Source organism: Triturus cristatus, chromosome 11, assembly GCF_964204655.1.
Source record: "Triturus cristatus chromosome 11, aTriCri1.1, whole genome shotgun sequence".
NCBI lineage: Eukaryota > Metazoa > Chordata > Amphibia > Caudata > Salamandridae > Triturus > Triturus cristatus.
The window spans coordinates 791,622,115-792,198,830 of NC_140594.1; the positions used below are offsets into that span (position 1 = coordinate 791,622,115).

The following is a 576,716-nucleotide window of genomic DNA, read 5'->3' on the forward strand; positions in this document are numbered from 1 at the left end:
ACTCATGACATCACTGATGACATCTCAAATGACATCACTAATTACATCACTGATGACATCATCCTTGTGATAGAGTGGCAGACCTCCTCTTCCCCTAATATAACCTTTGATACACACATTCAAAAATAGAAACTACAATGTTCAAAACAATGGACATACCAATACCAGTTACAACAACCTATTCAGTAATTCTAAGATCCACATACACATCCACTCATTCACCAACAGTCCTATACAGTCACTCATACATGTACTCACTCATCATATGTACTCACACACCTATACATCCTGTTACACAACACCACTCATCCATAGAGTTACTCACACACATAGTCACTCATGCTAATAAAGAATCAAACATCCATTTACCTGCATATACAGTTATACACACACCACCACACATACTTCTACAGAAACTTACACATACCTAGTCTTTTAAACAATCACTTATAGAAACACATACTTATTCATACAGGAACTCTTTCAATCTCTCACTCTCACATATACACACTTATATACACCAATAGTCACATATACTAGTTTAAAACATATGTAGTTACTCATAAAGACACTATTGAGACAGTCTATCACCCACTAACACATCCATGCACACACTCATCCACCCATACAGTCCTGCACACATGCTGTCTTCAACACATACAAACAGTGAGTCACTCATTCATGCACCTATGCACTATGTAATACCCCCCACCGAACCATACAGACACTCAGACACTCATACTGATACTCAAAAAACCAACTAATAACCTATATAGACACCCATGTAGCTACACACCAACCCATGCAGCCACTTATACACAAAGTGGGAGACTGATACAGATATTTACACATTTAAACATTACTTACTAAGCCATGTATTTACTAAGATACACTAAATCAATCAGTTATACAATCAAGTTTTCAAAAACAAATCATCCATTTAGACACTTACATACCCATTTATTCTTCCATCGACCTTGAGATATACATATATAAAACATATGTAATTTTCAGAAAAACACACATTCACTGGAAGATGTCATCAGTGATGTCATTTGAGATGTCATCAGTGATGTCATGAGTGATGTCACTGACCATGTCATGAGTGATGTAATATGTGACGTCATCAGCAGTGCATTGCGGGCGCGCGAGTTATAGTTAGCTGAACTAACTATAACGGGGGAATTTCAATGGTTTTGTACGAGTGAAAAGTCCAGCTAACTATAACGCCCCTGAAACCCATGGTTTTTTCAGTGAATATATATATATATAAACACATACATATATATAAATGCATATATATGCATATATATATATGTGCAGATGTGTGCGTGTAGAGAGAGGTAGAGAGAGGTACAGAGGTAGAGGTAGAGAGGTAGAGAGTGTACGAGAGTAGTAGAGAGAGAGGTAGAGAGAGGTAGAGAGTAGAGAGTGAGTAATATAGAGTAGAGAGTGAGCAGTAGAGAGTAGTAGAGAGTAGTAGAGAGTAATAGAGAGAGCAGCAGTGAGTGAGTAGTAGGGAGTAGTAGAATGAGTAATAGAGAGTGAGTAGTAGAGAGTGAGTAGTAGAGAGTAGTAGAGAGTGAGTAGTAGAGTGAGTAGTAGAGAGTAGTAGAGAGTAGTAGAGAGTGAGTAGTAGAGACTGAGTAGTAGAGTGCAGTAGAGAGTGAGTAGTAGAGAGTGAGTAGCAGAGAGAGAGAGTAATAGAGAGTAGTAGAGAGTGAGAAGTAGAGTGAGTAGTAGAGAGTAGTAGAGAGTGAGTAGTAGAGTGAGTAGTAGAGAGTAGTAGAGAGTAGTAGAGAGTGAGTAGTAGAGACTGAGTAGTAGAGTGCAGTAGAGAGTGAGTAGTAGAGAGTGAGTAGCAGAGAGAGAGAGTAATAGAGAGTAGTAGAGAGTGAGAAGTAGAGTGAGTAGTAGAGAGTAGTAGAGAGAGAGTAGTAGAGAGTGAGTAGGAGAGAGTAGTAGAGAGTGAGTAGTAGAGAGTGATTAGTAGAGTGGGTAGTAGAGTGAGTAGTAGACAGTGAGTGGTAGAGAGTAGTAGAGAGTGAGTAGTAGGGAGTGAATAGTAGAGAGAGAGTAGTAGAGAGTGAGTAGTAGAGAGTACTAGAGAGTGAGTCGTCGAGAGTAGTAGAGAGTGAGTAGTAGAGAGTGAGTAGTAGAGGGAGAGTAGTAGAGTAGTAGAGAGTGAGTAGTAGAGAGTGAGTAGTAGAGGGTAGTAGAGAGTGAGTAGTAGCGAGTAGTACAGAGTGAGTAGTAGAGTGAGTAGTAGAGAGTAGTAGAGAGCGAGTAGTAGAGAGCAAGTAGTAGAGCGTGTGCAGTAGAGAAAGAGTAGTAGAGAGTAGTAGAGAATGAGTAGTAGAGAGAGTAGTAGAGAGTGAGAAGTTGAGAGAGTAGTAGAGAGTAGTAGAGTGAGTAGTAGAGAGTAGTTAAGAGTGAGTATTAGAGTGAGTAGTGGAGAGTGAGCAGTAGAGAGTAGTAGAGAGCGAGTAGTAGAGAGTGACTAGTAGAGAGTGAATAGTAGAGAGTAAGTGGTAGAGAGTAGTAGAGAGTGAGTAGTAGAGAGAGAGTAGTAGAGAGTGAGTAGTAGAGATTAGTAGAGTAGTAGAGAGTGAGTAGTAGAGAGAGTAGAAGAGAGGGAGTAGTAGAGAGTGAGTGGTAGAGAGTAGTAGAGAGTGAGTAGTAGAGAGAGTAGTAGAGAGTAGTAGAGTAGTAGAGGGTGAGTAGTAGAGAGTGAGTAGTAGAGATAGTAGTAGAGAGTAGCAGAGTAGTAGAGAGTGAGTAGTAGAGAGTGAGTAGTAGAGAGTAGTAGAGAGTGAGTAGTAGAGGGACAGTAGTAGAGAGTGAGTAGTAGAGAGTAGTAGAGTAGTAGAGAGTGAGTTGTAGAGAGAGATAGTAGAGAGTGAGTAGTAGAGTAGTAGAGAGTAAGTGGTAGAGATTGGTAGAGAGTGGTAGAGTGAGTAGTAGAGAGTAGTAGAGAGTGAGTAGTAGAGAGAGTAGTAGAGAGTGAGTAGTAGAGAGATTAGTAGAGAGAGATTAGTAGAGAGTGAGTAGTAGGGAGTGAGTAGTAGAGAGAGTAGTAGAGAGTAGTAGAGTAGCAGAGAGTGAGTAGTAGAGAGTGAGTAGTAGAGAGAGTAGTAGAGTAGTAGAGAGTGACTAGTCTACAGTGAGTAGTAGAGTGTAGTAGACAGTGAGTAGTAGAGAGTGGGTAGTGGAGAGTGAGTAGTAGAGAGTAGTAGAGAGCGAGTAGCAGAGAGTGAGTGAGTAGTAGAGAGTGAATAGTAGAGAGTGATTAGTAGAGAGTGATTAGTAGAGAGAGAGTAGTAGAGAGTGAGTAGTAGAGTAGTAGAGAGTGAGTGGTAGAGAGTAGTACAGTGAGTAGTAGAGAGTTGTAGAGAGTGAGTAGTAGAGTGGGAGTAGTAGAGAGTAGTATTAGAGAGCAGTAGAGAGTAGTAGAGAGTGAGTAGTAGAGAGTGAGTAGTAGAGTAGTAGCGAGTGAGTAGTAGAGAGTGAGTAGTAGAGAGAGAGTAGTAGAGTGAGTAGTAGAGCGTGAATAGTAGAGAGTAGTAGAGAGTGAGTAGTAGAGAGTAGTAGAGAGTGGGTAGTAGAGAGTGAGTAGTAGAGAGTTTTAGAGTAGCAGAGAGTGAGTAGTAGAGAGTAGTAGAGAGTGAGTAGTAGGGAGTGAGTAGTAGAGAGAGAATAGTATAGAGTAGTAGAGAGTGAGTAGTAGAGTCGTAGAGAGCAGTCAGTCAGTGTCAGTCAGTCAGTTTCAGTCAGTCAGTGTCAGTGTCAGTCAGTCAGTTTCAGTCAATCAGTGTCAGTCAGTGTCAGTCAATCAGTGTCAGTCAGTGTCAGTCAGTCAGTGTCAATCAATCAGTGTCAGTCAGTCAGTGTCAGTTAGTCAGTGTCAGTCAATCAGTGTCAGTCATTGTCAGTCAATCAGTGGCAGTCAGTGTCAGTGTCAGTCAGTGTCAGTGTCAGTAAATCAGTGTGAGTCAGTGTCAGTCAGTGTCAATCAGTCAGTGTCAGTCAGTCAGTGTCGGCTAGAGCAGCTCTGCTGACCTGGTTCTCTGGCTCTAAAGCAGCTCTGCTGACCTGGTTCTCTCCCTCTAAAGCAGCTCTGCTGACCTGGTTTCTCTGGCTCTACAGCAGGTCTGCTGACCTGGTTCTCTGGTTCGAGAGCAGCTCTGATGACCTAGTTCTTAGGCTACAGAGCAGCTCTGCTGATCTGGTTCTCTGGCTCTACAACAGCTCTGCTGACCTGGTTCTCTGGCACTAAAGCTGCTCTGCTGACACAGTTCTATGGCTCTAAAGCAGTTCTGCTGACATGGTTCTCTGGCTCTAGAGCAGCTCTGCTGACCTGGTTCTCTCCATCTAGAGCAGCTCTGCTGACCTGGTTCTCTCCCTCTAAAGCAGCTCTACTGACCTGGTTTCTCTGGCTCTAAAGCAGCTCTGCTGACCTGGTCTATGGCTCTAAAGCAGCTCTGCTGACTTGGTTCTCTCGCTCTAGAGCAGCTCTGCTGACCTGGTTCTCTGGCTCTAAAGCAGCTCTGCTGGCCTGGTTCTTTGACTCTAAAGCAGCTCTGCTGACCTGGTTCTCTCCCTCTAAATCAGCTCTGCTGACCTGGTTCTCTGCCTCTAGAGCACCTCTGCTGACCTGGTTCTATGGCGCTAAAGCAGCTCTGCTGACCTGGTTCTCTGGCTCTAGAGCAGCTCTGCTAACCTGGTTTTCTGGCTCTAAAACAGCTCTGCTTACCTGGTTCTCTCCCTCTAAAGCAGCTCTGCTGACCTGGTTTCTCTGGCTCTAGAGCAGCTCTGCTGACCTGGTTCTCTGGCTCTAAAGCAGCTCTGCCGACCTGGTTCTCTCCCTCTAAAGCAACTCTGCTGACCTGGATCTCTCCCTCTAAAGCAACTCTGCTGACCTGGTTCTATGGCTCTAAAGCAGCTCTGCTGACCTGGTTCTCTGCGTTTAGAGCAGCTCTGCTGAAATGGTTCTCTGGCTCTAAAGCAGCTCTGCTGACCTGCTTCTCTCCCTCTAAAGAGCTCTGTTGACCTGGTTTTCTGCCTCTAGAGCAGCTCTGCTGACCTGGTTCTATGGCTCAAAAGCAGCTCTGCTGACCTGGTTCTCTGGCTCTAGAGCAGCTCTGCTGACCTGGTTCTCTGGCTCTAAAGCAGTTCTGCTGACCTGGTTCTCTCCCTCTAAAGCAGCTCTGCTGACCTGGTTTCACTGGCTCTACAGCAGCTCTGCTGACCTGGTTCTCGGCCTTTATAGCAGCTCTGCTGCCGTGGGTCTCTGGCTCTAGAGCAGCTCTGCTGACCTGCTTCTTAGGCTCTAGAGCAGCTCTGCTGACCTAGTTCTCTGGCTCTACAACGGCTCTGCTGACCTGGTTTCTCTGGCTCTACAGCAGCTCTGCTGACCTAGTTCTCTGCACTCACGATGCATGCACCTGACTTCGCGAAAATATATTTAAAAATTATATAGGTTTATTATACGTACAAATATATTATTTTTCTGATTATTTTCGATAATCTCTTGCCCTAATATTTATATTAAAGACACATATATATCATTTTGGAAAAAAAAAAATGTTGTTGCGGGAGTCACGCACCCAGTGCGCCCCAGCATGTATATGACGTCACATGGGACCCGCCACCGCACAAGCATCTCGTAGCGTAATGCGCATGAGTCGCAAATGCAAAAAAATAGGTATAACTACCATCACACTTAGAAATTAGCATTTAAAAAACCTTTGAAATTCACTGAAAAAACCCATAGGTTTCAGAGACATTATAGTTAGAAATTAGCATTTAAAAAAGCTTTGAAATTCGCTGAAAAAACCATGGGTTTCAGAGACGTTATATTTAGAAATTAGCATTTAAAAAACCTTAGAAATTCACAGAAAAAAACATAGGTTTCAGGGGTGTTATAATTAGCTGGCCATTTCACTCATACAAGACAACAAAACCATAGAAATTCCTCTGTTATTGTTAGTTCTGCTAACTATAACTTGCGCGCCCGCAATGCACTGCTGAGGATGTCACATATTGCATCATTCATGACATGGTCAGTGACATCTCAAATGACATCACTGATGACATCATCCACGTGACAATCTGATACACCTCATCATACACTAGTATAGCCTTTCATCACTGACTGTAAAATACAGAGTACCATATTTGAAACCATTGACACACCAATACCAGTTACTACATATCCACTCACTGATTCCTAAGTCTACACACACAACTACCCATTCAACAACAGAATCATTTATAGTCACTAATTGATAGAACACTATCAAATGCACTTATACACATATCTAGACATTGACACATCAGCAGTCATCTTAGTCGGTTATGCAGTCATCCTACTCACTCATGAAAAAAATTAATCACACTTACATTTACTCACTTACACAATTATCCAACAACTCCTCATTTATTCAAACACATATTACCTCATAGTTAATATCTTAAGAAATCACCATTACAATTATACACTCATTCATATAGTTACTCTCACAATCACTGACTCTGACACATACTTATTTATATTCACCAACTCTCACATACAATGCCTTTTATTTTTTTACTTTTTTGAAGATGTACAACTAAAACATATATTCGCTCACCAACACACAAATAAATACACTCAGTCACCCAAACAACTGTTTCCACATGCATTCTTAGAGCTATACACCTAGTCAATCAACCATTCACACATCTATGCATAGAGTTACACACACCCCATTCAACCACACACAAACTCAGTGTCCCAACTAATTAACAACTAATATACACACTCATGTAGTTAGTGACCAACTGATGCAGCATTTTATACAACAACAGAGACAGTGATGCACACATTCACATAGTTTAGTTACTAATCCATGTATTAAGTGAGACACTTTTAATTACTCACTTAAACAGACAGTCAGACAGCTACTAAATCCTCCATCCAGACAGTTACATATCCACTCAATCTTCAATACAGATTGGTATATATATAATACATATTTAAATTTCAAACTAAACTACATTCACTGGATGATGTCATCAATGATGTCATCAGTGATGTCATTTGAGATGTCATCAGTGATGTCATCAGTGATGTCACTGACCATGTAATGAATGATGCAATATGTGACATCATCAGCAGTGCATTGCGGGTGCGCGAGTTATAGTTAGCAGAACTAACTATAACAGAGGAATTTCTATGGTTTTGTACGAGTGAAATGGCCAGCTAACTATAACACCCCTAAAACCTATAGTTTTTTCTGTGAATATATATATATATATATATATATGCAATTAAATTCTTTTTCTCCATGAAACAATTCCAGGAATAAAAGGACGGCACACCAGGAAACGGCACAAAACTTATTGTGCGCTAGCTTATCAAGAACGACGCGTTTCGGCATTTGCCTTTATCAAGTAACTTCCTGCACCGCAAAGCGCCATAGAAATACGTTTACATGGTTCATAGATATAAACAAAATACAATCGTTTCGCATTTTGTGACGATTGCTTCGTAAATCATAATGGACTTAAATTCATTCATTTCTAGTCATACAAGCATTACATTAAATTGACCTAAATTAGGTACATTAAGGAAATTAAAGATGCATGCTGATTCATATTAATTTAGACATTGCTTTTGCCGATTTAAAGAGACAGCAGTATCGTGAGCGATGTTAATCAAAAAATGCTTGTGTGTGTCACAATTAATACAGCGCCATATAAATATAGATTCACAGCATTAGTCATGAGCTGCGACTGAATGGCAGACATATCGATGTGCAATAATTACAATTCAATTCCGTTACCCAAGGTTTCACTGTTGTAAGGACCCTGAAATCGCCTATTTACTGACAGCCTTACGACTTCCTTAGAGACAAATATTTCAAACGGTCATCCGTTCATTGGTGGATTTACAAAGGAATTAAGTGCACTGATATGTTTCTCGCTCATGTTGTACAATGTATGGCAGGTGCAGGTTGTATCCTTTACTAAGTGCTAGGTATAAGGGGAGTGATGGGACAGTGACATGTGTCTAAATAAAATGTATAAGTGTATACATGAAAGAGGAAGGGTATCAGGAAAAGTCTAGGATGATAGTGAGAGCCCGTAGGGTTCTAGTAGGAGATGCCACAATTTTGGTAAATGCTCCTATAATTTCCCAAATGGGAATTTAATTACATCCAGTATTATCCTATTTCCCTATCTTGGTAAAATGTGCAATTAAAGAAATGAATATTATAAATGTTTTAAAATCCCAACACCAATTTGTTGGGAAAACTATTACTACTTTTGCATTTAAAGAGAGTATTACAGAGGACTATGAACCTATGTGTGTTGCGAGTTCTTCTCCGCTATTAAGGGCCATATGTACGAACACATTTTCCCATAGACACAGAATGGGTAAAACCCTTTAATACATCTGGCCCTTAGTCCTTTCGGTACCTTGCAGTCCAAATATAGAATGAATCTAGATTCGAGTATTCTTAGGTGTTTTTCCCGATCCCCTCCTCGTATGTGTTTGGGAATTCTCTCAGCCCCAAAGAATCGTAAGCTGCTGTTGTCACTGTTGTGGGATTCCGAGTAATGACGTGCCACCGGATAGTTATAATCACGGTTTGTGATGGCACGTAAATGTTATAGGATTCTCAATTTGAGTGGGAGTTTTGTACTGCCTACATACTGGAGGCCACATGGGCATTCCAGTACATAGACCGTGAAATCACTGTTGCAATTAATTATGTGTTTTATTGGTCGCTTCTGTGTGGTCACAACCACAACACAAATTGGAGCTATAGGGGCAGAGAACAGGTCATCCCCCACTCAAACGTTTCTATACAACAAGTGACCTGTTCCCAAGGTGAAAAACCGTTCAAACCTCTATACCCTTGGTCATATACTTAAGACCATTTATACAGCATGTGGTCACACCATCTATGCTACTTATGGGTATGGTTTCACCTATTTAAAAAGAAAAAGAAGAAGAGATTCATACGAGGTACAATCGTCTCAATAATCCCAAGTGTCTGTCTCTAAACACCCAATAGTGGTGAAAAAGTGTAGAAAAGGAGCGAGGGAGCCTCACGGTAGCACCACCAGGGAGGTTTAAGCAGGAAGGTACTCGCCTGCTACCTCAAGGTCTCATCATCAGCTACCCTCGTTCCAAAAACAAATTGTGTGTAAGGGAGGAGAAATGGATAACAACCTAAAGAGTGCTAAGGTGTGTGTAAAGAGAAATAAAGTGCCAAATTATGTGCACCTAAGAAACCCCACTACTTATATATAAAAGTGAACTAGAACACACTGGCTTACAATTTTATTCCATGCTGTGTGTCTACTTCTATTTAAAATGCCGACATGTTTCATTGCCTTTGGGTACACTCACGGCAATTTCTTCAGGGCGTGGGGTTTTTTCTCAACCCTGCATTTCCGCCTATCTTTTGATAAAAACTGCGGGATTTTACCCAGCGTGGGTATACCTTTACCCTGGAGCTCTTGTATGCGTTAGACTGCACTCGTTCTGGGCTCTTCAGATTGGCTCCTACTGTGAGCCTTAATTGCTTGCGCGTCCGGCGTTAGCTCAGCACCGCATCGCTTCTGTGTGGTGCCTGTGGTATACTCTTTGCAGTTCCTGCCATTGCGATCTGCCTTACACCTACCGCATGTGGTAAAGCCATTAGGCATTTTCAACCACTGTGATTGGGTAACCTCAATATGATAGCTGTGGACTAGTTTATCTCTTAATGATCTAGCTTTTTTGTATGTTACCTGTGGTCTAGCTCCTATGTGTTCACCAATTATAGGATCTGCTATCAGTAGATTCCAATGCTTCCTCATGATTTTCTCTAATGTCCATGCCCCCCTACTGTACTGTGTTATCATTCTCGGTGCATTGGATTTGATCCCCTTATCCTCATTTTTCTTGATGATACTGTTGGATAATTTGAATAATGTATCATGCTGTTGTAAGTCCTTCACTTTGTTTTTAGCTATCTCCAAGATTTCCTCCTTGTATCCCCTTGCTTTAAAACGTGTCAGCATGGTCTGTTGTTCTTTTAGGAAATCAGTGTCAGTGCTGCATGCGTGGCGGGCCCTTAGCAATTCCCCATAGGGTATGCTTTGTTTTAAGGGAGCTGGATGGTGACTTGCCGCGCGCAATACTGTATTGCCTGCGGTCTGCTTATGGAAACGGCGTGTTGTAATTTTGCCTTCTCTTATTTCCACTGCTATGTCAAGAAATTCACAGTAGGACAAACTCATAACATGTGTGAATTGCAAGTTCAGATCATTTGTCCCCAGTCGTTCAATGAATTCCCTGGCCAGATTCTGTGGACCATTCCAAATAAGGAACAGATCGACTATGTATCTGATCCACACTAATATATATATATATATATATATATATATATATATATCTATATATATATATCTATATATATATTCACTGAAAAAACCATAGGTTTCACACATGTTATAGTTAGCTGGACATTTTACTGATAAAAAACCAATGAAATTCCCCCGTTATAGTTAGTGCAGGCAACTATAACTCACGCGACCACAATCCTCTGCTGATGACATATGTGTCTTTATGAAAAAAAAATATTTGTAATATATGTATAGCTAAAATTTAATGGAAGAAGACATGGGCAAATAAGTTTCTAAATACAGTATTAGCATCAGCAGAGGATTGCGGTCGCGTGAGTAATAGTTGCCTGCACTAACTATAACGGGGGAATTTCATTGGTTTTTTATCAGTAAAATGTCCAGCTAACTATAACATGTGTGAAACCTATGGTTTTTTCAGTGAATTTGCAAGGTTTTTCAAATGCTAATTCCTAACTATAACGTGTGTGAAACCTATGGTTTTTTCAGTGAATTTGTACGGTTTTTTAAATGCTAAGTTACTTTACGCCATTCGTGGCGTGCGCGCCCACTTAACGCAGTTCGTTCCGTGCACGCACGGTGGGTACGCGGTGCGCTACGCGCACCGCGTGCCACGTTACGCTGGATGGGCCATGTACGCACGATGCGCTTCGCGCACCGTGCGCACATGGAGGACATATTATGCGCTTCGTTGTGAAAGGTAATCTTTTATATTTCCACAAAAAATATGCCATGCAAAAATGGTGCCCTTCGGCCACCATTGGTGCACGGGGTAGGGAAAGCGGGGATAATTTTTTTTTTTTAAAGAATTTTTACCGTACGCGTACGGTAAGCGTAATCGGCGATTTTTCGAAAAAAAATAAAATTTAATTTTTGGCCTTGGGGGTTCTTTGGGGACACCTTCATCAAGGCTAGGTGGTTAGGAGCTGTCTAAAAAGCCCCTTTACATGTTTTTTGCCTTTGTTTTTCCTCCCCCCCTCAGAGTGCGAGAGAGAAAATGGCGGCCGCTGCTTCCTGGTTTCGACCGATTCGAATGTTTACTAAGATCTAACAGCCAATCAGAATCGCGCTCGCGCACGGCACCGTACGCGTACGGTAAGCTTACCGTAAGCGCACGGTAAGCGCACCGTAAGCTGCCACAGATATATATATTGATTTAAATGCTATTTTCTCAGGATCTACTGAACAGATTTACACCAAACCTACAAATGGCACTTCTTTGACCTGAGGACTACCTCTCTGCCAAATTTCAAGTAACTCTGTTCAGCTGTTCGGGCTGTAGCTGTGTCTAAAGGTCCTATGGAAAAATGCATGGGAAAAACGCGTTTTGGGACCCCCCTTTTTTCTCAGCCCCTGCTTGACGAATCCCCCCGAGACTTTCAGGGTAGGAGCGGAGTGTAGCGCCCCACCTATTTTGAAAATTTCGCGAGGATTCGTCGACCGGCGCCAAAGTTATTCCAAATAGAATGTTGCGGATTTCCTACGGAATCAGTGTCCTAACTATAACTATCTACTGGCGACCGCCAGTAGATAATATATATATATATATATATATATATATATATATATTCCAACCAAACCCGCCTTGAATACAATCGGACACCGACACAGGAGATGCTTTTAGCCATCCGGCTTGGGTTTTATTCTTCTTTCGCTACGCGTTTCGGCACAACTGCCTTGTTCACACAGTTTATCGCAAACGAATCAGTTACATATAAACAGAAGTCACAAGGTCACATGATCACTTTCTAAATAAACACGGAAAACAGACTAGCGCGTGCTTTATGTATTACTGGTTCGAAATACAATTGTTTGTTTTTTAACATATTGTCTAACTCTCATTACTCTTAATTTGCTTAATTCCTATGAAATTCATTCAAAGTTATAAAAGTTAAAATTGAAAAGTCACACATTATTTTATAAATTGCAATTGTCCAAAGGATTAATAAAAGAGAGAGAGAGAAGAGACACTATTTCAAACACAAGTGCATTAAAGTGTTTGTACAGCAATACAATACTTATACATTCTGTGTTTATAATTGTCACGCAGTTAGTACTACATTACTAGTCTCCTGGGCAAGTGCCCCTGTCACGAGTCCAATTACTTATTTATCTTTGTTTCAATCGGGCACATTGTAGTGACTATATCCTGTCAATCCGCCATTAGACCCTTGTCAAAAAAATCAGAAAGAAGAGGCATGTAATAAAATCTTAATAGGTCATATGCTTATTAAAACAGTCAATCTTTATCCTGCTTAATAATGTGCAAATCTTGCTAACATATATATATATATAATATACTGTAACATAATTCATAAAAATATATATTTGAAATGAGATTACTATAATAATATTTGATGTTTATTACTGCGAATATATGTCCTTACATATATGTTTTCATATTAATAAATGTACCATAATAAAATAGTACATAATGAAAATATTTTTATTAATTATTCTGTATGTATATTTTCATAGTAATACATTTCAAATATAAATTAAATTAATAGAAAGTCAAATAAATATTGTTATCAATTATGTTACACTATATATATGTTTGCATATATATATATATATATATATTTATATAGATATATATAGTGTGTGTTTGTGTGTTTGTAGAACTATATATTTATACATAGTATTAAACATTTGTGGCATATATTTTATTTTATATTATATTACATTTATATATTAAAATATTCAACATTTACTACTCTAAACTCTGTATTAAACAAATCAATATTTTATGCCTAATTTTGGATATTAGTAGTTTTTACATTTTATTCTGACATTGTTGTTCTTACCATTATAAGTATTGGGGCACAATATTGTATAAACAATACTTTTGACACAATATTCTTGTTAACGATATTCTTTACCATGATATTGTGACAGTGATCTCATCTGTACATGAAATTCAACAAATAAAAATGTTCCAGAGAATTGCAGCTTGATAGATATAGGATTTGCAGCTGCAACAACTTAATAGGTGGGACAACATGTCCTTGGAACTCAATAATCTAGCTTGCTTATCTTCTTTCACGTACAATGGTTCATTAACATACAATAACAAGGTCATAGACAGAACCACTATTTAAATGCATGTTTTCACAGGTAGCCAGTGCAATTCTTCAAGAACGAGGTCCAGGGGCATTATTTTAATGACAAATAAGGAAGCCTAACTAGACAAGATGGAATAAAAATGCACTTCAATATATTTGACCTTGACTGCACTAGGAATTATAGTTATTGCAAAAAGATGGGTGTTGTTCTTTGACATCCATGATTTTCTGTGGCGTAGCATAAAGTTGAAGATCCGTTGTGGGATAATTCAGACAGGTAGCATTCCAATCCCCATATTCACTCTAGATTGAATAGAGACCAAAAAACTTAAGCTAAACCAAATCATAAAAATTATTTAAAAATAATTATTATGGTACGCCATCAGTGTAGGCACAAACACTTGCACTGAACTACTTACATGACTAATGAATGTGTTTTGTAACTATAGTGAACTATGGGCGGGCATTCATGAACTCTTAGAAACTCTTCACATGACTCCGGATCATTTTGGGAAAAATCTTTTATGGAACTATAGCTCTTTTTTCTACAAATAAAGATGTAAACCATTTCCTAATGCACTCTCATATCTTTCTGTTCCATGGATGTTGAATGCAACCAAGATATTTAGTAGGTTGATCAATGCTGACTTGCCCTGGAGAACGAACAAATTACCAGAGAGTCTGGAAATCTGTTCCCAACTCCTCTAGGTATTCCTCATGCTACCCTGTGTGTTTCACTTGGAGACTCTACCTGCTTTACACAGGTGGAGTTACTTGGCAAAAGTCACCAGGCCTTCATCTATTAAGGTTTTATGTCACCCTTGTACCACAAAAGGCAGCGCAAATCCTAGAATGAGATGTACCAAGCCTTGCTTGGCAAATTTGGAGTAACCCAAAGCAGCTCAAGTCGCTGCCTTGCATTACTCTGCGTGGTGTGGGCGTTAGATGGGTGGAAGGTGGGTGTTCCCACACATCTTCCCATGTATTTTGAAGCTGAGTAACCAACACTGGTAGACCTGGGAATGTGCCAAATGTGTACACCTTCCCACCGGGGTGCTACAAGAAGACATATATTTATTTCTCCTCTTTCTTTCTGTGCTGCATTTTGCAGCACAAATAGAAAGAGGAAAATGTCTCTGAGAATTGTTTTTGTGCAGGCACCCTTGCTGCATGGTGCTTGGCTGCAGATTGTATGCCAGCACAGACGAAGGACAGGATGCGCCTTATCTTGATAGATATGGTGCATTCCAGCCCTATCTCTCCTAGGCAGTGTCGCAAGTTGTCTTGCTGTGTTGCACTGCTTGAAAAAATGTTAAATCTGGCCCCCAAATATGTTTAGTTAGCAAAGATTGACTAATTCGGATTGGGCCAGTGACTTCAGTTACTGACACACTAAGAATGAAGAGGTCACTTACAGTGAGGGCCATTCTTGGTCATAGTTTGACAGTATTCAATGTGATTTTAAATGTGTGAACTATTTCACATTTACAAAGATACTGATGCACAATGCAGTTGATTTTACAAATGCAAAGTCTCAGTTTACAATATTGAAAAGCTTGCTGTGAATTTCAACGCTCATTGCAAGTCGAATGCAGACATTGAAAGTCACAAGGAGGAACACTTTTGATTCTCTTGTTAACAAGACTAACTATTTCGGCATTACCCCCAGCATTCATGCTTCGTTTTGTATAGCTTGTATTGTCAACTAATGACCCTTAATAACTGTGTGTCACACAAACAAACATTTCAGGACAAAATAGAGGCAGTTGTCAATGGTGTCATGTAAAAAGGTTAAAAAAGGAACAAGGAAAACAAATATTACTCTGTGTATAAAAAAGTGAATACAATTAGAGCTGGAACTATCTAAATTAATCCAAAGACATTCTTCTGTCCGCTTTAGCATCAACTCGCAATACCGCCATCTTGACTCTCAGACAGGCTCAGCTAGGCTCAATGACAGCCAGGGTCCGACTAGGACAGAAGATAGGCCTAGGCACCAAAACAAACGTGGCCCAATTAATGAATGAATTAGAAAGCCAAACAAGTGGCCCATGTTGACAAATTGGGGCAGTTTTGAACTTGTAAACAGATGTTGTATAAGTATTTTGCAAGGTATGGAAGCTTGCATTGAATTGAGATTGGTGCAGGTAATGTTTGTTTTAATATCAGGACAATCAACTGTGAAAACACACCCAGCAGACCATAAAGCAGGCCCACAAATTGTCAAAAAATCGACCCATACTCTGACCAGTCAGACCAACCCATCAGGGTCTTTTTGACTTCCCTATAGGCCAGTTCGACCTTGACGACATCCTATAATTGATGTTAAATGAGGATTCAACTACACCAAAGACACAATGCTCCCCTGCTAGACTTTGAGTTAAAAGCCAAATGTATTTCGGTGTTTGCATTCCTCAGTAAGGTCAATGAGCCTAATCAAGCTAAACTTCCAGATTACATGGTTTGCATGCGTAAAGGCGACGACTGGAGCACACCATATGAAGTGACATGAAGTCATTTGATTACTTGCCCAGTAATAGATAAAATGGCGTGTCTTTCCTTAAAATAGGCAAAGTAAAGTACAAATCCTTATTTACCTATGCCCTGCATTTCACAATGTGGAAGTAGTTTTGTCAAGTGTAATTCTACAAGGTAAAGAGGGACTGGCATGAATGGGGGGATAATGTTAAAAATCAAGAGGTACAACCTGTGCCTCGCTAAATCTACACATCTCCTGCCATGCACATGAGGGCTCCTATTCTATTCTTGCCTTTCCTTTTGATATGTGGTGGCTGCCCAGCAAAGGGTAAACCTTTGAAATTCTAAAACTAGCTCAAATTGCTGCAGTGAACTATGCAAAGTGCCCCTGGTGGTGTAGTCAATCCTACAAATCCCTGTATGCTGGCGAGTCTAGAAATAACAAGCATTGTCAAAGCCAATAGATTGGTCTTATTGTTAGGGGAAGTGTTTGATAAAAGTTGGGCTCCCTTGTGTTTTTGTACCCAGATGTCCTACCTACAAAATACCATAAGGAAGCACCAATTTGGGCTAGAACATGAACCCTGGGAGAAGGGCTCTTCTACTGACCAAAGCTCATTGGCAGAGGTAAGCGGAAACCTTCAACAAGAGTGTTAGGAAAAGGAGTCAGACGATGATGTTTGCATGTATGAGGTGAACTTAGTAGGCATACAGAGCACTAATATTGAACAATGATGGTCTCACAGCTAAAAACTATATCCTGCGACAATGGAGGTTACTGACCCTTCCATCACAGGAGGCCTGGCTAGTGGCTATGATACACATCGCATCCCATGAGCGTGTCATCTACAATCTCCAGGACCAATGGACCTGTTTCTACAGGTATGGGCACCGTTTCGGTGCACTGAGGGCAGTGAAGAGGGGACCACCTCAAGGGAGACCCTGGTCCAGATGCTGACAGATGACGATGGCGACATGTGATTAACGACACGTGAGGTCAGCCCCAAACACCGGGGCTATTACCCCTCCACAGCGTTCTTATTACAGTACACATCACCGCAATCACACCTCCTCCACTTCTTCTAAGGACCTTGAGAACAGACTATACTTGTAAACCATACTTAGCCCCACTGGCTCACAACCCTCCTTCACTCTGTCCCCCCACTGCACTGCTAATGCTATAGCCCTCCTCCTCTTCCCCCCACTATCTCTGTGCCTTCCCCTCTCCCTCATAATACCCCTTCCCCTCTATTCCCTCACCCTGCGTCAAAATCTCTCCTATAACCTGAATCCACCCTTCCCTTCCCGCCCGTACCCCTACCCCTCTCTCCCAATCCCTCTCTCCCCTCCCTGGCACTACCGCTCCATAGGTGACCAACCTTACGGGCTTCTAGACAACAGCCCCGAGTCTCACTCAAATACTGATGAGAGAGCCCATAGAAGATACCGCACACTACCGCGTTCCTCCCCGCCTCCTCTCACCACCTCCACCCCCCTCCTCTGAAGGCTACTTCACTCCGGACCGTGGCGTACCCTCCCCAGTGCTACAGACAGACACACAGGGGTCTGAAACACCTCCCTCCAATCGCCATGCTATATCCCCATGTATATCCAAATATGGGCATTGGCATACAACTCATACATGCATTCCTTATGTTCGCGGGTCATCACAGCTCCAGACCCCTCAACGCCACCACAGCCATCAGGGTCCATTGCTGTCTCACCTACACCTCCGGATTATTCCACCCTCTACCCCCACCCAGTGCATATTCCCTCCTGTCTACGACACGCACAGGCCACCCAGATTCTCATGTTTCTCTCTTTATGGTCATTATATTGTGTACCTGTCGCATGTCTCCCTTTCCCAAGTTGTACATCTCTAAGGAATGTTAATAAAGAATTGCAACACAAAAAAAACAATGATGGTCTATCCATAGTTGAGTATATGTACCCAACCTTGTGATTGGTCATAGCTACATGCACATCTTTGTGATGAAAATTGCTAAACGTCATCATGACATGAAAACAAAACAAATAAACATGCATTGGAAGTCGGTGTATATGACTTTTATAATAGGATGCAGCATCAAATCAAAAAGCGCCTCCTAAACAAAAAAAAAAACAACATCAGTCAGCAAAATGAATACCTTCTAAAAGCACGAGCTGCCTTTAGTCTAATAAAGGGATTCATTCACCCCCAACACCACAACCAAATGGAAACAGAAATCGGACAATGTACCTCTGCCATGTATGTGACAATAAGCCCAGCAAAGCAATAATGAACCATGAAAAACACTTGCAAACTAATTGCTGAATGGAGCTGACCAAAAGTCCACTGTCCCTCTGTACTTCTTATAGTACTTGTATTAATGTATTAAAAGAGATGATGTCTTACAGACAACTAAAGCTGGCAGTAGCCAGATCCAAAACGAATGTAGCCGGAGTTTGCAGTCTTGAATCGGTTGATTGACTTCACACAAGTTGACACATGCATTGGCAGTGTGTCCAGCAATTATAGGACTTTTAACTTATGCCAGGCCTAGCGAAATTTTGTGAAGTATTTATTCCCAATATAAAGGTTCCCAGTGCAATTTTTTTTATCAGGCTCTGTTAAAGACAATTCTATAATGGGCAAACAAAGCTTCTTCTGTAGAGGTAATGATTGTATATGTGCTCCGACCATGTTTATTATCAATCCTCTGCCAGAAGTACTTAATCGACCGGATAGTCAATGTTTCACTTATGAAAACATATATCTGGAGGTGTTAGAAAAAATGGGTATTCCTGCCTCCTTTGTACATCTTGGTAAGGTTGCTTATGTACAATATGGCCCAAGTCAGATGGGGGGAAGATGGGCAGGTGACCAAATCCTTCAAGATAGATCATGAAGTTAGGTAGGGATGAATCCTTGCCGTCACTCTGTTCTCCCTTTATATTAATGGGTTGATAAAGTACTTAAAGAGGGATGGGTGCGATGGGCCCAAACTGGGGGGGAGGAAGGTCTCACTCTCCTTTTCACTGATGATACCCAGCTGATTTCTAAGTCAACGCAGGGGCTCCAGATGCTGCTCGACCTCTCGAATTTCTTTTCTGACGCGGGGGACTTGGAGCTTATTAATGCTAAGACCAAGTGTATGTTATTTTACAATTGCATGGTGAGCCATTGTAAAAGGCGCAGGCTATTGGGTGACAACCCATTGGATAGGGTAGCTGCTCTTGAAAATTTAGATGTTAGACTTACGTCCAATTTGAGCTTGGCTCCTCAGCTGGAGAAGGTTCACATGTCCCTAATCCAACTGAGTACAACCATAGCCACTATTCTTCGGAGGACCTCATCTAAAAGAAGTGCCCCATCACTTTAAATTTATAAAGTAAAGGCAATGGAGTCTGTTTTGTGTGCGTCCGACGTGTGGGAAGTTTTAACAGTAATAGTATAGATTCAGTGGAGCACATGTTTTTGAGATCTATATTAAACCTTCTCCAAATTACTCCACTTTTGCCATTATACTTAGATCTAGCACTGAGAAAGATCTCACATAGAATATAATGCAGGCTTTTAACTCTCTGGCACCGGCTGTAGACCACCCTAGCCCTTGAATCGTATCGGGGGGCACAAGAGATCTTATTGCTCAGAGTGCATAGAGAAGATCCCCTGATTTTGAACCTAAAGGCACTCTTACACAGATTTAAGCTTAAAAATGAATGGCCCTTCCCAGAATTGATAAGCTTGATCCCACAAGACAGGATCAAGGCACACTATCAGGAGAGTTTATAGTCGTAGAAATGATGACCCAGAATAAAGGATCATTAACATTAGCTTTTATCGATGTATTTGGCGGTCCGTTGTACCTTCAATTTAGATACGGCACCTTTTCCATTGAAGCATTTAGTTCCAAATGGCACGAAAAGAGTGAGGTTGATGACCAGTGCCCAGTATGCCAGTGGGGGTACAGAATAGCTGGAACAAAGATGATTTTTTTTGTCCTTGCTCTCATAAACTTCAGGTTAAGTGGGTTTTGTCCCTCAGTAAAAATCTGGGTCCCAGAAGGAATTTAGGCACTCTTGGAATCCTGAGAACCGGCACAAGTAGAGTACTTGTGTTCGATATGGCTAAGTATCTAATGGCACTGTGTTTAAGGCGCACTAAGGGGCAGATTTACAAGCCCCTTGCGCCGCTTTTGCGTCACTTTTAACATGGGAAAAGTGACGCACAAGTGGAGCAAGGAGCTTGTAAATCTGCCCCTAAGTGTTTTGAGAGTAAGGGTCGAAGGTTGGTGGGAAGCTGTGCACCTGAATTGTGCCTATGTGTTCCATCATAACGAGAATCCCAGAGCGACAAGAGGGGCGGATGCTTTTATATAGCTGCAAATGTACTAGACTGAAACTATTGTAATGTGTATGTGTGTGCTTTCTTGTTTTAACCCTCTACTTGTGATGGAATTATTTTAGTGTCATTATTTGTTTTTCGCATCTTCTGGTAAATATGTTGCTCTTTATTACTACGGTTTTTAATGCTAGGGATTATGGCGTTCCACTAGCCATATTTTCTATCTTAAAACTGTTACCTGTTATTTACCGATAATGGTTACTGAGGAAGAAATTGTCGAGATACACTTTATCTTATATACTGCCTTTGAGTTTCTTGATGCTCTGACTTTTTATGATCTTACAACATTGTGTTTAATAATATTATATTCTTACTTGTTTATTTTCGAAGAATGTACTTTTTATGATCCTAGTGATCGAAAATAAAGTTAGAAATGGATGGAAAACATATTGAAATGTTGAAAAAAAATTCTCAGAAGCATTTGTTAAAAGACAGGAGATTTATTCATATTCTAAATATGTGACCGAAATATTTAACCCGATTGGGAGCTTTTTTTGTAACGTTTAACTTTGTTGTCCAACAATAACCGGAAAGGCAAAGTGATAATCTTGCGAAGCCATTGGGTGTCAATAAACCTCATTAATATTCCATGAAAGCTTTTTAAATCTAAGGGGATAGTGCATTAAGAAGTATTTGTAATGCAATTAGAACACTGTGGGCATTGTTCTCAATGTGAGCACCTTGGACACAGTACAAGTCAGAGTTCTATCTCAAGCTCAGAAAGCATGAAATTGAAAGGCGTGAGTTATACAAACTCCTTTGTGCATGACAATTCAATCTGTCACCAACAATGCATGTGTCTGAAACAAGGAAACCCTAGTTTATGAGTCACTGTGCCTTAATTAATACTCAGACATGCAATACACCTAAACTTATCACTGCAATTTCATCTGTGTCAATATAGGATTTTTAATTTCACACATTTGGAAATATGATCTTTTCACATTATGCATCGAGAAAGTTTCGAGCCATAATAATTCTCTAATTTTCTTGAAGAAATTAAGCTTTATCCACAGACGTTTGGCTTCTGAATTTCATTTTTCTTTGTAAACAACATTGATTGATTAACCAGTATCATATATAGTGTTTTGGAAAAGAACGCCCAAGGCTGAGCAGGAAGCAGAGCTGCAGACTTGATGTCATTTTTTATAAACACAGCACATCTCCTTGGCTTACGTTGTGAGGCAAGTATAGTACACTCTCCAGGCTTTGCAGTGTGGGGGACCTTAGCCTTCCTTTATTACACATGTATCAATGTTACACCCTTCATGGTAAAAATTGTTTCTTTTTACATTGCCAGCAGAGCCTGCTAATAAAGAAGGCTGGGTCGATGCCAAGAGTCTCAGGAATCCAAATAAGATAACTTACACACTATTCATCTGAATGGAGCCATTTGAGTATTCAGGCCTTAATTTATGAGGTTTGGCCGTAGGCAAAAGGGCAGGAATGCGCCCTATCTGTCAGATACGGCACATTCCTGTCCTTTTCCCCTGCGCCGGCGCACAATGGACTGCCGTGTGCCAACGCAGGCTCCCTTGCACCATGGTGCAAGGATCCCTGCGTTGCGGGGATGATTAGTTTTGTACAGGAATGGAAACCTTCCTGTACAAAAATAATCACAAGAGCCTTTTTCCTCTTTCTATGTGTGCTGCAGCACACGTAGAAAAAGGAAAAACGAGGAGAAATAAAGATATTTCTCCTCGTTGTGCCTCCCTTATGCCTCCCCTGGGGAGGCGTAAGTTTTTTGCGCAGCCTCAGATTTACGATTTCTCAGAAATCAGGGTCAGTGTCCCTGGATGTTGCTGGGAACTCCCCCAGCAACACCCATAATACGCCCCTTTCGTGCAGAAAACTGCGTTAAAGGGACCGATATTTATCAGGCAGCAATAAGCCGAAAAAAGTGGCTTAGTGCTGCCTGATAAAAGTCACAAAGGCTTCTGCGCCAGGGAACGTCACAAAAAGTGACATTCTGGCGGCGCAAGAGCCTCATAAATGAGGCCCTGAATGTTTTTCCTGTACACCTTGCAAGGATCCAGTTGGCATGCACCCACAGTGGACACCATGGACGGATTGGTCTGAGTGTCCTGTTTGGAGGCTCAGGCAGTGCTTGGGAGCCTGGGCATGTTCTCCACAAGGTTGTACAACACAGCCCTATGGAGAACATGCCAAGTGTGAATGATGTTTTGGCTGGCCCTAGAGGGCCGGCCAAACTGCCATGTGCACTTAGAGGAGTGTAAACCACTCCTCCCCTGCTCTGGTGTCAAAGCCCCACCCCGCCCGAATCCCGCATAGAAAAATAAAATTATAATATCGGCCTGTTATTATCATTTTACTTTTATTTTTTGCACTGCTGGAATAGCAGTCTGGCGAAACTCCCCCCCCCCCCCTTAGTGGAGGAGCTGCCAATGCACACCAATCACTTACCTCAATAGAATATGGATTCCATTAAGGACCACAGGGGCCCCATGCTCTATAATACAAAAGACACTAATCTCCCCTTCATTAAATAAAAAGATGCAAACAAAACACACATACATCATAGTTCCTCATTGAGTTGTTGAGCCCCCCCAAACCACTCTTCCAGATCTTGTGATGGGAAGCTGAGGAGACACAGGAGAAATAGCCACAGCAGGCACCTGTGAGCTAGCCACTGAGTCAGTCCTGTGGCTCTCCTGGCCCTCTGATGAGAGAGGCTCACTCCAGATGTCTGGAACCGACAGACTCCGAGGCAGGTGGCTGAAATGTGAGGAATATCTTGTATTGGACTTTCCAGGATAGGGAACAGTCACCATGTGTCCCTTACTAGTCACAACTTGCAATGGATTGGCCTCAAATGGAGCATCAGATTTGTATTTTCTCCTCTGCTTGACAAGGACACAATCCCCTTTCTGAAACGTAATGTTCAGAGCACATTTATGCTTGTGTGCATTGTGAGATGAATCAGTGAGTCGACCTTTCTGAATCTCAATTGTTCTTTCAATGGTCCACTGTGGCAGCTTGGTACCCATGGGTCTCTCAAACATCAGGGTGGCCGGGCTTTTACTGGTTGTAGAGTGGGGGGGGGGGTAAATCTATACGCACGGAGACTAAAATGAAGAACTGACTTGAGCTAAAGTTCCTTTAGCGCAGCTCGCTTGACAGTCTTCTAAAGAGTGCTCATAAAACATTGAACAATGCCATTAGCCTGCGGTCATAGAGGTGTGCTTTTCTTCAGCTTAATATTCAATTGAGTAAGAAAGTCTTTGAATTCCCGACCATTGAATGGTGGGCCATTGTCGGATTTTAGAATGGACAGAAGTCCCAAGGTTGCAAATATGCCCTTTATTCTTTCAATTACTCATTCATGAGTGATTGACGAAAGGTGTTCCACCCGAGCAAACCAGAAGTACTCATCTATAATTATCACATGGTAATTTTCAAGCTATTCTAAGAAGTCAACTGCAGTTTTCTACCAGGCATGTTTTGGAAGATCGCACATGTTGAAAGGAGGCTGTGTTGTTTTGGGAGATGCACAGCTATACAAATGACAACCCTGAAGCTCTCTCTCCACTCGCTTATAAAAATGAGGGAACTAAACACGGTCCTGGAGGACTCGCTTTGTGGTGACAATTCCACGATGTCCCTCATGTGCCACTTCAATTCCTTGCTGTTGTAAACTTTCAGGAATGACAATTCCCTGACCCTAACAAGTTGATCCCTTCTTGTGTAATTGACAGCTCATCACACACATTCCTGAATTTCTTATATTAACTGTCGTTATCAAGCGGTTGAGCATGTGCTCTTCAGGATTGATGCATAATGTCTCTTAGGATGAGAATATTCCTGTATGCATTGGTAGCAGCACTTATTTGCTCCACTGACACAGCTTCAGGAGTGCTGGATTTCACAATAAAGTTAACATAGTCCTCTGCCAATTTTGTAAGGAGTACCCAGACACTTTATGGGCACTCAAGGAACTTAATCAGCAGTCTTTTTCCGAACTGTGCACAATGGTGTAGTCATACTCTTGCAGTTGCAGACTCCACTTCTCAATGCAAAGGGGCATCTTGGCCTTCAGATTTCCAAAAATAGTGAGCATTGCTTGGTGATCAGTAACAAGTGTAAAATGTTTCCCATACGAAAACACATGAAATACTTCACAAGTCCACAACAGCTAGGCTTTCTTTCTCAGGTTGCATGTAAGCTCATTCAGTCCTCATTCAGTCTGTGATAAACGTCAGCTAGCATGAGCTACAGAACGTCTTTGTGCATGTGTATGTCCACTATTTTGGGCAAGAATCCCACCCAATCCCACTGGGCTGGCATCCACAAAATTCTTTGCATGCAACTTGGTATCAAAATAAGCCATTTTAATAGTATTTTCAATTGCATGCTTAATCGTTTTGAAACTTTTATCACACTCCCCTGCCCACTGAAATGAAATATTCTGTTTTGTCAACTCTCTCCATCAGGCACAATGGCAAAGTCACAGATGTACCTGGAACAGTAGCTGCCCATACCAAGAAAAGAATGCTGCATGGTTACATCTTGTGGAGGGTAGGTAGATGACAGCCTGATCCTTGGCTGGATCTGGAGCCATTCCCCCTTCTGAGAAAATGTCCCAAAGAATTTTAGTTTTGTTTTGCGAAATTCACACTTTTTGGCATTCAACATAAGATGTGCTTGGGCAAGTTCGGTACATCTGTGTAAGGGCTCTATCATGTTCCTTTCATGTGGCCCCAAATGCTATTATATTATCACTTCAATTGAAATCATATGTGACAGGCTGTACAATGAACCAAGTGACATCTTGGAAAAGTTCAGCAGCTGAGTAAACTCTGAATCCGCATCTTTTGTATATGAACAAACCAACATGAGTTGAAAAGATAGTAATGTACCTGCAATTTTCTTCAAATTTTGGGCTGATGATATCCTTCAGATCAAGGCCTGAAAAGACTTTTTCTCCTTTCAACTGTGTAATCATTTCAACAAAGTGCGGACCTGGATGTAGTTCTCTTTCAGTAAGCTTATTTGCTTGACGCATGTCAACACAAATTTGAACAGACCCTCCACTGTCCTTTTTAGATGGCCTGAGGGGAGTTTGCGGAGTTCTGCAAAGCCACCCAAAAATTGCGCCGCAGTGGATTGCATTAGGTCATGCTTTTCATGCTAATATTTAGCGCAGAGTGTTTGTCCAGCGTTGGAAAGTCAGAACGAATGGCACCATGTGCACAGGAGGGCGCTGCTTCTTTCTGCCGCTTGAGTAGATGTTCTACTGGAGCGGCAGCTTCCTCAACATGAATGGATTGTTTATCAAAGTGAGCGGTCGTGACAATCCGCAACCGCCCACATTGAGAAATCTCACTGTGAGGTGGTCTAGCGTTGGATTTTCCTCATGCTCACTCACCACTCAATGTTGGCGAATGCAAGAAAGAGCGAAGAAAAAACTCCGCTTCACAGAGTTTTTTTAAACTCTGCGTGCTCCGCGGAGTGCAGAAAACTCGACAAACTCCACAAACGGAACGGAGTTCATTGCCCATGCCTACTTTTTAGGTACCACCACTATGGGCGACACCCATGGCGTTGGCCCAGTAGAGAGCTCAATGATATAATTTAGCCAAGTCTCAATTTCTTTTTCAACAGTTTCTTGTAGATGAAATGCAATTCTAGGATGTCATTAAGAAACAGGACGAATTTCCTCATTAATGTGGAGCTGTACTTTTATTGTCTTAAGTTTTCCAAATCCATGAAAGAATGATGGAAACTCATTCATTGTGTCATGCTGAGCATTGATATTGTAATTCATAGAAATTAGTCCCATATCAGCTGCAGTGTTAAAGCTGAGCAAACATGCCCTCGATGAAGTGCCCTGAAGTACATGGATTGGTACTTGTACATTGAATAAACCTTGACTTTGTAATGGCATTGAGGGTGCCTACATGTAAACTTTGGTTTTCGATTGTGTGAGACGGGGCACCAGAGACAGTTTATAGTACTTTTCAGCTGGCATGATGTTGAACGCATCACTGTCTATAATGAAAAGTATATCGCAACCAATGACCTTCAATTCGATTTTGGGACACTGTCCTAGGGAATTTCATGATTTCACTTGTCGATCATTTTTCGACTTGTATATTTCCTTGCGGGAAGCTAAACCCACATGCACATGACTTTAAGTGGTCAGCATTGATACCGCACACTAATGTATGTCATTACATCGCATACTAATACCACGCATGCCATTACAAGGCGGGTATTACTACATGATGTCAATGACAACGACATGCCATTACATCGCAAACTTTTACCACGGCTATGCCTTTACCATGCATGCCATTACAATGCAAAGGCATGAGTGGTAAAGCTATACTTGTGGTTAAAGTTTACAAGGTAAGTGACTACCCTACCCCTACACAAACCTCCCCCGACCCCCAATCCTCTCCCTACAATAACACTACACTACCCTGCACGACTCCCCCGACACTACCCTAAAACACTACATTAGACAAACACTACAACACTACCCTAAACCCTAAGGCACAACACTACACAAACAGTACAACACAACCCTAAACCCTAAAACACTACACTGCACAAACACTACGACACTACCCTAAACCCTAAAATACTACACAACACAAATACTGCAACACTACCCTAAACCCTAAAACACTACACAAACACTACATTACCCTAAACCCTAATGCACTACACTGCTCAAACACTACTCTAAACCCTAAAACCCTACACTACACAAACACTACAACACTACCCTAAACCCTAAAAAACTACACTACACAAAAAGTACCCTAAACCTTAAAACACTACACCACAAAAACACTACAGCACTACCCTAAAACACTACACAAACACTGCCCTAAAACACTACACTACACAAACACTACAACACTACCCTAAACTCTAAAACACTACACTACACATACACTACAACACTACCCTAAACCCTAAAACACTACACTACACAAACACTACAACACTACCCTAAACCCAAAAACACTACACTACCCTAAACCCTAAAACACTACACTACACAAACACTACAACACTACCCTAAACCCTAAAACACTACACTACACAAACACTAAAATACTATCCTAAAACACTACACCACACAAACACTACAACACTACACTAAACCCTAAAACACTGACACTACCCTAAAACACTACACTACACAAACTCTACAACACTACATCAAACCCTAAAACACTGACACTACCCTAAAACACTACACTACACAAATACTACAACACTACAGTAAACCTTAAAACACTGACACAACCCTAAAACACTACACTACACTACACATCCACCCAAAAAATACACTAAGACGTAAAACACAACCCCACACAACACAAATATTACAACACTACTTTGACACTACCCTAAACCAAACAAAAGTAACCCGCACCCCAAGCGCAAACCCCCTTACCTCTCTTTCCTCATGGTTCCTCTCCAGCGTTGCGGTCTCTGCTCCCGGTTCCTGCTTCCTGCTTCGAAGGGCAGTGCACGTCGTTGTGAGGAAATAGCCTCAGTTTCCTCACAACGACTTTGATAGCCATTACATCGCATGCGTTATAAAAGTGCATGCAATGTAATGGTATGCGTAGTAAACACTACGCGTTGTTACATCGCATGCGTTGTAACGCATGTGATGTAATGGCTACGTGTGGTAAAAATTGCGTAGTAATGGCTGTTTCCCACCGCACACCCATCTTCTTCACTGTTGCTCAACAGTGACGTTAAAGAACCTCTTGACAAAGAATTAGATGACAATCTGCCTCTTCCGGTTTCTACTATCTCTACTGATGTTGCTGTTTCCTTCAGTGGGTGTGACTGAATCATTTCTGGAACTTTCTGGCAGCCATTTTATCTTCATGACGTCATCCACTAGCATCCATTTTGTCTTCATGATGTGACACACTAACTTTTACACTCATTTTGCAAACTGTTACAAAATGGTTCTCTTTCTGCAGTCTTTACATATCTGCCCAATGGTGGAACATTTACCTTCATGTAAAAAGGCAAATACGCATTGATAATACAGCTTATTTTTCTTTGGAGACATCACTCTGTGTTCTTCTACCTTGTGCCTTTTCTTGCTCTTCACACTCAACACCAATTCACTCTGCGCTCCTCCGGACTCCATGTCAGCGACTTGCTTGTCAGCACGTTCTTCTGCTCCGGACGCCATGAGCACATTTTCCACACTGAGCATTTATCTCATCATCAGGCGTCTGAAGGAATTGGAAAAGCAACCATTTATGACTCAGGTGAATGCCTTCTTCGTGATTGAACTCGTTAAATTTACAGTGTTTGAGGAGCATTTCAAGTCTTTCAACAAATGCATTCATTGTTTTTGTCAGTTATCTGTGTCTCTTAATTGAAGATGTTCCTTTCATGGTCAACGTTACTCATCAGATGGAATATAGTGTTCAGCACATCTCTGATTTGATGGTATGAAGTATGTTCATCTATTCTTATTTTCTTTATCAATTCCTTCACTTCATCACCTGCTAGGTTTTTGAGATATTTGATGATCTTTCTGTCATCTGCTTCTTCCAGCGTATCAAGGAAGTCATCAAAAGCTTCAAACAGGACTGCCCATATTGCACCAGTATTCTGCTTCTTGGCAACATTGAAAGAGGACGGTGGGTGCATGATGGCAGCAGCTCCGTATTGGGCGCTCTCTTCAGCAGCCATGGATGAGCTGAAAAATGTCACTATTCTGAGTGACGTTCACTGCCTCTTTAGTAGTCATTTTGGCAGGATTCAACAGACCCTCAAGTACAAACCTCCGTGCTTGCGCCAAAGTTGCTGCACCTTGTGCTGAAGTTGGATGACTCTCCTTACTCTAGATGTTTGGTAAGCAGGGGCTGCTCCTCTGCTATGGAAGAGGAGCATAGCCCCACTACTTTTAAGCAGTGCGATACATGAAATGACGATAACTTGTTATTGTCATTTTTTGTTTCCTGTTCTGCTGCTTTGTGGAGGGCTGGTGTGTGGGCAGAGCTGCTCTATTCTTTGAGCAGGGGAGGAGTAATTTGCCCACTCCAAAGTGCACAATGACTATTTGGTTGGCCCTCTCGGGCTGCCCAGTCATGCACACTTCCCTGTTCCCCATGCAGGCAGCATTACAACCTGCATGGAGAACATGCCCACCCTTCCAGCCCCTGGCTGAAGGCCGTGTCATGGCACTCAGACCAATCACAATGCTGCAATCCAGCATTGTCATTGGCTATGGGGAGGGAGCTTGGCTGCCTGCATTCTGTTCCTGTCAGAGGCAAAAGAGCAGGAGAGCAGAAGCGGAGTAGATGCAGGACCGGCCTCAAGGTAAGTTTTTAAAAATGTATTTGATTATTTGCAATCCCCCCACCCCCGCGTGTCACCCGTTCCCCCCTGCACCTGCCCCCGCTACCCGCGAGCATTCCTGACCGCAACTGTTGGTAAGTAGATGATTGCTTCACGCTTTATTACATCTGATGGAACCTGTGCCTCTTAGCACTTTTTTGTGCTCACCTGTTCTGCTCACAGCAGTCTTATGCATGTGGCTGTCACCATTCACTGTGCTTTCTGTGTCTGGTTGTCACTGCCTTTAGCGTTATCACACTGGAAACATGCAGAAGTCTCCACCTTACTTAAGACACCTTCAGCTAACCTTAACAAACTCAACAACCACTGCCCAATCTCCCTGTTGCCATTCCCAGCCAAGGTACTAGAAAATGCAATCAACCACCAACAATACTCTCTCTTAGAACAACACCATCTACTTGATGCATCAAAATCAGGATTCTGCAGCAACTACAGCACCGAGATAGACCCCATCATGGTCACTGATGACATACAAATCTTACTGGACTAAGAGGAGGCAGTAGCACTGATCCTCCTAAACCTTTTGGCAGCATTCAATACAGTGTATCACTACGCACTAATCGCTCGACTGCACAACATCGGTATCCTAGGAGCCACTCTCGGATAGACTGCATCATTCCTCACCAGAAGAATCCAGAAAGTCCGCCTACCTCCTTTCACCTCCAAATCCAAAGTGAGTATCTGTGGAGTACCGCAAGGATCCTCACACAGCCCCAACCCTCTTCAACACATACTTGCCCCCACTAGCCATTATCGTCATAAACCAGGACTCAACATCAAATCCTATGCTGATGATACACAGCTCATCTTCTCCCTCGCCAAAGACACCATAAACACCAATACCATCTTTCTCAACTGTATGACAGATGTTGCCAACTCAGTGAAGGACCACTGCCCAAAGCTCAACTCAGACAAAACAGAGTTACTGATCTTCATCATGAAAAACTCCCAGTAGGATACCTACTTGTGGCCCAGGGAGCTCGGACCCATTCCAACTACAACTGACCACGCCTGAAACCTAGGCATCATCCTGGACAACAAGGTAACCATGAATGCAAGATCAACTCCATCTCCTCCTCCTGCTTCTTAAACCTCCAACTGCTTCGCAAGCTCTTCACATGGCTACCACTATGCTCCAGATGCACCTTCACCCAGGCCCTCATCATCAGCCGAATGGATTACGGGAATGCCCTCTATGCAGGGATCTCAGCCCAACTCCTCTAAAGACTACAGATCATCATACAGAATGACACCACCAAACTCGTCCTAGACCTCTATAGATGAACCCACATCACTCCTTACCAAAGGGAACTCCACTGGCTTGCCTTCCACCAAAGATGCCAGTTCAAGCTCCTGACACACACATTCAAGGCTCTACAAAACTGTGGCCCCACCTACATGAAACACCACCTGCACTTCCACAAGCCCACCAGAAACCTCCACTCTGCCCCCCTTATGATGGCTTAAGCTCCTCCCCCGATTCCAACGATCCAGGAAAAAAGGTCCCTCCTTCTCGTACCTGGCCTGCAAGACATAGAACTACTTCCCCTACATCTCCAGACCACTCCATCTCTGACAGAATTCCGCAGAGTACTGAAGGCTTGGCTCTTTGGTGGATCACCTGTACCTTGACAGCGTCTTGATAGCGTCGTAAGTGACAAGATGCGCTTTAAACAAATCAACTGAGTGATTGGTTGGTAGATTGAAATATTAAAGTAAATTCATTTTAAGTATTAACTTTAAACACAGAACAAAAACAATTCTACACTTCTATCAAATTAATTTTGAATCAAAACTTTCATCAATGGATATATATTCAATGAAAATAACATTAATATTTTGAAGTTTGAATCAGCAAGTATATTTCCAGCTGAAGAAAAAATATATTTTAATATGTATTCAAAATTATTAAAATTGAAGTACAGAATTAATTACAATGAAAGTTATTTTTTTATTAATTTAACATTACATTATTTAAATTACAAATAGGTTATTCAATATTTATAATTAAATAAGAAATATGTATGTTTTTTACATACTTTTAGCACCCATTTATATTTGTAACTATTTAAATTAAAAATAATGTAATTAATTTGACATTATTTTCTATATGGTTTTATTTTAAGTCACTTCCTCTCTTATTTTCTATGCGAGGGTTTTGAAATACTAGTGGTTTGCCAAGTGTGGTGCTCTACTAACTACAAAAGTGTAAGCTACTACAAAAGTTGAGTTAATATAAAAGTATAACTTTAAAAAAAAGTGCAGTTTGTGAATATCAAAAAACAGCAAACTTAGTCAAATGCAGCAACTTACTCAAAACTATAAGTTACATTTGCAAATCAGGGCCTTAATGTTTCAATTATGTTAATTATATGCAAATGTATCTGTATATGTACAGAAATTAATGTATACATATCAAGATATATTATACAGTATATTTCCTTTTGACTTCATTTGTAGGTGGGGAGTGGGCCATGATTAGCTCAGACCAAGAGTAGTGTGGAATGTCACAGATGGTGTCAGGAGCACTGGGACTTCCAGTCATAGGGCCAGATACTAAGATTTAAATACATCTGTTCAAGAAACCAACATTGAGTGGAGATTACCTTTGATATCAGCAGGCAGCATGAGTGCTAGGTATGATTAGACTTAGTTTTTTTGTCAGGAAGTGGGTAAGACAGAGAGTAGATCTCAAAGCTGAAAGGCTTCTTCATGAATGTCCTGATGCTGGACAGAATCCATATCCATGAGGTGCAGTGCGATATTGTTGACTTTAGACTTTAGTTGTAGACTGCTTTAGAGTGATGATTGTAGTACAGAATGTAGATGAATCAGGGAAATCCCAAGCTTGAATACAAGGAGTGACAAGTACGATCACTGCACGAAACACCTCAATTCACATAGTATTGTTTAATAACAAGGCATGAATAGGTTAAGTTGTGGATCTTAGTCCTGAAGAAGGTCCCATAGGCATAGGCCAAAACATGTTTACGGATAGCAGATGAAAGGATGACTAATCACTCCACTGCATCATTGGATATTTGTTTTAATCCTGCCCAGGGTGTCCTTTATTAATTAGGAACCAGGGATATCCCTGAGGTTGTTTTATTGAGATTATTTGGACTGTGGATACCCTTAAATGTTTGTGTGTTGTTCCCTTCAACCCTACTAAACCATTTCTCCCTCCCAAGTGTTGATCTGCTCTGGGATTTTATAGCATGCCCAATGATGAATCATGCCACTATTAGTGGGTTGAGAGCAATTTTAAAAACCTTGTTGGTTTTCCAGAGAGGATGGAACCCTGCTTTGTTTAGTAAATAAGGGCCTTGTTTACTAGAACCTGCTGAGGCAGATACCAAGGAGGGGGATCCAGGAGCAAGTTCACAGAAGTGATGAGGGGAAGCAAGTTGCTGCTGGATAAGCAGTAATTAATCCCTACTCAATGATAAATGTTGCATTTGTTGAGTTTTATTAAGGTATTGCTTTCCTCCCTTGCTCCTTCCTAAGCCTGCTCTGCAATCTGTTTTTCAACTATCCATCTTCATATGTATCTCTCTCTGACACTGGAACATTTCAATTATGGGAAAAAGATTGCCCTTTCCCATTGACTATTGCTCATCCATTCACTATATAATTTGTCATACCATTACCACTACTAGGGTCCACATTTTCCCTCAACTGCTTTCTAAGACTCTTTCACATATGGCGTCTCTTACCCTGGTCTGTCTTCAAGCTCCCATTAACAATGCAACCAGTCCATAGCCCTCTCTTAACCTATCCCAAAACCTGGCCTATGATGTCAACCTTACCTAAAACTCACTGGAGCACTAACCCAGGGATATTTGTTATACTGGTAACAAATTAGCAGTGATAGTGTGATGTGGGAAGATGAGCCTTGAGATGGGACTCTGGAGTATGGAAAGAGTAGAGCTATTGGAATTATTGTTATGTGCCAATTGTTGTCCAAAATCATGCTGCTTCATCGCTTAGCTCTATTAATGTTGAATAAAATGGTAAACCAGATTGTGTAGCAAAATGTAAAGCACAATAGTTTTATATGGCAATGTATATAGCTTTGCGGCCTAGTCATTTTTTTAAAACATGTTCCGTTAATGTCGGATTAAAGCAAATGTCACCTAATTAAATAGTTTATATAAAAAATTCTGTTGTTTTCTTCCCTTCAACCACACCATTTTATAGTGGGTCCTTGGGTGGATTAATCAATGCAAAGTACTACAAATAGTAATTGAATTAGGTTCAAGTCACAAAGATTCAAATTCGCATAAAAATACCCTGTAACCTTAGTGAATTAGCACAGAATTGTGCCTGAGAGGCTATACAAATGTGCTTGCAACGCATGCTGTAAATCGTGTTCTTTTACTCTTTTCTCTGAACAAGATTCTGGTGTCCCTTTCATAGGCCCATCCCTGAGCTACACAGGTACCACCAAGAAGAACAGACGCTGGCAGGAGGAAGCCACACAGCTGTGGCTCCAAAATATGGTGGCACTTGTGCTAGTGTATCACTGGCTGATGAACCTGAAGAAGGAGGAGGCATCAGCAGTCACTACAACTTCAAGTGTCCAGTTGGTGAAAGCTATGCAAAGACACCATCGCCCCAGCCATCGCAGGCAGCTGGGTGGATCCTTGCCCCACACACCAGCCACCACCACTACCTCTCTACTATAGAGACCTTCCTGTAAAAGGCCCTCCAGGGCATTTAAGAACTAAAGAAGAGTCAGACAGAGATTAACATAGACTGGAACATTTGCAGGGGTATCAGTACAGAGATGGGTGAGCCACTTGCAGGTGGTGTGGGTTGGAACAGTTGGGGAAGGTGTCGATTAGACTTAGTATAGTTTAGTTTTGTGGATTTTTGAGGGATTTAGGAAGAGGGATGGGTCTGTTGGGGGGAGTGAATGGGTTTATGTTTTGTAAATATAAATACTCTGCCTTGATTTAGAGTTTAGCGGGCAGGGTTCTCCATCACGTTTGTCAAACCCTCAATTTGCCTGCCTCATTTAGAGTTCGGTGGACCTTAAGTATTCCACTGATGAAGCCCCATGTCTCCTGTGAAAGAGTACTTCTTTGATTGCCTGACAGAGTAGGAGGTTTTAGAAGAAAGACATTACACAGTCTCCTCCATTTCTGGTGGATGATGTAATGCCTATTTTTCTGTCCACTAAAACTAGGAAAAACCAGGAGGTGAGGGACAGAAAAACAATGAGTCCTAGATCCCAAGAAAAATCTTCCAGGGTGGGGTAATTTAGGGGAATAATTATGAGGGCTTGCGTCATGTTTGCACCATGCAATGTGGCACATTAAAGACACAAACCTGCAAGTCATATTTGTAAAGCAACTTTGCGTGGCTTTGAATGACTACAAAATAAAGAGTAATGCAAACTAGCGTAAATCGCTATGTTACATTACTCTGCGCAAGAAAGGCATTCCATGGGCATGAGGTGGGTGTTCTCAGATAAATCCCATGGATTTTGACGCATCCTAGCTTTACCAAACCCTGGTAAACTTAGGAATGTACCACAAAGATATGCCTCCCAGGTGAGACATAATGAGGAGAAATATATTGATTTCTCCATGTTTTTTCCTCTATGTTTGCTGCATTCTGAAGCAAACATAGAAAGAGGAAAATGCCTCTATGGATTGTTGTTGTGCCTCTTCCTGCACATAAACAATCCTGCCTACAACACAGGCACCCTTTTGTGCAAGGGTACCTGCATTGGCGCTAGGCTGATGAACCAGTGCAGGGAGAAAGGACAGGAATACGCCATATTGGATATATACTGTGCATTCCTGCCCTATCCCTGCTCAACAATTCCCGTAAATATGCCCCATAGTTTTTTGTTTATCACAGAAAAACTCCGTCTTTGGGAGCTTTTTAAAAAAGAAAAATGACTGTGAAATCTGCTGCCAGCTGTACAGCAAACGTTTAGGAATTGCTACAGAGATGCCCACAAGGCTAGCAGTCATCTCTCAATTTGGTGGGCGGAAGTAATGTCCTTCACCATCCTGACAGACACTACTGATTCTGGTAAACTCTAGATCAGATAAAGCCAATGGGTTGCCGTGGCGTACGCCATTGTTTATCTATGTTCTCAGTGGCTTAATCTTGCAATCCACTTTATCAAAAAAAGTGTTGCATGCTACACAGTATTTGGAGGATGCAAATCTTTCATAATGGGACTCCAACTAAAATTTAAGTAAACGTGCAACGGAGTAAATGTGTGCACAGCTCTTTGAGGGTCAACAACCTCAATTAACAACTTTACATTGCGTCAGAAAAAATTAAAAACACGTTATCATTAAGCCATTTGTTTTCATTCCTATTGCATTACATATATATATATTTGTGAAAAACTCACATATAGTTATTCCATTAGAACACTATTAAAAACGTACAACATAACAGCAGTAATACAAAATAATTGTGGAAATTAATGTCGCTTGGATGTGACTCCATCTTTATGCATGTGTTGCCGTATGCATTTCGGGACACGGGGGTCCCTGCCTCAGGGGCATCTACAAAAAATATAATAAAACCAGCATTATAAAAAAAATGCTACCTACAGTGTATTTAAATACCAATGTCTTCCTACATCACCATCGGTCAACTGCATGACCTCATTACAATCTCAAACTGTGGATGATAAGTTGATGGTGACGGGTGTTCACACTACATGCCACCAGGGCTGGCTTTAGCGCTGGTGGAGCCCAGTGCAACAATCGCTTTTGGCGCCGCCACACCCCATGACTGCCTCCTTAGATTCTCTCACTACCACAGGGCAAAGGTGCCCCTTATCTCTACAATCATAAGATATTGCAAAATACAGGACCCCTGAGGTCAGCGCCCCCCTCCACAGGTCAGTGTCCAGTGCGGCTGCACCGGTCGCACTTCCCTAAAGCTGGCCCTGCATGCCACTAATCAACAAAACTGGCGTGCAAACATCCCTTCAAACATCAACTGCCTGATATCCCATGCCTCATAGAGACAACAAGCCCGTTAGGACTCTTTCCTCTTTTACTATTAAACCCTGGTGGTCAGTGCATGCTTTAAACGATACCGTGTGCTTGAATATGAAGTTACTCACTTTCAAGGCGGAGCCTTACAGTTGCTATCTTCAAGACAACAGCCTCATGAGTAAGAATCTGTAAAATGTATGAGCCTCATAAGTACAATGACACTATCTACCCAACCACACACCTCCCCATACATATATTTCTACTTTGTACCTTGTATTTCTCGCTGTGTTAACAGTGTCCATGTCTTCAAACCATGCTGGCAATAAACACAAACCAACCAAAAGCCAGGTTTGCATATTGCTGAAAAGTATCATACCCGACGTATCAAATCAAAAATCAATGTGTTAACCCCTAATGAAGCTTACCCGGTTAGAACCAAAAGCATCCGTCACTGGTGGTTCGGCCCTATCGGTTCCACGAGTTCCTGAAGAGTAAGTGAAAAGTGTGCATGAACGAGCGAGGTGCTCTTAAGACAGACACCAACTCCGCCCCTTATTCATGGAAACCTTGTTTAATCTCCGAAAACCTACGGCGGCCATTTTAGTATTATACTTATTCCTCGTGCAAACAGTAAATATCACATGAATAAATTAATAAAAACTCCCTTAGCTTGATTCTCACTGGGTGGCCATCGTTATAACCCATGTAAACCACTATCTTGACTGCTTGCCTTCACTTGATGTCACCTGGGAACATTCACCGTCCTATCATAAGGAGCAGTAATATCTGAGTACTGCCCTATCCTCTGCACCTAGTCCCCACTCAATATTAAGGTGGAAAATAATGTACATTAACCAATGGAACATAGGAGATGTATTTATATTGTGCATAATGTGAAGTCCTGTCCAACCCAGAACCCATTCACTTTCTTCATTCAATTCTCACCTGAACAGAAATGTAATGTCTGCCACCTCTCCCTAAACTTGCTGTTGATGCAGGGGTGTTTCCGAAGAGACTAAGTGCTGGCTGCCCTATTAGCCTTAAACTGAGAAGGTGTCACAGGCAAAACATTGTTCTTCTTATTCAGAATGGACCAGGTGATTCTCATTCTGAAACACTGAGTGAAATGACCACTTATTGCATGGTATACCTGCAGGTTTTTACCCGATTTGTTTTTACTCATTATCACATTTGCAACATTTGCCAAATACTCCATCATCTGCCACATAATCTGCTGAGTTTAACAAAAAAAAATGGGTTACTAGCCCAAACGGTTCAAAAGTTACCAATAATGTAGAGGTGTGTGTTGCCACTCAGTGGAAGGCCCTTTGCAAGCTGGGCTGCTCACCTTTTTGTTGCTTGTTGCTATATTTGGGAGTAAACTGGTACTAATGAGATACAGGCAATGTTCAGAAAGTGTTAGCAAGTTTCAAAATGATGAATGAATGAAGTATTACTATTACGAAATGTGCTGCATTATGCCGCATAATCTGCCTTTTCTTTCTGCATAAATTACTCAACCCTGCCACATAATTTGACCATACCCGGCCATATAATTCCAGTGGCCCTGAATTTAACCCTGATAACCAGTAGTAAAGTGATTTTGTTCCCCCTTTTAACACTCCTAAATGGCATATTATTTAATGCACCTATACGTCCCCAGTATATGGTACCAAGTGTAATCAATCTTGTAAATTAAATGCCACTGTGATTGCAGCACCTATCATGCTATACAATACAGTGGCAGGGTAAACATGGCTTTTTGACGACCATAACAGCATGACTAGAGCAGTTTAAAAACTGCAATTTTATCTGTCATTTCATTAATCTTTATTCAGTCATTATAATGACCATTAAAGCACAGAATAAAATGAAACAAACAATCGACAAGCTTTAAAAAAAAGAATATATAGCATACCAATCTCAGCCAGGGATAAACATTTTAAAAAGACCATTCTTTCTTGGTAATATATAAAGTACTCAGGCTTTAAAACTGGACATAAAAAATGAACTCTCCAAGTGCGATACAATATGCACAAATAGCATAGAGTGCACAGTGGCTTGGGTAGAGGATGTGATGGAGCAGGGTTTTTTCTTTAAAACCGAATACCTGTGTCATTTTTTTGCATGTTAAAATTAAAAGTACTACTGATTAATTGATAACTACTAAAAGTTTGTCGAGTTTGGTTTAATCAATCTTATTAACAGAAGAATTACACGTGAGAATGCTATTGCATGGCTAAAATAATAAGTGAACTACGTTGGTGAGCAAACTGACAGAAATAGATGATGCTTATGTGATGTTATTGTGTTTTGGGCTTATAATTAATATGCATTAATGGCTTTTGATGTCGCAAATGGCTAGATAAATACATACACATAAGGGTAATAGCAGGGGAATAACACTGTATAATCATTTCCATGCAGTAATTCTGTTTTATGTTTATTTCACTTAAGTTGACCAATGTGGCCTACCAAAAGATGGCTACCACCCGCAGCCTGCATTCGAGTTGATGGAAATTTTGCAAGGAAGCTTCGCGTTGCCTGTGACCTTGCCCTCTCGATGATCTGAAAAGTCATGAGCATGACGACAAATCCAGGCGTGATGCCAAGTGCCCCTGAACATGACATTTGTTGCCAAGCAAAATACTGACTTTATGAACTTGTAATGATCCCACGAATGGGATACAAATTTATCCAAAAGAGACATCCGTAGAAGTAACAAATTAGCTATGGACTTATATTTTCTATTCAGAATTTGAAGTTATCAATACATGGGAAAATTTCTTAATGTATCAAGACAACATCTTTCCCTGCTAAACGGATGAGGATTGTAACATTTTGAAATGCAATTTTGGTATAAATATTAGTAGACTAGAGAGGTCTAGCGCCACTTCTTCCCGAACTGATGATCCGAGGTCCCGATGCTGACGGAGAGGACGGTGACTCTACATGACGGCTAGAAACTCTGATTGAATTACTGAGGACCGGTTCTGACTTAGGATCTGACTTTTAGCCAGAATAGGTAAATATGAGAGAAATGAATTTGCATTTAATTGGCTTTTCATGCAATTTTAGATAAACAAATATTCTGTTTGAATCTCTGAGTCGGGTGGTTATTTTATTGTCATGTTTATTGAACTTATTTGCATATTGTAAAGAAATGTTTTTCACTAGATCCATAGCAACTAGTAGATGCCATTGACCTCAAAGTACATGCAGATTGGTTAGGTGTCAGAAAGTGTTTCCCCTTATACATGGCACGGATAATGGAGATGTTTGTATGTTGTAACTAACAGACTCGTAGAAGTTGAAACAAAGTCTACCGAGTAGTCTTGTAAAGGAGGGGTAGACGAGAGAGACAGGAGCAGAAGCTGCTGCAGCGACTGCTGACGTCAGGGAGACCGCGCTGTGATTGGACAGTGGGTTGGAACGGTGGAAAGCACGGTGATTGGTGTGCTAGTGTATGCCGCGCAAGGATTGGAAGACATACAGGGTGACGTAGACGCTCCAGGATTGGTGCGTTGGTGTGAGTCGCGCTGGGATTCGTGGACTGAGTCAGTGTCGTAGACGCTCCAGGATTGGTGCGTTAGTGTGAGTCGCACTGCAATTGGACAGGAGATCGTACAGTTGTAGAAAGGACAAAAAGCTTGCGGAAAATAAGAAAATGTATTACCACGCTGAGGAAAAGAAAAAGAAATCCTTGTTTAGTAAGGTTAAGAACTGGTTTGACAAGGATAAGGATATTGTGACTAGGGAAGGACAGTTACTTCCTCCGATAAGAACCCCTGCATCCTTCATGGTTGCACAGTATGGGTATCATACCTGTATTTGGTTGGATAACTGGGTGAAGTATACGAAAGAGGATGGGGTTTTAGCTTTCCCGGAACATGGCTCATTTAATCTGGCCATACTGAGGAACTTACGGGAACGGATGATGAGTCTAGAGCCTCGGCCTAGGCTGACGCAGTTTGAGGCACTGACTGAATGGGAAGATGAAATGCATGAACGAGAAAAGCAGAGGAGTGGGGGAAGTTACCGCTATATGTTTGGGCGAAAGTATGATCGCGAAACCCATCATGACCGGATGAGACGATGGCGTGATGCCAGTATGACTGAGGGATTATATCCAGTAAGAACAGCAGAGGAGTCAGAAGGGAGAAAATGTACAGGAAAAGAACATAATGTAGAAACAAGGAGATATGGGGCGAATGAGTCTGATGACGATGTCCTAGAGGACATGCTCTATAAAAGACCACCCCCGTATAGACGAGAACCAGAGGTAGGAACAGCAGTGACCCCAATGAGAGACACCCTGCGGATTATTAAAACAGAGGGTAACACCCCTGGGTTGAAAAGCAGTTGTTCTCTGGCGGAAAGAGAAAGAGAGAGAGATAGAGAGAGCGAAAGAGAGAGAGAAAGAGAGAGAGAGAGAGAGAGAGAGAGAGAGAGAGAGAGAGAGAGAGAAAGAAAGATAGAAAGGGAGAATGAAATTGAGGATGAAAAGACCAGAGAACTAGCGAGAACTACCTTTGAATTGACAGAGAAAATCAGAGAACTGACTAAAAATCTTGAGGCAGTTACAGTGCCTGTGACAATAGGTCCGGTTATGCCGATTTTCGACAAGCAGAGGACGGGCGAAAGTGGTTTGACAGTACCATATGTGGGCAATAGATTGATTGTTCCTCCGGAGCAGGCAGAAATGAGAGCAGGAGAAACACAGTGGAGAACGGGAGAAAATCAGTGGAGACATACCATATGTGGAGGAGAATTGAGTGTGCAGACTAACTCAAGTTTGAATTCTGGATGTGTGGAAGGGAACAGAGGATTAATCTTAGAACCACAAAGAGTGACAGAACCAGGGGGTGCAGAAAAATCTGTGGGAATAACTGCTGAAGATTTGAATGATTGGCTGAAGGCTTTGCAGAAGAAAGAAAAAGAATCCCAGGGAATTGATGTAGCTAGGCTACGTATGGAAATGGAGGAGATGATTGTAGGAACAATCCCTACAGAAACGCTGAAAAATTATCAGGAAGGGGAGATCCTCTTCCTGTGCAAGAGTATCACATGGAGAGCAAAGAACATACATGACAGGTTGAAAGGAATAGCCAGTGAATTAGGGATTGACATGGACAAGGTAAAAGCTTTACAAAAGCCTTACCGAGTAGATTTTACAGATAAAGACATTGAGAATCTGAACAATGCAGGCCGAACAGGGCAGATCAAGGAGATGATTGCTTTGTTGAGGAAATGGGGAGACGTAGAAAGATGGAAAGACAGATGGTACAGAAAGCGAGAGGATGGAACAGATAGAACTTACTCGACATTCCCTTTGAAAGAAAAGGAGAAAGCAGTGACAGCCTACCCTATGAGGGAGATTCCAGGAGGTGGGTATGTACATGTCCCATGGACCAGACAGGATATTTTGTCATTTACAAATGATTTCCCTCGACTAAGGGAGAAGCCCGTCGAGTGGTATAGACAGGTCGACAGATTTGTGAAATTGTCAAAAGTACTGTGGATTGACCTGAATAGTCTGTTTGATATAATTGTACCAGCAGACCTGTGGGCAGAATGTAAAATAGTCATAGACTGGCCCACTAAGGAATACCCAAGAGATCCAAAGACAGGAGCTCCAGATCCGGAGGTCATGAAAAAGTATGAACAGGTTATGGCCTTCTTGAACAATAAGGTACGACCCAAGGAAACAGATTGGGTTAAAATAGATCGAACACATCAAGAATTAAAAGAATCAGTCCATGCATATTATGAAAGACTAATATTAGCTTTCAAACAGTTCAGTGGAGATGAACATCTGGGTGACAAGGACCTGAGCCATTTTGTATATAGATTTGTGTATGGATTGCGGCCTGAGATCAGTGAAATGATTAGGCAGCACACCGTAGACTGGCAGAGCAAGAAGATTGATTAGATCCTGAGACATGCAAAATACTTCAGTGATGAGATTGAGGCAAAGCAGAGGAAACTAAAAGAAAAGGCAATGTGGGCACAGGTGAAAGTTGCAGAAAGACAGGAAGCTCAGCTGGTTGAACAAGCAAATAATCCAGGAAATAAACCCAGGTTTGGTTCAGGAAAAGGGAAAGGAAACATTGAGGAAGCCAAGAAGAAATTCCCATGTCACAACTGTGGAAAATTAGGGCACTGGAAATCCGAGTGTAAGAATCCACCGTCTACTAATGATGACAATCCATCATTGAATTCACAGGTGCAGAGTGAGGGGTGTGGTCAGCATCAGCAACAGCAGAAGGCTGTTAAGCAGCAGAATCAGGTGCCAAAACCACCCTTGCCACAGAGGAGAGGATCCCAGAAGTACAGCCAAGAGTCGGGGTTCTACGATGAAGAGCAGGTAAACAGGCCAAAACGCGCAAGCGCTGTAGCTCAATATTGGCTGAAAAATTAGGGAAGTGATTCTGAGGGAGACTTCTGACGGTGCCGAAGAGAGGAGGAGGAGTGCGTACTTGGCGCAACTCTAGAAATAGACCAGGCAGGTCCTTTTGTAGATGGAAAAATCAATGGTGAAAGTGTTACTTTTCTAGTTGACACAGGAGCTATGAGATCAACCGTCAGGTCAGCTGATATAAAGAATCTTCCTCTCTCGGACGAAGCAATCCAAGTAGTTGGTGTGTCCAACACACAGATTAAAACTCTACTTACTGAACCAGTAAGGGTTAAAATAGGGAAATTCTCAGAAATGCACCGATTTGTGGTGTGTGACACTAGTCCTGTGAACTTGCTAGGCAGGGATCTGCTGTGCAAGATGAATTGCACTATTTTCTGTACTCCAGATGGAATAAACTTTGAAACACCAGATGAGGATGTCCTATACAGAATGACCATGGATAACAGGGAATGTGAGGCTTTGGGGACATATGCTGTATTTAATCCAGATGCATTACCCCCAGAATTGAAACAGACAGTGAAAGCAGCAGTTTGGGATTTTACTGGAGAAGATGTGGGCCTGATGAGAAATGTAGATCCAGTGAAAATTACTGTAAAAGAGGGAGTGGTTTACCCAAACATTCCACAATACCGACTGACACCTGAAATAATTGAAAGAATAACACCCATAATTGAGAAAATGATTCAGCAGGGGGTGTTAAGGGAAATATTGAGCAGCCCATGTAATTCACCAATAATGGGACTGAAGAAACCTAATGGAAAGTTCAGAATAGTACAGGATTTGAGAAAAATTAACAAGATTGTTGTGTCATGCTGTCCCATTGTGCCAAATCCATCAGTGATTTTGTATCAGATTCCCCGTGATGCAGAATGGTATACTGTAATTGATTTGTGTCATTCTTTCTTTTCAATTCCATTGCATCATGACAGCCAGCCAATATTGTCTTTTAGATTTGGAGAGCGGATTTTGGCATGGTGCCGAATTCCACAGGGGTATACAGAGAGCCCTTCGATATTTAATCAATTGCTGAAGAAATCTCTGGAAAGTCTAACAATGCCTGAAAATTCAGTTTTGGTCCAGTATATTGATGACCTACTTGTGGCATCAAAAACACGTGAAGCTTGTGAAGTAGATACCATTGCTTTACTAAATCATTTGGCAGATGGAGGATTAAAAGTATCTCCAGCCAAATTGCAATTCTGCAAGAAAGAAGTCCAGTACTTGGGACATAACATTGAGAAAGGTCTGAGAAAAGTGACCATTGACAGGATTAAAATCATTAGAGGGATGAGAGCCCCAATGACACAAAGAGAAGTGAGAATGTTCCTGGGAATGGTGGGTTACTGTCGTCAGTGGATAAGTAACTTTTCCCTGATTGCCAAACCATTGATTAAATTGACCAAAAGTGAGGTGAAAGACCCATTAGAACTAAACCCAGAAGAAATGGCTGCATTTAGAGAGTTAAAAGACAGACTATGTGAAGCTCCTGCCCTAGGAATGCCAGATTACGAAAAAGAATTTGAGCTGTATTGTAGTGAGAGAAATGGATGTGCACTTTCAGTGTTAATCCAGAAACATGGACGCCTGAGAAGGCCAATTGCCTACTTCTCATCAACACTTGACCCAGTAGCTGTGGGTTTACCAGGTTGCCTAAAAGCAGTAGCTGCTACCTGTAAAAGTCTGGAACAAAGTGAGGGAATCATAATGGGATATCCTGTACGGGTATTCGTACCTCATGATGTGGCAATCCTTTTAACAAGGAGCCGGACACAGTTCATGTCTCATAGTCGGCTGACTAAATATGAGAAAGTCATTCTTGGTGCAACCAATGTGAGCCTGGAGAGAAGTGTGAATGTGAATCCAGCGACTCTGTTGCCTGATGCTGAATGTGTGGGAATAAGAAATGAAGTTGATCATGACTGCCTGGATGTGCTTGATTACTGTACAAAACCAAGACCAGACATAAGAGATCTACCACTGCCTGAGAGTGATCATGTGTTGTTTGTGGATGGATCTTGTTTAAGAATGGTTGAAGGAACACTGAGTGCTGCATATGCTGTATGTACAGTTTCAGGAGTTGTGGAAGCATCACCTTTGAAAGGAGTTAGATCCGCTCAGGTGGCAGAATTGGTGGCACTAACAAAAGCCTGTAAAATTGGAAGAAGTGTAAGAGTGACTGTGATGACTGACAGCCAGTATGGCTTCGGAGTTGTCCATGATTTTGGCCAGCTATGGCTACAAAGAGGTTTCCTGACCTCAAGTGGAACTCCTATAAAGAATGCTGAAGTGGTTGGAAAACTGCTAGAGGCGATACAGCTGCCTAAAGAACTAGCAGTGGTAAAATGTGCTGCTCATGGTCAAGGTGATGATTTTGTCACCGTTGGGAATAAATTCGCAAATGACATAGCACAATATTGTGCAAGAAACAATCATTCCATTAACCGGAGTAAAGAAAGAGAAATATCTTCTTGTTCCTTGATGTTTACTAATGAGGTGGGAACATGGGAGGAAGTGAAACAATTGCAGGATGAGGCAGGAGACGAAGAAATTAAAGATTGGGTGAAAGCAGGTTGTGCACCAAGGGAAAAAGATCATGTATGGGTCTATAGGGATGGAAGACCAGTCATGCCAAATAGCATGTTGTCAACAATGGCAAGGATGTATCATGGCCAAGGACATCTGGGGAGGGATGGAATGGAATGGAATGGAAATGGAAATGTATTTGTTAAGCGCGGTTGCTGCCCACGGGCGTCCAAGCGCTGAGTAGAAGCAGAGATGTGACGGAACAGAGAAATTAGGATTAGAGAAATTTGGCGAACAGTACTGTTTTCAGCTTTTTCCGGAATGCTATGATAAGGGCCTTTAAGCAAACCTGGTATAGTCCAAAGTTCAGGCTGATAGCAGAAAGTCTCTGTCAGAGATGTCTGATATGTCAGCAATTCAATTCTGGGAAGAAAACAGTGGTAAGCCTAGGAACAATAGGCAGAGAGGGAGGACCTTTCACAAGAATGTAGATAGACTACATTGAAATGCCCCCAGTCAACAGATTGAGGTATGTCCTGGTGGTGGTCTGCCTGTTCTCCAGGTGGGTGGAGGCATATCCAACAAGAAGAAACGATGGGATAACAGTGGCCAAATTACTGTTAAGAGAGTTCATCCCAAGGAACGGGTTCCCAGTAACCATTGAATCAGACAGAGGAGGACATTTTTATAATGAAATCATGGGTCTAATCTGTGAAGCATTGAGTGTACAGCAGAAGCTACATTGTGCTTACCGACCAGAGGCATCTGGTGTGGTTGAACAAATGAATGGTACCATCAAAAATAGAATTGGCAAAATGTGCTTAGCCACAGGAATTAAATGGCCCGATGTCTTGCCTCTAGTCCTGATGACCATTAGGTCTACTCCAGACAGAACAACAGGTTTGAGTCCACATGAAATTATCATGGGACGTGCTATGAGACATGCATTTGTACCAGTCAACAAGCTGATGACTATAACTGATGACATGATTTTGGATTACTGTAAGGGCCTGGCTGACGCAGTTCATTCTGTGTTTCACCAGGTTGGAGAAGACACCACCACACTTGAAAAGAAACAAGCCCATGATCTGAGCCCAGGGGACTGGGTAAGGATAAAAGTCCACAGAAGAAGGAATTGCCTGGTTCCAAGGTGGGGAAGGCCAAGACAGTCATTTTGACCACAACGACTGCTGTGAAGTGTGCTGGAGTGAAAAATTGGATACATGCAAGTCACACACTGAGAGTTCCAAATCCAAGAGACAGCACTGGAAAAGAATACTTTGAAGAATCAGATTCCAGTGATGATGCAGACAGCGAGACAGTAAGAAGGAAAAAGAATCCTGAAAGTGGGGAAAGTGAGTCAAGAGAAATTTTCATCCCACCAGAAGAGGTTCTGAAAAGTACAGTGCAAACCGCAGAGGCGAGTTCAGATTCTGAAGAAGAGCCTGAGGTTCCAACTAACAATAACCAACACAAAAAGAAAGAAAGAAAAGAAAAGAACATTCCAACAGAAGTGACACCTGAATCAAATGAGGAAATTGGACAAGTTCCACCTGAGATAAATATTGAAGAAGAAGGGACAGACAAAGACAGAGAGGGACAGATTGCGGAAAAACCCCGAGGAGGTGTAGGGAACATCAACAACAAGCTAGGTGAAGGGAGAAGCAGACAGCAAGAAGATTGCATGTCGGAGACCTGAGGAGGGACAGAAGTAGGGAAATCTCAATTGGTGGAAAAAGAGACTGTTGGAGAAAAGGAAGTTGTTGGAGAAAAGAAAGCTGTTGATAAACAAGAGGCAACTAAAACAGAGTCTGATTAAAGTGACAATGAGATACATGGAGGACGAGTTATGAGAAAGAGAATTTGGCTTGGAGAAAGAAACAATAAAGAAGGAAGACAAAAGAGAAATGCTAAAGGAGATCTTTGGCCGAATAAGATAAAGAGACTGAGGTATAGACTGACACGAGTTAACTCTTCGAAAGCTGAACAAGTGAACGAAGTGTCAAGTCAAAATCCCACTAAAGAAGAAGAAACAAAGATACCTGAAAGAATTAAAAGAATAAGGAAACCAAACCAGAGGTACAAGTCACCGGAAAGGACGTATGTGGCACTGCCTGAACAAGGAGAAGAGGCAGACAGTCAAGGGAGTCCAGAGGAGGCTTTACTGAAAGAGGTTTCTGAAGAAGAGGCTGTGGGAATCCTGAGAGTTATCTTGTCCGACATTGGAGAAGAGACGGATGTTCAGGACTTGATACAGTTTGATGATGGTGAAGAAACAGTGAAAAGTGATGAAAACCCAAATAGAGTAAATCCAAGGAAAATCACTTGGAGAAGAAAAGAAAAAAAACAATATTAAAACTGGTAGATTGTAAAATCTGTTGGGTACTGGTTGCCCTGAAGTTCGATAGAGGAGTAGAAGAGGCTAAGTCATAAGACACGGTCAAATTAACAAAATGGCTAACACTGAGAATAATAAAAGTAGATGTACCTTTCTGAAAAGATGGTGCAAGATGTGCTGCTGCTGTACAGGTTTATTAATGCTGCTTTGGAGCGTGCTTGCTCTACTGATTTCATTTAGAGTTACTATAGACACTTTAGAAGGTCATACTGAGAACAGAACTAATATAGGGAAGAGTTCACAGAAGATAGTACCAACTAGAACTAGCAATGTACATATACATAAGGATAGGTCAATTCATGATTTTTCTAGCAATGTTTTTTCTAAATTGTTGTATGAATACGTAAAGACAATGGAAGTAAGGGATTGCTATGTTTGCATGCAATTATCTGCCTCTGTTTCAGAAGGATTGACTTATCATCATCTACCGGCTACGTATGGAATTTCCTGTAGTGTGTTGATTAGTATATTTTACCAGTTAGGGAAATTAGATTATAATATGTCTAATGTAGATAATATTCTTGGGCAATTGCCTATGAATAAAGCACTGAATCCTGCAAAAGAAGCTAACACTTTAGGTGAGATTTTTTTAGAAACCAAAGAATTAACCTTAGAATATGTTTTTAGAAACAATTTAACTTGCAGTTTGAAGGGAGAAGAGAAGAATTTTCTAGACATGGTTGAGAGAAGAAGGTTGAACATGCACAAGAAAGCAGAAGGGCATAAAATGAGTGACACAATGTGGGATATTGAGAAAGAAAAGGAGTTGAAAAATGGAGCCAGTCCAACTATGGCTATAGATGCCCCACAGAAAGGCAAACTATGCATTACCAGGAAGAGATCCCAGTATGATTATTATTTCATAGGGACTAGTGAGTGCCATGATATATACTTTATTGCAACCGGATGGGGATTTAGAGGAGGAGAAGATCCAGTTTTTCCGGGAGTGTATTATATTTGTGGGAGCAAGGCTTATTACCGTTTGCCTGACCATTGGTTTGGCACATGTTACGTTGGCCTGGTCTTTCCAAAGATTTTTCACATGGATAGAGTAGAAAATGCTGAACAAACTAATCTATTAACACGCTATAGTAGAGAAACATGGACAGAAATTGTAGGAGATATTTTTGGAGCTTTAATTCCAGCAGTGGGAATTTCTTTAAATGCCTTTGGCATTCGGAAGCTGTCAACAGTGGTGGATCGCTTGTCAACAAGCACCGCTGGAGGCTTTCTTTTGGTTAATACAGAAATGGTTGCTTTGTGTGCTATGGCGATGCCAAATCGACTTGCCCTTGACATTCTTTTGGCAAAAGAGGGTGGAGTCTGTGGAAAGCTGAAAGTTCAACATTGTTGCACTTACATTCCTGATGAAAGCAAAGATCTAAAAGTTTATATCAAAATTATTACTGATTTGCATGAAGAATTAGTACCACTGGAAGCTGAAAGTATCTGGACTAAAATGGCTAATAAGATGATTGCTATTAAGAATTTTGTAGCTAAAATAGGTAGTACCATTTTTGGTAAGATATTATTTCCATTAACATGTGTAATTGTTGCATTATTGATTCTTAGATTAGGATGTATGTGTTGTAGATATAGAAGAAATAAAAAGAAAATTACGAAAGAAAATGTTAAAAGGAGACAAAAGAAACCAGAAAGAGATCCACAAGAAATAGAATTAGAGGAGCTAAGAGAAAGCATGTATATAGAAACTAAGAAAGAAGATGAGTTGGAAACAAGGGTTTGAAAAATGAACAAGAAGATATTTTGAATTTCTTCCAAAAGGGGAAATTAAATAGATTTTTGGGTTTTTGATTTTGTGGTGATAAGATATCACCAAAGGGGGGATTGATGGAGCAGGGTTTTTTCTTTAAAACCGAATACCTGTTTCATTTTTTTGCATGTTAAAATTAAAAGTACTACTGATTAATTGATAACTACTAAAAGTTTGTCGAGTTTGGTTTAATCAATCTTATTAACAGAAGAATTCCACATGGGAATGCTATTGCATGGCTAAAATAATAAGTGAACTACGTCAGTGAGCAAACTGACAGAAATAGATGTTGCTTATGTGATGTTATTGTGTTTTGCGCTTATAATTAATATGCATTAATGGCTTTTGATGTCGCAAATGGCTAGATAAATGCATACACATAAGGGTATTAGCAGGGGAATAACACTGTATAATCATTTCCATGCCGTAATTCTGTTTTATGTTTATTTCACTTAAGTTGACCAATGTGGCCTACCAAAAGATGGCTACCACCCGCAGCCTGCATTCGAGTTGATGGAAATTTTGCAAGGAAGCTTCGCGTTGCCTGTGACCTTGCCCTCTCAATGATCTGAAAAGCCATGAGCATGACGACAAATCCAGGCGTGATGCCAAGTGCCCCTGAACATGAAATTTGTTGCCAAGCAAAATACTGACTTTATGAACTTGTAATGATCCCACGAATGGGATACAAATTTATCCAAAAGAGACATCCGTAGAAGTAACGAATTAGCTATGGACTTATATTTTCTATTCAGAATTTGAAGTTATCAATACATGGAAAAATTTCTTAATGTATCAAGACGACATCTTTCCCTGCTAAACGGATGAGGATTGTAACATTTTGAAATGCAATTTTGGTATAAATATTAGTAGACTAGAGAGGTCTAGTGCCACTTCTTCCCGAATTGATGATCCGAGGTCTCGAAGCTGATGGAGAGGACGGTGACTCTACATGACGGCTAGATACTCTGATTGAATTACTGAGGACCGGTTCTGACTTAGGATCTGACTTTTAGCCAGAATAGGTAAATATGAGAGAAATGAATTTGCATTTAATTGGCTTTTCATGCAATTTTAGATAAACAAATATTCTGTTTGAATCTCTGAGTCGGGTGGCTATTTTATTGTCATGTTTATTGAACTTATTTGCATATTGTAAAGAAATGTTTTTCACTAGATCCATAGCAACTAGTAGATGCCATTGACCTCAAAGTACATGCAGATTGGTTAGGTGTCAGAAAGTGTTTCCCCTTATACATGGCACGGATAAGAGTGGTCGGATAAATGTTGGTGTAATGGGCCCCACCAGCGTGTGATGTGTGTGTGCGTGTGTGACTGTGAGATCACTCCGTCCGTGGAAGTAAAGGGGATTCGGAAGCTCCGATCTGCACCAGATGCATCACATGGGCAACATGGTAGGGATGCAAATCAGGATCCCGGACTGGGAAAGGCAACTAAAATATGAATTGCAATTAGTCTTAGCCTTGTTGGATAATATCTTTACGCCGGGTTTTCGATCCATGTTTGATAAGGCTCCATTCCAGAACTTACTGAAATTGGCATATAGTTAAGTACTGAGGTCATGACCAATGCTCTCTCCATTCAGGCTTCCTCTCTATACGAGAGGAATTTTTGTTTGTGGTCCAATGCTTTCTGGGAAGTCAAAGAGCGTTCTTAGTTCTAAATTAATAAACGTTTTCCTAACATATGTCAACCATGAAATGGAACTGTTGTGCCTTAGATTTAAACAATCCCTCAGTACATCCCTGGAAAAACCAGCCTTTTGGAGTGCTCCATACTTTAACCCAAAGTAAAAGGGGGGCCAGTTTTACAATGTCATCCAAATAACCCATGCCAAGCTCAAGGTGTGAAATGAAGCGCGATGAAGATTTGGTTATAGAAATAAGCCTGCAAAGACATTTGTTCTCCATTGCCTACAGACTCTCCAGGGATTTATAACCCCACACACCTGCTCCATAGGTTCCTACTACAAGACCCCTGCTCTAATAGTGTTGGGTCATCTTCTTAATTGGCTTGTGGACTAATATTTTTGCAAATCCAAAATCAAGTCCCATACTGCCCTAATTTTCAGTTTTCTTTGATTTATTCATTTGTGCCATGTCAAATCAGCTTCTTATAAAATACCTAAAAAATTGAACTGGGATATCTTGACAATTGAAATTTCCCATATAAAAAGCTTTCAGATTTAGTTTTTATAGATTTAAATTAGTCATAAAATTGTTAAAACCATCTAAAAGCTTTGCAGACCATTCACTGTTTGTGCAATTCAAATTGCATCATCTGTATAGAGAAAAACAGGAACCGGGCTAGAACCAATTCTGGGGTTATCATTACAACAAGAACCCAGGGCTGTACCCAAGGAGTTCATGCAGAATAAATACAAGAATGGAGCCAATATACAGCCCTGCCTTAACCCTTTTGCCACCATTTTACGGCATGTACACTCACCATGCTGTGTGTAAAGTACTTTGGTAAATGTATCACAGAGCGGGTGACTAAAGGGTGTTCCACTCTTGCTAGCTCCATCAAATCCCATTTTTCCTCTATCGACCAGGTCAAAGGCGCATGAGAGGTCCACAAATGCCATATGGAGGACACCTCTCCTGGCCTTGACATACTTTCCCATAATAAGGGCTAGGTTAAGTACATGCTTGGTAGTCCCTAAACCCAGGCAAAAGCAGATAAGAAGTTATTTTCTTCGCCCCATTTTTCAGGTTTTTCCAAGTACCATGTGCCCTAATATTTTTGCTGTAGCCTCTAACAATGAAAATGAGTGATAGCATGCCAGGAGGTTCCTGTCCCCTTTTTCAGATATCTGCACTATAATAGCTTCCCTCAATGAGTTAATGGGGGTTTCCCTGACAACTTCTCTGAGTACATTTGTAACTAATGCCAACCAGAGTTCCAAGATACTCTTTAACATGTCAATTGGTACCCCATCAAGGCCTAGGGCCTTACCTCGTGCAGCACTCTGAATGGCTTTAGTGTCAGCCCTATTGTCAATAAATTCCTTTAACCAGTGCTCACTAAACAAAGAGGGTGTCAATACCTGGTTCCAAAGAATGTTCAGTCATCAGATTACTGGTTACAAATTTAAGGAAATGACCGATCCAATCTTGTGGCAATCTATGCCATTAGCTGGGCCATCTGAGAAAAAGGAATGGTTTAGAACTTCCCAAAATAGCCTGCTGTCCTTCAGGTGGGCTGCTATAGCAAGATTTTCCCAGGCTTTGGCGTGAATTTCCCTTTTTCCTGTTTCTATAGCCTGTGTATGTATGTATGTATGCATGTGTTTCTATAGCCTGTGTATAATTTTTACTTGCTACCTGATTACCCTAGAGTTTCGTGGAATGGTGTGAGTGGCCTTCTTTAGGACTTAAGGTCAGATGTGTGACCATTCCATTTTGCGAGTTGCAAATTCCTATTTTTTCTGACTCGCAATTCGCAATTCGCAAAATGGAATGCAAAACAGTGTGTGAGACACTGTTTGTGATTCCCAATGGGGTCCCAAAAGACCTGCCTCAGCAATAATTGTGAGGCAGGTCGCAATTTGCGACCCATTGGGAATGGCCAACACTCGCAGGGATGGTGGCCTGCTGGAGTCAGCAGACCACCATGTCTGTGACTGTTTTTTAAATAAAGCAATTTTTTAATAAAATGCAGCCCATTTTCCTTAAAGGAAAACGGGATGCATTTAAAAAAGAAAGAAGAAACGTTTCTGTTTCATTTTTTAAGTGTAGGCAGTGGTCCGCGGGACCACAGCTGGCACTACAAAATATTTTCCGCTGCCAAACACAAAGGGGAAGGGGTCCCCTGAGGACCCCTTTCCCATTTGCTACTGGCTTACCACCTATTTGAAGTGGGTGGTAACTGTGATTGTTTTGCGGTCACAAATCAATCGTACATACCAGTGCGACTAGCTAATAGGTAGGGACACCCTCGGCATGCCTCTTCCTAATAGCTACTCACTAACCCTATTTTGTGAGTCAGTTATAGATTACCAACTTGCACAGGCTGATTTCCCGTTTGCGACCGCTAAAAAGTGTCGTACATCTGGCCCTTAGAGTGGTAATGTGCAGTCTGAGTTAAACCAGGGATGAGTATTAGATAACTTGTTTCTTGTTAAAAAATGGGTGACTGTACCGCAAATCGCTATATAACTTTTTCAGATGTCACTGGACTTGGTATTGGTAGAAAGGAAGCAAAAAATGTCCTTACCTCGTTTGGCAATGAGATCTTTGAGGAAAACATGTAGAGCAATACAGTTCCATTTAATTAAAACACCCCTATTATCAGAAAACCTACAGGAAGATTGGGTACAACAGAAAGGTCTGTGTTCAATGGTAAGTCAAAACAAATGATTATTGGATTATGGTCTCTATGGGGAAAAGGACCCACCGCATAATTTACTAATTTCCGGGACAAAATCTATTGTGCTCTCCTTATCTCTTCCCACAAATGTGAGTGGATTAACAGAGTTTTAACTTATATCAGATAAAAAAAAACAAGTTGTCCATAAATAAAATTTTGATTAAAGCTTCCCCTTATGCTGAATGTAAAAAATGGCTATCATCTTTCCTTTCTCCATCTGAACCCCCGCAAATGTGATTAACGCTATATATGCATTTCCCCAACATAAAATCGCCAGCTCAGAAATTCGGTGCATGACTCCCCTTGCTATTTAAGAAATTTGTTAACCAATCCCCCAGTTCTTCAATAAAGCCTACCGACTGTGCCGAGGAAAAATAGAAATTATCCAATATAACATGAAAACGTATAGGCCAGAATATCTTAAAAAACAGAAAACATGGTTTAATTTCTATTACTTTTATCTTCAAATTCCTGATGTTAGCAGGCACAAAGACAGCCAAGCCACTCCTGCCTCTCCCCATAGAGGACAGGAATGCAGGTGAGCAGCAAGATTTAAACCCGTCGATATGAAGGTTTAAACCCATCGATATGAAGGTTTAAACCAATCAATACGAATAGGGTCAGTGGCCAAGTTTCCTGGCACCACATAATGTCAAAGGTCTGAATGAAAGAGGTTCCCAGCAATATTTCAAGATAACAATCTGAGGTTCAGGCAGAAGTTATTAACATTTTGGGCCATATTTAAGCTTAAGGTCGGCTGGTCACTTGGGGAAGTTGGCATGCTGACATTCCAATGGCTCTTTTCAGGATTTTGCCCAGCTGCCTTAACCCGTAAGACTGGACAGGATCTCAAAATCATTAAAGAGGGGGAAAGGAGCCATGGAATTCTGACATAGTAAGCCTCCACAATTTAAAAATGTCCGTGCACTGGTGTAATTTGTGATGTGTCGGTGATAAAAGAATCCTAAAGGGGGCACCAGAATATCTTTAAAATCTGAAAACATGGTTTGATTTCTATTACTACTATCTTCAAATTCCTGATGTTAGCAGGTACAAAGACAGCCAAGCCAATCTTGCCTCACCCTGTAGAGGACGGAAATGCAGGTGAGTAGTGCGAATTAAACCCATCAATATGAATATTTATAGTATGCGCACAACGGGACATTCCCTCCTCCCCAAATTCCTTCCCCTTACCGCCCGCTACGCCGAAGAACTCTCGGAATCAGGACATGTTGTCTACGGCGTAGCCTTTTATTCACATCATTCCAAGTTAATCATCATAGTCCATTGCCAAATAAAAGTATCCTTCTTGTATATATAAGAGCTATTCACAGTCTCACACTTTATCTGCCTCAACATGTCAACGACAGTAAGGAAATTAGGTACGACATTACACTTTAACATTTATCTCGGCCGTACACTAGAACAACTTGTCCGTACATTTCGAACTTACACTTTAACTTTAAACTCGGCCGTACACAAGAACTTGGCCGTACATTTAAACTTGGCCGTCTAGGCCGCCAATCTTCCATCCGGCTGCGCACATTGCGCCGGCAGGCCCCAATGCACTACAGCCAACAGTTACATAACTTGACATCAAGGGCACCGCATACCGCACCGGCCCACCGGGATTCCTGAAAACAGACATCTTCCCACAATCCCCAACTCGGCTGCGCACATTCACCGGCAGGCCCCAATGCGCTACAGCCAACAGTTACATAACTTGACATCAAGGGCACCGCATACCGCACCGGCCCACTGGGGTACCTGAAAACAGACATCTTCCCCACAATCCCCAACTCGGCTGCGCACATTGCACCGGCAGGCCCCAATGCGCTACAGCCAACAGTTACATTACTTGACATCCAGGGCACCGCATACCACACTGGCCCACTGGTGCACCTGAACACAGGCATCCTCCCCAAGATACTACTCAGTCCATACATGGTGGGTTAAGGCAGTAGAGTCCAGGGCTGCTTGCAGGCCAGTCCCTCCTCCCCACCTACCAACAGCACTCGTGGAATCTACCCCTTCCAGGGGTCCATTGAATGGCTGTACCTCCATTGTTGTGTCAGTGCTCCGCCTCATGAAGCCTTGGCCTTCAGCCGAGTGGATGGGTGGTCGACGCCGCTCCTGTAGCCAGGCTCGGGTCAGGAGAGACAAAGAGAACAAAACCCCTGGAGCAAAGCCTTAAATACCTCAGTTAAGTTTCGTTTCTGTTAAGTTTCATTTTTCCACACCACCAGCCTTTCATTCAAGCCAACCCCACCTCCTTCTCTAATCCATGGAGGCGACTCAGCCCCATGGCGCAACTAAGGGCGCCCCTCCCCTAGACGAGGGGGGCGCCTGTTCATAGTATGCGCACAACAGGACATTCCCTCTGTCCCAAATTCCTTCCCCTTACCGCCCGCTACGCCCAAGAGCTCTCGGAATCAGAACATGTTGTCTACGGCGTAGCCTTTTATTCGCATCAATCCAAGTGAATCATCGTAGTCCATTGCCAAATAAAAGTATCCTTCTTGTATATATAAGAACTATTCACAGTCTCACACTTTATCTGCATCAACATGTCAATGGCAGTATAGAAATTAGGTACGACATTACACTTTAACATTTATCTCGGTCGTACACCAGAACAACTTGTCCGTACATTTCAAACTTACACTTTAACTTTAAACTCGGCCGTACACAAGAACTTGGCCGTCCATTTGAACTTGGCCGTCTAGGCCGCCAATCTTCCACTCGGCTGCGCACATTGCGCAAGGCAGGCCCAAATGCGCTACAGCCAACAGTTACATACCTTGACTAAGCCTGGGCAAAGCACTACGCTATGATCGCGTAGTTTGCGAAGTTCGCGCTACTTCGCACTACACGAATTGCACGTAGCACAGTGGGAACACGCGTAGCGTAGTGTTGCGTAGTGCTGCGGTCATTTTTTGCTTGCTCGCGGTCCTCAACGTCAAGTTGGCGACCGCGAGCAAGCAAAATGACATCCCGGCAAGACTTTTTCCTTGTTCGCGATCAGCAACATCAAGTTGCCGATCGCGAGCATGGAAAACAAACCTCCCAGCGAGATTCCCAACGCGAGGAGGTCAAGTTTCTCATTGCGAGTGGTCACGTATGCTCGCGACCGCTCGCGATGAGAAACTACCAGTTCGCGTTGAGAAAGCTGCCGCTCGAGTAAAAATCTACTCGAGCAGCAGAAAACTACAGCTCGCACTGTGCAAGATGCCATTTTCAATGATTGCACAGTGCCGGTTGCTTGTTCGCACTGTGCAATCATTGAAAACGACATCTGGCACAGTGCGAACAAGGTACTACGCAGTTCGCGAAGTGCTACGCGTAGCTCACGTAGTGCGAACTGCACTTTGCGTAGCTTCGCGAAGTGCTACTTCGCGAACTACGCCCAGGGTTAACCTTGACATCATGGGCACTGCATACCGCACCGGCCCACTGGGGTACCTGAACACAGGCATCTTCCCCACAATCCCCAACTCGGCTGCGCACATTGCGCCGGCAGGCCCCAACGCGCTACAGCCAACAGTTACATTACTTGACATCCAGGGCACCGCGTACCGCACTGGCCCACCGGGGCACCTGAACACAGGCATCCTCCCCAATATACTACTCAGTCCATAGATGGTGGGTTAAGGCAGCAGAGTCCAGGACTGCCGGCAGGCCAGTTCCTCCTCCCGACCTACCCACAGCACTTGTGGAATCTACCACTTCCAGGGGTCCATCAAATGGCTGTACCTCCATTGTTGTGTCAGCGCTCCACCACTGGGTGAGAAGCTCCCCGGCGCACTCGCCCTCCCCCTCCCTGACGCTGACACTGCTCCGTAACTCCTGCCCTTTTTCTACCCCTGAACCTTATCCTTACAGAACCACACGGAAGTCCTGCTCCAAAAGAGATGAGCCAATAGTGAATTGTTTGATTAGTTTGTTATTTGTGCATCTTGGACTGGGGGCCCGCAAGCCTATAACTCCAAAGAAATTGACCCAAAGGCTATAAGCTGAATACCCAAGTGAATCAAGACTCCTCCCACTACCATCCCAAGGAAAATGTGGTGGTTGAAAGGAAAAACTGTGTCTTAAAGCAGTCCTTAACAGCAAGGGTATTAAACTAGGGGGCAGTTGGGTCAATCACCTATATGGGGTCCAGAGGGCACTTCACAATATGCCAAGAAAATCCCTAGGGTGTCTCACTCCTTATTAACTCATCTTTGGGGTCAAAATGCGGATACCAGGCCTTGACAGTGTCAGCACAATGGTGTCTGAAACACCATTTGACATCAATGAAAGCTTGGCTGTTTTACAGGATCTCAATGAATCCCCAGAACCCACAGCAAGATCCAAGTATAATGCACCGCCACTGGGGAAGTGAAGGTTGAACTGATGAGACCTGCCTGAGTCCCAAAGCTTGGGTACCTGGTCAGAGCAAAAAATACTGAACAATAAAGATTCAGGCCATCATACAGAGCCTGTACCTGTCGTGACTGTTGAAGGGACAAGAACCGTACTTCTTCAGCCCTTTGTCGGCCGCAGAGACAAGAGGTTTGTCTCTATTGATCTCATTAAACCACACTATGCAGCTGATTCTCAACAGTAGGCTGTGTGGGCTCCTGAGTAGCCGCTGCACTCCTCTCGCTACAGTACAGGAAGTTCAGATGGAAGCTTTAATAACGACAGAAGAATCTACTCTCCAAAGAGAAGCTGTAAACAATAATGAAATTATGCTTTCCTTGTTGAAAAACTACAACTGTACAATCAACAGGTACAGAAATCTCAATTAAAAAAATTGACGACGTCCATGTGAACATGCCACATAATGAGTCTTCTCCCAGTTCTACAAAACCTGCTGAGCTGCCAAGAATAGACTGGATGGCGTCTGGCTACTTTGTGCATTATGATGACTTCGGATTCAAGTGAAACTGAACTGCCAATAGCGCCTCTCCCTTTCAAGCTATGAGCATATGCTCTCTATCTTTGTCTGAAAAAGGCATACTTGATTGTTCCTTGGATACATCTCTGGATTACAATTAGATTACTTTTCCTGGTTCTCTGGATTGGTTTGGTAATTGTCTTTTTCTTTCTTCTGAATGGACATTATCTCCCAGAACGCTCCGCAGCACATCTTGTGAACTTGGTTCTTAAATCACATGCATCATCACACTGTGAACTAAGGGGCCTCCCCCTGGTGAACATTACAGCAGTTGCAGAAGGAATTATGTGGGACAGGGTATGATATGATTGTATGGTCCTACTGAACTGTTGCAAATCCCTTATTTGTTTAAAATGTCCTTAAATGATATCATCACCTCTAGTACTGAAACTGTGCACAATATTCTTGCAGATCTAGAGCAGCCTGCTGAATTTTCTAATGATGAATTGTATGATGGTACATCTAATTATGGAGACATGTTCTGTCATCAACATTATGGTCACCATTTCTTTTACACAAAGCTAGTGTCCCGCGCGTTGTTTATAATTGGTGGGATTAGTTGACACATCAAATCCAGTCTCTTATTATTATAGACTTGCACTGACACCAGCAAAGAAAAATACGTTAAAAAACATCAAGCTGATATACTCTGGTTCCTTTATTTTCCAACTGTCTGCACGGGGTTTTGACTTGTGGAAAGACACGATAGACACATACTCTGTCTGGAGACAAAAGATTGGCAAGTTCAACAAACTGAGGCTTTATTTAGAGCATGCCTCATACAACAGCAAATAATTTTCCTGAATAAAACTGTGCAAGAGACTTCCTATCTTGGAATAGCCAAGATGAAGGATTTGAACAAGCTTTGTATTCCCGCGTTCTCACGCTTTGAGAACTGGCAGCATCTAACACACTTTAGTGAGGTTACACTAGATGCCATGATATGTAATGGTTCTTTGAATTTATCAGATCCCTGTTGGAAGGGGTGGTTAGTTTGGCCTGTGGACACCAACGGGTGTCAATCTAAATTCATGGGTAACACCGAAGGTGTTAGTAGCAATAGGCCTGATCAGCAATATGTACAAACAGAACACTCTGGGTTGGTGACTTCATATAGTGTTTGATAGTTGTGCCTTGATACTCTCTCAGGTGAAGCAACACTTGTCCCTTCTTTCTGATGACATGGATCTCAGGGATTTTCTATAAGGTCCCCAGAACCCACATCAAAAGTTTTTCTTGTATTGAATATACAATAAGCTGTGGAAATTTCTCAACAGGAAGCTGCTGAGAGATTACGAGAGATCGATAGGGTTTATTTAGAAAAGGCTTTGGTTGTGGTTGACAATGGTATGACCACATTATCATCCAGAAATTATTCACTGGGCAACATAGTTTCTTCTGCAATTGACATTATACAGCAAGACGTGTTGATTTTACAGCATGGACAGTCACAATTATGGTCCATCGTAATACTGAGCTGGACGTTACAAACATTAGGTTCTGGCCATGTGCCATGGCGTTACATCAACAGTACTAGTCTGTTTTTGGAGTATGATCTAACTGACAGACATATTATGCAGGCAGAGATGCAAAATATACCATGTTTCACATTGAAAAATAAGATAAATTACCTTTCACCGTGGCTGAGACACCATCCACTGACTGGATAATCCATGGTTACATCCCCAAACCGGTCACGACTTTCCAATTCCAATTTTGTCTCCAATACCCGCAGGTAGGCAGATACAAAGTTCTTGGGAAAGGTTATGTGCATGGGTACTGGGAGTTACCATTTAGGTTTAGATGCAGGAATGGGGTTACAGATGTTTTCTTTAGCGGTTGGGACTGTGAGGATGGTTTAAGTGGGTCCCCAGTTTACAAGGATATTTCCCTTCACGGGGCATGCAATGTTTCAGTTGCGAACTTGTCCTGTTGTCCTCAGCTGTGATTCATCCGGTTTTCAAGCTGCTCTTCAATGGGAGCTATTTGATGCTGAATGATTAAGGTTGCTGTGTAATGGCACTGACACTGCTTATCTGGTGATGGGTTATTCCATAGTCACTTGTTGCTTGCAAGTATTGTTTCCACCTGCCAGCACAATTAGAGAGGCAATACTATGGCCTTCAATAAATGTTTCAGACATACAGTTTGATTCTCTGAGCAAACAGAAAGCCTTGATTTTTCAAAAGGATGTGGCCTTAACTTCAGCCAGAGAGACATTTTATCTCCAGGTTGCAAGGTTATCGTCTGAGATACAGACACTACTCCATACTAACTTCCCGCTGCATTTTGGGGAGCTGGACCATTGTATCTTTAACATGTCTGATACAAAAGGGATAGTGCACTTTTTTTAATGTAACGACTCTGGTTTGGTTAGCATCTTTCAGACGATTTTTAGAGTTATACCATCTTACATACACTCCTTGTTGGGAAGCGTTTTTAGAGGGCTCCCGCTTGTCCTGCTACTTTTGGCGGGAATCCTGATTTTATTCTTTCTACTCCACAATAGATGTTATGTTATATTACTATGGTTTGTAAAGCGCTCGATTACCCAAAGGTGTCTTGGCGCTGCCCGGGAAGAAGGTAACAAGAAAGGTGGTGAAATTAACAGAGCAACAGTCCCCAATTTATTGATTGAAAAGCAAGGATTTCAGGGATTTCCTGAACAGGAGAAGATTAGTTGATTGCTTTAAGATAGAGAGGAGGGAGTTAAAAGTCTTTGAGGTGCTAAACACAAAACTGGTTCCTCCCCACCATGCCTTCTTAAAAGTGGGCACTACTAAAATTCTATTCTCTGCTGATCACAGTGTTCTAGCCTGTCTGTACCAGATAAACTTTTATCTGAAGATTTTTAGGCCCAAGTTGTGTAAGGCCCGATAGGCAATGCAAAGAGCCTTTTCAAAATTGGCAGCCAGTGGAGTTCCCATAAGGCATGAGAGGCTGACTGATATTTGGGGATGTTCAGGATAGGTCGAGCTGCTGTGTTTTGTAAGATCTGAAGTTTCCTCAACAATCTCTGTTGTAAATTGATGTACAGTCCATTGCACTAATCAAGTTTTGATAAGATGAGTGCTGTGACCACCAGTTTTTTAAGGTGAGATGGAATAAAAAGCATGATCTTTCTAACAATCTTTAAGAGGAAAAACACAGCAGATGCAATTTTATTGACTTAGTGTTCAAATATGAGTCAATTTTCGAAAAATTACTCCAAGGTTCCTGACTTTTTCTACAGTAGTGGGAACCGGGACTAGATTAGAAGGGCACTATTTAGGGAACCAGAAAGAGTTGTTTTTCCCAAACAAGAGGAGCTCAGTTTTACTTGAGTTGAGACTGAGGCAATTTTTGCACATCCATCAACTGATTTTGGACATGCAGCTTCGAAATTTTTCAGCTTTCATGTCAAGATTATTGTATACTGATACAATAGTTTGGGTGACATCAGCATACAATGCTACTGTGAACCTGAACTTCTTGATCAGTTTAAATAATGGAATAAAGTAAAGGTTAAAAATAGTAGGGTTGAGGGAGGCACCCTGGGGGACGCTACATGGAAGAGAGAAAGATTGGGATGTGTAGCCATTTATGGCGACTCACTGTTTCCTCTCCAATAGGAAAGACGTCAAGAGTGATGGAGCCATATCTCTAATGCCGAGATTATGCGGGCGATTAATGAGAATCTTGTGGTTGACTATATCAAAGGCCGCAGACAAGTCTAACAAGATAAGGGTGGGGTGTCACCTTGGTCAATGATGGATCTTAAATTCTCTGCTGCCATGATAAGGGCTGTTTACATGCTGTGTTCATTGCGGAAACCAAATTGATCAGCATCGAGGAGATTATGTGTATTAATAAAATCTGATAATTGAAGATTAACTGGCACATGCATCAAGCTAGGATTTTGCCAGTCCTTAATTGCAAATATTAAGGATTCGCAATTAAGGACTCGAAAAAACCTATGCATATAGGAATCGCTATAATAATAGTGATTCTTACACATTCCTTATTTGCTACTCTAAAATTGCGAGTCACAAATAAGGAATAGCTTCCCATTCATTCCTATGGGCCTACAGGCCCATAGGAATGAATGGGAAATTGCAAGCGCAATTTGCGAGTACCAATAGGTACTCGCAAATTGCGCATGCAATTTCAGGGTGCAAGGGTGTCAAAAGGACACCCTGTTGCACCCCTGAAATTGACCTGTGCACATATGCTGCGCACACATGCGCACACACATGCCCTAAGGGCATGTGTGTGCGCAACATGAAACTTTAAATAATGCACAAAAGTGCATTTTTCAATGGTTTAGCAAATTACCATGAAGTTCAACTTCATGGTGATTTGCGCCCCCTATTATCAAAATCGTTAATTTTTTTACTTTAATGCATTGCATTTAAGGAATCTCAATGTAGGGATTACTTAAATTGCGATTTCTGCATATGGGATGATACATCCCAAATGCAAAAATACCGGTCGCAAAGGGGCAGATTCTGAGAATCTGCCCGTTTGCGACCGGTTTTTCTTTTGATGCATGTACCTATAAGTGCCTTATCCATCACCTTGACTGAAAGGGGCAGACGTAGATGGGATGATAATTCATGGGATCTGAAGAGGATAAGGTGCTTTTTTTTATCAAAGGTAGACTAGAAGCTTTTTTAAGCAAGTGGGAAAAATTCCAGCATTGAAGATCTTATTAAATATATGAATTAGCTGCTCAGTCACTACTTCTGCAACCTGATGGAGAGTTTTGGGAGGGCAGGGGTCGTCCGGTGCTCCCGATTCGGTGCTCAGAATAATAGGGAGAGCTTGTTCAGTGGTGAAAGAGGAACAGTTATTCAGAGTTCCAGATGGCTGGTTATGGTTAAAAATCCCAGTGGTGCATTGTGTCCCGGCATTAAAAGCCAAAAAAACCTTTAGAACTTTAGATTGAAAAGTCTATGTGAGCAAGTCGCAGAAATATTGATTTATATTGTCATTAGCTGGGATACATGGGTTAGACAGGAATTTTACTGTGTTGAATAATTCCTTGGTAGAATTGTTTGCCCGCTCAATCTTTAGAGTAAAATGATTATCTTTTCATGCAGAATCATGGTCTTGTATGTAGAAAGGGCCTGGCTATATTCAATCTTATCGAAGGACGAATAATGCTTCTGCCAATTTTGTTCCAAGTTGCGGCATTTCTTTTTCTGAATTTTAAGATTCGCTGCATACCCAGGTTATGAAAATGCTCTTCTAATATTTATCTACATGGCAGAAGGGGCTAAGAGCATTGTGACATTCGTAAGCCACACATTATAGTTTACGGCCATACTGTCTGAGTCTGTCCCATTAACTGGAGGGGAGGATAGTAGGATTCTATTAAGTTGTTCAGGAACTATTTCATGCCAATGTCTTAATGTTTTCTGAGAGGAAGAAGAAGCAGCAGGATTTAGATTTCCGATACTGACGTCAAAAAGAATGGCTAAGTGATCGGACCAGGTGAGAGGGAGAGCTTTATCGAAAGAGAGGGAGGGGTGATCTGTAAAGATTCTATCCAGAGTGTGTCCGGCCTCATGGGTGGGGCAGCTAACGATTTGTTTCAGGCTGAAGCTGGACATGAAGTCAAAAGGATAACAGACCTCTTTATGAGAGGTATCTTCCAAATGATAATCAAAATCACCAAGAATGGTAAGATTTGTGTGGCAGAATCTGGATTCGATAAAAGTGTCATTAAATTTTGAAAATTACATTTTGTTCATTGGAGGGCGTTAAATGAGTATGCCATTTAAAGTGTTTTTAGCATCCAAGTTTAGCTTAAAAATAAGTACTTCATAGTCCTCATTTAAGGGGAAAGGCATACTATTAATGGATGCCCCAGTTCAACCCGGAATGGAGACAGCACTGCTTTTGCTGCGTTCCTGTGAACACCTGGTACAGCGGTTCGGTACAAGAAATAAATGAGCATTGGTTCTTATCTTTTTGGCCTTTCTGGCATGACTGCATAAAACCTGCTTTGCAGCCACAAATGCACCCTCGATATATGCCTCGGATCAGAATTGGTTGCACCACCAGACATTGAAGGACTGATGGACCCCTTAAAGGCCCATGTGTATTGTTGTCCCCAGCATATTCTATTGATGATGAAAGCATACCTAGAGCCACTCTGGGATGCTTCAGCTCCTAGTGATGTGAACATCGTCTGTGCTGAAAACGTCAGCTAGTACTGTTGGAATTGGATGGAATCACCTTTCCTCCATAAACCTGCTTCAAGATGCGCCTCTGGGAGCATTGTGTGCAGCTGTGGGCAACAGTAATGTTGCGTCTACCCCCGAAACACATAAACAATTGGCTTTTTCCATTTGGTAACAATTTGGCCTATTTTCTACATAGAATAAACCAAAAGAAGCTGTTGCTTTTCTTTTTCTAGGCACCATGGCTTTCAGAGTGCTTGGGATCTCAAATGGCACAATGACTTAAAGGTTTTTAAATCACTATTTAAATGGAGGCCCACTTTTTGTACGAGTAGTTTTTTTAACGTTGTTAAAATGGCGTGCTGGCTTTTTAGATAGCTTTTAGAAATGGACCCTTAGTATACGGTGTGGGTGTTAAATTGCTGAGTTAGGCCCATGTAGTGATGTAGCGTATTTCTTACATTGTCCTCACAATAACATTTCAGCAGTGAACTTTTGCAAATGTTTGCATGCTCAACAATGTTGGATTAATTTCCCTGCAACTAAACTTGTTTACACATCTAGCTTTACACAATATTATCACAATGCACTGAACATCATGTACAAGGTCTCTTTTTACAATATGTACAAATGTCATCTCTATCTTCATCCATGAGGCGACAGGCCTATCTACATATCCATAAAATCACTAATCTATACGCACATCACAAGGATGCTTCTATTACAAAAGATTAGTGAGGAGGCACTTCAGTTGACACCGAAGGCCACTGCATGCTGAGACTTTACCACACAGCGGTCTGACAGCTTGTGAGGGGTGTCCACTTCTTGACCAAAACAGGGTCCTTCATTCACTCCGATCAGGTAATGGGGTTGTATCTTCCCTAGGGTAGATTCTTGGCTCCAAACCTACACACACTTAAGGTATAGTTAAAGTAGGAGTACGCCAGATTAATGCCTTGTTATATGCCTGCATATATACATAGTTTAGCACCATGGTAGAACTGTATCTCCTATTCATGCTTTTGGTGCTTGTAATCATTTTTATCTGCTCCTGTCTATCAATCATTACAGCACACATATTTTATATAAGAAAAACATTGGTTCATTAAACTCATTGAAAAACACCCCACTGTGTATTGTCTGTATACTTCTCTGAGAATAATTGAGCACAAGTGACTGACCGAAAGGTTCTGTACTGTTTCCATGATCCCTGAGGGGTCAGGGTTGTCATGTTCAGTGGTTGCCAGAAACCATCTGCTCCCGGATAGGGTTAGGGGGGCTTACAGTGTCACTGTGAGCCAGCTGGTCTATGGGCCAACAAATCCTGTGTGGGTGTCCAGAATCAGCCCAGGCACCACGCCCCAAATTTATGTTGTCCAACAAACGTGCAGATCCTATGGATTTAGTAGGACTACACGCTAGTAGAGCCCCGACCCCTCTCTTTCTGACATAGATATAGGGAACTGGGTAGGCAAATTAGGAAAATGCTGTAACCTCCCCAAGTAATAGTTTAACATTGCTTGTGCCACATCAGCCCTGCCAAGAGTAAGTCTCATGACTTAGGGAAGAGGTTTAGGATATCAATGACTGGATTGTAAGAGGGATTAGTCAAAACATTAGAGAGACACACACAGCATTTAGCAAGTCCATGAGTGCAACACATCTGTTGTGTATAAAAGAAAGAAAGCAACTGGATACAAGGTATGGCACAGGTAAACATTGTTCCTTGGTTATGTGGATAGTTATGCCCCAACTGTGTTTGTTGTTTGCCAAAGAAGGATATTGTGTTTGTGTTCTAAATCCTGTGTTAAGTGCAGTGCATAGTGCAAACATAATACTAGTAAACAGAACTCGATTTACTGAATTCCTCACCTATCTGTATAACCCATTTGAGCATTCAATATATGCTCTAGATGGTAATTGTATGTTGTTGTAGTATTTCATAAGAAACATGCTTGTTTAAAAAATACTCAAAGTATTTAGAGACAGATTAATCAAAGGTCTTGTGCCACCCTTCCATCATGCAAGGACATGTAGGGCAACACAAAACCTAGAATGAGATTTGTCAAGCCACGCACATCCACCTTGCACTGCCCTGCATGGTTTGGTAAATCTGGAGTAAGGCAAGGCAGTGCAAGTCTCTGCCTTGTGCTACACTGCCCCTGGGAGTAATTTCATGGGTGGAGTATGGGTCCTCCAACGCATCCACCCATAGATTTTGGGGCATTCCCAGGTTTACCATGAGTAGTTGTCATGGGGCTGAGGATGGGCTGGGAGAGGTGGTGTCTTACTACCCCTTAAGTGATGAGACTGAAATACTGTTGCTCCACACACAGGCTACAGAGTGTCCCTTTAATTCTTCACTGAGCGTCCTCGTACGTACCGGATGACATCTTCTCCAACATCCCTATCAAAAGAGAGCAGCGTAAGCAAAGGGGAGGAGAAAGCGCTTCTTTGGGAGAAAGCAAACACGAAGACCGGAGGACGCAAAGGAACAGAGCCCACTCTGATCCTGTGGAGGAGATCCCAGACGTCTGAGAAAGAGGAAGCCCAAGCCAACGTCCAGGAGGACAAGGAGAGGCCAGGAGGCCAACAAGACCACGCGTCGCCCCACCACTCTCCAGGAGGAGCATGGCGGGGCAAGGTATGGTTCTGGCTACGGGGGTTCTCAGGGCACTGGGCAGAGAAGGGAACATCATAAAAGGGAGGACACCATCTTTCAACCTAAAACCCAAGCTGGGCTGCACAATGTGGCAGCAATTGGTAATACTCCCTCACAACCCCTACCCCGAGTCTAAGAAGTTCTTTCGGCCCCTCATACTGACCAAGTTTTTGGGGTTTTGTTTAGTTCTTTACTTTCTGGGACAAAGACGGAGCTCTGTGGTCCTCGCTGTGCATTTCTGGGCCCTCATTGAAGACAGGAACACCTCCTAAACCAGGACTCAACGTCAAGCTAAACCAAGTGTTACCAATTCTGTGTGTCCCAAATAAAATGGAGAAAGAAAAAGAATACGGTCTATAGAGCCTCCTTTGAGTATTCTCTCCTGAATAGCACCTTCCCGAGTAGACTCGTGACAGTAGTACACGTGGGAATGTGTCAAAATGCTTCGCTTTACCAGGAAGCTGTAGCAAGGAGAAATTACTTTTTTTGTCCCAGTTTTTCCTCTTTCTACATGTGCCGTAGAATGTGGCAAAAGCCTCGAAGGATTGATTTTGAGCAGGAAGCTGTCCTGTCCTTTCCTGTATAAAAAACAACCTTGCCTGCAACACAACACCCTTGCACCATGGTGGACGGGTGCCTGAGTAGGTGCTAGGCAGCCAAGTGTGCATCAGTGCAAGGAGAGAGCAGTAATGCACCATATCTTGTTAGATATGATGCATTCCTACCCTCTCCCATGCATGCAACACTGTACAGCAAGGTGTTTTGCTGCGCTGCATGACAATTTATTAAATATGGCCCCAAATGGGTATTTTGATATATATATGGAAACAAAGATATTACTTTTATGATATTTATACAAAGAAACATGTGTACATTGATAACATTTTTAAGATAATCATCTTTTGTAATGTTTGTTTTGCCCATATTGGTATGCTACCAAACATAAACTTAAAACTTAAATTATCTGTCATGGAATCTACTCAGTCTCTAGCAACCAAAAGATTACCAAGTTAGTTATAATTATCTAGGCTGATGTCCAAAATGGCAACATTTAACACAGTTTAAAAGTATTTATAATAAAATGTAAGACAAATTATATTGTATACAAATGGTGCAACTGCATTCTTCTGCCATTGTCCATCTTGGGAGCAGGGGTGAACTGCAGAGCAGGGGTGCTATGGAGGTTCCACTTCTTTGCAGAAGAGAGGGTCTGTAGAATGAGAATAGAAAATTATAATATTTGAGTCAAGGTAAACATGATCGTCGATTAGTCATAGTGCATAGCATAAGTTAGCATACAATTAACTAAGGGCCAATCTAGTACCATTGATCCCAGTCAACTAGCTGCTAGTAATTTGAATGATTTATGACTGAAACAATAACAAAAAGTCAGCCATACCCATCATCATCATGTCTACCACAAGTTGACAACCACTTAGGAGTTTCTACTTAGGCGAGTGAATTATTATAAATAACTCACCCCTTTCCATTTCCAGTTTGCAGGGAGGGGCCTCTTAGAGTCCTCTTGTTTCCCAAAGAAGTAGATAAGCATTGATTGATCTCCTGCATGTTGTTGTAGAGACTTGCAGATTGCATTTCTTCCAAAAGAAGAGACAGGCCTGTTGAACAAGAAAGAAAATCATTTTATGTCTTAGGAGATGATTACAGTCTTTTCACGGTCTTACACTCGCAGTCTTTAGACGTACACAGGCTGCTTTGCCGTCCACATCAGTGGAATGTTTCCTGCCGTCTCTGAACACTGCTGTCGATCAGGCGGTCTACAAGGCTGGCTAATACTACTCTGTTAGGGTGGCAGATTTGGATCCCACAGTTACGCTAGAGGTCTTCTAGTGGGAGTTCCCAAATGAAGTAAGTCTGTCACTGTATGAGCTTCACATGTACCATCACTGAGGCCATTGGATGAATGGATGAATGCCAGTAGAACACACCTGATGACCATTGGCTAAATGGAAACACCTGCATACCACACAATAAATCACACCCCATTTCATAACATGATCCTTTGCCATTTCACTGCCCCACAGCACTTGACAGCAGAAATAAAACAGTGAAGTCAGGTCTTTGAGTTACTTTTTCCACTTTACTTGTGCCTTTACCTTTTTTACTTTGTAGTCCTTGTGTTCATGTTATTTAATATGATATAATTTTGTTGCGCAATGCCAGGACACAAGAATCTCTGTTTCACTGAGGGTGAGTTGGTAGATGAAATCACAAAGGTAGAGCCATAATTGTTTGGAGCTCAAGTCCAAAATACTGTCATAGAATAGGCATTTGTGGGCCAGGATAGGCAAAAGAGTAAATGCAGTAGCTAACAACCTGCGCTCACAAGAGGAAATTAGGAAGAGGTGGAAAGGCCTGTGGCGGAGAGTAAATTCCCTGGCATCCAAGCATCACCTGGAGGCCAACAGGAGTGGTGGTGGTTCTTCCCTTACAACTCATGCCTCGGGAGGAGAAGGTCTTGCAGATCCTACATACTGATGGCTTGACAGGAATACTTGGTTGAGTGGAGTCTGGTAAGTTACCTATTACAAAATCTCAAGCAACCTCAATGTGCGGTTTGTTTAGAAGTTAGCTGTTGCCAATGGGTTCTGCACATATTTTCATAACATAGAAATCTAAAAGGTTTAATTTCATTTAATTGTGATTGTTTGTGTGAATGTATTGTGTTGCATCTTAGACTACAGGTGTCAATCTCCATTACATGTCATATGATGGTATGGTGCCTGTAACTGTTCCAACACCAAATAACCCATTACCCATATGTGTGTCATATTGTATGTGTCTGGCTCCTTTCCACTGCATGTTTTCCACCGATATGTTCCACTAACCATTTTCTAAGTGTTGGGAACTTATTTTTTAGATGACTACAACTACCGTGATACCATGTTTCTGTTTCTCAAAATTATATTGCTATGTCGTGCTGCTCATTCTCTCTTTCTAACAAATTTCAACATATGGTAAAGTTTCACTTACTGATCAATCCATATTTAAATGCATTCTTCAGAAAATGATTTGTGTTGCATTCTGAATGATATCCTGTTCTTCTCAAACAATTGTACTCATGTATTGATTTTCACAAACCAAGCTGTGTATACACATAAATTGTCAGGAGTAGTATAGGTATGTAAATTACAATGTAGAATATAAGTGGTACATGCAACATTTTATACTATAATGCGCACATGATGATCAATGCCAAACATCTATCCAGGAAATAGAAATGTCTGTTTTGCAGTCAGCTAGGCCTTGGAATTGTCATTTACACATTTCACCTCTACACCTTGTTGGCCTGAATGTTCGGCATATGGTATTTTAGGAAATCTTATTACCTGCTGATTTGATGCTGTACTGTTTGAAATAGATAAAAGTTAGGGTAATATGTACACTGTCACTGGAAGCTATCATCACAATAATCTCTACCTATTCTGTCTTCTAGGTATTGACATTGTCTCTTTCTAAATATTTGAATGTACAAAACACACTTTTACTAATAACAATGTTCTCCATTTCTCAATATGTCTAACTGCCAGACCAAGTGGGCATGTTCCATTCCAGGTGATATGGAGGAGCTTGAGGACCCTGGCACATGTAGTGAGTCTGGACAGACTGCTCCAGTAACACTCCCTTCACCCAAACTGATATGCCCCACCACAGCTATGACACCTCAGCAACCTGAAGACTCCATTTTCTGTGGATTCCAATTTCTGTATTCCTCCCACTGTGATACCGATTGTAGGAGAGTAGGGTCTGCTATCCTATGGTCACCCCAAATGTTTGCTTTTGCTTCACTGGTTTTATGACTTAGTGTGGCTGTGGGCCTGCTAATCAGACCTACAGCCCTGCTCTCTCCCTAAATTAATGCCAATGCACACTAGGTGCATTACCAATTGGAACTGGTTCACCTTATTGGACCCTGTAACAGTGTACCCCAGGTACCCAGGGCATAGGTGTATCCAAGGCCTACCAGGGGCTGCAGCATGTATTGTGCCACCCCTGGCCTGGCCTCACTATTTGAAACAACTGACTGATCACTCAGCTGGGGTAAGTTGGTGTAATCACCTCTTACTAAGATATAGTATATCTATATCTAACATATATGGACACATGGTAACCTATCAGTCACTCCTATGGTAGGCCTTAACAATCCTGGAGGCAGAGTGATTGGTTTCATGTGAGATGGTGCTGTGGCAGGAGCTGAGCCTGTCTGCAGCTTTCGGAACAACGTCCTTTAGCTGTTTCATGATATTGCCATACCATATACTCTTAAGTGCATTATGTACCTCGCGTTCAAATGCTAACTTTGGTTTGGCTTTATCAAAACATGTTGAGTAAGGTGTCATACGATTTGGAATACTACCCCCTCGCCAGTTCTGGCAACGGGGGTAGCATTTCACCCTTCTAGAAGGACATGACATGTACCCAACCTGAAACCCGGGTAAAGTTAGACAGAGCCTCAGCATCACAAAATGGATGCTGCCACCACAGACACAACTCTGCCCTCCTGCTGCTGGGAGTCCTTCCAGCTTGGGAGGTGTGGACAAAGGGTTTCCTGTCGGGGGAGGTGCTTGCACCACCCCAGACAGGATTTTGTGTAGTGGGTTAGGGAGGGCTGAATAGATTGAGACATTCCTGGGGCACACAAGGTGTCCCGGTGCATATGCCAGTTCAAACCGTAGCTGGGGCTCTCCTGGACAAAGGAAAGGGGGTGTAACCACTCCCCTTCCTGGTCCCACGCAGAGGAGGGACCTAGCAGGTAATCCGGCCCCTAGATTTGGAATAAGAGTAGGAGCTGTGTCCCAAGACTTCAGATCATCCTGAAACTCGACTTTAACAAGAAGAACTATTGGACTTCGACGTTCTGCTGCACAGAAGACTGAAGAGAATCTCCCTTGTGGCCAAGGAGTGACCACCTTGTGAATGCAGGCACCATCCAGCAACTCAACGACTGCTTTGCCGCCGCCGGAGACCGAGCCCAGAGCCTGACAAGACCCAGACTCCCAGACATCTCTGAGCCAGATCCACAGTGCCTGCAAAGAAGAGACCCGTGGAGGCACCGAGAGACGTGGGACCGGCCATCTTGAAACGTTCATGACAAGCTGACTGCGCAGCACCTGAGGCATCCTCAATGCTGTGCTTTGGGCCCTGAGAAGCCCCAACACCGAGCAGCATTTGCACCAAAGACCAGCCCTCCAGCATCCACGAGATCTGCGTGGGGCCCTTTTGCTTTTTGCCACTTGACGCATCATCCCGGTTACTGGCCCATTGGCTAGTGGCCATCTTGGCGACGAAATCTATGAACAACACCACTGGTCTGGTTGCTCCAGACTGGCCCTTGCTCCTGTGAAAAGGAGCAGCCCCTCTGACCTTGCTGGTTGGAGCACCAAGCTTCCATCGATTCCCACGTGGCTTGCATTAGCCAAGGCATGTTTGCTCCGATCAAGGAGCCGACACCGCCATCAGCTAGAACCTTTGTGGGACAGCTTTTGAGTGACTCCTGGACATCGTCGACATCTTCACTTCCACGTGGCTACAGAGACAAGCTTTCTTTCTTCACCTGTTGGCACCCGACATCGCCTGGTTCCTTCCTGGTTCCACGCCTGTCACTGGCTAGTGACTTTGAACATTGCCCCTCTGCTTACAGGCCGTCTACTCTTCAGATCCATCCTTGGATCCACCCGAACTCTTCCTGCCTGGCCGCCTGCAGCATCTTCATCCTCGGGCTCCATAGACCTGCACGACGAAACCCGACGCACTTTGACCCCTATGCACCCGCTTCCTGTGGGTGAGGTAACGCTGGCACTCCGGTGCTCCTGGGTAGAGAAACATCTCTAGTGTCTAGGTTTCAAGTTGTTAGGTTCTAGTCCATCCGGAAGGTTCCTTTTTCTTTAACTTTGTGACTTTTACGCACCCATTGAAATCAATAGGTGCATGCGTGTAACTTTTCACACTGCACATGCATCCTGTGGTCCTTCTGGTCACTAACTACAGTTAGCTCCTTGGCGTCCCAGCAATTCCCAAGGCCCTAGGCCTTCCTTCCTTTCTATTTGTGGTTCTTATACCACTATTTTAGTATATGGTTTAGCTGGCCACCTGGCCCATCCATAATTGTGCAACTTTTGTATATTTAAACACTGCCTTGTTTTAACGAATGTGCTTCTGTGCTCATAAAGAGTATAGGGGATACTTTTAGTAAATAAATACATATATATTTTGAATATATATCTGTGTGGTGTCCTTTCATTTGGTATTCAAGGAGGTTGCATATGGTAAAACAGCTGGCTTCACATGCCCTCAAGAGTTTAGCCTGAAGACTGCACTGTCCACGCTACCACTAGGATAGCTGGTCTATCAAGGTTGACTTCAACCACCACCATAAGGGTTGTTTGGCATGGTACAAGGTGATCACTAGAATTAGTGAGCAGCATATACCAGGCCAACTTCTCACATTGGTGAGCAGCGGTTGGGATTTGAGCTTGCTGTGTTTTACCAATTGTAATCTTTGAAAATATCACATGAAAGATCATACAGGTACCTTTAGGTACATATAAAAACAAGACTAGTATACATACGTTCTACTGAACTTAGTTGTTGTAGAGCAAAGGGAGTAGCACACCCTGACTACAACTAACTAGAAAAGGTACAGTAGGAAAACACCAGTGTAGGTAGATTGCAACACATCCACCTCACTAAGAGAATGGCTGGAGCAGCAGGAGCCACTGGGCTCCCAGTTGTTTTAGAGTGACCCTCAAAAGGCACCTTCCAAATATTCTATGTTAAACTATCAGGAGTTAAGACAGCTGTGTAACACCAGAGGTCTTAAGCTGGGTCAAAACCCTACTATAGCCCAACTCCTAGAGCTATTAGATTACTCTGATACTCAAAGTGCCCCTGACTCAGTCTCTACAGGGTCTGGAGATGGAGGTCACCCATCTGAAGATGATAATACTAATGCCCCTATCACTCCAGAGGGAGATGATGCAGATGAGGAGGAGGCAGTTTCAGATGATAGAAATAGCCAGGTGCCAGTCAGGAGACTTAGCCAGGCTAACTTAAGCTTACATGGGACTGGAAGTGGGATACCTCCCTACAGACCCCCAAGCAGGCTTAACCAGAGACAGAGGGATAGAAGATCCAGTTTGAGTGGGTCTGACCATTCCACTGGCTCTAAAGGCCGCAATGCCCCTGCTCAGAGGAGGATGACTTCCCCTCAGAGAAGAGAGCATGAAGCCAAGATGAGAGAGGCTGAATTTAGGATTCAAAGGCAAGAACTAGAAGTTGCCTTAGCTAAGGAGAAACTTGCTAGAGCAAGACAGTCTAGAGAGAGTGGATTAGATTCCACTGGTGGCAGCAATATCCCTAAGGATAAAGACAGGTCCTATGATCATAGAAACGTGAGTAAGATTGTGCCCCCCTACAAAACTGGGGATGACATCCACAGATGGATAACAGCCCTTGAGAGGGCCTGCAGAGTACAGCAGGTCCCTCAGGAGCAGTGGGCAGCAATCTTGTGGCTCTCCTTTGAAGGTAGAGGCAGAGACAAGCTCCTCACAGTTAGTGATGAGGATGCTAGAAACTACCTGGTCCTGAAGAGTGTTCTGATTGATGGGTTAGGCTTAACCACTGAACAGTACAGGTTAATGTTCAGAGACACCCAGAAGACACAGACTCAGGACTGGTCTGAATTTGTTGAGTGTGCCACTAAGGCTCTGGAGGGCTGGTTGCTGGGAAGTAAGGTTGCAGATTACACAGGATTGTATAATCTAATTATGAGAGAGCAAATCTTAAATAATTGTCAAAAGCAGCAGTTGCATCAACACCTGATTGACTCAGATCTGACCTCTCCCCAATAATTGGTAAAGAAGGCAGACAAATGGGTTAGAACCAGGGTTAAGCAAAAGAACCAGAACCAGGGTGGTGACCAGAAGAAGGCGGACCAAAAGGGTGGGGAACAGAAACCCAAAGACCAGAAGTCTTCACCAGGCCCCCAACAGAATAATGAGGGTGGTTCCCAAACTTCCAAGAAGAAGAAGAAAGAAGGTCAGAAAAAGCCATGGTGTAATGTCTGTAAAAACACCTCTGACTGGACCAGTGATTGTAAGAAAACTGGAGCCCCCAACACTGCAGCCCCTAAGGCACCTGCACCCCCTAGTACAGTTAGCAGTGTTGGTCCTCAGGCTAAGGGAGTAGTGGGGTTAACCTTGGGTACTGAAGAAGATTCTGGCCTAGTCAGAACTCCAACACAGGCTGTTCTGATTTGTGAGGTTAACATGGATTTGTCCACTACTATGAGTCCTAGTAATCTAGGCAAGTACAGACAGACACCTCTAATAAACAATAACGTGGCTCAAGCATACAGGGACACTTGTGCCAGTGTCACCATGGTGATACCTGGCTTTGTGGACCCTGGACAGATAATACTAGGTGATAATTACCTAGTGACCAACACCAGCAATGTCTCTACTACACATAGTGTGGCAATTGTTAATTTCTCCTGGGGAGGGGTAACTGGCCTCAAAAATGTTGTGGTAAGTGCAGACCTCCCAGTTGAATGTCTGTTGGGCAATGACCTAGAATCCTCTCTATGGTCAGAAGTGGAGTACAGGACTCATGCAGAGATGTTAGGGATTTCATCACATGTCCTTGTTGTGACCAGGTCACAGGCCAAAAAGTGCCTCACTGAACCTCAGGTCTTGGAGCCTGGAACAATGGACCAAGCACCTACCAAGAGGAAGAACAGAAGGGTAAAGGCTGTGCCTTCCCTCCTGCCTGAAAGTGAAGATCAGTCTTCTCAGGAAACTGATTTTGAGACCCCTGAAGGAACTGTCACTGAAGAGCTTGAACCTGACCAGGTTGAGTTTCTGGGGGCAGGGGGACCTTCTAGGGATGACTTAAGGCAGGCTCAGTTAGACTGTCCTTCCCTTGAACCCCTCAGGCAGCAGGCTGCTGCTGAGGCTGCTGGGAATGCTCAAGGTACCCATAAAGTATATTGGGATGATGGGCTCCTTTATTCAGAGGCTAGAGACCCCAAACCTGGTGCAACCAGGAGGTTGGTTATGCCTCTGCAATTTAGGGGCTTCCTTCTTACCTTGGCCCATGATATTCCTCCAGCAGGACACTTAGGCCAGAACAAGACTTGGGACAGGCTTGTCCCTCACTTTCACTGGCCTCACATGAATGAAGATACCAAGGAGTTTTGTCGCTCCTGTGTAACCTGCCAAGCCAGTGGCAAATCAGGTGGCACAACAAAGGCCCCCCTTATACCACTACCTGTGGTGGGGGTCCCCTTTGAGAGAGTGGGGATTGATATTGTGGGTCCCATGGATCCCCCCACTGCATCTGGGCACAGATTTATACTGGTGGTAGTGGATCATGCCACCAGGTATCCAGAGGCAATTCCCCTTAGGACCACAACAGCTCCTGTTGTGGCCAGGGCCTTACTGGGAGTTTTCTCCAGAGTGGGGTTTCCTAAGGAGGTAGTATCTGACAGAGGTGCCAACTTCATGTCAGGATACTTGACAGCTATGTGGAAGGAATGTGGTGTCAACTACAAGTTCACTAGTCCTTATCATTCACAATGCAATGGGCTTGTTGAGAGATTCAACAAGACCCTAAAGGGTATGATCAAATGATTACCTGAAAAGCTTAGGCGAAGATGGGACATCCTTCTACCCTGCCTTCTGTTTGCTTACAGAGAGGTCCCACAAAAAGGAGTTGGCTACAGCCCCTTTGAATTGTTATTTGGGCACCCTGTAAGGGGACCCCTATGTCTGGTGAGGGAAGGATGGGAGTTACCTCTCAAAAAGCCTAAGCAAGACATAGTGGACTATGTACTTGGTCTCCGCTCCCGGATGGCTGAGTACATGGAGAAGGCGTCTAAAAACCTGGAGGCAAGCCAAGAATTACAGAAAGCTTGGCATGACCAAAAGGCTGTTTTGACTGAGTACCAGCCAGGACAGAAGGTATGGGTGTTGGAGCCAGTGGCCCCAGCAGCACTCCAAGACAAATGGTCTGGACCCCATACAATTGTTGAAAAGAAGGGAGAGGTTACCTACTTGGTGGACCTAGGAACTCCCAGGAGCCCCCACAGGGTGCTCCATGTCAACAGACTCAAGGCATATGTTGACAGGGCAGACATTGGCTTGCTCATGGCTACAGATGAGGGGCAGGAGGAAGAGAGTGACCCTCTCCCAAACCTGTTGTCTCAGAACCCTGAAGATGGCTCAGTTGATGGTGTGGCCTTGGGTGGCAGCCTCACTGAACATCAGCAAAATGACTGCAGACAAGTTTTACAGTCATATAGACATATGTTCTCCTTGACACCCAGTCAGACTAACTGGTGTACCCATGTGGTGGACACTGGTGACAGTCTTCCTGTGAAAAGCAAGATTTACAGGCAACCTGACCATGTCAGGGACTGTATAAAGACTGAGGTGCAGAAAATGCTGGAGTTAGGTGTCATTGAGCCTTCAGAGAGCCCCTGGCCTAGCCCAGTGGTTCTGGTCCCCAAACCTCACACACAAGATGGAAAGAGAGAAATGAGGTTCTGTGTGGATTACAGAGGACTCAATGCTGTCACCAGGACAGATGCACACCCAATTCCAAGGGCAGATGAGCTCATAGATAGACTGGCTTCTGCCAAGTTTTTGAGCACATTTGATTTGACAGCTGACTATTGGCAAATCAGGTTAGCTGACGAGTCAAGGCCAAAACAGCCTTCTCAACCCCAAGAGGTCATTACCAATTTGTGGTGATGCCCTTTGGTCTGAAGAATGCACCTGCCACTTTTCAAAGGTTGGTGAACCAAGTCCTTACTGGGTTGGATGACTTCTGTGCAGCATATCTAGGCGATATTGCTGTCTTTAGCTCCACCTGGGAGGATCCCCTGATCCACCTGACAAAAGTACTAGAGGCCCTGCAAAAGGCAGGCCTCACTATCAAGGCTACTAAGTGCCAGATAGGGCAGAGTAAAGTTGTATACTTGGGCCACCTTGTAGGTGGAGGCCAGGTTCAACCACTGGAGAGTAAGATCCAGACCATCAAGGACTGGTCCCCTCCAACTACCCAGACTCAGGTCAGAGCTTTCTTGGGCCTGACTGGGTACTACAGGAAGTTTGTTAAGAACTATGGGTCCATAGTGACTCCTCTTAATGATCTGACATCCAAGAAGATGCCCAAAAAGGTTCAGTGGACAGTAAACTGTCAAAAGGCATTTGACGACCTGAAGAAGGCCATGTGCTCTGCACCTATCCTGAAGAGTCCTGACTACTCCAAAGAGTTTATTGTCCAAACAGATGCTTCTGAGTTGGGGGTGGGAGCTGTGCTTTCACAACTTAATGTAGATGGTCAAGACCAGCCCATTGCTTTTATTAGTAGAAGGCTGACCCCTAGAGAGAAACGTTGGTCAGCTATTGAGAGGGTTGTCTTTGCTGTTGTGTGGGCCCTAAAGAAGTTGAGACCATACTTATTTGGAACTCACTTCAAGATTCAGACCGACCATAAACCCCTCTTATGGCTAAATCATATGAAGGGTGAAAACCCCAAACTACTCAGGTGGTCCATTTCCCTACAGGGGATGGACTTTACAGTGGAGCACCGCCCAGGGACTGACCATGGTAATGCAGATGGTCTCTCCCGGTACTTCTACTTAGAACATGAAGACACAACTGTTCAAGGTTAGTCTAATGTCCCTGCGTTTGGGGGGGGGGTTGTGTAGGAGAGTAGGGTCTGCTATCCTATGGTCACCCCAAATGTTTGCTTTTGCTTCACTGGTTTTATGACTTAGTGTGGCTGTGGGCCTGCTAATCAGACCCACAGCCCTGCTCTCTCCCTAAATTAATGCCAATGCACACTAGGTGCATTACCAATTGGAACTGGTTCACCTTATTGGACCCTGTAACAGCTTACCCCAGGTACCCAAGGCCTACCAGGGGCTGCAGCATGTATTGTGCCACCCCTGGCCTGGCCTCACTATTTGACACAACTGACTGATCACTCAGCTGGGGTAAGTTGGTGTAATCACCTCTTACTAAGATATAGTATATCTATATCTAACATATATGGACACATGGTAACCTATCAGTCACTCCTATGGCAGGCCTTAACAATCCTGGAGGCAGAGTGCTTGGTTTCATGTGAGATGGTGCTCTGGCATGAGCTGAGCCTGTCTGCAGCTTTCGGAACAACGTCCTTTAGCTGTTTCATGATATTGCAATACCATATACTCTTAAGTGCATTATGTACCTCGCGGTCAAATGCTAACTTTGGTTTGGTTTTATCAAAACATGTCGAGTAAGGTGTCATACGATGTGGAATACTACCCCCTTGCCAGTTCTGGCGACGGGGGTAGCATTTCACCCTTCTAGAAGGACACGACATGTACCCAACCTGAAACCCGGGTAAAGGTAGACAGAGCCTCAGCATCACAAAATGGATGCTGCCACCACAGACACAAGTCTGCCCTCCTGCTGCTGGGAGTCCCTGCAGCTTGGGAGGTGTGGACAATGGGTTTCCTGTCAGGGGAGGTGCTTGCACCACCCCAACCAGGATTTTGTGTAGTGGGTTAGGGAGGGCTGAATAGATTGAGACATGCCTGGGGCTCACAAGGTGTCCCGGTGCATATGTCAGTTCAAACCGGAGCCGGGGCTCTCCAGCCCCAGTCCTGGTGCGAAACTGGACAAAGGAAAGGGGGTGTAACCACCCCCCTTCCTGGTCCCACCCAGAGGAGGGACCTAGCAGGTAATCCGGCCCCTAGATTTGGAATAAGAGTAGGAGCTGTGTCCCAAGACTTCAGATCATCCTGAAACTCGACTTTAACAAGAAGAACTACTGGACTTCGATGTTCTGCTGCACAGAAGACTGAAGAGAATCTCCCTTGTGGCCAAGGAGTGACCACCCTGTGAATACAGGCACCATCCAGCAACTCAACGACTGCTTTGCCGCCACCTCCGGCCGGAGACCGAGCCCAGAGCCTGACAAGACCCAGACTCCCAGACATCTCTGAGCCAGATCCACAGTCCCTGCAAAGAAGAGACTCGTGGAGGCACCGAGAGACGTGGGACTGGCCATCTTGAAATGTTCACGACAAGCTGACTGCGCAGCACCTGAGGCATCCTTAATGCTGTGCTTTGGGCCCTGAGAAGCCCCAACACCGAGCAGCATTTGCACCAAAGACCAGCCCTCCAGCATCCACGAGATCTGCGTGGGGCCCTTTTGCTTTTTGCCACTCGATGCGTCATCCCAGTTACTGGCCCGTTGGCTAGTGGCCATCTTGGCAACGAAATCTACAAACAACACTACTGGTCTGGTTGCTCCAGACTGGCCCTTTCTCCTGTGAAAAGGAGCAGCCCCTCTGACCTTGCTGGTTAGAGCACCAAGCTTCCATCGATTCCCGCGTGTCTTGCATTAGCCAACGCCTGTTTGCTCCGATCAAGAAGCCGACACCGCCATCAGCTAGAACCTTCGTGGGACAGCTCGTGAGTGACTCCTGGACGTCGTCAACATCTTCACTTCCACGTGGCTGCAGAGACAAGCTTCCTTTCTTCACCTGTTGGCACCCGACATCGCCTGGTTCCTTCCTGGTTCCACGCCGGTCACTGGCTAGTGACTTTGAACATTGTCCCCTCTGCTTACAGGTCGTCTACTCTTCAGATCCATCCCTAGATCCACCCGAACTCTTCCTGCCTGGCCGCCTGCAGCATCTTCATCCTCAGGCTCCATAGACCTGCACGACGAAACCCGACGCACTTTGACCCCTATGCACCCGCTTCCTGTGGGTGAGGTAACGCTGGCACTCCGGTGCTCCTGGGTAGAGAAACATCTCTAGTGTCTAGGTTTCAAGTTGTTAGGTTCTAGTCCATCCGGAAGGTTCCTTTTTCTTTAACTTTGTGACTTTTACGCACCCATTGAAATCAATAGGTGCACGCGTGTAACTTTTCACACTGCACACGCATCCTGTGGGCCTCCTGGTCACTAACTACAGTTGGCTCCTTGTCTTCCCAGCGATTCCCAAGGCCCTAGGCCTTCCTTCCTTTCCATTTGTGGTTCTTATACCACTATTTTAGTATATGGGTTAGCTGGCCACCTGGCCCATCCATTATTGTGCAACTTTTGTATATTTAAACACTGTCTTGTTTTAACGAATGTGATTCTGTGCTCGTAAAAAGAGTATAGGGGATACTTTTAGTAAATAAATACATATATATTTTGAATATATATCTGTGTGGTGTCCTTTCATTTGGTATTCAAGGAGGTTGCATATGGTAAAACAGCTGGCTTCACATGCCCTCAAGAGTTTAGCCTGCAGACTGCACTGTCCACGCTACCACTAGGATAGCTGGTCTATCAAGGTTGACTTCAACCACCACCATAAGGGTTGTTTGGCATGGTACAAGGTGATCACTAGAATTAGTGAGCAGCATATACCAGGCCAACTTCTCACACCGATCATGTGACCCCCGAGTCCCGGGTGATGTTGAGACCAGCTCACCCAGGAACCAGTCTGGTGGGGCACACTAGTGCAAGGGAATAGGATGGTGGGGGTCGGGGTCATGGGAGGGTTTTTGTGGGCCAGCAGACTGAGTCTATGGGGTCACTGACACCCAGACTACCATCACACACGCCTTTGGAGCCTACCATCAATCCAAAGACATGATGAGCCAGGTACTCACTGAGCTCCGGAAGATGAAGCAGCTGCAGAGGTAGACCAACCATCAGATGGAGCTCCATAACTCCAATATGGGCTTCCTTATTGGGATTCTGCAGGCCATTTATACCCACATGTGAAAGGCATTCCATCACCATCTACCCCTTCATGTTGTCCTATAACATCTGAGCCATTTACATCAGCCACAGATAGCGGAAGGGAGGCCCTGTCACTGGAAGAACAAACCGTAGCCTCCCATGCCCTGCGTCTTCAGATCCCCCCACCCGCAAGAGGGGATGACCACCCAAATCACCAGTCGTTAAGAATGGCAAGACCTCTGACACCAGCAAGAAACCTCAATGTTCATTTTCTCCAGTGTGTTCAATACTATTCACACTGTCGACTATTTCTGGACACATTTGCCTTTCTGATGCCAGTAGTATTTTGGACATTGGACTTTAAACACCTATGGCTCTACAACTTTGGCTTAATTCACCATGACTGACTTCTTCATGTTTTGATTTGCTTTCTTCCATCACAACTTGGCAATGACAAAAACCAAAGGTTTGTCTAAACATAGATGATTCTAAATTAGGTAAGAAAATTAAAAGTTTTCAAACATTACTCAAAATGATCTCATTCTATTCAATCCTCAACTACTATGTTCATTCCATTTGAACAATACTTGCCTGCCAACATTTGCACTAACATTATAATCCATACATTACACTTATACTTAGTGCCACTTTGCACATTTCCAGTTCAAGACCTTGCCAACATGGAAGATGGTTATATGTCCAAAACAATATGCTAGCATAGGCACATTTCATTGATTCATGTCATCAGCTGTAGTCAGATCTTCTGGCTTACAGAAGGAATCCCACCTCAAAAGCACCAAGAGACAAAACCATGGAGGCATTACATTCTGTAGACACAGGATCATTCCAAATCATTGTACCAGTATCTGGTAGAATGTCACAACCAAGTTTCGGTGATGTGCCACAAGAAGTATGCCCCACAATGATGTTACATATCAACACCTACGTACACTTAACATACATTGAGGATTTTAGCAATCTGAAAGAAGATTTTCATGAATTGCCTCCATCACATGTGTCTTGAGCAAATGAAGGCATACATATTGCTTTAATTCCAATAGACCACAGAGAACAAGTCCAATGTAATTTTCAAATCTTCCATTCAATGCAGTGCAAGTTGCCTTGATAAAATTATGTACGTCCAAAGTCTGTCTGTCTTTTCCAGGATCAATAGAGATTTCCTTTGTACTTAGAAACAGAACCATATGCCAGCAAATGTCAGAACTCTTAAATGTCCAAATCAAGTTGGCACGGGAAAGTAACTAAAACAGATCCCAAAAAAATACATTACCTATCACACAGAACATGATAGCCACATTGCAATGGCAGCTTGTGGAGGACACAGTTTCACAAAATAATCAGAGAAAAACAATGTAACTGGAGACAGTAGTCAAATGTGTCAACACTTTGATCAGCAAACACCTTTGGCCTGTTTTTCCCTGAACTTGCCATTCTTACCAAAGTACAACCACATACTTCTCTCATCACCATATCAATAGTTGGTGAAACTGTGAAAGACATAACATGTAAAGATAAACTTATACTAATTTGAAGAAGCTGTCAATGACATCTCAACGCAAATCTACTACTTCCTCTTCACCACTGTCATCTTCATTTGGTATATCAGGATCCTCAACCGGAGCATCTTTATGGTCTCCATTCTCTGCGATGTAAGGGATGTGCCATCAAATGGCAACATCGTGGAGCATGCAGCAGGTCATGGTGATTTGGCACACCTAAGCGGGTAAGTACAGGATGGCTCCAACAGTTTTGTACAGGTAGCAAAATCCGGCCTTTAGGAGCTCAAAGGCCCACTGTACTGGCCACCATGTTTTGCCATGGGCCTCATTGAAGCGGACTTCCCCTGGCATTGTTGGATTCCTCAGCGGTGCCAACAACCATGGTCAGTTGGGATAAGCTGAGTCTCCTAGATGGATGACAATAAAACAGAGAACAATATGTAATACAATTTCTGATTATTACTCCAGAAATTACCCAAACATTAAAATTGGCACATTGTACTTACTAACAAACCAGGTCTTTTAACCCCTTCGCCGTGGAGGGGGGGGGGGGCGGCGACGCTGTGCTCGTAACGAGCCCAGCTCGTCATGAGGCACAATGGAGCTGTGCTCATGATGAGCTGGGCTCGTCACGACTCCGCCCACTAATTGATTCTCCCGCACAGGCTGGGAATCAATTACGCGTGGGAGTGGCGGGACCGTTATGACAAGCCTAGCTCGTCAAGAGCACAGCTTCACTGTGCCTCATGACGAGCTGGGCTCATCATGAACACACAAGGGGTTAAGGTCCAAGTTGTGACAGTTGCTGGGGTATGAGGCTGTACCATAGTACAAAGGATTCATAGGCAGAGCCTGGGAAACAGGCACAGATGCTTGTGATGTTCAAATCCCGTAAGCAGAAAATGTGCACATTGATCTAATAGAAGTGTTTCTGATTCCGGAGGACCTGATCTCAGTGGGTGATGGCAGTAAGTCAATATGTGTGCCATCAATTGCTCCAACCATTTGTGGTAGGCAATCCAAACCATAAAAGTCACTCTTCACATTGGCTAACTTCTGCTGCTGTGGAAACTAGATGAAGCTGTTGATGTATCTCGTCACTGAAGAAAGAAATTCTAGAAGCGCGCCACAGAAAGCGGGTTGTGACATGCCACCCAATACTGCCACAGTGTATTGGAAAAAACCTGTGGCCAAAAAATGAAGTACTGCCAATGGTTTGACAATCGGTGTAATAGAAGTGGGATTCCTGTTGTGAGGCTGAAGATGTGACTCTAGCTGATGACACAAATCCAGTATAGTTTGCCTATTCAACCTGAACTACTTTATTATATTATTTTCTTCCAGGGTGGCGAGGTCTGGAAATGGGCAGTACACCACAGGCTGTTGTCTCTTCACTCTCCCATGGTTCATATGTCTGCATTGGTAGAATGTGAACTTTTATTACATCATTTACAGCAACATATTTGATGATTAACACAAGAGTAATGTAATTTGTAAATATGTATATGGTTTGATACATAATTTAAACCAACATTTGCTTGTAGTCCCTTATCCATCACAAATGACATTTGTGGCCTTGATATGAATCTGTACAATAAATTAATATTTGAACCATTTCAAAAGTATTATGTACACATTTTTGTAAATTTTCTGTTTTTAAAAAAATTGTCAACGGAGGTGTTACATCACCAAGCTAATATCACTTTTCAGCACAGTAACACACTTCACATAAATGTTTCTTCTAAACAATATGTGGCCATTGAAGTGTGATTATTTGAACACACTAGGCCCGATTTGGAGTGGTGGTGACGTACTTGACAGTCACTAACACACTAGTTTGAACTCCTTTAAAATGGCAGGTGCCTGACCTTGCCGATAGGCCATTTGGAATCGGACAGCGGCGGCAGAAGGTGACCATGCAGTGGGTGGTAAACTCTGTGATGGGCACCGCCATAGGCTAACATTGGTGAACGTAACATCAGAAGGACAATGGCTTTGCCTCAGCCTTCTCAGCAGCAGAGTTGGAGCTACTGGCAACAGAGGTCCTTTTTCCCTTATGGCCAGCCCTAGGGTTCACCAAAATAACAAGTACGTCTGAAATAAAAATGTGAATCTGTCTAACTGGCTCATTTCCATTTACACAGGCCACAATGTGCTTTGACTTCCAGGGTGAAGTGTGGTCATTGGTGACAAATATTGTAGTCCTTACATAGTACACTCATGTCAGAGATTTGTAATCACTGTACAATGTCTGATAAACATCACCATTAAATGTTGTAGTGTATATAAAGCCCTAGATCATAATAGGTGTGTATATAGAGATTAATTCATGTATATACTTGCAACCCACATCATGGTAAATGGAAAAGGAAATATATACACCTTATGACTGGAGATTTGATTGTAGTGTGTAAAAAGCAACTGCAGATCATGTTAGCTATGTGTATAGTCCCACAGTTCTCTCAGCCTAGATCAGGGCTCTCCAAACTGTTGTTTGGGAGTTAACAGTAGATCCAAGATACCTTTTAAGTAGTACAGAGCCTTGAGGTCACTTAGTGTGTGGGTACAAGGTTATCTTTGTAATGTAAAAGTTGGGGTAAGGTGTTCATGTGACATCATGATCATCTAGCTTCAGATACCAAGGCCTGACAATGAGCAGTGCTCAGTCAGAATCATGGGCCAGGTTGGGCCTAAGTCACAAGGTCAAACAACTGAAGCACTGAGGTACAGCTATGAGAAGCATATATCCTTGTGCTAACACTTCTTTTCCAAAGACTCACATGCCAAAATATGTCATGTGCAAACTGCAGGTCCCTCCTCACTGGCCACTATTCACTTTACCCTAAATTTTATTGTTTAGCCTTCAGTAGTTCACAATCCCTTGGAATGATCAGAAATGGGTCAGATTATGTAAGGGGGCTGTGGGCTAGATGATGTCCCAGACTTGGTTTATTGTGTTAAGACCATGACATGGGTTGAGGATGGACAACATGTCTCTACCAAAGTGTCTATGTGTACATAGGTGTAGGTCAGCATGTGACAATACACATGTTGTCTGCCAACTCATGAGTTATGCTACTGATAGCTATAGACATATTTAGTGAAATCAATAAAGACAAACTAAAAGTCACAAAGCCCTTGATTTTTCTTGCCTTTCATGTATTCATACAGGCCAACGCCCATCAGATATATGGAAGATCATCACAAGGGAGATAATAACCATGGCCATCTAAAAGCGATGCAGCGTCCATTGTCACAAGAGGTGGGAGGAACAAAGACCCTAGACACAGAAGATCACAGAAGTCCATCTGGGGAAGTCCACCCAACGTCTATGAGGTATGCGCTGCACCCTGATTCCTTTAATGGTCCGCATTCTTGGGGGGGCCTATCCAGAGCGTGATGGGCAGTTGAGGGCCCAACAGCAGCAACAAGGGAATACGTCCTAAACTTAGGCGATATGTTATATGACCCAATTTGTGTTACAGGCCATCATTTTCCCATCAACATTAAGTGTGGACCCATGTCCAATGCACAAGAAGAGTTCTTGAAGGTTTAAGTCTTCTACAAGGTGTATGATGATGTTATGAGTTTATTTACTTTTGATCAGGATCCCACCTGATTCCTGTCCACAACCAATGTACTGTCCTGAGTAGACAAATGGCTGTGGAAACTTCACATATATATCAATGTAATGGAGGAAAGTTGCACCAAGCAGTCCACTATTCTTTATTGTGTCAGGTGGATCACTGACAAAATATCGACGGACCGAATATCGAGCTACCAAAATATCGACACAAAAATATCGAAGGCAAGAATATCGACATCCTATCTACATCATGGTAAGTACAAAAATATCGAGAGAAAAAATATCGGTCAAAATATAGTTGTAAAAATATAGTTTTTTTTAAATGATAAAAATAATAATGTCAAATAAAGTAAATAATACATATAATTAAAAGAAACATAGTTAAAAATATTAAAACATGTATAAAATAATAACCAATACATATACTGTTTAAATAAATTAAACATATACATATATAAAATAATATATATACTTACTCAACAGAATGCAAGAGTAGGGAAAGTGTTGGATAGCGTATGGGTAAAAATTACTATTCCCACTCCAGTGAGTGCAAAAGTAGGGAAAGTATTGAATAGCGTAATGGTTAAAAATTACATACTTATACATTAAATAATTTCTGTAATTATATAATGATTTATTAATAAATTAACAATAAATTCATTAAAAATACCAATACATTAAAATTAATACTTAATATAATAAAATTAAATGACTTCCCACCCTATTCCCCAATAAACACACAACCCACTCCGCATTAAATTTCACACAATTGATTCAAATACCAATTAATAAAAATTTATTACCAATTAATAATTATTTCACAATAACTTAATGATCAATACCAATAAATAATATGTATTAAAAATGAATTACAAATTATTAATTAATTAACAACACATTAATTATAAATAACCAAAAATAAAAATGTATAATTACCTAATTACAATTAAATTACTTACCACCCTATTCCCCTATGATCCCATAACCCACCCCAATAATATATTAATACAAATAATATATTTATCTATTAATAAATTAGCACAAATGAATTACCAATTAATAATTAACAATAAATTAACTATCAATACCAATAAATGAAAATGAATAATTACTTAATTACAATTAAATTACTTCCCTCCCTATTCTCCTGTAAACCTACAACCTGCTATAGAACTAAAACGCAAAATGTAATTAAAAATAATTAATAATTCCTAAAAATTATTAGTGAATTTACTATAATTAAATTACCTCCCACCCTGTTCCTCTATAGACCCACAACCCGCTACAGTACTAAAACGCATAATTTACTTTAATTTTTTTTGACTAACTTATACATATATTTTAAAAAACAAAACAATACTTTACAAAAAATATAGAACATATACATATAAAATACATACTAAAATACATAACACTAATATAAACATCGATATTATTAACATCAATATATTTGCTGTCGATATTACTAACTTCGATATTGACAAAAACAATATTTCTTATCTTCAGGTCAATATTCTGGTTGTCGATATTCTTGATGTCGATATTCTGTCCCTATGATATTTAAAACTCAATATTAATGTAGGTTGATATTAAAAATACAATATTATATATGTGCACCTTGTCAGGTGTGATACTCCTTAAGAAATGTGGATTATGTGATGGTAGCCCTATTACATGTCATGCTTTGCACTTCTGATGCAGTGGATGTACCAAACATCACATTTGTAAGTGGGGATTCTACACAAACATTAGAGAGCATGTGATCCAATATCACTTGTAACATCAGTATTAGTGCCCACATTTTGGATTCTAAACATATCCCAGATAATCTTTTGCATCAAAAATACTGTTTCATTACTGTTTAAAATGTCATATTAGCATGATGACTTACTCCTTCACAAATATGTGTGTTTGTAAGCCAGTCTGTCTATTTACAATTAATTGTATCATAGGCATACAGATATTGTGAATACACAGACAAGAATATGTACTAATTGGTGACAGAGAAACACATACCCTAAAGAATTACTCAATGTCCTTTGTCATGTCCAGATGATGAAGCAATGAGGGAGATAAATGGCATATTTCCAGGGATATATCAAGATTGAAAGTTTAATGACATACGTAGGTGTATAAAATCCGGTAACCTCGAAATCAGGCCAAGTTCATGATTTAATACCCAGCTGTTGACAATAATTAAGGTGTACTGTGTTGCCTAATCTGAGTTTTATGTGAGTGTCCTAAGTAAGTATTACATGGGAATCAGTGTATGGGAAAAATTTACAATTTAGACTACAATGAAAGCAAACATATTTAGTGGAACAATTTCACTTAGACACTAAAAACTTCAACTGACTATAGTCCTTTAGGAGTGGAATGTGATAATCATTTTGATCAGCACTGAAGTGTATTAGGAATATCTTGAGGGCTATATGTTACATCCATTATTGAAGTTGTCATTCCCCCAAACTATTTGTCAGACTGTCTTATACAGCCTAGATATCTGTTTGATATGTGATACATCGCAAAGCTACTTCAGTACAGCTTTCATTAAACAGTTTAACAAATTTCATCTTTTAGTGTTTTGTAGTAAGTGTTATAATTGTGAAATGCCAATACACAGGTAACATAATTTCAGTTCATGCTAATATTAGTACAACAATGCAGTATTTATGAGACAAGAACATACATGATATAGGAGCTATCTAAGGGAATGACATAACTGTGACCTGTTTTATTTCTGATTATGTTGCAAACATGCATGTGCTCATGCTAATAGTGAAGCAAATGTTTAGAGCCTTGACTGAGATGAAATCTGTAAACTATCAATATATTTTCTGATCAAAGGTAACAATCAGTTCTGTTTAGTCAGATTTGTTTAACCTATTTTATATGTCATTTTAGCATCTTCTGGTGCAAGCAAAGGAGAAAAGGCAACATCGGAGGGAAAGCAACTAGCCACAGTGGTACCAGTAATGAGACCACCGAAACTGAGAGACACAGTGGCTCGGAGGGTGAAGGGAGTGCAACGGAGGATGACAACTTTTCAACCTCTTCTGAAGCTCCTCCAGTGAACACTCCCTAGTGGTGAGGGACTGAACGGAAACTCTGACAACTTCATCCTTGTCTGCCACCCACATACCATCTCCACCACACGGTTGCTCTCCACCCAGTTGGCCACACACTTCTTTGCTCAGGTACCTCCCCCATACCCCTGTCCCCCAGCTGCGCTGAATGAGGAGGCAATTGCCCTCCTAGGGAACATCTCTGTAGGTCAGATGGCACTCCTGAATGCCATTGAGAGTCTTGGCAGCCATATGAAAGAAATGGTAGCCTACATGGAAGGCATTCACAGTGCAATGTCTGGCCTCTAGAGGTCTTTTCAGAGTTTGGCCTCTTCATTCACCACAGTCTCTCATTCATCCCAACCCTGTGGCACAGCTACTGTCCCGTCACAATCCCAATTCCCTATTCCCAGGCCTGTCCCAAGCACATGCACACATGTACATGCACTCACTCACACAGACACAAGAAGCACACCAACACAAACATCAAAAAACCGCTTGCACACATTCAAACATACAGACACCAAAGACACTACCACACCCACAGTTAGCACCTCCACCACCATCACCTCCCTACACACCACAGACACCACCACACCCACAGTTATCACCCCACCACCATCACATCCAGAAACACCGCAGACACCACCACACCCACAGTTAGCACTGCCCACCATCACGTCCACACACACCAGATACCACCACACCCACAGTTACCACCCCACCACCCTCACATCTACACACACCACAGACACCACCATGTCCACAGTTACCAGCCCAACCAAAATCAAATCCACACACCACAGACACCACCACACCCACATGCACCACTACATCTACATGCACAATACCCACAATCAGCACATCCACAGCACACCCACCCACCCACAGACACACATACCTTACAGTACACACCCCAAAAAATGAAGAAGCACACAACAAACACATATTACACAAGAAACACTAATGCTTGCAAAACATACACCAGACCCACAGGCAAATACATCCTCAACTGACACAGGAACATCACACACTGGCATTCCCTCTACCTCCCAAAGCCCACTCCCTTCCGAATAGCCTACCAAGTTCCCCATAGAAAATTCCAGTTTTTCTCTTGACCTACCCCCTAAACCTCCAACCATCCTTAACAAATGGCATCCTGCCACTTCCACACTCCAACCCACCCCATCCAAATCCACCCCTTCAAAAAGCCCATCCATCCCTTTCACTTCTGAACACACCCCTTCCAAACAGAAAACCATCCCTTCCAAATTAAAATCTTCCCCTTCCTGCTCTAAGGAAACCCTCCCAACCCCCCCTTCCATGTAAGATATGTGAGGTGCCTGCCCTGCCCAGTATCTGCCCCTTCCTGAGGAGGTTTCTCTTTGCAGTGTATTAGGAGGCAAATGTTGTGCCACAGTCCAGTTCACTTTACTTTTTAGACTACAAAACTGCTAACTGGCTTGGACCTTATTTAGGGACATTTTTCTTGTAAAGTAAATGCTTTATTTTGATTTGATCAAATTGGTCCTGGTATTACTTCTCCTTTGCTATTGTTTTATTCCTGGTAAGGTTGAAAAGTTAGATGTGAATTTCTTATTTTTGTTGAACATGATGGCAGGTTATACTACATACTTTTTTAAAGTCTTTTTTGGTGTGTGCATACATTGGCTGCTATGCTCTGTGATGGTCATTTGCTTTCATAGGTAGGCATTCATTATTTTAATAGCCACTTACACAACCTAATTGATCTGACATTTTTTATTCGAATGTGCTACTGCAGGTGTGTTTGTTTCACCTTGATTGCTGATCAGCATGAAAAGGTTTTTATCTATTGTACTTGGATCCAGAGCAGGACTTGCAATAGACAATGGGAAATGTTACATGGATGTACTTGTTACAGGATTCAAATTTGGGACCGACATTGATTTAACTGGTATTTTAAACGGCAATGATTACAACTTGTCTTGAACAATGTCAACCACATTGCACTTATCCCTACCATGTGTGTTGCACAAGTTTTTCATGTGTGCAAGTTAGACATTTGTTTATGCACACCAGGAGGGTAATTTCTTTACATATATTTTGATATCCTTTTTTGTGCATTTGTTCATTTTTAGGTAGGTAACTTCCAACAAATGTATCTATGATCCGAATGATGTTACAGGTGTGTTAATTTAAATTTCTAACACTTCAACATTACCCGCAGATGCATTGAACATTGATATGCTATTGCTTGCACATGATATTTTTAAAATCACGAGTCCTGTGCATATGTTAAGTGAGATGTAAATGGAAAGAGGTAAAAGTGGGGCTTACCATTGGTTGCATCTATGAATGTATTGGTTTTCTACATCATCAATGAGCAGTAGCAGTGACAGGACTTGTAGGATTAGATCCATGATGGTACAGAAAGTGTGAAAGTAAGTACAGCTGAGTTTGTGCCTTATATCCGTTCCATTCCACAATCAATCAATCAATCAGTCATGGATTTGTGAAGCGTGCTACTCAATGGTCTCAAGGTCACCAACTCTGATGTGGAGGTTTTACCCCCACAGTTACGTCTGTGGTAAGGCACATCTTGATTGGGCCGGGGGCGAATTCTGGTCCTCCCTCTACCAGCTCATTTAGCCAACCCCGCTGTTGACACGGTGGAGATTTCTTGGCTGTGACGACAGGACAGTGGTGGCCTTTTGACTATGCAATTGCCAACATCTAAATAGGGTGGTCAGAGCGCTAAGTCAGCAGGGGGGAAGAGGGCAGGAAAAGCGACGGTGGAATCGATTCCGCCAAGATAATAATCATGCCCTTGGTCTAAAGTAGGTAAACTAAGACATTTTCAAAGAACCAAGAAATCCTGGTCTGCAAATGAGCAAAATGCTTAAAAGGTAACAGCGTTTATCTTGAATCAAATGATCACCCAAGCATGAATCAACAAGTTCACCTAAGCTAAGCCCATGAAATCCATCACATGAATTATCACTTGGCATTCATCAATGCACATTGCCTTTTTCAAGTGGGGTGTCCATCTAACTGTCTATTGTTATGTGTCTGAGGATGGCCCACACAGAACTGAAGCTATTTTTTATCGTGGACCCGTTTTCTCACGTTGCTTTCCTTTTCACACAATAATCTTACATACACTATCTGAAACTGCTTTGCTTACTGATTCTGCTTCGCCTAAAATTATCATGATTCCTTGAACACTCTGTGAAACGCCTCAACACTCATTGTGCAAATGTCGTTCTATTATTCATCCATGGAGTGACACGGCTATCAATAGACTAAAACAATGCTGCCTTGTACTGGATACACAAGGATGCTTTTCATTATAAATAAACAAGCATTTCTGGGTTTAGGCAGAGGTGCCGTGTGCTGATATTGACGAGGTTCCTACATGCTCAAGCTTCGGCTCAGCAGCTGGCTGACTTCTCTGCAAGGGTGTCCAGCTTGTGACCATGATGGGGATTTACATTCTTTCCCATCAGGTAACCGGGGTTGGTTCCTCCAGTACGGGGATTATTTGCTGTACAGACACACACTTGCTGTAGACACTTAGGTTAGAGACTGCATAGTAGGAGTACAACAATTTCTCTATATTGTTTTATTACCTGCACATATACATTGTTTTACCACGATGGTGAAACTTTTTATTCTGTTTACCGTTCTGGTGTTTCTAATAAAATAATTTGCTTCTGTCTATTGATCATTGCGGCACATATATAATTCAATTAAAAAACGTTATTTGGTTTACAGACATAAAACATAAAATTATACAATAATACATCATAATCACAGAATAGATTAAAAACAATTCATAGGCATAGTCACACACTAAAATACATTCCCCGTGGTAGTTTTCCCTAACAATTATAATTTATCAGCATAAATTTGACTCTTATTAACTGGCAGAAGGCTTCAATAGGGGTCTAGAGAACATCACTAATGATTTGATAAAAAACATATTTGCCACTTTTAAAAAGGGGGGCTAAAATCGTTTCCTGAGGTCTTTATAAAAGCTGCAAAATAGAATAAAGTGCGTTGTGCTTTGCGTGATTTGCTGTCACATGGGCAATTTGGGAGGTTTTTAGTCCATGCCCCACTTTTTGGGAAGGCAAACTGTACATGATGTCTAAGCTCAATCTGGTGAGAGAAAAACTTAATTGGCTATTTTTAATGATTGTCAGGTGGTTTGACTGGCCCTCATGCACATAATACTACCGTAGATTTTTTACTCTCATTGACTTCTCTCTCCTTTTCTCATTGTCCCATAAGTATAGTCCTGACCTCTTTTTGGAGTAGGTAAGAACTTTGGCTGTATCGATTACTACTATGTTAGGGTCCAATTTTCTTTGACAAACATCCAGATAGGACAGCCATTTAATTTTCTTCCAGGCATCTAGCTTGAGACAGTCTAGAATGATCTCCTTTGTAAACTGTGTCCCTGTTTTACTGCATATTGTGCCACAGGATGGTAGGCCTGATTTGTAGGTCATCTTCTAAAAAGGGGACAGCCAGTTACTTACGTGATATGTATGATGAGCTAGATTTTGGTATTACCAATAAACGTGCCAGGAACAGATTTTCTAGTGTCTGCAGTTTTGCACAGTTCCTATAACCCCAGAAGGGAGCACCATAACCAGGACTTGGTAAACATTTACTTTTGTACAGCAGCAGCATGTCTCTAATCAGTTTTTGGCCTATTTTACTAGAGAAACTAAAAATCGATTCTACCACCCTTAAAAATATAATTTTTGATATGTCTAATTGACTTTCCAAAGAGCTCGATGCAGTGAACTGAATACCCAAGTATGTAAAGGTTTGTGTCTCCCCTAGCACTTCCCCCTTGATGTGATGTATCCTTTTCTCTGCCGTTTGTCAGCTACCATGGTGATGGTTTTCTTTCAATTAACATTTACATCTTTATCGTTCATAAATTTTACACATTTATCTATCAGCAGTTGCAGCCCATAAGCTGTTCTTGAAAGAAGGACTGCCTCATTTGCATACAGTAAAATGGGGGCAGGGAGAGTGCCGACTATGGGGACATCAGCTTCAGTTTCTTGTAGGCATGCATCCACCCCATTTATAGAAAGTAAGAAGAGCGGGGGGCGAGGACACAACACTGTCTAATATGACAGGTGACCTTAAAGCTGTCTGTGCACTCCCCGTTTGGGCCGTATCATACCTGTGCTGTAAGGTGGAATTACCATTGGGATAAGCAATTAATTATACTCCGTGGAGCTTCCAGGTCCACAAGTGCTTCCCAGAGTTTGAAATGGTTTACCAGATTGAACCCACTGCTCAGATCGGCTACCGTTTATGTATTAATTACCAAGTGTAAATTGACACATTGTTCTATTGTTCCAATATCGGGTCTGAATCCATATTGTAGGTCAGAAAGTATGTTTTTCCTCCGCCCATTGTTCTAACCTACCTAGAAGGATTCTACCCATTAATTTGGTACTGGAGTCCAGGAGAGATCTAGGGCGATTACTTTTCGGGCCGCCTCGATTTCATTTTTTAAAAATAGAGACTATTGTGCTTTCTGTCCACGAGGTTGGGAAGAAACCCTTTACTGTAGAATTATATACTTGGGTCAGCATCAGTGTCCATAAAGTGACGTGTGCTTTAAAAATATCTATTGGGACCCCATTGGGGCCAGGGTTCTTTCCACTAGCTGCTTTGTTTAGGGCATTAATGACCTCTTCTAAAGATATATCTGGAATGTTTCCTGGTTTAATTTGATAAAAATGTGTAAAAGACAAATTAAAAATGCTACCCTCTGGGTTAAATTTTGTGTTAACATGTTCTATCCAGTCCCCCTATTGTACAAATGTCTCGATCTTTGGGTCTTCTTTCTCTTTTAGGAATGGCTGATTTATTATTTTCCCAAAAAGTTTGTTATCATTTAAATAAGACACCTGGAGCAGATTTTCCCACATTATTTCTTTCAACTCGCTTTTCCTTTTGTCAAGGGAATTTTCGTACATAATTCTCAGTCTGCTAATTTTTTCTCTATCTCTTGGAGGATCCCAAAAGGGTTTCCTTAATGTTCTGTTTATTACTGAGCATTCTATGTGAAACCAACCCCTGTGTCTATTATTTTCCCTCTGAGTGGGCACTTAAGTTTCTCTGCAATTCGAGCCATAATTTTACAAAAAGCTTTCATAATAAGTATTGGGGTAGACATGAAATCTTTGCTGGTATAAAAATCATTAAGAGAGTCTGCCATCATTTCCTGGGTTTTTGCTATATCATCTATATTTGCCCATCATAAGATGAGGCCATTTTTACCCTGTATTACAATTTCCTTCACACATTGTAAACTATTTGGCCTTTTAGGGCTCTCTGAGAGCTGTTCGTAGCCTTACCTTGCGACCGACAAGTTCCGGGAGCCGGTGCGTCCGGGCAATGAAGTACGATGCGCATAACTGACACAAATCCGACCGACACGTAGGCTGCGATTCAAGCTTCATTTTCCATACGAGCCATTACCTCTGATCGCCGAACCGAGTCACCCGGAAGCAGCACCCACAGCAGTTTCCTGCCGGACAAGTACGATGCGCAAATCATACCTGCCGGACGGGTCGCCACGTACAGCACGTCACAGCATCCGGGAAAGCAGCATATCAGGTATGATTCGTGCCAGAACACAATCCACAGCTACGAGAAGGACCAGCTAGCAACGGGTACGAGACGGAGCAACAAGCAGCGTGTGCGAGACGAACACATCATGAATCCCATCATGCAGGTCATACCAGTACTGTACATCTATGACCGGATCAGAAACAGACGTGGATGGCGCAGACGGTAAGTCAGACACCCACAACACAAACTAATGACACGTACCCGCTAAATGTCACACACACCCAGAGTATCCATATCCTGTCCACTAGCAACAGGCCACCATTGGGATTGCATGGCCATCACCACTACCAGCCCCAATCATAGGGCACCTGTTGCCCATCACTCCTGCCACCCCCACTCATAGGGGACCTGTTGCCCATCACTCCTGCCACCCCCAACCATAGGGTCTATGTTGCCCATCACGCCTGCCACCCCCACTCATAGGGGTTATGTTGCCCAGCACTCGTGCCACCCCCACACATAGGGGTTATGTTGCCCAGCACTCCTGCCACCCCCACACAGAGGGGACCTGTTGCCCATCACTACTGCCACCCCCACTCATAGGGGTTATGTTGCCCATCCCTCCTGCCACCCCCACTCATAGGGGTTATGTTGCCCATCATTCCTGCCACCCCCACACATAGGGACTATGTTGCCTATCACTCCTGCCACCCCCACACATAGGGGTTATGTTGCCCATCACTACTGCCACCCCCACTCATAGGGGTTATGTTACCCATCACTCCTGCCACCCCCACTCATAGGGGTTATGTTGCCCATCACTCCTGCCACCCCAACTCATAGGGGTTATGTTGCCCATCACCCCTGCCACCCCCACCCATAGGGACTATGTTGCCCATCACTCCTGCCACCCTTACAGATAGGGACTATGTTGCCCATCACTCCTCCCATCCCCACACATAGGGGTTATGTTGCCCATCACTCCTGCCACCCCCACCCATAGGATGGGGGATGCGCCACACATCCATCATACTCCAACATTAGGTATGTCAGCAAAATACATCCCCCCTAACATCATTACAACAGTGTGTAGTCTGTGACAAATGCCCACAACAGTGAATATGACTTCGAACATACAATGTAACTACCATCACATGTGTGACCAAAAACTGAGTGTGGCCTACACAAGGCAAGCATCACAACAGCACTGTGTCAATGTGCACTAACACCCCCTCACTGTTTAGAACAAAAGTTAAGTGTGGGGTACCAAACTGCAGCAAATGTTGAGCTTTGTGGTGATAGTGTCTAAAACCCCCCTCATCACAGTGACCAAAAGGTAAGTGTCATCATGGTCAAAGCTGCAAATGCCAAACAGCATGTATGATTCCTGGTCCCAACACATGAAACACTTTTGTGGCAAAGTAGTGGTTGTGTCCCATACCCACAGAGATGTGGTGAGGCTAACAATGCTGTGAAAATCTAAAATACTGTCGGCCATGTGCAGACAAGCACCACCCATGGGGGCTGACATTGCATACAGTGTACAATGACACAAAAGCTGAAGTGACCATCACAAAGCATACACACATCTTGAAAATAGACACACAAATCAAAACATTAGGTGTAGACTGTAGGTGTCAGGTCACAAACTTCCATTCCATGGCAGCAATGGGACCTAACAACCAGAATGAATGTGCAGAATGATGTGAGGGAAAATCACAAAAACAACATCCAGACAATGGCCCACAACAGCAATACCAATGCACTGGTGCAGATGCACAAACACAAACAGGCAACCTCACACTGCACATCTGACATAACATGTGTGTGTGTGTCTCAGTATCCCCAGGCAACTACACAACACATGAGGGGGGCTGAACCACAGTGACACAGATGAGGACACAGTGCTATACAAAAGTAACCCATCATTGGGCCCCCCTTAGTGGGCAATCAGGCATTGTGAGATGAGAGGGAGCACAACAGACACAAGTGACACAAGCTGGAATGAACAGCAACTAAAACAGCAAGAGACTGACACACAACAGCACTACCCCCAGGGACCATACATTGGGGTGACACAAGCATGCATGATACATTCACTGTGATGACAAAGGTAGATGTCGTACAAACTGTGAAACCCAGACATGTGTCCTGTGCCACAAACGTACATCACACCTACACAAACAGAAATCACTCAGCATGGCCCGTCATCCATGGACAAACGGGAGGTAGGGGCCGATCCATGCAAACATTCACATCTGTCCACCCTCAACACCACACACCCTGAACTTCACCAGTGTGCATCTGTGAAGCCCACATGGACAGGTGACATTGCACATGCACCCATGACAAACACAGTAATGTTGGGAGGAACTAAGGTGCACAGACTCATCACACAAGGACAGTCTACAACCCTGGTGAATGACAGACATACTGCACAGTACGGTACATGGCCATGATGTCAAAGCTCCCGTAATCTTCGGAATCCCTGCCACAGTCCCAGGACAATGCAGAAGCCAAGGAGAACCACAAGGCACACATGCTGACACCTGCCAACATTGCAGCACTGACCCTGAGGAGTGGTAGCAGTCACACATACACATGTCTCAATCACCGAAAGGTACCACCTAGGGACAACTACATGATATTGCAAACAAACAAGTGCCTTGGGGACCCCTGACTGTGTCCCATCTGCATCTGACCACATCATCACCACTCCGAACTGACAAATCCCAATGATGAAACACCAATTAACAGTAGTGTGTCATGCACCCACACATCTGGTAGCCCAGGACAAAGATGTGGGATGAACACAGTACAACTCAGCAAGCATCAACAACAGGAACCTATCAAGGGAATACTGCCTGTGTATAAAAAGGGATGTGGACACGCACACACATGCTCACACAACACACACCATGTGCCCAGGCAATGTCACGGAACAACACACTTACTTGAGGGGACTCAACTCCTGTGAAAGCTCAGCTGTGCCAAACATAGTCCCAGCAGGTCTCAGTCATGTCAGCAGAACACTTGGTCAGTCAGCCATCAGTTACCACCCAATGAAGGCTCTGGTCACAACAGCCTGCATACAGGAGTGTCCCTTAAGTTATCTGCACATACTCAATACATATGTCCAGCAAGTTGCACAGAGGACCCAGTTGCTCCTACACCAATGATTCCCACACCTGCAGGTCCAGTGGAGATGCGCCCACAGTCAGGGAAATAGACAAATTGGACAATGGGAAGCACATCATATGTGCATGTGTGCAAGCCACAGATGTGACCATGCAAATGAAATGTTTACAGAGATGTTCACAAATTGTTAATCATGACACACCCAGTTAGCTGCAAAGGATGACATGGATACCGACCATAATAGGATACATATCTCATGGACCACATCACATCAACACCTCAGTATTCAACATTGGTAATCCAGCATTATAACTGCAAGGTCATGGTAAACATCATCAACATAATGTACAGCTAAATCAAATTAACAAGGATAAATACAAATCCTTTATTCAGCAAAATTGATATGCAAATGCAAAGTCCTTTCAAAACAAAGGCCAATGGCCAGTCCATATCCAAATGTCAACAATGTGATTTGAGTGACAACTGTCACACGTCGCTTGCCTGCACTGGTAAGGACAGGGGACATCCACTCGGAGGGGCATAGATGGGGGCAGGCAAGGCACCGCAGGGACAGGATTAGGGCTCAGCAGAAGGAGGCAGTGAAGGGGTGGTGGATGCAGGAGAGTCACTGGCAACTGCAGTGGAGGTGTCTGACATAGTGGGTGCAGTCATAACTGTGGGGCACAAGTCAGATGGGGTGGGTTTCCAACTCCATGGCAGCAGAATGGGGTTCAGGTGAGGTCGACAGGACAGAGGGGGGCCATGGTCCCCACAACAGTGACACAAACAGTCTGACCGGTGGGGTGGGGGTAGAAGAGCAAGTGGTGGGGGGAGGGCTGGAGCATTTTGGGGATGGTATATCTGTGGGTGGGGGAATCTGGGGCAGGGTGTGGTGGGGAAACCTCTGAAGTGGTGGCCTGGGGGATAGAGGACGGAGACTGTGTCGTGGAGCTGCGGGCTGGGGTGGGGTCTTGCTCTTCCGGCTCCGGGGGTACTTGCGGGTGGGGGCCTCAGTCTGACTGTGCCTGGGGGAGGGTGTCCGGGTGTGAGGGGCACTTCCCTCTGTGTGTGGGCACTTCCTCTTCCCCTTGTAAACTGGATCTGAGGGATCACTGGGGAAGAGGCTAAGGTCACAGAGGAAGAGCTTCTTGGGAGACAGGGTTGCAGGTGAGGCAAGGGAAGCGGTCTTGGAGGGAGAGGAATAAGAGGACTGCGGAGTGGTTGTGGATGCCTGTGTGTGTGTTTGCAAACCATCCCCTGTGAGTGTGGTATCAGTCCCCTGAGGTTGCTTGTGTGCATGTCTAGACCTTGGTTTGGGTGTTTGTGTGCTGCCCGTGTCTGTGGGTTTGGGCGAATGTGCTGATGTGTGTGTGTGCTTGGGACAGGTAGGGTGCTAGAAATCATGGATGGGGCAGGGGTAGGAGGGGTGAGGGACTGTTGGAGGAGGGACACTGCTGCCATCAGGGAGGAGGCCAGGGACTGATTGGTCCTCTGTAGGGCAGACATGCCAGATGAAATGCCCTCCATGAACGACACCAGTTGTGTCAACAGACTGGTGTGCGCATGGAGGACACTCAGCATTGATGTCTGCCCTACATGGATCTGCCTAAGCAAGTCCACAGACTCCACACTCAGGGCAGCAGGGGACACAGGGGGTGCAGTGCCTGGCACAAAGGAGACATGCTCCCGAACACGGGAGCCTCCACGGACCTCTGGGACGGGAGCCAATGGGAGGGTGGGGATGGTGGTGGTGGTGGCGGGGACAGCCTCACTAGCTGGGGTTTGGTGGCTGCTGACACCCGCCTCCACAAGGGAGTCATCCTCCGAGCTGCTGTGGCCCTCAGCTGGGGTGGATGGTGCTGAGGACTCCTCAGTGTGGCTCCACTCACCCTCTGTGCCACTGGGTCCCTCCAACTCCTCGCTTTCTGTCCCAGTCTGGCTCTGTGGCTCCTCCTGGTCAGTGGAGCTGTCCCCTCCTGTGGCCGTTGATGTATCTGGATAGAATTAGGAAAAAAAGAACATCATCAGTCACCTGCACTGACCTCACACACCACAGTGAGTACAACACATCACAGGGCAAGCCCTGACATCATCAGCTGAACACTGCTCCAAGTGCTCACACTGTTTTGAATAAGCCAATTGTCAGTCTCACCATCAACCATGGCACTCATATCCCTCCTGGGCTTGCACCCATATGTCTGTTGCATGTTGGATGCTAATACCCCAATGTGCAGACATGCACCACCTACACATTTGTTTGACATGCAAGTGGACATGTAGGAGTATGTTACTATACACACATCACATCTCTTGCCATTGACTCAGTACAGGTGTCAGGAAGAAGGGATGGCCACAGTCTCATTTCACATGCTTGTGATGCATACCAGCAACACACACTATGATTTTCTCATGTCCTGATAGTCAATGCCACAATGGGGTGCATGGAGCACATTTGACCCCAATGCATGATCACTCATAGCAAGTTAAATGCCATGGCACAGGCATGCCTGGAAAGTCAGTCATCACTGTCTCCTGTCACAGGGGCAGGCCATCCAGACAACAACAGTATGCACTATGTCACAATCATAGGTCATGGGTAAAGCAAACTCTGCAGCTGACAAGTGCACTTGTCCATCCCCTGCAAACAACATATACCGGACCCATATGACCCCACATCATTCAAAACAGACATATGAGTCTCTGCGAACACAACTTCCTGTACATGAGCACATCACAGTCTGATATGCATGAAACACAGCTGCCTGAAGTTCACAGTTGCATACACCATTGTGCACTGTCAAGTGATCACACACTTATATGTCACACAGGTCTTGTCTCTTATAGTCACATCTCAGATGTCCTGCTGATCCTCAAACTAATGAACACCCCAGTTGTCCTGAAAAGAAAGCCACACCACAATGACACACAGGCAGACACCTGAAGACACATGCCACTAAGCACAACCTGTAAGTTGATACACAGGAGTGGGATTACAGAGTGTTTCTAAATGCCCTTGAGTAGGCATGACTGCCCAGGTCTACGTGAAACTGTGTATAGCCCTGGACAGTAGTCAGGTGGCTAAGCAAGTGTGACACACTTGATATTCATACTCCTGAGGCCCACTATTTGGAGTCCACTCCTGCATGGGTGTGTTTGAAATACCCCAGGCACATGTGGCGAGTCAGACCAGCAATTGGAACACATATCAAAGGCACATACAGATCACATGTCAGATCTTAGGCATTGTGTAAACAATTGACCCACCCATGAAACACACAACAGAGTCACGGTAACAGATGCTGTCCGGAACCTGAAGCATAGCTGACTACAGGGACACAGTGCCCTAGTGACACAAGCCACAAACTGTAGGGCCCACACCTGTGGATCAGATGAGGAGGGTGCATCACACAATTGAGGGACATGAGTCCTAGACTACTAGACCTACGTAATGTGGAAGTGTGACCAGGCCAAAATACTGCAAATAGCATGTCAGACATAGTACACAGATTAGGCATGGACTTACCCCTCCTTTCTGCTGTCTGGCCTTCAGCTGCCCATTCAGGTCTGGGAAGATCACCGCCAGAATCCTGAGCATGTGGGGGGTCAGGGTCCAATGTCCGCCCCTCCTGCGAGGAGGCAACAGCTTCAGCTGGACCTTTGCGATCCTCCTGGTCAAGCCCTGAAGGTCCTGCTACCTCTTCTGGCAGTTGCGGATCCGGCGCTTGAAGACCCCCACTGATCGAACTGCCCAGGCAATGGTCAGCCAGATCTCCTGCTTCTTGTGGCATCAACCTGTGAGGATGACAAAGATAAAAGTCCTTTAACACACATGCCCCATATTTGTGCTGCACACAGTTGGATATACATGTCGTCATCACAAACGAAAATGAGTTACACAGGTAGTGCACCCATGGAAATGGACAAATGCCCTGCATGTCTGACATGTTAATATTGCCTGAGAAGTTGAAGCTTGCACAAGCACACTTTTGCTGCAGAACACCTGTTCATTACATGTACCTACACACTTTGGGGGTTGAAAGTACTCAGTGAGTTCGCTTGCCACTGGTGTACACACTGCTAGTACTGCTAGTCAAACAACATGCACAATTATGAAGGCAGTGGACTGCACACTCACCTGCTCCCCTGGTTTCCCATACAGCTTGCAGTACTGTGGAAGGAGCCTGTCCAGCAAGGCCTGGTTCTCCTCCTCAGTGAAGGCTGGGGCCCTCTCCGGAGTACGTGCTATAGCAGTAGCCAGAGGATGCAGAGACAGCAGCAGTGGTAGCAGAGATGTGGTCCAGTAGCATGTAGTGCAGGCAAGTGAGCTCCCTGCGGGGCAGCCAGCCTTATATCTGTGCTGCAGAGGCAGAATCTTTGCCATGTGTCCCAAGTGATAGGTCCAACACGGTTGTATTCTATGAATCTGGCCAATCCATGGAATTGTACTAGTCGTTCACCTTTTCTGCATCGTTCAAATCTTCACCTTCATAAAACCCTAGAAATTGCAACATTGTTGTAGGCATCCAACTGAATTTCCAGCACATAACTTGTACAAGTTTTGAATCCGCATCCGTCTCCATGACAGTCCAGAGCCAATGGGTGCGCACGGCTCGGTCAACTGACTGTACAACGCGTAGTTTGAAAATCCACACGCACCCGTCTCCATAAAATTCAATGGCCAAAATGTGCGCAGGGCTCGGTCCATGCCTGCACGAAGCGTATGCATGATAGTTACCTGCATCGGTTCTCATTGTAGTCAATGGCTAAGTGTACACACGGCTCGGTCCATACCTGCACGACGCGTATGCATGATAGTCACCTGCATCAGTTCTCATTGCAGTCAATGGCTAAGCGTACGCATGGCTCGGTCCATGCCTGCACGAAACGTATGCATGATAGTCACCCGCATCGGTTCTCATTGCAGTCAATGGCTAAGCGTACGCATGGCTCGGTCCAAGCCTGCACGATGCGTATGCATGATAGTCACCCGCATCGGTTCTCATTGCAGTCAATGGCTAAGCATACGCACGGCTCGGTCCAGAACTGTGCAATGAGTACGCATGATAGTCACCCGCATTGGTTCACATTGCAGTCAATGGCTAAGTGTACACACGGCTCGGTCCAGAACTGTGCAATGCGTACGCATGATTGTCACCCGCATCGGTTCTCATTGCAGTCAATGGCTAAGCATACACACAGCTCGGTCCTGAACTGTGCAATGCGTCTCTGTAGAAGTCACCCGTGTCGGTTGACATTGGTGTGACTTTTTGACGGCTTCCACACACAATTACTTGCCAGTGACTCAGGTGCACACCTACCACACTACAGCATGTGCCACACTGTTTCCCATGGCATGTAAGGCTGCATTACCTGTGTGTGTAGGGGGGCAACATTTGGTTTGTTGTGTGGCACTTTGGTGCAGCCACTCCCAGGCTGTGCACTTGTTCATGGGGACAGAATCCTTTGTGTGTTGTGCACATTACCACTGTGATGTGCAACTGTACAGTTATGGGCCTGAGTCATGGACACAGTTGCAGGTTGGATATATTTAGGACATGTCACATACACACTGACTCCTGGGTGGGATGGTATGTACATCACAGTGAGACCCATAGCCACAATTCTGATGTACACCCACAGTCTGTGTGCATGTTGTTTCTCAGATGTGTCTGATCAAATGTGCCCAATGGGAGACAGTCTCCACATCCATGTGGTTTGTGCATCAACATTGATGTTGTGTGTGTGTGTCTACGAGACGTCCATGTAGGGCCTGCAGAGACAACAGTGGCCACTAATTGTGGGACTCATGGTTGTTTTGTGGCGTATACATGATACACCATGACATGCCAGTGTCCATGTGGCAATACAGGGACCCTGAGTATCTGCATCATGCATGTCAAAGAGCTGTGATGCCTGGGGGACATCAGGCCTCACTTATCACTGTGGTGTGTGTTTGTAACGTGACAGCAGTACATAGGTACTGTGACACAGCCCAATGATTGGCCATTACACTACATGGAACTTATGTAGACATGTGGACTTGAGATGTGAGGTGATGGGCATTTAGGTGACATATGTGTCCATACCCAACAGCACACACCTCAGTACATTGTGTTTTGTCATGATGTATCATGTGATATTTTGCTTGGTCATAGCCACATGGGTGAATGAATCGACAATCTTCCTTTTTTCATCTCTGTACTGCAGGGCACCAGCTGTCCATAGACCGTTGTCATGCAGAATTGCCTTGCAACTGTTGTGGAATAAACATGTTGCTGATGTGTAATGAACCTGTGCTATGCTTTGTTATGTGCGTTGTCTGTCTGCCCACATCTGACTGACATTTGCTTACCTCACCTGTGGGCTTGTTACCACTGACTGTGGATAGGTGTGGTGTCTGTGCATTCCACTGTATTTCAGGTCAACATCATTGTATGGGGTGAGTTAGATGGCCATGGTGAGTATGTGTTGTGGTGCCATAGTGGTGTGTCTCTCTCACATGTGTCACATCACTATGACTCACATAACGGTGATCACATTGCTGTAGTATTTGGCATGCACTGTGTTCTTTAGCAGATCATTACAAGTTAGAATCACAACAGAGGCAAGTATAGTGTACTGGTGAGTTTATTTACAAACATGTGTGAGGATAGTGCAGAGAATGGTGGGTGCTGTACATTGGGTTTTGAATCCAAAGCTCACAGTAGAGTTGGAAGTGTTGGTACCTGAAATGTCCAGAGTAAAGTCCACAGCCATCTGCTACATTGAACCAACTTGAACCCTCCATGTCATGTAGGCGAGATGTGTTAGATACGACAAAGTGAACGGTTTGCGCACAAAGAACATTTTCCAGAACAGGGTTTGAGGCCCTGGGGGATGTGCATGGCCATCTGTGTCTCACATGTCCTTCTTCGGATGACCCCTCTTCTTCTTCGGGGGGGGATCCTCAGGTACAAGTGTCTGCGGTGCAGAGGACTCTCCGCCAGAGTCATCCTCCCTCCCTGTGGCATTGGCAGATCTTGCGGCAACAGATGTTGTGACCACACAGGGAGGTGTGGACATGTTGGTGCTTTTCTGGCGGAGGCATGTGAGTATGTCCCTATGCACCGCAGTAAGTGCATCCAACTTTGCCTCCATGCGAGCATGATGGGCAGCCTGCTCCTGTTGAATGCCCTTGAGGATCCCCACTACCTGGCCAAATCCTCCAGTGCTGTTCTGGTACGCATCTATGATGCATGCCAGTTGGGGGTCATCATGCAGTCCAGACCCCCCTGTAAGCCGCGACCTCTGCCTTCCACCCCTCCCACCAGCCCTAGCCACACAGGCAGGACCTGCGACAGCACACACAGGTGACACTGGGCCCCCTTGGGTGTTGTTACTGGTGGTGTTGTCCGTAGCTTCCTGGGGGTCCTGTGTTCCTGTGCTGTCTGTATTCTGTGTCCTTGGTCTGTCTGTGTTGGTGGGGGTGCCCTGTCTGTTGCCAGATACTGGAGGTGTGGGTACAGGGGTTGCAGATGTTTGTACTGCTGGTGCTGCATGATGACTCACACCGGAGGTGCCAGGTTGTTCTTCGTCATCCGAAGAGGACAGAGACTGATCCACACCAGAGAGCTGACGGTCCACCGGAGTCTAGGACAGGGACTCCTCTTCATTTGCAGCTGTGTCCCCAGCACCACCTGTGTTTGGAAGAGACATACAATGTAGTTATGTTTCTACAGGCATCAATGGTTCACATACATGACATTTGCTACTGTACATCAGGATGCGTGCCTGCACAGTGCTTTGTCCAAAGTTGTCACGGACAGAGATTAATATTGTTGTGGCACATTGCCCAGCCAACATGAGGCATTTCAATATGCATGTCGAAGTGTGTGCATGACCAGCTCATGTATAGATTTTGCTGTACATGGCCATTACTACTCAAGGGTCATCACGTTGCTGACAAAGGTGTGTCATCCCTGTACACATTTGACCTTTAACAAGGACATACGTGCAATTCCACTGAGGATATGTTGTAAAATTGGGGCATGTGTGGTAGCAGATTTTGCTAGTCTTTGTGTGTCACATTGGTGTATTGGTACGACATGGTCACAGTCCGGTATGCCTGTGATCTCTTGGGAGAACGTTTTTTTTACAGTGTTCCTAGTTCCTATCTCATTTCATACAAGTCATGATGTCACCATCGTTAATGAGTTTTGTGCTGAGTTTTGTATGTGCATATGTGATTTGACTTGTCAATGTTCTCCATGGTGACATGGATTGGGCAAGGAAGCACTCTGGCTTTTCAATGCTCATGACAGTGAGAGCCGGTGTTGTGTGTGTTGCGGTTTGGCTGCTGTGAGTAGCATGTCTCCTACAATGCAGACCTTGTGTCTACAGTGTCTATGTCAGTGAGTGGTGTGTTGTGTGAAGGATGCATATGTTGCAGCACGATGTAGGAGTGGAATGCAGCTCACAACAGCACCAAGTGTGAATGAGACCATGCCATGGTTTCAGCTATATTGGTGTGTCCATTCAATTCACTGTCAGATGTCCCCTGTCAATGATGTATATGTGATTTCCTGTGTGTTTTGTGCAATGTACTGTATATGGATCTCCATACTTGTCATCTGCAAGACACACCTCCACAGCCAGGCCAGGGGGCACCCCTGGACACTGCATCCTCAGACAGTGAGTTTGAACATATGGTTGCAATGGCTGTGTGTTCGAACGTGTTTGGGTTGACCAGTGCATATGTGTGATTTTCAGCCACATCATTTATCAGGCCCATGTGTCAGACATCTTGCCCGGGCATTATCTTTGTGAGTGACTGGTACCACGTGTGCAATGTGTTTTAGCATCGAAGGTGTGTGTATGGCCATCATCGGTGTTATTTGTTTTCAAGTCAGGACCTCCTTCTCCCTTCTCCCCCAGGCCAGTTATCCCATCATGAAGCATGCCACCATTGCAGTGGGTGCAGGTTAACTTTCAGGATGTCAGTCAGTGCAGTCCTGGTGTTTGTTGGTGCCCAGTTCCCAGCAGGGGCTTGTGCTCCCTACAACAGAGCCCAGTGTCAGACATCTTGTCAGTCCATTTCCACTCCCTTTGAGGTGAGCATGGTTCAGTGTGAGCTTGCTGGGCCATGTGGGTGGATGGGGATTGTCTGTGACTGCAACTCCCATCATGCTTTTGGCTACACCCCCTTCCCAGCATGCCCATATTTCCTTCCTTTTGACTCTGCTTTCCTGTGAGGGAGTGTGACAGCAATGGCAAGATGGCTGACTGTGCAGTCCTGGTGTTTGTTGGTGCCCAGTTCCCAGCAGGGCCTTGTGCTCCCCACAACAGAGCCCAGTGTCAGACATTTTGTCAGTCCATTTCCACTCCCTGTGACGTGAGCATGGTTCAGTGTGAGCTTCCTGGGCCATGTGGGTGGGTGGGGAATGTCTGTGACTGCAACTCCCATCCTGTTTTTGGCTACACCCCCCTTCCCAGCAGGCCCATACTTCCTTCATTTTGACTCTGCTTCCCTGTGAGGGAGTGTGACAGCAATGGCAAGATGGCTGACTGTGCAGTCCTGGTGTTTGTTGGTGCCCAGTTCCCAGCAGGGCCTTGTGCTCCCCACAGCAGAGCCCAGTATCAGACATCTTATCAGTCCATTTCCACTCCCTGTGAGGTGAGCATGGTTCAGTGTGAGCTTGCAGGGCCATGTGGGTAGATGGGGATTGTCTGTGACTGCAACTCCCATCATGCTTTTGGCTACACCTCCTTCCCAGCATGCCCATACTGCCTTCCCTTTGACTCTGTTTCCCTGTGAGGGAGTGTGACAGCAATGGCAAGATGGCTGATTGTGCAGTCCTGGCGTTTGTTGTTACCCAGCTCCCAGCAGGGCCTTGTTCTCCCCACAACAGAGCCCAGTGTCAGACATCTTGTCAGTCCATTTCCACTCCCTGTGAGGTGAGCATGGTTCAGTGTGAGCTTGCTGGGCCATGTGGGTGGGTGGAGAATGTCTGTGACTGCAACTCCCATCATGCTTTTGGCTACACCCCCCTTCCCAGCATGGCCATACTTCCTTCCTTTTGAGTCTGCTTCCCTGTGAGGGAGTGTGACAGCAATGGCAAGATGGCTGACTGTGATGTCCTGGAGTTTGTTTGGCTACAAGTCTAAAGAGAGCCCCTGTGCTTCATATGGCAGAACCCAGTGCGGTGTATCTTTGGGTGATAATTCACTACAGTGTGAGTCAATGCATTATACACAGTGGGTTGTGTGGATTTCGTGTTGAGGGGTGTGTGTGTCTGCACATGCTGGTAAGTATGGTCAGAGCTGTCAGTCCTCCTTCCCACCCGGCCAGACATCCCACCTTGAAATTTGCTTCCATTGGAGGGTATGCAAGTTGGCTTTCAGGATGTCAGGCAGTGGTGTCCTGCTGCTGATTTGCGCACAAACCCCACCAGGGCCTTGTGCTCCACACAGCAGGACCCAGTGTCAGCCATCTTGTCAGTCATTTTCTACTCCCTGTGATGTGGGCATGGTTCAGAGAGGTCTTGATGGGCCAATTGGGAGGGGGAGCAATATCTGTGACTACAAACCCCATCATGCTTTTGGATACACTCACTTCACCTGCATACCCAATATTCCTTCCTCTCAGTCAGCTGCACTGTGAGATAGTGTGTTTGTGGTGGCAAACTGTCTGACAGTGTTTATTTAGCTTTGTGCCACTGCCTTGCTCTATTTGTTGGTAGGTTTGTACATGTCATGACACAGTTACAAGTCACTATGAGATGGCAGGTATTGTGTTTGTCTGACTAGCATACACATCTTGGGATGATTATCTATTGGTTACTGTGGCTTTGCTAACGGTGCATGGTTTCACTGTCCCCTTGCCACACAATATTGAGTATATTGGTTGTGTACTCACCAGGCTCTGGTATGTCTGATAGTCCATGGATGCTCTCTGGTGGTAGGATGTCCAACACCTTCTCCTCCCAGGAACTGAAGTATACTGGTTAGGCAGGAGGGCCTCCACCAGTGCGCTGACTCAAGGCGTGATCCTTCTCGATGAGTTTCTTGACCCTCCTGCGCACGTCATACCACCTGTTCTAAATATCATCCTTTGTGCACAACATTGGTGCTTGTGCGTTCACCTTGTCCACGATCCTCGCCCACATCTTTGTTTTCTGTGACATGGGGGTCCTTTGGACCAATGTACCAAACAAATGTGGCTCTACTCTGATGATCTCATCTACCAGCACTTCTAACTCACTATCTTTGAACTTTGGATTCTTCTTTGGGAGCATGGTGATGGGTGGTGGTGGTGAGTGATGTGTGTGTGAGGGTGTAAGTGAGGGTGGGTGAGTGTTAGTTTTGCTAGGTGTATGTGTGAGTGCTTTTGGTGAGGTGCTAATGGTGTGAAAGTTGTGTGATGGGTAAGTTGTGAGTGTGTCTGTGGTTGCTGTCTGATGGTGTTCTCTGCTGGCTGCTGTCTTGAATTTGCAAAGGATCATGGTAGTGATTCATGTCCTTTATATAGGTGGAGTTGTGGGTGTGTCTTTGTTCCAAGTTTTTTTTGGGATATTTATTGACTTTGTCATTGCTTGTTTGGTCCTTTTTTTGTATTTTTTCCTTTGAGTTTTCTAGGCATGAAGGAGACGTTCTTCTGACTAAGACGGACGCTGATGTTGGCTCGTGCGGGCTTCTCCGGGTCTTTCACACTGACTTTCTTTTCTGTTTCATACGCGTCAGTTGCAGGGATCTCTATTGCTTCAGGTCCCTGTTTTCTGTGCGTGTCGGTCATGTGGCTTGGGCTCCGTGCGTTTCGGTCTGGTTTTACATGCATTGTATCGTACTGCGCGGATCAGACATCGCGGGTACCTGTCTGTTTGGTTCATTCCTGGTACGTGTCGTCGGTGAGAATCGCGTCCGATTTCCGTGCGAATCACTGGTTTCCCTACGGATCGGTCTTACGGCTTGTATTCCATACGTGTCGGTTGCAATTCACACGCGTTGCATCGTACTGCACGGGTCGTACGGCGCCGGTCCGTGTCGGTCGGTCTCTGTTCCTTGGCCGTGTCGGTCGGTATATTTTGCGGCCAGAATTGGAATCCGCCCCTTTATGTTTATATTAAGAGCTAATTTCAGGGCAGCATGCTCGCTAGAGGCATTCAGGGTAGCAATAAGGGAATCTATTAAGCGTTCCCCATTTTCTGTCACCTGTACATGATCAAAACCAGAGCTTCTACAATTCCCATAATATGTAACTACTTCCATTTCACCTTCACCAATGCATTGTGCCATAAGAACCAAACTATACTTATAAATCATTTTATTAAAAACTTCTTCATAGGGGTTATGCAGAAAATATGACATACCGTCACTATTAGTTTTAATGTATCCACAACTTTCAGGTCCTTGTCCATAACATTTACTGATATTATAATCTCCTACCCATAATAAAACATAGTAATCCTTAATTTTGGCTGAAGATAATTAAACTTCTTTGCTTAAATCCATTATAACTGTCACTATAGTTGTATCAAAAACTATATTATAGAAGTAGAATATAACCAAATTAAACATTTCTTCTGTGATTAAATGGATAAACTGTAAATAGGGGAGGACAAATAGGTCCTTGAAACGTTCATTGAGGAGGTCATTGATATTAAAACAGCCAGGCCTCCCTTAGACCGTCCCCCTTCTGAAGGAGTTGCTGCGGTTAAAAATGACATGAAGCCCTCAACAAAGAATTCATTTAGTGACCATGTCTCTTGAAGACAAACTAGTTGGCTTGGTTGACAATCTTTAGCCATTCGGGATGCAATGATTTATTTCTTATTTGGGCAATGTTCCAGGTCTTCAATATGGTTTTAATGTTTTTCGTGTTTGGGCAATTTGAAGAACTCGGATGCTTACTTTGTAGGTTTCTTCCTTTATCCTGTACAACAAATGACAAGTTTGGGGGCTCCGTCGTTGGGTAGGGTGATAGACCCAGTTCTGAGTTCCTTAAGGCATATTTTTGCTGGTGTACCTCAGAGGTTATTCGTTGAGAGCCCAAATCCGAGATAACTATTGCAGAGTTTACAGCATGTACATCAATATGATTGTGGTCCTTATCGCCAACCCTTGCTTGTTGTCAATCCTGGTCATCATAGTACGAGAGGGGGAGGAACCGGTTCGCTGTTGATATTACAGTCTGGGGTTTGTATGTAAATATCGGGTCATATGGACAATCATTCTGTCCGTCTTGAAATAGTTTTTTGGGTGCTTTTTTGGATACAATATGTGTGAAATTGTTGGTTTTATCCATCAACATTTCAGGCCTATAAAAATATCCTGAGGTTCAGCTCTAATATTCCTAGTAGTATTGCTATCATCAGGTTTGTTTGCAAGATCAGAAAAAAGGGTTCTTACCACAAAGGAGGCACGGAAGTTCACCACAATGCAATCGTCTTTTCCAGTTTTCCTTGAAGGTCCAATCAATCCAACTTTTTTTACCCTTATAATTTCTTTAGCCAGGTAATTTGTGCTCCAAGATTTTTGAGTCAGCCGGTACATCACCTTATTCTTTAGCTCGTGTCAGTTTTCCATTACATTGGGCCTTAAATTTAGTACATTTCTTAGTATAATTACAAATGGTGTTGATTCCGGTGGAAGATGTAAAGTTGTCAAGGGGTTGGTATTTTGGAGTTGTTGATATTTGTCATTTGTGGACAGGGCGGCCAGATTTTGCAGAGGGCTCTTTTCTGGAGATGCAGGTGTCGATATGGGTGTTTACTTGTGCGGCTTCTCTTATAGTGCACTTTCCAGTGTGTGATTGTAGGTAGTCCAATATTTCTTTGAGAGTTACATCAAGCATACAGATCCCAGATTTAATGATATCTTGATGCACTCCTCTAGGGTTGTTAGTCTATTATGCACATTTGTTAGAGAGCAGTCTGTTGTTTTGGCGGGTTTCTTCAATTTCTCTTTAGTGTTAGATCTGAATATCTTGATTTTAGGGTTATTTCCTTTACCTCCTGTAATTGTCATCCTCTTTATTTAGTTGTTTCGTGAATGTGTCTGCCGGCTGACAAATTTTCTTTGCCGGGGGAGAGAGCAATTGCCCAGGCACGGAGTCCTCGCTAATAGTCAGGGAGCTATTAAACACGCATGGTGTCACAGATTTTACTAAGGTTAGCGGTTCTCTGTCTCCATTGAGATATCCTTCTCTGTCACCTTATCCATGGCATTGTGCAGGGCAGACATTGTAGCGACCAATCTTACTTCCGCAGTAGAAATTTCACTGGTCAATATGCCCATGGCATTCGTCAGATAGTTTGCTATTGGGTTGGTGGAGGCAGGCACTTTTGCGACCCCTTTTCCCAGTGGCTGTGATAGTTTATGTTTGCCCATTTATAGTGTCTTTAATATTGGCTGGTGATTACTAGATGAAAAGGTTACACAGCAGGTTAAAGGCAGTAGAAAAAGAAAAATTTAGAAAGTTTATGCAAAGACCTGATTTCATCTTCTCCCTCTTTTTGTTGACTTTAGTATCCCACTTCAGCGCCATATTTCAGTGCTCGTACTTGTGTGATTATGAGAGACAAGGCTTAAGAGGGTGCGCCCAGCAGCGTTCAGACGCAGCTGGGCACTGCAGGTGCCCTGGGCAGTGTATAAGCGCCTCCTGGCACGAAAGCAGCGATGGTAGCGGTGGCAGTGTAAGTGCCCCTTTGCAGGCTGGGTGGTGTAATTCCAGGCCCCCCACGGCAACAGGCAACAAGGCAAACAAACGTCCCTGTATGCTGGTTCAAGAAGACAGAGCGGTGGCCCAGTCCAGCCTCCTCTGGGCTCTGATGGGCGTAGGCGGGTCCGCCCGCGGCAGAGACATGCCCTCGTTCGTCCTGTGCTGTGGGAGCTTTGCCACTCAATTTATGCACCTCCTGGCGCAGGCGGCGGAGAGATGGTGGTGACAACGGCCGCAGAGACTGCCGGGACTTGTGCTCCTGCCCCTCCTTGTGTGATTTTAGGCTCCCGTGCTGAGGGTGCCCAGCCACTCAATTTATGCCCCACCTGGCACAGGCTGCGGAGAGATGGTGGCAGCAACGGTCGCAGAGATTGCTGAAACTTGTGGTACTGACCCTCCTGGTGTATTTCGCGCTTATATTTTATAAAAGAATCATGGTGGTTCACAAAATATTGAAATAATTCCTCACTGTATTCCTTGTATATTTCTCTGACACTACTTGAGGATGAAACACTGAGCAAAAGGGTTCTGCATCTATTACCGTGCTTCCTGGGGGACCAGGTCTTTTGTTATGTTTATTAGTTGCCAGAATCATTTGCTGTCCAACTACGTTTAGGGAGGCTTATGGTGGTAATATGAGCTGGCTGGTCTATAGGAGAACGTATCCTGAGAGGGTGCATAGAATCAGTTTGGCACCATCCCAAAGTTTATGCTGTCCACAAACATGCAGTGGGTACCGTAGAGTGGAAACTACATGAAACTTTGTTTCTTTTTTTTCCATGGAAGCAACATACATAAGCTATACAGTCTTGTTAATTGCATGCGTACCTACAGCTGAGTATGGGAATGCAGGGTTGGCGAAATACATCCAAAATACATCCAAGGCCTATAGCAGACTAGGTAAACACAAAATCCTACGAGGAAAAATCAGAACACATTTCACCAAAGCACATAGGAAAATGAGGAAATATTATTAACCCCAGGCCTACATCCTCTAATAATGTAAATTATCCTTTAATCTCACATGAGCCTGCCTCAATCCTCCTTAACATAAACTCCACGCCATCAGCAACAACAAAAATGAAAAAGAAAACAAAAAGGGAAAAAATAGTGATGTCTGCCAAGACAAATATTTTGCAAAGAATTGCACTCAACTTACTAGAAAATTTGCTTTAATATTTAGAAATTAATATTAATCGAGTTTGATTGTTTGTCTTTTATGGAGGTGAAATGGTGTTGATGGTTAATAAGTGTTTTTTAAGGTTCTTGCAATTTAGTCTTGTTACGGCAGATGTGTTGTTCATGAAAATCCTCACTGAGTGCTAGTAGTTTAAGCATGTGTTTAGTTTGTTTGGAGAATTTGGTTTGAGTTGGGTTAGATATTGTTCCATTCTTAGCTCCTGGTAGCCATTTTCTTTTTTAAGTATTTAAAAAAATTGGTAGAGTATGGGTTGGTTTCTTCTAAATGTTCCTAGGAAGGAATTGTGCCATCCTTCCACTGCATTTTTTCTTTGCTTTTTGAGACATAGTTCTGCCATAGATGTTCCACCATGGAAATAGATACTTGGGCTGGAATCTGTGACCTGAAGGTGACCAACCCCAGCAACCTTCAGATAATCGAATAGAGGAGAACATTTGTTTTAAGTTTGTTGCAAGGGTGGGGGGTTCAACTTGCATATCATAATTCTGTGTTAAAATTCAACGTTATTTACATATTCTATGGTCAAAGTGGATTTTTTTTAGGTGCTGCCATATGTGACAGTAGAACCTTGAATTGGAGATTGTGAGTAGATTTTAAGCATGGTAAAAAAATCATCGATGTTCAAAATCTTTGATGATTTTTATATTTTATAGTTGTTATTCTGTTGTTTTATATGTGTTAGCATTTCATTTTAAGTTGCATTTTAATATGTAACAGTGCATGAACAAATTTGATGTTTGCATTTTGATATTGACTATGTATGGTCATATATTAAAAATGTGTCCTTTAATATGTGATTAGTGAGTGTTGAGGTATATCTATATCTTAATATTTTTAGGTGCTACTGGATGTTTTACATGTTCTGATAATTCATATTTTTATAGGTGGTATGCCTGCTCATTGGTTTGTGGCTTGCTCAGAAAATATTTGTAAAAATATTTTTAAGAATCTTTCCTGTTGGCTCTTGTGATCTTGTACTGGCCACCTTTTGATGGTGTAAAATATTTCTGACTTCTATTTCAATAATACATGGTGGATTGTTAGGTTCCTTCATACTTTCAACTATTTAATTTCTAGTGGTAGCCATGGAATAGTATCACTTTGAATAATATGTTATGCATTACCAGTGAGTTTTGTCACTGATGGTGCTCTCCTTACTATAAGTATTCCTTCTTTAACTTAATAACAGATTCTCTTTTGGGTATTTGATGTATTTGGCTGTTACTAACATTTTATGTCTGGGTATTAACAGTACAGAAAATATACATTAATTTCATGAAAAAGAATATGTGATGTTATATTTACCTCAATATTTTACATTCTGGTGTTTTCTATTTTATTTTAGTAGAATTTTGCTTGCCATGTCTACTTGGTATTTGGGCACAGTTCTCTTTTGTTGCAGTCTGTTGGGATGAAAAGTGGTTTGTTTGTTTTATTTTATTTTTTAAACATATTGAAGAGTTCTTTTTAGTTTAATTTTAATGCTGCACTTTTTTAGATGCCTACTTCACAGGTGGCGTTTTTCGAATTCCGTGCCTATGTCTTTATTTTGTTTTCCTTTTAGTATTTTGCCTTCTTGTAAAGGAAGCACCTGTAATTTGGAGAAATGAACATGTAGCATAGGCTTAATTATTTGTTATGTTAACATAATTTTAGTTCATTATTAATTTTGTTAGCTTTTATTTATTGTCAAGCTTACTTTGTTGTTGTATTTAGTAATTAGATGAAATGTTGTAGTTGTCTTTTGTAGGTTGACATTGCCCAGTTGTAATTCATTTTAAGGAGGTATTTTGTTGTGTGTTTTGTGGCCTTTTTTATAGTGTTATCAATGAGAAAAGCATTTCTATTTGTTAACTGTTTTTAAGCATAATTTGATTAGCTGGTTGGAGACTAGTTTGAATTGTTGTTGCACCTCTAATTTCAAAATGCTATTTAATGTTATTATTATTTATTTAATGTGTATTAATTTTAGTTTGACAAATGTGTGTATAAATTTAATATGATAGCATGTTTTTTAACTTGTCTCCATTTTTGGATACTTTGTTTTTCGGGTTGGTATGCTTCCTTAGTTTTAATGCATAAGCAATATTTGTTGTTGTTTTAGTTTTGTGTATGTTATTGTCATATTTTAGATATTTTTTGTAATTCTTTTGTCATCAAAAGGATTGAGTTTGCTGTAGAGTCACAATATTTTTGTTTTCAATATTTTTGGGAAATATTTGTCTATTTCAATATTGTTTTATCGATATAGTGCCATAAAATCAATATACACTGTTTCATCAGACATCTGATTCAACATAAAAAAAGCGTATTTGACAGTTTAAGGTTTGTAGATCTCTGATGAAGTGCACAATTTCCCTTGAAGGTTCTGGCAACTGAGGGGCAGATCTACAAAAAACTAACACAGCGCGGTGCCGCACGCCATTTTGCTGTGCTGTGTTGCGTTAGTTTCAAAGCACAGGGATGCAACATATTTACAATAATATGTCGCATCTCTGTGCTTCCTCCTGTGCTGGCACACAAACTGCTGCCATGCGCCAGTGCAGGCACCCTTGCGCCATGGTGCAAGGATGCCTGCATCGTGGGGAGATTGTTTTTGTCCAGGTAGGGGCACCTTCCTGCACAAAAACAATAAATGGAGGTGATTTCCTCTTCCAATGTGTGCTGTAGAATGCAGCACGCATTGAAAGAGGAAAGAAACAAGGAGAAATTGAAACATTTCTCCTCGTTGCACCTCGCTACGCCACCCCTAGGGTGCTGTAGAATTCTTACGCATTTCCAGATTCATGATTTCTCGTAAACCTGGAAATGCATCAGTGGACATGGGTGTTGTGTGGGAACACCCACAGAAACACCTATGTCAGGCCCCTAACACGCAAAGTGTTGCGTGAACAGGGGTGATATTTACAAGCACAGGTTGAGTCCCGCAGGGTGACTTTACCTGTGCTTGTAAATATCACTCAGCAGGCTGCGCCACCTGTGCGTCACGCAACGTGATGCACCGCCGGGGCGAGGGGGTTGTAAATCTGCTCCTGAAGGTTTTGCAAATCTTGGGAAACTAAATAGGTGGGAGGACATTCGAAGAAAGCATTTAAATTACAGGTCTTACAGATGGGCTTAAGGCGAGTCAAATGTATCTGCTGTAGGCAAGGGAGCAGCTTTGATAAAGGAAGATTATAATGTGGTGCATGAAGCTTGATTAGCTTGGATAAGCAGGGAGCCATGAACCTAAGGAGGCAGGCATACTTTTTCCATGGCACTGGCCTGTACAACTGCTAGACGTTTTGGGATTTAATCTTTTTATTGTTTTTATGATACTCACACATACCGTTACCTACTTCTGGAGACCGTTAAAGAAGAAACAAAGGAATTCATCAATAACACTACTGATTTCCCCATCTGTTTGAATCCACTCTACACTCCAACCTCTTTACTTTATTTCACTGAAGACAACTGCTCTTTCACAGTGATTTTTTTTCTATCCTGTGCTCTTGTGATATGTACTGCTGGATAACTCTCAACAGTTGCAGACAGTGATGGCTAGTAAGTTACAAAATAGTCAGAAGGTTCAAAAATGAAACCTATCCAATCTAGATTTGCAATGTTTTTAAACCAATACGTGCATGTATCTACAATATTGGCAAGCTGTGGTTCATATATTGTTTATGATGGTTTGCTTCTGAGTTACCAAAAAAATAAGAATGTGTTTCAGAATGTAAGTGTAACACAAGCCACAGCAAACAAGGAGAGGGAGAGAAGAGCTGAAAACATGTCTTAGCTGAGCTCTCACAAAACCCTTGCTAATACAATCCTGAAGTTCCTTGAAGTAGTCTTGACTCAACTTTACCCAGTGTGGGCAGATGTTAAGATATAATCTGTTGGGTATTGCTGACATCAACAATTCAAATAGTAATACATTAATAGAGAAATAAACTAAAGAGAAGAATAACAAACGCAGGAGCTTCAAAGACAACAGTGGTTAAAATCATATGCAACAATTCGTTCTCAAGTGATCACAGTTAAAAACTCCATTGCCACACCAGAACCCTTATCTCAAAGATTCTTTACTCGGATCAGTCTTAGCCCTGGAACTTTTCAATCTTTACCTCGAATGGCTGGGGGAACTTATTAGAAAAACTGGGATCTCATATCATTAATACACAGACAACACTCAGTTTCATTTTAGGGTCACTTCATCTGATGATATTACTCTGTGGCTTCAATCCTCAAGAATATTCAAGCTTGGAAGACCAGCCATCACCTTAAATTCAATGCTCCCATTTCTTCCCAACCCAGACAACCACAGGCCCTCACACCCATGGGGACCCCAAAGACAGTTTCTGACTGCCTTTTTATGCTGGAAAGTCCGGCACGAAAAGGCAGTTGGAAACTGCCATCGTACTCCCTCGGTCAGAAAGAGGCAGCCGGGGGAACACTAAAGGGTTTCCGGATGGCGGACGGGCTCTCTGAGCCCGTCGTAATTCAACCGGAAATCCGAGTCGGATTCCTTTCCGACCGAGTCCATCGGAATGGCTTGGTCAGAAAGGAATCCGAACGGCACGTTCCAATGCGGGGGGAAGGCCTCCGACCACCGGTCAGAGCCCCTAGTCTGAAATCGGAATCGGCGCCTAAATGGATTTGTTTGGACAAATACTTCTGTTCAGCCCAACCGTAAACCAGGGACCTTACTCTGCTGAGGGCCTCCTGATTCACAATTGGAACCTTTTGGTCTTTCGGCTCTGACTATTTTGTTCTCACCTCTAGTTTAGACTTTTGTACAAAAATTAATTTTCTTGTTAATTTGCTTCTCAAGTTACCCTTGGAGTGGCTTGTATGTATAGCAAAGTTTATTCTCAACTTTGTAAGGCACAATGATGCTGAAGTGCCTTGTATGTGCTATATAAAAATGCTAAGACATAAAAAAAATTAAAAAGAAAGAAATTAAGAAAGAAATTAGGTCCAAGTCGATTTTCCACTCAAATATTAGAAATGCACACCCAAATAACTACAGAAACAGCCTAGATAATCTCTAACATTAAAGTCAATTGACGCAACCATTATGGTGGGAGTTAATGGAGAACCATCTGTACATCTGGAAAATAGGAAAATGCTAGAGGCACCTCTCAGGAATTGATAGATATATTGTTAGTGGATCTGGGAACAAGGGGCAGGCTATGGCATGAGTAGGATAGGCCAGACTCTCTTTGGGGCATAAGGTCTGTTGGAAAATATTGCCTTAGCACTTAAAGATTTTCTTGAATCTTGCACCTCAACAATAGCAGATGTTTCAAGCCTAATTCACATAAGAGCTACTCACTGTTGATGGACTCCGTTGCCATTCACAGAAAAAATGCACTAGAAGAAAGACAATTCCAGAGGGTGATGCATGCTTGATGAGTACCATAGAGGGCTTCTCCGCAATTTCCATTGCAGTTTTCTATGAACCTCAATGTTCTTTAGTATGTGATAATCATGGGTGGAGATAAAATAACTCTCTGCTGCCTGGATTAGGCATGAGCACGCCCATGATGGAGTTACTATGGCCTAAAGAGAGGGCTTTGCTCTGGACCTAGTAATAACAGGGCACTCTTTGTTGGATTTGCTCATGAACCTGTTCTGTTCATGTTTTGAGGCTTTGAAGCCTGCAGACCACTACAAGAAGTGTAGATTAATCCATACTTCAGCAGCCTGCAGTCTCTGATTACTAGAGACCCCAGGCTACATAATTGCCACGCAGCCCCAAGAATTAAAGATGGGTCACATGACAAACACCTTCGACCTGTGCATACCAATTAGATTTCCCAAACAGGCCTTCTCCATTTTGATCCTCTGGGCCTTAAGTGTATCTCTCGCCACTGCATTTGAAGTCACTGGTGGACAAATGCAAGGATGAAGCTTGCTGATTCCTCCAAGTGCCAGATAAGGGCTATAAGTCCTGCTTTTCACTCACACATACCATGCTGAAGGATTCCCAATGTAATTGCAACCATATCTATTAACCATCTCCATTGCTTTACACTCCCATATACACCATGGACATACACATCTCTCAACTTCTGCAAGCACAAAAAACTTCTTCACAATATCACTCATCAAAGCCCACATTAAACACCTTGAGCACACAAGCATTCATTTCAAGTCAGGTGGAGCAGAATTGCCAAATGGAACTCTTTTTTGCCTGACTGCGAATGAGTAAGATTTTCCACACCTGTTTTTTCCAGTGTGGCAGAATCCAACTGATTTTGCCATGAGGTAATTTCACACAGTATACATACATTGCCCCTTGACTGAAATTACTCTTCCCTACACTACTCTTTTAGTCGGGTGGCAGCTAACACCCTTTGGTAAAAAATTTTTAAAAAGGATATATATATATATATATATATATATATTATCTATATTGCCTACTGGCGGTCGCCAGTAGGTAGTTATAGTTAGGACCTATTTTCCATAGGAAACCTGCAACATTCTATTCCCAATAAGTATGGCGCCGGTTGACGAATCTTTGCAAAATTTTGCAAAGTTTTGGTCAGCTCCGGTCCGCTCCTATCCTGAAAGCCTGAAAATTTCACAGTGATTCGTCAAGCGGGGGCTGAGAAAAAAGGGGGGTCCCAAAAAGCATTTTCCCCATGCATTTTCCCATAGGACCTTTAGCCGCAGCTACAGCCCGAACTGCTGCACGGAAATACACCAAATTTGGCAAAGAGGTAGTCCTCAGTTCAGACTCGTGCCTTTTGCTTAAATGGTGTTAATCTGTTGAGTAGTTCCTGAGAAAATTACAGTTAAAAGTACATATATATCTATGGCCTCGGAGGATTCGCGCACCCTATGCTGCGCACCGTGCGCGCCCCCTCCCGATCATGCGCTGAAAGCTAATTGGCTGTCAAGTGGTTGTCAACATTCGAAACCAGGAACTGTTGGCAGCCATTTTGTGCCTCGGTAGAAGCGAGGCTGAAGAAGTAAGGGGAATAAGTGTGTAAAACATATAAAGGGGGCAGGGTAGAAATACTCTTACCCTCTAGATCTGCTTAGGGGGTAAACGGCAAAATGCGCGCTGGGTGCGTGGATCCGGGTGTAAAATTAAAAAAACGAAGCGCTGGCTTCCGCGCTTCTTTAATAATTAGCCCCCGGGGGGGCCAAATCCCTAACTCATTTTATCAATGCATAAGCAAAGACTGGCTTCTAATGCTACTAAAACTTGACAACTTGACAGGTTTTAAAACAGTTGTCTGTCAGCAAATACACGATGTTACCAAATCCTTCTCTCACAATCCTTACCCAAATACACACAGAATCACAGTGTGATTTTAGGCAAGCAACACTATCCTAGGAGTTTACCAAAACTCATTCACTAGTGTAGAAGGGGTAAGAGTACTGCACACAATCTACATATTTAAGTATTGCACTTTAGTATGAAAGCCTGACTTATTTTATCAATGCATAAGCAAAGACTGGCTTCTAATGCTACTAAAACTTGACAACATGCCAGGTTTAAAAACAATTGTCTGTCAGCAAATACATAATTTTACCAAATGCTTCTCTCACAGTGGTTCCCAAATGCACACAGACTCACAGTGTGATTCTACACAAACAACGTTATCCCTAGGAGTTTACCAAAACTCATTCACTACTGTGCAAGGGGTAAGGGGACTGCACACAATCTACATATTTCAGTACTGCACTTTAGTGTCAAAGCCTGACTCATCGTGGCACCGCAGCCAGGGCGACTGACTGCAGAATCTGGGGATCACGGTTCGATCTCCAGCACCAGAGGCAGATTAGTCCAGCACCATGTGACTCTGGGCAATAGCTTGCTTAATCTTCCAGACGGCCCCCAGTGCCTAGAGACCCTTACGGGTGATTGTTTGCGCTTTACAAATGTGGATTATTATTATAAGCAAAGACTGTCTTCTAATGCTACTAAAACTTGACAACATTACAGGTTTTAAAACAGTTATCTATCAGCAAATGCACGATGTTACCAAATGCTTCTCTTACAATCCTTACCCAGAAAGACCACAGACTCACAGTGTGATTCTAGAAAAGCAACACTATCCTAGGAGTTTACCAAAACTCATTCACTAGTCTGGAAGGGGTAAGGGGACTGCACACAATCTACATATTTAAGTACTGCACTTTACTGTCAAAGCCTGACTCATTTAAATGAATGCACAACCAAAGACTGGCTTTTAATGCTACTAAAACTTGACACCATGACAGGTTTTAAAACAATTTTCTGTCAGTAAATACATAATTTTACCAAATGCTTCTCTCGCAGTGGTTCCCAAATGCACACAAACTCACAGTGTGATTCTAGACAAGCAACACTTTCACTAGGAGTTTACCAAAACTCATACACTACTATGGAATGGGTAAGGGGACTGCACACAATCTACATATTTAAGTACTGCACTTTAGTGTCAAAGCCTAACTCATTTTATCAAAGCATTAGCAAAGACTAGCTTCCAATGCTAATAAAACTTGATAACATGGCAGGTTTTAAAACAGTTATCTGTTCGCAAATACATGATGTTCCCAAATGCTTCTCTCACAGTGGTTCCCAAAAGCACACAGACTCACAGTTTGATTCTAGACAAGCAACACTATCACTAGGAGTTTACCAAAACTAATTCACTACTATGGAAGAGGTAAGGGGACTGCACACAATCTACATATTTAAGTACTGCACTTTAGTGTCAAAGCCTGACTCATTTTATCAATGCATAAGCAAAGACTGGCTTCTAATGCTACTAAAACTTGACAACATGGCAGGTTTTAAAACAGTTATCTGTCAGCAAATAAATGATGTTACCAAATGCTTCTCTCACAGTGGTTCCCAAATGCACACACACTCACAGTGTGATTCTAGACAAGCAACACTATCACTAGGAGTTCACCAAAACTCATTCACTAATATGGAAGGGATAAGGGGACTGCACACAATCTACATATTTAAGTACTGCACTTTTGTGTCAAAGCCTAACTCATTTTGTCAATGCATAAGCAAAGACTGCCTTCTAATGCTAATAAAACTTGACAACATGGCAGGTTTTAAAACAGTTATCTGTCAGCAAATTCACAATGTTACCAAATGCTTCTCTGACAGTGGTTCCCAAATGCACACACACTCACAGTGTGATTCTAGACAAGCAACACTATCACTAGGAGTTTACCAAAACTAATTCACTACTATGGAAGAGGTAAGGGGAGTGCACACAATCTACATATTTAAGTACTGCACTTTAGTGTCAAAGCCTGACTCATTTTATCAATGCATAAGCAAAGACTGGCTTCTAATGCTACTAAAACTTGACAACATGGCAGGTTTTAAAACAGTTATCTGTCAGCAAATACACAACGTTACCAAATGCTTCTCTCACAGTGGTTCCCAAATGAACACAGACTCACATTGTGATTGTAGACATACAACTATCCTGCAGATTGTGACTGCATACATTGCAGAAAATCTACTACTACAGATTAGTACCAAAATGTTTGTCTCAAAATGATTCCTAAATGCACACAGACTCACTGTGTGATCCTAGACAAACAACACTATCCCTTGCACTATACCAAAACACATTTCTTAATCTACGAATACCACATTTTAGTGTAGAAACATGACTCATTTTGCAAATTCATAAACAATGACTGATTTCTAATTGGACCAAAATATAAAAACAGCACAGTTATCTTTCTGCAAACACATGAAAAACACAAATGCTTATCACAGAATGATTTCTACATGCACACACACTGTCAATAACATTGTAGACAAAAAAAAGTACTCCCTGCACTATACCAGGAAAAATACATTAGTCTGATTAAAATCAAAATACAGCACATACATCCCCTCACAATTAAATAGCTCACCTTTCAAGTTGTTTTGTAGATTAAGAAGTATATCAGTCACACACCAGATTTTCTTATACAGAATCTCTGCACTGTGCACCTGTCAGCAAAACTAAACAATGGCAATGTTTCCCTCTCACTTTCCACACATATACATGTAAACATCAAATCACATTCCTTCCCACATAAATTCAAAACTAAACACACATTTCTATTGGTTAAACATTTCAACCCTTTCCAAATGACATAAATGTCAACCCTACCCCCAATCTGCCTTCTGCCTGTTACCATAGTAATAGGTTATGGAACACTGAACTAAGCACACAGGTCAAAAGTTCAGCACACAATGTTGCTAATCAAAACAGCAAGGGTGCTTGACTTTTCAACATATCAGCTTATCATATATAATGTTCCTTTCAATCACTTTTTGTTAACCAATAAGAATCATGTGTTTAAAAAACAGAAACATGCACCCTACCTTTCAGTGTAGAAGGTTGTCAAACAACCAATGATTTCTTGTCTTTTTTCAAAACTGCATCTTAGCCACCATTTTAGAAAAATTTTACTTTTCAAACTGCCATTTCATTTATAGAGACCATCTGAGTGCATCCAGACCTCTCTTCCAGATGCTTAGAGTGTGGATTGTGGGACACAGCTATATGTTCTGGAACCAAAGGTATGCAGAAAACAAAGGCATTCACAAAGACCTAGGTTTGCCAAATGTAGACATTAAATGGACTGGACAGAGAGGGTTAAAGTGGCAACAATTGATGCCATTGGTAAAAACCTTTATGCATATCCAACACTATGACATCATAATAGTGCACTGTGGTGGCAATGACCTAGACACTTTGACTGGGGTAGGTCTGGAAATGCTTATGAAGGACACCTTTGCAGAATTGATTTCACTTTTTCCAAAAACTGCCTTTGTGTATTCCAACATATGCCAAAGGCAGAAATGGAACTGGTCCAATCATTTTTGTCCACAAATTGAGAAAGCTAGGAAACATGTGAATAAAGCTGTTTCTGCTTTTCTCTGAGACTATAGAATGAGGTCCATTTATAATAACAATCTGCGCTTTCATATGCAAGAGATGTATAGGAGAGATGGAGTACACTTTACTGATGAAGGAAACGGAGTCTTCCTCAACAACTTTAGACTCTGTATAGGTACTTACTTATAAGTACCAAAAACTCTCAATGAACACAACGGCTCTTTTTAGAGCCACTCAAGAACAAAACACTTAAGCTTGATGTTTATCTCCCAAAAAATTCAGTTTTTTTTCCTTGGATCCGTGCACCCAACGTGATAGGAACAGCGCACCCAACGCGAAAGGAACCGTGCACCCAACACGTTAAATAAAAAAAAGCCCCTGTCACTAATTATTATTATCCCCGGGGACCCTATCCCCCGGGGCTTATAAAAAACTGTTGGGGACCGTGGAGGGAGCCCCAACGCCCCCACCATCCCAGCCGGCTCGCCGCGTCCTTCGGGAGCCGGCATTGCTTTTCCACATGGGGAGCTGCTGACATGCAGCTCCCCGTGTGGAAAAGCAATATCGTTTGGATTTTGAAAGAAAGAGCAGGTTTCCCTGCTCTCTCTTTCAAAAGCCTAATGAAGTTTGGCATGGGAGGGCAGGAGACTCCTGCCCTCTCATAGCAAACAACAGTGTCCTGGAGGTGGGCACCCCAGGACACTGTAGGAGCCGACCCTGGGGGGTGGCATTCCCCAGGGCCCTCGAGGGCTCCAGGAGGGGGGCCACGCAGCCCCCCTCCCCCTATTAATTTACAATCATTTTGCCCCCGGGATTTGGCCCACCCGGGGGCTAATTATTAATGAAGCGCGGAAGCCCGCTTTTCGGCTTTTTAATTTTTTCGTCCTGATCCGCGCACCCTGCGCGCATTTCGCCGATTTAAAAAACAAAAAAGGGGGCCCCAAGGGGTCCTTCTGGGACCCCCTAAGCAACACTAGAGGGTCAGAGTATTTCTACCCTGCCCCCTTAATATGTTTTAAACACTTATTCCCCTTACTTAATCAGCCTCGCTTCTAAAGAGGCACAAAATGGCTGCCAACAGTTCCTTGTTTCGAATGTAGACAGACACTTGACAGCCAATTAGCATTCAGCGCGTGATCGGGAGGGTGCGCGCTCGGTTCGGGGAGGGTGCGTATAGGGTGCGCTTATGGTACGCAGATCCTCCAAGGCCATAGATATATCTATCTTTTTTAGTCTAATTTTTTCAGGAACTACTGAACAGATTTACACCATTCATGCAAAAGGCACAAGTCTGAACTAAGGACTACCTCTTTGCTAAATTTGGTGTAATTCCGTTCAGAAGTTCAGGCTGTAGCTGGGTCAATAGGTCCTACGGGAAATTGCATGGGGAAAATGTGTTTTGGGACCCCCCTTTTTTCTCAGCCCCCACTTGACGAATCACAACGAAACTTTCAGGATAGGAGAGGACCGGAGCTGGCCAAAAGTTTGGAAAATTTCGCGAAGATTCGTCAACCAGCGCCAGACTTATTGGGAATATAATGTTGCAGATTTCCTATGGAAAATACGTCCTAACTATAACTACCTACTGGTGACCGGCAGTAGGTAATATAGATATCTATATATATATATATATATATATATATATATATATATATATATATATATATATATCTTACCTACTGGCAGTCGCCAGTAGGTAGTTATAGTTAGGACCTATTTTCCATAGGAAATCCGTAACATTCTATTTGGAATAACATTGGCGCCGAATGACGAATCTTCGCAAATTTTTCCAAACTTTTGGCTTGCTCCGGTCTGCTCCTCTCCTGGAAATTTCACGGTGATTCGTCAAGCGGGGGCTGAGAAAAAAGGGGGGTCCCAAAATGCATTTTCCCCATGCATTTTCCCATAGGACATGTTGACGCAGCTAAAGCCCGAACAGCTGAACGGAATTACACCAAATTTGGCAAAGAGGTAGTCCTCAATTCAGACTCATGCCTTTTGCTTAAATGGTGTAAATCCGTTCAGTAGTTCCTGAGAAAGTTAGATTAAAAAAGATAGATATATCTATGGCCTCGGAGGATCTGCACACCCTAAGCGCACCCTATACGCACCCTCCCGGAACCGAGCGCGCACCCTCCCGATCACGCGCTGAATGCTAATTGGCTGTTCCTGAGAAAATGAGAGTTAAAAAGATAGATATATAACCACACATCTCATCGTGAGATCTGATTGGCTGTCAGTACTTCATCAAAGAAGTGTTGGCAGCCATCTTGGGAACAATATACATGATAGCACCTCATTTAAAAGCATTGCAGTTAATAGAAGGTTTTAAGACTTTAGTTACATTCTAAATCATTTGTTGATGGTACCGTACTCATTGTAGGAATTGTGGTGTGTTCTAAGGTGATTTTACCATGTGAAAAAGCCTTCTGCTGTGATATCATGAATCATGTTTGAGAGAAAACTATTTTCTCATGCTTTTCCCACAGAGGTTTGGAAGGTGATCTATAAGCTAAACTGAGAGCATATTTTCTGTAAATTCACATTATCTTTCTCAGTCATGTGAGAATAAAGTCTGACATTCTCAGTAAAACATGTACATCCAACAAGGGGCAGAGACTGTCAGTTGATTCCTTTGTGTTCTACTGCAGCTTCCCAGAGTGTTCTAAAGAACAACTAGAGCACTAACAGTCCTACTTAGTACAAACATATTGCACACCTGAAGCCTTCTTGATTGGAATAAGGTGGTAACTCTTAAAACATTTAATTTAAAAAGGAACAAAATGAGGGGGTTTATTTTGCCATAGAAAGTATGATTAGTGGTGCAGAAAGAAAAATTAGGGCACATTTTGAGTGACTTCTCAAATCCTCTTCTATTTCATAAAAAAATTCTGACATGCAGACTGAAACATGCACTTTTAATACCAGCAGCAGACTTCCGTGGTGAGCAGTAGCTTTACTACAGTGATCTTATGAGCAACTAGAGTGCTAACATTCAGAATTTATGGCAAATGTGTGACATATCTGAATACCTTCTTGATGGAATCAAAGTAAAAAACAGAAAGCATTTCCTACTGAGGAGACTGCAGTAAATGAGGAAATTAGGAATCTTCATAACAAATAAATCTCCCAAGATGGCCACCAGAGACAAAAGAGCCCAAATGCAGCACAAATATCACCCAGATGTAGGCCACATGTAGCCCAATGACAGAAGTGTGCAAAACACTTATTTTTTGTGTATTTGCAGTTTTATATAGTGCAGACTTGTCAGGTATTGGAGTGCTTTACATGAGCATTGGTTACATCACACAATATCAAATTCATTTTGGTTGTAGACACGGGGAGATTAAGTGATTTGACCAGAATCACAGAATGTTGAGCTGAAGCAGAAACTCCAACCTGGTTCCCCAGTTGCAAAGTCTGCAGCTCTGGAAGTAACACCACATTCTCTCCCCTAGGTGCAACATTTAATCAAGTGGTAAACTGGATAAAAAAACATAAAGATTACAAAAGTCACTATTTGAAAACTCAGAAAATATTTCCTCATTTTAGTTTTTTAGAGCAACAACCATAATTGTGATGCAAATAAGACCCTCTCATATATGTAATTTCTAAAGAAAATCCTCTAGGTATTACAGTTTTGATTACATCAAGATGACGTCAGGCGTTCCACTCTTTTGTAATAAATATAGAATGTTAGCAATCTAGTTGTTCATTGGGATACTGTTGAGAGGCAGAGGCCAGGGGCAAATACTCTGAAAATTGAAGGCAGGTAGGAGAGTGCAGAGTCAACAATTTGACCACACTGGGCAGGCAGGAAGGACAGTGGCAGCACAACAGACTATGGAGGGCACTGGAAAGGGGGGCAGGGGCAACAAACCAACAATACAGGACTGGCAAGAGAGGCTGTGGCAATATAATAGATCATTGTGGGCAGAAGGAAGAGGCAGTGGTAGTACAACCATACATGCCAACAGACCCGTTTCAGCCAGGAAACGTCCAATGTTGTTAAGCTCAAATGGGCTTTATTTGATCTGTCTCCTGTCTACAATCTCCTCTTTTTCAATGTAATTCAAAGGGGAAAATCAATACCCCAGTTTTTTTCAAAATCTCCCTCTTACCAAGTTCAAAATGTTCGCAAGTATGGTACATTGGATCATGGTAGGCAGGAGGAATTGGGGTAGGGACATGGACTCAGATAACAAAGGACAGGAGGGACATGGAGAGGTGCACCAAACTGACCCTACAGGGCAGGCATCAGGGTTTGCAGCAGCACAATACACCACACAGGGCATGCGGGACGGGAGTGCAGCAGAACAATCCATAGAAAGACATAGGGAGGGGACAGGACCATGCACATGGACAACAGAGAACAGAGGGGAAAGAGGCAATGGTAGCTAGCTGACCATAATGGACAGACAGGAGAGAAAGCTGCAGCAAAACAGACCATAAATGGCAGGAGGGACGGATCAGGGGCATTACAATGGAACAGACAAGCCAGGAGGGAGGGAATAGGGGTCTGCACATGGAAACAGAGGGCTGGGGGCAAGGGGGCAGGGCAGGAGCAGCAAGATGACCATAGAGGTCAGGCAGGATGGGCACTAGAAACAAGACACACCATGGAGAGCAACAATGAGACTATGATGGCATACACACAGACCATGGAGGGAAGGTGGGAGGGGCTCAGGGGCAGCTAGCTGACCACACAGGGAAGGTGGGAGGGGCCATGGCAGCACAGAAGTGCATGCATGGCAAGCGGGAGAGTTAGTGGCAGCACAATGGCTATGATGGGCAAGAAGAAGGGTGCAGGGGCATGCACAAAGCACCATGGAGGATAGAAGGGAGGGTCAGGACCTGGGCACAGACAAGAGAGTTCAGGGGAAGGGGCCTCAAAACAGACCATGTGGGGCAGGCAGGAGGAGCAGTTGCAGCACAACAGACCAGGGAGGTCAGAAGGGTGTGGCAGTAAAATGGACCATGGAGGACAGGAGGAAGGGGAAAGGGCATGGCATGTGGACAGGCAGGGTGGAGGTGGCAGGGACAGGTTACAGTCATCTGATATGCTAGGCAGGTGGGAGGGGAGTGGCAGCTCAACAGAACACTCAGAGTAGATAGGAGTGGCAGGTCCATGGAACATGGTGGGCAAAAAAGATGGAGCAGGGGCATGCACAAAGACATCGGAGGGCAGGAGGAAGCAGAATAGGGGCAGCAAGCTAAGCACAGAGACTAAGCAGGAGGTCAATGATGGGCCATAGAATTGGGCAATGGAGGGCAGCAGGAGTGGACTGGTACATCATGCTAAATGGAGGGCAGTGGCAGCACATCAGATCATGCATGGCAGGAGGGAGGAGGCTAGTCCATGGATTCAGACAACAGAGGATAGGGAGGAGGTGGATGGGGCAGCAAGCTAACTGTTCAGAGAAGGTGGGTATTAGGAACTTTATTGTTTTTAAAATGTGTGTCTGTGCGAACTACTTAAAATATGAACAAGTATGCAGCATAATCTCATTTTTATTCAGGAAGAAGAGGACGTTTGTGACTGTGGCTCCGGGCTCACTTGGCAGAAACACCCCCTGACCCTCCACCCCCCATCGCAAAATGTAATGCCTGTGAAAAGGGTACGTGGACGCAGTGTTATATAGAACATAGTCCTGAGAGCAAGATTAGAAATGAAAACTAGATATAGTATATGGTATAAACTATGCACCAAAAAGTGTGATATAAGATGAACCGGGGCGTGAAATATAATATGCAATACATTGTGCGCAATGACAGATTCATTGGAGAGCGCGAGATAGCACAGGCACTAGCGCGTGCTATGCGATATGCGCCTTGGAGTGTAATATGCACAGGGCAGTGTTGTGTAACCTACCTAGTCTCTAAAGTTGTAATATAAAATATGTGCTGGGGAGTGTAACATTGCATATGCACTGTGACAAAGATATGGATCCCAGATTGTGATATGTATGGCATAGCGCTGTGCGTTATAACATAGGAGGAAGGCCCTTTAGATAGGGCAATATAACCCGTGCGAAGGCAAGTGTGGCATGACATATTCACGGGGTGGTGTTACAGTGCACATGGGCTAGAGAGTGTCATAGCATACGCACTAGCTGGTGGAATACAACACAGAGGTGTGTGGCACTCGGCGGGCACTGGTGGGTGTAACACAGCATTGGGCTCAGCCAGGAGCACACTGTGACTCTCAATTGAGGTTCGACCCCTTTCCAGAGAGTAAAATAAAAAGTATTACACATCCGGTGGTGGATGTGTGTTTTATTAACTGTGAGGGGGGTTTCTTGCAGAGTTTGGTCGAATTTTTGTCGAATCCCCTTTGAATGGCTTGGAGTGCGTGTGTATTAAATGTGCCCGTCAATAGCTACCCATGTTTGTATAAATAAACGACAAGGGTGTCTATTTGGCGAGTACCCACCGGCGGGGGCACCGGGATTAGGCATGGCAGGGCGTCAGACACGTCAGAGCTTCACTAGCGGTGTAAATATATTCCATGTGGATTCATTTTATGCATAGTCGCCTTTTAATGAATATCACGCAAATCGTCATGGTAATAGGTACATACGGTTTGTCCAGCATGTCCTAGGTGTTTCTATAAATATATAGTTAATAAAAAGTTTTTTTTTTTAAAAAGGCCATGACCCGGGGGTTGGGGTCTCCGGGGCCGATTAAGGCCTTGGGAGGGCCAAATTAAGTTTTTTCAACAAAAAAAATTAGGGTGCAGGCCCTGGGGGATGGGGTCCCCAAGGCCAATAAATTAGAAAAAGAAGGGGGGCCACACAGCCCTCCTCAAAAAAATAAAATAAATAGAACACCGGCATCGCGCCGGAGGCCACGCCCCCTCCTTGCAGCACTCTGCAAACGTGCCCCCTGGCCAGTTGTAAGTTGGGGAATTAATTACCCTTCAATACTGAGGGTCCCCTAGGGCCAACTAGCCCAACAGGTATCTCCAGTATGCGCCAGGGAGCTGCGTTGCAGACAGGTGTTCTGAGGCCACGCCCCTTTTTACACCTCTATACAACACAGCTCTGTGGCGCTTACTGGAGGTACCTAGTGGACCAATTTGACCCTAGAGACCCTTAGGATTCAAGGGGACTTAATCTCTCAACTTAGAACGGCCACAGGGCGCGTTTACACAGTGGTGAAGGGAGGGGACGGGGCCTGAGGTGACGTGTGCAAACACGTCCTGTGGCACGTTTTAAGTTGGGAAAATAATTCCCTTTCAATCCTGAGGGACCCTGGGGGCCAACTAGCCCACCAGGTGCTTCCAGTAAGCACCACTGCTCTGCTTTGCAGAGAGGTGGTGCAGGCTGTGCCCCTTTTTACACCTCTCTGCAATGGCGCATACTGGACGTACCTAGTGGGCTATTTTGCCCCTAGGGACCCTCAGGATTCAATGGGACTTAATCTCCCAACTTAAAAAACGGCCACAGGGCGTGTTTACACAGTAGGGAAGGGAGGGGACGGGGCCTGAGGTGACGTGTGCAAACACGCCCTATGGCACGTTTTAAGTTTGGGAAAAATTCCCCTTCAATCCTGAGGGCCCCTGGGGGCTAACTAGCCCATCAGGTGCTTCCAGTAAGCGCCACTGAGCTGCGTTGCAGAGAGGTGGTCCAGGCCGTGCCACTTTTTACACCTCTCTGCAACGCAGCTCCGTGGCGCTCACTGGAGGTACCTAGTGGGCTAGTTGGACCGTAGGGACCCTCAGGATTCAAATGAACTTAATCTCCCAACTAAAAACGGCCACAGGGCGTGTTTACACAGTGGTGAAGGGAGGGGACGGGGCCTGAGTTAACGTGTGCAAACAAGCCCTGTGGCGCGTTTTAATTTGGGGAAATAATTCCCCTTCAATCTTGCGGGACCCTGGGGGCCAATTAGCTCACCAGGTGCTTCCAGAAAGTGCCACTGCGCTGTGTTGCAGAGAGGTGGTCTAGGCCGTGCCCCTTTTTACATCTCTCTGCATTGCAGCTCTGTGGCGCTTACTGGAGGTACCTAGTGCTCTAGTTGGACCCTAGGGACCCTCAGGATTCAAGGGGACTTAATCTCCCAACTTAAAACGGCCACAGGGCGTGTTTACACAGTGGGGAAGGGAGGGGACGGGGCCTGAGGTGACGTGTGCAAACACGCCCTGTGGCACGTTTTAAGAGGTTGTTTTAATCCCCTGCCCTATTATATACTAGGGGCTTACAGAGGAGGTCATGCTAATCACAGGGGGACCCCGACGCATAGTGTTCTCTAGTGTATGTAGGTGTTTTCACTGTATTCTGAGTGTCTTTTAATATATATATACTGCATATTAGCTCTTGCAATTTATCAGTTTTTGAATTTTCCAAATTCCTTTGTTGGCCATCATGATCTCTTTGGTGTTCTTGGCAATTGCGCAAACTTTGCAATTAGTGCATTTGTAGAAGCCTTTTAGTTTCAACCATGTCTCCTGCTTTTTTTTGGTTAAAAAGTGTCTGTGGACAAGCTGGTCTTTCAAATTTATCGCTCTCCGAGATGTAATGCTTGGATGGTCTCCTAATATTTCAGAGACTGTCGGGTCAAGATGTAATATATGCCAGTTTTTACGCATTATTTTCATGATTTGCTTATTCTCCTTGGAGTAAGTTGTACTTAGATGTATTTTTTGTTCATTTTCTTCATTTTTGAGCCGGGAGTTTCTCTCCTTTATCAATTCAGTTCTGAGTAGCCCCACTGTTCTCTGTAGGGAAGCAGTGACAATCTTTGAATTGTACTTCCGTTTTTTGAATCTGTCAGTTGTTAGGAGGCCATTCCTTTGTCATTCTTCTTCCTGAGAACATATTCTTTTTATTCTTAAAAATTCTCCAAATGGAATGTTGTTAATAAGGCTAGATTGATGGAAACATTCAGCGTGGAGAACAGCATTGGTAGCCGTGCTTTTGCGATGTAGAGTAGTGTGTACTTCATTATTTTTGGATATAGATTTCAGTATCCAAAAACACAACTCTTTCCTCACTGATGTTATATGTAAGTTTTAGATTTGTTTCTGTATTATTTAGAATCTCAAAATACTCCGCAAATTCCTCATTGGTTCCGCCCCAGATTATCATCTGATCGTCGATATACCTTAGCCGCATGACAGTTTTACTCACATGTCAGTCATTTTCATGGCTCCAAGCCAAGGTGTTTCCCAACCACCCCATGGTTAGGCAGGCATAACTGGGGCTAAATGAACTGTGAGTGTCAGAGTTCAGCCCTAATGCACACACAGTATCTTCCTTCAGTGCTAGTGTGTACTTCAGCAAAGTGTGCTTTTTGAAACAAAATAAAATATTTTGGCATTAAGCCAATTTCTTTTAATTGTGGCGATTGCTCAGCAACTCCACCAATAAAAAAGTTTTACAAAAATCACAACAAAACAAAAGAAGCATTGACAAAGTTGAGGAGCTGGCAGACAATGCTGTATCTTTTGGCTTTGCCAGTATTTGGCAATACAAAGGCAATTGCACCGCTCTAGTGCGTCAATGTCATTAGGAAATGTTAGAGCAAAAATGATCTTGCATCTGTGTAATCTATGTAATCCGACTCCATTTGTAGAATATAAATTGTGTGGGCAAAACATAATTGGAACCCTACAATGAGAATGATGTCGTCCATTTCAATTGTTTAAAAAGACATACGTGTTTGCTATTTCTTTTCTTGCTCTACAATTTCAAGTGTACTATTTTATAATACATATTGATGCACTATGGGGAAAAAGGTGCATTTTTAAATTTTTCTTGGATTTTAGACTGATGAAACAGAGGAACTTTAAAACCTTAGGACAGATAAAGAAACATTCAACTGCTCATCACGGTTTTCGGTTAGAAATAACAGCCAATCATCTCCTGAAAACTGAAAATTGTTAGTTAAGTCATTTAAAAACATTGACAACGATTTGTGTAAATTAACTTGTTTCTCGGGTGACAGCTGAACGTTGAGCTTTGCCAGCTCATAAGGACTGCCGCTGCGGCAGCAGACAGTATCGAATGCATGAATAATTAATGAACATAGACAATATACAGGAAATTTGTTTTAGCTAAAGAGAAACAGCATTCACAATATATAGTTATAAAAAGGAAGTAAGCGTTCAAAAAATTCTGTTGTATAACACACAAACCTATCAGAGAAAATTGTAATTGCCGTTTTTTTTAACTGGTCGGTATTGATTTCCACCATAAGGCAGGAAGTACAAAAAATGAAAGGAAGAAGACCATTTGTTACTATTCTTAACATAATTTGTGTAAAACGTTATACAAGAGAAGAAGACAAGACCACTTCACTGATGCATAAATAAACCAAGTACATTTGTGATGATGGGTAGATAACATTGGGGAGCAGTCATAGAGAGTAGTGCTATTATTAAAATACAACAAAGAGGAAAAAACTGAGAGAAATGAACCCCAACATTAACAGAGCCCTCCACCCCATAACCAGACCACCAGGGTTGAACTGGGAACAGCAACCAGCATTGGCAGATTGCTGTTCGACCGGCCCCGGGTGGGGGTGGGGGGGTGCCAGTGAAAAGCACCGGTCCCGCTTTTGTTACTGGGGGCTGATAATGCAGCATTGCTGCAAAACCGGCCCCCAGTGACCAGGGCTGCCGAACACCAGAAAACTCACGCCTCCGCTATTGAGTGTAATCAAGCGTAATGTTTAGCCCAACACCAATTCCACTACGACACGTCTCATGTTTCCTTTACCAATTAGATGAAAAGAGCTCCAAACACCATCATACCTCTTCGGGGGGAAACTCATCGGATATGTCTTCCAATGGCATCAAGATAATGTCCAAAGGATCAGCAGTGGACCATTATTATTCCTTCTAAGCATCGTCATAATCCACCTCTGCTCTCAACCATTTGACTTCATCCTCAAGACATCTATGGATCTCAGGGTTCTTCTTGCTTCCCAGCCCATCACTACATTTCTCTTTGCTATCATTGAAGTTGAGTCAACATATTTACAAGACTATAGTACTGGTTTGAGTCTGCAAAAGTGTCCCAGCAAGCAATGCAGGGATTTGAATGGAATCTCTATTACTGAAATCTTAATGATCTCTGTTTCCTCTACCCAGTATGTCTCTGAATGTGACAGCTTTCCCATACCATATGATAAAAATGGGCGTGCACTTATAGACATTTGGGAAATGTATTGTTTGCTCCATGATAAATTCTAGCAAGCCTGGCAGGAGAAAGATAAGTCTGATGGATGCTTCTATCGCTATTTTGCATAGGATTCAGTCCCATACATCAGCACTCAGTTCCCTTCCTATAGATGTCTTTCAAGGTATTTAGTTGCCATAGTTACTGAGAAGAAAGTGGGAGACAATGCACTATGTAAGGGCGATACCACATGGTTGGAATTTCCCAACGTTAGAATATCCGCAAGGATTCTGGAAGTGAGGGGTTTGTGAGGTGCTCCTGGCCATGTTGTCTTAGCTGCCTCCAACAATGCTGCATATGCAAAAAATTGACAAGGAGATCAAGGTCATATTTTTACTGTTTGTGTCTCCTGACCCCCATAAAACGCACAAAAGTATTTTCGATCATGGGATGCCAGCCGTAGCTGCAATGGACTGAGGGCCTGCCTTGAAAGTGTGTGTAAACAATTACACCAATTAACTTCTCTGACAAATAGTATTTGTCAGCATACAAATCCAGACGTTAGCAATATGGAGCAGCATAATTTTAGCTCCATCCTTACACTTCACAGAAAAGTGATATAGTTATGTGCATTTATCATTCCATATGTTCAGTGTGCCCTAACATCACTAATGAAAGTGGAGTATTCAACTGTACTTCCGAAACGCACATTGTAGAGTGTAAGAGATTTATAAATGTGTGCATATTAAGGGCCCTAGTATGAGTTTGGCGTAACCATAGACTACTGTATTGGCTGTGGCAGTTCAAGCATGGAGAGCTAGGCGGTCCAATCACCATATTAAAAGTTGGGCAGGTCACCTTTGCGAAGAACGCCACTGGATCGCCAAGACCACCAGCAGACTGCCGCCGCCAGATTCGCAATCAGGGAAAGGCAGTCGCCATGGGGCGGCACAGGGTAGCTGAACCGCCGTCTGTATTACGAGTTGCCTGTTCCACGAGCAGACAGCAGTGGTTCTACCACCTGCTTCAAAGTGGAGGTGACAAAGGATTTGGGGTGTGTACTCACCCCTTTCTTGTTCTTCCAGGCAGAGTCGGATGTGTATCCTTTTCTCCAGGCCCCCCCTTCGCAGCAGGATCTTCACAGTGAGGATTACGACCCTGTGTGCGGTGATCTACAGGTGAGTCCTTTTCATACCATATACCCATTGCCATGATTGCCCAGATATGGGATGAACCTCAGTAATGGGTAAAGGATACTTTTCCACATATATCATGTGTATATACGTGCATCCAACACATATGCAGTTGAAATGCGCACACAGGCATCTATATATGTGGAAAACATACTCACCACTGCTGCAAGATCCCCGCCTCCCCACCACCATCCCTGTTATCGACTCGTAATACGTCGCTCTTTAGACCACAAACGCCATGGGATACTGGCAGGGACGGACGTGGTTCTACAGCGGTTGGACCGCCAAACTCGTAATAAGGCCCTAAATGTTTTGGTTAACCAGGAAATTCTAGTTCTCCTATATAGTTACATATATGTTTTAAGTTGTGCAACATATATTTGAAATTCCATTATATATGTAACCATGATCCTTACTTAAAGTTACCTTTATATCATTGCATTGATTTGTTACTGTTTGTGCACATATATCTGAATGTCTGGTGCACGTTGTGTTTTACTTACGTTAGCTTGACCAAAGGCGTTCAGCTTTTGGGCTTAAAATGTTTAAACTTCAATGTGGAAGTTTGGCTCGCTTTCCATGTTCTCTCCTCGGCAGGTGCGGTCTCTAGGCTTTGCAAGTTAGTAAAAGACATATTGTGTGTTGTAGAGATAATGAGGTATGAGAGGAAGCTTTTGGCAAAAAGAAGGCGTGTTAATGAGTTAACGAAGTAGGAGTCCAAGAAGAGGACGTCTGGACGCAACTGGAATTTGGGAGATATGAAGGATGTAGCCAATTTCTACCATGAGAAGGTGAAATCATACTGGAGGTAATGACATACATGTTGTGTGTTAATTGGTGTTCACATTGTTAGTTAGACAGCAGATGCCCCATAGACTCTGAGAGATACAGACTTTTTTTTATATTTCATTGAGTGGCTTTATGCTACAATTGCCCTTTGATACGGAGAACTTGTCCTGAAGTCTCTACTATGCTGACACTTTCCTTGCTCCTCTGATTTAATTAGGTTTTTTATGATCCTTAGTTTCGGGTAGGATTATTTATATGACCTTTAGATATCCTCATGTACAGAACGGAGATTCGAATCATGTAATCAAATCATCAAATTATTTTTCTTATCTTTTATATTGTTGCTACTGAACTTCTTGTATGCTTTTTATTATTGAGGCTTAATTTAATTAGACAATTTGGATTTGAGTTGGTGATTCCGTATTTCTATGATATGTTTCTGAGACTCATTTATATTAATCTGGTTTGAGTTTCTAATAAACCATTTTATTCCTACTTATTAGTCCGGACTCTCATTGTGTAGTTGAAAGATTACACTGTAAATTTGACATGCAACTACAAAGGTCTATTGACAGAAGAGTGTTGATAAGAACAGCCTAGTGCCCTCTCAAATATCAAGTCAGTTCCTTACCTCAAAAGGTTCAGGCCTGGATTGGTTATCTCTTTATTTCATTCTGGTAAAAACATCAGAAGACCAAATCGTACAAGCACCTGGTAAAGCCGCCACAGGAATGTCACAGGGCCTGGCCCCCCTTCACCACTCACTGTTCCAAATCCAGTGGGGCATCATCTCCAGTCAGACGCCGGTATGCCATAGTCAACACGGCAAAGGCAACAAACCTAGGACTCTGCGGCATGCCACTTCAGGGCCCCTGGCTCCCACATTATCTGGAAAGGGCTGCACCATCACCCTCAAAACTTATACCACGGGGACCATCTTGCAGTCAGGCTAAAGGCCAAGTGCTCAGGGCACTGCTCCAGATGCCACCTTTCAGTTTCCTGTGACAGAAGCTGCAGCCAGATCACCCAGAAGCTCCTTTAACACAAATGGTTGTACCAGGTGGGCCCAGGATTCGGAGAATGGGTCACAATGGAGACGCCGGGCTGAAGCTCAGTTACAGGTTGCGGTGGGAGCACATCTCACGCTGTAGAGATCATGACCACACCACCTTAAAGTACCCAGTTGTTGTTATTTTTAGCAAAAACTCCAAATCATTGAAATTATTGCTGTGCCTCTAGACTTTATAACTTGGAGCAGAACGTTTGTGATTCTGAATTGCTTAGTAGATGATATGTCTTTAATTTAAGGACTCTGTAGGGCTGGCTTTTCTATTATTTGGTTCTATTTGACAGCAAGGTAAAGCCTTATTCTTTTCACAGCATTATCTTTAATTCCTTTAATACTACATTATTAGAACTTGCCAGCAATGCAGTGGAGTTATCACTTTAGGTGGAGAAGTCTGGGCAGCAGAGTTTCTCTATGGCATCTGCTTGGCTTGCATTAAACTACGCTTTCTTTCTTTGGGTACCAATGTCTAGCCAGTGAGTAAGGCAATGGTGCTCAGGCTTCTGTTCCCAACTTGAGTGAATCTCACTCCAGGAGGCATGAGGTGGTATAGTGCAACAGCATCCTTGATAGGCTGTTTGGGAGCCGCACTTTTCGAAGAAGATAAAGGAGCCAAAGACTGCCTGTCACCCTCCAGGAGCGAGGGTGCTACTTAGGAGAATCCCATTGGGAAGAAAGTGTGGGTGGCATATCAGATTTGGGGAGAGGAAGAGCTGCTGAATCTGGTCATAGTCTAGTACAGTGAGCATCCCAAATATACATACAAATCCCTAAATTCTAGGGGAAAAACATGCAGTAACAACCCGCAAGAACATTTCTGCCCTAAAGAAAACCTAATACAGGGCCCTCTGGACATGCAACCTTATGTATCTTGGAGCAGTGAAACAATGAGGAGGACCTCATGAATCCCTGATAGCAGACGAATATTTGATGATAAAGGATCATTTTATCCACATAAGGGTGATATGCAAAGGAGAGCTAACACCTTACTGACAGCATTTAGAACATTCCAGAAGTCACTAGGAGGGCTGAGTTACCTATCGCTTTTAAAAGTAACATATGGTAATGAAGCACAGTGTGGAAAATACTCTATAATCATCAATAATGCTGTGACAAAAATATTCAAATATGTCCCTGATGGGTGAGGAACGATCCTCTGCATGAAGACCAGAGCAGCGTGAGTCTGCTTTGTGTAAACGTCAGATGACACTGAGCAGCTCAAAGCGTCGGCGTTAAATACTGCCAGAAAATGGATTGACACACAGGCATCACTTGGGATCCCTGCTCGGCAGTGTCATCCGGTTTTCGGTGTGCACGAGAACAGTGAAGAAAGACCTCAAATTGAGGTGAATGAAAAGAAAGAGAGTGTGTGGCACAATAAGTGCTGCTGGAACAAAGGGTGGAAAAATGACCATTCGAAATGTAGTATTTACGAAAGTGGTGATTACTGATTAAAATGAAAAAGCTACCACATCCAAGGTACTTGTTACTCCTACCCTACCTTCTCACATTTGTCGCATTGGTGCCAGTAATGGGCCTTATGCTTATTTTATCATTTTCTTCCTAGATGTCCCTATCTCTCTAGGTCCTGATGAGACCCCACAACTAATAGAGGGTTGAAACGTCGTTGACACAAAAAGAAAGCAAACCAATACACAGCGCATATCATTGTATAGGGCTGCTGTTCACATTGTTTATACTAGATCATGGTCAACTTGTTTTGAAATTTGGAAACCTTAAGAAAACTGTCACAGTTTTCACTATTGTCCTAGGTTGCTGTGTTCACTTGGGACACTACGCACATATATTTTTTGATTTTTCCTATATACTTGTTCCTTTTTATGTTTGAAATATAAAGATACAACTGTCAAATTCTGGAACATCTGTATATGTGGTTTCGTCCTCCTCTGACCTCAACCCAGCCCCTCGTATTGCTATTTAGCACACTATTATCAATATTGATTTTATTAGACCACAGGAACCACTGTTGTCCTTTATAAAAAGTTTTTTATTCTTTAGTCAGTTTCATTAAAATTATGTACTGACGTTTGGGAAATTCCATTAGATGCAGGTTTTGCAGAAGACAAAAATGCCAAGAACGGAGAAGTGACTTTTGAGGAGCGTATTGTTACAAAACAAACCTGTGTGGTATTGCTTCTGTGAGCAATCTTTTGGAAGTACCTTCTGCAGATAAAGTTGTACAAGGTACATAACGTTCACAACTTTACAACGTGTCCCCAGCTATTAAAATTTGTGAGCCCCTGATAAAAAAGGTTACATTCAACTAAATTAAAATTAACTTTAAACACCAGCTTTCTCATCAGGACACTTATTTTACTTGTAGGTGCCTAACACAAAAGAATCGTATTCAATATCATCCCTGACTGTAAATTATGACAGTAAGACTATGACGTGACTGTAATGAAATACATATTTTTAAGGAAAATCAATTCACCCGTCACAATTATATAACGAAAATGCAGTGTCCAGCAGGGCATGGCAGGAAAATCTACAGGACTTACAGAAGGGTATTCTTAACCTTTTATTCAGACGCCTTCCAACATCCCTGGAATGGTGATTGCCAGGACTGGGCAGGTTGGTTAACCAAGGTTGAGTATCGGGTCAACGCTAATAAAGTATGTGCCCTTGTTTAAAAGAGCAACATCTGCAGCCAGGCAATCATGCAGGGAAGGGATGAGAAATTGAGGAATCGCCATTACAATTTGCAGTAGTATTAGTTGTTTGATGTAAACAAATTGGATGTTCCCATTAAGGAGAGTGCAGAAGCTTATCCCTGCACAAATCCCCTATTTAAGGAATCCACCGCTGCATCCTGGAAGTGTAGTAGCTTTATTGGACATGGACATCAGTGAATGGCAGGGGCCCAAGATCATTTGCCATTTTACTCCAATTCGGAAACTGGGCCATGGCAGAGCTATGATTCTAGACATGTAAAGCATGCTCTTTTCCATCCATTTGAATCCCCATCTTACAGCAATGTGAACTAAACAGATGGCCAAATACTGATGGTCTAAGGCCAGACAATATGCTTTGCCTTAATCTCCTTTGTTTTAAGCCTGATTATACCTATTGACTAATTTTTACTCTTAGCCCTGATTCCAAGTGTAGGTGCTATTTAGAGCACCTGATAAATAATGACACCACGCTGAATGTTATTTATTGAGTGTGATAAATAGCACCTATTAGGAGCCTGTGGTGAATGACATGCATGATTTTGGAGTTTAATGCCCCCAAATCCACATGGTATGGTAAATAACGTCCATCTTTCACCTGTAACATTTTGTCAAGTTTGACCTGCCAAAATTTAAGAAAGCTTAAGCTATTTAACAAATCCAATAATAATCAGATTCTTCAAATACTCGCAAACCCATAATTCTGACCTATGTGTAAACAAGGGTCTATACATGTGTCTGAATTACCCAACCAAATCATCATCAGTCTATAGAGTGACCTCTGCCCTCAGCCCAATCAAGGTTGCTGTTAAATCGATCATCATAATAACTGAAACAACACTGGTAAAGTCCACACAAATGATCTAGAGATAGGTGCACAATGTAAACAGAGCTACAGCGGTATGGACTTGCGCACAAAAAAACTATGACGCTCCAGTGTGTGGTCAAACAGATGCAAACCGACAATATTGCAAATTGTGGAGAAAAAAGACATAGTTATACACTTGCCACTAAATTTGAGCATGTCATACTTCAGATTAGATTTTATTGAAGGCAACTGCAAACTCTTGAAGAAGGGTACAACAATCCAAAAGTTTTTCCAGTAATCCTGTATCAATACTACCATTGCACTGAATGGCAAAATATGTGTACAGCACCAGTTTTTTCAATAAGGAAAAACTGGATACAGAATAAGTAAAGTTCATAATAAAATACAGTATGAATACTGTTTAAAATAAAATTATGTAGAACACTGTAATATATTTGACTAGCCAGTAAGCACTAAAAGTGTAGTGCATGAGAACATGCTGCATAGTAGAGAACACAAAGTTAGAAGACACCCGTAACTAATGGGTAGATCACCCAAGCACTGTAAAATGCTTAAAATGTAAATACAAATGGGTAGGTCATAGTCGATTCTCCCAGGCCTGGAATGTGATAGATGAAACAACATTGTGCCTTCCTGTCCCAAGTTTCCAATTCAGGGTGGAGAAGGGCACCGCCTGAAGCAGGAAAGTACAGATTTCGGTAATACAGGAACAACATAAAGTTTAATATAGCCATAACAAGCATTTTTTTTATACTCACTGGTTTCTTTAAGTGGGTACATAGACAAACCTTTTGTTACATAGACCCATACTTTAACAATGTGGAAACTTTAAAGCTATATTTGACACACATGTGTGAGAATATTTTTCACCCAGGTATTATTTCTCTGAGATCGGCATTTAAAATAATCCTACTGCATGCTATTTTGCAAGATTTTAAGGTTTTGGAAATTGTCACCTCTACCTTTGACTCCATTGTAAGTTTTGCTAAGTAATCATTCCTTGTGGAAACATATTTATCTGTATTATAGAATTTTTCATTTTCAAGTCCACAAATTCAAAATTGTGAACTCAACTAGTTTAATCAGTTAATATTACTATGGGGTTTGATTTTAGATTGGCGTTTTGAATTTAATAGGATTTACGTTTTATAGACAGGTATAAATCTTGACAAATGCATCCAGCTATTCATTTCCCATTATATCTTAAGTGTATTATGTCTCTGTCACAAATAAATGTAGACATCTATTGTAATATGTAGCAGTAAATGTAGGGGCCAGTGTGTAACATTTAAAATGATATAGATTGTACTCCATAATGTTTGTTCTTTCATTTCATAATATAATTTGACATAAATTGCAGGTCATGCATTGTGGATAAATCTCCACACTATTGAGAGAAATGAGCATGAATTTAGAAAAACAACTTACTCACTGTGTGAGAATTGCACTTTAGAATGTTTTGAATGCTGCAGAAATGTTTACGTTGGAAAATGACTCATAGGCAAAAGTGTAAATGGCATAATGTTTAGAATCCTTGTAAACAAACTGTAATAATATTAATCAATCACATGTAGGATTTAGAGTGTTTTAGAATGATTTACTAATTAATGTGTTTTTTTCAAATATTTTGCACTAGGCAACGATTATTAACATGTATATATAATGAGGCCCAAATATTTTTCATTTTTCATTGGACTCTTTATCACAGTTACATGAGTAAGACATTTTGTGCAACTGCTAAGCATTGGTGACATCTTTTAGAAATGTGCTGACTATATCATCATATTCCTCCAGCTCCTCACCCCATATTAGATCATTTATTTAGAATACAAGCGTATTAAATCTGCTTTTATTAAATGATGATCTAGAGACTTTTCCGAATGCTGCTTCCGAATAACATTGATAGTTGCTTTTATATTACTGACTAGTCATTGTCAACACATCAAGCTCATAGTGCATCTTTTAGCTTAGGGAGGAGTGTTCTCATGAGAGTCTTCCCTCATGTAACAAGTACTGTAGTATTTGAATAGATAAATGGCTACGTGAGTGCAGACTGTGGGAATCAGAAGAAGAGGTACTGCATGACCGACGACACCACCTCATGAACTACTCTCATTGTATATCAACAGAAGACGCCTTCACAATTGTTACGATAGTATGAACCTATATTAAAGAGTGTTCCTAGCTAGCTAACAAAGACTCTCATTTTATTCCTTATACTTTTCTGGTGGTCCTGCTGCTGGATTTTTCCTATCACTCTTCTTCTGGAGAGTTGTTTCCATAACCATTGCAAAAGGTGACAAATTCTGTTTTATTTCTGGTATAATTGGATTATTTGTGATCAATGCTACTGCAAGGCTCACATTCTGATTTACAGTTAGTGCCACAGCTGTAGGAAACTCAGCTGAGTTTCCAGAACTACTCTTTATGGGAAGTTAATCTCTTAGTTGCTCTTTTCCAAAGGAACTCTTCATTGGTTCTATTTCCAATAGGACCCTTACTTAGTTAACATGGTTTCTTTATGGAGCACTGTGTATTTGAATGCTGACTTTATACAACCTGTTTTTATATTTCTGTAAACTTAGTAAATTGAATAAAGATAATTAGAGACCCTAACCTAATGATTAATAAAGGTTTTGAAACTTTTGTCAACCTCTCATTATTGACTAAACACCAAAACAAAATGTCTATGATATAATAATGCCGACCTCTCCGGACCTGCATGGACTCTACACGGTAAGATTTGTAAGTGGGTCTTTATAAAGATCGAACCATCTTGGCGAGTCCTTGGGCTCCCCTACTATAAAGGATGTTTCCTATTGAACTAATTTATAACCATCCTCTGAAGTTCAATAGGGCTGTGAACTAGAAGTGGTGCTCAACATGAGTTCAGGAGGGATACATCCACCAGATTCCCGGATAACCACAAGATATATGTGTTCACCTTAGGTTAATTTAATGTAATTATATCCCCGGTGGATATTCTGAGAACATGGAGTGCACTCGACTCTCCTGGACCTGTGCTGGACACCACAGCCCTAATAGCATAGAAGGTCCAGAAATAATTTCCTATGCTGTTTAGTTCCTGCCTCATCCACTCCTCAGATTTTGAGTTTTTGTTGCAGTTGGAGGGCAGATGATACCACTTAACAAATGAACATAGATATAAAATTTATACTTTGATCAAATAAAGGTTTCACTTGAGAATAAACATACTAATGAAATGTATTACAATTATTGACTAGTTATGAATTAGTCAAATCTTCATCTTGGCTGTCCACCAAAAAGCCCCAGTGAAATGCAATTTCTTCAAACTTTCTTTGTAAATTTATTGAGAGTACATTAGATTTTTATGCAGGACAGCAGTTGAAAATGTTTGCACATTGGGAAGTATAAAGGTGTGGCCATGTATTATAAGGAATAATGTATCCTCTGCCATACACTATAATGAAATTGTAGGTCACCTTAGAGTTCCATGCTTTGTAAAGGAGCTCAACCATCTGCATCATTCCTCTGTATGGTCATGCAACTCCTCAGTGGCTTGCAATATACTTAAAATCTATGGCAGTGGGTACATTATTCAACATACATTTATAGGGACCAATTTTTTACTCACCCATTGGGGGTTTATTTCCAGCTCTGAGTCGCAGCACAATAACATTTCTTCAACATTTCTTTGTAAATTTAATAAGAGTACATTAGATTTTAATGCAGGACAGTAGTGGAAAATGTATGGGTACACAAAGAGAGTCACTGTTCCTTGTAGAGGATGAAAGAGGAAGAAACTTTTGTTGTGTGCTACTCTGTCAGTGGGGGACGGTGTGTCCTCATCATAATGCCCTCACACACCCCGAAGGATGTCATGCTTCATCATTTTGGCCGGCGCTGCAATGCCCTACGGGTCCCAGAAAGAGTCTCTTTATCAGAGATCTTTAGATGAGAAGCCATTTGGGTGCGTGGGTGTAAGTGTAAGTGCAGTTTAAAGTGGTGTGTTAAAAAATGACTGAAGGGAGGATGGGTACTATTTATTAGGGTGATCCCTCTGTCATTGTTACAACAAAATTTGCGGTGCTGCTCTCAGGATTATTATGTCTCTCTGCAGCTGGATATATGCCCCTAATGGACATATATAACGGTCAACATGTTTTGAGCTGTATGTCGCCTGAGAAGGAGATCCAGAGCCCTTCTTCAGGACCAAGGGAAGGTCAATTTTAATGTCCGTGGTGGCCTGAACTAACCAATGCCACCAAGTTTGTGGAAGGGAGTAGCATTTCTGTAAAGAGAAAAAGTGTAGGACAAAAGTATTATAGTGTTAATATCTTGTTATGATAGGTAATATTGTCTGGGTCATCCATTGGAGGGCCTGGTGCGCATTACCCTTAGCGTGAGTATTTTCGCTATAGTTTGGCATAAGTGCATGTACAATGACAGTGATGTGAATACTTGAAAAAGAATTATTCTCAGCATAGTGACAGACATACATAAATAGGTATAAGATCAATGATTAGATTGTGCCAGTGTAGTTCTTTATTCATACGTTTACTCTGTTGTTCATACAGTACCCCGCTGTGGTTGTCAATAAAGTTTGTTGTTGAGAAGCAAAACAAAACCACATCGTTTTTGAAGGCTAAGAAAATTTAATAGCTGTTATGCAGAGTCCAGGGATAGTCCCCACATGCTGGAGTCATATGCCTTGTACAGTTAGGGGTAGTCGACATTGCACTGAATTGTCAGGCTTTGCTATGATGGCCTGCGGAAAATGACACAGAGCTCTGCATGGACGTATGGACTTTGTAGTGCCCCGCTTATCGTGTCAAAAAAGTTCTAAGTGGGTCAGTTAGTTATGCATAAAACCAGAACTCCTTCGCATGTTTTAGCAGGTTTGACAAAAAAGAGAGCCAGTACATGTATTAATGAGGCTTCTTTTTTAAGAGCCAATTGTTTACAGGCTAAATGCTAATAAAACCAGAGAGATGGTTCCTCGCATACCGAAAGGGTTTCCCTTTTCTGTTCTACTCACGGTTCTCCCGTAGTAGCAGGGCCGATCCACCTGCATGCCATGCAAAAAACCTACAGACCAAAACAGTTTACTAACCTACGACATCCATCACACAAAAGCCTTAAGACAGAATCTTCCATTTGGACAATTTTTGAGGCTCAGAAGAAATTGCAGCAATACCAAGGATTGTGAAACACAAGCTGCAGAACTAGGCAACAACATGGAACATAGGAACTACCCACAGAGGATCACAAAAAAGGGACAGAAACGAGCATGCAACAATCACCGGGAAGCATTACTAGAAACTCTTGAAAAACCAAAGGATGAGACAATTACATGTGTGACAACCTATACACCACAATCAATTCAAGTGAAGAAAACACTACTAAAACACTGGAACATCCTGCACGCAGGAGAGATGCAACTGGAGTGCCAAAGATTTGCCTTCAGACGTACTCAGAATATCAAAGACATGGTTGTGCACACGAGACCACAGGGTAAACAACTGGTGAATCAAAGGACACTGTGGGACCTCCAAAAAGTCACAGGGCATTATCCATGCGGAACCTGCAATATTTACCCACTAACAACACAAACCACAACTCTACAACTAAAGCCAGGAGTGGACACAGAAGAAACATACAAACTGTAATACTAAAAACTGTGTGTACATGGTAAAATGTCCTTGCAACCTCCTCTATATAGGAATGACAACTAGAGCCGTGAGGACGAGAGTGAATGAACACAGAAGTAATATATGGTGCAAGAAAAACACCACTAAAATGAGTCCAATCCTTCATGGTCTAATAGGACACTATTTAAAAAAGAACAAAGATGGGTCTACCGCCTACGGACAAATACTCATGGTCTAAACTACGAAATACCGTGGATTGAGGTAGTGTAGCCTTATGACCGCCTCACCATCAACCTCTTCTCATCCCAATTCTGCAGACAAAGTTACCACAATTAACTATAGAGACACACAAAACATAAACACATGTATTCTACTGTCGTGGGTGTATGAGTCTCAGGCACTATGCATGGAATACACTACTATGTACTATCCGGCTGAATTAGTGCGGTGCTCATGAAGGAAGGAGAAAACACCCAGCTTCCCCCAAAATTCATCAATCAAAAGGATTCAAACAATATTTTTACCAAAATCAAGGCACATGGCAAAACAATCAAAGCTATAGTAAGCAATTATTTTGTAGCAAAGAAAGATGCTGGAATTCTTGTTCCTCTTTATGTAGTGTTCTTTAATTCTCTTTTAGCCATACGCCAACACGTTTCATCGCAGCGGGAAATTCCCCTTGCGACTTGCTCAGGGCTAAAACATACCAAAAGAATATCTTTGTTGTAATGTATACAGATTGCATATTTACCATATATGTCACTTTTGGCACCCCGTGCAAAGGCATTGCAAAATGATTTAGACTAATTCTGTGATAGCCTAAACCATCACCATTCTGTTTTTGCTTTGTGATATTTTATACAATTAATAAAATAATATTAACAATATAAAAAACAAAAGATTAATTACTCCAAGCTATTCAATCATAGCATTATAGTTCGCAATATTCACATCATCTAATAAACACTTTCGTGTTACCCGAGCATACACCAATATGCCATGGTGCAGTGTTTTAAATAAAACAGATCTCCAATTTCTTTGGCCCAAAATAGTGCCTCCTTAGTAGATATATTCCTCAATTTGTGACATCTATACATGCAAACATTTATATAGTATAAACAATAGACACAGTACCTGCTAAACTTCAAATAATTTCCCCACGAATCCTGATGAATCAAAGGGAACAGAGACATATGCACCTATCAAAATCAAAAACTTAGTAACTTTCAAGCAAAAATTGCAATAGTCGGACTAGAAAGCGATATCAACCCATTTGCGCTTACCTCCTAAAACCGAATACGATTTTGGAGGACTCCAATCCGCTGGTTCTTGTATTTGAATCTTTAAATTAAAAGGGTCTGGACTTCCCTTCAAGTTGCCTAAGAAGAATTTGAGTCAAGACAAATTCCGAAAAATTATTTCTTCATAAACACATCATCTAATCTACATGGTTCAAAACTAAAACACTCACCCTGTGGTACAGATCCACTATGTGTACTTCTGTTTAGTCCACTCTCTCCTCATATGCGAGATTAAGAAGGGCGACTTTAATAAGCTCCCATGTCCAAATAAATAGCTATAGGGGTTTTGAATGAAAAAATCCTCATTAGTCTATGTCTGAGTATCCAATTTATCTAATAACATAGGGAAGCAAGACGGCTCTGCCTCTTACCGTCAGTGGTCGTGTCTCCTCATGTATAAATCTTCTCGTCCCGAATACAGGTACTGGAGTCAGGTCATTTCCTTTCAAAAAATACAGTTCCACGCTAAAATTAAAACTCAGTTTCAGGTGCCCGTTTATTGAGAAAGAACCAGCGCCATGTTTAAATAGTAATGGGCATAACCAAGTGTGTCTTTGGCAATATTTTCTACTCAATACAAGCACTCTCCTTTCGGGTCTCTACAATTTTGGCCTTATTATAAGTCTACGGTTGGAATAAATGAAATCTTTATAATGATTAACCACATTTCAGTTGAGGCCAGACTGCGAGGTCCGGTAGTTCTAATGACAGCTATGCCATCTTGGGATGATAATAAATCCTTCCCTAAATACAATTTCCATATTTGTCTAGTATGAATGTCACAAATAATTCATTATATGCATAATGTTAATTAAGAAAAGCGAGCATAAAAAGATCTTGATTAAATACCTATTCTTATAGGTGATATTTTATATTAATATTATGTCAGCTAGTACAATAATTATCAAGAACTATTTTCACTCAATCAACCCATAAAAGATGGAGCCCATGCATCACGCCACACACTCTCCCATTAACGTGTAATTAACTCACTGATTGATAACACACCTCTGCTATATAATGGATAGGTGCCAACCTTCCCATTACCGGCAGAGACAGGGAGAGGCATGCAGGTGGATGGGTCCTGCTACTATGGGAGAACCGTGAGTAAAAATGAAAGGGGAAACCCTTTCGGTATGGGAGGAAACATCTCTCTGGTTTTATTAGCATTTACCCTGTAAACAATTGTCTCCTAAAAAAGAAGCTTCATTAATACATATACTGTCTCTCTTTTTTGTCAAACCTGCTAAACATGCGAGGAAGGTCTGATTTTATGCATAACTAACTGACCAACTTTTTGTGACACGATAAGCAGCGCACTACAAAGCCCATACGTTCACGCAGAGCTCTGTGTTATTCTCCACAGTCCGTCAAAACAAAGCCTGACAATTCCGTGCAATGTCGACTCCCCCTAACTGTACAAGGCATATCCCTCCAGCATGCGGGGACTATCCCTGGACTCTTTATAACAGCTATTAAGTTTTCTTAGTCTTCAAAAACAATGCGGTTTTGTTTTGTTTCTCAACAACAAACTTTATTGACAACCACAGCGGGAAATAATGAAGCCTCTCAACATCTTTCATTTTGCCTTGTCTCATTTCACAGTTCCCAAGAGCCCTCACTGATCTCATGAGGTCCTGACTCTAATATCAAGGGGTGAGAAACATGATATATGTTGTATAAAACAAGACAACAGTGTCTAGAGGTTTGCCATCAATGGTAGGGCCTTTTTTGCGTTATTATCTATCTATACAGCTATGGTTCATATGGTCAACAGCGTTTACCATGCATGTGTAACAACGCATGCCATAACAATGTGGTCATTACAACGACCATGTTGTTATTTTGCATACCGTTACAACGCAAGTCGTAACAACGACTTGCGTTGGGGGCAGAAGGTGTTAGACTGGAGTTGGAATAGTAATTTATACTATTCCAACATCCAGCGCCCTAATGCAAGTCGTTGTTACGACTTGCGTTGCAACGGTATGCAAAATAACAATGCGGTCGTTGTAACAACCGCGTTGTTATGGCATGCTTTGTACACGCATGCGAAAAAAGAACACATATGCGGCTCATATACTTACCTTATGAATGAGCCTTTCCATAGGGTCACATCAACCTGGATACTTTACCTAGGGGTACTGTATGAACCACAGAGCAAACGTATGAATAAAGAACTACACTAGCACAATCTAATCATTGATCTTATACCTATTTATGTATGTCTGTCACTATGCTGAGAAAAATCCTTTTTTAAGTATTCACATCCCTGTCATTGTACATGCACTAATGCCAACCTATAGCGAAAATACTCATGCTAAGGGTAATGCGCACCAGGCCCTCCAATGGATGACCCGGACAATATAAAATATCATGACAAGATATTAACGCTACAGTGCTTTTTTCCTACACTTTTTCACTTTACAGAAATGCTACTCCCTTCTACAAACTTGGTGGCACTGGTTAGTTCAGGCCACCACTGACATTAAAATTGACCTTCCCTTGGTCTTGAAGAATTGCTCTGGATCTCCTTCTGAGGCCACAGACAGCACAAAACATATTGACCATAATATATGTCCATTAGGGACATATATCCAGCTACAGGGGACATAATATCCCCAAGAGTAGCACCACACATTTTGTTTTAACAATGACAGAGGGATCACCCTAATAAATAGTACCCATCCTCCCTTCAGTCATTTTTTAACACACCACTTTAGACTTCACTGCCACTTACACCCACGCACCCAAACGGCTTCTCCAAAAAGATCTCCGATAAAGAGAACCTTCGGGGGACCCATAGGGCATTGCAGCGCCGGCCCGACGAGGAGCAAAGCCCAAATGATGAAGAATGACATCCTTCATGGTGTGTGAGGGCATTATGATGAGGACACACTGTCCCCCATAGACAGAGTAGCACACAACAAAAGTTTCTTCCTCTTTCATCCTCTACAAGGAACAGTGACTCCCTTTGTGTACTAGTTACTTTTCGGTAGCAAGGGTCACTGGACCTAATAATCAGCTCCTAGTGTCCCCCCTCTCTATAAATAGGGTTGAAAATGTATGCACATTGGGAAGGATAATAGTCTTGCTATGTATTATGAGGAATAATGTATCCCCTCCCTAACATTATAAGAATATTGTAAGTCACTTCAGAGTTCCATGGCTTTGTAAAGGAGCTAAGCCTTCTGCATCGATGGTCATGGAACTCCTCCGCGCCTTGCAATATCCTTAAAATGTTTGGCAGTGTGTACATTATTCAACATTCATTTATATGGACCAATTTTTTACTCACCCTTTAGGGTGAATTTCCAGTTCCGGATCGCAGCACAAGCTGCAATAGAAAATGACATGTTTACAACCTCATACACGGCGGTCGAATCATAATTTGGCAGGTGGAGCACCCACTACAGATTGGGAAGTCTCAATACCGATACGATGGTGGTTGGACCCTCGTCTGACCGCCATCGTAATGAGGGCCTGTGAGAAGACTCCCTTATTGCGAGAACCCTCAGCCATCATTGCTAATAGCTCAAATGCAATGAATTTCCACAGGCACTGTGGTGAAACACCAGCACCTGCCACACTGTCAAACTGAAATTTTGCCATCGACCAAATGCAATTCTTAGTATTCTTCTCCTCTGCAAGGTCAGATTGCATAGAACATTTCTGCAAAAAGGAAAACTTTGGGAGGAATAAGTCACAAGTTTCAGGGATGAAACTGTAATGAGTGTATGGAAGTAGTGTGACTTTCACTCTGTTATTAATGTTAGGCTTTCTGTCAGTATGAAAATTAAGATGCAACAGGGCTCACACAGATGGTTTAGAAAATGGAAGCTTATATTTTAAGTCCTGAAAGTTGGGCAGCAGACAACTACTATTCATAGTGCATTTTTTTAAGGTTCAACATCCAACCAATCAGGTTGGAACAAAGTTGTCCTCCTCAGAGAGGTTTCCCTGAATGCATCTCTTTTCCTCTTTCGGGAATGCACTGTGGTAGCCACTGCCCACAAGCAAATGGCAAAGTCCACTCTTCAGTGGATTATCTGCTTGGAAGTGAGAACCCACAGTATTCTCTCCAGACAGCCCAGGAACAGAGAATTGGCAAGAGATAAGAAGTGGGTAATTGGGCTCTCTGTTTTGTCCTCAACAGGCTGCACAATTCTCAGCAATAATAATAATAATAATAATAATAATATTACAATAATTATTCTAACAACCAAATAAATGCTTGTGGATTAAATTCCGGTTCACTGCTAGTGATCACAAATCATTTATAAATCATACTGCAAATATCATGCATGTGAGCATGAAGTTTTCATGAACAAACCAAACAATAACACAAGGAAGAGTCTCCTCAGTTTGCTCGAGCATTTGGGTGTAATTCAAATAGGAAGGCCACCAGGCATTTCCCCTGCTTACACCGTCTGTTCCTCAAAATATATTGAACTTGACCACCTGAATGGGCTTGTATAGAGGGGATGGCAGGACCATCAGACCAATGAAGGGGATCTCCCTCAAACAGTATCCTTGAGGAGCACCAATTGCAGTTTTTGGGGTCCTTCATGGCAAGGAGCCCCAACACTCGGGTCAAACACTAAAACAAAGAGGACTTTCATCTGTAAAATCCTGACTAAATTAAGCTATGAGTGTCCTAATATTCTTTTAGTGGAGGACAAATGGAACCAAATGCATTGCTGGAATAACTGATTATCTTCTCATATGATAGTAGTACACTTGTATGACTATATTCAGACCAAAATAGTAGCTAGTTTGGTAACTGCATGTCAGTATTCAAGACCATATTCTCTGGGTGTGGAAAGAACCTTTACGCCAATATAACCGTAGGTGGAACACTGTGTGTAGAGAGTGATGGTGTGGAGATGTATTATAAGGAAGAAGTGGCCCCATTGTACATTATAAGGCTTTTGCAAGTCACGTCTGAGTTTCATGACTGTATAAAGGTGCAGCTTTTCAGAGAAGACGTTTGGGCTCAAAGAGACCTAGTAGAGGACATTCAGTATGGATAAGTGAGTGTACTGATGCTGCACTTACTCATGTGCATTCAGTGCCCAGGTCCCAAGGGCAGGAAGCTGCAAAGCCTAGTAACTAACATGAAGTGAAGTCTCAGTACCAGTAGTGTCACATTAGGTGAGATAACACCAAGAATGAGACTTAAAATAAATCAGCCATCTCCCAAGATTCCTTTTAATTTCTACAAAAAGAGTTAATCACAGGAGAAAACCATAAAGAGACCTGAACTCTTTATCAATCAAGCATTTGTCCTGAGTTTGCCGCAGCCAGTAAAAGTGCCCCTGGAACTAGCATCCGAGGATGAGTGTGGGGGTCTTGGCTTAAGAAATCTGCCAACTTTTTGTCTAAATGACTCAATGATCTCAGATCTGGTATTCAGTCAGGCAATATGGCTGCTACCCTCCCAGGATTGAAGGAGGCCAGCAGCAGCAGTCCCATCTGGCTACCAGCCACAACAGGGCAAGAGGAGATGAATAACGGGGCCAATGTGGCAACACGGACGGAGACGCCGCTGAGTATTTTAAATTCAAGCACTACAATAAAGGAGACCATAATAGCTACCAGTGCAGTGGGCTCCAAAAGTCTTTGTCAGGAAAGCAAATCTGAAATGGATCCCAAAAAACTAATTAAAGGTGAAAGTTCACAGTGGAATGGGCCATAACCAAGAAGCGTCTCGATAGACAGCGATATATTTTTCAATGGGACCCAAGAGGAACACAGATCGCCTAATCCGCTGTATGTAGACTCTGACAAAGTGAACATACGGGTGGATCTGCTTAATAACCTACCAATATATGTTTCAGGAATAGACAAAAGACTTATACGGACACCCGCAGCCCCCAAGTTGCGAGGGACCCCCAGTCTTCAGTACGTAAAAGGGGCCCCCTCAGCTCATCTGTGCAGAGCTGTGTGTATCTTGCTCTAAAGCAGCTGCAGTGTGCAGCCTGCTCTGAGCTGTTCACGCTGACCCAGGGCTGAAGAGAAACAAAGAAACAAATTACCTTATTTCTCTTCAGTCTGAGCCCACCAGGCCCCTCACAAGGATGGGGGTGGGGGCCCTAAGAGAGAGCAGGCTCTATAGGCAACTGCTCATCTGAAAAGGGACGAGGTAGCACTGAGCTGTCTGGGGCAGGAGGATGTTTACAATACAGGACTCTGCTGGGACACATTGGAAGGTTCAAAATCTGGGGCATAGCTATCAATGGTGCAGCCAGTGCAGTGGCACTGGGATTCAGGATCGAGGGGGGCCCACCCTGCCTTTGTAGACTGCATTTATTCGACTCATTGGCTGCTCAGATCAGTGGTTGTCCTCATATCTGCGCTGCATCAACCTCTCTGTTTCTGCTTGCTGAAGAGAAACTGAAAAGGCAGTAGAAAAGAAACAGACAGGCCGCCGATAGGCTACAGAGTTGAGCAGTGGTTTAATTTGTAGATTATTTCTGAGAGGTTGTATGTCAATGGTGGTCTAGCTGTTTGTTAGGCGTCGTGACGCTTTATAAGTGAGTGACTGCAGCATCAGCCATCCAATGACAGATCAGTTCAGAATTAAGACACTTTAGAGGATATGCTGAGAAGGCAGTGTAAGCACTTTCGGCACTTGCGATGCCTGCTGTTCGTCACTCACCACTTCCAAGCTCAATTGCTATATACATATTATCCTCTAAAAGCTAGAAGAGCTTATCAAAATGAACAAGTAGTGGAAGGTTAAAATAAAGAGGAAGACAAAGTGATTTGCCAGGATGAATGAAGGTGAGTGCTTCTGTTATTGTTCTAAAGAATTAGATGCTTACTTGGCATTAAATTAAAGTTTGTTGTCTGTACATGCAGTCCTTCCTGGGGTGCAAAGTCTGTTCCATTTTTTGAGCAGATGCCAGGGCACATTAACATAATGTTATAAATGTGCTTAGATTTACAGCAGTCCATTTGGGTCCAGCAATTGTGCTGGATAAAGGTGCCTTGACCTGAGCTCTATGGTAGACACTGCAGAGACCCCAAGCACACAATGCACCAGCCAGTGCATATTATAACAGAGGCAAAAATGCTACATTTTGTATTTTTCAGATGACATTATGTTGTTAAAACCTATATGCAGTGTGATATTAGAATGCTGCCTATCAATGAGGCGATGCATCCCTTGCAGTTATTCAACATATTACTCCGGTATGGCATTCTAACCTTATTTTATAGTTTCATTCTCAATTGCAAAGTGAGACCTCTACACATGTAGAAGTTTGAACTTTCAGAGAGAAATATAAGGCACACATTGGAAAAAGAAACTAGAGCTGAGAGCACGTCAGTCAGATCAAGAAAACTAGAGAAGAGAATAATGTGATTGAGAATTTTAACAATGTGAGGCATAGTTGCCAACATTTTGCAATAAGTTCCAGGGACACTTTGCAGCACAGCTATCATTTACTTACTTGAAAATTTACCACACCCACTGCCCCAAAGCTCTGCCCACTCCGCCCAACCCCTCATAACTAGTATAATCTAACTCCGACTACCTAAAATATTGTCAGGGATTGTCACTTGCATTATAAAATAGGCAATGTGCTATTAAAGTTCATACATACATACAGTCAAGACCGATAACAGCACCTTCCTAACTGGACAAAACTATCAGTCTCAAACAGCACAGTGACAAACATTACTTACTCACTCTCTCAGGACCAGCAGATGGCGCCCAGTGCACAATCTTTTTTGGTGCCCTATGACCTCGTTCTTCACGGCTTCCCTCACAAACACTGGCCAACATTGCCGCTCATCTCTCCATAGTCCCTCTGTCACGAATATTTGATTTGTTGCATTGCACTGCTCATACCAGTACAAGGTGTTGGAGCCGTAAACATCACAGACACATTACACAGACACAATGAATCATACATGTGAATTTACTAGTCACTTACAACAAATTATTGATCAATAGAAAAACAATTTTTATCCACAGATACATAGAGATTCAACTACGATTGGAGGAACAGCAGACCAGAAACTATGTACCTGGTCATGAGGAGACAGGAGCTTGGATGCCCATGAGGCCTGAATTGCCCACGTCCAAGGCATGCCACCAGCCAGCAGGCCCCAGAGTGGCAGGAGGTCTCCACACAGTGCGTTGGCCCAATCCCGAACGCTGTCCCCTGCGAAGGAGTGGCTCGGTGCCCAGTAATCAGGGAGGGCAATGGCGGTTCCCTACCGACACTCACCGCGGTCCCATACTCGACCCCTGCATTGGAGAGACAGGATCTGCCGCATCACCAATCTTTGCCTCTGTCAAGCTTGTCCATGGTGTTGCTGTTGTCTCTTATCTTTCCCCCTCTTCCCTAAGCCTAGAGAGGAGTAGTGGGACAAAATGGCAGTGTCCACAATGTGATGTGGGCTAGGATTTTTTCAGATGTTAGGTGACGACACGGAGCGAATTAAAGTGCGCCCGTCAAGTGCCAAGACTGCCCATGTATAGTGAATTACCCGGGATAGTCTCCAACTTGCCCGGACTGTCCTGGCAAAAATGAGACAGATGACAGCTATGGTGACGGGAAGCAAATGTGAGAAGCCAGAGAAAAACTGAAGTGGCAGGAGAAGCAGACCAGAAGAGGTGAAGAACGAGAGAGGGAGGAACAACAGAAAGTGAAACAGAGGGGGAGCAAAATAATGAGGCGATAAAGGGAAAGAATGAGAGTAAGTGAGGCAGAGAGAGAGAGAGACAAAGAGTGGGAGAACTAAGAGAAGAAGAAGAGTGGGAGAGGAAGAGAGTGAGAAAGAAGATGCAGTGAGACCAAAAGAGAAGACATGTTTTGTGATCTGCTGTTCATGAATTCGAATCTCAACTAGGCAAAGTCATAATTACAGCTTTTAGAGGTTGCTAAATTAGTACAGTAATACCTTTGAGACTGTGTAAATGCAGAAGAAAGCACTATGTAAAAACACATTATTGTAAGAGATGCCTTGAGGTGAAGAGAGTTATCAGAGAGTTCCGCAGACCAAAGGAGAGTGAAATAAGTATCCTGTGATTGAGAGTAACAGTGAAAATATATGACCTAAAACCTGAGAAACCTTGAAGCACCCCCAGATGAGTATATATAAACAGAGAGTGGAAAAGTAATCATTGAAGAGCACAAATGTGTGCATGTGAGAAACAGAATGGGGTTATTAATTTAATTAATTAATATGCACAGGGGAAAAACACTCTGGCATATGAAAGGTCAAAAGGTGAAAGAGAGTCCCAAAGAGCAAGTATAAAAGTAGCCTGACAGTGGTGGATGCTGCTGACATGAAGTGGTGCGGCAGCGCGGGGACAGTGAGGGGGAAAACAATAAAAAAGAAATGCTAAATTAGATTTACCTTCCTGCTGCCAGACGCTGCCTCTATGGGCCTCTTCTCCTGTGCCTCACCTCAGTGCTCTTCTGTTCCAGGAACTGCAAACTGCAGTTCCCATGAGCACAGGCTCCCAGACTTTCTAACTCCCTTTTTCAAGAAAAGCTGGGATTGGCCTGAGCTGGCTTGTTTACCACTCCAAAGGTGACAGAAAGTCTGCACCTGCTGTTCTGTCCACCCGGCAATGCAGCTCGGGTTGGGGAGAGGTCAGTGGCAAGTCGGTTTGGTCATCCTGAGACGGCAGGCCAAACCCACATACCCACTGACAGCAGAGCCCAGTGCCCACCACTCCTGCTGCTGATGGCCCCTCCCCCAGAACTCAGTTGACAGCTGCGGTGTTCTAACTGGCTCCTACAGGTAAAACAAAACGATATTAAAGCAGTTTTAATAATTGATTTATTATAATTTTATTTTAAGTTTTCACCTGCTCCTTCCAGCAGTGGTGCGACCCTTTTCTGCCATAATGAAACAGACACCCCTGGAGCCTGAGAAACCCAGAGAGCCACATAAATAGTAAAAGTGGCCCACAAGAGCAAAAGAGGCCCCCTTGAGAATGAGGGAGAAAGGCAGATAAGCCACGAGAGAGAGGGAGCAAATGAATTTTGAGTTTTGTAAGGATCACTGAAAAACAATAGGTTATCTTTCTTTTGAACATCATCAACATATGTTGTGCAGAGAATATTAAAGAAAGCCAGAGATGGTAGATTGTGTTGAGTGGACCGGTGTCAGGGAATAGATAAAGCGAGGGAGAGGGGGATGGAGGAGCAAAGAGAGAATGGCAATTGTTAGACCTGGCATCCTTGGTGTGGTTTTACTTGACTTTTTGCCTCTACCTCCTATGTTTTTGATGCTATGCTGGATTTAGCTTTTGCTGGTTAAGATGCTTTGGGCGCTTTGCCACTGCTGATCAGTATCAAAGTGCAAGTGCTTCCCGTATAAATTGTTATGGTGATTGGTTATCCATGATTGGCATGGTGTCCCTTTGTGGTGTTTCACTGTGTTACTGTGGGTGTTGGTGCAAATACTTTACACATTGCCTTGAGGATAAGCCTGTCTGCTCGTGCCAAGCTACCAAGGGGGTAAGCAGGGGTTATGTTAGAAAAGTCTCATTTATCAAGAATGACGAGTGACAGCAAAGTTCAGCTGGAGCAGAAGTTTATTCATCTTCCAAACTCCGAGTACAAACATGAATGAAATACGTTTCCCCTAACGCTCACCACCACCCGAGTCTCCCTGTTCAAAACACAACACTCCGCGTGGTCTCCACGAGCAAGATGCAAGATTGCCCGTGGACACCACGCGCCATGAACGAATATGTATGCAACACATCTCCCCCCCTTTATTATTATTATTATTTTTTTTTTTTAACATTATTATTCGTTAAACTAAACCATAATATAATCTTTAAACCTTCCCGGACAATGGTGTTCACGTTTTCTTCTAGAAAAATCCCTTCTCCAATGAGAACACCCTGGTTGTTGATCATACCTCATTTCATTGTGCACATTCTCCAATCGTGTGTCATTTTGAACATTCCTAAATGAAATGTCATTGCTTACATCATCTAAACACATGTCATTGGATGCATTCCCAGATGGTTGTGTAGAACCCTTAAATACAGATACTCTGCTCAAATTCCAAACACTTCCACCCTCTATTCTCACCGCATTGCTGAAAACTTGTACAACCCTCTTTGGATCTGACCAGCTTTGGGAACCCTTAAGGACATTCTCTTTCCTCTTTATGCAAACCAGATCACCCACTCCAATTTTTTGTGTGCTCATTGGACCTCGCTTCTGGTCCATATCTTCTTTCATTTTTTTTTTATACTCACTGACCCTTTGTCTAACTACATTGTAATCAACAGCAACCAACTTCTTGTCATCCATACCCTTCTTTAACCACCACGGAACCAAACAAGTGCTGGGTTTCCGTCCTCTCAAAAGCTCGAATGGGCTGATTAAAGTTACTGAATTAGGAGATGTCCTATATGCTAGTAGCATGGACTGTAGAGCATTGCTCCAATTGAGTCCACCCTTAATGGCAAGTTGAATCGCTTCCTTCACCACACGATTAAAGCGTTCCACCTGACCATTTGACTCTGGATGGAAAACTGAAATTCTCCTATGAGTTATGCCACATTTCCCAAACAATGACTCCATTTCTCTGCTAATAAACTGGGGACCATTGTCTGTGACAATCTCCTGAGGAATACCTTCCCTACAAAATATACCATCAAGAAATTCAATAACACTTTGTGACGTAACTTCCTTAACCATCTTGATTTCAGGCCACTTTGAAAAATAATCAATTAAAACGATTCCAAAACATTTATCCTTGGGCAAAACATGAAATGGACCAATGATGTCGAGCCCTAGTTTCCTCCATGGCCCAACAGGATACTCCACAGGACACGACTCAACTCTTAGAGGCACCGCAGATTTGTCACTATTCGAACATTTGTCACATTTGCGTACAAAATGTTCAACAGCGGAATCAATGCCAGGCCACCAAAATGCCTCCCTTATTCGCCTTCTAGTAAATGAAACTCCTAAATGTCCCTCATGGCCAATTTCCATAATGGTTTCTCTAAGAGAAAAAGGAGGAATTATTCTGTCCATCCTCATAACCAACCCATTCTCAATGGCTAATTCATCTTGGACTTTGGAATAGCTCATCATATAACCAGATAGTTTTCTTTCTGCCGGCCATCCCAGCACAATGTAATTCTTAACATTGCTCAATTCACTATCATTTCTCATTGCTTCCGTCCAAACTTTTTCATCTAGACTCGCCTTATCACCATGTAAAAGGTTGATATCATGTGTCGTGAAAGCAACTTCACAATCATCCTCCTGATAGTCCTTATCACTATCCAAAGGTAACCTGGACATGCAATCCGCATGCATATTCGCTTTCCCCTGGACATATTCAATGTGAAAACGAAAAGATTGTAACCTTGATGACAGTCTAGCTATCCGTGCAGACATGGATCTACCGCCGCCAGGAGACATTAGAAAAACTAATGGTTTGTGATCAGTTTTTATTATGAAATCAGTCCCCCACAAGAAACTTCTAAAATGTTCTGCTCCCCATATGCAAGCAAGTAACTCTCTTTCAATGACAGAGTAGTTCTTCTCTGCATCTCTCAAAACCCTGGACGCATATGCTACAATCCATTCACTAGAATTATCTTTCTGCAGTAAAACACCACCTAGAACTAGATTACTTGCATCTACCATAACTATGCATTTTTTCCCTGGAAAAAACGGTCTTAAACAAGGTGCATTAACTATGAATGCCTTCAATTTCCCAAACGCCTCAGTCATGTCACTTGTCCACACAAATTTTGCATTTTTTTTCAATAGACACCTGAACGGTTCAGTCTTCATGGAATAATTAGGAATGAATTTAGCATAAAATTCAATCAATCCAAGAAAGGCAACCAACTGTTCTTTCGAGGTCGGTAGAGGAGCATTGGTAATGCTCTCAATGTGCTTATGTTTTGGTTTAATCCCCTTCCCACTGATAGTGTGTCCTAAATAATCCACTTCCTTTGCTTTTATTTTGCATTTATCTAACCAAAGAGTGAGGCCTTTTTTTGCTAAAGCTGCAATGACGTTATGTAAGTTCTCATCGTGCCCCTCATCATTCCTCCCATAAACTAAAATATCATCTTGGAAAGCGATGGCCCCTGATAGCCCTTCTAGAGTTTCTTTCATCAACCTCTGGAAAACAGAAGCAGCACTAGCCAACCCAAATGGCATACGACGATACCTGAATAGACCTTCAGGTGTGATAAACGCCGTATAATTTTTTGAGCTGTCAGACAGAACTACCTGGTGGTACGCGCTTGCCAAATCAATGCAGGAGAATACTTGCGCATCAGATAGAGTGGAAACCATCTCATGCAAATTAGGAAGAGGATGTGCATCTACCCAAATAACTCGGTTCAAACTGCGCAAGTCCACACATAATCTGAGTTCCCCTGAAGATTTGACTGAAATTACGATGGGAGAAACCCACGGGGAAGATTCTATTGGTTCAATAATGCCATCATTACACAGATTTTTTAACATATTCCTCAATTTATCTCTGTATGACATTGGCACATTTCTTACTTTTTGACGTACAGGAATGGCATTCTCATGGAGTTTAATTTCATGTTCAAACCCTTCGTATTTCCCAAGCTTACCACTGAAAACACTAGGGAATTCCTTAATGAGCTCATCCACAGTGACCGACCCATGGTGAACTTCATGGTCAACAACAAAAACTGGAGGATTGGCTCTGGGATCAAGTTTGATGCTTAATTCGTGTTGATGTGGCCACCCTAAAAGTGATTTCCCTGACTTTGCCACATAAATTTTACTGTAAGTTTGCCGTCCTGCGAATTTTATGTTCGCATAAAAATAGCCAATCAAATCAATCTTGTGCCCTGTGTAACCACCTGGAGAAACATCAGGGTCACTAAGTTCCCTTTTTGGCCAATTTTCATGGAAAACCTTCAAAGAAATATTAGAATACCAAGCGCAAGAGTCAACCAAGAATCTCAAAAAAACGCCATCAACACTGATGAGACAGGAAGGAAATTTCGAAACTTTGTCATCACTACATACATTAATTACAGTATTAATTTCATTTTCATCATTGTCATAGGACGGTTCATAATCATCTGAAAACTGTATGTAATTTACTTTCTTTGTGGGTGTTTTGCAAAACCTACTGAAATGACCTTTCCTATTACATTTAGAACAAACTTTCTCAATAGCAGGACACCCTTTAAAATTTGCTAAATGGCTGTTGCTTCCACACCTGAAACAAAGTAATAATGAATTATGTTTCTCAACCCTAGCATTTGGATACTTAGGTTTGTTCCCATTTTTCGCAAAATTTTCAGATCTTTGAGTAACAATTCTTTTTTGTTTGTCACCATCTTTTAACTCTTTGTTGACACTGAATACATCTGTTTTTTCATTTCCTCTAATTTCTTTCACGAACTCTTCAGAGTGTTCAATGGATTTTGCAATATCAATAGCTGCATTTAATGACAAGTCAGATGTTGACCATAATTTTTCCTGAACTTTCTTGCTGTTTGTACGCATTAAAATTTGATCTCTCAGTACTTGTTCGTATGATATATTTTCAAATTTGCAAGAAACTGCCAACGATCTGAGTGCTGAGACATAGTCTTCAATAGATTCATCGCTGCGTTGTTTACGGGAGTAGAAAATAAATCTTTCCATCACTACATTTTTTTTTTTTCCAAAACGTATGTTAAGCTGTGTCGAAGCATACTGGTAAACATTAATTCTCCCAGGACTAATTAACGCAGGTAACGTTTGAAATTCTTTTAGGCCAAATCCACCTAAGCAATGTTTTAACAGTGACAATTTCCTTTCTGGTTCGCAATCCTCGCCTTCTAAAACCTCCACATATGCCAAAAATACTGGTTCCCATACTTCCCATGGCATGGGAGGATCGCCCGATGATGATAGAAATGAAGGAGGAGGTACGATACCAGACATATTGCACTATAAGTGGTAAAATGAACTGTAAATTTTACATGCAAAATAGTTGTTATTTTCTGAATAACAATGAACTTATGGCACAGAAATTATTATAACTCACATATTGTTTGTCGATTTTTGTAGGTTATCTTCCATTAATGTGACAAATTAATCACACCCCAAAAACAGAATTGTCCTCTGTGATCGTTCAACCTTACTTTCAGTGACTAAAACTGAATTTACATGGATTATGCAGTCTTGGTTCCTTGTGTTGAATCAGGCAATCCAAAAACAAGGTTGTATTTACGATCTTGACGAACAACGTGACGCGATGATACAATGCGCTTTCAGTGACTAAAACTGAATTTACATGGATTATGCAGTCTCGGTTCCTTGTGTTGAATCAGACAATCCAAAAACAAGGATGTATTTACGATCTTGACGAACAACGTGACGCGATGATACAATGCGCGCATGCGCATCAACGCTGGGAAAATCAAAAGAAAACAGGTCCAGGATTCCTCTGCAATAGTGAGTAAATAAACTCGTTTTATTTTTTCCAATTTCCGATGAAATCCTTGCTGTTTCCTTAAGCTAATCACTTCCTTAATGCATTTGTTCCGACAATTCAGCGCTGTATTCAGAGCACCTTAAACGGTCTTGATCAGGTTAAGTGCTCGTTGTGAGGCTGCAGCTGCGGATACCCCTTGTAATCCAAAAGGCTTGAATTATATTCACTGAAGTTGTATATGCCGTCCTTTTCGAAACTCTCCTTCCGATGTCAGTTTCATCTGAGCAAGATCATTCCTTTTAAATAAACTTTATATGCCGTCATTTTCGAAACTCTCCATCCGATGTCAGTTTCATCTGAGCAAAATTATTCCTTTAAAATGAACTTTTCTTCTTCTAATATGTATGGGCGGTCCGTGCCAGATCGTCGCCAATGTTAGAAAAGTCTCATTTATCAAGAATGACGAGTGACAGCAAAGTTCAGCTGGAGCAGAAGTTTATTCATCTTCCAAACTCCAAATACAAACATGAATGAAATACGTTTCCCCTAACGCTCACCACCAGCCGAGTCTCCCTGTTCAAAACACAACACTCCGCGTGGTCTCCACGAGCAAGATGCAAGATTGCTCGTGGACACCACGCGCCATGAACGAATATGTATACAACAGGTTATCTACAGTGTGTTTCCCCTCTTACCCTGACTAGAACAAGGGTCCCTATTTGGTCAAATGTACCTACCTCTGCCAACTAGAGACCCCCATTTCTAACAGTAATGTTAGACAACTTAGGATTGAGTGAAAGAAATCCCTTCAAATAATTTGAGAGATGGGACGAAGTAAAGCCTCTGTGGGATGGATGAAGCAGGGCCTCAGGGAGCTATAGCACAGGGTCCCAGGGAGGCAGAAAGAGTGGAAAAAACAAGCCCAGAGAGAGGTGATAAAAAGTGTTGTAAAAGAGAATGAAGGAAAGAGCTCCATATATATAGTGTAAAAAGATCCCAAATAGGAAAATGGGTGGAAGAGACCAGGAACCCACAAAAAGAGTGAAAAGTGAAAGAGAGAGCCAGTGAAAGACAACTAAGGGAAAGGGGAGAAGGCTTCTGAAAAGTATCAAGACTTTGCAAAAGAGAGAAATAATGAGGAAGGAGAAATCCACTGAAACATTGGGTATATAAAAAACACAGGAAGAAAATTAGATAAAGGAAACACTGAGAGAGGAGAGTACAGTATTTTGTTTACACGAGTTGGTTGTCAGTGTTCAGTGTATGTGTGATGTGCTGGATTGTGAGCACAGAGTTTGAAGTTCTCTAGTTAAGTGTAAATAGCTCACACTGGTGAGATGGCGATGTCTGATGAATTGTTATCTTTGATCTTCCGCTTACATGAGGATAATCATGCGCAGGTCCGGTGGGGGGCCAGGGGTGAGGTCACCGAGTCATTTCCTGTTGGCAGGGGAGTGCGCCAGGATTGCGTGCTTGCGCCTACCCTGTTTTCGCTCTTCGTTAACGGGGTGGCCGATTTCCTCTTGGAAACCCCCACCGACGCTCCTGTGCTGGCGAAAGAACATATACCTATCCTCCTGTTCGCGGACGATACTCTGATAATTTCCAAGACCCCCAGTGGCTTGCAAAAAGCCCTTAGTAGGTTTGAGGACTTTTGCACAACTCGGGCTGTGTAATCAATACAGAAAAGACAAAATTTATATCATTTAATGAACACAAATCCTTCCGGGGCAAGGTATACATGAATAATGTACCTCTTGACAAAGTTGACGCCTTCACTTATTTGGAGGTTACGCTACAGTCAGACATGAGTTGGTCTAACCAAATTAATGTAGCTACCCTAAAGCACAAACAACAGGCTGGGATTCTTGCAGTTAATTTTAAAACCTCTTTCTCCAAACCAATTAGCCCATTGATGGAGATTTATGGTATGAAAGTCCTAAGCTCCACTCTGTATGGAGCGGAGCTTTGGGGGTTTGAGAATTTATCTACCATAACTGCTGCTGAAAATTCATTTTTGCGTAAGGTCACCAGCGTCCCAATAAGTACACCCATGTGTCCATTATTGCTTGACTTGGGAAGGAAAACAGTAAGGGATTTGGCGAAACTTCGCCCTTTTTTATATTGGCGAAGATTGTGGTGCACGGCTGAACTTTCGCAATATGCAAGAGGGATCAAAGATGTAATGGACACAGATTGCTTCCATAGGATTAAATGGCTAGGGGAGATAAGGATGTTGTTGGTGAATCTAGGTCTGAGAGAACTTTGGGATGATCCCCAAAATGCTCCTTTTCCATCAAAGAAGATATTGAAGGAGAAGTATTGGGACATGGTAATGGCGTCAGCACGAGCGAAGGGTGCAGTAAAACATCTGACAGGCCGGTTCCTTGAATTGAAGATAAAGCCTGTATTAGAACATTATTGGGACTCTATTGAGAAACCTTTAGACAGGAAGTTATACTTCCAATTGAGGGTTGGTACCCTACCTGTTAGGTCATTTACTGGCAACTGGGTTGGGGTTATGATGAAAGCCTGTCCAAAATGCTTAGATAAAGAAGAAACGGTTAGTCACCTGTTGTTCTTCTGCCCACTGTACACAAAACCTCGGGCTGTGTGGGTTATACCTATTTGCAAACTTCTAGGCTTCAGAAAGCATAACGAGGCCCTAAGAATCCTTACAACGGACCCATTGCTGCCAATAGCAATCGCAATGGCTACGTTTTTAGGCTGGGCCTGGTCCATCCGATCCAGGGTGTTGCTCCAGGCTAATTTACTTAAATGCCCTCAGTTCCAAAGATAGGCTGTATCATAGTATGAACTGCCTGGGATAAATTGAGTATGAATGTATTTTATTTCCAGAATTAATTTACTCGGCAGTATTTCTTGTTTAATCCGTTCTTAAATGTTTTAGATTCAGAATATTTATTATCTTAATATACATGTTGTAACGTATGTGTTTTGCTTTTATGACATATCTGTCAAATAAAGCTATTTTTGATTAATTGCTCACACTGGTCTGATCAGCAACTGCTGTGTCCCCAACACAACTACCTTCTCAGACTGCTCAGAAGGATCTAGGCTGATTCATTAAGGCTCGTGGACCACTTCTCCATATTGCAAAATTAAAAACCAACTCTGTGTCATGGATTAAACTTTCCAAACTGATAACTCTTAATACATTGATGATTTGACATTTAATATTCACATTTACCATCCCACTAATAAACATGAATGTACTTTTCTTCAATCTTGGTGCAATTAGAATATCTTTGTTTAAAAAATATATAAGTATTTGATGGCATATTTTTTTCTGTAAGCTATAATAAGGCCTTGGCTTTTTCCTGAAACATTTTAATTTAGTTCATTCTCCTTATAAATAGTGCTTCTTATTGATGTACACCACTTTGAATATTACTTGTGTTGATGGAATAATATTTTAACAATGTTAAAATTTAAATATTTTGCAGAACCATGGATCCTTTATGGTTGAGATCTTTTTATTGATGTATCTGGGAACAAATACTCTAACCTACATCCAAAGACAGATGAGGTAGAACAGGGGGACATAACATTGGGAGAACAGGAAGAGGCGATCGAAGGCGGGGAAGGAGGGATACCCTGGGGGACTGGGGAAAGTGGGAGGGGAGGGATAAAATATCAGTGGTTGTCACCCAGGGAGCATAGCCTCCTTCGCCAGAATTAGCTATTTTGCAACGTATTCAGTGTCAGCACGCTAGACCTTATAGTGCGTCATACCCACTGCGTTCAGTCTTTATCTTGCTGGTCAGGCTTGCCCCCTCGTCCTGTAAGCCGGCTTACTTGTAAGAAAAGAGGGCAAGTAAGTTCCCAAAAGTCCTGTTTCAGAGATTGGATGCAAGGGCCTCTCATTTGTTAAAGTGTGGCAACTTGTTCTCCAGGGAAGCAGTAAGCTTTTCCACTCCTAAAAGGTCCCACATATTATGTAGCCAGTCAAAGTGAGACAACAATGTATCTGTGCCCCATTTGGCTTTTGTGACATGTTTAGCCCCACACAAAGCCAAAAGTAATTATTATTGACATCCATTTGTTAGAGTGTAGAGGGTGTGTCGGGGAATTGGAGAGTCCCAGTAGAAAGTAGTCAGAAAGACAGGGTATATCTGCTGAAAAAATTTCATTGATATCTTTCAGCACTGCCTACCAGTAGCATTTGAGTTTGGGACAGAGCCAGAGGAGATGTGTCAGTGTGTACGGGTGGCCACAGTTGCACTAACAGCCATTAGGACTGTTGGGTTTTCATTTCACCTTTTGGCTGGGGTGTAGTACCAATAGAGTAGAGTAAATAGATGGTAGAATTCTACCATATTGCTAGGACAATGGATATATGTTCGCATATAAATACATGACAGTAATTATGCGTACTCCTATGATGCTAATCCTAACGAGATGTACCTAAATGTACCTAGCATATATGTAGGTGTACAGCCAAGAATCTCCTTAGGATAGAGCCAACCCCATAACCTGATGTGGGAGAACGAAGGACCCCGTCTTGGTCTCAAGATGGACCACCCACAAGGGATGTCAGACCACTGCATGCTGTAACGTCCGCGTGCAGGACCTTCAGTATCTCACGTTAGTGTGTCAGCATGTAAGTCTTTTTTCCTCTACCTAACTCAGCAAAGATATGGAGCGTATATACCCAAAAGATACCCTCAGGGGTTCTTCCTTCCTGTATCATGTTGGCTGAGGATGACAATAGTGATGAACCTTATACATGGTTATAATGCAGAAGATGGTAATTCTGCTGTGATTCTTAGAATCCTCATCATAATAAATGAGGCTAGTTTTCAGGGAAAACCACACAACATTTATGCAGCACCTAACTAGGTAAAAGGTCAGCACCAAAAACCGTTATGTAGTGCAATGGCAGGGTAAATGTAGGTGAAAGGTTAGGAAACTACCCTGGCCTATATTGGGTTACATTGTGAATCATAACAGTCTGTCAGTCTCTCAGACATCCTGGAAGCGAAATCTGTACAGTGTGGAAGGTTATGTTTGTGACTGGTTGGTTTTGTCTTTCTTGATTTTGAGAAATTTTGGGAAGACACCTTGGATTGTTTCTGCAGGAGAGTAGACTGGAGAAAGAGGTAGGTCATAACTTTCGGGCTGATGATCAATAAGTCAGGAGTTGGGGAAACTAGTGAGTCTTGAGTAGTGACATCACGTGTTGCTAGGGTGGATGTTGGCAGGAGATCCTTGAGTTGTTCTTTGAACAGTAGCACGTTGGATGGGTTGTGATGCTCTACAGGAGGTCTGTTTCAAGGGCTGTTGTCAAACATCAAATGGATCAGATCTCTGCGGAGTATTTTAAAGTGAGTAATTGGGAAGATGGTGTGGGGTTGGAAAGCAGCTCAGTTTTTGGGGTTATTTTGTCAATTGTGTCCTTGATCAAAAGGGGTGCTTATCTTTAAATGGCTTTGTGAGGTAGTGGCGTGGCGGTTCAAAAAGAAACAAGAGCGAGGTGTTAGCATCCAGGAAACAAAACAATGGACTGTTTAAATACATCTGTCCTTAACAAATACCGTGGTCAATAATAGTTAGAGACAGCGACATGTGTTAGAAACCTTAGCACTACCTGGTCTCTACAATTTATTATAAGAATGTGGACACCAATAAATTAGCAAAATTAAAAGGCAGCAGGCAGAGATTCCAAGACCAGGGTTACTAATGTCACAGCTGATGGAAAATCTTTAGAAACATACTCTGACCACAAGAAAAGTGTTCAGCCTCTTCAAGCCACCGTGCTGAACTCAATAATGCATCTCATGCATTATACTCTTTTTGACTTTTCCCTATGTTGGAATATGCCTGGTGGGTTTTGGGAGTTGTGTCTAAGAGGATGTCTCTGGGTATGAGGTATTGACCTGGGGAAAGCTTTTTTTTCTTGTTTGCAGAAGAGTCCACAGCAGCATTACTATATCACTGTACAACAACTAAAATGCTGTATGAGCTGTAAGGGAGTGAAGGGGTGATTGAGAAAGGGGATTATACATGGGCCAAAAACGTAAGTGCTTGTGGTAGGTCAGCGGTAAGGAAGTGCCATTCCTTCAGCAAAATCCTCTCCTCCGTCAGTGGCCTTTTTGTATGTGTATGTGTGTGTGCATGTGTTGATGTAGGTGGAGAGAGAGAGATTCCAACATTTTAAATAGACAACACTGATTTGCTACAAAAGGTAGTTAGACAATGTAATGTGATAACTTGCACCATCTGGCCTCTCTGAAGGCACCAGTGAAGATTCTGGAGTAGATAAATACAACCTTTGAGGCTAGGAGTTCTGGAAGAGTATGGTGACGAAGAATGGCAATGAGAGCTCAATACGAGAGATCCAAGCTCCATGTCATTTATAGTCTACAGCACTGCTGTGAACCCGGATGGCTCTTCACTCATGGTCCAGGTCTGTACAGGATTCTTGGAGAGCATATTCATAAATTAGAAAGCAATGAATGCGCTAATCAAAGGACACATCGAGAAAGTATGTAGGAAAGAAGTCACGAGGTGCTATAAGAACAAGGTCAGCTGGAAAGCTGTTAAGGAAGAGAGGGTGGAGGATAAAAGAGGAAGAGAGAAAAGAGTGGTAGAGTATTGAAAGGTTGAGAAAATGGATGAAGGAAATTCAAAGGAGATAGTATAAAAGAAGAGCAGAGAAAGGGAGAGAAATACTGCACAGGAGATAGGATAAACATAATGGAAAGACATTGATGGATGGGAGAGAAAAAGTAGGAGATGCAAGTGACAGAGAATAGAAAGAAAAAGGCTGCGAGAAGAATGGGGAAAATATAGGGTGGTCAGAAATAATGGGAAGGAAGAGACAGGAAGCAAAAGGGAGGAAGGAGGTGTGAAAGAGAAGGAGCAGTGAATGCACTTATGGCAAATCTGAACGATGAGTGGGACAGATGTTGCAGGAGTCCACATCAGGGAACCCACCTACAATAGGACAAACTTCCCCGGCGTACTGATGGCAGGGACCCTGTAGTGGATATACCACCACCTATGAAAGACGGCCAGCAGACAAAGCCCAACCATTAACTCCACCATCCAGAGTTACTTGTAACTGTCATATTGGCAATAGTGACGTAACAATAGCCCCCGGATCCCCTGCGGTACAGCAGGTCCCTGGCCTGAGAGCTCAAGCTGGCTCGGAACATGGAGGGCCCCCTTCATGTACTCTGCAGGGGGCCCCCCTCAGGTTTCGTTAAGCCACTGTATACAACTCAATAACATAATATTACTGGCGCAAGCTGATGATGCTAGTGAACCAGCCCCCTGTGCCTGCTCACTGATACTGGATAAAATTAGTTTACTGCTCGAAATCATAAGTGGTCTACTGACAGAGGTGAAGCTAACGTCCATGTCACAGAAGGTGGGGCGTCAGTTAATAGAGCAGGCAATAGAACTAGCTGCAGAAGAAGCCACCACGGGTGAACAATGCACACCCCTGCCCCCAACACTTGTGTGAAGGACATCTTATTCACAGAAATTCATCAACCTAGAATTACTGACTATTCGACCATGTCACCAGCCCCTGAACCATCAACTATAATGCTATGATTTGTGTCTATATCCTTATTCACGCATACGAGGCGAGAGTGGACTAAACAGAAGTACACGTAGTGGATCTGTACCACAGGGTGAGTGTTTTAGTTTTGAACCATGTAGATTAGATGATGTGTTTATGAAGAAATATTATTTCGGAATTTGACTCGCCTCATATTCTTCTTAGGCAACTCGAAGGGAAGTCCAGACCCTTTTAATTCTAAAGATTCAAATACAAGAACCAGCAGATTGGAGTCCTCCAAAACCGTACTTGGTTTTAGGAGGTAAGCGCAAATGGGTTCATATCGCTTTCTAGCGTTACTATTGCAATTTTTGCTTGAAAGTTACTCAGTTTTTGATATTGATAGGTGCGTATGTCTCTGTTCCCCTGGATTTATCAGGATTTGTGGGGATATTATTTGAAGTTTAGCAGGTACTGTGTCTATTGTTAATACTATATAAATGTTTTCATGTAGAGATGTCACAAATTGAGAAATATATCTACTAAGGAGGCACTATTTTGGACTAAAGAAATTGGAGAACTGTTTTATTCAAAAGGCTGCACCATGGCATATTGGGATATGCTCAGGTAAGACAAAAGTGTTTATTAATGATGTGAATATTGCCAACTATAATGCTATGATTTGAATAGCTTGGAGTAATTACTCTTTTTTTTAATATTGTGAACATTTTATTAGCTGTATAAAATATCGCAAAGCAAAAACAGAATGGTGATGGTTTAGGCTATCACAGAATTAGTCTCAATAATTTTTGCAATGTGTTTGCACGGGGTGCCAAAAGTGACATATATGATAAATATGCAATCTGTATACATTACAACAAAGATATTCTTTTGGTATGTTTTAGCCCTGAGGAAGTTGCAAGGGGAATTTCCCGCTGCGATGAAACACGTTGGCATATGGCTAAAAGAGAATTAAAGAACACAACATAAAGAGGAATAAGAATTTCAGCATATTTCTTTGCTACAAAATAATTGCTTACTATAGCTTTGATTGTTTTGCCGTGTGCCTTGAATTTTGTAAAAATGAACACACGTATGTCGTCTTTATAGAATACAGGCCACCACAGACACTCCATTTGAGAATGAAACCATGTATGTTGAATATTAGAAATGAGGCTTGACTATTCACATAGAGTGTCAGGCTGCTAGTGTATATATATCAGTATATGATGCTCAGCATCAAAGAGGGGTACCGACGGAGAGAGCGGTGCCTCACTAACCTGAGCAGTTGCCAGGTGAGGCAAGGCGCATACCCACAACGAATCGGGTAAACCAATCAAAACTATTCTCTACAGATCTCCTTGGACCAACAGCAGGGTTCAGGTTGTATCGTTACTGTTTTCTTTGTTAGATTTGCACAACAACACTAATTTTGTAGTAGCTTCTTTTTGGTCCTGACGAGAGCTTGGATAGAAATATCCGTTAGCTGAAACATGTAGACCATTTTTCAATGACAGTTATTTGTTTAGACTGTTACAGCACTGTTTTCATCTTTTGGCATCAAGGCAGCGCTCTAATAAACTACTTTTGTGCCCTGGTAGTCAATTTTAAACAGCACTTATCACTAGCACTTATCACTTGCACTGCAAACATCACCCTGAATTATGACTTAAGTTTGTCTCCTTCATTATAAGAACAATACATTTTTATATGCATCTGGGATGTACATTGAACCAATATCTACATAATTGAAGTAGAGGACGGTTCTCTGTCAAGTTCTGGGTTCCCAGATGATGAAGCGAGCCACCTTGTGTGGGTGATGGGAATCCTCTTTCTGTATATGCATATATACATACATACATATACTGATATATATACACTAGCAGCCTGACTCGGCTGAGCATCTTTTTGGTAATAGTGTTTAGGTCATACGTAGTAATAGACTCACAGTTTCTGTTTTGTATTATAATACTGTGATTTGGGGATTGTGAAACTGTTCGAGTCTTTAAATTAGATCCCTGTGACCCTCACTCATTTTGAGATATCTTATTATTATTATTATTATTATTATTTTTATTATTATTCACATAGAGTGACAGATAACATATCTCGATATCACTCAAAGATAGCGCCCATGGTCAAACAATTAACCTGCCAACTACACCACTCAAAGATGGCGCCCGTGCTCTTTAAACTCATCTGCTTAGATTTGCTAGGAAGTCTTTACTACCTTAACCACCAACCATCACACCTAAGAATGAAATAATAAAAAAATCACCATAGGACACCCGCTGTTAACAGTAGCTTGATAACAATAAGTATCAAGAACTATTTTCACTCAAACAACCCATTACAAGATGGTGCCCATGCATCACGCCACACACTCTCCCATTAACGTGTAATTAACTCACTGATTGAAAACACACCTCTGCTATATAATGGATAGGTGCCAACCTTCCCATTACCGGCAGAGACAGGGAGAGGCATGCAGGTGGATCGGTCCTGCTACTATGGGAGAACCGTGAGTAAAAAAGAAAGGAGAAACTCTTTCGGTATGCGAGGAAACATCTCTCTGGTTTTATTAGCATTTACCCTGTAAACAATTGTCTCGTAAAAAAGAAGCTTCATTAATACATGTACTGTCTCTCTTTTTTGTCAAACCTGCTAAACATGCGAGGAAGGTCTGGTTTTATGCATAACTAACTGACCAACTTAGATTTTTTGTGACACGATAAGCAGTGCACTACAAAGCCCATACGTTCACGCAGAGCTCTGTGTTATTCTCCACAGTCCGTCATAACAAAGCCTGACAATTCCGTGCAATGTCGACTCCCCCTAACTGTACAGGGCATATCCCTCCAGCATGCGGGGACTATCCCAGGACTCTTTATAACAGCTATTAAGTTTTCTTAGTCTTCGAAAACAATGCGGTTTTGTTTTGTTTCTCAACAACAAACTTTATTGACAACCACAGCGGGAAATAATGAAGCTTCTCAACATCTTTAATTTTGCCTTGTCTCATTACACAGTTCCCAAGAGCCCTCACTGATCTCATGAGGTCCTGACTCTAATATCAAGGGGTGAGAAACATATTATATGTTGTATAAAACAAGACAACAGTGTCTAGAGGTTTGCCATCAATGGTAGGGCCTTTTTTGCGGTATTATCTATCTAGACAGCTATGGTTCATATGGTCAACAGCGTTTACCATGCATGCATAACAACGCATGCCATAACAATGTGGTCATTACAATGACCATGTTGTTATTTCGCATACCGTTACAACGCAAGTCGTAACAACGACTTGCGTTGGGGGGCAGAAGGTGTTAGACTGGAGTTGGAATAGTAATTTATACTATTCCAACATCCAGCGCCCCCTAGCGCAAGTCGTTGTATCCAAAAAAAAACGCGGTCGTTGTAACAACCGCGTTGTTATGGCATGCTTTGTACACGCATGCGAAAAAAGAACACATATACGGCTCATATACTTACCTTATGAATGAGCCTTTCCATAGAGTCACATCAACCTGGATACTTTACCTAGGGGTACTGTATGAACCACAGAGTAAACATATGAATGAAGAACTACACTGGCGCAATCTAATACTTGATCTTATACCTATTTATGAATGTCTGTCACTATGCTGAGAAAAGTCCTTTTTTAAGTATTCACATCACTGTCATTGTACATGCACTAATGCCAACCTATATCGAAAATACTCATGCTAAGGGTAATGCGCACCAGGCCCTCCAATGGATGACCCGGACAATATAACCTATCATGACAAGATATTAACGCTACAGTACTTTTGTCCTACACTTTTTCTCTTTACAGAAACGCTACTCCCTTCTACAAACTTGGTGGCACTGGTTAGTTCAGGCCACCACTGACATTAAAATTGACCTTCCCTTGATCTTGAAGAATCGCTCTGGATCTCCTTCTGAGGCCACAGACAGCACGAAACATATTGACTGTTATATATGTCCATTAGGGAAATATATCCAGCTACAGGGGACATAATATCCCCAAGAGTAGCACCACACATTTTGTTTTAACAATGACAGAGGGATCACCCTAATAAATAGTACCCACTCTCCTTCCAGTCATTTTTTACACACCACTTTAGACTTCACTGCCACTTACACTCACGCACCCAAACGGCTTCTCATCAAAAGATCTCCGATAAAGAGAACCTTCGGGGGACCCATAGGGCATTGCAGCGCCGGCCCGACGAGGAGAAAGCCCAAATGAAGAAGCATGACATCCTTCATGGTGTGTGAGGGCATTATGATGAGGACACACTGTCCCCCATAGACAGAGTAGCACACAACAAAAGTTTCTTCCTCTTTCATCCTCTACAAGGAACAGTGACTCCCTTTGTGTACTAGTTACTTTTCGGTAGCAAGGGTCACTGGACCTAATAATCAGCTCCTAGTGTCCCCCCTCTCTATAAATAGGGTTGAAAATGTATGCACATTGGGAAGGATAATAGTCTTGCTATGTATTATGAGGAATAATGTATCCCCTCCCTAACATTATAAGAATATTGTAAGTCACTTCAGAGTTCCATGGCTTTGTAAAGGAGCTAAGCCTTCTGCATCAATGATTTAGATGGTCATGGAACTCCTCCGCGCCTTGCAATATCCTTAAAATGTTTGGCAGTGTGTACATTATTCAACATTCATTTATATGGACCAATTTTTTACTCACCCTTTGGGGTGAATTTCCAGTCCGGATCGCAGCACAAGCTGCAATAGAAAATGACATGTTTACAACCTCATACACGGCGGTCGAATCATAATTTGGCAGGTGGAGCACCCACTACCTATTGGGAGGTCTCATTACCGATACAATGGGGGTTGGACCCTCATCTGACCGCCATCGTAATGAGGGCCTGTGAGAAGACTCCCTTATTGCGATAACCCTCAGCCATCATTGCCAATAGCTCAAATGCAATGAATTTCCATAGGCACTCTGGTGAAACACCAGCACCTGCCACACTGTCAAACTGAAATGTTGCCATCAAGCAAATGCAATTCTTAGTATTCTTCTCCTCTGCAAGGTCAGTTTGCATAGAACATTTCTGCAAAAAGGATAACTTTGGGAGGAATAAGTCACAAGTTTCTGGGATGAAACTGTAATGAGTGTATGGAAGTAGTGTGACTTTCACTCTGTTATTAATGTTAGGCTTTCTGTCAGTATGAAAATTAAGATGCAACAGGGCTCACACAGATGGTTTAGAACATGGAAACTTATATTTTCAGTCCTGAAAGTTGGGCAGCAGAAAATTACTATTCATAGTGCATTTTTTTAAGGTTCAACATCCAACCAATCAGGTTGGAACAAAGTTTTCCTCCTCAGGAGGTTTCCCTGAATGCATCTCTTTTCCTCTTTCGAGAATGCACTGTGGTAGCCACTGCCCACAAGCAAATGGCAAAGTCCACTCTCCAGTGGATTATCTGCTTGGAAGTGAGAACCCACAGTATTCTCTCCAGACAGCCCAGGAACAGAGAATTGGCAGGAGATAAGAAGTGGGTAATTGGGCTCTCTGTTTTGTCCTCAACAGGCTGCAACATTCTCAGCAATAATAATAATAATAATAATAATACAATAATTATTCTAACAACCAAATAAATGCTTGTGGATTAAATTCCGGTTCACTGCTAGTGATCACAAATCATTTATGAATCATACTGCAAATATCATGCATGTGAGCATGAAGTTTTCATGAACAAACCAAAAAATAACACAAGGAAGAGTCTCCTCAGTTTGCTCGAGCATTTGGGTGTAGTTCAAATAGGAAGGCCACCAGGCATTTCCCCTGGTTACACCTTCTGTTCCTCAAAATATATTGAACTTGACCACCTGAATGGGCCTGTATAGAGGGGATGGCAGGACCATCAGACCAATGAAGGGGATCTCCCTCAAACAGTATCCTTGAGGAGCACCAATTGCAGTTTTTGGGGACCTTTATGGCAAGGAGCCCCAACACTCGGGTCAAACACTAAAACAAAGAGGACTTTCATCTGTAAAATCCTGACTAAATTAAGCTAGGAGTGTCCTATTATTCTTTTAGTGGAGGACAAATGGAACCAAATGCATTGCTGGAATAACTGATTATCTTCTCATATGATAGTAGTACACTTGTATGACTATATTCAGACCAAAATAGTAGATAGTTTGGTAACTGCAGGTCAGTATTCAAGACCATATTCTCTGGGTGTGGAAAGAACCTTTACGCTAATATAACCGTAGGTGGAACACTGTGTGTAGAGAGTAGAGAGTGATGGTGTGAGGATTATAAGGAAGAAGTGGCCCCATTGTACACTATAAGGCTTTTGCAAGTCACGTCTGAGTTTCATGACTGTATAAAGGTGCAGCTTTTCAGAGAAGACGTTTGGGCTCAAAGAGACCTAGTAGAGGACATTCAGTATGGATAAGTGAGTGTACTGATGCTGCACTTACTCATGTGCATTCAGTGCCCAGGTCCCAACATGAAGTGAAGTCTCAGTACCAGTAGTGTCACATTAGGTGAGATAACACCAAGAATGAGACTTAAAATAAATCAGCCATCTCCCAAGATTCCTTTTAATATCTTCAAAAAGAGTTAATCACAGGAGAAAACCATAAAGAGACCTGAACTCTTTACCAATCAAGCATTTGTCCTGAGTTTGCCGCAGCCAGTAAAAGTGCCCCTGGAACTAGCATCCGAGGATGAGAGTGGGGGTCTTGGCTTAAGAAACCTGCCAACTATTTGTCTAAATGACTCAATGATCTCAGATCTGGTATTCAGTCAGGCAATATGGCTGCTACCCTCCCAGGATTGAAGGAGGCCAGCAGCAGCAGTCCCATCTGGCTACCAGCCACAACAGGGCAAGAGGAGATGAATAATGGGGCCAATGTGGCTACACGGATGGAGACGCCGCTGAGTATTTTAAATTCAAGCACTACAATAAAGGAGACCATAATAGCTACCAGTGCAGTGGGCTCCAAAAGTCTTTGTCAGGAAAGCAAATCTGAAATGGATCCCAAAAAACGAATTAAAGGTGAAAGTTCACAGTGGAATGGGCCATGACCAAGAAGCGTCTCGATAGACAGCGATATATTTTTCAATGGGACCCTAGAGGAACACAGATCACCTAATCCGCTGTATGTAGACTCTGACAAAGTGAACATACGGGTGGATCTGCTTAATAACCTACCCACATATGTTTCAGGAATAGACAAAAAACTGAAGAGAAACAAAGAAACAACTTACCTTATTTCTCTTCAGTCTGAGCCCACAAGGCCCCTCACATGGATGGGGGTGGGGGCCCTCAGAGAGAGCAGGCTCTATAGGCAACTGCTCATCTGAAAAGGGACGAGGTAGCATAGAGCTGCCTGGGGTAGGAGGATGTTTACAATTTAAGGTACAGGTCTCTGCTGGGACACATTGGAAGGTACAAAATCTGGGGCATAGCTATCAATGGTGCAGCCAGTGCAGTGGCACTGAGATTCAGGATCGAGGGGGGCCCACCTTGCCTTTGTAGACTGCATTTATTCGACTCATTGGCTGCTCAGATCAGTGGTTGTCCTCATTTCTGCGCTGCATCAACCTCTCTGTTTCTGCTTGCTGAAGAGAAACTGAAAAGGCAGTAGAAAATAAACAGACAGGCCGCCGATAGGCTACAGAGATGAGCAGTGGTTTAATTTGTAGATTATTTCTGAGAGGATGTATTTCAATGGTGGTCTAGCTGTTTGTTAGGCGTCGTGATGCTTTATAAGTGAGTGACTGCAGCATCAGCCATCCAATGACAGATCAGTTCAGAATTAAGACACTTTAGAGGATATGCTGAGAAGGCAGGGTAAGCACTTTCGGCACTTGCGATGCTTGCTGTTCGTCACTCACCACTTCCGAGCTCAATTGCTATATACATATTATCCTCTAAAAGCTAGAAGAACTTATCAAAATGAACAAGTAGTGGAAGGTTAAAATAAAGAGGAAGACAAAGTGATTTGCCAGGATGAATGAAGGTGAGTGCTTCTGTTCTTGTTCTAAAGAATTAGATGCTTACTTGGCATTAAATTAAAGTTTGTTGTCTGTACATGCAGTCCTTCCTGGGGTGCAAAGTCTGTTCCATTTTTTGAGCAGATGCCAGGGCTCATTAACATAATGTTATAAATGTGCTTAGATTTACAGCAGTCCATTTGGGTCCAGCAATTGTGCTGGATAAAGGTGCCTTGACCTGAGCTCTATGGTAGACACTGCAGAGACCCCAAGCACACAATGCACCAGCCAGTGCATATTATAACAGAGGCAAAAATGCTACATTTTGTATTTTTCAGATGACATTATGTTGTTAAAACCTATATGCAGTGTGATATTAGAATGCTGCCTATCAATGAGGCGATGCATCCTTTGCAGTTATTCAACATATTACTCCGGTATGGCATTCTAACCATATTTTATAGTTTCATTCTCAATTGCAAAGTGAGACCTCTACACATGTAGAAGTTTGAACTTTCAGAGAGAAATATAAGGCACACATTGGAAAAAGAAATTAGAGCTGAGAGCACGTCAGTAAGATCAAGAAAACGTGAGAAGAGAATAATGTGATTGAGAATTTTAACAATGTGAAGCATAGTTGCCAACATTTTGCAATAAGTTCCAGGGACACTTTGCAGCACAGCTATCATTTACTTACTTGAAAATTTACCACACCCACGCCCCAAAGCTCTGCCCACTCCGCCCAACCCCTCATAATTAGTGTAATCTAACTCCGACTACCTAAAATATTGTCAGGGATTATCACTTGCATTATAAAATAGGCAATGTGCTTTTAAAGTTCATACATACATACAGTCAAGACCGATAACAGCACCTTCCTAACTGGACAAAACTATCAATCTCAAACAGCACAGTGACAAACATTACTTACTCACTCTCTCAGGACCAGCAGATGGTGCCCAGTGCACAAACTTTTTTGGTGCCCTATGACCTCGTTCTTCACGGCTTCCCTCACAAACACTGGCCAACATTGCCACTCATCTCTCCATAGTCCCTCTGTCACGAATATTTGATTTGTTGCATAGCACCAGTACAAGGTGTTGGAGCCCTAAACATCACAGACACATTACACAGAGACAATGAATCATACATGTGAATTTACTAGTCACTTACAGCAAATTATTGATCAATAGAAAAACAATTTTTATCCACAGATATATAGAGATTCAACTACGATTGGAGGAACAGCAGACTAGAAACTATGTACCTGGTCATGAGGAGACAGGAGCTTGTATGCCCAGTGTTTGAGGCGCATGAGGCCTGAATTGCCCACGTCCAAGGCATGCCACTGTGGTAAATATTTCGTTACCGGTACTATTTTTTATGCGGTAAAGTCTGTCTAAGAATAATTCAGTAAAATGAGAGGCAGAATCCGTGGTATTAGAGGGTTTAAAAAGGCTTTATTCCTATACAAAGGAAAACAATTCGAATTATGGGCCTTCTATTCCATCACCACGAAAGTTCAGGAAGGAAGGAACATATATTATTGACAGTTAAGCAGTTTTATAGAAAATACATTACAGTAAAGCAAATGCAAGAGGCGTAACAGCTGATAAAAGGTGCATACGTAGCTAATAAAGGGCGTAATTTAATAAACGTCACTTAAACATGATATCACAAATGGGTGGATCCATAAAAGAATCCTGCAATGTCAGCAGAAATGCTTGGCAAGGATGCGCACGCAGCCGCATGACGTGTGATTGACCTGCAACTAGAGGGTGAAGGAGACTTGACATTTAGCTCTACATGTGGAGACAGAAGTCTGGGGTTATGTCAACCTAATTCCAAATCATATCTAATATCCTATGTTTAAAGAACTGTGTTATCCAAAAGGAAAGGTCTCTTAGGATAGAATCTTATTCTATACTGACTATACTGACTGTTAGCGCGTGTACAAGCGTCTAAGTGTCTACACTAGATGCGAGGGGGTAGGAATATTCCATGGTAACGGGGCTTATGAATTACTGGCATGAGGGCAGCGAAGCCTGGCCCTTTGCACGGAAGCTGGAAGAATGTTTACCTAAACTACTAGACAGGAATGTATCGGATGAGGAGCGAAGGAGATAATCTCGAAGGTGAAATACAGTTTTTGGCAGGCAATATGGTGGATCAGGCATCGTTAGCCGCGCAGGGAGTAAGACAAAGTTCATGGTCACGGATGCAGGCTCAGACTGGAGCTTTCAGAGGCAGAGGGCAGGAAAAGGCTCGATGACAGAATTCGGGCCTACTCGCCTGAATCTGTGAGATGTGGAAAGTGAACCACATAAAGTCGGTGGCCTTTCATACTTAGGAATGGAATATCTGACCCATTCATGGCGGATCTGAAAGAGGACATGTTGACGGTGGACGCTCATATATTTGCGTCTTCAGAACTGGAGCAGGAGGGAACATACATGTACTTATAGCATGCACATGGAGCCGTTGGGGTCTACGATAGGGGACATAACTGATCACAAAATTCATATTTCCTCAGAGTGGCAGGAGGTCTCCACACAGTGCGTTGGCCCAATCCCGATCGCTGTCCCCTGCGAAGGAGTGGCTCGGTGCCCAGTAATCAGGGAGGGCAATGGGGGTTCCCAACCGACACTCACCGCGGTCTCGTACTCGACCCCTGCATTGGAGAGACAGGATCTGCCGCATCACCAATCTTTGCCTCTGTCAAGCTTGTGCACGGTGTCGCTGTTGTCTCTTGTCTTTCCTCCTCTTCCCTAAGCCTAGCGAGGAGTAGTGGGACAAAATGGCAGTGTCCACAATGTGATGTGGGCTAGGATTTTTTCAGAAGTTAGGTGACGACACGGAGCGAATTAAAGTGCGCCCGTCATGTGCCGTGACGGCCCATGCATAGTGAATTACCCGGGACAGTCTCCAACTTGCCCGGACTGTCCTGGCAAAAATGAGACAGATAATGTGTGTGAAGAGAAAAGAGGGATAGCCCTAATTATTCGTCCTAAATCAGGGTATAGAACCTTAAGTGAAAAAGAGCAAAGATTTAGGAGACAGTATTTATGTCCTAATTCCAGCAGACATAGCCAGCATAACTCTTGAAAGCAAAACTAATTATAAAGGCTATTTTTATAACAATTGTTTAATAGTTTTGAATAAAGAAAAAAGTTCATTTTTAAATTTTACATATATACATAAGAATAATCACGGTTGTTTCATTGTTATATACAGAATAATGTTAAACCATGGATGACATGGATAGTCTCCGAAAAATAAACACCAAAAAATAAACAGTATGGAAAAGACACAGTGTTAATAACAATGTTTACAATCTGTTACACAATTTATTAAATGTGTCAATGGCCTTAGGATGTTTCCATAATCCTACGCGCGTTTCGGCATGTGCCTTCGTCAGGGGGCCATACAGTATGTTCACCAGTGCCTCAGTGAAATACAGAAAGCTATCAAGAGCATGCTTAGTCAATCAATAGATACAATCAATAACACAGCTATTTAAGGCCCATACAAAACATAGTGTATGTGGCATTTTAAATAAAAACGTTTAAAATCACTAGTCAACTTTTCAAATCTTACAGTTTCTTAACGTGTACTAAAAAGGTTTTGCACCTTAAAAACCATCACCAATAGTGGATTTGTATCATATGTCCTTGTGATTCTAACTGAAAAAGAACAAAGGACATACAAATGTAGCTTGTGGCCTTGCCAAACGGAGTCAAGTAAGATGAAAAGGTCAAGGATGAATATGAAAAGACGAGTAAGTAGATGTAGGTGAGTAGAAAAGGGTGGCGTCGTGAGCCAAATGAAATCAAACAGTTAGAACGAGGGGTAGAAGGAATAAAGTGCAAAATTACACCGAACTGGCCAGATTGAAGTCATACCTGTTTATAAATGGTAACTCACAAGTTTAATTGATGGAGCAACGGAATCACTGGCACGTGAAAGGAGCTTCAAATCGGCTCTGTAACCATATATATATATGTGTCAATGGTTAATAACTGATAAAAAGAATTCAGAACGAGAAAATGTGAAGTAAATATATTATGGGGTCTCTAGGAGCAAGCGGGGCCTGAATAGCAAAGATGTGAGACCGACCTGTTCTATGCTGGTCGTCTCTCGTCAGCAAGTCATATAGGTCATGTAGTGCAAATGCTCATATGAATGCTCCGTATATGAGAAGTCAGATAGGGCTTGAGGATTACGGTTATCTAAAAGTGAAAACAGATTTGAGAATTAACAGATGGTATTGTAGACACTAGAACTAGCGTGTCTTGCAGTGAATTCACAAGAGATGTAACGGTGGTACCATATCGGCTTACCTCGAATGTAATCCAGGATAGCCTCGATTGTAACGGGGTAATGGTTTTAACGTATTCCGTGAAGGAAAAGATATCTACAAAACGGGATGGAAGACAATGTATTAGATGTACGGACTTGATCAAAACCGTGCGTGCAGGTGGTAAAGTGCTACGGCGGTTGAAGGATTTGCTTACTTGAGTTTAAAAAGGACCCAAACAGAGGTCTTGTAGTAAAATTGTATCCTCAGATCGTTTCAACCGGTAGTCATCACTCGTACTCCTCAGAGCTCATGTGGGAGGGGTGGGAGCATGAACCCAAACTGTGTTTGAAATAGAGAAATGCTAGATGTACGGGGCCAACGATACTGGAGCTTCCGTTAGACTAAAGATAGAGACATGGACTGTCGTGAACAGATGACAGCTATGGTGAGGGGAAGCAAATGTGAGAAGCCAGAGAAAAAATGAAGTGGCAGGGGAAGCAGAGCAGAAGAGGTGAAGAACGAGAGAGGAAGGAACAACAGAAAGTGAAACAGAGGGGGAGCAAAATAATGAGGCGATAAAGGGAAAGAATGAGAGTAAGTGAGGCAGAGAGAGAGAGAGACAAAGAGTGGGAGAACTAAGAGAAGAAGAAGAGTGGGAGAGGAAGAGAGTGAGAAAGAAGATACAGTGAGACCAAAAGAGAAGACATGTTTTGTGATCTGCTGTTCATGAATTCGAATCTCAACTAGGCAAAGTCATAATTACAGCTTTTCGAGGTTGGTAAATTAGTACAGTAATACCTTTGAGGCTGTGTAAATGCAGAAGAAAGCACTATGTAAAAACACATTATTGTAAGAGATGCCTTGAGGTGAAGAGAGTTATCAAAGAGTTCCGAAGACCAAAGGAGAGTGAAATAAGTATCCTGTGATTGAGAGTAACAGTGAAAATATATGACCTAAAACCTGAGAAACCTTGAAGCACCCCCAGATGAGTATATATAAACAGAGAGTGGAAAAGTAATCATTGAAGAGCACAAATGTGTGCATGTGAGAAACAGAATGGGGTTATTAATTTAATTAATTAATATGCACAGGGGAAAAACACTCTGGCATATGAAAGGTCAAAAGGTGAAAGAGAGTCCCAAAGAGCAAGTATAAAAGGAGCCTGACAGTGGTGGATGCTGCTGACAAGAAGTGGTGCGGCAGCGCGGGGACTGTGAGGGGAAAACAATAAAAAAGAAATGCTAAAGTAGATTTACCTTCCTGCTGCCAGACGCTGCCTCTACGGTCCTCTTCTCCTGTGCCTCACCTCAGTGCTCTTCTGTTCCAGGAACTGCAAACTGCAGTTCCCATGAGCACAGGCTCCCAGACTTTCTAACTCCCTTTTTCAAGAAAAGCTGGGATTGGCCTGAGCTGGCTTGTTTACCACTCCAAAGGTGACAGAAAGTCTGCACCTGCTGTTCTGTCCACCCGGCAATGCAGCTCGGCTTCGGGAGAGGTCAGTGCGCAAGTCGGTTTGGTCATCCTGAGACGGCAGGCCAAACCCACATACCCACTGACAGCAGGACCCAGTGCCCACCACTCCTGCTGCTGATGGCCCCTCCCCCAGAACTCAGTTGACAGCTGCGGTGTTCTAACTGGCTCCTACAGGTAAAACAAAACGATATTAAAGCAGTTTTAATAATTGATTTATTATAATTTTATTTTAAGTTTTCACCTGCTTCTTCCAGCAGTGGCGCGACCCTTTTCTGCCATAATGAAACAGACACCCCTGGAGCCTGAGAAACCCAGAGAGCCACATAAATAGTAAAAGTGGCCCACAAGAGCAAAAGAGGCCCCCTTGAGAATGAGGGAGAAAGGCAGATAAGCCACGAGAGAGAGGGAGCAAATGAATTTTGAGTTTTGTAAGGATCACTGAAAAACAATAGGTTATCTTTCTTTTGAACATCATCAACATATGTTGTGCAGAGAATATTAAAGAAAGCCAGAGATGGTAGATTGTGTTGAGTGGACCGGTGTCAGGGAATAGATAAAGCGAGGGAGAGGGGGATGGAGGAGCAAAGAGAGAATGGCAATTGTTAGACCTGGCATCCTTGGTGTGGTTTTACTTGACTTTTTGCCTCTACCTCCTATGTTTTTGATGCTATGCTGGATTTAGCTTTTGCTGGTTAAGATGCTTTGGGCGCTTTGCCACTGCTGATCAGTATCAAAGTGCAAGTGCTTCCCGTATAAATTGTTATGGTGATTGGTTATCCATGATTGGCATGGTGTCCCTTTGTGGTGTTTCACTGTGTTACTGTGGGTGTTGGTGCAAATACTTTACACATTGCCTTGAGGATAAGCCTGTCTGCTCGTGCCAAGCTACCAAGGGGGTGAGCAGGGGTTATATACAGTGTGCTTCCCCTCTTACCCTGACTAGAACAAGGGTCCCTATTTGGTGAAATGTACCTACCTCTGCCAACTAGAGACCCCCATTTCTAACAGTAATGTTAGACAACCTAGGATAGAGTGAAAGAAATCCCTTCAAATAAATCGAGAGATGGGGCGAAGTAAAGCCTCTGTGGGATGGATGAAGCAGGGCCTCAGAGAGCTATAGCACAGGGTCCCAGGGAGGCAGAAAGAGTGGAAAAAACAAGCCCAGAGAGAGGTCATAAAAAGTGTTGTAAAAGAGAATGAAAGAAAGAGCTCCATATGTATAGTGTAAAAAGATCCCAAATAGGAAAATGGGTGGAAGAGACCAGGAACCCACAAAAAGAGTGAAAAGTGAAAGAGAGAGCCAGTGAAAGACAACTAAGGGAAAGGGGAGAAGGCTTCTGAAAAGTATCAAGACTTTGCAAAAGAGAGAAATAATGAGGAAGGAGAAATCCACTGAAACAATGGGTATATATAAAAAACACAGGAAGAAAATTAGATAAAGGAAACACTGAGAGAGGAGAGAACAGTATTTTGTTTACACTAGTTGGTTGTCAGTGTTAAGTGTATGTGTGATGTGCTGGATTGCGAGCACAGAGTTTGAAGTTCTCTAGTTAAGTGTAAATAGCTCACACTGGTATGATCAGCAACTGCTGTGTCCCCAACACAACTACCTTCTCAGACTGCTCAGCAGGATCTAGGCTGATTCATTAAGGCTCGTGGACCACTTCTCCATATTGCATAATTAAAATCCAACTCTGTGTCATGGATTAAACTTTCCAAACTGATAACTCTTAATACATTGATGATTTGACATTTAATATTCACATTTACCATCCCACTAATAAACATGAATGTACTTTTCTTCAATCTTGGTGCAATTAGAATATCTTTGTTTATATAAGTATTTGATGGCATATTTTTTTCTGTAAGCTATAATAAGGCCTTGGCTTTTTCCTGAAACATTTTAATTTAGTTCAGTCTCCTTATAAATAGTGCTTCCTATTGATGTACACCACTCTGAATATTACTTGTGTTGATGGAATAATATTTTAACAATGTTAAAATTTAAACATTTTGCAGAGCCATGGATCCTTTATGGTTGAGATCTTTTTATTGATGTATCTGGGAACAAATACTCTAACCAACATCCAAAGACAGATGAGGTAGAACAGGGGGACATAACAGTGCGAGAACAGGAAGAGGCGATCGAAGGCGGGGAAGGAGGGATACCCTGGGGGACTGGGGAAAGTGGGAGGGGAGGGATAAAATATCAGTGGTTGTCACCCAGGGAGCATAGCCTCCTTCGCCAGAATTAGCTCTTTTGCAACTTATTCAGTGTCAGCACGCTAGGCCTTATAGTGTGTCATACCCACTGCGTTCAGTCTTTATCTTGCTGGTCAGGCTTGCCCCCTCGTCCTGTAGGCCGGCTTACTTGAAAGAAAAGAGGGCAAGTAAGTTCCCAAAAGTCCTGTTTCAGAGATTGGATGCAAGGGCCTCTCATTTGTTAAAGTGTGGCAACTTGTTCTCCAGGGAAGCAGTAAGCTTTTCCACCCCTAAAAGGTCCCACATTTTATGTAGCCAGTCAAAGTGAGACGACAATGTATCTGTGCCCCATTTGGCTTTGATGACATGTTTAGCCCCACACAAAGCCAAAAGTAATTATTATTGACATCAATTTGTTAGAGTGTAGAGGGTGTGTCGGGGAATTGGAGAGTCCCAGTAGAACGTAGCCAGAAAGACAGGGTATATCTTTTGAAAAAATGTCATTGATATCTTTCAGCACTGCCTACCAGTACCATTTGAGTTTGGGACAGAGGAGATGTGTCAGTGTGTACGGGTGGCCACTGTTGCACTAACAGCCATTAGGACTGTTGGGTTTTCATTTCACCTTTTGGCTGGGGTGTAGTACCAATAGTGTAGAGTAAATAGATGGTAGAATTCTACCATATTGCTAGGACAATGGATATATGTTCGCATATAAATACATGACAGTAATTATGCGTACTCCTATGATGCTAATCCTAACTAGATGTACCTAAATGTACCTAGCATATATGTAGGTGTACAGCCAAGAATCCCCTTAGAATAGAGCCAACCCCATAACCTGATGTGGGAGAACGAAGGACCCCGTCTTGGTCTCAAGATGGACCACCCACAAGGGATGTCAGACCACTGCATGCTGTAACGTCCGCGTGCAGGATCTTCAGCATCTCACGTTAGTGTGTCAGCATGTAAGTCTTTTTTCCTCTACCTAACTCAGCAAAGATATGGAGCGTATATACCCAAAAGATACCCTCAGGGGTTCGTCCTTGCTGTATCATGTTGGCTGAGGATGACAATAGTGATGAACCTTATACATGGTTATCATGCAGAAGATGGTAATTCTGCTGTGATTCTTAGAATCCTCATCATAATAAATGAGGCTAGTTTTCAGGGAAAACCACACAACATTTATGCAGCACCTAACTAGGTAAAAGTTCAGCACCAAAAACCGTTATGTAGTGCAATGGCAGGGTAAATGTAGGTGAAAGGTTAGGAAACGACCCTGGCCTGTATTGGGTTACATTGTGAATCATAACAGTCTGTCAGTCTCTCGGACATCCTGGAAGAGAAATATGTACAGTGTGGAAGGTTATGTTTGTGACTGGTTGGTTTTGTCTTTATTGATTTTTAGAAATTTTGGGAAGACACCTTGGATTGTTTCTGCGGGAGAGTAGACTGGAGAAAGAGGTAGGTCATAACTTTCGGGCTGATGATCAATAAGTCAGGAGTTGGGGAAACTAGTGAGTCTTGAGTAGTGACATCACATGTTGCTAGGGTGGATGTTGGCAGGAGATCCTTGAGTTGTTCTCTGAACAGTAGCACGTTCGATGGGTTGTGATCCTCTACAGGAGGTCTGTTTCAAGGGCTGTTGTCAAACATCAAATGGATCAGATCTCTGCGGAGTATTTTAAAGTGAGTAATTGGGAAGATGGTGTGGGGTTGGAAAGCAGCTCATTTTTTGGGGTTATTTTGTCAATTGTGTCCTTGATCAAAAGGGGTGCTTATCTTTAAATGGCTTTGTGAGGTAGTGGCGTGGAGGTTCAAAAAGAAACAAGAGCGAGGTGTTAGCATCCAGGAAACACAACAATGAACTGTTTAAATACATCTGTCCTTAACAAATACTGTGGTCAATAATAGTTAGAGACAGCGGCATGTGTTAGAAACTTTAGCACTACCTGGTCTCTACAATTTATTATAAGAATGTGGACACCAATAAATTAGCAACATTAAAAGGCAGCAGGCAGAGATTCCAAGACAAGGGTTACTAATGTCACAGCTGATGGAAAATCTTTAGAAACATACTCTGACCACAAGAAAAGTGTTCAGCCTCTTCAAGCCACCGTGCTGAACTCAATAATGCATCTCATGCATCATACTCTTTTTTACTTTTCCCTATTTTGGAATATGCCTGGTGGGTTTTGGGAGTTGTGTCTAAGAGGATGTCTCTGGGCATGAGGTATTGACCTGGGGAAAGCTTTTTTTTCTTGTTTGCAGAAGGGTCCACAGCAGCATTACTATATCACTGTACAACAACTAAAATGCTGTATGAGCTGTAAGGGAGTGAAGGGGTGATTGAGAAAGGTGATTATACATGGTCCAAAAACGTAAGTGCTTGTGGTAGGTCAGAGGTTAGGAAGTGTCCTTCCTTCAGCAAAATCCTCTCCTCCGTCAGTGGCCTTTTTGTATGTGTGTGTGTGTGCATGTGTTTATGTAGGTGGAGAGAGAGAGATTCCAACATTTTAAATAGACAACACTGATTTGCTACAAAAGGTAGTTAGACAATGTAATGTGATAACTTGCACCATCTGGCCTCTCTGAAGGCACCAGTGAAGATTCTGGAGTAGATAAATACAACCTTTAAGGCTAGGAGTTCTGAAAGAGTATTGTGACGAAGAATGGCAATGAGAGCTCAACACGAGAGATCCAAGCTCCATGTCATTTATAGTCTACAGCACAGCTGTGAACCCGGATGGCTCTTCACTCATGGTACAGGTCTGTACAGGATTCTTGGAGAGCATATTGATAAATGAGAAAGCAATGGATGCGCTAATCGAAGGACACATCGAGAAAGTATGTAGGAAAGAAGTCACGAGGTGCTATAAGAACAAGGTCAGCTGGAAAGCTGTTAAGGAAGAGAGGGTGAAGTAGAAAAGAGGAAGAGAGAAAAGAGTGGTAGAGTATTGAAAGGATGAGAAAATGGATGAAGGAAATTCAAAGGAGATAGTATAAAAGAAGAGCAGAGAAAGGGAGAGAAATACTGCACAGGAGATAGGATAAACATAATGGAAAGATATTGATGGATGGGAGAGAAAAAGTAGGAGGTGCAAGTGACAGAGAATAGAAAGAAAAAGGCTGCGAGAAGAATGGGGAAAATATAGGGTGGTCAGAAATAATGGGAAGGAAGAGACAGGAAGCAAAATGGAGGAAGGAGGTGTATAAGAGAAGGAGCAGTGAATGCACTTATGGCAAATCTGAACGATGTGTGGGACAGATGTTGCAGGAGTCCACATCAGGGAACCCACCTACAATAGGACAAACTTCCCCGGCGTACTGATGGCAGGGACCCTGTAGTGGATATCCCACCACCTATGAAAGACGGACAGCAGACAAAGCCCAACCATTAACTCCCCCATCCAGAGTTACTTGTAACTGTCATATTGGCAATAGTGACGTAACGATAGCCCCCGTAGCCCCTGCGATACAGCAGGTCCCTGGCCTGAGAGCTCCAGACTGGCTCGGAACATGGAGGGCCCCCTTCATGTACTCTGCAGGGGGCCCCCCTCAGGTTTCGTTAAGCCACCGTATACAACTCAATAACCTAATATTACTGGCGCAAGCTGATGATGCTAGTGAACCAGCCCCCTGTGCCTGCTCACTGATACTGGATAAAATTAGTTTACTGCTCGAAATCGTAAGTGGTCTACTGACAGAGGTGAAGCTAACGTCCATGTCACAGAAGGTGGGGCATCAGGTAATAGAGCAGGCAATAGAACTAGCTGCAGAAGAAGCCACCACGGGTGAACAATGCACACCCCTGCCCCCCAACATTTGTGTGAAGGACATCTTATTCACAGAAATTCATCAACCTAGAATTACTGACTATTTGACCATGTCACCAGCCCCTGAGCCATCAAGCTTCGTACGCAATGAATGTCAAGCAGGACCACCTGTGAAGCAAGGCTTTCAAGAAAAGGGTCAAAGTACCAGTAATAAGCAAGACTCAGCAAGGAGCTCTAAATTAATTATCGACGGACTTGGTCCATGCTTATATAATGGAAAATGCCCTCACCTCTCCATTTGCATTCAATGACACACTATTTGACATTCTTACTATCTCTATAAATGCCAATTCAATTGTTTATTTGTACCTACATATATGAATTAAGTCACCTATGATAAACGATTTTTTTTTATATAGAGTTTTATATAGCGCAAACTTGACCCGAATCGTATCAGTGAGCTCTACATAGCACCAGTTACGTTACAAGAGGACACACATTCATTTTTGTTAGGGACGGGGAGATGTGATTTGCCCAGAATCACAGGATGTTCAGTGTCATTGCCGAGACTCGAACCCAGTTCCCCAGATTCGAGGTCGACCGCCCTAGCTTTAGGCCAACTCCATTATTTGCACTTTATTTTGACTCTGCCAAACGAAGTGGAATCTCTCAATTGTCCATTATACAATTGAAGTGATTGTGTCGGCAGAATATACTGTGAAATATTATTTTTACATTTTTCATTGGAGTAATATAAATATTGCGGTATTGGGCAGGAATTGAACAAGGTGGTCAAATTAACTTTTGAGTAGACTGCATAAAAGAAAGAGGAGACATGATAGTGACCACATGAAGACATCATCCAGAGGGGAGTTTTGTGGTTCGACCTAAACCTGAGTAATTTCCGTAGAAAACATTTTAAGATAGAAATGAGATGAAAATTATTTCTGGTGAAAGTACATTACATAGAAAATTCAATCTGAAGATAGCTTGATTACAATATAGGGTAGTACTAGTCGATGTTAAAAAGAAATTGAGGCAGTCTTTCATTTATGTCCACCTTGTCCCAGAACAAAATAGAAAGAGGGATGAGGATAAAGATGGAGAGCTGCACTGGAAAGACGCCATAAAAGAGAGGGTGGCTGGATTGCGGAATGTACATAGGTGTAGATGTTGGGACGATTAAAGATGGTGGCTAAACATGTTTGGTGAACCAAATTTTAGAAACCAGAGGGATTAACACTAACAATTAATTAAACAAAAGAGACTGAGGAATATGATGTAGGAGAGGGAATGAGGGACAGGAGAGAGGAACATAGAAAAGATAAGTAGGAAGGACCAGTGGAGTAAAGAAAAATAGGAAGGCTCTAGACAAAAAATTGCATCGCAATTTTGAGATAAAAGACATTTCACCAATTTGGTTCGGTCAGTTTGGTAAATGCCATATATCATTCCATTTTTGGAGAAATAGGGTTTAGCAGAAAGGGCTTGTCAGATCCTACATGGCCAACTTGCTTTTCTCCAGCATCAACATATACAACCATTGTTTTCCCCCTTGTTTTTGTACCTTCACTTATACATATATGCCCCATTGTGTCTGTTGTGCTTGGTGACTCTTATTTTGGTCTATGCAGGTAAGCTTAATAAGGATGCATATCTAATCTGTCTTGTTTTTTGGGTAGAATTGATGGCAGTTTGCATATCCATGAGCACTTTGCCATGAAATGGGATCTTGGTTTTCATTTGTGGCATTGTATTAAGCTGTGCTACCGCTACTGTCCACTTTGTTTTTTTTTGTGACAGTGATGGTGGGGGTGGCTTGCATGTGATGTGTAATCAACTGTAATTTATTTATAGTTTTTTTCAGGCCAGATGCTATTATTATGATGCAACAAAGGACATCTTTGGTTGTGTCTGAAGGAATATCTGGAAATTTGATGTATTTCTGATAGTTTTTTTGGGATTGTGATTTGCTGGTGCTTTGTTGCTTCTGTGCTTACTTTACCAGTACTTCTCTGGCACATTGCTCCATATGCAAAACTTTCAAACTTTCCATATTTATGCAATCTTCTTTATTACAATTACAGCATATTCTGATCCGATTATTCATCGAGAAATACGTGGTTTATCAGTATCATTATGAGTGGCCAAGAAAACAGTCTATTACCTCCCACCCAAGGGTTACCAAGGGTATCAGTGATTACAGCAGTATGAGATCCTACCAGAAGTAATCTCCTGACAGTCCCTTCAGAAATAAGGAGTTACTGTAGGAAACTGCATTTCTCCGACCCACTCCCCACATCCTTCCCCATAATGTCTGCAGTCATTCTCCATTTTATTCTCTAGTTTCACCCTTCGGCTGCATTCAGCAGACAGTTTTTCCAGATGGAAAAGATTGAACCCGTGGAATGACATTGTCTTGATAACTCCTGATATCAGCTCTTGTATTACCATTACAATCGTAGTAAGGCCTCTAGTAGCTGCAAACAGCCGCTAAGCTGTCCACATTTAACTAATTTAACTACCTTTCGCTCACTGTACTCTCCCACATACAATATGTTTCTAATAGTTATAATTCTCCTACTCTGAACCTGTTATCTCTTATTCTGGAGATCATTTACCGAAAAGCCACAATACTATTTATTAGTTGTTAGTTTATTGTTTATGAAAATGATATGAGGTTTCTCACTTAGCTCACCTCATAAGAGAGCAATGAAGTGTCCAGCTTCCTCTAAGAAGGAAACTGAATGGCTAAAACTTGTATTTATTGATGCGGCCATGCGTAAATAGGTTGCATGTAGGAACATAGTAATGTGAAAGTCATGTTAATAACGGCGGCACATAATGCATCTAGGCACCTAGCTCGTGGATTGCCAGTGGCCTCCAGTTCCTGTTTGTTCGAGTCTGATCCTGTTGTCACTTCTGACCAAGTAATGCTGCTGCTGCCTGGGTTTACCCACATGGGTCCCGCCGCCCACCATTTGTCCTGCCAACAGAAGCCTTGCCCACACCAGGGCCGACTTAATGCAGGCTGCAGCATGACAACACACACCAAAGCCAAGCCCATTTGCGCCTGTCTATGCCAGAGACGAGCCCTGTGCCCGGAACCCTGACCTTACCATCATCTAATGCATATCACAGCCGCAGCTGCCATCGGAGCCAACGAACGCTGCCACTACTTCTCCACCAACCTCCACAACCTCAGCAACACAAACCGGCCAATATGTTGCTGCCACACATCCTCCAGCACCATGGCCGGATTTTATCCTGTACCCATTGCGATTTCACCATCGACACCTCAGACGCCGACACCACCAACTCCAAACAACCGCCACCAGCACCCCACACCAACTGTCTAAAAGGCTCCTTAATGTCCAATCTCTCAAGAAAGAATCCACCAAAATCTTCGACCTTCTCAACAGCAGCACACCGACCTTTTCTTCCTGACCAAAACATGGCTCAAACCAGACATCGTGAAAGCCATCCTGCCTGCCTACAAAATCATATACTAGGACCAAACCCACAAACCAGGCTGAGGATTAGCAATAATTTACAAAAATACGATCAACTGCACCACCTCCACTGACTCGGACACCAACCTCATGGAACACCTCCCCTTCAAAATGTGACAGGACTATAATGCCACCCTTAAGAGAACACTTTTCTACTGCCCCCAGGTCCCCTGAGGGGAATTCTTCAATCACATTGCAGACCTCATTGTTCTCCTCTCCACCAGATCAAGCAACTACATCCTCCTCTGGGACCTCAATTTCCAGCTAGAAGACACCACAGACCCTAACTCCCCGGCCCTCCTCGAAAGCCTCACCATCCTCAGACTCACCCAAATTGTTCAAGGACCATCCTCCACGGCAGGCCAGACCCTCAACCCTATCTTCTCCTCCAATAACAGGATCACCACCACTTACACAACCCCACTTACATGGTCTGCCATTAAATCATACATTTCAAGATACCCACACACCAAGCCACCTCACTGGAAAAACTCAAAGCACCATCAAGGCACTGGGGCAAAATATCCGAAGAAACTGGACCAAGATTCTACAGGAACACCCACCCAACCACACCAAGAACCTCTATGTCAACACCAAGCCCTTCAATAAATAGCTCACCGACTGTGCCAAACTCCCCAATCCCACCAGAAACAAGACCTCCAAAATCAACAAATGACACAGCTGGTACACGAACGACCTCAGAGAAACAATGCCACTTCAAACAACTTGAGAGATAATGGAGTCTCCACAAAAAGCCACTGCAAGGTCCAAATAAAAAGCTGCCCTCAACCTCTACCATTATGAGACACAAAGAAAAAGGCCCTAAATCTCAGATTCGAAGCCAGATCCAACAACAGCAAATAACTCTTCCCCGTTCAAGTTGCTGCTGTGGGGTGGTTGAGCCCCCTGGACCCACACCACATAAGCAGAGTCCTTCCTCCAACGTGAAAAGTGCCAGGAGAGGCGCTTGCAGAGTCTGCTGTGAGGGGGTGCGGCTTTTTTCCGATGCGCTGAAAAGCACCTGTGCAAACCCACAGCGTGAGCCACACAGGGGCAATTCCCAGGGCAAAGCCGGACGGCTCTTTCTGCACCTGTAAGCAAAAGGAAGACGCAAGGCAGGGCCCCCCTTCTTTGTCAGCACAGTTTTCCTCACCGTGCTGGGCTTGAAGAAATGGAACTGGGAGCTGCTGCTCAGTAGTACGTTTGCTGTCCACTCTTTGTACGACGGGCTGTTAGCAAATTCTGAACCTCATTATCGTAGTGTGTCTGATCCTTAGAATGTGGAGGTATTTATACTCCCAACTTAATCCTTGTTTGTGACTTTGGACTGCCTCTTTTGTGCTGAACATATCTTAACACTTGAGGTATGAGGTATTAGGAGGCTTTCTAACGCTATTTGCTCCATGAGTATCTGTTGTCTATGGGCTATATATATTTTGGAGACCTATTGGCATAGCTATTTAGTGTTTTCTAGGGGACTGCCTTAGCTCTGTATAGGTGTTTGACATAGCTGACTGCTTGACTGTATTTAAAAAAATATATATATACATAGCCATTGCCTTAAGTAAAGCCACAGGGAGAATTTTTATGTTCTCCCCTTTTTGGGGCTAAATCTTCCAATGTAGCACGAACGAGTGTGCTTTTAAGCACCTAGGGGCATAGTCACAAGAACGTGTGATAACCACCACAAGAGTAGCGTAAAACAACTTTCAATAACGCAGCCCATCGCGGGAAAATAATCCAGTGGCAACGTGGAATTCACAACAAAGCAGTAGCAAGCGATAGTTTGCCGAAACCGCGGACAATGTCCACGGTACAGCCACCACGACGGCGATAAAACCACTAAACACAACACCAAAAAACACGTGATGGGCCAAAGCGAGATGAGGAAATCAGCGATAAGCAGCTCCAGGCCTGCAACAAACACCTGGCAGGTGGGAAACATCACCATAAATGTAGAAAAAACACCCAAACACAACCTGACCAACACCCAAGCACCATGGAGGCAGCCGTAGCAGGCACAGAGGATGAGCGCAACCCCACAAGCACCCCGGACGACCAACCTGGGACCTCGGGGACAGGGAAGGGTAAGGACAAGAAGACGAGGAAGATGAAGTTCAGTCCGCAGGCGAACAGGATCATAGTCACGGAGGTGATGGAACACCATCAACAACTCTTTGTCACCTCCAACGTGTCATTGGGCACCAAAACTGGAATATGGTGGAACATCGTCAACAAGGTGAATGCTGTTGGAGAGCACAAGCTGACAATGGACGAGGTCAAGTGCCGATGGAATGACATCAAGCAGAAGACCAAGGAGAAACTCTCTGCCAACCAGAAGGCAGCAACGCAGACCGGAGGTGGGGGCCCAGCGCCACAGCTGGAGCTGGATGACATGGAGGAGCTGGTGTCGACAGTCATCAGTGTGGAAACTGTGGCTGGAGTCGGGGAAGCAGACACTGCTCGACAGGACACAACACAACCACAACAGGGTGAATGATCACCAGGTACTGGGGGGACAGGTGGAGATGGGCACAATGGCACACATGCACAATCAAGCATAGCACAGTGCACACCCACAATGACTCTGGGTCCTCGCCCAGATCCACAGACTGTCACAATGTACAATGCAATGCTGTCTGAATCTCAACCTGTATCATCTGGCTACATACATGTGGACACATTATAATACACCATCTCCCCTTCATATTGCAGGGGCATCGTCAACACCTCCTGCAGAGCAGTACCAGCCACTCTTGACTGATGACGAGGAGGACAACACCAGCATCGACACCCAAACCATCCTAGACATCATTGACCTCATCTGCCACTCACCTCCAGGATCAGGGCAGCCCAGCTACATCGATGAGACCCCACCCACCACCCAAGCCACCCAGCAGGTGGCACCCACAGCCCCGGCACTCTCCCAAGACCCCCAGGAACAACACACGGCCTTCCAACGCCGTGTGCTGGAGGCCCAGAGGGAGACGTTTGAGCAGGTGCGGGTGGGCTTCGGCATCATGGCTGCCAAACTGGACGCCATCTTTGGGTGTCTATGTCTGCCCCATGGTCTCCAACGAGCCCTGACTGACATTGCTGTCCGCTCAGAGTGGCTCCAGCAATGCCAGCCGTGAGCTGGCACACATGCAAAAGCTCATGGAGGACAGGGTGTGGATGGAGGCAGAAAGGATGGCAGCCACCGCTGCACATCTCAAAATGTAGCTGGGATCTATCATGCCCTGCAGACCACCATCATGGCATTGCCGCCACAAGGCGTGGCGCTGATAACTGCTGCTGCCCCCACACCATCCACATCCCCGCACCCTGGTGTGTCAGTGCCTCCCAGTGCGGCAGGCGTATGCACTCCGGCCCCTGATGTGTCAGGGGCACACAGTGCCGCAGCCGGTACTGCAACACCCACAGGTGGGGCAGGGCATACACCCGGAGATGAGGACGGGGATGGGACTGTGGTCAGAGGGACCAGGCACTAGCATTCATTTCCGCCACCTGGCCTGTTTCTGCTTGGTCCCGCACATGGCCTCATGACCTTTCACTGACCCCCGATATACTCCGATGCACTTACCTTGGACAGAGACATGGACTGCCACATCCTGTTTGATGACCAATGACAAGGTGGACAGACTGCGGACCGTACCCTTCCTCTTCCGCTGTACATGTCATCCCCGGATGGACTCTGGCTGGCCCTCCATGGGCTCATATTGTGTAGTGTGCTCGGCATCGCCCTGTATCGCTCCAGCTGCATAACTGCACTGGATGTGCAAATAAACATCCAGTGACGCACTGCTGTGTCATGTCTTACATCATTCAGGTGTGGATGTGTGGATGAATGTGGGGACAGTGCCTTCCCTTGCGTCAATGATGTTAATCCTGAGGGATGCGAGTCAGAGGGTGCTACATTGCATTTTGTGTACCGGGTCCCGTGAACACTACAACAGGGACACACGCATCAGTCACTTTCTTGCCCGGACATGGAGTTGACCACGCCCAGAGCCCATGAGTCATTTTGGCAAACCCTGCGCTGGTCCAGCGTACAGCAGGCCAGACCACTCCGATGATGCACCGAGGGGGGGGGGCCTTATTGCTACACCTGGTGGTGTGCAGGTCACTGGTCTAGTGGTCAGCATGTCACAGCCACTCCCTGAGGGTAGGTTTGCACACACACCCCACCCATCCGGCACATGCATCACTGGACATGCGACTCCGCCAACATAAGGGGCCGATTATGTCACATTCCCCTCTTCCAGTGGTGACTGGATGACGGCCTCTCCACGCTTCTCATTCATTACGGGACCATGAGTTTTTGTGCACAGGGTTGGTAGCACCCGAGGCCTTGCGTACAGCAAGGGCCTACCACCACCTGGCACTGACTGGGGTTGCACAGGGTTAGTGGCACCTGAGACCTTGCGTACGGCATGGGCCTACCACCAAGTGGCGCTGACTGGGGTTGCACAGGGTTAGTGGCACCCAAGGCCTAGCGTACGGCAAGGGCCTACCACCATTTGGCGCTGACTGGGGTTGCACAGGGTTAGTCACACCCGGAGCATTGCGGCCAGCACAGGCAGCCCCTGCCACGGGACGGTGACTTTGGGTGCACCGAGTCTGAGCTTAAGCTGCTGAACGGGTGAGCAGCCTGCTATGATGCCCCATCCCAGAGGTCCAGAGAACTCATGTTTCGTGTGCCCTGCTAGACTGCAGTGTAGGCCGGGTGCACTGGTATGTCCTATGCCGTGGAGTAATCAAGACCCAGCACCGGACGTGAGACCTGTTGTCCTGCGGAGCATGGCTGCATGGTGTGGAGGGTGCCACCATGTCCGTGGGCCCCGGGCTTGTGGCCTGTAGCAGCACATAGTGGGACATCCTGTCTACACGCCGGTGGCGGAAGGTGAGCTGTTGTCTTGTGCAAGTGTGTATACTGTGTCAGTCATGTATCTGGACTCTGTTTCAGGTGACGGCTCTGACTCAGATGTGTGACCTGGTGTACTGCTATACATACCGGCAAGTGTTGGAGACACACCGGTGGCAGCAGGTGAGCAGTGTGGCCTGGGTGCGCAGGGGCGGCACTCTCTCTCCCTCTCTTCCTCTCTTCCTCTCTCTCTCTCACTCTCTCTCTCCCTCTCTCTCTCTCTCTCTCTTCCTCTCTTTCTCCCTCTCTTCCTCTCTCTCTCTCTCCCTCTCTCTCCCTCTCTTCCTCTCTTTCTCCCTCTCTTCCTCTCTCTCTCTCTCTCTCTCTCTCCTTTGCTCTCTCTCTGTCCTTTGATGTGCACAGGACACACTTTCTCATCATGTTTTTTGTCTTGCAGGCTGTGACCTACGGAGTGTCCCGAGGGGAGGCGCCATGTGACAGGCTTTAACATTACCATTGCGCTCCCTGGTTCATATGGAGTGATTTATATCACGGTGATATTATTATCTTTTGTGGTTAAGGTCCTGTTGGTGTGTACTTCAAACTACAGCTTATTTGTAACCATAGCGTGTTTGAATGATACAGATTGACATTTTTACTGCGTTTCTGGCATTTCATAGACCCCCTTCCGTCTGCAGTAATTTACAATATGCACAACTACTTGTCAACCTATATATTTTGTAGGAGCTTTCACAGTGCCTTTACAAACATGGCGCTTATCACCACGGTGAAGCAAAAAAACATGGCCTCTTTACACTGCCCATTCCCACGTTTTACGGTCAATTATCACAGATAATGGACAAGGGATTCCTCTCTTAGACTGACATACGTGTGAATTTCACATATATACACTTGGTATACAGTTGCTAGTAGTAATTTTCACTAGCGCCCCTCTGAAGATGCATAAAGCTTTTATGATTACTTTCTGGTTTTTGGCAGTTTAATTTTTTCTTCCATACAGAGCGGGGCCTCCTAGTCCTGAGCCAGGATCCAGGCGAGGTGAGGTCCGTTCCTCGATCATTACGGGTAAGCACCCCCTAACACGAGGTTTGGTACAAATGCACTTTTGGGAGTACTGTTTTTAAGACTGAGACGCTTTCCATATGTTTTCTTGACAGATGCGCACCGCATCCTTTTGAAGCGGAGGATCCACTTAAGGTTGTACAAAGTGCCACCTTCAAATGATAGTGAGACAAACTTTCTCTTCTTCTTTTTTTCACTATACATTATGTTTCACACACCATTGCAGTAGCGAAAATTTAACAACAAGGGTCCTGAAGAAAGCCGCAGGGAGAAATGGATCCCACTGGGCTGAAACATGTCGACCTCTCTATATAGCAGTTATTTGTTTAACACTGCTTTTTGCACTGTTGTTTTATTTAGAGTGTGAGACACATATTAAATCAGTAGTGTTTTCTCACAACTCTATTTTGACACACCACTTTAATTTTCTTTTGCTAGCACTGCATTCCTTTCAATTGTTCTATCATCTTACAACTGTTGGTCTCCTTGCTCCAATCCTTTGACGATCTTGGGCCACTCTTGAGTGAAATCACTCCAAATTAGATGCTCTCTATGATCAAGAGAAGCATCTAATCCTGGATTGGATGACCAGATGATAAGATTGATCACTCAGACAATTGATGGGTATCCAAACTTCGCTCTGAGGTCCTCATAGATTGCATCTGGATGTCTCTTTCTTCTTCTCTTACTCCCTTCTCTGCCATGTGGGACTAATTAGCCCTCTATTTGCTAAAGCTACTAACAGACATTAATGTCATGTAAATCATAGGAACTTTTTAAGACTTGGGGCAATATGTAGATAAATTATATTTACCGATTCATAAATACCGAATTTTACCGATTTGGTATTTATGAATTGGTAAATAGTATGTAGGTAAACAATCGGTAATTATTACCGATTCGGTAAATATCGGTATTTATGAATAGGTATTTACCGAATCGGTAATAATGCATCCCTTCCCATTCATTCCTATGGGCCTGGAGGCCCATAACAATGAATGGGAAGCCATTTACTATTACCGATTCGGTAAATACTGAATCGGTAATAGGGGAAGCATAATCATGGTGGCAGGGTGTCACATTGACACCCTGTTGCACCCCTGATTCGTGCATGTGTGCACATGTGGCGCACATACATGCCCTAAGGGCATGTATGTCTGCCACATGGCACTTTTAAAAGCAGCCAAATTTAGCTTTTTGAAAGGTATTCGTTATTTAACATCAACCTGTAGTTGGTGTTAAATACCGAATCCTCACTACTGAAATCTGAAATTCACTCACTTGAGTGCTCCCTACATATGATTTAAGGATTCGGTAATTTACCGAATCTGTATTTTACCGATTCGGTATTTTACCGATCCCTTACCGATTCGGTAAATTACCGAATCCTTAAATCATGCCTCCTATATCTCAAATGCCTAAATACCGGTCGGTAACGGGATATTTACCGAATTTCGTCCATTACCGACCGGTATTTAGCTACCTACATATGGCCCCTAGTGTTAAGATTGATTCTTAGTTATTCTTCTTTGATGTAGCATCTTCGATTCTCAAGGTGAGATAAGATTTGGCCAAGCCCTAGTTATCGCTTGTAAATAATCTAACTTTGATTTGTATGTGATTATTTGCACCATATTTATTAAATTTATTTACATACGTATTATATAATTTTCGCTACAGATATATAAATGACATAGTTTTAAAAAGATTTAACCTCCATCCTCCTTGTGATGAATATTTATTTATAGCATTACTGTTGTTATGTACAACAGCAGCTAACAGCTGCTTTACATACCCCAGAATAGGAAATATTTAAGAACTGTTTAAATGAATATGCCTTTGTGACTCTTTTTGTTGCTGGATATGACTGCCCTGACAAATCCACGTTAACAACTTCAGTATTCTCAGAACTAATGAATATTTCTAGTGATTGCATTTCACGTCCACCCTCCACTCAACTATGTCCAGTCTGAGGCTAAAGGTCAAGTGAAGGATAATAACTGTAATCTTTCATTGCCATTATGGGCAATAACACTGCATTAGTACATTAATTAGACTGTTGAGAGCAGACTGGGAATCATGTTTTTCAGAAAAATGCTGTTTGTAGCTTACAGTACAAAGCCACTGCTAAAGCTCTTTCAAAAGACAACTTATGCTTTTTTGGAATTAATGGTTGAATCTATCACTGACATCCTTAATGATTGACTTCTCGACCTGGCATCAGTATGATACATGTGAGTAACTGGGTTGTTGATTGAAGGGCAGGTAGACCCCTGCTTAAGGTACAGCCCCAATTCCTACCAGGGTAAACCACAACATTCACTAAATTAATGGGTGCTTAACCCTCTGGTAGCTTGACGCAAAAGTAGTGGGGCTTAACTTAGAGGCAATGTGTAAAGTAGTTATGCAGCACTCAAACAGTCATAGAGGAGAAACACAACACAAGAAAAATTGCACACCACTTTCGAAAAATAAAGTAAAGTAAAATGAAATTATTTCACTTCAAAGCAACAAAAATCCAAATCAGTAAAACTGGAGTTATGATTTTTTTAAGTTTAAGGTAAAAACGAGTGCCTAAAAGATCAAAGCACCACCACAGACATCTAGTCGCATGAGATCGGGTCAAATTTGAAAAATATGGCCGATAGCAATGAAGTGCGAGTCAGATACAAGAAGTGGGTTAGGCCCGGGCTGCGCTTACCTTTGGACTCAGATGAAATTCTTGAAAAATATGTTCCGAAAAGCAAAAGTTGAGCGGGGCAAAACTGAAAGCAGTGTCCAATAAGAGTGAGGATCATTGTCAGGGAGTCACTGTTCGAAGATGCAGTGATGATTTCTAAACTCTTTTTTTGAAGTTGAAAAATTTCAGATGTATAAGGCAGGAGGCTGGATCTGATGAGAGTTCCATGAGGCTGGATACCTCTTTGGTAAAGGATCACTAAACAAGATTTGCTGTTGTGGAGAAGAACGTAGTAGGGGCTGCCGTGAAGTCAGGTCGTCTGTCGATGCACCATGAGTAGATAGATGAGCAGGTTGGTCCTGGTCTTGTTTCGGTTCTCAGAGTAGCTTTTTGCAAAAACCAAATCGAAGTCACAGGTTTTGGATTTTTGCTATCTGGGCACCTTAAGCCCCACCACCAAGGATCCATTACTGAAGGTCACAAGTAGGGGGGGGGGGGTGTTTGGACTTACTCAGGCTGGGTCCATATGTATGTTCAAGATGGTTGGAGCATTTTCTGTCTGTGAGCCTCTGATCAGGAGACCAGCTGACTAGCCCTTGGAGTCACTCTGGTAGTCCTGGGTTGGAGTGATGTTTAAAGGGTCAAGCAGCAGGGCAGGTCCCTGGGGATTCAAAGCAGACTCCAGGCAGCAAAGCAGTCCTTCCAGGTGCAGCAAAGCAGTCTTGTGGAGTACACAGTAGGCCACGGAAGCAGGCAGTTCGTTGCATGCACTTCATCCCCAAATGCGATGCAGTGCACGCAACGAAATTCGTTTTATTAATTCATATGTTAACTTACCTGTAAACCTCAGTAATCCATAGTTTACAACCCCCCCCACCCTGCCCCTCCCCCTCCCCACGTCACCGTCCTGCAGTTACTCCTACTACCGACCGCGGCTGCTCTATGTCATTCCCCACAAAAAAGTTAGGCACCAGATCCTTTGGGATGGGGATCCCCTTTTCAGCAATGGACACAGTGTTAATGCTGCCTCAATATTGCTACTAGTCTCTACCTGATTGGCTCTGATGTCTATCTCCTTGATCCTGAGCTTATGGGTCATTCTTCTTTCTACCAAGCCAGTTTGTCCTTTGCCAAGTCTCTCTCAGCCTTCATCTCCTCTGCTCCCAGTTTCTTTTTGGCCAGCTGCAGTCTGAGCTCCCTCGCCATCCTCCTGTCCTTCAGCTCCTCTGCAGATAAGACCTGGGCAGACACACTGCTCTTTGACCAATTCTGCGCATCATGGGCTTCTGGGCATCTGCTGGGGGTTTGTGTGCTCTCCTTGTAGCTTAGGAACCAGGTCTGGGTCCTCCATCTCCTGATCATCTTTCAAGTGTGCCCCCCTTCCTCATCATCTTCCTCTGGGGTGGACAGTCACCACTTGACTTCCTCAAAGGCTTGAGGACTACCTGGAGATTCAGTATGGTAGTCTTCTGCCTGCCTTCAGTCCCGTCCCGAGCTTCAGCAGCTCAGCCCTGTTGAGGATGGCAAAGTTGATCAATAATATCTCCATGGTAGAAAAAGGGGAGGTAGAGAACTTAAATTTAGAAAAAGAAGAAAACAGACAATAGTAAACTAAGAAGAATTAAAAAAACGTTTCTGTCAAATTATGCATATAGGATTTTTGTGTTGCGCAAATAACTGTACGGTAATGCACAAACACGAGTACTAGACACCACTTCTGAACACCAATGTGAGAAATTGGTTGGGTTGTCCCAGCAACAGACACAATCCCTGTCAGGCTGAGCCACAAAGTTCACTAAATTAACGTGTGCTTAACTCTCTGGTAGCGTTGCACAAAAGCAGCTGACTTAACGTAGAAGCAATGTGCAAAGTGTTTATGCAGCACACAAGCAGTAATAAAGCGAAAGCACAACAAAATAAAATTCCACACCAACTTAGAAAAAACTGGTACATTTTAATAAATTATTTGACACCAAACAGACAGAAATCCAATCAGTAGAACCGAAGTTATGAATTCTTAAACATTAAGGTAAAAACGACTGCCTAAAAGATCAAAGCACCACCTGCGGACATATAGTCATGCAAAGCCTGGCCAAAGTTGAAGAATATGGATGACCGTGATGGAGCGTGAGTTGGATACAAGAAGTGGATTGGGCCCGGTAGACGAAGTCTCTTTTTTGGAAGTTGAAAATCTTGAGTGGGACAAAGCAGGAGAATGGAGCTGGCGAGAGTTCCATGAGACCGCATCTGTTTTGGTGATGGACCACTAAACAGGATTTGCTGCTACAGAGAAGAATATAGTGGAAGTCACCATGAAGTTAGGATGACTGGCAATGCACCTTGGGTGGATAGACAAGCAGGTTTGCCTCGGTTTTCTCTCAGTTCTCAGAGCAATTTTTAGCCAAAAATGTTTCACGTCCAAAGTTTGGGTTTTGGCCAGTCAGTCAGTCAGAAATTTTATTCGGTTATTACGACCATCAAAGTGCAAAAATGTACAGTACACGGGATTCACCAACGCGTGCATTGCCGTAATTTTGTATGCATTCAAGGTTAATTGACAGGATCAAAATATATCAACTTCATAAAAGCAATTAAAATTGAGACGTAAGATGATGGACATGCCAGAAATATGACTCGCACACATTGGAACCCTGAAAGGATTACATAAAAGTGCAAGTGCATATAGTGCAGAAAAAACATTATTGGATGCATAGTGTTAAAACAAGTGCAACAACCATAATCCAATTAAGTAGCCCCATCAGTTAAAAACAGTAAACCTGGCAAATAAAAACAGCAATTTTCAAAAGCAATATATTAATGAGAATCTTCGTACAGGTAGTATAAAACCTGAACAAGAATGTGCTGAAGAGGAGGCTCTCATGGGTTGTAGCTCTTGGGGAGGTTGAAGAAAGTGCAAGTGCATTTTATGCACGGGTACAATGTAGCATACATGTTGGAAAGAACTATGAGGTCAGAGCGTGCATTGTTAGTCACTTGGATCCATCAAATGTGAAGCAATAGCTCCAATAAGAAATGCAACCGCATATATAAAGAACAGTTCTTTAATGGTACCGTAGTACAGAAAAGAGCCCAAAAGATATTATACAAATGACCCTTGTACATGGTCACAATCGCATGGACATAATTTCTAATGCTATTACTATGTGAGCCATGAAACATGGCTATGAACTAGCTAAAACTTAAAGAGCAATATAAAAACTATAGGTGCAATTTAACCATTCTGCAGTGCAAACCTCCTATCTATTTTTAAGATACCTAACTTCTCTTGGTGGCAACGGATACCCATCTGCCTGCAAACAAGCGCTAACCATTTGAGTCTTGGGTTTTTATATAATGGGCATGCAAATAAAACGTGCTTAATCGTCTCAGAGACCCCTGGGCAATAAGGACAGCAGCATGATGCAGCTGAGGCTCCCTGCTGCCATGCCGCTGTAAACAATTTCAAAGGGAGGATACCAAATCTGAATTGTATGTACGGCTTTCTATCACACGGAATAGTGATGATCTCCATGTACTGCTTGTACATGCCAAATAATTAAACTCAAGGAATTCTGATGTGAGACGGCCTCCTGTTGCATGTGTGGCATTTCTATGCTCCATCCAATTCCAATAATAGGTCTTAACATGGTCTCTACTGGACAGTAAGCTAGCATCAGACTCATCCCCCAGATTCCCCAGGCCTATAGCGGAAAGCAATGAGTGGATGTTGCTAAAACACCCAATATTTTTTAACCGATCCAGCTTAAGGATTTCTTCAAAGGGGGTCGCATAATGGATAAGCTCAGGTGTTTGTTTTATGCGCAGCTAAAAAAGAAGGGGGCATAGCCTTGCTTTATCCTATGGTGGTTCTGCCCATTTCAAACATTAACGGGAGAAGCAGGGGGAGTGAGCAGAGCAACCTTATGAATTTATTTTCCGTACGGAGAAGGCCCTCTAGATCATCGAACCCCCACATTTCAGCCCCTTACAGAGCTGAGCCTACCACCTTCTGGTCATATATCTGGAGCGGGGCTGCTATTGACCTAGTTTGTGAAGCCCTATGTTCCATAATCAGTGCCCCAGTGGTTTTCCTCTGCTGAAGGATTTGCTTTGAAATGTGCTGTTTCCAGGACATTCTCTCTGAAGGGTTACACCCAGATAATCAAAGGTGTCCACTCTCAAGGTTTTTGGCTATCTGGGCACCTTGAGCACCACCACCAAGGGTCCATGACTGGAGGGGCACTACTGGGGGATTAGGACTTACTCAGGCTGGGCTCCCGGGGCAAGTTCTAGAGTAACGGAGTCTTTCTGCCCCTGAGGATCTGATCAGGAGGCCAGCCAAAGAGCCTTGGAGTCACTCTGGTAGTCCTGGGTTCAAGTGAGGAAATAGGGCTCTAGCTGCAGAGCTGGCTTCTGAGGGTTCAAGGCAGGATCCAGGCAGCACATCAGTCCTTCTAGGTCAGCAAAGCAGTCTCATAGAGTACACAGAAGGCAGTAATCTGAGAGCCGTTCCACAGGTCCAGAAAGTGAACTGAAGTGTGGGCCTGAAGGTCCCTTTTTATCATGGCCCTTCTTTGAAGAAATGTACATTTCTTGAAAATTTCCTTTGAAGTGCTTGAGGATTTCTGCATACCCTGCTCTGACTCCAAGTTGGCTACATGAATAATTAAGGGATGACAAGTCCTTTGTGTGATGGCAGAACACAGCCTTTTCACTTCAAGTGTGTCTCTGTCCAGCTCTACCCCCCAGCCCACCACTTGATGGCCCATCCAGGGACACATAATCCCTCTATTGTGTGGCGGTTCAGGAGAATAAACAAAGTCCAACTGCCAACTACATCCAGTCATGTGACCTAGGAAAGGTTGCAGACACCAGGTAGCCAGGACAGGAAAATGACACTTTCTAAAAGTGCCATTTTCAAAATTGTAACTTAAAACCAGTCTTTGCCATTAAAGAGGGTTTTTAATTACAATTTCTTAGAAACCAAACATGAAGTGTTTACCTGTTCCCAATCAAAAGTTTGCAATTATTAAACACAATAAGACAAGGGAGACTGCATGCATTTGCACCTCCTGTAGGCAATGCTTGTCTTAATATCAGGGAAATCATCAGTAAAACTGACCCACTAGAGCATAGAAAATTCTGCAGACTGCTGCATAACTGGACTACACACTGGCCTGACAGACCAGACCTTCTGGCACTGCCAAATTGCCCTATCGGACAGTCTGACTCTGTTCTTTTTCACAGAAAGGCACAAAGCTCCTCTGGTGCTCCCACAATGATCTGTGATAACATAACTGAAAGCATGCTCCAGGGAAACACTGCAGGAAAAAACCTGTAGAGAGAATGATGTCACTGTAGGTTGAAGATGCAATTTCAAAAACATTAGCTCATGTTTCTCTGAGATAACATAAAGTAAATGTCTTCTATGTCAGTTGTATCAGATAGTGACCCAGAATTCAGAAGGAACCATTTGAAATTATGAATCAAGTTTTCAAAACTCCTCTTTTGACTCATTGATGTCTAATATATCCTATTTGGGCAATCCAAGATTTTATAATGGATTGTGGTGTTAAGATTTATTGATTTTACAAAAATATCAGATATGAGAGAGAAGTGTCTCACATACTGTTATGGATGGCTGGTATATAGAGCCATTTTCATGAATAACTGGATTCTAAATCCAGTAATTTACTGCTATGACATAACAACACTGGTCAACTACATTTTTACACACTATTGCTACATCAAAAAGATAATTAAAGGCTTCAATGATAAGTAGTCTGAGACCAGTGCTGGAAAGCAGGGGTCATTGGTTCTGGAGGAGAGGGAAGGGAAGGCACAGAGAGTGGTGGGGTGGGTATCTAGAGACCTGGGGCCTCATCTACAATATTTTTACACACTGCAGTGGAGCAAGCCTTCCTGCTGCTCTGCTGTGCGTCAAAATAAAAGGCCAGGAAAGGGCTGTACCTACATGTTAGGGCACATTCCTGTCCGTCTCCTCTGCACCGCTGCACATATAGCAGCCCTGCTCCACCGTAGATACCCTTGTGTCCTTTTACAAAGGTATCTGCGCTGAGAGATGATTGTTTTTGTGCACAAAGGGACACCTTCCTCCACAAAAACAATAATGAAAGACATTTTCCTCTTTCTATGCATGCTGCAGAATGCAGCATGCATAGAAGAGGAAAGAAGAGGAGAAATACAATATTTATCTTGTTGTGCCTTCTTATACCTCCCCTGGGAGGCGTAGGATTCTGGCGCATTCCCAGTTTTACAAAACTTTGTATATCTGGAATTGTGTCAATTTCCATGGATGTTCCATGGAAACACCCACAGCAACACGCATGGAACCCCCCTTTCACACAGAGTTAAACTTCAAATGGAAATATATTTACAAGGCCATGAAAAGTCATGCAGTGTGACCTTACATGGCCTTGTAAATACGGGCAAGCCCATTGCGCTGCTGGTGTGTCAATAAAAGTGATTCACAGGTGGCGCAATGGGCTTGTAAATAAGCCCCTAAGTATTTAATTTTTACATTTGGGATATGGATCAGAGATCATGCTATGTGAGGTTCCCCAATTATTCCTCTGCCCCTGTGTACAAGCTGAAAGTAGGAGCAGATTATATAGAGGGAAAGATAGATAAAATAATAGTATACATGTTAAAAGGGAACTTGCTGTGCTGTGCTGTGCTGTCAGCGGCTGGGCCGTTGCGGTGCTGAAGGTCCCCCGCCGGGAGTTTGCCTTGCCTCCGCCGTTATGAGCCCGCTGGGTGTTGGCCGTTACCGCCGCTGACGGGTGCCGTGAGGAGCCCCACGGAAAGATGCCAGCGCTGCGTGTACGGTGAGCCACCCTCGACCCCTCCCGTTGCATGCCGCCGCCTGCGTTGTGGTGCCGGAGGATAGCGTGGCAGATGTGGACGTGGAAAGCGGCAGGGGGCGAGTGAGGGTGCAGTGAGAGGATTAAAGCAGATTTAAACCGCAGCTGCTTGGTCCCCGTTGCCCCCATTGCTGACTGCTGGAGCGGTGCGAGGAAGTCACCGTAATTGTAAGTGCCGGTGTAAGTGCTACGGCTTTGAACGCCACGATCGGGGTTTTGAAAAAAGTGCTGAGTGATTCCTTCTTCTCGTGGAGTTTCCCGGATTTTAAGCAGTGCAGCAGTGATTATTGCAGCAGGGAGGCGTATACTGAAAACGTGAACTTGGAGTCAACGTTAGATTCTGGAGACCCGTAGAGTACTGGTTAGCAATGTGGGGGCTTGGGGAGTGTACCGGATCTCTGTAGAAGCCCGGTACTTCTCTGGACTCGCGCTGCAGCCTGTCTGTGTTAAACTCGGAGAGCAGTCAACCTGATTCGCCTCATTTTTCAACCGCTGCGAGGTAATACTGGAAGCTTGTACCTACCTGGGCATTGACAGCTTTAACCGGGACGGCAACGCTGTGGGTCCTCCCTGCCGCCGATCAACATCATTGGCCGCAGTTGAGGGGAACTACAGCTCCCAGGACACCTTGCGGAGTCGCATAACTTTGACCCACCATCGCGCACAGAGGCGCTGAAAAAGCAGAGACTCCCTCCAGGATGCACGCGGGCGGCGCCGGGGCAAGGGCGGGGCCGTCAGAGGCCGAGGTAGGCCTCCCCCTTTTGTAAGTGACTGCCTCATACACGGAAAGGATTCTTAATACACTAGTGGAGCTAGTAAGACGCTATAATTGCCCTATCCTGCACTGTGTTATAAGTTCTTAATTGGTCGATTTGGAGAGTCTATTATTATTGTCTTAGGGCCCATGAACTAGGCCCCCATAGCCCCGACTACGACTAGATTTCATTATTGTTATTGTGATGTTGTCTCTTGTTAGAGATAGGCCTATAATGGCTGGAGGAGTCAATCAAGGTACACTCGATAATTTTGTCATCAGGGTCATCTCGGATAGCGACAGGGAAATCACACTTGAAGGGCGACAGGCCGAGAGACGACGCTCTATAGAATTTATTAAGAACAAGCGTTCGTCTCTGGGCCCGATCCAGTTGGCTATCTCGCCTGCCTCGAGCACATATTGTGTAAGGGAGGATTGTGGGTTATCCCCAAGCGATAGTATCCCTTTACTTTTACGAGATAGATCCCCTAGTCTAGTAGAACCCAATGCCCTGATCATGAATGTTTCTGCCTCCTCCAGTAATTTGATTCCACAGGACACGATTACGATGGATACTCCGCTGCCACCATTAAAGTCTGTCCAAAAAACCAAAAAAAAATCCTAAAATCCCTCGCGCCCAAGGTCCACCACCGGGGAAAAAGAGAAAGAGGGGGAATGGTCCTCAGAAAAAGTTGCTTAGTCATTTTAACTCTAGGAACCTACAAAGCCCCTCTCTCAATGTTTCATCAATACCCGTAGTAGTAACTCCTCCATATGTATCATTGAAAGATGCATCCACTACCGACCTAATGGGCAGTATGGAACAGCTAATTAGATCACTTATATCTCCGTTAATAGAGAGGATAAAAAGAATTGCTGTACAATTGGATAGTTTGGAACAGGCTATTTGGGCAAACAAAGGGGCAACCAAGGATCTAAATATGCCATCTCCAGTCCTTTCCGATTCCGCTTCGGGCCACAACTATGTGCCTCAAAAGGAACCAATAACAACTACCCCCCTCTAAAACTATAGGGCTAAATGCAAATAGGAAAAACATGGGGGCTCAAGTAGGTGGAATTATAAATCCTCCGAGAACTGTTTTAACATCAAATCTCCCAAAACTGAACGGCTTGAACAAGCCGGCGAGGTCTACTGCACCAAAAAAGCACCCAGTAGAACTGCCCCCGCAATCAGTTCCGTATGTGGTGGTTCTTACTGGTGTGCAACCCCTAGAGGAGGGTAGAAGAGAAGATGTCTGCCAATTGAAAAATAAGACCATATTTTGGCTTAGACAGAATCGCCCTCTACCGCCAAATATAAGCGGCGAAATCCTATATGTCAGGCGTCTCTCATGGTTAGGTCAAAGAACAAAGGTCATAAAAGGGGATATTGTAATAATAAATTTTCGTGACAATAGAGCTGTTAGACACATCACAAACTGGTTCCCCAAAACGGCAGTAGTGTAATTTCCACCCAGGATTTGACTTATTTTTATCCAAGAGGTTTAGTGGCCCCTCCAATCAATGTTATGCCCCTGTCACAATCCCAGCTCAGCTATACTGGGCCTTCATCTCTAAATCAGGTAGACCATTTTGGGGCACCATTCCAATACCAAGTAGGCCATCCAAGGCACTCTTCCCGTCAGCAGGTCGTTCGCTACCCTCATGTTTACAATCGATATGGGGTTCTATAAGGCTTGGAGGGAGTAGATTGACTGCAATTCGGGGGTACAATAAATACTGCCGAGGAAAGCTCACAAAAGGTGCCTCTCATAACCACAGAACCCTTACGCAATGGTAGACCACACATCACGCTTTTAACCCAAACTAGTTTCCAGCACGTAGTGAGCGATTCCTGTCATAGTGGGCCAGGAGAGTTGTCAATTGTCCAACAGGGGCCAAAGGCCAGGACCCACCCTAAGATATTTAGCAGGGTGGAGGGGGCTGAACATCCAGGCTTGGCAGGCTTTCCTCTGGCAGAAGATGTTGTGGCCAGCCCAGGTGGGAGGAATGAATTAGGAATTGCCATTAATGAGCTAGCAGGAGGTTGTGAACTGCGAAATATTAGTGTCCCAGGGGTCCAGCTGCCAGCCACCGCTGTACTGGGGGGTGATCCCAGTAGGGCTAGGGGCAGAATAGTGTTGTGGAATGTCGCGGGTTTGGGCCCTAGAATGTACTCTCCAGAGTGGGTGTCGTTCATAAACGACTTTGATGTCTGTATCTTCCAGGAGACATGGGCCTGCGAGCCTCTTTTCCTTTTGGGCTTCCTTAATTTTTCTGTTCCGGCCGTTAAAGGGCCAAAGGGAAGACCAAAAGGGGGTTTAACCATTTGGGCTCGGCAGGCTCTCTTCGATAAGATAGCAGAGCTCCCTACAGGCAATAATGACATGCAGCTGATTAGGCTTTGTTTGCCTTCGGGGGAACCCCTATATATTTATAATCTCTATAGAAGAGGTCATAATGGGGGGAAATCCCAAGTCTTGGCTGCACTCGACCAATTTATCGGTGCCCAGCCAAGCGAGAACATTTTAATTGCCAGTGACATGAATATGACCTTTGAGCTCCTTTTTGTAGAAGACTGGCAATCAGGAGATGATGTAGATATCGAATGGAGAATCCCTAAGCTGGACCTAAAACCTGTGAGTAGATAGTCAGCTGAAGTAATACAGTTGAACGCTATGTGTAGCGAAAGGGGGCTCAGAGCTTTGAATGGTAGGACATTGAGCGATGGACAAGGGGCAAACACATTTGATAATGGCCGTTGGCAAAGCCGGATTGATTATGTTATTTGTAGCTTAACGATCTGGCACTTGATGGAAGATATGAGGGTGGTTAACAGACAAGAGAGTGATCATAATCCCCTTTGTATCACTCATTCGTTGTGGGGGGGACCAGGAGGGGCAAAACATTATAACAGAAGCAATGGCAGAGATCGTTTCAACGAACGACATGAGGCGAGTCAAGTGGCCCCAAATTGTGACTAACCACAAGGTGCTACTAAGTATTAGCACAAATCTGGATCTTACTACCTCTGCCATGGAAGTAATTTTGAATATGGGATCGAGGAGCAGATCAGATATGGTTGAGATTACCAACCTGCACTGTGAATTCTTTAGCTCGATAAAGGGTCATTTCTATAGGGCAGTACGCTCACACTCGGGCAAGAAAAGCCGCCCTCATGTGGCGGGGTGGTACAACGCCACATGTAGGGAAGCTAGAACTTCTTTTGGGATGGCCATCATGTCCAAAGACCCAGCCTCCGTCAGGGAAGCAAGGCGGAAATATAAGTTCAGTGTATCTATAGCTAAGAAACAATGGGACAAGCAGCACTGGCAAGATCTTAAAGCTGCCTGTTCCGCAAAAGACTCCAGATTATTCTGGAATATTGTTAAATGGGGGAGAGGGGGTCTCCCAGAACCACCTTCCAACCATGTTTCACAGAGTAACTGGTTGGATTATTTTGGTCCCCAATATAGGTGCCGTCCGGAGGACAGGAACGGGGAGCTCCTCCTTTTAACAACGTGGATGTAGCATTGGCCTTGGATTCAGTTACTCGGGGCAAGGCCCCGGGCCCTGACGGGGTGCCTGCAGATGTATTTCTCCATGAGAAATCATGCTGGGGCAAGTATATTTTGAATTTGGCCAATGCAGTAGCACAAGGGGCTCCGGTACCAAAGTCCTGGCTGGGGGCGGTAATAATCCCTATATATAAAAAAGGGGACAAAACTCTACCAGGGAATTATCGGCCCATCAGCCTTATAGACACAGTTCAGAAGGTCGTAGGTAAAATTACCTTGGCAAAAATCATAGCCTGGGAGGAAGAAAATAATGTTCTATCTCCCTTCCAAGCAGGTTTTCGCAAATTGACTAGTACGATAGATCAGATCTTCCGGTTCATGCTACTGCACTGGAAGACAGTAGAGCTGGCGAAGGGCAGTCTTTATGCTGCCTTCATAGATTTACGTGCAGCTTTCGATCTAGTCCCTCGCTCCCTGTTATGGAAAGTCTTAGCTGAGATGGGCATGCCACTTGAAATTCTATCGCTAGTGATGAGATTGCACGAGCCAAACTCCGCAAGGATCCAGTGGGGGAGACATGGGCAAATATCTGATGAGTTCCTGGTAGAACAGGGGGTACGCCAAGGCAGCGCCATGGCCCCGATGCTCTTCTCCCTTTATATTAACGGAGTAGTGGAACGTATGTTGTCTGCTTCTGTAGACGCTCCAACACTGGATGGAGTGAAAACGCCAAACCTATTATTTGCAGACGACACGCTCATTCTATCCAAAATTCCCAGCGGCCTGCAGCGCGCCCTGAATATCTTCGAGGGCTTTTGTACTGATCGAGGCCTAGAAGTAAATGTAGCCAAAAGAATTCAATCCCCACTCCAGCTTTAGAGGGAACTTCTTCATGGATGGCCAAAAGGTAGAAATGGTTTCGGATTTTGTTTATCTGGGCATCCACATAGCCAAGGGCGCAAAGTGGGGGAAACACACAGAAGTGGCGGCTCTTAAATTTCGCTAAAACACTGGTGTTATAAGTGCTGAACACAAAAGGTTTTTGACCAAACCTATTGCGCCAGCACTTCAAGTATATGAGGCCAAAGCCATTAGCTCGGCGCTCTATGGCTCAGAGCTTTGGGGCAATGGCAATTTAGCACCATTAACGCTCGCCGAGAACAAATTTCTTCGAAACCTCATCGGCCTTCCCAAAAGTACACCCATGAGGCCTCTGCGTTGTGAGCTAGGCAGGAAAGCCATTTCAGATATGGCTAGACTAAGACCCATTTTATACTGGCGGCGCATTTGGGTCACCCCTGAACTCGCTCACTACGCAAGGGGCTTCCTGGATTTAATTAATCGTGATAATTTCCACAAGATAGATTGGTTGGGGGATTTGCACAGAATGTTGGGGATTCTAGGCATGAATGAGCTATGGGAGAATCAAGAGGAGGCTTTGTTCCCGACTAAAGCAGTTATAAAAACAAAGTATTGGGAAATGGTAGAACATCGGGATTGGAACAAAGCCTATTCTTCTACCATGGAGGGACTATTTCTTGAAGTAAAAGCTTCCCCCTTCCTTGAGCCCTATTGGGATATTATAACCAAACCCCTGGATAGGAAGCTATACTTCCAGCTTAGAGTGGGGTCTCTCCCAATTAGATCACTAACTGGAAGATGGGTAGAGGGTAGTTCCCAAGCCTGCCCAGTCTGTAAAACAAGTACTGAGACCACTGCCCATTTACTCTTTGTGTGTGGGGCTTATTCAGTCCTCCGACGTGTCTGGCTGAGGGCTATGTGCAAACAGCTAGGCACGAGAGAGAGCGGCATCGCTCTTAGGATTATTCGCACCAGTCCTTTAACATTCATTGCTGTGGCAGTTGCTAAATTTCTGGGTTGGGCTTGGGCCATTAGAAGGAAATCTCTTGCCTAACAGTAGGCTAGGTGAAATGAATATTAGTCCATTGCCCGTTCCCCCAGTCAATGAGAATCTAGTCTCTTTGTGTTTATACTGGCTAAATAACTGCATTTGACATGATTTCTAGTTTTCATTGATGAATTTTAATATTATTGATGCCATGATGTTTTATCATTTTAAAGATTTTATAAGAGATTGTAAATATGTTATAAATGTTTCATGCTTTTATGAGTTTTTTTTATCTCGAATAAAGCAATTAAATCGGAAAAGGGAACTGTGGGATATTTTTCAGCTTAGGATTATGAGTAGCATAGACAATGAAAGCTTCTCCCATGTTATCCATTTGATGTCACTTAGAACCTCTAGGCGGAAAAACATCCCCAAACTCACTGTCACCCATCTATAATTATGCATATTATCTATGGCTCTAATAGAGAGCATATATCTTTAATGAAGTTTCTAAATGTCATAAATGAGCTTCACTCTTGTTGTCTACTTGGTGTCACTCGGTGAAAAACATCCCTGTAGTTCACTGTTATACATCTATAATTCTATATGTTATGCATCACACTCAGTGAGAGCCACTAGTGTGAACACCAGATTCTTAATCTGTTAATCCACTGCTATGAGATAGCAACAGAGGTTTACAAAAGCTGTTAACCACTGTTATATCACACGGTAGTTCTGGGCTGTTCTGGTAGTAATCTCGTAGAGCCTGCCAGTGTAGAACTGGAGAGCAGGAGGCACAACAGAGGGAGGATAGGGGAGGGGAAAGGAAAACAAGTAGGGTGGTTGAGATGGGAGGCAGGAGGATGCTTTTTTTTTTTTTTACAAAAAGGAGGAGAGTATGTTATGTACTGCTCTCCTATACTTCAGTGTACCTGAATACTACTTGAAGTAGGGGCAGGCAGATAATTTGAGTGGAACATACATATCATAAAATTCTAGATAGATAACAGTGAATAGTGGGATGATTTTCAACTTGTGGTTCGAAGCAACATCATAGATAACTGCAGCTGTGCTCTTGTTTGATGTCACACAGAACCCCTCAGTGAATAACATACCCATTATTCATTATAAACCATCTATAATTCTATGTATAATCTCCACGTTTTCTTCTACAATTTTGTGTACTTTATCTTAAAGGTTCAAAGACTTAAGCCTCCTCTCATTTGTGATTCCATGTTTCCGTATTGTGTGCCTTATCAGACCCACCATCTACTCCAAACACTAAGCCTAAACCCTACCGACCGCAAATTACCGAGGTTAGCTCTAATCACCTCACATAACCTGGGCGCAAGAATATATAAATTAAAAGTGGTGTAATGCGGGAAATGTTTCTTATGTCATTAGTTGTCCAATGATTACACATATTACACAAATTAATCACGGGCACTATCTGCACAACTTCTGCACATTACTTATAACATTTTTAGAAAAGCTTCTAATCGTACACTCCTTGAAGGGATACCTGTGTTCTACAATATTGCAAAACACATAAAACATACACAAATGAACCAAATTAGAAAACATTTATGAGGGACAATCAACACACAAAGCTGACACACTAAATGTACCAACTAAGATGATATTTTCTTCACTCTTCCAGTTGTTATTATCAAATATGGCTGTGTTCTTTGCTTGTTACACAGTCCATGGTGGAGATATCCTGTGGATTATTCACATGTGATGAGCAATTTTGCCCTCTATCTTCTTGATGTGTATGTTTTTGAAAATACATGAAAATCAGACTTATCCATTAGAAGTCTGGACATGTTTTGGCCTAGGTCTACCTTGGATAAGCAATACTTTTGAGATTTTGGTGAAAAATTGTACGAGTGGCTGGCTCCTTACCTGAACACTGCTGGGGAGCTCGAGGGGGCAAACGCTCTCTTTTTCGTCTTGGGGCGGATGCTGTCATCTTTTCCCGCCGCCGCTGCTGCTGCAGGTTTGCCGCCACACGTTGGGAGCACAGGACTACGGCTCCCAGGATTCTAGGTGACTCCGCCCCCATCTGTCAGCACTTCCGCGCCCGGAGGCGCTAAATTCGAACGGCTCCCTCGGTGGAGCGGGAGACTTTGGTGAAAAATTGTACGAGTGGCTGGCTCCTTACCTGAACACTGCTGGGGAGCTCGAGGGGGCAAACGCTCTCTTTTTCGTCTTGGGGCGGACGCTGTCATCTTTTCCCGCCGCCGCTGCTGCTGCAGGTTTGCCGCCACACGTTGGGAGCACAGGACTACGGCTCCCAGGATTCTAGGTGACTCCGCCCCCATCTGTCAGCACTTCCGCGCCCGGAGGCGCTAAAATCGAACAGCTCCCTCCGCGTCGCGGGACGCGCGCGGGCGGCGCCGGGCGAAGCCCGGGCAAAGGGCGGGCCATCTGTGGCCGTCCGGGGCAGGAGGAGGCAGGGCTGGGCCTCATCCCTTGGTTCAAGTACTCACCATTACAATATCGTATTGCCTATGTATTGTGCTGATCGCGATTATTATTTGTGTAGGTTTGGTGTCTCTATCCATTCATTGTACTAGGTGTTAACTAGCCTTGATATTGTTACATTGTGTTAAATATGGGGAAGCGTAAGGTCCTACACGTCCATAGTGACTTGAGGCAAAATAATACATCATTGCCAACTTTGACTGCTATTGATCGTATGCTTCAAAAAACAATTGGGGCGGTTGCATCGGCGATTGAGAGCACTGAAAGGCGCCTTTCACTCCTCGCAGGCCTGCCCCCTCCTTTGCCTGTAAGTAATGCATCGATCTATACTACTATGTCACAGGATTCCTTATTAGTACCATCATTTATTGGCCTACCAATATCACGACCACGACAAGAAGCCGGGGAATTAGTAACCCCCCAGCAGCAGCCAGACGATGATTTGCTGCTCACTCATTCTAGGCTTTCTCTGTCCCTTGCCATATTTTCTATAAATGAATCGCCTGAGATTCCATCCATGCACGAGGGCCCTTCAGTTCAGTTGGGTCCAGGATTACTCTTTTTTTTTTGTTTAAAAACGTTTTTATTGAGACAAAAACAAACCATGGGGGAGGGGGATAGGAGGTCAGGATACATGGAATACAGTCAAAGAAAAAGGGTGCAACTCCAGAGGGTTGGCAATAGGTAGCGCAGTAAGTCAGGGGGAAAAACACAGTAAATGAAGGCTAGAAATGCAAGCTATGGAATCCCCGCCCGCGTATCCGACACCCCAAATCTAAGCAATGAAAGCCATCAGCAACTCAACAGAACACAATCCCCCCCCCCATCCCCCATCCTCCCAGTAACGAAAGAACCACACCCCCCCCCGTCCTATGGTCCCGCACCAGAGTAATCCTCACCAGGAAGCCCCGCACCCCCCCCCCTCCCCGGGAGGTCCCCGTCTCACATGTAAACTAGTCCGCCGGGGTCACCGGCGGCGTCAGCCTGAGAAGCCTAAGATACCTCGGGCAGGTGAGCTCCCGGAATTCAGTGGACAGCAGCGCTAGAAAGGGTTGCCACAGCTCTTCAAATTGGTCTATCTCCCCCGCAACCGTAAGCGACAGCTTCTCCATCCCCAGCACATGCCAAAGCCTATGCAACCAACCGGTGATGGAGGGGACGGTGGCTGTGCGCCAGTGGATTAGAATGTTCTGAACCGCAGACCCCAGCGCAATTGCGATCTGCCTACCCCTGCGGGACTTCAGTGGGTACATTAGGTCATTGGGGAGGCCCAACAGGACATACGCCGGGAGTCGCGGCAGCTCTATCCCAAAGTGCTTATCCACCTCGTCCAAAACTTCCTTCCAGTAGGCGGTCAGCACTGGGCAATCCCAAAGAATGTGTGAAAGGGTACCTTCCTGCCCGCAGCTCCGCCAGCACCCCCTGTCAGTGTGTTTATGCATTTCATACAGTCTCTCCGGGGTGTAGTACCAGTATGTGGACACCTTAGTAAAGGTCTCCGTAAGGCCCGTGTGATATGCAGAGTGCCGCGCCCGATACGCAATTTTGTCCCATTCCTTGTGGCTGAGTGTCCTACCCAATTCCCTGTGCCAGCGCTCCCTCCCCGGGTTGTAATAGTGAAACGGCGGGGGTTGTAGGTATTTGTACAGATCGGTAATTAGCTTAGCGTCGGAGGTCCGAGTAGCCAACCACCTCTCATACGGTGTAATTGGGCGGGCGGCGGTGGCACGCACCTGGGGCTGGAGGGCCCAATGCTGAACCTGCATGTAGCGCAATCTGTCCAGCTCCGTCAGGCCGAACTCCTGGCGGAGTTGCTGAAAAGGAACCACTCCTTCCGGGCCATAGATCTGGAAGAGTGCCCTGCAGCCCGCCTGTACCCAGTGGGAGAAAACCCCCGGCTCCATCCCTGGGGAGAAGTCCGGGTTGCCCACAATGGGCGTGAGCGGCGAAGGGAAGGTGGTAAGGCCCCGGGCCTCACAGACCGCGTCCCACACACGCAGGGGGACCCGCGTAACAAAGGAAGCGTAAAGATTAGGGGGGCGATGCGCGCGGCGCAGGAATGGAACCTCTTGTAAGGTGCGGCCCGCCACTGCCTGGTCTTGGAAGAGCCAATGTTTGTCGGACTCCCACCTGCTCCACTCCACCAGATAGCGTAGCTGTGCCGCCTGAAAGTACTTACGGAGGTCTGGAATGCCGAGACCCCCCGCCTCCGGAGCAAGCGTGGAGAGGACCCTCTTCATGCGTGGCCTGCGACCCTGCCAGACAAAGCGGGAGATGTCAGCCTGCATTTGTCGTATCCAGCCCACCGGGGGTTGGAGCGGGAGGGCCCGGAAAAGATATAGTATCTGGGGCAACACCGTCATCTTGACCGCCACGATTCGCCCCAGCCAGGACAGCAGGCCTTTGTTCCAGCGGCCAAGCTCATCCTTGATCTTCCTGCTGAGGGAGGCATAATTGGCCGTAACCATCTCCGGCAATGTAGGCGCCAGCAGGATCCCCAGGTACGGCACCGTGGACGAGGACCACTGCATGGGGAAGAGCCGCTGAAGATCCCTCCTGGTATCCGCAGCCAGGGACACGTCTAACGCCATCGACTTGCTCATATTCATTTTGAAGCCGGCCACCCCCGCAAAGGCGTCCAGTTCCCGGAGGCAAGCAGGCAGTGACCTCCTAGGGTCGTCCAAGGTCAACAGGACATCATCCGCGTAGAGACTGACGGTGTGGACGTACTGGCCCATCCGGACCCCGACAGCATCCGGATTATTACGAATCCTCTGAGCAAACGGCTCCATGTAGAGGGCAAACAAGAGCGGCGAAAGAGGGCAGCCCTGCCGCGTGCCGCGCTCGATGGCGAAGCCACCGGAGCTACACCCGTTGACCCGCACCGACGCTGAAGGATGCTTATAGCAGTTAAATACCATGGTGCGGAACTTATCGCCGATCCCCAATTTCTTGAGGACCAGCTCAAGATACGGCCAGTGGACTCTGTCGAAGGCCTTCTCCGCATCGACGGACAGCAACATCCGTTCCCCCGAGATCCTTGAGGCCTTCTCCAGAACATGCGTCACCCACTTGGTGTTGTCAACCGTCTGTCTGCCGGGCACAAAACCAGCCTGGTCCGCCTCCACCAGACCGGGGAGGTGTGGACTCAGCCTGGACGCGAGAATCCCCGTGTACAACTTGAGGTCGACATTTAAAAGCGAGATGGGTCGGTACGAGCCGCAGAGGGCCCGGTCCTTCCCAGGTTTCGGGATTACCGCGACCGTCACCCTCAGGAGATCCGGAGGGATGGCTCCCGGTTCGGAGAAAGAGTTAAATAGCCGAGTAAGGACAGGGGCCACGACCGTGCAAAAAGTCTTGTAAAATAGCGACGTGTACCCGTCCGGGCCCGGGGCCTTGCCATGTTTCAGCCGCGCGATAGCTGAAATCACTTCCTCAACATGAATATTCCGCTCCAGGTGGTCCGCCTGAGCCGGATCCATTACCGGGAGGGTCACCGACTCCAAATAGCCGTCGGCATCCCGTGGCGAGGAGGGCTCCTCAGCATACAGCGCCTCGTAGAAGCCGCGGAAAGATTCCGCTACCTCCGCGTCCCCGGAGACAACCCCCCCGTCCGTGCCCACCAATTCTTTCACAACGCTACGCTGTTGCGCGACCAGGAGCCGGTGTGCTAGGAGCTTGCCACATCTGTCCCCCCCAGTGTAGTAGGCATGTTTCAAGCGTAGGGCGGCATACTCCGCCCTGTCAAGATCCAGAGCCAACAGGAGCTTCCTCGCTGCCTTCAACTGCCTCCACACCCTCGGCGCCCCCGTGCGGCGGTGGACCTGCTCAAGCTCCCGGACCTGAGCTGTCAGCTCATCCCTCTTCAGTTGCCGCTCCTTATTTTCAGCTGCAGAGATAGAGATAAATTCCCCCCGGAGGACTGCCTTCAATGCCGCCCACTGTGTCGCCTGCGAGGTGTCAGTGTTGCTATTGTGGGTGAGATAGTCCTGTATGACCTCCCCGATGCGTTGCACCACCGACTTCTTGTGTAGAAGGGTATCCCGGAGGCGCCACACCCCCCGAGAGGGGGAGGCCGCCGGCCACTGGAAAACGCCGGTGACTGGGGAGTGGTCAGACAGGGTCAGGACCCCGATGTCCGCCGCCGTGGCAGCGGCACGCATCGGTCCACTCACCAGGAGGTAGTCCAGCCGTGAGTAGGTTCGGTGTGCGTGCGAGAAATAAGAGTAGTCCCTATCCGTGGGGTGCATGGAGCGCCAGAGGTCGTGCAAGTCCATTTCCGCAATCCGGGCCCTCCCAGCCTGGGACAGTTCCCCCGTCTGCGGGAAGCGCTGCGCCGATCTGTCCATCACAGAATCGAAGACAATGTTAAGGTCCCCCCCCAAGATAATGTGGCGGTCGGGGGAAGCAGTGACATCCACCAGCGCGGAGTCTAGGAAGCGCTCTTGGTGATCATTTGGGCTATAAACGGAGCCGACCGTAAATGCTATGCCTCCCAGGCGCATGCGATACGCAAGGAGCCTCCCCTTCTGTTCAGCACACTTATGCAAAACCTCCCCCCGAAAGGAGCTCGCTAGGAGAATGGCTACCCCCGCCGTCTTGTTCGCTGCCGAGGAAAAGAACTGGGTTGGGAACCTAGCAGAACGCATCCTATGGCAATCTCGGGGCAATAAGTGTGTCTCCTGCAAAAGGCAAATGTCCGCCTGCGTCCCCTCCAGCAACGATAGGATCGCTCTGCGCTTCACCGGGTTATTCAGACCCTGAACATTAAGGGTCACTACCTTTAGGCCCGGCATTCCTCGCGGGGATCGGGAGCGCCATGCAATGGGCAGGGAATCAGCGGGTGGGGCGCGCGGGGCCGCCGCGCAGGACAAGCCAAAACAAAGCGGGCATAGACAACATCGGACGGGACCTTCCCAACCCCAAAACAACCCCCTCCCCCACCCCAAACACAACCCTGGCAACTAGCCACCCACAAACTCAAACACCCCATTGTCTCAGTCAAGCCCCAAGACGGGCAAGTCCGTAGAAAGGGACGAAGTGGACGTTCAGCCACTCACCTCCATCCGCTCCCCCCCAACCCCCCCGCCCCGCACCAAGCATGTAAAGAAGCTAAAGACATCTCCCCCCGGAGTGTGTGTTAGGCCGTCAAGGCCACGCCAGAGGAGCCGGTCGAGTCCCCGGCCGCCGCCCTCAGAGCGTCGGCCATGTCCGCCCTGATGGTAGGGGAGTCCGGACGCCCCACGCTGGCCGCTGAGCGCCGCCTCGTTGACCTCCGCCGGTTCCGTCTCTCCGAGGACCTCCACGTCGGCGTAGCTCCTTCTTCCTCCGTCGCCGTGAGCCCCAGGACACCACAAATGTCTTGCAAGGAGCGTAGCTGGTGTAACACCCCATTCCACCGAAAAATCAGGCGGAAGGGGTGACCCCAAGAGTACGGCGTCTCGTGTTCACGCAAAAAGTCAGTGGCAATCCTAAAGGACCTGCGTTTCTGCAGCGTGATGGCGGAGAGGTCCTGGTAAAGCGCCACCGGCCGATCCCGGAAAGTCAGGGGCTGTTTCCTGCGGGCCTCAGCCATGATGCGTTCCTTCAGTGGAAAGTCGGGCAGGAAGGCCAGAATGTCCGGTGGAGGTGCCGATGACTGGCGCTGCCGGCCGACCCTATGCGCCCTATCAATGCTGATGGGAAAGTCCGCAGCTTCCCCCAGGATCTCCCGGAACAGGGCCTGCAGGTAGCCCCTCAGATCGGACCCCTCATCCGCAGTCGGCACACCACGCACTCGGATGTTGTTCCTCCGAGATCTGTTCTCAAGGTCCTCAGAGTGGGCCTGGAGCTCCACACACTGCTCCCGGAGGCGGAGAACGTCCTGCTGTAGGTGGACTATCTCCTCCGCTCGATGTTGGCCCTCCGTCTCCACCGCTTCAACACGTTCGCCAAGGCCCTCCACCTCCCTGCGCACTTCTAGGACCTGCTGGCCACCTCCCGCTTCAGTGTCTGGAAGTCCTCCCTGAGGGAGCTAAACAGTTCCTCCATAAAGGCCCTCGTGACGGGTGGCTCCCCCCAGTCACATCCGCCGGAGCCCGGGAGGACCCCGGCGAGGGCTGCGTCCTGTCCCGCAATTGCTGGGCCCTGCCAAGCATGTCCGGCAGGGTACGGTCCCCTTTCTTCGGGCCGCCTCTTCCAGACATCGCTAGCTCCGCAGTCGAGCACAGATCCAGGCGCCCCAGGGGTGCTCAGCCGCCGGCAAGCACTCGACGTGGGTATCCCCCACGAGCGAAGTCGCTGCGTCACAGGTGACAAAATGGCGGCCCAGTCCGGTCACCGTCAGCCGCGGGAGCCCGTGCGAGACAGCCAAGGGGGCCGCAGTGGGGGGGTTTTATCAGCACATCCCTCCGAGAGTCAGCCCAGCAGCAGCGGGGGCACTTGCATCCAGCAGCCAGGACTCCGGCGAAGGCTGCCACCACTGCTCCTTCGGGGACAAAATGGCGGCAGGGCGGAGCAGGCCAAAATGACCAGGCCCGACGACACCGCCGGGGCCCCTGAAGCACCCCACAGTCAATTAAGTTCCACCACCGGCCCCAGACCGTCACGCACAGGGGCCCAGATGGTCCAACCCCGTCAGGGAGTCCGCTGTACCTCGGCTAGGGGTTAGGGGCCCCCGCAGTGCGAGGTGTCGCCGTCACAAGTCTGAGTGCCGGGGCGCCCGTCCCAAGCCTTCCGCACCGTCGGGTCCTCTCCCGCAAGGCTCCTTCAATCTCCGTCGAGCGGCGGGCCAGATCCCCTCCAAATCGCAACTTTCAGCACCAGGCCCAACCGAGGTGTCCGGACAGCACTCCAATGCGCTCCGCCCCTCGGGCTCGCCGTCGTCCCTTGAACTCGATCAAACTTTTGGGGGGGTTCCCCCGAGGCGATCCGAACCAAAACAGCACCAATATGCACCCCTGATGCTCCGCCACTCTCCTCTCCCGCGCTGAGCCTCAGCAGGGGGAGAAAAGCGTAAGAAAAGGGCTCAAGCTTGGCCGGGCCGGAGGAGCTACGGGAGGAAGCGTCCGCTCACCCCGCCATCTTGGCCACGCCCCCCCCCAGGATTACTCTTAAGCCCAACTTGTTCTACCGGATCAGTGCAAAGTATCTTTACTGATATGCAGCAAATGACAACTAGAGGCCAGAAGGCGAAGATTAAGCAAAAACATTGTAATAAGGAAGGGTCGTTGCCAATAAATGTTAAAAAAAAGAGAACTAATAAACCTTGTAAAATTGTTAGTAAAACTAACGTGGAACAAGGAAAAAATGAAAAGAACAAAACCTCAGTCGCCCCTCCCAATAATTGCACGAGTGACCTGTCTATAGGAGAGAGTTTTTGGGGGAAAATGGAGGACTTGTTGACTAATATGATTGCATCTATTATGACAAAATTAGCAAATATTGAAGTTAGGGTCAACAATATGGAAACTTATGTGGTAGGAAATTCAAAAGTTCCAAATGTTAATGTACCCTGTACCCTACAGCCGGTTGCACCCCAATTAGCTTCGCTTGATGCACATAGCAATCTCACGAAAACAGCAGCGATGTCTGGTGGTTGTGCGCAGAAGGAGTCTATTGGTACCACCGTTATTGGCCCAGATGGAATTAACACCGTGGAAGCTCCTATTTTAGCTTCTAATGTAGTTTCAACCACCGTAAGTTCTGCTGTAGAGACCAGGGAGAAAACTACTATACCAATTATACCCACGCTGAATTTACCCCCCGAGGCTAGACCCTATACCGTTGTGCTAGCAAATGTTCCACCACTTGCCCCTGGCACTTTTGAACATTGGTCAACTTTGAGGAATAAGGCCCTCCACTATTTGTCCATTAAATTTGGATCGAACACTGCTCTCTTTTCAAATTTTAAGAGGGTCAGAAGAGTTAGCTGGCTTGGTTCGTCAACAAAAACATTGAGAGGGGACTGCGTGATCGTATCATTCCGGTCCCCCTTGTTGGTAAACCACATTCTTGAAAAATGCTACACTGGCCACTTAGCCGCTGATTATATCAATATCGTTCCCCTTGATTTCTTTTATCCCTCTGTACGTCAAGCGAGGTTCTGGTGTCATGGCTCACAACCTCATAACCAGGGATATTTTGAAGGAGAAAGATACAACATACCAACATTTAATCACTTTGACATTTTAAGTGGTTTAGATAATAACGACTGACAACAAACTCATCTCTCCCAAACTACCCTCAATATCACTATAGAACCCAGGTGTGTCTCTATGAATAATAACATGGGTGAATCAAAGGTAGTCAGTTGCTTACCAGAGCTTGACGGTAATGTAGACCGCCAGGTCGTACCCGAAGTGGGATTAGTGGAAAGGAATGAGAATGGATCTTTATCCCCTTTGGTAGATTCCCTCATGGTTCCGTCAGTCTGTCCCCCCCCTGGATTTATACCCTGTAATATTTGCTCCTGGAACATTGCCGGTATTAGATCTAAAATTGGCAATCCACTCTGGCAAGACTTTATTAAATCTCAAGACCTTATTTGTCTGCAAGAAACATGGAGCAAGGACCCGGTACATCTAAATGGGTTTAAAACATTCCATACTCCAGCTGTGGATACCCTTCACGACAGGGCCAAGGGGGGGTTGTCGACCTACTTATCTAATAAAATGCAATTTATTAAGATAACGGAGCTAGTTAGAGATCCCCACTTCCAGGCATTAACAATGATCCTAGACTCTTCCACTCCGATCGTCTTAATTAACTTTTATAATAATATCATTCCTGAGGAAGTTTCCAATGTTTGTAAGACGATGGCGAAAGTAATTCTCTCACAGGAAAAAGTCTTTGGATTTAATATGCTTATACTCCTTGTGGGAGATTTTAACTGCACTTTATGCAATATGATGGCAGACAATAGATGTACTATAGGTAGAGATGACGGCTTGACTTTGTCTCATTTTAGCCATTCAGTATTGGGAGAACAATTTAATGAACTTATTGGTCAATTCGATCTGGGCCTTATTAATGAGGTTTGCCCAACACCATTTCATCTTCCCCCAACTTTTTGTGGGCGTGGCTGTACCTCCACGATTGACTTTGTGTTTATTACAAATAGGCATGCTAGTGGCATTGTCACTTTTTATGTATCTGATATCGTACTAAGCGATCACTTTCCACTTTGTTTTTCTATCTTTATCCCAAAAAGGTCTGCCCCAAAAAAAGGTTCAAACAAAGATATACTCTGGGAAAACCTTGCTATTGGTTCTATCAATTGCTTTACGCTTAAATGGGACAAGGTGGATCAAACCAACACGCTCAAAAGAATATTTACCAACTGTGCCCTTGACTTTGTAACCTGTCTAACTGTGGATGCTATCCCAGAAAATATACTAGCATCCTATTTGTCAATTTGTAAAGAGATTAGATCCTCACTTAGACTACGTAGACATAATAAAGTTCAAAAGGGTGGTTGGTTTAATTCTAGATGCACCAAGGCGTACTCTCTTTTAAAGAAGGCACTACATAAACAGCCTAGGTGTTTAGAAGATGTACGTAAACTTAGGATACAATACAAACTTGCTGTTAAAGATAGGAAAGAGGAGATAAGGAAGGAATCCTGGGATGCACTGCATCAGGCGTCAGTATGTAATGATAGCGCTAGTTTTTGGAAGATCATCAGGAATCCCTTATTCAGAGAAGAGTCCTGTCCCACCCTTGAAATAGCAATCTCAGAGGATGAGTGGATTGACCACTTTTCAAAAGTGTACAAGGGGGATAGAATGTTTTCTACCCCTTGCAATCCCTCGAACTTTCCATCTTTGAGAGTTTTGCAGTTCACTCTCCCTGAGGTTGAAAAGGCGATTTATGCTAGCAAGGGTGGGAAGGCCCCTGGTCCTGACGGTGTACCTATAGATATATTCAAGTCAGATATACCTTTGTGGGCTCCCCTTCTGGTTCAGGTGCTAAATGCCTGTTGTGCGTCAAAATTCTTGCCCACTTGGGTGGAATCCATAATTGTTCCTATATTCAAAAAAGGGGACCGACATGATCCAGCCTGTTACAGACCCATTTCCCTTTTAGATTCATTTACCAAAGTAGCTGGACGAATAATTCTGGATCGTCTACTCTTATGGGCTGAGGACAATTCAATATTATCTGACCTACAATATGGTTTTCGTACTGGACTAGGAACAGTGGAACAGGGCTTAAATTTCCTGATGTTGACCGGTAAATACACCAGGGCAAGGAGAGAGAATCTGTTTGTGGCTTTTGTTGACCTCTCAGCCGCCTTTGATTGTGTGATTCATTCCAAACTGTGGTTATTGCTAGAACAAATCGGGGTTGATGACAATATTATTTATTTTCTTAAATGTTTTTATAGTGAAGCCTCAGCGTCTGTACGCTATGGCCAAAATGGGGAATGCACAGGTAAAATACCAATCAGGAGCGGGGTAAGGCAAGGATGCGTCCTTGCCCCCTTCCTTTTTAATTTGTATATAAATGGTTTGGAGAAAGTTTTGTGCAATAACAATTTTGATCCCCCGCGCATCGCTGGCCGTTCGATTCCGCTTTTAATGTATGCGGACGATGCTGTATTGATGTCACGTACTCAACTGGGACTACAGCGCGTGGTTGCTAGTTTTGCCCTTTTTATGACAGAATTGGGCTTAAAAGTAAACATTGCAAAGACATTTATCATGCACTGTGGTAGAATTGTAAAATCAAAGAAGCCTATATTTATTGAAGGCCAACGGTTGGTTTTCACGCAACAATTTTCCTATCTTGGTATTTTATTCACTCAAAAGGATTCTTGGGGCGAGGCATTGATTGCAAAAAAACAAGCGATGATTCGCTCGACTGCTGCCCTTAGGTCCTTTGCAGGGAAATTAGGCATCCGACCTCCTGCAGAGTTAATTAAAATTTACAAAGCTAAATGCGTATCTGGCGCTATGTATGGTAGTGGGAGATGGGGCTTTGTGGATCCTATCCAGCTACAGGTAGTTGAGAATACCTTCCTGAAGTTTATCCTCGCGGCCCCTAAGAGTTCCTCTAATTATATCTGTCATACTGAACTGGGACTTTCTTTTATAACAGATCTCATTAAGCTAGAACCCATATTACTGTGGCACAGGATATGGTCAAATGAAGAACCCAAGCATAATCGAGATATCTTTTCAGATGTATTAAAATCTGATGGTCACATGAGGATACCATGGCTGAGCTATGTTAAAAAATTTCTATCTGATATTGGTAAATTGAATTACTTTGTAAATCCCCTGACTATCTCTGCAATTTCACGGAAGGACCTTAAAAAAGTGGGCTTGTCTTTTCTAGAATCAAAAAGATGTGCTGTGGAGTTCTTAAAACCCACTGTTTCACAACATGAATTAATTTTAACTTCTTTTAATATTCAACCCTATTTGATATATGTTCCTGGTAACTGTCAGGAATCGGAGGCGCGGTACACAAACGCGCCTACCTAGAGTATAGACTACACATCCCAGCAGCCTCCGGGGCCCGGAAGAGGAAGCCCATATAACGACGTCATACCCGGCCGGAGGTGTGCGTTATTCAATTACTTGGATGAGGTTCGGAGGAAGGAGTTGCGGAGCGAGGCGATCCCGGACGACGGAGCTCAGAGTCCCGACTTCCGTCGAGCGGTCACTACCGAGGGTGTGTTCATCGCGGCCGGCGGCTTCCCCGAAGATTACGGAGCAGGTAGGAAATGTCCCTGGCTCCCTGACTGTTAAACCCTGAGGGTTGCAAGGCGACCTGTCCCAACCGCTGAGGAGCGGTATTCGTGTTACACGCACCATAGGAGGTGCACTTGCTCAATTAAGGCCGAGGGTGTCCAAATCCTTTCTAACCCCCGCATCACCCACCCTGGACAGGGAGACTTTGCCGGCTGGCATTTATGGATGGGGGCGTATCAGAGGCAAGGATTCTAGCTCGGCAAGACGGCGAAAACTTCGGGTGTCTTGACAGCAGACTGAAGGCTCCGGGGAGTGCGCAAGCGGCGTAAATCCTATTGGGAGGATTCCCGGGTGACGTTAACCAGGGAGAGTCCTCTAAACTTACTGTGTCAAATCCATGGGCGTGTTGATCCTCACGTTGTGAAGGAGCGCTTCTACATACGAACGCCGGCGGCGGTTGTACACCGTGGAAGCCTCTTGGAAGTACTTGAACTCCGTTAGTATAGCGGGGAACTAGGATCCCTCAGTCTGAGGCAAGACTGAGGATAGGCCAGAGCGTTGCCTGGCCGGTGTGTTGTTTTGAACTAAGAAAGCCACAGGACTGGTCTGTGGGCTGAGAGACAAGATTTAGTGGTCCTGAGAGAGGCATCTCAGGGGTCACGGGGAAGGACTCCCATACACCTGGTAAATACTGGCGCTAGTGAGACCGTAATGAGAGTAGAGATAAGTGTTGTGCTCATATGAATATTGTCTTGTTTTGTCTTTCAGGTTCGATTCCCTGCTGTTCCTTTCCCCCCTTCCTTTTGTCCCTCACCTGATTGCCTCTGGGCTCTGTAACCTATCGGTTGGAGTCCGGGGATATCGGGAGGTGGAACCTTGTTGCGTCGCCCGGATCCTGAGGAGCCCTGTATTCGTAACAGAATAACGCACCCACGATACGCGCTCCTCCCGGTCCGGGGTGGGCAACATGGCTACCTTGGATGAAGTAGTACAGGCTTTAGCCTTAGTCCAACAGGAACTAGTGGCATCGCGTACAGAAACCGCCGCCTTGCGGGACAGGGTAGATAGGCTAACACGTAACCCCTTTGATGCGTCCGCAGCGGGCGGCCCACAGATTCAGGTGACGGTGCCACCCCCCATTCCCTTAGCCAGCCCTGAAAGATACGCAGGAGATCCCCAGAAAATACAAATCTTCCTGACGCAGGTCATGATGCATTTCTCGTGTAAGCCATCGTCCTTTCCCACCAATCACTCGAGGGTAGCTTTTGCCATTTCTTATTTAGTGGGGGACGCGGCGTCTTGGGCGGTTCCGTTGGTCAGAAATAATGATCCTGTTCTGTCCGATTGGGATGCGTTCCGGACAGCGTTCGAAGCCGTGTTCGATAGACGAACCACCACGTTTAGCACTGGCAAAGAGTTGTTATCCTTGAGACAGGGAAAGAGCGATCTGGTGACCTACCTCACCTCCTTTAACAGATTGGTGGCGGAGACGGCATGGCCCGAAGAGAAGAGGATGTCCCTGTTTTATCAGGGTTTGAGCGATGATCTCAAAGACATAGTGGCGCAGATAGACCCCCAGCCTACCACCTGCGCCGCCATGATGAACCTGGTCTTGCGCCTAGACGGGCGCCTGGCCGAGAGAGGTGGTGATAGATATCGAGGAGGAGGCTCCGCAAACAGATACACCCGGAGGGAACAGGCTCCTTTGGCCACAGACCACGAACCTATGGAGGTTGGGGCAGTGAGGGCCCCCTTGTCCAAAGTTGAAAGGGAAAGTCGCCGCACGTTGGGCCTTTGCATGTATTGTGGGAAACGCGGGCATTTTGTGCGCGACTGTCCGGCAAAGCCCAAGGCCACCACTATTCCCTATAGGGGAAAAAAGGCGGCGGTGTCGGCATTGGGTAAAGACACAAGCAGCCAGGAGAGAGGCCAGGTGGGAACGGTGGGGGACACGGAATGGAGAATACCGTCGTTGACCACGACCCGTTCCACTGACACCGAAGCACATATCGTTTTGCAGGCAAGACTAGAGGTAGGTCAACAAGTACATCAGGTCCTAGTGATGCTGGACTCTGGGGCCACGGGCAACTTCATAGACCAGGGGTTAGTCCGAACCTTAGCCATAGGGGTCGTACCACGGGGGTCGCCAGAGGAAGTACTGGCGGTAGATGGGAAACCGTTGAAGTCTGGCCGCATTACCCTCCACACAGAAAGCCTTAAGATGTCCCTTAAGGACGGGGCCAACCAACATACGGAAGAAATAGAACTGAACATTATAGAGGCCCCTCAATACGAGGTCATTCTAGGGATGCCGTGGTTTTGTAGCCACAATCCGACGGTGGACTGGAAGGAACGGACGGTCCGGTTTCTGTCACCCGGGTGTGCAGAGCATTGTCTGAGGGAACATCAAGCGATAGCCTTAGCATTGGCGTGTCCCTTTTATGTAGCTACAGCCGCCGAAAAAGAAGTGGAACTACCGGCCGAGTATTCTAAGTATGCTGACGTTTTTAATAAAACGCAGGCGGAACGTCTACCCCCACATAGACCGTATGACTGTCGGATTGACCTGGTGGAGGGAGCAGTCATCCCCACATGTAGGGTGTATGCTTTGTCAGAGCCGGAAACACACCATTTGAGAGAGTATTTAGATCACTACCTGACTCTGGGGTTCATCCGACCGTTCCGATCCCCGGCTGCATCCCCGCTATTTTTCATAGCTAAGGCCAACGGAGAGTTGAGGGCGTGTTGCGACTACCGGAGTCTCAATAAGAACACTATCAGGAATAGGTATCCGTTGCCACTCATTAGCGTCCTGTTGGATCAAGTGCGGGAGGCAGTGATATACACTAGGTTAGATCTACGAGGGGCCTATCACTTGGTAAGGGTCAGACAGGGGGACGAGTGGAAGACTGCGTTCAAGACCCGTTTTGGGCTCTATGAATACCTGGTAATGCCGTTCGGGCTCTGCAATGCCCCGGCGGCATTCCAGTTTTTCTTGAACGAAGTCATGAGGGAGTACATGGATATCTTTGTAGTCGTCTACATTGACGACATTTTAATCTATTCAAACACCGTGGATGAACACACTAGACACGTAGGGTTAATTATCGAGAAACTAAGAGCCAATAAACTGTATTGTAAGCTCAGCAAGTGCGAGTTTGGGGTGAACACGGTGGAGTTCCTGGGAGTGATCTTGAGTCCCACTGGGTTGAACATGTCAGAAAGGAAAGTGAAGGCCATTCGCGAATGGCCCCTTCCAGGAAATGTGCGGGACGTTCAGAGCTTTCTGGGATTCGCGAACTATTATCGCCGTTTCATACAGGAGTTCTCCCAGATTGCAGTGCCGATGACTCGTCTGCTACGGAAAGGAGTGCCGTTTGTGTGGACTGAGGAAGCCACCATAGCTTTTGAGCACCTTAAGACAGCGTTCACCTCGGCTCCCATACTCCGGCATCCGCGGATGGATGTTCCATTCATCGTGGAAGCCGATGCATCGGAGGAGGCCGTCGGGGCCGTTCTGTCCCAACGAGACAAGAGCACAGGAAGGTTGCACCCGATCGCCTTTCTCTCAAAAAAGCTGGATAAGGCAGAACTCAACTATACAGTCGCCGAGAAAGAACTACTTTCGATCAAAAAGGCCTTTCAAGAATGGCGTCAATACTTGTGGGGGGCGCAACATACGGTGACGGTATATTCGGATCACCGAAATCTTCAATTCATGAAGACGGCGAGACATTTGACTCCAAGGCAAATGCGATGGACTCTCTTTTTTGAGGAATATGACTTTATAATCACCTTCAGGCCTGGCTCAGAAAACCGGAAGGCCGATGCACTGTCCCGTCAGTCCATGGAAGAAGACCGACCATCCCCAGCGCCGGTGGCTATCATTAACGCATCCAAGGTAATCTGTGTGCTAAGGGCAGACCGGTTCCTGGAAGAAGTGCGGATCAGCCGTTCCGTGGAGGAATGGAAGAAGTGGGCTCAGGAGAAGGCAGTGAGAGGGCTAAAGAGGGGACTCCTTTTTTATCTAAATCGGCTGTTTCTACCGACAAGAGCATTGCAGCGACAGGCGTTTCAATGGTGTCACGCAGCGCCCGTGGCCGGTCATCCGGGGATCCGGAGAACCTTGGAAGCCATGACAAGACATTTTTGGTGGGAAACCATGTCCCAAGATATACATCGGTTGGTAATGCAGTGCGAAGTATGTGCCAGAAACAAGGGAGAAAGATGCCGCAAGAAGGGGAAACTGCTCCCTCTACCTACGCCTCAACAACCCTGGAGAAACATCAGTCTGGACTTTGTAACGGGGCTCCCCATGGATCAGGGGTGCTCGGCGATCCTGGTAGTGGTGGATAGTTTGACCAAGATGGGTCACTTCATCCCATGTAAGAACCTCCCTACTGCAGGACAGACCGCACAGCTGCTGTTGACCCATGTGGTGAGGTTACACGGCCTGCCGGGGGTGATCGTTTCAGATCGAGGCCCGCAATTCATAGCCAGTTTTTGGAAAACATGGTGCAAGGCGCTGCACATGGATTCCGCCACCTCGACCAGCTTCCATCCACAGACCGACGGTCAGACAGAGCGCCTAAATCAGACTTTAAAACAGTTCTTGCGGTGTTATGTGACAGAGGCACAAGGCTCCTGGGTATCCTGGCTTTGGTTGGCAGAGCTGTCTTACAACAACGCCCGGCACAGCTCCACCGGAGTGTCCCCGTTTATGGCAAACTTTGGGTACCACGCCAAGACACTTCCAGTAGAGATACCAACCGAGGTAAATAATCAACCGTCGGTGCAAGAACATGTCCGCGCTCTAAAGAATCTGCATAGGAAGACGCAACAGGCACTGCAGGCTGCCAAACAGTCCTACAAGAGGTGGGAGGACAAGAACAGGATCGATGGGCCTCAGTATGCTGTGGGAGACAGAGTCTGGCTGTCCACCAAGAACATCAGGTTCAAGCTTCGCAGAATTTTCCATCCACGCTACATAGGTCCGTATACCGTGGTGCGACAAGTCAATCCGGTGGCGTACCGCCTCCGGTTGCCAGGCTCTCTCAGGATCCACCCCGTTTTTCATTGCGGTCTGTTGAAACCGGCGTTATCAGCCAGGAAGAGGGCGCCACCGCCGATTTGCGGAGAACAAGGTTTGGAATACGAGGTCCGAAGCATCCTAGACGCAAAGTATCGCAGGGGCAAGTTGTGGTTCTTGATTGCCTGGAAGGGGTACACGGCGGAGGATGATTCATGGGAACCGGCGGTGGCGGTACATGCGCCGAATGCGGTGAAGAGGTTCTATGACAGACATCCCGGGAAACCTGGTGCTAGGAGGCGCTTGGGAGGGGGGCCTTCTGTCAGGAATCGGAGGCGCGGTACACAAACGCGCCTACCTAGAGTATAGACTACACATCCCAGCAGCCTCCGGGGCCCGGAAGAGGAAGCCCATATAACGACGTCATACCCGGCCGGAGGTGTGCGTTATTCAATTACTTGGATGAGGTTCGGAGGAAGGAGTTGCGGAGCGAGGCGATCCCGGACGACGGAGCTCAGAGTCCCGACTTCCGTCGAGCGGTCACAACCGAGGGTGTGTTCATCGCGGCCGGCGGCTTCCCCGAAGATTACGGAGCAGGTAGGAAATGTCCCTGGCTCCCTGACTGTTAAACCCTGAGGGTTGCAAGGAGACCTGTCCCAACCGCTGAGGAGCGGTATTTGTGTTACACGCACCATAGGAGGTGCACTTGCTCAATTAAGGCCGAGGGTGTCCAAATCCTTTCTAACCCCCGCATCACCCACCCTGGACAGGGAGACTTTGCCGGCTGGCATTTATGGATGGGGGCGTATCAGAGGCAAGGATTCTAGCTCGGCAAGACGGCGAAAACTTCGGGTGTCTTGACACCAGACTGAAGGCTCCGGGGAGTGCGCAAGCGGCGTAAATCCCATTGGGAGGATTCCCGGGTGACGTTAACCAGGGAGAGTCCTCTAAACTTACTGTGTCAAATCCATGGGCGTGTTGATCCTCACGTTGTGAAGGAGCGCTTCTACATACGAACGCCGGCGGCGGTTGTACACCGTGGAAGCCTCTTGGAAGTACTTGAACTCCGTTAGTATAGCGGGGAACTAGGATCCCTCAGTCTGAGGCAAGACTGAGGATAGGCCAGAGCGTTGCCTGGCCGGTGTGTTGTTTTGAACTAAGAAAGCCACAGGACTGGTCTGTGGGCTGAGAGACAAGATTTAGTGGTCCTGAGAGAGGCATCTCAGGGGTCACGGGGAAGGACTCCCATACACCTGGTAAATACTGGCGCTAGTGAGACCGTAATGAGAGTAGAGATAAGTGTTGTGCTCATATGAATATTGTCTTGTTTTGTCTTTCAGGTTCGATTCCCTGCTGTTCCTTTCCCCCCTTCCTTTTGTCCCTCACCTGATCGCCTCTGGGCTCTGTAACCTATCGGTTGGAGTCCGGGGATATCGGGAGGTGGAACCTTGTTGCGTCGCCCGGATCCTGAGGAGCCCTGTATTCGTAACAGTAACTATGATCGATTTTCACTGTGTCGTTTTAGATTTGGTGTTTTTCACAGATTGGTTAGTTTTCCCACAATCAATGATTGGTCCCATGATTTGTCGCCCTGCCCTTGTGATGAAATATCCCCTCAAAGCACTATGCATGTTGTATTATTTTGCAAAATTTACAATCATGATAGGCGAATTATATTATTGCCGCTTTTAAGGATGATTGGTTATCGACAATGTCGCCGTGCTTTTTATGAGATTCAACGCCTGGACAATCATCTTTGTGTTGCCACGATTAATTTATATTTGAAAAAATTGATTATTAATAGGAAAAGTATGATATTATAATGAGTTTCTCTGTAAATTTCTGGCCATTATGTATATTTTTTAATCACTGTTTTATGCTACATAACATGTATTTTTATGTATACTTTTATGATTGTTTGTCTACAATCGAATAAAGTTTTCTGAACTGAACTGAGCTACTTGTGGAATTTGGTTCCCCTATTATCCCTGGATCCTCTCTTTTATGGGAAGCATGGCTCCTGTTCTATCCTAGGACTATGTCCTCCCGCCTATGATTACAGTACTCTTTCTACCAGGTGAGACTAATAGCACTTTGTCTTCCTTCTGACCTGGAGAGGCGTGCAGTTTCTAGGCGAAACGCGATGACACATCTTATGCAGGAGTCTCTGTGATTTATGAGAGTACGCTGGACGTGGGGTAGGTCCCGCAACTCCAGGAGCTTTAGTAGAAGTTCCTTTCTCGCTAATACGTGAGCGTCTCGGACGTCACAAATGGGGCAATTAGCCTCCTCCCTTTAGGTGAATTCAGAAGGTATATTGTGTATCTGCTTATGTTAGACTACATCATGAGTCCAAACTATAGGGCACGGCACTTCACAGACTCACACTGATAACGTCCCTACTTGAGTAGACGAGAGAAGCCCTTGGTCCTGATGACATGCAAAGATCCCTTGGACTATAATAGGCATGAAACATGTTGACCCCCTTCACAGCACAACCACTAATTGGAACTTGAGAGGTTGCAATTCCCCCTCACTAGCCATGACTCTACAGTCCTTTGTTTTTACTATAACACAGGAACCCAGTCAAAAAAGGAATCCTGTGGGATCCCTGTAGCTATGTTTATTCTGCGCTTACTCTTCCCCACCTCTACTCATATTACTCTCTACACATATGCCCCTTCACCTCTTAGATTGCACACCGGTGAAAAGAAAAGACCTCCGGCAAAGAGCCCCCCTGCGGGGCCTGTTGGGCATTGTAGTGCCGGCCCAATGCGGAGCTGCCCCATGAAGAAGCATGACACCTCTGGGGGTGTGAGAGGGCCCTTGCTCCTAAAAGGAGCTATTTCCCCCCTCTATCCTTCCTCCTTCTGACACCTTGCACATCACCCCACTTTGCCCCCACCTGCCTCCCTTATGCATCTCCTTTCCCTGTCCCCTCTAGGAACTCCATATCCCTGTTCTCTCCCTGTAAATCCCTGCCAGGTGGTGCAGAGATTTACACAGGCTCCCATTTCTCCATGGGAGCTTGTCCTATGGCAGATTTAGGCTGCAGCAAAAGCTCCCATAGGGAAATGGGAGAATGCGACCGCACCATGTGTGGCCGCATTGTAATGGCGATGTTGGGACCACAGACCATAGGTTAGTCCTCCCGAAACAGCGGCGACATCTGCCCAACATCATAATCAGGCCCAATATCTTCAATGACAGTATCTTTGGTGGTCTGTACTAATAGGGTACTTACTTACATGATTAAAAATTGTCATTACACTGCACTCTCATCTTCCACTGTTTGTTCAGAGCTTCAGAACTACAGAGAAAGGCACAGATTTACTAATTTGCAGGTAATACAGCAAAGCATCCAATTATGTTGCATTGTGTTGTACAATGGGAAATACACAGCACAGAGCCATTGGTCTGCTGCTACGGTCACTGCCTTTGCTGGTGCTCCAAAAAGACTGCCTTGCATGGCTTACAGCCTCTCATCATGCTTTAGAGGGGGCATGTTTATGTGTGTGTATGTGAATAAAGCTTAGGATTTGTGCTCATGGCATACTCTTGCGTATAAATTCCTTTGTGTAAATAAACTCAGAAAATACACATTCATTGGATGCCGCATATACAATCCATTGCTTTTTAAGAAATTAACAAATGCCCTCTTGTATGTGCCTGTTTCAAATAAGTATTCGTTTCAGATGCCACTATAATCTATTTTAGTAGCTGGGGCTTTTTATCAAAAGTGGATATGGCCTATTGTTGGCTTCTGCATGCTAAGGGGCACACAGTAGCACAAAGCAGTTGTTGCACTGTGAAAATTGTGCATTTAAAGCACGAAACATCTTTTACCCTGGATAGTAAATAGCAGGTGCTGGTTTGTGTCGCTTTGCATCGCACTAGCACTGGTGCAAAGCCTCAGTAAATATAAGTTATCTTGGCTGAAGAGGGGTGAAACCCTGAAACCGGTCCTAGGATGCTTGTTTCCAGCCAGGTCTAAACTGGGGTGGCATGGTGAGCAAAAGAATGATGGATTTAATCCAGATCTCTTGACTGGGGTTGAATGTTTTGATTTGTTCTGCATTCCGTACATCAATTGTGTGTCCTTTACAATTGTAGATGTGGCATGAAGGAATGGGAACTTGGACTGGGGTAGGGGTAATCAGTGGTAGGCAACCTGCACCTTTCAACACTGCTCCTTACACTTCTTACTCACTAGGACTGATGTCTGCTGGTTCTTCTGCTCATCGCTGCCCAGCGCACATCACTTTCTTTCTCGGAGCAGGCTCATATCCAAAAGGGAACACCATGACGCACAGACTGTGCCGCTAAACCTGATGGGGATGGACTTTACTGGCAGAGAGCTTGGGCCCTGGAGAGGAGGTAAAGGAGGCGGGCATAAAGGGCAAGAATGAGTAGTCCTCGGGTCGCAATGATGTGGTAACAAATTCACTGTAACAAATTAACTACTAAGGGGCATATTTATAAGGTGGCGATAGAAAATTATCGCCGATTTTGCGGCCGTTTTCGGACAAAAAGCGGGGATAATTTTATCGCCTAAATAGCAAGGTCACGCTAACGAGTGAAACCTCGCATTAGCACCCCTATTCTTAATGCCCAGCTTTGCATCTCTAATGAAATGCAAAGTGGGCGTTCCTGACCTGGCATGACAGGAGAAATGTCGCTAAGCGACATTTCTTCTATCATCAAGCCCCACGCTATGAAGCATAGCGACAGGAAAAGTAGCGATAACCCCTGTTATCGCTACTGTTAGAAATGGGATTTCTGGTTGGCTAAGGCTTGCGCCAAAGTCAGGCAGAAACCACCACTCTAGTCAGGGCTGGGGAGTTACACGCCAAAGATAACCCCTGCTCACCCCCTTGGTAGCTTGGCACGAGCAGACAGGCTTATCCCTGAGGCGATGTGTAAAGCGTTTGCGCGCGCACCCAGCAACAACACCCAAGGCCCACCACAAAGGAAACTCCACACAAGGTATTCTATAAAAATAGCCTTTGTATTATACACAACACATTAGATAAAAACACACACTTTACAATGTGCCAACAGGCACGGGCAGAATTTACAAGGGATTATATGTACAGGGGACAGGGCCACATGGACCACTGTCAGGAATTAGCACTTTTTAGAAATAGGAATAATACTTTAGACCATAGCACTTACAATCACTGTAGCACTAAAATAGAACATGTAGCACCCAACCAGTAACTACTGGCGCAATAATGACCTCAGCGTCATCACACTAGCATCAGGTAAGTACCACCTATGCAACCCTAACCACCTTAGGAAAATATTGCGCAGGGAATCAGGACCTCACTAACACCACCTGTACTAGGGAGAAAACAACCACCTAAGTATCACAATACCTGTAGGGGTAAACGCACTTTACACATGATGCATCACATGCAGAGGTGTAGAACAAGGGAAACACATGATGCATAAAATACATTCAGCGGTGCAGGAAAGGTACAAGGGCGCAAAAACTCACATTAGCCACTATCTGTGGCAGTCCCTGGGCCAACTGGCCTAGTAGGGGCAAGGACGCCCTGCGTCCAGTAGAGTCAGGGCGCGCCGGCGCAGGCTGCGCAAACCAGCGTGCACGAAGCACAACCTACACGTAGCAGTTGCCCACTAAGTGCTGGGCAACTGGAGAAATGCTGGGGCCAACGTTGGAGCCTCCCAGGGCTCTGAAACACTGAAAACGCCCCTAGAGCCTCGCAGGCTCTAAATAATAATGTGCCGTCGTTGGAGTCCCTCTGGACTCTGAACTACTGATGGCCCCGCTGGAGCCTCAGGGCTCTGGAGTAATGCTGCCCTCACGTTGGAGTCCCGCTTCGGGGAACTCGCGAGCCTTGCAGGCTCTAAAACCAACAATGCCCCCGGGGTTGGAGCGTCACGCGCTCTGAACAAGTAGGCCGCCCCCCCGTTGGAGTCACGCTCGGGGGACTCTCAGCAGATAATGCCAGAGGGGTTGGGCGGCGCACGCAGCACGACAGTGAGGCAGAACTGCCTCGTGCCTTCCCGGGCACTGCACAGGCTGGGCGCAAGGAAATGCTCCCAGCCACATGGGGACTTCGGGCTCAACAGAGCGCCTCACCTGTCACAGGAGGGCTCCCGCTCCTCGGGGGCTCTCTCACTCTCGCCGGCAGCACTCCGGCGGGGCAGCAGCGTCTCGCTGCCTCGCTTCCTTCTTCCTCTGCCGAAGCGCGGGGTAGGCTCCCGTCGCTTCCGGCTCGATGTCCCGCCCACGTCCGAACTCCGGTTGCCTGGCTTCCGGTTTTGCGGGGGCCGCGGCGGTGATTTTCCGATCGCGGTGATGCGGGGTGGGCACCCGCGAGGGGGATGCCACAAGAACGGAAAAGTCCCTGGCGGGGTGGGCACCCGCTAGGGATATGAATTCTCCAATAAAGCGGGGTAGGCTCCCGCTCGAGCACCACAATGCGGGGTGGGCACCCGTCTCAAATGCGGCAGAAAGCGGGGGAATCCCTACGTCGGGGTTCCCTCGCAGGTTATCGTAGCGCCACGCTGTGGGCCACTAAGGAAGCGCTACTAGCGCTATAAGTGAAACAAAAGCGCTTCCAGGCGCTTAGAGGAGCAAACAAAGCGTTCCCAGTGCCCAGGGGAGATTACAAAAGAAAAAGAGAAGGTCCAGCAAAGTTTTTAGGAAGGGGGCAAGGCTGGGCCAGGGGCCAGCTCACTGGGCCCTCCAGGGCAGGGAGGCAGTCCCAAGTGGCGGTTCCTCCTAGCCTCCAGCAGCAGCAGCCCCCTCCTGTCAGGATCCAAAAAGCAGAACAGCTTCTGTGGGGACACAGCCCCATTTTTTATACAGCAAACCCCTTTGTTCTGGGTTCAGGGTGAGGGGGAAAACCAGTCGCAGCTGGTCGGGGAACACCCCTGATGTGCTCAGCCCCTTACTCTATTCATTGGCAGGGCTAGGGTCGTCAGTCGCACCGCAGGGGGCGGGGCCAGCATTGTGTGTGGAAAACCCTGTCCTATTCAGGACCCAGGTGTACTCCTCCCACCCATCTAGCTGCTGATCTCCCCATTCACCACTGGGTGACTCATCCTGACTCTGGGGAATCCCTAGCCCATCATATGACATGACCAGCCAATCACGCGACAGACACACTGCACACAGAAGTGCCCACTTCTAGAAGTGGCACTTCCACACTAGGTACATGCACGCCGCACACATCATCGCGCAGCATTCACTCCCACGAGTCCGCACATACCAAACTCGGGCCTGCACACCCCACGCATCAAGAACTACTAGGGACACATACATTCCCCATGCATTCCTATGGGAGGGCAGGCCTATCTCACCACATGCACTCAGAGCGCGCACGCGCTTTACCCTGGGACACAGGGAAAGTGCGCAGAAACCAAAAATCACCACACCAAGTCACCAATAAAAAGCAAAAAAGTTCAGGGGTGAACCTGCCAGAAGGGCCAAGTCCAACACAACCCCCTTCCAGCCAAAACGCAGGGCAGCCCAATCACCACCGTGATGGACTTCCCTGCTTGGGGCGATAGAACACAGACGCGGGCCCGCAACTGCAGGGACACCCTCCGGTTCTACGCCACGGTGAACCCATGGAATTCTTTCTAACACCACTGTCTGGACCAACTGGGCTACCCCACTGGTACTCCCAAGCTGTCCGCGGCCAAGACCAGGCCCTAGGCCACCCAGGTGCCACCGGTCTTTGCCTAACCACAGAGTGGGGGGTAGTAACCCCTGGCACATAGCGGCCATTCTCCACTCTTCCTCTCTGAAAGACAGGACTAGACTGCCACTGGTTCTCCAGCCTAGGGTCTACACCCTCAGGCGGACCAGGAGTCTCAGGGAAGGCTCTCCTCCCACTACCTCTTCTCCTAGGGTTCCTCCTCCTCTGGCGAGGGGTACACCTAGAACGCCATTCCAACCCAGGGTTTAACCCCTCAGGTTGTACCGGGGGCAGAGGTGGGCTCTCCCACCCTCTGCACCCCCTTCCAGAACCCTGCTCCCTACCAACTGGGGCGGTACCTCTGGAAGAAGAACTGGTCGGGACGCTGATTACAGACGTCCCACCCTTCAGGTCAGGCTGATCCCGAACCTGGCCTTCCAACCTCCGGCCTAGAACCTTTGGTGGAATAATCGCCTGGCACTCCAGGACTTTTGGGGATTTCCACTCCATCCCCCTGAGGCTATCAAAGGACACATATGTCGAGCGACTGTCTGTTTGGCGCTGATCTCCCGTCCCCTGTCCACCTGACAGTGCGCGGAGATCCCCCAGAACAGAAGTGGTGTCACCCTGGTCACTACACGGGATCCTAGCCCAACTGGGAAGTCCCTGACCCACCGGCTCTTCCACTGGGGAACTCATCCCCCAATCACTCACGCTGGACTCCTGTACCCTCCCTACCGGAGCGGTACTGCCAGACTCCAGAACCACAGGAGCCCTGTTTACAGGCGCTCCAGGTCCTCCACTCACTAAGAGATCTTCCTCAAGTGGACTAACAGGACAGCCTAGGTCCCCAACTTGGTGTTCCCTCATGAAACCATCCAAGTCCTGAGGCAGGGTTTCGGGCGTCTGGGGACCCTTGGTCACCCCCTCACTCCTGCTCCACTGAGCCAGGCAGTGAGCCCCTACATCCTCCTCGCTATCCTGGGACCTAGCTGGGCTACACTGAGCCTCCTCCACCACGCTGGGCTGGAGGATCTCTGACCCACTATTGTTGGAATCACTCACTAATGACTCTAGAGGACCTCTAGCACCTTCCCAATGGTCTGCCTTTTCTGCAAGCTCAAATGGCTCAGACAATCCACACCCCAACAGGTGTTGGCGCAACCCCGGCACACAACAACTGAGCAGGTGTTCTTTGAGAACCAGATCATACAGGTCGTCATAAGTACGTTTCGAGTACTGATCCACCCAATCGGACAGTGCCTCATTACATCCCTCCAAAAACTCCTCCCAAGACTGGTGAGGCAGTTTCCTACTGCCCCTGAATTTCAACCTATACTCCTCCTCTTGGGAAACAGGTACCATACTCGGGGAACTGGGAATGGGACTCTCTGTACTGCACTCTATATTGCTGCTACCACTGGACTCCACCCTCACTGGGGAATCCAGAAACCTACCACTGTGCTCAGGGGACAGGGAAAGGGATGAGGCGCTATCTCCTACGCTGGACCCAGCAAGGGACTCCCTACCTACGGGATCCTCACTCTCTACTGGCGTCCAGGTACTGTCATCTCCTTCTGAATCTTCAGGGCTCCCCACAGACCCACCACCCTCCAGGTGTGAGGCCCGGGCCCTTTCTTCCTCCCTGCGCTCATGTTCCCATTCACCTGTTTGCCATCCAATCATGTGGTTCCTCAGTTCGTACACAGTGTCTGACTCTCTCACCCCTATGTTTCCCTCCCTACAGAACCTCTCCAATTCCTGCATACCGTAATAAACTAGATCACTGGGATCAAAAGCAGGCTCCATTCTGGCAGACGTTCTAGAGAAAAGATCACACAGGGAACCTAGGGGTCTAAGCCTAACAGGAGCACACGATTCACAAAAAGATTCAGCAAGCTCTCTAACCCAGAGAACTCACACTCACTTGCCTAGTGCCACACACCATTCATCCACACACACAACCCTCCCCTCGGACTGGTAAGGCAGTTTCTACCACCCCTGACTCCTCAACCTGACCACCACGTGACACAGGTACCAACTCTGGGCGCACGGCGGGAGACAAATGTACAGGACACTATTACGCTGCCACCACTGGATCCCACCCTCTGGTGAATCCAGAAAACACAATGCACTAAGGGGGATGATCTACCCTCCCGAGCTAGGGACACCTAACTCACAGTGCACAAAAACACATTTCCAAAGAAATGACAATTAAAAACAAACTTAGAACAATAATCCCTATACCATGTGATTTATCTAAATGCAGAGTTTTGTAGTGTGGCCAGTTGCCGCTGCGGTACAGCGCAAACGCAAGTCCAAATCCCACCGCTGATCACCAATGTTAGAAATGGGATTTCTGGTTGGCTAAGGCTTGCGCCAAAGTCAGGCAGAAACCACCACTCTAGTCAGGGCTGGGGAGTTACACGCCAAAGATAACCCCTGCTCACCCCCTTGGTAGCTTGGCACGAGCAGACAGGCTTATCCCTGAGGCGATGTGTAAAGCGTTTGCGCGCGCACCCAGCAACAACACCCAAGGCCCACCACAAAGGAAACTCCACACAAGGTATTCTATAAAAATAGCCTTTGTATTATATACAACACATTAGATAAAAACACACACTTTACAATGTGCCAATAGGCACGGGCAGAATTTACAAGGGATTATATGTACAGGGGACAGGGCCACATGGACCACTGTCAGGAATTAGCACTTTTTAGAAATAGGAATAATACTTTAGACCATAGCACTTACAATCACTGTAGCACTAAAATAGAACATGTAGCACCCAACCAGTAACTACTGGCGCAATAATGACCTCAGCGTCATCACACTAGCATCAGGTAAGTACCACCTACGCAACCCTAACCACCTTAGGAAAATATTGCGCAGGGAATCAGGACCTCACTAACACCACCTGTACTAGGGAGAAAACAACCACCTAAGTATCACAATACCTGTAGGGGTAAACGCACTTTACACATGATGCATTACATGCAGAGGTGTAGAACAAGGGAAACACATGATGCATAAAATACATTCAGCGGTGCAGGAAAGGTACAATGGCGCAAAAACTCACATTAGCCACTATCTGTGGCAGTCCCTGGACCAACTGGCCTAGTAGGGGCAAGGACGCCCTGCGTCCAGTAGAGTCAGGGCGCGCCGGCGCAGGCTGCGCAAACCAGCGTGCACGAAGCACAACCTACACGTAGCAGTTGCCCACTAAGTGCTGGGCAACTGGAGAAATGCTGGGGCCAACGTTGGAGCCTCCCAGGGCTCTGAAACACTGAAAACGCCCCCTAGAGCCTCGCAGGCTCTAAATAATAATGTGCCGTCGTTGGAGTCCCTCTGGACTCTGAACTACTGATGGCCCGGCTGGAGCCTCAGGGCTCTGGAGTAATGCTGCCCTCACGTTGGAGTTCCGCTTCGGGGAACTCGCGAGCCTTGCAGGCTCTAAAACCAACAATGCCCCCGGGGTTGGAGCGTCACGCGCTCTGAACAAGTAGGCCGCCCCCCCGTTGGAGTCCCGCTCGGGGGACTCTAAGCAGATAATGCCAGCGGGGTTGGGCGGCGCACGCAGCACAACAGTGAGGCAGAACTGCCTCGTGCCTTCCCGGGCACTGCACAGGCTGGGGCGCAAGGAAATGCTCCCAGCCACATGGGGACTTCGGGCTCAACAGAGCGCCTCACCTGTCACAGGAGGGCTCCCGCTCCTCGGGGGCTCTCTCACTCTCGCCGGCAGCACTCCGGCGGGGCAGCAGCGTCTCGCTGCCTCGCTTCCTTCTTCCTCTGCCGAAGCGCGGGGTAGGCTCCCGTCGCTTCCGGCTCGATGTCCCGCCCACGTCCGAACTCCGGTTGCCTGGCTTCCGGTTTTGCGGGGGCCGCGGCGGTGATTTTCCGATCGCGGTGATGCGGGGTGGGCACCCGCGAGGGGGATGCCACAAGAATGGAAAAGTCCCTGGCGGGGTGGGCACCCGCTAGGGATATGAATTCTCCAATAAAGCGGGGTAGGCTCCCGCTCGAGCACCACAATGCGGGGTGGGCACCCGTCTCAAATGCGGCAGAAAGCGGGGGAATCCCTACGTCGGGGTTCCCTCGCAGGTTATCGTAGCGCTACGCTGTGGGCCACTAAGGAAGCGCTACTAGCGCTATAAGTGAAACAAAAGCGCTTCCAGGCGCTTAGAGGAGCAAACAAAGAGTTCCCAGCGCCCAGGGGAGATTACAAAAGAAAAAGAGAAGGTCCAGCAAAGTTTTTAGGAAGGGGGCAAGGCTGGGCCAGGGGCCAGCTCACTGGGCCCTCCAGGGCAGGGAGGCAGTCCCAAGTGGCGGTTCCTCCTAGCCTCCAGCAGCAGCAGCCCCCTCCTGTCAGGATCCAAAAAGCAGAACAGCTTCTGTGGGGACACAGCCCCATTTTTATACAGCAAACCCCTTTGTTCTGGGTTCAGGGTGAGGGGGAAAACCAGTCGCAGCTGGTTGGGGAGCACCCTTGATGTGCTCAGCCCCTCACTCTATTCATTGGCAGGGCTAGGGTCGTCAGTCGCACCGCAGGGGGCGGGGCCAGCATTGTGTGTGGAAAACCCTGTCCTATTCAGGACCCAGGTGTACTCCTCCCACCCATCTAGCTGCTGATCTCCCCATTCACCACTGGGTGACTCATCCTGACTCTGGGGAATCCCTAGCCCGCCACATGACATGACCAGCCAATCACGCGACAGACACACTGCACACAGAAGTGCCCACTTCTAGAAGTGGCACTTCCACACTAGGTACATGCACGCCGCACACATCATCGCGCAGCATTCACTCCCACGAGTCCGCACATACCAAACTCGGGCCTGCACACCCCACGCATCAAGAACTACTAGGGACACATACATTCCCCATGCATTCCTATGGGAGGGCAGGCCTATCTCACCACATGCACTCAGAGCGCGCACGCACTTTACCCTGGGACACAGGGAAAGTGCGCAGAAACCAAAAATCACCACACCAAGTCACCAATAAAAAGCAAAAAAGTTCAGGGGTGAACCTGCCTGAAGGGCCAAGTCCAACAGCTACTTTCCTTACACCTGCTTCAGGACTGACTTAGCCATGATATCCTATGGAAGGTGGATATCATGGCTAAGTTTGTGAGTCCCTATCAACAAGCTAACGCCACATTTTGTGAGATTATCGCTGGGTTTCCAGTGATAATCTCACGTTAGGCAGTTAGCGCTAGCATTTTTATCGCTTTTGAGATAAGTGTTGCTAATAGCACGCTATCTCAGCGATAAAAATCCACGCTAGCCGGCGATAATTATCCTAGCGCTAAGTGCGCTTAGCGATAATTATCGCCGGTTGTTGCTGATATGCCTCTTAATGTCCTATCACCAAAACCCAAATGAGAACAGTAATTCCACAATTAACCTTCCCGAGATTTCCTGGACTGGAATCACAACTCTTCCAGCCAGTGAAAAACCTTGAAAACTGCAGGAGATCCAGTGGCTGAACGGGGCTGACAGAAAGCCCATTCTCTCTGTACTACTTCGTTCAGATACTTTTTATTTATCGAAGCATTAGTAACGTCATGACAGACACATAAAAAGATATATGTATGAAGTACGTTTTGTAACATTGTAGAACTTACTTTCAACTGTTTGTGTTTGCCGCATATGTGCAGTCTTTCTGCATTTCTGTATTTGTTACAGTCCACAGAACTCTGGGATTGTATTCTGACAGCACTGATGAACTACTTTTATCGATTGCCGAGCTCATCGATGCTCTTTTAAATTGTGTTCTTCGTCGCCAGCCATCTATTAGACGCTAGTGTTTAGGAGTTTCAGCTCACAATCATGATTTGACTCCATTCATTCTCAATGAACAACCGATCTTTATCTTGGAATGAAAGTGGATGTTGAGAAACAACGATTATGAATGTGGTGCACCCACGAAGTGAAAGCTTAGTAAAATACATTCAAATTATATATTAACAAAACATTATATAGAATTTAATTTAATGAGCCTTTTACTATTTGAATATATTTGGACTCTTTTATAAATTATAAGTGATTTTTTTAAACATAGCACCGTTTTTAAGCAATGTTTACAACCTGAGAACAGATAAATAAATCATTTCATACATATAGACAAAGTAATGCTATGAAAATGAGAGTTTGTTTTTCGAAGAGCATCACACACAAGCATGCACCAACACATGCACAGTTCATGTGCTTATGCCTCCTTGTGCACAGTGTTGCATTCCTGATTGTCAGCTGACGGAGGCTTGTTTGAAAAAAAAGTCTCAGTGGAGTTGCATTTACTAATGCTTTGCCGGAGTGCTAGCACAACACAGGGTGCTACAAAGCAGCACAAAGCAGCAGTATTGATTTACTTTTCAATTCAAAAAGTGTTTGCGTTGGAAAGGTAGCCTTTTCAGAGCATCAAATCCACCTTGCACTGCTTTGCACCACTTTGGTTGAATGCATTGATAAGCCCCAGAAAATTACATATTGCATGCATGCTGTAGCACACAACACACATTCAATGAGTCTGGCCCTTCAGATGCTGTCTGTGCATAAGAATTGAGAGTATGCATGTGAATTGAGTATGCTACCAGCTCTAATCCTGAGCTCATTGTGTAATGTAAATTAGATTTATATAGTGCGCAAATACCCAAAGGTGTCTTAGCACTGGCAGTTAAACATCAAGTAAGAGGCTGTAAGCGGGAGCTGGACAACTGCACTTAACTGAAACATTCAGTAAAGAGCCAGGTCTTCAATTGCTTCCTGAATTGTGACAAGCTGGGTTGGCAGTGTAAAGTTAGAGGTAGTGAATTCTAGAGTTTCCCTGCACAAAAGGAGAACATCCTTCCACCACATCTTGCCTTCTTTATTCTGGGGACAATTTTCATTTTAGCTGAGCTAAATCCTAAGTGCCTTCTTAGGGTATACCAGTTTCTAAAAGTAAACAGGACCAGCCCGGTGAAGGGCTTTATGGACCAGGCAAAATGCCTTGAAAATGATCCATTTCCTGACAGGTAGCCAATGCTGGCCTCGCAGTGATAGGGAGACAGATGCAAACATAGGAATTTTTAGAAGCATTCGGGCCTCTGCATTCTTTAGGGATTGAAGTTTTTTCACCTGTTGCTTAGGGGCGCTCAAATATAGGGCATTACAGTAATCAATCCTGGAGGTAATAAGTGCTACCATCAATGTCTTTTGTAGGTCCTGGGGAATGAATGGAAAGATATTCTTAAGGCCCTTTAGCAAAAAGTAGCCCCAAGAGGTGATTTGATTTATTTGTTCTGAAAAGCCTGGTTTAGTATAAAAAATAACACCAAGGATTATCGCTTTTTGCACCAGCACTGAAAGTGGGCCAAGATCAGCGGGCCACTATGACAAGTTCCAGAGGTGGTATCCCTTCCTAAGAGCAGGATCTCGTTTTTTTCTGAGTCCAACTTCAGACAATTCCTCTGCATCCAGCTTGCGATCTGAGACATACAGCTACGAATGTTATTTGCTTCCTTTTTAATATCTGATGATAGAGATAGCACAATTTGCATATCATCGGCATAGGAGAACACTGCAAGGCCATAGCTACGGATGAGATTGATCAAGGCGTTAACATAGATGTCAAAAAGTGTGGGGCTAAGAGACGAGCCCTGAGGCACCCCACAGGAAAGGGCAAAAGGAGCAGAACTAACTTATCCCATCTCCACTCGCTGTTGCCTGTCACCTAAAAATGAGCTCAGCAAAGCCAGAGTGGGGTACTGAAAGCCCAGCAGCTGGAGACGGTTTATGAGGAACGAATGATGAACCGTGTCAAAAGCGGTGGAAAGATCTAATGAAATAAATGCGGCTTTCACTCCCTTATCAATCACAATCTTCAGATCTTCTGATGCAGCTACCAGAGCCAATTCTGTACAGTGGATGGCTCTGAAACCGAACTGTGAGGGATCAATAAGTTGGTTCGCATCTAAAAGGCTAAGATTTACTAATTTATCCCATTTTCTAATATCTTTGCAGGGAAGGGGAGGCAAGATGTAGGCCTGTAATTCTTTACCTCTTTCTGGTCCAGCACAGGTTTTTTCACCAAAGGCAGGATAGAGACCTTCTCCCATATACTCGGGAATTGCCCTAAATTTAACATCCTGTTTAATAATTCCATAAGTCGACCTGAAACTGAGCTAAAAGAAGACCTGGGGGGTCGCAAGGGTCTGACGGAACCCCAGATCTAATGGACTTACTAAGATTGATCAGCATTTCTTCGGTGGAAGGGGTGAACCTTCAAAATGTTTTACTGTCTGGGCTCTTAGGGGCTTGTATTGAAACCAGCTCTTCTGTCAGGATTGAGGCCCCTCCTATATCCCCTGTCATCTGAGTGAGATTAAAATCTTGAAAATTATAGTTAACTTTGGTCTGGAAGAATTCTGCCAGCTTATCACGGAAGGATTGATCAGGGTTGAAAGTATTGCTATTGCTCTGGTTTGACAAAGACTTGACCATTTTAAATAGTAACTGGTGGAATCTTTTGCCGATCACATTTTTTCCATGAATTATTTGGAATTTGTGGCTCTGCCAGTAATTTTTTATATCTAGTTTATTCCTGTTGGCTATTCTTACTTCTTCACCTATGCTCTTGGGATCTACATTTCATTTGGAAAGCTTTTAGTTCTTGAGAGTACCAGGGGGCTAATGGCTTTTCCTGTAACACGATAATAATTTTTCGGTCACCTGTCTAAGAACTTCTGATTCAGGCCAGTGTTTGGAGTTGTATACTGCAATATCCATGTGTATATCTATAACAGGGTTTGAGTTCGAAAGGCTATTTTTAAGCTCAACAACATTAAGCTTTTTCCAGAGTTGCATCTTAAAGGTTCTTAGTGCATTTGTGCAACGGCTGGTGTTAGGGGGAACCTGAAGTTAAATAAAGATGGCTCTGTGGTCTGACCATACTGTGGGCAGGACCTTATTCACGCTTAGATCTTGATTATTTGTGAATACTCCTTTCAATGTGTGGTTTGCCTGGTGGGCAGGTTCCTCTATTAACTGCTTTTGGTCAAACCACTTAAGATTGTCTACCAGCTAATCAGAATCATGATCATTTGTAAGTTCTAAGTGAAAGTTAAAATCAGCCATGATTAAAAAACTAGAATAATTAACACATGATTCCATAAAATCATGGATCTTCTAGATAAACTTGCCCCTAGGGCCTGGCCGTCGATATCTCAATAATCCCTGAAACGTGTATGAGTTATTCAGTTTCAAATTGAAACGAATGCCTCACACTGAAGGTGGAGAACGGGCTGGAAGTTTTCTTTGATTGAATTAAGATAGGCAATTGCGATTCTCCCGCCCTTTCTATCTACTCGATCCAGTCTTTTGATATTTTAGCCCATTGGGATTGCAATTTTAATATCTGGGTCTGAGTAATTGTACGCCCAGGTCTCTGTAAGAAATATAATGTCAGGATTGTGTTGAACCATAAAGTCAGCAAACTCATATTTGTTTTTAATGAGGGATCTTGTGTTGAGCACTATACAGGAAATCTCCCTTCCTGCGGTCTGCCTCTCAGTTGACTCATCCAGGATTGTTGTGAGAGTGGTAGGGCCATGCGGGATGTAGGGGTATCCCACTTTTGTGGGTAGGCCTAGTGCCCTCCACAGGAAATGGCACGGAACCAGGTAGGGGTAGGGGTAAATGTCAAATTACACATTTGACATTTAAAACATTCAGACTTAATGTTCCATTTATGGGTCTGAGAGAGATTACCCATACCAGTCCTTTCCAGTTTAATGGCAGAGGGCTTCTCTGGGGTTGATATGCCTAGGAAAAGAGGTGGGGGTGTCTAGCGCCTGGCTGGTGTCACGAGCATAGTGATGTCTTTGGGTCATTGCGAGGTATGTGTTCTGACTGAGGGGTTGGTCATTCCCCCTCTTAACGTGTCACATTCCTGGAGAGGAGTGAAGTGACCTGCTGTGCAAGCAGCTGCAGGGAACCACAAGTCCCACATACTAGCTGGAGTCCCGCACCTGCATTCAATTCTGGACATCCTGAGTGCTTGAAAAGTGCACTGTGGTCCTATGGCACAGGAAGCATTGGGCATGCCCAGGCCATGCCCAGATCAAGGGTGTACCCTTCTGCTGCTGAGGCTCGGCAACCCCCTAAAAATGTTGCCATCTCCAAGTGTGGTGAGTGACTGTGCATATCAATTTTGCTTGCCCGCCAACAAATATTGATTAAAACACTTTCTTGTTCTTTTTGACATTTAATCTTCTTTTTTTCTGGAAGCATGGAATCTGTTTTGAACTGGTCACTTTGTTATAACAGTTGACACGCTAAGGACATGCAGAGATTTCGCTACTGTGTACAGACTTTTGATTTGTGAGGTTTCTTACTTTTTCTTAAATGATTTTATGTTTGCGCTGACCTTGTTATAAAGATATTGTGTAAAAATGAAGCCTTGGCAGTGAACTCCGCTCGCAGAGTTTGCATAGTTTTCTGCATTCCGCGTTATGCGGAACTCGCAGAGTTCCAAAAATCTGAGCTCCGTGTAGCAGAACAGAGTTTTTTACCTTGCTCGCCCTCATCAACATGAAGTTGGCGAATGCAAGCGAGGAAAATCCACCTCCCGGTGAGGTTTCTCAACACAGGCTGTCAGATTTCTCAATGCGAGTGGCCACGTATGCTTGCCACCGCTCGCGTTGAGAAACGGTCCGTTCACATTGAGAAAGCTGCTGCTAGAGTAGAAAATCAACTCGAGCGGCAGAAAGAAATCAGCCACCGCTTGCGCCCACTTGTGCTATGCATGGTACAGTTTGCAATAATTTCACAGTATGGCCAAAATCTCAGCGTTTGAAATTACCGCGAACGTCATTTTTCTAAAGCACTCCGCCGCTTGCAGAGCTCCGCGGAGCGTCGTGGAGTTACTTTTGCACTTCGCAGAGTTCTCCGAACTCCAGGAACTCCACACAGGCTAATAATTTCTATCACTGGATTTGTGGGTGGTGGTTGTGGTTGTAAAAGGGTGGAGCCTAATTTTATTGTGGCCAAATTTGTGATGCTCAATCTTTCACTAAATTAAGGGTCTGGATAGTGCCCCACCTCTAGCTTTTCCGTTCTCTTATCAAGTGGAAATCTTTAATTAACCAGCCACCCTCCATCCCTAGCCCCCCCTAGCTAAGACTACCTCTATAGACAATCTACCCTGACCGCTTCTGAACCTTCTAGCGGGTACAAGTGTGCTAACGAAGCCTTAACCGAAGCACCTGTCAGAACCATGCGAGCAAGCCAGGTAGATAGAGAAATTTGTTGAAGATTGCACAAGTAAAATTCAAGACATTTTTAGGGTAGAACGTCCTACCTTCTTGACTCGTCTTGAATATTTAGAAAAGGAATATATGAGCAAACTAAAGAAATATTTAGGGCTGAAATTGGGCCTCTTTTAGCCCACCTTGAATTTATTGAAAGTGAATTGTCCTTCCTTACGAGAACTAGCGCTACCCTTGTTGGAGGGCACACAATGAACCCCAGGGGCACTAAGGCCTAACAAGGGCACAGCAAAACATTATTAGTACTGGGCCTGCTAATAGTTCGCATCAGATTGAAAGGTTGACCTCAGTAGCTAATACTCAGCAGTCCCTTGGTCCCACTGGCTCTGCTCATCCACTATCTATTCTCTCTCCCCTGCATGAACTACCTCAGTACAGTAAGACAATGCGACATGTATGGGCACCTCTGCCCAGGAAGAGCAGAGGGGTCAAGGCTTCCAAGGGTTAATCTTCCACCAGCTTCCTGTCCATTTGTTGTAACAATAACCAGAGTACCGAATTTGCAAGCTGGACAGGAGGAGCCCTATGATACGTTATTTAACAAAACATTAGATTAGCTTGTAAAGGATAGAGATTTCCTTTTGGTACAGTCTCATAATATTAAACATACCCGGAGGGTGGCATGGTTGAGGTCTGGTAGAGTGGATCATGAAAGGGGCTGTATTGTTGTCAAATTTAGGTTCCCCGCCTGGCTGGCCAAGTACTTACCTATCGGGATGGAAACAATTTTCAATTAAACAATCATATCGATCCACTTCCATTGGGGTTTTTCTACAAATCACCCCCTTGCTCTCTGGGGGTTAACAACCAGCAGCTACACACAATGGCTTATCTCACCCCCTGACCGTTCTTTCAGTGTACCGACCAGAACGGGACATATCTATGCAATCTCTACCCACAATCGCTTTGATGCCCTAGACGGAGTAGATTGACTACCCAAGAGTAACTAGAGGTCATGGTCCCCTAAATTGCAGAAGCTTGTTGAGCGGGTTCCAACTACCATCCCTTGCCTTATTGTTCACTCTTATCATTCTGTGGCAAAGGCACCCCCCCTCCCCAGGATAGACACAGCTGCAATTGTTAATTCAGCTCACGGCTTCCCGGCTTCCTGTGCCTTTGGTGCAATTATTGCCCCTCACAAATCCAGCTAATTTCCTGGAATGCAGCAGGTTTGGGCCCCAAATTCTCCAACCTCGAGTGGTGTGCTTTTTATAAACTGTTCTGAGATCTGTGTCTTTCAAGAGACTTGGGCCCTGACACCATTAACTTTCCCAGGGTTTGTGAACTTTTTTAAGGCTGCAATTGCTTTTGGGTTGGAAAGGCCCTCAAGGGGTTTACTTATATGGGTGAGAACTTCCCTTCTAAGCCTGCTGCGGTAGGTGGTGGTGGACTCTGCTGGTCAAACATGTGTATCCCTTACTCTGGTGGGTGGTTTTTCATATTATTTTTATAACATCTTCTAAAGGTCCGTGGGTCCTAAGTCAGAGGCAATAGCATTGGACTTCCTTAATGCCAATGTGTCAGCCATTCCACCTTATGCAAGGAAAGTATTAAGTAGCAATTTTAATTGCCAATTTGAGCCTCTTGACGTTGATAGCTGGTCCCTCCTCTCTAATGAGGATGCTGCATGGAAAATCCCAGAGATTAGGCTTGCACCAATCAAGAAATGGAATACAGTAGCACTTGAATTCAATGTCTTTACCTTTAATCAGGGGCTGCGTGCATGCAATGGAAGAACCCATTCTTAGAGTTCAATGGTGCATATATTCAACAGGGTAAACTACTCTGGTCTGATTGATTATGTAATGGTAGATGTCAGACTCTGGCCAAATTTAATTGACAAGGAAGTGGTTTTACATCCTGACAGCGACCGCCATGCCCTGTCCTTAAAACCTACCCATTAAAGGCACTGTCACTATTTCCGAAGCAAGCTGTGATAGGAGATTGCTTGTTGCGAGCAATAGACGTAGTATCAAGTGGAACAGTGTCTCATATTCACAGGAATTGATCAGTGAGATCTACAGTTTGGTCTCTGACTGTTTAGAAGAGTTAATTATTTTAGATAAAACTAATGGCACAAGGGAGGCCCTGGGAGTGGTAGTGGTGGTAAATAGTCAGCTGTTCACCAACGGGATAAATTATTTTTTACGGAGGTTGGACGTGCCAAGTGAGGTAGATCCCCATGTTTATGGTATAATTCAACTTGTAGAGAGGCCAGATATAAATTGGTCAAGGCAGCGAAGGGGAGGAATGGGCTAGAGATTCTAGACGTCAGGCGTTGTTATAGGAAAACTCTCCTGGATGCTGAAAAGAAGGAAAGAGGGTAATTTGGGCAGGCCTCCTTGAGGTAGAGAGATCCAAAGACCATTGTTCCTTTTGGAAGTTGGTGACCACTACAAGTCAGGATGGGTTTTGCTCAATCGAAACTAAGATCTCAGCTGGTGTCTAGATGAAGCATTTCATTAGTCTATATTCCGATATTAGGGCTACAATGGGTCCTAGATTTGGTATTGTAGAAGCTGGACCCCTGTAGATGGTCTGTAATGACAGTACAGTAGAAACAATTAGCAGTGACCTCTGCGAGATTCTGACTCTGGAACTGCTAAAAGCCATAGTCGAGTTTGTACCAAATAAAGCCCCAGGCCTGGATAAAGTACCTGGCGATCTATTTTTGAACGAACCAGGTGTTTGGAATACTTATTTTTCAGTAGTAGTCTCTGCTATTATGAAAGGGGCCTCAATTCCCTGTATGTGGGTAGGGGCTGAACTTATACCTATCTATAAAAACAAGGCCCCAGGGATCCCCCCTTAATTACAGTCCTGAAAATCTTATTGCTAGTGCACAGAAGCCCTTTAGGAAATTAGGCCTTGGTAGATTTTAGGAATGGACGTTACCTACAAAGTACTAACCCCGCTACAGGCAGGATTTAGGGAGTCAGTTAGTACAATCAATCAGATATTTCGAGTCCTAATATTATACTGGAAAACTATCACCCTTGGCAAAGGCTGACTATATGTTGTGTTTGTGGACCTTCGCTCAGCCTTTGTTCTAGTCCCTAAAAGGACTTTGTGCTAGGTTCTCCCTGAGAAGGGTGTTCCGGTGTATTTCCTTAAATTCCTGGTGAGATTACACTGATAACAATGCACAAGTGAGATATGGTAGTGCAGGGGAATTACCACAACCATTCCCAGTGAACGGGAGTGAAGCATGGGTGCATCCTTGCTCCCACACTTATCTCATTGTACATGAATTTCCTTGTTAATTATCTTGAGTTGTGTGTTAATGATGATCCTAGGCTGGCTAATTTATCCACTAACACTTATGTTTGTGGATGAAACCTTGCTCCTCTCTTAAACACCAGTGGGCTTACAGAGGCTGTTGGATCGTTTTGCCAGCTTCAGTGAAAATAAGGGTTGGAGATCAACGTGAGAAAGACAAAGTTCATGATTTTGAACCCTAGACACTTCATAGGGCAAACCCTAAGCTAGCAGGTATTTCTCTTGAGCGTGTAAGCACTTTTGTTTGTGTGGGTGTAACCTTAACAGAGCATAGGGGGTGGCACACTGACCTCATGTGCTGCAGGTTAAAATTGGAACAGGCAGTGCGGGGAATAATTAAAATGTTATTAAGGTTCAAGTTTTGACCCACTAGTCCTGCCATGGAAATGTATAATCCCCAAGCATTGGGAATGCCATGTTACAGAGCTGAAATATGGGGCCATCTTAATGTGTACTCTCTCGCAGCTGTTGAAAAACACCTAATGAAGCAGCTGATAGGACTCCTTATTAGCACCCCTTTGCTGCTGCTCAAGCTGGACATGGGGTTAAGACCAATCTCTGACAAAATAGGGTTACGTCCTCTGCTCTACTGGAGGGAAATCGGGCTTATCCCAGAGCTCACCTCCTATCGCAAGAGCTTGGAGGACATTCTGTCTATTCCTGGTTCTTTAGATATTCTTTGGCTAAGGTATATTAAGGTCACTTTAATTGCGGTAGGGTTTGAGCACTTTTGGAGCGCTCATGGTGCAGTTGGGGCCATGCTTAAGTTACTGGCTAAATCCGTGTATAGGCAAACTAAAGACTTCACAGTTTTCTAGGCGGTGCTACGGATCTTTGACGTAAACTTTCCTTTCTGTCAAAAAACCCATCAGGAAGGAGAACTTTCTGGACGAAACACACTTGCCACCAGCTGGGCATCTGCATCTGCAGCTTTGGCACAGAACTTTGCCTATTGACTTGTTCAAAGCAAACTGGGCCCAAAAACAAGGAAACCAATGTCCCTCAGTGTTTAATGTGTGGCGCTCCCAAAGAAACTGTTGACCATGTTCTGTTCTTTTTGCTCCCTCTATAGCAATTGCAGGCAAATATAGATTATCCCATTGTATTAGAGTACTCACAGAGGCCATTAGAATGCTTATATATTATGACAATTACTTAATTTGTTTTGGTGTTAGTATATTTCAGACTAAGACAAATGGTGTACTCAGATCTGGTGGTACTGGGCCTCTAAGACATTATGACTAGTTCTATGCCCCTACTTTTTCATTAAAGTTGTAGCAGTGATGTGAGATACAGGGCAAGTTTTGTTAACATTTATGTCTAGCAATGTATTTTTCCTTGAAATCTATCTGCAAGGAATAGGCAGTAATAGTTAAACATGTACAAGTCACTTTTTGTTCTGATGCGTATATGTAATTGTATATTTAAGGTGCAAATCTAAATCGCTGCCGAAATCCGAATACGCACCTTGAACCAACAGATTTAAGGAGTGCACCTTTGTTTTTTATTTTATCATGGGAAGTGCTAATTTGTGAGTGGGAGACCATACTTTATACCCTAGGATCAAGTGGGCTAAGTATCTAGATAAATTGATAGTCTCCTTTTAATGTATGTTTTATTGAAGATATTTTTATCATTTTTCCATTTCATTTTTATTTATTTTTTGCTTTTATGGCTTTGTGCCTAAATAAAACTATTTGAATTGTGGTTGTGCATTGTGCACGGCATCCCGTTTGTGCACCACTGCAGATTTATGATACCAGCAGCAGTCCAACCTAGTCGCACTATTCTGTTTTCCCCTTTATTCACAACAGCACACCAAAGTTTGATAGTGTGCATCATGGAATGAAACTAGGTAAATATGAGTCATAGGCTCAGGTCCAGGACAGGAGACTACTTCAAAATTGCCTGGGACCCTACCTTTAGCAATATAAATATTAGTTGTAAAGAGTTTCCCTGCATGTTACAAATGGGGGTCTCTAGTTAGCAATGGTTTGCACCATTGTCCAAGTAGGGACCCTTCTTCCTCGTCAGGGTAAGGGAGATAAACATCTAAAAGAACCCCTGTTCACCCCTATGTAGCTTGGCACAAGCATACAGGCTTATCTCAGAGGCAGTGGGTAAAGCATTTGTGCACACATACAGTAAAAAAAAAAACACTACAAATGGACACCACACCAGTTTAGAAAAATAAGTAATCTTTATATAAACCAAACAAGACCAAAATAACAAAAATCCCCAATACAGTTATCAAAATATGACTTTTAAAAGGTAAAAACAGTTCTGTCCATAGCAAACTCTAGATGCAACACTTTCGACACAAAGTACCTTGGATGCGTCAAAATCATGAACAAAAACAGCCGCAGGGAAGGTGATTGTGTCGGTCCCTAATGCGCAGGTAAGGTGATGAGTCGGTTCCTTACTCTAGGGTAAGTTATGCATTGGCTCCTTACTGAAGAGAAGGTGATACGTCAGTTTCTTACAGCATGGGGAGGTGATGCGTCAGTTTCTTACTGCGGCCCCAGTGTGGACTTGGTGCCCCGGTGTGATGCTGGAGGATCAGTGATGCGTCGGTTCTCTATGCGGCAGCTGCAACTATGATGCTTTGGTTTCTTCAGCTGCGGTCCCACGATGTGTTGGTTCTTGCAGCCGCACAGCAGGGCCTGTGTTGGAATCAGTGCGTTGATCTTGGACTCCGTAGATCGTGCACTCAATGCGGCATGCAGCGATTTCTCCAGCTGCAAGCAGGCGATATGTCAGTTTCTTCAGAGGCACGATGACAATGCGTGGAAATTCTTCATGCACTGCGTGAAGCGTCGGAAACAGGTGCAGAAGCGTCACTTTCCAGCTCCCAACAGCAGGGACAACCTCCAGAGGCCCAGAACAGCAGCAGCCACCTCTTGGCAGGTCAGAAATCTCAGCAAGGGAGTTCAGGGGAGCTGGGGTGAAAGTTTTGTGTTCCTGAGGCTTCAAAACAGGAGGCAAGCTCTACTTTAAGCCCTTGGAGATCTTCCTCAAGCAGGGGACACAGCAAACAGCAACGTCCTTGTCCTATCCTTTGCAGAAACAGCTAACCCTGGGCGTTATACTACGCTTCGCCCACGTAGTGTACGTAGCACTGCCTGCTTCGCAGTTTTCGAAGTAGGCGAAGCAGGCAGCGCTACGCACACGCAAGGGCGAAGCAAAGCTGCCTGCTACCCGCCACCCGCCTCCCGCCCGCCCTCCTTTTAAAATAGTAGCATGCATGAAAAAAATATTAAATGTAAAGACTTATCTGCAGTGCGGCGTCTCCGGGGCTCCCTCTTCCTCGTTTCCAACTTCTTGGTACAAATGCGCATGCGCATTTCTCGCAGGAAATGCACATGCGCGGGCGTCCGCGCATGCGCATTTGTCACAAAAAGTTGGAAACGAGAAAGAGGGAGCCCCGTAGACGCTGCACTGCAGGTAAGTCTTTACATTTAATTATTTTATCATGCATGCTATCATTTTAAAAGGAGGGTGGGCGGGAGGCGGGCGGCGCGTAGTGGGGCTATGCCGAGCACGCGAGTGTGCGTAGATTTGGGCACACTACGCGCTGCTCCATGTAGCCCCACTACGCCCACTACGCCCAGGCTTAGAAACAGCCACTGCAGGCCAACCCCAGACAGCACACAGCAAAGGAGCAATACTTCTCCTTCAGTTTCTCCAGCTCTTCTCCTTGGCATAGGATCCACTCAAATTCCAGAAGCAATCTAAAGTTCAAGGGTCTGAGCCCTCATTTTTATACAGCAATTCTCTTTGTTCTCTGGTGGCAGAGAAGCCCTGTGCTCAGCCAAAACCAGTTCTGTCCTCTCTGGTGCAGCTTCCTGGAAGGAGGTGGAGACAGCATTGTGTAAGGCAGACCACGCCCATTCAGGTCAAAGAAATTCTGCTCTCCCTACTCTAAATGCAGCCCAGGTCTATTCAGCCCAGGGCTGACTCATCCAGGAAAGGCAGGCCACACCTCCAGTCCCTCAGTGGCTATCTACAGTAAATGTACTTCCCCAGCCCTTGTCACTACAAAACCAGACAGCCAATATACAACCCGGTAGAGGCACACAGGATGGCTAAGCAAGATAATACCTACTTTCTAAAATTGGTATTTTCAAACACAGAATGTAAAAATCATCCTTACTAAAAAATGCACCTTTATATTCTGAATTCAGGCATACTAAACTTTACCTTCCAATCTTGTCCCAATGGAAAGTTATATTTATAAGATGATTTAAATGAACTCCCATTCTATCCTATGGGACAGATAGCCTTTCCATGGTGAAAAACGAAATTGGCAGTATTTCACTATCAGGACATGTCACACACATCACAACATGTCCTAAATTACACATACACTGCACCCTGCCCACCGGGGTACCTTGGGCCTGCCTGAGGGGTGACTCACATGTAAGAAAAGGGAAGGTTAGGGCCTGGCAAGTGAATGCACTTGCCAGGTCGACATGGCAGTACCAAAGTGTGAACAGACACTGCAGTGGCAGGTCTGAGTTACATTTACAGGCTTCTCATGTGGGTTGCACAATCAGTGCTGCAGCCTCACTAGCAGCATTTGGTTTACAGGCCCTGGGCACATACAGTGCACTGTTCTAGGGACTTAACAGTAACCCAAATACACCAATTATGGAAACACCAATCAATAAAAAACAATTTTCAGAGGGAACACTTGCACTTTGGCACTGAACTCCATACTCATTTACACTGAGTTTGTTGCGTAGAATGAAAGGGTGGTAGTTGTACTAGAATATCAGTGCCGTTTGGTGAAAGGCTTTGTGATTCTGAAGGGTGAGCTATGCACGGGTTCCCAATTGCGAACTAGGATTCCCATAAGTCACTGAACTCTCTCATGATTAGAAATGGTGGCAGCCATCTTGAACTCATCAGGTATATGTTTCATCATGATTCATCATGTACTTGCTAGGCAATCATGGCACTTTGTTGCCGCAGCCAGGATCTTGATATCAGGGCCCATAGAAGTATTGGAGTTTGTTTGCTTTTTATTTGGAAGCAAGTTTGAAAATTGAGTTTGAATACTGAAAATAATTCTACAGATTTCATTTATGCTTTGAAATTAACCTAATAGTTGGAGTATTGGTACTGAGAAACCTAAGAGAAATAAAGACCTATGTTCTATGTTGCGCTTTGTTGGAACTTGATTATGTGCAGAAACACAAGATCCTTTTCACCATTAAACTCTGTTGTAGTATTCAAATAAATACATACTGACTAAGGAAGTAACGGGTGCCAAGGATATGATTAAGTGGTATCAGTGTGAAATATATATTTCCGACGAAGGTTTGTTATGTTACATTACATGAAATGACAACCTTGAATTAATTTAATCACAACAGTGTGTGCTTTCTCAAAACTGATGGTGGTTACTTTATCAGAAAGCAAAGTTAGCATTCTGTTAAAAGTGTAAATAATATTAACTAATAGATACATATGTGTGCTCTATTTTCAGGAATACACTAAAGTATACATAAAGTGATTGACGGAATGCTGGAATTATTCTCAATCACTGATAATTTCTCAGGCCGCATCCCAGTACATTGTTATTTTGTACACCATGGCACCTCCGTTTGCACCCAGCCATATCCAAATCATTCTTCACCCAAACCCAAACTGCCAGGATAGTGGCTGAGTGGCTGAGATAAATGCAAGCATTCCATCCATCACCTTGATGTTGTTGCAGTTGACAACCCAAGTGTGACTGGTATTTCCAGACATTGGTACCCGTGCTCAATGTGCCTCTGGAACCAAGCTATGTCTGGCTGATAAGCTCTAATAAGGGCAAAACCAGTCCTGGGTTGCTTGTGTAATATTTCAAGGAATGACTGGCCTGGCAGTACAGACTGCATGCACTGTTACCAGTGGAGCTGGCTCAGATTACTATTGTATGTGGCTGGCAGTGGATATTGAGAATTATGGAAATACGTATCTCTCCAGTTGAATCTGGACTGCAAGTTGGTGCTTTCTGACAATTCACTGCATCAAATTGGCAGAAAAATCATTTGAATACATTTCTAAGAAATTGTTTAAATGGTACTAACTAAGCACCATTATTTAGTAGACCCAGCAACCTACCATACATAGCAAAGCAGATTGAAAGAGCTGCCTTCACTTCTTTGAAGTCATAGAGGAAAGTAAATTACTCTTCATACAGATTTCTTCCCAGGGAGAGCCACTGACTCCATACTAGTCGCCACCTGGAAAGACCCGAAGACAACATGAACAGAAATGTTTGCTACTACCCCTGTACCTGTCCACTTGCCGTAACACAGTTCACCATAACACCATGCTCCAAAATTGACATTCAATGAATACTTTGGAAAATCCAAATTGCAGCAAAAAAATAAGAATTGGATACCTAGTCGCCAGTAGGTAGTTATAGTTAGGACCTATTATCTATAGGAAATCCGCAACATTCTATTTGGAATAACTTTGGTGCCGGTTGACGACTCTTTGCGAAATTTTCAAAACTGGTGGGGCGCTCCAATCCACTCCTATCCTGAAAGTCTCGGGGTGATTCGTCTAGCGGGGGCCGAGAAAAAAGGGGGGTTCCAAAACGTGTTTTCCCATGCAATTTTCCATAGGAACCTTTAATCACAGCTACAGCCCGAACTGCTGAACGGAATTACACCAAATTTGGCAGATAGGTAGCCCTTGGTTCACACTCGTGCCTTTTGTTTAAATGGTGTAAATCCGTTCAGTAGTTGCTGAGAAAATCAAAAGTAAAATCACATATATATCTATGGCCTCGGAGGATCCGCGCACCCTATGCGCACCCAGCGCGCACCCTCCCGATCACGAGCTGCATGCTAATTGGCTATCAACTGGCCGTCAACACTCCAAACCAGGAAGTGTTGGCAGACATTTTGTGCCTCGGTAGAAGCGAGGCTCAAGAAATCAGTGGATCAAATGTGCAAAACGAATAAAGGGGGTAGGGTAGAAATACCCTGACCCTCTAGACCTGCTTAGGGGGTCCCACAAGGACCCCCAGGGCCCCCCAATTTTTTGTTGTTGTTGAAAAAACAGCAAAATGCATGCAGGGTTCACGGATCCTGCCGTAAAAAAAATATAAAACGAAGCGCGGGCTCCCGCGCGTCTTTAATAATTAGCCCCCGGGGGGCCAAATCCCACGGGCAAAAATATTAAATTTGATAGGGGGCCCAGGAGGGCCCCCAAGCCACTGGGATCACCGGACACCGGGGCTTTTTATATTGTGGGAGAGGGCCACATGGCCCCCCTCCTGGAGCCGTTGATGGCCCTGGGGACCGCCACCCCCCAGGGCCAGCTCCTGCACTGGCTCGGGGTGCCCACTCCCGGGGCACTGATGTTTGCTATGTCAGGGCGGGAGCGGGAAGGAAAATCTGCTCTCTCTTTCAAAATGCATACCATATTGCTTTTCCACACAGGGAGCTGCATGTTAGCAGCTCCCTGTTTGGAAAAGCAATGCCGGCTCCCGATGGATGCGGGGATCCGGCTGGCACTGTGGGGGCATTGGGTCTCCCCCCATGGTCCCAAACGTTGTATATAGGCCCCGGGGGATGGGGTCCCCGGGGATAATATAAATTAGTGATAGGTGCTAATTTTTTTTTTACGAGCACGGCGCTCAGCGCGGCCCCCTGGTGTGCACGTGCTGGGTGCGTGACTCCTACTCGTTGGGTGTACGACTTCTAACGCGTTGGGTGCACGACTCCTCTCGCGTTGGGTGTGCGACTTGATAAAAAATAGAAAAAAAATATATATATTATAAATATATTTTAAAAAATATAAAATAAAAAAACAATATTAGTGTTTTAATATTTTAAAAAAAATGTTTTCAATTTATATTACAAATATTAAATGTAATTAAAAAAATTAAATATGTAAAAATAAATAGCTTACAAAATGTAGAAAAACAGTATAAAAAAACTAAATATAACAATTAATATATTTAAAAATTATCATTTAAAAAACTCACTGAAAAAACCATAGGTTTCAGATATGTTATAGTTAGGAATTATCATTTAAAAAACCTTTGAAATTCACTGAAAAAAACATAGGTTTCAGGGGCGTTATAGTTAGGAATTAGCATTTATAAAACCTTTGAAATTCACTAAAAAAAACATAGGTTTCAGGCACATTATAGTTAGAAATTGGCATTTAAATATCCTTAGAAATTCACTGAAAAAAACATAGGTTTTAGGGAAAGTTATAGTTAGTTGGACATTTCACTGGTACAAAACAAGTAAAATTCCCCTGTTATAGTTAGTTCAGCTAACTATATCTCGTGCACCCGCAATGCACTGCTGATGATGTCACATATTACATCACTCATGACATGGTCAGTGACATCACTCATGACATCACGGATGACATCTCAAATGACATCACTGATGACATCACTGATGACATCATCCAGTGAATGTGTGTTTTTCTGAAAATTACATATTTTTTATATATGTATATCTTAAGGTCGATGGAAGAATAAATGGGTATATAAGTGTCTAAATGCATGATTTGTTTTTGAAAAATTGATTGTATAACTGACTGATTAAGTGTATCTTAGTGAATACATGGCTTAGTGAGTAATGTTTAAATATGTAAATATCTGTATCAGTCTCTCACTTTGTGTATAAGTGGCTACATGGGTTGGTGAGTAGCTACATGAGTGTCTATATAGGTTATTAGTTGGTTTTTTGAGTATCAGTATGAGTGTCTGAGGGTCTGTATGGTTCGGTGGGGGATATTACGTAGTGCATAGGTGCATGCATGAGTGACTCACTGTTTGTATGTGTTGAAGACAGCATGTGTGCCGGACTGTATGGGTGGATGAGTGTGTGCATGGGTATATATATATATATATTCAGTGAAAAAACCATAGGTTTCACACATGTTATAGTTAGCTGGACATTTTACTCGTAAAAAACCAATGAAATTGCCCCGTTATAGTTAGTTCAGCTAACTATAACTCGCACGCGCCCGCAATGCACTGCTGATGACGTCACATATTACATCACTCATGACATGGTCAGTGACATCACTCATGACATCACTGATGACATCTCAAATGACATCACTGATGACATCATCCAGTGAATGTGTGTTTTTCTGAAAATTAAATATGTTTTATATATGTATATCTCAAGGTTGATGGAAGAATAAATGGGTATATAAGTGTCTAAATGGATGATTTGTTTTTTAAAAATTGATTGTGTAACTGACTGATTAAGTGTATCATAGTGAATACATGGCTTAGTGAGTAATGTTTAAATATGTAAATATCTGTATCAGTCTCTCACTTGTATAAGTGGCTGCATGGGTTGGTGAGTAGCTACATGGCTGTCTATATAGGTTATTAGTTGGTTTTTTGAGTGTCAGTCTGAGTATCTGCATGGTTCGGTGGGGGGTATTATGTAGTGCATAGGAACATGAATGAGTCACTCACTGTTTGTATGTGTTGAAGACAGCATGTGTGCAGGACTATATGGGTGGATGAGTGTGTGTATGGCTGTGTTAGTGAGTGAATGACTGTCTCAATAGTGACTTTATGAGTAACTACATATGTTTTAAACTAGTATATGTGACTATTGGTGTATATAAGTGAGTATATGTGAGAGTGAGAGATTGAAAGAGTTCCTGTATGAATAAGTATGTGTTTCTATAAGTGATTGATTAAATGACTAAGTATGTTTAAGTTTCTGTAGAAGTAAGTGTGGTGGTGTGTGTATAACTGTGTATGCAAGTAAATGTATGTTTGATTCTTTATTAGCATGAGTGACTATGTGTGTGAGTAACTCTATGGATGAGTGGCATTGTGTAACAGGATGTATAGGTGTATGAGTACATATGATGAGTGAGTACATGTATGAGTGACTGTATAGGACTGTTGGTGAATGAGTGGATGTGTATGTGGATCTTAGAATTACTGAAGAGGTTGTTGTAACTGGTATTGGTATGTCCATTGTTTTAAAAATTTTAGTCTCTATTATTCAATGTGTGTATCAAAGGTTATATTAGGGTGAGAGGAGGTCTGCCACTCTATCACAAGGATGATGTCATCAGTGATGTCATTTGAGATGTCATCAGTGATGTCATGAGTGATGTCACTGACCATGTCATGAGTGATGTAATATGTGACGTCATCAGCAGTGCATTGCGGGCGCGTGCGAGTTATAGTTAGCTGAACTAACTATAACGGGGCAATTTCATTGGTTTTTTACGAGTAAAATGTCCAGCTAACTATAACATGTGTGAAACCTATGGTTTTTTCACTGAATTTCTAAGGTTTTTTAAATGCTAATTCCTAACTATAACGTGTGTGAAACCCATGGTCTTTTCAGTGAATTTGCAAGGTTTTTTAAATGCTAATTCCTAACTATAACGTGTGTGAAACCTATGGTTTTTTCAGTGAATTTGCAAGGTTTTTTAAATGCTAATCCCTAAATATTTCGTTTTTGAAACCTATGTTTTTTTCTGAGAATTTGTATGGTTTTTTATATGCTAAGTTATGTATTTTTAATTAAAGATATTTTTTTTTATTTAAATAAAATTACTTTATATTCATTTATATATTATCTGTATTTTTTTATAAATTATTTTTTTAAATAATTCAATTTGGATATTTTTTTTTTATAATTTTTTAAATTATTTAATGTCCTCTTTTTTTTTTTTATTTATAATTTCTTGGGGTGCGCGCTCTGAGCGCGCACCTAGTACTATTTCGTATGTTTTTTATGAATTCCGGCGTACGTTATTTACGTACGCAAATATACTTGTTGGTGCGCGCTGGGAGCGCGCACCCAGTACGTATGCGTACGTACGTACGCACGCATGCGTCCTACGCCCTCGACGCGGTTTACTTCCGCATACGCTAAAATTACGCGCAATAACGGTCGCGTATACGCGTGTTAAACGTATGCGCGCTAGGTGCGCGTATATGACGTATGCACCTGCGCGTTTACGCGTTCGTGCATACGTCATCACGGGGTGCGCGCTCGGAGCTTGCTCAGTGCGCGCACCTCGGGTTTATACATAAGAAAACAACATTTCTTATTGGTTATCATTACTTTCAGTTTCTAATTGTTTCAATACCACACCCAATCCCCTCATGGCAAGTCATGTGATCAAGAATCATCACTTTTGATTGGTTTGAAGTACTTTCTGTTCCAGATTCTTCCCAAACCACACCTACTCCCCTCATTATTAGTTCTGATTCCTTTGGAGAAGGAGCTATTCTGTTGTTGAGAGACAATGGCTGAACAGCAACCTACTTCAGACAGTGACCAGGACACTCTTGAGAGGCTGAGGAACAGGAAGCAGAAAGACAGCTTTATATGGCAGTTTTTCACTTTTCCAGAGAATGAGAAAAAGGTAAATGCACCAAAAGTTACATGTGTACTTTGTAACAAAGTCTTATCTCGTGGGAATCCTAACAAGAAATATTCTTTTAGCATTCACACTATGTTAAGACATGTTGACAAAATGCACCCAGTATCTTTTCGTCGAGCTTCTGAAGAAAACTCTCCACCTGCTCAGCCGACGACATCAGCAGCAGCTCAGCCGAGCACATCTTCGGCAGCTCAGGGGAGCACTTCAGCTGCGATGGTGCCTTCACCTGTTTCTTTACCTCTTGTTGGTCCACCTTGTTTGGCGAGGTTGTCTACACGGTGCACTGATTGCGGTTCACTTATTTCTGTGGGGGAGACCAGTCTTGATCTCCTTCAGAGAAAATTTGATGCGCATTCATGCACTAGGCCATAGATTTTTTTTCATTTTTTGCGTTTTTCTCTTCCTGTTTCCCTCCATTAACTCAAGGGCTCTTTTAAGAGCCACTTATAAACTTAACCAAAAAATTTTTTTTTTTGAAATATTTGTTGGAAATTTTTTTGAGGTGCGCGCACCCTGCGCGCACCCAGGGTTTTTTTAATTTTTTTTTTTTTTTTTTTTTTTTTTTTTTTTTGAGAGACTCCCCCTTTTTCCTACTAATGCAACTGTGAAATCACCAGAGGAAAACGCAACAAATCTCTTCCTGTAATTCCTATTTGCACACAGAGTCATGTTTTCACATTAGTCACAAAACGAAAAATCTTTGCCAATTTGAATGCACACTTACTGCTCTTTTTTGTTGGCAAGTGAAAATTACTTTTACAGACTGACACATTATGAATCCACTTTTCAGATTTTTTTAAATGCACATGTCCAGACTGCATTTTCAGACCACAAACCATGTGTATGCTGGGTGACTGCCTACACTCCAGCAAGGGCAACCAGCCTTAGTGATGCTGAATGTATTTGCATTACAGACTGAAACCTCAAAACCCCACAGCACATTATCAGAGCCAGGACCTTTGTTCTCTACACCTCTCTCCACTCAGCAGAACCAGATAATGGCAATCTTTCCCTCTATTTTTCCACACATATAGATGTTAATTTCAAATCACACTGCTTCCCCCTTTTTTTCAAATGTAATCACACATTTCTATTGCTTGAAAACCAACCCTTTTCCAAATGTACCCTTCCCCCAACTTGACTTCTGCCTAGTACCCTTCCCCCAACTTGACTTCTGCCTGCTACCATAGCAACAGCTCATGGAACACTGCTGTGTGGAGTTAGGTCAGAAGTTCGCCACACAATGTTTCAATTCCACAGAGCAAGAGTGCTTGACTTTTCAAACCTTACAGCAAATCCATAGTACTGTTCTTTGGTAACACATTTTTCTGAACCAATACAAAACATGCTTCTATTAATTTACACATACAGCCTAGTTTTTAGTGTAGAATGGTATGAAACAGCCAATCAGTTCTTTTTTTTTTATAAAAAATATGTATGCCTCCATTTCCAAACTGTCTTTCATTTCTTTTTACCATTCTACTGAATTACACCTCCTGAGTGCATCCAGATCTCCTTTGAAGATGTTCACAGTGTGGATTGTAGGACACAGCTATGTCTTCTGGAGTGAAAAATTTGCAGAGAAAAGAGGTATGGTGAGAGACCTTGCTTTGCCAAATGTAGACATCAAGTGGATTGGTCAGAGAGGGTTAAAGTGGCACCAATTAATGCCTTTGGTGAAAACCTTTCTACATCTCCCACAGCCTAACCTTATTATTGTGCACTGTGGTGGTAATGATCTAGGCACTTTAACTGGGGTAGGTTTGGAAATGCTTATTAAGGACACCTTTGTGCAATTAATGTCGCTTTTTCCTCAATCTGCCTTTGTATATTCTAACATATGCCAAAGGCAAAAGTGGAACTGGTCCAACCAATTTTGTCCGCAGATTGACAAAGCAAGGAAGCACGTCAACAAATCTGTTTCTGCTTTCCTCCGTGACTATGGTATGGGTTCCATTTACCACAACAACTTGCGTTACGACATGCAAGACATTTATAGAGGAGATGGTGTGCACTTCAATGATGAAGGGAACAGAGTCTTCCTCTTGAACCTCAGACTCTGCGTTGGTACTTACTTGTAGGTACCGAAAAACAAACAATAAACACAAGGGCTCTTTTTAGAGCCACCTTATATCTAAACACTTAAATGCAATTTTTTTTAAATTTCTTTTATTATTTTTTTTTCCGGGTGCGCGCAGGGTGCGCGCACTCGGCGATATTTTTTTTCAAAATATTATTCTTTTTTTTTGCCCTACAAGGTCCTACTTTGACCCCCTTACAATGCCTACTGGGTCTATTTCTACCCACTCTGCCCCCTTTTAAAGTGCTCCCCCTTTGTTTATCACCCCCTCTTTATGCGATAGACAAAATGGCGGCCGCCGCTTCCTGACTTCCACCGATTCGAATGTTTACTAAGATCTAACAACCAATCAGAATTGCGCTCGCGCACGGCAAGGTGCGCGCACCCAGCGCGCACTCTGCGCGCATACAGATATATATATTGATTCAAAGGCTATTTTCTCAGAATCTACTGAACAGATTTACACCAAACCTACAAAAGGCACTTCCTTGACCTAGGGACTACCTCTCTGCCAAATTTTGAGTAATTCTGTTCAGCCGTTCGGGCTGTAGCTCGTTCTAAAGGTCCTATGGAAAAATGCATGGGAAAAACGCGTTTTGGGACACCCCTTTTATCTCAGCCCCCGCTTGACGAATCCCCCCGAGACTTTCAGGGTAGGAGCGGAGCGTAGCGCCCCACCTATTTTGAAAAATTCGCGAGGATTCGTCGACCGGCGCCAAAGTTATTCAAAATAGAATGTTGAGGTTTTCCTATGGAAACGTGGTCCTAACTATAACTACCTACTGGCGACCGCCAGTAGGTAATATATATATATATATATTACCTACTGGCGGTGACGTGCGCGAGCGCGATTCTGATTGGCTCTTAGATCTTAGTAAACATTCGAATCGGTCGAAACCAGGAAGCGGCGGCCGCCATTTTGTGTATTTCACTCAGAAAAAAAAGGGTGATAACTTGAAAAGGGGGCAAGGAAGAGAGTTACAGACCCCCTAACATTTGTAAGGGGGTCAAAGAAGGACAGAAAAGTACAAAGAAAACATTTATTGATTTTTTTAAAAATCGCGGGGTACGCGTACGATAAGCTCACCGTACGCGTACGGTAAAAAAAAAAAAAAAATGAAATGAAATGCAGATTTAAGTGTTTAGATATTAGGGGGCTCTGAAAAGAGCCGTTGTGTTTATGAAGTGATTTTTTATTGGTACCTACAAGTAAGTACCGATGCAGAGTCTAAGGTTCAAGAGGAAGACTCTGTTCCCTTCATCAGTGAAGTGTACACCATCTCCTCTATAAATGTCTTGCATGTCGTAACGCAAGTTGTTGTGGTAAATGGAACCCATACCATAGTCACGGAGGAAAGCAGAAACAGATTTGTTGACGTGCTTTCTTGCTTTGTCAATCTGTGGACAAAAATGATTGGACCAGTTCCATTTTTGCCTTTGGCATATGTTAGAATACGCAAAGGCAGTTTTAGGGAAAAGTGAAAACAGTTGTGCAAAGGTCTCCTTCATAAGCATTTCCAGACCTACCCCAGTCAAAGTGCCTAGGTCATTGCCACCACAGTGCACTATTATGAGGTCAGGGTGTTGGATTTGCATGAAGGATTTCACCAATGGCATCAATTGGTGCCACTTTAACCCTCTCTGACCAATCCATTTAATGTCTACATTTGGCAAAGCAAGGTCTCTCACCATATCTGTTTTCTCTGCATACTTTTCACTCCAGAAGACATAGCTGTGCCCTACAATCCACACTGTGAACATCTTCAAAGGAGAACTGGATGCACTCAGGAGGTGTAATTCAGTAGAATGGTAAAAAGAAATGAAAGACAGTTTGGAAATGGAGGCATACATATTTTTTTTATAAAAAAAAGAACTGATTGGCTGTTTCATACCATTCTAGAATACAAACTAGGCTGTATGTGTAAATTTATAGAAGCATGTTTTGTATTGGTACAGAAAAATGTGTTACCAAAGAACAGTACTATGGATTTGCTGTTAGGTTTGAAAAGTCAAGCACTCCTGCTCTTTGGAAATGAAACATTGTGTGGCGAACTTCTGACCTAACTCCACACAGCAGTGTTCCATGAGCTGTTGCTATGGTAGCAGGCAGAAGTCAAGTTGGGGGAAGGGAACTAGGCAGAAGTCAAGTTGGGGGAAGGGTACTTTTGGAAAAGGGTTGGTTTTCAACCAATAGAAATGTGTGATTACATTTGAAAAAAAGGGGGAAGCACTGAGATTTGAAATTAACATGTATATGTGTGGAAAAAGAGAGGGAAAGTTTGCCATTATCTGGTTCTGCTGAGAGGAGAGAGGTGTACAGAACAGAGATCCTGGCTCTGATAATCTGCTGTTTGAGTGCCACATTTCTTTTACAATTAACTCATTTTAAAGGTGAGTTTAGAGTTTGAGAGGGGATGTATATGGTAAATTAAGAAATGAATAATAGAATTGGAATTCCTTTTGTTGAAGTTGTGTTTATTATTTTCTGTTTTGGGAGAAATTTAAATGTGAGGAACATGTAAAATAATATGGACTATGTTTTCACGAAAAACTAAGGTGTACTGGTAAAAATAAGGAATACTTTAAGGGTTTGAGGTTGCACTCAGTAATGCAAATACATTCAGCATCAGTGAGGCTGGTTGCCCTTGCTGGAGTGTAGTGAGTCACCCAGGTTACACATGTTGCTGGTCTCAGAAAGCTGTTTGGTATTGCTCTGGTGATTTTACATTTGCATTAGATGGAAAGGGGGAGGTATTTTTTTATGCAGAAGCAGACTCTTAGCACACAGCCATCTGGTTATCCTGTGGAATCATGCACAGTATTCACAACCGAGTGGGGTTTGAGGTTTCAGTCAGTAATGCAAATACATTCAGCATCACTAAGGCTGGTTGCCCTTGCTGGAGTGTAGTCAGTCACCCAGGTTACACATGGTGCTGGTCTTAAAAAGCAGTTTGGACATGTGCTTTTATCAGAATCTGAAAAGTGGATTCATAATGTGTCAGTCTGTAAAAGTACTTATCACTTGCCAAAAAAAAGAGTAGTAAGTGTGCTTTCAAATTGGCAAAGAAATTTCGTTTTGTGACTATTGTGAAAACATGACTCTGTGTGTAAATAGGAATTACAGGCAGAGATTTATTGCGTATTGCTCTGGTGATTTTACATTTGTATTAGATGGAAAGGGGGAGGTATTTTTTTATGCAGAAGCAGACTCTTAGCACACAGCCAGCTGGTTATCCTGTGGAATCATGGATAGTATTCACAACCGAGTGGGGTTTGAGGTTTCAGTTAGTAATGCAAATACATTCAGCATCACTAAGGCTGGTTGCCCTTGCTGGAGTGTAGTCAGTCACCCAGGTTACACATGGTGCTGGTTTCAAAAAGCAGTTTGGACATGTGCTGTTTTCAGAATCTGAAAAGTGGATTCAAAATGTGTCAGTCTGTAAAAGTGTTTATCACTTGCCAAAAAAAAGAGTAGTAAGTGTGCTTTCAAATTGGCAAAGAAATTTCGTTTTGTGACTAATATGAAAACATGACTCTGTGTGCAAATAGGAATTACAGGCAGAGATTTATTGCGTATTGCTCTGGTGATTTTACATTTGCATTAGATGTAAAGGGGGAGCCATTTTTTTGTATGCAGAAGCAGACTCTTAGCACACAGCCAGCTGCTTATCCTGTGGAATCATGCATAGTATTCACAACCGAGTGGGGTTTGAGGTTTCAGTCAGTAATGCAAATACATTCAGCATCACTAAGGCTGGTTGCCCTTGCTGGAGTGTAGTCAGTCACCCAGGTTACACATGGTGCTGGTCTTAAAAAGCAGTTTGGACATGTGCTTTTATCAGAATCTGAAAAGTGGATTCATAATGTGTCAGTCTGTAAAAGTACTTATCACTTGCCAAAAAAAAGAGTAGTAAGTGTGCTTTTAAATTGGCAAAGAAATTTCGTTTTGTGACTATTGTGAAAACATGACTCTGTGTGTAAATAGGAATTACAGGCAGAGATTTATTGCGTATTGCTCTGGTGATTTTACATTTGTATTAGATGGAAAGGGGGAGGTATTTTTTTATGCAGAAGCAGACTCTTAGTACACAGCCAGCTGCTTATCCTGTGGAATCATGCATAGTATTCACAACCGAGTGGGGTTTGAGGTTTCAGTCAGTAATGCAAATACATTCAGCATCACTAAGGCTGGTTGCCCTTGCTGGAGTGTAGTCAGTCACCCAGGTTACACATGGTGCTGGTCTGAAAAAGCAGTTTGGACATGTGCTTTTATCAGAATCTGAAAAGTGGATTCATAATGTGTCAGTCTGTAAAAGTGTTTATCACTTGCCAAAAAAAAGAGTAGTAAGTGTGCTTTCAAATTGGCAAAGAAATTTCGTTTTGTGACTAATGTGAAAACATGACTCTGTGTGTAAATAGGAATTACAGGCAGAGATTTATTGCGTATTGCTCTGGTGATTTTACATTTGCATTAGATGGAAAGGGGGAGCCATTTTTTTGTGCAGAAGCAGACTCTTAGCACACACCCAGCTGCTTATCCTGTGGAAGCATGCACAGTATTCACAACCGAGTGGGGTTTGAGGTTTCAGTCAGTAATGCAAGTACATTCAGCATCACTAAGGCTGGTTGCCCTTGCTGGAGTGTAGTCAGTCACCCAGGTTACACATGGTGCTGGTCTGAAAAAGCAGTTTGGACATGTGCTTTTATCAGAATCTGAAAAGTGGATTCATAATGTGTCAGTCTGTAAAAGTATTTATCACTTGCCAAAAAAAAGAGTAGTAAGTGTGCTTTCAAATTGGCAAAGAAATTTCGTTTTGTGACTAATGTGAAAACATGACTCTGTGTGTAAATAGGAATTACAGGCAGAGATGTATTGCGTATTGCTCTGGTGATTTTACATTTGCATTAGATGGAAAGGGGGAGCCATTTTTTTGTGCAGAAGCAGACTCTTAGCACACACCCAGCTGCTTATCTTGTGGAATCATGCACAGTATTCACAACCGAGTGGGGTTTGAGGTTTCAGTCAGTAATGCAAATACATTCAGCATCACTAAGGCTGGTTGCCCTTGCTGGAGTGTAGTCAGTCACCCAGGTTACACATGGTGCTGGTCTGAAAAAGCAGTTTGGACATGTGCTTTTATCAGAATCTGAAAAGTGGATTCAAAATGTGTCAGTCTGTAAAAGTACTTATCACTTGCCAAAAAAAAGAGTAGTAAGTGTGCTTTCAAATTGGCAAAGAAATTTCGTTTTCTGCCTAATATCTAACCATGACTCTGTGTGCAAAGAGGAATTACAGGCATATATTTATTGCGTATTGCTTTGGTGAATTTACATTTGCATTAGATGTAAAGGGGGAGCCATTTTTTTGTGCAGAAGCAGACTCTTAGCACACACCCAGCTGCTTATCCTGTGGAATCATGCACAGTATTCACAACCGAGTGGGGTTTGAGGTTTCAGTCAGTAATGCAAATACATTTAGCATCACTAAGGCTGGTTGCCCTTGCTGGAGTGTAGTCAGTCACCCAGGTTACACATGGTGCTTGTCTGAAAAAGCAGTTTGGACATGTGCTTTTTTAAGAATCTGAAAAGTGGATTCAAAATGTGTCAGTCTGTAAAAGTACTTATCACTTGCCAAAAAAAAGAGTAGTAAGTGTGCTTTCAAATTGGCAAAGAAATTTCGTTTTGTGACTAATATGAAAACATGACTCTGTGTGCAAATAGGAATTACAGGCAGAGATTTATTGCGTATTGCTTTGGTGAATTTACATTTGCATTAGATGTAAAGGGGGAGCCATTTTTTTGTGCAGAAGCAGACTCTTAGCACACAGCCAGCTGCTTATCCTGTGGAATCATGCATAGTAATGACAACCGAGTGGGGTTTGAGGTTTCAGTCAGTAATGCAAATACATTCAGCATCAGTAAGGCTGGTTGCCCTTGCTGGAGTGTAGTCAGTCACCCAGGTTACACATGTTGCTGGTCTCAGAAAGGTGTTTGGTATTGCTCTGGTGATTTTACATTTGCAATAGATGGAAAGGGGGAGCTATTTTTTTATGCAGAAGCAGACTCTTAGCACACACCCAGCTGCTTATCCTGTGGAATCATGCACAGTATTCACATCCGAGTGGGGTTTGAGGTTGCACTTAGTAATGCAAATATATTCAGCATCACTAACGCTGGTTGCCCTTGCTGGAGTGTAGTCAGTCACCCAGGTTACACATGTTGCTGGTCAGAGAAAGCTGTTTGGTATTGCTCTGGTGATTTTACATTTGCATTAGATGGAAAGGGGGTGTTATTTTTTTATGCAGAAGCAGACTCTTAGCACACAACCAGCTGCTTATCCTGTGGAATCAAGCACAGTATTCACAACCGAGTGGGGTTTGAGGTTGCAGTCAGTAATGCAAATACATTCAGCATCACTAAGGCTGGTTGCCCTTGCTGGAGTGTAGTCAGTCACCCAGGTTACACATGTTGCTGGTCTGAAAATGTTGTTTGGACATGTGCTTTTTTAAGAATCTAAAAAGTGGATTCATAATGTGTCAGACTGTAAAAGTTTTTATCACTTGCCAAAAAAAAGAGTAGTAAGTGTGCTTTCAAATTGGCAAAGAAATTGCGAATTCTGACTAATATGTACACATGACTCTGTGTACAAAGAGGAATTACAGGCAGAGAGTTATTGCGTATTGCTCTGGTGATTTTACATTTGCATTAGATGGAAAGGGGGACCTATTTTTTTTGTGCAGAAGCAAACTCTTAGCACACACCAGCTGTTTATCCTGTGGAAACATGCACAGTATTCACAACCGAGTGGGGTTTGAGGTTTTAATCAGTAATGCAAATACATTCAGCATCACTAAGGCTGGTTGCCCTTGTTGGAGTGTAGTCAGTCACCCAGGTTACACATGTTGCTGGTCTGAAAAAGCTGTTTGGACATGTGCTGTTTTCAGAATCTGAAAAGTGGATTCAAAATGTGTCAGACTGTAAAAGTACTTATCACTTGCCAAAAAAGTAGTAGAAAGTATGCTTTGCAATTGGCAAAGAAATTTTGTTTTCTGCCTAATTTCAAACCATGACTCTGTGTGCACACAGGAATTGTTTTTAGATATTTAATTTGTGATGGTGTTATTGTGATTTTCACTTGTAGGAAAGGGGTACATAGTATTTTAAGATTTGAAAAGATCATAAAAAATGTAGTAATATATTTAAATAAAATAAAGGATTTTTTTTTAGTTTTTTTCAGGTATTGCTGAAGAGCAGTGAACAAAATTTAAGATGCCTACAAAATCCAGACTAAAGAAAGACCACAAAAAAAACCTATATTTGAAGACAACTGGAGGACCTAAGTTAGTTGGAGATGCTCATGTTGGGAAAAAGAACAAATCTTCTGGTAAGCAGACAAAAGATTGTTTAAAGAACATCTTCAAAAAAAGGAAAAATTTACAAAATGTCTGTACTGGAAAGAATGTTTTCAATAGAAAAAAACAGGAAAAAATTGAGAATTTAGTTAATGCAAATATACCTTCTGCAACAATAAAGATTAACTTAAACAGAAAAACAGCGTTTAAAGAGATACGTAGAAAAATGTTTCAGAGAAGAGTTATGTCCAATTTGATAAAGGATATGAAGAAATATAAGCAAAAGGCAAAATATTACAAGAGAAAAAAAGAAATTGAAGCCATTGCAGCAAAGGCATTAGAATTAAAAAGGAAACTATTCATTTTAATTTTGAATAGGATGCGTACATTAGATAAAATGGTTAATGTACTGAAATCACAAAGCAAAAGGAAAAGAGTAGTGAACAGAACAAACTTTTGTAAAGTGTTTTTAGGAAAATGGATGCATAGTTCAAGTAGTGAACCTTTTTTTAATGAAGAGAGTTATTTTCAAAGTAATAGTTTGCTGCATGCAGTTGACACTAGAGGTCGTGCTTATGAAGTGAAAAATGGTTGCATAATGGAGAAGGAGATAATGGTTCCAAGAGATGAGGTACAAGTGATGGCGGATGAGGCTATGGGGAGACGTCCTAAAGCCCCAGTGTACACTTGGAATTGTAGTAGTATTTGCACTGTGCGTCAGGAATCTATTGATAAATTTCGTGAGTTTCTAAGAGAATATAGTAAAAAAAGTGTAAAACAGAAGATTAAGGTGCTTCAAAGTCTAGATCCATGCAGAGTGAGAGAGAATACTGGTTTGCAGGGTCATTCTCTGGCTTGTCTATCTAGAAAAGTGTGTAATAGTGTTTTCCATCATTTTAGGATGCTGGCTGTTCATCATACTGAAATGAGAAAGTTTGTGAGACGGTTGTATTTTGCTAAAAGTCCAGCAATAAAGTTAGATGAATTGAATAGGGCTCTGTTCCATGGATCGGTATCAGATGTAGAGAAGGTTGTTGATGAAATTCAGTTTTGTTACTTTGGTCCTGAACAAAACAGTGCAGAAAAGGACACAGTAAATGAGGAAGAAGTGGAAGAGAATGTAGAACCCTCTGTAAGTAAGACATTTAATGATCACATAACAAAATTTGAAAAAATCTCTAATGAAAGACCAAATATTACTTGTATTTGTTGCCGCAGAACTCATTATAGAAAACAAACTAGGAATGTTGATCTCTACAGAAAGAGTGAAAATGAAGATAATTATAAGTGGAAAGATTTTGCCACATATATATTTCTAGAAAATTGTTTTGAATTGGGTGAAGATCAGCGTATTTGTAAATACTGTTACAACAAGTTAGAGGAAAATAGAATGCCGACCAGAGCTGTACATAATAATTTAGAATTGGATGCTATTCCTGCTGAACTTTCTGAATTAAATACATATGAGTCTATACTTATTCAATGTGTTCATCCGTTCCAGACCATAGTACGTATGGAGCCCAAAACTGGTAAATTACCTCTTTCAGATTTACTGAGAGGTTTAAAAGGTAGAGTGGTGTATTTGCCCTTGGATTTGAAAAAAAATATGGAAACTATTGATGCGGATACTTTGGAAACTGAACCATTAGTTATTCTGGTTAATGGTGTACCTACAAAGAATAAGAAGATTTGGCAGGAGCTGGTAGATGTACGGAAAGTACAAAGAGCAAATTTGTATTTGAAAAGGAATAACAAATGGTATGAATCAATTTACATAGAAGAAGAAGAAGAAGATTTACAAGAAGACACAGAAACACCAACTGGACAAATTGAAAAAGTGGACAAGTCAAAGGAAGAAGAAATTTATGAACATTTTAGCATACATCCTCTTCATTCAAAAGAAGTTATGGGAGACAATATTGATCTGTTTCAGATGAAGAAAGCAAAAGGAACTCCCGTGAGTGAATGGGAGGAGAGCTTGGAAGCTCGATGTTTTCCCCAGCTGTTTCCTAAAGGAAAAGGAGGACGATACGATGAACGTCCAGAACAGATTCCAGCTTCTGAGTATCGGACTACAAGACTATATGCTGAAGATCCCAGATTTCGACAAAGTATTCCTTATTTGTTCCATCTTTTATTTGAAAGCGACTTGTCTGCACTATCTTATGCAGTAAATCACATTTTAAAAAGTGGAGTACATTTCCAAAATGTGTCTACTAAGGATTTTATGGAGAAAGTGCAGCACCGAGATGATCATTTGGAAACACAACTGATCAATCTGATGGCTTGTCAGCGTGGGACAAATGAATATTGGTACCGACGCCATGGTGAATTAAAATGCATGTTACGAAATTTAGGAACACCAACATGGTTCCTTACCCTAAGCTGTGCTGAGTACGCTTGGGATGATTTACTGGATTTTCTACGAGAGGCAAATTCAAACATTAAAAACATCGAATACAAGACAGCAGGAGAACTGCGCTCATTGGATCCGGTTAATGTTTGCAGATATTTCAATCATAGATTTGAGGCTATGATGTCCTTCATCTGCAATAAAAAAAATCCACCTCTAGGAGAAGTAGTGGATTTCTTTTGGAGAAAAGAGTACCAGGCAAGAGGTGCTCCTCATATTCATATGCTGTTGTGGATCAAGGATGCCCCAAAATTTGGAACAGATACTGATGAAGCAGTGTTATCTTACATTGAAGTATATGCAACATGTGCTATACCAAAAAGCACAGAAGAGAAAAAGTTAAAGGAGCAAGTTTTACGTTTCCAAAGTCATCGGTGTGGAAAATACTGTCGACAGAAATACAAGAGCAAAGATAAATACTACACTAAATGTTGATTTGGATTTCCTAGACCTGTTCTTTCAAATGGAAGAGTAAACAGTTTTATGTCATCTGTGAGACATACTATCACAAGAAAATCACCTAAGAATACCTACAACCTAAAAAGAAAAGAAGAATCAAAAAATATAAATGACTACAACCCAGTCATTTTATCCATGTGGAATGCTAACATGGATATACAGTATGTAGCTGACAATTCCATTGCTGTTGCTCGATATGTAACGTCTTACATTACTAAATCTGAAAAAACTGAATTGAAAGAAATGTGGGAAGAGATTTCTCACGAGAAGACTGTCAGTAAGAAGCTGTACAGTTTCAGTTTAAAGATGTTATCGCATCGAGAAATTGGATCCTACGAATGTTCAGATAGGTTATCATCTGCAAGTCTCTACTCGAAATCAAGAAGAATAATTTGGGCAAGTTTAGGCCTTGCAGCAATGAGAAATCGGGTACTGAAATCTGTTGGAGAAATTGAATATTTGGCCGAGAATGACCCAGAAAGTACAGATATTTTGAAATCAAACATGTTGGACACATATTATCCCAAGAGAAGTCAACATCTGGAGAACATGTGTCTCTATGAAGTGCTGCAGAACTACATTTATTCACGGAAAGCCGCAGAAGACATCAAAAATGGAAAATATAAAGTCATTGGTGAGGAAGGATGTTTGGTGAAGCAAACAAAAGGAAGTTTGATAAATCACCGGAAGCTGAGTTGCGACACTACTGACAAAAAGGAATTTTACTACTTGGCTCTTTTACAGCTGTTTAAACCATGGCGTTCAGAGGATGAACTACTGGGAGAATTTCAAAGCTATGAAGATTCATTTAATGCTTGCAAAGACAGCATACAATGCAATACATTCACAACTTATCTGCAAATGTTAAATGAAGAAATTGAACAGGAAACTACAATTGCAGCAGAAGTAGCTAGAGACAGTTCTCAGGACAGCCAAAGTTCAGGAACACTCAGTCAAGATCCCCTAGGACAACCAATCGTTGAAAATGAAGCATCAATAGCCATGAATGAAGTGGAAATGGCTATGAATCAAGCTCAAGAAGAATTTATAGACTTACAAAATTTGGAAAGACAACTGAACGAAGAGCAGCAACAAATTTATGAAGAGATCAGAAACAAAATTGATCACGGATTTCTACATGAAAAAAAAGAGTGCTCATGCACATCATTTCATCCAATCAGGATGTATGTAAGCGGACAAGCTGGAACTGGAAAAAGTTTCCTAATAAAAGTAATCAGAAGCTACCTACAGCAAAAAACGGATTCTACTTTGTCTTGTGTGGTTACTGCTCCAACTGGGTTAGCAGCATATAACATAAAAGGAATTACCTTACATCGTTTGCTAATGTTACCAGTGGAGCATGAGAACAAAATACAATACAACAAGCTAACAGGAGAAGCATGCTTGGAAGTTTCAAGAGTATTGAAGAAGATGCAAGTTCTCATTATTGATGAGGTGAGCATGGTATCAAACTTAATGCTTGCCTTTGTGCATTTAAGAATGCAGCAAATTCTAAGGACAGACTATGACATGTTATTTGGTGGAAAATATGTCATAGTTGTTGGTGATCTTCTACAGCTTACTCCAGTTAAAGGACAACCAGTGTTTAATACTGTGACACATGAAGACACAAAGAAGTCATTGGGAAGCATCGGTAATGCAAATATTTGGTCCTTCTTTGAGTACAAGGAACTTACTACTAATATGAGGCAAGCAAACGATGAAGAATATGGAAGTATTCTGAAAGATATCAGGATTGGACTACTCACAGAAGTTGGCAAAAAAGCATTACAGAGTCGGCTGCTACATAATTTATTTCCAAAGGAAGAAATAGTTGCTGAGAAGATATACAAGAACATTGCAGAAAAGAAAAGTGTCATCTGCTTAATGCCAACTCTACGTGAATGCTCAATATTCAATGAGGAGCTTTTAAAATTGGAAAAGGAAGATATCAGGAAATTGGAAGCAGTGGACAAAATTGAGGATGGAAGAATTACTATCACATTAACAGGCACACTGAAAAATAAATTGGATTCACTAGAGAAGAACATTTCCAAAACAGCTGGATTAGAAAAAAATCTATATGTTTGCATGAACTGTAGAGTATTTTTAAGGAGAAATGTGGATGTTGAAAAAGGTTTAGTTAATGGAGCTATGGGAAGAGTTGTGGGTTTTATTAATTATCAGAAAAAAGATGGAATTGAATGTTTAAAAATAAAATTTGATCAGATAGAAGAAGTTAAAGATATTTGTCGTTGTTCAGTTCGTTTCATGCTTGTGAAAGACTTATATGTACGTAGGAAGCAGTTTCCGTTTTCTCTAGCATATGCTGTAACTATTCACAAGTCTCAAGGATTGACTGTAGATTGTGCTTTTGTGAACATTGGTTCAACTGTGTTCAAAGAAGGTATGGCTTATGTAGCTTTGTCACGAGTGAAAACATTATCTGGTTTATTCATGATAGACTTTGATGACTCAAAAGTTAGTGCTGATACAAATTGTGTAAAGGAGTATAATAGATTAAGAAGAACCTATGCTCCTCATTTAGGTCAGTATCCTGTGTTGGAGAAACGTGTAGTTTCTCGTAAAAGGAGAAATGAGAATATCTGTAATGAAGATGTAGAGAGGAGGAAAAAAAAGAGAAGTGATGTAATTGCAAGCAAAAAGAAAAAGGAAAATGAAGAAGAGGTTGTAGGATGTCATTTTGAAAATAGCTCTGGTGTCAACTGCTACGCTAATGTAGTGCTGAATGTTGCATTTTATCTGGAAAGTGTGCAAGAGCAGATAATAGTAAATTAGGGAAAAAGATTCTGTTCTGAGTTGAGTCTCCTTTTTCAAAAGCTGAGTAATGATAAAACTCAAATAGAAAGTGCTACTGAAATTAGAACACTTTTAGATGTATGTTCAGGATGAACACAGTTTTCTCAAAATGTACAGCAAGACGCACAGGAATTCTTGATGTTTTTTCTTCAGGTACTGGAAGAAGAAGGGGTTCCCATTGAAAATTTGTTTGGTCTCTCTTATAAATGGGAACATAGTTGTGAAAACTGTTATAATATATGTGGCTCTAATGTTGATTCTGAAAGGTTTATTTATTTAACATTGCCAGAAAGTAAAACAGTCACTTTTGCTAAATTAGTTAAAGATGCTAATCATAGCATGGAATACAGTGAGTGTAAATCTGAAATGTTTTCAACGTTAATTTTAAAGGAATGCGGACAATATGTAATTTTAATGATGCAACGATGTAAAGCTGATGGGTCAAAATTAGATACTTTAATAAAGAAGTTTACAGGACAGCAATTATCAATTTCAGGAAAAACTTTTGTAACAGGTGCAATAATTTTCCATGAAGGACCTACTGTTACTTCTGGACATTACACAGTTTATCTTAAATGTGAAAAAGGCTGGACACTGTGTAATGATTCAAAATTGATTTTCAAGCAACGTTTGCCTTTTGATTTAGCAAATTCCTATCTAATCTTCCTGAAACCGAAATTTTAGAGAGACTTGGCAAGATCTGTACAAAACAATTTTACCATTTTATTGGATTACCATTGGAATTTTCAAAAAAAATGATTTTACAAATTATCATTTGGCCTAATGGAAAGGTAACCAATTGCAATGTGGACTTTTTAAATTTTTAATGAAACTTTGGAAAACCAAAAATTTAGACAAAATCGGTAACATCTGCACAATTTAAATTTTGGAATGTTATTGGATTGCCATTGGAAATTTATTCAAAAAAGATTTTTAAAATTACTATTTGGCCATGAGGAAAGGTAAACAATTGTATTGTGGACTTATTTAATTATTAATTAATCTTTCGGAAACCAAAATGTTACAGAGAATCGGTGAGATCTGTACAATTTAAACTTTGGAATTTTATTGGATTAACATTGGAAATTTAATCAAAAAATAATTTTAAAATTACTATTTGGCCTAAAGGAAATGGAACCACATGTATTGTGGAGTTATTTGAGATATAATATTTTTGGGATTATACTTCTGAAACAAAAATGTCAGACGGTATTTTAAAGAAATAAGTATTGATATTAGATGATATTTTTTAAGAATATTATGCATTTCTATAATGTTATGTTTAAGTTAAAAGAGATTCTGGGCTTTTTTAAAACAATCTTTGAGATTGTTATTTTTTTTTTGCACGCTGTTAAATGATGAATGCAATTGCTTTCACAATTTATAGTGAAATGCAATATATTCTGAAAACAGCAAAAAAAAGGCAAAACATTTTTGGGGAAAATATGTAAATATGTGTACTGTATTATAAAATGTTTTATTAAATATTAATACTTTTTTCTTTTTTTCAGATTGAGATAAAAAAATTTCAAAAACTTGAACCATTTTTAAAGCAATTAAAATTATATTTTAATTAATAAATAATTTTTTGAGTGGGTATGGTAAGTCAAAAATTTCATGGTCCCTTTTTTCCACTTCTCCACAATCACATTTTCAGTTTATCATTGTAGTCTCTCAAGGACCTTGTAATGTGATAATTGATTTTTTGTGTTTTTAAAAAAAAAAAAAAAAAATTACGCGTACCGTACGCGTACGGTAAAAAAAAAATAAAAAAAAGTTTTAAAAAATATATTAAAAAAAGTTAAAAGGTAAGGTTGGCTCTTAAAAGAGCCGTTGTGTTCATGCAGGGACAGAGGAAAGAAAGAATGGGAATATTAGACGGTACGACAAATGTGCTGATCTATTAAATTGTTCACTAGGGCAACACTGGTCTCCCTATGACAAATTAGATCATGACAAGTGGCGCACCGAATTAAAACCCTCGCAAACCGATGGTTGGTTTCCAGAGGACGAGAAAAAGGAGATGCTCCCCCCACAGATGAAGGGCTCAGCTGACCTACCGAAGATGGACTCGGCCCTGCAGATGATGGACCAGGCTGAGCTGCTGTGGATGTGCTTGGTTGACTTACTGAAGGGTTACCTTCAGTATGTCGAGCATGTGTCCTACCGTGCACATCTTGAAGGTGTCTCAACATGGTGTGATTCCCGAAGGAATACTTCTTGTTGGGATTCCCTCTTGAAAGTACACGGCCACAAAGCTTACAAGTCACTAAGGGTGCATTTACCTTTTTCTTGTCCTCTGGAAAAGAAAAATACTCCCATATGAAAGAGCTCTTTTGTTTCCTCCTTCTCTGCCTCAAGGTAGTGCTGCTAGCCTCAATCTCAGAAGAGTTCTGCTGTTCTGCCATCGTATCACAAAGACAACTCAGCTCCTTCTCCTAAGGGATCACAAGCAGAAATGAGGGGAATGGGTGTGGTGTAGGAGAGTTCTAGAACTGAAAGTAGTTTCAACCAATCAAAAGTTGTGTTTCATGATCACATGACCCACCGTGCGCGTACGTTACGCTTACGGAGCGCTTACGGTAAAAGTACGCATGCGCGTAAAAAAGACACGCGCACGCGAGCATGCGCAAAACAGGCACGCCCCTTCACTTCCGCGTAACATGCGCGTGCAGCGTACGCGTTACGCGCTGCACGCGCGTGAGGTACGTCTACGCAAATTGCGTAAACGAACGCAAACAGCGTAGAAATCTAACGTAATGAAAGCAAAACGTGCGCTTACCGTACGCGCACATTAAAAAAATAATAAAAAAAAAAAAAGGGGAAAAAAACCACTATGTTATACTAATAAATCTTACCTGTTTAGTTTAAAAAAATGGTAAAAAAAAATATATTGTAGAATTTTTAAAATTTAACCATAGTCTTTAAAAAAGGATAGAAGATTAAAATAAAAATATGTTAAAAAAATTGAAAAAAAAAAAAAAAAAAAGAATTAGCATTTAAAAAACCTTGCAAATTCACTGAAAAAACCATGGGTTTCACACACGTTATAGTTAGGAATTAGCATTTAATAAACCTTGCAAATTCACTGAAAAAACCATGGGTTTCACACACGTTATAGTTAGGAATTAGCATTTAAAAAACTTTGCAAATTCAATGAAAAAACCAAAGGTTTCACACATGTTATAGTTAGCTGGACATTTCACTCGTAAAAAAACAATGAAATTCCCCCGTTATAGTTAGTTCAGCTAACTATAACTCGCGCGCCCGCAATGCACTACTGATGACGTCACATATTACATCACTCATGACATGGTCACTGACATCACTCATGACATCACTGATGACATCTCAAATGACATCACTGATGACATCACTGATGACATCTTCCTTGTGATAGAGTGGCAGACCTCCTCTTCCCCTAATATATCCTTTGATACACACATTCAAAAATAGAGACTAAAATTTTTAAAACAATGGACATACCAATACCAGTTACAAGAACCTCTTAAGTAATTCTAAGAACCACATACACATCCACTCATTCACCAACAGTCCTATAAAGTCACTCATACATGCACTCACTCGTCATATGTACTCATACACCTATACATCCTGTTACACAATGCCACTCATCCATAGAGTTACTCACACATACTCACTCATGCTAATAAAGAAACAAACATACATTTATTAGCTTATACAGTTATACACACACCACCACACTTCTACGGAAAATTACACATACTTAGTCTTATAAACAATCACTTATAGAAACACATACTTGTTCATACAGGAACTCTTTCAATCTCTCACTCTCACATATACTCACTTATATACACCAATAGTCACATATACTAGTTTAATAGATATGTAGTTACTCATAAAGACACTATTGAGACAGTCATTCACTCTCTAACACACCCATACACACACTCATCCACCCATACAGTCCTGCACACATGCTGTCTTCAACACATACAAAGAGTGAATCACTCATTCATGCACCTATGCACTACATAATACCCCCCACCGAACCATACAGACACTCAGACTGATACTCAAAAAAACAACTAATAACCTATATAGACACCCAAGAAGCTACTCACCAACCCATGCAGCCACTTATACACAAAGTGAGAGACTGATGCAGATATTTTCATATTTAAACATTACTCAGTAAGCCATGTATTCAGTATGATACACTTAATCAGTCAGATACACAAAAAAAATTTCAAAAACAAAGCATCCATTTAGACACTTATATACCCTTTTTTTCTTTCATTGACCTTGAGATATACATATATTAAACATATTTAATTTTCAGAAATACACACATTCACTGGATGATGTCATCAGTGATGTCATCAGTGATGTCATTTGAGATGTCATCAGTGATGTCATGAGTGATGTCAGTGACCATGTCATGAGTGATGTAATATGTGACGTCATCAGTAGTGCATTGCGGGCGCGCGAGTTATAGTTAGCTGAACTAACTATAACGGGGGAATTTCATTGGTTTTTTACGAGTGAAATGTCCAGCTAACTATAACATGTGTGAAACCTTTGGTTTTTTCATTGAATATATATATATATATGTGCATTTATTTTTTTCACTATAGAAGGCCAAAGGTTACAGGGTTGTTATAGTTAGGCTGACATTTCACTCGTACAAAACCACAGAAATTCAGCAGTTAGCCGAGCTAACTATAATGTGCACTGCTTATTACCTCACATATTACAGCACTACTGATATGGCCAGTGACATTACTGATGACATCTCAAATGACATCACTGATGACATCTTCCAGTGACTGACTGTTTTTAAAAAGGTAAATGAGTGTTAAATATATATACCAAGTTGTATTGGTGAATCGGTGGGTGTATGAGTGCCTTTATGGATGATTCAGTGAGTACATGACTGAATGTATAAGTGAGTGATTAGGTGTCTCAGTGAATGTATGGGTGAGTGGCTGGTTGTGTGAATGTTTGTATTTGTCTGTCAGTTGGTGTCTAAGTGGCTGTATGGGTGTGGAAGTGGGTACAGGAGTGGCTGTATGGGTTGATTGATTATTTGTACCTGTATCGGTGACTGAGTGTCTGTGTGAGTGGGCGAAGGGGTATGTAATTGCCTGTATGGATGAGTGAATGGGTGAATCAGTGGCTGTATGGGTTAGTGAGTATCTGTGTGTATGTGTGTGTGCATCTGTGCGTGTGTTTGTCTGTGTATGTGAATGAGTGCATCTGTCAGTGGTGTATGGGCGAGTAACTTGGTATGTGAAAGGCAGTAGTATAGGTGAGCGATTGGGTATATGAGTGACTGAATGGGTGAGTGAGTGAACATGAGAATGGCTGTATGGGTGAGTGTGTGCTTGTGTCAGTGACGGAATTGGTGAGGGAGTATGTGTTAGTATATGTATGAGTAAGTTGCGTGTAACTGTATAGGTGTGTAAGCGGCTGTGTGATTGACTGTATGGGTGAGTGAGCAGGTGTGAGAGCAGCTCTATGGGTGACTGACTCTGTGTGTGACTGACTTTATGGGTGTATGAGTGGCTTTGTCAGTGGCTGTATTAGTGAGTGAGCGGATATATGAGTATCGGTGAGTGAGTTGATGTGTGTGTGGATAAAGAAATCAGTGAGTGGTTGTGTAAGTACTGGTATGGGTCTGTGAATGGGTGTGAGTTGGTGTGTCAAAGTTTCTGTGGCTGATGTTATAAGTGATATTATTTGAGATGTCAGTGATGTCACTGACCATGTCATGAGTGATGTAATATGCGAGGACATAAGCAGTGTATTGCGGGGGCGAGTTATAGTTAGATCAGCTAACTATAACTGCTAAATTTCTTTTGTTGTGTATGAGTGAAATGTCACCCTAACGAGAAAGTCCCTGTAACGTGTGTTTTTCTGTTCTATTTCCTAACTATAACATCCCTGTAACCTTTTTTTGTGAATGTCTAAGTTTTTTCAAATTCCATTTAATAAATATAACATCCTTGTATTATTTTCCATAAATAGATATTGACCATTACATATGCATGTCGCACCACTGATTGTTGTATTTGTTATCTATTAATTTAAAAAGTTCATTAATCATCCTATTTCAAGATATTTTTTGTTTTTGAGAAGATGTTGCGATTGCAGAGGGCACACAGCGACTACCGCATGTTCTTGACAAAGTGTAAAACACATATATAGACATATTTTACATAAAGTTTGAGTCTAGCTGTTTAATAAGATATTGATTTACCTTTCCGCTTTGTATACATTTTTGAAAAAAGTACATCTGAAATGCATGTTCCTTGTTTGCGGCAACACCTTACAGTTGCAATGTTGTCAGTGATCGCACCTTTCTTTAAGAGGTGTAAATCACATATGTATACATTTTACAGTAGTTTAGAAACTAGGGGGTTATCTCTCCACTGTTTAAAGTCATATTTTTGTGGAGCGTTAGTAAAAAAAACCATTTAAACAGACGTTTCCTGGCTGAAATGGGTGTGTTGGCATGTATGGTTGTACTACCACTGCCTCTTCCTCCTGCCCACAATTGTCTCTTATATTGCCACAGCCTCTCTTGCCAGTCCTGTATTGTTGGTTTGTTGCCCCTGTCCCCCTTTCCACTGCCCTCCATAGTCTGTTGTGCTGCCATTGCCCTTCTTGCCTGCCCAGTGTGGTCAAATTGTTGCCTCTGCACTCTCCTACCTGCCTTCAATTTTCAGAGTCCGTGCCCCTGGCCTCTGCCTCTCAACAGTATCCCAATGAACAACTAGATTGCTAACATTCTATATTTATTACAAAAGTTTGGAACGCCTGACGTCATCTTGATGTAATCAAAACTGTAATACCTAGAGCATTTCCTTTAGAAATTACATATATGAGAGGGTCTTATTTGCATCAAAATTATGGTTAGTGCTCTAAAAAACTAAAATGAGGACATGTTTTCTGAGTTTTCAAATAGCGACAAAGAACTTTTAAATTATTTGTAATCTTTATGTTTTTTTATCCAGTTGACCACTTGATTAAATGTTGCACCTAGGGGAGAGGATGTGGTGTTACTTCCAGAGCTGCAGACTTTGCAACTGGGGAACCAGGTTGGAGTTTCTGCTTCAGCTCAACATTCTGTGATTCTGGTCAAATCACTTAATCTCCCCATGTCTACAACAAAAATTAATTTGATCTTGTGTGATGTAACCAATGCTCATGTAAAGCACTCCAATACCTGACAAGTCTGCACTATATAAAACTGCAAATACACAAAAAATAAGTGTTTTGCACACTTCTGTCATTGGGCTACATGTGGGCTACATCTGGGTGATATTTGTGCTGCATTTGGGCTCTTTTGTCTCTGGTGGCCATCTTGGGAGATTTATTTGTTATGAAGTTTCCTAATTTCCTCATTTACTGCAGTCTCCTCAGTAGGAAATTCTTTCAGTTTTTTACTTTGGTTCCATCAAGAAGGCATTCAGATGTGTCCCACATTTGCCAAAAATTCTGGATGTTAGCATTCAAGTTGCTCATTAGATCACTGTAGTAAAGCTACTGCTCACCAGGGAAGTCTGCTGCTGGTATTCAAAGTGCATGTTTCAGTCTGCATGTCCGAATTATTTTATGAAATAGAAGAGGATTTGAGAAGTCAAAATGTGCCCTAATTTTTCTTTCTGCAGCAGTAATCATAATTTCTATGGCAAAATGAACCACCTCATTTTGTTCTTTTGTAAATTAACCCCTTGTATGCCCATGACGAGCTGGACTCGTCATGGAGCACAGTCGCGCTGTGCCCATGACGAGTCCAGCTCGTCATGAGGCACACCCTGGGGAATCCCTCTGGTGTGGGCACCAGAGGGATTCCCTTTCATGCAAAATAGCCTCGGGAGCTGGGGAAGAGCTTCCCCAGCTCCCGAGGCCCCCCATTTCACTGTAATGACGATCGGCGCGCACGTCGCGCCGACGTCATTACAGTGAAAGTGAAACTGAAATGAGCCAAGAGGCTCATTTCAGTTTCACTTTCTACGTGCTCAGGGGGCTATCTCAGAGGGCGATCCCCAAGCAGGGATCCACCCACTAGACACCAGGGAAGGGGGAGCGGCCCCTTGGGCAAGGGCCTTTGCTCCCCCCAAATATTTTGGGCATTATTTAGTCTTTTTGCCCCCCCGGGGGGCAGATGGGGGCAGTAGCCCCCAATCTACCCACCTGGGGGGGGCAAAAAGCGCACTAGTTACCAGGGAATTTTATAAAAAACTACCAATAGGGGTAGGGGCTGCCCAAAACGGCCAGGCCCATGCCCCCACCCCCCAATAATCACAGTCTTTCTGCCCCCCGGGGGGCCGATGGTGCATTGGGCCCTAATGTGCTCCTTCGGGCAATACGTTTTGGGCCCTTGCCTGTCGCGGGTGCTTGGGCCTCCCACACGAGTGAGGCCCCGTTTTTATCGGGAGACCCGGGGGAACGCTGGGTGATAGGAAATTTGTGTCAGCCCAGTGATGCCACAACTTTCCCACACGAAAATGTGTGAAAAAGGTGATTTTTTCAGCTAAATTTGAGGTTTGCAGGGCATTCTGGGTAAGGAAGTGTTGGGGGATCCACGCAAGCCATACCTCCCTGGAATCCCCCGGTTGTCTAGTTTGAGAAATGTGTGGGTTTGGTAGGTTCCCCTAGGTGGCCGCCGAGCACTGGGCAAAAAACCCAGGTGACCCCCCTTGCAAAACCAGGTCGTTTTGAGGTAGGCAATTTTCATGTCGCCTCAATACGTTTTGGGCCCTTGCCTGTCGCGGGTACTTGGACCTCCCACACGAGTGTGGCACCGTTTTTATCGGGAGACCCGGGGGAACGCTGGGTGGTAGGAAATTTGTGTCAGCCCGGTGATGCCACAACTTTCCCACACAAAAATGTGTGAAAAAGGTGATTTTTTCAGCTAAATTTGAGGTTTGCAGGGCATTCTGGGTAAGGAAACGTTGGGGGATCCACGCAAGCCATACCTCCCTGGAATCCCCTGTGTGTCTAGTTTTCAGAAATGTGTGGGTTTGGTAGGTTCCCCTAGGTGGCCGCCGAGCACGGGGCCAAAAACACAGGTGACCCCCCTTGCAAAACCAGGTTGTTTTGAGGTAGGCAATTTTCATGTCGCCTCAATAAGTTTTGGGCCCTTTCATGTCGTGGGTACTTGGGCCTCCCACACGAGTGAGGCACCGTTTTTATCGGGAGACCCGGGGGAACGCTGGGTGGTGGGAAATTTGTGTCAGCCCGGTGATGCCACAACTTTCCCACACAAAGCTGTGTGAAAAAGGTGATTTTTTCAGCTAAATTTGAGGTTTGCAGGGCATTCTGGGTAAGGAAACATTTGGGGGATCCACGCAAGCCATACCTCCCTGGAATCCCCCGGTTGTTTTTTGTTTTCAGAAATGTGTGGGTTTGGTAGGTTTCCCTAGGTGCCGGCAGAGCTAGGGTTCAAAAACTCCAGCTAGGCACTTTGCCAAAAAAGGTTAATTTTTCACTGCGAAATTGAGGTGTGTCCACGATGCGTTTTGCGCCGTTTCCTGTCATGGGCACTAGGCCGACCCACACAAGCGAGGTACCATTTTTATCAAAAGACTTTGGGGAACACGGGGTGGGTGGAAATTTGTGGATCCACGCAGATTCCAGAACTTTCCACCATAGAAATGTGGGGAAAATTTGTTTTTTTTGGCAATTTTTTAGGTTTTCAAGGGATTCTGGGTAACAGAACCTGGTGGGAGGCAGTCAAGTCACCCCATCCTGGATTCTACTGGGTGTCTAGTTTTCAAAAATGTATAGGTTTGCTAGGTTTCCCTAGGTTCCGGCAGAGCCATGGTTCAAAAACTACAGCTAGGCACTTTGCCAAAAAACGGTCATTTTTCGCTGTGAAATTGAGGTGTGTCCACGTTATGTTTTGTGCCGTTTTCTGTCGCGGGCACTAGGCTGACCCATACAAGTGAGGTATCATTTTTCTCAGAAGACTTTGGGGAATGCGGGGTGGGTGGAAATTTGTGGATCCACGCAGATTCCAGAACGTTCCACCAGAAAAATGTGGGGAAAATGTGTTTTTTTTGGCAATTTTTTAGGTTTGCAAGGGATTCTGGGTAGCAGAACCTGGTGGGAGGCAGTCAAGTCACCCCATCCTGGATTTCCCTGGGTGTCTAGTTTTCAAAAATGTATAGGTTTGCTAAGTTTCCCTAGGTGCGGGCAGAGCTATGGTTCAAAAACTACAACTAGGCACTTTGCTAAAAAAGGGTAATTTTGCATTGTGAAAATGTGATGTGTTCACGTTGGCCATTTCCTGTCGTAGGCACTATGCCTACTCCTACAAGTGAGGTACCATTTTTATCGGGAGACTTAGGGTAATTCAGATTTGTAAAGGAACTGTTATTACCTATTGACTTTCTTTTTTTTTTTTTTATATATTTTTATTACCTTTTTTCCCCCTTTTTTTACAGGGCATAGTCAGCATAAAATACATAAAGCAGAGTACTACATAAATTCAATTTGACAAGCTAAAGCAATTATATAGTAATTTGAACTAAACAAACAGTTATTCCATCCGAGTTTTTGCATTAACATCATTAGAAAATGAGCAAAGACAAAGTAAGACAAGAATTCAAATAGTATTATACCAGCAATTTCTAATTTTCCTTCCACCTATTAATAGGGTCCCAAATTTGTAATCCTAACTTTCTTCCCCTTTTGCCCTTCCTTGCATATATCTCCTTCTCCAGATTGTAGACTGAAAGTAGTCTGGCCAGCCATTGATAGAACGTAGGTGGATATCGTTCCAGCCAGGCCGAGGCAATGCAAATTCGCAGAACAGCCATAGCCACGAACAAAAAGAAGGATGTTGAGTCCCCTACACCATCAGTCTCTATCCCCAGCAGTATTATTGATGGGGTGAGATTAATCTTGCTACCCAGTAATCTCCCTAAGAATATTTCTATGGCCTTATGGAGCGGGGATAGATGTGAACAGGTAGCAAAGACATGTATTATGTCTGCCTCGGAGCTATCACACCTGGGACAAGTGATTCCGATCGCCCCTCCCCACTGCGCTATCCTAGATGGTGTATAATATAGTGAGTAGATCGTTTTGTAATGCTGAGCCTGAAGTGTCGCTGAGCATAGTACTTTCTGTGCTAGTTCAAGTGACAAGAAGAAGCACTCCTGGCCCACTCCGAGTTTTTCTGCCCACCTATTTTGATGTTTCAGAAGATCGTCTTCTTTATTCGTCATTAATTCAGCATAGAGTCTTTTAATCGTACAACTCCCCCTGCCCCGGATAATTTCCAGAATCGCATTGTTCCCGAACCCAGCAGTTCCACCCTTCTTAGTTTTTAGAAAGCTCCTAACTTGTAAGTATTTAAAAAAGCTTCTAGTGTCCACCCCGTAGGCCGTTTGTATATCAGAGAACTGGCGAATTCCATTTATGCCCATTAGATCCCCTATCTTCGTAATACCTCGACCCCCCCAATCTACAAAAACTGAATCTGAAAAGATGTCCCGTGGGAGCGTATAATTCTTGTGCAATTGGGTATATGCGTTGAACCTCCCTAGACCATATCTTTTCTTAAAAGATATCCATATCTTATGAGCAGCTATCAGTGTTTTAAATGTTGTTCTCTTGTAGTAACTAGGCTCCGTATATTTCAAAAATGCATTCTCCGCCACTTCTCCCAGTAGTATCGAATAAATGGATACAGAGCCAAAGGCATCGTCTGCCTCCATGCCGCCACCACCTAAAAGTCCGGACATATACTGCAAGGCTGCTGCCCAATAATACATTTTTAGATCAGGGGCAGCCCATCCTCCCCTATCTCTGGGGAGCACCATGTATCGTAAGGCCCTTCTTGTCTTACCTTGTGCCCATAGGAACCTGTTTAGCAGCTGCCCTATTATATTGAACCATTTTACTTCAAACATAAGTGGAATTGATCTGAAAAGATAAAGAAAGTTTGGCAAGAATATCATTTTGATTATATTTGTACGTCCTACTATAGAGAGATGAAGATTATGCAATCTGTCCATGTCCTTTTTTGCTTTCTTTATTATTGGTTCTATATTCCTTTCCACTACCTTATTCAGGTCTGCCGAAATACTAACCCCTAGGTAGACTCCGGACTCCACTACTCTAGAATCCAGGCAATCTGTTCTGTCATTTTTCATTATTTGCGTCTTAGGCCCATTCAGAGCGTATCCAGAGACCTGTCCAAAACATAGGGCTTCTCTCTCTACCTCTCTTATAGCCTCAGTGGGTGCCGGAGTGAGGATTGCCACATCGTCGGCATAAGCCAGGATTTTACAGTCTGCACCCTTACTTTTTATAGGAGGGATCCTATTGTTCGCCTCTAATTTGCGTAAAAAGGGGTCTATATATAATGCAAACAGGAGTGGTGAGCATGGGCAGCCCTGTCTTGTACCCCGTTTAATCTGTAGGGGTCTTGTATGGCCAGCATTCACCCGAATTCGAGCTGAGGGAGCTAGGTATAAGGCCTGAATGGCTTTTATAAATCCCTCACCACAGCCTGTCCATCAGTGTTGACCAGAGATACTCCCAGGAGACCCGATCAAATGCCTTTTCAGCATCCAATAACATTACTGCCATCGGGTCTCCTGTCACCTCTGCAGAGTCAAATAGAGTAATAGCTCTGCGGATATGCTGTGTTGTGCCTCTTCCCGGAATAAATCCATGTAGAGTAACACTAACCAAAGTATCTACGACCTTTGATAACCTGGTGGCAAGTATTTTTGAGTATATTTTAGCATCCGAATTCATCAACGTGATCGGCCGGTAAGATCCCGGTTCTGTAGCTGGCTTACCCTTTTTTAAAATTACTACAATATCTGCTCCCGCCCAACTACTAGGAACAGATACCCCTAACTGAGCCTGTTGTAAAGTAGTGCATAAGTCTGGGAAAATCTCGTCCCGAAAGGCTTTGTAAAACTCCGTCGGGATTTGATCAGGTCCTGCTGCCTTCCCAGACACTGAACTTGTTAGAGCAGCAGATATCTCCTCTGCCCCCAGGGGAGCCTCTAAGGTTTCTACGCTTTCTTGTGTTAGAAATGGGGCAGGAATGTCAGTAAGATAAGAGTATATTTCTGAAGGATCCTTTGGGTGTTCCTCGTCATATAATGCAGCATAAAACTGTCTAAAGACCTTGCAAATTCCCTCCGAGTCCATGTGTAGTTGCCCATAACCATCCCAAACCCCCTTGACTTCACCCAGAGCCGATTTTTGCCTAGCACGCACTGCTAGGATGTGGCCCACCCGCTCACCAAGCTCATATGATTGTTCCCTTTTTATTAAGTATGTAGCAGCCACCTTGCTGGCTATGCTCTCTTCTGCTCTTGCTTTTGCTCTAGTAACTTCAATTAGTGCTTGATCCAAAGGAGCACCAGCTAGGGAGAGGGAGGACAACCTATCTTCAGCTTCCACCAAGGCCTTACTCAATTCTAAAGCTCTTTCCTGCTCCTGTCTTTGCTTAAACAAACTAAAGCTTAGCGTTTCGCCTCTAATGCCTGCCTTAAAAGCATCCCAGGAGTTTCCCGATGATGTACTACCTCTGTTGATTTCCCAGTACTGTTTAATCCAGTTTTTCATATGGCGTATGTAATCTACATTCTTTAAAAGTCCTCTCTCGAAGGTCCATATCCGTTCATTCTTAATTTGTTTTGTGGTATCTAGAGAAAAAACCAAGGGACTATGATCGGAAAGGACACGAGGTAGTTTTTCAATCTGAGCATTTATCAGCAAGCGGTTGGAAACCAAAAAGTAATCCAGCCTAACACTAACCTTGTGAGGGGCGGAGAAGTAAGTAAAACCAGAATCAGTGGGTTTCAGCCTTGCCCAGGCATCTACTAGTGCGTTGTTCCTTGCTAAGCTTGTGATTGCGCAGCACACTCGCTTCTTTTGACCCTGATAGCTCCCAACATGATCTAAGCCCAGGCCTCCCGCTCCATTGATGTTAAAATCCCCACAAAGAATAACATGTGGAGCCCATGCAGCCAGTTCCAGATCTAAAAAGGCGAAAATTACTGGATCATCTTCAGTAGAACCATATATAGATCCCAGAGTGACCCAATCTCCCGCTATAGAGCACTCTATTAATACCCATCTGCCCCATTGATCCTCCAGTTTTTTTCTAACTGTCACGTCCTTTCATTTAGTTAATATAGCCACCCCTCTAGTCTTGCCCCCCTGCTTTGAATAGGCAAGCAAATAAAACCCCAGCTGTTCCAATAAAAAACCTTTCGTTCCCTCAATGTGTGTCTCCTGCAGGCAGATAAAATCTGCCCTAGTTGCTCTCAATAACTGACTTTCGATGCATTTCTGCCTTCCAAATGAAAGACATTGTGTGAAAAAGAAGTCATTCTAAAAAATAACTGATGATTCTCATGCTAGTATGAGTATTCCCAATTTTGGAAATGTGCAAATATCTACTGTTTCTAAACTCTATATTTTGTTCCCATTTCAGAAATACATAGGTGTCTTTCATACCGATTTTTCCATGTACACATTTTTAAAGAATAATTACTATATACCCGGTACACAATAAAAAACCATTTCAAGTTGCTGCTCAGTTTTTGGCTCTGGGTTCGTCGGGTTCTTGATGAACCTACAAGTCCTATATATCCCCACAACCAGAAATGTCCAGCGGATGTAACGGTATATTGCTTTCAAAGAGATGTCAAAATTAGAAGAAGTTACAGGTGAAAACGTTGACACAAAAGGCATTTTTTTTCAACAAATTTTCAATTTATCCTATATTTAACTGTTAGTTTCTATAAAGAAACCTTAATGGATTTACACAAATGACCCCTTGCTGAATTCAGAATTTTGTCTACTTCTCCAAAATGTATAGCTTTCCAGGATCCATTATTGCTTTTGTACCCATTTCTACCATTAACTGGAAGGAGGTCGAAAGCTTAAAAAATAGCAAAAATAGGCTATGTCCAAGAAAAAGGCCAAAACTGTGTAAAAAATGTTGGGTTTCTGACAAAAGTATGGTATCCCCTAAAAGCTGGGAAATGGTGATTTCATCCCCACAAACCCTTTTTTGATAACACTTGCAGGGAAAAACCCAGATGCTTTCATTTACAACCCGTTTTTCCCATTTTCCCCCAAAAAACTAAATTTTGCTGTATTTTGGCTCATTTCTGTGACCCCTCCAGTGGAATCCACAAACCCTGAGTACCCTCAGAATTCCCATGATGTTGGAAGAAGGGGATGCAAATTTGGCGGGGATACCTTATGTGGTCACAAAGTTACAGGGGCCTCAGCGCGCACTACCCCAAATAGCTAAAAAAGGCCTTGGCACAGGAGGGGGAAAAGGCCTGGCAGGGAAGGGGTTAAATGTTTTAAGTGTTACCACTTTATTCCAATCAAGATGGCTTCAGGTGTGCCATACTTTTGTCATAAGTAAGACTGTTAGCGCTCTAGTTGTTCGTTAGAAAACTCTGGGACATTCTGTCATTGGGCTATACTTGGGCTACATCTGGGTGATATTTGTGCTACATTTGGGCTCTTTTGTCTCTGGTGGTCATTTTGAGAAACTTATTTGTTATGAAGTTTCCTAATTTCCTCATTTACTACAATCTCCTCAGTAGGAAATACTTTCATTTTTTTACTTTGATTCCATCAAGAAGGCATTCAGATGTGTCACACATTTGCCATAAATTCAGAATGTTAGCACTCTAGTTGCTTATTAGATCACTGTAGTAAAGCTACTGCTCACCAGGGAAGTCTGCTGCTGGTATTGAAAGAGCATGTTTCAGTCTGCATGTCAGAATTATTTAATGAAATAGAAGAGGATTTGAGAAGTCACTCAAAATGTGCCCTAATTTTTCTTTTGCAGCACTAATCATACTTTCTATGCCACGATGAACCCCCTCATTTTGTTCCTTTTTAAATTAAATGTTTTAGGAGTTACCACTTTATTCCAATCAAGATGGCTTCAGGTGTGCAATACGTTTGTCAAAAGTAGGACTGTTAGCGCTCTAGTTGTTCTTTAGAACACTCTGGGAAGCTGTAGTAGAACACAAAGGAATCAACTGACAGTCTCTGCCCTTGTTGGATGTACATGTTTTACTGAGAATGTCAGACTTCATTCTCACATGACTGAGAAAGATAATGTGAATTTACAGAAAATATGCTCTCAGTTTAGCTTATAGATCACCTTCCAAACCTCTGTGGGAAAAGAATGAGAAAATAGTTTTCTCTCAAACATGATTCATGATATCACAGCAGAAGGCTTTTTCACATGGTAACATCACCTTAGAATACACCACAATTCCTAAAATGAGTATGGTACCATCAACAAATGATTTATAATGTAACTAAAGTCTTAAAACCTTCTAATAACTGTAATGCTTTTTAATGAGGTGCTATCATGTTTATTGGTCCCAAGATGGCTGCCAACACTTCTTGGATGAAGTACTGTCAGCCAATCAGATCTCACGATGAGATGTCTGGTTAGGTTCCGCACAGATATATCTATCTTTTTAACTCTAATTTTCTCAGGAATTACTGAACGGATTTACACCATTTAAGCAAAAGGCATGAGTCCGAACTGAGGACTATCTCTTTGCCAAATTTGGAGTAATTCCGTTCAGCAGTTCGGGCTGAAACTGCGTCAACAGTGCCTAAGGGAAAATGCATGGGGTAAACACGTTTGGGACCCCCCTTTTTTCTCAGCCCCTGCTTGACGAATCACCGTGAACTTTTCAGGATAGGAGCGGACCGGAGCGGGCCAAAAGTTTGGAAATTTTCACGAAGATTCGTCAATCGGCGCCAATGTTATTCCAAATAGAATGTTGCGGATTTCCTATGGAACATAGGTCCTAACTATAACTACCTACTGGTGACTGCCAGTAGGTAATATATATATATATATATATATATATATATATATATATATATATCCTCTGACAGCTCACAGCCTCCTTTCCTCCTGTAAGCACGAGCTTATATATATATATTCACTGAAAAAACCATAGGTTTCAGGCACGTTATAGCTAGGAATTAGCATTTAAAAAACCTTAGAAATTCACTGAAAAAACCATAGGTTTCAGGGGCGTTATAGTTAGCTGGATTTTCACTCATACAAAACCATAGAAATTCCCCCGTTCTAGTTAGTTCAGCTAACTATAACTCGCGCGCCCGCAATGCACTGCTGATAACGTCACATATTACATCACTCATGACATGGTCAGTGACATCACTCATGACATCACTGATGACATCTCAAATGACATCACTCATGACATCACTGATGACATCATCCAGTGAATGTGTGTTTTTCCGAAAATTACATTACATATGTTTTATATATGTATATTTCAAGGTCGATGGAAGAATAAATGGGTATATAAGTGTCTAAATGGATGATTGTTTTTGAAAAATTGATTGTATAACTGACTGATTAAGTGTATCTTAGTGAATACATGGCTTAGTGAGTAATGTTTAAATATGTAAATATCTGTATCAGTCTCTCACTTTGTGTATAAGTGGCTGCATTGGTTGGTGAGTAGCTACATGGGTGTCTATATAGGTTATTAGTTGGTTTTTTGAGTATCAGTATAAGTGTCTGATGTCTGTATGGTTCGGTGGGGGGTATTACGTAGTGCATAGGTGCATGAATGAGTGACTCACTGTTTGTATGTGTTGAAGACAGCATGTGTGCAGGACTGTATGGGTGGATGAGTGTGAGCCTTTCAGGGTAGGAGCGGAACGGAGCGCCCCACCTATTTTGGAAATTTCGTGAGGATTCGTCAACCGGTACCAAAGTTATTGCAAATAGAATGTTGTGGATTTCCTATGGAAACACGGTCCCAACTATAACTATCTACTGGCGACCGCCAGTAGATAATATATATATATATATATATCTCGCTCCTCTGCACCTGAGAAAGCGCGGCACGCTGAGGGCGGGTGCTTCCAATGCGGCGGTGCCCCGCAGTTTCTATTAACGCTCCCAGATTCCTCTAGTCTCAAAAAAGGAAACTTGAGCACTCACGGGTAAGTAGTTGGCAGCTTCGTTTTATTGAGGAGAAAACAACAAACGCGTTTCGGAGCTAGTCCTTCTTCAGTGTTGTTACTTAGTTCATAACAAAGTGCTTTTTTATACACGTGATTGTCGATGAACATAAAGAAAGTCGGAGGGGGTGGCGACCAGACGATTTTGTGCGCCATCTTTGAAGGGTCAAATAATTACTATTTCATTCAATATATAAAGAAAATATTATACAAATGTATAAGCAGAAGTATCGGGTTGACCATGAAAATAACAGTCTATACACGTTATTCCAAAGTGCATAGGTATACATATAAATATGCTTCATTCATTCAATGTGCTTAATGCAGTGCAACCCATATTCAAGTTATAGGGTTTAGTAACCATTGAATTTGAGGTTACATTGGATTGGATAATATCAAGCCGATACACGGCGAGTTGAAGGGTTTAGCAACCATCCGATTTTAGGTTGTTAATTGCCGATCCACGGTAATGAATATATATATATATATTCATTACCTACTGGCGGTCGCCAGTAGGTAGTTATAGTTAGGACCGTGTTTCCATAGGAAATCCGCAACATTCTATTTGGAATAACTTTGGCGCCGGTTGACGAATCCTCACGAAATTTTCAAAACTAATGGGGCGCTCCGCTCAGCTCCTACCCTGAAAGTCTCGGGGGGATTCGTCAAGCGGGGGCCGAGAAAAAAGGGGGGTCCCAAAACGCGTTTTCCCCATGCATTTTTCCATAGGACCTTTAGTCCGAGCTACAGCCCGAACGGCTGGATGTGCCTTTTGTAGGTCTGGTGTAAATCTGTTCAGTAGTTCCTGAGAAAATAGCATTTAAAGCAATATATATATCTGTAAGCGCGCTCCGTGCGCTTACGGTAAGCTTACCGTACGCGTACGGTGCCGTGCGCGAGCTCAAATCTGATTGGTTGTCACATGACTGTAAACATTCGAATCGGACGAAATCAGGAAGTGTCGGCCGCCATTTCGTGTGTTTCACACAGAAAAAAAAAGGTGGATAACGTGAAAAGGGGGCAAGGAAGAGAGTTACAGACCCCCTAACATTTGAAAGGGGGTCAAAGAAGGACACGAAAGTACGAAAAATACATTTATTAATTTTAAAAAAAAATTGCGGAGTGCGCGTACGGTAAGCTTACCATACGCGTACGGCAGAAAAAAAAATACAAAAAGAAATAAAATTCAGATTTAAGTGTTCAGATATTAGGGGGCTCTAAAAAGAGCCGTTGTGTTTATGAAGTGATTTTTTAGTGGTACCTACAAGTAAGTACCGATGCAGAGTCTAAGGTTCAAGAGGAAGACTCTGTTCCCTTCATCAGTGAAGTGTACACCATCTCCTCTATAAATGTCTTGCATGTTGTAACGCAAGTTGTTGTGGTAAATGGAACCCATACCATAGTCTCGGAGGAAAGCAGAAACAGATTTGTTGACGTGCTTTCTTGCTTTGTCAATCTGTGGACAAAAATGATTGGACCAGTTCCATTTTTGCCTTTGGCATATGTTAGAATACGCAAAGGCAGTTTTAGGGAAAAGTGAAAACAGTTGTGCAAAGGTCTCCTTCATAAGCATTTCCAGACCTACCCCAGTCAAAGTGCCTAGGTCATTGCCACCACAGTGCACTATTATGAGGTCAGGGTGTTGGATTTGCATGAAGGATTTCACCAATGGCATCAATTGGTGCCACTTTAACCCTCTATGACCAATCCATTTAATGTCTACATTTGGCAAAGCAAGGTCTCTCACCATACCTGTTTTCTCTGCATACTTTTCACTCCAGAAGACATAGCTGTGCCCTACAATCCACACTGTGAACATCTTCAAAGGAGATCTGGATGCACTCTGAAGGTGTATTTCAGAAGAATGGGAAAAAAAAATGAAAGACAGTTTGGAAATGGAGGCATACATATTTTTTTTAAATAAAAAGAACTCATTGGCTGTTTCACACCATTCTACAATAAAAACTAGGCTGTATGTGTAAATTTATAGAAGCATGTTTTGTATTGGTACAGAAAAATGTGTTACCAAAGAACATTACATTGGATTTGCTGTTAGGTTTGAAAAGTCAAGCACTTTTGCTCTTTGGAAATGAAACATTGTGTGGTGAACCTCTGACCTGACTCCACACAGCAGTGTTCCATGAGCTGTTGCTATGGTAGCAGGCAGAAGTCAAGTTGGGGGAAGGGTACTTTTGGAAAAGGGTTGGTTTTCAACCAATAGAAATGTGTGATTTCATTTGAAAAAAAGGGGGAAGCACTGAGATTTGTAATTAACATGTATATGTGTGGAAAAAGAGAGGGAAACATTGCCATTATCTGGTTCTGCTGAGAGGAGAGAGGTGTACAGAACAGAGATCCTGGCTCTGATAATCTGCTGTTTGAGTGCCACATTTCTTTCACAACTAACTAATTTTAAAGGTGAGTTAAGAGTTTGAGAGGGGATGTATGTGGAAAATTTAGAAATGAATAATAGAATTGGAATTCATTTTGTTGAAGTTGTGTTTTTCAATTTGTGTTTTGGGAGATATTTAAATGTAAGGAACATGTAAAATATTATGGACTATGTTTTCACCAGAAATTAAGGTGTACTGGTATGAATGAGGAAAACTGTTTTCTGCATAGAATCAGAAGATGACTCTGTGTGCAAAGAGGAATTGTTGACAGAGATTTACTGCGTACTACTCTGGTAATTTTAGATTGGCATTAGTAGGAAAGGGGCAGCTATTTTTCTGCAGAAGTAGACTCATAGCACACAGCCAGCTGCTTATCCTGTAGAATCATGCATAGTATTCACAACCGAGTGGTGTTTGAGGTTGCAGTGAGTAATGCAAATACATTCAACAACACTAAGGCTGGTTGCCTTTGCTGGAGTGTAGTCATTCACCCAGGTTACACATGTTCCTGGTCACAAGAAGCTGTTTGGACATGTGCTGTTTTCAGATTCTGAAAAGTGGATTGAAAATGTGTCAGACTGTAAAAGTACTTATCACTTGCCAAAAAAAGAGTAGTAAGTGTGCTTTCAAATTGGCAAAGAAATTTCGTTTTCTGCCTAATATGAAACCATGACTCTGTGTGCAAAGAGGAATTGTTGACAGAGATTTATTGCGTATTACTCTGGTAATTTTAGATTGGCATTAGTAGGAAAGGGGCAGCTATTTTTCTGCAGAAGCAGACTCTTGGCACACAGCCAGCTGCTTATCCTGTAGAATCATGCATAGTATTCACAACCGAGTGGTGTTTGAGGTTGCAGTGAGTAATGCAAATACATTTAACAACACTAAGGCTGGTTGCCTTTGCTGGAGTGTAGTCATTCACCCAGGTTACACATGTTCCTGGTCACAAAAAGCTGTTTGGACATGTGCTGTTTTCAGATTCTGAAAAGTGGATTGAAAATGTGTCAGACTGTAAAAGTACTTATCACTTGCCAAAAAAAGAGTAGTAAGTGTGCTTTCAAATTGGCAAAGAAATTTCGTTTTCTGTCTAATATGAAACCATGACTCTGTGTGCAAAGAGGAATTGTTGACAGAGATTTATTGCGTATTACTATGGTAATTTTAGATTGGCAGTAGTAGGAAAGGGGCAGCTATTTTTCTGCAGAAGCAGACTCTTAGCACACAGCCAGCTGCTTATCCTGTAGAATCATGCATAGTATTCACAACCGAGTGGTGTTTGAGGTTGCAGTGAGTAAATGTAAATGTAAGGATACTTGTATAGCGCACGACTACCCGGAGGTCTCTCGGCGCTTGTACAAATATCGCTGTGGAACCCATCCTGGCTTTCCCTGTGAGGCGTCCACTCCTGGGCACCCCCAAGGTGGAGGCCAGGCATCCTTAGCGTTGTGGGGGCCGTTGTGGAGATTAAGCAAGCTATTGCCCAGAGTTGGACTCCATGATTGGAATGGCACCGAGGCGAGAATTATCAGGTTCGTGGAATTTTTGAGCCCAAGACCCGCCAAGGCGGGGAATTGAACCCTGGTCCCAGGCTAGACCTCTGCATCAGGGTCTGCCGCTCTAATCATTGAGCCACACTTCTCCACATTGCAAATACATTCAACAACACTAAGGCTGGTTGCCTTTGCTGGAGTGTAGTCATTCACCCAGGTTAAACATGTTCCTGGTCTCAAAAAGCTGTTTGGACATGTGCTGTTTTCAGATTCTGAAAAGTGGATTGAAAATGTGTCACACTGTAAAAGTACTTATCACTTGCCAAAAAAAGAGTAGTAAGTGTGCTTTCAAATTGGCAAAGAAATTTCGTTTTCTGCCTAATATCAAACCATGACTCTGTGTGCAAAGAGGAATTGTTGACAGAGATTTACTGCGTATTACTCTGGTAATTTTAGATTGGCATTAGTAGGAAAGGGGCAGCTATTTTTCTGCAGAAGCAGACTCTTAGCACACACCCAGCTGCTTATCCTGTAGAATCATGCACAGCATTCACAACCGAGTGGTGTTTGAGGTTGCAGTGAGAAATGCAAATACATTCAACAACACTAAGGCTGGTTGCCTTTGCTGGAGTGTAGTCATTCACCCAGGTTACACATGTTCCTGGTCTCAAAAAGCTGTTTGGACATGTGCTGTTTTCAGATTCTGAAAAGTGGATTGAAAATGTGTCAGACTGTAAAAGTACTTATCACTTGCCAAAAAAAGAGTAGTAAGTTGGCTTTCAAATTGGCAAAGAAATTTCGTTTTCTGCCTAATATCAAACCATGACTCTGTGTGCAAAGAGGAATCGTTGACAGAGATTTACTGCGTATTACTCTGGTAATTTTAGATTGGCATTAGTAGGAAAGGGGCAGCTATTTTTCTGCAGAAGCAGACTCTTAGCACACACCCAGCTGCTTATCCTGTAGAATCATGCATAGCATTCACAACCGAGTGGTGTTTGAGGTTGCAGTGAGAAATGCAAATACATTCAACAACACTAAGGCTGGTTGCCTTTGCTGGAGTGTAGTCATTCACCCAGGTTACACATGTTCCTGGTCTCAAAAAGCTGTTTGGACATGTGCTGTTTTCAGATTCTGAAAAGTGGATTGAAAATGTGTCAGACTGTAAAAGTACTTATCACTTGCCAAAAAAAGAGTAGTAAGTGTGCTTTCAAATTGGCAAAGAAATTTCGTTTTCTGCCTAATATGAAACCATGACTCTGTGTGCAAAGAGGAATTGTTGACAGAGATTTACTGCGTATTACTCTGGTAATTTTAGATTGGCATTAGTAGGAAAGGGGCAGCTATTTTTCTGCAGAAGCAGACTCTTAGCACACACCCAGCTGCTTATCCTGTAGAATCATGCATAGTATTCACAACCGAGTGGTGTTTGAGGTTGCAGTGAGTAATGCAAATACATTCAACAACACTAAGGCTGGTTGCCTTTGCTGGAGTGTAGTCATTCACCCAGGTTACACATGTTCCTGGTCTCAAAAAGCTGTTTGGACATGTGCTGTTTTCAGATTCTGAAAAGTGGATTGAAAATGTGTCAGACTGTAAAAGTACTTATCACTTGCCAAAAAAAGAGTAGTAAGTGTGCTTTCAAATTGGCAAAGAAATTTCGTTTTGTGCCTAATATCAAACCATGACTCTGTGTGCAAAGAGGAATTGTTGACAGAGATTTATTGCGTATTACTATGGTAATTTTAGATTGGCATTAGTAGGAAAGGGGCAGCTATTTTTCTGCATAAGTAGACTCATAGCACACAGCCAGCTGCTTATCCTGTAGAATCATGCATAGTATTCACAACCGAGTGGTGTTTGAGGTTGCAGTGAGTAATGCAAATACATTCAACAACACTAAGGCTGGTTGCCTTTGCTGGAGTGTAGTCATTCACCCAGGTTACACATGTTCCTGGTCTCAAAAAGCTGTTTGGACATGTGCTGTTTTCAGATTCTGAAAAGTGGATTGAAAATGTGTCAGACTGTAAAAGTACTTATCACTTGCCAAAAAAAGAGTAGTAAGTGTGCTTTCAAATTGGCAAAGAAATTTTGTTTTCTGCCTAATATCAAACCATGACTCTGTGTGCAAAGGGGAATTGTTGACAGAGATTTACTGCGTACTACTCTGGTAATTTTAGATTGGCATTAGTCGGAAAGGAGCAGCTATTTTTCTGCAGAAGCAGACTCTTAGCACACACCCAGCTGCTTGTCCTGTAGAATCATGCATAGTATTCACAACCGAGTGGTGTTTGAGGTTGCAGTGAGTAATGCAAATACATTCAACAACACTATGGCTGGTTGCCTTTGCTGGAGTGTAGTCATTCACCCAGGTTACACATGTTCTTGGTCTCAAAAAGCTGTTTGGACATGTGCTGTTTTCAGATTCTGAAAAGTGGATTGAAAATGTGTCAGACTGTAAAAGTACTTATCACTTGCCAAAAAAAGAGTAGTAAGTGTGCTTTCAAATTGGCAAAGAAATTACGTTTTCTGCCTAATATCAAACCATGACTCTGTGTGCAAAGAGGAATTGTTGACAGAGATTTACTGCGTACTACTCTGGTAATTTTAGATTGGCATTAGTAGGAAAGGGGCAGCTATTTGTCTGCAGAAGCAGACTCTTAGCACACACCCAGCTGCTTATCCTGTAGAAACATGCATAGTATTCACAACCAAGTGGTGTTTGAGGTTGCAGTGAGTAATGCAAATACATTCAATAACACTATGGCTGGTTGCCTTTGCTGGAGAGTAGTCATTCACCCAGGTTACACATGTTCTTGGTCTCAAAAAGCTGTTTGGACATGTGCTGTTTTCAGATTCTGAAAAGTGGATTGAAAATGTGTCAGACTGTAAAAGTACTTATCACTTGCCAAAAAAAGAGTAGTAAGTGTGCTTTCAAATTGGCAAAGAAATTACGTTTTCTGCCTAATATCAAACCATGACTCTGTGTGCAAAGAGGAATTGTTGACAGAGATTTACTGCGTACTACTCTGGTAATTTAAGATTGGCATTAGTAGGAAAGGGGCAGCTATTTTTCTGCAGAAGCAGACTCTTAGCACACAGCCAGCTGCTTATCCTGTAGAATCATGCATAGTATTCACAACCGAGTGGTGTTTGAGGTTGCAGTGAGTAATGCAAATACATTCAACAACACTAAGGCTGGTTGCCTTTGCTGGAGTGTAGTCATTCACCCAGGTTACACATGTTCCTGGTCTCAAAAAGCTGTTTGGACATGTGCTGTTTTCAGATTCTGAAAAGTGGATTGAAAATGTGTCAGACTGTAAAAGTACTTATCACTTGCCAAAAAAAGAGTAGTAAGTGTGCTTTCAAATTGGCAAAGAAATTTCGTTTTGTGCCTAATATCAAACCATGAGCCTCTATGCACACAGGAATTGTTTTTAGATATTTAATTTGTGATGGTTTTATTGTGATTTTCACTTGAGGGAAAGGGGTACATAGTATTTTAAGATTTGAAAAGATCATAAAAAATATAGTAATATATTTAAATAAAATAAAGGAATTTTTTTTTAGTTTCTTTCAGGTATTGCTGAAGAGCAGTGAACAAAATTTAAGATGCCTACAAAATCCAGACTAAGGAAAAACCAGAAAAAAAATCTATATTTGAAGACAACTGGAGGACCTAAGTTAGTTGGAGATGCTCATGTTGGGAAAAAGAGAAAGTCTTCTGGTAAGCAGACAAAAGATTTTTTAAAAAATATCTTCAAAAAAAGGAAAAATGTACAAAATGTCTGTAATGGAAATAATGTTTTAAATAGAAAACAACAGGAAAAAATTGAGCATTTAGTTAATGCAAATATACCTTCAGAAACAATAAAGATTAACTTAAAAAGAAAAACAGCTTTTAAAGAGATTCGTAGAAAAATGTTTCAGAGAAGAGTTATGTCCAATTTGATAAAGGATGTGAAGAAATATAAGAAAAAAGCAAAATTTTATAAGAGAAAAAAAGAAATTGAAGCCATTGTAGCAAAGGCTTTAGAATTAGAAAGGAAACTATTCATTTTAATTTTGAACAGGATGCGTACATTAGATAAAATGATCAATGTACTGAAATCACAAAGCAAAAGGAAAAGACTAGTGAAAAGAACAAACTTTTGTAAAGTGTTTTTAGGAGAATGGATGCATAGTTCAAGTAGTGAACCTTTTTTTAATGAAGAGAGTTATCTTCAAAGTAATAGTTTGCTGCATGCAGTTGACACCAGAGGTCGTGCTTATGAAGTGAAAAATGGTTGTATAATGGAGAAGGAGAAAATGGTTCCAAGAGATGAGGAACAAGTGATGGCGGATGAGGTTATGGGGATACGTCCTAAAGCCCCAGTGTATACTTGGAATTGTAGTAGTATTTGCACTGTGCGTCAGGAATCTATTGATAAATTTCGTGAGTTTCTAAGAGAATATAGTAAAAAAAGTGTTAAACAGAAGATTAAGGTGCTTCAAAGTCTAGATCCATGCAGAGTGAGAGAGAATACTGGTTTGCAAGGACACTCTCTGGCTTGTCTATCTAGGAAAGTGTGTCAAAGTATTTTTCACCATTTTAGGATGCTGGCAGTTCATCATACTGAAATGAGAAAGTTTGTGAGACGATTGTATTTTGCTAAAAGTCCAGCAATAAAGTTGAATGAATTGAATAGGGCTCTGTTCCGTGGATCTGTATCAGATGTAGAGAAGGTTACTGATGAAATTCAGTTTAGTTACTTTGGTCCAGAACAAGAGAGTGCAGGTAATGACAGAGTTATCGAGGAAGATGTGGAAGAGAATGTAGAACCCTCTGTAAGTAAGAAATTTGATGAGCAAATCACAAAATTTGCAATAATCTCTAATGAAAGACCAAATATTACTTGTATTTGTTGCCGCAGAACTCATTATAAAAATCAAACCAGGAATGTTGATCTCTACAGAAGTGAAGAAGAAGATAATTATAAGTGGAAGGATTTTGCAACATATATATTTCTGGAAAATTGTTTTGATTTGGGTGAAGATCAACGTATTTGTAAATACTGTTATAACAAGTTAGAAGAAAATAAAATGCCGACCAGAGCTGTACATAATAATTTAGAATTGGATGCTATTCCTGCCGAACTTTCTGAATTAAATACATATGAGTCTATACTCATTCAATGTGTTCATCCGTTCCAGACCATAGTACGTATGGAGCCAAAAACTGGTAAAGTACCTCCTTCTGATTTACTGAGAGGTTTAAAAGGAAGAGTGGTGTATTTGCCCTTGGATTTGAAAAAAAATATGGAAACTATTGATGCAGATACTTTGGAAAGTGAACCATTAGTAATTCTGGTTAATGGTGTACCTACAAAGAATAAGAAGATTTGGCAGGAGCTGGTAGATGTACGGAAAGTACAAAGAGCAAATTTGTATTTGAAAAAAAATAATAAATGGTATGAATCAATTTATATAGAAGAAGAAGAAGAAGATTTACAAGAAGACACAGAAACACCAACTGGTCAAATTGAAAAAGTGGACAAGTCAAAGGAAGAAGAAATTTATGAACATTTTAGCATACATCCTCTTCATTCAAAAGAAGTTATGGGAGACACTATTGATCTGTTTCAGATGAAGAAAGCAGAAGGAACTCCCGAGAGTGTATGGGAGGAGAGCTCGGAAGCTCGAAGTTTTCCCCAGCTGTTTCCTACAGGAAAAGGAGGACGATACGATGAACGTCCAGAACAGATTCCAGCTTCTGAGTATCGGACTACAAGACTATATGCAGAAGATCCAAGATTTCGTCAAAGTATTCCTTATTTGTTCCATCTTTTATTTGAAAGCGACTTGTCTGCATTATCTTATGCAGTAAATCACATTTTAAAAAGTGGAGTACATTTACAAAATGTGTCTGCTAAGGATTTTATGGAGAAAGTGCAGCACCGAGATGATCATTTGGAAACACAACTGATCAATCTGATGGCTTGTCAGCGTGGGACAAATGAATATTGGTACCGACGCCATGGTGAATTAAAATGCATGTTACGGAATTTAGGAACTCCTACATGGTTTCTAACCCTAAGCTGTGCCGAGTACGCTTGGGATGATTTACTGGATTTTCTACGAGAGGCAAATTCAAACATTAAAAACATTGAATACAAGACAGCTGGAGAACTGTGCTCATTGGATCCAGTTAATGTTTGCAGATATTTCAATCATAGATTTGAGGCTATGATGTGCTTCATCTGCAATAAAAAAAATCCACCTCTTGGAGAAGTTGTGGATTTCTTTTGGAGAAAAGAGTACCAAGCAAGAGGTGCTCCTCATATTCATATGCTGTTGTGGATCAAGGATGCCCCAAAATTTGGAACAGATGCTGATGAAGCAGTGTTATCTTTCATTGAAGAATATGCAACATGTGCTATACCAAAAAGCACAGAAGAGAAAAAGTTAAAGGAGCAAGTTTTACGTTTCCAAAGTCATCGGTGTGGAAAATACTGTCGACGGAAATACAAGACCAAAGATAAATTCTACACTAAATGTCGATTTGGATTTCCTAGACCTGTTCTTTCAAAAGGAAGAGTAAACAGTTTTATGTCAGCTGTGAGACATACTATTACAAGAAAATCACCTAAGAATACCTACAACCTAAAAAGAAAAGAAGAATCAAAATATATAAATGACTACAACCCAGTCATTTTATCCATGTGGAATGCTAACATGGATATACAGTATGTAGCTGACAATTCCATTGCTGTTGCTCGATATGTAACGTCTTAAATTACTAAATCAGAAAAGACTGAATTGAAAGAAATGTGGGAAGAGATTTCTCACGAGAAGACTGTCAGTAAGAAGCTATACAGTTTCAGTTTAAAGATGTTATCGCATCGAGAAATTGGATCCTACGAATGTTCAGATAGGTTATCTTCTGCAAATCTCTACTCGAAATCAAGAAGAAGAATTTGGGCAAGTTTAGGCCTTGCAGCAATGAGAAATCGGGTACTGAAATCTGTTGGAGGAATTGAATATTTAGCACAGTTTGAACCTGAAAGTACAGACATTTTAAAAACAAACATGTTGGACACATATTACCCAAAAAGAAGTCATCACCTTGAAAACATGTGTCTCTAGGAAGTGCTGCAGAACTACATTTTTAAACGGAATGCCACAGAAGACATCAACAATGGAAAATATAAAGTCAGTGGTGAGGAAGGATGTTTGGTGAAGCAAACAAAAGGAAGTTTGATAAATCACCGGAAGCTGAGTTGCGACACTACTGACAAAAAGGAATTTTACTACTTGGCACTTTTACAGCTGTTCAAACCATGGCGTTCAGAGGATGAACTACTTGGGGAATTCCAGAGCTATGAGGACTCATTTAATGCATGTAAAGATACGATTAAATGCAGTACTTTTACAAATTATGTCCAAATGTTAAATGAAGAAATTGAACAGGAAGCTACAATTGCAGCTGAAGTAGCTAGAGACAGTTCTCAAGACAGCCAAAGTTCAGGAACGCTCAGTCAAGATCCCCTTGGACAACCAATCGTAGAAAATGAAGCTGCAATAGCCATGACTGAAGTGGAAACGGCTATGAATCAAGCTCAAGAAGAATTAATAGACTTACCAAATTTGGAAGAACAACTGAATGAAGAACAGCAACAAATTTATGAAGAGATCACAAACAAAATTGATCACGGATTACTACATGAAAAAAAAGAGTGCTCATGCACATCATTTGAACCAATCAGGATGTATGTGAGCGGACAAGCTGGAACTGGAAAAAGTTTCTTAATAAAAGTCATCAGAAGCTACCTACAGCAAAAAACGGATTCAACTTTGTCTTGTGTTGTTACTGCTCCAACTGGGTTAGCAGCATATAACATAAAAGGAATTACCTTACATCGTTTGCTAATGTTACCAGTGGAGCATGAGAACAAAATAGAATACAACAAGCTAACGGGAGAAGCATGCTTTGAAGTGTCAAGAGTGTTGAAGAAGATGCTAGTTCTCATTATTGATGAGGTGAGCATGGTATCAAACTTAATGCTTGCCTTTGTGCATTTAAGAATGCAGCAAATTCTAAGGAGAGACTATGACGTGTTATTTGGTGGAAAACATGTCATCGTTTTTGGGGATCTTCTACAGCTTACTCCAGTTAAAGGACAACCAGTGTTTAATACTGTGACACATGAAGACACAAAGAAGTCATTGGGAAGCATTGGTAATGCAAATATTTGGTCCTTCTTTGAGTACAAGGATTTTACTACTAATATGAGGCAAGCAAACGATGAAGATTATGCAAGTATTCTGAAAGATATCAGAATTGGACTACTCACTGAATTGGCAGGAAAGCTTTACAGAGTCGGTTGCTACATAATTTATTCCCAAGTGAAGAAATAGTTGCAGAGAAAATATACAAGAACATTGCAGAAAAAAATACTGTAATCTGCTTAATGCCAACACTACGTGAGTGCTCAATATTCAATGAGGAACTTTTGAAATTGGAAAAGGAAGAGATTAAGAAATTGGAAGCAGTGGACAAAATCCAACATGAAAGAATTACTATTACATTAACAGGCGAACTGAGAAAAAAATTGGATTCTCTAGAGAAGAACATTTCGAAAACAGCTGGATTAGAAAAAAATCTATATGTTTGCATGAACTGTAGAGTATTTTTAAGGAGAAATTTGGATGTTGAGAAAGGCTTAGTGAATGGAGCTATGGGTAAAGTTGTGGGTTTTGTGAACTACCAGAAAAAAGATGGGATTGAATTTTTAAAAATAAAGTTTGATCAGATTGAAGAAGTTAAAGACATTTGTCGTTGTTCAGTCCGTTTTTTGCTTGTGAAAGACTTATATGTACGTAGGAAGCAGTTTCCGTTTTCTCTAGCATATGCTGTAACTATTCACAAGTCTCAAGGATTAACTGTAGATTGTGCTTTTGTGAACATTGGTTCAACTGTGTTCAAAGAAGGTATGGCTTATGTTGCTTTGTCACGAGTGAAAACATTATCTGGTTTATTCATGATAGACTTTGATGACTCAAAAGTTAGTGCTGATGCAAATTGTGTAAAGGAGTATAATAGATTAAGAAGAACCTATGCTCCTCATTTAGGTCAGTATCCTGTGTTGGAAAAACGTGTTGTTTCTCGGAAAAGGAGAATTGAGAATATCTGTAATGAGGATGTAGAGAAGAGAAAACAAAAGAAGAGTGATGTAATTGCAAGCAAAAAGAAAAAGGACAATGTTGAAGAGGTTGTTGGTTGTCATTTTGAAAATAGCTCTGGTGTTAACTGCTACGCTAATGTAGTGCTGAATGTTGTATTTTATCTTGAAAGTTTGCAAGAGCAGATAATAGTAAATCAGGGAAAAAGATTCTGTTCAGTGCTGAGTCTCCTTTTTGAAAAGCTGAGTATTGATAAAACTAAAATAGAAAGTGCTACTGAAATTAGAAAACTTTTAGATGTATGTTCAGGATGTACACAGTTTTCTCAAAATGTACAGCAAGATGCACAGGAATTCTTGATGTATTTTCTTCAGGTACTGGAAGAAGAAGGGGTACAAATCGAAAATATGTTTGGTCTCTCTTATAAATGGGAACATAGTTGTGAAAACTGTTACAATACATGTGGCTCTAATGTTGATTCTGAAAGGTTTATTTATTTAACATTGCCAGAGAGTAAATCAGTCACTTTTGCTAAATTAGTTAAAGATGCTAATCATAGCATGGAATGCGGTGAGTGTAAATCTGACATGTTTTCAACGTTAATTTTAAAGGAATACGGACAGTATGTAATTTTAATGATGCAACGATGTAGAGCTGATGGTTCAAAATTGGATACTTTAATAAAGAAGTTTACAGGACAGCAATTATCAATTTCAGGAAAAACTTTTGTAACAGTTGCAATAATTTTCCATGATGGACCTACTGTAACTTCTGGTCATTACACAGTTTATCTAAAATGTAAAAAAGGCTGGACAATGTGTAATGATTGTCAATTGGTTTTTAAGCAACGTTTGCCTTTTGATTTAGCAAATTCCTATCTAATCTTCCTGAAACCAAAATTTTAGAGAGAATTGGCAACATCTGTACAAATCAATTTTACCATTTTATTGGATTACCATTGGAATTTTCTCATAAAAAGATTTTTTAAATTACCATTTGGCCTAAAGGAAAGGTAACCAATTGTATTGTGGACTTATTTAATTCCTATCTAATCTTCCTGAAACCAAAATTTTACAGAGAATTGGCAACATCTGTACAAATCAATTTTACCATTTTATTGGATTACCATTGGAATTTTCTCATAATTTTTTTTTTTAAATTACCATTTGGCCTAAAGGAAAGGTAACCAATTGTATTGTGGACTTATTTAATTCCTAATTAATCTTTCGGAAACCAAAATTTTAGAGAGAATTGGTAACATCTGTACAAATCAAATTTTGGAATTTTATTGGATTACCATTGGAAATTTAATCAAAAAAGAATGTAAAAATTACCATTTGGCCTAAAGGAAAGGTAACCAGATGTTTTGTGGAGTTATTTGAGATATATTATTTTTGTAATTATGCTTCTGTAACAAAATTGTCAGACGGTATTTTTTAGAAATAGTTATTGTTATTAGATGAAATATTTTTTAAATATTTTTCATTTCTATAATGTTATGTTTAAGTGAGAAGAGATTCTGGGCTTTTTTAAAACAATCTTTGAGATTGTTATTTTTTTTTTGCCCGCTGTTAAGTGATGAATGCAATTGCTTTCACGATTAATAGTGAAATGCAATATATTCTGAAAACAGCAAAAAAATGGCAATTGTTTTTGGAAAATATGTAAATACGTGTACTGTATTATAAAATGTTTTATTAAATATTAATACTTTTTTCTTTTTTTCAGATTGAGAAAGAAAATTTTCGAAAAATAAAAACATTTTTCTAGCAATTTAAATAAAATTTAAATTGATATTTAATTTTTTGGGTGGGTCAGGTAAGTCAGAAATTTCATGGTCCTTTTTTTCCACTTCTCCTCAATCAGATTTTCACTTTTTTGTTATAAATCCCTCAAGGACTTTGTAATGTGGTAATTGTTTTTTAGTGTTTTTAAAAAAAAAAAAAAAAAATACGCGTACGGAAAAAAAAAAAAAGTTTTTAAAAAAAAATTAAAAAAAGTTGAAAGGTAAGGTTGGCTCTTAAAAGAGCCGTTGTGTTCATACAGGGACAGAGGAAAGAAAGAATGGGAGTATTAGCTGGTAGGACAAATGTGCTGGTCTATTCTGTTGTTAATTCGGGGAACACTGGTCTCCCCACGAACAATTAGACCATGACAATTTGAGCACCGCATTGAAACCCTCGCAAATCGATGGTTAGTTTCCAGAGGACCAGAAAAAGGTGATTCTCCCCCCACAGATGAAGGGCTCAGCTGAGCTGCCGAAGATGGACTTGGCTGAGCTGCTGTGGATGTGCCTGGTCGACTTACTGAAGGGTTTCCTCCAGTATGTCGAGCATTTGTCCTAGGGTGTACATCCTCAAGGTGTCTTAACATAGTGTGATTCCCAAAGGAGCATTTACCTTTTTTTGGCCATCAGGAAACGTAAAATACTCCCATATAAAAGAGCTCTTTTGTTTCCTCCTTCTCTGCCTGATGGTGGTGCTGCTAGCCTCACTCTCAGAAGAGGACTGCTGGTCTGCCATTGTATCCCAAAGACAACTCAGCTCCTTCTCCTAAGGGATCACAAGCAGAAATGAGGGGAATGGGTGTGGTGTTGGAGAGTTCTAGAACTGAAAGTAGTTTAAACCAATCAAAAGTGTTGTTTCTTGATCACATGACCCACCGTGCGCGTACGTTACGCTTACGGAGCGCTTACGGAGCGCTTACGGTAAAAGTACGCATGCGCGTATAAAAGACACGCGCACGCACGCATGCGCATAACAGGCACGCCCCAACACTTCCGCGTAACGTGCGCGTGTAACGTATGCGGTTACGTGCCGCGTACGCAGTACGCACGTCTACGTAAATTGCGTAACCATACGCAAAAAGCATAGAAATATTACGTACGTAAAGCAAAACGTGCGCTTACGGGAAGCTTACGTACGCGCACGGAAAAAAAAAAAAAAAAATTGGAAAAAAAGAATCACTATGTTATACTAATAAATCTTACTTGTTTGGTTAAAAAAAAAAGGAGGAAAAAATATATATTGCAGAATTTTTAAAATTTTACCATAGTGTTTAAAGAGAATATAAAGTAAAAATAAAAAGATGTAAAAAACCTTGCAAAAAAAAAAAAAAAACAAGTTAAATATAAGAATTATCATTTAAAAAACCATACAAATTCACTGAAAAAACCATGGGTTTCACACACGTTATAGTTAGGAATTAGCATTTAAAAAACCATACAAATTCACTGAAAAAACCATGGGTTTCACACACGTTATAGTTAGGAATTAGCATTTAAAAAACCTTGCAAATTCAGTGAAAAAACCATAGGTTTCACAGACGTTATAGTTAGGTGGACATTTCACTCGTAAAAAACCATTGAAATTCCCCCGTTATAGTTAGTTAAGCTAACTATAACTCGCGCACCCGCAATCCACTGCTTATGACGTCACATATAACATCACTCATGACATGGTCACTGACATCACTCATGACATCACTGATGACATCTCAAATGACATCACTGATGACATCACTGATGACATCATCCTTGTGAAAAACTGGCAGACCTCCTCTTACCCTAATATAACCTTTGATACACACATTAAAAAATAGAGACTAAAAAATAAAAAATTAATGGAAATTCCAATACCAGTTTCAACAAACTCTTCTGTAATTCTAAGAACGACATACACATCTACTCATTTACCAACAGTCCTATACAGTCACTCATACATGTACTCACTCTTATGTACTCATACACCTGTACATCCTATTATACAATGCCACTCATCCATAGAGTTACTCACACACATAGTCACTCATGCTAATAAAGAATCAAACATCCATTTACCTTCATATACAGTTATACACACACCACCACACTTACTTCTACGGAAACTTACACATACTTGGTCTTTTAAACAATCACTTATAGAAACACATACTTATTAATACAGGAACTCTTCCAATCTTTCCCTATCACATATACTCACTTATATACACCAATAGTCACATATACTAGTTTAAAACATAACTAGTTACTCATGGAGACACTATTGAGACAGTCATTCTCTCACTAACACACCCATACACACACTCATCCACCCATACAGTCCTGCACACATGCTGTCTTCAACACATACAGTGAGTCACTCATTCATGCACCTATGCACTACGTAATTTCTTCCTCCAAACCATGCAGACACTCAGACTGATACTCAAAAAACCAACTAATAACCTATATAGACACCCATGTAGCTACTCACCAACCCATGCAGCCACTTATACACAAAGTGAGAGACTGATACAGATATTTACATATTAAAACATTACTCACTAAGCCATACATTCACTTTGATACACTTTATCAGTCAGTTACAAAATATATTTTTCAAAAAAAATCATCCATTTAGACACTTATATACCCATTTATTCTTCCATCGACCTTGAGATATACATATATAAAACATATTTAATTTTCAGAAAGACACACATTCACTGGATGATGTCATCAGTGATGTCATCAGTGATGTCATTTGAGATGTCATCAGTGATGTCATGAGTGATGTCAGTGACCATGTCATGAGTGATGTTATATGTGACGTCATCAGCAGTGGATTGCGGGTGCGCGAGTTATAGTTACTAACTATAACGGGGGAATTTCAATGGTTTTTTACGAGTGAAATGTCCACCTAAATATAACGTCTGTGAAACCTATGGTTTTTTCACTGAATTTGCAAGGTTTTTTAAATGCTAATTCCTAACTATAACGTGTGTGAAACCCATGGTTTTTTCAGTGAATATATATATATATATATATATATATATATATATATATTCACTGAAAAAACCATAGGTTTCACACACGTTATAGTTAGGAATTAGCATTTAAAAAACCTTGCAAATTCACTGAAAAAACCATAGGTTTCACACATGTTATAGTTAGTGGAAATTTTACTGATAAAAAACCAATGAAATTGCCCCGTTATAGTTAGCGCAGGCAACTATAACTCACGCGACCACAATCCTCTGCTGATGCTAATACTGTATTTAGACACTTATTTGCCCATGTCTTCTTCCATACATTTTTAGCTATACATATATTACAAATATTTTTTTTTCATAAAGACACATATGTCATCAGCAGAGGATTGCGGTCGCGTGAGTTATAGTTGCCTGCGCTAACTATAACGGGGCAATTTCATTGGTTTTTTATCAGTAAAATTTCCACTAACTATAACATGTGTGAAACCTATGGTTTTTTCAGTGAATTTGCAAGGTTTTTTAAATGCTAATTCCTAACTATAACGTGTGTGAAACCTATGGTTTTTTCAGTGAATTAGTACGGTTTTTTAAATGCTAAGTTTTTTTCCCTTATAATAAGCCCTGTACATTTGGTGGCCTACGGCCACCAAAAGCACAGGGGGTGGGGTAAGTGTGGATAGTGTTTTTTTCCATTGTAATAAGCCCAGCACATTTGGTGGCCTTCGGCCACCAAAAGCACAGGGGGTGGGGTAAGTGTGGATAGTGTTTTTTTTATTTTTATTTTTTTACCGTACGCTTACCGTAAGCGTACGGTAAGCGTACCCCGCGAAATTGCCGAAAAAAAAATAAAACCGTTTTTGCACTTGGGGGATGTTTGGGGACTCCCTCCACATGACTATGTGGGAGGGAGTTGTCAAAACAGCCCCTTTACATGTTTTTGGGCTTCCGATTTTAAAAATCTCTCTCAGTGCGAGAGACAAAATGGCGGCCGCCGCTTCCTGGTTTCGGCCGATTCGAATGTTTACTAAGATCTAAGAGCCAATCAGAATCGCGCTCGCGCACGCCACCGTACGCTTACCGTAAGCGTACGGTAAGCGTACCGTAAGCTGGCTCAGATATATATATTGATTTAAAGGCTATTTTCTCAGAATCTACTGAACAGATTTACACCAAACCTACAAAAGGCACTTCCTTGACCTAGGGACTACCTCTCTGCCAAATTTTGAGTAATTCTGTTCAGCCATTCGGGCTGTAGCTCGTTCTAAAGGTCCTATGGAAAAATGCATGGGAAAAACGCGTTTTGGGACCCCCCTTTTATCTCAGCCCCCGCTTGACGAATCCCCCCGAGACTTTCAGGGTAGGAGCGGAGCGTAGCGCCCCACCTATTTTGAGAAATTCGCGAGGATTCGTCGACCGGCGCCAAAGTTATTCAAAATAGAATGTTGAGGTTTTCCTATGGAAACGTGGTCCTAACTATAACTACCTACTGGCTATCGCCAGTAGGTAATATATATATATATATATATATATATACATATATATATATATATATATATATATATATATATGCTCAAAACAATGCCCTTGCATTAAAAGACTCACTCCACCAGCCAGTGATTTTCACAACCTTTAATTCAAAAGGAACAGGCGTGCAATTCCGATTGTTTTGTCCTTCTGCCTGATGCGTTTCAGAGCATTCACGCTCTTTCCTCAGAGGCAGTTTGAATGTACACAAGTTTTCAGCTCCCACAGTTCCCTGCGTGATAATACATTTTTATAGGCCTCCGGTGTGCCTGTTCTTAATGAATCCATTCTGATGCACGCTGGAACTTGTGGTATGATACTTTTGATTTAATCCTCCAGTTGATGTGCGTGCATTTTAAACCCTTTCAAGGACCGGTAGTTGCCCTCCAGTAAGCCTCAGAATTTCAATCCTGTTCCAGCAATCTGAGACCAGCTGCGCCATCTGTAAATTCCCAAACAGTTCAGGTAAGACGGACCCATTGAATTCTTTAATAGGGCGGTGCAGTCTCTTCACGGCCGGACCAGCAGTGTGTAAATCTTCCCTAAACAATGCCCTTGCATTAAAAGACTCACTCCTCCAGCCAGTGATTTTCACAACCTTTAATTCAAAAGGAACAGGCGTGCAGTACCGATTGTTTTGTCCTTCTGCCTGACGCGTTTCAGAGCATTCATGCTCTTTCCTCAGAGGCAGTTTGAATGCACACAAGTTTTCAGCTCCCACAGTTCCCTGCGTGATAATACATTTTTATAGGCCTCCGATGTGCCTGTTCTTAATTAATCCATTCTGATGCACAGTCCTAACCTTCAGCCTTGTTATTTATTAGTCAAATCGGCCTCAAAACACGTAGGGCTACCACAACAATTATCGGAATGCAGAGGAGACGGGAAAGCTGTCGAGTGACTCCTAAAGGCTCTCACCATTGTTAAAAAATATTGAACACGCCTGTCCCGGCGTGAGGAGAGCACCATTGTTAATAAATAACAAGGCTGAAGGTGAGGCCTATGCCCAACCCGGACAGCACAGCAGACCCAAAACCTGCTAAGGAATGCCTCTACATCGCGATCCTACTAAGGAAGAGAAATTGCTTTTAATTCTGGCGCATGGAGCCCACTAATAGTGAAAATGACTCTTAAAAGACTACATGTCCCAGCGTGCATCTGTATTCATAGCGCGCTCAGCTCGGCCCACCAGGGTGCAATCAACTAATTATGCATGCCTATAAGAGACTTCTGTGCATCAGAAAATGGCAGCCAGCCCCTGACAAGAGGCAAATCGGCCTCGAAACGCGTAGGGCTACCACAACAATTATCGGAATGCAGAGGAGATGGGAAAGCTGTCAAGTAACTCCTAAAGGCTCGGACCATTGGAAAAAAATATTGAACACGCCTGTCCCGGCGTGAGGAGAGCACCATTGTCAATAAATAACAAGGCTGAAGGTTAGGACTATGCCCAACCCGGACAGCACAGCAGACCCAAAACTTACTAAGGAATGCCTCTACATCGCGATCCTACGTAGGAAGAGAATTTGCTTTTAATTGTGGCGCATGGAGCCCACTAATAGTGAAAATGACTCTTAAAAGACTACATGTCCCAGCGTGCATCTGTATTCATAGCGCGCTCAGCGCGGCCCACCAGGGTACAATCAACTAATTATGCACGCCTATAAGAGACTTCTGTGCATCAGAAAATGGCAGCCAGCCCCCGATGAGAGGCAAATCGGCCTCGAAACGCATAGGGCTACCACAACAATTATCGGAATGCAGAGGAGACAGGAAAGCTGTCAAGTGACTCCTAAAGGCTCGGACCATTGTTAATAAATAAAAAGGCTGAAGGTTAGGACTATGCCCAACCCGGACAGCACAGCAGACCCAAAGCCTACTAAGGAATGCCTCTACATTGCGATCCTACTAAGGAAGAGAATTTGCTTTTAATTCTGGCACATGGAGCCCACTTATGGTGAAAATGACTCTTAAAAGACTACATGTCCCAGCGTGCATCTGTATTCATAGCGCGCTCAGCGCGGCCCACCAGGGTGCAATCAACTAATTATGCACGCCTATAAGAGACTTCTGTGCATCAGAAAATGGCAGCCAGCCCCTGACGAGAGGCAAATCGGCCTCGAAACGTGTAGGGCTACCACAACAATTATCGGAATGCAGAGGAGACGGGAAAGCTGTAGAGTGACTCCTAAAGGCTCGGACCATTGGAAAAATATATTGAACACGCCTGTCCCGGCGTGAGGAGAGCACCATTGTTAATAAATAACAAGGCTGAAGGTTAGGCCTATGCCCAACCCGGACAGCACAGCAGACCCAAAACCTACTAAGGAATGCCTCTACATCGTGATCCTACTAAGGAAGATATGCTTTTAATTATGGCGCATGGAGCCCACTAATAGTGAAAATGACTCTTAAAAGACTACATGTCCCAGCGAGCATCTGTATTCATAGTGTGCCCAGCGCGGCTCACCAGGGTACAATCAACTAATTATGCACGCCTATAAGAGACTTCTGTGCGTCAGAAAATGGCAGCCAGCCCCCGACGAGAGGCAAATTGTCCTCGAAACGCGTAGGGCTACCACAACAATTATCGGAATGCAGAGGAGACGGCAAAGCTGTCGAGTGACTCCTAAAGGCTCGGACCATTGGAAAAAAATATTAAACACGCCTGTCCCGGCGTGAGGAGAGCACCTTTGTTAATAAATAAAAAGGCTGAAGGTTAGGATTATGCCCAACCCGGACAGCACAGCAGACACAAAACCTACTAAGGAATGCCACTACATTGCGATCCTACTAAGGAAGATAATTTGCTTTTAATTCTGGCGCATGGAGCCCACTAATGGTGAAAATGACTCTTAAAAGACTACATGTCCCAGCGTGCATCTGTATTCATAGCGCGCTCAGCGTGGCCCACCAGGGTGCAATGAACTAATTATGCACACCTATAAGAGACTTCTGTGCATCAGAAAATGGCAGCCAGCCCCTGACGAGAGACAAATCGGCCTTGAAACATGTAGGGCTACCACAACAATTATCGGAATGCAAAGGAGACGGGAAAGCTGTAGAGTGACTCCTAAAGGCTCGGACCATTGGAAAAAAATATTGAACACGCCTGTCCCGGCGTGAGGAGAGCACCATTGTTAATAAATAACAAGGCTGAAGGTTAGGCCTATGCCCAACCCGGACAGCACAGCAGACCCAAAACCTACTAAGGAATGCCTCTACATCGCAATCCTACTACGAAAGAGAATTTGCTTTTAATTCTGGCGCATGGAGCCCACTAATGGTGAAAATGACTCTTAAAAGACTACATGACCCAGTGTGCATCTGTATTCATAGTGCTCAGCGCGGCCCACCGGGGTGCAATCAACGAATTATGCATGCCTATAAGAGACTTCTGTCAGAAAATGGCAGCCAGCCCCTGATGAGAGGCAAATCGGCCTCGAAACGCGTAGGGCTACCACAACAATTATCGGAATGCAGAGGAGACCGCAAAGCTGTCGAGTGACTCCTAAAGGCTCAGACCATTGGGAAAAAAAAATATATATATATATATATATACACACACATAGAAGAAGGCCGTTGCCGAAACGCGTCTGTTGAAGTGCCAGTGTTCTGTGTGAATAAAACTTGCAGAACCTGCCCCACGAGTGCTGTGTTCCTTTGGGATTTCACTGGAGTTGGAGGAGAGTTGGAGCTTTAAATATATATATATATATATATTTATTGTGTTTCCAACCATTATGATACTGCTAATATGTAGCATAGCCAACATCAGCGTAACTTGCACAAGTCAAAATACCTTTCTTTACATAATATATTTGCGTCATGTTGCACATGTATATGTTTACTTATTGCGTATTTTGCACATGGTTGATAAAATATATTTATTTGCGAATTTTGCACCAGAAAAAGTGGAAAAAAGCGATTTTTGCACATAGCTATTGATACAGGCTATAAATACGTATATGAACAAGTTGCAGGTTTTTCATAAAAATAATGGGAAAGGAATGCACAGTTAATATCATTAAGATATTGATAGGCTTGATGGCTAAAAAACTGATGCTCATCCGTAAGAGAATAATGCATTTATGCTGATAAAACCCACTCATGTTTTGTTTCTCTGAAATAACGCAAACAGAAATGTACATCACAGGTCATATGATATTTGACTAGGTAGAAGAAAGACTTACCCTTTGGAAATGTACACAAAAAAAGTGGCTATAGTGTGTTGTTTATGTTTAGTATCACGTGTGATGTTTGCACAATGTTTGTATATATAAACAAAAAAAAGAAAAACATGGCCGAAAACCAGCAATCTGTGAGCAAGGGCAGTTATAGTTAGGACCTATTTTCCATAGGAAATCTGCAACATTCTATTTGGAATAACGTTGGCGTCGATTGATGAATCTTCGCGAAATTTTCCAAACTTTTGGCCAGCTCCAGTCCGCTCCTATCCTGAAAATTTCACGGTGATTCGTCAAGCGGGGGCCGAGAAAAAAGGGGGTCCCAAAACACGTTTTCCCCATGCCTTTTCTCATAGGACCTGTTGACGCAGCTACAGCCCGAAATGCTGAACGGAATTACACCAAATTTGGCAAAGAGGTAGTCCTCAGTTCAGACTCATGCCTTTTGCTTAAATGGTGTAAATCTGTTCAGTAGTTCCTGAGAAGATCAAAAGTAAAATCACATATATATCTGGGCGGAGCCTAACCACACATCTGATCATGAGATCTGATTGGCTGTCAGCACTTCATCCAAGAAGTGTTGGCAGCCATCTTGGGACCAATATACATGATAGCACCTCATTAAAAACATTGCAGTTAATAGAAGGTTTTAAGACTTTAGTTACATTATAAATCATTTGTTGATGGTACCATACTCATTTTAGGAATTGGGGTGTGTTCTAAGGTGATTTTACCATGTGAAAAAGCCTTCTGCTGTGATATCATGAATCATGTTTGAGAGAAAACTAGTTTCTCATGCTTTTCCCACAGAGGTTTGGAAGGTGATCTATAAGCTAAACTGAGAGCATATTTTCTGTAAATTCACATTATCTTTCTCAGTCATGTGAGAATGAAGTCTGACATTGTCAGTAAAACATGTACATCCAACAAGGACAGAGACTGTTAGTTGATTCCTTTGTGTTCTACTGCAGCTAACATTCCTACTTATGACAAACCTATGGCGCACCTGAAGCCATCTTGGTTGGAATAAAGTGGTAACTTTTAAAACATTTAATTTAAAAAGGAACAAAATGAGGGGGGTTCATTTTGCCATAGAAAGTATGATTAGTGCTGCAGAAAGAAAAATTAGGGCACATTTTGAGTGACTTCTCAAATCCTCTTCTATTTCATAAAACATTTCTGACATGCAGACTGAAACATGCACTTTCAATACCAGCAGCAGACTTCCCTGGTGAGAAGTAGCCTTACTACAGTGATCTAATAAGCAACTAACATTCTAAAATTTATGGCAACTGTGTGACACATCTGAATGCCTTCTTGATGGAATCAAAGTAAAAAACTGAAAGTATTTCCTACTGAGGAGACTGTAGTAAATGAGGAAATTAGGAAACATCATAACAAATAAGTCTCCCAAAAGGGCCACCGGAGACAAAAGAGCCCAAATGTAGCCCAAATATCACCCAGATGTAGCCCAAGTATAGCTCAATGACAGAATGTCCCAGAGTTACTTATGACAAAAGTATGGCACACCTGAAGCCATCTTGATTGGAATAAAGTGGTAACACTTAAAACATTTAATTTACAAATTAACAAAATGAGGGGGTTCATTTTGCCATAGAAATTATGATTAGTGCTGCAGAAAGAAAAATTAGGGCACATTTTGACTTCTCAAATCCTCTTCTATTTCATAAAAACATTCTGACATGCAGACTGAAACATGCACTTTGAATACCAGCAGCAGACTTCCCTGGTGAGCAGTAGCTTTACTACAGTGATCTAATGAGCAACTAGAGTTCTAACATTCAGAATTTATGGCAAATGTGTGACACATCTGAATGCCTTCTTGATGGAACCAAAATAAAAAACTGAAAGTATTCCCACTGAGGAGACTGCAGTAAATGAGGAAATTAGGAAACTTCATAACAAATAAATCTCCCAAGATGGTCACCAGAGACAAAAGAGCCCAAATGCAGCACAAATATCACCCAGATGTAGCCCACATGTCGCCCAATGACAGAAGTGTTTAAAACACTTTTTTTTTGTGTATTTGCAATTTTACATAGTGCAGACTTGTCAGGTATTGGAGTGCTTCACATGAGCATTGGTTACATCACACAAGATCAAATTCATTTTGGTTGTAGACATGGGGAGATTAAGTGATTTGACCAGAATCACAGAATGTTAAGCTGAAGCAGAAACTCCAACCTGGTTCCCCAGTTGCAAAGTCTGCAGCTCTGGAAGTAACACCACATCCTCTCCCCTAGGTGCAACATTTAATCAAGTGGTCAACTGGTTAAAAAAACATAAAGATTACAAATAATTTAAAAGTTCTCTGTCGCTATTTGAAAACTCAGAAAATATGTCCTCATTTTAGGTTTTTAGAGCACTAACCATAATTTTGATGCAAATAAGACCCTCTCATATATGTAATTTCTAAAGGAAATACTCTAGGTATTACAGTTTTGATTACATCAAGATGACGTCAGGCGTTCCACACTTTTGTAATAAATATAGAATGTTAGCAATCTAGTTGTGGCAGCAGAACAGACTATGGAGGGCAGTGGAAAGGGGGGCAGGGGCAACAAACCAACAATACAGTACTGGCAAGAGAGGCTGTGGCAATATAATAGACCATTGTGGGCAGTAGGAAGAGGCAGTGGTGGTACAACCATACATGCCAAGAGACCCGTTTCAGCCAGGAAACGTCCAATGTTTTTAAGCTCAAATGGGCTTTATTTGATCTGTCTCCTATCTAAAATCTCCTCTTTTTCAACGTAACTCAAAGGGGAAAATCAATCCCCCAGTTTTTTTTCAAAATCTCCCTCTTACCAAGTTCAAAATGTTTGCAAGTATGGTACATTGGATCATGGTAGGCAGGAGGAATTGGGGTAGGGACATGGACTCGGATAACAGAGGACAGGAGGGACATGGAGAGGTGCACCAAACTGACCCTACAGGGCAGGCATCGGGGTTTGCAGCAGCACAATACACCACACCGCGAATGTGGGATGGGAGTGCAGCACAACAATCCATAGAAAGCAATAGGGAGGGGACAGGACCATGCACATGGACAACAGAGAACAGAGGGGAAAGAGGCAATGGTAGCTAGCTGACCATAATGGAGAGACAGGAGAGAAAGCTTCAGCATAACAGACCATAAAGGACAGCAGGGACGAATCAGGGGCATTACAATGGAACAGACAAGCCAGGAGGGAGGGAATAGGGGTCTGCACATGGAAACAGAGGGCTGGGGGCAAGGGGGCAGGCCAGGAGCAGCAAGATGACCATGGAGGTCAGGCAGGATGGGCACTAGAAACAAGACACACCATGGAGAGCAACAATGAGACTATGATGGCATACACACAGACCATGGAGGGAAGGTGGGAGGGGGTCAGGGGCAGCTAGCTGACCACACAGGGAAGGTGGGAGGGGCCATGGCAGCACAGAAGACCATGCATGGCAAGCGGGAGGGTTAGTGGCAGCACAATGGCTATGATGGGCAAGAAGGAGGGTGCAGGGGTATGCACAAAGGACCATGGAGGATAGAAGGGAGGGTCAGGACCTGGGCACAGACAAGAGAGTTCAGGGGCCTCACAACAGACCGCGCGGGGCAGGCAGGAAGAGCAATTGCAGCACAAAAGACCAGGGAGGGCAGAAGGGTGTGGCAGTAAAATGGACCATGGAGGACAGGTGGAAGGGGATAGGGGCATGGCATGCGGAGGGGCAGGGTGGATGTGGCAGGGACAGGTTACAGTCATCAGACAATGCTAGGCAGGTGGGAGGGGAGTGGCAGCTCAACAGAACACTCAGAGTAGATAGGAGTGGCAGGTCCATGGAACATGGTGGGCAAAAAGGATGGAGCAGGGGCATGCACAAAGACATCGGAGGGCAGGGGGAAGAAGAATAGAGGCAGCAAGCTAAGCACAGAGGCTAAGCAGGAGGTCAATGATGGGCCATAGAATTGGGCAATGGGGGGCAGGAGGAGTGGACTGGTACATCATGCTAAATGGAGGGCAGTGGCAGCACATCAGACCATGCATGGCAGGAGGGAAGAGGCTAGTCCATGGATTCAGACAACACTGGATAGGGAGGAGGTGGATAGGGCAGCAATCTTAGAATTACTGAATAGGTTGTTGTAACTGATATTGGTATGTCCATTGTTTTGAAAATTGTAGTTTCTATTGTGTAGTGTGTATCAAAGGTTATATTAGGGGGAGAGGAGGTCCGCCACTCTATCACAAGGATGATGTCATCAGTGATGTCATTTGAGATGTCATCAGTGATGTCATGAGTGATGTCACTGACCATGTCATGAGTGAGGTAATATGTGACGTCATCAGCAGTGCATTGCGGGCGCGCGAGTTATAGTTAGCTGAACTAACTATAACGGGGGAATTTCAATGGTTTTGTACCAGTGAAAAGTCCGGCTAACTATAACACCCCTGAAACCTATGGTTTTTTCAGTGAATTTCTAAGGTTTTTGAAATTCTAATTCCTAACTATAATATGCCTGAAACCTATGGTTTTTTCAGTGAATTTCAAAGATTTTTTAAATGCTAATTTCTAACTCTGCCTACAGTGAATATATATATATATATATATATATATATATATATATATATATATATATATATATATATATATATATATATATATTATATACTAGATAGTTATAGTTAGGACCTGGTTTTTATAGGAAATCCGCCACATTCTATTCCCAATAAGTCTTCGCAAAATTTTCCAAACTTTTGGCCAGCTCCGCTCCGCTTCTACCCTGAAAGTTTCGTGGTGATTCGTCAAGCGGGGGCCGAGAAAAAAGGGGGGTCCCAAAATGCATTTTCCCCATGCAATTTCCCATAGGATCTGTTGTCGCAGCTACAGCCCGAACTGCTGAATGGAATTACACCATGGTGTGAATCTGTTCAGTAGTTCCTGAGAAAATTAGGGTAAAAAAGCTAGTGATATCTATGGCCGGGGAGGATCCGTGTACCCTACCCGCACCGTAAGCGCACCCTCCCCGAACCGAGCACGCACACTGACGATCACGCGCTGAATGCTAATTGGCTGTCGAGTGTCTGTCTACATTCGAAACCAGGAACTGTTGGCAGCCATTTTCTGCCTCGGTAGAAGCGAGGCTGAAGAAGCAAGGGGAATACGTGTGTAAAACATATAAAGATGGCAGAGTGGAAATAATCTGACACTCAAGATCTGCTTAGGGGGTCCCAGAAGGACCCCCTGGGGCCCCCCTCTTTTTTTTTCTTTTAAACGACGAAATGCGCGCAGGGTGCGTGGTTCCTATCGCGTTGGGTGTGTGGATCCATGGAAAAAAAATTTTTGGGAGATAAACATCAAGCTTAAGTGTTTTGTTCTTGAGTGGCTCTAAAAAGAGCCGTTGTGTTCATTGAGAGTTTTTGGTACTTATAAGTAAGTACCTATACAGAGTCTAAAGTTGTTGAGGAAGACTCTGTTTCCTTCATCAGTAAAGTGTACTCCATCTCTCCTATACATCTCTTGCATATGAAAGCACAGATTGTTATTGAAAATGGACCCCATTCTATAGTCTCCGAGAAAAGCAGAAACAGATTTATTCACATGTTTCCTAACTTTCTCAATTTGTGGACAAAAATGATCGAACCAGTTCCTTTTCTGCCTTTGGCATATGTTAGAATACACAAAGGCAGTTTTGGGGAAAAGTGAAATCAGTTCTGCAAAGGTGTCCTTCATAAGCATTTCCAGACCTACCCCAGTCAAAGTGTCTAGGTCATTGACACCACAGTGCACTATTATGAGGTCAGGGTGTTGGATATGCATGAAGGATTTCACCAATGGCATCAATTGGTGCCACTTTAACCCTCTCTGTCCAATCCATTTAATGTCTACATTTGGCAAACCTAGGTCTTTGTGAATGCCTTTGTTTTCTGCATACCTTTGGCTCCAGAAAATATAGCTGTGTCCCACAATCCACACTCTAAGCATCTTGTAAGGAGGTCTGGATGCACTCCGATGGTCTCTGTAAATTAAATGGCAGTTTGGAAAGTAATATTTTTCTAAAATAGTGGCTAAGATGCAGTTTTGAAAAAAGACAAGAAATCATTGGTTGTTTGTCAACCTTCTACACTGAAAGGTAGGGTGCATATTTCTGTTTTTTAAATGCATGATTCTTATTGGTTAACAAAAACTGATTGTAAGGAACATTATATATGATAAGCTGATATGTTGAAAAGTCAAGCACACTTGCTGTCTTGATTAGGAACATTGTGTGCTGAACTTGTGACCTGTGTGCTCAGTACAGTGTTCCATGACCTGTTTCTATGGTAACAGGCAGAAGGCAGATTAGGGAAAGGGTTCAAAGTTATGTCATTTGGAAAGGGTTGAAATGTTTAACCAATAGAAATGTGTGTTTGGTTTTGAATTTATGTGGGAAGGAATGTGATTTGATGTTTACATGTATATGTGGGGAAAATGAGAGGGAAACTTTGCCATTCTTTGGTTTTGCTGACAGGTGCACTGTGCAGAGATTCTGTATAAGAAAATCTGGTGTGTGACTGATATACCTCTTAATCTACAAAACTACTTGAAAGGTGAGGTATGTAATTGAGTGGAGGTCTTTTGTGATACGCATTTGTGTTTTTCATGTGTTTGCAGGGAGATAACTGTGATGTTTTTATATTTTGGTACAATTAGAAATCAGTGATTGTTTATGAATTTGTAAAATGAGTTATGTTTCTACACTAAAATGTAGTACTCCTTCTAGATGAAGAAATGTGTTTTGGTATAGTGCAAGGGATAGTGTTGTTTGTCTGGAATCACACAGTGAGTCTGTGTGCATTTGGGAGTAGGGGTGGGCGGAATTTGCGAAATTAACTTTCGCAAATTATCGCAAAAATGTTTAAAATTATCGCAAACAAGCGGAAATATCGCGAAGATGCAGAAGTTTTTTTCCCGCATGTTCGCGAGATTTTCTGCATGGTTGCGGGTCGCCAACTTACCCATGTGGTTGCTTGCGGGCGCGACCATCTTGTTTTGAGTTGTCTCGCAGTGCATGATCGCGAGAAGAAAGACGTGATCGCGCGACGCATGACGTCACTGCGGGCGCGAACTGTCACGAGACAGCGCAAATGGCTAAAAACAATACAACATCTCATGGAGAACACGACCGGATCAAGAAAACTTGTCGGCAAACGCAGGGATTCAGGTAAGGCGATCGCGCGTGCGCGAGAATGTATTATTTTACAGCGCGAGCAAGAAACAAATTATCGCCAAGCTGCGGAAACCGGAAATTTTGACATTTTCGCGCTCTCCGCAGAACGCGAAAATTTCAAATTATCGCAATTTCCGCGAACGGAACGAAATTTTCGCCCAGGCCTATTTGGGAGTCACTGTGAGAGAAGCATTTGGTAACATTATGTATTTGCTAACAGATAACTGTTTTAAAACCTGTCATGTTGTGAAGTTTTATTAGCATTAGAAACCAGTCTTTGCTTATGCATTGATAAAATGAGTTATGTTTTGACACTAATGTGCTGTACTTTAATATGTACATTGTGTGCAGTCCCCTTACCCCTTGCACAGTAGTGAATGAGTTTTGGTAAGCTGCTAGGGATAGTGTTGCTTGTCTAGAATCACACTGAGAGTCTGTGTGCATTTGGGAACCACAGTGAGAGAAGCATTTGGTAATATCGTGTATTTGCTGACAGATAACTGTTTTAAAACCTGTCTTGTTGTCAAGTTTCAGTAGCATTAGAAGGCAGTTTTTGCTTATGCTTTGATTAAATGAGTCAGGCTTAGACACTAAAGTGCAGTTCTGAAATATGTAGTTTGTGTTCAGTCCCCTTACCTCTTCCACTGTAGTGAATGAGTTTTGGCAAACTCCTAGGGATAGTGGTGCTTGTCTAGAATCACACTGTGAGTGTGTGTGCTTTTGGGAACCACTGGGAGAGAAGCATTTGGTAACATCATGTATTTTCTGACAGATAACTCTTTTAAAACCTGTCATGTTGTCAAGTTTTAGTAGCATTAGAAGCCAGGCTTTGCTTATGCATTGATAAAATGAGTCATGCTTTGACACTAATGTGCTGTACTTTAATATGTAGATTGTGTGTAGTCCCCTTACACTTTGCACAGTAGTGAATGAGTTTTGGTAAGCTGCTAGGGAAAGTGTTGCTTGTCTAGAATCACACTGTGAGTCTGTGTGCATTTGGGAACCACTGTGAGAGAAGCATTTGGTAATATCATGTATTTGCTGACAGATAACTGTTTTAAAACCTGTCTTATTGTCAAGTTTCAGTAGCATTAGATGGCAGTTTTTGCTTATGCTTTGATGAAATGAGTAAGGCTTTGACACTAAAGTGCAGTTCTGAAATATGTAGTTTGTGTGCAGTCCCCTTACCTCTTCCACGGTAGTGAATGAGTTTTGGCAAACTCCTAGGGATAGTGGTGCTTGTCTAGAATCACACTGTGAGTGTGTGTGCTTTTGGGAACCACTGTGAGAGAAGCATTTGGTAACATCATGTATTTTCTGACAGATAACTCTTTTAAAACCCGTCATGTTGTCAAGGTTTAGTAGCATTAGAAGCCAGTCTTTGCTTATGCATTGATAAAATGAGTCATGCTTTGACACTAATGTGCTGTACTTTAATATGTAGAATGTGTGTAGTCCCCTTACCCCTTGCACAGTAGTGAATGAGTTTTGGTAAGCTGCTTGGGATAGTGTTGCTTGTCTAAAATCACACTGTGAGTCTGTTTGCATTTGGGTAAGGATTGTGAGAGAACCATTTGGTAACATCTTGTACTTGCTGACAGATTACTGTTTTAAAACCTGTCATGTGGTGAAGTTTTAGTAGCATTAGAGGCCAGTCTTTGCTTATGCATTGATAAAATGAGTCGTGCTTTGACAGTAATGTGCTGTACTTTAATATGTAGATTGTGTGCAGTCCCCTTACCCCTTGCACAGTAGTGAACGAGTTTTGGTAAACTGGTAGGGATAGTGTTGCTTGTCTAGAATCACACTGTAAGTTTGTGTGCATTTGGGAAACACTGTGAGAGAAGCATTTGGTAACATCGTGTATTTGCTAACAGATAACTGTTTTAAAACCTGTCTCGTTGTTAAGTTTTAGTAGTATTAGAACGCAGTTTTTGCTTATGCTTTGATTAAATGAGTCAGGCTTTGACTCTAAAGTGCAGTTCTGAAATATGTAGCTTGTGTGCAGTCCCCTTACCCCTTCCACAGTAGTGAATGAGTTTTGGTAAACTCCAAGGGATAGTGGTGCTTGTCTACAATCACACTGTGAGTCTGTGTGCATTTGGGAACCACTGTGAGAGAAGCATTTGGTAACATCATGTATTTGTTGACAGATAACTGTTTTAAAACCTATCATGTTGATAAATTATAGTAGCAATAGAAGCCAGTCTTTGCTTATGCATTGATACATTGAGTCATGCTTTGACACTAATGTGCTGTACTTTAACATGTAGATTGTGTGTAGTCCCCTTACCCCTTGCACAGTAGTAAATGAGTTTTGGTAAACTGGTAGGGATAGTGTTGCTTGTCTAAAATCACACTGTGAGTCTGTGTGCATTTGATAACCACTGTGAGAGAAGCATTTGGTAACATCGTGTATTTGCTGACAGATAACTGTTTTAAAACCTGTCTTGTTGTCAAGTTTTAGTAGCATTAGAAGGCCGTTTTTGCTTATGCTTTGATTAAATGAGTCAGGCTTTGACACAAAAGTGCAGTCCTGAAATATGTAGATTGTGTGCAGTTCCCTTATCACTTCCACAGTAGTGGCTGAGTTTTGGTAAACTCCTAGGGATAGTGGTTGTTGTCTAGAATCACACTGTGAGTCTGTGTGCATTTGTGTAACCACTGTGGGAGAAGCATTTGAGAACTTCATTTCTTTGAATATGCATAACTGCTTAAAAGATTTCCTGTTCTCAAGTTTAGGTAGAATTAAAAGGTAGTCATTCCTTATGTATTCACCGAGGAACTGTCCTTGCAATACTGTAAACATTCAGTTAATATTCAAGTAGTAATGGAGTGAGGCAGTCCTTTGCACATGCATTGATTCAAATACGTATCTACTATGCATGTAGTTCTCTAACCATCTACATAGTTCTCTTTCATACCTTTAATTCCACAGTCAGTATCCATACACTTCAAGCAAACACCCTGTCACTCCCCATGTACTCCTCTAGTGACCCATTCAGCACCATGTACTAATCCATTCACTGCGCAAAAACCCAAACACTTATAAATTCTCCCAGGCACTCTCTTTGCAGTACTTTAATCGTTCAGTCAGTGTCTAAGTACTCATGGTGTGAGCCAGGCCTTTCAACATGGACTGCTTTAAACCCTATACAGTATGCATACAGGCTTCTAGTCACCTACACACTTGTCTTTCACTTCTTTAATTAACTAGTCAGTATTTATATATTTCAATAAGCATCTTGTCAGCCATCTTGCACTCATCCAGTGACTGATTCAGTACCATGCACTATTCTCTTCACTGCGCCAGAACTTAAAATTTAAAGTTTTACCCAGGCACTGTCCTAGCAGTAGTCTAATGATTTAGTCAGTTTCCAAGTACTCATATTGTGAACCATGCCATACCACATAGGCTGCTTCAAATGTATGTGCAGTATGCATGCAGTCTTCTAACATACTATACACTTGTCTTTAATAGCTTCAATTCCCCAGTCAGTATCCATGTACTTCCAGCAAACATTCTGTCACTCCCTTTGCACTGTTCCAGTGACCTATTCAGCACCATGTAGTAATGCATTCAGTGCGCCAAAACTGAAACCCTTAGAAATTTACCCAGGCACTCTTCTTCCAATACTATAATCATTTAGTCAGTACACAAGTACTAATGAAGTGAGACAGGCCTTTGCACATAGATTGATGCAAACGTGTTTCCACTATGCATGGAGGCCTCTAAGTACCAACACAATTGTCTTTCAGACCTTCAATTTCCCAGTCAGTATCTATAAACTCCAATAAACACTCTGTCACTTCAATTGCACACATCCACTGACTCATATGGCAGTAAGTACTAATCTATTCACTGCACCAAAAACAAAAACTTTAAAAGATTCACCCAGTCACTCTTTTTGTAGTACTGTAATGATTCAGTCAGTACTCAGGTAGTTTTGCAGTGATCCAAGTGTTACTCTATGGACTGTTTTAAACGTCTATCTACTATGCATGTAGGTCTCTAGCCACCTACATACTTGTCTTTCACACCTTCAATATTACAGACAGTATTCATACAGTTCCCACAAACACTCTGTCACTCTCCTTATCCTTCTCAAGTGACCCATTCAGCACCATGTACTAATCCATTCACTGTGCCACATTCTAAACACTTATAAATTCACCCAGGCACTCTCCTTGCAGTACTCTAATCATTCATTCAGTACCCAAGTACTCATGCAGTGAGCCAGGCCTTAGCACAAACGCCTACCCACTATGCATGCAGTCCTCTAACCACCTACACACTTGTCTTTCACACCTTCAATTCCCCAGTCAGTATTCATACACTTCTAGCAAACACCCTGTCACTCACCCAGTCAGTCTCCTTATAGTACTGTAATCATTCAGTCAGTTAGCATGTAGTCTTTTAGTGAGGTAGGCTTTAGGGCATGAACTGCTTCAAAGTAGTATGCACTATGCATGTAGTGTTTTAACCATTGTCACACTTGAGCTTCAGGGTTTTAGTTTCTTAGTCAGTTTTTATATAAAATGTGTTTCTACAGTAATAGAATGGTATACATTTGAAAGTTATTAATATACATTTATTTGTGATTCTTTTTTACAGATACTGTTTTTCAACGTTAAAATGGAGAAATTATGCCAGAAAAAAAAAGAAAAAGAAAAGAACAGAGACAGGAGGATTACTTGAAGAAACATCAACCACAAGTATTGAATGTACAAGATAATGTGGCTAAAAGGAAAAAATCTTCTGGTAAGATCACAAAGCAATTTATTAAAAATGTTGGTAGGGTTTTTGGGGCGTGGCCAGGCGCCGATGCTGATGGCCGCCTAGAAACCGAGCTCAGCCGTGACCGTCGTTGTTCCCTAACATCCGGCACTAAATCCTGTCTGGTACGCACTCCTGCGACGGTACCAGCTCCCTTTACTGTAGCGCTTCTGCCCCGCAAGTTGAGCGGGGGCTGGGTGTCCTGCAGCGGCTGATCGCGGCGATCTCCGGCACGGCGGCCGGACTGGGGCTGCGGCCTGGAGCTTGAGACCCGGGTGCGGAACTGCGGGAGACCCCGGCTGCGGCCTGCACCTCACGAGGTCCCTAATTGCTGTTTAGCCTGAGGAGAAGGACGGGCTGTGCTTCTGCCCTCCGCCCTGCGAGATCAGACTGACGCATTGGACAGGGACCCCGGAGGCTTAAGGAGGAGGGGAATGGGCCTTGGCCTGCGCTACGACTAAAGTGCTGCGGGAGCTCCACGTCACCCTTTGTGAGGGGGAGAGGGCCCGGTGGCCGGCCTGAGCAGACCAAGTCGAGGTTGGTGGAGAGGAGTGGTGCGGCGCAGCCCAGGGCGCCACGGGCTGATTGCGTGGAGCTGTTTGTGGGCCTGTGGAACGGGACTGCGGCTTGGTGTGACGAGAGGTGAGGGGCTGCGTCATCTGTAGAGTGCAGGGCTCGCTGGCCCCGACGGTGATCCTCCCCGGCCTGGTGGACTGGGCCTGCCTCCACTGAGGGGGGCGCCCTGGGTGGCTGCCTGGTGACTGGAGGTGGTGCGCCGCGACGTCCTGTAAGGTGAAGGAACTGGCCTTCGGCCCGGTTCGATAGCGCAGCCCGGAGCTGAGGTGGTGCAGAGGTTCAGCTGACGACTGGTCGCGCTGGCTGGGGCGCCAACCCAGGTGGGTGTAGTCAGAGACCCAACATGCGGCCCAAAGCGGGAGCCAAAACGCAGACAAACAACCTGGACAAATACGTGGTGCCTACGGGTCCGTCGCAGTCCGAGGCGATGACGGAGCAGCCGCGAACCAGAAGGAGCCCTCCCTAACCTCCATAATGGCTGCGATACAAACGTTGGGCACCAACCTAGAGACAAAAATGGACAAAATCTCCATCGAGGTTAATTTGCTCCGCGCTGATCTGGACACGACCACGGAGAGATCGAAATCAAATGAGGCAGACATCAAGGCGCTGCAGGCCTCAGAAAAACGGCTTGAGGGAAGAGTTAATGAGCTCGTCTTCCAGCACCGCCAAATGGCCCTTCGGCTCGAGGACCAGGAAGGGAGGGCCCGAAGAAGTAATTTCCGCATTGTTGGGGTGCAGGAGGGAATGGAGGGGCAAACGTGGAGCTATTTCTTGAAGACTTAATCCTTAGGCAGTTGAAGCCAAAACGACTGTCCAAGCTCTTCACCGTTGAACGTGCCCACAGAGCCTTGCTCCCCAGACCCAAGCCAGGGGCCCCGCCGAGAACAGTAATTGCAAAAATCCTGAACTATCGTGACCGGGATGCCATCCTCCAGGCTGCCAGACAACATGGGGACCTGCGTTGCGACGGACCTATCAGGTTTTTTCCCGACTTCACGCAAGAACGACGCTCCTTCCTGGGGGTCAAGGCAGCGCTCAGGGAGCGGGGCATCAAGTACATGATGTTCTTCCCCGCCAAGCTGAAGATCATCGCGGGGGGTAGGTCCCACTTCTTCACCTCGCCGGCGGCGGTTCAGGAGTGGCTCGACACGACGACAGCGGATTTGCAGACTGAGCGCGGCGGCACCCAAGGAGAACGTGATGGGGCCGCCTCCCCTGGTTCGACGGAGAGGGGGCCAGTGGATGACGAGCGGAGTCAAAGGACCTGGCGTTCTAGATCGAATAGTCCCTGCTGGGACTCACCCCAGGGCACGGCGGCGAGCTGAGGCTTCGGACTGCGACACCAGTCTCTCCGAACAGTAAAGTATGAGACATGCACAGGGTTTGGGGTGGTGTCTATGGTTTGGGACGGGTCCACCTCTGCCTCTCGCCTACGTGGGGCAGCAACTGATTCTTGCAGGCTCCATACTTTAAGGGACTTATAGTTTGGGTCGACACGGGTACGGAGGTCGGAGCTGGGGCCGGCTCGCGCTCCCTTACACAGATGTTTCTCCAGGGGAGGGGTGGCTCTCTCTCCCTGGGGAGGGGTCGGGCGACAGGCACTCTGCTAATTGGGGTGGTGGGTAGTTTGGAACCTACAGAGCAGGGAGCAGGGTGGGGGGGGGTGGTGTTCAGGGGGGGACGGGACTATTTGTTCAGGCTTGTCTTAAAGTCGGGACCGGGTTCAGGGTTTTCGATCCCGTGTATGTTATGCTTGGTTGTGTATTGGCGAAGGGGTGGATAGGAGGGAGGGGAGTTGGGATGGTTTTAAGGTCACGCATTGGTACTCTTTACAGGGTCAGCAGCTACACAGTTGCCCAGGGGCTGGCTAGCCCCTACAGTAATGGATATGGCTAGTAAGTGGGAGAGGAGTCTGAGGGTCCTTAGCTGGAACGTGAACGGGCTGGGGAATGGGCTCAAACGTACAATTGTACTGCAGTTTATTAAACGACACCATCCTGATGTAGTGTTCCTACAGGAAACGCACCTGATGGGGAATGCGTGTCAGGCCCTCAACAGATGGGGGTACACACTGGCGATACACTCCGGCTTCACTTCTGGCTCCAGGGGAGTGGGAATTCTTCTACGTCGCTCCCTGCCCTTACATATTGATCACACAGAGACAGACCCGCTGTGCCGCTTCGCAGCGGCGTCCGGAAGGTGGGAGGGTCGCAGATTAAACCTTGTATCCGCATATGTCCCCCCTGGCCTCCAAACGCAATCCTACGCGGATTTGGGTAGGCTGCTGCTTTCCTTACCGGGGTGTCATCTGCTCATAGGCGGAGACTTCAATGCAGTGGTCTCTGGGACTCAGGACCGGCATCCCCCTAGGGACACCCCTCCAGGGCAGAGGTGGCTGACAGACTTCCTCGACGCCTTTGGGCTCACAGATTTGTGGTGCCATGTGCACCCCACGGGCAGGCAATTTACATTCCACTCCGGGCCACATCACACATTCTCCCGCCTGGATTATGTATTAACGCCATTACCGCATGACATGGTGATACGGGAGGCCTCACACCTGGCCCGCGGGATCTCCGACCACTCGCCCTGACACATATCACGCTTGGTCGAGACCGGGAGGGATGTGTGCTACCAATCAATGCCTGGTACCTCAAAAACGAGGATCTCAGGGAAAAACTGACCCGTTCCATAACGCAATACTTTGAACAAAACGCCGGATCGGTGTGCTCCTCTATCACTCTTTGGGAAGCCTTTAAGACGGTGCTCAGGGGAGAGGCCCTGTCGGCCATCTCGGGCAGCCGTAAGGAGAGGGTGGCACAAATAAACCTCGTGGAGTCTGACCTACGGGCGGTGGAGGAGGCGGCATGCACGGATAGTGAACCGGACGCGCAACATCAGTTGCGACTCAAAACTGCAGAATACAAGGAGCTGGTCACGCAGACGGCCCAAGCGGTGGCCCACCACAAGGCGGGTAGGATCTATGATCAAGGCGATAAAGCAGGTAAACTTATAGCGTGGCTTGAGGAAAAACAAAGAGCCGCCAAAGTGGTGCCAGAGATAAAAAAGGAGGCGGGACCTCTGGTTACGGAACCCCGTGAGATTGTAGCAGAATTCGCGAGGCATTTCCGGCGGGTGTACAGTAAAGGGACGGATCGTTCCGAGGAGGACTCCATCGCCCTGCTGACGGATATCCATATGCCGTGCCTATCGGCTGTTGACAGGGAGGCACTTGAGGCTCCGCTCGCCGCAGCCAAATTAGAGCGTGCGATAATTGACCTGCGCCCGGGTAAGGCTCCTGGACCCAATGGCCTCCCGATCGAGCTGTACAAGCTCAAACCTGACGCCCTTGGTCTGCACCTCCAACGAATGTTTGAAGAAAGCAAGGCAGTGGGGACACTGCCGTTAGACCAGCGCACAGCAACTGTTGTGGCTATCCCGAAGGAGGGGAAGCCAAGGGAGCTATGCTCCTCGTATAGGCCAATCTCGCTACTTAACGTGGAACCGAAAATATTGGCGAAAGCTCTCGCTAATAGGCTGCACGCTGTCCTGCCCGCGCTGGTCCACCCGGACCAGTCCGGCTTCATGCCCCATCGCAACACGGCTCTCAACATCCAGCGCCTTAATGGTGTACTGGGGAGGTGCCCCACCATCCGGGATGGCATTTGACACCCTCGAATGGCCCTATATCATAGCGGTGCTACGTAAGCTGGGCTTCGGCCCACTTTTTATAGCGTGGGTTCGTCTGCTTTACTCGGAACCCTTGGCGCAGGTTGTGGTCAACAATAAGGTCTCGGAGGTCTTCGCTCTGGCAAGAGGGACCAGGCAGGGCTGCCCGCACTCGCCCCTACTGTTTGCGCTCGCCCTGGAGCCTCTCGCCGCCTGGATTAGGCAAGATATCTCCATCACAGGGCTGCGATGGGCGGCCGGCTGGGAGGATAAAATCTCTCTTTACGCCGACGATATCCTCCTTTACTTAACCAAACCGGGGAAGTCAATAGTGGTAGCCATGGATATTTTCACGAGCTTCGGGAAAAATTTGGGGTTCCGTATCAATTGGGGCAAGTCCCAAATGTATGTCCTTCATGGAGGGCCCCCTAGGCTTCCCGATGACTGCCCACTCACCATTGCTGAGGGCGGATTCAGCTACCTTGGAGTCTTTGTCTCGCTTGACAAAACGCTAATGTACGAGAGGAATTTACTGCCACCCCTGCGACGGCTTCAACGCGACTCCCAAACCTGGCAGAAGCTCCCATTGTCCCTGCTGGGCCGAGCAGCCCTCTTCAAGATCTTTGCGCTCCCGAGATTTCTCTACGCCCTCCAAAACTACCCGGACTCGGTGCCGAACTCATATTTCGTAGCTGTGGAGGCGGCGCAGCGGTCCCTCCTCTGGACAGGCGCACCCCGGATTGCGCTGCACAAGCTCACTCTGGGATGGTACGACGGGGGCATTGCCCTCCCGGACATCCGCAAGTACTATTGGGCAGCCCACCTGTCAGCAATAAACCAAGGGACATACAGGGACGGCGGCGACCCTGCTTACGGGATGGATAGGTGATTACTTCCGGGTGGGAACTATGAAGTTGCACTCTACTCTAAGCCCGGTAAATACTCGCTTACGAGACCGACCAAACACTCGGTACAGATATGGCATGTAGCGCACCTTAAGCTCGGTTGGGCTAACGCTCTGACTCTGGCAACTCCGCTATGGGCTTCTGAACGTCTAGGCAGCCTAGGACGTACAAAGGAATTCCGGGAGTGGGACCTTATCAGTATCTCACAGGTTAAGGACCTGTGGGGGCCCGAGGGGGTTAGATCCTTTGCTTACCTACGGGATACGTATGAGCTGGCGCACACTGAATATTTCAGATATTTGCAGATTAGGCACTCCCTTCAGACCAACATACCATCGAGGACCAGGCCCCCACAGGCATCCCCACTGGAGGATAGGCTACTCGATGGTTACATGCCGGAACACGCCATCTCACTCACTTACAAGAAACTGATCAATAATCCCCCTGATCCCCTCGAGTCCCTTAAGGAGAAGTGGATAGCGGATGGCCTCGAAATAGACGACGACGAGTGGGTGAAGGCGCTGGTGTCCCCGGGGGAGGTGGCGATCTCGGCCAGACTGCGACACATACAACTTAAAATACTGCATAGAGTGTATGTCTCATGTACAAGACTGAAGGCAATAGGAAGGGGGGAGGGGCTTTGCAGGAGGGGCTGCGGGGAGGCTGGCTCTTTCTTCCATATATTGTGGGAGTGTCCGGGTGTGCGGCGGTACTGGAGGTGCGTGATGTCTTGTATGCAGGAGGTGTGGGAGGTGGACATGCGCCCAGAGGGCAAGCGCTGCCTTTTGAATATATGGGAACCCACAAACTTACCTGCGAGGGGGAAACTCTGGGTCGCACTTGGGCAAATGGTGGCAAAGAGGAACATTGCGCGCCTGTGAGGGGCACCGGCTCCAACAAAACTGGCCGACTGGCAAAGAGACATGGACTGGTGTATGCTGCAAGAGAAGACTGTATATACGGTGCGGGGGTGCCCTCGAAAATGGGGGGAGGTGTGGTCCAGATGGAATGCATTCAGAGGGGACATATATGAGCCCCCACAGGCCCGCCGGCCTGGCCTGGAAGCCACAGACTGAACAGATACTGCTCTAAAGTGATAAACAAGTCGTGCTAGCCTTAATCTCTTGCTGCCTGTACCTAGAGATTTCCTGACTGTGCTGAATATGTGATGAATATGTGATGACCAAGCTGCTCTGTTATGTTTGTAAAACAATAAAAAGATATATATAAAAAAAATGTTGGTAGGACCAAACAGAATGTACATAATGCTGGAACTACTGAGAATGCTTCAACTAAGAAAAAAATTCAAAATAAGAGGAAAAGCAAAAAAGCAAATGGTCAGTCAAAGGAGATAAAGTATGGTAAAAGAAGGCAAAATCAGTATAAGGAATTACGCAAAAAAATATTTTACAAGAGAGTAGTGCATGATTTGCTGAAAGATGTGAAGAAATATAAAAAGAGAGCTTTCTTTTATAAAAAGAAGAAGTATATTGAAAACATTGTGGAAAAGGTTTTGAAATAAAAAGGAAACTGTTTATTTTAGTATTAAACAGAATTTGATCACTAGATAAACCAATCCATGTAATGAAGGCCAAAAGTAGGAGAAAAAGAGTTATTAATAAAAAGAAATTGTGATTTTTTGGGGGAGAATGGAAACACAGTTCCAGTTCAGAGCCTTTTTTAAACGAAGAGAGTTATTCACAGAGCGAAAAATGATTGTATGCAGTTGACACCAGTGGTAGAGGTTATGAGGTTAGAGACTGTTGTCCAATTGAGAAAGAGAAAATGGTTTAAAGAAATGCAGAAGAAGTGATAGCTGATGAAGTTTTAGGGAGACGTGCTAAATACCCTGTGTACACTTGGGATTGCAGTAGTATTTGCAGTGTACAACAGGAATCTGTTGAAAAATGATGTCGTTTCTTACGAGCCTATACTAAAAAAAGTGTAAAATAAAAGATTAAGCTGTTGCAAGGACTAGACCCTTGCAGAGTGAGAAAACATACTGGTTTGCAAGGTCATTCTCTGGCTTGTCTTTCTAGGAAAGCTTGTCAAAGTGTTTTTCACCATTTCAGAATGCTAGCAGTACATCATACTCAAATGCGGAAGTTATGCAAAAAGTCCAGCACTAAAGTTAAGTGAGTTGAACAGTGCTCTTTTGCGTGGGTCAGTATCAGATGTGAAGCAGGTCTGTGATGATATTGAGTTTTGGTCCTCAGCAAGAGAGTGAAGAAACTGACACATTAGTAGAACAAAATGTTGAAGACAATGTATAACCCGTAATTACAGAAAAATGTGAGGATGAAATCACAAAGTTTAAGGTAATTTCAGGTGAAAGACCAAATGTTTCTTCTATTTGTTGTCGGCGAAGTCACTATAAAAATCAGACTAGGGATGTCAATCTGTATTTAAAAAGTGAAATAGAAGATAATGATAAGTGGATGGAATTTGCAACTTTTTTGTTGGTAGAGCATTGTTTTGATTTGGGATCTGAGCAGCGTATTTGCAAATATTGTTATAACAAATTAGATGAGAATAAAATGCCTGCTAGATCTGTTCATAATAATCTAGAGTTGGTTGCTATTCCACCAGAGCTGATAGATTTAAACACGTATGAGTATATTTTCATACAATGTGTTCACCCGTTTCAGGCTATTGTTCGTATGGAGCGCAAAACAGGTAAATTACCTCCATCAGAGTTGCAAAGAGGATTGAAAGGAAGAGTTGTGTATTTACCGTTAGATTTAAGGAAAAATATTGAAACTATTGGTGTAGACCATGCAGAAAATGAGCCACTAGTCATTCTAGTTAGTGGTGTTCCTACTAAGAATAAGACAATTTGGCAAGATTTAGTGGATGTTAGAAAAGTGCAAAAGGCGTCATTGTATCTGTTAAAAAATAATGAGTACTATAGAAATGTGTTTGTTGGAGAAGAAGAAATAGATTTAGCAGAAGATACTGAAACAATAAGTGGACAAATAGAAAAAGTGGACATGTCCAGATGTGAAGAGATCTATGAACATTACAGTGTACATCCACTTCATTCCAAAGAGGTAATGGGGAATACAATTGAGTTGTTTCAAATGAAAAAAGCAACAGGAAGTCCCATGAGTGTATGGGAAGCTCGTTGTTTCCCGCAGTTGTTTCCAACAGGAAAAGGAGGACGATATGATGAACGTCCTCTGCAGATTCCTGCACCTGAATATCGGACAACAAGATTATATGCAGAAGATCCAAGATTTTGACAATGTATCCCTTATATGTTTCATCTTCTGTTTGAAAGTGACTTGTCCGGACTTTCATATGCAGTAAATCACATTTCAAAACCTGGAATGCATCTTCAAAATGTAACTGCAAAGGATTTTATGGATAAAGTGCATCAGAGAGATGATCATTTAGAATCTCAGTTGATTAATCTGATGTCATGTCAGCGTGGGACTAATGAATATTGGTACCGTTGACATGGAGAACTGAAATGTATGCTACGGAACTTGGGAACTCCTACATGGTTTGTTACACTAAGCTGTGCTGAGTATGCTTGGGATGATTTACTTGAAATTCTTCGAGAGGCAAATTCCAATATAAAAAATATTGAACACAAGACACCTGGAGAAATGTGCTCTTTGTATCCTGTCAATGTATGCAGATATTTCAATCATAGATTTGATGCTATGATGTCTTTCATCTGCAATAAAAAAGAATCCTCCTCTTGGAGAAGTTGTGGATTTCTTTTGGAGAAAGGAGTATCAAGCAAGAGGTGCTCCTCACATACATATGTTGTTATGGATCAAGGACGCCCCCAAATTTGGAACAGATTCAGATGAAACTGTGTTGTCTTTCATTGAAGATTATGCTACATGTGCTCTTCCCAATAGCAGAGAAGATAAAAACTTAAAACAACAAGTCTTACGATTTCAAAGCCACAGGTGTGGAAAATACTGTTGACAAAAGTAAAAGTCTATACCAAATGTCGTTTTGGATTTCCACGTCCTGTATTATCCAAAGGAAGAGTGAACAGTTTTATGTCAGCTATGCGACATACCATCACAAGAAAGTCTCCGAAAAACACCTACAACTTAAGAAGAAGCGAAGAATCGAAATACATAAATGACTACAATCCAGTTATTTTATCCATGTGGAACGCTAACATGGATATTCAGTATGTTGCGGACAATTCCATTGCTGTTGCTTGATATGTAACGTCTTACATTACTAAATCAGAAAAGACTGAATTGAAAGAAATGTGCGAAGAGATTTCTCACGAGAAGACTCTAAGTAAGAAATTATACAGTTTCAGTTTGAAGATGTGATCGCATCGTGAAATTGGAGCATACGAATGTTCAGATCGGTTATCATCTGCAAGTCTATATTCCAAAAGTAGAAGAATCATTTGGGTGAGTCTAGGTCTTGCAGGAATGCGAAATCGGGTACTGAAATCTGTTCAAGAAATTGAATATTTAGCAGAAATTGAACCAGAAAGTACAGATATTTTGAAAACGAATATGTTGGACACATACTACCCAAATAGAAGTCATCCTCTTGAGAACACGTGTCTCTATGAAGTGCTGCAAAACTACACTTTTAAACGGAATACTACAGAGAACATCAACGATGGAAAATATGCAGTGATTGGTTCCGAAGGATGTTTGGTGAAACAAAGGAAAGGAAATTTAATTATTCACAGGAAACTGAGTTGCGACACTGCTGAAAAAAGGGAATTTTACTATTTAACCCTTTTGCAAATGTTCAAACCATGGCGTTAAGAACTGGAATTACTTGGAGATTTTCCCAGCTATGAAGATTCGTTTAATGCTTCTAAAGATAGCATACAATGCAGTGCTTTCGCAAATTATGTCAAAATGTTGAATGATGAAATTGATCAAGAAGCTACAATTGAAGCCGAGATTGCTAGAGACAGTTCTCAAGACAGTCAAAGTTCTGCTGCACTGTGTCAAGATCCACTAGGACAACCAATTGTTGAAAATGAAGCAGCGATTGCAATGAATGAGGTGGAAACAGCAATGTATCAAGCTCAAGAAGATGCAATACAGTTAGGAAACTTTGAAGAACAACTAACTGTTGAACAGAAACAAATATATCAGCAAGTGAAAGAGCAGATTGACCATGGATTACTTCATGAAAAGAGAGGATGCTCATGTACATCATTTCAACCTATCCGAATGTATGTGAGTGGTCAAGCTGGAACAGGAAAAAGTTTCTTAATTAAAGTAATTACAAGTTATCTGCAGAAAACAACTGATTCACATTTGTCTTGTGTTGTCACTGCTCCAACTGGTTTGGCAGCACATAACATTAAAGGAATTACTTTACATCGTTTACTAATGCTGCCAGTAGAGCATGAGAAAAAATTGGAATACCACAAGCAATCTGGAGAAGCTTGTTGTGAAGTTTCAAGAGTCCTGAAGAAAATGAAACTTCTCATTATTGATGAGGGGAGCATGGTCTCAAACTTGATGCTTGCCTTTGTGCATTTAAGAATGCAGCAAATTCTTAAAACATAGTATGACGTGTTATTTGGAGGAAAACACGTCATAGTTTTTGGAGATCTACTGCAACTGACTCCGGTAAAAGGACAACCGGTATTTAAAACACTAGCCCATGAAGATACCAGAAAGTCTCTTGGCAGTGTTGGTAATGTGAACATTTGGACTCATTTTGAATACAAAGAACTGACAACAAATATGCGACAGGCAAATGATGCTGAATATAGAAGTATTCTTCAAGATATAAGAATTGGAATTCTTTCAGAACAAGGCAAACAAGCTTTGGAGAGTCAATTACTTTGCAATGTCTTTCCAAATGAAAATGCAGTTCCTGCAAAAGTGTACGTGGAAATTGCTAAAAATAAATCAGTGATTTGTTTAATGCCAACACTGCGCGAGTGTTCCATATTCAACGAAGAACTATGGAAACTGGCAAATGAAGAAATTGTAAAAATGGAAGCCATAGATAAAATACAGCATGAAGGAATCACTATTATTTTGACGGGGAAGTTGAGATCAAAACTGGATTGTTTACAAAAAAAAAATATCTAAAACTGCTGGTTTAGAAAAGACACTATATGCGTGTGTAAACTGTCAGGTAATTTTAAGGCGTAATTTGGATGTAGAGAAAGGTTTAGTTAATGGTGCAATGGGTAAAGTGGTGGATTTTGTGAATTATCAGAAAAAAGGAGGAATTGAATTTTTAAAAATTAAATTTGATCACATTGATGAAGTTAAAGAAATTGGTCGTTGTTCAGTTTGTTTTTTGCTTGTTAAAGATTTATATGTCTGTAGGAAACAATTTCCATTTTCTCTGGCATACACATTGACTATTCATAAATGTCACGGATTAAGTGTAGACAGTGCATTGGTGAACATTGGATCTACCGTATTTAAAGAGGGTATGGCATATGTTGCTTTGTCACGAGTCAGAACATTATCTGGTTTGTTTTTGATTGATTTTGATGAGACGAAGGTTACTGCAGATGCAAACTGTGTAAAAGAGTATTATAGGTTAAGAAGGATGTATGCTCCCAATATATGTCAATATCCTGTATTTGAAAAGCGTGTGGTTGGTCGAAAAAGAAGGTTTGAAAATATCTGTACTGAAGATGTCAAGAAGGGAAAAGAACAAGATAATGTTGTGATTGCGGGTAAAAAGAAATTGGACACTGTTGAAGAGATTGTTGGTTGTCAGTTTGAAAATAGTTCAGGTGTCAACTACTATGCCAATGTAGTGGTCAATGTTGTTTTTTATCTGGAAGGTTTGCGAGAACAAATTATGCAGAATCGGCAAAAAAGATTTTGTTCTCTGTTGCATTCTGTTTATGAAAAGTTGACAACAGATACAAGTAAAATACAATCTGTTTCAGATGTTTGTAGTGTTTTGGATGTGTGTTCTGGTTCTACACAATTTTCACAAAATATCCAACAAGATGCTCAGGAATTTTTAATGTATATGCTTACCATTTTTGTAAATGAAGGTGTAGAAATAGAAAATATTTTTGTCCTTTTTTACAAATGGGAACATCATTGTGAAAATTGCATGTATACATGTAGCACCAATGTAGACACTGAGAGATTTCTGTATTTAACATTACCAGACTGTAAATCAGTGTCTTTCAATAAATTAGTTAAAGGTGCAAATCAAAACATAGAGTGTAGCCAATGTAAATCAGAAATGTGATCCACATTATTCTTTACAAAATATGGAAAATACATCATTTTACAGCTGACGGAAGAAAATTGGATACTTTAATAAAGCAATTTGTAGCAGCATAAGTATCAATATCAGGAAGGACTTTTGTAGCAATTGCTATAATTTTCCATGATGGTCCTTCCACCACATCTGGACATTACACTGCCTATCTAAAATGTGACAAAGGCTGGACACTTTGTAATGATTCTCAGTTGGTTTTTAAACAAAGTTTGCCTAGGGAATTACAAAATTCCTACCTAATATTTTTAAAGTCAAAGTTTTAGGAAGATAATTCATTCTCTGAGTAATTTATTATAATAATTTAACAGGACTACCATTGGACAATTTACATAACGAAGGAGAACAAACATACCATTTGGCCTCAAGGAAAGGTATATTTTTGAATTATGGACTTTTTGGTGGTCATTGATTGGGTGAATATTTTAAAGCGGCAATATTTACAGTTTTTATAAGTTAAAGTTATAACATTTTGTAAGCCGTAAGCATTTCATATATGTGTGATTTGTATTTTCTGGTATTTTACTGAGAATAGCATGTTGTTTTTTTTTTAACAATCTTTCTGATTGGTTTTTTTTTGCCCGCTGTTAAGTGATGAGTTCGATTGAAATCACTATTTCTAGGGAAATTCAATATATTCTGAGAACAGCAAAAAAGGCAAACAAATTACTTTGTGGAAAGTATGCTGTGTTGTAAAAAATGTATTATTAAATGTTATAATTTTTTTTTTCTTTTCTTTCACAGATCCAAATTTTAAAATAAGCAATTTATATCAATTTAGATTGCAATGAAAATCTGAAAAAAATGTATACCATTTTTTATTCCTATTACTGTGAAGGTAAGTTTAACTAAGTCTCAATATGCAGACTGAGGAGGTCTGCAAGAAGCTACAAAGTTGAAACACATTTCTAAAAACACTCTATTTACACCTATGTAGTTTTGAAATCTGACCCTAATCAGGTATCATGTGACCTGCAAAAAAAGAGATTTGAGGGGTTCATAATATTTCCCATTGTCACTATTGAAGGACCGCAATCATTTCAATCATTCTTCTTTGAACATCTTTGCAGACAAAACTCTGTTCTTACCTTCTATCATTTCAAGGAATTTTAAAACTGGAAATATGTCACTTTTTGTAACACAGTTATTGCGCAAGACATTCTTTCATATTTACAAAGAGAGGAAAAGGCACTCTGTGTACTTTTTCTACTCCATGTAAATACAACCTCTTCATACACACCACTTTGCGTTGAAAGGGTGTTCTATAAGTGTTGTTGTGCATGATTGCACTGAATACTCATAGAACAAGACACATCTCTAGATTTATCAGAAATCATAAATCTCGATATGTGTGTGAATGCTGCACCATTCTAAAATTGGTGTAGGAAAGCACAACAAGGAGAATTGTTTTCATTTCTCCACATTTTTATATCTTCAATGCATGCTAAAATGTTCAGCATACATTGAAGGAGAAAAATACATTTTCTCATTGTTTTTGTGCAGGAAGGTGTGTCTTCCTGCAGAAAAACAAACAGCACATGACACAGATATCCTTGCACTATGGTGCAAGGGTGCCTCTGTCACCACATGGCTGCAGTTTAAGCAGCCGGGCAGAGAGAAGCATAGATTTGCAACATATTTATGTACATATGTTGCATCCCTGTGCTTCGGAAGTACTACAGCACACTGCAGTTAAAGAGGTTACTGCAGCACTTCCTCATAGTTCTGCACTTATACATTCACAATACGCTACTAATGCATTCATTCAGTCAATTACATACTACACATACATTCATCTAAACCTTCACACACTAACAAAGAAATTTAGCTCTTTTTTTAAACCAGGATAGTTCTTAGAAGAACTTTTTATTTTCTTCTTTCTTATTTTATATTTTTTTTGTGGTTTTTCCAACAATTTTGTGACAAAACAGGAGGAACAAAACAATGAACTTCAGGGAACAAAAAAAAAAAAAATAGCAATGGTGACTTTCTTGCCGGCGGCAGATCAGATCGATCGACTGCTCCCCGTAGCCCCAAGTCGTATTGCACTTAGTGCAGAGCACTTTTAAAAATTGAAATTGAGGACGGATGTCCAAGTTTTGGGCTGACGGATGCACTCTTGAAGTGCTCGGCTGCGATGAGGTGGAAGTCGCAGGAGCAGGAGTGTCTCTCATCCGTCTGCATTCTTCTTGTGCAAGATTGACAGGATGAAGGGCCTGTAGGTGTTTCAGCATGCTGGCTGTCCCGCATGAGTATTTATTTGTCGGATCCCCTCAAGACAGCACTCTTTTACAAATCTTGCATGTGACCAAGGTGGCATTGGTCTTCGTTTGCCCCTCTGGAAAAGTAAAAAATGTCCACAACACTGAAGAAAAACGTGGTGTGCGTGCTGGCTCCTCCAAAAATTCATCCTCAGATGTATGAGGAGATGCAGGTGATGCCTGCTGCCCTGAAGCCATTTTTAGGAGAAAAAAGTTAGAGCTAAGTGTAAACTTAGTCTAAAAAATCTTCTTCTCTGCAAAGAGATGCTCCACCAAAGAAGGTGAATGAAGAATGATTGAAATGGGTGGGGTATTTCAATAGTTAGAACAGGAAGTGTAATGAACCAATCAAATCTCTTTTTTTGCAGGTCACATGGGATCCACGCACCCTTCGCTTACACAGCACGCACCCAGCGTGCATCCGCGAAATTGAATTAAAAAGAAATATAGGATTAGATGTAAAAATATATTACTTTTAAGACTAGTTTAGAATTTGTCTTCAATTAATATTCATATGAAATACATATATATATATTTTTTTAAATGTTAAATATTTTGCGGGATCCGCGCACCTACCGCTTCTTGCACGCATATGACACATCGCGGAAGCGTGGAAATGTCATCGAACGTGTCACGTATAGGCTGGAAGTCGCGTACCGGTCGTGTTGCGATCGCACACTTAACACGTACCCAACACATACCATGTGCGGATGCTATCGCATAGGGATCGAGAACAGTGCGCATAGGGTGCGCGGATCCAAAAAACATGGAAAAAAATATATAAAAGACATTTTTGAACATATAGTTAAAAAAATATTTTAAAAAATATAAAAAAATGTTTGAAAAACCCAATAAAAACAAATAATATTTTTTAATTTTGAAAAGATTTAAATGAAAAAAAGAGGTTAAAAAAATAGTGTTAAAAAAGAATTTCAAAAAAACATAATTAATGAAATTGACACACTGAAATTGAAAAATATAGAAATCCAATGAAAATCATTAAACATGATATCTTTAGAGATAAGTTATAGATAGGAATTAGCATTTAAAAACCTTTGAAATTCACTGAAAAAACATAGGTTTCATGCACGTTATAGTTAGGAATTGGCATTTAAAAAGCCTTTGAAATTCACTGAAAAAACCAAAGGTTTCAGGGGCATTATAGTTAGGAATTGGCATTTAAAAAACCTTAGAAATGCACTGAAAAAACCATAGGTTTCAGGGGCGTTATAGACATTTCCCTCATACAAAACCCTAGAAATTCCCCCGTTATAGTTAGTTCAGCTAACTATAACTCGCGCCCCCGCAATGCACTGCTGATGACGTCACATATTACATCACTCATGACATGGTCAGTGACATCACTGTTGACATCACTGATGGCATCTGAAATGACATCACTGATGACATCACTGATGACGTCATCCATGTGATAAATTAGTGCATCTTCTCACACCCTTTGATATACTCAATCAAAATTTCAGACCTCCATTCTCAAAACCATAGATACTCCAATACCAATAACACCATACCCACTCATTGACTCACTCACCTGTACAGTCACTCATACTTACAGTCACTAAGTACAGGGATGTCACTGACCAGGTCATGAGTGATGTAATATGTGACGTCATTAGCAGTGCATTGCGGGGGCGCAAGTTATAGTTAGCTGAAGTAACTATAACGGGGGAATTTCTAGGGTTTTGTACGAGGGAAATGTCCAGCTAACTATAACGCCCCTGAAACCTATGGTTTTTTCAGTGAATTTATATATATAGATATAGATATAGCTATATATAATTTTAAATATAAAAAAAAATTCTATAATAAATCAAAACATTAAACTATTAAAAAATATTTTAACTTACGGAAAGTGTTGGATAGCAAAATAATTAAATTTACTATTCCAACTCCAGTGAGTGCAACAATAGGGAAAGTGTTGGGTACAGGAGGGGAAAGAATTACTATTCCCACTCCAGTGAGAGCGACAGTAGGGAAAGTATTGAATAGCGGAGGGGTAAAAATGACTATTCCTACTCCAGTGAGAGCAACAGTAGGGAAAGTGTTGCATAACAAAGGGGAAAAAAATAGTATTCCCACTCCAAAGAATGCAACAGTAGGGAAAGTGTTGGATAGCGGAGGAGTAAAAATTACTATTCACACTCCAACGGTGCAACAGTAGGGAATGTGTTGGATAGTGGAAGGGTAAACATTACTATTACCGCTCCAAACAGTGCAACAGTAGAGAAAGTGTTAGACAGCGGATGTTAAAAATTACTATTCCCACTCCAGTGAGAGCAACAGTAGGGGAAGTGTTGTATAGCAGAGGGGGGAAAAATTACTATTCGCAATCACTAGGGAAATGACTATTCCCACTCCACTGAATGCAACAGTAGAATAACTGTTGGATAGCGGGTGGGTAAAATGTTTTATTCCCTCTCCAGTGAATGCAACAGTATGGAAAGTGTTGGATAGTGGAGAGGCAACAATTATTATTCCCACTGCAGTGAGTGCAACAGTAGGGAAAGTGTTGGATAGCTGAGGGGTAAAAATTACTATTCCGACTCCAGTGAGAGTGACAGTAGGGAAAGTGTTGGATAGCGGAGGGGTAATAATGACTATTCCCACTCCACTGAATGCAACAGTAGGTTAAGTGTTGCATAGCGGAGAGGTACAAATTACTATTCCCACTCCAGTGAGTGCAACAGTAGAGAAAGTGTTGGATAGCGGAGGGGTAAAAATTACTATTCACACTCCAGTGAGTGCAACAGTAGAGAAAGTGTTGGATAGCGGAGGGGTAAAAATTACTATTCCCACTCCAGTGAGTGCAAAAGTAGGAAAAGTGTTTGATAGCGGAGGTCTAAATATTTACTATTCCAACTCCAGTGAGTGCAGCAGTAGGGGAAGTGTTGGATAGCGGAGGGTTAAAAATTACTACTCCCGCTCTAGTGAGTGCAACAGTAGGGAAAGTGTTGGATAGTGGAGAGGAAAAAATAACTATTCCCACTCCACTGAGTGCAACATTAGGGACAGTGTTAGATAGCGAAGAGACAAAAATAGCTATTCACACTCAAACAGTTAAAACAAAAATGAAAAACATTAATTATGAATAAAATCATAAAAATAAATAAATACTATTTAGAAATGGAAAATCAAATATAATAAATATATAAAAAAGAAAAATTATTATAATATAATTTACGTATAAAAAATCCTACAAATAATATATAATATAAAATAATAAATAAATGTATTAAACAAATCTTTTGAACTAGAAAATATTTACAAACAAATAAATTAATACATAAAAGTATTTTTTTATTTCCTACCCTATAACACCACACCAATTAAAAAAATCTAAAAAATTAACATGATTAATAATCAATATTAAAAAATATTATTAATAGAAAAAAACTCACAAACATTAATTGACTACACACACTTTAACACTATGATATCCACCACACACACACCTAAATTAAACTCTAAAATGATTAAACACAATTAAAACTTTTGTATTAATTAAAAACTATCAATAATAAAGTAATTAAAATGTATTTAATGTCCACTCCTTATCCTTTAAAAGTTAAAACAACAGACAAAAAATTAAAACATGTACCCAAAATACATATCAAATAATTAAACTTAATTAACAACTATATATTAAGTAAATAAAAACAAATTACTTCCCACCCTTTACACCTATAAACACCAAAACACACACCTAAAATTCATTCCACAATTACCATAGTTAATTGCATAGTAAATAACTAAAATAAATTAATTAACATCCAATTATTAATTCATTACTTAAAAATACATTCCTTCCCACCCTTAACACCTATTAACACAACACACACCTAAAATTAATCACACAATTACCATAATTAATTACCAATGTATTAATTTAAATTAATTAACAATCAATCAATAATTAATTTATAATATATTAATTTACACATTTAACACCATATCATCTCAAATAAACAATATTAATAAATAAAAAATAATCAATGAATTTAATATAATTAAATTACTTCCCATCCTATTGTACTATAAACCCACAACCCGCTAAGAAACTAAAAACGCAACATTTCAATATTTTTTTATTATAATTTCTAAAAATGTAGCACATATATTAAAAATACAAACAATTCTTAAACAAAAAAACCTACAACACATACATATAAATTATATAATAAAATACATAACATTAATAAACAAACAATATTTTTAACAACTATATTTTTGAAAACGATATTAAACACTTCGATATTTTTAAAATCAATACTACTTACCTTAAGTTGATATTCTTGACAGCGAGAATCTTGCTGTCGATTTTTCTGACCCATAATATTTGCGACTCAATATTTTTGATTCCATATTCTGTCTCTGTACCCGCCCTGCCTAATCTTAAGTTATCCTGTTCCCCACTTAGGTGAACAGAGTAAGAATGGTGTGCCCTGGACTCAGTCACACTGCCTGAGCCAGTAGATACGCCTGAGTGATGCTGCCTGGACACGAGTTGGCCGGCGATGGGAACGGTCTAGCTCTGCGGACCAGCCGCAATGTTGCGGCTGCAGTGGGCCCTGCTGAAAGGAGCAGAAATGATCTGCCCTGGACTCGGACACACTGCCTGGGTCGGTAGATGCCTCTGGGGAGTGCTGCCTGGAGACGAGTCACTTGATGACGGGATGAAGCCTAGTTCTGCGGTCCAGTTGCTCTCCAATGGCTGCCCCACTGAGATAATGTCAGGTGCCCGGTAGGAAAACGTCGGGGATCCACGCAAGCCATGTCTCGCTGGACTCCCCTGGGTGTCTAGTTTTCAGAAATGTGTGGGTTTGGTAGTTTTCCAAGATGGTCGCCAAGCCCTGGGCCAAAAACCCAGGTGACCCCTCTTGCAAAACCAGGTTGTTTTGTGCTAGGTCATTTTGATGTCTCCTCAATACGTTTTGTGCCCTTGCCTGTCGCGGGTACTTGACCCACCCACGCGAGTAAGGTATCATTTTTATCGGGAGACCTGGGAGAACGCTGGGTGGTCAGAAATTTGTGGATCCATATGGATTCCAGAACTTTACCACACAGAAATGTGAGACAAAAGTGATTTTTTCAGCTAAATTTTAGGTTTGCAGGGAATTCTGGGTAGGAAAATGCTGGGGGATCCACGCAAGCCATACCTCACTGGACTCCCCCGGGTGTCTAGTTTTCAGAAATGTGTGGGTTTGGTAGGTTTCCCTAGGTGGCCGGCAAACCCAGGGCCAAAAACTCATGGGACGCCCCTTGCAAAAACAGGTTGTTTTATGATAGGTAATTTTGATGTTGCCTCAATAGGTTTTGGGCCCTTGCCTGTCGCGGGTACTTGACCCACCCACGCGAGTGAAGTACCATTTTTATCGGGAGACCTGGGGGAATGCTGTGTAGAAGGAAATTTGTGGATCCACGCAGATTCCAGAACTTTCTAACACAGAAATTTGAGAAAAAAGCGATTTTTTTCAGCTAAATTTGAGGTTTGCAGGGGATTTTGGGTAGGGAAATGTTGGGGGACCCACGCAATCCATACCCTACTGGACTCCCCAGGGTGTCTAGTTTTCAGAAATGTGTGAATTTGGTAGGTTTCCCTAGATGGCCGCCGAGCCCGGGGCCATAAACTCATGGGACCCCCCTTGCAAAACCAGGTTGTCTTGTGATAGGTAATTTTGAAGTTGCCTCAATAGGTTTTGGGCCCTTGCCTGTCACGGGTACTTGACCCACCCACACAAGTGAGGTATCACTTTTCTCAGAAGACTTTGGGAAAAGCAGGGTTGGTGGAATTATGTGGATCCACACAGATTCCAGAACTCTCCACCACAGAAATTTGAGGAAAATGTGTATTTTTTTTTACAAATTGTGAGGTTTGCAAGGGTTTCTGGGTAACAGAACCTGGTGAGAGCCAGACAAGTCACCCCATCCTGGATTCCCCTGGGTGTCTAGTTTTCAAAAATGTATAGGCTTGCTAGGTTTCCTTAGGTGCCGGCAGAGCTAGGGTTAAAAATCTACAGCTAGGCACTATGCATAAAAAGGGTCCGTTGTCCCTGTGAAAATGTGTTGTGTTCACGTTGGCTTTGGGCCGTTTCCTGTTGCGGGCACTAGGCCTACCCACACAAGTGAGGTACCATTTTTCTCTGAAGACTTTGGGGAATGCGGGGTGGGTGGAATTTTGTGGATCCATGCAGATTCCAGAACTTTCCACCACAGAAATGTAAGGAAAATGTTCTTTTATTTTACAAATTTTTAGGTTTGCAAGGGATTCTGAGTAACAGAACCTGGTGAAAGCCAGACAAGTCACCCCATCCTGGGTCCCCTGGGTGTCTAGTTTTCAAAAATGTATAAGTTTGCTAGGTTTCTATAGGTGCCGGCAGAGCTAGTGTCAAGGATCCGGTTCCTCAGGAGCAGTACCCTCAAGAGACCCACCTCCAGGCAGCCTTGACTCTGCATTCTACAATTAGCAGAGTATCAAGATGGCCTGATGGGGAGGAAGGGAAATTAGGGAGGGTACTGCGGGGAGAGAGATCTGGAACAGAAGAAACTGTCTGATATATCATGCAATCTATAATAAGTTATTCATTATTACCTGAAAACAAGAAATCAGTTAAATGGAACTGCTGTCACTATTTCAGTTCTGATTCTTTATATTGTTTCACAGATGGATCTTGGGTTCTTTAAAAAAAAATATCCTGTCTCTTTTTTGTATGTGGTTTTATTTTTGAGTCAATGTTCATGAGATATATCAAGAAATCTTGAAGTCACCTCTAACCTTATGCATTTAGTTCACTTGAATTTAGTTCACGATTCGTTGGATTCAACAAGAAAATATAATAGTTTTTGTATTTCACAACACCACCTTCACGTTGTAATACTGTTGCAAATTCAACCCAAAAAGTCTCATGTTGTCGCAAAACTGTTCGTAAAGCAATAATTATGTCATGAGCAAATCCAATAAGTTTTACCAAGTCTATTTGTCCGTGAAATCCTGAAAATAAGTTCTTATTGCATGCCCAAATACAACCTCTTGAACAATTACTTCTTAAACCAATCTCAAAGCTGTTCTTGCTTTCTGTATAATGGACGATATTTCCAGGAACTGTGCTTTTAAAACAGGAGACCGAAGTTCCTTACCTGACAATGACCGGATCTTGAACTGAATTGAGCTTTCTCTCGCCAACCGGGAATTATTTTGAAGACGGGAGGCAGCAGCGCGAACAGGATAACTACACCGGAAGGCTTCACAATAACCTGCAGGGTGTGACTGGGTGCGGCCGCTTTTATAGAGAGGAAACCAAGTATGGCGGCTGCCGAGGGAACATATTTAGCGCGAAACAGCAACGCGCCTGAGATCGGAAGAAGTTAATTTGCATATTCACAATGGAGCATGGTGAAACGATGTAGAAAGAATACAAACAGGCGTTTCTTCATGAAAATAACGATCCGCCAAAGAGTGTTTGTCAAGGAAGGAAACGATTTGTGGTTATGTATTTGGCAGCAAATGTGACAGGGGCAACAACAGATACAATAAGGTCCATTTACATAATACAGTGTGTGGTACAATATTAGCACATGTAAGCACAGAATTCTCCTTAAAGCATAAAACACGCTTAGGAATTCAATGTTAAATGAAAATCACTAAGACCACAGGATGTCCAGATTAGAGGATCGTGACAGCTAGGGTTCAAAATCTACAGCTGGGCACTTTGCAAAATAGTGTCAGTTTTCACTGTAAAATGGGGTGTGTCCACGTTGCGTTTTGGGCCATTTTCTGCTGCGGGCACAAGGCCTACCCACACATGTGAGGTACAATTTTTCTTGAAACACTTTGGGGAATGCGGAGTGGGTGGAATTTTGTGGATCCACGCAGATTCCAGAACTTTCCACAACAGAAATGTGAGGAAAATGTGTTTTTTTCTTACAAATTTTGAGATTTGCAAGGGATTCTGGGTAACAGAACCTGGTGCGAGCCAGTCAAGTCACCCCATCCTGGATTCCCCTGGGTGTCTAGTTTTCAAAACTGTATAGGTTTGCTAGGTTTCCATAGGTGTCGGCAGAGCTAGTGTTAAAAATCGACAGCTAGGCACTTTGCAAAAAAAGGGTCAGTTTTCAGTATAAAAATGTAGTATGTCCACGTTGCGTTTTGGGCTGTTTCTTGTTGCGGGCACTAAGCCTTCGCACACAAGTGAGGTACCATTTTTCTCGGAAGACTTTGGGGAATGTGGGGTGCATGGAATTTTATGGATACTTGCAGATTCCAGAACTTTCCATCACAGAAATGTGAGGAAAATGTGTTTTTGTTTAACTAAGTTTGAGGTTAGCAAGGGATTCTGAGTAACATAACCTGGTGAGAGGCACACAAGTCACCCCATCCTGGATTCCCCTTGGTGTATAGTTTTAAAAAATGTACAGGTTTGCTAAGTTTCCCTATGTGCCAGGGCCCAAAATCCACAGGTAGGCACATTGCTAAAAACAAGTCTGTGCCTTGTGGGCTTTCTGCCGGCCTGGGGGAAAATGGTGGGGGTGGGTTGCCCCGATAGGCAACCCGGGGTGGGCAGAAAGACAATGGCATTGTTTTGGGGAGATGTGGGCATTGGCATGACCTTTCTAGGCTGACCTCACCCCTGAATTTAAAAAAAACAATTCTTGAGGCCTAGTGGACTTTCTGCCCCAATAAGCCTCCAGGGAGGGGCAGAGAGACTGTGGTAATTGTTTTTGGGGTGGGGGCATTATCATGCCCATTCTGGCAGCCCCACCCCTACATTAATATTTTTTTTATTCCCGGTTTCAGGGGTTATTGCCCCCATCTGCCCCAGGGAGGAAGCAGACAGACTGTTGCATTTTGTTTTGGGGGGGTGGGGGCATTGGCCTGCCCATCTTGGGCAGCTCCCATCTCTACATCAATAAAAACAAATCCCTGGTTTCTGATGGGCTTTCAGCCCCCGGGGCAGATTGAGGGCTACTGACCCCATCTGCCCACCGGGGGGCAGAAAGACTGGAATTTCACTGGGGTGGGGGCATTGTCATGCCCATTTTGGGCAGCCCCCACCCCAACATCAATTTAAATAAATCCCTGATTTCTAGTCGGCTTTTTGCCTGCCGGGGGCAGATTGGCGGGCTACTGCCCCCATCTGCCCCCTGGGGGGGCAGAAAGACTGACATTTCTCTGGAGGGGGCTGGGGCCATTGTCATGCCCTTTTTGGGCAGCCCCACCACAACATCAATAAAAAAACTGGTTTCTAGTGGGCTTTCTGCCCCCCCGGGGGGGGCAGATTCGGGGCTACTGTCCCCATCTGCCCCATGGGGGGCAGAAAGACTGACATTTCTCTGGGGGGTATTGCCATGCCCTTTTTGGGCAGTCCCCACCCCAACGTCAAGAAAAAAATCCCTTGATTCTAGTGGCTTTCTGCCCGCAGGCTTTCTGCCCCCGGGGGGGGGCAAAAAGACTGACGTTTCACTGGGTGGGCATTGACATGCCTTTTTTGGGCAGCCCCCACCCCAACTTCAATAAAATAAAAAATCCCTGGTTTCTAGTGGGCTTCCTGCCACCCTGGGGGGCAGATTGGGGGCTACTGCCCCCATCTGCCCCACAGAGAGGGCAGAAAGACTGTTGTGCTCAAAACAATATGGGGGAAGCAAAGGCCCTTGTCCAAGTGGCCGCTCCCCCCTCCCTGGTGCTAGTTGGTGGATCCCTGCTTGGGGATCCCCTCCTGGGGTGAGCCCCAAACAGGGATCCACTAGGGAAGGGTACTATTGGAAAGGGCTTTTTTAACAAAAGAGGAAGGTGCACCAGTAAGAAGTCCAAACGTGATAGGAAGTCCTTAAAGTTCCTTTAATTCTTGTATGTATTTTTTCATAAAATGAGACATCAGCCAACGCGTTTCGTTCTAAGAGGCAAGAACTTCTTCAGGGCTGAAACAAGTAACAAACAAATATACAGACATAACTACATGTATATGCAACATATATAAACATCCTAAAAATTACAAAAAACACATAAGACCATACTCAAAGACTTTGATATATACAAATATAAATTACGATACATATATATATACAAAGACACATCAGTCAATTATTTATATAAAAACATAATTATACATTCAAATACAAAAATGATATAAGAGCTAATAGAAGACATTGATTCAAATGAAATACAGTGTAAATGCTAATAGATCATCATGAATGCTGGTATATTCATAAATTGCATGAGCAGATATAGTAGTGTCAAGATCAATAGTCTATATTGATATGGAGTATCTCAAATACGCCCCAAGATTAATATCAAAATGTAAAGGAGTCTCACCTCTACTTGGACGATGCAGGGTACATACAATTGTCAGTGTGACTCCAAAAGGTATATGATTCAAATATAATCACACGATCGAATAGAGAATTCCACGATGCGAATTCAAGTAAATAATAAAGATGGCTTTCACAGCACTGTCATTTACGAAACAAAAAAGAAGAAAAGAACAAAGAATAGAAATAAACAATAGAATTTTCCTAAATATATTTAGCAAAACATCAAAGTTGTATTGGTATTAGTAATCTCCGTAAGTATTAAACATATGAGGGGTGACTCAAGTGATAAGAATGAGAGAGTCTCTCATCTATATTGTTTTTAGAAAGTGCGAGAACGCAATGAGCGACAAAGTTTGCATAATTCATCCCAGTAAATCAGCAGAATCACATCGATATTAATAGTATCCAATAATATTAAGCATCTACAGTACGTACCAAGCGGAAAAAATAAGATAATCTCTCATCTAAATGTTTTTTTTTTTTTTCTTTTTTATATGGTTATGGAAAGAATATAGATTCAGGCCATCGACATGAGTTACGAGTATATCCTTCTAGTCAGAAAGCCAACAATACCTCGCCCATCTTTTTCGGTGCTCAGGGGGCTGAGATAGCCCCACAAGCACCGAAAATGAGAAACAGAAACTAAGTTTCAGTTTCGTTTTCATTGCAATGACGATTGCATGCCATGCTCACAATCGTCATTGCAAAGAAATGCAAAAATAGGCCTGGGGAGGTTGGGGAAGCTCTTCCCCACCTCTCCAGGCACAAAAAAGGGAAATCCCTCTGCTGTCTGCAGCAGAGGGATTTTCTGAACATGTGCTCATGAAGGAATGGTTCCATCATGAGCACATTACCACTGGTGCTCATGACGGAACTGTTTTTGTCATGAGCACCCAAAGGGTTAAATAATTATAATAAACATGGAGTCTCATATACAACCAACAAGCCTTCATGCACTGTGGGTGCTAATTGCCATTCCTGGTATTTATGCCACTTCTTTTGTTTATGATCTGAAATACAATCCAGAGAAACGCAGAGTCAAAAATGAGGAGCAATAGAATATAAACCAGTCAATATCATGTGCAACTCAAGCCATTAGAAATAATGTGTCCTCGCTCACCTTACAAGCATAAAATTTCCTCACACGAGTCTGTCCTACGCCCAATGGTAGATCCCTGAAAGGGACCAGCAAGTTCAAAATTACAAGCTGCCCGGTGACTAATAAACTAAAAACAGTCCACTATCACTGAAGCGTTCGTAATCCATGGGAACAGTCTGCCATATTTGAACGTATAATAATAATAGACACGCTGTTGTTGATGAAGAGGTCAAGTATGAAATAAACGCTCGTCATGAATGAACGAACGAAAAAGATAAACCTAATGAAAAAAGACTAACGACTAAACCGCAAAGAAGTTGACAGTGTAAAAAATAGACTGGGTGGAAACTAACATCAGTCCGCATTGGTCAGCCTATCCTTCATCCATACTACGTTTCCACTATGCACCACCATGAACAACTTGGCATGCATTATACATAAATGATTTCACATATAAACAAAATAACTTTTTTGAACTGATCGAATATAGAATGAACAATGAAGTGGCATAAATACCAGGAATGGTACATTAGCACCCACAGTGCATGAAGGGTTATTGGTAGTATATGAGACTCCATGTTTATTATAATTGTCGAAATCTTAATATTTTATTTGGGTTTCAAATATTTTCCCCTGAGGAAGGGACCTTGCAGTCCCCAAAATGCATCAAGCTTGATAAATGAACAGAAAACAATGTTTTTGTTTGATAAAGTGATATGTTTTCATATGTTTGTTATATGTTGAATTTTGTATTAGAGAAAAATGTTGATGAAGGATCATTTTTGCTGTAAAGAATATGCATTAAGTACTAGCATTATGGTACGAAGGATAATGAATTGATTATATGATGATCAAAAGAATAAATGTTTGAAAAAAAGCAAAACGAAGCAAACTGTGGTTTAAATTGTGAGGAATTCAGTATGAATTGACATGAATAGTGCACATAGCAGCCAAGAATGTGTTCTTGTAGATTTTGCTGAATAGTAGCGTGTGTCGAAAGCACACATAGTGGTGCAGCACCATTTGATTATTTTTGAAAATGTTCATCTAAGGAGGATTATCAATAAAAAAACTCAAAAAAGAGTGCACCTCTCAACAAACAAAATAGCCAGAGACTGAAGGACCCCCATCTTGGTCATGAACTGGACACCCCTCACAAGATGTCAGACAGCTGCGTGGTGAAATCTCAGCATGTACGGACCCTGGGTGTATGTTGAAGTGTCTCCTCCATCAATCTATCGGGATGCTCATCTTTTATAATAAAAAGATGCCTTGAGATGTGCTTATAGATTAGTGATGTTATGGATATGTAGATAACCCTGCGACCCCATAGATGAAGATAGAAATGACATTTGTACATAGTGCAGAAAGAGCCCTTGTACATGAAGTTCAGGGCTTTGTGATAATGTTGTGCGCAGCTAGATAAGTAAACAAATTTCATTTCAGATAAACTAGTCCAACATTGTTGTGCACTCAAATATGTGCAAATGTTCACGGCTGAAATGTTATTGTGAGGACAATGTAAGAAATAAACTACTTAGATACATGGGCCTAACCCGGGAATATAACACTAGGGGCCTCATGTAGGTAGCCAAATACCGGTCGGTAACGGCCGAAATTCGGTAAATTTCCCGTTACCGACCGGTATTTAGTCAAGTGAGATGTAGGAGGCCAAAAACCAAAATTCGGTAAATATGAAGCGGTAAATACCGATTCATATTTACCGATTTCTAAAATACCGATTCATATTTACCGAATACATATTTTCCGATTCGGTAAATATGAAGTGGTAAATATGAAGTGGTAAAACGGAAAAAGACATGTAGGTAAATTCGGTAATTTAGAAATCCATGAAATTCGGTAATTAAGAGTCGGTAATTAACACAGATTGAAAGCAGGTGGTAATCATCAACAGTGCATAAAAGAAATCCCAAAATGCATCAGCGTGGACAACATGGCCGCTCTGTATGTCATTGCAAGGCGCCTACGTCTACAGGCAGCAGGTCTGAGGATATGGAGACGGGAGGAACGCATATACAGACAGCGCATCACACTCTTCCAACTGACTGATGCTGAGATACATGAAAGGTACAGGCTACACCCACAAACCATCATGGACCTGATAAGGGACCTGCACCCACTCCTGGACCAGCCAACAAGAAGGACGCATGCCATACCACCACATGTGCAGGTTCTCTGCAGCCTACATCTACTTGCTTCTGGAAGTTACCAGGTGGTGATAGCTGCGGTGGGCGGTGTATCCCAGAGTTGCCTGTCCCGTTTCTTCAGGAAGTTCCTGGATGCCATGATGCAGAGAATGCACCACTACATCAGCTTCCCAAACACACAGGCTGAACTGCAGAAAACTAAAACTGACTTTTATCACATGGCACAGTTCCCCCATGTCATCGGCTGTATTGATGGCACACACATCCCAATCTGCCCACCAGCTGCCACTGAGCATATCTACAGGAACAGAAAGTCCACCCACTCCATCAATGTGCAGGTAATCTGCGATGCAGGGAACATCATCACTGACATTGTTGTGAAGTTTCCTGGGAGCACCCACGACTCCTACATCTTCCAGAACAGTGGGATCTACATACGACTGCTTGCCGGAGAATTTGGAGAAGGATACCTGCTAGGTAAGTCAAAGTCACGCCCCCTAATACTTAGTGCAAATCATAGTGTATTGAGGCATGTGACTGATGGTTCCCTTTAACTCACCTAGGCGACAGTGCATATGCCGTGCGGTCATTCATCCTTACTCCTTACCTACACCCATCAACCCAGAGTGAGAGACGATATAATGTGGCACACAAATCTACACGAAATGTGGTGGAGTGCACTTTCGGACTATTGAAGAGCAGGTTCCGCTGCCTCCATAAAAGCGGAGGTGCACGGCAGTACACACCCATCATCTGTTGCAAGATCATTGCCACTTGTGCAATGCTGCACAACCTTGCCACAAAGAGAGGTACAGAGGTGGAACTAATAGATTTTGAGGACAATGATGATGAATCAGGTCAGCCAGAGGACAACGCTGCTGGAGTGCCAACAGCAACAGATGGGAGAGAGAGACGGGCAGAGATCACATGCAACTATTTCTGAGTAAGTAAGGGGACACAGTCAGTTGTTGTCTGTAATGACGTAGTTTAATAATGCGCCACTACGCCACTAAACAAGGATAATGCCATTCTGGCAACATTGCTCATTCACAAGTGTGAAGTCCAGGGTTACGTCACCCAATAGTCTATTGCTACGCGGTGCAGCATCAAAGTTTGCGGCCACGCGCTACATTGTGGGATGGCACGGATTCAGCCTCCTCACTGGTGCCAGCCCCATGCCGCCTGCTGCTCCTGCATGTTTCTGGGACGGGGGGTGTGATGCTGCTCCTGCTGCTGGTGTCCATGCTTTCAGCAGCATCCCCTGCACCACTTGTGGCCGCCTGACTGGTCAATAGGACCTCCAGGGCACTGGTGACCTGCACCATCCCCCTAGTGATGTCGCTGCTGCAGTGTGTCAGGCCCTCCTGCATGTTCACTGAGCGCCGGCAGAGTAGTGATGTTGCAGTTGCCAGGCGGTTGAGTGCCCTGGTGTGCCTGTCTCCCCTCTGCCGTTCCCGGCGCCTTGCAGCTCTATCTGCGTCCAACTTGCTGCACAACAGCTGCATGGACTGTGACACGTCCCGCAGGCCCGCTGCCATGTCAGTAATCCCCGCCGCCATTGCGCAGATGTTCCTGTCCATGTGTTTGAATGTGGTTCTCAGTCCCCGCACATGCCGCTGTACTGAAATGACTGCCTTTGTTTGCAGGCGCTGTTGTTTTAACATGTTGGCCTCAAGGCCCCCAAAGACCCCATGGCTGTGATCGATTGGTGGTGGACTTTGCTCACGCGACCTGCGGCGCCGTCCTGCACCCGTGTCTTCTCCCTGTGAGGTGGAGGGCACAGTGGTATGTCTCCCATCCTGGGGCATAGTATTTGGCTCCGGGCCCCTACTGTCATCAGATGATGTGTGTAACACACGCAGCCTGGCAGCAGCACGCCTCCTCGACCTCACTATTGCAGGCGGTGATGCTGGCTCAGGTACTGGGGATGCTGGCTGAGGTACTGGTGATGCTGGCTCAGGTACTGGGGATGCTGGCTCAGGTACTGGGGATGGTGGCTGTGGCAACGCTCTCTGGCCAGAACTTGTGCTGCCCGTAGCTGAACTGGCTTGACGGTGTGCCCCCTCTCCTGTGCCATGTGCAGTCCTGCGCGATGTTACGTCTGTGGACAGAAATGCAACATCAGCTCAGTGTACCTGAAGGCATGCATTGCAAGCTTGACAATAAATTGATGTAACACTCTCACATAGTCCCCTGTCTGCTTTAGGCTAATGTGTGTACCATGCATCATTGTTCTGTGCTATTCTGTTCATGGTGGGGGATCCCTGACTACATCTCCCATAATGCATTGCCTGTCTGCAGTAACACATGGACTGGAGTGGGATACTCATTTCACAATGGGGGATGTGGGATAGGGGTAGGGGGGGCTACATTGCTGTGCATTCCTCTTACCTTGTTGGGTGGCGGTTCTGGCAGAGCTGTCGGCATCCCCAAGGCCCACGACACTCTCGGGCTCGATTGTCGACTGCACCAGCTCCTCCAGTTCGGTGAGGGCAGGTGCCCTGTTACTTCCACCTCCTGTCCGGCTGGCCTCCTTCTGGATTTCCCCCATCTTCCTCTTAGTCACGATGCGCAGGTCGTACCAGCGTTTTTTTAGTACGTCAATGTCCCTGTGGGTCACTCCCACAGCATTTACCTGCACCTGGATTGCCAGCCAAATAGTGCGCTTCTCACACTCTGCCACTTGCAGGGATTGCCTCCCAAAAAGCTTCTGGTGCTGCTTCACCACCTCCTCCACTAGCACCTGGAGTTCCTTGGGGCTGAATTTCACCTTGCGCCTCCTTTCCCCTCCTGTCCTCTGGCTGGACATAGTGAAGTTTGATCTCAATAATCAGGCACTGGCTCCCTGCCTCTCCTCTGCACTCCCAGCCTCTCCTGAGTCTGTTGATTGAGTGCACCTGCCTGGGTGTGGCCACTTCCTACTTGGGTGGGGTTTGGTTGCACAGGATTGGCTGTTTCAAACAGTCATGTGATTTCGTTTTTCCGATTCGGTATTTTCCGAATCGGTATTTACCGATTCGGTAAATACCACCGCGGTATTTACCGAATTGGTAAATTCCGATTCTTGAATACCGAATGTTACCGATTCGGTAAATATTACCGAATTGTTACCTACATATAACTTACCGATTCTTAAATACCGATTCGGTACGGTTCGGTATTTAAGATTCGGTACATTTTATTTACCTAAATGAGGCCCTAGAAGAGCTACGGACAATGGTTCGCACACTCAAAGACAAAGCTGCATATCTGAATGCCCGCATGGATGATACAGAGGGCAGGACACACTGATGTAACTTTAGATTTCGGAGCTTTCTAGATGGCATGGAGGCCCCAGAACAATTCCCATTTAGCTGGCTCGAGGCCTAACTCCGGCCGGAAGAACTTTCCCTGTTATCTGTCATTGAGAGAGCTCAACTGGTTGTAGCATCTCGACCCCGTCAGGAAGACAGCCTAGAGCCATGATTGCTTGGATCCTAAATTTCTGCACTAGAGATGCTATCCTGAAGTGGGCCTGGACGCAAGGATATGTCCAGTTTGAAGATCAACTTATACACATATTACCGGAATACACAAAGAGTGCAAATGGAACAGAAATACTTCCTCACAGTAAAATGAAACGGAGGAAGCTTAATATCTGTTAAATGCTATTGTTCCCAGCGAAACTGCATATAGTGTATGGGGGCCATAAGCACTTCTTTTGCGGCCTTGAGGAGGTATGGGACTGGCTTGAGAGCCATTGGCCAGAGTAGAGGAACTGAGCTGCAGATCCCCAGAGAGTTAGGCGCCAGGAATAAGTGCTTTCTGATGGGACTAAAGGAGAGGCGCATGTGGAGCATGATGATCGAGCACTCTGCCCCTCATGTGAAGGAGCAGCCTGACGGCACCGTGGCTCTCCCTCCAACTTTGGAATTAGAACTGGGCACAATGGACACCAATGTGGGTGTGGAGAAAACTGAACTGGACACCTTGGAGACCTGGTCTGAAGAACTTAAGGCAGCATAATAATGTATCCATTCACCTGTGGAAATTGTCTAAAATTTGTGATTGTTAATAGGCTTGGGCACAGTTTTTCCCTCACTTGCCAGTGTTAAATTGTGAGCAAGAAAAATCCAATGCTAGACCACCTCCCAGAGAGATTTGTTTATGCAGGCGGTCATGGATGGCTGTGACCGCTTGCAAAGAGAATCCATCTGTTTGCATTGAGGGAGCTGCTGCTCGAGTAGAAAATCTACTTGAGCAGCAGAAATAAGCAGTGCCCTAATGCGCTGCGCATGGTGCCATTCCTGCTGATTTTCCAGCATGGGATAACACCCTCTGCTAAAAATCAACATAATGGTGCAAACGAATGCACTCTGCTGCTTGAAAAACTCCACATAGCGTGGCAGAGTTTTTTGGTCACTTCTGCCAACTCCTCGCAGGCCTAATTGTTAAATGCATTGTATGTAGGCTTCATTGCAGGGTTGCGTTTTTATATGATGGAACTTCCCCCCTTGAGAGCAACTTGACTTTTCTGGGACACATAGGGGGAGGCCCTGAGTTGATACAACAATGGTGGGTGAGCACAGACATTACTTGCTGGTGAATAGGGTGGCTAGTGTAAGTTTTTTACTGAGTTAATTTGAAGTACCTGGGCAGTGAAGGGCCTCACTAGAGCTAGGACCGGACAGTAGGGACAGGGAAGGAGCCTAGCCTCTGTGTTAGGCTGTTTTTTGCCAGTTGGATGTGGAGGTCAGGTAACCTCCTACCACTGGAGTGTCAAAAAGTTATTTTGGTGGTCCCAGTTGGATCATGTTGTAGATATAATACAACTGTTGTAATACACCTATGTCTGCGGGTACTAAGGGAAAGCATCAGTTTTTCTCTTTTAGGGGTGTTTACCCGAGCTGAGGGAAGGGGAGGGGAGGAAGAGGTACACAAGCACACATCGGGAAACCAACTGGCATGAGTCAGGGAGGACCCCCTCCTACAGTCGCATGATGGTGAGGTGAGATGGGACACTCACAGGTCACCACTAGACAATGGCTAACAATAGACCTGATGTGCCTCATGTAGCGACCTGGAATGTCAAAGGCCTTAATGCCTACATGAAGCATTACAGGGTGCAAACATACCTTCACAGACACAGTATTCACATTGCCATGTTGCATGAGACTAAAAGGAAATGGAGGGAACAAATGTACTCCTCAATGTATTCCTCCTATGCAAGGGGGTCTTTGATATGGATGGCCCCGGGCGTGCCCTTTCAGTACAGATATGTCCATGCGGACCTGGAGGACCACTTTGTGTTCCTCTACAGCCTGCTGGATGGTAGGGAAATAGGGTTCCTGAGTTCTGATGCATTCAGAATGGATGATAAGATATTTTACCGGGCTTTAATGAACATACTGCTCCCATACATAGATGTCCCACTCATCAGCCACAAAACAATACTGGCATGATGTCAGTGTTGACTGAATTGATAAACCAATTTGGATGTGTAGGCATATGGCACATGCTATACCTCACACACTCACAGTACTCTTGTTATTCAGCCCCACAGCATACATATATTAGGCTAGACTGCATGCTGGTGACAAAAACCCTCAGCCCTGACCTACATACAGCTCTGTTTTTGAACAGATTCCTTTTGGACCACACACCGCTATTAGTAACATACATGGCACACAGAAAGCGTACACATTCCTTCTCGTGGCACCTGCACCCTGATGTTGTGTCTGAGGTAGGCCCACATAGAACTGACGACATTTTATTTTTATTTTTTTATTTATTTTTATTCCTCATTTAACCTCCGTAGCCATAGCAACCTCTCAACCTGATCCACCGCAGGTGCTGATGACTTGGTGGTTTCAGTCTCAGCTGTTATTCCTTCGGGGACCGCCCAAAGTACACATCGTGAGCTGACCAAGAGGTTTTAATCATTGGAACTTAACCAAAAACTAGTCTGATCTTATCTGATTCATGGGATTCTCATCCAACAAGTTCCAAAATAACCCAGTGGCGGGCCTACCTCTATAAGCATTTACCCTTTGATCCAAAGCTCTAAAATAAGTAACAGAATTCCACCAAACATTCCAGGAGGGTGGTGCCGTCTGACGCCACAATTTACATATCTCTATCCTGGCCAGGAGGATCATATAAAACACCAACTTATAATGCAATACGTTCGAATCATGCCTCCCCCCAGATTTAGGGGTAATCCTAAAAAGTATAAGAGATGGGCTTACCTCTACATCTGAACCCAGCACCCTCGAAATGGTCTTACCCACATTTTTCCAGAATTCATGTAGCTTAGAGCAGGAGACAAATATGTGGATATCATCTGCATTCGGGGCGCCACATCTAAGGCATCTTGCTTCTCCACCGCCCCTCATTCTTGAAATTTTAAGGGGGGACCAATATAGCCTGTGAATTGTAAAGGAGTGGTTCTTTCTGAGTGCAGCTGATTTGATTAACGGGTAAAGACTGTCTATAGATAGTTGCCATGAATGATCTAGCTCCTCTCTCGGCAAGTAATTTTCCCAGACTCAAGTTGGCTTATCGATCTTCCTATCCGCTGCAGCTAGAAGCTAGCCATACCAAAGAGCCACTTCTTTTTTCCTCGGGGCCACATCTTGTAAATCACTTTCCATGGCACATTCCTCCAATAGAGACCAACATTGGTCCTTACACCAAGAAACCATCTGATAGAATTTGAACCTCGAAAGGGCGCCTCGAGTGATGTTATTCCAGTAATCCCGAGTGACATTCGTTACCCGAAACAATGTCCTTCCAGTACGTGACACCTGTCTCTATCAAAGGACGAGCTAAAATGTCCAGGAAGCACTCCGGAGTTCCAGGGAAGCCCCACACAGGTGCCCACTCGCTATAATATGAGAGGCCCAAACAGTCTCGACAACTTAACCATAATTTGGCCGCCATATATAAAGTCTTCAAACGTACTTTTTTGAAAAATTTAAAGGAGCCAAATTTATACATGAATTCTGATGTCTCTATGCCAACTAACATGGCTTTGAACATGCTCCCTGTTAACGAATGATCTGGGGTGAGCAGTAGCATCCTGCAATTTTTCAACTGGTAGGCCCAAAAAAATAGCTGTAAATTGGGTAAGCCCATACCTTCATACTGCAATTTGCGCCTTAGTTTTTTCCAAGACAAGCGAATCCCCTTACTTGCCCAGATAAAAGAAGAATTCTTGCCTTGAATTCTAAGCAAATCTGCTTTTGCAAATTCTAGAGGGATATTGTTAAACAAGTAGGTAAATTAGTGACACCATCTTTTGTCATGGACACGTTTTCCTAAGTTGCCTTCCTTTTTCATACAATAACCCTTTACACACATTTGGGTGCTTGACAGTGTTATATTAGTTTCTCTGAAACTACTTCACTTACAGATTCTTCTTCGCCTAACATTATCAAAATTCTTTGAACAACACGTACAAGGCCTCAACACTCATTGTGCAAATGTTGTTCTATTTGTCAGGCACAGGGCGACATGGCTGTCTATAGACCAAAACAATGCTGGCTTGCACAGGACTCACAATGATGCTTTTCATTATAAATAAACAAGCATTTCTGGGTTTAGGTAGAGGAGTGATTTGCTGATATTGATGAGGTCTCTAAACGCTGAAGCTTTGGTACAGCACCTTGCTGACTTCTTTGCAAGGGTGTTCAGCTTGTGACCAAGACAGGCATTTACACATTCTTCCCCATCAGATAACCAGGGTTGGAACATTCAGTATGGGGATTCCTGGCTGTACATATACACTCTCACCCTAGAGTCTTAGGTTAGGAACTGCATAGTAGGAGTAAGACCAATTCTGTATATTGTTTTTTATGCCTTCACATTTACATTGTTTTACCACCATGGTGGAACTTTTTATTCTATTCACCATTCTGGTGCTTGCAATAACTTTCACTTGCTTCTGTCTATTGATCATTGCAGCACATATATTTTGTTTCATACAAGAATCACGCTGGTTCAGTAAATATAGAAAATGTCCCTCTTCTTATCCATTTTACATTTCTCTGAGAGTGCTATAGCACAAGTGAATGAGAAAAGGCTTCTAGATCTGTTACCATGCTTCCTGGGGGACCAGGATTGTCATGTTCAGTGGTTGCCAGAACCATTTGCTGGCCGGCCAGGTTTAGAGGGGATTATGGTGGCACTGTGAGCTAGCTGGTCTATAGCACAACGTATTCTGAGGAGGTGCATAGAATCAGTCTCGTACCATCCCAATGTTTTTGGGGTCCACAAATGTGCAGTTCCTACTGTAGGGTGGAAACTACACAACATGGCACTACCACCGTTGGTTAGGTTCCTATTTAATGGATCGCCTGAGTAGTTCAATCGTGTCTTCTCAGAGACCCCTACTTACTTCCAACCAGAAATGTCTGTGGTGGTAGGGAAATCCTCCGCAGCTGAGTAGATCGCACCTATGTATTAGCTGTAAGTAGTTAAAGCTTAAAAGGATAATTCATTTTAGTAAAATGTGATGCAACAAAAGAAATCGGGCATTAAATATATCTGAGAACCACAGACATCCAGTTAGCCTGAAACTATTACACCATGGTCTTCCGGCCAGAGGTGGAAATGTTACCTTTGTGTTTGAGGCACACCAAGAATTTAGGACAGACGTGTTCTATTCTTGGCTGCAGACAATATTACACAGCTATTACACACCTACTCTGAGGATGAAATACCAGATGAGTATGCTTCATATGAAGAAATAGAGATACCTCTCACGTACCAAGACCACATAAATTGGTTTAAAGGCACCCTCCGACACACAACATCAAACGTTAGACTGGGTTCGCTCAGCATTGAGGCAGTGACATAGTTGGTTTTAGCCAGATACACGGCGCATCCTAATATTGATAGTTGACAAACAGCAGAGGTGCGAATGCTATAGAAAGTCTTAGTAACAATGTACAGAAGTGTTACACAGTTCATTATCCAGAAATTGACACTTAACCCTGTGCGCTCAAGCTGCACAACCACAATCTGTTACCCCGGGCATCAGCTCACAAACACTAAACGCAGTCATGGGAAAAGTTCCTGTCAGATGGGGGGAAATTCTGTTCTGGATTGCATAAAAAACAAGCCAGCTTGAGGACGCGATTCCCCATATGGGCCTGCAAGAGAAACACAGAATATTAACTATTTTTTTGCCAATGGGGATGTCTCTACCTGTGGAAGACAGCATTACTTGAGGTATGGTCTTTCCTGCAGTATGTACCAGAACACATGGTACCCGTTCTCTTTTCGTTTTGCCTGAGGTGCTGAAAGAGCTCCAGAAAGAGTCTGGACAACATTTGCCCTAGACTTGTGAATGGAAGTGGTGGGCAATTTTGCAGCGGTGTCTGCCATTATGTTAAGTAGCATAAAGGGGAAAGCATTGTTGGCTATATGTCAACGCTTAAGGGATTTGACACATGTACATCAGGAGTGTGAATGACCCTAATTATTGAAGAAACCTCTGCAACGCTAGGTAGATAATTTGGGAGCCAGACCTGGGAAACCACAACTAATGGGTAATTCTCAAAAGGATAACTCTAAGCAAGCACCCCATTCTTCAGCAAAGAAGAAATGGAAGATTAAGAAAAATAAAGACAAAATAAAATCAAGGGGTGGGTCTCCTCAAAAGGAAGCCACTGAAAAATGATACATTCTCCGAAAATTTGATATTAGACCACCTGACAGGTATCAAGATACTGATACACTTTTGTTTCATTACTTTCAAGAATCCTCCTATAAACGTTTGGAGAGAGGTGAATCTTCAGAAGGCAGATCGGAGAAGGACATGAAACCAAAGAATGACTCACACCGCTCATCTGACCACATAATAAAACAGGAAGATAAACAGAAACTTGAAAGCCTCAATTCAAAAAGAAGATACCCGGACTGAAGTTCATGCATGCCTCAGATATTGAGAACTCTGCATCTGAATGGGGAATAGGCCGTGACAATGCTAGACCGCGTGGCAGAAAGCACAATACTTTGGCAGAACCTGAAGGATTATCTGCTGGGAGTATTGCTGAGCGACTACATCATGTGGAAACACCTGATACACGGGTGAGTGTCCCCGATCATTTAAACAAAATACAACTTCGGTTGGAGGGGGAAGTGCCCAGGTTTATTAATGGGCTCTTTTGGGAAGACTTGGAACAAGGTTACGATATTCTTTTGTCTTGAAAGGATTGGCCACCTGATTTCATAATGTAATACCCGAACGGGGAAGCAATCATTTTACCTCCTTTCTCTAACCTCATTCCAGAATCAGTGAAACATATGCACCAAGGAGTGGGCGCTAGCACTAGCTCCTGCGTTATACCGCAACCATGTGTGGTGGCATGTTGATTCTCCATATCATGACATACCATTGAGGACAACCCCACAACCTCAAAGACAATACCCAATTCAACATGAAACTAAAAAACAAGTTAGTATAATCCTAAAATGAATTGAATACCTAGCTGTAATAGATGAGGTGCATTTTTCTATGTACAATCCTTTGTTTCCAGTAATGAAACAAAACCATTCAAATCGTCCGATATTAGATTACAGACACTTAAACACAGCTACTCTCTCATTTGCAGTGCAAAATGCACTCAGTGCCACATTAATGAACAACATTGTGTGTAAGAAATACAAAACAGCACTAGATATTTCCAATTGATTTTTCTGCTAAAACATAGCACCTGGAAGCAGATATTTGACCACCTTCACCTTCAGTGCGTTAGGCTCTCAGAGGCAATTCTGTTAATTGCCCCAGGGGTAGAAGACTAGCCCCTGGCTGTTTTAGCCAGAGTGATAGTTACTTAAAAATGTTGACAACCAGGCATTGTCCTATGTCAATTACATTTATCCGATGGATGATGACCTCATGGAACACTTGATAACAGTGGATTGCATAATATTGGGATTTGCTCACATGGGCTACAAATTAAATTTTTTTAAAAATCAAAAATTGCCCACCTCAATGTCCTTTCTCTGGGATATGAGCTGTGAAGTGAAGGCAAAAGCCTTGTGACACACTTCCTGAAGAAATGTGCACTTCTTGAACCACCACCAACAACAATGAAAAGACTACAATCCATTTTGGGATTCCTAAATTATGGCACAATATATGTTCCAGATTACGCAGAATGGGTTAAACCATTCTATGATTTAATACGTCCTGACTTTTTAAGCCAATATTGGATTCAGGAACACACACACACTTTATGTTCCGTACAAGCTGACTTGATAGCTTCCAGACATTTACACACACATGTAAACACAAGAAACCTGGTGATGTACATCATCACAGGAACATCAGAATACACGTTATGTACATTGAAGGTGACACAGTACCTATTGCATGTAAATCACAGTTATATACCAATGCTGAAGTGCGTTTTGCGCCTACTGAAAGTAGAGAGAGACCCCTGACTCAGGGTAAATGCATAATTGTAAGGACCACGGTGCTGACCATGGAGGCCGTCACCAAAGCACACATTCTGAACACTAAGGCTTTACATTGACGATGGATACAATTGGCTAAATCTAACTGCATCAGATGTAGACTACAGATTTGATTCTACACTTCAAAAACAAGCTTTTCTGCAGTATGAACAAGAATAGCCTCTGCCCAAAGAAATAATGCCTCTAGATTGCTACAATTACATCATGTTTACTGATGGGTCTGTCCAGCCTGCCATAGGGACAAAACAGGAATATTCAGCTGCATGCGCCATTGTAAAATGGCGCATGCATGATGGAGAATTCCATCTTGATAAAACCTTTGCGCAGTCACTAGGTGACTAGACAGCGCAGCTGGCAGAACTAAAGGTTCTAATACTGTCCCTGGAAAATATGGATCATGGATTCCTCACACTCATAGTATGTGATTCGTATTACCTTGTCCAGTCCTATAATGAATACCTACATTATAGACCCAGAATGGATTTAGAGATTCAAAGGGTTGCACAATTAAGTAAAAGCTGCTTTGGGAGATGGTGGCAAAGCTGAAAGACTGCTTGCCACGGACTCATGTCATTCATACAGTGAGTCGTCAACGTGCTGGGTCTTCCAGTTGCTGGGAATTCCATGGCTGATGAAACTGCAAAATCAACAGTTCGTATTGCTGCAATCACTCGTTCTAGCAGGAGGATAGACCGAGACATCATGGTGGCTGTCAATGCTGAACGCGATGGCACCCACCTGCAGAAAGGCTTTCCACTCAAGTACTCCTACAAGATAGATGCACAAAACATACCATATGCTCACATTCCTGGAGTGGGGCATAGAGTAATACCGAACACAGATCACAGACTGGGGTTGATACTAGCTACACACAAGGCTCTGGCTTCTGCACACGTGGGGTTGGCAGCTGCAGTTTCATTAATACGGCAATGCTATTGGTGGCCCGGTCTCTACAAACAGTCCAAGGACTTGTCCTGAAATTCAACATCTGCCAGCGGATGAAGGGCTCTACTGTATCGAGTCCACCAAAGACTCCTCTATTGATTTCAAACAAGCCATTGGCTTGTGTCTATTTGGATCACTATGGCCCCCTACAATCTGATGGAGCTAACAAAAACCTCTTGGTGGCAGTGGATTCCTGCTCTAGATTTCTGTGGGTATGGCTACTGCAGTCAGCTGATGCCCAAACTGTTATAAAGGATCTGTGAGTCTTTTTCTGGGACAAACACAATTGGCACATTACACTCCGACCAGGATCTGATGTTTTGCTCTCTGACTTACAAAGAGACCCTGGAAAGTTTGGGTTTGACCGTATGTTACTCCTCATCCTATCATCCAGAGGGAAATTTGGCAGTGGAGAGGAAAAACCATGAATTAAGGCAGCCTTCAACAGCAAGGGTCCTAGGCTCAGGTTTTAGTTGGGCCGATCACCTATATGGGGTCCAGAGGGCTTTAAATAAAATGCTGAGAAAATCCCTGGGTGGTCAAACTCCATATGAGATCATGTTTGGGGTAAAAACATGGGTCCCAAACCTCACATTTCCCAGCACCGTGGCAGCAGAAACACAATTTAACATCAAGGAACATTTGGCTGTTTTATAGGAACTGAAATATTTCCGTGACTAACAAAGCAGCATCCAATTAAATGCACCGAAACTGGAGAAGTGAAGGTACTACCGGCAAGACCTGGCTAGGTCCCAAACATTTGGTATCTGGCCAGCGAGAAAATTGTGGACAAAAAGAGTTTGGGCCATCCTACAGAGTACCTGAACCTGTCCTGGATGCTGAAGGTACCAGAACTGTCCTTCTCCCCCCCTTGCCAGTCACAAAGGCAAACTATTTGTCTCCATTGATATGATCAAACCTCACTATGCTACCGTTTCTCAACAGTAAGCCACGTGGGCTCCTGGGTAGCTACCTGCTTCCTCTTGCTACTGTTCAGGAAGTTCAGATGTAAGCTATGATAACTGAAGAAGTATCCTCTGTCACACAAGAGACACCAACCAACAATGAAGTTTATCTTCTACCTGTTGCAACTACTGTATAGTCAAATAGTACAGAAACACAAATTTCGATTAGGAAACCTGACAAGAATAATGTCTACGTCAATGTATCACAGATTGAGTCCTCTCCCAGTTCTACAAACCCTGCCTTGCTGCCAAAAATAGATCGGACAGCCTCTGACTACTTCATCGTCTTTGATCACTTCTCTTTGGATTCAACTGATCCGCCACCTCAACCACCACCATCTCTCCTTTTCAGGCGGAAAGTGTGTGTTTTATATCTTTGCCTGAAAATGATATGTTTTGTTCCTCCTTGGTTACATCTTTGGATTACAATTGGATTGATTTTTCTGGTCCTCTGGATTCTTTAACGGCCTCTTTCCTGCTTTTAAATTTACACTATCTTCTGGAACACTCTGCAGTGCAACTGGTGAACTAGGTACTCAAACCACATGCATCATCACACCATGAATGGAGAGAGAGACCTTTCCCTGTGAACATTACAATGGTTCCGTTCGCGTACTGCTTGATGTATATGGCAACATTGAACTGCTACAAATTCCTTATTTATTCAAAATTTCTATGATGTCATTACCCTAGTATTGTTTCGGATGATTGGGACAGTGATACAGTGCATGAATAGATAGAAGATCTAGACCATTCTACTGTGGTTTCCTCTGATGAATTATATGATGGTACATCTATTTATGATGACATTTATTTATTTATTTATTTGAAAGTTTTATATAGCGCGGACAAGACTCTTGCGAGTATCAGAGCGCTTTACAAGCAGGAAGGAGGCAAAGTACAATATACATAGACAACAGACAGTTAGACAAAATCACAATGAATAGATATGGAGTTTAAGTGAATTTAGCCACGAGGATAGCTTTCACTTCTTTTTTGAAGGAAGAGGTGGAGGGGTTCATTTTTGTTTCACTGGGCAAAGCGTTCCATATCTTCGGAGCCATACCTGAGAAGGTACGGTTATAGGTTTTTTTCTTGGCAAAACGTTGAGGTTGAAGGAGAAGAGTTTTGGCACTCCTAGAGGCTCTGTTGCCCACAGAGAGAACTAGTTTCTGTGCAAGGTATTGTGGAGTTTTGTGGTAGAGGGCCTTGTGTGTCATGCAGGCAATTTTTAGGTGAATTCTGGCTTCAAATGGAAGCCAGTCGATGGCTCTCAAGTCAGGTGAGATGTGAGCGTTTCTTTTAGAGCCTGTGATGAGTCTCGCAGCTGCATTGATCTTGGCTCTTAATGGTGCTGTTGAGGATCTTGGGAGGCCGCATAGCGTAACTGCTCCATACTCTACTCGGGGGATTACTAGGGCTTGAACTGCTTGTTTGAAATCATGTGCAGGCAGAAAGGGTTTCAGTTTTCTCAGGGTCTTTAGTTGGAAGTTCGCTCCCTTAGTTGCGGAGCTAATGTGTTTCTGCATCTTTAAGTTGCTGTCTAGCGTTATTCCCAGAGATTTCGCTGAGTCGACTATGTGCGTGTGTCCATTTAGGGCTGTTAGGTGTTTCATCCAGTCCCGGATAGTGTGGGTTTTGTTGGGGGGGGAGATTAACAGGAATTCCGTTTTGAGAGAGTTAAGTTTCAGATGGTTTTCTGCCAGCCATGTTTGGGTTTTTTGAAGTGTGGTGTTGAGCGATTTGATGTCCTCTAGTGAGTGTATCTTGATGTATATTTGTGTGTCGTCTGCGTACATGTGGAAGTGAATCTTGGTGAGGCGTAGAAGATCTGTGAGAGGTTCCATGAAGAGGTTGAATAAGGTGGGTGAGAGAGAGGAGCCTTGAGGTACTCCTAATGTGACTGGCATAGGGTTGGATAGGGATTGGTTGATCTTGAATCTTTGGGATCTGTTTTGGAGGAAGGATGTGAACCAGTTCAGAACCTTTCCAGAGATACCCATTCTGTGTTTTAAGAGGTCAAGTAGGTTGTTGTGTTTGACAGTGTCAAAAGCTGATGACAGGTCGAGTAGCATTAGAAGACAGGCTTCATTCTGGTCTAGGATTTTAATCGCGTCGTCTACAACATGAGCCATGGCTGATTCGGTGCTGTGACCTGCTCTGAAGCCAGATTGAAATTGGTTCAGCAAGTTGTATCGATCGATGTGACTGTTCAGTTGTACGTTAACACATTTTTCCAGGAGTTTGGCTAACATAGGTATATTAGATATCGGACGGTAGTTGTTGGGGTCCGAGGGGTCCGCCGTGGTTTTCTTAAGGATAGGTGAGACCTGACCGATTTTCAGGATGTCAGGGATGGAGCCTTGAAGGAGGGAAGTGTTAATGATCTTAGTCCAACTGGGTAGTAGGAGAGGGATGAAGTCTTTAAGGTAGTTCGCAGGGAGCGGGTCCGTGAAGTGATTGGAGGGCTTCAGAGTGTTGAGTGTTTTTAATATGGAGTCTTCAGAGTAAGTGTCAAAATGGAGCCAGTTTGCATTGTTTTTGAGTTTAAATAATGGGCGGATATTAGTTAAATCACCATCCAGGGGGGTTGAGGGGCTCTTAGTCAGGTCCGATAAGGATTTCAGATCCTTGAGTAAGTCTGATTTGATGGATTCTGTCTTGGCTGTGAAGAAGGAGGCAAACTCCTCACAATTGGGTGGGGAGAGTGGGCTGGTGTTGAGGGCATTAGGTAGGCTTTTAGTTTGTGATTTGATAAGGTCGAATAGCTTTTTGGGGCGGTTCTTTGCCAGGTCTAATTGAGATCTGAAGAAATCGTTTTTGATTTTTTGATCTTTCTAAAATAGGCGTTTCTGGCTGTTCTCAGAGTTTGGAGGAGGTCCGTTGAGGGATTATCTGTCCATCGGCGTTCAATTACTCTGAGCGAGCGTCTGTCGTCATTTAGCCTCCCATCGTACCAATGTTTGGAATCTTTAGACGATGTTCTTTTCAACTGTAATGGGACCATTTTGTCAAGCAGGGTGTTCATGGAGTGAAAGTAGTGATTTGTCAGTCCTTGGACATCATTCATGTCTTCCGGGGGACAGAGGGGGTTTGCGTTATCTAAGGATGAGAGGTCAGATCCGATGTTTTTCAAGTTTCTTTTCCAAATCTTAGTTCTTAGGGGTTGTGTCGAGAGTCGTTTAAAAGATTCAAGGATTTGGAAAGGTATGATATGATGGTCAGACCAGTCGCATGAGTGGAATCAGCTTTGGAGATAATTAGGTCGAGCGTTGCTCCTTTGTCGTGTGTAGGGCTGTTGCAGATTTGAGTGAGATTGAGGTCTGTGAGGAAGGCTTTGAGACTGTTAACCGCAGGGTCGTTCTGGTCGTCCCAATGAAGGTTAAAGTCCCCTAAGAAAATTTGTTTAACCGGTTGACTGTCATTAGAGGCTAAGATGTCCATGAAGTGTTCTATGAAGGTGAGGTTATCTCCCGGAGGATGCGGAGGATGGTAGAAGGTGTGGAGAGAACAGATTTGTTTGTTGTTGTTGGCAATGTTTAAGCATAGGTATTCACAGGATGGTGTAGCCGGGGCAAAGGAGTTGGTCACAGTTAGGTTGGTCTGGTGTATGCAGGCTATCCCACCGCCTGGCCTCTCAGTTCTGTCGAGTCTGGAGATATCATAGTTAGGAGGTAACAATATGTCCAGTATGGGAGTAGAAGTTTCCTTTAGCCATGTTTCTGTTAAGATCAAAATGTCAGGTTCGTTCGTGATGAGTAAGTCGGCAATATCAGCTGCGTGTCTGGAGGCGGACCTGCAGTTGAGGAGTATGCATCTTAGACGTGGCTGGATGCTTACAGTGGTAGGTTCAACTGTGATGGGGATTCTAGTGAGGTTATTTTCAGCAATGCCTCTGTAGTTGAGTCTCGGGGCTCTGTGTGTGTTGATCGGGATGGCATGAATTCGGGAGTTGGATTGCGGGCTCACTGGAGGTCCCGTGTCGAGAGAGGGGTGAGCTGTATCGTAGGATTGGAGGAGGGCCATTATGTCTAAGTCAGATAGGGGGTTTAACCCTCTGACCGGGCGGGATGAGGCGTTAGGTAGTGGGATTGTGCTCCAGCGTGGAGATGGACATGTTTTGTTCTCAACATTATAGTCCTTGTTTCATGCAGAAAGCCAGGCTTCCCCCTGGAATATTACACAACCTTCTCCCCCCTGTTGGTTCCCCGCCTTGTAGAAATGTTTGCGGCAACGCTAGAGAAAGGAGAGCTGCCAGGATCCCTTCGAGAATCAGCTATCGTAACCTTCTCGAAGCCAAACCGTGACCCATGACAGATGGCCTCATACCGCCCCATCACGCTTCTGTCAGCCGATTGAAGGTACTGGGGAGGATACTGGCAGACCGTTATACACAAATTCTATGACCCCAGGTCCACCCAGACCAATGTGGATTTGTTCCAGGCAGAAACACATCCCAAAATATACGCCGATTATTTCACTTCCAAGATCAACTGAGTACCACTTTCCCTAGAGCGGCCTGTCTCATCTTAGACCTCGAGAAGGCCTTTGACACTCTCACATGGCCATACCTGTTCTCAGTTCTAAAATGGATGGGGATAGGTCCCATCCTCCTGGCATGCACACGACTCCTGTACACCAAACTTACCTCGCGCATCCGCATGGGACGATACATATCATCATCCATTGCGGTAGAGAGGGGCACGAGGTAGGGCTGCCCACTCTCGCCCCTGCTTTTTGCTCTCGCGGTAGAGCCCCTTGCCATACGACTGCACCAGGAGGGGGAACATTGGGACATTTCCATAGCGGATACAGTGCACAGTGTCTCCGTGGATGCTGATAACCAATACTATAAATCAGGGACATCACCGCGGGCCGGACGTCCATATGGACAACACTGGCGGAATTCACAGAGGCATCCGGGCTTAGAGTAAACTGGGACAAATCCACAGTCTATCCACTGCCCCCCTAATCTCTCCCCTCAAGACGTTAGGATGGGTGAGCAGGGCCTACACTGGACTATATGAGCCCCCCGCTACCCTGGGTTTCGCCTGTACCATTCCCCATCTGACGTATTCCAGGGCAATCACCGCAGAGCCCTCCCGCTGGTCCCGATAGGCCGAGTGGCCTTAGCCAAGATGATAATAGTACCACGGCTATTCTAAGACTTCGTGAATCTGCCGGTAATCCCGCTCAGAGCTTTCTTCCGAGATTTAGACTCGCTCCTCAGTATGCTAATTTGGTAAACAGGCAGACACAGGATAGCAATAACTAAGTTACAATTGCCCACCACACAGGGAGGACTAGGCGCACCCTCTTTCGAATCATACTTCCTGGCAGCGCAACTGCAGTGGCTGTCCTACTGGACAGCAGGCAGACACATGGGTGAGACGCATACGACGACTGGCCAGATTCGCATCCCAGAACTCCGCCGTTTACTACTACCAGGTACTAAACCGCGGTGCACATTTTCGATACAGGTGTCGGTGGCCTGCAAATGCATGCAGAGGATATTTCAGATGTCAGCAGGAGCACTGCTATACTCCCCTCTACTATCGCTAGTTGGCTGGCCCAAACGAGAGATATACTATACACCTGGCATGTTCCACATCTGGACAGAACACTCTCTAACCGAGATAGAGTCCCTGTTCGAGGACGGACAGCTGAGACCAATTCGCCAAATAATGGATGAATATGTTCTCCCCCCTGGCCAATTTATACTTCACAGACAAATCATAGAAAGCTATCGGCCATATCATGATCTGTCGGCAGGAGAGCCAGCAAACCATCCAGTTATTCACACGATTATGCACATGGGGGCGGGACGACACCTGATCACCTGACTTTATAAAGTCATACGGGAACTCATACACAAACCCCCAGAGGCCCTGCGGGTCACATGGAAATAGGAGTTGGGGCGTCAATTGCACGACAAAGAATGAGAGATGGCCCTCGAATACCCTAAGAACGTGTCCAGAAGTGCACGCTTTAAAATTATCCAATTCTATATCCTACACAGAGTGTACCAAACACCTGCGTGTCTCCAACAGTTTTACCCAGACACCCAACTCCTATGCCCTAGATGTCATTCACCAGATGCCGTCTTCTGCCACATGTTCTGGAGCTGCCCTGCACTACAATCATACTGGAAAACGGTCTACGAGACACTTAGAGATCTCATGGGTCTACCACACATGAACACATGGGAGGCCTGCACACTAGGAGTCTTCTGGAGAAGGACACAGCACAAAGTGTCCATCCACTTCGTTTCACTGGCAACATTACTAGCAAAAAGAGGCATAGCAATGTACTCTCAGTCCCCTATGGGATGGGCGGGAGCAGTACACAAATGGGCAACAGCGGAGGAGGAAACACTTAGGGAGGAGGAAGTAAAAGGGATGCACAAACACCCCATATCCATGGAGTGGACCCTATTGTTATATCAATTCAAACAGCAGTCAACACGTGACGAATCAGACAACTCCACACAAGCCCCAGTAGACTCCCAATCACAAGCCCAGACCGAAAGCGCACACATCATCACTCACACAGCAGTAAACACGTAACGGCGCATGACAAAGCAATCATGTACCACACAAGACAGCTAGACAAGTGATGACGGCTGGACGGATCCCCTGTAGCAGAACTCTGTCATACCTGCCAGCAGGATTATAATAGCCCCGGCACCTCATCTGTCTCATATGCCCAAGGTCCTAAGAATATTACCCCAGTTTCATTCCCCAGTTAAATGTTGACATTGGTTACTGATGCGATTGAGTTGAGTGCAAGATAGATGTCAACCCAGAGAAATGATTGTAATGCCCAAGGTCGAATAGCACTGGAAATGAAGCCAATTTTACATGTATTGCAATGTATTGAGTTTCTATTACAAAATGGTTAATAAAAATATTTCAACAAAATCAAAAAAAAAAGCAGTTTTTTCACGTGCGGTTTACAATTACACTCAATGGGAATATTGCCCTACACCATCACAGGGTAGTTATAAAACAGCTGCACAAAAGTTTGCTTATTTTTCTGGTTATTACACATCTGATCCGGCCTCATTTTATTATAGGCTTGCACCAACACCTGCAAAGAAAAATATTGTATCTGACATCAAACTGATATCTTCTGCATCTTTTCTTTCCTAGCTGTCTATGCAGGGTTTTGACTTCAGGACGGACAATATAGATGGAAAATCTATTTGGGCAATAAGAGACTGGCAGGTTCATGGAACTGAGGCTTTGTTTAGAGAATGCCTGATACATGTGCAACAAACATCATGTCTTGGAATAGCCACAATGAAAGACTTAAACACACCACAAAATCCTCCATTTGCACTTTTTGGCAATTGGCAACAATTTACACATTAAAGTGAAGATTCTATAGACGCAATGCTATGTAATGGCACATACAATTGAGCTAACCCCCTATTGGAAGGGATGGTTGCTTTGGCCACTGGACATTAACGGATGTCAGGCAAGCTTCCTACAAACACCAAGCGTCTGAAGGTTAATAGACCAGACATTGAAATGTACAATTTGCACATTCAGCAGTGGTGACAACTTAGTGTTAGGAAGTTCTACCTTGATTGGATAAAAACTTCAACACTGTCTCAGATGTAACAACACTTGTCCCTTTTGTCTGAGGACCTGGATCTCGGTGATTTTTTTAATGGGTCCCCGTAAGACAGGTCAAAAGCACTTCTTGTATGCAATATATAATGAAATATGGAATGTTTCTCAGCAGGCTGCTGAAAAAAGGCTGCACCAAATTGACAGGGTTGATTTAGAAAAGGCTTTGGCAGTGGTGTACAATGGTATGACCACTTTATCCTCTACAATATATTCTTTGAGCAGCATAGTGCTGTTGGCAATAGACACTCTACAGCAAGACATGTCCTCATTACAACATGGGCAGTCGCAACTTAGGTCTATTATGCTACTGAGATGAACTCTTCAAACATTACGTTACATCCATGTGTCATGGTGACATATTAGCACCACTGTTTTCATCATATCGAGTGACGGAACAGCAGATACTCATGGCACAAAAGAAGGCTAATTACACCATTTTATACTTTGACAAGCTAGAGAAATTACCTTTCACCGCTGCGGAAACTCCATCAGCGGACTGGATAATCCATGGGTACATTACAATGGCAATTTCGACATTCCACTTCTAATAGTGTCTGCAACACCACTAAGTAGGTAGATATGAATCGTTAGGAGAAGGGTACGTACACGAGTATTGGTAACCACCTTTCAAGTATAGATGTAGAAATGGGGAAGCTGAAGTCTTTCTCAGCGCTTCTGACTGTGAGAACACTTTAAGTGGGCCCTTAGTCTGCAAGGACATTTCGCTTCATGGGCTTGAAATGCATCTTTGGAGAACCTGTCCAGTTACCTGAAAGGTTCCCCAGCGGCTGCCATTCGTCCGGCTTTCAGATTGTTCTCTAATGGGAGCTATTTGATGCTTAACAGTCAAGGCTGTTGTAGGATAAAACCCAGCATCGCCTGTTTGATGACGGTAAATTCCATAGTTACTTGCTGTACTCAAGTTCTGTTTCCACCTGCTCGCACAGTTAGGGAGGCAACGGTGTGGCCTTCAATGAACATTTCCAACATATGCTTTGATGCTCTGTGCAAACTGAAATCCATGCTCTTTCGATAAGATGTGGCCTGAGCATCCGCTAAAGAAACATTTGATCTCCTGGTTGCAAGGTCCTCTTAAGAGATACAGGCACTACTTCATACTAACCGCCCACTGCATTTTGTGGAGCTTTTCCACCATATTTTTACCCTGTCTGATACGAAGGGAATAGCACACTTTTTAAAGTCTATAGTCTTTGGGTTGTTTAGTATCTTCCAGACAGTTTTCTGGGTCTTTCCAGCTTTCACACACTCCATACTCGGAAGCATTTTTGGAGGGCATCTGCTTGTCTTGCTTGTGATTGCCGGGACAGTGATCTTATGTTTTCTGCTCCTGTAATGGATGTCCTAGCTCAAAACAAAATGGTACAAGCCCTGCCACTTGTGCTGGTGGGCAGTGAACACATGGCACATTGCTTTAGGACACAACTTTGCTTCAGGTACTGAATGAGCATTGGTTGTTGTCCTTTCAGCCCGTCTGTTTTGAATGTGTCCTGGATTCATGCCTTGAATCACAAATTGGTTGAGCAGATGGACATGCATGTACTGGTAGACCCCCCCCCCCCCAATTTGTATGGTTCTTCCTACCATATTCCATTGCTGCTGAATGCATTTTTTGAGTAATCCTAGGATGCTTCAGCTCATATTTAAATGGATCTTCGGTCTGCAGAACATCTATAGGCTGTGGTCACTCCCTCGGTAGCTGCTGTGGGTGCTGGATAGGAACACATGTGCTCCATAAACCTGCTTAGTGTTGTGCCTCTGGGAGTATCGTCTACAGTTGCTGGTACCGGAAATGTTTCATCTACCACTCAGAACACATACAAAATTGGCTATTCCATTTGGTTATTGGTAAGAATCTTATAATTTGGCCTATTTTTCTTTTTAATTTTTATTAAATGACTTTTACATTTACTTATTTTTTATATGTTTTAAGTGAATGGCTTTATGTGTGCATTGAGTTTCATACTTACATGATCGCCTCTTTTGTTTAGCTTTACACTGATTTCAGATCATGGGCCTTTTTATGCCACAGCATTTATATAGCTTTTCTGATTTTTAGATAGCTTCTAAATGGTCTCTGTGTCTGAGGAGTGGTGTTGTCGGAGATAGGCCAATATAGAGCCGACACCATATTTTATCATGGACATTTTTTATTAAGTTGCCTTCCCTTTTCACACAATAACCTTTTACACTCATGTGCATGTGTGACAATGTTGGATTAGTTTCTCTGAAACTGCTACGCTTACAGATTCTGCTTTGCCTAGCATTATAACGATTCCTTGAACACCACGTACAAGGTCTCAACACACATTGTGTAAATGTTGTTCTATTTTTTGTCCCCCGGGGCAACATGGCTAACTATAGACCACAACAGTGCTGACTTGCACAGGACTGGCATTGGTGATTTTCATTCTAAAAAAACAAGCTTTTCTGGGTTTAGGCAGATAAGCGCTTTGCTGATATTGATGAGGTCTCTACACCCTGCTTGCTGACTTCTTTGTAAGGGTGTCCAGCTCATGACCACGATGGGAGCTTACATTCTTTCCCATCAGTTACACAGCAGTTGGATCATCCAGTACGGATATTCTCAGCTGTACATACACACACTCGCCCTAGACACTTAGGTTAGGAACTGCATAGTAGGAGTATGACCAATTCGCTATATTGTTTTTTATGTCTGCATATATACATTGGTTTACCACCATGGTGGAACTTTTTATTCTGTTCACCATTCTGGTGTTTCTAATAACTTTCATTTGCTTCTGTCTATTGATCATTGCAGCACATATATTTTATGTAAGAGGTGTTTTAGATCTGTCATCACACTTCCTGGGGGACCAAGCTTGTCATGTTTAGTGGTTGCCAGAAACATCTGCTGCCCGACTAGGCTTAGGGGATCATATGGTTGCACTGTGAGCAAGCTGGTCTACAGGACAACATATCCTGAGGGGGTGCATAGAGTCAGTCTGTTGCTATCCCAAATTTATGCTGTCCACAAACGCGCAGTTCCTGCCATAGGGTGGAAACTACCTGACACAGAGCTACTGACAGATCACATCTTCCACGCAGACATTAGAGCAGCACTTGAAGACCTCGCCCCCCCTCCCAATTGTTCTCTGAAAAATCAGAAAGGACAAGTGTAGTGAAGCAAATGGGTATAAACAAAAAACTGCCTACATATCTCACGACACTGTATAAGAAACCTCCTGGCACTAATCGTGGGCAGAATGTGGGTTTTCTAGCAGACCTTACCATGCTGACACTTACTGAAGCAGACAGGGTAGGTTTGGAAGCAGCGATCACATGTGAGGAAAGGAAAGACACTGGGTAGTGATGGCTTTCTTTTGAAATACTATCAGATCTATGCAGATGTCTTCACGGATCACCTCCTAGAGGTGTATCTATAAGCTGACTATAACAGAAGTCTACCTACATGCATGCTAAAAGCCATCATTATTATGGCCCCAAAGCCAGTTAGGCTCAGCAAAAATAGTGTCATATAGACCTCTCTCCATGATATATGGATACAAGAAGATCTTAGCCCGGGTACTTGAAAAAAGTATTCTGCCCACGGTGGGGGCGTTAGTGGACGAAGGTCAATACGGGTTCATCGAGGGGCAGTACACCATGATGAACCTGTGGTTCCTTAAGCATCTACTAAACTCTTTGCAGGATGCCCAATGGGGTGAGGCCCTAGTGGCCCTGGAAATTGAGAAGGTATTTGACTGTTTGAGTTGGGACAGCATGTTTGAGGATCTGACCCGGATGGGATTTGGACCACAAATCTTAAAATGGGTGTGACTCCTATATACAGGTCCGATGGCAAATTCGCACTGGCAGAGGAATATCACTGGTGTGGGCATTAGAGCATTGTACCAGGCAGGTATAGCCCCTGTCACCGCTGCTTTTTGTCCTAGCGATGTAGCCTTTGGCCATGAGATTGCAACAACACTACACCTTTGGGGCATGAGAGTGGGGGATATGACACATATTGTATATATGTATGCAAATGATACTCTGGTGGCCTTAGCCAAACAAGAGGAATTGTTACCACCACTGTTCAGTGTAATAGCCTCGTTTGGATAATGTCAGGCCTACAGGTTAACAATAAAAAAACAGTGCTTTCTCTTTGTGCAGCCTGGGCTGGTACCCCTCATGCTGACCTCCCTGAGGTGGGGATCCCATGGGAATCAGGTGCATTTTGCTATCTTGGCATCTGGGTGACGGATGAAGTGGCACGGTATCACCAGCTGAACATGGAAATGATACTGGAGGGGCTCCTGTCCTCCATCTCATACTGAAACAACCTTCCCCTCTCAATGATGGGACAGGAGGCGCTTGCCAAGAGGGTTTTATTGCCCAGGCGCCTCCATGTGCTCCAAAACACACTGCATCCGATTCCCCTCTTGAGCTTTCAGAATCTAGACAGAGTCCTAATTACCTTACTTTGGGCCGGGGGATGGAACAGGGCCCACTTAGAAGTAATGAAACTGAGCACAGCAGAAGGGGGACTGGGTCTGCTGGATCTTGAGCTTTGAAATGGTTCACAACTGAACCGAACTGGGAAGCGCATCTCCTGAGTGGCATGATGGAAGTTCAATACACTGCCTGTCTGCATCATGCGAGGTCGGTGACAGGCGGTGGCATGCCGCTGGTGGTGGAGCAGGTTGTGGCACTGTGGTACAGAGTAATCAGAGTGTTCAAGGGTCCGCCATTTAGCAGATCCCTTCCTCTGGACTGGCTGCAGCTGTACTGACAGATTGCTGACATCATGGCTCTGAGTGACTAGACAACAGGGGGCTGCATCCTCCTGGGGACTTATATCCGGGAGAGGTGTTCATTACCTTTTTGAAGACCAGGGAGATCTTTGGATTCACGGCAGGATGATTTCTGCAGTTCGCGAAGCTTGTGCATGCCACCAGGGAGATCTGAACAGAATTCCCAATTGGACAACCAGTGTTCCAGATGCTGGAGATACTAATGGAGGGCGGACACGGAAGACAACATGATGCCAGGTTTCATCAGGGAACTGCATTTGACAGACACCGCTGATTAAAGTGCCACAGGCATGGGATATTGATTTACACACGGCGCTAACTGATGCATAATGTGGATTGGCTTGTGCCCATGATCAAGAAATTGCTAGTAACGCCAGGTTTAATCTCCCCTACTTTCATTATTTACAAAGGACATACATGATCCCTGACAGGCTACATATTATTTATCACAGTCGATCATCAGAGTGCCCTCGATGTAAAGAATTAGGTGCCACAATGTATCCACATGACATGGACGTGTAAGATGTTGAAGAGATACTGGGAGGAAGTGACCTGAAGACCGGCAAAAGCGACTGGGATAGATATCCAGCTTACAATCCAGCACTGTTGGCTGGGCACGATCCCTAGATCCAAGAAGAGTGCAAAGCGTTATAGATTTGCAAAGAGGAAGGTGGCGAAATGCTGGCTGGCCAGTGCCAGGCCCACAGTGGGTAGATGGCCACAGAACATTTTGGAGTGGGCAGTGGTGCAAGAGATATGCCTCAAAAAGGTACAATGGGACAAAAAAGTGGAGGAAGACCTTACGGATTGGTCAGACCTGCTCCCCTGCGTTGCAGATTACGCGGATTCATTGGAGGATGACTGTCCTCTGGGATGGCTGGGCCGTAAAGGAGGGAACGGCTGATGGAGAATGATGGATCACACATGTGGTATGGATAAAGGGAACAGGGTTAGAGCTGGAAGGGGGAGTCTTTCGGAAACGCACTAGAGTGGGTAGCATCTCCCCGGGGGAGGGGGGGGGAAGGTTATGTGGTGCACTTAGGGGTGGTTATCATTAGTTCTTAACATAAGTTGTAATATGTTACTGTGAGATTGGTATGATACAAGTCGGATGTAAAGCAATAAGAAGTGGTCCCCATATATCTTACAAGATTAGAATATTAGAGGCACTGTTATGCAGTCATACTGCACTACTTATGTACAATCACAATGAATGTGTCTGTGTAAATGTCGAAAATGCTCATATATTACAATAAAACCAGGCTTTAAAAAAGCAGAATTGTAGTTCCAATCACGGATGATGCTGGCTAGCAATGCGGCATCATTAATCGAATGACTGCTTCCAGGAACCCAAAGTCTTTGACTGTTGAGTCTAGCGTAGACAGGGCAGTTTGCCCCCATGTGCGGGTACCTCCTCAGATTAAATACGTGGATGGGTTTTCCTAGGTCACTATGTGAGCTTTGTGAGCTGAATAAGGAGCCCTGCCTGTCCTACTGTGACAGCCTTTGCTCAACTCAAGCAGCAGATGCAGATGGGGACTCCAATGAAAAAAGGATGGAAATGCATTATTGATCAGTTATGCTCGCAGGAACAAGAAGCTCGGAGCATGGCTCTCACCTGGCAGCCAATGTGACTGCCAAGGCATACACCAAACAATTAAGGCTATCTGGTGATGTGCAGTGGCCAATGCCATGCAGTTAAGTCCTCTTCTAGACCACGGCCCATTCACTCTATTATTAAAGCAATTTATAGAGCATACTGCTGCATGAGTGGGCATCCTGATCGAGTCATTTCCACCCTGAATTCTTTTGAAAGGCACAGGTCAGAGATGTTTTAAGGCATGGGCAAAGTGGGCTCTAGCCCAGGGCCCCAGCCTTTGAGGGGGCCCCCTAATAGAGCCAGCTCTATTACAAATAGTTTGCAGAGAAATGTTGATTTTATGTTTCATGTAACATCCATAAAAATGCTTCTTTTAGATCATAGCAGGACCTGACATATGAGAAATGGGAGAGTGTAACAGAGATAAATTATTTGCAGTCATATTAGGGAGCTGCTGCTGTTACAATAATAAAAACAATACCTCACTATCCCTGAATATTAGATGTAAACATATTTAGAATTTGGACCAGTACATTTATGCACTGTCAGTGACCTGGCCAAAGAGGGCATAAAAGACTTGAAACTGGATCATAAATTCAAAACTATTCCGAACAGGGCCCCACCGGATACGTTTGGCCCAGGGCCCCCCAAATCCTTAAAACGTCCCTGGCACAGGTTTATCACTTTTGCTCTCTATCTGCAAACCCCTTGCACAAAGGACCTTCATCTATGTTGCTTTTCCAGTGCTCTCACCTCTTCACTTTCTAACTACAGTGCCACAGCGGTGGTTCTCTCATTTACTGCGATCCCAACAATGGACTCCATTTCTATTCCCTGCTCTAAAAGAAGAGTCTGTAGAATGCCTTAAGTCATGACTGAAAACTTAAATAACACTTCCATCTAGCAGTACCTAGAGATGACTGGCCCAAAGCAAACCGACTCTAGGCAGACCTAAAAAGGACAGGTCATGTGTACAAAACATTTCAATAATGCATCACATTCGTACATTTTCACATATTTAAAACGTTGACAGCATTTTAAGAAGATATTTAATCTATGACAGAATGTGACTCGATGTACTTTTTTGGGTGAAAAACAAAGCACGAATGCAGCTTTCTAAAAAAAATATAATCATATCTTTGTCTGTTTTTTGAACGTATAAAGCACAAAGTGTGAGCCGAATTATTTTTTGATTTGACGCTGACATGAGATAGAATTCAAGTAAGATTGACCCATTCATGATTGTATTCCACCTTTGATTAACTGAGTAGCATACAACTTGATAACAGTAACTTTTATTATTTATAGTGCTTCAAAATGATAAAAGTGTTTAATGTTAATAGTTTTTAAAGTATACAAATACCAATTGGCATCTTGCCACAAGTGTCCATTATGAGAAAAACAATGTAAAGGAAACAGAGAGATGAAAGTTGAGCATAGGAGCAGAAGAGCCAAGGAGCATATTATCAAGACAGGCGATAAAATTATCGCCGCTTTAGCGGCAGTTTTCTGCCGCTAAAGCGGCGATAATCGGCTTGATAACATGCTCTATGGAATTCCAATTGAAGCCCATGTTAGACGTTCTTCACATTTAACATGGGCTTCAATCGGAATTCCATAGAGCATATTATCAAGCCCATTATCTCCGTGTTAGCGGCAGTTTTCTGCCGCTAAAGCGGCGATAATTTTATCGCCTGGCTTGATAATATGCCCCCAAGTTTTTATTCTTTCCTAAATTTTAGTAGATGAGGCTGTGCTCTAAGATGGTCGGGCAAATAGTTCTACCATCTGGAGGTAGAATGAGAGAAACTCCTTCTTCCCCAGTGTGCTTCTAATTCTGGGAATGATCACCTGCCTGGCCGTACTTGACCAAAGAGTCCAAATAGGAGAATACCATTGAAAGATGTTTTGGGGAAAAGGGGCCCACCTCATGCAAGGCTTTATTAGCCCAACGCAAGGCGTTAAGCTTAATTTTGCCCTAATCAGCAGTCTATGCAGTTCCTTGATAGTTTGGGAGGCTGCACAGTATTTTAGAAGGTTCCTCAACACTCATTTTAAAAAGCTGCAAGCTTGAATAAGTTTGATAAATGGAGCGATATAAGTATTAAACAGGGTTGGACTTAGCATAGATCCCTGAGGGACCCCGCAGAAATGAAATCCTCTAGGGGCCCAACTGGCTCTCTATTGGACAAAAAATATGGAACTTTAATACTAATCCTTTCAAGATGGTTGACCAACAGAGAGTGGTCAACCATATCAAATGCGGCCGACATATCCAACAGGATCAAAGCCGCGTTGCCACCACTATCTAAAATGGCTCTGATCTCTTCAGTGGCCTCAACAAGGTCGGATTCTGTACAATGATTGGGTCTAAACCCATGCTGTGCTGGGTCAAGGTGGTTACAGGTTTGCAGAAAAGGTATAATCTCCTGATTCATGGCCTTTTCGAGGAACGGGGCGGGTAGGGGAAGGTGCAAAATTGGCGTTTAATTCTTCACCTCAAGAAGGTCAAGCGTGGGTGTCTTCAAAAGGGGCAATATCGATGCTTTTATCCACACAACTGGAAAACAGCCAGAGGTGAGAATCCTGTTTAAAAGCATAGTAAAATTTGAGCTGAGCTAATCTGCGATACCGGCTGAAGCACCTGAGGAGGGCACGAGTCAGAAGCGGCACCTGACATAATGGTTTAGAATCAGTAAAACGAGCTATTATTAATGGATTTACCTGAATCTACTTAAAACATATTGAAAGTAAAGACAGTTAAAAGAAATGCATCTCCTTTTCAGTAACAATTAAACACAGGACCTGCCGGTAGCTGGAAAATTAATGTTCTATTGCATTTTGGCATTTCACATAATTGAATTTTGCCTGCACTGCTAGCATTTCATTCAAAACATCAGTTAGTTTTAATTAAATAACAAGCAAAGCTTTCAACACCCCTTAGTTTTAATCCGTCAACCTTTAATGGTATTCACCAATTCATTCAGCAGTACAAAGCAAATCCATTTCAAATCAATTTCGTGAAAAACGGTTTTAGCACTAAAATATTCAAATTTGGACACTTTAATTTATACGCATGTTTTTCTTTTAGTGACCTCTTGCTTAGGTAATGAAAATGTAGGTCCACGCATATTTAATTATTTGTTTGCAGACAGTTATCAATCTGGTGAATGGACAGCTTTTACTTTAATGTTGTTGTATGGTAGTGTAGGTTAAAGACATCCAATGCGAACAAACAGTGTTTGGAATATCCCAATTTGATTTCTTAGTCAAAACTGAAAAATTGCATTTTCCTTTTATTGTTGTCGCAGATGATTATACCCATATTGTTAAAGGAATTTATTTCAATTTGATAGTCTGCAATTTGCGACAAAACTAGAGACCTGCAACACCGTGGTCAAGCATTCGCAACACCCTTAGCCATCTGTGTATTAAGAGAAAATTCTAAAGGGGATTATCACAAGGATCTATCGCCGAGTTAACGGCACTTTATCTCAGCCAAAGTTGCGATAAACTTATCACCCCAATCACAAGCTGGTGTTATCAGCCCGCAGCTCCGGTTTACCCGCGATGGCAGCCGCAAAAAACATCTCCACAGGTGACCCCTGCAACTATCGCTAATGAGATGCAGAGTAGGCATTCCAGTGCCAAAAGCCACTCCACAACATTCACAACGACCAGCCAGAACTGTGATAAGAACACAAAACAGGCGATAAGGCGTGTTAGCAGCAGGAAAATAACACCTGCTCTGACCTGGTGCAAAGTCGGACCACAGCCTGCACTATAAAAGGGAGCCCAGCCCACAGCCACATCAGAAGGGCAACAGATGCCATGGAGCCACTGGTCATGCGGCCTGGACACCCAAGAGGGCCACAACACCCGCCGCAACGACCCCCAGTATCCCCCCTTCCCACCACCCTCCCGAACAAAGACATGCCACATCAGCTACACCTAAACATGTACAAAATAATCCGCTTGATCTCGCACAATCACAACTGGTGACATGCATGTGTCGTCACAAAAATGAGCATCACACATTCACTTTCAAAGCAACAAATGAAATTTCATTAAAATGAACACTGAAATGAAATGAAATGAAGACACATGGCGGCTCCCCTCGGGACAATCCGTAGGTCACAGCCTGCAAGACAAAAATCATGATGAGAAGGTGTGTCCTGCGCACATCAAAGGACAGAGAGAGAGCAAAGGAGAGAGAGAGGAAGAGAGGGAGAGAGAGAGAGACAAGAAGAGAGGGGTAGATAGAGAGAGAGAAGAAGAGAGGGAGAGAGAGAGAGAGAGTGCCGCCCATGCGCACCCAGGTCACACTTCTCACCTGCTGCCACCGGTGTGTCTCCAACCACTTGCCGGTATGTATAGCAGTACACCAGGTCACACATCTGAGACAGAGCCATCATCTGAAACAGAGTCCGGATACATGATTGGCACAGTACACACAATTGCAGAAGACAACATCACCTGCCCGCCCATGCACACCCAGGCAGAGGCACCCCAGCCCCTCCCGCCACCCATGGGAGCATGCTCACCCATGCATACCCAGGCAGAGGCACCCCAGCACCTATCGCCGCCCATTAGAGAATGCCTGCCCATGCACACCCAGGCAGAGGCACCCCAGCCCCTCCCAACGCCCATCGGAGCATGCCCGCCCATGCACACCCAGGCCTCACTGCTCACCTTCCGCCACTGGCGTGCAGACAGGAGGTCCCACCACGTGCTGCTGCAAGCCACAAGCCCGGGGCCCGTGGACATAGCACCCTCCACACCATGCAGCCCCGCTCCCAGGCCACCAGGTCTCATATTTGGTGCTGGGTCTAGATTACTCCATGGCATAGGACATACCAGTGCATCCGGCATCATCGCAGGCAACTATACCAGTGACCTGCACACCACCAGTGAGTTCACCTGTGACGGGTAGCAATGAGGGCCCCCCTCAGAGCGTAAGCAGAGTGGTCTGACCTGCTGTATGCCAGACCAGCACAGGGCTTGCAACAATGGCTTGTGGGCTCTGGGCGTGGTTCAGTTCATGTCCGGACATGGAAGTGACTGATGAGTGTGTCCCTGTTGTAGTGTTCACGGGACCTGGTACACAATATGCAATGTAGCACCCTCTAACTGGCATCCCACAGGATGAGCATCATTGATGCAAGGGAAATCACTGTCCCTACATTCATCCACACATTCATACATGAATGATGAAAGACATGACACAGCAGTGTGTCACTGGATGTGTATTTTTATTTCACATCCACTGCAGTTCTGCAGCTGGAGCGGTACAGGGCAATGCCGAGCACACCACACAATATGGGCCCGTGGAGGGCCAGTCAGAGTCCATACGGGGATGACAAGTACTGTGGAAGAGGAAGTGTACAGTCCGCAGTCTGGTCGCCGTGTCATTGGTCATCAACAGAATATGGCAGTCCATGTCACTGTCCAAGGTGAGTGCATCGGAGTGTATCAGGGGTCTGTGGAAGGTCATGAGGCGATGTGCAGCACCAAGCAGAAACAGGCCAGGTGGCGGTAATGAATGCTAGTGCCTCCTGATCACAAACCCATCCACGTCCTCGTCCCCGGATGTGTGCTCTGCCCCACCTGTGGGTGTTGCAGTACCGGCTGAGGCACTCTGTGCCACTGACACATCAGGTGCCGGAGTGGATATGTCTGCTGCACTATGAGGCAATGGCACACCAGGGGCAGAAATGTGAATAGTATGGGGGTAGCAGCATTCATCTGCGCCTCGCCTTGTGGCAGCAATGCCATGATGATGATCTGCAAAGCATGGTAGATCCCAGCTACGTTTCGCTGATGTGCAGCGGTGGCTGCCATCCTTTCCGCCTCCATCCGCACCATGTCCTCCATGAGCATCCGCATGTGTGCCAGCTCATGGCTGGTATCGCTGGTGCCCCTCTGAGTGGACAGGTCTTCTTCTCTCTGCGTCAGGAGTCCAGCGATGTCAGTCAGGGCTCGTTGGAGACCATGGAGCGGACCTAGACACCCACGGATGGTGTCTAGTTTGGTGGCTATGAGGTCGAACCCCTGCTCAGCCGTCTCCCTCTGGGACTCCAGCACACGGCCTTGGGGGTCTTGGGAGACTGCCGGGGTGTGGGTGCCTCCTGCTGGGTGGTTTGAGTGGTAGGTGGGGTCTCCTCGATGCAGTTGGTCAGCCCTGATCCTGAAGGTGAGTCGCGGATGATGTCAATGATGTCTAGGAGAGCTTGTGCATCGATGCTGGGGTTGTCCTCCTCATTATCAGTGAAGAGTGGCTGAGACTGCTGTGCAGGGGGTGTTGACGGTGGCCCTGCGATGTGAATGGGAGATGGTGTATTGCAATGTGTCCACATGTATGTAGCCGCATGGTACATGTTGACATTTAGACAGCATGGCGTTGCACATTGTGACAGTCTATAGATCTGGGCGATGACCCAGAGTCATTGTGGGTGTGTACTGTGCCCTGCTTGATTGTGCATGTGTGCCATCGTGGCCATCTCCACCTGTCCCCCAGTACCTGGTGGTCACTCACCCTGTTGCGGTTGTGATGTGTCCGGTCGAGCAGTGTCCAGTCCCCCGACTCTGGCAACAGTATCCACATTGATGACTGTCGACACCAGCTCCTCCATGTCATCCAGCTCTAGCTGTGGCGCTGGGCCCCCACCTTCTGTCTGCATTGCTGTCTTCCGGTTGGCGGAGAGTTTCTCCTTGGTCTTCCGCTTGATTTCATTCCATCGCCTCTTGACCTCGTCCATTGTCCGCTTGTGCTCTCCGACGGCATTCACCTTGTCAACCATGTCCTGCCATATTCCAGTTTTGGTGCCCAATGACACGTTGGAGGTGACGAAGAGTTGTTGATGGGGTTCCATCACCTCCGTGACTATGATCCTGTTCGCCTGCGGACTGAACCTCGTCTTCCTCTTCTTCTTGTCCTTGCCCTTCCCTATCCCCGAGGTCTCGGGCTGGTCGTCCGTGGTGCTTGTGGTGGGGTTGCGCTCGTCCTCTGCACCTGCTCCGGCTGCCTCCATGGTGCTTGGGTGCTGTTCAGTTTGTGTTTTTTCTACATTTATGGTGATTTTTCCTGCCTGCCAGTTGTGTGTTGCAGGCCTGGCGCTGCTTATCGCTGACTTCCTCATCGCGCTTTGGCCCACCGCAGGTTTTTTTGTGTTATGGTTTGTGTTTTTCATCTCCATCAAGGTTGTTGTATCGCGGACATTGTCCGCGGTTTAGGCAGACTATCGCATGGTACCTCCTAGTTGTGAATTCCACGTTGACACGGCGTAATTTTCTCGCGATAGGCTGCAATGTTGAGAGTTGTGTTAAGCTACTCTTGCAGTAGTTATCACATGTTCTTGTGAATATACCCCCCAGTGTTCCTCTCAGCCTCCGTAACTCACACTTTATGTAACTGTGGTAGACGTGTAACCCACCAAAAGGTGTTTGCAAGCAGAGGGCAGGAATCCCTAGTATGGGGATGTTCCCACATCTCAGAGGAGAGAAGAAATAAAGTGCACAAAATGTGCCTTGTATCTTGTGTCTCAGTCCTGTAGCATAATCATCATGGCATGTACTCATATGGCACATGTGGAAGGATGAAGCACTTACAAGCCATGAACCCTGCTGAGTCCTCCAAAGTGGAAATGGAAGAGCAGCAACATGATGAAGGGGAGAGGGAAACACTTCCACTGGAAGTACGTCAATCTGAGGTGGTTTGTTAATTGTTCCGGTGATAAAAATACAACAGTCATCCCTCTTGCTATGAACCAATACCTCAAAGCTTACTTCAGAAGTTTGATATAGTTCACACAAATAGGTAAACAAAATAGTGTAAAAAGTTTAAAAAAGCATTTGAAGTTCAAAACCAAAGTTTATTATGAGTGTTTAAAATGAATTTTATAAAGGTTCAATGATAAGAAATCTATTTAAAAAATCAAGAGAAAAAACAAAATGTAAAAAAAAAAACAGCAGAGTGTTCCGCTAATGGTGGGTTAAGTACAGTTCCCTGCCCAGAAACCAGGCTCTTTGCTCAACTACTGCTTGGTATGGCTGAAGGTTGTATGGAATAGGGGTTTACTGGCTGCAGAGGGTTGGGCACAGAGAGAGATGCTGTAGGGCATGACCTGCGAGCAATCCACAATGTAGCAGGGAATGGCCACTCAGCACAGGTGGCCAAGTCTCTTAAACTAGTCCATTAGCAGACTGAGTTTGAGTTTGTTTTGATGGTAAAGTGGACTGTCTAGAAGTATGTTGTAGTGGATAGATACTTCTGTTACAGGGACATATGCTAGTGCAATTAGTTATTTTTCAAAGGCAAACTGGCTGTTTGTTTTCTACACTTGGTGCAGATTATTGGAGATGTCTCCAAAAGCTTTTGATTAAAATGGTTTTAACAGCCGTGAACGGCTGTGTGTGCAAAGTTTTAGTATTGTTTATATCATAGCTTGTTCAAAGTCAATAAATATTTGAAGTGGGGAGTAGTTTAGTTTAATTTTAATGTGGTTTAGAAGTGCGTAATAAGTGCTTCTTTATTTATTAGGTAGCAAGGTGTATATAAGGGGTATATTCGTGTTCACCGTGTATGGTGTATGTCTGAGTTAATGGATTAGGGCACATTTGAATGTTCCGTCCCTCATCCATCTTTGACATTCACTTTCTCTTAATAAATGATAGTAAATATAATAATTAGGGGTGAGGGGTAAACTCAGCTCCTCCGGTTGAGTTTTCCCACCAGAAACTGCTGTGTAGTGGAGTTATTCTTGTGCGCTGTTCACCAATATTAAGTTGGTCAGCGCGAGCAAGTAGAAAACAAGCGCTAGAATGCCTCGCCGCAAGATTTCTCAACGCAGGTGGCTGGTCGCTACGCTTGCATTGAGAAAGTTGCCACTCATTGTGCGAAAGCTGCCGCTCAAATAGAAAATTTACTCACACGTCACAAAGAAGCTGCACCATCTGACATTCCACGTGGTGCTGTTTGTGCTGAGTTTACAGTGTGGGACAAGCTCTCAGCATTACAAATCAGCACGATGGACTGGAATTCCACCGCTCGCAAAACTCCATGGAATCTTGCGGAGTTTTTAGGTATCTCTGCACAATTCCAGAGAGTAAAACTCTGCGAGTCTCTCCCCCTTTAATAATAATGTGTTTGCCATTCTCAAGGCTATCATGAAGGAGGGAGGGTTCATTTGTGTGGTGTTTAAGTGTTTTGGCATTTTAATGTCTTGGGCTATATCTTTTGGAGTTTTAGTAGTGGACTCTTGGGAGCTAGCGATTTTCTCTTAAATCATGAAGTATATGTCTAACTTTGATTTTGGTGATATTTCAGGGGGGTGGTTGTGTTCTCTCATGTTAATAACATCATTTTTCATATTAGCCTTCACATAACAAGCAGTGGCATAGTATTTTGCACATTTGTATAAGTGGACCCGGGTGTGAGAGTAATTGTATGCCTTCCTGTGATATGATATATCTTGTCTCTTTCTGTCATTCTGTCTGAAAGTAATTTAATAACACAGATAAATAATGTGAAATAATTTTACTTTTGCTATGCTATTCAAATAAACTAATTTTGCAATATATACTTCGATAGTGTTGTGGATTTTAATTGTGGTTCTTTTTTCAGCTTTCTGTTTAAGCTGTTTCAATGTGGATCTGGAGGTTTGTTTTCAGTTTGGAGGTCAAAATGATGGATACATTATAATTGTAACATTTCAGGGTAGTTTGTATTGGTTTAGGGCTTTTATTTTTTATGTTTAAAGTTTAGCTGATGCTTAGAAGTGCTTTGATTTTTACTTACTTTTTACATGCCTTTTTCCAGGTGTTTAATTGTTAAATTTAATTGGTGGTTCTTTAGGTGGCAGGATTTGTTGTACTTGTTTTGTAGCACCTCAAGTTTTATAAATAGCGAGCTTGGTTAGTCATTTGCACTTTCAAGTTTTTAAAATAATTTAATTTGCACTATGTTAATTTCAAAGTTTTACTTATTTTTTAAAGTAATTGCATTTTTTCTTCCAGTTTTCCTTTCTGCTTTTCTGTTGGCAATTCATCAGAGTGGTTTTTAGTGCGGTAAGTGCTGGGACTTTCTGCTATATTGTATTATTAAGATAATTAAACATATTTATTGGTTAGTTTGTTTTCTGGCCATTTTAATTGGTCAGTGTTTGTTTAGTTTGATTTTTTTGAATCGTTATTACCTTTCATGATGGATTCTAATTAGTGTTTCAGTTTTAATATTTAATATATATATAATTGTTTTTGTGTCATTTTGGAGCATTTATTGTTTACTTTTATTTATTAATATATATCTGTTATATCGTAATAATTGTACTAAGTATTTCATATTTGTTCATTATTTTATGTATTGATATTTATTTCATCTTTTCTTTGAACAGTATAATTTACATAATGCAGAACAACGATTTATTCATTCAATGAGTTTAATTTAATTTATTATAAAGTAAATTTTGGCAAATATGGTACTTTGTTATATTTGGCTTTATTTCTTATAATATTAGCAGAGTCGATGTTGAGTATTTTAATAAATTTTACATTTTACATAATTCTTTAAAGGTAGCAATATATATGTTTCCGATAATTTTGGTTACGATATTGGTAGAAACAGACGTTTTTAATGATGATATTTTCGTCATCGATATTAGTGTTGTGCTAATTAAGTATATGATGGCCATATTTTTGTTTGCAATATCTATTTTGCAATAGCTTTTTGAAGCAATATTGTTTTCAATGATGTTATGTCATTGATTCAGACTGATAAAAGAGATCCAAACCAATAATATCCTATAAGTCCAAAACTAAACCCACTAATAGGGTTACTAAATGCTAAGGCTTTCCAGGTCTGTTATATTGTTGCATATATTTAAAAAAAAAAGTAAAAGACGAAGTTAATATCTGCACCCAGTGGGACTGTCTAATTTGTAGATATTATAACTCCAAAACGGAGGACTGATTTAATTCAGCTTAAAATATTCTACTTCATCTTGATGACCAGCAAACTTTCTTAATAATAACCACATAGCCAGATGGATGAGCTTGGGGTCCAAGTCCCAGTATGACGAAGGAGGAGAAGGATGGGAGTGGAATCCAACACAGCAACTTCTACCATACTGCTAGGGTCCAAGAACGATGATCCAAGCCAAGATGATTAGAAAAATAAAAATATGTGGAATGTATTATGAATGTGCATGCTCTGGTGGGGGGACCAGCGCAAGCTCATCCAATTTAGTGGCAGGAAAGAAAACATGGCTTGTAGCAATCCTTCTGTCATAGCAATGCACATTCAAGTGGAAGGGGAGGGAACTACTGGTGTAAAACATACAAATATCTTGATCAAGACTTGATGGACAGTAATACAAGGAAAAGCTTTGGGTTTGAATTGCAAGTTACAATTTTAACATGACATCATTGAAACAATGAGACTTGTTTATAACTAGAATTTGACTTTAGTAGAATCAAAGGAGTTTCTTTTTTTTCTTTTTTCCAATTGTCACAGGCAAAATTACAAGCCAGGCTGCTAAGGTATAATTGTAGTAGCCAGCTAGTATGCCACTTCTCCCATGTCTTTGCGCTTAGCAACTCTTTTTACATCTTACTCATCCCAGTCCTTACATCAGGAGGTTTGGCTTGTTAACAGGTTTACCTATCTTACCCCTAAAATACATTTCAAACAAATAATTATACCCAGTCCCTAACTCCTTTGTGAGAGACTAAAAGAGGACGTTATGCTAACAAACTTCCTGCTTGAATCTGCATAAAACCAAATGCTTGCCTTCCCTTTTAATAAGAGCATTTATTTTTAATTTTTATTTACCCACTCTTTATCTTCTCTGTAGTAGTGGCAATTTAGGTATTCAGCCACACCTTCATTTGGTAATAAAATACAGCTGTAATTAGGATGAGATCGGTCCCTCATAGCCCTTGGTCTTGGTATCACTGAACCTGCAGAATTATTTGTAGCTGCTACCTTGCCCTGAACTGCGACTGTGGTTGGGCCCAACCCAACACAGAGAGTTTCCAGTCAGTCAGGGTAATAGGGTTTAACAAGTTGAAGGGATCCTCTGCTATTGGTCCTCTCTACCTCCTCTATTCTCCTGGGACTTCCGACCGCCTTTCACTCCCACCCACCCTACAGTTGGGTTTTTTCAACTTTTTGTTCACTCAGGCTCTGGTGGTGGCGAAATGAGGGTCTAAGTGGGCAAGCTTCAGTGGAATTCAGCTCCCAGGGAATGCTCTACACTTCTACAATGGGCGTCTTATTCCCTACACAGCAGTCTTCAGGACTTCATTATGATCTTTTGGTGGTGAGCGTCCGGGAGAATAGTGGAACCAACATGACATTCAACTAGGTTTGCCTAAATAAATGACTACCCAGCTCCTTGTTGTTGCAAGTGTTGTTCACAATTCTGGGCGTTGGTGTGACAATCTAATGCATTCTCGATGTTGTCTTACTGGTGTGCTAACTGCCCAAGTGGTGGTCCTCATTATTGGGCACTTGGTTGTGGTGTTAAAGTTGCCCAGATAGCCAAAATCCAGAACTTAGGACTTAGAACATGTTTGGGCTAAAAAACCCTCTGAGAGCCAAGAGGAGACGAGGCCCAACCTTTTTGCCTATCCACCCAAAGTGCATCACCGGTTAACTTGCCTTTGCAACTCGCGCTGAATTCTTCTCCGTAGCAGAAAATCCTGTTAATTGGCCCTTAACAAAAGGGGTATCCAGCCCCATGGAATTCTGGTTGGCTAAAGACTCATCTCACTGAATATTTTTGACATACAAAAAAAGATTATGTCTGAACGTAGAAATATTCACCGCGCCTCTGTCCAGTGGATCCCCAATGCCAATACCTCCGACTCAGACTCCATCTGCAGCCCTACCTTGCTGAACTTCTACCTTTTTAGAGACTTTTTCTTCAAATGTTTTTCAAAGGTAAGCCCAATCCACCATTTGCATCCGACTCACGCTCCATCGTGGTCTTCCATATTTCTGAACGTTGACCCAGTCTTGTACAACTAGATATCCATGGGTGGTGATCTTTTAGGTGATAGTCTTTACCTTAAACTTTAACAATTCATAACTCTTTTTCTATTGATTGGATCTTTAATTTTTTTTTTTTTTTTATTGAAGAGAAAGAAAAAATAAACTTTAGTTCATCTTTTAGCAAAGCCGCGAGTTTCCATACAGAATTTCTATTTCATAGCACTGCACAGAATAATTTAAAACATCATGGAAAAGCACATTCTCCATTCTCCTTGGGTGAGCTAAGAGTTTTTTGCAAAGTCCAAAACATTTTCCAAAAAACACAAACTATTCATTGGTTTACAAAGCTACAGGTACTATGAAGTCTGGGCTTGCATATCTTCATCTGGCTCAAACTGCAAAACACACTTGCAATAAAGCCTCAGCATCTCTTGAACACTTCCAATATTACTATAAATAATAATGGGTAGTAATGAGGTCCGCTCGCTGATAATAGATTCCATTTGCTACAAACTTCTAAATGGTCTGCAGTCTACTCTGAACCTTTCAAGAGCAATGAAAATGTTCTATAACAACCTGACTTCAACATATAGAGCAATTATAATCCCTTTATTCTTAACATTTCTCCCCTCTATTATTCAGATGTTGGAACTAGCTCAGTTTTCCAATTTTACAAAATCATCGACCTCGCAATAAGAGTAATTTTTTTTTTTCTTTGATCAGAATTTAACTTCACGTCGGTTGGGTAGCCCAGTAATCCCAGCTGCAGTTCATTAGGAAAAATCAATTTGCACCGCCAGCATGCAGTATTCATGTCTAGAGGTCCAAAATTCTGCTATCTTTGCACACTTTCAAATAATATGATTCCAGTTCCCAGTAGCCTCCGTCGAACACCTTAAACAATTTGTCATTATCTAAGGACTGATATTCTGTTATAAGGCCAGCGCAGTATAGAATTGCATACTGCAAATATTTGCCCCTTTAGCAGGAAGAAGTTGAATCAGCTTAACTTATGCTAAAATCCTTTCTCTATGGGCAATTTTCCCTTGACTGCCACCTCTGTTGTATTGTACTAAAGACATCGACTTATTTGTAGGTTACAAGCTTAGCCTTCCAATACTTCATGAGCCTATGCATACTGGTCTCAACTAAATGTGCCACTAAACCCAGACTCTCCCTAATGGAAATGAGGTCTGGTTGCCTTAACCCCTTCAGCGCGGCGCGGATTCCCGCGCCACGCTGAAGGTTCGTTGCGCGGGCGGGCTCATGACGGAACGGTTCCGTCATGAGCACAGCCCAACCGACGCTCATGACGGAACCGTTCCGTCATGAGCGCCGAAGGGGTTAAGAAGTGTGTCATTTAGATGAAAAAAACATTGGGTGGGTAATTTACATTCCTGATACCAATTGCAGACATCCATTTTTCCTAAAGACCATTTTTTTTAAATAAGCAGGGGATGGTGTCCTGTTGAAATATTAGCCAATTTGGTTGATACATTGATAGCAGGGATAGCATAGAATTGAAATAACTGCTGTTTTCATTTCAACAGCCATTGTAAACATTTGTATCAAACTTTTTGGAGATTTAGTTGGGAGTAGAAAATCATTAATGTTATATTCCTGTGAAATTAAGTCTAAAGAAATACATATTTATTGGTTTCTCAACATCTGGGGAGTAACAACATCAATACAAAAGATGGCAAAATATTATTCCCTCAGGTGTGGCAGTGTGAGCCCCCCCTCTATAGCTGGTTTATGGAGAATGCTTATTGCTAAGCTTGGCACTTTACAGGCCCAAATAAAGGTTGAAAACATTCTTTTTTATTTCATTTTCAGATGACATGGCAGTGAAAAATTAAAAAGTGGGGAGGTGGACAAAGAGATCAGTGACCTCTGCCCATTATGGAAATGGTCAGATTTGTCCACTTTGAGAATACTCTTTTAATCTTCTTGATTAAGGGCATATACTTTAGTTCAAAAAGATCACCATTTTCTTCCTTAGTGTATATACCGAGATATCTTTTGGGTTTTGAATTTACAAGGGGGAAAAACTTTGGGGATAAAGAACCTGTGTCATTCAGTTCCATTAAAAAAAATCTGGTTTTATTCTGTTTTTCTTATATCCACCCAACAATTGAAAAAGATAAAAATATAGAATACCCTCTTCTGAATTTCTAGACCTTGCTTCAAAAATATTGCAATGTTGTCCGCATACAGTTTCATTTAAAACATCCTACTGACGGGTAGTCCTTTATCACAATCTGTTCTTCTGGCAAGGGAAAATGGCTCTTTTAAAATAGAAAATAAAAAAGGGGAAAGGGGGCATCCCGGTCTTTATCTCCAGTTTACCTTACATACACCTATGTCTATTGAATTTATGATTAGGTGAGTGGATCCCCCCCGATACATCCTTTGTATAACCAGTATAGAGATTATTGGGACACAGAATTTCTCTGAGATATAAAAAAGAAACTCTCAACAGACCAAGGCAAAAACCTTTTCAGCATCTAACAATAGGACTTGGGTTGGGATTTGCTTCTGCTCAAACAAATCCAGAGCCTCGATCCACAAATTTGTATTGGTGCATAGTTGCCTGCCTGGAATAAAACCACAATGATCCCTATTAATCAATGCGCCAACTATCTTAGTCAAGCAATTAGCAAATAATTTCCGAATGATTTTATAGTCCGTTTTTAGGAGGCTGATTGGTCTGTATGAGTTCATACTCTCTGGGTTCCTATTCTTTTTGAGCAAACTTACTACAATGCATTATTAAACAATGGTGGAATGTTGGCCCATTTAAAAATATGGTGACTAACTTACAAAATTTGTTGATTCAAAGTGTATACGAACTTAGAACTCAATTGGGATACCATCCTTCCCACAGGCCTTCCCATCAGCTATGGATGTATTCACTGCATTCAGTGTGAACGGGGTCACGCTGGCAGAAGTTTGACTTGTTTCAGTTTTGGGACCAGAATCTTGTCCCTAAAAAATCACGGCTGTTCTATATCGACCCTTTGCTTCTAGCTGTAAATGCCCTTAAAGTACCTCCAAAACATACCTTGTATCTCTAGGGGATCTGAGACCCGGGTTTTCATCTCATCATCGTAAGAGAGGTGATGGTGTTCTGTGTGCACCTGTCTTGGACCTGTCAAGCTAAAAACCTACCTTTGTATTCACTTTCCTCACATGACTTCTACAAGTAAGCACTGTTTGAGATATATTCTAATTCATAATTATAATTTTGCGCCTGAGCTCCTGTCTATGCCTCATCATTTTATATCGTAGAAACTTCCCCATGGCCTGTTTCAGCTCTTGTTCCAGACATATCCTCTTTTCAGACAGACATCTCTTTTCAATTACACCTTTGGATGTTATCACAGCACAAACAGAGGCTTTAAAAGCATCCCAGACCTTTTCTATGTTCGAACTATTGCTGTTGAGTTCAAAATAACAGTGAGTAGCGAGTTTTAACTTGTGGGTCCAGGATTTGTCTTCTAGCTTAACAAGATTGAAAAAAGAAATATGAGTATGTCTATCAGATCCTAATCCTGCCACTGACATTTCAAATAGGGAGTAGTTCAAGAAGTAATTTGAGATGTGGCGATATTTACTTAAGAATAAGTCAGAGAAAGTTAAAAAATAGTATAATCTAGTGGTGGACGTAAATCTTTCCGAGATGCATGTGTATTCTTGTTGAGTCTGGTATTTATTTCTCCATATATCAGTCCAATTCAATGCTTGCACTTATACAGATTTTAATTTGGCAGTTCTGGGCTTATTTTGATTTGGGGTACTGGTGGAAGAGTTTAGGTTAGGATTCTGAAGGAATTTAAAATCTTCCCCTAGAGTTAGTTTACAAGGGATAGTCAATCATAATTGGAAGAGTTCTATCAATGAGGCGTTTCTGAGACAATACATAGAAAGGTAAAAAAAAACATGATATGTAAATTGCATTGATTAAAGAAGCTATCCCAAGGGCATTTTTTCAGGACCTCTGAGGCTCTGACCAGTCATTAATGATGGGAAAAGTGACCAGGGCGATAAAAGAAATGTCTAACTTGAAACGTGATAACACGAACTTATGCTGGCAATTCTGTAGAAATATATAAAAATCGGTTGGATTTTGATCAGATCGGATAAAACCAACGCCCCTTAATTTCAGAGTAACAAACAGAATAAAGAACAACTCTTTGGGACAGACAAAAGGTTATTAAAAGGGCATTCTACGTCATCTGGAGCTGAATGGTTTTACTGCATCCCCAGATTCCCGCCCCTTATAGAGCCACTGATACACATCTGATATTTCCCTGACCGGTTTATTGCCTAGCATAGGGACAAAATTAGGTAGCGCAGAAATGTATTTATTAAATCGCAGCTTCCTAATATTTATGGCCGGAGTCCATGGTCCATGAGCGTGGAATACAATACCCAAATAGCAAGAAGTCGGGGTGAGACTTAAGTTAGCATTACTGAGCACTTCATTACAAAGGGTTTCCCTATGTTAACAGTCAGACCGAGGTCTGACATAAAACTGAAAAAACCATTCAGCAGCCACTGAAGACCCAGTGGGATTCGGGCATGAGCCCAGCGCCGTCAGCATAAAGCAGACTGGGAATGAGTCGATGGCCAGTTTGGAGCAGACCCTTGCAGGTATTTGTCTGGCAGAGCCAAGTCTGTCAATGTACAAATTAAATGAAAGGGTGCAAGGACTCAGCCCTGTCTGACCCCTCTCTCGAGGGCAGCAGTGCCAGTGCATTAGCCCCCAGAACCAAAGCGCACTCTAGCTTTGCCACCTGAGTAGAATTCTCTGAGGAGTGCTATAATCAGTGGGTCTTGCTCATCCTACCCTGCCCAGTTGGTTTAGACCACGAAGCTGCAGAGGTGCTTAGTATTCTAAATAGTCTGGTGGGCGGAGCCACTCTTTTTAACTCTTAGGAAGACGGCGGACCCTACGTCAGGGACTGTGGCAAGTATTTGTTTTTAAGCTTATTTTAAGGATAACGTAGTTAAATTCTGTTGTGTAACAAGGCGAACACCACAATGTAAGGATTGTGACGAGGAAGACTGTGGAGCATATTTACAAGAAATTGGCATAGGGCAGCGCCGCAAGTCATTTTGTAGCACTGCCCTATGCCAATTTGAAAGGACAGAAATGCACAGTATTTACAAGATATGGTGCATTCTTGTCCTTTCACCCAGCATACAATTAGAAGCTGTGCGCTAATGCAGGCACCCTTGCACTATGGTGGAAGGGTGTCTGTGTTGTTGGCAGGATTGATTTTGTGCAGGAAGAGACACCTTCCTGCATAAAAACAATAATTGGAGGTGTTTTTCTCGTTCCAGGCGTGCTGCAGTATGCAGTACACATGGAAAGAGTACAAAACGAGGAGCAATGTAAACATTTCTCCTCATTACGCCTGCTCTAGGGATGCGCAAGGTTTTGGTGCTGCCCCAGGTTTACCAGATATTGTTAATCTGGGGACACATCAAGGTCCATGGGTGTTAAGTGGGAACACCCACAGCAATACCCATTGAATGGCTCTTTGCTGCAGAATAAGCCTAGGCAGCCACATGCGCTGCTTTGCCTTACTCCATATCTTCTAGGCCATGAAAAGCCACGCAGAGTGATTTTACGTGGACTTGTAGATATGGGTAAAACCTGTGCATCACCGGAACATCACAAAAGTGACGTTCTGGGGGTGCACAGGGCTTGCAAATATGCCCCTAGGTTTCAGAGAAATAAAAATTACCAGTAAGTAATCTAGGCAATTCTCAAAATAAGAGCCAGAGATTTTAACCACTAAATCTATAGTTGCTGAATGGGAAACTAGATAATATGAATTGTTTTGTTTAATCCAATCCAAGCAATCTAATGTAGTACTGTCAATAAGGGACCCATGCTGAATAGAAGTAAACAATCTGAAACACACTGTGGGTGAGGTGAAAATGTTACAGCGCTTACCCTCAACATAGACCTGCATTGAATACATGGTAACATTTTATAGGTATATCTTCCCATTGGGACAAGATAGAGAAATTGAGTTTAGTATGTCTGAACTCAGAATGTAGAAATGCGACTTTTAGTAAAGAACATTTTTATGTTCTGTGTTTGAAAAAAACACTTTTAGAAAGTAGGTATTTTATTGCTTAGCCATCCTGAGTGCCTCTGCTGGTTATGGATTGACTATCTGGCTTTGGAGTGACAGGGGCTGGGGATGTGCATTCTCTTCAGACAGCCACTGGGAGGTCGATGTGTGTCCTGCCTTTCCTGGAGGAGTCATGGCTGGGCTGAATAGACCTGGGCTGCAGTTAGAGTAGTGGGAGATTTCCTTGCACCTGAATAGGCCTGGTATGCCTTGGACAATGCTGTCTCCACCTCCTGCCGGGAAGCGGGGCCAAAAAGACCAAGATGGTTTGGGCTGAGCACAGACACTCTCTGCCCACGAGAACAAATAGAAACTGAGTATAAATATTGGGTTCCAGGCCCCAGAACTTTAGAACTCAGTTGGATCAAGGAACCTGCCAAGAAGAAGAGCTGGAAGAACTGCTAGGAGGAGTACTGCCCCTTTGCAGTATTGTTACTTTGTTGGGTTGGCCAGCAATCGCTGCTTCTGCCTTGGGCAGTGAAAAGACTGGACTGAACTTTCTTTACTTGTTGCTGAGTATCTCCAAGGGCTTGAAATAGAACTTACCTCCTGTTCATGAATACTCAGGGGCAACATAGACTTCACTTACCTCTGGGAACCGCATCTGTAATGGGGGTGGGCGGAATTTGCGAAAGCGACTTTCGCAAATTATCACGAAAATGTTTAAAATCTCCGCAAACACGCGGAAATATCGCGAAGATGCAGAAGTTTTTTTCCCGCCCGTTTGCGGTATTTTCTGCGTGTTAGCGGCTCGCCAACTTACCCATGCGGTTGCTTGCGGGCGCGGCCATCTTGTTTTCACTCTTCTCGCGGTGCATGATCGCGAGAAGAAAGACGTGATCGCGCGACGCATGACGTTACTGCGGGCGCGAACTGTCGCGAGACAGCGCAAATGGCTACCAACAATCCAACATCTCGTGGAGAACGCTACCGGATCGGGAAAACTTGTCGGCGAACGCGGGGATTCAGGTAAGGCGATCGCGCGCATGCTAGAATGTATTATTTTACAGCGCGAGCAAGAACCAAATTATCGCTAAGCTGCGGAATCCGGAAATTTTGACATTTTCGCGCTCTCCGCGGAACGCGAAAATGTCAAATTATCGCAATTACCGCGAGCGGAACGGAAATTTAGCCTAGGCCTAATCTGGAACTGTGGGATTCAGTTGCCACAAAGGAGAAAGCAGCCATCACCGACACTGCTGCTAGCTCCGTGTCCTGAAGGCACCGCAGAAGGAACCGCCGCACTTCGCACCACAACCCTTGTCTCATTGACGACTACTGCCACCACCGTTACACTTCACATCACAACTGCGAACATTGCCATGACGTGGTCGGCCAGATCCCAAGGCACTTTTTATGAGTCTGTTGACACTAATGCCAGTCCTCACCGACACAGTCGGCTGGAACTGTTGGATTCTGTTGTTTTCAGCACTGCGGTAGCCTAGGACGGAGCTACAGGTTTCAAGGAACTGCATTTTAAAGTCATTCTTGGAAAGTGCATATTTGTTTATGTATGTTTGTCTTTTATCATTTTGGTCTTGTTTGTACAGATAAATATTGGTTCTTTTTCTAAAACTGGTGTGGTGTTCTTTTGTAGTGTTTTCACTGTATTACTGTTGGTTATGTGCAAATGCTTTACACGCTGCCTCTGAGATAAGCCTGACTGCTTGTGCCAAGATACCAAGGGGGTGAGCAGGGATTATTTCAGTAGTTTATCCCCTTATCCTGACTAGAAGGAAGGGTCCCTATTTTGACAAAGGTACAAACCATTGCCAACTAGAGACTCCCATTTCTAACAGCAGGCTAGGGTGAGATACCAGTATGTGGCAATATTGGTAGCTGTTTCAATACTGACAGTGTAATGGACTGTGTGTCGCGCATGATAATATATCTTCTTCCCATTCTTTCTGGGTCAGTCAGCTTCCTCGCTCTAATTCCCAACCCTGCTAACTTGCAGACTTTGTTTTTGCATTGGGCTTGAAGACATGACCTGTGTGGTCGATGGACGTAAGAGGCCATAGAGTTCAGTGATAAGGTGGCTGTACAATACTTTAGTAACCAGTCACTTTTCAGATGTGGTAAGAGAGCGTTGTGCTCGAACCAAAGGGTGCACGGAATTTTCCAGTGCTGATTCTGGAGGTAATGCAGCTGCTCAGTTTCAGGTATTGCATAGTCAGTTCAGAGTCGCTCAAAGGGTGGGAGATCATCCTCAATAAACAAGTGGCCTATGGACCCGCATCCAGCTTGTTGCCAATGCTGAAATGTCATTGAATCTAGTCCTGGGTTGAAATCCGCATTAAAAAACAATTGGAGTCAACGGGGAAGGAAAAGAAGTCAGGCTATCAGGCTTGGTCACTTAATCCCAGACATCTAGAGATGTTTTGGTAATGGGGGAGAGCTGGAAGCTTCTCGGTCGGACATTCCGATGCAAGAATGGAACCTTCCAAAGATGTTGTCCTGCCACAGCCCTATCCATGAAGAGCCACTGCTTTTCAGAATTCCTCACGGTGCCATTAAAGTGAAATCGTAAGTTGTCCACCTGGTAATATCGTAAAAGGTACAGGATGCCCAGGCTACCTTCATTTGGGGGTCTATTCCTCGGCACCTTTCGCAAGCAAAAGAGACTGGCAGCCCATGCAAAGCGATTCAGGTCGCACTGCAAGGTCTGGGTGGTTCTGGTAGGAGGTTCCATCGGCAAAGCCGGAAAGAAGAATCAAAGCTTAGGCAGGATCGACATTTTCATGATTGCCATCTTATCAGACCAGGAGAGGCCATATGACTTCCATCTGTTTTGATCTGTTGGTGCAAAATCTTATAGTTAAGGGATGCAGTCACCAGGGCTGTAGAGGTCAGTTGTATACCTACGTAGGGAAAGGAATTTGTCCCCCAGTGTATCAGGTAGCTGTGAGCACGTGCCGTCTGTGTGTCTGTCAAGAAAAAAGGGAGAGAGAGAGAGAGAAAGAAAGAGAGAGAGAGATTGAGGGCTTGGGATTTATGCACATTCACACAGAATCCCACTGCCTGTCCAAAGGACTCCAGTTCATTCAAAAAGGCTGGGAGGGAAGTGGACAGCTCTTCCAGGGCAATCAGTATGTCGTCGGTGTAAAGATTGATGGTGTGCTCAGCTCCAGAAAAGGGATTCCTTTAATATCTGGATTATCGCAAACACTTTGAGCAAAGAGGCTTCATGTAGAGCACAAAAAACAGGGGCGAGATGGGACAAACCTGGCGCGTGCCTCTGCAAATGCGGATCAGGTTGATGATTGTCAATTCACCTGAACAGTTGTGACCGGTTTGCTGTAGTCACTAAGGGCCCATGAACAAAAGTGTCTGCCAAGTGCAAAGTGTTTAAGTGTGGCTACCAGGTATGGTCAATGGACCCGATCGATCACCTTCTTGACATCTATAGCCAAGAGCATTCAATCTCGGTTATTGGGCCTTATCAATAAATGTAGGATCTGTTTTGTATTATCGCTACATTTTCAATGGACACAAAGCCAGCCTGATCAGGGGCAATGAGGCCTGGATGAAGAAGGCCTAGGTAAGCTGCCAAGATGCCAATGAATAGCTTGAGATTGATGCTTAAAAGAGATATCAGGCCGTTAGATGAGGAATGTTTATCCTTGCCTGGTTTTGGGTTGACAATAATGGAATCCGATAGCATGGAAGGTGGGATCGATGCCGGGTCCTTAATAGAATTAAAGAGTCGGGTTAGGAGAGGAGCCAAGGTCATCAATCAATCTGGGGTTTGTTAAGCGCGACTACTCACCCGTAAGGGACTCAAGGCGCGTGGGGCAGAGGGGAGGTGCAGGTTCCGGTCCATCAAAGTGGGGTATGTCGAAGAGACAGGTTTTAAAATTTCTTGTGAAGATGGGGAAAGAGGTTGTCTGTCTGAGGTGGAGCGGTAGGGTGTTCCATGCTCTGGCCGCGAGGAAGGAGAAGGAGCGGCCTCCTTATCTGGTCTTTCAGGCGTGGGGAACCACGGCATAGGAGAACTGGGCTGATCGTCAGGTTCTTTGGTGTGCCTGGAAGTTTAGACGGCTGTTGAAGTATGCTGGTCTGGTGTTGTTGAGGGCTTTGTATGTTTGGGTGAGGATCTTGAAGGTGATTCTAGCCTAGATGGGGAGCCAGTGAAGTGTGCGCAGGTGTTGGGAGATGTGGCAGTGTCGTTCTTGTTTATTCCGGCGTAGAGTGTGTTGCGTAGTAGAGTCTGCTGGTGATGAGGGCATGGGTGATGATTTTTCTGTGCTCGAGGGGGATCCATTTTAAGGTCTTGCATAGGAGGTGGAGGATGTGGAAGCAGGAGGACGTGACGGTGTTGATCTGGTGGTCCATTTTGAGATCAGAGTCTAGGATAACTCCAAGGTTGCGTGCGTGGTCCATGGGGGTGGGTAGGCTACCAAGGGCGGTGGGCCGCCATGTGTTGTTCCAGGTGTCAGGGTGTGGGCCCATGATGAGTGCTTCAGTTTTGTCGGTATTGAGTTGCAGGCAGCTGCTTTTCATCCATTTGGCAAGAGCTTTCATGCCTTCTTGGAAGTTGTATCTGGCTTCGTTGGCTTCGTTGGATAGGGAGAGGATGAGTTGGGTGTCATCTGCGTATGAGACAATGTTGAGTCCGTAGGCTCTGACGATGGGGGCGAGTGGAGCCATGTAGACGTTGAAGAGCGTTGGGCTGAGGGAGGACCCCTGGTGGACTACGCAGGTGGTTGGTGTAGGGTTCGAGAGAAAGGAGGGGAGTCTTACTCATTGCGTTCTGCCAGAGAGGAAAGAGTAGATCCAGTTGAGGGCCTTGTTCCGGATCCCTGTGTCGTGTAGTCTGCATTTTAGGGTGTGGTGGGATACCATGTCAAAGTCTGCTGAGAGGTCGAGGAGGAGGAGGGCTACTGTTTCTCCTTTGTCCAGTATGGAGCGGATGTCGTCTGTTGCTGCAAGGAGGGCGGTTTCTGTGCTATGGTTTTTTCTGAAGCCAGATTGGGACAGGTCGAGGATGTTGTGCTTTTCGATGAATGTGGTGAGTTGGCTGTTGATTACTTTCTCGATGACTTTAGCTGGGAATGGGAGCAGGGAGATGGGGCTGTAGTTTTTTAGGTCGGTGGGGTCGGCCGAGGGCTTCTTCAGGAGGGGATTGATCACGGCATGTTTCCAGTCATCGGGGAAGGAGGCGTTCGCCAGGGAGCAGTTGATGGTGTGGTGTGGTGAAGCATGGGTGTGATGGTGTCGGAGGCTCTGTTGAAGATGTCATGGGGGCAGGGGTCCGTGGGGGCCCCGGAGTGGAATGACTACACCATCTTCAGTGCGTCTTTGTTGGTGAGGGCTGTCCAGTTGTTGAATCGTTGGTTTCAGGGTGTTCTGGGGTGGCTTGTGGGTGTTCCGTGTATTGGTTGTCTTCGTCAAAGGTATTGTAGATGTTCTTGATTTAGTGGTGGAAGGAGGTGCTGAGTTTGTTGCAGAGGTCTTGTGAGGGAAGAATGTCTGTTGACTCGCTGGTGGGCTGGGCGAACTTCTTGATGATGTTGAAGAGTTCTTTGTGCGTGTGTGGAGATTCTGTCTTCAATTGCAGTTTCCCTCGCATTCCTGATGAACTGGTGGTGAGCGGCGGTGGTGGCTTTGAAGTTGTTGTGGGCTTCTGTAGATTTGGAGTTCCTCCGTGTCTTCTTGAGACGGCGGCAGGGTGCCTGAACTCGCAGAGTGAACCATCTGGCCTTCTTGGCATGTGCATTGTTGCTCTTTTTGAGGGAGGCTATGGTGTTGACGCTGTCGTTGATCCATCTGTGCAGAGTTCGGGCGGCGGTTTTGGGGTCGTCGTCTTCCGCGGTGGTCGGGGTGGAGTTGCTGAGTGAGGAGGTGAGCTGGTCGGTGGTGATTTTGGTCCAGTTTCTCGGTGGGAGCCGGTGAGGGTGTCTGTGGGTGGTGGGTGTTCAGAAGGAGTAGTGGATGCATCAATAGTCTGTCCAGAGGAGTTTGGTGGAGTGGCTGAAAGTGAAGGAGTTTCCTTTTGTGAAGAGGGGGTCAAGGGTGTGTCCTGCTAAGTGAGTGGGTTCGGTCACAATCTGGCAGAGTCTAATGTTGTGGAGGTTGTTCAGGAGGGATGAGGTGTTGAGGTCTAGTTGGTTGTCGAGGTGGAAGTTGATGTCTCCCAGCAGGGTGTGGTTGATTGATGTGATGGTGTGTGGGGAGATGATGTCCGCGGGGACCTGGCGGTCAGTAGATGAAGGTACCCCACAGGGTGGTGGTAGGGGTGGCCACTATCTTGAAGTACAGATGTTCCATCAGGTCTGTGATCTCGCCGGGGAGTGGCAAGGCAAACGGGCCACTCCCCGATGGAAAAACAATAAGGGCACAGGGAGCTATGGGGGGAGAGAGCAGGTCCCTGGCCGAGGTCAGAGATCCCGCTTGCGCTCAGTACGCAGCGACTGGCATTTTATAGGGGAGGTGGGAGGGAGGTACAGCTGGGAGGCGGAAGCGGGAAAGGGTGGAGGGGGGACGCGAGAGCAGCAGCTGCAGGTGGGGGAGTGGTAAACGGGCAGAAACGGCAGGAATGGAAAAACAATATGGGCACAGTGAGAGATAGACAACAACAGGCGCAACATGGCAAAAAACAAACAATGCAGAGCAAGGCCAAAAAAAACAATGTGGGAAAAGCGGAAAGAAGTACAACAGGAGGCAACCTAGGCTCGAACCCCTACCAGCCTGGGGGGAGGCATAGCACTGCAGACCGAAGCTACGGGGGGAGAGAGCAGATCCCTGGCCGAGGTCATGCAAAAGGTTTTGCAAAAGAGTGCTGGGAATCCATTAGGGCCTGGCGATTTAAGAATCTCTGCCTAGCAATGATAGAGATAACCTCCTCAACCTGGATCGGGCGATCTAGGTCGGATGTCTGTTCCAGTCTTAATTTCAGTGTATGGGTGCATCAGAGATACTGACCTGAGCTGTCTTCTGGTAGGTCCTGCCCTGTGTATAGCTCTTTATAGAAGTCTCATAAGGCAGAGGCGATTTGAGCAACGGCAGTACATTCTAAGTCATCTGCATCCAGTATAGCCAGGACTCCTGTGGCCTGTCACTGTGCCTGCAGTCTATTGGCCAGAAGGCATCCACACTTGTCTCCTCCACCATAAAAAGAGAGGCAAACTCGAAGGGCAGAATATTCCACTCAATCAAGACCAATACCCGCCAGGTGTGTCCGAGCGGTCTCCAATTGATGCCAAACTCGGGGAGTGCCGGTGCGTTTATGAATATGCTCGGGTTCCTGGACCTAATGGGATAAATGCTCTCTCTTGTTGAGCTTGTTTTGTAGTAATATTTAGAGCTGTCACAGAACCATGCAGGAATGGGTTCTGTACACCCAATCTTCATCTGTGCACTATAAAGTCAGGCCTGTCAAGATAACAGAGCAAGGAACTATATAAAAACAGCCAACACATCCGACATTAAGCAGATGAATTCACTGCCTCTGTTTAGGCATGTCTATCAAGTGTACACCAATGCTAGATCAAAGAGCAATCAAACTGTCACTGCATCCTAATCGACCACCTGACTCTGTACCATGAGCAAAGAAATGAAACACAAGATCCAGACACAATAATGAAGTGAGAAGATGGGATGGTCTACTGTTGTCTGTGCTATATATGAGACACATTCGGGGAGAAAGAGTGCTGACCACCCCTGGCTGCAGGAGAGCATGACTCAAGCCCCCAGCAGCTATGCTCCGAACTAGAGCATGACTCCCAGACCCCCATCAATACCACAGGAAGTCCCATTCCCAAAGTGTATGTTATGGTAATGACTGAAACTAGAGCACCAGGGGAGGGAGGGGTTGGGAATTTGGGGGAGGCAGAGAGGCTGAGTGAAGCAGGACTTTCCTCATGATAAAGCCTCACTATGACTGACAGAAGTCTGCTTGCACTGTTTAAAACACAGCAGGCTGGGTGGTCAAGCATGTCTGTAGCCAACCACCCCTGCTCTGGCTAAAATATAATTGCATAGATAAGTTTAAATTTTAGAGATCATTAAAATTCTGGTTAGATTTCTGCAATGAGTAATGCTATTGACTTTTCACTTACTGTGAGAGAAGACTCATTACTTAACCAAACGGAAAGATATACATCCAACTACCATTAAGGTAGGTAAAAAAACAAAAAAACACAAGGAACTTAAGGGGAATTCCCTTATTATCAACACGAATGAGGGAGGAACATAGGCTTCAGTATGGGTAAAAGTGATAGAATTAAAGTTTTATTTAAGACTTTGGCTAGTAAATCTTATCTGTGTAACGAGGCAAACCTGATAGTGCAAGGACTGGAAAGAGAAGGACAGTCGAAGAAGTAATAAGGAGTTATTTTTCATATGACAGTTTTTGATAAATACATATTTCGCAGTTGTGGGATTTAATATAAACTGCCACATTACCACTACTCTCTTAAATATAATCTCAATGACTCTGAATGACACCACAAGCTAGCATGGTTCTGCAATGGATACACATGATTACTGTTACGTCATTCTGTATACACATCAGTGCATACACACATATATGCAAAAAACCAAAGACAATGTTTGCAACTGAGAGTAATTTCCTTGATAACACTCCCAGAATCTTCCTGACTGTCTGTCTAGCCTGTATAGCAGTAATTGAAATAGTGCAAGTATTATTTTTTCTTTCCCATGGGTGAACTATTGAAAAAGACGATGTTGCAAAATCATGCAGCATGTGAGCAAATTCCAGTGCAGTTTTTTTTTATTTTGGTATATTCAGCCCATTCACTGAATGATTAAATGAGCAATTACTATTTATAATCCCTTGAAAAACCGCAGCTAACTGAGAAGAAATTAAGGGGCATATCAATAACAACCGGCGACAATTATCGCTAAGCGCACTTAGCGCTCGGATAATTATCGCCGGCTAGCGTGGATTTTTATCGCTGAGATAGGGTGCTATTAGCAACGCTTATCTCAAAAGCGATAAAAATCCTCACGCTAACTGCCTAACGTGAGATTATCGCTGGAAATCCAGCGATAATCTCACATTAGCTTGTTGATAGGGACTCACAAACGTAGCCATGATATCCACCTTCCGCTACTTTTCCTGCCGCTATGCTTCATAGCGTGGGGCTTGATGATAGGAGAAATGTCGCTTAGCAACATTTCTCCTATCATGACAGGTCAGTAACGCCCACTTTGCATCTCATTAGAGATGCAAGGCTGGACGTTAGGAATCCCCACGCTAAAGCAAGGTTTCACGCGTTAGCGTGACCTTGCTAATTAGGCGATAAAATTATCGCCGAAAACGGCCGCTAAAGCGGCAATAATTTATTATCGCCTACTTGTAAATATGCCCCTTAATGCTTTGTCAAAATACGGCAAGGTGAGTCCCCATTACAGGATACAAGGATCAAGTCCACGAACACTGTAATTGCACACACATAATTTTCTTCTGAGTTGTGGCCAGCCAATCAGATCACTCAGGACCAAGGGACAAGCACTGTGATACCAATGCTCCCTGAGCGAATCAGGGGGCCATGTTTTTTATTGACAATACCGCGGGATTCTTGCACAACCAACCGTCAAGATACATCTAACTTTTTAACTCCTTAAAGCCCAATCTCAGCCCTTCTTTAAAAACATATATTTTTTTTTAAACAAGCGGAACGGATTTACATCACACTACAAACCACAGTCTTTCTCAGTAGTTTTCTCATTTTCTGCCAAGTTTGGTGCAATTCCATTCAGCCATTTTTTCTGTATTGAAGAGCAAAGTGTCCTATGGAACTGGACATGGGGAATCAACGTTTGGCCTCCCTTTTTTTCTTGGCCTCAGATGGACACATCAGTTAAAAAAATTCCATGAAGGAGCCCAAGTGTATAAACTTTTTTTCGGGTAATTTTGTGAACGTTTGTCAAATGGAACCAAAGTTATTAGCAAAACAAAAACGCTCTTCTTATGGGAACCCTGACCTGACTATAACTACATGGTGATGACTGCCACTGTGTAATGTCTCTCTCACTTCCCACAAAGCACAGAGGCCTGTGTGTGTGGCTCTTTTTGTTTATTCTGGGAAAGATTAGAACAGTTAAGGGTTTGATTGCAACTCTTAACTACAGCTATTGTCCTCGGAAAGTCAGTTTCTGAATATGCTCTCCTACTCAGAGCATGAACAGCACAATACTACAATGAATCCTCCAAAAAATGTCAGTGATTTTCCAACTGATTTGTGGTGACAATGCCATTGCAACTTTTCTTAGAAATGCTTTGTTATAATTTCTCCCTGCCTGCTGTTTGCCTATTCTATCAGTAATGACTTCATGATGGGCTTGTTAATTGTGTAGATGGCCTATTTTGCACATAATATGTGACCTTGGTAGTTATTTAGAGATGGAAATGACATACTGCTTTTCAGTGGCTTTACTCTGAACTAAAGATCAAGACAAAGCAAAGGTTGATTTACTCACTGCTTCCGGAAAAATTTGCTAGACCGGCATCTTGGCTCCAGTTAAATTTCTTATGTATATATCCTATACTTTTTGTGGTGAGTGGGAATGGTTTCCTGTTTTAGTTCTATCTAGGCTATAGGACAGTCGGGCAGTGCCAGACAGGCTGGTCTAAATAGTCAGTGTGTGGACTGAATTTTGTGGCTGTTTTTGGGTCTGTTTTGTTGTCCTATAGGCCTGTTTTAAATGTTGATCTTCGTGAAATTCCCACAAACATTGCCTGCAGCATCCATAAATACATTTGTACCATTTCTTAAAGAATACCTCTACAGAGTGTCTTTATAAGTTCAAAACAAACAAATTTGCAGATGTGGGTCACTTTTTTATATATCTGATTTGATAAAGGAGGCCACTTTTATTTTGTTGCTCTGGCCTATTTTCTGCCCCAGTCGGACCCTGCTGACTCAACTTAAAGCTCAGCTGAATTATGCACACTGGGACTTATTCTCTGAGCTTTTTTCCATTCATTTTTTAGACTTATGCCTTCAAAAGTAAGCGGGCCAGACTAAGCAAAGGCTAAAGATCAAAAAACATGGCGGCAATGGAGTCTTCCTGCTGATCATAGTCCTATAATTCATTCATTCAACTATGGTATGCAATGTACTCATTAAAATAGACATACAACTTGTACTTTATTTTCATTGCCAAGTGAACACAGAAAGCAAAAACAATGCAAATGCATGCCGTAATCAAGAAAGAGCAAATATCAGAAAAGGTCAAGTCTATAGAATGGTGAAAGCTTGATAGCACAGTGAAGGCATAGCAGGCATATGTAGTTCATCTTGAATCCTCCCCCTCTGAATATAATAAAAACACAGGTACAAATATCAATGACCAAACCACCCATGTTTCATCCCAAAGACAAAGCTCCATGCTTGTCTTAAAGTGATGAAGATAACATTTGAAAGACCTCAAAAGGTGGCGCTGCGTGAGTATGAGTTTCAAGTAAAGAACAACAACCCAGGATTAAATCAGCCAGGCAATCCATACAGAGGTTATGACAAAAAAGTGACACAGTCCATGACCTAATATCCCTTGTTACAGCCCGCATCATACCCACCACATGATTCCAAGGACAAAGGTTTTGAGTAGTGGATAGTTACTAAAAACACAGGAGCATCTCACAACCATCCATTCTTTAGTTTGCATGACAAGTCAACAATGCACTTATGCCACATGTCACACTCACATCAGTTTACAATGCACACCATAGCAGATATAATAGGGATTTCTAAATAAGAACCCTCACCTCAGTCTTAGAGATCTGTTGTTCTGTGTGTGAACTTCCTGGACCTGACTTTACACGCCAGCCAAACCACGGCAGTTGAGGTCAGAGCAGAGTCAAGCCAAGTGAGGTGGGTGGAAGGCAGATACCCCGGCACCCAACCTAGTGCCTCACCCTCACACCATAGGCTCCTTACAGGCTCCTGGACCTCCACAACCTGCAACTCCCATAGCCTTCGGGGCCCCTGACTGTGTAAGTGCGGCAGCCGGCTGCCGCTGAGTGAGAGCCCCAGGTGATCCGCGCAGGCGGCCCAGTTAGATCTGGGTTCGGCTTGCGGACACCCGAGGTGAGCCCCACTCGCCAGCACTGCTGCCACAGGCACCAGATCCACTTCCTTACTGCCAAGCCACAGACTTCTGGACCTCCACAGCCTGCAGCTCCCACAACTGTGCAGGTGCCCACTAGCCAGCACTGCTGCTGCACCTCACACTGCACCCTCACTGCGCCTCACACTGATGATGCTGTTGTCCACAGGGGAGCGAGGGCAGACTGCCGGGTGCAGTGTGACCAAACAGAGTGTGCCTTCAATCAAGAAGAGAGTGGTCAGTAGTGGTAGGAAAGGCCATAATCAAGGGACAGGCGTGGGTTCATGGGGCAGGCCTACTTCCTCCCAGAGGCGACTGAGGTAACCTCACCTGTTCCTGCCAATCGCAGCAATAGGAGTGGCAGGTTCAGGGTCTGTTCCAACTGCCACACCAGCCCGAAACAGCCATGGAAAAACCTTTAGGGGGTTGAGCAGCATTTGGTTTTGCATCAAGTTCTGCACTTGCCCTTTTCCCTTCAGTGAACTTCTGCTCTCCCTCTGGGGGATGTATTTGACCATTTACATTGCAAGAACTCCATATGTGATCTGTCCCTCAGCCCTTAACTACTAGCGACTTCTTCTACACTCTCATTGTCTGGCACAAAGCTATTCATCAATCCAGCACCTCCAGTAACTCTGAGTCCTCCCCCAAAAGAACAGGCTGCCCACCGCCAACATCTCAACTACAACATCTTCAAAAACAACATTGTAGGCGGCTGGGCGAAGAGGTAGGCTGTTGGTTGGTCTTCAGTTTGCCCTTGTAAGGCAAAGGAAAGGAATTGGACAAAAAGGGGGCAAATAGTATGTGAGGCTGCAGCAGGTTAGTTACTGCTGCAAGGGGAGAGTCCCGGGTAGAGCCTCACCCCACGGAGGCAGCCCAGATAGGTCTGGGTACGTCTTGCGGAGTATGGAGTGCTCCCAGCCTCGGCCACCTTCACCCCACCACTTACAAAACCTCACAGTTTTGACCTCCTGGAAGCAAGAGGTGTGCCTCAAGCCACAGTTGGGGCAAACTAAGCAGCATAAAAGGAGACTGTGGGGCATAGGGGGAAGGTCAGTACTAGGAAGTACGGTGAGCTCAAGCCCCTCTGTATAGCCTGCAGCTTGAAGTCAAAAGAGGCGTGGAGTCGCTGCCTCGAGATAAAATAAAGGGAGCAGTGTAAGATCAAATATGCGTGCATTTTCTTTTAAATCTGTGGTGAAGTTGAGATCACTGTTTATGGTTTTTGGCAGCGAAATTACCCGAAAAAAGCATGAGATCAGGGAAAGTCCGCCCATCAAAGGACACCAACCCAATCAGTAAAAAATACAAACACAAAGAGAGAGTTTGGTGTCTCCACCAACACCAGATCTAACACTCTTTCATTCCAGGGGAAAAACAAAAAGCAGAACCTTTTCTATTTAAAAGATCCAATGGCTGCAATATATGCCACGCTGGATGAGGTTCCTGGTCTACTTAGCCGCATTATTCCTAATAAACCAGACTAGGATAGTCCCTAGGCTTTAGGTTCACCTAAAGAAAAGGTGCAAATAATCCCACCTTATGTAAGGATGCCACATTTATTGAAACACAGAACAGAGCTAATCCCAGGGAAGTTGATCTCTCAGGGGACTAATGCCCCTGGCAAATTAATACAGATAACTGCACAGGTGCATATAAGTGGGTCACCACAGAGAACAATTAAGTAGGCAGCAAATAAAATAAATACAGGTCATGAAGGAGCCTTAGAAAATGTCACCTATTCTAACAGCGGGCCACACAAAACCCTAAAGGAAGGTTCCTGGTCCTGTTCTTTCTCATCATCCAATAATGCATATCTACTACAGGCCTTGGAATACAACACAGTATGCCTAGAAGATAATCAGTCGACAAACCCAAAACAAGATCCCATTATATCTCCCATCTCCTGCAAGCCAGTTAGGCAAGAATGTGGACCTGTTTCTACATCCTCAAAACAAACCTCAATAGAAAAACCATCAGGGGGTAAACAAAAATGAAGAAAAAGTTCAATTCCCAGCTAGATGGATACAGTCCTCATCTCCGATTACACAATTCATCTGCAAGCGAAATCGAACTGTCACCAGTGATAGGCCCGCACTTGCATCCCTCAGTTCACTGGGGGGAAAACCTTGCTAACTGCATTACAACAATCCGTCGACGTGCAGACTGACTTAATGAATTTATGGCAGCACAAATAACGGGTATAAACTCAAAGTTGGAATCATTAACTACACAAATCACAAAATGACAAACTAGCGTCCCCTTGGCAAATAGCTCCCTCAAAATACCTGCGTGTGTGGACAAATAATCGACAAACTGGTCTCCCTTTCAGATATTCTCACAGGAATACTATACGCAGTAAGATCTACTCCTGAAGAGGACTCAGTCATCTCAATACATATGAATAGCTTGACTCCAGAACCAGTGGGAGCTGTTAAGGCCAAATATGAGATGGAAAGCAAAAGTGAGCCAAATATATTTAAAATAGAAGGAGTTAGACCAAAATCCAGAATGCTCCTTCAACACCACCCACTTCCAGCACATCCTTTAGAAGGCTAACAAAAAGGCAACAAAAATGGGCAAGGAAGGCCAGGCTCAAGTTTTTTAAGCAAATGGTACCTGGAACCAAATAAATCTATCCAATCTTCACTTTACAGTGTAAGCCAAGCATACATGACATAGGTATAAATGAGTCAGTAGATAGTAAGAACGGGTCAGAGTCAATGGCTTCAGTTCTTTCAGTTAGGTCAAACAAGTCACCACAAAAAAGTGTACACTAACCCAAAAGGACCTGAGCACCCTACCGGCCCAAGAAATGGTAACTCACAGTTGAGATAAAAGGTGCCACGCAAGCAAAACAAACATTTCACTACAAAGAGGAATAAAAACGTAATCACCAGCACAAAGACCTGAACAAAAAGATAAAATAACATGTTCAGAAGACAATAAAGGAAATGTAGTCCTTAATCAGTTTCCTGCTTCAACACTATCCCTGGTAATTTCTCAAGATAAAGCAAAAGTATCGTCAAAAACAATTCATCAAGGAAATCAAAAAAATCTAGATTCTGGCAAATGGAATCCAATATTTGTAACAACAAACAGGCAAGTCCACACATGTAAACTAAAAAATAAAGGATTTCCTAGTGCTGAACTCTCACCGCGAAAGATAAGGCCGAATGCAGGGAAGTCGCCCCATGAAACAACAACTGAAAAGGTCAATATCTCAACTCAAAAATATGTCTGTTGTAGTCCGGTTTGTTCAAGAAAGGCAGCAGTTTAGGAACAGTAAAACTCGAAGTTTGTTGGAGCTAAGGAACCCCATGCCTAAGGAACCAGACACCAACAGCCATCACCAGGTCCAACTGAAGTGGAACCCAACACATGTCATAATCCCCACATTCCGCATGAGACCTGATGCAAGAGTTAAAAGGGGAAGAAAGACTAAGACACGGTATAACACATCCACCTTCTTTAATTTGAAACAACCACAGGACCACCAAACAAACACAGTAGGAAGCCCACAGTAGACCAACAACCTCCAATATAACCCAACAGATGAAAACAAAACAAAATGAAAAAGCAAGAGATCCCAAAAGGAAATCAGCAGGATACAAAATCATCAAGCACTTGGGAGAACTCACACACCTCCTTCCTCTCTCCATTTTGGCGCATGGCAACATCTTGAGGCCCACCCTCCTAACAGCGCCTTGAGGAAATACCTGGGATGTATTTGTATCAGAGTTTGTCAACAATAGATCTGAATCTAACCTAACCTGCACAGGATTGACACCATACCTTTGAAATAATGTCACACTTCTCATGTTCCAGACTTGCTCATTGTCTAACTGCACCCAATTGTAAACCACCTGTTTAACTTTGTAAGGACTAAGAAACATACATAAACCAGATTTGACACCACCTGGTTAGACTTTGACCCAGTCTCCAACGTTTAGCAAACTTTCCTTGGGACAAAGAAGATCACTCTTGGTTACTGAGTTACTCCCACTTCTACACATCCAGGAAGGAAGCAGCTTAGTGGATGGTTTCCTGCCCCTCATCAACTCAAAAGGTGTTTTTCCTGTTGCTGCATTAGGTGTGGTGCTTATCTCACTTATCTATTGATTCTCTCTGCTTGACCATTGCCCTGTGGGTTATAAAGGGAAGTACAAACATGTTTCATACCTACATGAGTCAGAAAAGATTCAATTTGACATGAAGTGAGCTGTGTACCATTGTCTGTGATGAGTTGCATTGGCACCTCTTCTCTCCTGAAGATGTCCTCCAGTAAAGCAATGGTGGTTTTGTTACTAATGCTCCTCAACGATATTACTTCAAACCACTGGGATTTGACATCTACCAAACAGCAGCAAATCGTTCCTGAACAGACAAAAATGTGAAAGGACCAATGAAGTCCAAAATGACCTTTTCCCAGACTGAATCAGCCTCAGACATATGAAGCTGTGTGTCTTTGACACACCCACCCACTTTTAACCTCTTCTCAGAATTTTTACACGCAACACAATTCTCAACCCACCTCCTAATATCAGAATTCATTTTGGGCCACCAAAAATTATCCTTCACCCTTTTCAGAGTGAACGATTGTCCCATGTGGCCTTCATGTGCTAAGGCAATTAATGTATGTTTCAGTGTTACAGGAGGAACAAATCTCTCACCCCAAACAATACTATGATCAGAATTTACAGATAATTCTTCCACCACTTTAGAATATGGTCTGACATCATCAGAATATGTACTCTCCCTTTTGACACCTTCATTGATAATTCTGGTTACAGCTTTAAGTTCTTGATCCTTGTCTAAGGATTCAAACCCCTCACGTTTAGAGATTGCACTGTGCACATCTGTTAAGACCGGATCGACACTCGACACAACTTCCTCTGTGGTTACTTTGCCCCCTTCACACATTTTGTCAGACAACCTGGATAGGCAATCAGCCATTTTGTTTTTCCAGACGGGCACATGTACTTTCGAAAGGTGGGCCCCCAAACCAACGGCACTTGCGTCTACAGTAAGTACCATCTTCAAATTGCACTGAAATGGGGCTATAATTTTAGCATTGGAAATTTCTTCCTTAATATAGGAGTAAGCTTTCTCTTGAGAGGTACCCCACTCAAACTTCCTCCCTTACCTAAGTAGCACCCTTAACGGTTCAGACTTGGTAGCAAAATCTTTTACAAATTTGGCATATTACTCAACCATTCCCATGAAGGAGCATAACATATCTTTGTCAATGGGTGTTTGTGCGTTGACAATGGCACTCACAAGATTAAGTTTCCGTCTCACTTCTTCACTGGAAATGTGGTACCCAAGGTACTCAACTTCACTCACCAGAAACTTGCATTTCTCTATGCGTAAAGTGAGACCAGCCTCTAACAATTTTCTAAGAACATTCCACAATGTGTCATTGTGGGAGTCAATGCTATCTCTAAAAATCAAAATGTAATCTTGAAAGAAAATGATATTAGTTACACCAACCAAGACTTTGGAGATAAGTCTCTGAAACAACCTGGCTGCGGATGACAATCCGAAAGGCAATCTATTAAATTGAAAGACTCCTTCAGCTGTAGCGAATGCAGTTAGATGCTTAGAGTCAGGATGTAGCATCACCTGGTGGTAAGCACTTTTGAGGTCTAACTTTCCCCCAGCCAATAAAAAAACAAGCTCTGTGATATTAGGTAGGGAAAAACGATCCATAACTACATTCTGATTTAAGCTACGAAGGGCAACACAAAATCTCAAGGACCCATCAGCCTTTCTTGTAATAATCATGGGGGATAACCGTTGTGTGGCCTCCACTGGTTCAATGACACCATCACACACCATCTGGTCAATGATCTTTTTGACCTCTTCTCTCATGGCGATGGGAATTTTCCTAGAGTCATGTCTCACTGGAATGACATCTTTCTTCAAAATGATTTTGTGAGTTAATCTCTGGCCACACCTAACTTATCATCGAATACTGGTGCAAACTGTTCTATGACCTTGTTCACATCATCCTCACTTACCAATATGACCTGTTCTGATGCTCTGGGATTTACCACAATGTGAAGGTCATATTGATGAGACCAACCCAGAATAGGTGAGCCCTCAGTTGCAATATATACTTTCCCTTTCGTACAACATTCATGGATGAAAATATCAGCATCAAAATACCCATTCACACCAATGCTGGCTCCTTGGTAACCTTTCAGTACTACATTGGTAGTACTCAACATTTTACCAGGCCACACAGTATCAAGTAGTTCTTTTGAAATTATGATCTATAAAGACACAGAGTCTACCATAAGAGTCACAACTTTCCCATCCACCATAAAATCCGATTTGGGACGTGAACGTCTCTTGGACTCGTCCAAATTATCTTGTTCCAACTGACCAGAGTGAGCTGGATTCACCAGAAGAATTCTGTGTTCCGTAAAACCCCCTGATTCTTCAACAGTAGCCACCCTTGCTTTATTTGCCATGCACATGGAAGCAAATGGCCCTTCCTTTCACACAAATGGCAATCTTTATCTAGCGCAAAACAGAATTTTTAATCTGCTACGTGGAAGTTGCTGCCACACCGATAGCACAGGCCTGTATTGGGTCTAACTTGCTTGGAAACTGTGGTCCTTGAAGAGGGATTTTTCATAAAAGAAGTAGTTGGAACAGTGGTTTTCCTCTTGACAAGATTGACCAAATCCGACTGACAGTCAACCTCTGTTACATCATTGGTTTCTCTAAAGCTAATTTTTTGCATTTCTTTCATACATTTCTCTGATTCTTCCACCACTTTGGCGATTTAAATGGCGTCCTTTAAAGTAGGATCGGCAGCTGCCCACAGTCGCTCTTATATTTTCTTAATGCTGTACTGGACAATTAATTGGTCTCTTATGAGTTCCTCAGTCATGGGGCCAAATTTGCACTTTATGGCCAGTTCTCTTAGTATCGCCACAAATTCATCTACCATTCACCTGGTCTCTGCAGTTGGGTGTAGAATTTATGGCGTTGCATAACAATGTTCAAGGTTTTTGCAAAACGTTTATGAATACGCAATTTGGCTTCCTTATACACGTTCTCTATGACATCGCCATTGTCTTCGTAAACTTGAGGTAAATGTTTGAAGACATGCTGAGCCTCTGTTCCAAGACATCTTATTAACAGAGCATTTTTCCTTATAGGTGAAAAATTAGACCCTCTTAAGGCAACAATGTAATTTTCAAATGTCTCTATCCAATCTTCCCGTTCAATGGGTGGATTGCCTTGTAGCATAAAAACGGATGGGGGATCCACCACTGCTTGATTGATACTCATAGTGAACAATGGTACAGGGAACGGAGATTGAAAGGAAAAAAAAACACTTTAATTCTTCTTTAACAGACCAGTTGTCATAAACAAGATCTCTTAGTGTTTAAAAATGAGTACCACTGATGGCCACACAATGGCAGTGTTCATAAAAGAAACATCTCTCAACAAACCCAGGCTCTATGGTATTCAGATAAAGAAGCTTGAGGCAGCAGAGCAAGGGGCTGGTGAGACAAATGGGAGGCTGTAATTTGAGGTGAGTCAAAAGACTTTGTGAATGTTTACTAAACGGTAGTCCAAAAACATTGTGAATAATTAAGTATGGGTGGGGGAGGCACCAAAACATTGTGAATATTTAAGCGTGGGCACGGGTAGTAAAGGATCTGAACCGCTCGCTTGACCGCAGTACACAGCGGGAGTTGCGAATGCAGGGAGAGCGCGTGAGGGAGGGCCATGCTAGAGATACAGGCGCGAGCCCTCTGTAAGCGTAGAGAATATACCTGAACAGGCTAGCTGAACAGTGCAAGCGAATTGCGCTCGGACAGAGCGTTTCAATGAGGGCAGTAAATAAAACAAAGCAGAATCGAGGAATGAAAAGGGCGGCACTTTTTGTAGAAGAACAATCCTATCGCACCAATGACAGCGGTGAAGGAAATGGAGACAGGACACAGGGTTCCTTTCACGAGCTCCAGCACACGTGAACAGCTGACAGGCTCAATGGTGTCTGGCACATCCCATCCTGTCACCAAAATGTTGTAGTTCAGTTCATTCAAGAAAGACAGCAGTTCAGAAACAGTTAAACTCGTAGTTTATTTGAGCTAAGAAACCCCATGCCTGAGAAACCAGACACAAACAGTCATCACCAGGTCCCATTGAAGTGAACACATGTCATAATCCCCACATTCCACACAAGACCTGACAGAGGAAGTAAAAGGGGAAGAAAGACTAAGACACAGTATAACAATGTCCTGCAACACAAAGCAGGCCTGAACAGACAAGTCCCCATTTATAACACCAAGCACTTAAAATCCATTAGCCAAGAGGAACCATCAAAAAGTATATTGGTTTTAAGAAAAAAAATGATATTCCCACAAGAATATTTAACTAAAGGGAGACAGGACATTTTAAACAGAGGTAATCTGCTAAATTTGTTTAGGGAGATTCTGGAATTAAGTAAACTAACATCAGCTGACCTCCTCGGAGTGGAATTTCAGCAACTTGAAGATCGGCACCAGGCAGAATCAACATTAACAACCTGGATTTCCAGCAAAACAGTTGACCTGAGTTACGCATTTAGAAATTCTTTGAAGTCTGGGGAATAACCCTATTACACCAAAAGCCTCCTAAATACCCCTACCCCTGCTACAAAAAATAGCTTTGCCATCAATTTTACTGGATACAGATAAAGGATCAATATCATTTCGGAGGGGAGCAAGAAGTTCCTCACCTGAAGTATGGGCAAGCTCAACACAAACCCAGACGAAAGACAGGCAAAGCCAGGGACTATCCAGGACAATGGCAGAAGACAAGCAGGATTGGACATGGGATCCAATGGCCATAGAACCTCAGAGGACCTGACATAGTACTGCAGCAAAAGGGCCCAAATCACATTGAAAACAGAGGAGCTCTCAATATTTGTTCGTGGAATGTCAATGGATTTGGAGAAATGTGCCTTGATAATGAGACCATGACCTTCTTTCAAAACTTTTATTTAATATTATTACAAGAAACCTGGGACCTAACTCCAATACCTATAGTAGGTTACGAGGATCCCCATATACTAGCAGAAAAATGAAAAACTCTCCAACTGTGGACATCCAAGGGTGGGTATGTCTATATATGACTCCTCAAAGTATATTTGGACTACTGAAGAACTCAACTCGACAAAGAACTGGCTGGAAGTCTTGAAACTTGATAGCAATAGTAGTACTCTAACAAGGCATGTGCAGTAAATTAATACAAACGTATATATACATCTGGACAAAAAAGTCTGAAAGTAAGATCGACAAGCCTTGGAAATCTGATAAAACTGCTGCAAAACTCATATCAGCATGGTCAAATGATTATCTCAGGTATTTTAACACCAACTTCAACAAATCTAACACGAGGAAGAACCAAGGCACACTAGAAGTAGTCAAACTACAAAAACAGCTGGAAGCACAAGGTTTAACAATCTTAAATGAAAAAAGAAAGGTTGACAGCCCAGTAGCAATTACGTTTTTAAGTGGAAAGAGCCAATCAACCAAAGACTACACTTTTGTTAGTGAAGAGGTGCTCCCCACAGTGACCTCCTTTGAAATTTACGCCGCCCAGAAAGCGACCACCTCCCCCAAGTGATAAGTATTGAACTCAAGCTGCAACTGACAAGCAAAACAAAAGATCTAGCAGAAAAAACAGAAAGTTACAACTTAATAAAACTAAAATGGTGCCGAACAAACATAGACCAAATAATGGATGTGGTCTACTTGCATGTAAATAAAACAGGAATCTTGAGAGAGGAATAGACCATGAATGCATGGGTAGCTCTAAGAAAGGCCTTATTATACAGATTTCCAGTAAAACGGTATTTTATAGGAATTTCGTAGGACAAAATGCCCAAGGGGGCAGTAGGCATGAACAATGATAGATCAAAGAATTGTGTGAAGACAAAAGGAAAATAGCTAGGGAGGTAAGAAGGCTGGCTGTAGCAGCAAGAAAGTTCACAACAGACAAATGCAAAATCTCAGTTAGGAGGGAAAAATATAAAAAAGATTGCAGAAAGGCATAACAGAGGTATGCTGATGAACTCAGGGGAAAATTACTCTGGGCCAGTAATTTGCCAAATAGTAAGGAATTCTAGGGTACAATCAATGGCCTAACAAAAGGTCAGGCCCAGCATCAAAATGCAGGAATAAATAAAGAAACCTGGAAATCATAGGTGTGCGAAATGTATGCTACTCCCCTAAACAGGAGGACAATCCAGGAAATGAAGGGGCTAAAAGACTTATTCTCGGAAAGTCTGAACAAAATCAAAATCAGCACACCGAGGACCAACTGCGAAACACTAAAGGGATTGAACAGGATAGTAAAACCAAGCATCCAAATTTAGGATGGTGAGGAAGCAGCAAGGAAAACGCCTGACTCATCCATACAAGGACCAATAGTATTACTGATGCAAAACTCATAGAAGGGATTATAAAAAAACTAAAGAACGAGGGAGCAGCTGGCCTGAACGGTCTCCCCAATACATTATTTAAGCAAGCTTCAGGTTTCTGTGCAGGGTATCTAACACCTTTTTTTTATCACATCTATCGTCAGAACATCACACTGAATCCTTGGAAAGGGAACATCATCCTACCAATATATATAAACTGAAGTTACACATTGCCAAAAAATTACAGAATGATAGCCTTGATTCATGTGGAAGCAAAATTATATGTCTCGTATATCTTATAACATCTCCAAGCATGGGTGGAGGAGAAATGTGCGATTCCAAAAACCCAAACAGGATTTAGGCCAAGCATGGGAACAACAACAAACCTAACAGTCTTGGTAATGTTAACAGAAATTCTATAAGAAGGAAATCCTGGTTGTTGGCCTATTTCATAGATTTATAATCTACATTCGATAGAGTACCACAATAACATCTCAGGACAAAATTGAAAGCATGGGGGATACCATAACAATTGCTCAATGCAATAATTGCATTATACAGCCAAGCGTGGGCGCAGGTGAAACTAGGAGACGGCATTAGAGTGACAGCCAAAATTAATATTGAAAACAGCTTGAAAAAAGGTTGCTTGTTGGCACCAAGTTTATTTAATTTGCACATGGCCGACATGAACAGCTATTTGATAAATGTTGAGAGCCATCCACCCAGATTAGCAAACGAGCCAATCACCTGTCTGCTATACAGAGATGACATAGTGGTGCTGAGCCAAAGCCTGATCATTCTGCAAAGAGTAATGAATGCTTCGGCAAGCTACATTGAGTTGCAAGGGTTGGAGCTGAACCTGAGGAAAACCAAAGTGGTACGCTTAGTGGATACTCAGTTCAAAATGTATAAATGGTACATAAAAGGTGAACAGGTGGAATCAGCAAGCTCATAGAAGTATTTGGGGATAAACATGGGGAGTCAAATGTCGCTAACCAACCAAACAACATCAATGAACGCTAAAGCTCAATCATTAATATTTGCTTTCAAACTTCTAAAAAAAAAATTGAGTTGGCCTTCGCATAGCCACTTGTTGACAGTAACGGCAGCACAGCTCCTATCCTCCCTGACATATGGCTTGCAAATATGGCACGGCAAGGAAATAGACTTCTTGAATGGGCCACAAACTAAGCTGTATAAAATAGTGTTTTGTCTTCCCAAAGCAGCCTCTCCAGCCCAGGTTCATCTGGAATTTCGACGTCATAATCAGAAATTCCAAAGAATCAATAACTTCATAAAACTGTCCTGGAAACACCACGCCTCAAAAGGTGGATCACTAAATAAACTATGTTGGGTAGAGATCAAGGCACAGATGGAGCAAAAGCAATCTAATTCATGAGGCACCCATTTGGGTAAAGCATTAGTTGAATTAGGAATCCAAGAAGCATGGGACAGCAAGATGGACAGAGCAGCATTCATAAGGCTAAACAATGTCACAGCAAAAGAACTGTCGCTTTTGGAAGATAAAAACATCCTGGTTAAACGGCGACATGTTTGGACTATGATAAATTCTTACACCTACTTGAGGCCGCAAGTATACGTCTCAGTTAATTTCCATCCAGCCATAAAAAGGAGTTTTACATTGTATTGTTTAGGATCTCATGACTCAAAAGATCTGCTTCCAACATGGAAGGGTAGGAAGCAAGACACAATTTGCTGTTTATGCGGCTACAGGACAGAAACGATGTCACCTGATGTGTACATGCCTAACGGTCATGGACCTTAGGAAGATACTTCTTAAACCAGTCTTTTGTGAACTAAACATCCATACCAGTAGGCAAGCTGTTATCAGCTGGATGGGAGGTACATCCATGAAATTGGTATGCTGAGGGATAATATTCTTCTCATGGATAAGCAACCTCCTCCGAAAAGCAGGCCTACCACAGTAACCCTTTTTTTTCAAGTGCTGGCTAAATCACTGAGGAAATTAAACTTGGGAAATGGATTGTTGTGAACTGTAGTCAATTATTTAGTGAATTGGGAGGAGTGATTTCATATAAGGCAAGAATGTAAATGTAAATATTATGACATCTGCAGATTCCCTTCGGTAAACAGACTATTGATGTCAAATTCACAGCTATCAAGAAGTTTATTGAGGTGTACCTTCTAAATTAACAACACTGAAAATACCAGATCCACAACAACCAATTGGCACATGAGGCTAAGCAACATATTACCGCATGCTCAAAACAATTCCCGGATTTATGTCATGATTCATCCATCCTTGATACCATCCAAATAATGATACTGGAACTGTGTCCTTCTACGTGACCTGCCCACACATACTTTACACAGTACCTGTACATAAAATTCCAATTATTTATGCTTTCCTTTTGTCACCCTACACAGCATATATGATTCCACTTGAAGTAATTGCAGAGAACACCCTACTACAATTTGGAAACCAGGGACCAGAATAGGGGCAACAGGGAAAATTCAATTCAATTCAAGGAATTTGTTAAGCACATGGCTACCCAAGAGGCTGCCCAGCTCTGTTAGCGTTACAACAAACAAATGATGGACGGAATGCTGACAATGCAGACATTCTCCCCCAGTCAAGAGATCTGGGTTAAATCCATCGTTCTTTTGCCCACTACACCACCCCAGTTTAGACATGGCCATATGCAAATCAGTCTTGACCCTGTGCCTCATGGGAACAGTGCAGCCCGAACTGCCAAGCCATGTCTTCCCTGGACCGGAATCAAGCACCCTAGGACCGGTTTCTGGCTATCAGCCGTCATCAGCCAGGATAGCTTGACTCCAGTGGCGTAGTGAGCACGGGTCCCACGTCTGGGAATACCCATCCCACTTAGGGCGAAAAGCGTTACAACAAACAAATGATGGACGGAATGCTGACAATGCAGACATTCTCCCCCAGTCAAGAGATCTGGGTTAAATCCATCGTTCTTTTGCCCACTACACCACCCCAGTTTAGACATGGCCATATGCAAATCAGTCTTGACCCTGTGCCTCATGGAAACAGTCCAGCCCGAACTGCCAAGCCATGTCTTCCCTGGACCGGAATCAAGCATCCTAGGACCGGTTTCTGGATATCAGCCGTCATCAGCCAGGATAGCTTGACTCCAGTGGCGTAGTGAGCACGGGTCCCACGTCTGGGAATACCCATCCCACTTAGGGTGAAAAGCGTTACAACAAACAAATGATGGACGGAATGCTGACAATGCAGACATTCTCCCCCAGTCAAGGGATCTGGGTTAAATCCATCGTTCTTTTGCCCACTACACAACCCCAGTTTAGACATGGCCATATGCAAATCAGTCTTGACCCTGTGCCTCATGGGAACAGTCCAGCCCGAACTGCCAAGCCATGTCTTCCCTGGACCGGAATCAAGCATCCTAGGACCGGTTTCTGGCTATCAGCCGTCATCAGCCAGGATAGCTTGACTCCAGTGGCGTAGTGAGCACGGGTCCCACGTCTGGGAATACCCATCCCACTTAGGGCGAAAAGCGTTACAACAAACAAATGATGGACGGAATGCTGACAATGCAGACATTCTCCGCCAGTCAAGAGATCTGGGTTAAATCCATCGTTCTTTTGCCCACTACACCACCCCAGTTTAGACATGGCCATATGCAAATCAGTCTTGACCCTGTGCCTCATGGGAACTGTCCAGCCCGAACTGCCAAGCCATGTCTTCCCTGGACCGGAATCAAGCATCCTAGGACCGGTTTCTGGCTATCAGCCGTCATCAGCCAGGATAGCTTGACTCCAGTGGCGTAGTGAGCAGGGGTCCCACGTCTGGGAATACCCATCCCACTTAGGGCGAAAAGCGTTACAACAAACAAATGATGGACGGAATGCTGACAATGCAGACATTCTCCCCCAGTCAAGAGATCTGGGTTAAATCCATCGTTCTTTTGCCCACTACACCACCCCAGTTTAGACATGGCCACATGCAAATCAGTCTTGACCCTGTGCCTCATGGGAACAGTCCAGCCCGAACTGCCAAGTCATGTCTTCCTTAGACCGGAATCAAGCATCCTAGGACCGGTTTCTGGCTATCAGCCGTCATCAGCCAGGATAGCTTGACTCCAGTGGCGTAGTGAGCACGGGTCCCACGTTTGGGAATACCCATCCCACTTAGGGCGAAAAGCGTTACAACAAACAAATGATGGACGGAAGGCTGACAATGCAGACATTCTCCCCCAGTCAAGAGATCTGGGTTAAATCCATCGCTCTTTTGCCCACTACACAACCCCAGTTTAGACATGGCCATATGCAAATCAGTCTTGACCCTGTGCCTCATGGGAACAGTCCAGCCCGAACTGCCAAGCCATGTCTTCCCTGGACCGGAATCAAGCATCCTAGGACCGGTTTCTGGCTATCAGCCGTCATCAGCCAGGATAGCTTGACTCCAGTGGCGTAGTGAGCACGGGTCCCACGTCTGGGAATACCCATCCCACTTAGGGCTAAAAGCGTTACAACAAACAAATGATGGACTGAATGCTGACAATGCAGACATTCTCCCCCAGTCAAGAGATCTGGGTTAAATCCATCGTTCTTTTGCCCACTACACCACCCCAGTTTAGACATGGCCATATGCAAATCAGTCTTGACCCTGTGCCTCATGGGAACAGTCCAGCCCGAACTGCCAAGCCATGTCTTCCCTGGACCGGAATCAAGCATCCTAGGACCGGGTTCTGGCTATCAGCCGTCATCAGCCAGGATAGCTTGACTCCAGTGGCGTAGTGAGCACGGGTCCCACGTCTGGGAATACCCATCCCACTTAGGGCGAAAAGCGTTACAACAAACAAATGATGGACGGAATGCTGACAATGCAGACATTCTCCCCCAGTCAAGAGATCTGGGTTAAATCCATCGTTCTTTTGCCCACTACACCACCCCACTTTAGACATGGCCATATGCAAATCAGTCTTGACCCTGTACCTCATGGGAACTGTCCAGCCCGAACTGCCAAGCCATGTCTTCCCTGGACCGGAATCAAGCATCCTAGAACCGGTTTCTGGCTATCAGCCGTCATCAGCCAAGATAGCATGACTCCAGTGGCGTAGTGAGCACGGGTCCCACGTCTGGGAATACCCATCCCACTTAGGGCGAAAAGCGTTACAACAAACAAATGATGGACGGAATGCTGACAATGCAGACATTCTCCCCCAGTCAAGAGATCTGGGTTAAATCCATCGTTCTTTTGCCCACTACACCACCCCAGTTTAGACATGGCCATATGCAAATCAGTCTTGACCCTGTGCCTCATGGAAACAGTCCAGCCCGAACTGCCAAGCCATGTCTTCCCTGGACCGGAATCAAGCATCCTAGGACCGGTTTCTGGATATCAGCCGTCATCAGCCAGGATAGCTTGACTCCAGTGGCGTAGTGAGCACGGGTCCCACGTCTGGGAATACCCATCCCACTTAGGGTGAAAAGCGTTACAACAAACAAATGATGGACGGAATGCTGACAATGCAGACATTCTCCCCCAGTCAAGAGATCTGGGTTAAATCCATCGTTCTTTTGCCCACTACACAACCCCAGTTTAGACATGGCCATATGCAAATCAGTCTTGACCCTGTGCCTCATGGGAACAGTCCAGCCCGAACTGCCAAGCCATGTCTTCCCTGGACCGGAATCAAGCATCCTAGGACCGGTTTCTGGCTATCAGCCGTCATCAGCCAGGATAGCTTGACTCCAGTGGCGTAGTGAGCACGGGTCCCACGTCTGGGAATACCCATCCCACTTAGGGCGAAAAGCGTTACAACAAACAAATGATGGACGGAATGCTGACAATGCAGACATTCTCCGCCAGTCAAGAGATCTGGGTTAAATCCATCGTTCTTTTGCCCACTACACCACCCCAGTTTAGACATGGCCATATGCAAATCAGTCTTGACCCTGTGCCTCATGGGAACTGTCCAGCCCGAACTGCCAAGCCATGTCTTCCCTGGACCGGAATCAAGCATCCTAGGACCGGTTTCTGGCTATCAGCCGTCATCAGCCAGGATAGCTTGACTCCAGTGGCGTAGTGAGCAGGGGTCCCACGTCTGGGAATACCCATCCCACTTAGGGCGAAAAGCGTTACAACAAACAAATGATGGACGGAATGCTGACAATGCAGACATTCTCCCCCAGTCAAGAGATCTGGGTTAAATCCATCGTTCTTTTGCCCACTACACCACCCCAGTTTAGACATGGCCACATGCAAATCAGTCTTGACCCTGTGCCTCATGGGAACAGTCCAGCCCGAACTGCCAAGTCATGTCTTCCCTAGACCGGAATCAAGCATCCTAGGACCGGTTTCTGGCTATCAGCCGTCATCAGCCAGGATAGCTTGACTCCAGTGGCGTAGTGAGCACGGGTCCCACGTTTGGGAATACCCATCCCACTTAGGGCGAAAAGCGTTACAACAAACAAATGATGGACGGAATGCTGACAATGCAGACATTCTTCCCCAGTCAAGAGATCTGGGTTAAATCCATTGTTCTTTTGCCCACTACACCACCCCAGTTTAGACATGGCCATATGCAAATCAGTCTTGACCCTGTGCCTCATGGGAACAGTCCAGCCCGAACTGCCAAGCCATGTCTTCCCTGGACCGGAATCAAGCATCCTAGGACCGGTTTCTGGCTATCAGCCGTCATCAGCCAAGATAGCTTGACTCCAGTGGCGTAGTGAGCACGGGTCCCACATCTGGGAATACCCATCCCACTTAGGGCGAAAAGCGTTACAACAAACAAATGATGGATGGAATGCTGATAATGCAGATATTCTCCCCCAGTCAAGAGATCTGGGTTAAATCCATTGTTCTTTTGCCCACTACACCACCCCAGTTTAGACATGGCCATATGCAAATCAGTCTTGACCCTGTGCCTCATGGGAACAGTCCAGCCCGAACTGCCAAGCCATGTCTTCCCTGGACCGGAATCAAGCATCCTAGGACCGGTTTCTGGCTATCAGCAGTCATCAGCCAGGATAGCTTGACTCCAGTGGCGTAGTGAGCACGGGTCCCACGTCTGGGAATACCCATCCCACTTAGGGCGAAAAGCGTTACAACAAACAAATGATGGACGGAATGCTGACAATGCAGACTTTCTCCCAGAGTCAAGAGATCTGGGTTAAATCCATCGTTCTTTTGCCCACTACACCACCCCAGTTTCGACATGGCCATATGCAAATCAGTCTTGACCCTGTGCCTCATGGGAACAGTCCAGCCCGAACTGCCAAGCCATGTCTTCCCTGGACCGGAATCAAGCATCCTAGGACCGGTTTCTGGCTATCAGCCGTCATCAGCCAGGATAGATTGACTCCAGTGGCGTAGTGAGCACGGGTCGCACGTCTGGGAATACCCATCCCACTTAGGGCGAAAAGCGTTACAACAAACAAATGATGGACGGAATGCTGACAATGCAGACATTCTCCCCCAGTCAAGAGATCTGGGTTAAATCCATCGTTCTTTTGCCCACTACACCACCCCAGTTTAGACATGGCCATATACAAATCAGTCTTGACCCTGTGCCTCATGGGAACAGTCCAGCCCGAACTGCCAAGCCATGTCTTCCCTGGACCGGAATCAAGCATCCTAGGACCGGTTTCTGGCTATCAGCCGTCATCAGCCAGGATAGCTTGACTCCAGTGGCGTAGTGAGCACGGGTCCCACGTCTGGGAATACCCATCCCACTTAGGGCGAAAAGCGTTACAACAAACAAATGATGGACGGAATGCTGACAATGCAGACATTCTCCCCCAGTCAAGAGATCTGGGTTAAATCCATTGTTCTTTTGCCCACTACACCACCCCAGTTTAGACATGGCCATATGCAAATCAGTCTTGACCCTGTGCCTCATGGGAACAGTCCAGCCCGAACTGCCAAGCCATGTCTTCCCTGGACCGGAATCAAGCATCCTAGGACCGGTTTCTGGCTATCAGCCGTCATCAGCCAGGATAGCTTGACTCCAGTGGCGTAGTGAGCACGGGACCCACGTCTGGGCATACCCATCCCACTTAGGGCGAAAAGCGTTACAACAAACAAATAATGGATGGAATGCTGACAATGCAGACATTCTCCGCCAGTCAAGAGATCTGGGTTAAATCCATCGTTCTTTTACCCACTACGCCACCCCAGTTCAGACATGGCGATATGCAAATCAGTCTTGACCCTGTGCCTCATGGGAACAGTCCAGCCCGAACTGCCAAGCCATGTCTTCCCTAGACCGGAATCAAGCATCCTAGGACCGGTTTGTGGCTATCAGCCGTCATCAGCCAGGATAGCTTGACTCCAGTGGCGTAGTGAGCACGGGTCCCACGTCTGGGAATACCCATCCCACTTAGGGCGAAAAGCGTTACAACAAACAAATGATGGACGGAATGCTGACAATGCAGACATTCTCCCCCAGTCAAGAGATCTGGGTTAAATCCATCGTTCTGTTGCCCACTACACCACCCCAGTTTAGACATGGCCATATGCAAATCAGTCTTGACCCTGTGCCTCATGGGAACAGTCCAGCCCGAACTGCCAAGCCATGTCTTCCCTGGACCGGAATCAAGCATCCTAGGACCGGTTTCTGGCTATCAGCCGTCATCAGCCAGGATAGCTTGACTCCAGTGGCGTAGTGAGCACGGGTCCCACGTCTGGGAATACCCATCCCACTTAGGGCGAAAAGCGTTACAACAAACAAATAATGGCCGGAATGCTGACAATGCAGACATTCTCCCCCAGTCAAGAGATCTGGGTTAAATCCATCGTTCTTTGCCCACTACACCACCCCAGTTTAGACATGGCCATATGCAAATCAGTCTTGACCCTGTGCCTCATGGGAACAGTCCAGCCCGAACTGCCAAGCCATGTCTTCCCTGGACCGGAATCAAGCATCCTAGGACCGGTTTCTGGCTATCAGCCGTCATCAGCCAGGATGGCTTGACTCCAGTGGCGTAGTGAGCACGGGTCCCACGTCTGGGAATTCCCTTACCACTTAGGGCGAAAAGCGTTACAACAAACAAATGATGGACGGAATGCTGACAATGCAGACATTCTCCCCCAGTCAAGAGATCTGGGTTAAATCCATCGTTCTTTTGCCCACTACACCACCCCAGTTTAGACATGGCCATATGCAAATCAGTCTTGATCCTGTGCCTCATGGGAACAGTCCAGCCCGAACTGCCAAGCCATGTCTTCCCTGAAAGAGAAGCAGTTCGGGCTGGACTGTTCCCATGAGGCACAGGGTCAAGACTGATTTGCATATGGCCATGTCTAAACTGGGGTGGTGTAGTGGGCAAAAGAACGATGATATCAAAGAGGCAAATTGTCCTTGCACATTCAAAAGGGGTAGGTTTTTGGTGAATGCCATAGCATGAGAGAATTTAGTGCTAAATACTTAGTTGCATGTGCATATTGCAGGTATGGCAGTAGTAAGACCATGAGTTATCATACACATTTAAATCATGAAGTAGAGCAGTTATCTTGGTGGATTGTGCCCATGTTGTGATTGTCATAAGGCAGGACCATAGACACGTACCTCAGCTGCAGGCGGGTAATCCTTAAAAGTTAGTGTAACCTAATGAGCATCACATGGCACGCAGAATACTGGGGGATATAACATACTGGAGGTTATAATGTGACATTCTGGGGGATATAATCATGGATTAACTGAAAATGTTGTCTTCTCCTGAAGCTTAATCATGGTCCAGTGAGGAAGGTATAGGTATAATTTCTTCAAGACTGGAGCATCACTTTACAGATGTACAGGTATGTAGTTTGTGAAAACGGTGTCCTTATGACTTGAGAATCCTCCTTTTATAGACCTTGCATTGAAGTACAGACGTTTCCCACCACCCTCTTCTACCTTGCCCGAACTTTAAGGGGACATGCAGTTAGCTCTTCACATTGGTCCATCATTCATCTGCCATGTTGGGTGGAAGACTCATCTTTGGCTGCATTCTTTTGCCATGCAAGTGACGGCCACCCACCTGTTCTCCTTTGCTTTATCACCCAAGGCCCTCATCTATTAGCATAATAATAAAGGGTTGTTACCGTTCATTACATGTACTTACCTTGTTGATCTGTCTCTGCCTTGTTGATTCCAACCACAATCAACAGGATCTTGCCATTCAACTGTGTTTCTCAAGGTCTGAGGTGCAGCAACAGTTGCTATATTCTCTAGCCATCCTTCAATAAGCCATGGTTTCACTGGCAGCCACATAAGGCAGAATTTAGTTTGGCAGTGTGCCACAGTTTGAACTATTTGCACACTGGGGCATATGTACAAGGAAATTTCGGAGCTCGGAGGTGTGCCAAATTTAGCAATGCCATGCTCTGACATTTCCAAAACATAGGATGCACCGTATTTACAACAATATGGCCCACCCCTGTGTTTTCCCTAGCGATGGTGTTCAAAGTAGCTCCCTAGCGCCCACTCTGGCACCCTTGCACCATAGTGCAAGGGTGCCTGCGTTGTATGGAATGATTGTTTATGTGCAGGAAGGTGTCCCTTCCTGATTTGATACTTTTATGTGTGCTGCAGAATACAGCACACACACACCAAGCAAAAACGAGGAGAAATAAATGTATTTCTCCTCGTATTGCCATTCTAACACCTGCTTTTGCATGGTGCTGGTTTTTGGCGCTGGCTCATATTTACACATCCTTGTAAATCTAGGGCTGTGTGAAAAAGCAATGGGTTTTGCGGTGGAGTGCCCACAGCGACACCCATTGCGTTTCCCGTTCACGCAGACACCTGCGTGAAAGGGTACTATATTTACAAAGCTGCATTAAGCCACAAAAAGTGGCTCAAAGCCACTTTGCAAATATGGAACAGGGCATTGAACGGCAAGAACGTCGTGAAAAATGACGTTCCTGTGGTGCAATGCCCTTGTAAATATCCTCCTGTTTTTTTGTTGATTTTTCAAAAGGCTTTTCGCGTTTCGCGGAAGAAGCAGCAGCTTCTTAAAATGTTGCATCATATATGCTGTGACGAGTGTGTTATCCTCAGGCATCTACTATGATCCCACATGTGCATCATTGCATTCATTTGTTCATCTCTGCTTGGAGCTGAATTCAGTGATGCCAAAGTCAATTGAGTGTCTTGCTGTTGCAGTCTCATGGGCACATACCCGTAGGCCCAGAGACACCACTTAATGAAGAGGTTCAGCTTGCTGCTATCCAGTGATTATTTCTGCGTAGCTATGAAGATAGAAGCAGGTGTTCTTGGATATTTCAGTATCTTTCAGTGCTGGGGCTTTGGTAATCCATGAGATTTCTGCATTTGTCATCATATTTTTGGGGTTAATTCATGGAACAGGAGAACATGGAGTCATTAGTTAGATTTTCCCCATCCATGTTGTGTATTTACATTTGGCCACGCATGTGTTCTGCGTGCCTGGATGATGGAAACCAATAGGTTTGGGGTTTGTTAAGTGAAAAACATGCAATTCAATCAATCAAAGTAGCTTTATTTCGATATCCAATATCTTAAAAGCATTTCCATGATTACATCCGTCAATTTTTATAGACCATAAAAAAAACATTAAAACATCAGTTTAAAAATATAAAATACAATCAGACATTAAACACATCAAATTCTAATTGCCCGCAATATTAAGTAATATAATTATTGCAAAGATAATCTAGTCTTAGATGAATATTTACACAATTAATTTGTGGGCCTTTTTCCCCTTTAAGTTATTCTTGGTTTATTTCTCGAGAGTAAAGTGGCAGTGCAATATATCACAGGTAAATCATAACACTAAAAATATGAGCGTAGTTCATTGCAAGTCTTCGCGCAAGAATTTAAACCTTACAATCCAAGCACAGCCAAGGTATTTGGCTACACGACAAGCAACGAGGGTCTGCGGGTCAGCCTTTAAAATGCGTAGAGCAGTACAGTGTTCATGCGTGCTCAACTCTCTGCAGTTAGGTTAAAGCCATTTCTTCCTTGCTCTTTTACAAGGGGGGCAGGCAAACATAAGATGGGCTATGCTCTCTGTCGGTGCTTTGCAACAGGGGCACCCTAAGGGCGTCTGATGTGGGGTGCTCCATTTCGCTGTTAGCTCTCTGACCAGCAGTGAACCTACCCTGAACTGAATATAGAGCGCTCTATCGCGTGGTGTTTTTATAAAATCGAGATATGGTTCTAAAAGTGTGCGTTGCTTGTGAAGATAAAACTCTTCCGTCACCCTTCCTACTCTTGGGTTGTTATGTTCTTGAGCGTCAACCCAGGCCCAATAACGTCTTTTAAGATCAGCCTTACTAGGGGCGGTTTGCGTTTCCCATTCCTCCTTGAAGCCTAAAGCAGCGAGGGATTTTTTAAGATTAACTAGCCAGCTGATTCTTTTATTTACATCTAGGGCCATCATTTCTATAAATGCGGCTGTGTAGTTGGCTAGTTCGGGGGTCCGACATAGGCGGGCCCAAAATAACAGGGGCTGTAATCTCGCTAAATCTTTAAAAGAGTGCCTACCCGTATCTTTTAACAGCGGTTTCAATGGCATGCTTCTGGGTAACATCACTAAATCTCTTAAAAACTTGTGTTCAGACCTGCAAATGCTTTCAGTATTCTCAAAGCCCGACAATTCGGCTCCATAAAGAGCTGAGCTGACTGCTTTAGCTGCATAGATTGTAAGGGCAGGAGCCACAGGTCTGCTCAACGATAGACAATATTCTTTAATTAATATGCATGTGACACGCTTATGATTTAGGAGCATCTTGTCAATGTGATGCCTCCATCGCATTTTGTCATCTAGTCTTATTACCAAGTAGTCAAACATTGGGACTTTATCCAAGCGTGTTCCATCTAAGCTAAAGTTGTCTCTGTAAGGCTTATAAGGGTTGAGCGCCATGAGCTTAGTCTTAGAGGTGTTCACAATCAAGCCCCTTGATTCGCAAAAAGTATAAAATCTATCTAGGAGCTTTTGAAGCCCTGCTGGCGTTTTAGAGATAAGCAGTGTGTCGTCTGCAAAAAGTAAAGTGGGAACCCTATCTCCTGCCAGGGCTGGTGCATCAGATGGAAACTCCTGCAAATAACTCACCACTCCGTTCATATATAGAGAGAACAGGGTGGGTGCCAGAACACAGTCCTGGCGGACTCCTCTATTTACTGGGATACTATTTGTTTTTTTGTCCCTGGGACCCCCACCTCACTTGGGCGTAATTGCCTTCGTTTTTGCAGGGATATGTGTGAGTTGAACCTCTGACAGGAGTATTCCGTGTTATTTTAGCTTATCAGTTGGATTCTGTAGAGGATTGTGGAAGGCTACTGTTCCAAGAATTATACTACATGAGTGTGCGATGGGTATTAAGTTGGGAAAAGGTTCAGATATCCTGTCCTTCAATATTATTGTCCAGATCCTCCTAAGTATAAACTGTGGAGCAAATGTACTGACAAGTCACGCAATGCAACGCAGCAAGACAACTTGCTGCATTGCATTGTGTGACAGGGAGAGAGCAGGAATGTGCAATGGCTACTACGATATGACACATTTGTGCTCTCTATGAGCGCTGGCACACTGAGTGCTGGGTAGCACCAATGCAGTTACCCATGCGCCATGGTGCAAGGGAGCCAGTGTTACAGGCAGGATTGCTTTGTATAGGAAGGTACACCTTTCTGCATAAAAACAATCCTTTGTAGCATTTTCCTCTTTCTGTGTATGCAGAATGCACCAATCATAGAAAGAGGAAATTAAAAAAAAGAAATAAAGATATTTCTCCTCATTACACCTTTGTTGGGAAGATGTACCATTTTAATTCATTCTCAGGTTTACTAGTACTAAAAATTCTGGGAATGCATCAAAAACCATGGGTGGAGTGTGGGAACACCCATGCTCCACCCATGGAATGTCTTCTCAGGGCAGAGTAATGCAAGACAGCAACTTGCATTGCCTTGTGTTACTCCAGATTTACTAAGCCAAGCAGAGCAATACAAGACGGCGTTGGGTTGATCAGTAAATCTCACTGAAGCCCTTGTGTGGCCTTGCGCCACCTAGCCTGATGCACTGGCAATGCAACCGCTTTGAAAATCGGGGTCACTATGTCCTCTCCTATAGAAGAGTTTTGAGAGGTGTTCAGACTGTTCTGTGCTGTGTCACTGTGACTGTTAAAGGGAACTTTCAACTTCAAGTGAACTTGTTAATGCTCAGGGCATTGGTTGGTGTATTGACCTACAATTCTGTGGTAGTTATTTGCACAAGTGTCTTACAGCGTTTATATGTGCAAATGTGTGTGTGAGTGTGTGTGTGCGTGAGAGAATGTGTGTATGTGTGAGAAAGACATCATATGTGTATGTAATGTAATTGAATCCATTGGATGAGTTGTAAGGCGTTTGCTTGACATCTACCTGACTGTTCTTATTGACTGTAATGCGAGATTGCATCTATTTATGAATGGTGCTCCATGTAGCTATAAATACCCTCAAAGCTGAGTCGGAAGACCCCATCATTTTCCAATGATTTTATTGCCGTCTTTAAGCTTTGTATTTTTTTTTTTTTGCTTAATATTATGTTTACGATTTTACTACAGGCTACGCTGGTGGCATGTGTGCTGCAAGCCTGTGACTCACCACTGCTTTCTAATTTGGGTGAATTGCTGCTATGTTCACATAATGTGTGAGTGGCTGTCTATAGGTGTATTTTTATGCTCTAGTTGTGAGAAAAATTCAAATCCCCCCAAGAGTAAAATCAGAAATTTTGCATTACGCTTGTTAGGCAAAAATTCTGAAATACAGCATCATGAAATAAAGTGCCACTCGCAGTAAAATGCAACAGCGAGCATGAAGTAATATCACAAATGGATAGAATGCAAGCAGCTGCCACTCACGCCATTTGTAGTTTTTTGTGCTTTTTTTTTACCATGAAGTGCATCTTCACATCAAAAATTGATGTACGTGTGCTTGCTAAAATATAGCAATAATTACACGGAGCTTCAGGTAATTTCCCTAAACTTCACATAATTACATTAAAGTAAATGATGCTGATTGTGTGTGCATGGGTGTGGTTGTGTCTGAGTGTCTGTGTGAGGCTGTTGCACGATTGTGTGAGCTTCAGATTCACTATTGATTAAGGAGACACCTTTGCTCCTCAGGTAAAGCCTGCACAGTAAGTTCTTTATCATGATGAATATCATTCGTGATAGCAAGGTGGTGGCAGTAGATTGTTGCAAACTAATAGTTGTGGACTTTCAACCCAATTATACAGGAATGGGGAATAGCATGCAAACAACGCGGGTATATCTTCATTCCTGCATGCACAAACAGCATATTGTTTGCAATTTGCACCTGTGATTTTTACTGAGTGTTCCATGCCATGAATCTTGGACACAATCACCCTTAAACAGTAGGCCAATAGTAATCCTGGTTTGGCTTCAAACAGGTTTTTGCCTCCAAAGTGAGTTAACAGGCCAGTCATGAATGGTAGCTAGGTTTTTGAACTTGTAGTTCCACGTCAGCGATAACCCATTTAATTGCTAACAGATCATACGCCAGTGGCTATTAGGTCATATGGCATGATGCAATGATGCTGGAACAATTTTCAGAGTGGGGGTGCTGCCATCAATGTTACGTCACTAAAGTCATATGGATAGTGAAGATCTAAGCTTACACAAAAACCAAGTGTAGGAAATGAGCCACGCCTATTCAGCAGGAGAGTGTTACCTATCCAGTGGTTCCCCTTGGTGCACATTGTCCCGAACAAATAAACAGACCACGGCATGGTAAGTGTTAGACTTGGCATCTTTCGACTGGTTTCCCCTGACTTTTTGCCTCTACCTCCTGTATTTTTGATGCTGTGCTGGATTTCATTTTTGCTGGCTTTGATGCTTTGGGCACTTTGCCACTGCTGATCAGTGTCAAAGAGCAAGAGCTCCCTGTGTAAATTGTTGCTACAATTGGTTCTCCCTGATTGGCATATTTGATTTACTGGTAAGTCCCTTTCAAAGTGCACTTAGAGCGCCAGGGCATGGAAATCAAATGCTACAAGTGGGCCTGCAGCACTGATTGTGCCATCCACATGAGTAGCCCTGAAAAAGTATCTCAGACCTGCCCCTGTGGTGTCCTGGGCACAGTTGTAAACTGCCATGTAGACCTGCAAGTGCACCCACTTGCCAGGCCCTAACCTTCCCTTTTCTTTCATGTAAGATACCCCCCAGGTAGGCCCAAGGTACCCCCATGGGCAGGGTACCGTGTATATGAAAGACAGGACCTGTACTTGTGTGTGTGACATGTCAGGATAGTGAAATAATGCCAATTTTCTTTTCCACTATTGAATGGGTATCTGTCCCATAGGATAGAATTGGGGATATTTGTAACATCTTACAAATTTAACTTCCCATTGGGACAATATAGAGAAATAAAGTTTAGGCTCTCTGAACTCAGAATTTAATAACACATATTTTAGCAAAGATGTTTTTTAAATTGTGTGTTGGAAAATGCCTCTTTTAGAAAGTAGGCGTTTTCTTGTTTAACCATTCTGTGTGCCTCTGCCTGTTTGTGGATTGACTGTCTCAAAACCAGACAGGGCTGGGAATTCTCATTCACCATAGACAGCTACTGGGGGGGTTGAGGTGTGCCTGGCCCTTCCTGGATGACTCAGTGCTGAGCTGAATGGGGTTTGGCTGCATTTAGAGTAGTGGGAGGAGTTTTCCTTGCACCTGAATAGGGCCTGTCTCCCTTGCAACATGCTGTCTCCATCACCTGTGGGCATTTTGCACCAGTGAGGACAGAACTGGTTTGGACTGGACTCATAGACCCTTGCACAAAGAAAAACCATGAAAAAACGGGGTATAAGTAGTGGACCTAAAACCACAGAACTTTAGATCATTTCTGGACTCAAGAGGAACCTTTGCCAAGGAGAAGATCTGAAGAGCTCTGAGGAGGAGCACTGTCCCTTTGCTGTGTGCCGTGTGGGGTTGGCCGGCAGTTGCTGTTTCTGCCAAGGAAAGGACAAAGACTGGAACTTTGTTGTGAACCTGCTTGAAGAAGATCTTCAAGAGGCTTTGTGTGCTAGCCTCCTGGTCTGAAGTCTCAGGGACACAAGGACTTCGACCCAAGCTCCTCTGAACTCTGCCGCTGAGAGGTATGACCTACCAGGAGGGGCTTATTCCAGCTCTTGCCCTTTGGTTGTACCTTCTGTTGGGAGCTAGAAGAAACCTGTAGAAGTGAGAAAATCGATGTATCGCCCTTCTTGCGGCTGTTTTCCCGATGCAGCATGGCTGTGCGAGAAGAATCTCTACACACTGCAGCGCAGTTGCAGAGACGATGCAGTGCCTGTCACGGCTACAAGAACGGATTCATCGTGGGCTCGCGGCTGAAGAAATTGACACAGTGCAGCTTCCTGCCATGGCATCGATCATGAACGCATCCTGGATTTCCACGCATCGCACCTGTGCATCAAGTTTTCCCGATACATCGCCGGTGGACTAGAATCATCTTGGAGTTGCTCCATCACTTCCCCTCCAGTCTCGATTTGACGCATCACTTCTCCTGCATGCAACAGAACTGTTGCATCGCCTCCCCGAGGACTCAGGAACTGACACATCTCTTTGTTTCTCAATCCTTACCCTCTCTGCCGCTCCTTGTCTTTTGAGGAACTTTGACGCATCTATAGTTTTCGATGGACCCTGTTGCCTGAAACCTTTGAAAAGTCATTCTTATTACATGTACGTTAGATTTTTTGTCGCTTTGGTCTTGCTGAGTTTAGATAAAGATACTTTATTTTTCTAAACTAGTGTGGTGTCCATTTGTGGTGTTAGCACTGTATTACTGTGTATTTTGAGTACAAATACTTTACACATTGCCTTTGGGATAAGCAAGTCTGCTTGTGCCAAGCTACCCAGGTGGTGAGAAGAGGTTATCTAAAGTGTGTACCCCCTTACCCTGACTAGAAGCAAGGGTCCCTATTTGGACAAAGGTATCTCTCCTGCCAACTAGAGACCCCTATTTCTAACAGTAAGGTACTACCTTTAACAAAGAGCACATTTTCCATTGAAATGGCCATGACATTTGCCTCAGACATGCAGGTTCACTGCTAAACACTATGGAGCATATACAATACCGTGTGGAAATCACGTTTCAGAACATATTTATCATCTGAATAAAATGTCTTGACTTGTTTTTACCCCATTGAAATCTTTGATCCATCACACAGAATTATACAAAACAACATGCCTACTCACATGTACTTTCTTTGCTGCAGATTTATTTTTACAACAAACAAATAATGGACGGAATGCTGACAATGCAGACATTCTCCCCCAGTCAAGAGATCTGGGTTAAATCCATCGTTCTTTTGCCCACTACGCCACCCCAGTTCAGACATGGCCATATGCAAATCAGTCTTGACCCTGTGCCTCATGGGAACAGTCCAGCCCGAACTGCCAAGCCATGTCTTCCCTGGACCGGAATCAAGCATCCTGGGACCGGTTTCTGGCTATCAGCCGTCATCAGCCAGGATAGCTTGACTCCAGTGGCGTAGTGAGCACGGGACCCACGTCTGGGCATACCCATCCCACTTAGGGCGAAAAGCGTTACAACAAACAAATAATGGACGGAATTCTGACAATGCAGACATTCTCCCCCAGTCAAGAGATCTTGGTTAAATCCATCATTCTTTTGCCCACTACCCCACCCCAGTTCAGACATGGCCATATGCAAATCAGTCTTGACCCTGTGCCTCATGGGAACAGTCGAGCCCGAACTGCCAAGCCATGTCTTCCCTGGACCGGAATCAAGCATCCTAGGACCGGTTTCTGGCTATCAGCCGTCATCAGCCAGGATAGCTTGACTCCAGTGGCGTAGTGAGCACGGGACCCACGTCTGGGCATACCCATCCCACTTAGGGCGAAAAGCGTTACAACAAACAAATAATGGACGGAATGCTGACAATGCAGACATTCTCCCCAAGTCAAGAGATCTGGGTTAAATCCATCGTTCTTTTGCCCACTACGCCACCCCAGTTCAGACATGGCCATATGCAAATCAGTCTTCACCCTGTGCCTCATGGGAACAGTCCAGCCCGAACTGCCAAGCCATGTCTTCCCTGGACCGGAATCAAGCATCCTAGGACCGGTTTCTGGCTATCAGCCGTCATCAGCCAGGATAGCTTGACTCCAGTGGCGTAGTGAGCACGGGACCCTCGTCTGGGCATACCCATCCCACTTAGGGCGAAAAGCGTTACAACAAACAAATAATGGACGGAATTCTGACAATGCAGACATTCTCCCCCAGTCAAGAGATCTGGGTTAAATCCATCGTTCTTTTGCCCACTACGCCACCCCAGTTCAGACATGGCCATATGCAAATCAGTCTTGACCCTGTGCCTCATGAGAACAGTCCAGCCCGAACTGCCAAGCCATGTCTTCCCTGGACCGGAATCAAGCATCCTGGGACCGGTTTCTGGCTATCAGCCGTCATCAGCCAGGATAGCTTGACTCCAGTGGCGTAGTGAGCACGGGACCCACGTCTGGGCATACCCATCCCACTTAGGGCGAAAAGCGTTACAACAAACAAATAATGGATGGAATGCTGACAATGCAGACATTCTCCCCCAGTCAAGAGATCTGGGTTAAATCCATCGTTCTTTTGCCCACTACGCCACCCCAGTTCAGACATGGCCATATGCAAATCAGTCTTGACCCTGTGCCTCATGGGAACAGTCCAGCCCGAACTGCCAAGCCATGTCTTCCCTGGACCGGAATCAAGCATCCTAGGACCGGTTTCTGGCTATCAGCCGTCATCAGCCAGGATAGCTTGACTCCAGTGGCGTAGTGAGCACGGGACCCACGTCTGGGCATACCCATCCCACTTAGGGCGAAAAGCGTTACAACAAACAAATAATGGACGGAATGCTGACAATGCAGACATTCTCCCCAAGTCAAGAGATCTGGGTTAAATCCATCGTTCTTTTGCCCACTACGCCACCCCAGTTCAGACATGGCCATATGCAAATCAGTCTTCACCCTGTGCCTCATGGGAACAGTCCAGCCCGAACTGCCAAGCCATGTCTTCCCTGGACCGGAATCAAGCATCCTAGGACCGGTTTCTGGCTATCAGCCGTCATCAGCCAGGATAGCTTGACTCCAGTGGCGTAGTGAGCACGGGACCCTCGTCTGGGCCTACCCATCCCACTTAGGGCGAAAAGCGTTACAACAAACAAATAATGGACGGAATTCTGACAATGCAGACATTCTCCCCCAGTCAAGAGATCTGGGTTAAATCCATCGTTCTTTTGCCCACTACGCCACCCCAGTTCAGACATGGCCATATGCAAATCAGTCTTGACCCTGTGCCTCATGAGAACAGTCCAGCCCGATCTGCCAAGCCATGTCTTCCCTGGACCGCAATCAAGCATCCTAGGACCGGTTTCTGGCTATCAGCCGTCATCAGCCAGGATAGCTTGACTCCAGTGGCGTAGTGAGCACGGGACCCACGTCTGGGCATACCCATCCCACTTAGGGCGAAAAGCGTTACAACAAACAAATAATGGACAGAATGCTGACAATGCAGACATTCTCCCCCAGTCAAGAGATCTGGGTTAAATCCATCGTTCTTTTGCCCACTACGCCACCCCAGTTCAGACATGGCCATATGTAAATCAGTCTTGACCCTGTGCCTCATGGGAACAGTCCAGCCCGAACTGCCAAGCCATGTCTTCCTTCGACCGGAATCAAGCATCATAGGACCGGTTTCTGGCTATCAGCCGTCATCAGCCAGGATAGCTTGACTCCAGTGGCGTAGTGAGCACGGGACCCACGTCTGGGCATACCCATCCCACTTAGGGCGAAAAGCGTTACAACAAACAAATAATGGACGGAATGCTGACAATGCAGACATTCTCCCCCAGTCAAGAGATCTGGGTTTAATCCATCGTTCTTTTGCCCACTACGCCACCCCAGTTCAGACATGGCCATATGCAAATCAGGCTTGACCCTGTGCCTCATGGGAACAGTCCAGCCCGAACTGCCAAGCCATGTCTTCCCTGGACCGGAATCAAGCATCCTAGGACCGGTTTCTGGCTATCAGCCGTCATCAGCCAGGATAGCTTGACTCCAGTGGCGTAGTGAGCACGGGACCCACGTCTGGGCATACCCATCCCACTTAGGGCGAAAAGCATTACAACAAACAAATAATGGACGGAATGCTGACAATGCAGACATTCTCCCCCAGTCAAGAGATCTGGGATAAATCCATCGTTCTTTTGCCCACTACGCCACCCCAGTTCAGACATGGCCATATGCAAATCAGTCTTGACCCTGTGCCTCATGGGAACAGTCCAGCCCGAATTGCCAAGCCATGTCTTCCCTGGACCGGAATCAAGCATCCTAGGACCGGTTTCTGGCTATCAGCCGTCATCAGCCAGGATAGCTTGACTCCAGTGGCGTAGTGAGCACGGGACCCACGTCTGGGCATACCCATCCCACTTAGGGCGAAAAGCGTTACAACAAACAAATAATGGACGGAATGCTGACAATGCAGACATTCTCCCCCAGTCAAGAGATCTGGGTTAAATCCATCGTTCTTTTGCCCACTACGCCACCCCAGTTCAGACATGGCCATATGCAAATCAGTCTTGACCCTGTGCCTCATGGGAACAGTCCAGCCCGAACTGCCAAGCCATGTCTTCCCTGGACCGGAATCAAGCATCCTGGGACCGGTTTCTGGCTATCAGCCGTCATCAGCCAGGATAGCTTGACTCCAGTGGCGTAGTGAGCACGGGACCCACGTCTGGGCATACCCATCCCACTTAGGGCGAAAAGCGTTACAACAAACAAATAATGGACGGAATTCTGACAATGCAGACATTCTCCCCCAGTCAAGAGATCTTGGTTAAATCCATCATTCTTTTGCCCACTACCCCACCCCAGTTCAGACATGGCCATATGCAAATCAGTCTTGACCCTGTGCCTCATGGGAACAGTCGAGCCCGAACTGCCAAGCCATGTCTTCCCTGGACCGGAATCAAGCATCCTAGGACCGGTTTCTGGCTATCAGCCGTCATCAGCCAGGATAGCTTGACTCCAGTGGCGTAGTGAGCACGGGACCCACGTCTGGGCATACCCATCCCACTTAGGGCGAAAAGCGTTACAACAAACAAATAATGGACGGAATGCTGACAATGCAGACATTCTCCCCAAGTCAAGAGATCTGGGTTAAATCCATCGTTCTTTTGCCCACTACGCCACCCCAGTTCAGACATGGCCATATGCAAATCAGTCTTCACCCTGTGCCTCATGGGAACAGTCCAGCCCGAACTGCCAAGCCATGTCTTCCCTGGACCGGAATCAAGCATCCTAGGACCGGTTTCTGGCTATCAGCCGTCATCAGCCAGGATAGCTTGACTCCAGTGGCGTAGTGAGCACGGGACCCTCGTCTGGGCATACCCATCCCACTTAGGGCGAAAAGCGTTACAACAAACAAATAATGGACGGAATTCTGACAATGCAGACATTCTCCCCCAGTCAAGAGATCTGGGTTAAATCCATCGTTCTTTTGCCCACTACGCCACCCCAGTTCAGACATGGCCATATGCAAATCAGTCTTGACCCTGTGCCTCATGAGAACAGTCCAGCCCGAACTGCCAAGCCATGTCTTCCCTGGACCGGAATCAAGCATCCTGGGACCGGTTTCTGGCTATCAGCCGTCATCAGCCAGGATAGCTTGACTCCAGTGGCGTAGTGAGCACGGGACCCACGTCTGGGCATACCCATCCCACTTAGGGCGAAAAGCGTTACAACAAACAAATAATGGATGGAATGCTGACAATGCAGACATTCTCCCCCAGTCAAGAGATCTGGGTTAAATCCATCGTTCTTTTGCCCACTACGCCACCCCAGTTCAGACATGGCCATATGCAAATCAGTCTTGACCCTGTGCCTCATGGGAACAGTCCAGCCCGAACTGCCAAGCCATGTCTTCCCTGGACCGGAATCAAGCATCCTAGGACCGGTTTCTGGCTATCAGCCGTCATCAGCCAGGATAGCTTGACTCCAGTGGCGTAGTGAGCACGGGACCCACGTCTGGGCATACCCATCCCACTTAGGGCGAAAAGCGTTACAACAAACAAATAATGGACGGAATGCTGACAATGCAGACATTCTCCCCAAGTCAAGAGATCTGGGTTAAATCCATCGTTCTTTTGCCCACTACGCCACCCCAGTTCAGACATGGCCATATGCAAATCAGTCTTCACCCTGTGCCTCATGGGAACAGTCCAGCCCGAACTGCCAAGCCATGTCTTCCCTGGACCGGAATCAAGCATCCTAGGACCGGTTTCTGGCTATCAGCCGTCATCAGCCAGGATAGCTTGACTCCAGTGGCGTAGTGAGCACGGGACCCTCGTCTGGGCCTACCCATCCCACTTAGGGCGAAAAGCGTTACAACAAACAAATAATGGACGGAATTCTGACAATGCAGACATTCTCCCCCAGTCAAGAGATCTGGGTTAAATCCATCGTTCTTTTGCCCACTACGCCACCCCAGTTCAGACATGGCCATATGCAAATCAGTCTTGACCCTGTGCCTCATGAGAACAGTCCAGCCCGATCTGCCAAGCCATGTCTTCCCTGGACCGCAATCAAGCATCCTAGGACCGGTTTCTGGCTATCAGCCGTCATCAGCCAGGATAGCTTGACTCCAGTGGCGTAGTGAGCACGGGACCCACGTCTGGGCATACCCATCCCACTTAGGGCGAAAAGCGTTACAACAAACAAATAATGGACAGAATGCTGACAATGCAGACATTCTCCCCCAGTCAAGAGATCTGGGTTAAATCCATCGTTCTTTTGCCCACTACGCCACCCCAGTTCAGACATGGCCATATGTAAATCAGTCTTGACCCTGTGCCTCATGGGAACAGTCCAGCCCGAACTGCCAAGCCATGTCTTCCTTCGACCGGAATCAAGCATCATAGGACCGGTTTCTGGCTATCAGCCGTCATCAGCCAGGATAGCTTGACTCCAGTGGCGTAGTGAGCACGGGACCCACGTCTGGGCATACCCATCCCACTTAGGGCGAAAAGCGTTACAACAAACAAATAATGGACGGAATGCTGACAATGCAGACATTCTCCCCCAGTCAAGAGATCTGGGTTTAATCCATCGTTCTTTTGCCCACTACGCCACCCCAGTTCAGACATGGCCATATGCAAATCAGTCTTGACCCTGTGCCTCATGGGAACAGTCCAGCCCGAACTGCCAAGCCATGTCTTCCCTGGACCGGAATCAAGCATCCTAGGACCGGTTTCTGGCTATCAGCCGTCATCAGCCAGGATAGCTTGACTCCAGTGGCGTAGTGAGCACGGGACCCACGTCTGGGCATACCCATCCCACTTAGGGCGAAAAGCATTACAACAAACAAATAATGGACGGAATGCTGACAATGCAGACATTCTCCCCCAGTCAAGAGATCTGGGATAAATCCATCGTTCTTTTGCCCACTACGCCACCCCAGTTCAGACATGGCCATATGCAAATCAGTCTTGACCCTGTGCCTCATGGGAACAGTCCAGCCCGAATTGCCAAGCCATGTCTTCCCTGGACCGGAATCAAGCATCCTAGGACCGGTTTCTGGCTATCAGCCGTCATCAGCCAGGATAGCTTGACTCCAGTGGCGTAGTGAGCACGGGACCCACGTCTGGGCATACCCATCCCACTTAGGGCGAAAAGCGTTACAACAAACAAATAATGGACGGAATGCTGACAATGCAGACATTCTCCCCCAGTCAAGAGATCTGGGTTAAATCCATCGTTCTTTTGCCCACTACGCCACCCCAGTTCAGACATGGCCATATGCAAATCAGTCTTGACCCTGTGCCTCATGGGAACAGTCCAGCCCAAACTGCCAAGCCATGTCTTCCCTGGACCGTAATCAAGCATCCTAGGAACGGTTTCTGGCTATCAGCCGTCATCAGCCAGGATAGCTTGACTCCAGTGGCGTAGTGAGCACGGGACCCACGTCTGGGCATACCCATCCCACTTACGGCGAAAAGCGTTACAACAAACAAATAATGGACGGAATGCTGACAATGCAGACATTCTTCCCCAGTCAAGAGATCTGGGTTAAATCCATCGTTCTTTTGCCCACTACGCCACCCCAGTTCAGACATGGCCATATGCAAATCAGTCTTGACCCTGTGCCTCATGGGAACAGTCCAGCCCGAACTGCCAAGCCATGTCTTCCCTGGACCGGAATCAAGCATCCTAGGACCGGTTTCTGGCTATCAGCCGTCATCAGCCAGGATAGCTTGACTCCAGTGGCGTAGTGAGCACGGGACCCACGTCTGGGCATACCCATCCCACTTAGGGCGAAAAGCGTTACAACAAACAAATAATGGACGGAATGCTGACAATGCAGACATTCTCCCCCAGTCAAGAGATCTGGGTTAAATCCATCGTTCATTTGCCCACTACGCCACCCCAGTTCAGACATGGCCATATGTAAATCAGTCTTGACCCTGTGCCTCATGGGAACAGTCCAGCCCGAACTGCCAAGCCATGTCTTCCTTCGACCGGAATCAAGCATCATAGGACCGGTTTCTGGCTATCAGCCGTCATCAGCCAGGATAGCTTGACTCCAGTGGCGTAGTGAGCACGGGACCCACGTCTGGGCATACCCATCCCACTTAGGGCGAAAAGCGTTACAACAAACAAATAATGGACGGAATGCTGACAATGCTGACATTCTCCCCCAGTCAAGAGATCTGGGTTTAATCCATCGTTCTTTTGCCCACTACGCCACCCCAGTTCAGACATGGCCATATGCAAATCAGTCTTGACCCTGTGCCTCATGGGAACAGTCCAGCCCGAACTGCCAAGCCATGTCTTCCCTGGACCGGAATCAAGCATCCTAGGACCGGTTTCTGGCTATCAGCCATCATCAGCCAGGATAGCTTGACTCCAGTGGCGTAGTGAGCACGGGACCCACGTCTGGGCATACCCATCCCACTTAGTGCGAAAAGCGTTACAACAAACAAATAATGGACGGAATGCTGACAATGCAGACATTCTCCCCCAGTCAAAAGATCTGGGTTAAATCCATCGTTCTTTTGCCCACTACGCCACCCCAGTTCAGACATGGCCATATGCAAATCAGTCTTGACCCTGTGCCTCATGGGAACAGTCCAGCCCGAACTGTCAAGCCATGTCTTCCCTGGACCGGAATCAAGCATCCTAGGACCGGTTTCTGGCTATCAGCCGTCATCAGCCAGGATAGCTTGACTCCAGTGGCGTAGTGAGCATGGGACCCACGTCTGGGCATACCGATCCCACTTAGGGCGAAAAGCGTTACAACAAACAAATAATGGACAGAATGCTGACAATGCAGACATTCTCCCCCAGTCAAGAGATCTGGGTTAAATCCATCGTTCTTTTGCCCACTACGCCACCCCAGTTCAGACATGGCCATATGCAAATCAGTCTTGACTCTGTGCCTCATGGGAACAGTCCAGACCGAACTGCCAAGCCATGTCTTCCCTGGACCGGAATCAAGCATCCTAGGACCGGTTTCTGGCTATCAGCCGTCATCAGCCAGGATAGCTTGACTCCAGTGGCGTAGTGAGCACGGGACCCACGTCTGGGCATACCCATCCCACTTAGGGCGAAAAGCGTTACAACAAACAAATAATGGACGGAATGCTGACAATGCAGACATTCTCCCCCAGTCAAGAGATCTGGGTTAAATCCATCGTTCTTTTGCCCACTACGCCACCCCAGTTCAGACATGGCCATATGCAAATCAGTCTTGACCCTGTGCCTCATGGGAACAGTCCAGCCCGAACTGCCAAGCCATGTCTTCCCTGGACCGGAATCAAGCATCCTAGGACCGGTTTCTGGCTATCAGCCGTCATCAGCCAGGATAGCTTGACTCCAGTGGCGTAGTGAGCACGGGACCCACGTCTGGGCATACCCATCCCACTTAGGGCGAAAAGCGTTACAACAAACAAATAATGGACGGAATGCTGACAATGCAGACATTCTCCCCCAGTCAAGAGATCTGGGTTAAATCCATCGTTCATTTGCCCACTACGCCACCCCAGTTCAGACATGGCCATATGTAAATCAGTCTTGACCCTGTGCCTCATGGGAACAGTCCAGCCCGAACTGCCAAGCCATGTCTTCCTTCGACCGGAATCAAGCATCATAGGACCGGTTTCTGGCTATCAGCCGTCATCAGCCAGGATAGCTTGACTCCAGTGGCGTAGTGAGCACGGGACCCACGTCTGGGCATACCCATCCCACTTAGGGCGAAAAGCGTTACAACAAACAAATAATGGACGGAATGCTGACAATGCAGACATTCTCCCCCAGTCAAGAGATCTGGGTTTAATCCATCGTTCTTTTGCCCACTACGCCACCCCAGTTCAGACATGGCCATATGCAAATCAGTCTTGACCCTGTGCCTCATGGGAACAGTCCAGCCCGAACTGCCAAGCCATGTCTTCCCTGGACCGGAATCAAGCATCCTAGGACCGGTTTCTGGCTATCAGCCATCATCAGCCAGGATAGCTTGACTCCAGTGGCGTAGTGAGCACGGGACCCACGTCTGGGCATACCCATCCCACTTAGTGCGAAAAGCGTTACAACAAACAAATAATGGACGGAATGCTGACAATGCAGACATTCTCCCCCAGTCAAAAGATCTGGGTTAAATCCATCGTTCTTTTGCCCACTACGCCACCCCAGTTCAGACATGGCCATATGCAAATCAGTCTTGACCCTGTGCCTCATGGGAACAGTCCAGCCCGAACTGTCAAGCCATGTCTTCCCTGGACCGGAATCAAGCATCCTAGGACCGGTTTCTGGCTATCAGCCGTCATCAGCCAGGATAGCTTGACTCCAGTGGCGTAGTGAGCATGGGACCCACGTCTGGGCATACCGATCCCACTTAGGGCGAAAAGCGTTACAACAAACAAATAATGGACAGAATGCTGACAATGCAGACATTCTCCCCCAGTCAAGAGATCTGGGTTAAATCCATCGTTCGTTTGCCCACTACGCCACCCCAGTTCAGACATGGCCATATGCAAATCAGTCTTGACTCTGTGCCTCATGGGAACAGTCCAGACCGAACTGCCAAGCCATGTCTTCCCTGGACCGGAATCAAGCATCCTAGGACCGGTTTCTGGCTATCAGCCGTCATCAGCCAGGATAGCTTGACTCCAGTGGCGTAGTGAGCACGGGACCCACGTCTGGGCATACCCATCCCACTTAGGGCGAAAAGCGTTACAACAAACAAATAATGGACGGAATGCTGACAATGCAGACATTCTCCCCCAGTCAAGAGATCTGGGTTAAATCCATCGTTCTTTTGCCCACTACGCCACCCCAGTTCAGACATGGCCATATGCAAATCAGTCTTGACCCTGTGCCTCATGGGAACAGTCCAGCCCGAACTGCCAAGCCATGTCTTCCCTGGACCGGAATCAAGCATCCTAGGACCGGTTTCTGGCTATCAGCCGTCATCAGCCAGGATAGCTTGACTCCAGTGGCGTAGTGAGCACGGGACCCACGTCTGGGCATACCCATCCCACTTAGGGCAAAAAGCGTTACAACAAACAAATAATGGACGGAATGCTGACAATGCAGACATTCTCCCCCAGTCAAGAGATCTGGGTTAAATCCATCGTTCTTTTGCCCACTACGCCACCCCAGTTCAGACTTGGCCATATGCAAATCAGTCTTGAACTTGTGCCTCATGGGAACAGTCCAGCCCGAACTGCCAAGCCATGTCTTCCCTGGACCGGAATCAAGCATCCTAGGACCGGTTTCTGGCTATCAGCCGTCATCAGCCAGGATAGCTTGACTCCAGTGGCGTAGTGAGCACGGGACCCACGTCTGGGCATACCCATCCCACTTAGGGCGAAAAGCGTTACAACAAACAAATAATGGACGGAATGCTGACAATGCAGACATTCTCCGCCAGTCAAGAGATCTGGGTTAAATCCATCGTTCTTTTACCCACTACGCCACCCCAGTTCAGACATGGCCATATGCAAATCAGTCTTGACCCTGTGCCTCATGGGAACAGTCCAGCCCGAACTGCCAAGTCATGTCTTCCCTAGACCGGAATCAAGCATCCTAGGACTGGTTCGTGGCTATCAGCCGTCATCAGCCAGGATAGCTTGACTCCAGTGGCGTAGTGAGCATGGGTCCCACGTCTGGGAATACCCATCCCACTTAGGGCGAAAAGCGTTACAACAAACAAATGATGGACGGAATGCTGACAATGCAGACATTCTCCCCCAGTCAAGAGATCTGGGTTAAATCCATCGTTCTGTTGCCCACTACACCACCCCAGTTTAGACATGGCCATATGCAAATCAGTCTTGACCCTGTGCCTCATGGGAACAGTCCAGCCCGAACTGCCAAGCCATGTCTTCCCTGGACCGGAATCAAGCATCCTAGGACCGGTTTCTGGCTATCAGCCGTCATCAGCCAGGATAGCTTGACTCCAGTGGCGTAGTGAGCACGGGTCCCACGTCTGGGAATACCCATCCCACTTAGGGCGAAAAGCGTTACAACAAACAAATAATGGCCGGAATGCTGACAATGCAGACATTCTCCCCCAGTCAAGAGATCTGGGTTAAATCCATCGTTCTTTGCCCACTACACCACCCCAGTTTAGACATGGCCATATGCAAATCAGTCTTGACCCTGTGCCTCATGGGAACAGTCCAGCCCGAACTGCCAAGCCATGTCTTCCCTGGACCGGAATCAAGCATCCTAGGACCGGTTTCTGGCTATCAGCCGTCATCAGCCAGGATGGCTTGACTCCAGTGGCGTAGTGAGCACGGGTCCCACGTCTGGGAATTCCCTTACCACTTAGGGCGAAAAGCGTTACAACAAACAAATGATGGACGGAATGCTGACAATGCAGACATTCTCCCCCGGTCAAGAGATCTGGGTTAAATCCATCGTTCTTTTGCCCACTACACCACCCCAGTTTAGACATGGCCATATGCAAATCAGTCTTGATCCTGTGCCTCATGGGAACAGTCCAGCCCGAACTGCCAAGCCATGTCTTCCCTGAAAGAGAAGCAGTTCGGGCTGGACTGTTCCCATGAGGCACAGGGTCAAGACTGATTTGCATATGGCCATGTCTAAACTGGGGTGGTGTAGTGGGCAAAAGAACGATGATATCAAAGAGGCAAATTGTCCTTGCACATTCAAAAGGGGTAGGTTTTTGGTGAATGCCATAGCATGAGAGAATTTAGTGCTAAATACTTAGTTGCATGTGCATATTGCAGGTATGGCAGTAGTAAGACCATGAGTTATCATACACATTTAAATCATGAAGTAGAGCAGTTATCTTGGTGGATTGTGCCCATGTTGTGATTGTCATAAGGCAGGACCATAGACACGTACCTCAGCTGCAGGCGGGTAATCCTTAAAAGTTAGTGTAACCTAATGAGCATCACATGGCACGCAGAATACTGGGGGATATAACATACTGGAGGTTATAATGTGACATTCTGGGGGATATAATCATGGATTAACTGAAAATGTTGTCTTCTCCTGAAGCTTAATCATGGTCCAGTGAGGAAGGTATAGGTATAATTTCTTCAAGACTGGAGCATCACTTTACAGATGTACAGGTATGTAGTTTGTGAAAACGGTGTCCTTATGACTTGAGAATCCTCCTTTTATAGACCTTGCATTGAAGTACAGACGTTTCCCACCACCCTCTTCTACCTTGCCCGAACTTTAAGGGGACATGCAGTTAGCTCTTCACATTGGTCCATCATTCATCTGCCATGTTGGGTGGAAGACTCATCTTTGGCTGCATTCTTTTGCCATGCAAGTGACGGCCACCCACCTGTTCTCCTTTGCTTTATCACCCAATGCCCTCATCTATTAGCATAATAATAAAGGGTTGTTACCGTTCATTACATGTACTTACCTTGTTGATCTGTCTCTGCCTTGTTGATTCCAACCACAATCAACAGGATCTTGCCATTCAACTGTGTTTCTCAAGGTCTGAGGTGCAGCAACAGTTGCTATATTCTCTAGCCATCCTTCAATAAGCCATGGTTTCACTGGCAGCCACATAAGGCAGAATTTAGTTTGGCAGTGTGCCACAGTTTGAACTATTTGCACACTGGGGCATATGTACAAGGAAATTTCGGAGCTCGGAGGTGTGCCAAATTTAGCAATGCCATGCTCTGACATTTCCAAAACATAGGATGCACCGTATTTACAACAATATGGCCCACCCCTGTGTTTTCCCTAGCGATGGTGTTCAAAGTAGCTCCCTAGCGCCCACTCTGGCACCCTTGCACCATAGTGCAAGGGTGCCTGCGTTGTATGGAATGATTGTTTATGTGCAGGAAGGTGTCCCTTCCTGATTTGATACTTTTATGTGTGCTGCAGAATACAGCACACACACACCAAGCAAAAACGAGGAGAAATAAATGTATTTCTCCTCGTATTGCCATTCTAACACCTGCTTTTGCATGGTGCTGGTTTTTGGCGCTGGCTCATATTTACACATCCTTGTAAATCTAGGGCTGTGTGAAAAAGCAATGGGTTTTGCGGTGGAGTGCCCACAGCAACACCCATTGCGTTTCCCGTTCACGCAGACACCTGCGTGAAAGGGTACTATATTTACAAAGCTGCATTAAGCCACAAAAAGTGGCTCAAAGCCACTTTGCAAATATGGAACAGGGCATTGAACGGCAGGAACGTCGTGAAAAATGACGTTCCTGTGGTGCAATGCCCTTGTAAATATCCTCCTGTTTTTTTGTTGATTTTTCAAAAGGCTTTTCGCGTTTCGCGGAAGAAGCAGCAGCTTCTTAAAATGTTGCATCATATATGCTGTGACGAGTGTGTTATCCTCAGGCATCTACTATGATCCCACATGTGCATCATTGCATTCATTTGTTCATCTCTGCTTGGAGCTGAATTCAGTGATGCCAAAGTCAATTGAGTGTCTTGCTGTTGCAGTCTCATGGGCACATACCCGTAGGCCCAGAGACACCACTTAATGAAGAGGTTCAGCTTGCTGCTATCCAGTGATTATTTCTGCGTAGCTATGAAGATAGAAGCAGGTGTTCTTGGATATTTCAGTATCTTTCAGTGCTGGGGCTTTGGTAATCCATGAGATTTCTGCATTTGTCATCATATTTTTGGGGTTAATTCATGGAACAGGAGAACATGGAGTCATTAGTTAGATTTTCCCCATCCATGTTGTGTATTTACATTTGGCCACGCATGTGTTCTGCGTGCCTGGATGATGGAAACCAATAGGTTTGGGGTTTGTTAAGTGAAAAACATGCAATTCAATCAATCAAAGTAGCTTTATTTCGATATCCAATATCTTAAAAGCATTTCCATGATTACATCCGTCAATTTTTATAGACCATAAAAAAAACATTAAAACATCAGTTTAAAAATATAAAATACAATCAGACATTAAACACATCAAATTCTAATTGCCCGCAATATTAAGTAATATAATTATTGCAAAGATAATCTAGTCTTAGATGAATATTTACACAATTAATTTGTGGGCCTTTTTCCCCTTTAAGTTATTCTTGGTTTATTTCTCGAGAGTAAAGTGGCAGTGCAATATATCACAGGTAAATCATAACACTAAAAATATGAGCGTAGTTCATTGCAAGTCTTCGCGCAAGAATTTAAACCTTACAATCCAAGCACAGTCAAGGTATTTGGCTACACGACAAGCAACGAGGGTCTGCGGGTCAGCCTTTAAAATGCGTAGAGCAGTACAGTGTTCATGCGTGCTCAACTCTCTGCAGTTAGGTTAAAGCCATTTCTTCCTTGCTCTTTTACAAGGGGGGCAGGCAAACATAAGATGGGCTATGCTCTCTGTCGGTGCTTTGCAACAGGGGCACCCTAAGGGCGTCTGATGTGGGGTGCTCCATTTCGCTGTTAGCTCTCTGACCGGCAGTGAACCTACCCTGAACTGAATATAGAGCGCTCTATCGCGTGGTGTTTTTATAAAATCGAGATATGGTTCTAAAAGTGTGCGTTGCTTGTGAAGATAAAACTCTTCCGTCACCCTTCCTACTCTTGGGTTGTTATGTTCTTGAGCGTCAACCCAGGCCCAATAACGTCTTTTAAGATCAGCCTTACTAGGGGCGGTTTGCGTTTCCCATTCCTCCTTGAAGCCTAAAGCAGCGAGGGATTTTTTAAGATTAACTAGCCAGCTGATTCTTTTATTTACATCTAGGGCCATCATTTCTATAAATGCGGCTTTGTAGTTGGCTAGTTCGGGGGTCCGACATAGGCGGGCCCAAAATAACAGGGGCTGTAATCTCGCTAAATCTTTAAAAGAGTGCCTACCCGTATCTTTTAACAGCGGTTTCAATGGCATGCTTCTGGGTAACATCACTAAATCTCTTAAAAACTTGTGTTCAGACCTGCAAATGCTTTCAGTATTCTCAAAGCCCGACAATTCGGCTCCATAAAGAGCTGAGCTGACTGCTTTAGCTGCATAGATTGTAAGGGCAGGAGCCACAGGTCTGCTCAACGATAGACAATATTCTTTAATTAATATGCATGTGACACGCTTATGATTTAGGAGCATCTTGTCAATGTGATGCCTCCATCGCATTTTGTCATCTAGTCTTATTACCAAGTAGTCAAACATTGGGACTTTATCCAAGCGTGTTCCATCTAAGCTAAAGTTGTCTCTGTAAGGCTTATAAGGGTTGAGCGCCATGAGCTTAGTCTTAGAGGTGTTCACAATCAAGCCCCTTGATTCGCAAAAAGTATAAAATCTATCTAGGAGCTTTTGAAGCCCTGCTGGCGTTTTAGAGATAAGCAGTGTGTCGTCTGCAAAAAGTAAAGTGGGAACCCTATCTCCTGCCAGGGCTGGTGCATCAGATGGAAACTCCTGCAAATAACTCACCACTCCGTTCATATATAGAGAGAACAGGGTGGGTGCCAGAACACAGTCCTGGCGGACTCCTCTATTTACTGGGATCCTATTTGTTTTTTTGTCCCTGGGACCCCCACCTCACTTGGGCGTAATTGCCTTCGTTTTTGCAGGGATATGTGTGAGTTGAACCTCTGACAGGAGTATTCCGTGTTATTTTAGCTTATCAGTTGGATTCTGTAGAGGATTGTGGAAGGCTACTGTTCCAAGAATTATACTACATGAGTGTGCGATGGGTATTAAGTTGGGAAAAGGTTCAGATATCCTGTCCTTCAATATTATTGTCCAGATCCTCCTAAGTATAAACTGTGGAGCAAATGTACTGACAAGTCACGCAATGCAACGCAGCAAGACAACTTGCTGCATTGCATTGTGTGACAGGGAGAGAGCAGGAATGTGCAATGGCTACTACGATATGACACATTTGTGCTCTCTATGAGCGCTGGCACACTGAGTGCTGGGTAGCACCAATGCAGTTACCCATGCGCCATGGTGCAAGGGAGCCAGTGTTACAGGCAGGATTGCTTTGTATAGGAAGGTACACCTTTCTGCATAAAAACAATCCTTTGTAGCATTTTCCTCTTTCTGTGTATGCAGAATGCACCAATCATAGAAAGAGGAAATTAAAAAAAAGAAATAAAGATATTTCTCCTCATTACACCTTTGTTGGGAAGGTGTACCATTTTAATTCATTCTCAGGTTTACTAGTACTAAAAATTCTGGGAATGCATCAAAAACCATGGGTGGAGTGTGGGAACACCCATGCTCCACCCATGGAATGTCTTCCCAGGGCAGAGTAATGCAAGACAGCAACTTGCATTGCCTTGTGTTACTCCAGATTTACTAAGCCAAGCAGAGCAATACAAGACGGCGTTGGGTTGATCAGTAAATCTCACTGAAGCCCTTGTGTGGCCTTGCGCCACCTAGCCTGATGCACTGGCAATGCAACCGCTTTGAAAATCGAGGTCACTATGTCCTCTCCTATAGAAGAGTTTTGAGAGGTGTTCAGACTGTTCTGTGCTGTGTCACTGTGACTGTTAAAGGGAACTTTCAACTTCAAGTGAACTTGTTAATGCTCAGGGCATTGGTTGGTGTATTGACCTACAATTCTGTGGTAGTTATTTGCACAAGTGTCTTACAGCGTTTATATGTGCAAATGTGTGTGTGAGTGTGTGTGTGCGTGAGAGAATGTGTGTATGTGTGAGAAAGACATCATATGTGTGTGTAATGTAATTGAATCCATTGGATGAGTTGTAAGGCGTTTGCTTGACATCTACCTGACTGTTCTTATTGACTGTAATGCGAGATTGCATCTATTTATGAATGGTGCTCCATGTAGCTATAAATACCCTCAAAGCTGAGTCTGAAGACCCCATCATTTTCCAATGATTTTATTGCCGTCTTGAAGCTTTGTATTTTTTTTTTTTGCTTAATATTATGTTTACGATTTTACTACAGGCTACGCTGGTGGCATGTGTGCTGCAAGCCTGTGACTCACCACTGCTTTCTAATTTGGGTGAATTGCTGCTATGTTCACATAATGTGTGAGTGGCTGTCTATAGGTGTATTTTTATGCTCTAGTTGTGAGAAAAATTCAAATCCCCCCAAGAGTAAAATCAGAAATTTTGCATTACGCTTATTAGGCAAAAATTCTGAAATACAGCATCATGAAATAAAGTGCCACTCGCAGTAAAATGCAACAGCGAGCATGAAGTAATATCACAAATGGATAGAATGCAAGCAGCTGCCACTCACGCCATTTGTAGTTTTTTGTGCTTTTTTTTTACCATGAAGTGCATCTTCACATCAAAAATTGATGTACGTGTGCTTGCTAAAATATAGCAATAATTACACGGAGCTTCAGGTAATTTCCCTAAACTTCACATAATTACATTAAAGTAAATGATGCTGATTGTGTGTGCATGGGTGTGGTTGTGTCTGAGTGTCTGTGTGAGGCTGTTGCACGATTGTGTGAGCTTCAGATTCACTATTGATTAAGGAGACACCTTTGCTCCTCAGGTAAAGCCTGCACAGTAAGTTCTTTATCATGATGAATATCATTCGTGATAGCAAGGTGGTGGCAGTAGATTGTTGCAAACTAATAGTTGTGGACTTTCAACCCAATTATACAGGAATGGGGAATAGCATGCAAACAACGCGGGTATATCTTCATTCCTGCATGCACAAACAGCATATTGTTTGCAATTTGCACCTGTGATTTTTACTGAGTGTTCCATGCCATGAATCTTGGACACAATCACCCTTAAACAGTAGGCCAATAGTAATCCTGGTATGGCTTCAAACAGGTTTTTGACTCCAAAGTGAGTTAACAGGCCAGTCATGAATGGTAGCTAGGTTTTTGAACTTGTAGTTCCACGTCAGCGATAACCCATTTAATTGCTAACAGATCATACGCCAGTGGCTATTAGGTCATATGGCATGATGCAATGATGCTGGAACAATTTTCAGAGTGGGGGTGCTGCCATCAATGTTACGTCACTAAAGTCATATGGTTAGTGAAGATCTAAGCTTACACAAAAACCAAGTGTAGGAAATGAGCCACGCCTATTCAGCAGGAGAGTGTTACATATCCAGTGGTTCCCCTTGGTGCACATTGTCCCGAACAAATAAAGAGACCACGGCATGGTAAGTGTTAGACTTGGCATCTTTCGACTGGTTTCCCCTGACTTTTTGCCTCTACCTCCTGTATTTTTGATGCTGTGCTGGATTTCATTTTTGCTGGCTTTGATGCTTTGGGCACTTTGCCACTGCTGATCAGTGTCAAAGAGCAAGAGCTCCCTGTGTAAATTGTTGCTACAATTGGTTCTCCCTGATTGCCATATTTGATTTACTGGTAAGTCCCTTTCAAAGTGCACTTAGAGCGCCAGGGCATGGAAATCAAATGCTACAAGTGGGCCTGCAGCACTGATTGTGCCATCCACATGAGTAGCCCTGAAAAAGTATCTCAGACCTGCCCCTGTGGTGTCCTGGGCACAGTTGTAAACTGCCATGTAGACCTGCAAGTGCACCCACTTGCCAGGCCCTAACCTTCCCTTTTCTTTCATGTAAGATACCCCCCAGGTAGGCCCAAGGTACCCCCATGGGCAGGGTACCATGTATATGAAAGACAGGACCTGTACTTGTGTGTGTGACATGTCATGATAGTGAAATAATGTCAATTTTGTTTTCCACTATTGAATGGTTATCTGTCCCATAGGATAGAATTGGGGATATTTGTAACATCTTACAAATTTAACTTCCCATTGGGACAATATAGAGAAATAAAGTTTAGGCTCTCTGAACTCAGAATTTAATAACACATATTTTAGCAAAGATGTTTTTTAAATTGTGTGTTGGAAAATGCCTCTTTTAGAAAGTAGGCGTTTTCTTGTTTAACCATTCTGTGTGCCTCTGCCTGTTTGTGGATTGACTGTCTCAAAACCAGACAGGGCTGGGAATTCTCATTCACCATAGACAGCTACTGGGGGGGTTGAGGTGTGCCTGGCCCTTCCTGGATGACTCAGTGCTGAGCTGAATGGGGTTTGGCTGCATTTAGAGTAGTGGGAGGAGTTTTCCTTGCACCTGAATAGGGCCTGTCTCCCTTGCAACATGCTGTCTCCATCACCTGTGGGCATTTTGCACCAGTGAGGACAGAACTGGTTTGGACTGGACTCATAGACCCTTGCACAAAGAAAAACCATGAAAAAACGGGGTATAAGTAGTGGACCTAAAACCACAGAACTTTAGATCATTTCTGGACTCAAGAGGAACCTTTGCCAAGGAGAAGATTTGAAGAGCTCTGAGGAGGAGCACTGTCCCTTTGCTGTGTGCCGTGTGGGGTTGTCCGGCAGTTGCTGTTTCTGCCAAGGAAAGGACAAAGACTGGAACTTTGTTGTGAACCTGCTTGAAGAAGATCTTCAAGAGGCTTTGTGTGCTAGCCTCCTGGTCTGAAGTCTCAGGGACACAAGGACTTCGACCCAAGCTCCTCTGAACTCTGCCGCTGAGAGGTATGACCTACCAGGAGGGGCTTATTCCAGCTCTTGCCCTTTGGTTGTACCTTCTGTTGGGAGCTAGAAGAAACCTGTAGAAGTGAGAAAATCGATGTATCGCCCTTCTTGCGGCTGTTTTCCCGATGCAGCATGGCTGTGCGAGAAGAATCTCTACACACTGCAGCGCAGTTGCAGAGACGATGCAGTGCCTGTCACGGCTACAAGAACGGATTCATCGTGGGCTCGCGGCTGAAGAAATTGACACAGTGCAGCTTCCTGCCATGGCATCGATCATGAACGCATCCTGGATTTCCACGCATCGCACCTGTGCATCAAGTTTTCCCGATACATCGCCGGTGGACTAGAATCATCTTGGAGTTGCTCCATCACTTCCCCTCCAGTCTCGATTTGACGCATCACTTCTCCTGCATGCAACAGAACTGTTGCATCGCCTCCCCGAGGACTCAGGAACTGACACATCTCTTTGTTTCTCAATCCTTACCCTCTCTGCCGCTCCTTGTCTTTTGAGGAACTTTGACGCATCTATAGTTTTTGATGGACCCTGTTGCCTGAAACCTTTGAAAAGTCATTCTTATTACATGTACGTTAGATTTTTTGTCGCTTTGGTCTTGCTGAGTTTAGATAAAGATACTTTATTTTTCTAAACTAGTGTGGTGTCCATTTGTGGTGTTAGCACTGTATTACTGTGTATTTTGAGTACAAATACTTTACACATTGCCTTTGGGATAAGCAAGTCTGCTTGTGCCAAGCTACCCAGGTGGTGAGAAGAGGTTATCTAAAGTGTGTACCCCCTTACCCTGACTAGAAGCAAGGGTCCCTATTTGGACAAAGGTATCTCTCCTGCCAACTAGAGACCCCTATTTCTAACAGTAAGGTACTACCTTTAACAAAGAGCACATTTTCCATTGAAATGGCCATGACATTTGCCTCAGACATGCAGGTTCACTGCTAAACACTATGGAGCATATACAATACCGTGTGGAAATCACGTTTCAGAACATATTTATCATCTGAATAAAATGTCTTGACTTGTTTTTACCCCATTGAAATCTTTGATCCATCACACAGAATTATACAAAACAACATGCCTACTCACATGTACTTTCTTTGCTGCAGATTTATTTTTACAACAAACAAATAATGGACGGAATGCTGACAATGCAGACATTCTCCCCCAGTCAAGAGATCTGGGTTAAATCCATCGTTCTTTTGCCCACTACGCCACCCCAGTTCAGACATGGCCATATGCAAATCAGTCTTGACCCTGTGCCTCATGGGAACAGTCGAGCCCGAACTGCCAAGCCATGTCTTCCCTGGACCGGAATCAAGCATCCTAGGACCGGTTTCTGGCTATCAGCCGTCATCAGCCAGGATAGCTTGACTCCAGTGGCGTAGTGAGCACGGGACCCACGTCTGGGCATACCCATCCCACTTAGGGCGAAAAGCGTTACAACAAACAAATAATGGATGGAATGCTGACAATGCAGACATTCTCCCCCAGTCAAGAGATCTGGGTTAAATCCATCGTTCTTTTGCCCACTACGCCACCCCAGTTCAGACATGGCCATATGCAAATCAGTCTTGACCGTGTTCCTCATGGGAACAGTCCAGCCCGAACTGCCAAGCCATGTCTTCCCTGGACCGGAATCAAGCATCCTAGGACCGGTTTCTGGCTATCAGCCGTCATCAGCCAGGATAGCTTGACTCCAGTGGCGTAGTGAGCACGGGACCCACGTCTGGGCATACCCATCCCACTTAGGGCGAAAAGCGTTACAACAAACAAATAATGGACGGAATGCTGACAATGCAGACATTCTCCCCAAGTCAAGAGATCTGGGTTAAATCCATCGTTCTTTTGCCCACTACGCCACCCCAGTTCAGACATGGCCATATGCAAATCAGTCTTCACCCTGTGCCTCATGGGAACAGTCCAGCCCGAACTGCCAAGCCATGTCTTCCCTGGACCGGAATCAAGCATCCTAGGACCGGTTTCTGGCCATCAGCCGTCATCAGCCAGGATAGCTTGACTCCAGTGGCGTAGTGAGCACGGGACCCACGTCTGGGCATACCCATCCCACTTAGGGCGAAAAGCGTTACAACAAACAAATAATGGACGGAATTCTGACAATGCAGACATTCTCCCCCAGTCAAGAGATCTGGGTTAAATCCATCGTTCTTTTGCCCACTACGCCACCCCAGTTCAGACATGGCCATATGCAAATCAGTCTTGACCCTGTGCCTCATGGGAACAGTCCAGCCCGAATTGCCAAGCCATGTCTTCCCTGGACCGGAATCAAGCATCCTAGGACCGGTTTCTGGCTATCAGCCGTCATCAGCCAGGATAGCTTGACTCCAGTGGCGTAGTGAGCACGGGACCCACGTCTGGGCATACCCATCCCACTTAGGGCGAAAAGCGTTACAACAAACAAATAATGGACGGAATGCTGACAATGCAGACATTCTCCCCCAGTCAAGAGATCTGGGTTAAATCCATCGTTCTTTTGCCCACTACGCCACCCCAGTTCAGACATGGCCATATGCAAATCAGTCTTGACCCTGTGCCTCATGGGAACAGTCCAGCCCAAACTGCCAAGCCATGTCTTCCCTGGACCGGAATCAAGCATCCTAGGACCGGTTTCTGGCTATCAGCCGTCATCAGCCAGGATAGCTTGACTCCAGTGGCGTAGTGAGCACGGGACCCACGTCTGGGCATACCCATCCCACTTACGGCGAAAAGCGTTACAACAAACAAATAATGGACGGAATGCTGACAATGCAGACATTCTCCCCCAGTCAAGAGATCTGGGTTAAATCCATCGTTCTTTTGCCCACTACGCCACCCCAGTTCAGACATGGCCATATGCAAATCAGTCTTGACCCTGTGCCTCATGGGAACAGTCCAGCCCGAACTGCCAAGCCATGTCTTCCCTGGACCGGAATCAAGCATCCTAGGACCGGTTTCTGGCTATCAGCCGTCATCAGCCAGGATAGCTTGACTCCAGTGGCGTAGTGAGCACGGGACCCACGTCTGGGCATACCCATCCCACTTAGGGCGAAAAGCGTTACAACAAACAAATAATGGACGGAATGCTGACAATGCAGACATTCTCCCCCAGTCAAGAGATCTGGGTTAAATCCATCGTTCATTTGCCCACTACGCCACCCCAGTTCAGACATGGCCATATGTAAATCAGTCTTGACCCTGTGCCTCATGGGAACAGTCCAGCCCGAACTGCCAAGCCATGTCTTCCTTCGACCGGAATCAAGCATCATAGGACCGGTTTCTGGCTATCAGCCGTCATCAGCCAGGATAGCTTGACTCCAGTGGCGTAGTGAGCACGGGACCCACGTCTGGGCATACCCATCCCACTTAGGGCGAAAAGCGTTACAACAAACAAATAATGGACGGAATGCTGACAATGCAGACATTCTCCCCCAGTCAAGAGATCTGGGTTTAATCCATCGTTCTTTTGCCCACTACGCCACCCCAGTTCAGACATGGCCATATGCAAATCAGTCTTGACCCTGTGCCTCATGGGAACAGTCCAGCCCGAACTGCCAAGCCATGTCTTCCCTGGACCGGAATCAATCATCCTAGGACCGGTTTCTGGCTATCAGCCATCATCAGCCAGGATAGCTTGACTCCAGTGGCGTAGTGAGCACGGGACCCACGTCTGGGCATACCCATCCCACTTAGGGCGAAAAGCGTTACAACAAACAAATAATGGACGGAATGCTGACAATGCAGACATTCTCCCCCAGTCAAAAGATCTGGGTTAAATCCATCGTTCTTTTGCCCACTACGCCACCCCAGTTCAGACATGGCCATATGCAAATCAGTCTTGACCCTGTGCCTCATGGGAACAGTCCAGCCCGAACTGTCAAGCCATGTCTTCCCTGGACCGGAATCAAGCATCCTAGGACCGGTTTCTGGCTATCAGCCGTCATCAGCCAGGATAGCTTGACTCCAGTGGCGTAGTGAGCATGGGACCCACGTCTGGGCATACCGATCCCACTTAGGGCGAAAAGCGTTACAACAAACAAATAATGGACAGAATGCTGACAATGCAGACATTCTCCCCCAGTCAAGAGATCTGGGTTAAGTCCATCGTTCTTTTGCCCACTACGCCACCCCAGTTCAGACATGGCCATATGCAAATCAGTCTTGACTCTGTGCCTCATGGGAACAGTCCAGACCGAACTGACAAGCCATGTCTTCCCTGGACCGGAATCAAGCATCCTAGGACCGGTTTCTGGCTATCAGCCGTCATCAGCCAGGATAGCTTGACTCCAGTGGCGTAGTGAGCACGGGACCCACGTCTGGGCATACCCATCCCACTTAGGGCGAAAAGCGTTACAACAAACAAATAATGGACGGAATGCTGACAATGCAGACATTCTCCCCCAGTCAAGAGATCTGGGTTAAATCCATCATTCTTTTGCCCACTACGCCACCCCAGTTCAGACATGGCCATATGCAAATCAGTCTTGACCCTGTGCCTCATGGGAACAGTCCAGCCCGAACTGCCAAGCCATGTCTTCCCTGGACCGGAATCAAGCATCCTAGGACCGGTTTCTGGCTATCAGCCGTCATCAGCCAGGATAGCTTGACTCCAGTGGCGTAGTGAGCACGGGACCCACGTCTGGGCATACCCATCCCACTTAGGGCAAAAAGCGTTACAACAAACAAATAATGGACGGAATGCTGACAATGCAGACATTCTCCCCCAGTCAAGAGATCTGGGTTAAATCCATCGTTCTTTTGCCCACTACGCCACCCCAGTTCAGACTTGGCCATATGCAAATTAGTCTTGAACTTGTGCCTCATGGGAACAGTCCAGCCCGAACTGCCAAGCCATGTCTTCCCTGGACCGGAATCAAGCATCCTAGGACCGGTTTCTGGCTATCAGCCGTCATCAGCCAGGATAGCTTGACTCCAGTGGCGTAGTGAGCACGGGACCCACGTCTGGGCATACCCATCCCACTTAGGGCGAAAAGCGTTACAACAAACAAATAATGGACGGAATGCTGACAATGCAGACATTCTCCCCCAGTCAAGAGATCTGGGTTAAATCCATCGTTCTTTTACCCACTACGCCACCCCAGTTCAGACATGGCCATATGCAAATCAGTCTTGACCCTGTGCCTCATGGGAACAGTCCAGCCCGAACTGCCAAGCCATGTCTTCCCTAGACCGGAATCAAGCATCCTAGGACCGGTTTGTGGCTATCAGCCGTCGTCAGCCAGGATAGCTTGACTCCAGTGGCGTAGTGAGCACGGGACCCACGTCCGGGCATACCCATCCCACTTAGGGCGAAAAGCGTTACAACAAACAAATAATGGACGGAATGCTGACAATGCAGACATTCTCCCCCAGTCAAGAGATCTGGGTTAAATCCATTGTTCTTTTGCCCACTACGCCACCCCAGTTCAGACATGGCCATATGCAAATCAGTCTTGACCCTGTGCCTCATGGGAACAGTCCAGCCCGAACTGCCAAGCCATGTCTTCCCTGGACTGGAATCAAGCATCCTAGGACCGGTTTCTGGCTATCAGCCGTCATCAGCCAGGATAGCTTGACTCCAGTGGCGTAGTGAGCACGGGACCCACGTCTGGGCATACCCATCCCACTTAGGGCGAAAAGCGTTACAACAAACAAATAATGGACGGAATTCTGACAATGCAGACATTCTCCCCCAGTCAAGAGATCTGGGTTAAATCCATCGTTCTTTTGCCCACTACGCCACCCCAGTTCAGACATGGCCATATGCAAATCAGTCTTGACCCTGTGCCTCATGGGAACAGTCCAGCCCGAACTGCCAAGCCATGTCTTCCCTGGACCGGAATCAAGAATCCTAGGACTGGTTTCTGGCTATCAGCCGTCATCAGCCAGGATAGCTTGACTCCAGTGGCGTAGTGAGCACGGGACCCACGTCTGGGCATACCCATCCCACTTAGGGCGAAAAGCGTTACAACAAACAAATAATGGACGGAATGCTGACAATGCAGACATTCTCCCCCAGTCAAGAGATCTGGGTTAAATCCATCGTTCTTTTGCCCACTACGCCACCCCAGTTCAGACATGGCCATATGCAAATCAGTCTTGACCCTGTGCCTCATGGGAACAGTCCAGCCCGAACTGCCAAGCCATGTCTTCCCTGGACCGGAATCAAGCATCCTAGGACCGGTTTCTGGCTATCAGCCATCATCAGCCAGGATAGCTTGACTCCAGTGGCGTAGTGAGCACGGGACCCACGTCTGGGCATACCCATCCCACTTAGGGCAAAAAGCGTTACAACAAACAAATAATGGACGGAATGCTGACAATGCAGACATTCTCCCCCAGTCAAGAGATCTGGGTTAAATCCATCGTTCTTTTGCCCACTACGCCACCCCAGTTCAGACTTGGCCATATGCAAATCAGTCTTGACCCTGTGCCTCATGGGAACAGTCCAGCCCGAACTGCCAAGCCATGTCTTCCCTGGACCGGAATCAAGCATCCTAAGACCGGTTTCTGGCTATCAGCCGTCATCAGCCAGGATAGCTTGACTCCAGTGGCGTAGTGAGCACGGGACCCACGTCTGGGCATACCCATCCCACTTAGGGCGAAAAGCGTTACAACAAACAAATAATGGACGGAATGCTGACAATGCAGACATTCTCCCCCAGTCAAGAGATCTGGGTTAAATCTATCGTTCTTTTGCCCACTACGCCACCCCAGTTCAGACATGGCCATATGCAAATCAGTCTTGACCCTGTTCCTCATGGGAACAGTCCAGCCCGAACTGCCAAGCCATGTCTTCCCTAGACCGGAATCAAGCATCCTAGGACCGGTTTGTGGCTATCAGCTGTCATCAGCCAGGATAGCTTGACTCCAGTGGCGTAGTGAGCACGGGACCCACGTCCGGGCATACCCATCCCACTTAGGGCGAAAAGCGTTACAACAAACAAATAATGGACGGAATGCTGACAATGCAGACATTCTCCCCCAGTCAAGAGATCTGGGTTAAATCCATTGTTCTTTTGCCCACTACGCCACCCCAGTTCAGACATGGCCATATGCAAATCAGTCTTGACCCTGTGCCTCATGGGAACAGTCCAGCCCGAACTGCCAAGCCATGTCTTCCCTGGACTGGAATCAAGCATCCTAGGACCGGTTTCTGGCTATCAGCCGTCATCAGCCAGGATAGCTTGACTCCAGTGGCGTAGTGAGCACGGGACCCATGTCTGGGCATACCCATCCCACTTAGGGCGAAAAGCGTTACAACAAACAAATAATGGACAGAATGCTGACAATGCAGACATTCTCCCCCAGTCAAGAGATCTGGGTTAAATCCATCGTTCTTTTGCCCACTACGCCACCCCAGTTCAGACATGGCCATATGTAAATCAGTCTTGACCCTGTGCCTCATGGGAACAGTCCAGCCCGAACTGCCAAGCCATGTCTTCCTTCGACTGGAATCAAGCATCATAGGACCGGTTTCTGGCTATCAGCCGTCATCAGCCAGGATAGCTTGACTCCAGTGGCGTAGTGAGCACGGGACCCACGTCTGGGCATACCCATCCCACTTAGGGCGAAAAGCGTTACAACAAACAAATAATGGACGGAATGCTGACAATGCAGACATTCTCCCCCAGTCAAGAGATCTGGGTTTAATCCATCGTTCTTTTGCCCAGTACGCCACCCCAGTTCAGACATGGCCATATGCAAATCAGTCTTGACCCTGTGCCTCATGGGAACAGTCCAGCCCGAACTGCCAAGCCATGTCTTCCCTGGACCGGAATCAAGCATCCTAGGACCGGTTTCTGGCTATCAGCCGTCATCAGCCAGGATAGCTTGACTCCAGTGGCGTAGTGAGCACGGGACCCACGTCTGGGCATACCCATCCCACTTAGGGCGAAAAGCATTACAACAAACAAATAATGGACGGAATGCTGACAATGCAGACATTCTCCCCCAGTCAAGAGATCTGGGTTAAATCCATCGTTCTTTTGCCCACTACGCCACCCCAGTTCAGACATGGCCATATGCAAATCAGTCTTGACCCTGTGCCTCATGGGAACAGTCCAGCCCAAACTGCCAAGCCATGTCTTCCCTGGACCGGAATCAAGCATCCTAGGACCGGTTTCTGGCTATCAGCCGTCATCAGCCAGGATAGCTTGACTCCAGTGGCGTAGTGAGCACGAGACCCACGTCTGGGCATACCCATCCCACTTACGGCGAAAAGCGTTACAACAAACAAATAATGGACGGAATGCTGACAATGCAGACATTCTCCCCCAGTCAAGAGATCTGGGTTAAATCCATCGTTCTTTTGCCCACTACGCCACCCCAGTTCAGACATGGCCATATGCAAATCAGTCTTGACCCTGTGCCTCATGGGAACAGTCCAGCCCGAACTGCCAAGCCATGTCTTCCCTGGACCGGAATCAAGCATCCTAGGACCGGTTTCTGGCTATCAGCCGTCATCAGCCAGGATAGCTTGACTCCAGTGGCGTAGTGAGCACGGGACCCACGTCTGGGCATACCCATCCCACTTAGGGCGAAAAGCGTTACAACAAACAAATAATGGACGGAATGCTGACAATGCAGACATTCTCCCCCAGTCAAGAGATCTGGGTTAAATCCATCGTTCTTTTGCCCACTACGCCACCCCAGTTCAGACATGGCCATATGTAAATCAGTCTTGACCCTGTGCCTCATAGGAACAGTCCAGCCCGAACTGCCAAGCCATGTCTTCCTTCGACCGGAATCAAGCATCATAGGACCGGTTTCTGGCTATCAGCCGTCATCAGCCAGGATAGCTTGACTCCAGTGGCGTAGTGAGCACGGGACCCACGTCTGGGCATACCCATCCCACTTAGGGCGAAAAGCGTTACAACAAACAAATAATGGACAGAATGCTGACAATGCAGACATTCTCCCCCAGTCAAGAGATCTGGGTTTAATCCATCGTTCTTTTGCCCACTACGCCACCCCAGTTCAGACATGGCCATATGCAAATCAGTCTTGACCCTGTGCCTCATGGGAACAGTCCAGCCCGAACTGCCAAGCCATGTCTTCCCTGGACCGGAATCAAGCATCCTAGGACCGGTTTCTGGCTATCAGCCGTCATCAGCCAGGATAGCTTGACTCCAGTGGCGTAGTGAGCATGGGACCCACGTCTTGGCATACCGATCCCACTTAGGGCGAAAAGCGTTACAACAAACAAATAATGGACAGAATGCTGACAATGCAGACATTCTCCCCCAGTCAAGAGATCTGGGTTAAATCCATCGTTCTTTTGCCCACTACGCCACCCCAGTTCAGACATGGCCATATGCAAATCAGTCTTGACCCTGTGCCTCATGGGAACAGTCCAGCCCGAACTGCCAAGCCATGTCTTCCCTGGACCGGAATCAAGCATCCTAGGACCGGTTTCTGGCTATCAGCCGTCATCAGCCAGGAGAGCTTGACTCCAGTGGCGTAGTGAGCACGGGACCCACGTCTGGGCATACCCATCCCACTTAGGGCGAAAAGCGTTACAACAAACAAATAATGGACGGAATGCTGACAATGCAGACATTCTCCCCCAGTCAAGAGATCTGGGTTAAATCCATCGTTCTTTTGCCCACTACGCCACCCCAGTTCAGACATGGCCATATGCAAATCAGTCTTGACCCTGTGCCTCATGGGAACAGTCCAGCCCAAACTGCCAAGCCATGTCTTCCCTGGACCGGAATCAAGCATCCTAGGACCGGTTTCTGGCTATCAGCCGTCATCAGCCAGGATAGCTTGACTCCAGTGGCGTAGTGAGCACGGGACCCACGTCTGGGCATACCCATCCCACTTAGGGCAAAAAGCGTTACAACAAACAAATAATGGACGGAATGCTGACAATGCAGACATTCTCCCCCAGTCAAGAGATCTGGGTTAAATCCATCGTTCTTTTGCCCACTACGCCACCCCAGTTCAGACTTGGCCATATGCAAATCAGTCTTGACCCTGTGCCTCATGGGAACAGTCCAGCCCAAACTGCCAAGCCATGTCTTCCCTGGACCGGAATCAAGCATCCTAGGACCGGTTTCTGGCTATCAGCCGTCATCAGCCAGGATAGCTTGACTCCAGTGGCGTAGTGAGCACGGGACCCACGTCTGGGCATACCCATCCCACTTAGGGCGAAAAGCGTTACAACAAACAAATAATGGACGGAAGGCTGACAATGCAGACATTCTCCCCCAGTCAAGAGATCTGGGTTAAATCCATCGTTCTTTTGCCCACTACGCCACCCCAGTTCAGACATGGCCATATGCAAATCAGTCTTGACCTTGTGCCTCATGGGAACAGTCCAGCCCGAACTGCCAAGCCATGTCTTCCCTAGACCGGAATCAAGCATCCTAGGACCGGTTTGTGGCTATCAGCCGTCATCAGCCAGGATAGCTTGACTCCAGTGGCATAGTGAGCACGGGACCCACGTCCGGGCATACCCATCCCACTTAGGGCGAAAAGCGTTACAACAAACAAATAATGGACGGAATGCTGACAATGCAGACATTCTCCCCCAGTCAAGAGATCTGGGTTAAATCCATTGTTCTTTTGCCCACTACGCCACCCCAGTTCAGACATGGCCATATGCAAATCAGTCTTGACCCTGTGCCTCATGGGAACAGTCCAGCCCGAACTGCCAAGCCATGTCTTCCCTGGACTGGAATCAAGCATCCTAGGACCGGTTTCTGGCTATCAGCCGTCATCAGCCAGGATAGCTTGACTCCAGTGGCGTAGTGAGCACGGGACCCACGTCTGGGCATACCCATCCCACTTAGGGCGAAAAGCGTTACAACAAACAAATAATGGACGGAATTCTGACAATGCAGACATTCTCCCCCAGTCAAGAGATCTTGGTTAAATCCATCATTCTTTTGCCCACTACCCCACCCCAGTTCAGACATGGCCATATGCAAATCAGTCTTGACCCTGTGCCTCATGGGAACAGTCGAGCCCGAACTGCCAAGCCATGTCTTCCCTGGACCGGAATCAAGCATCCTAGGACCGGTTTCTGGCTATCAGCCGTCATCAGCCAGGATAGCTTGACTCCAGTGGCGTAGTGAGCACGGGACCCACGTCTGGGCATACCCATCCCACTTAGGGCGAAAAGCGTTACAACAAACAAATAATGGACGGAATGCTGACAATGCAGACATTCTCCCCAAGTCAAGAGATCTGGGTTAAATCCATTGTTCTTTTGCCCACTACGCCACCCCAGTTCAGACATGGCCATATGCAAATCAGTCTTGACCCTGTGCCTCATGGGAACAGTCCAGCCCGAACTGCCAAGCCATGTCTTCCCTGGACTGGAATCAAGCATCCTAGGACCGGTTTCTGGCTATCAGCCGTCATCAGCCAGGATAGCTTGACTCCAGTGGCGTAGTGAGCACGGGACCCACGTCTGGGCATACCCATCCCACTTAGGGCGAAAAGCGTTACAACAAACAAATAATGGACGGAATTCTGACAATGCAGACATTCTCCCCCAGTCAAGAGATCTTGGTTAAATCCATCATTCTTTTGCCCACTACCCCACCCCAGTTCAGACATGGCCATATGCAAATCAGTCTTGACCCTGTGCCTCATGGGAACAGTCGAGCCCGAACTGCCAAGCCATGTCTTCCCTGGACCGGAATCAAGCATCCTAGGACCGGTTTCTGGCTATCAGCCATCATCAGCCAGGATAGCTTGACTCCAGTGGCGTGGTGAGCACGGGACCCACGTCTGGGCATACCCATCCCATTTAGGGCGAAAAGCGTTACAACAAACAAATAATGGACGGAATGCTGACAATGCAGACATTCTCCCCCAGTCAAGAGATCTGGGATAAATCCATTGTTCTTTTGCCCACTACGCCACCCCAGTTCAGACATGGCCATATGCAAATCAGTCTTGACCCTGTGCCTCATGGGAACAGTCCAGCCCGAACTGCCAAGCCATGTCTTCCCTGGACCGGAATCAAGCATCCTAGGACCGGTTTCTGGCTATCAGCCGTCATCAGCCAGGATAGCTTGACTCCAGTGGCGTAGTGAGCACGGGACCCACGTCTGGGCATACCCATCCCACTTAGGGCGAAAAGCGTTACAACAAACAAATAATGGACGGAATTCTGACAATGCAGACATTCTCCCCCAGTCAAGAGATCTGGGTTAAATCCATCGTTCTTTTGCCCACTACGCCACCCCAGTTCAGACATGGCCATATGCAAATCAGTCTTGACCCTGTGCCTCATGAGAACAGTCCAGCCCGATCTGCCAAGCCATGTCTTCCCTGGACCGCAATCAAGCATCCTAGGACCGGTTTCTGGCTATCAGCCGTCATCAGCCAGGATAGCTTGACTCCAGTGGCGTAGTGAGCACGGGACCCACGTCTGGGCATACCCATCCCACTTAGGGCGAAAAGCGTTACAACAAACAAATAATGGACAGAATGCTGACAATGCAGACATTCTCCCCCAGTCAAGAGATCTGGGTTAAATCCATCGTTCTTTTGCCCACTACGCCACCCCAGTTCAGACATGGCCATATGTAAATCAGTCTTGACCCTGTGCCTCATGGGAACAGTCCAGCCCGAACTGCCAAGCCATGTCTTCCTTCGACCGGAATCAAGCATCATAGGACCGGTTTCTGGCTATCAGCCGTCATCAGCCAGGATAGCTTGACTCCAGTGGCGTAGTGAGCACGGGACCCACGTCTGGGCATACCCATCCCACTTAGGGCGAAAAGCGTTACAACAAACAAATAATGGACGGAATGCTGACAATGCAGACATTCTCCCCCAGTCAAGAGATCTGGGTTTAATCCATCGTTCTTTTGCCCACTATGCCACCCCAGTTCAGACATGGCCATATGCAAATCAGTCTTGACCCTGTGCCTCATGGGAACAGTCCAGCCCGAACTGCCAAGCCATGTCTTCCCTGGACCGGAATCAAGCATCCTAGGACCGGTTTCTGGCTATCAGCCGCCATCAGCCAGGATAGCTTGACTCCAGTGGCGTAGTGAGCACGGGACCCACGTCTGGGCATACCCATCCCACTTAGGGCGAAAAGCATTACAACAAACAAATAATGGACGGAATGCTGACAATGCAGACATTCTCCCCCAGTCAAGAGATCTGGGTTAAATCCATCGTTCTTTTGCCCACTACGCCACCCCAGTTCAGACATGGCCATATGCAAATCAGTCTTGACCCTGTGCCTCATGGGAACAGTCCAGCCCGAATTGCCAAGCCATGTCTTCCCTGGACCGGAATCAAGCATCCTAGGACCGGTTTCTGGCTATCAGCCGTCATCAGCCAGGATAGCTTGACTCCAGTGGCGTAGTGAGCACGGGACCCACGTCTGGGCATACCCATCCCACTTAGGGCGAAAAGCGTTACAACAAACAAATAATGGACGGAATGCTGACAATGCAGACATTCTCCCCCAGTCAAGAGATCTGGGTTAAATCCATCGTTCTTTTGCCCACTACGCCACCCCAGTTCAGACATGGCCATATGCAAATCAGTCTTGACCCTGTGCCTCATGGGAACAGTCCAGCCCAAACTGCCAAGCCATGTCTTCCCTGGACCGGAATCAAGCATCCTAGGACCGGTTTCTGGCTATCAGCCGTCATCAGCCAGGATAGCTTGACTCCAGTGGCGTAGTGAGCACGGGACCCACGTCTGGGCATACCCATCCCACTTACGGCGAAAAGCGTTACAACAAACAAATAATGGACGGAATGCTGACAATGCAGACATTCTCCCCCAGTCAAGAGATCTGGGTTAAATCCATCGTTCTTTTGCCCACTACGCCACCCCAGTTCAGACATGGCCGTATGCAAATCAGTCTTGACCCTGTGCCTCATGGGAACAGTCCAGCCCGAACTGCCAAGCCATGTCTTCCCTGGACCGGAATCAAGCATCCTAGGACCGGTTTCTGGCTATCAGCCATCATCAGCCAGGATAGCTTGACTCCAGTGGCGTAGTGAGCACGGGACCCACGTCTGGGCATACCCATCCCACTTAGGGCGAAAAGCGTTACAACAAACAAATAATGGACGGAATGCTGACAATGCAGACATTCTCCCCCAGTCAAGAGATCTGGGTTAAATCCATCGTTCTTTTGCCCACTACGCCACCCCAGTTCAGACATGGCCATATGCAAATCAGTCTTGACCCTGTGCCTCATGGGAACAGTCCAGCCCAAACTGCCAAGCCATGTCTTCCCTGGACCGGAATCAAGCATCCTAGGACCGGTTTCTGGCTATCAGCCATCATCAGCCAGGATAGCTTGACTCCAGTGGCGTAGTGAGCACGGGACCCACGTCTGGGCATACCCATCCCACTTAGGGCGAAAAGCGTTACAACAAACAAATAATGGACGGAATGCTGACAATGCAGACATTCTCCCCAGTCAAGAGATCTGGGTTAAATCCATCGTTCTTTTGCCCACTACGCCACCCCAGTTCAGACATGGCCATATGCAAATCAGTCTTGACCCTGTGCCTCATGGGAACAGTCCAGCCCGAACTGCCAAGCCATGTCTTCCCTGGACCGGAATCAAGCATCCTAGGACCGGTTTCTGGCTATCAGCCGTCATCAGCCAGGATAGCTTGACTCCAGTGGCGTAGTGAGCATGGGACCCACGTCTGGGCATACCGATCCCACTTAGGGCGAAAAGCGTTACAACAAACAAATAATGGACGGAATGCTGACAATGCAGACATTCTCCCCCAGTCAAGAGATCTGGGTTAAATCCATCGTTCTTTTGCCCACTACGCCACCCCAGTTCAGACATGGCCATATGCAAATCAGTCTTGACCCTGTGCCTCATGGGAACAGTCCAGCCCGAACTGCCAAGCTATGTCTTCCCTGGACCGGAATCAAGCATCCTAGGACCGGTTTCTGGCTATCAGCCGTCATCAGCCAGGATAGCTTGACTCCAGTGGCGTAGTGAGCACGGGACCCACGTCTGGGCATACCCATCCCACTTAGGGCGAAAAGCGTTACAACAAACAAATAATGGACGAAATGCTGACAATGCAGACATTCTCCCCCAGTCAAGAGATCTGGGTTAAACCCATCGTTCTTTTGCCCACTACGCCACCCCAGTTCAGACATGGCCATATGCAAATCAGTCTTGACCCTGTGCCTCATGGGAACAGTCCAGCCCGAACTGCCAAGCCATGTCTTCCCTGGACCGGAATCAAGCATCCTAGGACCGGTTTCTGGCTATCAGCCGTCATCAGCCAGGATAGCTTGACTCCAGTGGCGTAGTGAGCACGGGACCCACGTCTGGGCATAGCTTGACTCCAGTGGCGTAGTGAGCACGGGACCCACGTCTGGGCATACCCATCCCACTTAGGGCAAAAAGCGTTACAACAAACAAATAATGGACGGAATGCTGACAATGCATACATTCTCCCCCAGTCAAGAGATCTGGGTTAAATCCATCGTTCTTTTGCCCACTACGCCACCCCAGTTCAGACTTGGCCATATGCAAATCAGTCTTGACCCTGTGCCTCATGGGAACAGTCCAGCCTGAACTGCCAAGCCATGTCTTCCCTGGACCGGAATCAAGCATCCTAGGACCGGTTTCTGGCTATCAGCCGTCATCAGCCAGGATAGCGTGACTCCAGTGGCGTAGTGAGCACGGGACCCACGTCTGGGCATACCCATCCCACTTAGGGCGAAAAGCGTTACAACAAACAAATAATGGACGGAATGCTGACAATGCAGACATTCTCCCCCAGTCAAGAGATCTGGGTTAAATCCATCGTTCTTTTGCCCACTACGCCACCCCAGTTCAGACATGGCCATATGCAAATCAGTCTTGACCCTGTGCCTCATGGGAACAGTCCAGCCCGAACTGCCAAGCCATGTCTTCCCTAGACCGGAATCAAGCATCCTAGGACCGGTTTCTGGCTATCAGCCGTCATCAGCCAGGATAGCTTGACTCCAGTGGCGTAGTGAGCACGGGACCCACGTCCGGGCATACCCATCCCACTTAGGGCGAAAAGCGTTACAACAAACAAATAATGGACGGAATGCTGACAATGCAGACATTCTCCCCCAGTCAAGAGATCTGGGTTTAATCCATCGTTCTTTTGCCCACTACGCCACCCCAGTTCAGACATGGCCATATGCAAATCAGTCTTGACCCTGTGCCTCATGGGAACAGTCCAGCCCGAACTGCCAAGCCATGTCTTCCCTGGACCGGAATCAAGCATCCTAGGACCGGTTTCTGGCTATCAGCCATCATCAGCCAGGATAGCTTGACTCCAGTGGCGTAGTGAGCACAGGACCCACGTCTGGGCATACCCATCCCACTTAGGGCGAAAAGCTTTACAACAAACAAATAATGGACGGAATGCTGACAATGCAGACATTCTCCCCAGTCAAGAGATCTGGGTTAAATCCATCGTTCTTTTGCCCACTACGCCACCCCAGTTCAGACATGGCCATATGCAAATCAGTCTTGACCCTGTGCCTCATGGGAACAGTCCAGCCCGAACTGCCAAGCCATGTCTTCCCTGGACCGGAATCAAGCATCCTAGGACCGGTTTCTGGCTATCAGCCGTCATCAGCCATGATAGCTTGACTCCAGTGGTGTAGTGAGGATGGGACCCACGTCTGGGCATACCAATCCCACTTAGGGCGAAAAGCGTTACAACAAACAAATAATGGACGGAATGCTGACAATGCAGACATTCTCCCCCAGTCAAGAGATCTGGGTTAAATCCATCGTTCTTTTGCCCACTACGCCACCCCAGTTCAGACATGGCCATATGCAAATCAGTCTTGACCCTGTGCCTCATGGGAACAGTCCAGCCCGAACTGCCAAGCTATGTCTTCCCTGGACCGGAATCAAGCATCCTAGGACCGGTTTCTGGCTATCAGCCGTCATCAGCCAGGATAGCTTGACTCCAGTGGCGTAGAGAGCACGGGACCCACGTCTGGGCATACCCATCCCACTTAGGGCGAAAGCGTTACAACAAACAAATAATGGACGGAGTGCTGACAATGCAGACATTCTCCCCCAGTCAAGAGATCTGGGTTAAATCCATCGTTCTTTTGCCCACTACGCCACCCCAGTTCAGACATGGCCATATGCAAATCAGTCTTGACCCTGTGCCTCATGGGAACAGTCCAGCCCGAACTGCCAAGCCATGTCTTCCCTGGACCGGAATCAAGCATCCTAGGACCGGTTTCTGGCTATCAGCCGTCATCAGCCAGGATAGCTTGACTCCAGTGGCGTAGTGAGCACGGGACCCACGTCTGGGCATACCCATCCCACTTAGGGCAAAAAGCGTTACAACAAACAAATAATGGACGGAATGCTGACAATGCAGACATTCTCCCCCAGTCAAGAGATCTGGGTTAAATCCATCGTTCTTTTGCCCACTACGCCACCCCAGTTCAGACTTGGCCATATGCAAATCAGTCTTGACCCTGTGCCTCATGGGAACAGTCCAGCCCGAACTGCCAAGCCATGTCTTCCCTGGACCGGAATCAAGCATCCTAGGACCGGTTTCTGGCTATCAGCCGTCATCAGCCAGGATAGCGTGACTCCAGTGGCGTAGTGAGCACGGGACCCACGTCTGGGCATACCCATCCCACTTAGGGCGAAAAGCGTTACAACAAACAAATAATGGACGGAATGCTGACAATGCAGACATTCTCCCCCAGTCAAGAGATCTGGGTTAAATCCATCGTTCTTTTGCCCACTACGCCACCCCAGTTCAGACATGGCCATATGCAAATCAGTCTTGACCCTGTGCCTCATGGGAATAGTCCAGCCCGAACTGCCAAGCTATGTCTTCCCTGGACTGGAATCAAGCATCCTAGGACCGGTTTCTGGCTATCAGCCGTCATCAGCCAGGATAGCTTGACTCCAGTGGCGTAGTGAGCACGGGACCCACGTCTGGGCATACCCATCCCACTTAGGGCGAAAAGCGTTACAACAAACAAATAATGGACGGAATGCTGACAATGCAGACATTCTCCCCCAGTCAAGAGATCTGGGTTAAATCCATCGTTCCTTTGCCCACTACGCCACCCCAGTTCAGACATGGCCATATGCAAATTAGTCTTGACGCTGTGCCTCATGGGAACAGTCCAGCCCGAACTGCCAAGCCATGTCTTCCCTGGACCAGAATCAAGCATCCTAGGACCGGTTTCTGGCTATCAGCCGTCATCAGCCAGGATAGCTTGACTCCAGTGGTGTAGTGAGCACGGGACCCACGTATGGGCATACCCATCCCACTTAGGGCGAAAAGCGTTACAATAAACAAATAATGGACGGAATGCTGACAATGCAGACATTCTCCCCCAGTCAAGAGATCTGGGTTAAATCCATCGTTCTTTTGCCCACTACGCCACCCCAGTTCAGACATGGCCATATGCAAATCAGTCTTGACCCTGTGCCTCATGGGAACAGTCCAGCCCGAACTGCCAAGCCATGTCTTCCCTGGACCGGAATCAAGCATCCTAGGACCGGTTTCTGGCTATCAGCCGTCATCAGCCAGGATAGCTTGACTCCAGTGGCGTAGTGAGCACGGGACCCATGTCTGGGCATACCCATCCCACTTAGGGCGAAAAGCGTTACAACAAACAAATAATGGACGGAATGCTGACAATGCAGACATTCTCCCCCAGTCAAGAGATCTGGGTTAAATCCATCGTTCTTTTGCCCACTACGCCACCCCAGTTCAGACATGGCCATATGCAAATCAGTCTTGACCCTGTGCCTCATGGGAACAGTCCAGCCCGAACTGCCAAGCCATGTCTTCCCTGGACCGGAATCAAGCATCCTAGGACCGGTTTCTGGCTATCAGCCGTCATCAGCCAGGATAGCTTGACTCCAGTGGCGTAGTGAGCACGGGACCCACGCTTTTCGCCCTAAGTGGGATGGGTATTCCCAGACGTGGGACCCTTGCTCACTACGCCACTGGAGTCAAGCTATCCTGGCTGATGACGGCTGATAGCCAGAAACCGGTCCTAGGATGCTTGATTCTGGTCCAGGGAAGACATGGCTTGGTAGTTCGGGCTGGACTGTTCCCATGAGGCACAGGGTCAAGACTGATTTGCATATGGCCATGTCTAAACTGGGGTGGTGTAGTGGGCAAAAGAACGATGGATTTAACCCAGATCTCTTGACTGGGGGAGAATGTATGCATTGTCAGCATTCCGTCCATCATTTGTTTGTTGTAACGCTTTTCGCCCTAAGTGGGGTGGGTATTCCCAGACGTGGGACCCGTGCTCACTACGCCACTGGAGTCAAGCTATCCTGGCTGATGACGGCTGATAGCCAGAAACCGGTCCTAGGATGCTTGATTCCGGTCCAGGGAAGACATTGCTTGGTAGTTCAGGCTGGACTGTTCCCATGAGGCACAGGGTCAAGACTGATTTGCATATGGCCATGTCTAAACTGGGGTGGTGTAGTGGGCAAAAGAACGATGGATTTAAACCAGATCTCTTGACTGGGGGAGAATGTATGCATTGTCAGCATTCCGTCCATCATTTGTTTGTTGTAACGCAGATTTATTTTTAAGCATGTGTGTAGTGTATTTGCAACAATTTAAATGTTATGTCTTTAAAAAACATTTCACGTCCTACATGCTTTCTTTTCACGTTCCCTTTATCCTTGCAAGATTGTGACTTGGTTCACATTAAAAGTTTCCCTCACCAGGCACTTAGGGAAAGAAACGGTAAACATCAAACTCAGCCTTAAAGTATTTTCAGCAATTTGCAGAAGACTTGCAGAAACTTTGCCTGATGTATGACCTTGTCATTGAATGCAAAGCAAAACCATCAAGATAGAAACAAAATATAATATTGTTTTTTTTGCTCGCTTATTCTCCTCCTGACTGCTTGTAAAGTTGGGGGTGCTGCAACACCTCCTGCACCAATACTTCCAGAGCCACTGGCTTATGCCCATCTCTGGTGTGAGGTGTGTGGGGATGTTGTAATACATTTGTGAGGGTGCATTCAATGGTATGTTACTCGTCTTTAAGCCAGGGGACGTGGTCCGTCGGCTGCGCTGCCGACTTTGGTGCAGGAAACCAGGGTTCGAGCCTCGAGGTCGCATCCACATCCTGTGATTCTGGGCAAATCACTTAATCTCCCCGTGCCTGAATATGTAATGTAAATACGGTGCTCATGTACAGTGATCCAAGACCTTCGGGTCGAGTTTGCGATATATAAAAGATGCAAAAAAAGCCAGGACTTAGGACCTCATATAGATCTTGGCGGACAGGTGACGGAGTAAACCGTCAGCTGAGATCTAAATCAAGCCCTTAGTTTTGTTTTTGACACCTTCACATAAAAGTCAAATAAGAGTTGTTGTCCTGGCTTCATTGATGCAGGTGTGGTTTTTCCCCACTGTAGCCCTTACATGAGTTTCTCATGGACAATAATGAATTTGCTCAATTGGACACATGATATTAATGTATGTGTATTAAATATATGTCAAACAAATTCATTGTATTTAAATATGCATGTCATGTATCAGTAATGCACACAATAGTAATCCTTGGGCACTTACAAGTATAAATGGATAAGGAAGGACTACAGACTTGCTTATGTATGTGAAAAAGTCTCTCTCTATATTTAGGAGCAAGCTGAGCTAGCATTTAAAACCTGCAGGTTAGAAGCACAAAATTAAATTCCCTGTCAACTTACTAACAATAAACACTACCTCTAGAACATTTCCACCCACCAATGCTTCCACTCCAATCCTTTCTCCAGTATATGTAGAGCTTGTACTGAAACACCTTTATGGCTTCTGACCCTCATCTCTCCTTGCTGCAACCTACTTGTAGCATCCCATTTCTTGCCTATCATGCCTGCAGCAGATTCAGGACTGTGGCAAAGTTCATATTTGCTTCTCTCTCCTCCCCCTACTCATACCCATCCTTCACTTTCCCATTACTCCAATCTTTTTCTTTCTGCCATTTTACCACCACCGGATACTACTCCTCTGAGGTGTTCTTTCAGTCCCATCAAAAAAAGTCAAAATTGTCCTCCCCACTTTTCCTCCCCTTCCTTGGTCACATATGGCAAGTACAATCTATTCAACATAAAGGACAAATGCAACTCATTCTGCCTCAACACAACCCGGGTGCTTTACTACTGTAAATCCCTTTGATATACAAAATCAATTCACCACACTATTGACATCTTTCCTAATGTTGGTAATTGCTGCCAGCTTCATGGCCACTTTTCCAACTCTCTTTAGCAACAACTGTGTTAAAAGTACACCCACCTTGCTCCATTGCCCCAAAGCCGTGCCAATCCCTCTCCTCCAACTCAACCAATTTAAAGCACCTTGGATTACAGGAAGTTGTTCTACTCCAAGTGCGTCAACGCCACATCTTGCTTGACCATTTATCTTGCAACTCCAACAGTATTGGCACCAGTTGCCTCTAGCTCATGCTTCCCATTCTTTGTGGATTGACGCATAGGTAGACATTTGAGGCATGGAGTTATACTCATTTCAATCATACTTTATATGTGGTGGGGAGAAGGAGTTGCACAGCATGGAAACAGTAATTTCTCCTAAATTGCTGAATAATTATGTTTCAAGGAAGAGCTGTGCTGGGGAAGGAGATGGAGGGCAGATGAATTCTCTTTCTTCTAAAGTTGCAACCTCCCTTTGTAAAGGCTGCAGTTTTCGTATTTGATGTACTTGAAGTACAGTGCACCACACACATATTCTTAATTGGTTTCAAATAGCAATATTTCAACCACTGGGCTGCTGCAGGGCACTCTCCAAGTAAACAGAACAGTTTTGGGGTGGCTTCCTTTTTACCCTGCCTCTCTATGTTTTTCTGCAGACACAGCCTTTGTGTGGTTTGATGCCCTTCACAATATGGTAGTCTCTTGTCTAGAGTGCCTACAACAGAGGCACACAAAGAGGTGTGAATGATCTGCTCCTGGCTATGAAAAACTATGAAAACAGGGATCAGGAAACAGGCAAAAGGCTGTTCCCATCTAAAGGGTCCTTCACATTCTGAACAACAGAGACTGCAGTCCCCATGCCTTCCAACTTCACCCGTCTACCAATTGGCAGTTCTGCAGGAAGATTATTCAGAAACTCTCTCAGCAAAAGGACCTAATCAGATCTCTATTGGAGCCCTGTCTCCTTTGTCCCCACTTCAGTGACTCGGTCTCCTCCCTCCTGCTCCACGATTGTCAGCAATACACTTCCACTCTCTGGGAAAACAAATCAACTCCATCTTGTGCACAGGAACAGTCCAGGGGCTTTCAAAATGGAGCCCACAGGCCTCCATTATTCTGCTTCATTTATTTTGACATTGCATATTCTATGCTGACCATATACACACACATGCACAACATACAATGGGAAAGTAAGATGTAAGTACCTTTCATATCAGGGGCTATTCCGCTGTGCCACAGAAACAACCTCAATTGGGAGGAGGTAACAAAACAAGTGTAATATTTGTCTGCGCATTGACAAGATGCTCTCATTTAATGTCAAATAACGCTTTTCAGTGCGTGAGTAAAAAAAAATTTAAAACAGAATAGTGAGACCTTTCTCTTTTTTTTGCGCAAGCTTCACTTGCACAGCATACAGACCCAGAGATAGGTTGGTATACTCTTATATTTTGCCGTAGGGCAGTGCCACAGACTTTCCTGCTGTGCTGCCTTAAGGCAAAAGAAAAGGCCAGGAATGCTCCATTACTATCAGATACAGTGCATTCCTGTCCTTTTTCCCTGTGCTGGTACTCAACTGGCTGCCATGTGCCAATGCAGGCACTCTTGCACCATGGTGCAAGGGTGTCTGTATTGTAGGGATGATTGTTTTTGTGCAGGAATGGACACCTTCCTGCACACACACAATCAATGGAGGTGATTTCTATGTGTGCTGCAGAATGCAGCATACAAAGGAAGAGGAAAAAAACGAGGAGAAATAATTTTATTTCTCCTTGTTGGCCCTTCCCTGGGGAGGCGTAGACTTTTGACGCAAACCTGGGTTTCCAGCTTGAAGTAAATGTGGGAATGTGTCAAATGCTGTAGGTGTTATGTGGTAACACCCACTTTAAGGCCAATGGCAGTCTTCTCTATCGTAGTGTGAGTTAACGCAGTAACTTGCGCTGTGTTGCCTCACTCCATATTTACAAGGCAATAAAATGCCACGTGGGGTGACTTTAAGTGGTCTTGTAGATATGACTACTTTCTGTGCGCCACCGGGAAGTCTTTAAAAGTGAGGTTCTGGCGGTGCAGGGCTTGTAAATGAGCCCTTTAATGTTTATGTGATATGTACACTCAAACTCACATGCTTTAAGTTGTTTGTCCCGGATATGGGGAACTATGTATGTTTTTAATTTTATAGCTTACATCCTTGGAGTGCTTCCTATAGCTCACATTCCTTAATTGCTTGCGATCGCAGAAAGCCACCTCCCACTATACTCTTAAAATCCTGTAGGAAAAAATTGAACTTAACTTACTTCTGCTTGATTCCTTTTGGCTTGATTCCTCTCCTTTTTGTCTTCATAGTGACCCTCGTCTTCCCTTTCACCCGCCACATGCTTTCTATTTCTTAGTATAGCCTCCTGCCTTAATCTTTCGTACTGTAATTCTGTAAAAGGATGACTCCACATTTCCTAGATCACAACCTCTACAGCTTTAAAACCCTATCCCTGCAACCTAGAATTATCAAATCTCCTCCAGCCTATCTATATCACCAGCTATTACCCTGAAACCATATAGCCCCTGCGAATGATCACACCTAACTCATGATAATATAATCTATCACAAAATAACTGGAGTGTATGCATGCAATGTTTTTTTTTTGACAGCACATGACAAATTGCAATAATTAAATTAAAAGAAAATATGGGGCTCCTGTATTCAAATGGAGCGAGGGTAATACAGGCTGAGGGCCTGACTCACAAAAGTAAAGTTACACCGAAAGTCCAACTTAGACCAAAAGTCTAACTTTACTACTTTTCAGTATTCTCAAACATAATTTACTACTAGTAACTTTTACTACTAGTAACTTTACCAGTAGTAATTTTACTAGAAGTAAGCTTACTGGTAATTAGTAACTTGCCATTGTGAATATCAAAAAGTAGTAAAGTTAGACTTTTGATCTCTTGTTAGACTTTCGGTCTATCCTTACCTTTGTGAATCATGCCTCAAATGTATAGAATTTTATTTCGGAAGGGAGTCATTCATAAGAACTTCTCATTGCTTCAAGGGCTGTCCAATTCAGTGTTCTGCTATCGCAATCAATGTGCCAGAAATCAGTGAGACAATTGATTTGACCATTTTATGTAATACAAATATGCAAAGGTCAATTCAAATACAGAAATTAGGTGCTACAGGTGTTGGTGCATTGTATGTGAAAATAAGTGAGTAAACAATATGAAAACAAAAAAAAGTACAGTGTGTATAACAAATACATGTTTTAACCATCAGGGCAGCAATTTAAAATTGAATCTACATAAAAGTACATATTCAGGATTTCTTTGCGTCGGACATCCAATGTAACTATTGCCTAGACTCAATAGTCAATGCTTTGACCCCTGAAGGTCACTTGAATGGGATCTTCCTCAGGACAAAAAGGTAACCTACAGAGAATTCTTGCGACTATCAACTTCTATATAGAATAGAATAAAGAACCTAGGTGAGGGATAGGGCAGAAGTGCAAAGGCGATCCTGAGTAATAATGAGAATAGCCATCTGTAACATAACTTCATGGTGCTCATCAAAATGTCTAAGAAACAGAATCACCAGTTGTCAGAACATAACCAGTAACGTGCAATGAGTGGCCTAACACTCCTGTAGGAGAGTGGAACACTGATCACAAATGACTCGTGTAAATGAAATTAGAAATGCTAACTGGAGAGAGTTCCTTCTTTCACATAAACGTATTTCCTAGGAACACATCAAAAGTCAGCTCCCTGTTACACAAAGGATGTGTGGCTATAATCAAAGATCAGAGCATGACAAAAAGAAGCATGAACAGTTAAGTGCATAGCAAAAAAACCAAGCTGTACCAGTGTGAGTCAAGCGGTAATCAGACCTACACGGGCCACCTTTAGCAAACAGTCAGCAGGTGTTAGAAATAGGGTTTCTAGTTGGCAGAGGTATGTACCCTGTCCAAGCAGGAACCACAATCCTAGACAGAGTAAGTCAGATACACATTCTAAATTAACCTGTGCTCACCCTCTGGTAGCTTGGCACAGAGCAGTCAGGATTACCTCAATAGGCATCCTGTAACGCATTTGTGCAACACTTAAAATAGTAAAACAGTGAAAACACCACACAAAGAAGCACCACTCCTGGTTAGAAAAATAGAGCTTCATTTAATAAGCAAATGCAGATCAAAATGCCAAAAGTTCAATAGGTAGAACTTGAGATATGAATTTTTAAAGAATTTGGTGCAAATAGCACATAAAAGCACAGAGTGACAACTGTGGTTATCGGGTCGCACCAGTCCGGAACAAAGTCACTAGTTCAGGCCAACCATGATGGACCCTGGGACTGCAACAGGGACCCACCTGTGCCAGCTGAACACAATACCTTAAATCCTGGTGCGCAGTCTGCGCGACGTTGCTTTTCAAGGCTTTGCGTCATCTGGCATCTGTTCCAAGAAGGACCACAGAAGGCCTTAGCTACACCTCCAAGGGTCCATGACTGGGGTGGCACCACTTGGCAGGTTAGACTCACAGATGGCAGTGGCTGGAGTGACAATACAGGTTTGTTAGGCCTATTGTGTGGAGTCAGAGCATACCCTACTCAGGTGAAAGTGAAATTGTGCTTCCCTCCGCCCCCCGTCAAGCCAGTTAGTGGCCCATTAAGGCCCATCAAGTCACACCTAAGCTCCCATTGTGTGTGGTTGTCTAAAGAGAATGCACAAGGCCCAGCTATCACCTACCCCAGATGTGTATTCAGAGACAGGCAGAAGGCACAGATTAGTTAAAGTAAAAAAAAATGCCCGCTTCCTAAAAGTGCCATTTTCAGACTTGCAACTTAAAATCCGACTTTTCCATAAGTTATGCTTTTAAATTGTGAGTCCAGAGACACCAAACTCTAAATGTCTATCTTTTCTCAATTATAAATTGTAATAAGGTAATCTCAATGCTAAACTATGGGAGAGATAGGCCTTGAAGTAGTGAAAAATGAATTATGTAGTTTTTCCACTACCAAGACATTTAAAACATAAAAGTACATGCTCAACTTTAAAAATAGATTGTGCCCTGTGTTTGGGGCTGTCCAGGGCCTGCCTTAGTGGTGACTTAAATGTATTAAAAGGGATGGTTTGGGTCAGGGAAGAGGGTTAACTTGCCAGGATGATGCAGCAGTTTCGAACTGTACACACAGGCTCTGCAATTACAGGCCTGAGACATGTTGAAAGAGCTACTGAAGTGTCTTGTGCAATCACTGCTGCAGGTCCACCAGTAGCATTTATTTACAGGTCCTCTGCACATGTAGGACACTGTACTAGGGAATTAAAGGTACATTTTATATGCCAATTGTGGATAAACCAATCTTACCATGTTTCAAGCAGAGAGCACATGCACTTTAGCACTGGTTAGCAGTGTTAAAGGGTCCGAAGTCTAAAAGCCAACAATCATGAGGTGAGTAAAAAGGGGAGGAGGAATGCAACAATATATTTTATTTTTCCAAACTGGCATGGAGTCTTATTCTGGTGTTTTTACTGTGTTACTGTTTGAATTGTTGCACAAATACTTTTACATTTTGCCTCTTGAATTAAGCCTGCCTGCTCTGTGCCCAGCAACCAGAAGGCGCACACAGGTTAATTTGTGGTGTGTATCTGACTTACCCTGACTAGGATTGTAATTCCTGCTTGAACAGGGTACATACCTCTCCCAACCAGACCAATTTTTAGCAAGCTGTACTAGTGTTTGGTTCAGAGTCTGATGCCTCTATGTTAGAAGTATCAGAAAAAGTTGCAAGCTGTTTTTGGTATTGCTGCCCCTTATTGATAAATCTCAATTTCTCGTCTTGTTTATAGTACTCATTCATGAGGTAAGGATAAGTTTTGTTTTTGTAATAGTTTGATATATGTATCTAGTTTGTCTAGTTTTCTTCGTTGTGTGGGTATTCTGAATTTGGAAACAGTCTTTTCCAATGCAGTTAAGGCTTCTTCAACATTAATCGATGATTGGCCATCCAGAATTTCCTTCACTATTTCTGCTTTTTCATTTTCCAGTCTTTTCCTATGTTCTAAGGCAGTATCAATGCCCGGAACCATCCATTGGCATTGACAATTATTACCCACCTAACTGAAACTCTCACAGTACTTTGCATTGTCAGTAAAAATTGCAGTTTCGTTTCTAACCTGGAACCCCAAAGTAAAAGTGTGTGACTGTAAATACTGGGTCATAAGATGACCATGTAACTGAGTATGGTTTAATTTTTGGTTCAATTTCTCAAGTCTCTCCATTTTCTGATTTAGATTATTGTCTATTGCGTGAGGTATGGATCCTAAAGAAGAGGATCCTTTAAGTAACTTTTGTATGAATTCCTCTTTGTAAGATCGCTTCTTTTTCAGACAAATCAGAGCAGAAAGAGGTGTATGTTGTTTAACCATATTTGCAAACATTTTATTGCATCATCAGTGTTCAAGTAAGCCACTGAGTAGTCGTTCTGGAATTGGTGTTGAAGGCAGTGTCGAGATTTGAGCAGATGCTCAATGAAACTATCCGAAGATTTGCTGGTGGTAGGCAGGGAAGGAGAGGAGGGACAGTGAAGGACACTGAGCAAGAGGCTGGTGAACTGGAGGTACCCTTGGTCCCAGAAAAGATGTAGGGCTCCATGACCTGCTTAATGTTTTGCCAATTGAGTTGGGTTTGATGGCAAAGATATTGCTGCTGCCAGTCGACATACTGAGAAAATTGATAGAACTACTGTAGAAATCATAACCTAATCTGGGGCTTCACTGATACACCTGGTCCTTTTACACCAACAAAGAAGAGATTGGCACAGAAGCTGTAATATAAAAGACATCTTTTTATTTAACCTCTAAAGAGGGAAAAATGCGTCATACAGAATTCTCAAATCACTGTAGGAGGCATTTCTAAGGAGTACAGAGAACAGGGGCATTATATACCCACACAGGGGCTGATAAAAGGCGGTACAAGTACACATGAGAAGAGTTATGCTCATAGATGGTCATACAGAAACTGCACAGTCAACCAGTAGGAGGAGTAATAAGTTGCTGACATCAGTTAGAACAGCCTGGCAGTTTTATACTAGGAACAGGTGCACTCTACTAGCTAGGCCCATCTGAGCATGTGCAAGACTCTGGGAGAGGGAAACAGCAAATGGCCGGCACATAGCTAACTAAAATGGCTGCCAAGTACAAAATCGCTTTCAGCTCATGCTAAGAGATTAATGCAATCTTCAACACTACTACTGTACATGGAGAGCAAAAAAAAGTGTGAGCTAAGATTTGTGCAGTAGGAGCTGGGACATCTGAACTTTGCTTGCAAATTGGTGGGCAACTTGCCAGCAGACAGTGTTTGGGATGAGATATTGTAATTGTAATTGTATTTGTATAGTACTTACAAGCCCTGCAAGACATTGGAGAGCTTCATGGACAGTGGCACTCTACCCCAGAACCCAATTCAGTGGTTAATCCAGTGGCTAAATGTTGGTTATTGCGACACCTCTGCTGACCATTTACTTGCCTGGGAGTCACTTCCACAGGATGCCCCTTCCCCCCAATCTTAAGTTTTTTACTCCCAGTCTCCCCATTTGGGTCCACTAGACTTCTCCTTTTTCTTGCTCCTTGCAACTTTTTTCAACATTCTTCCTTTTGTGTCACCTCTACTACCCCACACCTCGCTACACTCCTAGAAATGTGAGGCAGGGATGCAGACCATGTCTGTCACAGTGACATTTTGCAAAACTAGCCTCTTGAGGCTACTGTGCTGTGTAGGCATCGCAGTGGTCCCCTGCCTCTCAGGCGGCAACTGCCCCATAGTTCTTAGGGTTGTAATGGTAGTCTCTGCTTTATGCTCTACTCCTGCTGTGTCACTCTTTGTGCTCCTCTTTTGGCCCTTGGCCCGGGTTGTTTGCATCTTACATGCATATCCGAGCACCTAACAGTCACTTTAGCCCTGTTAAATTGTATCAAATAACTCAGTGCAATTCCAAAAATCGAGAAAATCCTTGTTGTGTCATTACAAAAGATGACAAAAACACTTTTCTGCCAGACTGCGCTAAAAGCGGGTTTGCACCAAGGCAAAAATATAAAAACCTTGCGTTTAAAATAATATTGCAGTTCACGAGTGAAGGAGCATTTCAGACTAACTTGCTCCAATTGTGCTGCATTTACACAACACAATTTTCCACAAATTCATGGCATATTTGTCAGTACAAAACCTTGATGCATTTTGACTCGGCAGCTTATATTACATGCTCCATTCTTTATTACTTGTCCTGACAGTCGGCACTACTGCTGTAGTGACTCTCATTAAAGTTTTGTCGCTGGTTTGTTTTTAGAACTCACTGAAGAGTGAACAGGTTTCGGAAGCAAGCTTGGTGCATGGAGGTCAGCCATGGCTTGCCAGGATAAGCAGCTGAATCCTCTTGTCTTTCCTTCGTTTTTAATTGGAGGGGTCCTTGCAATCCCTGGTCTCAGGGCTAATGAAGGCGGCATCGAGACGAAAAGCGCAAATGGAAAACATGCTTACATTCTGTCGATTCAACTCCTTGTCCTTCTCTGAGCCACAGCAACAACAAGCATTTGCAATGCAAAAGGTCTCACATTTGCGAGAGTTAGAGCTATTGGCGTTGTAAATGACAATGTTTTTTACCCATGTGTTTTGGTTTGGAGTGAAGTGGATGTATAAACAAGTATTTGCAATGCAATTGGTTTTGTATTTGGGAAAGTCAGAGCTCTTTGAGTTGAAAATGACAATGCTTTTTGCTTTTTTTATATGTAGTGGAGTAATGATATTAACATAGCGCTAATGCCATTTCTATGTCATCGTGGCGCTAGATTAACCAGAAAAATAGGTTATGAGGGAGGGGAGGTGAAAGTAATATGCTGGCTGAAAAAAAAAGTAACAGCAAATGCAAGATTAAGTAAAGCATGTGAAATGTATGCAGGAACAAAAAAAATTACTTTTACACTTATTATTCAGAAATATTTCAGTGTTTTTGCCTGAAAAGTTAAGAACATGACTGTTGAATGAGCAATTGTCCGCCTTGTGTTTTCAGTGCAAATGCAGGACTGGTTTAATTTCAGGCTGGCACCCATAATTTATTGATGTTTGTCTTGTGATCATTGGTTTGTTGTATATATTTTAGTCACAAATAACGTTTGGTATTATGTATGTGTTGTATATATTGTCTTACAAAAGAAATGGTTCTAAATCACGCATACATATGTGTTGCAATTGTGTGATTTACTAATGTGATGTTTCCTTTTAAAAGATATGTCCAATCGATTTATGAATGTCTTTTTGAATGATCAAAACTAAGCAGAATAAATGCTCAAAAACCTCAGAATTAATGGTCTCAGGTTTATCGCGAAAATTTAAAATAAACCTCCATTGACACCTTTCTGTGATTTCATTATTCCAGCTGAGGTAGGCCGCACTAGTTAAATAGAAAATAAAAAAGCGTTGCGGGAGAGCGTGCTGCAGGCAGAAGAAAGTCATTTACGAAAATAGTGCTCCACGGCACTCTATTAAACATACAGAGTAACAACACATGTAACAGGGGGGCTCTTCATGGGAGGTTACAAGAAGAGAAAAGGCGGTGATAAGGAGGGGCTACTGAGCCTATTGACCAATGAAAAAACACCATTTACAAAGGACAATGACAGGTTTCAATTAAAAAGATGGGCGGAAAGTGGGCGGAGCTTCATACCCACATCCTGAATACAGCAAGCGCTGTCTAGGTTACACCTAAAAAGGAGGCTAGTGAGAAGCATATGGTTGGAAAAGAGGTCAATTAAGTGAGATCATTAGGGGTCAATGGTTATAGGGTGTGGCCTCTGCTACAATGACATAGTGGTCACTTTACATCCGTGATATAGTAACAGCATCCTAATGCTGCTACCTTACTACTCGTAACTGTTCTTGCGAAAGTTGTCAGGTATAATAATGGGTAGTTAAATAATTTTGCAATTATGTAGTTTTTCCAAATATGTATTAATAAACAGACTCATTCCAATCCTTCAATTTGTTTGCTGATTAAACATGCACTTGCACGTCTACCTCATGTCTGTGCTACGTGCAATCCGCGTAGCGCGTAGTTGCGCAAACTACGCAAACAACACGAGTGTAGTTAAAATCACACTATTTTCTAATTTCCGCACTGTTTCCCACATTAAAATCCCTCCTAGTGCTATATGCAAAGGTTTGAACAGGGAATAGCCCGGACCTGAACCAAATTAAATTTCACTGGAAATCAAATATCATGCACAAACGCAATAGAATCCGCATGTTAGCATTTTAATGCTCTCATTTAGACACCTGTAAGTTCCTTTCCTTTCTGTGTTTTATTAGACATATTGGATCCTACACTGTTCTTATAACCTATCTATGAGACATAATAAGCTTCAAACAATTAGGTAAGGGAGGCAGAATACCCCAAACAGATAAAACATGGGAGGAAGTGGCAAAATACATACATTAAACTAAGTTGCTCTGCTCAAATGAACTGACAAAGTTATTCATTTTGCAGTATTCGGAAATTGTATATATTTAAATACATTGGTTATTTTTTAACAGGGTTTTTTAAATGTAATCTAGTGCACTAGTATACGAGCCGTTCTGTATACATTGTACTAAATGTAATTTTGAATCATTTTTCCAGAAGTGCTTGATATTTACAGCAACACAAATGATGACATTTATCTTTGTAATTGGTTAAACTAACTCTACTTTAAGAAAATAGCAGAACAACGTGTCTTTTAAAGTTGGTCTTTTTAATACCGGGGCCATTTAGAAGTGTGGAATACATTACGAAAACGCAAAGACTTGAAATGTGGATATCATGCTGTGAAACATTTATTTTGAAGTAGCAAATAATGAAAGAAAATCTCTAAATATAGCTCAATGAAAGAAAGGACATCTATATTTTAATCATTTCATCTCATTTAACAATTCGAAAGCCCTCCGCTTTGATTCAAATAAATACACAATTGAAAGAGAAACGAGACATGCAACAAGGCAGATTTTGCTCATGTGGAATAAAGATGTAAAAGAAATTCATCTAAAAGGTGCATCCCTTCATGTTTCCTGTTGTAATGCAGCATATTCCATTTTCTTTCTTTTCATACTCATTCCATGTGTAGCTGTAGAAATGTGAAAGTGACACATCCCTTTAAATGTTTGCTCAGGTGACAGAAGCATTAGTATCCAGGGGCCATATTATCAAGAACGGCGATATAATTTCTGGTGTGAAGGACCACAAACCTGGGCTTCTATTTGAATTCTATAGGGCATATTATCAAGCCCCTTATCGCCGCTTTAGTGGCAGTTTCCTGCCGCTAAAGCGGCGATAATGTTATCGCGGATTTTGATAATATGGCCCAGGTCTTTTAAATGTATATTATAAATAAACCTAGGGTCAAATAATGTCCACCTTCTGACCAAATCTCATAAAAATGTTGTTGACCGAATATTAACTTGTTTCTGTGTTCTGTTATTGTTGGAAAGTGGTTTATTAGTAGTGATAAGTAGAGACCTACCACTAGTAATAAGGCCACAAACACAATAAAAAGTTCAGTCACGGTCTCAATGAAGTATTCCCTTGCTCATCCCTGGGTAGCTGGCAAGGAGCAGGCAGGTTTAACTTAGGAGACAGGTGAAGAATTCATTGAGAACAAAGAATGGCAGCAAGGCACACACTACTGCACCACCCAGTAGAGTCACTTACAAATCACCACAAAAGATATATTTCCCACCTCAAATGTCCAGCTGCCACAAGGCCATAAATTAAATACAAAGTTAACAACAGGATGAGAGGCAATACAGTGACACTCAAATTTAAGGAATTTCAAAAAAATTTAATTCCAATTTCCAAGGTTCCCAATGTAAGCAGGACATTCTTTATTCATTTTCTTCTTGATTAGATAAACAGGGGCAGCCAACGCGTTTCACCCATCACAAAGAGCTTCTTCAGTGCACTTTAACCCCTTCAGCGCGGCGCGGATTTCCGCGCCGCGCTGAAGATTCCGTGCGCGGGCGGGGCCATGACGGAGCGGTTCCGTCATGCGCACAGCGCAACCGACGCACATGACGGAACCGCTCCGTCACAAGCGTCGAACGGGTTAAATGGTGTTGAATGAAAACTATTAAAAATGAAACAAGCTATGTTCCGGGTACCAATCCAAAGATCCTTTTAGTGTTTTCACCTCCATCATTTATCAAAAGCTGCAGATGCATTTGTGAAATCATCACAATGTATGTCCATTCCATACTAGAAGTTAATCAGGAGTCATTGCGTAATGTAGATGAAGGAGCCGACATAGTCCATGTGTCTATTGACAAACTACTTGAACACAGTTTGCGTATTACTCAAACCATTGGAGACATACTGCTCCGCGTCTCTTCATTCACTGTTGAATTCATCTAAATACAACAATACATTAAATAAGTAAGACACACTACAAAATAAAAATACAACATCAATTTATTAACATCGGTGATATCATTATTAATACATAGACATCAGACATCACAATGACAAAAATCTAATGCAGGGAACCAGCGATATTAATTTTTGAAAGATTAAAAGTAAAACTAGCTCTTAGAAGCAAATAGCACTCCAAGGGTTGAGAAAAGGTTGTGCTGGACCGTGACAAAGGCACGAGTTCTTTTCACTTACCTCCAGAAGTGTTTCTTGATGAGTAAGGTGGTCCACAGCATCAGACAAGGGTGCAGATGCTCTGGTTTGCCTCTTGGGGTCTGGGACTACAACTCCGACAATGCACCTGGGTAATTTATGGAGCTTTTTACAAATGTTGCTCCAAACTTCTCTAAACTTCTGGAACATCATCCTGAAGTCCCTCATGTTTGTTCAAAGTGTCCAGAACAACAATCCAAGGGTCAAGAAGCTCTGAGATGGTCCTTGGGATGTTGGGACTACAATTCCCACAATGCACCTGGCCAAATTCTTAAAGGTTCACTGGGGGCACTCCAAGATGGGGACTTCTTGGTGGAGATGATGTGGGTGAGCTCTGGTAACCTGTAGCTTTCAGGGAGTCCAATCCTTAATCCTTGTGAAGCTAGGCAAAGTCCTCAGGGCTGTAATACCAGATTGTGCAGCAAGTGCAGTCCTTCAAAGTTCAGTCCTTTGGGTACAGATCAGGGTTCCAGCAGGGCAGTCCTTCCCATTGTTTTTCAGGCACTAGATCTGAGTTGCTTGGCAACCCTTCCATACTTATTCAGTGTTCCTGGATGCCAAGTAGGGGTGCACCCCTGACCAATAGGAGGCAGGGTACCACCCTTCGGTATGAACACTTCCTTCAAAGTGTGGCATATTCTTGTTTTGGAAAGCACCATTCTTCCAAAATCCAAGATGGAGAAAGTGTCTCCTGAAGAGTTAGATGTGGTTAATCCAACCCACTGGTGTGGCTAAGATTCTCTAACACTCTCCTTCCAGCCCCATTCACTAACCTAATTACAGGGGCTCCTGTGTGACTGGGGATGCAGGATGTCGGGGTGAGCCTATGCTGTCTTAAAGTGTAATTCCCTCTTTGAAGACCAATTTGGCTACTACACCCCCATCCAGCCTTCTGCTTCTGTAGTTGCAGTCCCTAGGAAATTCTTTGCCTGATGAGCAGGCCCCTTCACATCTCAGGAAGACAGCTTGGCTCAGCCTGGCAGAGGCTGGCAAATAAGGGGAGGGCAGCTGGAAGACTGGATTTAGGCTTATAGAAAACAAATTATAGCTTCTTTTTGGTAATAGTTATTATAAATCTAACAGTGCAATTTGTTGGATTTGCCATAACTATCATTTTAATTATTTGAATGAAATTTCTAGCTTACTCCTATCAATATTTATACTTAAAACTAAATTTGCCATTTTAGCACATGGAGCTCGTTTTCTCGAATTGGAAAAAAAAATTGACAGTTTTTCCCCTAACAGGGTCCTATAAAACATATTTTATAATGTCACTGCATATAGTTACAAGGCACCCTACCCCTGGGGCACCTAGAGGAGAACTTAGGGGGCGATGTATATGTAATAAGATAGGTGAGACTTTGGAAGTACATTTAATTCCAAAGTTGAATTTGCATATAATTTACCTTCTAAAGCAGCCCGCAAGGCAGCACTGGATTTTAAAATGACAGCAGGCACCACAGTAGTACACACTTAAGTGCAACTATTCGGCCTCTAAACCTATGTGCCCTACCATATACTAGGGACTTACAGATAGGTTGTCAGTACCAATTGTAATTATGCCAAATTACCATGTTTTTATAATCGTAGCACAGGCCCTGGGTCTGGTTAGAAGAGCCCAGGGCACCATCAGCGCCAGAAAACCAGCATCTATTATTCAAAATGGTGTCACAAAGTGTGGGGACACTGCAAACAGGTCCTGGTTTCTCTCAGTAATATTATGTTTTGTTTTGTTATGTTACGGTATGTTAAGTTATGTTATGTTATGTGGCCACCAGCCCAAATTATTGGACCTCCAGACAGATTCTCATGGGCAGACTCATTTCTGTGATTCTGTGTTTAGCGAATGGAGAGTTTTCATGGTGGGGCCTGAAGAGAATTCCTTCCACTGGCCATAATAAATGTGAGTGGTGTGGTTGTAGTATTAGGTTTTTCCATTCAATGGTGTTTTTTGGCACAGAGTAGGCAAACATGCAAGCCTCTGACCTTAATTAAGATAATAGGAGTTATGATATGGGCAATCCCTGTGGTGTGCCCTATTGTGGAGTTTCATGTTGTATGGTCTGCCTTCTAACCTCTTTTAGCCTAAAAAATGTTGCATGGTGAATGGGCAATGAATCTTCATATGCCCTTCAAACGACTGTAAGGAAACCATATCTGCAAATTGCTATATTACATGCATCTACTAGCTGGGGAGGCCTCACAGTACCCTTCTATACTATGTAGTTCATCAGCATTCTCAAGTTGTTGGGTTTTTTTTCTCAGACCTGCAGGTCACTCCACCAGCTTTGTTTTAGCACAGTCAGAAGATTCCTTTATCACCTCAGGGGCCTGGATATCCTACTCCACTTAGAGACCTCTGCAGCTAAGTCTACCTACCTATTGGCCCATGAAATGCTGATTGCATGGATTTTGGTCCACAAGAAAGTAAGAACATTGAGATTTGTAGATTCACTCACATCGGTACGATGCTCTAGTATAATGTAGGCTTTAGAGCCAAGGGTAGAGCCCTTCTACTAGGCTGAATGGTCCTCTAGAGGTCTAGTCAAGCTGGAAGCCTTGTTAAAGAATAGAGCCCTGAAAACCTATGTCAATCTGTGTACTGAAGGCAATGTCAACTCCTCAGAAGTCTGGTGCTACTGACAACTAGTACATTGGATCAAGAGCTGACTGGAAGTGCACGCCTTGTTCCCACCCTCCTAGTGATTCTCCAATATATAAAAAAATGGATTATGTATAAGGGAGCAGATTAAGGCATGAACATTATTCTTCACTGGATGACAGGAGTAAATTCACATTGGAGGTTGATACTCTCCCTGGCCCACTATGATGACATATGGGTTTCACTCTTACAAGCATAACAAAGAGATCAAAGAAGCAAAAGCCAGAATCAACTCAAGTGTTCTCATTTCAGGAGGCTGCAGAGTTAATTCTGGCTGCGAATTAAACTGCACAAGGCAGGTCTATATCATGAACCTCCAGGTTGGAATCGCCAAACACTGAACTGCGATCTGATCCATATTATTTGGTCTTGTCCTACCCATACTCAATATTGGGTGGGTGTTTGGCATTTTATCCGCCAAGATAATTATCTATATTCTTCTTCCCTCAGCTAGACTCGCACTTAAGCATTTTGTGACTGATGTGTAAGGAGTTAACACTGAATCTTTTGACTTGAACCCTTGGTAGTCCCAGAGTCTGCTCTCACATGAAGATTGGTTGATGACACTTCTTATGAACAGACTATTTGCAGGCTAAAGGATCAAATGTTCAAATTTGACCATATTTGGAGGCACTGCCTACAAAGAGGTATTTTCATTATTCTGTTCCGGAGTTAGAGGAATGTAAGGCCTTACTCAGTACTTCTATTAAATAAAATAGAAACCATGCAGAGTTAAAGAAATAAAGGGAGCTCAGTTTACCAATGAATGTAGAATACACAATCTACCTTCCTATGAAGGAGATCACTATTCATGTATACACAGTTAATATTAGGTTGTTATCTAAAATCCCTAAAGAAGAGCCCAGAACGGAGACCCAGAATCAAGAATATGGAGTTCTCACACTAAAAGAAGCCCAAACTCCCATTGTCAGTAGAAATACCACAGAACAATTAACAACTTGCAACCTAGCACCAGAAAAATTGAGATCTATACTGCCCAGTCTCAAAGAGGAAGATTCAATTTCATTTTTATAAAAAACTACCAACACTAGAGGTCAGCTGTTCATCCCACCAAATAGTTAGGGCCTCAATTATGAGGTTTTGCCATAGGGCAGTCCTGCAGGCCTCCCTGCCGGGATGCCCTTCGGCAAAAGATACAGCTCATTTCTGTCCTTTTCCCCAGCACCGGCACTCAATGGGCTGCCGTGCACCAATGCGGGTAACTTTGCACCATGGGGCAAAGGTGCCTGCATTGTGGGGATGATTATTTTTGGGAAACCTTCCTGCACACAAATATCACAAGAGGCTTTTACATCTTTCTAAGTGTTCTACAGTACGTAGCACTCATTGAACAAGGGAAAATGAGGAGAAAGAAAGATATTTCTCCTGGTAGGCGCTGCCACAGAATTTAGATTTCTCGTAAATCTGGGACAGTGTCAATAAGCCATGGATGTTGCTGGAAACACTCCCAGTAACACCCATTGCATGAAACTGCATTAAAAGGAACAATATTCACGAGGCAGCATTAAGCCAAAATAGTGGCTTAGTGTTGCCTCATAAATATGGAGAAGGCATCTGCACCATGGAACGTCTCAAAAAGTGACCTTTCAGTGGTGCATGGGCTATCATAAATGCAACCTAAATGGAGTCCCCACTTTTTACACTTAGGTGCCGATTCCGATCCTGTAAAACCCGGGTACAAATGGTCGTACGGAGCGTTTTCTCCGTACGACTCATACCCAGTAATTCCACCGTACAAACCAGCAAGTACGATTCGTATAGAAATACCATTTCCGTACGAATCGTCAAAAACACTGTGCGGCTAAAAAATACATACAATTCCGATCCTGGACAGCGCGTACGCGACGTCCGCACGGAGTCAGGCAGCGTTTTACGGACCAGCAAGTACGATTCGTACCCGCAGCACTCTGCACGGCTATATTTTTATGGGAGCCAAAAAGTGCCGGAAAAACTAAGTACGCCGCGATGCACGAGGAAAAGGGGGCCCGGTACGTGCCGTACCCCCACCCCGTATGTGCGTGCCATACCCCCAGCCCCCCCGCATGTACGCGCCATACCCCCACCCCCGTATGTACGCACCGTACCCCAGAGCATAGCACTGGGGGTACGGTGCATACATACGGGGTGGGGGTACGGCGTGTACATAGGGGGTGGGGGGACGGCGCGTACATATGGGGGTGGGGGTACGGTGCGTACATGCGGGAGGGCTGGGGGTACGGCGCGTACATACGGGGGTGGGGGTACGGCGTGTACATGCGGGGGGCTGGGGGTACGGCACATACATACGGGGTGAGGGTACGGCGCATACAGGTGCGGGCTGTGTTATGGTGTAGGGGTACGGTGCGTACAGGTGCGGGGCTGTGCTACGGTGTTGGGGTACGGTGCGTACAGGTGCGGGGCTGTGCTATGGTGTTGGGGTACGGTGCGTACAGGTGCGGGGCTGTGCTACGGTGTTGGGGTACGGTGCGTACAGGTATGGGGCTGTGCTACCGTGTTGGGGTACGGTGCGTACAGGTGCGGGGCTGTGCTACGGTGTTGGGGTATGGTGCGGGGGGTACGGTGCTGACATACGGGAGTACGGTGCTGACATGTGCGGGGTGAGGGGGGCTGCACGACTCGTATCCGGGCACAAGTTTACCTGTGTACATGTGTGCTACAGCGTTCGCTCCATACGGGGCCTTTTACATGCGGTTGTGTATTCGGACGGGCGGTACAGATCGTACTTGCGCGCTCGGACTTCTGTTTTATGATTTGCACGTAAAAATGTCCGGCTCCCTATCGGACACTTTTCCCGATGCTATTCGGACGTAAGAATTTACGGCTCCCTCTCAGACCATTTTCCCAACGCAATTCGTAAGTATTTTTCACATACGGATCGTACTTGGCAGTTTGTACGGTACTTGTATGATTCGTACGTGAAAATATACGGATACGAGTCGTACGCAATTTTTTTTACCCAGATCGGAATCAGCACCTAAATGTTCATATGGAAAAATCATGGAGTGAATTTACTTTTAATGAACTTCAGTGGAAATGATGTGCCAATGTGTGTGCTATTCTGAAAATGCAAATTAACGTTAATAATCAGTGGTACATTGAGTACAGTACTAATAGACACACGCCTTCAAGAACATCCAAGATTAATCCAGCCACAGTGACAATTTATTTGAATCCCGCTGATTAATTGCTTTCTGTCAATTTTCCAATTACAAACTCTTGATGTTCATCACTTCTCAATACTAAATACAAACTTCATTAGGGTTGAATTTAAAATCTTATTCTTGCTATCTGATTCCAAAATGTCCAACATTAAATTGTGGAGCCCTTGGGGAATCAGAACACACAGGGGCTAAACATGCCAAACATTTTTCAATCGCAGAGCCTGCACTGAGCTAAATGTCAGGCTCTCCACATGCAAATACACAAATTGCAGTGCCCATTGCTGGCACCTTCCTTCCGATTTGCAAAGATATGTCTCATGAGGTTTCAAGCCTTTTTAAATCTAATCTTGCTCTTTGGGCCGCGCTATTGACACAGATCTTGACACTTTCTTGTAGTACTTGGTCTGAATCACTTCTGGTATCAATCTACAAAAAAGGCGATGAATTTAACCCTGCTTCTTAATGGCCAATTTCATTATTAGATTAATTGGCCAAGGTGGCCAGACGTATTGTCCTGAATAGGCTTCAAGTTTGGGCTGAATCTAATGAAATTCTGTCAGTGCTACAATTTGGTGTTTGAGCAGGTCTTTGGACAGGTGAGCAGGGATCAATTTCAGTCTATCAATCAGTAAATAGACGCTGGACAAATAAAGCAGTCTGTTCTCTGCATTTGTAGACCTATCATCAGCCTTTGATTGTGTGGAGCATGATCAATTGTGGACTATAATGGCTGATTTTGATGTTGACCCTCCTTTCTATGCTTCCTCAGGCAATTATACACTGATAATAGAGCAAGGGTGTGATATGGAGTCATGGGTGAGTGCACTACATCATTCAGCATAGAGGAAGGGGTGAGGCAAGGGTGGGTTCTGTCACCCTTCCTCTTTACACTGTATATTAATAGTTTAGGCTAGACACTGATTGATCAGTGCTGGAATTTACCACAAGAGTTGGACATCGGCCAATTCCTGCCCTCCTCTATGCCAATAATGCTGTGCTTATGGCACATGCACAGATGGGCCTTCAACGCCTATTAATAATTTTCACTACTTATATGCAGAACTTAGGTCTGTTAGTTAATAAATCCAAGACCTTCATATTGAAGTGTGAGGAAAGGAATTTAAAGTGTAGGGATATCCTCGTAGAAAACAAAAGGATCAACTTTACTAAGATATTTTCTTATCTGGGTAATCTGTTTGACCAGAACGGTATGTGGAGTCAGGTAATTAAATCAAGGAAGCTACTGTTTTAAAAAAGGCACGGCAGCCTTGTCCCACTTTTCAAGGAAGTGGGGCAGAAAACCCTCCAAAGAATTCAAAAATACATATAAGGTGAAGTGCTTATCAACAGCTGTCCATGGAGTCAGAGTGTGGGGTCTTCTGATTGCCAGTCCTTACAAGCGGTGCAAAACTCTTTTTTAAGATTCTTCCTAGCTGTACCACGCAGCTGCTCTACCTACGTATGCCATGCTGAATTGGGTTTACATTTTTTATCTGATTTAATTAAGATCAAGCCAATTATTTTATGGCAAGGGATCTGGTCCTCTGAGAAAACCACTCTTAATAGGGAGGTCAAAAGAGATTGTCTCAAATTACATCTGGCACTCAGTATACCCTGGCTGAAATATATTTGAAATTTCATGAGCAATTTGTGTCATCCGGAATTTTATAAGCAGCCAGAATCCCTAGAATGTTTTAATAGAAAATAACTTAAAAGTGAGTGTATGATCTTGGTCACCTATGATATTCAGCCATATTTAAAATTTATTGAGTGGGCCCAGACAGATTTGTCCGAACACGTTTTAGACTAGGCATTTTTCACCACCTGAAGAGCTTTTCAGAGATAACTGACTGGTTGCAATGCCTTTGCAAGTGCCTTTATGACGAAAAGTCACAGCAGACAACAATTCACACTATGTTATTCAGCAAATTTTATGAAAAGCAGCGAAAGAATTGGGTCCTACCGATAGTAAGGTTGCATGTGTTCAGGCAAAAGCCCAGCATTTTTATTCCTACAGTCTCTTCCCATTGAGCACATAATGTTGTCTATGGCAAGGTTTCTAAAGAACGCAATTAAATGTAGACAGACCATTATATTATGATTTTTAAGGTGACATAAAAATACTTGTATTTATGGTAAGATTTTTAAAGAAAGTGACTGATCAAGACATTCTTTATAATTGGTGTGTTTTTTATGGGTAGAAAATGCAGCTTGAATTTTTGTATAGAATGTATATTGTTTTTTTAACCTTTGCTAATATTAATTGTTTTATATGTGTATGCGTTTATGGTTTCCCCTGAAGAAATTGAATGAAGCTTATTTTGATTGATTGAGGTTTCAAGCCATTGACAGATGACTTACCTTTACGAGTGTCGTATCAAACAGCAAGTGGAAGCTGAGCATGAAGTGCAGCTTTAGTTTTGTGATGGTAGTTTTGGCTTCAGAGGAAACATTGCAGTTTCTCTATCTTTATTAGACTTGAGCTGTGTTCAGGTCATTTTGTGAAATTGCATGCTGAGATGTAGGTCTGCTGTCCCTTCACAGCCATTGCACTGATTCGCAGAGGAAATCCGACAGCATTCAAGTTCACCATGCAGGATTTCCAAAAACCCTTGTAAACTGCCTCTTAGTGCTATAACAGATTAGTATATTTGACACAACACAAAAAATAATTGGGCCTTATTGCAACACTGTCTAAAAAGCATTTGTAATATGGTCTGTTCCGAGATTTGAATCCTGGGACAGCTTGTGCAATTGAACTGCTGAAAGATTACGCAAATGGTGATATGAGAAAGGGAGCAGTACTTGTTGAATCTGTTTTGGACTAAATTGCATTTGAGTGATATGACTATTCTGGAATTTTGATGAGCTGGAAAATAAATGACCTCCACATTTGGGACCCATAGACCCAAGCGAAACATAATGACACTGCTTATTCCGCCTTTTCGCCACAACTATCTGAGGTTTCCGTTCACACAACTCAAAACAACTGGGAAAGTCTCAACTTTTTCTGTACATTTTGCCTGCATTACAGGGTTTAGTCAGATTTTCTGCTAAACTTGCTGTGGGGGGATGTGGCTTAACGGCTAGAGCGGCTAACATTGAAGCTGGAGAGGCTCAAGCATCCTGTGATTCTAGGAAATCACTATATCTCGCCGTGCCTAAAATGAATGTGTCCTTCTGTAATGCAACTGGTGCTCATGTGCAACGCTCTGATACCTTCAAGTCTAGTTCGCGCTTGGTGGAGCATGATTATTTGAGAATAATTTTGCTTGATCAAGTCTGCTCATTTAGTGTGAAACTAATATATATTTCATGAAACGTCTAACAGTGTGGTAATTTCAAAACACGTGAGAGTTTTTGTTGTTGTTGTAAAGTACAACCTACAAATGTGCAAGAAATAACACAACATATTTAGTATTCAAAAGCTGCAATGAGAAACATGCAGAAGGGTTGTAAACTTGAGTGATGCGAGATATTTATGTCACAAGAGAGAAACTCATTAAATGTACTAAAGAATATAGTTCAAAAGTAAATTGCAAGTAGTATTAGAGAAATATGATAAGAAAAATGTTTAATAAAGAACGATTCTTGCTTATGTTTTCCCCTAGAAATGAAAGCGTTAAAAAATAGTGATTGCATATACTTTTAGAAAAATAATATTTAGACTATGCTTATAAGTTATTTGAAAGATGCTTTCTTATATCGTTTCCTATGTATTCACTATGTCTCATTCATTATTAATAGTGGCATTTAAGATTTTTTGGAAAATGATGATTTGTGGCTTTTCCATGTAGGCCTCAAAACCTGTTAGTGTATTATTTTCTTTCCTAAGGTAGGCCTCAGAAAAATGTATTTCTAAAATGCTGTTCTATTTGCTTCAGTTGTGAAGGTTTATCACCAGAGTTTCCTTCCTTCGGTTAGAGTATTTCTCTCTAAAACAATTGTGTGACTATTTTGCAAGCTAACTGAAAAGTTTCAATGTGCTTCCAATTTCCGAGGTGACATAACGTTTTAAAAATGAACAAAAGCATCTTGTTAAAGTTCGAGGTGAATCAGGCTGGGGAATGATCACCTCATGGATCCTAACCAATTGAAACATGTAAAACTGTTAAGAAGTTACATTTGAGGCTGGAATTCTGAACGTTTTGAGGTATAACTACCCTGTGGCAAAACAAAATTGGGTTGAATGCTTTCCTGGATGCTGGCTATTTTCCTTGTGATTCTGGGCATGACATGCTGACGGTCCAAACTTTGACTCCTTCCCAGAACCGAACTATCCTGATTTTCCTTGCACTTCATCCGCTGGTGATGTTACATAAGCTATAGCTTTTCAGCTGAAGGGTTAGAAATTCAGACTTTTGCACGCTGTGCAATAGTTCCTTGACCTTAGGTTCGTATGAATCTGGGATTGCGTACTGAAAAGGCAATGTCTATCTTTTCTTTATCTCTCTCTCTCCCCCGCATGCCAGTTTTTGATTTTTGATGTATTTGCCATTATTTGTATTTTCTATTTTGAAGTTACCTATAATCATTTGAAATGCCAAAAGTACTGACAATTCTAATGTGTTTTTGTGTTTTGACCATTCATCTTGAAATTTAGATAAAGGTACCATGATAAATATACTGAGTTTGTGTTGATTGATGTGATTAATTTGACATGATATGAATTTAGACTGTTGTTTTTAGTGAGGCATTTTCTTCATTACAGGTCCTCATAAGGAAATAGCATTTGTCTCTAATTATCTGATTCCCATTAGCTCTTACAAAGGTCTATCATGCAACCTCATGATTTGTAAGCGGTTGTAGAGTTTCTATGGGCCCAAGCTCTTGGTAGTGGTAAATGATTATATAGTTTAGTTCATGGTATATTGGAGGTACTTTGAATGATTATAAAGATCACACTGCTTCCACTGGATCTGTTTTCTGGTTGCGTTACTGGATGGTTAATTTGACTAAATATACTAGGTAATGAAAGGTCGTAATTAGGAGACATTGACTGACTATAAATTTGTACCTTTATGTTCTGTGTTGTGGTCGGTCGATGACCTTAATGGAAGTAAGGGGTCAGTTGTTGGCCTAAGATCCCGGGATAAAGCCTAAGAGAAGTCTTTGTATGGCATACACTGAGGGCCCAATTACGATGGCGCATGGAAAAGCCTTCGGACCGCCATTGTTCCGGGAAAAATTCCCCTGCATGACCTGCGGCATTTCTGTCGGTCAAATTACGATGCAATGTACGCAATATCAGACCACTGGTGATGCATGGTACAAAAGACGGTGCACCATGGGTGGAAAACTGCAAGTACCACTGCGGCGGACCACACTGCTAATTACGATGAGAATGCGGAGCTGGCGGACTGAGCACTGCGTCTGACCGAGGCACACGCACATAGTCCAAATAAATGGTGGACGGATCCAACTTCACAACAATGCCCGGAGTGTGCCTGTACTCTCTGCCGCCCTCAATCACAACACACATGCCACAATGACACACCCCAACTTGCTCCTGGTAAGGAAAGCCAGGGCAGCATGGAAGAAACATCTGGGGGCCATCACTCATGCGGACATACCCACATACCACAGTATAAACCCAACCCCTTCCTTAACCAGCATCCTTTGCACACCACGAGCCGAGACAGAGAGATAGGACACAATTGACTCACACTGCACAACATCACACCCACCTATCTCCAAACAACACCACTTTCACCCACACACCTCACACACTTCACATATCTACACCACTACCTTTCATCCTCCACCCCTCATTCATTTGCACCATGCCCCCCAAGAAAATGCCCAAATTCACCGACTCAGAGTTGAAAGTGAGGGTAGACGGGACAATCAGGGTAAAACCAAATTTGTTTGGGCACCTAGTCCAACACACCCCACTTGTGTGCAAAAATCAGATGTGGGCAAGGATCCACAGAAAAGTCAATGCTGTAGGGACCACCTTACTCACTGTGCGTGACATCAGGAAGCGGTGGGGCGACCTCAAGGTCCGGGTCAAGCATCGGGCCCATAGGCCCATAGGAACCACGAGGCGGCCCAAAGAACTGGTGGCAGCCCTCCCATTCCACCACTAACCTTCACCAAATGGGAGGAGAAGGTGCTTGCCATAATGCATCCAGAGAGTCCCACAGTAGTCTAGGGGGGAGTGGAGGCTGGTATTTACTAACAAATGTCTCCCATCACACTGTAATGTACTGTTGTGCACAACAAGTGAACCTCAATCACCAGCCCACATCAAACTCATGTGGAAAGCATGCTTTCAATATGAATGAATCACAAGGCTAGCATTTCCTCACTCAGCTCCAAAACACAGGTAGGTAGTCAGCCCATGCACCATGGCCTCCCTCACAGACAGCATGGCCCACCCACCCCACAGCCATGTGTCAGCGAACCCCGTTGACAGCGCCTCCTAACAGGTTGATAGCCATCTCACTGGGGAGGGGGTTGTTGAGCCCTGACAGCAAGACCACAACTCCCACAAGGCCCTTTGTCTTCCCTCACAGACAGCATGGAGCCAAATGACCCCCACATCCCGCACTTGGTAGCCAACTCTGGAACCCTCCATAAGTTGTAGGCAGTGCACGTACAGCCAATACCATCGAGAGTCCACATGATTCACAGTGTCAGTGATGAAGTCACATGTAACTGCTAAGCAAAATACAAGAACGCGATCACAAAAAGCCAATGTGCAAGTCCCATTGCCTCAAAGCAGAAAGACTCGGGTCAACACAACACATGCACAAAAAACAGGAGGTAAGTACAAAAAGCATAACACTAATCATGAAGTTGCAGCATAGTAGTCAGATACTCATGGAAACGAGACATATGTCCAAGCATGAACTGAATCGGATGAGCAACAAGTTGGTACCAGAGGACATGTCCTTGGAAAAACAATATCTTTAGAAATGATTTTTTATCTTCAGCCATGACACATAGTTACTGAGCAATGTATGTACCTCCACATCATGTTCGACTGCTGACAAACTGTTATGGATGCATAGTAATGCCAAGCTAAATAGTAAGGCCATCTCAAATGACATGTTCTAAACATGAACATCAAAGTTGTGCATTGTACTGAACATGCTGACAATATAACCACTCTCCAACTGGTGACTCGCTAGCAACAGCAAGTTACTGTGCCAATGCCGAGCCCAGACAGTCTCCCCTCCGTAAGGTGAACCCTCGGATGCAGACTACCTGGTCTTTTCAGATGAGGAGGACCGACCTGGCCCCTCCGGCGTGCCTACGACAGCTCAGTCTCTGGCCCTCACTGTCCTCACCACCACCACCACAACTCCCACAACAGCTGCCACGCCAAAGCAGACCCCTGCAACAAAGACCTGTGTGGCAGCCACCTCCTCCATCACCACCGCTGCCTCCAACACTGTCTCTTTGCCAGCATTTGAGAATACCACCAGGCAGACCAGGGATGCTGGGGACGGTGTGCGATGACAGCGCCTGGCACCCCCACAGGTCTATGGCAGCAAAGTAGATGGGAGGCCAACTGGATGACAGCCACAGGAGGACAATGAGACGGAGGCCCTGGACACCGTGCTAACTGTCCTTGGTGTATACCAGCAGAACCAGGGAAAGATGGGCCAGGTCCTTGAAGAACTGCAGAAACTCCGCCGGCTGCAGAGCTCCATGGACTCTCGCTTGGTACAACATGTGGAGTACATGGGACAGTTGTGGGTGTCCTGAGGGACATGCATGCTGCTCAAATCACTGCCACAACCCCCCTTCGCACCCAGATGATAGTCACACCACCTCAGCAGCGGCCACAGGGAGGGGTGAGTCACACCATGGTAAATCCTCAGACACCTCTGTGCATGCAGCAGGTTCCCACCAGGCCAAACTTTAGAGAGGGCATCCAAAAAAGACCCCGGGAGGATCATGTGACACAGCACCATATTGTACCAGTTCTCAGAGCAACCACTGAGGTCACCACTGTAACACCGAGCATTGATTTTGTTGTAAATACGAATCCACATTGCCACAAGAATGGGTGTTTTTCGTTGGACTTTGGAACTCTACCATTGTGTGTTCTACCCTAACTCACCATCACTTTCCACTGTACCCCTCACTTGTCACTCATTGCAAAAGAAGAGCATTTTCATCACAGTAAGTAGCATGTTGACTCATATTGCAATGTATCCGAATATGTAAAAGCAAAAATCCATTGAGAGAGTGGAGGAACCTGGAAAGACACAAGGAAATAACAGAGCGTTGACATATTATGGAACAACCGCAAAAGCACACCCCGAGGCAACACTGTACAATATGCATGATATGATAGATAACACTGGCAAACACCATCAACATGGACAGCAGGGGGACTGGAGCACACGACTGTACCTACCAACACAGTTTAGCCCTTAGCATTCTGGTAGATGCAGTTCAGTTGAAAAGCGTACTTCCTTTACCATTGTCGTGTGTCACCAAGGTTGGTGCAGGTCAGTGCTGTGAATCTCTAGACACATGTGTGTTGCATTATCCTCCCACATCAGTAGGGGTAAGATACATTGTGATCGGTGTCTGCTGACGAAGCTGCCAAAATCCACTCAGGTCTCTGTACCTCTCCCTGTTCAACTCAGGTGAAACACCGTAGTCTCATGACAAGTTAGCATCATGACTGAAGTGCATTTTCCAGAATGCCGAGGGGCGAACTGTGCTGGAAAGTGAAGCAGAGTGCTCCCATCCCCCTAATAACATCATCATGGACATGACGGAAGTTGTTGCAAATCACACAGCGCAGAACAATGACATCCTTAGCAGTGTGCCTACAAGAGCCAGCATCACAACACATCCTGTCATGTGGACGATAGTGAAATTGTCGCATTCACACACTCAAGTACTGTTGCCTAGGGATTTTCATGTGACATGTACGATCTATGCATGTTTACCCACATGAACACCAGTCCCTGACAACATACCCACGCTAAATCTGTTTTACAACCGAAGTTATCTTCTCCTGAATAAGCAGAACTGCTCCGGTCACAGGGCAGGCATCGCGTATATAGGAACTGTTGTATGCCGTGGTTCTTGCTGCAGCAATGTTCTCCTTACTCCCCCACATGTTATAGTGGATAGTCATTTGTGGCCTCACATTCCCACAGCAAAAACATACTTTAATAGTGTGCAGACACAATGGGCTTCTGTTTCAACAAGTAGTCGCTCACACACCAGCCCTGAGACCTTCGAATTCCAGGTGCCTTGACTGTCCCGAGCGATTCAGTCACTGCTGAACACAGCACTCCTACTTTCTTACGAGGGGCTGACACAGAAATCATTGGAAGCCTCTGATATTGAAGGCCATTGCACACTTTTTTCAAACTTGTGGGCTCTGGCCTTGTCCCTTCATTTCATGCAATTTTTGGAGCAGTACCAGGTGTAATTTCTCCAATTTACAGACTGCATTTAGCGGTTTGATATCCCTACTTGTGGCTGTACAGCTGAGCGCCGGTTCTAAGAGTACTCCAGACGAACCCCGGTCAGTTGCAACTGTACCGTGACCACATGCAGCTTCTCTTTGGATGTGTCCCATTAGCTGTGCAACTCATCAGTTATAATTGCAAAAAAGAGTAGGTATGGAGGAATTAATACAACTTTTATTTTAGTATAGGGAACATTCAATTACCCTATCTTCAATCTTTAGTCTTACAAAAATATATTGCCTGATTATTCAAGGACACACATACACAATGGGACCAATCTTTGGACAACATCTAATGACACTATATTACACGAAAAACATACACAAACACATGTGAAAAATAATATTACCTACTGCCGGTCGCCAGTAGGTAGTTATAGTTAAGACCTATTTTCCATAGGAAATCTGCAACATTCTATTCCCAATAACTTTGGCGCCGATTGACGAATCTTCGCGAAATTTTCAAAACTTTTGGCCAGCTCCGGTTTGCTCCTATCCTGAAAGTCTCGGGATGATTCGTGTAGCGGGGGCCGAGAAAAAAGGGGTTTCCCAAAACGTGTTTTCCCCATGCAATTTCCCATAGGACCTTTAGCCGCAGCTACAGCCCGAACTGCTGAATGGAATTACACCAAATTTGGCAAAGAGGTAGTCCTCAGTTCAGACTCATGCCTTTTGCTTAAATGGAGTCAATCAATCAATCAATCCACTTTATTCGATTAGTTAAAATCATAAAAGTACAAGAGAACATTTACATTCATAAACAAATACAAATACAATAAATAACAATATTATGCTCACCAAAGATACATTCATAAAAAGTTATTTCATAACCCTCAAGCTAAGGTGCATACAAAAACATGGTCACAGATAGAATACCGATCTGTCAGAATCCATCAAATTTTAAAAGTTACTTAACTAAGTCGTTGTTCAAGTTGATCAATAGGAATTAAAACAAATTGCAAAAATACATAGGGGACCAGAGATCGCTATATATTCTATCTAATATAGATATCAAAAATGTCAACTGACTATAATTCTTCCCCTCAGCCTGACTGCGGCCACTAAAAAAGAAGCAATGTTAAAAATTTCCCACGTGTTGGTTAGCATTTGTAAATAAAGTAAAGCAGGTTTGGCCTGTAAAAAGCCCCTCTTACGAAGTAAGGGAACCAAAAACTTCTTCCGCATAGCAGTATAATGTTTACAAAACAGTAAGAAGTGTAGGGTATCTTGGATAGAGTAATTATCACAGGAACATAATGGAGTCAATCTGTTCAGTAGTTCCTGAGAAAATCTAAATCACATATATATCTGGGCAGAGCCTAACCACACATCTCATCTGATTGGCTGTCAGCACTTCATCTAAGAAGTTTTGTCAGCCATCTTGGGACCAATGTACATGATAGCACCTCATTAAATAGCATTGCAGTTAATAGAAGGTTTTAAGACTTTAGTTTAAGCCTGGGCGTTGAACTACGCTCCGTTCGCGGAGCTTGCGAAGTTTAGGCAACTTTGCGATTCGCGTAGAGCGCGAAGTTGCAGATTGCTACGCAATCTAGTGCGTAGCGTAGTAGTTTTGCTTCCTCGCGCGCTCAATATTCATTCTCGCGTGCGGTAATGTCTTACCATGATTCTGCGATCGCCAACTTGCTTTTCTGTCCGTTCGCGAGCGCCACGAGATTTGTAATATGGCTGCCCAAGCCCACGAGAGTGTGCGAACACGTCATTTGCGCGCTCGAGCTGACTTCCGGCTGCTGTCTTGGTAAGATCGCGATCCCAAACATGCAAAAACTACAATCTGGCGAAGAATATCTCTCGAGCTTCATAAAACCTTCTCTAAATGATCAATTTGCTCAGAAAAACTCCTCAGATTGTGATTTTGCTGTAGTCTTTTGTGTAAGGAGGAGTCCTTTAATTTTTGTAACTCTTTTTTTCAAGAGGAAGGAAGTGCCCCTGAGTCTACAGCTTCCTGTTCCTGTCCAGCAGGCTCCTCCCAGTGCTTTGTGCATGTGCTGTTCACTTTCATTTGGATTTGGAGCTGGAAGGATCACTTTTTGTGTCTGTCTTCTGCATCATACCATTGGATTGGATTTATTTGAGGACTTTTTGATTTGAGATTTAATTTACTACGAGTAAGTTGGAGAATTGGTGTGTTTGTTTCATTGGGGCTTGTTTGTACCTACATTTTTCTGGGATCTTCATTGTTTTTTAAAATTATTGTTGTGGCGGGTGGCCTGTACTTTCAATAGGGGCCTAGTTGTTTTTCTCTGCAATTTCAGCCAGTAGGGTACCCATGGGTCCATGTTTCGTGGTGTCTGTAGAATTTTCAACATCATGTAGGGCATGGATGCCATAGGATTGAAATGCTAAATGTGGCTGTGGTGTATTTCACGGTTGGTGTGTGTGTGTGTGTGTGTGTGAAATACCTTTGTTGGATGTGTGTGCTTGATGTGTAACTTCTTTCCAATCCTTTCGTAGCCCTGTTGATTTTCATCTTTGTATTAAAGCTGTGTTGTTTAGCAGGCCTCCTTTGTCCGGTCATATATTATAGGCCTGCTTCAGTTCATTGTTTTCCATGGCCTGTTGTGACTGTGAGTGCCCATGTGGCTTGTCGCAATTTTGTGGTGGTTGTTTAGTAGTGTGTGCTTCTTTTTCCATAAAGGCCTGCATTTCTTTCTTTGTTCCCCGTGGCTTATGCTTGTTGTTGTTGTGTCCTCCTGGCCATGTGTGTGGCGGCCATTTTGTGAAGGCAGGCATTGTGCTTTTGCCATAGGCTTACATTGACTGTTCCAAGCTTGTGGCCTAGTCTGCCAGTAGGCCCAGAGGTAATCAGCCTCAAATCTTTGATGCGTTATTTAAATTTACAGTTTGTGTTGTCTGTTGATTTTTTTTTACACCATGGATGGCTTTGGATTTTATTGCAAAAGGTGTTTTTTGGGGTGGAATAGCAGTTTTTGGGTGTGTGTTAAATAAATAGGGCTTTTAGCCAGTAGGTAACCCTAGGGATTCAGCTCGTGTACTTTCGGTAACTCTGCACAGCGCGAAAGCGCAGACTTACAGTTTTCGTCATTTTCGTGCTCTCAATATGCGTGTTCGCGCACGTGATAAAGCTTTCTTGTACAGTTCGCGATCCCGAACATGCAGCATTCGCAATCTGGCAAACAATATCTCGCGAGCAACATAAATCCTTCTCGAAAATGCTGATTTTGTGCATTTGTCTAAAAAAACTCCTCAGGTTGTCATTCAGCTGTAGGTTTGGAGCACGGAGAAGCTTTTATTTTAAAAAAAATATTTTTATGAGAGGAAGTAAGTTCCACAGACACTACAACTTCCTGTTCCTGTCCTTTGTAATCACTTTTTGGTTATTATTGTGGTGGGTGGTCTGAGCATGTGTGTGGCGGCCATTTTAGGAAGGCAGGTATTGTGCTTTGCCATAGACGTACATTGACTGTCTTCCATTTCTTGTTGTTGTGGGTGTGTGGTGGCCATTTTGTGGAGCCATCCAAGCAGTGTGCTTGCTTTTGCCATTCTGTTCCAAGCTTGTGGCCTAGTCTGCCAGTAGGCCCAGAGGTAGTCAGCCTCAAATCTTTGGTGCGTTTTTTAAATTTACAGTTTGTGTTGTCTGTTGATTTTTTTTTACACCATGGATGGCTTTGGATTTTATTGCAAAAGGTGTTTTTTGGGGTGGAATAGCAGTTTTTGGGTGTGTGTTAAATAAATAGGGCTTTTCAGCCAGTAGGTAACCCTAGGGATTCAGCTCGCGTACTTTCGGTAACTCTGCACAGCGCGACAACGCGAACTTACAGTTTTCGTCATTTTCGCGCTCTCAATATGTGTGTTCGCGCACGCGATAAAGCTTTTTTGTACAGTTTGCGATCCCGAACACGCAGCATTTGCAATCTAGCAAACAATGTCTCGCGAGCAACATAAATCCTTCTTGAAAACGCTGATTTTGTGCATTTTGCTAAAAAAACTCCTCAGGTTGTCATTCAGCTGTAGGTTTGGAGCACGGAGAAGCTTTTATTTTTTTAAAAATATTTTATGAGAGGAAGTAAGGTCCACAGACACTACAACTTCCTGTTCCTGTCCTTTGTAATCACTTTTTGGTTATTATTGTGGTGGGTGGCCTGAGCATGTGTGTGGTGGCCATTTTAGGAAGGCAGGCATTGTGCGTTTGCCATAGGCGTACATTGACTGTCTTCCATTTCTTGTTGTTGTGGGTGTGTGGCAGCCATTTTGTGGAGCCATCCAAGCAGTGTGCTTGCTTTTGCCATTCTGTTCCAAGCTTGTGGCCTAGTCTGCCAGTACGCCCAGAGGTAGTCATCCTCAAATCTTTGGTGCATTATTTAAATTTACATTTGGTGTTGTCTGTTGAATTATTTTTTTACACCGTGTATGTCTTTGGATTTCATTGCAAAAGGTGTTTTTTGGGGTGGGATAGCAGTTTTTGGGTGTGTGTTAAATAAATAGGGCTTTTCAGCCAGTAGGTAACCCTAGGGATTCAGCTCACTTACTTTCGGTAACTCTGCACAGCGCGACAACGCAGACTTACAGTTTTTTGGCATTTTCGCGCTCTCAATATGCGTGTTCGCGCACGCGATAAAGCCTTTTTGTACAGTTCGCGATCCTGAACACGCAGCATTTGCAATCTGGCAAACAATATCTTGCGAGCAGCATATATTCTTCTCGAAAACGCTGATTTTGTGCATTTTGCTAAAAAAACTCCTCAGTTTGTCATTCAGCTGTAGTTTTGGAGCACGGAGAAGCTTTTATTTTTTTAAAAATATTTTTGAGAGAGGAAGTAAGTCCCACAGAGACTACAACTTCCTGTCCCTGTCCTTTGTAATCACTTTTTGGTTATTATTGTGGTGGGTGGCCTGAGCATGTGTGGCGGCCATTTTGTGGAGGCAGGCATTGTGCTTTTGCAATAGGCCTGCATTGTCTGTCTTGTATTCCTGACCTTTTCTTGTTTTTGTGAGTGGCCTGGCCATGTGGTGGCGGCCATTTTGTGGTACCAGCCACTGTGCTTTTTCCATAGGTCTCCAAGCTTGTGGCCTAGTCGTACAGTAGGGCCAGGGGTACTACTCATCAATCATCACGAGTGCATGGAATTTAAACAACTGTTTTTGTGTTGTGCGTTAAATTTCAACATCATGTATGGCTTTGGATTGAATTGTAAAATGTGGCCTTTACTTTTTTTCGAAGGTAGATTTCACTTTTTGGGTGTTGTAAATAAATGCCTTTAGTTTTTATGTGTATATGTTCGTTGTTGTTGCTTTTAGACAGTGGAGGTGTGTCATCATCATCCACCGTAGTGGTGCCAGACCGACGTCCTGTTGCCGTACACGACGTGACGTGTGAGTGACCTGACCAGGCATCTCTGCAACTTGTGCAACTGAGTGCTGTTTTGACATCTGAAGACGATGCCCCCAAAGAAAGCAGATAGCAGGTCCTCCGGTACCAAGAAAGTTGCCATGGAGAAGAAGGAACAGAAGAAGAAGGAAGTGTTACTTAAGTCTGGTGTGCCTCCCAAAACCTTTTTTGGGACACCAAAAATGACGCCTGCAGCAGCGTCGTCGGGGGGCCAAGCTGGGGGCAGCACCTCCACATCAGTGGGCCCAACCCACCAACCCAGGCCTAAGCAGATGAGTGTGGAAGAGGTAGCCAGCCTTATGGTGGAAAGCAGTGATGTTGAGCCTGAACTAAACTTATCGCTATCTCAAAGTAGTACACAATCAACGCAGGAGGGAACACAGCAGATAAGTGGTCAACAGCCGTAACCACCGCCTGCAATAGTAGCTGTAGTTCCTCCCGAAGTAGGGGCAGTTCAGGAAATTGAGCCTCATGCAGAGGAAGAAGAGGAAGCCACTCCTTTAGAAGTTCCATTGGCTTCCGAATCCCCAGCAAGGAAAAGGAGGGTTAGTACATCAAGTTCTTCACCAAGCCCCCCTTCTGATGATCTAGATGCCACTTGGAAGCCACAAACTGAGTCTGAGAGGGAAACACGTCACAAGAGCAGGCATGGGAAAAGGAAGGTTCCAGAAAGCCTTACACTTATGGAGGTTGATGTAGAAGAGCAGGAGGATGATTATGATGATGATGAGCCAGTCATCACGAACATCACTCCCGGGCCTGAGGAGATGGAGACCAACATTTTTACACTATCCAAAATGGCTGCGAGGGATGTAGCAAAAATACCTCCAACACAGTTAACACCAACACGACCTCCATCTTCCATATTTACATTAGCAAAGGGCCGGCAGCGTCCTACATCCAGCACAAGCACCACCTCAGCAGAAGTAGGTAGTGGTACTGCACAGAGTCAAATTCAACACACACCCTCCAGTTCATCCGGCATTGGAAGTGGGAGTGGCACCTCCAGCAGGAGACAAAAGTTAAGCTCCCCAGTGTGGGACTTCTTTACGGTTAGCGGAAAGGAGCAGAACATTGCTATATGCTCCGTTTGTCATACCTGTGTTAGTCGTGGTAAGCTTGGTACAAACTATGGTACCGGAGGCCAAATGACCCATCTGAAAAAACACCACGCAATCCAGTGGGAGGAACACCTTAGTCGCATGAAAAAAACTGGAACCATTGCTGTTGGGCATAAACGAGTAGAAAGTCCGCTCACGGTGGAACAGGAAGAAGAGGGAGACATTCTCTGTGGTAGTAGTACACAAAGTAGCCCTGTCCCTAGCAATGCAGTGGTAATGCCCACATCCTCAGCCACATCTCATTGGCACAAGAGTAAGAGTCAGCCTGAGACACCAAGGAGACATGCTGGCCAAAAAAGTGTGACGTTGACCACAGGAAGGAATACCATGCAGCCTACCATTCTTAGCATGTTTAGTAGGCCCGAGGGGCAGTATGAACGCAACCACCCAATAGCACGTTTGTACAATGCGAAGCTGGCTAAAATGTTAGCACTGGACCTTCTCCCTTTTTCTTTTGTTGAAGGGGTGGGTTTTCTTGAATTTGTGACCACCATCTGCCCAAAATGGAAAGTTCCCAGCCGCTACTATTTTGCAAGAGTTGCTGTTCCAGCACTACATCACGACGTGCTGGAATTGCTTGGAAAAGCCTTAAAACAGAGTGCTGTTCAGAGTATACACCTGACAACAGACATGTGGACCAGTTGCCAAGCCACTGATTACATGTGCATCACTGCACACTGGGTCTCTTTTTCGGGTGTTAAAGATAAGATATCTGACGGTGTTGTTGACACTGCTGAGATTTTTAAAGACACTCGCAAACATGCAACTTTAGCCATGTTTGCTATGGAGAAATCTCATACTGCTGCAAACATTTTGGATGAGTTTAACAGCAAGGTGTTTGAGTGGCTGCGACCAAGAGGGCTTACCTTTGGTTTTGTTGCCACGGACAATGGCAGAAATGTAGTTAGGGCCATGAAAGATGGTGGCTATTTCAGGGTGCCATGTTTGGCACACTGCATTAACATTGTTGTTCAAGACTTTCTGAAAAATGAAAGCAAAGTCAGCAGCTTACTGACCACCTGCAGAAGAATATGCACACATTTCAACCATTCTTTTAAAGCCCGGAAGCAGCTGAGGGTCATTTAACGTGAGCATAAAATGCCAGTCAAAGCACTCATCCAGGAGGTGCCAACACTTTGGAACTCAACGTATTACATGCTTGAGCGTCTGTTTGAGCAGTACATACCACTTAATGCTTATGTCATGAAAAGGTCAGGGGATCCTACTGTGAAAGGCATGACAGTTGAGATGGCCCAATGGGACCTCGTCAAATGCCTGACAGAGATGCTACTTCCTTTTGAGGTCTTCACACGTTAAGTGAGCAGGGAGGACTGTACTATGGGCCAAGCTATCCCATTGTTGTACATGCTAGAGCAAGAGCTGAAGGAGGTGTCAGAAATGTACGCAGGTGTGGATGACAAAGTAGACGCCTATTATTTGGCAGACACCTTAGTCGCTCGCTTATCTGACAATACAAGGATTCAAAATAACATTGTGTTACATCCACATTACATTACTGCCTCAATTTTGGATCCACATTACAAATTATTGCTGCGCAGTAATGAAGTAATTCCTTTTTCAGAAGTGGATGTTGCCCAGTACAAACTTTGATAGCTGAGGAAGCCACTGACTTTGAAAACGAAAGGATCTTATTTAGAGGGCCGCCCCACCAGGGCAGAAAAAGTACTGCAGGGCACCCAGAGTCAAGTTCTACTTCAGAGGCCGAGAGCAGTGCGTTTGCATCCCAGCAGTCAACAACACTGCCAACAACAGCACCAACAGGATCATCAGGCACATTTAAAAAAACGGCAGGTGATTGGTTTCTACGGAAAGGGTTTTGTACATCCATGACTGATGCAAAGGCAAAAGAGGCCAAGCAAATCGGAGCACCCCTGAACATTGAGCGGATGGTTCAGGCCTATCTAGATGACACAACAGAGGTCTTCATGGAGCAAAGCTCATTGGTGTATTGGTATGGGAAAAGAAGCCAATGGCCAGTGCTCAGCAGGCTGGCGATAAAGTATGTGGCTTGCCCTGTTGCAAGTATCTCTTCAGAGCGTGTTTTCAGTGCTGCTGGTGCCATTGTTACTGTCAAAAGGACCAGTCTCTCGCCCAAAACCATTGAGAGGTTAACCATGATCAAAATGAATCAACACTGTATACCACCGGAGTACAAAATACGTGAATCACAGCAGGAAGAGGAGAGCGACTTCGATGACATAAGTAGTGGGTTGTTAGACGTACTTCTGTCCGAACCACCAGAGTTTGAGGACGAGCTCCTCTTCCCTGACAACTAGGCTTTCAAATTGTTCTCCCTTCCTTTATTTATGTGTGACTGTGTATCTGTTTTTCTGATTCAAAATCTAATCACAACAAATCCATCAACAGTCTCCTCTTTTTATTTCCCTATTGGAGTTGCACGTCTGTGCATAACTGTCCACTCCACCCCTCAGGGTCCTGCTCCATCTTCCTTACTCTCTCTAAGTACATTTCAAGCAAGCCAGACATTGGATGGAGATGGAGAATAGTACAATACATGTTGCCTCTAACAGTCCCTCCATCAGAAGTGAAACGTGACTCCAGCTATATTCCGTTTTGTTTCCAAGCCGAAAGAAACTCATCACTGACTGTCAGAAGGCTAAGCAGGCATCAGATCTGACAGCCAAAGAGAACTGCAAGACAGGTAATGAGTGATTATTGTGAATGATGGCATGCATTGCATTGGATGCTGGCTGACTACGAATAATTGTGCATGAAGTGGAACTATACTAGTTTATCGACAAAGTAAAAGTGACTCAGGTGTGGTGACAGTTAATGTTTCCTTGTTGTTTAATAATAACCACATTGTACTCCTACCACTGCAGGTGCCGGCCAATATCCGTTGCAATTTTGTAATATGGAATATATTATAAACTTAATCAGTCACTACAGACTGAGTTGGTGTTGGAGAATACGTACCACACAGTCATCATCATGATGCTGCTGAGCATACTATCTTTGCACACAGTCAGTTGGATCGGAGAAAATTGATGGAATAACTGAGTTTCATGGGCTGACTTAAAAGGTAAACAGTTTGAACAAGAACCACAGCAGACCTAGGCTAGATGTCCGTGTAGTGGTGTGGACTGGAGTAGAGTGTAGTGGTATGAGGGACAGTGGCGCATTGATTTAGTCACGTCATTTGGAAAATGCTAGGTTGCTGCAGTGCATATGACATTTCTCTGGCTCGGTCAAAATGTAAGTAAGCGGTAGGGTGCCTGGCCTGTGCCGCGGTTCTCCTGTTCTGTGGCTGTGCTGGCTCCTGAGTCCTGTCCCGTTGTTGTTGTAGCTTAATGCTGTAGAGTAGACACTATGTATCCTATCCAAGCTGCCTCAGTCTGAAAGTGTTCTCTCCAGAGTCTTGTCTTCTCGTCTTGCACTCCACTGTGATTGTGTTTATTGTTTTAAATGCAGTAATTTTTCAATACCCCGTTTGTTTTTCCATCTACACTTACAGGCCGGCCTTTAACCTGTGCTATAGTGGGAGAAACGACTCACACTTACCTTATCAATCCGCATCAGGCAGGCAGTGATACGCAAGATTGATGTGCGGAGTGTCCATGGAAGGGAGGACCAAGAGGAATGACGAGAATGATGCAACTCCACATTTGGACCAGGATAATACAGTAACTTTAGTATCATTCATCATTCGTCTTTACATTTATTTGATTGCTTTTTTCTCTTCAATCATTACGACTGTGTGTTGTGGTTTGTTTGGTAATTGATCCCTACAACTATTTTTTAATTTGCTATGCTAGCTTGAAAAATAAAAGTAAGCCCGGTACAGCATGTAATTTGGTTCGGTCTGAGCTCTGAGGGCGGCAGACAGGCAAGGCAAATTTCAATTTCTTCCCTGTACTGTCTCATTGATTAATAGTAGTTATCGTAAGTACAACTCATTATCATTAACCATCAAGTTCTCTTCCTCAGCATGCATGCATTTGCTTTTTCTCACTTTATACTTTGATTTCTTTGATAATGGATCATGGTTGTCTTACAAGATTGTGTTTTACTTTTGTTGTGTCCATGCATACTGTCTGTTTTTCTTTCTCAAACCTTTCCCAAAACCCCACTTCCCATCCATTCATCAATCCCTAACCCTCTTCCCCCGGGCTGTGTGATTTATATTGAGGTGTGATGTGATGACTACATTAAATGTACACCAACAATTGATCACACGCTTGCTGGGGCAGATATGGTGAAAGCAACTCTATTTGAATTTCAACTAAGGCAGGGCAAGGATCTTCTTCTGCTTGCCCACCCATGCTGTAGCTTACTTTGTGTTCTGTTCTACTACTCCTCCCACAGTCTCTCAGTCAAGTGACTTTCTCTTTCTTTTTTCAAATGCTATTGCCAGTGTCTACTTCTACCACCACAATAATGGCATCTTCTCCGTTAATTTGGGAAACCAACCATGCAGCCATCAGTGTGCCGAACTTCATCATCAATCACAGGTAAGATAAGTTTGGTGGGAGGTATGGACTAGGAGGAGAGACTGACAGTACTATTATGACAATTAAAAATAACTCAGTGAGGGGTACTGCGTACTGCATCTATCGGTTTGTGTGTTACAAAATCAGCAGATCTTTTAAATCAAACACTGGCTGTGGGCATGCAGCAGCACGGAAACAAAGTAACAAACCATGTAACTTAGATTGAATTTGGAAAACTGTAACCCACCACAAAACGTTAACATCTTATAAGGAAATAGTATAAAATGTAATATCCCCTAACAAAAATAAACTACCCCACTCTGACCTAACCCACCCCCCTCCCTAACCCCAACCAATGTCCAAAACAAAACGAAAGTCCAAGAGTCCCAAATTGTACGAACGAATCCCCAACGTCCAAAAACCCACCCACCAACAAAAGGAATTAAAAAAGGGGCAAATGACGAGGTCCTCTATTGTTGGCAGGCCTTCAGGTGTTTGCCCACCAGGATCTTTACCCGCTCCTCTAGGTTCTCCTCTAAGCGGGCCATCCGGCGGAGCAGCTGGCGTCAAAATGCCCTGCAGTTACATGCAGGGTGGGGGGGCAGCAGTGCTTGAAATGGAGGTGCCGCGGCAGGCGGCTGCCGGATCACGGCGCCGTGAAACTGGAGGCAGGGCCTGACTGGGGCCCGGGGCATTGGAGGAGGCTGCAGCCGCCTCCTCCTCCGCCTGAGCCACCAGCCGGCGATAATGTTCGCAGATGGCCTCCAGTTTACGGCGCCTGGCACCAGCGGCCAACTCCTTCCGAGATGGTTTTGTGGATGTGGAAGGAGTATCTCTATCAAGAAAGAAAAAGAACATGTTGTAGCCAATAGTCTTAGCAAAACAGAAACACTAAAATCATTCAACACATAGTGTCACAGTATCACTAGCAAGCACAGTTCATAACATTTGTGATTTGGTGGTAAGTATCTCTACTCCTACTTCCTTGGACATTTGTGAGAGTTTCCGACATTATAAATATAATCGTACTATGTACTCTGGTACACCAGTCGTGTTGTTCTTATCTGTAGTTTAGCCCAATTACATAATCTTGTTGTAGCCGGCATGCCAGCTCAGTCAGCTAAGCTTGCACCCAAGAGAAACAGATATGAGCCATATGATGCAGACTCACGTTATTTACTACTACTGTCTGCAGGTGGGGAAGCTCATATTTTTGTATGACGCATTACGGCCATTGGCACTGGCCATACTCTGTCTGTTACATGAGGACAATTTCACTTACACCCTGCCCTGGGTACTACAAAAAGGCTGATTATTTATCGGATCCAATGATCATTGCTTATATTCATATTATAGATGCTAATACGATACGACATCAGGTCAGTAGTGGTCGGTGGTGGGAGTGTTGACGGGCAGTGACGTGGGAAGGTGCAGGGTGGGGATAGTAAACTATGGATTAAGGACAATCACAGGTAATTAAACAATACATTGAGAAAAAAAAATTGTTGCACGCACTGCATCGCATTTGGCGGTGCAGTGCGCACATTGAAAATAATTGTATTTATTTTTATGTTGATTACCTGTATTTGGCCGTAATACACAGTTTACTTGCCAGTGCCACCCACCCGTCCCCTCCTCATGTCACCGCCCGCCAGCACTCCCACCACCAACCGCTACTGCAGAGGGTACTTTGCTTTCATTGATTGTGTAACCAATAACCATAAACAACAGATAGGCCCATCTTTGCAGACAGGCTGACCCAATCGAAAATACATTAATAATAATAGGTAGGGAGTGGTCCCCAGAGTGGGAGGAAGGGGCTTCCGCTTGATAATATATATATATATATAAATGTATATGACGTGCTTGCAAACTACTGCAAGTCTACTCTATTCTGATAATACTACCTATATTCCCCTACGCTTTGCTACTGTCGCGCAGTTTCTTTTACATTTTCTTGAAAGTAAGAATCTCCAGTGACACTTTCCACCTATACTGTCTATTGATGATAGTACATCCAGGGATACATCCATTAAAGTAAACGTTTATCCTTCTTTTTTATATATCTCATACTTAGTTGGTTTCACCAACAACAACCCATGCTTCCGCTCCTTCCTTGCTTGCCTTGGCTTTGAGTTTGAATTTGAACCAAACAACGCTGATTCTTGCTATCTAGCACTATCCACCTATACTGTGTCGCCCACCCAGGCAGGCATTCTCTTTCACCTTCCACCCATCCTTCAACAACCCATGCATCTGATCTGATTACTATCAGCCACCTATGCATGCTTTCAACAACATATCCTTCTCTGCCAGTCAGTCATATTAATTATCTTGCCCGTCCTTCCACCATTAGTTCTTTCCCTCTTTGTTCATCACATCCATAAAGGTCATCTGATCTGAGTTTGTCTTCTCCATAAAACCTTCATAGCTGATTTTGGAGTCAAATAGAAGAGGCCATTGGTTACTCAACTCACGCTGCTAATGCTAAGTAAAGGGTGTCTTCTTCAACCGTTGTATAATGTTCACTACAACTTAATAAGTCGCACAGTACAGTGAAATAGTGAACACACTTCCATCTAGTAGTAATGTCAAGAAGTAATGAATATAACTTACCGCCGCCGGCCACTGCTGCTGGCTCCCCCCCTGTCTCTCCTGCAGGTGCCACCAGTTCTCCTGCCCGCTCCGGAATTGCCGGATCACCGCTGGCCCCGCCAGCACTGGTGGATGGTAGTGTGCCTAGAAAAAAACATCACAAATTTTTAGATGCCGGGAATCCTCCCCCTATTTTAAGTGTTCACGTGGAACATTGAAAAAAAAGTTAATACAACATACATCAGCACTAGACAGTAAGTACAGTCAGTAGACAGACACTAGTAGTGATATGGTTCCTAGGGTCATCTAGTCCTCCTCTACTCTTTTGAAAGTTAGCCTGAGCCATGTGTAACCCTTTTAGATTCATAATGTCGACTACTACTCTTTTGGGGCATATTTAATTATACCTGCCAGCTTATTGACATGTGCAGTAGATGCCTTTGAGGCCACTTGACTGTTGCGTACAAGTGAAGAGGTCCAAAAACAACCCACTTATTGAGTTTGTTTAGTCCATATTGCTTAGCCATCACATACATGTTACACTTTTTGCCATGACTGCAAAATGCTTGCATTCACCAGTATACTATCTAACGGCTAACGCACAGCATTTTTCTCATATAATAGGCGGAAGATTCCCTTCTACAAAGCAGAGATTTACAGAGCATATTATGATGCAAGATGATGTAACCAGTATTTCCACGTTATACGGTGAGGGGTCTTCCAGATTTCAAAAGATCTTGGCTCTTGCTCTTGTTTTCATGCACTTGTAAATGTTTACTGTTTTAATCTTAGGCTTTTTGCTGGCTTATTGACTATGGCTGTAGTAAATTAAATTTTATATTAACGATGTACAGAGTTTGATAGTACCTTTTGAACTTACACATAGACTCTGTGGTATTTGGTGTGGTGGGGTGGACTTACACAAGTGAGTGAGCAAAATGGTGTTATTATGTTCTGGGTTGTCTGTCTCAGTCATCATCAACATTGTGTATCTTCTTCATGGCAGGGGTCGGGAGTGGGACCCTAATGTGAGACACTATAGCTAGTCGGTCAGGGGATCGTGGGTTCTTCGGACTGAGGTGTGATCAGTAAGGTCCAACCTCCCATCAGCAACATCCTATTTTGTTGTGCATAGTTCTGTATGTGGCTCTGCAGAATCACTAGACAATAGTAGTATCATGTACTATCCGATCAAAAATACTAGTCAAATATCTGGGTGGCCATTTTGTTTGTGGTAATTGTCAAAGCCTCAACATTGAGAAGACTTGAAGAGGACAACCCAAAGGACAGGACACAGTGGCTAGAGCTATTGGTCAATCAGAGTTTTATTATTCCAAAGAAAACCTTCTATAAAGAGTGGGCAACTGTGCAAGCTTCGCTACAGACAGAGTAATAATAGTAATAGTAGTAGTAGTAGTAGTACAGAGAGTCATAGCAGAGGCAGTTAGAAGCAACTTAGATAGAGGCAGGGATATACAGAATTTGGAAACAGATAGTCAAGGTCAAAGAAGTAAGCTTTTGTAAAAAATAGAATTAGAAAGTAGAACCATAATTTATAGTTCGGAAAAAAAAGATGCAGTAAAAGTTAGGGAAATATAAATGTCAATATAACCACTGGAGGACTTACTGGGGCCAGCAGCAGGAGCCTCGGTAGAGGAGCGGTCCTGTGGTTCCCCCGCCGTCTCTGACCCCGTCTTCTTGCCCCTGGGTGGTGCTGATGATCATGTAAAATATAATAAAGAAAGAGACAAACATTAAGGAGTGCTGTGAAACAAATAATAATAAATCATTTGGAAAAATAAGTCAAACAACATTTTAGGAAACAACAATTGCAATAAAATTGACCTATCTAATCAGATGGATCGACTACTGGCTTCTTCCTGCATTCACGGATTGTCTACTTATTTATGAACACTCCAGTGTTCCAAAATCATTCTGATTACAATACGAAGCCTAGTAAGTACCACCTGACCTACACCACCTATTCCAGACGGGCCAATTGTTCACTAAGTCTGCATTTCCATTTTTTTCAGCCATCAACTGCATAGATGAGATGGAGGACACAAGCATACATTAGTGCATACATACATACAACAAATTGTGGGTTGGTTGCATGATTCTGATATAGTTCTGCTACTGACTGACCGTGCAAAGCCTACCACTCACTAAACAAAGTACAAAAGGTTCGACGGAGGACTGGGGTAAGGCGTCACACAGACCGCATAAAACAATTATTAACTAATACTAACAAACTAAACCTAGTATCCAATATCCATCCACCACTATTTCACAGTAGGACAATGGCATTACCTAACTTCAGTTCTGTAAAATAAACTCTTACATAATCAGCATCAGCACAAGCTAACGCAAACTAAGTTGCAAACAAGTAAGAGTACCACCGAGCACCTGGGTCCTTAAATCAAAGAACATTTTGCTTTTTGGAACGTAATTTACCAGCAACGCTTGGCAAGCAGCAGTAATCTTGTTGTTCATCAAATTTCATTTACACAATAAGTTACTCACCGAGCCCGACACCTAGCAGGTCCAAAAGGTCCTGCTCCCGGTCCAGGATGTCGGACCACCGGTGGGCTAGCTGATTGTGGGTGCGCCGGACCCCAGAGCACCGGAACACGGCCCGGCGCACCTTCGCCCACCGACAGTGCCACTCCTGGGTAGCGTCTGCTGCCAAGGTCAAGGGGAGGTGGCGCTGGATGAAAAAAACAAGGGCGGCCACCTCCTCCTCCCCAAACAGTTGCCGGGCCTGCACCCCTGCAGGACGCATTCTGCCGCAAGGCAGGCGGCCCTTCTCTGCTCCTGCAGGTCCCTTGCCCTTGGCACTCGGTGTGCCCTTGGCCATGATTCTGGGGTGGGTGGGAGGCGGAAAAGAAAACTTAGAAGGGGAAAAAGAAGTTAGGGGGGAAGAAGATAGAAAGATAGAAAGAACTTTATAAAAGTAACAAAAACACAGTAAAAGTAGAATTAAAATTCAAAATATAAACTTAGGCAAAGAGAGAGATAGATAATAACTAAAAAAAGTCAGAAAAAATGCTTTAAAGACAAAGGATTGCAAAGATAAAGGGAGGATACAAAAGTAGGCCCAGAACCATAGCATAGAGTGAAGAACAAGATGGCCGCACCCATTCGCGACCCGGTGGGTAAGTTCGCGCAATATTTCTCCCTAACATGTACTATTCATCGAGAAAAAGTAGAATGCGCTCCCGAACACGTCAATGCACATCGCGAACACGCTATCCACGACCCGGAACAGGAAATAAGGCATCGCGAGCGGGCGGGACAATTTAAAAACAAGATGGCCGCGCCCGTTGGTGAACGCATGGGTAAGATCGCGAGATATATCCCCCGAGCATGCAAACAGCTCCCCGAACACGCTCACCGCGCTCACGAACAAGAAAAAGCCATCGCAAATGGGCGCACCAAGCAACTACGCAAGCTCGGGAAGCTACGCGAAGGTCGCGTAGTGCAAGTACATCTTCGCGAAGCTTCGCGAAGCTTCGCGAAGCGCGGCTACGCAAACTACGCCCAGGGTTACTTTAGTTACATTATAAATCATTTGTTGATGGTATTATACTCATTTTAGAAATTCTGGTGTGTTCTAAGGTGATTTTACCATGTGAAAAAGCCTTATGCTGGGATATCATGAATCATTTTTGAGAGAAAAATATTTTCTCATGCTTTTCCCACAGAGGTTTGGAAGGTGATCTATAAGCTAACCTGAGAGCATATTTTCTGTAAATTCACATTATCTTTCTCAGTCATGTGAGAATGAAGTCTGACATTCTCAGTAAAACATGTACATCCAACAAGGGCAGAGACTGACAGTTGATTCCTTGGTGTTCTACTGCAGCTTTCCAGAGTGTTCTAAAGAACAACTAGATCACTAACAGTCCTACTTATGACAAACTAATGGCACACATGAAGCCATCTTGATTGGAATAAAGAGGTAATTCTTAAAACATTTAATTTGCAAAGGAACAAAATGAGGGGGTTCATTTTGCCATAGAAATTATGATTAGTGCTGCAGAAAGAAAAATTAGGGCATATTTCGACTTCTCAAATCCTCTTCTATTTCATGAAAAAATTCTGAAATGCAGACTGAAACATGCACTTTGAATACCAGCAGCAGACTTCCCTGGTGAGCAGTAGCTTTACTGCAGTGATCTAATGAGCAACTAGAGTGCTATGATTGAGAATTTATGGCAAATGTGTGAAACATCTGAATGCCTTCTTGATGGAACCAAAAAAACAAGCATTGAAAATGCAATAGGTCTTGCCCTCATTTAAGTTAAAGCTATTCTGTTTGGAATTAGGTGGCTTTTTAGCTTTGCTTTATTAGTGTTTTTCAACCTTTCATGTACATAACATGCATATGTATGCATATATGTATATGTATGCATGCATTTATATTTGTATTTATATGGATATGCAGATTATATTTATGTTTATATATGTATGTATATATATACACATACATATATATAAATGCATATGCATATATATGCATATATATGTGCATATGTGTGCGTGTAGAGAGAGGTAAAGAGGTAGAGAGAAGAGGATGAGTAATAGAGAGTAGAGAGTAGAGAGTGAGTAGTAGAGAGTAGCAGAGAGAGTAGCAGACAGTGAGTAGTAGAGAGTAGCAGAGTGAGTAGTAGAGAGTGAGTAGTAGAGAGTAGTAGAGTGAGTAGTAGAGAGTGGGTAGTAGAGAGTGAGTAGTAGAGAGTAGTAGAGAGTAGTAGTAGAGAGTGAGTAGTAGAGAGGAGTAGAGAGTAGTAGAGAGTGAGTAGTAGAGTGAGTAGTAGAGAGTAGTAGAGAGTGAGTAGTAGAGACTAGTAGCGAGTGAGTAGTAGAGAGTGAGTAGCAGAGAGAGAGTAGTAGAGTGAGTAGTAGAGAGTGAGTAGTAGAGAGTGAGTAGTAGAGAGAGAGTAGGAGAGAGTGTGTAGTAGAGAGAGAGAGTAGTAGAGAGAGAGTAGTAGAGAGAGAGTAGTAGAGTGAGTAGTCAAGAGTAGTAGAGAGAGAGTAGTAAAGAGTGAGTATTAGAGAGTGAGCAGTAGAGAGAGAGTAGTAGGTAGTAGTAGAGAGTGAGTAATAGAGAGTGAATAGTAGAGGGTAGTGGAGTAGTGGAGAGTGAGTAGTAGAGAGTAGTAGAGAGTGAGTAGTGGAGTGAGTAGTAAGGAGTAGTGGAGAGTGAGTAGTAGAGTGAGTAGTAGGGAGTAGTAGAGAGTGAGTAGTAGAGTGAGTAGTAGAGAGTAGTAGAGAGCGAGTAGTAGAAAACAAGTAGTAGAGAGTAGTAGAGAGTGAGTAGTAGTAGGGAGTAGTAGAGAGTGAGCAGTAGAGGGTAGTAGAGTAAGGGAGACTGAGTAGTAGAGAGTAGTAGAGAGTAGTAGAGTGAGTAGTAGAGAGTAGTAGATAGTGAGTAGTAGAGAGAGTAGTAGAGAGTGAGTAGTAGAGAGAGTAGAGAGTAGTAGAGACTGAGTAGTGGAGAGTGAGTAGTAGAGAGTAGTAGAGAGCGAGTATTAGAGAGTGAGTAGTAGAGTGTGAGTAGTAGAGAGTGAGTAGTAGAGAGAGAAGTAGATAGTGAGTAGTAGAGTGCGTAGTAGTGAGTGAGTAGTAGAGAGAGTAGTAGAGAGTAGTAGAGAGTGAATGGTAGAGAGTAGTAGAGAGTAGTAGAGTGAGTAGTAGAGAGCAGTAGAGAGTGAGTAGTAGAGAGAGTAGTAGAGAGATTAGTAGAGTAGCAGAGAGTGAGTAGTAGAGAGTGAGTAGTAGAGAGAGTAGTAGAGAGTAGTAGAATAGTAGAGAGTGAGTAGTAGAGAGTGAGTAGTAGACTGTAGTAGAGAGAGAGAGTATTAGAGAGTGAATAGTGGAGAGAGTAGTAGAGCGTAGTAGAGAGTGAGTAGTAGAGAGTGAGTAGTAGAGAGTCAATAGTAGAGAGTGAATAGTAGAGAGAGAGTAGAGATTGAGGAGTAGAGAGTAGTAGAGTGAGTAGTAGAGAGGGAGTAGTAGAGAGGGAGTAGTAGAGAGTAGTAGAGAGTGAGTAGTCGAGTAGTAGTGAGTGAGTGGTAGAGAGTAGTAGAGTGAGTAGAAGAGAGTAGTAGAGAGTGAGTAGTAGAGAGCAGTAGTAGAGAGTAGTAGAGAGTAGTAGAGAGTGAGTAGTAGAGAGTGAGTAGCAGAAAATCAGTAGTTTAATTTAAAAGGAACACAATGAGGGGGTTCATTTCGCCATAGAAATTATGATTAGTGCTGAAAAAAGATAAATTAGGGCACATTTTGATTGACTTCTCAAATCCTCTTCTATTTCATTAAAATATTCTGACATGCAGACTGAAACATGCACTTTCAATACCAGCAGAAGACTTCCCTGGTGTGCAGTAGCTTTACTACAGTGATCTAATAAGCAACTAGAGTGCTAACATTCCGAATTTATGACAAATGTGTGACACATCTGAATGCCTTCTTGATTGAATCAAAGTAAAAAACTGAAAATATTTCCTACTGAGGAGACTGTAGTAAATGAGGAAATTAGGAAACTTTATAACAAATAAGTCTCCCAAGATGGCCACCAGAGATAAAAGAGCCCAAATGTGTCACAAATATCACCCAGATGTAGCCCATGTATAACCCAATGACAAAATGTCCCAGAGTGTTCTAAATAACGACTAGAGCGCTAACAGTCTTACTTATGACAAAAGTATGGCACATCTGAAGCCATCTTGATTGGAATAAAGTGGTAACACTTAAAACATTTAATTTGCAAAGGAACAAAATGAGGGGGTTCATTTGGCCATAGAAATTATGATTAATGCTGCAGAAAGAAAAATAGGGCACATTTTGACTTCTCAAATCCTCTTCTATCTCATTAAAATATTCTGACATGCAGACTGAAACATGCACTTTGAATACCAGCAGCAAACTTCCATGGTGAGCAGTAGCTTTACTACAGTGATATATCATCATCATCATCATCATCAAAGAATCTTTATTCGATTATTACATCATGAAAGATACACTGTGATCTAATAAGCAACTAGAGTGCTACCATTCAGAATTCATGGCAAATTTGTGATACATCTGAATGCCTTCTTGATGGAACCAAGTAAACAAGCATTGAAAATGCAATAGGTCTCGCCCTCCTTTAAGTTAAAGCAATTCTGTTTGTAATTAGGTGGCGTTTTAGCTTTGCTTGTATTAGTGTTTTTCAAACTTTCATGTACATAACATGCATATTTATGCATATAAGTATTTGTATATGTATGCATACATTTATATTTGTATTTATATAGATATGCAGATTATAAATATGTTTATATATGTATGTATTATCTACTGGCGGTCACCAGTAGATCGTTATAGTTAGGACCGAGTTTCCATAGGAAATCTGAAAATTCTATTTTGAATAACTTTGGCGCCGGTTGACGAATCCTCGCGAAATGTTCAGAACTAATGGGGCGCTCCGCTCAGCTCCTACCCTGAAAGTCTCGGGGTGATTCGTCAAGTGGGGGCTGAGAAAAAAGGGGGGGACCCAATACGCGTTTTCCCCATGCATATTCCCATAGGATATTTAGTCGAAGGTACAGCCCGAATGGCTGAACAGAATTACTTGAAATTTGGCAGAGAGGTAGTCCTCAGGTCAGGCATGTGCCTTTTGCATATATGGTGTCAATCTGTTCAGTAGTTCCTGAGAAAATTGCAGTTAAAAGTACATAAATATCTATAAGCGCGCACCGTGGCGCACGGTGAGCGCACCATAACGTGCGCGAGCATAATTCTGATTGGTGGTTACATGTCAGTCAACATTCAAATCGGTCGAAATCAGGAAGTGTCGGCCGCCATTTTGTGTGCTTTGTGTGTGACAGTGAAAAAGAAAGGTGGAGAACGTGAAAAGGGGGCAGGGTAGAGAGTTCCTGACCCCCTAGCCTTTGTCAGGGGGTCCCTGAAGGACCCCGAAGGGTGAAAAAAACATTTTATTTTTTTTCAAAAAATCGCGGGGTGCGCACGGTGCACACACCGTGCACGCACGGTGCAAAAACCTTAATAAAAACAAAAAAACATTTTAAACGAGCCATTCCATATTACAGGATACAGTCAATCTATAACTATATACATAGGTAGCTTATTGTAAAATAAATATATAAAAAATATAATAATACATACATAACTTAGCATTTAAAAAACCTTACAAATTCACTTAAAAAACCATAGGTTTCACACATGTTATAGTTAGCTGGACATTTCACACGTAAAAAACCATTGAAATTCCCCCGTTATAGTTAGTTCAGATAACTATAACTCGCGCGACCGCCACTCTATCACAAGGATGATGTCATAAGTGATGTCATGAGTGATGCCACTGACCATGTCATGAGTGATGTAATATGTGACGTCATGAGCAGTGGATTGCGGGCGCGCGAGTTATAGTTATCTGAACTAACTATAACGGGGGAATTTCAATGTTTTTTTACGAGTGAAATGTCCAGCTAACTATAACATGTGTGAAACCTATGGTTTTTTAAGTGAATTTGCAAGGTTTTTTAAATGCTAATTCCTAACTATAACATGTTTGAAACCTATAGTTTTTTAAGTGAATATATATATATATACACATACATATATAAATGCATATGCATATATATGTATATATATATTCACTGAAAAAACCATAGGTTTCACACACGTTATAGTTAGGAATTAGCATTTAAAAAACCTTGCAAATTCAATGAAAAAACCATAGGTTTCACACATGTTATAGTTAGCTGGAGATTTTACTCATAAAAAACCAATGAAATTCCCCCGTTATAGTTAGTGCAGGCAACTATAACTCACGCGACCGCAATCCTCTGCTGATGCTAATACTGTATTTAGACACTTATTTACCCATGTCTTCTTCCATTAAATTTTAGCTATACATATATTACAAATATTTTTTTTTCATAAAGACACATATGTCATCAGCAGAGGATTGCGGTCGCGTGAGTTATAGTTGCCTGCACTAACTATAACCGGGGAATTTCATTGGTTTTTTATGAGTAAAATCTCCAGCTAACTATAACATGTGTGAAACCTATGGTTTTTTCATTGAATTTGCAAGGATTTTTAAATGCTAATTCCTAAGTATAACGTGTGTGAAACCTATGGTTTTTTCAGTGAATTTGTACGGTTTTTTAAATGCTAAGTTACTTTACGCCGTTCGTGGCGTGCGCGCCCACTTAACGCAGTTCGTTCTGTGCGCGCACGGTGCGCTTCGTGCACCGCGCGCCCACTTTACGCAGTTAGTGCCGTGCACGCACAGTGGGCACCGCGTTCCCACGTTACGCTGGATGGGCAATGTACGCACGATGCGCTTCGCGCACCGTCCGCTCACGGAGGACATATTATGCGCTTCGTTATGAAAGGTAATCTATTAAATGTTCAATTAGTCTATATGCCATGTACAAAATTTGCCCTGCGGGCACCTTTTGCACACGGGGGTGGGAAAGTGTTGATACTGTTTTTTTTTAATTAATTTTTACCGTACGCGTACGGTAAGCGTAATCGGCGTTTTTTCGATAAAAAATTAAATTAAATTTTTTGCCTTGGGGGTTCTTTTGGGACACCTTTATCAAGGCTAGGTGGTTGGGAGCTGTCTAACCTGCCCCTTTACATGTTTTCACCCTTTGTTTTTCCTCCCCCCCTCAGAGTGCGAGAGAGAAAATGGCGGCCGCCGCTTCCTGGTTTCGACCGATTTGAATGTTTACTAAGATCTAACAGCCAATCAGAATCGCGCTCGCGCACGGCACCGTACGTGTACGGTAAGCTTACGGTAAGCTTACGGTAAGCGCACGGTAAGCTGCCACAGATATATATATTGATTTAAATGCTATTTTCTCAGGAACTACTGAACAGATTTACACCAGACCTACAAAAGGCACTTCCTTGACCTGTAGACTACCTCTCTGCCAAATTTCAAGTAACTCTGTTCAGCCGTTCGGGCTGTAGCTGTGTCTAAAGGTCCTATTGAAAAATGCATGGGAAAAACGCGTTTTGGGATCCCCCTTTTTTCTCAGCCCCCGCTTGACGAATCCCCCGAGACTTTCAGGCTAGGAGCGGAGCATAGCGCCCCATTAGTTTTGGAAATTTCGCGAGGATTCGTCGACCGGCGCCAAAGTTATTCCAAATAGAATGTTGCGGTTTTCCTATGGAAACAGGGTCCTAACTATAACTACCTACTGGCGACCGCCAGTAGGTAATATGTGCATATGTGTGCGTGTAGAGAGAGATAGAGAGAGGTAGAGAGGTAGAGGTGTAGAGGTAGAGAGGTAGAGGTAGAGAGGTAGAGGAATAGAGGTAGAGGTAGAGAGGTAGAGAATAGTAAAGAGAGAGGTAGAGTGAGGCAGAGAGGTAGAGAGTGGAGAGTGAGTAATAGAGAGTAGAGAGTGAGTAGTAGAGAGTAGTAGACTGAGTAGTAGAGAGGGATTAGTAGAGAGGGAGTAGTAGAGAGTGAGTAGGAGAGTAGTAGAGAGTGAGTAGTAGAGAGAGTAGTAGAGAGTAGTAGAGAGTAGTAGATTTGTAGAGAGTGAGTAGTAGAGAGTAGTAGAGAGTGAGTAGTAGAGAGTGAGTAGTAGAGTGAGTAGTAGAGAGTAGTAGAGAGTGAGTAGCAGAGAGTAGTAGAGAGTGTGTAGTAGAGAGTGAGTAGCAGAGAGAGAGTAGTAGAGAGTAGTAGAGTGAGTAGTAGAGAGTAGTAGAGAGAGAGTAGTAGATAATGAGTAGTAGAGAGTAGTAGAGAGGGAGTAGTATAGAGTGAGTAGTAGACTGAGTAGTAGACTGAGTAGTAGAGAGGGAGCAGTAGACATTAGTGGTGAGTAGTAGTAGAGAGAGTAGTAGAGAGTGAGTAGTAGAGAGTAGTAGAGAGTGAGTAGTAGAGAGTGAGTGGTAGAGAGAGAGAGTAGTAGAGAGTGAGTAGTAGAGTGAGTAGCACAGAGAGAGTAGTACAGAGAAGTAGAGTAGTAGAGAGTGAGTAGTAGAGAGTGAGTAGTAGAGAGTAGTGGAGTAGTAGAGAATGAGTAGTAGAGAGTAGAAGAGAGTAGTAGAGTGAGTAGTAGAGATTCATAGAGAGCGAGTAGTAGAGAGCAAGTAGTAGAGAGTGTGGAGTAGATAGTGAGTAGTAGAGAGTAGTAGAAAGTGAGTAGTTGAGAGAGTAGTAGAGAGTGAGAAGTAGAGAGAGTAATAGAGAGTAGTAGAGTAGTAGAGAGTGAGTAATAGAGTGAGTAGTAGAGAGTAGTTGAGAGTGAGTAGTAGAGAGTGAGTAGTGGAGAGTGAGTAGAGAGTAGTAGAGAGTGAGTAGTAGAGTGTAGTAGATAGTGAGTAGTAGAGAGTAGTAGAGTAAGTAGTAGAGAGTGAGTAGTAGAGAGAGTAGTAGAGATTGAGTAGTAGAGTAGTAGAGAGTGAGTGGTAAAGAGTAATAGAGAGTAGTAGAGTGAGTAGTAGAGAGTAGTATAGAGTGAGTAGTAGAGAGTAGTCGAGTTGTAGAGAGTGAGTAGTAGAGAGTGAGTAGTAGAGAGTGAGTAGTAGAGAGTAGTAGAGAGTGAGTAGTAGAGAGTGAATAGTAGAAAGGGAGTAGTAGAGAGTGAGTAGTAGAGAGTAGTAGAGTGAGTAGTAGAGAGTGAGCAGTAGAGAGAGAGTAGTAGAGAGTAGTAGAGAACGAGTAGCCGAGGGTGAGCAGTAGAGAGAGAGTAGTACAGAGTGAATAGTAGAGAGTGAGTAGTAGAGAGGGAGTAGTAGAGGGTAGTAGAGTGAGTAGTAGAGAGTATTAGAGAGTGAGTAGTAGAGAGTGAGTAGTAGAGAGTAATAGTAGAGAGTAGTAGTGAGTAGCAGAGAGTACTAGAGAGTGAGTAATATAGAGTGAGTAGTAGAGAGTGAGTAGTAGAGAGTGAGTAGTAGAGATTAGTAGAGAGTCAGTAGTAGAGAGTAGTTGAGTAGTAGAGAGTAGTAGAGTAGTAGAGAGTGAGTAGTAGAGAGTGAGTAGTAGAGAGTGAGTTGTAGAGTAGTAGAGAATAGTCAGTCAGTGTCAGTCATTGTCAGTCAGTCAGTCAGTCAGTGTCAGTCAGTCAGTGTCAGTGTCGTCAGTCAGGGTCAGTCAGTCAGTCAGTCAGTCAGTGTCAGTCAATCAGTGTCAGTGTCAGTCAGTATCAGTCAGTCAGTGTCAGTCAATCAGTGTCAGTCAGTCATTCAGTGTCAGTCAGTCTGTCAGTGTCAGTCAGTCAGTCTCAGTCGATCAGTGTCAGTCATTGTCAGTCAGTCAGTGTCAGTCAGTCAGTGTCAGTCAGTCAGTGTCAGCTAGAGCAACTCTTCTGACCTGGTTATATGACTCTACAGCAGCTCTGCTGACCTTGTTCTCTACCTCTAAAGCAGCTCTGCTGACCTGGTTTCTCTGGCTCTACAGCAGGTCTGCTGACCTGGTTCTCTGGCTCTAGAGCAGCTCTGTTGACCTAGTTCTTAGGCTACAGAGCAGCTCTGCTGATCTGGTTCCCTGGCTCTAAAGCAGCTCTGCTGACCCGGTTCTATGGCTCTAAAGCAGCTCTGCTGACCTGGTTCTCTGGCTCTAAAGCAGCTCTGCTGACCTGGTTCTCTGGCTCTAAAGCAGCTCTGCTGGCCTAGTTCTCTGGCTCTAAAGCAGCTCTGCTGACGTGGTTCTCTCCCTCTAAAGCAGCTCTGTTGGCCTGGTTTCTCTGGCTCTACAGCAGCTCTGCTGACCTGGTTCTCTGGATCTAGAGCAGCTCTGCGGACCAATTTCTTAGGCTCTAGAGCAGCTCTGCTGACCTGGTTCTCTGGCTCTACAACAGCTCTGCTGACCTGGTTCTTTCGCTCTAAAGCAGATCTGCTGACCCGGTTCGATTGGCTATAAAGCAGTTCTGCTGACCTGGTTCTCTGGCTCTAGAGCAGCTCTGCTGACCTGGTCCCTTGGCTCTAAAGCAGACCTGCTGACCAGGTTCTCTGGCTCTAGAGCAGCTCTGCTGACCTGGTCCCTTGGCTCTAAAGCAGCTCTGCTGACCTGGTTCTCTCGGTCTAAAGCAGCTCTACTGTCCTGGTTTCTCTGGCTCTACAGCAGCTCTTCTGACCTGGTTCTCTGGCTCTAGAGCAGCTCTGCTGACCTGGTTTCTCTGGCTCTACAGCAGCTCTGCTGAACTGGTTCTCGACCTCTAAAGCAGCTCTGCTGACCTGGGTCTCTGGCTCTAAAGCATCTCTGCTGACCTGGTTCCCTGGCTCTAGAGCAGCTCTGCAGACCTGCTTCTCTGGCTTTAAAGCAGCTCTGCTGACCTGGTTCTCTCCCTCTAAATCAGCTGTGCTGACCTGGTTCTCTGGCTCTAGAGCAGTTCTGCTGACCTGGTTCTCTGCCTCGAGAGCAGCTCTGCTGACCTGGTTCTCTGGCGCTAGAGCAGCTCTGCTGACCTGGTTTCTCTGGTTCTAGAGCAGCTCTGCTGACTTGGTTCTCTGCCTCTAGAGCAGCTCTGCTGACCTGGTTCTCAGGCTCTAAAGCAGCTCTTCTGGCCTGGTTCTATGGCTCTAAAGCAGCTGTGCTTCCTGGTTCTCTGGCTCTAGAGTAGCTCTATTGACCTGGTTCTCTGGCTCTAAAGCAGCTCTGCTGGCCTGGTTCTCTCCCTCTAAAGAGCTCTGCTGACCTGGTTCCCTGGCTCTAAAGCAGTTCTGCTGACCTGGTTCTCTGCCTCTAGAGCAGCTCTGCTGACCTGGTTCTATGGCTCTAAAGCAGCTCTGCTGACCTGGTTCTCTGGCTGTAGAGCAGCTCTGCTGACCTGGTTCTCTGGCTCTAAAGCAGTTCTGCTGACCTGGTTCTCTCCCTCTAAAGCAGCTCTGCTGACCTGGTTTCTCTGGCTCTACAGCAGCTCTGCTGACCTGGTTCTTGGCCTCTAGAGCAGCTTTGCTGACTTGGGTCTCTGGTTCTAGAGCAGCTCTGCTGACCTGCTTCTTAGGCTCTAGAGCAGCTCTGCTGACCTGTTTTTCTGGCTATACAACGGCTCTGCTGACCTGGTTTCTCTGGCTCTACAGCACCTCTGCAGACCTGGTTCTCTGCACTCACGATGCACGCACCCGACTTCGCGAAAATATATTTAAAAATAATATAAGTTTATTAGAAGTACAAATATGTTATTTTTATGACTATCTTAGATAATCTCTTGCCCTAATATGTATATTAAAGACACATACATATAATTTTAGAAGATAATTTTTTTTTGTGGGAGTTGCGCACCCAGAGCACCCCAGCAAGTATATGATATCACGCTGGACCTGCCACCGCGCAAGCATCTCATACCGTAATGCGCATGTGTTTCGCGAATGCGCGGGAGCAGGAGTCGCTGACTGGTCGCATACCAATCACGCATATCACGTAATATTGAATGTATATGATGTAACTGAAAAACACGCAGCCGCCGCACACCGTACGCGGATCCTTCATGACTTTTATAAAATAGCGGCTAGAATACGCGTACCCACCGTGATGTGTACGCTTTAAGTGTACGACTCCGAAAAAAAAATTGAAAAAACATTTTTTTAAAGAAAATAATATAAATATATTAAAATATTTTTTTTATTTTTTTTGCAATTTTCAGAAAAATATATAATATTATTCAATGAATAACATATTTATAAATGAACAGTTAAAAAAACTGTAGGAAATCAGTGCAAAAAAAATAGGTATAACTACTATCACACTTAAAAATTTGCATTTAAAAAACCTTTGAAATTCACTGAGAAAAAAACATAGGTTTTAGAGACTTTATAGATAGAAATTAGCATTTAAAAAGATTTGAAATTCACTGAAAAAAAAATAGGTTTCAGAGACGTTATAGTTACAAATTAGCGTTTAAAAAACTTTAGAAATTCACAGAAAAAAACATAGGTTTCAGGGGTGTTATAGTTAGCTGGCCATTTCACTTGTACACAACCATAGAAATTCCTCCGTTATAGGTAGTTCTGCTAACTATAACTCGCGAGCCTGCAATGCACTGCTGGTCAGTGACATCACTGATAACATCACTGATGACATCTGAAAAGACATTACTGATGACATCACTGATGACATCATCCACGTGACAATCTGATACACCTCATCATACACTAGTATAACCTTTCATCACTCACTGTAAAATACAGAGTACCATATTTGAAACCATTGACACACCAATACCAGTTACTACATACCCACTCACTGATTTCTAGGTCTACACACACAACTACCCATTAAACAACAGAATCATTTATACATGCAGTCACTAATTAATAGAACACTATCAAATGCACTTATACACATATATAGACATTGACACATCAGCAGTCATCTTAGTCGGTTATGCAGTCATCCTACTCACTCATGAAAAAAATTAATCACACTTACATTTACTCACTTACACAATAATCCGACAACACCTCATTTATTCAAATACATAGTAACTCATAGTTAATATGTAAAAAAATCACCATTGCAATTATACACTCATTCATATAGTTACTCTCACAATCACTGACTCTTACACATACTTATTTATATACACCAACTCTCACATACAGTGCCTTTTATTTTTTACTTTGTTGAAGATGTACAACTAAAACATATATTCACTCACCAACACACAAATAAATACACTCAGTCACCCAAACAACTGTTCCACATGCACTTTTAAACCTATACACCTGGTCAATCAACCATTCATTATTTTTACCAAAGGAGGGACAAGGAGCCAAGTTTATGAGGTCCTGCTCATAGGCACCAGGGAGAGTACTACGTAAGAAGTGAGCAGTTCCTAGGAATAACAGACTATAAGGGGGGGGAAGAACAGGTCTTTCTTCAAAATGCCCTTACACACCCCAAGGGATGTCATGCTTCATCATTTGGGCATTTGCCCCTCGTCAAGCCGGCGCTGCAATGCCTGACGGGCTCCCGAAACCGGGGCTCTTTGTCGGGGATCTTTAGAAGAAGCCGTATGGGTGCGTGTGGGTGTGAGGGCTAGGTAGTGCACAAGGTAAGAAGTGAATAAAATAGGTATAGAGCCGTCCTACTTGATTCAATGATTTAATTGTTGAGGTAGCTCCAGCCTAATTAAAACTATATGGAAGCCTTTGTATCGGAGTAATGTTCCAAAAAGGGCTAATCAGTGGTGGACGTGGTCAACATGTTTCGTGCCCCAACTGCCCCAACCGGGGTCAATGGAACTTCTTCAGGACCAATGTGAAGGGTGTGTAGTGAGTGCACTGCCGTATAGCACTATGCGTCAAGTTGCTAGAAACGGTAGGAGGTGTACTAAGGAACTGGTACTGGGCTTGTGTAGAAAGACCTATAGGAAAGGGCGATAAAAACAACAAGGGGGGGAAAGAGAAGGGGAGAAAAACAAACAAAAACAACAAATAACCTGCGATTAGACCAACCAGGAGGCATACGATTCATGCAACTCGGTAATAGTAGAACAAGGAACATACAGGTGGTCGTTATTGTGATTTTCCCTTACAATTGCCCTAAGTTAGGGTCATGGGGTGAGAGTGAAAGGGGCAAATTTGTCATGGCTGTATTGGTGAACGAGTGCCAGCGATGGTTGTATGACGAGGGCCCCGTGTGCAGCGTAATTTGTGAGCGCGCTGTGATGCCAAAGTGATAATCTCGAGTGAGACTAGGTGGCGGAGCCAATTGTATATATTTTTTTAAGAGCTGACGTGACAGAGAACCCAATTGGCGAGGAACCGCCAAACTACATGTAAGTGCTAATAACGGATTGGTATTGAACAAAGCTGCGGGTGTACTAGGGGACTTAGAGTGTACAGCCGGCATACAAGAAAAGACAGGCGACTAGTGGTACAAATACGAACCTCGTCAGTGCATGTGTATTACAAGCGCTGGTGCCTAAAGTCATAAGTAACAGGGGAGGGGCACGCATTAGTAGAACTCACCCCTAGTTACCCAGTCCCGGCCGACGGGGGTTGGATCAGAGCACCTTGGTTGCTCCGATATCTATAAAAATAAAGTTAGTTAAATGAAAAAATTAATTTAAGCCATAGTGAACGACGGCAAGGCTTACCGTGGAAATGCGGAGGAGAGTACTCACATGAGTAGGCGAGCAACTTTGTGTTGTCCTACCCTCGCTCTGGGCCCCGTGGAGTGTGTTTCCGTGAGGTCTCCATAAGTAACGCTGTGAAGAGCGTGAAAAACGTGGCGGCCATGTTGGATAAGGTTGCATGGGGCTTAAGTGAATACGAAACGTGGAGTAGGATCTGTGTCTCTTATATTGATGGAATTGGCGGCCATATTGTAGCAGGGGCAAGAGCTAGTTCAGATGCTACAATTCATATATATTTGTATATATTTCTAGATATCGCCTTCCAGGTTGAGTGTGTGAAAAACTGTGAAAGTACTATTGTGTCACTATCACGCCAGCTAACAAAATTAAAAATAAAAATAGAAATAAATAAAATTAAAATTCACAGAGTCACGGGGGTTCACTACCCGTGAATTTCTCGATGTAAGTGGTGCAAACAGTTGAACATTTGATGGGGACAAAACCATGGGTAATCATCAAAGGAGGGGCAGACTACTGACGTCTATCAGGGAAACTATGATTGAAGAGTAAGTCAATGTGATTCTGAATTCGAGCAAAGTTTAGTGATTCAGTTCAGCCCAAGGTACATCATCATTCAAACCCTTAATGTGTTACCCCAATTTAAAAACCCAACATTGTTCCTTCCTAAATAGGGCTTCTTTGGTGATGGTAGGGAAGGCCTCTAGAATTTTGGTGTTGGTTTTTTTACAACGTACATTGCTTCTGTGTTCAGTCATTCTGGTTTTTACTGGACGTGTGGTCATCCCAATGTATTGTAAAGAACAGGGGCAAGTAATGGGATAGATACAATTACGTGTATTGCAGTTAGTGTGTTTTTTTTGGGTCCAGATCCAATTGACGGTAAGTTGAACAGTTTTAGTTGTTCGAGTGAGTGGGCAGAAAACGCATTGACCACAAGGGTGGTGTCCGCAAATCGGTGGAAGATTCCATAAGGTGGTGGGAGTTGGTCGGGCTGATTTTTTGGGTCTGGTGTTAATCAGGAGGTCCTTGATATTTGCTGTGCGTTTGAAAGCAAATCTAGGTTTTTCCAAGGACAGATCCCCGGAATCGAGTATTCTCCAGTGTTTGTTAATGACCCTTTTTATCATGTTAGACTCAGAGGTGAAAGTGGTCACACATGTAATGAGGTCTGATTCTGGTTTTGTCTGAGATTCGAGAAGACCAGATCTGTTGGTGTTGCGTGCTCGTTTTTGTGCATTGTTAATGATGCGAGCAGGATATTGTCTCCGAGCTAAATTGGTACTAAGCTCGGAGGCTTGTTTTTTGTAGTCTTCTATCTGACTGCAGTTCCTACGGATACGTAGGAACTGGCCGTAAGGGAGATTATCCCTGAGTGCCTTTGGATGGAAACTATTGTATTGTAATGGACAATGACTATCCGTAGGTTTTTTGTAGGTAATAGTCTCCAGTGTTCCCATTTTTTTAATGATAGTCAGGTCTAGAAATGGTAATTCTTGTTCGGAACTGTTTGCAGTGAATTTTAGAAAGGGATCAAGGTTATTGATCCATGATAAAAAATTAGGGATCGTATCCACACTGCCCTTCCAAAAAATTTAAATATCATCGATATAACGTTTCCATAGGAGAACGTTACTCGAGAAGGGGTTCGTCTCAGTGAGCAAGTACCTTGCCTCAAAGTCTGACATGTAGAGACATGCCAGGCTCGGTGCGAAGGTACTGCCCATCGAAGTGCCCTGGGTCTGATGGAACAGCTGTTCCTCGAATTGGAAAAAATTCTCAGTGAGAGCAATGTTGGCACACTCCATGATGAAGCTCACGGGAGTTGGTGAGTCCCAGTTGGTATTGAGCAAGATCGTTTCCACCACCTCTAGAGTGTTGAGTTGAGGGATATTAGTGTATAGGGCCTCCACATCCAGTGTAAGAAGTACATCTGGATGTGGGCCCTCCGTATTGGTTAGTTCAATCAGTTTCAGGACATCTCTGGTGTCCTGAAGGAATGTGGGAGTAGCCCGAACTAGTGGGCGTAAAAAATGATCACAGAATTTGGATAGTGGTTCCAAGAGGGACCCTATGCCAGAGACAATTGGTCTTCCAGGCGGTGGCGAGACCCCTTTATGGATTTTTGGCAGTGTGTAGAAGTAGGGTAATCTTGGGTTAGTATTTATTAGGAACTCTGCTTCATTTTTGGAGATCCAACCTTGGTTTAATGCCGCTGTGACCATTGAACTTATTCTGGTAGAGAGGCGTGGCGTAGGGTCTGTGGTAAGCAGTGTATAGTAGTTGGTGTTCTGTAATTGGCGTAGACATTCCGTCCGGTAGTCAACGCTGGCCATGATAACTATGGCACCGCCTTTATCAGCTTCTTTGATGGTTATGGAAGTGTCATTGGAAAGTGTTTTTATGGCTGTAGCTTCGGCATTAGTAGTGTTGGAAAAATTCGAAATCAATCGTTTTTTAGATATTTCTTTTAGCACTGCTTTTTCGAAGGTTAGTACTTCTGGTGGGACCATACTGGTTGTTGGTGTGAAAGTAGAAGGTTTTCGTAAACCGGTGTCAGTTGGAGGTAGATTAGGTTGGTTACCAAAATAGGCCTTGAGGCGGATTTTTCTGAAAAGATTTTGAATTTCAAGATTTGTGCGAAAAGGATCCACTTTAGGGGTGGGCACAAATCCTAGGCCTCTTTTAACGATATTGGTTTCTGTGATTGTGAGGGGGCGATCTGACAAGTTAACGATCAGTTTCTCTTCTCCTGGTGACTCCGCAGTTCCATGTGCGGTGGTTGTTGTTGCGCCTGATCCTGCCATTGTACTTGATTCGATTGATTCTGTGCGCCTCTTCTTCTTCTGCCTCGCCCTTTGCCCCAGCCTCTGCCTAAAAAAGGTTGTGGTTGGAAAGGGGGGAACAGAGGTGGTGGTCCTTGTGGTTATTGCCATAGTGGTGGTCCATGGAATGGAATAGGGCCTTGAAATGGAGACGGTCCTTGGAAGGGCATCGGTCCTTGATAGGATGGTTGGCCGTAACCATACATGGTATTGGTTGGTCTTCTAGGTTGTTGGTTGTAATGGTAAGTACCTTGCGTCTCTGAACTGGAGTTACTTCCTGAGGAGTTGGTACGCCGACGTGAGTTGGTACTGTCATCAGATAAGTAATCATCTCCTGAAGGTATATAATCATTTTTTAGATAGGGGTACATTTTTTCTTTGCTAAACCGCGTGATGTCCTTCTGGAGCTTTGTTACTTTTTGACGCATCAAGTAATCTTTATTGTCATTGATTTCTTTTGTGATTTCTGCCAATTTGGCCTGGAAGGCAGCATTGGCAATATTTGCCTTCATAGTGCCCTCTGCTATGGTGATTTTTAGAATGAGTTCTTCCGCTAGTCTTTTGGCAGTCTTGATAATGAGTACCAGAAGATCCCTGGTACATTTTCATGCCACCAGGGACCATTCTTCCTTAAATTGTTTATCCTCTAGGAAGATCCTTGGGGTATTGGTGACGATCAATCCATTCGGTGCTATGTTTGCACGCAAGTATTCTGTCATGATTGATGGCACCATGCATGATAATTTTCATGAGTTGCCTTTTCATGTTGGTGATGGTTGTCCAATCACCGGAAGAGCTACTGGTTGATGCTCCTCCATCTTGATCCAGTATAGAGGATCCACTCAGAATTTCTGAGACGCAATCCTCACCAAAGAAGAGACCTTGGTTATTTTCCATGGTTGTGGGAGTAGCCTAGCACTGGCTTGTAAGGAGAGGGAGGAATGTCCCACGGCTGAGCCGCAGTGCTAAACTATTATTACCAAAGGAGGGACAAGGAGCCAAGTTTATGAGGTCCTGCTCATAGGCACCAGGGAGAGTACTATGTAAGAAGTGAGCAGTTCCTAGGAATAACACACTATAAGGGGGGGGAAGAACAGGTCTTTCTTCAAAATGCCCTCACACACCCCAAGGGATGTCATGCTTCATCATGTGGGCATTTGCCCCTCGCCAAGCCGGCGCTGCAATGCCTGACGGGCTCCCGAAACCGGGGCTCTTTGTTGGGGATCTTTAGAAGAAGCCGTATGGGTGCGTGTGGGTGTGAGGGCTAGGTAGTGCACAAGGTAAGAAGTGAATAAAATAGGTATAGAGCCATCCTACTTGATTCAATGATTTAATTGTTGAGGTAGCTCCAGCCTAATTAAAACTATATGGAAGCCTTTGTATAGGAGTAATGTTCCAAAAAGGGCTAATCAGTGGTGGACGTGGTCAACATGTTTCGTGCCCCAACTGCCCCAACCGGGGTCAATGGCACTTCGTCAGGACCAATGTGAAGGGTGTGTAATGAGTGCACTGCCGTATAGCACTATGCGTCAAGTTGCTAGAAACGGTAGGAGGTGTACTAAGGAACTGGTACTGGGCTTGTGTTGAAAGACCTATAGGAAAGGACGATAAAAACAACAAGGGGGGAAGAGAAGGGGAGAAAAACAAACAAAAACAACAAATAACCTGCGATTAGACCAACCAGGAGGCATACGATTCATGCAACTCGGTAATAGTAGAACAAGGAACATACAGGTGGTCGTTATTGTGATTTTTCCTTACAATTGCCCTAAGTTAGGGTCATGGGGTGAGAGTGAAAGGGGCAAATTCGTCATGGCTGTATCGGCGAACGAGTGCCAGTGATGGTTGTATGACGAGGGCCCCGTGTGCAGCGTAATTTGTGAGCGCGCTGTGATGCCAAAGTGATAATCTCGAGTGAGACTAGGTGGCGGAGCCAATTGTATATATTTTTTTAAGAGCTGACGTGACAGAGAACCCAATTGGCGAGGAACCGCCAAACTACATGTAAGTGCTAATAACGGATTGTTATTGAACAAAGCTGCGGGTGTACTAGGGGACTTAGAGTGTACAGCCGGCATACAAGAAAAGACAGGCGACTAGTGGTACAAATACGAACCTCGTCAGTGCATGTGTATTACAAGCGCTTGTGCCTAAAGTCATAAGTAACAGGGGAGGGGCACGCATTAGTAGAACTCAACCCTAGTATCAACCATTCACACATCTATGCATATAGTTACACACACCCCATCCAACCACACACAAACTCAGTGTCCCATACAAATACTCACCCAACTAATCAATAACTAATATACACACTCATGTAGTTAGTGACCAACTGATGCAACATGTTATACAACAACAGAGACAGTGATGCACACATTTACATAGTTTAGTTACTAATCCATGTATTAAGTGAGACACTTTTAATTACTCACTTAAACAGACAGTCAGACAGCTACTTAATCCTCCATCCAGACAGTTATATATCCACTCAATTTTCAATAGTAGGGTAATTACCGAAACTCGCGCAAAATTTGAAGTGCAAACAAAAAATGGCGGCCGACATGCTGCGATGCAGGGAGGAAGCTGCGGATGCAATGTTCACCGAGAGCCCCAGTTCCCAAGTACAGATGCAAGTAACAAATACGGGAATGCATAGCCAGCCCTGAAGCTTAAAAGATCTGTACAAACAATTGGAAAAGCTCATGAAAACAGAGCAAGCGAAATGGTGGGACCACAGGTCTCTGTCAAAATACCTGGAAGTAGGCAGAATCCCGCGAGGTCTCTGCATTATGCTCGCTCCAAGCTATGAAAATCCGAATCCGAGCATGTTGCGGGAGTGGGCTGAAAGCAATTTGGAGGCTTCAAAGAACCTAATGTGCATTCTTATCAAATATGCTGACAGCGACAGAGTGGAATTACAAAGTAAAATTGATGAGATCAATGAGCAGATTACGGCTTTAGAAACCAGTACCGGTTTGCCAAAATTAAGAGAAGAAATGAGTATGAGATTAAAGAAAGAAGAAAGATATAAAGAAAGAAGAAGATATAATAAAAAAACGAAAAACATATAAATTTCAACGCGACAAACTAGACTATGAAAGAGGGCAAATCTTGCTCGCAAATATGATGTTGTCAAAATGACTCGCAAAGCAGTCAAATTTCAAACTAATCAAGATAACAGCGGGGCAAAGAAATGAAATACCAACAGTGTCATCAGTATCAGACCTCAGCTCGGCTATTGACAGCGAATCAGATGCGGAGCAAAGTAGGGGAGCCGCAAACTCCAGTATTTCCAAACACGCACTAAGTGAAGCGATAGGTTTTTTACATGAAGAACGTCGTTTCAATCTTCACCCAAGGAATATAAACATGAGAGGAGGCAAAGGAGGAACATCAACCGCAGGGAAAGACGTAGAGCAAGGCGCGAGCGAAACAACGCGTCCTCATTACAACAACAACAACAAAACCGGCAAGAAAGAATTGGAAGCAGAAATAAAATCTAAATTGTCTAATGAAAAATCAGTCATCAATCTTTCAAAAGTCACCCTGAGGGAGGCCGAACAACAACTTCTGTCCTTGGGATTGTCATACTGTCCTGAATCTAATTTTCAGTATACACAAACTAGGGTGGACATTTACAAATACATACGGAAATTAAAATTGAAAAAGTTTCATGGCTTACAACAATCTAAAACAGCTCCTACAACTCCGAGTTCTGGATTGCAAGAAACGTCTCAATCATTATCAGTATCAGATACTGCTCTTCTATGTGATATGCAAGCTCTAGAATTGGATATATCTCCAACATTCGATTCCCAAAATATAAATCAAATCTTGGAGCAACAAGCCATCGAAACAAACGCCACCATAAATTCGGGACTGAAATCTACTTTTGTTCCCATATTACCACGTGATTCCATCGATATATTCAATGAAGTGGTCTTAAATGAAATAAAAAAAACTCAATCACAAAACCCGGGTTACTTCCAAACACCAAAAAGCACGCCAGCATCAGTACCACCAACTGATCAAAAAATTACAAAAAGATGATTCTCTCGTTATAAGAAACTCGGATAAAGGTGGAAATGTAGTGCTTTGGCCTAAAAACTTGTATTTGGAAGAGGCATTCCTACAACTAAACGACCGGTCGTGCTACAAACTAAGCAACAAATTAACAATACTAGCGGCACAGAATGAGCTTTTCAAATGACTACTATCTTGGAAAAGTGCAGGACTTATAAACATGGAAGAATATAAGTTCTTAAAAAAAGAATACCCTGTCATGCCCATGATCTATTTCATCCCTAAGATTCACAAAGACATTAACAAACCTCCGGGAAGACCCATCATTTCGGCAAACAAAGTCTGTTGGAGAACATATCCATCTACATTGACTCATTCTTACAGGAGCACGTTATATCCCTACCATCTTTTATACAAGACACTACAGATTTTTTTAAGGAAAATCCATGAATGTCAATGGTGTAATGATTATCTACCAATAACTATAGATGTTTCAAATTTATATACAAGTATACACCACAAAGACAGTATACGAGCTCTAAAACATTTCTTGGATAGGCGACCGATTCAGTTTTTCAATCATAACAAAATGTTAATCACCTTAACTGAATTTTGCCTGAACAATAACTATTTCCTCTTCCAGAACCAAATCTACCACCAAGTACGAGGTGTGGCTATGGGGGCAAGCTTTTCGCCTAGTTATGCTTGCCTCCATATGGGGTGGTGGGAGGAGGAAATAGTAAATGACCTGTATGATGATATTCTTAAAAAGCATGTAATCAAATGGGTCAGATACATAGATGACCTATTTTTGATTTGGCAAGGTAACATTGAAAGTGCAGAAGCCTTTATTACCAATCTTAATGACAATGACATAAATTTACATCTCACATATACCATTAGTAAGCAATCGATTTGCTTTTTAGATGTTGAGGTTTTTGTAAATAGCAACAAACTGGAAACAAGATTATATCGAAAGCCGACAGCGGGTAACACTATCTTACACGCATCTAGCTTTCATCCAAAGCATACCATACACAGCATTCCGTATGGGGAAATGCTGCGGATACGCAGAATATGTAGCAGAGACCAAGATCTTGTCCTTGCCCAAGATGAGTGCAGGAATCGTTTCTTAGCGAGGGGCTATTCCAACCACTCAATTTCTGTGGCAATAAGGAAAACCAATCACTGTGTAGAGATGACTTGTTGTTGCCAAAACCCATAAATGAACTCTCTCTCAACCCTAGTATACAAGGTATGGAGTTCTCTAATCCAAGATTAATCATGACATACAACAAACAAAGAGATGAAATCAGTCGGGTAATAAGAAAAAACTGGCATATTGTGTGAAATGAACCGATAATTGGAGAACATCTGTCGACTAATCCTGTTATTACATACAGAAGAGCCCCATCCTCTAGTGATTTTCTAGTAAAAAGTAGTCCAGAAATCTCTTTGAACAAAAATTGGCTAACTGGCTCTAGAGATTTTAAGAAATGTTCCACATGCAAAGCGTGTAAATTGGGTTTAAATAAAAGCACTTTCACAACTCCTTTCAAAACAGCACCTACCACAATATCCAAATCTTTCACATGCAAATCAGAATATGCAATTTACGTGTTAGAATGTACTTGTGGACTAAAATACATTGGTAGCACGAAGCTACAAGTCCACAAGCGAATTCTCCAACATACACGAGCTATCGCCAACTCGGATCCAAGCTATCCGGTGGCCCGCCATATCAAAGAAGTCCACAATAGCCATTTGCAGGATCTTAAATATTATGTGGTGGACTCTATACCACCATTGAGGAGAGGGGGAAATAGAGAGGCTCCCCTGAGAAAATTGGAGACCAAATACATTTTAGAGTTCGATAGCAAAAATCCGAATGGTCTAAATACAACGGAAGACTTGCACACCTGTCTCTAAATATGTAATCAACAAAAATAGGGGACTACCAACTATAAGTTCTCATTAGCGACAAATATAGAGGGTCTCAAAACTCTGATCTAATCTCCAATTATGTGAATTCTGCATCCTAGCTGACTCCTTGCAATCTATTTTTCCTTTCCTTTTTTTAAAAAGGGAATATTATGTTTTAATCATCACACTAATTTTTAACTGTTTTAAAAATGTTAAAAACAGTTCCAAGCACTTATGCACTTTATTGATTCAGGTGATGCACTTTTTTTGAACACTTCATAAAATAGAACGACCTACAAATAATACCATTGTCTTATTTGTATGGGGTTATTATAATATACTAGAGAAGAGAGGGAAATCATAAACTAGGGTATACATAACTGGCTCGAAACCAGTGTGTTTTATTTATAATACCTTTTACATATCCACCTCTCTTTCTCTCTCTCTTTTTTCATCCTAAAATGAGAAATTATAACCCATCTTATGCATTATGCGTTCACATCTTATCAATGTACAATAAGGTTTTACTAACTATTGTTACATTTGATTTTAAAATGAAATTTACATTTTAAAGGGACTTGATATTGTTGTGATAGGGACAATGATCAATTTACTGTATTTACACTGTGATTTAATGTGTTTGCATTTTTAGACTCGGTGACAAAATAACCTCATTCTATGTTTATATCTGCATTATGTGGTTAAATGCTATATAAGAAGACAGGCGGATAGTCTGTCTTCATGGTCGTTTACTTGCACTGGCACTTTAAAAAGGGAAAAATGGAGAATGGCATGTCATGTGATCAAGGGCGATTGAGCCCGAAACACGTCATGGCGGCATTTTGCACTAAATAAACAGCAACAGCACTAATGAATGGGTGTCCATTTCCTGCATGAAAGCTTCATTTTACTTCAAGACTTTTCACAAGTTGGAGATTGCTTTTATATATAATACATATTTAAATTTCAAACTAAACTACATTCACTGGATGATGTCATCAGTGATGTCATCAGTGATGTCACTGACCATGTCATGGATGATGCAATATGTGACATCATCAGCAGTGCATTGCAGGTGTGCAGTTATAGTTACCAGAACTAACTATAAAGGATGAATTTCTATGGTTTTGTACGAGTGAAATGGCCAGCTAACTATAACACCCCTGACACCTATGGTTATTTCTGTGAATATATATATACACAAAAACCAATGCATTCAACTTTTCGTTGCCAATACCCAAACAAATGTTTCTATAAGTGTTCACACATTAATTCTGAGTGATACACACAGAGGTAGTCAAGATGAACACTTGCGGCAAAGTGAGAGGGTCAACGGGGATGCCATGATATCGCTCCTGCCCTTATCTCCCCCAGACACTACAAATGCACATAGCACTCCATCAGGACTGGGAAAGCAGGATTTAACACCACGGCCTCTCCTTGCCTACAGGAACGTCATGACCAATCAAGATACGCAGGGGCGGGGTCACGCCCGCTAGAGACAGAACTGGTGGACCAGGAAGGGGTGTCGTGGGACTCAAAGGAAAAGGAGGAGCAAGAAGACGCCACGCTGCTGGAAGACACTCTGCTGCAGGAAGACACCGTGCTACAGAAGGACGCCGTGCTGCCAAAGACATGCCGAGAGCGGAGCTTGATGCATGACGAGAAGGAAGCCCTGGAGGGCTCCAACCACCAGGACCCGGAAGAAGACAGAGGACCGGACTCCTGGACGGAGGAGTGGTGGTCGCCCCCAGAGGTCGCTGGAGAGCCGCAGCAGCTCAGGAGAGCTGCGGCTGAGGTGGTAGGTGGATGGGGAGGGAGTGAAGGGAGGGAGTAACGGGAGGGGCGGGAAGGTTAGATTAAGGGTTCATCACCGGTAGTCACTGTGTGTGCATGTATCAACCACTGTCTCCCACACCTACCCTTATCTCTCACGCCACCTCACCTTGCAATTGTTGACCTCATCATTGTTGTGTGCGGCATTTCTGTGTAATGCTGTGATGGCACAGAGGCGTACACATCACCCGATCAGGGAATCTGATTTCTTATCTTTTTCGCGGACACCACAATTCTCCCTCACATTCCACCCTTCTCCCTGTTACCTTCTTTGGATATATGCCGCACCCCTACGGGCTCCTTTGATCAGTGAAGGGTTCTGTCCTGCCAAACCAGTACTAGGACAGAGTTTATGTAACTGCTTTTTTTTGTGTACTGCTTCTCTCCCTCCTGATAGCCTCCTGGGACCCCCATTTCCCTCACCCAAGTAAAAGAACCGACGAGGAACCCAGGGAAGGACCTTCCAGACATCATTCAGAAGAGAAGATGACTGCAATTCGCCAATATTGATTTTTTGTTGTTTTCCGGTAACCTCAAATAAATGCCATAATTGAGCCCATTATCCGGCCTCCTCGTTTCTTCTTCTACCCAGGGATTGCTGCCCTGGATCATGAGCTGTGGGTTAGTCCTTTGTTGGTCCACGATCAGGACTGCTATGGTGATATACGTTTGTGGGATGCCTTTCAATGTGTCAGACAGGCTGCCAGCTGTGCCTGTGCGTTCGCACAAAGGCTCCTGCGCCAGGCCTACATCGAACCTCTCCCAGGTTGCCATGGGATGCTCCTTTCATCCTCGTGGTACGAGGAGCACATCTGTTCCTTCATACTGCTGGATTGGATGGCGGTCCTTTTTGCTGAAGATGATTTGGATGGTCTTTTGGAACTGATTGCCTTCGAAGATGCCTGTGCCTTGTTGGATTTGTAATTACTTAACAGCAACAGGAACTTTGCTTGTGCATCTCTGTACAGAGGGATTATTGATATGACATCTTGCTTCTTGTGCTATGGGTGTGTCACTACGGTAACTGTTTTTGTACTCATGCATTCTCAACTTGTTGTGGCACGTATGTTGCATGTTTTGACACTGTAGTAAAAATGCACGTTTCAAAGCTTTTCTTGTCTTCAACTTATCTACTTGGTACACGCGCTTGAATACCTCTGAGTGAGTAGGAGAGCTGGTGAGGCACTATAGCGATTGGGAACTGTGCTCATGGGTGCTTCTGGGTGCTCAGACCCGGCCTGCCCAAGTTCTCTAATCCTGCGCATAGTCCTGTACGTGTACAAAATGCCAATAACAATTCTCAGTAAGTGAGACACCAGCAAGGCACACAGACACAGTCATAGTCACTCATTGTTAACTTACACTCAACAGAAGTTGTTGATGATGAGCTGTGGACGCTGGTCAAGGCCTTCTTCCTCACCACTGTCATCATCACTGGGCATGTGTAGGTTGGGAGTGGGGGGCTGCTGCTGTTCATCGTCATCCAGAATCATGGGGATCCTTCTGCGCAAGGCCAAGTTGTATAGCATGCAACAGGCGACTACCATCTGGCATACCTTCTGTGGTGAGTACATAAGTGCAAAACCAGCGGGGCCGGACTGCCTACCAGGCGCTTTGGCATGCTGCCGAGCTGGGGGCTGATTTCATTGATGGGGACCTGCGTGTGCTGAACGAAATTCGTTTTGCTCTATTGATTTCGAAGCACACACAGGTCTCCATCAATGAAATTAGCCCCACCGCACTGACATCAGCCCCCAGCTTGGCAGCATGTCAAAACGCCCGGTAGGCAGTCCAGCCCTGACCACCAGTCTTGTCCAGGCACATAATTCTTGAGTTCAGCAGTCCATAAGTGCGCTCCACAACACGACGTGTCCTCCCATGTGAATGCAACATGTATGTGATTCAACTATTTACTTCTCTTTTATGAACTGTATATATTGAATGAATATAAGAAAATATAAAATATTTTAGTATCTTTCTGATTTAGAGTGTCAGCTTTTCTCTCTTATCTATTTTTATCATTTGTGGTTATTTGAATATAATTGAAGTTGCCCTAGAAATTTCACAGTATGTATTTCCCAGCCCAGGTGAACTTCTCATTAGCAGCAGGGGGCTCCTTATCTTTACAGTCATTTACCCGCAGCCTGTCTGTGTGGGGTGTTGTGTGTCAATTCCATCTAGAGTAATTAAATTTTTGCCTTTCAGTCTCACACATATATATACATGCTGTTTTCCCTTATTATACTTGGTTCCTTAATCACATCCTTCTATGCAAGTGACATTTTGAAAAATAATACAGTGCACCTACAGTTCCACTATGGAAGCTCTACAAACTTTCGGTTTCACGGATGAACAATATGCTCTCCTAGTGGGGAATCAAAGTAACTTTAATCAACAGACCAACACCGCTGCCTCTGCCGCCAACAATGATGATATTAATAAGTTACCATCACTAAAAAAGAAAAGAAAAAGAATAGAAATGCATGGACACTACATGGTGGAATATCTCAAGCCAAGGGTTATACTGCAAGGCCTGAGAGTTCGCAACATTCCCAGTCTTTTTGTCCAAGTCAGACAATTCTTATAAAAATGGTCACATATTGCAAATAGATGTTCACAGGACCTTATGATTTTATTAGTAGAAACTGCGAATGAATTGGTACAGATTTTAGTGGAAGAGATGTCCACCCTATGAGACAAAATCAAAAAAAAGTAATGCCTTGGATGAAGTTAAAAAGAAGCTTGAAGAAATCAACGAAGAAGTCACAAAATATAGTGACTATTTGATCCAAAAAAAAACTGATAAATTGAAGAAGACTATAGGGTTCTATTCCAAAGAAAAAACATACCTCTATCTATAAGAGCATGTTTACTCAGAGAGTCAATATCAGGAACCTGAGGCATATGGTCCAGCACCACCTAGACATAAAATTACTACGTTCTCTGACACGTCTGATTCAGACAACGAACCAAGTCCACATAATGTAAATTATGACAATGAGAGTGCAGGGTACCAATACGACACTCAAAGAGGCCATTATTTTTTAGGGAGACGTGGACCATGCAGAGGCCCCTGGAGACCAAGATATCAGCCCAGGTTTCGAGGCAACTTCAATCACAACAACTTTCAACAGAACAACTCACAGTACTTGGTCACACGCAATGCCCAATATTGGCGGACATAGAATCTATACCTATCTTTAATTTGACTAAAAAAATCTTTAAATTCCATTGAAATAGCTCTTCTGTCGAAGGGCTTTTCGTTTGTACCCCATACAGGGGCTGACACATTTGAAATTTTTTAGTACGTTACCTCCTTTTTTTTAAAAATGTGTTAAAACATTTTTTTGAAGATAGACCTACATTATTTAACAATGAGGAAAATAGATCAGGCCTACGACCTGTTTCTACATTCTCTCCTTCTTTAGAACAAGTCAGTCTGGAAGTAGGTATATTTGAAACAATAGTTATGCTAAACTTAAAGCAGCCACAAACTGTAAAACTACTCCAACTCCGAATCTATGAAAAGAAGAACTTGAGGCTTTGATTGAATTAAAAAGTACTAAAGAAATAACAGTGAAAAACTGTGACAAAGGTGGTGGGATCGTAGTGATAGATACTGAAGTATACATTAATAACATGTACAACCTTCTTAACAATCCTGCTCATTACCGCAAGGTTAATTTAGATCCCACCAACAGAGTCCAACGCAAAATACAAGTTCTCACAAAAAGAACAGTAGAGCAAGGCATTATATGTCAGCAAGAGTTTGACTTTCTGAATGTATGTCACCCTCATTTGGGCAGTGTTTATGGGGTTCCAAAAATACATGAAGACAGCACAAATCCCCCTTACTGACCCATTGTAACAACTATATGGTCAGTCACAGAATCCATTTCCAAATATGTTGACAGTATTTTGCACCCTCCCATACCCAAAACTTTGTCACATGTGAAAGACACAAAGGAAATGATTAACAAAGTAGAGGGACTGTCTTTTAACATCAATAGAGACACTATGGTCTTTTTAGACATTGAGTCCCTCTACAGCAATATTCTGCAACTAGAAGCTCTTACAGCAGTAGAATGGTTTATCCACACCTATCAATTTGATTGCGCTGTGTCGTTCATGATTAACATCTTACAGATTGTTCTTGAGGAAAATACTTTTGAATTTAACGGGGACCCCTACAAACAGGTTAAACAGGTGAGCATGGGGGCTTCCTGTGCCCCCACGGTTGCGAACATCTATATGACATATTTTGAACACCTCTTCATATACAATGAGGTGGTCACTTTTTATGAGTCAATAATATGATGACCCAGAGATCCTCAAGGACTTTCTAGAATGGATTAATCTGTGCGACACCAATTTATGCTTCACTGCCAACACTGGTACTCACAGTATAGAGTTTTTAGATATTGTAATCAAAGTGGTAGATTCGAAACTAGAAGTAAACCAATATGTAAAACCAACAGCAAGAAACACGCTGTCACATTTCTCCAGCTACCATCCTAAAAACCAAAAAGAGAGTATACCGATGGGCCAATTTTTACGCTTTAGGCGTAACTGTACAAATTTAAAAGATTATGACCTTAGAGCTGAAACCACGAAATTGAAATTCATCAATCGAGGCTACCCCAGAAGACTAGTTAGAGAGGCATATAAAAGAGTTCGTTTTTATAATCGTGATCACTTATTACAAACTTTAGCTAAGAACGAAGTGCCCAAACTAGTGTGTGTCACTAGGCACTCAGTCTTCAATGAAAAAATATGCCAGATTATGAATGCCCAATGGCATATACTCAGTTTAAATAAAGAACCTAATGCCATCATACCACGGCCCATGTATGCGCATAGAGGTAATAAAAACCTCAGAGAGCTAGTGGTACATTCCAGGATAAAGACCAATACACCATTCATACAAAAAACCATTGGGGGACTAAATGCAATTACAGGTAATCATACATGTTCCCAATGCAAAGCTTGCAATGGGGCTATAATCACAGACACTTACACATATGAAACGAAAGAAATAAAACTTAAAACGTTTACTAACTGCAAAAACAATAATGTGGTTTATCTGCTTCTCTGCCCCTGTGAAAAAGGCTATGTGGGTGAATAGTAGGCCTGGGCGGTAAATTCCGTTCCGTTTGCGGAATTTGCGGATATTGCGTAATTTCGCGTTCCGCGGAGAACGCGAAATTACCCAAAAATCTGCGTTCCGCGACTTCGCGAAATTTTTTGCTTGTTCGCGTTCTCAATATGCGTGTTCGCGAGATATTTCACCCCGAGCACGCAAACAGCGATCGGGAACAGGAAAAAAGTATCGCGAACAAGCAATTCCGCGTGTTCGCGGAATTTCTGCGTGTTCGCGGAGATTTTTTACCGTTTCGCGGAGATTTGCGTAACGCGATTACGCAAATTCCGCCCACCCCTAGTGAATAGTCACAACAATTCTCCACACGATTGACAGAACACCGTTCTGCCATCAGAACCAATAAAACTGTAGCACCATTAGTTAAACATTACAAAGGGAATAACCACACACCTGATGACATTAGATGGTTAATTTTAGAAAAAATAGAGAATTGAACAGGTTTAGATTCTGAGATCAGGAAAACGTAGGGAAGTTATTTGGATTTTTACGCTTGACACACATGCTCATGGAATATATTTGGAAATCCCGCGGGATCAAGCCATACGTTACAACAGTGGCTAAACCTACTCTTTATTTCCGGATAATATTTCCATCTTGCATATTCTGAAATCCAACTACAATAGAGTATGTGGACATATACCTCCACAGGACTCTTTTTTGCATTCTATTATGACATTATGTCTCGTTGTGGCCCACGTTATATTTATCCCTTTGTGGCTTCTCACCACCTCTCCATACCATTAGTACTGGATACAATATGTACTATACATGATTAGGCACTTCACTGAAACAAACCTTTTTACATTGGGTACACTTTACGTTGTGTCTGAGAGAATTCGTTATTTAAGACTTTTTTGATGATATCTGTTCAAGATTGCTACCATGTTCCTATTTGACATCCATCGTCGGTCTAGTGCACCTTCGCAACCATACCATTATCGTAAAGCATCTGCAGTCTGTGCGTTGACTATTTTTATTGAGGAATTGCATTATTTACATGTTATACATCTTGCTAGGTCACTATACAGATGCAGATCAATTTTTAGAAACTTCGTTTTCCCAAAATGAGTATTATTCTATCTATTTCGATCATCGTAACTTCATTTATTTCAACCTCCCTCTCTCTTAACCCCCCCTTTCTCTATACCTTTTTTATCAAGTTTCATTCAAGTCTCATTTAATTCCCACACATTACAAGATGGCCGCCACGGTGTCAGGGACAATTTACACAAATACTCGATTTTGATCGGGAACACATGATTTCTCATGTGATCGGCAATCCGCTTTTCAAAAGTGCTGCATCCCCTCTACCGGCTTACACTATTCACGCCCATTGGAAACTACACGGTATCTCTTGCCATAGTTATCTGAAGGTAAACGCTCTTTCAGGGCTTCTTTAGTCGATAATTAAAAAATCTCACAAGGGCATTTTTTATTACGCGGATTTACACTTTCCTCGGCATAGTCCATCCTGTTACATTACGAGTCCCTCACGGGGGAGCTGTTTTCCCCCAAACTGCCAGTAAATATTATGGGGTCTCTGCCACCTTGAGTGAATATCGCGTGTATAGCATTTTTGGGTTTTGTCCCCCCATACACTATCACTTGTTATCTTACAGGCACAGACCCCAGACGCACATGTATACACATTCAGAAGGTGGCAGTGAATTATTATGCTAATTACTCGGTAGACTCACCAGAGTTTATGTAGATTAATAAATATACAACTATTGTTCACTTTTGATCTAATATATAGTATCAACTTCACAGGTGAAACATCAATCTTTTCAACTCATCTCGTGATTGAGATTACCAATCATGTCTTTCGGAGGTGCAGCTCACCATGAGCGGTGCTACAAGTTTTAATATGGTAAAGATTTTCAGATTACTGTGATTCATAAATAGGCCTCTGGACCAAAACATCTTGATTAAAATTTTTTGTTATCTATTATCTGCGTGTGCTGTAGGACACAGACCTGTAAACAAGAGAGAACTTTGGCAAGTGCCTTTATCATCTTCATACTGCGAATATTTACCTTTAACTGTGGTGGGTATGGTGCTGTTCCGCAAAATGTGGGAGTCATGTGTAAAGACACGATACTTTGCACACACGTGTGAGATGATCAGATCCGCCTGGCATACCACTTGCACATTGATGGAGTAGTAGTGTTTGCAGTTCCTATAGATGTGTTCACTTGCCTGTGGTGGAACGAGGGCAATGTGGGTACCATCAATGGCTCCCACAACATTTGGAATGCCTCCCAGGTAATAGAACTTCCCTTCACAGCTGCCAATTCATCCCTCCTCGGGAAGTGGACATGTCCGTCTTTGTAAAGCATCCATGCTGGCAGGACATCACACAACTCCATGCTGAACATAGGCTGTAACACCCCGCGGGCGCTTGCCACAGTGTACTGGAAAGACCCAGTAGCGAAGAAATGCAGTGCAGCCATAATCTTCACTGTAGCAGACAATGCAGCCGGATATAATATTTTTGGCTTTAAATGGGCCTCCAACTGGGACCATAGGTTTTGTACTGTGCAGCGATCCCTACAGAATGTCCTGATGATTTGATTGTCCTACATCGTCGCCAGGTCAGGGACAGGTCAGAAGAAGGGTGGTCCCCTCCTAAGTATGTCAGGGTACACAAGAATGGGCTGAGTTATAGATGAGATGTGGTGAACAGCTTACCCAGAGACTCACACAACCACAACATTTATAGGACTCATGGTCACATGAAATGCACAAGTGACCTGCACTCACTCGACATACTGACACTATGACATCCAGAGATTTTGATGTGTATGGCATAGGATGAGCTGCCCTGTGATAAGATGGCAGAGCACTAGTGTTACCCAGCATCAGTGCTGAGTTGCATGTAGCTGCTGTCACTGCACGACCGCAAGCTTTAGTCCCACAATACACAACAACATTACGGGATGAGGGCAGTGAGTGTCATCTGGACAACGCAACATGGATATACAGCACGGTGGACAGACACATGTGGAAATCATGGAGTCAGTCCTGCATGAGTGTATGAGGAATTTGCGTAACAGACACAATGTCCACCTGAATGAAGCACAAATGCACATGGATTGTGTATACATACCCACATGGCTGACAATGATCGATTATGTCTGTCAGGGCTATGTTTTGTTGTTCCACATGTGCACTCCTATGATGTGTGTGAGAACATTTGCAGGCACACTGCACACCACACCAGTATGTGTGTTGGGAGTGCTAGGGATTACAAGTTTGTCTGATTTGCAGACAATGGACTCCTCTGATTGTCATGTAAGGAAAAGGTAACCCCTATTTACTTTCAGGTCCAAGAGGAGGGGGAAGCAACAGCAACTACGAAAATCCCTCTATACTGACCTATCAAATTTTAACATTGGCCATAAGCTCAAACATACGACATCTCCCCATGAATGCAGTCTTGTCACATGTATTTTCTACACAAATTAACATTTTAATGTATATCAAAAACTTTTTTCATTTTTTCTTTTTTCAAGTTCATAAAGTCATAAAAGCATACACATGTGTACAATTTCATATGATTAGAGTAAAAAAATACACATTTGAAACACAAATCTCAAAGTTGTATATAACCCCACAAGCAACCATAATACCTACATTCTCACCTGTCAAACTGATCATTCATACTATCATCCATACTAACAAACACAGAAATTAACCGTTAAGATACAAAGTATGTATGGGATCCTATAAGGCTTTGAAATCAAGAACATAGACAAATCGAGAGTTCAATTATTCTTCTCGGCCAATTCTTATCTTGTCTGTGTCTCTGGTAGGATTCCCTGATGTATAGAAGTGGTCTACGCACGTTTTGGTGAAAAACTCTTTCATATCACCTTCATCAGGACCAATTACAGATTCAATTGATTATATCAAAGTAAAAGTGGACAAGGGGTTATATGATTCTATTCACCATCAAGATGACATGTATTTATTTTGTCATCCAATGCAATGAAAGCCAACATGTGGTTTTTCCTTGAGACGCCAGTTGATGCTATTAGCAAGGGAGGAATGTAATGTAATGAGAAAGAAGAACTACTCCCAAGACTTCATTAATGACAGCACTTGTACTATCAAGAAATTGTGATATCTCACCCCAGACGGGTCCAACCTGGCAGGGGATAGTAGTTTCTCCCTTAGATCAAATGTTGGTGTTATTATTACACCGCATCCATCTAAAGATTCAGGAAGTGGTGATTAACATCGTTTAAAGTATGTCCAGATATCTCTATGATCCAGATTGCTCGATTAGCTGGCTCTCCTCTCATCTGAGTCCATCCGCGTTGTCCCGTGATAGGTCAGTATAGAGGCATTTTCGTAGTTGCTCCTCTGATTGTCTGCCTATGTCACTGGCCCTTCACAAGATGACCCCTGGCCAAGGGACACCAGTCAGATGTCAAGGGATATACAAGTGATGTTCACAGGGTGGATGTTTCATTACACAACATTGGTACAGTGCGAGGGACCTTTGTACATTTTGACTCCTTCCCTCATTTCAGTCCATGCTGGCCCCAAGGCCTGACAATGTATGTAATTTCACTCTCCAAAGGGAGTCATGTGACCCTGACAACAAATGGGGCC

At 43.7% G+C, this 576,716-nt stretch overlaps 1 protein-coding gene across 1 annotated transcript; it reads right to left on the bottom strand.

Annotated features, from left to right (window-relative positions):
* Positions 1 to 68,833: 68,833 nt before the first annotated feature.
* LOC146785446 (uncharacterized) lies at positions 68,834 to 363,375 on the bottom strand. Its single transcript, XM_085633048.1, has 5 exons — positions 363,366 to 363,375; positions 363,121 to 363,263; positions 183,873 to 184,045; positions 69,440 to 69,578; positions 68,834 to 69,169 (listed from the first exon to the last, which is right to left on the bottom strand). Exons 1-5 carry the CDS (start codon positions 363,373 to 363,375, stop codon positions 69,053 to 69,055), a joined length of 582 nt encoding a protein of 193 aa, XP_085489174.1. The 3' UTR covers positions 68,834 to 69,052.
* Positions 363,376 to 576,716: the final 213,341 nt, after the last annotated feature.

Excerpts from the sequence above, each read along its gene's own strand:
- LOC146785446 (XM_085633048.1), bottom strand. Across the intron at positions 184,046-363,120 it reads CAAGATCCGGTCATTGTCAG|GGCTCCAACACCTTGTACTG; the intron begins GTAAGGAACTTC and ends TGTGATGTTTAG. Across the intron at positions 69,579-183,872 it reads CATCTGCTGGTCCTGAGAGA|GCCTGTCTCTTCTTTTGGAA; the intron begins GTGAGTAAGTAA and ends CTTGTTCAACAG.